The following is a 576,716-nucleotide window of genomic DNA, read 5'->3' on the forward strand; positions in this document are numbered from 1 at the left end:
GAACTTAAACTCCAGAATTTATAATTTTAAAGATTTGCCTTGGATATCTGACATCATGGAATGGAGAAACATTATGAACTTTGATATGGAATGGTCAGAGGTTTTAAATTTTCTTTTGGACACAGATTTTGCATTATAGGCCTGAGAAAGTCTTGAAATCTCTTCCAGCCTCAGAATTCTCTTCTGTAAAATGGCATTAACATCACTGAATCTGCTGGATTTTAGAGACTAAATAAAATAATGCTAATTGAATACTCCTGATTAAACAAATGTGCTTCCCTTTCTTTATCCTCCCTTATGGTAAATGAGCAAACCTCAGAATCTTCATAAGTATCTACAAAGTCAGTTTGCATATCTCCATTTGAAGTGGAGAGTAATTCAAGAGTCCTATTTTTAGGGCTTTTCCTCTTGAGAGAATAAGAGTCAAACTGCTTCCAGTCAAGAGTACGGTAAGCATAAATTACTTGGCATCACTCAAGATCAATTTACAACATTAATAATAGTTATATGATCTGTCATCATGTATTAGTGCTTGGCAAGAGAAAACTGGACTGGAAAATTAGGAAGGTTGAAGGTGAAGAATAAAGTGCTCTGGTTAACACACACAGGATCTGGGAACACAACCTATCAGGGAATCATTTCTACTTTCAAAGGCCTAGAAATCCATCGCTTGAAATATTTTTGCATTTCTAAAGGAAAAATCATTTCTAACCAGCAAGGGAGAGAGGGAGAGAGGAAGAGAGAGAAAGAGGGAGGGAGGAAGAGAGAAAGGGAGGGAGGGGAAGAGGCAGGGAAGGAGAGGGAGGGAGGAAGAGAGGGAGAGAGAGAAATGTTTCAGTCTACCTGAAGAAAACTGAATTCCCCATAGAAATATATTTTATCATTTTTGAATTATTTACATCAATTATTAAACTCATTTTGAGGCCACTCCTATGCAATCACATAAACTCAAGTATATATACATGACTCATGGGGAAACAAATTATTCTGACATACTTTGAAGATCTGTGAAAACTCTCATCTCATTTCTGAAAGATGTAAGCTATAGATTGCCTTAGCAGTTTGACTCTTATTCTCTCAAGTGAATTCAGAATTTTTAGACTACTAGATATTTAGCAATTTTAAGCCAGCAGAGGGCTCCCTGCTTCAACATGGTTCTATACATGTCAAGTCCAGCAAGAACTATTGGTAAGAGACAAAGGTAGGGTTTAATATTTGTGATGGGCTTAGTATTTGTGGTACTCTGTGTTGAATTAAGAAGTATTAAGAGAAGACCTAGCTGGTTTGGCTCAGAGGATAGAGCGTTGCCCACAGACTGAAGAGTTCAAGGGTTCAATTCCTGTGAAGGGCACATGCCTGGGTTGTGGACTCGATCCCCAATAGGGGGCGTGCAGGAGGCAGCCAATCAATGATTCTCTCTCCTCATTGATGCTTCTCTCTCACCCTTTCCCTTCCTCTCTAGAATCAATAAAAAATATTTTAAAAAAGGATAAAGAGAAGAATGAACCAAAACCAAGTCCCTACTTCTGATGTTTAAAATATAACTTATTTTTCCATTATACAAAATTTAAACTTCCTTTGCTTTTCTAGTTTGAAAAATAAATCTACTTCAATCCCTCATGAATCCCAATATACATCTTAAGTCTGATTCTTTCAATAATTAATTTTTCTGTTCAAAGCTTAAATAATATATATTTTTAAATGAAGTTAACCAATTGATCAGTGTAATAAAGTGATTTATTTTGGTAAAGCTCAATGAAGGACAGCATTCATTGATTTGGTTCTTATATCTTTGATTTCTTAAATTGTAACTTTAAATCTAAGAAATATTGGATGAATGGAAGAAAAATATTTCAACTGCCTTGAGTCTTCTCCCCTTTGAACCTTATGCTGTCAGTTTCCTCCTAATGATTTTGGCAGATTCTTACAATCCCAATGAATAATGTACACAAAATGCCTGAGGTGATTTAACTTAGAGAGTTTTATTAACATTATTGTGACAATTTAAAATAACAGAATTACTGTCTATTTCTTAATCTACCAAAACAAATTGACCAAACATATTAGACGTATGCATCACAAATTAATCTGTTGAATCAATTAATTCTGACAAATTCTATACATTTTCATTATACTTATGTCTTTTTCTACAATGTAGATTCTTAGGTTATGTGATTTTTAATGGTATATATAATCCTAGGCAGACAACTAATGTAATACACTTGTTATGATGATAAGTATTTACCTAAGCACAATTTTAGCAGAATGGTCAGACAATGGTACATTTTATATCACTATTTATTTAATCTGTAAAAGACCATATCATATGAAAAACTGGGCTAGCCTCAGAGAGAGGAGGAGTGAAAATTGGTGGAGGAAATGCCAATAACTTAAGCAATGCAGATAACACCATCTGATGGGCAGAAAGTAGCAATGATTTGAAATGACAGCTGATACAAATGAAATAAAGTACAAAAGCAGGACTGCATTTGAACAGTAAGAAGAAAAACTTTATACCCTAGCCCAGTGGTTGGCAAACTGCGGCTTGCAAGCTGCCGTTTGCTGCTCTGTTGAATAATGAGTTTGCCGACCACTGCCCTAGCCAATTTGGCTCAATGGATAGAATGTTGGCCTGTGGACCAAAGGGTCCTGGGTTTGATTCCTGTCAACGGCACATACCTTGATTGCAGGCTCCTCCCTGGCCTACGCCCTGGTTGGAGCTCTTGCAGGAGTCAACCAATGTATGTGTCTCTCTCTCATTGATGTTTCTTTATGTCTTTCCTCCTCTTTTCATTCTCCCTAAAAATCAATGAAAACATATCCATGGGTGAGGATTAACAAAAAGAAAAAGAAGAGTAAGAGTAAGAGTATGAAGAAATAGGAGGAGGAGGAGGAGGAGAAAGAGAAGGAGAAACAACAAAAGCAACAGCAGCTGCAATTTATGACTAGAGGAGAAATATGCATCTTTAACATAGAAAATTAAGACATTAAAATTGTTCATGATTTTGTTTACCTTGATTCAGTCATCAAATGAAAACTGCAGTCAAGAAATCAAGAGAGACATGGAAAGGTAACAATGAAAGAATTGGAAAAGATCAAGAACAACGATGTGCCATTAGAGACCAAGGCTAAGATCATCCATAACTCATATATCCAATTACTATGTACAGAGGCAAAGGTTGGACAGTGAAGAAGGTAGATAAGGAAAATTTACTCATTGGAAACGTGGTGTTGAAGGAGAGCTCTACAGATACCCTGGACCTACAGAAACATGAACAAGTGGATCCTAGAGCAAACTAAATCTGAAACATGATTGGAGGCAAAAATGACAAAATTGAAGCTGTCCTACTTGGACACATCATGAGAAGGCAAGGTTATTTGGAAAAGACAACAATTCTGGGGGAAAATAGAAGGCAGCAGAGAAAGAGGAAGATCAAATATGAGATGGTTTGACTGCATAAAGGAAGCCATAGGCTTGAGTCTACAGGAGCTGAGCAGGCTGTTGAAGATGACCTTGTGGACATCACTCATTCATTGGGTTGCCAGGAGGTAGAGCCCACTCAATAGTGTATAACACAAACAGTCTTAGCAAACAGCAAAGGGAAAGCTGTCAAGTCAATGCAAATGGCATCTTTACTCTTTTTTACTATTTTTGTTTTCTCCCTTTTCTTCTGCTCATTAGATGCTACCAGTGGATATAATATCATTACACTTGAAATCATTTATTGTCATCCCTATCAATAAAGTAACTGTAACTAACTTTAATTTTAAAAGAAAATAATAAATGTGGAAAGCAAGCAAGAGTATATAAGTATTGTATATTATCTTTCACTAAATAAGTGGTTCATTAATTATGACATAGGATCATTATTTTTGTAGTTGGTATCAACATATTGTGGTTATAGACAACCAATTAAAACAAGAGAATTGTGTACAAACTGAAATTATTTCCAAAGGCCAGAGACAAGTTGTTGCATGCTTCTTACTCCCCAGAAAGCAATGCAGATGGAGAAAAAAATCTGAAGGAGACACAAAGAGGAAAAACAATTAAAATTAAATCAGTACCTTCATTCAACTGAGTTAAAAATATAGATAAAATAAACAAACATTTTCTACAGTTAGATAATTCAAATTGAATGTAGCAGTTGTTCACTGATAGAATTGAGCCAACCCAACTAAAAACATGCTATGTGAAGAGAGGAGTGGAAGTAAGATGTTTTGTCACTGTGGCTTTTTCTTATATATATATATATATATATTCACAAATCTGGGTCATTTATAGGGATGGGGCTATATAAGTCAGATATTGAATGAAACAGAACTTTCTTCTAGCACTTGGGCATACATACCACTTATTGTACTGTAGTAAATGATCTCATTGTTTATATAGCTTAAACTTTTGGAAAGGAAGAAATAAAAACATATTAAAAACTAATTTCTTTCTAAGGCAATATGATCCAGCATTTTATGAACTTTACCCAACATGAATTAAATTATAAACACTACTGCTGACTTACCTTACCAATCTTTTGATCTTATCAGGTATAAAAATATAAAGGCAAAATTCTTTTTAAAATTGAAGATATAACTACATCATAATAAGCATTCATAGTTTATTATTTACTTCCAAGTAATACCATATATTCCCAATAAATCACCAAAAATTACCCAAATGAAATTCTTGATTTCTACTGATATGAGTAAAAATGACTATAGAGTCATTCTTAATAAGAATTTTTGGTTGTAGAACTTTTCACAATGAATAATCAAAATGCCATAATGAATATTGTCTAGTTAACTTGAGGTAAAATCCAAGCACTAGTCATATTCTTTATACCGTTAGGTTTTTCTTAAGCCAACTCTTCCTCCTATAATCACATGTGTACTAAAGCTATAGGATTGTTTATATGATCATCATTTTTGGTGTTACTACCGTAGTATGATAATGAAAAAGAATAATGCCCAAACAGCAAGGTTAATGAGATCATTATGTGAGAGTTTCCCCATCTTGTGTGTGTGTGTGTGTATGCAAACTTCATCTCCAAACTATTAAAATATGTCCAGTTTCCTCTTCCCAGGAAGAAGATCACTATTTGTGAAAGACCCATAAAAATATACAAAGGAGCACATTTGAGTAATAAGATGGAGACATGGGAAACCTTCTGGAGTGATGGACTGAAGTGAAGTCAAGGCCATTAATTGAGGCCGTCCACTAATTCACAGAAAATACTCTGAACTGTGCTAATTTTTCTATTAAAGATCCTCCTAAACATTCATATCTATATTTTATGGGTCGGTTGTTCAGTTTCATGTGAACTGTCTGGTTCTAGAGAACCATTATCCTTTACATTCTCAAATCTGAGTGTTTTCTTCTAATCCAAGCATTCCTTTCAGCCTATAACATCTAAAATATGAAAAAATACCCAAAATAAAATCAACAATTATATTGAAGCAGAAGTCAAGAATAGTATTAACATTTTGGAGTTACCTCAGAAATCAAATACAATATATTTAAAGTCTGGTTTTGATTTTGTTTCTTTTGACTGTAATTCAAGAGAAATGACCTCATGTGATTTCTTATGATGGTTCCAGATAAAATAATACCAGGGTTGGAGGGTATTTGTGAAAGGCCTTAGATTATGCAATGAATTAATTTGTCTATGATGATAGGTTAATATTGACATAGAGGTAGTTGAGAAGACAACTTTCAAGTGAGAGATAAAACTGTAACATCAGGATAAATAGTTTAGTTTGGATCCATAATAATCCTTAAGCAATTAATGGGTACCTTGTGTTGTACAGTGTCCTGAAATCTGAAATATATTTAACAATGGGAGTTTTTATTGGTTTTGAATATAGTGCCTAGGGATCATAATTATTATTTCCATGAGTGAATGTTGGGGTGAAACTTCTAAAACTGTATATAAAATCTTATAAATATGTCATAATTCTTCCCTTCCTCCATTCCTACCCCTTAGCTGATCAACAGTTTCACCTGAGGTTCCAGAAATATTATAACTTCTGATCTAGCAAGAAAGTGAAAAAGATTACAATTTTAGTTCATGCCTTTGTTGTTAATCAACCATTGTACAACTAAATCTTTTCCCTTTTGAAACTATAATCAATCTCTGGTGGGGTAGCTCAGTTGTTTAGAGCATCTTTGTGATACACCAAAGTTGTGGGTTTGATCCCCAGTCAGGGCACACAGAAGAATTAACCAATCAATTCATAAATAGGTGGAACAACAAATCTCTCTCTCAAATAAATAAATAAATAAATAAATAGGGAAAAAAATAAACTGTAACCAACTCCTATTACTTTAGGGAACATTCCTAACAAACACACAGATCTTATACTTTTCAATTTTATAAAATGCTTTTAGAGTCTTCCCAAAAATTTAATATTGAACTTTTTCCGTTTTATTTTGTTTATCTGTGTTGTTGTTTTCTAGACCCTTATGTTTTATCCTTCAAAGTGATGAGGGGTAAAGGCTGATGAATCACAGGGGTCAGATTCAGATTCAAATTAATGTTTAGGCTAGGCATTGTCATAGGTACTTTTTACAAGACTGTGATGTTTAATTCTCATAAGAAACCATGAAGAATTGGTATCCAGTATGTGGATGAGGCAATGGGAACTCAGGATTTATGTGGTTTACCAAGAAATCACAAATTATAAAATTGCAGAGCTGAGATGATGTTTTTCATTTATTTAGTGGCCCCCCTCACTCCCACCAGAAAATCTAACTGCACATCCTTGGAAGTCAGGTCAATGAATATGAACATCAACAGTGAATTCATTTCCTCTTTTTTAGTCATCACCTGCACTTGCCTGGTGATTTTTGAGTCAGAAAATGTTAGGTTTCTGAGACCTTTTCACAATCAATATTTTAAGCATAAATGGAGTTCTTATAGATAATGAAATCCAGATTGGCACAGGAGCATAAAAATTACTTGCAGTGAATATATCCTACTCAAAATATGTATAACCCTGAAATATTCACCCTGTTCCATTAGAAAATAAGTAGGAAAAAACAGATTTGCTTTTATATTTTTAAATATATGTCTGTGTGTGCACAATCTAAATATATTATTTATATAAACTTTTAAGCTATAAAATATTTAATGTGTACTCAATATAACCACTTGATTATAACAGTCATTCCATTTTAAACTTTCCCTCATCCAATCGTTTTCTTTATTTTCATATGAAGCTGTTATTTTAGCTCTCCATAGTTGATGATTAAATATATCACTTGAGATCCATTCATTCACATATGGCTCGTTCAACTATTTGTTAAATGAAGATAAGAGAGTTATTACACTAGTAATTAGCATAAGAAAAATGGCAACCATAGTTTTTTGCAAAATTCTTCTCTAGTCTACAGAAACTATGTTTCTAATTCAACAAACACTTATTTTAGCCTAAATCTGAGCAAATCCCATGATTTTAACACCTGGATCCAAAATATGTCAAGCACTCGTTGTGCTAACACATCATTAATGGCCCTCATCTTCAGGCTATTTCCTTGACTTCCTAGGGCCTTCGACTCTGATGACTGAACTTTGGCCTGCACAGATGCTCTCCATGTTTCCTCCACCCCTTTCCAAAAAGTTCATCAATTGGCAGGTGGCTAATCTGAGTCACTATTCTACACTAAAACCCAGTGGGAACTTATGTGTTATTCTGCTGGTCCTCCCATTTAAAAAAAAAAAAAAAAAAAAAAAAAAAGGCTCTATGTATGAGCAAGTCAGGCATCTAATCTTAAATGAAAGAGAAAGTATAAGAAAGTGTGCAAGTAACTCTCCTCAAACTGCTACTCCTTAAATTACAGTTATACCTATTCCATATCCATCTCTCTTGGGTTAAATCCACCTATTGTATATATTAATAAATGACCTGGTAAGCAAAGACAATTAAATATCACCTTAAGAAATGGACAAATTTTCATTAGAAATAGCTAGCAACTTCTCACTTTAAAGCATTTAACCATTGGCTAAACATGTGAATAAAATAAAAGCTGTAATGTACCCACAAGAGAAATAAAATCTCTGAAATAGTTCAAATTTATTTTGATTCCCAAACATGTATTCATTTTTACAAATATGTATTGACATAGAAAACAGTCACTGAGATGTAATATATCATATAATTATATGCCTATTTGTAGTGGTAATATAATTATAACTAACAAGTTCATTCAAATTTTTAAATCACTAAAATATTGAATGAATAAGTTAGAGAAACTAAGTCATTTTATAAATAATGGGTAAAATTGCTTGCTAAATTCTATCTTGCTAAGGAAGAAACTTAAAATATTTTAAAGATAAAATAGAATTTTTGTGAAAATTTGAAATTTAATCACTTTCAAATAATTAAAAAAAATACATTACCATTTACATAGCTGAGTAAATAATTCTCCTGGAATGAATATCTCTTTTTGTATCCCTAACAAATAATAAGCTGTCTATAAATAGAAGAGTAGATTTTTATCTAAAAAGTATTTCTCTGACATTGATGAAGTTCATAAAATACCACTTAATTGCCTATTTAACACAACCATAACAGTAACAATTAATTTTGGTGGAAACACATTAGACATACAGAAGCCTTTATGAAATTCTTTTTGGGGAAAAAAGCAATTCTTTCTTAAATATACTTTTAAACATAATATACTGATTTTTTGAGATGATCATTATTTGCTGTATAGATAAGAGCTTAATCAGAGATCAAACTTGAATTGTTAGAAAATATCTCTATTTCCTATTAATGCAAGAGAACAAGTGAATACAAACGGAAATTGGACTCAAATGTACTGAAGGTTCTTTTGAAATGAAAACATTAGGAACATATTAAGTAATGATAGATTTTCCCCCACTAGAACTTTCTAAGACTAAAATTTGACAAATGCCAACTCAGAAGAAATTGAGAATTATTCCCCCAATTATCCTATATATGACATGCAAATGTAGACAAACGAACAGGCTTTAAAAAAAGAACTTACAAACACTGCACCTCTTACTGGGAAGTTTTGTGTCTTCTCTCTCTGTTTATTTCTATACCCCATTCAAGACCAGATACAATTACAGCTGTTTTATATGTGGTCTTATAAATATTTATTACTATTTAAACTTTAAATAAAACATTATTATTTTATATTAGTTCTAAAAATATATATATTAAAGTTTTTCACTAAGGAAAAACAACATAAAAGCAAGTTTATGTGAATACTTATGTCATAACAATGCCTTATTGAAAAAGAATATATACTTTCCTTAATCATTAAATATTTTCAAATAAGAATTTTCAAACAAGATAATATATTAAATATACCACAGTCATATTATTTTTTAAAGAAAATATATTAAATATACCACAGTCATATTATTTTTTAAAGAAAATAAACACAAATTAAAATTAGAACAAAGTTTTAAAGTCATTTGGCTGAACTCTAAAACTGGAATCCAACTAAGATATTCACTATTTTACTACTATTAGAGGCAAAAGACCTTTATAATTTTAGTGACAAAAATGTACTAATTTAATTTAAACACATTGAAAAACCCAGAAACTTTGTTGCAACCACTGTTTCAGTTTCTCCGAAATGAATACATCTTATTATGTACAATAACTTATTCACTTCTAAAATTCTAAGCTGCTCAAGAAAGTGTGCATCCTTTCTAATAATATCCTATGGAGCCGAAACCGGTTTGGCTCAGTGGATGGAGCGTTGTCCTGCGGACTAAAGGGTCCCGGGTTCGATTTTGGTCAAGGGCATGTACCTTGGTTGCGGGCACGTCCCCAGTGGGGGGGTGTGCAAGAGGCAGCTGATCAATGATTCTCTCTCATCAATGTTTCTAACTCTCTATTCCTCTCTGTAAAAAATCAATAAAATATATTTAAAAAAAATAATAATATCCTATAGAATATCCTATTGTTTGTCCATATCACATTTGCACTATCACAATAACATCTGAAAAGAAGAAATATTAGTAGTAAGAATATTTGCAATTACTTAGAGGTCTCCAAAACCTACCTACAATTCAGCAAAGACAGTTGGCATGAATTAGCATGCAAACTCATCTGGTGGAAATTGTATAAACCATAATTAGCATTGAGTGAAAATAGATGCTACATTTCTCAAAAACATCTGTGGATTTTTCATCTTTAAACTCAAAGTTATGAATGAAGTATCATTATAGATATACAACGTTACAATGACATATCTTACATTTATATAGATTTCCTGGGATATTTCTAAATATTTTAATCACATGCTTTCTATATCCAGGCTTCCTTCTTCTTGTTTTCCCATATTATTACTACTACTAGAGGCCTGGTGCACGAAATTCGTGCATGGGGGGTTGAGGGGTGTCCCTCAGACCAGCCTGAACGCTCTCCAATCTGGGACACTGAGGGATATCCCACTGCCCATTTAGGGACAGTCAAATATCTCTCTAACAATCCAGGACTGCTGGATCCCAACTACTTGCCTGCCTGCCTTCCTGATTGTCCCTAACCGCTTCTGCCTGCCAGCCTGATCACCCCTAACCACTCCCCTGCCGGCCTGATTAATGCCTAACTGCTCCCCTGCCAGCCTATTTGTCCTAACTACCCTCCCCTGCAGGCCCGGATCCCTGCTAACTGCCCTTCCCTGCAGGCCTGGTTGCCCCAACTTCCCTCACTTGCAGGCCTGGTCCCTCCCAACTGTCCTCCCCTGCTGGCCATCTTGTGGTGGTCTTTTTGTGTCCACGTGGGGGCAGGATCTTTGACCACATGGGGGCAGATATCTTGTATGTTGGAGTGATGGTCAATCTGCATATTATTCTTTAATTAGATAGGATAGAGGCCTGGTGCATGGGTGGGGGCCAGCTGGTTTGCCCTGAAGGGTATCCCAGATCAGGGTCGGGGTTCCCTTGGGGTACGGGGCAGCCTGGGAGAGAGGCCTGTGGTGGTTTTCAGGCTGGCCATGCCCCCCAGTGACCCAAGCAGAGCCCCTGGTATCTGGGGTTTATTTATCTTCTACAATTGAAACTTTGCAGCCTGGAGCAGAGCCAAGCCTTCTGCCCCCTCTGTGGCCGCAGCCATTTCTGTAGGAATTTATTTACTATTTATTTACCTTCTATAATTGAAACTTTGTAGCCTTAAGTGTAGGCCTGGACCAGCAAGGGAAGATGGAAAGCTTGGCTTCCTCCTTCCTGCTCTCATGGGATCAGCCATCTTGGTTGGGTTTATTTGCATATTCGATCCTGAATGGCTTGTGGGAGTGGCTTATGGGTGTGGCTTGAGGATGTAGCAGAGGCGCGGTCAATTTGCATATTACTCTTTTATTAGATAGGATTACTAGAGGCCCAGTGCACGAATTCTTATATTGGTGGGGTCTCTCAGTCTGGCTGGTGATTAGGTATGGCTGCCCGGAGTAGGGGAGGGGCGGCAGGAGGTTCCAATGGGAGTGATTGGGGTAAGCTAGCCAGGGAAGGGGCCATGGAGGTTGGCTGGCTGGCCAGGGGGTATGGCCTTGGGAGGTTGACTATGGGAGTGCACTGACCACCAGGGGGAAGCTCCTGAATTGAGCATCTGCCCCCTGGCGGTCAGTGTGTGTCATAGAAACTGGTTGACTGGCCATTCAGTCATAACAGTCACTGAGGCTTTTATATATATAGATTATTTTGCAGTTTGTCATAAGGACAAGTGCAAACAATGCCCAACTTACCACAACTAACAGAAAAATTAGAGACAAAGTTGTTAAGACATGTTATATATTCATGGATGATTAAAATACATGCCTTTTCAAAACTAAAGCCTGCCTTTATATCTTTCTAATCATTTAAATTCTTAATGCTATAGAAGACGAAGAACTTTTACAACTTTTTTCTTGAACTACAGGAGAGAAAACAATATGGAGATATGGAGAAAAGATTGCAATAAGGTCAAATTAATAAAGGACCAAATCTCACTTGTTCAGAATGAATGTTATGGTGACTGTTGACCATACTATTTGGAAAAATTTTAAGAAAGGTGTACTTTGTAGAAAACAATATTTTTATACTAATACTCTTCCTTTTGTACTCATCATGGACTCTCACTTATAGATGTCAGAAGGGAAAAGAAATCAGAAAAATTAAATTTTTTAAGGAAAGTCTATTTTAGTTTTTATAAAGCTGGGAATAAAACAGAGTAAAAACAATAAGAAGGCACTCAATGAACATTACCTACTTTGACTCTGTGCTGAGACTTTTGTGTGTACTAAAATTAGTGATGGTCTAACAATTGAAAATAACCTGACCCTTTGACTTAAAAACTATGACTGCATTTTTTTTTAAGTACAAGAGGGTTTAGTAGATTTTAAAGTCCATTAGCTATTTTTCAACTTTCCTATTTCTGCAAATAAGTTCTATCACTAGAAATATTTCATTTTATTTACCTCTGTATGACTAACTTTACCACAAAATTGTTTCCCTCATATTTAGCATGTCTTGAAACAGAAAATTTTTGAATAAAATGTTGCTGGATTAATTATGGCCCCAAAGTGTCCTAACAGAACACTTTGTAATGGTGGAAGGCATGATGTTTAACCCAAAATTAAAATACTACACTATTCTAAAACCCTTTTATTTTTTATTATTAAAATATGAAGCATTTACATTTTAAAATAAGAGCTTTGTTTCAACAAGAATTATCAAGAAAACCATTCAGTCCTCCTCAACCAAAATGCTACTTTTTTTTTTTTTTTTTTTTTTTTTTTTTAAAGGCAAATGAGTGTCAGTCCCTGCCAAAGTGTCCCATCACAAGAGCACCTTGATTTTCACTGTATCCAATGTAGTAAGAGCAGGCTTCTGGCACCTCTCTCAGATAATCAAATCCTAGGTCATTTCCCATGGATTATATTTAATACTTGATATACAAAAATGTATATATGGAAGAGCATGTTTATAAATGGAGAATATTATTCAATACTGCTAATTCCGGTCTTTTAAGTGTGTTGTTAAAAAAATTATTTTTACTTGCCTACTATCTAGGAAACAAAACAAGTCTCTTAAAAAAATGGGTTCATTTTTAGGGGGGAAAATGCCATGTTTACAGCAATAACAGTGATATATGGTTTTAAAAACAGGACAGTATATCTTGGAAACATATGTTTTGAAAATATTCTTTTGTGTTGTTTTTGCTTGTGTCAAAGATATCATTACAGCCCCAGTAAGTACCTCCAAGAGTAGGCTAAATCGAATGCCAACAGCCCACGTACGGCTTGCACCTTGAGGGATTTCTTTCGATGTTCTGCCAGAGAGGGGAACAACCAAAAGGTTTCTCACGTAAGTCCTAAGTCATAAACTGCATCCTACCAGGCCAGCCATGCCAGAACTAGACCCAAGGGTATTCCGAGACCTGGCTGGTGGGAAAACAATGACTGCTTCCCAAGGAAGCCACAGCTGCTTTCCTGAGAGACGCCCCAGATGCCTGAATTTCCCTTTACTTTCCATTTCTGACTACCTGTTCTGGCAACAGTTCCAACAAAGAGGGAGAAAGGCAGCAGAACCCAGCTGTTTTCAATAAACCTTGGCAGTGTAGGCACAGATTACATAAACACTGCAAACATTCAAGGAGTATATTTTCTAGCCTTTATGCTATAAAAAAAGGCGTGAGCCTGTACCAGCATCCTATTTCTCCTCCACTCCGAGTGATGATAACGACAACAGCCATGATGGTGATGCAGAAGATAATGATAACAACAACAATAATGGCTTTAGTCTGAATACAATGATTAGTATAGAAAACATGATATAATGGATTGCTAGGAAAGAGCTCAAATTATACAAAGAGAATTGGAAAGATATGAAACTTCCACATTTCAGGAATAAGGAAAAAAAATATATATGTATATATATATATTTTCTTTATGGAAGGAGAAAAAATGTACACTTAACTTACTTAATGTTTTATTTTTCCCACAACCAGGCAAAAATTAATCAGATGTTGCATTACCCATCTGCATTAAAGTAAATTTTTCTTTTCATTCACATATATTTGAAAATACTATTTTAAACTTAATATAAGTAAATTATCCAAAAAAGAATTTTAATGACATATCACGTAAGTTTCTCTGTTTATGTTAACACTAGGAGCCTGGTGCATGAAATTTGTGCACCAGGGGTGGGGAGCCCCTCGGCCCAAACTGCCCCCTCTCACATACTGGAAGCCCTTTGTGGGAGGCGACCCGGCTGATCAGGGGAAGGCACCAGCCCCCTCACCCCGCTGCTGCAGCCACTGCCAGTCACCACAGCCACCAAGATGTTTTCATCAATACGGACTCCAGTCCCTTCACCAAGAAAAAATGATACCTTTCTTTAGGCATTTTCAAGATGTGTCTTTCATAGGATATGACATTTCTTTCTTTTTTTAATGCTCACCTGAGAATATGTTTCCATTGACTTTTAGAGAATGTGGAAGAGAAAGGGAAAGACAGAGGAACACTTTGGTTGCCTCCTGGATGAGCCCTGACCTGGGCCAGCCAGGGAGGAGCCTGCAACCTAGGTACACGCCCTTGATCAGAACTGAACCCAGACCCTGCGGTCAGCAGGCTGAGGTATTATCCACTGAGCCAAACAGGGTAGGATATGACATTTCTTAGCTCTCCAGCAGTGGACCTTCTTTTTTTTTTCTCCAGAAGTGTGATGGAAAAACCCTAGATCACCTTTTTGGATTCTTAGTACAAGTTACTAAGAATATTACCAGTGGCATACAGGAAGCTTAGTCAATGAGCGGTCAGAAAAGGTGTTTCCTCTGTAGTTCATACCAATTGCCGGCTAACCCCTACCCTGGCCTAAAGCCTCTGGCTGGTAGGGGATCCTCAGCTTCATCTGATTGCCAGCTCCGCCCCTGCCCAGGCCTAAAGCCGCTGGCCAATGCTTTAGGCCTGGGAAAGGGACCCTCAGTTCCCTTCCATGGCCAGCTCTGCCCCTGCCCCCTCATTCTGATTGCAAGCTTGGTCCTGCCCAGGAGCCTACGGCTCAGGCCCTTTCCAGGCTGCTCAGGACCCACGTGGGGCCTACTTCAGAGTGACCTGGATGCCAGGATGTTCCCAAGACCCAGGCACTGGGTGCCTATGTATGCAAATTAACTGCCATGTTTGTTGGGCTAATTTGCATACTCACTCTGATTGGCTATGGCATAGTGGAGATATGGTCAATTTACATGTTTGTCTATTATTAGATAAGATCAGGTCCAGAAAAATAGAAAAGATGCTACATTTTAATTAATTTTCCCTGTTTAAAATCTATCTATATATCTATATATCTATATCTATATCTATATCTATATCTATATCTATATCTATATCTATATCTATATCACTACAGTATGGACCTGACATTTGAAAACTGGAAGATTTAAATAACTCACTTATACTATATGTCACAAATGCAGGTTTAATATGTTTAAATGTTTCCTATACAGTATTTTATATATCAGATCAAGAATCTATACAAATATTTTAATAACTGAATTAGAGCTCCAGTAAGGTATGTTTCTAGGTGTATGTTTAATTTCTTGAAATCTGCTGTCTGAAATTTAAAAAGTTAAGATAAGTCAATGGTTAGAGTATCTGTCGTCACACCAAAGGGTCCAGGGTTTGATTCTAGTCAAGGTCAAGTACCTGGGTTGCAGGTTCCATCCCTCGTCCATGTTTCCCTTCTTTCCTCCATCCTCTCCTTCCCTCACCTTAACCCCATTCATTCTCTTAAAAATAATCAATGGAAAAAATATCCTTACGTGAGGATTATAAAAAAAAAAAAAAAGCTAAGATACACTAGGTTCATCTTTTGAACAAACAATAAGTAGGCACCACTAAAAAGGTACAACAGTGATTCTTACAAAACTTTGCAGAGGCATATGTTGAAATATAAACAAGTAATTTTGACAGTTATTGGTAAAAAATGATGAGTTTTTAGGACAAGGGAAATTTCAGGGAAAGCATTTTGCCTGCTTGAGTTTATACTTAAAAGAAATACAATTTTACCTCAATGAAACTGGGGTGTGCGTGTAATAAATACAATTTCGCATTAGTAGATTGTCTAGCTGAGTTATAAAATGAAACCTTCAAAATTATTTCTATCTAGTCCATTATTCATTGGAAGAGGAGGATTATTATGTGAATCCTTTAAAACAACTTTTATATTGTAAAAAATTGGGTGAAACTTGTAACCAATATACAATATGAAATAAGGGAAATTACACCTTAGTACAGTATGAGTTTTCAGAAAGTGTCCTTGTAGCTGAAAATATGTTTATAATTATGTCTAAAGGTATATGGATTCCAGGGAAATGTGTTAATAATTCTCATAAGTAAGTAAGGGCAAGTGGAAATTCTTTAGTTAGCTTCTGAAGTTAGCACATATGATGAAAGTTGTCTAGAATTAAATTGGCCTAGAAAAATCTCTTAAGTAACCCTATAGTATAATATACATGGTTTTGTGTGTACAAATCCTTTATGGTAATTCTTTCACACATTCAAGTTTGAGAACTATTGTGCTGCTAGACTGAAGAAAGTAACCAAAGGAGAGTCGCTAGGTAGATAGCTGGGTGTCTGGCAATGAAACTCTATACTGCTTTTAGGCTAAGCAGTAAAATTGAGAAAGAAGTAAAGAAAAGGATGATAAGCTTTAAATTGTTTCTGTTTATCTAGGGTTTACTGTTTATAATTTTAAAATTGAACCTTTATTTTTCTAATGCTGCAATTTTCAAACCTTTTCATCTCATGGCACACATAAACTAATTACTAAAATTCTGTGACACAGAAAAAAAATACATATTTTTGGCCAATCTAACAAAAACACAAACTAGGTATAGTTCCATTCACACCATATGGCTATTGATGTGTTGGCTGTTGTCATTTTTTTTAATTTGGCAATCTAAGGAAAAAGAAGTCAGTGCCACTGACTAAATAGGCAGGTATTGCATGTTTTAAAAATTCTTGCAGCACACCAGTTGAAAATTGCTCTCTGATACCTATTAAGTAAATACGTTTGCTTTTGTGAGGGTCATACGAGCTAGTGGAATCCACTATGGAGCTATCAGTATGTCCCAAAATCTGATAGTAGCTAACGGGCACGTATTGTATAATGTCACTTCACTTTATCTTAATATGGTAGGGAATATTTAGTTTGTGTTCTCTGACATAAACATTATGTTTTAAAGTGATACTTTAACTGCCCTCAGCTTTTTGTGTCCCTTGCTATTTCTAATTGCATCTTAGAGAGCGATGATCCTCTAAGATATACCCAGGCAGCAGTTTTATGTCAAACGCTCAAATGAACAAATCCAATATAAATTCAGTTACAAAAATGTGATGTATCAAAATTTCCTGTTATAAGTAAATTAATTTTAGATTTAGATTTGCATACTATCGTATTTTATTTATTTATTTATTTATTTATTTATTTATTTATTTATTTTTACCTAGTATGCCCATATGAATAGCTACTAAATTGCAGAATCAACTGAAATGTTCTATGCTCTTATCAGAAGAAAACAGATACATCCAGAAATGTTACTTTCCTTTCATTTTCTCTTTCTTTCTTTCTTTCTTTCTTTTAAATTTGCTGTGGTGTAGTGAGTTATAAGCTCCTATAAGACCTGAAAACTTAGTACAACTTGGATTGTGGACTGCATTTCTCCCACATGGGTTTGGTGGCCGGGTCACTCAGAATGGTATTAGAACATTTAATTTTCAAAACACACACACACTGCAACAGATATGTTTTATAGGGACTGCAAAATGAAATTCAGAAGTAAGAGGGTCTGGGTAATGTTCTGGTACAATATGGTTAGAGATCACCACATAAAACTAATTCCTGCTGATAATCATAACTTGTCTCTGTGAAAACGGGTTTATAATATTTGTGTATAGCACTATGGAGAATATCAAAGTTACCAAGATTTGAAACAGTGCAGCAGGAGCTCCAGAGCGTTATGTAAATTAACCCTACAACATGGAACACATTAACTTGAGGGTTTCAGGAATTTGGAACTCCGAATGCCTAGGATGTGGGTTTAATTGAAATGGAGCATTATGACAATCAGTTTTTCTCTAGAGACAGAAATTTTTAGGTGCATGCAAACGTATAATTGAGCACTGACATATTACATCATACCGATGCATTTTAAACAACTCGTATCTGCTTCACAATACTTATTCCACTGAAATACTGCTGGATATTTAAAGATTCCTCCTTTAGAGTCCAGCCATCTGAATAAATGAACAGTACACTGAGGTGAGCCAGTCAACTCTCAGATGGGGCCAGGACTCAAAGGCTCACACATACACAAAGCACTTCTGGAAAAAATGTTTCTGGGTTTTCAACATAAATCAGGGTCAACACATAATACAATCATACTCTAGCACATCGAAAAGCTGGAAAACAGTCTAACTAGGCTGGTGATGCTTCCAGTAAACCTTTGGGCCAAATAGCAATCAGAGAATTCATGGCTTTGTGATCAAACCCCATCTCGTTCAAGTCCATGAAGGGGTTGCCTACTCTGGGAGAAATTGAAATGGGAGTTAGAGAGCTACATTTTCTCCATAGCTATGATTTTACAGGATTTCTTTTTCTTTTCTTTTTCTTTCTTTTCAACTGTAGCCACAAATGGATAAACTGGTGAGCAATACTAAATTTCAGGAGCCTTGAATTTCACACCAAAACAATTAACTTCTACTTTTTATGGTAAAAGGATAAGCCAAATATTTTGATGAAATTCTATATGGAATCCTTATAAATAGTTGTAGTAATAAGATAAAGAATAAAATTTTTAATGGTAACTAAGATTGTTACAATATAAAAAATCCTGTTAGGTCAAATTACATATTGGATTCAGAATATGCCAAATAAAGTTGAGTATATTATTGTTTAGATTTTTTTGTGTAAAATATCTATAATAGTAAAAGCATAATACGCTAATTAAACCAGAAAGCCAAATGACCTTCCAGACATCATTCTGAACATCCTTCTGGATGAAGCCATGGCCATGGGGGCCTAGGCATAGGGGTTTAGGGGTAATCATGCAGGCAGGCGAGTGGTTAGGTTCAGATAGCCAAAGATAAGAAATCATATAAAATTGAATCTGCAACATGAAATTGCTGGGACCCCCAAAAGAAAGAAATGTTGAATACCATAGAGATGTTTTCATATACCAAACACACGAAAAGCCCAGGGATACAAATATCCCAAGCTCGCTGGCACGCTCGCTCACACACACACACACACACACACACACTAAACAAACGAACAAACAAAAAGAACAAAAACATCCTGAGGAAGATTTTAATATAAGCAATAAATGGAGAATTTACACCACAAATATCAGAAGTAATGAAGGAGCTAGAAAGATAGTATAAAATAAGATGTTTAATATGTAAATAAATAAAAAATAGTATCAGTAATGAGAAACAAATGAGGGACTAAGAAAAATAGCAGGTAAATTTAAACATAAACTAAATAAAAACATCTCAAAACAACAAATTATTTACACAGAGAAAAATAAAGTTAGAAAGCTGAAAGATGAAAATGCCATAGAGAGCTATATAGAAACAAAAATATGAAAGAGTATGAGTCATAGATATTAAAATGAGAAATCTAACTTGTAGCTAACTGGAGTTCAAGAAAGAGAAAATGAAAAGAATGATGGAGAAGTGACATCCGAAGTGGCTGATTTCAGAAGTGAAGAAAATTTACATCAGGAAAATGTGGCAGAATCATGTTTCATAAGATAAAGAATTATAGATTTATTAATTTATCAAATTTTTACTAACTGCCTCCATTTGTGGGTTATCTATATAATATTCATTAACATAAAGGTAATAATGAAAACATGTGTTTTGAAAATAATTATTTATTATGTTTCAATGATCAACTCTACTCTGGGGCCATCACTACTCCTTTGGGATTTGAATTAGAATAGATAATGAAGACAATTACAATACAGGGTGCTGTGTAAAGTAGGTTACACAATCATTGTGTCAGGGAAGAATAAAGTGCTTGTAACACAGTACTCCCTCAATTAAGTACTTACGAATAAACTAGAGGCCTGGTGTATGGCATTCATGCACTGAACGGGGGTCCCTCAGCCCAACCTGTGCACTCTCGCTCCCCTAAGTGGGCCTAAGCCAGCAGTTGGATATCCCCCAAAGGGTCCTTAGCACTGTCTCAGAGGTGGGAGAAGCTCCTGCCACTGCCACTGTGCTCACCAGCTGTGAGCCTGGCTTCTGGCTGAGTGGTGGTCTCCCTGTGGAAGTGCACTGACCATGAGGGGGTTAGCTCCTATGTTGAGCATCTGCCCCCTGGTGGTCAGTGTGCATCATAGTGATCAGTTGTTCTGCCATTCCGAAGATTTGCATATTAGGGTTTTATTATATAGGATAATTGCATGATTAAATAAACTGTTTAAACTGAGTTATTAGAAATAAAGAAGAGTTTTTTTTAGTTCAGAATTGGAGACAAAATATTTTGGGGACAGACACAACAATCCAGAGAGGGAGGAAAAAAAAGACTACTTTCTAGAAGACTTAAAGGACATTCAGAGTGGTCGAACACTAAAGCACTATAAAAAAGTAGAGAGAGATAAACCTTGCATAAGGCAGGGCAGGCAACTGAAAGATTTTAATCATGCAGTGATATAAGTTTGTCCTTTTTTAAAAAAATTATTGATTGGAGAGAGAGAAAAAGATCAATTTGTTGTTCCATTCATTTATGCGTTCATTGGTTAATTCTTGTATGTGCCCTGACCAGGGGTCAAAGGGACAATCTTAACATATCTATCGGGACCGCACTCTAACTAACTGAGCTACCCGGGTGTTCTTAAGCACCTGGTTATGGTGTGGAGAATGGAAATTGGCAAATTGGATAAGAGAACTGATAGGATCCTGCCTCAATAAACTGATGATGACAATGGCCAGAACTAGAGTAGTACTAATCATGGGGATAAAGAGCAAAAGAAGGATTTAAAGGATTTCACGAGATTAAACCAAGAGAGTGAATGAATTCCCCAAGGAGTTTATACATAAGAAAATATTTTTATGCTCTCCTGATAATCCCCTAACATAGTTCCAGACAAACCAGATGGCTTATTACATTTTCTCTGAATACATTCCAGATATTTTCTGTTGTATAGATCTCTTCATGCTCATGTCCTCTAACTCTCATCCCCAATCCCAGATGCCTTCTTCATGGAATCTTCCATGATCTCAGTTCTACTCCAAAATACAAAATCTCTACCTCCTCGAAAACTCCTTATTACTTTTATTGCACTTACTACATATTATCTGGTATAATGGTTATTGTGTATTTTATGTATCTACCCAACTATGCTTAAGGCCAGTAGAAATATCAACTTCACTTTGTTTTCTTTTTAAAGTACTTGACATGCTGTCTGTCATGTGCCTATCAAAGTTAGGCTTTACATGTAGTATGTTACAGAGTATATAATAATAATATACTATATTAATCCAGAAATACTTCATTAACTATGTGTTCGCAACTTACTTTCAGTAGAAAGTAAACCTCATTTTAAAACTTTAAATTTTAGAACTGATTGTAAAGCCAAGTGTATCAATAATTGATATCAATATATAACAATAATTTATTATTATCATATATGATTTTTAATGGCATATAATAAATAATAACCAAATTAATAAATAAAATTAATCAAACTTTAAAGTAGGTATCCCAAGTGATATGTATAATAGGTTTATAATGATCCTGTTTTCTGTGATGATATTCATAAATCCTACAAAATAATGAAAACCAGAAAAACATTCAATAGAGTCGATCTAATTGGAAAAAGAACACATTTTTAGATATTAGGATTTTTAATAGCTTGGTTTCATTTTACATTTCCCCAAGATTAGAAGAAAAGAGGGGAAAACTGGATGAACTTTTTTGGGGAAATTTTTCTGAATCAAGGTGCCTCCTTAGTACCGAGCCAATAAAAAATGTAGAAGAATCATTTGGCCCCTATTCGGCTTCTGGATATTGAGGACATGTGTGCCGGATCAGAGTTACAGGGTGATTTCCATGAATCTATTCCAACCTTTTTGGAAGTCAAATCCATCTGTCAGTTCCTTGAGCCAGAGCTCTGCTCTCATAAGTCATCTATCAAAACTTTGGAATTTGGCTGATAATGCTGACTGCTGCAGAGTTACCTTTCATGAAAGAACAACTTTACCTACATCATAATCACAGGAGGGAAAAAATGACACAAGGAAAAAAAAAAACTCCTCTTTGTTTTTCTCTTTAAATTCTTCATTTCCCTTGCTGAGACAAAGGGCAATAGTGGCGACCATACACATAATTCTCTCCCCTACTCCAAAATCAAACACAGGATCCTGATTTCATAGCAGTCAACTCTGATATTTTTTCTCCTTGCTGATGAGTTGGATATGCGGCCTTGCCTTTTTGCAGGCACACTACAAGTAAGTTGTGGATTCCCTTTTAAAGACAGAATGAACATATGGGAGCTCTTTTATTTCTAAAATGATTGTGCAACTGAATGTTAAACATGCCATCCATAAAATTAAATTTAAGTATCTGCTTCCTTCAAGGACTAGCCATTTGCCCTCCCTCTGGAGAGAAGCGTAACACAGGGAACACGGTTTTGCTTTTTTTGTAGTCTGTATGAATTAGCATGTGATTACTAGATACATGTTAGGCAGTTTCACCACTTTTACAAGACCAGTGCTCTAACCCCTGAGCTATAAGGCCCCACCAGTTTCACCACTTTTGTAACAATTTCTGTCCATGTAAAAACCTTTCTATAGCATGAAAAAACATTTATATAGCATTACTCTATTTCAAATTATCTAAAACTTACCACAAAAGAAATATATAGACAAGTCAAAAGGTCATCAAAAATTAGTTATTCAATTTGGAGGATAAAACTTCTCATCTTCTCCACAGTTTTCTTTGAAGATATTCTAGCCTAAACCACTTTTATTGGAGAAGAAGGCAAGATGTAAACTTTCAATTGGTCCCTTTCACTACTTTATTCACTTTATTAAAACATTTCTTTTAAAAAAGAGTGTTAATACTATGAACTCAATATCTTTTGGAAGGTATCTAACAACATTTTTGGTCTCAGTGAAGATTTTGTGACCAGTTTAATTAGTTTAGAGATATCTAAAATGCAGCCTCGACTTTTGATACTGGAAACCAGAATAAACTAACAGACTGATTACAAACAAACTTAGACAAAAAGCCCAAAATGTTTTCAAAATAAAACAGGCCAAAGGCAAGAAAATGAGAGAGAAAAAGAAGAAAGGAATGGTTGAAATTTGGCAATCTTTAATATTCGCCCCACTATTCCTTAAAGCAAACACTTTCTTCTGTACTAGCCCTCTTTTGTAACTTGCTATTTGTGGGGAAGCACGGGATGTGGTTGGAAAGTCTGTAAGGAGGATTCTCTGGAAGGGGGTGGGGAGGGTTTGAGGGAACCTTGCAGAAGACGGCAGCCCCTACCTTGGCTTTTCCAGACAAGTCTGATCCCCACTATTTTTGCTAGATTTTCTATATTTAGTTTTTAAAGAGCCAACCTTGTAGAAGCATATACTTTATCAAGGATACTCACCTTGCTGATTGTATCTAGAGGTTAACTTTAGTTCAAGCTGTTGTTCCATTAAAAGCCTAAACAGGGCTACTTGATGGCATTAGCCAAGCAGTGTCTTATCCTTTCTTTTACAGAAACATGTATGGGAGTAATCATTTATCCATCATTCAGGGTCTGCCTGTCAGCCCTAGGAGCTATTGGCCAATGATTAGAAATGGTCAGTAGTTACTAGCAACCCTACTTGAATACTTCATGTAGAGGAAATAGTTGTACCTATTAACTTCTATTAATCTGTTAAATACATTGTATGCTTTTCTCATCGTTCTACTATGAAAAATTTCAAACCTACACAAAATATAAAGAATAATAGTACAAATCCTTCTACATCTTTCCATCTTTCACACATATTATGCCATACGTGCTTTCCCCTGTCTATCCTTCTCTCTAAATATTCTGAACATTTGAAATTGAAAACAGCAAGAAATTTGCCCCTATCCACTTTGGTATGCATTTCTTAATAACAAAGATTTTCTCCTACATAACTATAAAAATATCATATGCAAAAAAGATTTATATAATGATAAAATAATTATATAATATAAAGTCCATATTCATATTTTCCCCAAAACCTCAAAACTAGTGTGTGTGTATATATATATATATATATATGCACACAACACCTAGATATACTCAAGAATCAAGCATTGTTATTTTGTGAAATTTTATATTTAACTCAAACTTCACTTCAAGAACTTATGGGCTTAGATAAAGCATAATAGGTAGACTCCAATAACTTTTCAAATTTGAAATACATGTTCAAAAGGCAATTTAAAGAATATATTGAAATCCAGGTTCTGCCAAAAAATGTGTAAAAACAACTCAAAATGTCACAGTAGCTCTAAGTGGTTGAGCATTCACCCATAAGCCAAGAATTCACCCATTTCATTCCCAATTAGGCCACATATCCTGGTTACATGCTCAATCTCCAGCAGGGAGTGTGCAGGAGACAGCCAATCGATATCTGTCAGTGATGTTTCTATCTCTCTATTCTTCTCCCTTCCTGTCTTTCTAAAATCAATAAAAACGTATTTTTTAAAGTCACATTAATTGGAATCTCTAATTTGATCAATAGCCTCATTAACCTTAGTGTTAATTCTGAAGGATATTAGAAATGCTAGTACCTGATATCCAATATCCAATTAACATAAAATTTTTGATATGATATAGTTTCATTGACATCATCATTTTCTATCCATCATATATATTTTCAAGTAGAAAAGAACTGATTTCTTTATCCTTGCAAAAATATGTATTTCTAAATGAATCTCATAAAGGTTAAGAATGAACATTTGATAAAGACTGTATTCAGCGAGGAAACCAGGAATATTTTATAACTGGTTCCAAAGAGAATGTGAAGAACAGGCACATTTGCAAAATATTAAAATGAATGTACAACAGGAGGCGAAATTGATTTTTGTCATGTGGGGAAAGGAGGCTAGACAGGACTGAATTTACATGTCTGCAGATAACAATTATTTTACATTACTATCAGTTACCTGTAATTTATAGGGTTGTAAAATAACTTCCCCAGAATAAGAATCTGGTATCTGAAAAAAGTCTTTGCTAAGAGTCTAGACAATGTGGAGCTTTTCATTAAAGCATACTTCTCCCCTTGTCCCCAATAATATCCCTGATTAATATGTGCCCCCAACCACTCAATTTATTATACAGGTATCTCCTACTTTCCAAAAGTTTGGGCTTATGCCACTTTACATTAGTATGGTAATGAATTTTTTCACAAAAGCGAAAATCTTCTTCAGATTCCATTTGGTTAGAGAAAATAGGTACTTAGTATAGGTCTTTCTGTGAAAGTGTAATGGCCTAATGCGAACTTGCAGAACATAGGGGACACTTTTCTCTTCATGCCATTTTGGCTTACAAAAGATTTCACAGGAATCCTCTACTATCATCTGGGAGGAAAAGCTGTAATGATGACTACATTTAACATCACATCAACAGCAGTTTTATGGCATTTGAATTACTGAGATCCATACAATTAAAAGATTCCTGATAAAGGATAAAATAAATTATGATTATGCAAATATGCAAACTGTTTCATTAGCAGCTTTATTGGCAAATGTGCTAATATATGCTCTAACCAGGGGTCCTCAAACTTTTTAAAGTGGGGGCCAGATCACGGTCCCTCAGAGAGCTGGAGGGCCGGACTATATGAACTACTAATTCCTACTGTAACACCTCGGCTGCGCTCACTGCCCAAAAAACCTGGCGGGCCGGATCAGACTCCTCTGCGGGCCGCATGTGGCCCGCGGGCCGTAGTTTGAAGACCCCTGCACAAACACCTTCAGGCTGTCAAACTGAAACTAGTATTTGAAGCATTATGTTGATGAGCTTTTGTTATGTAATATTTTTTTCATGTTGCTGTGTGCCACGATTCTTATGTATGGGTAATAAGAATGAACAGAGATCTGATTAAATGGAGAAGTCAGATGCCTGCTTTTCCTAAGGAGGTATGGGCTTCTCCCCACCGACAGGCATCCAAAGATTTCAAGAATAAGAGCAAAAATTTAAAAAATGATTTCACAAGTCTCACTGTTATTTGGAACTAGAATAGTTCCCCATTATTTTGGGGGGATATATTTAAACCCCCCAATGAATACCTAAAATCACTGATAGTTCTGAACCATATGTACAGGGTGGGGCAAAAGTAGGCTTACAGTTGTGACTATGTGAAATACAGAGTTTATTCTTGCATTATTTATTAATCATTGTGTTATTTTTCCAAATGAATGATTGTAAATCTACTTTTGCCACACCTTGCATATTCTCTTCAGATGTTCCACCCACCGACTTGATGCCTTTTCCATCTTAGCTAAGCACGCTTCACACGCACTGTGGTCATAACCCCTGCAGTTTGAGTTGTGACAGCAAAACTAACATGAATTTATTTTTACTCTTTCACAATTTCATGGATAGAAGAGTCATTCTTACCGTAGATCTTAGCAAGCTGAGCATAAAATTATTTTCTTTCCTTATTTACTTGAGAACTTATACCTTTTTCAGTTAAAGGAAGCACTTTATGGCTTCTCTTTGGCCTTTCCAAATTGCCAGCATCACTGCTCTTGGACTGTGGGGCATTATTACTTGAACACAAGCACTCTAATACCACAACAGTTGATCTGATAAAGAAGGCAGCTACTAAGTAATTAATGGGTAGGCTGCATATACAGGGTGAATACTATGTACAAATATACGATTTATGTCTGGGATGGGATGGAGTAGCATGGCAAAAGATTTCATCATGCTACTCAGAAATACTTATAAATTGTTTATTTGGGGGAATTTTCAATTTATTATTTTTGGGCCATAGTTAACTGTGGGTAATTGAAACCATGGGAAGCAAAACTGTAGATAAGGAGGAACTACTGTCCATAATAGGGCCAAATCTGTTTTTTTTGTTTTTTTTTACACTCTAGCCACTGAGCCTCTGACCTCTGTTTTATATCGCTCGCTCATCTACCTCTTCCCCGTGAACTCTGTATGCTTGAAAATCCTTTCCTAACTCTAAGTTATTAGAGATGACTGTCCATAGGAAATATCATGTAATGTTTTGGGCCTTGTATAGAATCAAAGCAACTAGAAAATTGGTCAGTAGTAGTAACAGGGTCTAGTTACAGCTACAAAAAAAAAAATGTTTCATATTATACATCTAGAAATATCAAGAGGCTTTTAAATTTTTGTAACAAAATATACAAATTAGTTGTGGAAATATCATAAAGTAGATATATTTTAAAAAAGAAATTCAGGATTAGGAGGCAATATTTGGAGAGATGCTATTAGGATTTCACGTAACACCTTCAATTTTTTCCTTTATGCTTCTCTTTCTTTGTTAATTCATACTAAATACCTTGTTAAAATCATATTAAGTACTTACTTATATATATATTTTTATTTAACACAATGTGACCATTTTTCTATGCAATTATATTACTTAAGCAAAAGATTATTCAGGATTATATAGTGTTTAGCCACATGGATGCTCAATTTTTTTTTTCCATTCTCCTAAAACTGAGCAGTCCATATGCTCCTAATAATTTACCGACAGAGAGTAAGATGATAGTAATCTCTGCACAATAATCCTTCAGTTAAACTGTGTATTTTCTTATGATATGTGTTTGTGGCTAAAATTACTGGATCAAAAACTACAAGTATTTTAAATTTCTCAATATGTATTTCCAAAACCTCTTGTAAAATTGTGTGAATATTTACAATCCTACCATTAATAAAAAAATACATGCATCTCATTACATTCATACCAGCCGTATGATTTGATTTAAAAAATATTTGTTAATCTGAGAGATGAAAAAGGCACCTTAATGGTTTTTATTGAGACTTCTTAAAAACAATTGTTTAGGTTATTCAGTATTTATTAGAACTGTTAGTTTGAATAAATACAGATTCATGCTTAAGGTAATTTCTTTCTCATATGAGTAAATAAATATCTTGGTTTATAAAATATTCAGGAGAGACAAGCAAAGGCAGTAAATATTTTAATGTAACTTTTTAATTATTTAAATACTGGTTAAATGGATCGATTCAAATTCTTATCTTCATTCTGTGAACATGGGTTTTTTCCATAGCAATCCTCTTACCTGGACATCTAGGCACCAAGCCCACTGTTTCACTCATAATACATTCTCAATAAATATTTATTGAATGAATGAAAGCAACAAGTCAGCCTCTACTGTGATATGCGGTTTCTCTTTGAATATTTCACATGTGCAAACGTGGCCAAAGTGTGTCCTGATTTTATTTGCCTCAGTCCTGTTCATCCTTCTCCCTAATAAAAACCAGCCTTTCACACATCAGAATTTATTGGCTAAAATCTTATCAAACCTGCGTCTGGAAGATATCCAAAAAAGCAGAACTTTGAGTTCTATGTTACTTCCACATAACATCTGATAATGCCCACTTTACTTTAAATATCATGGGGCCAAGTCCATATTTAAACTCAGAGTGACACACTGAGGAGAAGAGCTGTACTGAAAAACAAAAACAAAACACACACCATTTGCTCTTGGGTTACAGGGACGTGGTATTGTGTGGCCATGTTGGACATGACCTTAGAAAAGTACATTAAACTGTGAGATGCCAATTATTTTCTGACATCAGTTCTGAGAAGGCTATTCTGAGTTGATTAGTAATAAGCAATTGCAGGTATAAAGTTAATCATAGCATAATTTTCTATTGGTCCTAATTTAACAAATAATAATTGATGTTCCAGTCCATTACTTAGCTTACTGAGCCATGCTTCATTTTTAGAGTGGAAATATGGGATTGGAATTTCTGTTTAGAGTTGGCTTTTTGGGGGAAAAAATTCTCTTCATAGGACTTTGACTTTATTATTAACACTGAAGAAAATAGCCCTGGAGAATGTCAGCTTGCTCATTGACCCATATCAAATAATTTTGTCACCTAACAGCACACTAAATTACTATGAAACCTTAATTTTCATCTATTTTTGGGAGGAGAACACTGGATCTTGATTGTATCAGGTATAATTCATTATTAGAGTTTACTTTTTGAAGAGTTTCATATCCATGAAAAATAACCCAAGAGAAAACATCATTATAAAATCAATAAAAAGAAAAACTAAGAAACACATCCCCACATGGACTATCTCCAACATAATATCAGAGGAAAGGCAAAGACCCTTAATTAGGGAAGAATGTTGAATTATTACCTGAGAAATTAACTGGAAAGTCCAGACCAATGCAAAAATCCTGCCTTCACTTCATCTTTTTTTTCTCCCTAGAACCGGCTTTCCCCTACTTTATCAGTCTCTCCTATTGTTTCAGATAGAACTAATGTTTCTTCTATAGTGTTTCTTTCCACAGGAAATGAAAGTCTATACTTTTTCCACAGGCAATAGTACAAGCTTCCACTTTGGTGGTCAAGTGATAAAATATATCTCATATTAACAGGTAGCTTGAGGCACACGTGGCCAAAACCTGAATTGAAGGCTCTCCAGATAATGACAAAACATGTTTCACGGAGGACATAGAACATCCCCAAAGATCCATAGTGCTCAAGGAAAATTAACTAAGACCAACTCTGCAAAGCTATAAAGATGAAAAAAGGTTTAAAGGAAGTCTGAGAAAAGAGAGACACATAGGAGAGAGAAACAGAAACTGAGGGAAAAAGGGCTGGCAGAGAATTGTGTAAGAGTCAACTAAAACAGCCAAGAGGCACCACTAGAAAACAAAATATTAAGAGTTAGAAAATGCTTGTAGAACAGAGAAGTGAGAGAGAAAATCACCAAGAGGAAAAAAGAAAGGAAAAAAATAACAATGAGAATAAATAAAAGATACCAAAAGATAAAAAAGATCATTAAAAAAACAAAAAAACACCACCCCATTTGGCATTTATTCATGTTTGGCCATACCAATTACCTGCCAAAGCTCAAATTACAGTATTCCTCTGCGATTTGCCTTAATAGACTCAGCCAGGTGCATTATCTGTAGGCATTCTCATTCAGGAGAAAAATTAGCCAATCATGGATCTGGATGTTAATTTAAGGGACAAGAATAAGTGAAAGCTCTCCAAATGATATTTATGCAGTGGTCCAATCAAAATTGCATAAATTACTGAATTCAATTGCCAGGAAAAGGGGTTAAATTTAATACAGCTAGACAGCTGAGCAGCTGCTTTCATGATTTAAATAAAAACAAGCTGAAACCCTTGCTGTCAGCTCAGTGATATATGACTTGTAATGGGATGTTTCCAACCTTCACTCCCATATGGCCGCCTACACTTTAGGTAATGCTCCTTGCCTCCAATGTAACTCACTTTTCAGAAAACATCTGGGTCCCATTCCTGCTCTATTAGCCACAACGTTGCCTCCTACAAACGCAAATGATTCATTGGACAACATCCCTTGCTTCAGGACCAAATTAGAGAGCTCCATTGATAATTTTATCATGTTTACAACTAGAGATACTATATGCAAACATGGCACATATTCAAGCCACAAAATTCCTTCACACCATGTTCATACTAGTATAGATAATAGAGAGAAAATTAAAGGTGAATTTTAGTGGTTGGAATTAGAACAACAAATGAAAGGCTATCCAACAGGGATAGCTTGCTACTGCCTTACTCCTTTATACTAGCAACTCTTCTTTGTCTGCAAATTCCCTCTATCCTTCCAAAAATTAAAGGTCAGGGAAGAATAAAAGACAAACAGTCCTCTGCAAAGTACATTCAGTGCAGGGGGAGGGGAGGAGAATGAGAATTTGCCAGTTTCACAAAACTTTCATTCACTGCAAAGTAAAAAAAAATTAATAATAATTCATTCAACTGCAGAATTAAAATGTCAGAAATGATAATGCTTATGGAAAAATGAAAAATTTAATATAGAAAAATAATTTGAACCAGGTCATTTTGTATCTTGCAAACCAAACAGATGCTTCTGTCTTCTAATGAGATATTCACAACTCTTGTAAAATCCAAAATATCCTAGAAGCTATCCTGAGAAAGGAATTAGAAATATTCTCTTGATACTTGATACTTTAAGACTCTGCCTCCAGTGATCAATTTTCAACTGCTAACAATAGTTAAATGCAAACCATATTTTACATTTTGAATTCATGAACCCCAAATTCATGTTAAAACTTATACAGTTTACATTAATTTCTCATTTTGAAACCGTGTCTACTCATAGGCAACGCACAATTTTAAGCCCCATTTTCTAAAACGATTATGTTCTCTCCATTAAAAGTTGACAGAAAAATGTAAAAGAGGAGGAAGAAGAGAGGAGAATAAGGAAGAAGAGGACGAGAAGGAAGAAGGAAGATGAAGAAGCAGCAGCAGGAACCAAAGCAGCTTACTTTGGTTGACTCCAAAAGCTTTGAGACCTCCATGTCAGGAAAGGAGATAAAAAACATTAATAGCCAAAGCAGTTTCGTTGTGTTTTTCCTTGCAAAGAAATGCAAAGATTCTTTCATTTTCCTTCTGACATTCTAAGTGTATTGATATTCTGAAAACTTGAAAGTCAGGAAAGTTCACAATAAAGACAATCTGGGAGTCCAGCTCCTGCTTAAAAACCCATGTGTTTCCTCCAGGCCTGACCATCAGCCATTACCAAGGCTCTACCTGGCCCCGTCCTGGCGGAAAGCTGCCTTCCCCACACCAGTCTTGGTGCACAGTCCATACGCTGCTCATGCCTTGCCGTTTCTGGAGGGAGCTGCAGTCAGGGTCTCTGCATCCACTCCCATCCTAACCTGCCTGTGATCTGCTCTTTTCCATGGTGGAATATTTAGCCCAGGCAACTTTATTTCTCAGTCTCCTTATCTGAGGCCTTGGGGGTAAGGCAGGGGAACCTTGAAGAGTCCTCTCTGACTCAGTACACAGTACTTTTCCACTCCTAGCCCTTCCCCCTTGCTGCCTTCCCAGCCCGGGCTATAAACCTGCCGGAGCATTTTATTTGGCAAAGTAAAGCAACTCGCACATCTGCGCTGTTTCACCTGACCCTCCACCTATGTGGGAAAAATGGAACAGGGGGAGTTGGTGCTTTCTCTGGTTTTAGACTCCTGCCTATTTGGCCGTCACGTTAAAGGCTGGACTTCTTCATTTGGGGCTCGTTGCTTTAATCAGCTACTCTGACACCTGCTAGCTCAGATCTCTCTCTCCCAGTTCAGCTAATCCCCAATCAATAATAATGAGTAAAATCCACTCGTTTAAAATTTAAAGCACCATCAGAAGAGGCTTTAAGAGCATGGGAAAATATAAAGTGCTTCCCCCTTAATTTCTCATTAATTCTGAATATATTAGTTTGATGTTTGCAGTTGGGCAAACAGAAGTTCCCATAGGGCAAACATATGGTCCCTGTGGACCTTGTTCAACTTCTAATAGCTTTGTATCCTTTTTATTTTACAACCAAACCCATAAACAGGACAGTCTGATGAGTGCCTCCTCTACATTTCTTGTAGAGCTTGTACTCTCTTGATCCTCCACATTCCCCAGCTTATCTGAAGGCATAGGTCAAATTGTCATCTTTTATATCATAAACTTTCTTTGAAGGCCCATATGAAGTCATGGGCCTTTACTGTGTTAAATATGATGACATTTAAGAAAGTATGTATTCCTGTTTATCCAATAGCTCTGCATAAGGCATGGTTCTAATCAATGGATATGCATATTTCATTTTGCAAAGCAAAATCTAGCAGAGCCAGTCAGACATGGGCTAGAATTCTAGATCTTCTAGGCATGACTGGATTACCTGTGGGTTTAATATTACTACTCTGTGATTGTAAACATAAATAATGTGATCTTCAACACCTATTTTCCCCCTTTCTTCTATACCTCTTTTCATATGCAGCTGTTTAAAAGCCCGCTCAGCTCTGTGGCCCAGATATAGCATGATGTCATGGCTAAAGTAACACTAATCTAACAATAAAAAATAATGGAGAGGTAATTTATATATTTATTCCAGGCTCTTAGGAAAAATACTCAAGATGTGTATGCATATAAAATAAAAAGCTCTTAACATTCTTTTCATTATCTTTCCCTCCAAAAAGTCATATCTGTCAGAGAAGTGTACTGTGGGGAAGCATGGGACATGGCTGGAATGTCTGTAAGGAGGATTCTCCATAAGACTGGGGCCTCTGGGGGAACCTTGCCGAAGGCAACAGCGCCCCTACCTTAGCTTTTCCAAACAAGTCCGATCCCCCGGGTTTTTTGCTAGAATCTCTGTGTTTAATCTTTAAAAGACCTGATCTGGTAGAAGCATATACTTTCTCAAGGATGCTTACCCTGCTGATCATATCTAGAGGTTAATTTAGGTTCAAGCTGTTGTGACAATAAAAACCAAAGGAGGCAGGTCAACAGGGCTACTTGGTGGCGATAGCCAAGAAGTGCCTTAGCCCTCTCTTTCCAGAAACGTGTGTCAGAGTAAACTGTTCATCTGTTGCTCAGGGTCTGCTGGTCAGCCCAGCAGTGTACCTGCTCTCAATCTCTCACAAAATCTCCAAAGTTTTGTTTTTTTTAAATTTCTCATCCTCCCCCCTGCTGAATGTTTTCTTCTCTTTTCCTCAATTAACAAACCACCCTCCTCAATGAAAATCATTCTGCTCTCTCCATTACTCATTTGCTCACTCTGTACAATGTTCCAAGAATCCAGCTTGTTATACCAATCTTCTCACCAGGCATCAGAGATGAAGATGATGAGTTTCTAAGTGCACATAGGGGTTGTGGAGCTAAATGACTGGCACAAGGTCACAGATTTAATATGTGAAAGATTTCTCATTCATTAAAAAATGAATATATATATATATATAAATATCACTCACACACACACACACACACACACACACACACACACCCCACACTGCCACCTGTCACCTTCCTCTTGGGGGGCAGAAACTCAATGCATAATCAACAGCCCCCAATGGTCAGTGTGCATCATAGTGACCAGTCATTTCAATGGTCATTCTGCCATTCAGTCTATTTGCAGATTAGGGTTTTATTATAGAGGATATAAATAATCTTTATTGATTTCAGAGAGGGAGGGGAAGGGAGAGAGAGAGAGAAACATCAATGATGAGAAAGAATCATTGATCAGATGCTTCCTGCATGTTCCGCACTGGGGAGCATATGCCCTGGCATTGAACCGTGAGACCTCCTGGTTCATAGTTCAATGCTCAACCATTGGGACACTCCAGCTGGGTTCACATTCACTTTTCTCTCCTCTTTCGTTCCATCCATCTTCCCACTGTCCCTGACCCAGTGCTCTCTTTTCATAAACCAAACTGCCTAAATCATGCATCAACATGAGGCATCAAAATGTGAGTTTTTACCACAGTTAACTGGATGGACAAGAGGACTGATTGCAGAAGAGCTAGGCATTATCAGTTAATGAATGTCAAAGGACTTTATGGAGAAGTGAGTTTCACCTCTAGAACTTGGAATGTCTGTGCTACTATATGAAGAAATTGTACACACAACAGTAAAGAAAACATCTGCCAATGAGTAGAACCTTGGCCTGAGGCTTTTCATATACTTCAGCTTTTCATACTACTTCTCATTCTATCACCAAAATTCTCTTTAAACATTTTCCAAACAGTATGATTATGATAAAACTAAACCAAAGGGGGAGGTAAGTGCAATCTCTAACCCAAACAACTAAGAAACAGCCATGCTAGAAATATATGTATATATTTAAATTCCAGCATAAAAAGTAAAGAGATCTCTATAATTAAAATTAAAAAAAAAAGAATGAGCCTTTGAATGCTTTTATGTTCATTGAAAATTAACCTCAAATTTGCCTTTTAAGTCTTGGAACTTCCTATAAGATTATTTTGCTATGAAGCTTTGTGTCTGCACATATTCATACCAGACAATGGAGAGAGAACAAGGGAAAGTAGCTTCCAGAAGCAGCAACTGAGATCCAGAACATGTGTGTGGAGAAACTGTGTCTACCAAGGCTTTCTGTTCTTTCTCCTATGGACAGTCAGGCTTATGTCAGAGTTTTCAGGCAACATTAACATTAGGCTCATTACCCCTGTGTTCTCTTCATTTGTGTGAGAAGTAGGTCTTGAGATTTAAGATATTGTCTACAGTTCTGTGGCAATATCTGGCACATTTGGGAAAGATCTACAGAAAATTTTTTTCCTTGAGTATAAAATAATTTACAGCTGAAATCTGTCTATATACAACTACAGAATTTAGTTGGGATATAAGAAGGCAGGGAAAGTAAAAGTTACACTTCCTTAAGAATAATGTAAAGGTAAAAGTTAAGGTGAATATTTTTCTTGCAGGTGTAAAAGATCCACAGCTTTCCTCTAAACAATAATTTATATATAAAATTTTGTTATAAACAGCCTAGCATTGTTAGAAACACAAGCTGAAGGCATTTGAGGTAAAAGATTTTCCAGAATTTAGATCACGAAACTGTCGGTTTATGTTTTCTGTTACAGATGAGTCAGTCTGGACCTGAGTAAATTAACTATAAATTTGTATGGGCTAACATCAAATAAGACAACGGAATAGGTAAGCCATGTGACTCTACATAGTAAGTAGAGTGTGGCAGCCATTTGGTCCGTAGGCTTTTGGTCCCTACTTCCCAAAGGGAGTGCAATACTTTGGGTCCTCCATATCTTCTAAAAGAACACTACAGCAATTTGCGTTTATGTTGCCTGCTGAATAAATTTACTTTCTTAAGTTTAATATTTTAGTATGATTTTTAAAGCACCATTTATGTTAATTCACCAATCAGTAATATTGTAAATCAATCAGGGTGCTTTACAAATAATTTAACTTGCTATCATTTAACTCTAGATGTTTCTGAAAATTAACATACTTGAATACCTTGTTGAAATGAATAAAACTTTAGTAAATCTCATGGGTTCTTAATCTTAAAAGCAAACCTTATAGTTTTGGACATGTAAGAATAGGCTGTTTTTCATAGATGTACATCGTCATCCAAGCATTTTGAAACTAACATTTTGCCTTCCAATAATTTTTTTTCTTTTTTTAACCCATTATGAATCCATAGCTTCTGCTGCCAAGATAAACTTTTGAAAGAGAAAAACATGTTTTCTACTAAAAGATGAGCAAATTACATGAAAGGAACAATATGAGAAGGTAAACATCTGTCTATTAAACATATGCTAAATGTCAGGTATGCCAGGCTTCTTCATATTAGGGTTTTCATATTTGCAAATAAAAACATAGAATAGGCAGTAACATTTGAATTTTAAATAAATTTCAGGTAATTAGTCCCCTGAACAGCTTAGAAAGAATCTTAGAAAATAAAAACCCAGGGACTGTAATGACCAACCAAAGGCTCCTCAGAACACCAGAAGTCAGTCCTGTAGTCAGTGCTGAGTTGCTGTGGCGACCCAGCACTGACTGCTAAGGTAGCTGCGGATCAGGTCCAGAGAGAGGCATGAAGTGAGAGACAGGGTCTGATCTGCAGCCTCCATGGAAGCTGTTGATCAGCCTTTACCTCTCTCTTTCTCTCAGGGCTTTGCCAGCAGCTGCATCTGTTTCTCTCTGGGCTCCATGGGAGCTGCTGATCAGTCCTGCCTCTATGATCAGGCCCGGAGATAGGCCCAGAGATGCTGAATGGCAAAGAAACTGACCAGTCAGAACCAAATCTGGGTGAAGTGTGAGGAGCCAATGGCTGCCTAGGAGGTGGAGCTTTTGATGCTGACTGGCATAGAAACTGACCAATCAGAACCAAATCTGGGTGAACTGTGAAGAGCCAATTAGGGGCAAGACCAGGCCAGCAGGGGAGGTCAATTGTGGGCAATCAGGCTGGCAGGGGAGGGCAATTGGGGGCAAGATCAGGCCAATAGGGAAGAGCAGTTGGGAGTGAGATTAGGCTGGCAGGGGAGGGCAGTTAAGGGGGGTGAGATCAGGTCTGCAGAGGAGGGCTGTTGGGGGCGAGATCAGGCCAGCAGGGGAGGGAAGTTGGGGGAGACATCAGGCTGGCAGGCAGAGGCAGTTAGACATGATCAGGCAAGCAGACAGAGGGGTTAGGGGTAATCAGGCAGGCAAGCAGAGGCAGTTAGGGGCGATCAGGTAGGCAGGCAGGTAAGCAGTTAGGAGCCAGCAGTCCCAGATTGCAAGAGGGCTGCTGGTTTAGGCCCTATCCCACAGGGCTGGGGCCTAAACGGGCAGTCGGACATCCCTTGAGGGGTCCCAGATTGGAGAGGGTGCAAGCTGGGCTGAGGGAACCCACCCCTCCATGCATGAATTCCGTGCACTGGTATAATATAAAAGGAATTGAGTATCTATGCTAATCAGTAAAACTGAGACTGTATCAAAGAACTAGCTAAATATGTATAATATGAAATAGGTGAAATAATAAACAGAAACTGTATCATATGACAATTATATTACCATAGGTATATTTTTAAAAGGAAATGATTTGACTTCTTGAATTATAGAAATAAGGCAAATGACATTAAGTGTAGACAATTATAGATACCATTAAAACATTTCACCAAATTCACTAATCTGAGCTGGAAGAAAAATTTTAAGTAAAAACACAAGCACTGTTCTTTGGAAGGAGAGTATGAGAATAGCTGAAAAAAAATTCTTATCTTACTTTTAAAACCCACTCTATGGTATTTATAATTTTATATACTCTAAAAATAGAGATTTAGATGTAAAAAAAAAATCTCTTTAGTTTTAATAGGTAGAGAAGGCTCAGATCTCAAGAGGTTGCTTTTAGAAGCCTATTCACTAGATCTAAATCATCAGGAAAATAATCTCCAAATTAAATCTAAGTAACACATCTTTTTAGAGTTGGGTGGTACACACTTATCAATGTATCTTAGTTCTAAATAGCTACAGCATTATTTTTCTCTAGACTACCCTATTATTGTGATATCATCTAGAGACCCAGAGTGCATCTGGTTAAAATTGATGGACCCTGGTTACACAGACATCCTATGAGGTAGACTTCCCCCCAGCAGATAGAGCGGAAAGTTAAATAAATCCAGATCCATCTATTGTATTCTCTGTTTGGGACTTGGAAGAATCTGTTTTTCTAGTGTTAGCCCATCACCGATTGCTATGGATAGTATAAATGTCATTTGACACTAAGTTGAGAAGAACTTGCAGTGATTGTGGCTGGATAGTTTCAAAGAGATAAGCTATACTGTGATCAAGACATAGGCCACTTAAGCTTTAAACTAAATTTTAAATATTTTAAAGCAGTAATATAAAAACCATTGAGTTAAGTAAAATGAGATTTTAGCAGTCATCAAAACCCAGGAATACCATCACCTCCAGGAAGACACAATATGTATATTTGTTCCAAAGCAGGAAAAGTTTCAAGATTACAATGGTAAAAATACCCACAGTTTCCCCTACTCATCTGGCTTTTTCTCCCACTACTCTCTCCATTTGTAGTCCAATCAACTGCTTGATATTTTCTAATCATTCATTCCATAAACTTCCACTCTCCTGCCTCTGGGCTTTTGATATTCTTTCTGTATAAAATGCTCTTTCCCTGACTCACTATATTTTAGGTCATAAATCAAACAAAGAATCATCCTTGAAATATCCCTTAACTCTTCTTAGCTAAAAATAATTTTCCTCTTTTGTCTCTTCTTAAAGGTTTAACTTACAACTCATAGCTAGTCTTATATAAGCAGCAAAATGGTATATACATAAGTTTTGTGCATAAAAAAAGGAGGAAACAAATAATACACATATTTATGTTTGAAAAAGAAATAGTGCCAGGGATATATAAAAAGAAGAAAAAGTAAGGGGGAATTAACTATCTTAATGTGTACCTTTGTCAAATTTTTGGAATCGGGTGATTCCTGTTTAAAGATGGACTTAAATATAAAAAAAAAATATATTTTAAGCAGGGTTGTATGTTAATGAATATTGTCTTCCTTATTTTTTGGTAGTTTTTACTAGAACAGGGAGTATCCATTGTTTATCTTTTTAAAAATCTCTTACCTGATCTTGTATAATGTATGTAATTAAGAGCACTGTATAAACCTCTGCTCTCAATTCACCCTATTTACTAGTAAGTATAGTCTGAAAGAAAAGCTCATAAAAAACAAAAACAAAAAACAGAAAGAAAGCAAATCTTTCTGTTATGCAGAAGTAATAATTTACACCATCAATGTTTTGATGGGAGACCAGAGCTGCTTTCCTACCTTAATCAAAAACAATAAAGTATTCATCAACTCTTAAAGAGATTAAAATATAATTTTAATTTAATTTTCTACTTTGAAAATAACAAATATATACCACTGTTAGACTATTTAAAAGGTATCTTAGAGTCTATAAAATTAAAAGTAAAAATTAGTCTGTGAATTCAAAGGCAACAATGTCAACACTAGATGAGCTGCACATTCTGGATCACGTGGAAGTTCTAGCTCTCTACGTAGTTCAGGTTATTGTATATTATATGACACTTTCAAATGCAAATCCTTCATTTCTTTTTACTTGACTACAATAAAAGATGTCCCTCCTCTAAACTCATCTCCCACTCCACCAGAATCCCTATGTCATCCCCTTCTCCCGCCTCTCTTTACCTGAGGAGACACTAACTATAGTGTAAATTAGAGCCTGGCTAGACTAATTGACTGAGAGGGAGTCTGAGATTTGCAGCCTTCTAAATAAGCCCTAGATTCCTAATTAGCTCAACAGGGAACAAAATAGCACTCAGCCTTCCTTTCCTCTTCTGATTCTCCCCTGAACTTGGCAAGACAATTTGCAACCCATGAGACTCAGTAAAAATAAATCACCATCACAGAGGTACAGTGCACCATAAATATTCAAAACCTAGAATCACAAACCTACAAATTGGAAGGGTTTCATATATATGTCCTCAGTGCCCAGAGTTATGGACTATTTTCTCCACTAAAAAGGAGAAAAATGCCACAGTGATTACTCATGGCAATTTAACCAACTCTATTTTTAGTTAATTAAGAATATTATTTAACTGTTAAGTACAAGTCTAATTTTCCAATCCAGAAATAACATAAATGCTTGTGTTTTTCCCCATGATTAGTACAGAAACCAGAGCTCAAAAGAATGATGGAGGAAGAGAAGGGAATCCCCAAAGCATTAAATAATAGGTCTTCATCTCACAGATCATCATCCCCAGACAATCAGACACTACATAAATGTTTCCATTGTTCATTTCCTTTATTGCACATACAATGAAACTGTCCAGTATGATTAAGAGATGTCTTACCTTAGAAAATAGAGGCATTTTCCTAGAACACATCATTGCAAGCATTTTTTAAAGCTGATTAAATGGCTCATCTGTTTCATCACAAACCCTCACTTACCAAAGATAAAGAAATCATGCAATAAATCAAACTGCATTTTTAGGGATTAAGTTTTATGCCAAAATGATTACATATTCCAGCAATACCTCTCTAAGGATGCTGGTTTTACAAAATAGCTTCCAGTGGTTAAAAGAGATAAACATTTCCAAACTGAATACGCTGCATTTGGTACTCAGTATAAATTGGTTTCACTAATGAACACATTTGATGTCCTGATGGTAAATGCCACTGGTAAGTAAACAACCCCTCCCCCAAATTTGTTTTCTACATATATTAACCTTGTTACTTATATTCCTTGGTAGAATTTTAAAATTGTCAGTTAAAAGACGACCACTTGAAGTTTATTCACTCTCCACAAATTATGCTGCATTATTTTCTAGCTGAAGCTATGAATAGAGCTTTCTCAATTCTTATAGCCTCACCTCTTCAATAATAACAGACATGCTACATATATGTTATATATGTTTTTAGATGACATATATTTTTACTCTCTTGCCTCTGTTTTTCATGGTAAAGGGATCTCTGGTGGATGGTCTCTCCCCTGTGCTCTGAACCCAGAGTCAATATACTTAATCACATAACAATCCTATCTGTCTTTCACATGCCTCATTTTTCTCTTTAAACTTCTTAGAACTCATCATTTTTTAGTCCATCTTTAAAAATATAAATGTATATATTATTGATTTCATAGAGGAAGGGAGAGGGAGAAAGAGATAGAAACATCAATGATTAGAGAGAATCATTGATCAGCTGCCCTCTGCACACCCCACACAGGAGATCTAGCCTGCAACCCACGCATGTGCCCCGACAAAGAATTTAACCACAATCTCGTGGTTCATAGGTCAATGTTCAACCACTGAGCCATGCAGGCTGGGCTCCATTCCATCTTTAAACAGGCTTAAGACTCTCTAAATTTTCTTTTGTCCTCTTTGCCCTTTTATCCTCCTTCTAGTTAGCATTCTTTTCTCCCCGTGAAAGCTAAGCTCCTAAAAAGTGTATGTATATATGGACATAAAAATACAAACCCATAAAAATCTGTAAAATTATGCATCTGTGTTGACTACTATTTCAACAGTGGTTGGTGGAACTACAGGTTATTTTAAAATGTTTTCCAATTAAAAAGTTTCCTATGATAAGTATTATCAGATGAGAATAACAATAAAAATATTTCCAAAAGTGTTTCTATTTAAATAAACACCACAGTTATGTTAATTTGGAACTTTGAGCTTATTAACTTGGATAGTTTTTAATTGATTCTCTCAGAGAGATAACAATAAAATATGCGAAGGTTGTTTCATACTGTTCTCTTATTCTTACTTTGCACATTGAATAGAATTAAACTAGAAAGTCTGGCATGAAGGCCTGGAAAATTTTACATTGTAATACAGTAGTCTTGAAGAGATGGAGGAAAAAGAAAGCAATTCGACATGGTTATCGGAACTTTCAGAGACGGTCCAAAGTCACATATAGTCTGAATTACATTTCTATTCTACCAACACCACTCACTAATTTTTACTGAATAATAAGTGCAAGTACTGTGTTAAAGCCTTAACATGAACCATCTGTTTGCTCCTTACAACAAAGTTATAATGTAGGTGCCATTATTATTCTTACTTTCAAAAGGATGAAAGGGAGCTAAAGAGAGATCAGTGAACTTATTCAAGATCCTGCAGATGAGTGAGTGGTTTAACCTAATCTGCCTCTAGATTCTGAGCATCTAAATACTGTTGTGTTCTGTCCGCGTGGCTATCATATATATAAATTACCATTACCAAAAATTCTCATATACTTCCTAGTTTTAGAAAGCAGAAAAATATAAATGGCATTATAATGTCTAGATAGAATATAATCCTCTTATATATCTTACTATCGAAATGGAAAATATTTTTAAAGTCATTAACATTTCAAATGTTGAAGTGATAAAATATGATGAAACAATGATAGTCCCATAATTATAGGTACATTTTGTTGATATATATAACTTGTATCTTCATCTTTATATACATATACTTATATATAGGTAGATATATAGATAGATATACACACACATTTATATCTCCTTTCACACATATGAATAGCCACGGTCACGTATTCTCATTACCCCTAACATAGACAGACGCTCACACAGTTCTATTGGAATATGATTATAATGTGTACCCAAATAAAGAAAAGGAGTGTACAGTCATGTATCACTTAATACGTATGAGTAATGTGTTGCTAGGTGCTTTCATATCTGTGTGAACATCATAGAGTGGATTTACACAGAACTAGATGGTATAAGCTACCACTGAAATTGTAGGTGCTATACTTTCACAATACTGCTGCACAGTAGGGTTACCACAAACAGGTGAGGAACTGTAGTATATGCCCTGACCCTTGGCTTTTCTTTTTGTAACACAAGTGTTTGACTTAAGCTCTCATTGCCAAGGCATACATTTCAGAGGCAGCAGATTCAAGAAAGGCTATCTCCAATAAACACATTTCCAACCACAGGATTAGCTGAAGAGCCACGGGTCTCTCCTTGCTGAGGCTCCTTTGTTTCAGAGATCCTGTATGAGTTGGATAACTGACCATTGAGTGTCCCCAGGCATTTCTAGCCAATGGCATTATAATCCATGCACTGAGACCAGCACAAAAGAGTAAAGCATTGAACTACAACCTTACAAGGATTAACTCTCACTAGGTGGTGGGAATTTTTTAGCTCCATTATAATGTTATGGGACTATTGTCATTTTGCAGCCTTTTGTTATGTGGCACATGACTATATTCTAAAATGTACTAATAAAATATTTCTTCAAACAAGATAAAATGTTTTCACTTCATTACTTTATACACTCAAAGATGTAATTATTTTCTATTTAATTCAATAACAATTTCCATATAGACACTGGCGATAAGAAATGCAAATTTGAGTTTAGTGGCAGAGTCAGAGGTATCAATGACAAGTCAGAAGATGTTTTGACAGAAGAGTACCTAAAATGGAGGACCAAGGTTGAATGCCTACTTTAGCAGAGAATGAGTTGAGGAGGGAGGGAGATCCAAGAAAGCCTGGTAGAAAACTTGAGGGCTGTCCTCTTAAAAAGAAGGAAGGAATTAGCCATGTAGAGGAGTAAAAGAATGTTACAAACAGAAGAAGTCATAGGCATGAATGTGGACCACACAAGAGTAGACAGGAAAATCAGAAGCTGCTGTGGGCCAAAGAAGAGCTTAATCGCGTCATAAAGATGTGTCACAATGTCCATGATCTTGCACAATTTTAATTCCCCTCTCAGCTCAGTTCCTAGTCAGTAAATAACTCTTTTCTCTCTGAGGATTATACTGATAAAATTTCCCTTGCATAAAAATTTGGGATAAAATGAGCACCACACAGAGCACAGAGCAGGCAGTTAGGGAAGGATCTAGAGAGTCCCTTAGAGAGGCGGAAAGCTACAGCATGCAAGTCTTTTAGAATGGGCTTGCTAGAACAGGAGCACAAGGAGTTTCAACTGGAATGTCAGCTTCTATTAATTGAAAATAGCTGTGCTGAGAAAAATTTCCATTTCCATCTGGACCATTGGTAGGGCCAATGGGTGGCCTGTAAGACTTTAGTGCCACCCAATAATTGTAGAAATTTTGTAGCTACTACTGATACAGATTCAGTAGGAATGAGTACTGCAAGCAATTACTGACACTCATCATGGACACTGAATTTGAAAATGGGGACACACAAGACATATTATCTTGTGGCTATTTCTGGGCCACACAAGGTGCATTTTGGGGGAGTGGCAAGAAATAATACTGAATGGGTAGATTATCTTCAGGACTTATCCTCAGGAGACTTGACTCTAGTATATTGCAGTCCCATCAAAGAACTTCAACTAAGGGGAGCTTGATATCCCATTTCTATAAATGACATTCACCATACTGTCATACATTGTCTTGTTCTACTGATTTCTTCACTAGGGTCTCAATTCTTTGATATAGCAAGAAATACATCTTTCTGTATCCTCAAGGAAAAGCTAAATTTACTGAATGTGTATTGATAAGCTTTCATGGTAGCATTTAAGGGGGGAAAAAAGCAACAATTAAGGACACTTGAAAATCTACAAGACTTTGAAGAATTATCCAGAGAAATAGTATGAGCTCTAGGACTCACAGAAATAAAAAGAAAAGAAGAGTCTATAATTTATCTGTGTGAAAAACTTCAGAACAGTCATACACAGTGCTGAATAATGGTCACGGAATTCAGCAATAGAAAAGTTACTGTGGACCTCAATGACAGAATATCAACAAGGATGTATGAATGGAATTTAAACTTTGGTGGGTTTAGAAGTGAAGAAGTAGGTGAGAGTTTAGACTATTCTTAGGTGAAGGTATTGCACAAAGAATAACTGTAACTAAAGGAACATATACATTTGAAGGTAAGATTATTTGAATTAATAAGAATCGCCTTAAGATTAAAATATTTATGAAAAGATGCAAAAATATTTAGGTGTTTTTATTTTATAATATACAATATTATAATTTGTCATTATTTACCTGCCAGCCTATATCCATTATATAAAAAAAATGGTAGTTGTTTTTTTAAAAAAAATATATTTTTATTGATTTTAATGAGGAAGGGAGAGGGAAAGATAAGAATTACTGATCAGCTGCCTTCTGCATGCCCCCTACTGGGGGTTGACCCCCACAACCTGGGCATATACCCTGACTGGGAATTGAACAGTGACTTCCTCATTCACAGTTCGATGCTCAATACTGAACCATACTGGCTGGGCAAGAAATGGTAGTTTTAATTAACATAAAAGTAGATTTAAAAAGTAATTTTGAAGCATTATACACTTTTCCATGGACAGTCATCCTCAGTTGAAGACAGATCTGAGTAGAATGTGCTAGAACAGCAATTTTCAACCAAGAATTTTTAAGACATACTATACTTAATCAAGGGCCCTGATCTCTTTTCCCTTAAATTGTGAAATAAAAAAAATGACAACAGTAGCCAACCAGTGTAAATTAAACAAAATTGTACCTATTTTTGTCAGATTGGCAAAAAATATATAATTTATAGAATGCTGAAGTATTTTATTAATTAGTTTATAAACAATGATATATTTTTTTAAAAGTTTGCAAATCACTGTGCTAGAGCTAAGATAGTATGAAGGCCATAAGTATTTAAAAGAGAGTTATGAAAAGAGGGGGTAAGATGCAAAAGATAAGCTACGTCCACTTTACAAGATTCCTAGAGTCATACTCCTGGCTGAGAAAAAGGTGGGGAACTCGCTCAAATTTTTTCTCTCCACATGTTAAATTAGGAAAGAATTATGAACTAGTATCATAAGATTACTGGTTTCTAGAATTTCAATTGAGAACTATAGACTTACATAACATTTTCTCTTAGGAAAAAGTCCAAAGAAAGGTTTTTGAATTCTGATTTAGAATGTATCTTTTCATCTAAAGCCTTTTCACAAGTTTACATCTGTCAGTATTCATTCCAGTCTAGGAGACAAGTGATTGCACTCCACTCATGGATTTGTTCTCAGTCTTTCAGTAATTGTACTTGAAGCCTTCACAGTGTATTATCATTGTGGTGAGTTACCACATTTTGTGAAATAATTAATAAGTATAATTCAATATTTATATAATTTGGCTGACCCAGGCTCATTTAGAAGATCTCTAGGGAATGATGTCTATGAAGTTGTTTTAAACCATCACAATGTATTAATTTTTTTCAAGGATTCAGCTGGTTGTCAAAAACATTTATTTGGAATATTCCTAGAATATTCCAAAGTATACTAAGACACTTACGGAGTGGCTAGATTTTCTTGTTAAAGAATCAGACTCATACACTTGAAAAAGTAAGGCACACAATATTAACAAAATAGTTATTATGCATGTACAAAGCATGCACTGGATATAAAAATTAATAATCTTTTTATTCTATAATAGGTAGGACCACTGTCTAGTAGCATTCAAGCATTATTTAGACTGACTGATGCCCTAATAATATATTTCAGTAAGAGGAAGGCTCAGATAAAAATGAGCCTAAAAGGAAATTGAATTATAAGCACACAGATTTATATCACTGAATTGATTTGCAGATGTAAATCTGAGGTTAAGGAAACTTCTGAGATGACCACTTGAAACCATTTCAAAAGTTTCACCTCTGAATTTTATTGGAGGGTCAAACAGACCAAGCATAGTGATATGAGGAAATGAAGAATTTATGTGTGAATATCTTCAACAAAAAATTGTTTCTGAACCCAAAAGCACATAAATTTATGTGCTTTTGATCCAGGCATGTTTTGTTTGAATATATTAATAAAATACTTGATAGCTCTATTAGAATATTAAATACAGAAGTCCAACTCACAATACTTTTCTTTTTGTGTGAAATAGCCTTCACTGTTCCCATATTACCATTCCATATTACACAGCCCTGATTCTTTGTTCATAGCTGACAGATTCAGGGGTGGACATAAACCAAATATGATACAATTTCATTCTCTCTCAAAACAAGTTAGAATTTTGAACTCAGTCACAGAATGGGGGGGGGGGAGGTAGGAGGGAGTTGCACCAATTAGGGTGCTAACCAGAAAAAAAGTAGAAATAACCTGGGTAATGAACACAAAGGGAATCCCATGTAGGGTATGTTGCATCTGTGATGAAAAAGCTCTGAAGCCAAATGGGAGAAAGTGAGTCAATGCAAAAACGGAGCCACCACATCCCTAGGCTGGGGGAATAAAGGGAGGGACTGATCTTTGCAGAGCTACTAGAGCACAAAAAGCCACAATTTCTTGTCCTCATGGAGTTAATGTTCTAGAAAGAGAGATACATAATAATCATAAAGCCTATCAGGGGCTCTTTTTAGTCTGCACTAAATATTCTGACTTAGTAGATTGTGAGTCTATACAGACTGCTGCATGACAGAGATCACAGAATAATGGAAGGGTAGTGCCCAGTGGAGTCCTTGCAGCTGCCATATAGTAGACAGCTGAGGTATAAGGAGATGAGGTCCATATGGGCAGGTGCATGAACTCCTGGTCAACACTGCCTTCAAACAAGACTCAAAATACTCAGAGAAGCCCAAGTATGAAGTCCTCATTAGGTGTTTATAGTTCATTTACATTTCCTCCCAGTCTAATGGAATTTACCAATCAAAGGTCATTATTAGCAATAATGCTTCATAACGTAGTTAACACCATCTTTAGCTCTTTATAGGGAAACAGTGTAAGGAATTTAATTGAAGATCTAATCCCGACAGAGTGGAGAAAGTTTTGCTAACTCTCTCACTCAAAATAATCACAATTAAAAAATGTATACAGTATGTAAGAAGTTGGTATTATAAAGAACCTATGCTGTGAACTTCTAAAAAGAATTAGAAGTTCAAGGTGGTTAAATCTTAAAAATGGCAGTCAAGTGTGACAGCATACATACTCTAAGACAGACCCCATGATCTCTACCGTCCAGTATTCCTACCCTTGTGATAACCTCTATCTTTGAGTGTCAGTGGAGCTATGACTTTGTGATAACAAATGGAATATGCCAAAAGTGGCAATATGTCACTTCTATGATCATTTACATATGACAGTAATGCCTTTCCACTTCTATTTTTGAGGAAGAAAGTAGCTAGGTCAGAAAGGCCTATGTAGAAAGAAGGTGAGGACAAACTCCAGCCAAGAATTTAAGCATCTCACTCTAGAATCCCATGAGGATTTGATTACTGCCAACAAAATATGAGGAAAGATATAGCTCCTTCCCCGGTCAGGCCTCAGGTATGACTGCAGCCCTGATTGCAGAGGACATTGCTAAGCCATGCCTAGATTCTTAACTCACAGACATTATGAGAAAAGAAATTGTTGGGAGCTGCCCTGAAAACAGGGGACTTTTTCCTCGGAGCTGCCCTGAAAGCAGGGGTCTCTTGGTGGACACAGCTCTGGTAGGACAAAAGTCATAGCTCCTATGAGAACGTGCTGTTCAGCTTGTTTTGCAGCTGGTTAGTGTAAAAATACTACTGACCTTTGTAAAGAATAACATATACTGTTTAACCTGCTGCTTGCATATAGATTAGGAAACAATTCTCTGCTTACGTACAGAAACAAAGATGTGGTGATGGGTAAATACTTAGCCTAAAGGTCAGCAGATAAATATCTGCTGACCTGTATCTTGTACCTCCCTGCTTTTGCTGTATAAAAACGAGCTAAGAAATAAACTCGGGACTGCAGACTTCAATCTCAGTCCTCCCAACCCCATCTTTTCTTGTCTTTCTTTTTTCTCATCCTCACCCCCTCAATCAGATACTGTTCATTGCCAGCAGGTTCTGGCAATAAATGTGTAATATTTTAAGATGTTTAATTTGTGTTATTATTATTATGCGGCATTATGTAACTAATACATCGATGTATTTTGCATTAACAAGGTGCTCAAATGTCTTGTGATTCTCAGGAGAAAGAACATTTGGGGCAAAGAAAATTGAGTGAAAGCATCCTGAAATCAGAATGTTTTAGGATGACCAAGAAGCCGGTACAGTTGAAATTGAATGAGCAATGGAAAGAGTAAAAGGAAAAAAAGAAAGAAAAGCATGGAGGAATTTTATAAGCTATAGTTAAGGGCTGATATTTTGAGTGAAATGAAGACATTAATTAAGGCATTTGAACTAAGTAACATGCTACACATTAACATTAGCTTTGTACTGGCTGGTGGTTGAGAATAAGCTGTAGGAAATGAGAGAGACAAGAGAGAGAGAGAGAGAGAGAGAGAGAGAGAGAGAGAGAGAGAGCGCGCGAGCGAGCGACCCACCAATTAAGAGGCTATCAAAATAATCTAAGTGAGAGATGATGGTGACTTGGATCTGAATGAATGACACTGTAAGTGGTGAGAAGTAGTTGTTTTGAAGTTATAAGCCAACAGAAATTCCAGATGAATTAGATATGGTGTGTAAGAAAAGAGGTCTAAGGTTTGGACAAGAATAATCAAAATAAAAAACACTTGAGAGTGAGCAGGTATTTTGTTTTCATCTGCGTAGTTTTTCTGCAAGAATGTGGTAAATATCAGAAGCTCAGTTAAAAACATGTGACACATGGCATGTCTATTGGGCATACATCTGGAGTGTTGTATCAGTATTGCTGTATCAGCATTAGTTTATAGGAATTGTACAACCTAGAGTATACTTTATATATTTAAAACTAGGAGACTGAATAAGCTTACCAATAGAGTGAACAAATATATAGAAAGGAGAGAGCCAGACACTGAGGACTCCAAGGTTAAATGGTTTCAACAAAAGAAGAAATCTGCAACAGAGACTAGACAGATGGAGTAGGAAGCAAACCAAGAGATTGTGGCATATAGAGAGAGCCAAGTGGAGACAATCCACTATGTGAACTGATGCTGAAAGATAAAAAATATTGAGACCAATTGGCTCAGTAGAAGTCATTGATAAACTTTGTAAGAACAGATTCAGAAGTGCAGTGAGGTTACATTTGATAAATGTGCAGTAGCTCATGGTAGGAAGAACAAATATCAGCTTATTATCAAAATTGTTTTGAGATAAAAGAAATAAGCTTTGCAAAACTGACCATGTGGAATAGAAATAGAAGAATCACTGGATTGTTATTTTTGTATAGATGAGAAAGAATGAGTTCTTGTCAAAAGCAAAGGCCTGGGTAGGAACAAAGAAAGTACATTCCTCAGAATAGGAGAGGTCACAGAGGATGGATATAGTAATGCTGATAGAAGTTTACCAATATTATTTCCTTATTGCTATCGACTAGGAATGAGGATGTAGAGTAGCTATTGACAATTCTAGTAGAAAGTAGCGTAGCAGGGAGAATGAGACAGGAGAATTCATGGAAAAAGAAAAATGATTACTGGGTATGGTGAAGAACCAACTTGCATTTCCTGATCATAAATTTGAAGTGAAATGACTCAGCATCATATTACACTTTTCTTTTCTTTTTTTCTTTTTTTCTTTTTTTTCTATCCACACTCAGATGGCCAGGTACGTGAATGGAATAAGTCAGAATTTGGAATTAATCAGGGTTGGGGTATTGCAAAGCTTCATGATAGGATAAAGCAGGCAAGAAGGTTAAGAATACCTCATAAGGAGGTTATTATAATGATTGACTGTGGGTTTCAAGCTGCAGAAGGAGAAGAAGGGACATCAGGTAATGAACAGGTAAAACATTCTATCAATTCAATGCCAAGATGTAGTGGAAATATTGTTACAGTTGAGGTAAACCTATAAAATAGGTGGTGGCCAGTGGGATAAATAAAATTAAGAATTGGAGGGGCCAGCACTTAATTGTAATGACAAAGATCATTGATGTATCCATAGGGTAAGTGTTGAGATAGTATGTAGGGCTGGATTTTTGGGGGAGAGTAGTCCAGAGATTTGAAAAAATGTATATAAGAAATTAACTGGGGAACATATATGCATATGTGGACATGGCAAAGGCCTGGGAGGGGTGGGTGCTGGGTGGAGGGTGTCAATGGGGAAAATAAGGGGTCATCTATAATACTCCTAACAATAAAGATAGATTTTAAAAAAAAAGGAAGTTGCCCAAATTTAGTTGGGTAGAATGAACATAACTAAAAACATTTTTAAAGACATGAGGGGGCATATCCTAGTAGCTTATAGAAAGGCAACTGTGAGAGGTGTGTTTGATATAGACTTATAGCATGAGATACAAATCTGAGTGCTTTTTATGAAGGAGAGAGATAATGGACTCAAGGCATCAGCGAAGAGCAAAATAACTACTTACTTCATTCTTAGCCAACTGATTCAGTTGGGGTGGAAGAAAAGAGTACACCACATGACAGGGCTCTGGGTGAAGCAGTGTCCCCACTGCAGACCTGGTTTTACTTAGAACAAGACCATGCTGAGCGAAATAAGTCAGACAGAAAGTCAAGAACCATATGAGTTCACTCATATGTGGGCCATTAAACTGAAAGCAACAAATGAACAAACAAGAAAAACAAACAGAAACTCACAGACTATGGTGGTTACCAGAGGGAAAGGGGGTGCAGGGTAGTAAAGGGCAAAGGGGGTTATACATATGACAGATGATTTGACTTCGGTATCATAGAATTTCACACTTGAAACCTATATAATTTTATTAAACAATGTCACCCCAATAAATTTAATGAAAAAATAAATTGAAAGGTATTTTTAGATTGGCTAGTTTAGATGTTCTACTTCACAGTGTCCCTTACACCTACCAGTTCATTCACTGTAGCATAATAGAGCAATATTTTTATAAAGCAACTATGATTGTGGGAATCCTTCCTTTAAAGTATCTTAATGGCTTTTAACTCCTCTCAGGATAAAGTCCAAACCCCATAGTTTAAACAATCTAGCAAAGTCTGGCACTTGCTTGCATCTCCAACCTCAACTCCTATCCACACTATACACTGAGCACACTTAAGTTCTTTAAGTTACCTAAAGACTCCAACCAATGATCTTTTGCCTTCTAGTATTCAGAAATATACAGGTTATTTTTCTCCCCTAAAACACTTGTTGAACCTTCCTGGTTCCATAGTCTCTATCATCCATTTCACTAGCTAAGACCCCTACAGTTCTTAGCTTTGAAAATAATTTTGTCTAGCAAGTTTTCCCAAGACCCTACCTGCCCAGGCTAGTGTCCCATATATGTCCTTCCAGAACAACATGTACTTTTAAAAATATATAGTTTTATTGATTTCAGAGAGGAAGGGGGAGGGAGAGAAATAGAAACATCAATGATGAAAGAAAATCATTGATCACTGCCTCCTGCACACCCCACAGTGGGAATCGAGTCTGCAACCTGGGTATGTACCCTGACTGGGAATCAAACCATGACCTCCTGGTTCATAGGTTGATGTTCAACCACTGAGGTACTATGGCCAGGCAAGAATAACAATTCTTCATCTAGATAATTACTTTTCATAGCAAACTCTAAATTTCATGATCAGGTACCTTTTCTTTCAGGTTTGCTCTTATGAATCCAATATTGAACACTGTGCCTAATAAATAATAGACACTAAATAAGCAATGGTTGAATGTATGAATGGTTGATCAAGTACATATCAGTATATTAATTAAAGAAACAAAATATCAGAAAAAGAAAAGTAATCCCCAATGCTTCCAACTTATTTGCATAGAAATAAATTCCAATCAGAAATATGAAGGATTAAAGGTGTTAATGTTACTAAAGTATCACTGTACTCACAGTAAAGATCATTAATAAATGAGTAAAATCTCAAATGGTACTGGAAAAGTGAAGACTGTTTAACTACCTCCCAAATTACCATGAAGACACCAGAGAAAATAAATAAATAAGCCATAACAATCTTCTTCCTAGCAAGTCTTTAAATAAAAAGGGACATTTATTCTAGAAGAATCTCATATTTGTATTTCCAAGGCTCTATACTTTTAAAAGGTAAGAATAATTAAAAACTGCCCTAACCTTTTATTTTGTTTTGGTTTGGTTTTAGTAATGGATTTTCTTTTGAAAGAATTCTTCAAACCATGATAAGATGAATGAAATCCATAAATTCAAAAGAAGTGAAAAATGTTCCAAATACAAGTTACATAAAAACCACATGGACAAAAACAGAATGAGTGGCTAAGGGGATCACAATATACAACACAGGACTTCTATCTCGTGTAGATTTTTATATAATTCAAGTACTAAGGTGTAACTAAAATGGATGTATTATAAGTATTCAATGTTATTATTGTGAAATAAAATTTGGGATACATTTATTGAAATATCAAATTCTCTATGCTCTTTTTATAACAATGCAAGGTATATTACTGATATTATGCTGACATTTGGGTCATACAAAAATCAATTTAACTTAATATCAATATTTCTTGATTGTAAAATACAAGGAACATAATTTTCCTCTTAAGACACAAAATTCTTTTTTTTTAAAATCCCTCCAGTAATTATAAATACAATTTCTTTATGGCACAGAATTTCTTAAGAGAATCCAATGCCTATATAATAAAGAGGCAATATGCAAATTGGCCATCACACCCTTACAAGATGGCTGTCTATGACCAGGCTGGCAGGGGGGTTAGTTAATGACTGAACAGCAAGCGGTGCAGGGCGACCAGGCCAGCAGGGAGGGGGCAGTTGGGAATGATTAGGATGGCGGGGGGGGGGGGGCAGTGAGGAGCAACTAGGCTGATGGGGTGGGCAATTGGGGGTGACCAGGTTGGTGGGGGGGGAGCAGTTATGGGTGACCAGGCCAGCAGAAGGGGACAATTAGGGGCAATCAGGCTGGCAGGGGGGCAGTAAGGGATGACCAGGCAGTAAGGGGGGCAGTTAGGAGTAACCAGGTCAGCAGGGAGGGGGTAGTTGGGGGTGACCTAGCTGGCATCAGGGGGCATGTAGGGGCAACCAGGATGGCAGGGGGGCAGTTAGGGGCAATCAGCCCTGCAGGGGGGGAATTTAGGAGCAACCAAGCAGGCTGGCAGGTGAGTAATTAGGAGCCAGCAGTCCAGGATTGTGAGAGGGATGTCTGACAGCCAGTTTCAACCGGATACCTGGGATTGGCAGTAGGACATCCTCTGAGGGTTGCTGGATTAAAGAGGGTGCAGGTTGCGCTGACGGGACCCTCCCTCCCCATGCACGAATTTCATGCACTGGGCTTCTAGTAAAGTAATAAATGAGCCAAAGGATGTTATATTTCATTTATTAAATACAATTTACCAGAAACACTATCTGCTCAGGAAATTATAGTAATAGGAAAGGCAACTAAAAGATTGCAAGAGTGGTGGGCGGAGGTGTGGAGAGATCAGAAAAGAAAGGTTTCAGTCGCTGCTCCATCAAAAGTCAAATTATAAGCTTTCATCCTACTTCTTATAACTTCTGTGTACAACGGCTGTGGGGATTGGAGATTACCACCCATTTAACAATTTATGCTAAAACATAAAGCTGCTGTTTAGCACCACACCCAATCACATATTGTAAACAGATTTATTTTATGGAGTTTTTCTTTGTAGTTAACCAAAACTGTATTTTAAATGCTCTATTTAGCATAATATAAAAACCCAGAATAAACTAAAAGCACATGATTCTCCAATCTTCCTTAAAATTACAACATTCCTAACCACACTGACATACTATACCAATGTAATTTACACTGTCCCCATAAATTTCTGGTATCAAGGTGCTGTTTTAGGTTATAATTTAACAAAAGTTAAGGTATCACCTTTAGTTATAAATCAATATTTTTTCCCTTTTTAGGGCTTCTAATTTTGAAGCATGTATCTGAACTGAATTTCTGAAGTGAGTATATACATTATGTGTGACCAAAAATAATTTTTTTCAATTAGAACATTTTACTTTTTTATTTTCTCCTTTAAATATTTTTAGATAGACAAACTATGTAGAACTCTCTGCATTTAAAGATATTGATTATACCACTGTTTTATTTTTTAGTAGGTTACAAAATTATTATGTTCACCTGGGACATCTGCAATATTTATTTACTTGTTATATTTTTAAACAAAGTGATCACATAAAATTCATCATAAATTCTTTTTAGAAATTTCTGTAGGTTCCAATGATAAGTATAACATCCAGAAATCACTGAAACTGTTTGTTAATGAAATAATGAAATGCTACACTGCAATATAGGTAATTTCTATGCAGAAAAGAATGGGATATTAAAGAGAACATCAAAGGTTAAAAAAATAAATTAAGATGAAGGTTTGACATAACAGAAAAGTGAAGAAAGCAAAAATTATTTGAAGGTTATATTAATTTCTTACGTGTCTGAATTCACAATAACAACTAAAAATAGACTTCAAAAAGATTGATAATTATCCACTTTTAAATGGTAATTTTAGGGAAGTTCAAAAGATATATTTTAACTCCTTTAATCATATCATAATTTAGTAAAAAATGGCATAAAAATTTCTTCAGAGTGGAATAATTGGCATACATTTTATCTTAAATTGTCTGTAATAAAACCAATGAAATGGATAGACCCATCCAAAATAATACTTTAAATTTCATTTGGGGAAAAAAATGTACCTTGGCTTAATTCATCATCAAGCCTTTTCTGTGGTATTAATTAGTATTGAATTTAATAAGGCAGATAGTTCAACAATGCTTACTAGTTGGAGTTCCATTTTCAAGTTTCTTCAAAGGGGCAATTATTATGGAAGATCTCTTCCTTGTTATTCTCTCATATGAAATTTTTGCTTTTCCCTCTGGACAGTGATTTATTTCTATACTCAGATTGATTTATTGCTACTTCTATTTCTATTTGTCTTCTGTTCAGTGGACAAATGTTTGTCATTTCAGATTCTTTCCTAAGTACACACAATTTCATAAACATATTCTAGAGAAGTCTAAGAGAGAGATACAAACTTTTCTAATATAGGGAGCTTTCCTTTGTTAGTATGTATGAAATTCTCCTCACTAACATAATTACACATAAAATAGTATATATGTTCTTTCACATATATTTGTATCACTTATGATTAACAGTTCTAAGAAATATTAGAACATTTCATGTATCTGACAGAAACACTGACATCAATCAGGCTGGCAGGGGAATGGTTAGGGTGATCAGATTGGCAGGCAGAAGGGATTGGGGGCAATCAGGAAGGCAGGCAGGTGAGCAGTTGGGAGTCAACAGTCCTGGATTATGAGAGGGATATCTGACTGCCCGTTTGGGCCCGATCATACCGGGATTGGGCCTAAACAGACAGTTGGACATTCCTGAAAGGGTCCCAGATTGGAGAGGGTGCAGGCTCGGATGAGGGGCACACACCTCCGTGTAAAAATTTCATGCACCAGGCCTCTGGTATAGGATAAAATAGAATATATAGCTTAGAACTGAATCACTTGACTCTTTTTTTATCTCCTCCCAGATAAAAATGCTTACATCTCTTCATAGCCAGCATTCTCTTAGATCTGCAGTTGGGCTCAATGCCTGCAAGCCTCTGCACAATTTTTGTAGTTTTAGCCTTTTTGGGGAAAATTGGCTTCATCTGCCCACCATAGCCAATCTGCTTCCTGTCATAAGGCTACTTTCCCTACGCAGAGAATCACTGCCCTTCTTATGCTGTGTTACTTTGTGGGCTTGATGTTTGCCATATTTCTTACAGAAAGTTCAGCGAGTTTTAGGAATGTTCACCATGTTTGAGAGAGTGCTATTGGCAGGGAAAGCTTTAGTTGATTTTTATTATATTTTAAAAATATATATTTTTATTTATTTCAGAGAGGAAGGGAAAGGAGAGGGAGAAACATGATAAGAGAGCATCATTGATTGACTACTTACTACACGCCCCCTACTGGGGATGGAACCCCCCAACCCCTGAAGCCTGTCTCCTTGACCAGAATCAAATCTGGGACCTTTCAGTCCATAGGTCAAGGCTCTATCCACTGAGCCAAACTGGCTAGGGCTTTAGTCAATTTTTATTTTATTTTTTTTTAAATTTAATTTTATTGTTTAAAAAATAAAAATAAAATAAAATTTAATCAATTTAAAAATAGGTGAGAATATTCATATATACAATGTTGAGATAAATTTTAAATTCTTGTTTTAAGATATAGAAAAAAATATCTTTAAACAGAGTCTTTAAACATAGTATGAGTCTCTAAATAATAGTCCTTTCTAAACTTTGAATTATGTTTCCCTGATTTAAAAAAAATCTTGAAATATTCAAATATAAGGTTAAGTGTATACTGATGAGCCAAAATTGTGTTTGTGGGGTCATTTCTTATCATGATGCTTTTCTAATAGTAGTTTGTGATATAATAAAACTGTGTGAAAAATATATTTTTGTTTGTTTCTCTTAAGTAGGAATGGATGAGCAATTCTGTGAATAAAGGCAGAGATCTTTGGACCTAAATCTCTATACATATTTACTTACTAAAGAATTTAGACATGAAAAGGGAAAAGCAATCCTATTTTCATCCTTTTATATCTTATGTTTTCTTATGTTTTCATAAAGATTCTGATGCACAATTTTTCAAAATGTAATTTTATCATATTTACATGCCTTCAAAATAAGTTACTACATGTTATATGGTAATAGATTTTGGGAATTAAATCATTCTGGAAATAAAAGAAACACTATTAATGGAGAAGAAAGAACATTTCCAACTTTATAAACAGAAGGCTTTTTTTTTTTTTTTTTTTTTACATTTTTAGAGTCTCCATCAGTTTTGGCAAACACCACAGCAGTTTCATCCAACTTCTAAAGCTGGGACTTGATCCAAAATTCTGGTAGTCAGAGATCTGCTTAGTGTGTTGTTGCTCTATTACCTGACACTTTTGGCTCAATTTGAAACATTTTTTATTCACTCTGTATATTTTCTTTTCCTATTGTTGAATCTTGAGAATAATGAAAAAACTGCTTTTTTCTTCTTATTTACAAAAAATTTAAATTTTTAATACTGTGTCTCAATATATAATTTACTTAAATTCATAATTCAAATCAACAAAAACTGGTTGTATTATATGAAAAAAGAAATTACAGTTTCTTTTTTAATTTTTCAACCATTTGCATAAAGTAGATTTTTAAGAATGTTAATTATATTCCCTTATAGAACTAAGTGATGAAAGAGAATTTATCAAATTTTAAAATCTTTATGGTTGAGTTCCTGAGATTGCTTTTTTTTAAAATAACAGACAGATTTTAAGAATAATATTTAATCAGATATATTTATAGACAAAAATCCCAACTATTACTAGTAAGTATACAGTTTTACTCCAAAAACTTTGGTTTAGTCATTATTTTGGTAATACATATTTTATGGCCCACCAAGAGTACATAATCTCTGAAAAAGAAATTTACAAAAGCATTTGATATATAGACTTCAATGAATCTATTATATTTCCTTAAAAATATATATTGCTTCATGAGTGTGCCTATGGAAAACATGTTACCAGCATCTATGAACCTTCTTGAGAAATAAAATGTGCCTAAGAAGTAATACAAAGAAAGAAAGTACTCAATTTTGATATTTTAAACTAAAATTTTTAGTGTCTCAATTTATTGATCTGCCAAAACAGAAAAAAATAATCAATGCTAAAATGTCCTATAATAAGAGGTGGATAAATGGATGTCACTTTATTAAAAATATACACAAGTTTTTTGTCTGAATTTTTCATTTTTAAGTGACAGCTATTTTTTCTTTTACTATTCAATTACAGTTGAAATTCAATTTGACATTAGTTTCAGGTGTATAGATAGTGGTTAGACATTTATATAACTTACATTAAGTGGCTATTATGATGTCACAAATAGGAGTTTTATTTATTTCGCCATTTTCATAAGTTTGGTTCTTAAAACATTGCTTTTGTAGAATATTAATAGTTCTTGAGGCTGAGGTGGCACAGGAAAAAGTTTCTGAAATGTGTTGTTAATTTAGGAAAGTGTTGGGTACAATAAAATCCATGAAATGCTCTTTTGTAGGGATACTTAAAGCCTAAGAGGAGATCATCAAATGAACTTATTATTATTATCTTCTGATGAGTCTCATTTCAATGCCTCTTCTGAGCTTCCTATTACTCTGAGTGATGTCTATCCTGATTATAAGAAGAGGAGACTGGCTTGCATGTGTGATTATATGAAAGAATGAAGCCTTCAGGAAGTTGGTTCAAATTATGATTTTTCATGGTGAATTCCTTAATTATAAGATAGATTAGATATACTCATATTCCATTTTACCAGGTCATATAAGTAGAACAAAAAAATTAAAATTTTACTTGTGTCAACATTTCTCCAACTTCCATGATAAAAAAAATAATTTGTAATGATTTAATTTAATTTACATAGACAAAACTAATAAACTAATAAAAATTAGACTCAGTAGAAGTGTTTAATAAATTGCCCATAGATGATAAGTGTGGACTAATATTTCAACATATTAATAATATTGAATTATAAAATATAACAAAATCTTATTTTTAATAACAAAAACATAATCAATATGGGGTAACCCTAACAAAAAATGTGTATATTATACATAAAGATAATCTTAAAACAGTACTAAAATATTTTCTTTAAAATGTTAATAACTTAAGACAAATTTATGTTTTGTAGGTGGAAAGGCTGATTATTTTAAAGTTGTTGAGTATTTTATTATTTATTTGAGGCTGGAAACTATTCCATCTAACATTATTGGGAGTTGGTTGAGCCTTAACAAATTATTCTAAAATGTACCTAAAGATTCATTCAGACCAACAAAATAACCTGGGAAATAGACATGAAGATATAAACTACATATGACAATTCAATACATGATAAAGAACATATAAAAATAAAGACATAAAATTTATCTCCAAACTAGTAAAGTAATGAATGTTAAAAAAGAATTTCAACCTACACACCATAAAACTAATTAATAACTACAGAAAATAACAAAACAATAAATAATGGAAGAAACCACCAAAACTAAAGTCAAATAGAACTGATTATTTGTTTAAAAAAACTCAAAAATTAAAGAGAAATTGTTGATCTTGAAAGCTGTACACATAATAGTAATTGCTAGAGAAAGATGAAGAGATGTTTAAAATTTCAAAACATCTACTTTTTCCAGATTTATTGAGATAAAATTGATGTGTAACATTGTGTCAATGTAAGGTATAGAATATTTTGAGTGGTACACTCAATAAATTGATCAATAAATTGAGACACTAAAAATTTTAGTTTAAAATATCAAAATTGAGTACTTTTTGCAAAGCGATTACTATCATACTATTATCTAACATTTGAATCATGCCACATATCTAACATTTCTTTTTTTGTGGTGAGAACACTTAATATTTACTCTATTAGCAACTTTCAAGTATATACTACAGTTTTATCTATAATAATAAAAGGGTAATATGCTAATCACACCAGACATCTTCCAGGTGAAGCTGGGGCCGGAGAGATGACAGCCTGGGGCCCAGGTGCCTGCTGGTGGCCAGAAGAGGGAAGCCAGTGTCCCTGGTGCTGGAGGGAAGCTGGTGCCAGCAGCCGGGAGAAGGCAGGCCTACTTTTGTACGAATTTTCCTGCATCAGGCCTCTATTTAACTATAATCACCATGTTGTACATTAGATTCCCAGAACTTACTCATCTTAAGGCTCTTTGACCAATATCACTTCATTTTCCCTACCCTCATCCCTGGAAACCCCTATGTTAATCTTTATTTTAGTTTCCTGACATATCTATATTGAAATACACACAGTGGCCAAATTATTATGATCTCTGAACGCATAATAATCTGGCCACTCACATATTTAATAAATATATAGCTAACACACACACACACACACACACACACACACACACACACAGTGGCCAGATTAAATATATATATTAGAAGCCTGGTGCATGAATTTGTGCATTGGTAGGGTCTGGCCAGCCTGGCCAGGGGGAAGGGACATGGGTGGTTGGCCAGCCTGCCTGTTGGTTGAACTCCTGGCCAAGGGGACAATATATATGTATATATATATTAGCCTTTTATTATAGGATATACACTGATTGGCCAGATTATTATGTGTTCAGAGATCATAATAATCTGGCCACTCAGGTGTGTGTGTGTGTGTGTATTAGCCATATATTTATTAAATATGTCAAGCAATAAATTAGGAAATATTTTCAGAGCATAAAATAGATATGCTATTTTACTATTTGTTGCATACATGTTGCATGTTGCATACAGTCCCCATTTATGTTAAGAAAACATTTATTATGACCAGTCGATGTGGCCCAGTGGTTGAGCAGTGACTCCTGAACCAGAAGGTCACAGTTCAATTCCCAGTCAGGGCACATGCCTAGGTTGGGGGCTCTTTCCTCAGGATGTGGCGTGCAGGGGGCAGCCTATCAATGATTCTCATCATTGATGCCTCTCTCTTTCTCCCTTCCTCTCTCTGAAAATCAATAAAAACATATTTCATAAAAAGAAAACATATTACTTAAAAGATAAATGGACTAAAAATGATCAAAATAAAGTACAGCTATCCATTTACTAGTTCAACAAATATTACTAAACACATAGTATATGGCATGCAATGTCCTAAATCTGAAGAAAGAGCAGCATACAAATAGATAGAAGTGTTGCCGTTATGCAGGAGAGATGAACATTCAATTCGAAAAAAAAAAAGAGCGATTTATTATCTTGGTAGTAATTGCCAAGGATATATTAATGCAGGGAAAGATAGGAAATGTGGACCTAGGAAAGAAACTATAATTTATAGCTTCCAATTTACGAATAAATGATTAGAGAATGGCAACATGATCCAAAATTAAATTATATTAACAATAATTTTTAATTAAAAATGTATAAATGTCATGAAAACACAGAAAGTTAATGAGTATCCATTACTCATGGAAATACATAAAGTTATAATGCTTTCAGAAAACACAGCATATTTATCAGAATTCGTAAGAATGTTTAATAACATTTCACTCAGAAAATTCCATACTGGAAAGTTATTTGTAGGAAAAGTAAAAAATATTGAAACAGCTTTTGGGAACTGCAATTCTCAACCACCACTGTTTAATTTATAATAGTCAAAATTTGCAAGTGAGTTTAGAAATCTGAATGTCCATAAATAGGGGATATACATATCATTATACACATAATGTATGTAATCTTTAAAAAAATCGTGTCAACATCTACAAATAATATGAAAAATATAAACAACACAATATTAATTGAAAAAAATCAGAGTATCACATTGTATTTAATTGTTTTCAATTTTTTGACATAAACAAACAATTATTGGACAAAACAACTGGGTTCCATGAGATTAAATATATAAAATTAATCTGATTTAAGATGATTGTATTTTTATCCAGAATTATAAAATTTCATAGTAAATGAGATTTTACAATTACTAACTTTAACCTCTCAACCAATAGAGAAACCACTCTATATTATTCCTAGATGACTGAGCTAATGTCAGAGGGCTGCCTCCAAAGATACACTTTTATATAGTTTGACCTCTAAAAGGCTCAGAGCAATCAAACTGAATTAAATAATGTGACTTACTTTATCTTGTCTAACAAAACAGAAGTTCTCCAACCAGAAGTTTTTGATACCTAACAACTCTTTCCAGGAAATAGTAAAATAAACAATAGTAATACTAAGCATAGTAACAATAGCAGTAAAACACATCATAAAAGAGACTTAATTGGAAGATTACTAGTGCAGATATTTTTACAAATATTAATTCCGTAATAGTTCCTTTCACTCCAAACCACAGTGTGGGTATTTTTATTTCCCTTTTATAAATTAGGAAACTGGAATCCAGGAAGACCAAATAACTTCCCTCAGCAACACACAAAATTAGCTGAGCAAGAATTTGACCTTGGGTCTGAAGGGAGTCCAAACTAGTGTTTTATGTGGGGTTTTTTTCCTCCAAATTTTCCATATTAGCATAGTTTCCCTAAGATCCCTCAAATGGAATAAACTTCTCCCTTCCCTGTTTCTCAGTTGTGCTTTGAGCTTGGATAAGCACTGAGTTTACAGACTACCTTCTATCATAGGCTTATATACCTCCCTTCCTCAGAGGAAAGTACTAGGCTCAATAAATACTAGTACTGAACTGATATAAAGAGAACTGCAGCCTTAGTAGGTTGGTTCAATGGACAGAGTCAGCCTGCAGACCAAAGGGTCCCAGGTTTTTTTCCACTCAAGGGCCCATGCCTGGGTTGTGGGCTTGATATGTACTAGAGCACATGCAGGAGGCAGCCAATCAATGATTCTATCTCATCATGATCTTTCTCTCCATCTCCCTTCCTCTCTAAAATTAATAAATTATATATATATATATATATATATATATATATATATGTGTGTGTGTGTGTGTGTGTGTGTGTGTGTGTGTGTGTTTGTGTGTGTATACATATATACATATATATGTGTGTGTATACACATACACATATATATTATATTTATATATATATATATATATATATATATATATATATATATTTATTTATTTATTTATTTATTTATTTTTTTAAGAGAATTTCAGTTTAACCTATCACCAGTGAGCCTTTGTTAACATTTCTAATTCCAGTGCTAAAGATAACATGGACAAGAAATCCCTGGAATATACCATCAGAGACCAACCACATTGACACAGACCTATAAAGAATGCAGAGCAGTGAAAACGGAAAATACTTTTAATACTTCTAAAGGATGAGAGTATATAAATCCTAGGTGGTGTTACATTTTACTATTGTAGTTATTGGCATTACGGGATACAGTTTTAAATGGACTTTTTTCAAGTCAAATATCTTAATAGAAATGGAGCTATAATTATACAGTGTGGTAAATTTTCAGCATCTAATGACTCATGAAAGCTTGCCAAAACATGCAGATTTTGAAGGAAAAGGTTCACCTTTTCTTGATTTACTACAGAGTAAATTACAGACAAGTTAGTGTTGCATTTGGCTCAGGGGTTGAGAATAAGACATACAAATGTGCAAAAGAAAAATATCTAACTAGTATATTTCTCTCCCTGCCTGGGCAACATTGATCACTATTGTATGAGAATATAATAGATTTTCAAATAATTATAAATAAATAAAATTTACTTCATGAATATTTTCATGAAATCATTGTCATGCATGAGTAGAGAATTATTAGTATATGCATTACAAAGCTGACAGGAAAGTAGGCAAACATAAGTGAATGAGTTTTGCATAAAAAATAAATGATAGTTTGAATTGACATGAAATTCAAGTAGTCAGCAAGGCTCTTCTAATTGTTTACATAGATCTTCTTTGGGATGATGCTCAATTTAATGTTGAAATTAAACAGTTCATTTATTGACACGTTGCCCTTCTAAAGGCAATACTTTAACTTAAGGTAAGTCAATAAATATCCAAGCACATTTGATATGCAATATTTTAGCAAATTCATAAAGGGAGCCACAAAGGTTTATATCCTTTGGGCATTTGAAGAATATCTGTTTAAAGCCAAGACACACATATAATAGATGCTAATCCACTTTCTTTATAATTGTATAAATGTGATATAAAATGTATAAAGTTTATTTCATTAGTTACCACATACATTTTTATTTTACTATCTAGCCCACTAAATCTGATACCTTCCCCCTCTTAAAGATTTGCCTTCACACTACTCCAATACTTAAATATGTCTGATCACTTCTGTCTCCCAATTATCCATACACCTTCCATGTTTTTGGTTACCACTGCCACTCATTCATTTAAAGCTACAGACTCTTAATTGTAATACTTGCCTTCAATAGCAATGCTAACAACTTTATTCTTCTACTTAAAACTCTTCCATCATTATTGGGTTGAAATTCAACTGCCCTTTTAAATATATCTATATTGATTTCAGAGTGGAAGAGAGTAAGAGAGAGAGAGATAAACACATCAATGATGAGATAGAACAGAATCGTTGATCAGCTGTCTCCTGTGTGCCCCACATGGGAATCAAGCCCATAACACGGGCATGTGCCCTAACCAGGAATTGTACTATGACCTCCTGGTTCATAGGTTGATACTCAACCATTCTGCTAAGCCTGCTGTCCCGGCCCGCGGGACAACAACGGGGGCACGCAGGAACCACCTAAGAGAATGAGGCAAACAAGGAACGCGAAAGAATGGGAGCAAGACAAGGTTCTGATCAAGCTCCGATTTTTATTCTCTGAAATGGCTGTATTTATACAGCAGAAACAAAGGGGGGCAGGGTTGCCTATGCAGGGGGGTCTTTGGTACCTGGCAACACAGGATTGGCTAACTGCCAGGGGCGGTGTGACATTCCAAGGTGCAACATTCCAAGGCTGGGCTATCTAGGGGGGAAGATCAGGAAGGGGAAGAGGCAGGAAGACAGAAGATGCTAAGCTGCAGGCTATCTTATCTTCTGGCCAAGCCCTCAGGGCACCTCATAACTTCTGCTAGAAGGAACTTAATTCTATTTCCTTAAGACTGAGTTGCTTGCCTCTAGTCTGCTGGCTCCCAACAGCCTGCCAGATGAAATTCAACTGTCTTAACACCTAATTGTCCTCTACAATTGTATTCCTGTCCATTTGTTACTTCATCACTCTTTGTCTCACTCACACTGAACTATTTTCATTTCCCCTAACTCCCCATGATCTTTCACACCTCACCTCTGCTCTTGTCATGGTCCTCCAGGCCTTCACACTGAGGTTTCTACTCATCTTTCATGGTTCAAGTGTGACCTCCTCTTGGAATTGATCTGTAGCCACTTTCTAATCATCACTCCAAGCTGTTCTTCTTCTCCTCACATTTCTTTTAATTTATGGTTAGCTAGATTTGAAATTCAAAGCCTCTCCTTGTTATTTATGAATTATTTATGTTGAGCAAGTTAACTCACTGAGTTTCAGTTATCATATACAGTATACATATATAATAAATTTATATAACATAATATTAGTATATATACAGTATTGTTTTTATAAAACTACATTGTCCAGAGTACATTACTTGATTTTTTTCTCTCTGTTCTTTGCTCCCTGTTTTTTGACAATAATGATGAGTTGCTTTGCCACTTTTATTTTTTGCTTGATGTCTTCAAGTAGACTGCGAGCTTCTTGAAAGAAGAAACAGCTCTGTATTTCCACACAACATCTAGAGCTAGTAAGGGCTAATATCTATTTTGAATGTAAACATTTATGAAGAGCAAATGATGTGATCAGAGTTTTATAAATTAGAAGTATATATTTAACATTTCCTTTGCCCTAACTTGGCAGACAGAACATCCAAAGAAGATACAGGCACACCGTAAGGAAGGAAGCTGTGAATACCATTAAACAACAAAGGCATGGGATTTCAGAAGACAAAAAACAAAAAATAAAACCTTCCATCTCGATAGATTGAAATGGGGAAAACAGAGGTGAAGGTAAAAGAGTAGAAATGAGGAATAGTTTAAAGAATTTATACCACTTGACATTTGGAAAGGTCATTAGAACTTGAAGAGAGAGAGATCCAAGAGGTATAGGCAGAAATCTCAGGTGTGTGTCTGTGTCTGGGTGAGGAAGGCTAATGGGGGGGGAGGGGGCGGTTGGGGAAGCATGCTGAGAGACTGCTGGACATGTTTTTTTGCTAGTAAACAGGTCCACAAGATTGGAGTTCATGATAGCAAGAGTAGTGAGTGTCTTCCAGTAAGAGAAAGGAGGCCTAGGTCTATGTTTCCATAGCTACTCAGATTTGTATATGTTAAAACATATCCAAGCATATTCTCAGGCTTTAGTAGCTACATGACAGGGGGAGTTAGTTACATATAGTGGTATTGGTATTTTTAACTAATTGAAACAGTAGCTGATACAGCCATTTCTCATTAATGAATTAATGTGAACAATTAATTAAAAATAATTTGATACAGCTATTCTAAAATCCTTAAAAAGTGAAAGCACAGAAGTAATCATCAAAGTAAAGAAACTATATCTTCTTTCTTGCTGATATCACCTAAACAAAACTCATAGTACATTCAAATGTGAATAGTAACAGAGCATTACCTCATCTGATGAATGGAAGAAGCTATTTTTCTACCAGTAACTGGCATGAGAAAGAGCAAAACTCCTGGAGGAAATTAGCAAATCTTAAAGGTGTGGATGACATTCTGTAGTATTACTTGTCCAAAAAAAATGACACAAATTATGGCACTGAACTCTGAAGCCAAGCAGCAGCATACATTTTCTCCATGGCAAAATGCACATTTTTCCAGGGACTAGTCTCTAAACATGCCAGCATTTCAGTGTAAGTTTGCAGTATATTACAAGTTACACTAAGGAGTCCGTTGAATCTAACTTTCTTCCTCCTTTGTTTTAAACATGCACACACAGAAACAAATTTTCCACTGCAAAGCACTGGAAAACAATTTCTATGTTCCAAGAAACAACTATATGTTTAAGAAGTGTGTCCCACATTTTTATTGTTTCTGTGATAGTACGTATCTGTGAGTGAAATTAAAAGTGTCATTTGTAGAAAATTTAATGCCGATAGTGAATGAATGCACAAATTAAGGTAAATACTGTGTTGTTTTAATGCCAGAGCATGACAATCAAAACTATGCAACCAGATCTCTAAGATAATGTAAAAGCAATTCAACAAGTAGAAATGTAGTGTTCTTTATAGATGAATTCTTTTTTTTAATATATATTTTATTGATTTTTTACAGAGAGGAAGAGAGAGATAGAGAATTAGAAACATCGATGAGAGAGAGAGAATAATTGATCAGCTGCTTCTTGCACAACCAAGGTACATGTCCTTGACTGGAATCAAACCAGGGACCCTGCAGCCCGCAGGCTAACACTCTATCCACTGAGCCAAACCGGTTTTGGTTATAGATGAATTCTTTATAGATGAATATATAAGCAAAAGCATAGGAATGATAAAGACTGAATTAAGAACTGACTTCTCGCCAAAACCGGTTTGGCTCAGTGGTAGAGCGTCAGTCTGCGGACTGAAAGGTCCCGGGTTCGATTCCGGTCAAGGGCATGTACCTTGGTTGCAAGCACATCCCCAGTAGGGGGTGTGCAAGGGCAGCTGGTCAATGTTTCTGTCTCATCGACGTTTCTAGCTCTCTATTTCTCTCCCTTTCTCTCTGTAAAAAATCAATAAAATATATATATATATATATAAAAAAAAAAAAGAACTGACTTCTCTACCTTCTAAAATAGCCACAGTGCCCAGGGGCCACCGTAATTTGCGGATTGCATGAACATGTTTTAATTCTAATTTATTCTAAAACCGAAGAAATTAATTTTTTAAAGATTTTTTTATTGTAGAGGAAGAGGGGCAAGAGGCAAAAGTGTGCAGGAGACATGAAAGTCAGAATTCACACTAGAAGTTATTTCTGGAGCTGAAAGGAAAAAAAATGGTGTTAGAGAAGAGTATAGAGAGAGAACACTTCAAGGCTTTTTATAATATCTTGTTTACTTAAAAATATTAAGTGGCTGTGGTAAAAAAAAAAGTCTTCTGGGTACATATGTATGCTATCATTTTATTTCAATTTATAATAATTCACAGTGAAAATATTAATTGAGCCCTTTGATTGAATAAATAAATTGCCACTTAACATTAGAATTTTTAAGAGTAAAATTTTAGAAATAAGATAGCTGTTAGTTTAGTCTTCATAACAATTTTTCACCTCTGAAATGAACAAACTTTCCTTGGGAAATGTTTCATCTCAAGAGAAATGTGATTTTGATTTACAGAATTGTTCTTCTAACCAAAATATTAGACAGTGGGCTTTCTTTAAAAAATCATATTGGTTATGAATTTTTATAGGATATTAATGTTCTGTAATAAAAGTTGTTTGGTGACAAAAGGTATGGGGTACCTTTGCCAGATTTCTTTATTTTAAAGTGTATTATTTTGTTCCAACTCCTGAATTTAATAAAAACAAATTTAGGGGTGTAAAAGAGATGGAAAAAATTTAAGTTATTTAAAATTTAAAATCACTGGAAATGGGAATAAAAAATACATTAATCAAGCTGACTGGTATAGGGCTCTCAGTTTGGTAGGGGTTACAGAGCAGACATTTATTTTCCAATATATTGGCTGTTTTCACTTAGAAAGTCTATCCTCACTAGACTGTAAGCTGCATGAAGAGAAGCCTTTTTGTTAGTTTTGTTCATTGCTCTGTAAGATCTGGATCCATTCAGCATGTTTTCAATTAATATGGGCCATATTAACCAGTCAACTAGGGCTGAGCTTCATAAAGAAAGCAGAGTGCAAGCCATGAAACTATTATTGACGGTAACAATTGTTTCTCCAGACATCACTGCTATTAGGAAAGATAAAAATAGGAGTATTGTGTATATACTTCCAATCAGTACAAAACCCTTGCAAACTTGGATGTATTAGATGAGAAAATATGAAGGCCCTCAAAGTAAACCAATTATCTTTAATAATCAATGAAGAAACAGTAAGGACAATCCACAGAGGAAGAAGAGAAGAAATAGAATCCTCAGAGCTATGCCCCAAAAGACAGCTCAATGCGCAGGTGGTTATGAGAAGAGTGCCTGGGTGACATTAAAGTGGCAACACAGACACGCAGGAGATGCATCTTCATAACGACTTTATAATACACTGAAATTATCAAGGAGTTTCCAGGATTTTATATTCAAATTAAAAAAATGAATATCTGTGATCTAAAGCTTATCCTAAACCACAGTTGGTGTTTTTGTTTATTTTTACTTTAGAACAAACTAGATAGAAATAAAGATAAGACTTTTGTCAACCTAGTGAAAGATAAGCAAGATGAACGATGTTTAAGTATGTGTTTTTGGCAGCAAATGAGGAAGAGCATGGGGAAAAAAAGGAGGAGTGGTGAACATCTGGGCTGGTTTCTTTTCTATGAAAAAGAACAAGGTCACATCCCACCCAGTGAGAAGAGGTGACCCCCTAAAAAATGTAAGTGATCTTGCTTGACCTGTGACGCGAGCATGGGGATAACCTCGTCTGTTTAAATGCAATGTGTGTTTCTTGTTAGGAAAAGTGAGAGAGTTGTGCTCTGCCATAAAAGAATGTGAGGGACATGAAAGTGCTGAAAAGCAGAAGAAAGAAGCGGGGTATGTGGAACTTGATGCAGGCCATGGAAAAAATAGAATCTCATGTTTTTGGCCTTGCCATGTACAAATGGTAGGTAGAAAAGAAAAATACATGTAAGTTTATGTGTACATAAGCTCCTACATACTCAAATAGATCCACAGGTACTCACACACACACAGAGCCTTTTAACTATTTGTTTAATTGTGAGGATCAGTTATTTTTTTCTGATACTCTTTTCCATTTAACATTAAAATAATAGTATTTACCTGGAAGAAGAGAACAGGCCCATAGACATGTTTCTAACAGCTCAAAACATCTAACATTATTTTCTTGAACTCCTAGACCCAAGTCTAAAACATCAACTTATGTGAGTCCTACTTACAGTCCTTTTACAGTAAATAATACCAAGTCAACACTCTTATTTAATACTTGACAGTATCCTCAGAATACTTTTATTCTATTAAATAAGTGGGCTTTCTGATAAAGCACTGAAAAATCCTCCCATTACAATATTAATAGGAGGAAACTCAAATATCTTGACCTACATAAACTCCTATCTTTCAAGATTCTTTCACCCCAGTGCTCTCTATTCCCTCAATCCCCTTGAGGTCTCCTCCACAGAGCCCCGTTATTTAAGTAAAAATGCACCCAGAGAACAGCTGGGGAAGGAAGGAGTTGAAGTGAGGCACGAGGCCAAATAAGGACAGACATTTTGGGTATAATCTTACTGGTATAAGGAAAACAACAATTTTGAGTTCTCAATTATACTGTTAAATAGTGAAGACTTTGTGTTTGCCACATCAGTTTTATTATGAAAAGATAGGGGAGATTTTACAATTGAAAAATTTGAGCTTTTCTTGGCCATTTTATAATAAAAATCTTATTTATTCAGTCATGAGAAATAAAAGCCATAAAATCAAATTTGGGGGAGTTGTTGTATTAAAAGCTAAATATATTTATGTTTAAAGTTATTCAATAATGAAACAATGATAAAATTACTCCAAAGGAAAAGTGTAATAATTTCCAATTTATAATTATAGAGACTGTTTATCTTTTTCAACAGTCCCTGCCTGAGCTACGATGTTTTTACTAGTCCAATGGACCCAAAGAAACAGAACTTTGATTTTTTTAGATGCTGCCTGCCTGAACTAAGATGAAATAATTAACCAAGGAATTTATACTGCCTGGGAAGTGATATATCTTTTTCCATCTCCACACAAAATATTCTAATGAAAATATGAGGCATTGCCACTCTGTCACAAAGAGCACCAACATTTAATAAGAAAGTCAACGCTGGCCATTGATTTAGTTAAGCCCTGGAAAGCCCATTGGATAATGATTTCCTGTTGCTTATCCTTTCCTCTGGGATTCCCTCCTGTAATCTTCAAGCAGTGAGCCAGCTGACATTCAGTAGTTAAAAATAAATTTAATATTAAAAATAGGGCATTTTTTAAAAAATTTGTGAATTCTTAATAGGCGTTCTCATCTAGTGACATGTGGTTACACCTATCTTAAGAATGTATTCATCATCTCACCATGGATGTTCTGCCAGGTGTCCTTTACCCCTTCTCTTTAATCCTCCTGCTGCTCCCCACAAGAGGGCAGGCAGGGGCAAAGAGAAGGCAACTCTCTTTAAAAATCTGGTAAAACAAAGTTGATAGGACAGGAAGTAAAAATAATGTCTAAAATGAGATTTGAAGATTATCTGCAGACTTTAAATATCTTTCCAAATCTCCATCTCTCCTTGATATGAAAAATGAGGACTGTAAGCAATTTGAGTCCAGTATTTCTTGCGTGTTTGGGTTCATTGGTGAAACATGAGTGATCAAACTTCAACACTTTGCATCCTTTTTTTCTTACCTGGCAATATGGGTGATTGTACCATTTTTAAAACCTTATGATTCTATAGTTATTTCCTTTTGACTCAGATGCTTAGAGCAAACAATTCTTTAAAAAAAATCCCAATTATTCTATGAGGAAAATTATATTCCTGTACATATATCCTGGATACATATGTGACCCAGAATTTGGAACCATGACTTGAATTTTACTTTAGGTATGCTACTAATTTACTAGGGTGCCACAGTAAACTTGGTTTCCTCTAAAAAAGGTACTAAGAATCTACAATGCATCGTAGGTAAAATGGTATTATGGATTCCTGAATGATCTAGAACAGTGGTTCTCAACCTTTCTAATTCCGTGACCCTTTAATACAGTTCCTCATTTTGTGGTGACCTCCAGCCATAAAATTATTTTTGTTGCTACTTCATAACTGTAATTTTGATACTGTTATGAATCATAATGTAAATATCTGTGTTTTCTGATGGTCTTAGGTGACCCTGCGAGTGGTTCTCAACCTTTCTAATGCCTCAACTCTTTAATACAGTTCCTCATGTTGAGAACCGCTGCTGTAGAGATTCTTAACAGGAGGAACTGTATTAAAGGGTCGAGGCATTAGAAAGGTTGAGAACCACTAGGCTAGAAGAACACATCGCTTTTAAAGCAATAAATAATCAAATACATTATTTTTTCTTAAGATTCATAAATTAAATAATGTAATACAAATATAAATGTATTTGTGATAAGTAAAAGCGGAAAAGTGTAACTTATGTTTTAAAAACACTGTAAAAAATAATTTGAAGGTTACCTGAATGAATTCTCTAATATTCTGTAGTAATTAACCCACTTTCGTTAATCACTCTACATTTCCTTTCACATATTGTATTTACCTTAAATGGAATAAAAACTGTTACTATGCATTGACATTAACTTTATTAAAATGCAAAGTTTTTGACATTTTTAAAAGAATTTTCTTATTCCACACTAATAAATGGAAGGGTTTTGAATTTCAATGGCTAAAAGGAAGTCAGATTTTAGTTATATGAATCCAGGGTAACTTCATTCATGGATCAAAAAAGACCTCTTGAGGCTTACAAAATCTTTTATTATTTTCAAGCTACAAGAAATAGTTTGGTAGAGAGCTGGATAATGAAAAACATATTCTTCTGTGATCAATCCACATTGGGGTGCTTTCCAGCTGTGAGACAGTCTCTCAAACTTAAAAGTTCTCCAAAGTTCTCCTTGGCCTGGAGCCCAAATTTATTTATAACAGAATATGACTGCAAAAAATAGCATTATAAAATACAGTAATTTTTGTCACTTTTCTAAAAAGTTCATATGATTTATGACACTGTTAAGTGTTGCTAAGCCTTCAAATGGTTAGATTTTAATGTTTAGAATTATCACAATTTAAATTTTCACCTACTATTTTAGATTGTATTAATTCTTGTAGGCTAAACAGTATGTCCCAAAACTAAGATTTCTACTTTATTATACTGCATTTGTCACACTTTCTAGAAAGGGCTAGTGGAGAAACATAATTTACATATCTGATATATAAATGTTTAAAATAAGTTATAATCATTATAACAAACACAATTAAGTATTTATATAAAATAGTTCACCATTTCTAAATGCATAAGTTAAAATCATGAGAAAAAAGTCATAACATCAAATTTGGGGGAGTTTCTATATTAAAAGCCATATGTGTTTATGTTTAAAGTTATTCAATAATGAAATAATGATGAAGTTACTCCAAAGGAAAAATGTAATAATTTCCAATTTATAATTATACACTTTTTCCATCACTAATAAGACAAAAATCTACCGGTAGTAATGAGTAGTAATGTGATTCAAACACTACAACTAAAGTCTAGCCTAGTCACCTAATTCTAATAGTCTTATGAGAGAGAAAGACATAATTTATATTTCATCATGACAGATTGATTGCTCTGGGACCTTACCATGTGGGAATTCTTGTTTGACATGTCTTCCAACCAAATCCATTTATATGAATCAACAATATATCACATGGTAAAAAGTTAAAACAGGCATACCATTGTTTATAATTCAGAATATTTAATCGACAAGTGATAGTGACAGTGCGGATATAGCACTTGTTTTCTTAGATGGACAAATCAATTTAATATCTAACGGTATCAGTATTAATTTACTTATTTTGAAACTAATTTGGATGTTTCAAAATAAATCACTAACTTATACTAGACTTTTTGTTTTATAAAACTTAGGGGAGGAGACATTATAAATTACCTTATCAGATAATTGCATCAAAATGAAGAATAAAAAAAATCCCCAAGATGATAGTTTTTATGCAGATGGTTGCAATTATCCCTTCTAATTGATACCCAAAATCTACAACTTCAGGCCTGACTTATTATCCTGAGTTTCAGACCTCCTGAGATTCAGGTATTTCATAGGTACCTCAGAATAAATGTATCAACAAATAAATTCAATATCTCTATCTTCAAATCTTTACCTTTGTGGTCCCAATCTCAATGAAAGTATGACCTCACCAATCCAGAAATTTAGAAGTTTATGGCAAATTCTTCCCTCAGTCAACCCCAACCTCTGATCAGTCAGTAAACAAGCCTGACAGCTTATTTCTCAAATCTCTCATTAGTCCCAACTTAAATTCGTCCCTATTTTCTAAATTTGTCCCTACTTTCTAAATTTTTCCCCATGTCCCTAACTACCTAGAATTTTTCCAGAAGACCTAATGCCTCCAGTCTTGCTTGTCTTTTTTTTTTCTCACTGCCAGAAACATCATCCAAAAGACTGAATCTGTCCATGTCACTTCTCTTTTCAAAGAATTTTAGTTCTCTTAACTATAATAAAGTGGGGTAAATTCTGCTTGTCCTGCCTGTATGTCCCTTACTAATCATACCCCTTCACTTCTTCCATATGCATACGCCACTCCAAGCCATTTTTTGCTCCCTAAAATTGCCATAAAATGGGATGGGCTTTTCTTCCTACTTGCCCTCTCCTACTTAATTTTTTTTAAAATACAGTTTTATTGACATTGGAGAGCAAGGGAGAGAGAAAATCACTGATCAGTTGCTCTTGCTTACACCCAGACCTGCGCTCCGACCAGGGATAGAATCCACAACCTAGGCATGTGCCCCAACTGGGAATTGAGCCAGCATCTTTCAGTGCCCAGAGGACACTTAATCAACTGAGCCACACAAACTGGGGCTGCTTAGTTTATGCTCATTCTTCTTCTTTAAGCTTCTGATCAAGTGTACCTCCTTTGAGAAGCCCTTTCTAAATTACCAAGCAAGATTGGATATTTCTTTTTCTACACTATTGCAACATTCACTTCATATCTACTCATAGAGTTGTTCACTATACACAGGAATGTTTTCCATTTGCACATATCAATTTACTATAAGCTTCTTAAAGGCAATTTTTTGTCTCTAAATTCATTTTCATCAGAGCTTTCCAAATTATAGGTCAACATGTTCAACAAATAAAATCCCATCAATACTTCTCTGTTAAGTAAAGCCCTTTTATGCTCTTGCATCTGTTGATAACCATATTATTATACCACTTTAAATGAGAATACATTAACTATTATGATATGCCTTATAGTTACAAAAGGTTTCACATCACTGTTGGAAGTAGGCAATGTTTTTTGTTTTTTTGTTTTTGTTTTTAATAGTGGATAAAAGACAGTGTCACAACATTTAAGTAATTTATCTAAAATCTTTCAGTCAGTAGGTGGTAAACTGATATTCAATCCAAGTAATTTTGATTTCAATATCATTAACTTGTGATTGTTCAAATGAGTTAGCTTAAATTCACAACTTAAAAGCTTACTATTTCTTTTTTATTAAAATAGTTATTTTGCAATGTTAATTTCTGATGTACAACATAGCTACTTAACATTTGCCTACCTAACATGACCACCACCACAAGTCTAGTAGCCACCAGACACCATATAGTCATTAAATTATTGAATATATTCCCAATGCTATGCATTATATCCCCATGGCTAATTGATTTTATAACTGGAAATTTATACATCTTATTCCCCTGAACTAAGCTTACTATGTCTTAATTTTAAGCAGTTTTACTACACATTCCATTATCGCAGATATTGGGCCAAATCAGTAGTTGCAGGTTTCCAAATCAACACTATACACATCTAAGTTGAAATAGTCACATCAAGCAGAGTGACTATAGTCCAAAAGCAATAGTCCCTTCAAGCAGTGATTTACCATAAACTCAGTAAAGAAGAGACATGGTCTATTATTAAAAGAGAAGCATTGCTGAAAATCCTTTGGGGAACATATTAATTGCAACTACAGGCACACATTATGAAGAATCATCATTATCCTCCCTTGAGCTCTTTTACAGACAGCCAAGATGAGTAGAGCCAACAGTTTTTCCATAGGAGAACATCTCCAAATTTCTGAGTGGGTACCGATGATCAACAGAGGGGAAATGCTGCTTGTGATGATCTGCAATTCTACCAAAATAATTATAAAATAAACTTTATGGACGAGAGGAAACTAAGGCAACTTTGAAATTCACCGTCCTAGCCACAATGAGATATACCTTTTTTCATTTCTTTCCTCCAACATAAGAATTCATCTAGCCCTTGTAATTCAAGTGTGGTTTTTATTGAATTTTATCATAAAAATATTCAGAATGTTACAGGAGGGTCCTTATTTATTGCTATATTTTATATAAATTAATATTATGCATGCATGTATATGTGTGTTTGTGTATGTACATCCTCTGTAAAATAGAATGTTAGAAATAGACTATTAGTTATTATTATATTTACTAGAGGCCCGGGGCATGAAATTCGTGCACTTGGGGGGGGTGTCCTTCAGCCTGGCCTGCGTCTTCTCACAGTCTAGGAGCCCCTCAATTGATGGCCCCACAGAGGAAGTCCCACCCACCTAAGCCTGCTGGGCTTGCAGCTTGACTTTTGATCGCTATTTGGTCATTTTGGATGTTACAGACCCTGGCTCTTTATATCTTAGGATTCTTTATTCTTTTATAGATAATACAAATAGAACAAAAGGACTAATTGATTTGAATAAGGTCTTCCAATCAGTGTTCATCATTCTATTTAATAAACATTGTTTCATATATATTTTTTAAAATATATTTTATTGATTTTTTTACAGAGAGGAAGAGAGAGTGATAGTCAGAAACATCAATGAGAAAGAAACATTGATCAGCTGCCTCCTGTATACCTCATACTGGGGATGTGCCCACAACTAAGGTACATGCCCTTAACCGGAATCAAACCTAGGACCCTTCAATCTGTAGGCTGACGCTCTATCCACTGAGCCAAACCAGTTAGGGCTGTTCCATATTTTTAACATTACTATCCATTGGAAAGTATATTAGCTTCAGAATCAGCCAAAGTGAGCTCTAATTCTCCAGATTTCATCTTTGCAGGTTTCTAAATCAACACTATCCACATCTGAATTCCTTCAGTTCCATGTAAATTTTATGATGAAAAATATATATCATATGCTCTCTGGAAGGAAATCTTTGCCCATCATGGTTTGTCATGGGATCCCATCCCCAAGCTCCTCACATGATCCTTGCCAGTCCTTTTAGGATTAGCAGCTGCTATGAGCAAACACATAGCAGTAAGAGTGAGTAACTTGGCACACTTTAAATAGATCAAGTTTGGTTTTAATTTAAAGAATAATTTGATTCAGTAATGTTATTTAAACAAATGTAAAATCTCTCACAAAAACTCACATGCAGTAAATGATCAAAGCTGTGCTTATTTAGGATTCTATTTGCTAAAAATGTCAAGATAATATTTTTAGCAAACATTTCCATTCCATTCTTAGCTATAACAATTTTGGAGGAAGGGAGTTCAGTTAAACTTTCAGTTTTTATCACTTTGCCAGAAATAAGCATATTTACTAATCATTTGGAATATTTTTGACTTTTAGTTTCAAACTAATTAAGATTTAAGGTAGGAGGCATCAATTACTAATATCACAACAAACTGGGTCAGCAAAAAGGCCCTTACTCTCTTTACTATCATGCTACTTCACTATTATAATCTTGTAAATAATATTGAATGTGTAAACAGAAATATGGTGATAGCACTATTATTGTATTCATATTTTTAATATTTAAACACAATTCATAAAATGATGGGGAGCTCCTATTTTTCATAAGACAGAGCATATTATTTTTTATTTTTTCCTAATGCTGTTGTTCTAAATCACCACAAATCTAGTAGCTTAATATTAGCATAAATTAATTATTTTACTGTTCTGGAAGTCAGAAGTCTGAAATGAGTCTTACTGTTCTGAAATCAAGTATGTTGGCAGAGCTGCCTTCCTCTCTGGAGGCTCTAAGGGAGAATCCGTTTCCTTGCTTTTTCCAGCTCCTAGAGACTGCCCACATTCTTTGGCCTAAGGCACTCTTCCACCTTCAAAGCCAGTAATAACCACTTGAGTGCTTCTCACATCACCTCACTCTGACTCTCCTGTTTCCTTCTTTCACTTATTAAAACTCTTGTGATTACTCTGAGGCCCACCCAAAAAATTCAGGGCAATGTCCCCATCAGATGATTAGCAATGTAAATTCCAAATGCAACACTACTACTAATTTCACTTTGCCATTAACATAAGATAGACACAGGTTTTGAGAATTAGAATATGGACATATTAAAGAGGTCATAATTCTGCCTACCAAAAAAGGTTAAACAACCCTGCTACTAAAAATGAAAACCAAAAATGGTAAAATTAAATATAAATATATTTAAACGTATATAAAATGTGTTTAAAAGCACAGAGGAGCTAACAAGGGAATTACAGATCCAACTATCTGAAGGAAAACGGGAATTCAGAGAGTGTAAGAACAGGTTTGGGGCCGAGGACATCTGTGCTCAATCAAATGTGACTTAATTGTTGACATCTTCACTATAGGTGAAGTTGGCAATAAGTGAAAATTTAGGAACCACTCGAGGTGGAGATTCTGGCAGAAAACCCTCCCTGTATTAACCTGGAACTCCAAATGATTCTATCTACCCTTTTAACACCAGGCTTTTAGGGAGGAAGCTGCTTTGGCCCTGGGCTGAGATGGAGGGAAAATGTCCCCAAGGAGTTGTAATCCCAAGCCAACCATTGCTCAGATGTACAGCCAAGTTTATATCAGTTAGGAGGATCAATAACTGGTCAGGTAGAACCTCCAGCTGCCAGGCCAAAGCAAACATACATTCTCACTGGAGGAAGTCACCTTCAGTTTAGCCCTGAATGAATCACTAAATATAATTTCTTAAAGGCAGTGACCAACATATAATTAAAGTAGTCGAGTTCACAAGAAAATAAAGCATCCTACAAAAAAACACAATCAGTAGAAAGTTGAACTAGACATGCTGAAATTATTAGACATCGTAAAATAACTTTTTTCATATTTAAAGAAAAAAAGATGCATCTGAAAATATCTGTGGAAAATAAGAAACACTTATACTCTGCAGATATAGTTATGAACCTTAAGATACAAAGATCATCCTGAATTACTCAGTTGGATACAATCTAATTACCTCAGCCTTTAAGAGCAGTGAAATATCTCTGACTAGAGACAGAAGACAAAAAAAAAAATGTGGCAGAACTGGGAAGCAACAGACAGATTCCAAGTGTGAGAAGGATTTGAAATGCCACTGCTTGCTTTGACACGCAGGGGTCTCAGGGCAGGAATTGGAAGGAGGCCTCTTGGCCATAACAGCAGCCCTGCCTTGACAGCCAGTAAGGAAATAGGAACATCAGTCCTGCAACAACCACGTTCTGGATTTCCTCAACAACGTGAAAGAGCTTTGAGTAAATTTTTCCTAGAGCCTCCTGCAAAGAACCCAGCAGACTGCCTTGATTTTGCCCTTATAAGATGTGGAGCAGAGAAACTAGCTGAGCCTAACCAGACTAGTGACATAGAGCTGTAAAATAATAAATCTGTATTGTTTTAAGCCACCAAATTTGAAGCATTTGTTATGACAATAATAGAAAACTAATACATGCAGCAAATCTTTAAAAATATAATTGTAAAAATGAAGAGAAAAGAAAAATGTAGATAGTTGCAGTATATTTGACTGAGTTATTATATTTAGCAATCAACACAAATAGAAAAATAAGATCTAGTTACAAAATTAACAGGCACCAACATACTTAAGAGTAACAACTATAGCTGTCACTAAGAACAGATAAAGCCTCCTTCATAAAGAGTTCCATAATGAACAATGTCCTCAACTACATCCATAGAGTAAATAGAGTAAAAAAATATCATCACATAATTTTTCATAAATTTCTTAATTGTAAGTCAACTAGGCATTTAGCGAATGTCAAAAACACAAGATCTCTCTAATATCCGAAACTTTAATTATCTAGAAAGCTAATCTCTAAATGATGTTCCAGAAGCATTAATATTGAGAGAATTATTAGGAGTAATATTGTCTAGTAGAATGCTAGTGTCAGGGGAGGACTCCAAATCCATGAAGGAAAACAAAGATAATCACAAAGCCACCCACTAAAAACCGAGGTCCAAACACTTCTGGCCACGGAGTCTCCCAGGAAAACACATACAATCAAGCCCTAAATGGAGCAATGCTTTCACTCACAGAGAAGAGACAGAACAAAATAATCTCCAATAGCGTACAACAGTTCTCCCATGGCTAGTGGATCCTCTTGATGTCAGTAACAGGGCAAATGACTTAGAACACCCTTCTAATGCTATAGTAGAAGGAAACCCTCTCCCTCCTTCCCTGGAGTCTAAAATATTGAAAGCTGAGGGTGTGCCTGAAAGACATTAACAAACACGCTTAAGCAAGAACAAAGAAGTCTTCATTGAGTCTAAAACACACTCAAGTTGATAAACCCACATAAGCCATTTGGGCTCTTTACCTCTTGATAAATTAGTGTTATAGATTCAAGACCCAGAAATCTAAAGTTTGGGGATAAGACTGCAGGCTTTCCCAACAAACATGATTTTTAAAGTGTCATTAATGAGATAAATGGGCAAAGGGGATCTCAACATAGTAGACATTTTTGTTGCTGTAAGATATGGTGAAGTCTTTAATAGGCTAATGTGCATATTTAATCTTCAACTTTGTTAGCAATATAATTTTTAGCTAAAAAATCCAAGATAAAACCATTTCAAAGTGATTTCTGGATGTAACTGAATAAATCATCCCAATTTACAGGTTTATCGATTTTATTATATGGTACTTAAATTATTTTAGACTAAAGGCCTGGTGTATGAAATTCGTGCACAAGGAGGGGGGTCCCTCAGTTCGGCTTGCACCCTCTTGCAATTTGGGACCTCTGGCTTCTAACTGTTGGCCTGCCTGTCTGATTGCCCCTAACCACTCTGCCTGCCTTCCTGATCACCCCTTACTGCCTCTGCCTCAGTCCCTGACACCGTGGCTTCATCAGGAATGACATCCAGAAGATCATTTGGCTGCCCAGTCTAATTAGCATATTATACTTTTATTATTATAGATAGTATGTAGATAGCATAATTTACTGTATTTCCATGACACTCCAATTTCCTGATGTTAAAACCAGACTGTCTTTATATAAAGAGAATTGTTAGCATTTAGCTCTCTATAATATAATTGGCAGGATGAACATCAGAAAAATGAAATGCTAAGCATATCTACATGTGGCATTGTTATTAACTGTATGTACTTCAGAAAAGACTTCTAGTTTAAAACTCTGTTTTCCCCAAGAAAGTGAATCTTTCTTATAACTTGGGCTCTCAATTCTGTGTCATTGTTTAATACAAATCAGGGAAATAGTCCAACACATTGGGGATCAATATTAACTTGAATCTTTGTCTTTTATGTTAAGATTATTTTTACCAGGACTGTAGATATGCACAATATCTAACATGTAAAAGGCATGAATTTATGAACCTAAAAAATAGTCAATTCCATAATCCCAAGACACTGTAAAAACTTATTTAACCAACCATAAACCTGACAATTGACATATGTCTAGATGAAACCAGATGCTTGTATTTAGTGTTAAGACATAAAAATAAACACAGACTAGAATAAATCATAATAAGGTAATCCAGTTTTCTATATTATAGACAGGAGTGGGAATAGGTAAAGAAGTTCAAATTCTACTCAAATTATTGGATACCATATATCTTGTAATAAGAGAACTTTTCTCAATCATTGGTTGGTCTAAACTTTCTGATCACTTTAAGCGCCTCTTATAAACTTGATTGGCATGAACATGAACACATTATTATTAAAGCTGCTAACAGTAAAATAAAATATCCCAGAAGATGTTCATTCATTCATTAACTTCCAAACACAAACTTGGAAGTGAATTGATACAAGGATCTGCTATAGCAAACAGTAGAAGAGAGTTTGCTACCCGGTAAGGCAATGGTAAGTGTTGGCCTTATCCTGCTCTAACTTGCTCCTACTCCTTTGTCTTTTTCACAACATTGCTTGTTAATGGGATTGCCTCTCTGAGGAATGGCAATCTTGGGAACCAATCCCCTTACCCACTACTGAAGCTACTAAAAAAGGGAGATAAAATAATTCAGAAATATTTGTTAGGGAAATCCTTGAGTGTTAGTGTGGAATCACCAGAGCAAAAAAATGGGAGAAAATAGAAATCCAGACAAGAGAATCCACCCTTTAGGACTCTTGTTCTTAGAGAATTCACCATGTAGAAGAGGCTATGGGAACAAAATCAGACTCTAAGGTCTTCCAAAGAGTGACGCTGGGGAATCAACATTGAATTTGGACGGGGACCCCAATGCAATGGATAATAGAACTGAACGTGAAAACCAAGTTTCCTATGATTTTTTTGACCTGAAGCTTGGTTTTGAGTAATCTATGTAGAAAACCTCATGCCTCAAAGTTGAATTAAGGTTATATGAATTTTTAGGGCCTGTGGAAATGGTAATTAACAATACACTTTGGTGTAAAGTAACATTTTCTTAGGACTCAAGCTAATTTCTATAAATTAAACTTTAAATTTAATATCCATCACACAAAGATCACCAGAAACATAATGAAAGAAGTCTCCATGAGTGAGAAGCAAGAGAAATGATAGGATAATGGGCACTCAAAGAAACTGAAATTATTGACATAGTTATAGATATTTTTCTTTATTATTTTTAAAGAGATATATGCCAAGCTTTAGTTTGGGGCACGAAAATGGTAAAGTTGCATAGAAGATTTGCTGAAGAACTATTTAGATACCATAGAACTGAAAAATAAATGAACTAAAATAAAATATTCAGAGGTTTTCTTTGGAATAAATTAGATAAACCTGTACGAAGCAAAATGAAGTGAAGTAGAATGCAGACCTAACAAAATGAAACAATCTAGAATGAAACCCAGGAAGTAGAGGGAAGAAGTGGAGGTGGGAGGCAGAAGTTGAAGGGGGTGTAAAATGATATAGCAATAAAGTGTTTAATATGTTTAATTAGAATTTAACAACGAGAAGATGCAGAAACAGTATTTGAAGAGATTAAAGATAAGAATATCTCAAATTGATGAAATATACCAAATTATAATTTCAAACACCAAATGATCCTAAACAAGGTAAATAAAAAGAAATATAAAGCAAGATATATCCTAATGAAACAGCAGGAAACCAAAAACCTTTTCAAAGTAGCCAGAGAGAAGCCAAAACATAGTTACCTCTACATGAAAATTCTAGTATTTTGTGGGGGTTTTTCCCCCATAGCTTTTCATACTGGTTTCACAACAGGTCAGAGGTTTTCCTTCTAAATATTATAAATGAGTTATGGCTAAGTTTATTAAAAGAAATAAAGGACTCTAAATCTCTCAACTGACCATTCTGCAATAAGTTCACATTACATTTTCATCATTGGAAAATAATAAAAATGAGCATTAATATAAAGAGAGAAAATTTATTTTCTAAACGGATAGATTTTCAGAGTAGCTCAACACTCTTGTTTTCTGTCTTTACTGGGAAATGAAATGACAACCATTATTAAATGAGATGATAGATGTCATAGAGTGTTATGTCCTATTAAATGCATGGACAGAAATAAGCTTGAAAAAACAATCTGCACATTAGAAAAACAAACAGAAAAACTTTCCTTTTCTGATCAAGAAAATCAAGTTAAGGAAACTTCTGTGCTTAATACATTTGTCACATATATGTTATATTTTGGTTCTAGACTAGGTTTTCTAGTCTTTAAAAATAATTAAAATTTAAATGTTGTATGACTTGAATTTTTAAATGTGAAGTTAAATGTTATGGAAAATTGTCTAAAATATTGCTGCCTAGGAAACTCTCACTCCAAATCCACTCACCCATTTATTTCAAGCGCTTATTCCCCTTATCCTGGCAAGGGAGAGAGAATTTGAAGATAACTCTGATAGAATTCTTTGGTACAATTTTATGATATTTTTCTGCAATTCTGAAATTCAAATGCCCTAAAATCCAACTTTTTTACTTCTTTCATTTGGCCACAGAACCTAACTGAAATAATCAGAAGACTATTGCTATCCCTCATTTAGACAATTTAGGGTAAATTTGCTACTTTTTTTTCTTTTTGCTAGCAAATTTCCTACAGAAATATTTATTGTTGGAATAAGGTTCCTGCCACAGACACCCTAGGGGTGTTTCATAATACATGGTACATGCATCTTTTTAAAACTCTTAAATATGCTAAATTCTAAGCACATCTGGCACAAAAACTTTCCGAGTGGGACACATTTTTATACTAAGTAAAAGTGAAGATCTGTAGGTGGCAAATTTTTATAAATATATCATCAGCTCCAAACAAGGACAGATCATAATTAACTAATTATAAGGTTGTAGCCATTGAGGGTTTCCTTTGGGGCAGGGTGCAGAAGGCCATGGGGAAATATAAAGAAAATATTCTCATCTCTACAGTTTACATTTGTGGAAAAGGCAATTTGCTTAAAGTTTTACATTTGACAGTGCAAGATCTACACCTTTCAAAAAGACATATATCACGGATACATTTAGAAAACAGTATCTACCAATAAAAAGCAATTTTAAATTTTAATAGGAACACACACACACACACACACACACACACACACACACACACACAAAAGTGCCCTGAGATTCAGTTTCAATAATTCTTGTTTTTCTGTACTTGAATTAAAGAAGATTTCAAAAATATGGATATATGTGTTACTACTCTCTACAGACTACTATACTGGCTATTTTTCTCTACTTTAACCTTTATACCAAACCCCAAATCTTGGGCTATGACAGTGGAAAATTATGAGTTTATTTAATATTTATTTTCCTGCTGGATTTTCTAGAATTAAATAGTCATTAAAAATGAGAATATGGTAAGCAAAATAGGTTATATGTTTTGCCAAAAGATTCAAATTGCTACAGGAAAATTTACTACAAATAATTATATATGTATAGATAATATGCATATATATATATATATATATATATATATATATGTGTGTGTGTGTGTGTGTGTGTGTGTGTGTGTGTGTGTGTGTTTGTGTGTGTGTGTGTGTGTGTGTATACACACTAGAGGCCTGGTGCAAGAGATTCATGCACTGGGGCAGGGTGGGTCCTTCAGCCAGACCTGCACTCTCTTGCAGTCTGGGAGCTCTTGGGGGATGTCCCACTGACAGCTTAGGTGCACTTCCTGTGGGGAGCAGGCCTAAGCTATTGATGGGAAATCCTTAGCACTTCTATGGAGATGGAAGAGGCTCCACCACTGCTGCTGTGCTCACCAGCCTGTAAGCCTCCCTTCTGGCTGAGTGGTGCTCCCCTGTAGGAGTGCTCTCATTACCAGTGGCAGCTTCTGCACTTAGCATCTACCCCCTGGTGGTCAATGCACATCATAATGACCAGTCATTCTGTTTGGTCAATTTGCATATTAGCCTTTTATTATATAGGATAAATGCGATACCAAATTACACATCACTATCAGACAACACTTGAAAAATCAAATTTACTTTATGTATCTTGATGGAAAATTGGACAGTTTATGCCTTACCAATAGGGAAGAAAATAGACCAATAAAGAGTGACGAGAATAAAAGCCCAAGTTACTAAGGCTGATTAAGTTCTGATTTAAATACATTAACTTTTTATATAGAAAGGTGAAGCAGTTAGGCGTCGATCAGGCTGGCAGGGAGTGTTTAGGGGGTGTTTAGACTGGCAGTCAGGCTAGTGATTGGGAGCTAGCAGTCCCAGATTGTGAGAGGGATGTCCAACTGCCGGTTTAGGCCCAATCCCAGGGACCTAAACCGGCAGTTGGACATCCCCCAAGGTGTCCCAGATTGGAGAGGGTGCAGGCTGGCCTGAGGGAGGGTGCAAGCTGGCCTGTATAAATTTTGTGCACTGGGCCTCTAGTTTAAATTATAAGACAATTTATGTCATCTTAGCTTTGTTGATCTACAATCTGTATCTGTCCTGTAGAGTGACAAAAACCAAATAAACAAACAAATAAACAAAAACACCCAAAAGAATAAAAACATATAACTGTGTAAGTTAAATTTTATAAAGTAGAAAAGATAAAATATTCTCATTAGGAATGGTATAAACTAAACTAGTGGATACAAGTTTTAAACATTAGATGTTACTGTTTCTTAGGAACCTAATTCATGATGTTCTCAATATATAAATCCAATCAATACATTTGAAGGAAAAAAAAAAAGTGTTTGGGAAAATGGTAAAAACCTACAGTTAGCTTCTGCCACTAGATGGAGCCCAGGCATCTATATGGCAAAATCCTCAGTGAGTTTACAATTGGGGCTATACCTATTTGATTACTCAGAAACTGACAAACGAGCTATATGATCTGAAGGGGTGGGGGGAAATAGGTGTTATTTTAGACTGTAGTGTTTAGGCCGATGCTACTTAATTAGAAGTAGGCATGACTTCTTTTCTTTAGGGTCCTCCTTCCTGAATACATATTCTCCAACACACAAAACACACAGACCTCTTTAATTTGTGTCTGCCTCTCAACATTCTATTCTGTAAAGGCTTATCAGAGTGTAGAAATGATCAGTAACGCTCTTAAGATCATTCTAGTTTTATTTTTAATTTTTTTTTCCCGAACCTCCCGATCATATGAAAAATTCATTCTTGTTCTTGATTATATATGTCTCTTATGGGTGGTCACAATGATTTCATTTAACGAAGCTGTCTTCTTTATCATGAGAAATAACAAAACTCTATAATCACCCCCATGGATATCAACTTCAAAAATACAAATGGCCTACTTGGGACAAACATCGTCAATTTGTTGTGGGTTGCATCTTTAGGCCGCTGGGAAGCAGGGCAATCATAGAGGAAATATTTCTATGCGCAAAGGGCATGGCGAGGGGGGAAAAAAAATCAGACCTTTGGTGCATCCTATCTACAATAATTAAACTAGTGTGATTGCCAAATATTATCTTGGACAATATTAAAAAGCTATAGTCCCTAGATCAAGATGGGAAAGATTTTGTGAATGGCAGTAAAATTTGTAACTTTCCAGAGAATACAATTTGGGTATTGTCATCTTAATGTAAACGATTGTTGTTTTTATATCTTCACCCAAGGATATGCTTATTGATTTAAAGGGGGGGGGGGGCAGAGAAGGAGGGGCAAGAAAGAGGGAGAGAAAGAGAGATAAACATCAATGTGAGAAAGAACTTTGACTGGTTGCCTCCCATAACTCTAACTGAGAAGTGAATCTGCAAATTTTCAGTATATGGGGTGATGTTGCAACCAACTGAACCACATTGTCCAGGGCCATTGTTTTTGATAAATCCAGAAAATTTACAATGTACAGGAACATTGTGACTGAAGAGCAAGGGATACAATGAGAACTGCTCAGTTAATCCTTTCTTGAATTTTGTATTGTTATTGCTTAAGCCACTAATATTTAGGATAGTTTGTTATGCAGACATCATACCTACAACAGGAGTATCATATCTGATAAAAATGTTGTGGGGACAATTTGAGGAAATGTATCTAAAGAGGTTAATACAGTGTCTAGTGCACAGTATATGCTTAAAAATACTGTAGTAGATGCTACTAAAATTGCGTGTGTGTGTGTGTGTGGGTGGGTGTGTGTGTGTATCCAGGTGCTTAAACCCAGGGAAAGGGATAGAAAACCCTAATTCAGGAGAGGCTGTGCTACCCTATAGTCTTTTGCAACTTGTACACTAGACTAAGTGTTCACTAAAACATACTTTCTCTTCTGCTGGGCTAAATTGTATTTCCCAGCCTAGTTTTAGTTAAGAATGGCCATGTGATTAATTCTGCCAGGAAATGAGAGCAGAAATTATATGTGCTGCTTCCACAAGGGCCTGAAAATATTTTTAATACTTTTAAGATCTTTTAAAAAATTGATTTTTAGAGATAGAGGAAGGGAGAAGGAGAGTTTAGAGAAATATCAACATGAGAGCAAAAAACAATCAACTGCCTCCTGCATGTCCCTACAGAGGGTCGAGTGCACTACCTGGGCATGTGCCCTGACCAGGAATTGAACTGACAACGTTTTGGTGCATGTGATGATGCCCAACCAACTGATCTACACTGCTCAGGGCCCAAAAACTTTTCAATGGATATTCTTCTACTCTCCTTCTACATTTTTCCCCCCAGAATACAGGGGAAGATAAAAACATAACCTAGAAGGAGCATGGGTTCCTAAAAGACCACGTAAGAGGCTATACACCAAACAAGAACACTAACACTGTTTTTTTGTGAGCAGAAAAATAAGCCTCTCTCTTTTTAAGGCACTGGTACTTTGGAGTTTATCCACTGCAGTAGGTAGTATGGTATTAATCGATGTACACCTTTATTAGACCCTCATATCTTCTCATCAGGATACCCTCTCATACTGGAATGCTACTCTATGTCTGATTCTGGTTTGAATTGTAGGAATTTAGCAATATATTGTATAAGGCATTGAATTTATCTCAATTGTTAGAAGTTCCACTGAGACTAAGATCTGTTTCATCAGGAACTTTCACTAAATCAAAATAAAAGAGATCACATTTTCAATGCACTTCACATACAATTTCCTCTATCCTAATATATTCTCTCATTATATCCTCTTTTTGATATCTGACCACATTTTGTCTTTTCACTTAACTAGTTCAGCTACAGCTTTTGGTCCAACCTAGTAACCTTATATTCTGATTTTCTCATTTAGTAGCTGTATGACTTTGGAAAAGTCAAAATTTAAAAGAAGACCTTTCTTGTATAATTTCAATATTTAATCTGAAATGAGATAAAGTAAACAAATCTAGGATCCCATGAAAGTATCTGGTACTAATAGCAGCTTAATAAATAACTATTATTACTCAAAACAAAAATATTTACCCAAACGACTTACATTTATGTTTATCACCAAAGTAAAATTACATTCCACTTTTTTTTTGGAATACATAATGATATTTAAAAAGTCTATATTTTCATATCCCAATTCTCTGGCAGATATTACAGAGGAAAATATCTCAAATTATGGTATAAATTGCATAATGCATTCTGGGCATGTGAAAGTTAAATGGATCAGTACCCTCCCCCCCTTGTTTTAACCTTGAAATGTCTCTGCTGTAGAAAACCTTCATGAACATTATAAGGGAAAGCTTATAGCCCAAACATACAACCAGCAAATTAAATTCAACTCTATCTGACCATAATATTTTCTACTAATGTGATGATACAGCTGACAACATTTAACAAGCTTGATGATATTTATTTCAGAGCACCACTTTGTAGCCTGAAATGGATACTCATCCCAGCAGGTGTCAAGACTCAACAACAAACCGCTTTCAAAGTTAAATGAAAATTACACACTGAAATTCTATAAAGAAAACAACTCTACTCATCAACACCCCCTCCCCATCACCACCACCAAAGACTTCTTGCACAATATTCTCTAAATTAAATTGCACTTAACTGATACAGTAAATGAATGCAGGGGGAAGAAATCCCTGTGGCTTAAAGAAACATCAAAGTCCATTTCATAAATGAGAAATAAAATGCGACTTCCTTTCAACAAAACAAACACCTTGATGCTGATTCTTTACCACATTAACAAGCAATTTAAAGTCCATATATTTCCTTTGAACTTGGTAGTAAGTTTCAGTGTGCCTAGTATGTTGATGTTAAATATGGACCTGACAACTGCTAATGTGTATACCCTTTGGGTTACTTGATACTCTCTATAGAGATACACTACTGAATTAAAAAAAAAAAAAAAAAAAAAAAAAAAAAAAAGTTACTTCCATGGGTTCAAACATTCACTTGTCGAGAAAATGACTACAGAAAATCATCAATATTTAAAGTGTTTGGAAAATACTGATTATGTAAATGATTTTTATACTAATCCAGACATAACCATCAATAGTTAAAAAAACAATTGTAATAAATATCTGTGAAAAGTGTTAAAATAATTGTAGTTTGGTATTTGAAAGTCATTTTTATTTGCATAATTTCCAAATTTCAATAGCATTTATTCCTGGAATATCTTTTCTCCAGTGCTCTCACTTCCTATAAACTCAATTTGTTAAATGCCCTATGACGGTTGCTATAGAACACAAGTAAGCCCAGGGAGGTGTGAAGGAAGCCATCAGAGGGAGGAATTTATCTCCCACAGCACAAAGAGGGTTCCTTCCCAACAACAGTAACGCTCCAGATGAAATAAAAAAAGTTCCACAAGCACCTTTATTTTCTCATTTGTACATAAAAAGAACTATTAATAAATGACTTAACAAATGGCCAAGGAAAAGAGGCAACCAGGAAAGAAGGACTCACAAAGCAGATTTGAAACTCCATACATCATCTTGAAAAGATATGCAGGAATGTGCAATTTCAAATCCTTCTGAAGTTTCTGACAACAATAAAACACTTCTCAAAAAGTATTATTTACGCCCTTGTGATTAATGTAAGGAAGATGTATGTGCTAGCTTGTGTATTTACAATTACAGTGATTTGCTTTCCGAGAGTAATGTCTTTGAGGAAAAAACTGTCACCTCATTCCATTCTCCTTTTTGTGATATCAGAGTGACTAAAAGTAGGTGATTAGAAAGCAACAATCTGTTGTAACTTCAACCTTGCTCTCCCCTGGGGCAGTGGATTATTCCTACATCATAATATCTGTTAGTTAATACCCAAGGCTTCACTCAACTTCAAAGCAGAGATATTAAAGGCTCACTTTCCACTACAAGCAGGTGTATTTTTATTAGCATTCTCTTTCAAAATTGCTATGACTTCACTTGCGGATATCCCGCCAACAGCCATTATTGAAAGCCTGACTGTAATTGCTAGGTTACATGCAACGTCTGAAGCACAAAACCAATGTCACTTACAGCCCTCCAACAATTGACTGAGACCAAGTGTTACATCATTAAAGCTGAATTACAACACACCCATGGCGTGTTTTCCATGTGTGCTATTTTAAACAATAGTAGAGCAAAACCTGGCTATAAATTCACAGATCCCCAATTTGTTCGAACTCATGAACAATAAGAGCTGTCCGAGAGTCTTTTCTGGCTCCATTTGAGTCAGAAATGTCATGCACCAAAATTAAATGTCTGTTTGGATTTTACTGGAGATGGAAAGGCTAGCTTTATGTTGTAAATTTAAACAACCTGCCACAAAGGGAGACTCGCATTTGTATCGCTTGGGAAGGCATATTCATCTCTAATTGCTTAGGGTAACACAAATAAACGAAGGTAAAGTGTTCAGTTTCTTAACTGGTTTTGTGTAGAATAAATCAGATGAAGTGATGATGGCCTGGGTTTTCTGTGGGACCAGATTGGATTTCTTTTCTTTGATAGAGTTGGATATAGAATCCATGCATTCAGTTATTGTTAATGATCAGGAAGTTTTCTGAGAAAATTCATGAAAATTCAATGAAAATTCAATAAGATATTCATTAGTGATGATAAAAGAATATTAGCAGGATACTCATATTACTTTTTTTTTCTAATTAGGTTCTACCTATTCCATCATTTGGTGATCTAAGTGGAAATAATTTTTCTGTCATAGTGGTACGCAAAGCTATCATAATTACATTTTAGGAAGGTGGACAACTTTTTATTCAGCTTCAGTAATTTTTATGGTGCCTAGATTCCACCGGAAAATATTTAGTCACTCGCTTACTTGGATAGAAATCCATCACCTGGAATAGAAATCATGGTCAACATGCCAGCATCTTAGTGCAGACAGGCCCTGAAAATATATACTAGGCAAGGCCATTGCCAAATGACTTGTGTCTGGCCAGCACTACCTTTCAAATGTTCTCTGCATACCAGTAACTGTTAAGATTTATTGCATCATGTGTAGATAAATATATTTAAGCTTTCATATCCATAAATTAAATAACATAGTAGCAGTCCACATTCTATATATTACATGTCTTTAGTTATGGTTTTAGTAGCCACTAATAATATTCAGATTTCTTACCAAAACCTAACAGTAGTCTTCATGTTACTTTAAATATTCATAATAAACCCATTCATATTAAAAATTCTACACACACACAAAAAAAAAAACCCCAAAAAACTAATTCATAGAGAAGTTAGTTTAGCTTCTTAATACATCCTTATTATGAGAAAATACATAATAATAAACAGAGAATCGACTCTAAAATACAGAAGGGAACTGGGGCCCTGTAAAAATATACAATAATCTTAAAGCTAAGTGCTAAGCCAGGCTAAGTCAACTACTCCTGTGCTCTCTATTATTCAAATCCTTGCATTCATGTAAAAAGTAACCTCTATGCACACAAACACACATACATACACATCAAAAAATTCTATAGCTCATCACTTCTACCACATTTAATTCACAAATTATGAAAGCAAAAGGAATCCATCACATCCACGAAGGCAGGAAAAAAACAAACCTATGCTCTCACCACAAATATATGTCCACCCAGTTCTTTCCTTTATTTAGGAAATCTCAGTGCCAACTGAATCAAAGCAACCATACTATTTTAAGGTTTATTTGTTTTCTTTAAATTTGGCGGGCACTGTTCTTTCCTATAAAATTGGTTGACTCAATATGGAAAAAAATATCCACCATTGACTTTCAGCATACCCACTTGTTATTCTTCATCTTTAATCCCCAAATTAATCTTACTGATTCATGTTTAAGGATTACTGTTGAATAAAAAATATTTTATGAAGTTATATGTTCTGAGTTCATGAATTTGGGGAAATTTAATTTAAATAAGTGCCATTGAATATATTAGCCACATTCTTTAGATTCTAGGATCTGGGCCGTTATATTCATTCAACAATTTGTCATCAGAATACTTTGTGTGTTTTGACACACTAAGGAAGCAGAAGAGAATCTAAACTTCTTGTTATTTCCAATTTAGACCTATCTAGTAAGATTTACATTGTGCAGCCTTTACATGATTAAAAATGCATTTATTAAATAATTTCTTACCAGGCTCTACACATATTTCAGCAAATTATGATGACCCAGATATTATTTACATTTGGACTGTAATTTCCTCAAACCATACAAACAAAACCATTTTGACACCTGGCCCTTTAAAGTTCATGAACTTCAGCATCTAAAAACATGTGCAAGATTGTCAAACATTCCAGTGCCCTCCCTGGGGCACCCAAACATATGTAACCGTGTACACCACAATGTTTCATGCCATCACGCTTCCTTGAAAGAAGTAACTGGATCCTTTAATCAAGGCAGCAAGATGCCACATCTCTGAATCTGAGAGATAAGGAGCAAGGGCTTTGACGGAGAAGTTTAACAGCAACCACAAGCTTTCTCAAGTTTGAGTCAAGCATATTTGCTCTTTTGAAACTTTCTTTCATTCAAAGCCCATAAATAGTACCAAATAAAATTGCTAGAAGTACACAAGAGGAAATCCCTGAGGCCAAAAATCACATTTCAATTACAAAGCACATTTTATAATTATATAATTTATATTATCAATCATTGGAAGGGGAAAAAGGTCTAAGAAGAGGAAAGAGGAAATGAGAGGGATTACCCATAAAATAAGGGTGTGCCTACAGTTTAGCATAGTTGACAGGGACAATTGAAGACATCCACCCCAGCTGCTCATCTCTGTCTTGTCAGAGATCTTCCAGGTTGAACAAAGGGTTTTTGGAGAACGGGGTATGTGGGAAGGTGGATAAATCCACCCTTACCTGAAAGATATGCAGCAACTCCCCAGAGAAGAGCTCTTTACAATTCTGCCAGGGGAAATGGGAGGGCCAACTGCAACCCATCTGCTCGCCCTGCACAATCTTAAAGCCTGCTAGCAAAACATACACAAAATGCTGCCACGGCAGCAGCCGAGGTACTCAGTAACTCAGGGGCAAAATGCCTTTAGCAGTCTTTGTCCACCTGTCTCTGAGCAGCGACTGGCTGAGTCCTGCCAGCTGTTTCTTACGTTTTCCAGATTGCTGGCCCTTTTGCTCACAGACAGATATATTAAGGCACCTGGGCTCCACCTTCCCGGTTCCGAACAGCAAGAGGAAGCTACTCTCCTATGGATTCTTAGCTCCAGCAATTAACTGAAGAAAGCATTAAAGGCTCCAAAGCAGACACAATAGAGAGGATCTGGGGTTGTAATTAGGCAGTGACTTGGGCTGGCTGGAGGGAATATGTCATAAAAACTTTATCTCTGGTGGAGAGGACTGTTTTCTAAGTACATTATACTTTCATGTATAAAGTTTAATTTTTTAGCCATCTATATACCTTTTAATATGTCGATTGAATATTTTTCTCTGTGTAAAACATAAAATTTTTGAGGTAAAACATAAAATTACTTTAAAGTGTACAATTTAGAGCATTCAGTCCAATGTTGTGCAAGCAATATCTCTATCAAGTTCCAAAACATTTTTATCACTCCAAAAGAAAAAGGTGTGCTTTCACACATTCTTATGATACTCAGGTATTTAAAATTATGCAAATTTAACTGCAGATAAGAATATAGCTGCATTTATTTACATTTTTGTTATGCAAAATGTTTTGCCACTGTGTCTCTGTTTTCAGATTTGGTAGCTGTGAAGCTCTGACCTTCTTAGATTATTTAATTTGAAGGTCAACATTTGGTAGAGATGTACTTTCAAAACTCTTCCACATGCACAAAGCTCCATAGGTCTCTTCCCTCACTGCAGCTTCCACTCAGGAACCAGAAGATCTAGCACTCTAACCATCCTAACAATTAAATCAACTTTAAAATAAAGGTATTGTTGAGTGTGTAAGTGAATGAACAAATAAGAGGATGAATGGAAGTCTTATTTCAAAAGAGAGTAGATTTCATGAGCACCTATACTGAACCTTTCATTAAAAATGTAGTGCACAAGCAGCCAGGCTGGGAGCGGCCAGGCCCGGAGTGGCGGGGCCCAGAGCAGCCAGGTAGGGTGCGGCCAGACCCGGAGCAGCTGGTTGTGGAACGGACCAGAGCAACAGAGGCCAGGCCCAGAGCAGCCAGGCCCGGAACAGCTCACTCCTCGCCTGCCTCCGCCCCAAGGCTGCCTCTCAGACATGGCTGGAAACTTTTGGGGGAACTTGAGGGTCTGCTGAATCAAATGAGGAAGGCTTAGATCTGGATGTGTTGAGTTAGTATAGCGCTGGGGTGTTGATCTGTGAGTGCCTTGTGTGGGGTCTGGATGAGGCTGGTTGATCTATTGGGAAATGTCTTTTGTGTGAAGTGTATCCTTGGGCATGTGGAGGTATTATTGATTTGAGAAAATGCTAAGTAACTGATTTACTATCTGAAAAATTTAAAATTCTGAAAGTTCAAGGTCTCTTGCCAAAAAGAGGTTTTAAAGCTAACACCTTAATTTTAATGGAGAAAGGGAATGACAAGCCCTTCCGACCCAGAACAGGTAATCCAATTCCAACCAGCAGCTATGTTTAAACAATGTGTCCATTTACACTTGAATGGCTACACCTTTTGATAGCCTAAGGGCAAGTTTACATGTAAATAAGTTTGCTCTCAATTCCCAGGGCAGAAAAAAAAACAAGGTTTAAAATTATTAGATTTTAAAATTTATTCTTAGAAGTGTAAAAGTTTATTAATTTAAAAACAACAACAACAACAACAACAACAAAAGGAGATTGAAAAACCTGATGAATAATAATAGCGGTTCATTGTAGCAGAGTCCGTGATATGGGAGGGAAATGGACTGACTGTTCTAGGGGAAAGGGAGGGAGGAAGAGACTGAACATAAATTATGCACCTATGGATGAGGACAATGGGGGATGGGGAGGGGGTGGAGGGTGGGGTGGGAACCTGGTGGAAGGGGGAAGAAATGAGGAACCTTTGTAATAATATGAACAATAAAGATTGATTTTTAAAAAATCAATAAAATATATTTTAAAAAATGTAGTGCACAGAATGAATCACCTTTACCTAATCACACTGCCCTTAAGCATTTATGTTACTAGAGGCCCAGTGCACAAGATTTGTGTATGGGTAGGGTCCCTAGTGGCTGCTGGCCAGGAGGGCCTCCCTTCCCCTGCCTGCTGCTTTTATTATACACAGACTTTAATACAGACCGGAGTTTGATAGTAAGAGGTTGAATCCCAACTACTTGGTAAAGAATCAAGAATTGTTAATGATACTAAGTGATCTAATCTGTCTCATGTGTAAATTGGTTAGAGTACAGTTTTTGAAGAGTAAATGCTACCTGGTGTTTCTAAAACAGAAACTGTTTTGATAGAAATAATCATTATATCAATGAAATAGTCATTAATTAGATTTACATAAACTCAAATAAAGCACTATGAGCTAGTGCTGTAGTTGTTCTATGTTTCCATTTTTAAATATATATATTTTTATTGATTTCAGAGAGAAAGGGAGACAAAGGGAGAGGAAGAGATATAATCATTGATTGGCTGCCTCCTGCATGGCCCACCCTAGGGATCAAGACGAAACCCAGGCACCTGCCCTGATTGGGAATCCAATAGTGACCTCCTGGTTCATAAGTGGAAGTTCAACCACTGAGCCACACCAGCAGGACAGCTGTTTGTATTTTAGTAGTGTGGATAATAAAATAAACCTATCCTATCTCTCTAAACTCATCAATTCCCATGGATATTTAAACATATGTCTCCCAAATTTATATCTTTAGCTTAAATAACTCCTGTTCTTTCCAAAGTTACATTTCCATATATAGATGCAGAGTAGGCAATTAGATATTCAAGTCTGAAATTCAGTGGATAAGCCGGGAAAGGGTACATACAATTTTATGTCAATAGCATACAGAAAGCATTTAAACCATACACCTGGGTAAATTGCCCCAGATTGAGGAGAGATGACTAGTGAAAGTAAGAAGAAGGAACCCAGCAGGCACCTATAAGACTTGAGGTTCAGGAGAGAAGTTGGTTTCAGTGGATGAAAAGAAGTGACTAGTAAGGCAAGAATAAAGCTTGTAAGAGTGTGGCTGCATTGGAAACAAGAAGGAACAGTGGAAGAGGAAAAGGTCAAGGTTATTGCTCCCAAATTAAATTAAAGTGAATTCATAAATGTCTTCCAGATCCAATTCTACAAAGGGAAGCTCAATCACCTTTAAAATCCAGTGTTAATGATTCCACTGGTAAACTTTCCCCACCCCACATCACCCCCTACCTCTGCCATTAGACCAGGCCTTATGTGTTAGGCAGTTTAATCAATAAATAGTTCAGAATGGAAATATTTTGAGAAAATCAAGAGAATTAGGCATGCTGTCCTGACCAGACTACCAAAAAACCACTGATTTTATTCAGGTATGCATTTAGAAAGGAATTGTCTCATGTGTTAATACTCTGATCAACATTGTTTTCGTGGGAGTATAGTACAGTAGAAAAAGTACAGACAGAAATCAAGATTGTAACCCACAATCATATGATCTTGGAAAAGTTAATCACCTCTCTGTGCCTCAATTTCCTTATCTGAAAAGTAGGGATATTAACATGTAATAAAAAGTGCTATGAGGAGTAAATGAAATGGGTAAGTTCTAAGGAAACCCTTTGAAATTACGTATTAGTTGGATAGTGTATCTTCCAACTCTCCACTGTAAATGATCAATCATATTTATTAATAACTATGTACCTTTTAAAAAATATATTTTGATTTTTTACAGCGAGGAAGGGAGAAGAAAAGAGAGTTAAAAACATTGATGAGACAGAAACATCTATTTAGCTGCCTCCTGCACATTCCCTACTGGGTATGTGCCCGCAACCAAGGTACATGCCCTTGACTGGAATCAAACCTGGGACCCTTCAGTCTGCAGGCTGACACTCTATCCACTGAGCCAAACTGATGAGGGCCATAACTATGTACCTTTTATGATAGAATATATGAGTCATTTTTCTCTTAATACATCCAATAGAAAAATTACTTTTTATTAATGAGAGCTTGAAGACTCTACTTGTTCATTTACCTTTATTTCAACTTAATTTAAGGATTAAATATAAAATTATAGTAACTAGATACAACATTGTATCAAATATTTAATTGATTTACTATCCTAACTCCAGCATACCTTTAAGTTTTATGAAATGTAAACCAGATATACCCAAATCTTTGCTTTTGAAGTTTTGAATGAAAGGGGTCAGCAAAAGAATTAAAGAATCTTTAGTAGGTCCAGGTTTATTTGGGGGCATTTATGATATCTTAGTCTTTCAGGACATATTACCTTCCAGGGAGAAATTTTATTCAAAGGACAAATTACAAAAGTAACAAGGTTCTGAGTCATTTGCACAATTCCTTACCCACTTTGCTTTACCTCACTGCTGTTTCATTTTTATGTACATGTGGCTGAAAACGGCATGAGATTCATAGTTTCCACTTTCCTTTGGCTATGATATGAACCACAAAATCTTTGAAAAACTTGTATTTGATGTTAGTTCTTGCCATTCAAAAATGATTATGAATCATGAAAAAGGGGAGGAGAGAGAAGCATTTATCACTTTGCACTAGAATAGTGAACAAAATGTGTCCTTCTGGTAACCTGTCCTAAACACATTTTAACAGTTAATTGGTTCAACCCCTGGTCAGGGCACATACAAGAATCAACCAACGAATGCCTGAATATGTGGAACAAAAAATCTATGTCTCTCTCTCTCAAAAATCAATCAATAAAATATAAATAAAACAGATCCTTAACGTATTTGTCTCTCATCAGTTCCCCACCAACTTCTTCCTTACAAAACCACTTCAGTGAGTACACTAAATTAAGAATCAAATAAAATGGCTTCTATGCTTAAAAGCACTCTAGTGGCATCAGTGGTAACATCCCGAGGACAAAGTCCGAACTTATGACATGTACTCTCTACACATGTTTTTCTGCTCTTGCTGGTGTTCATTTTTCTAAAATTATCCCTGATCTTTCACTCTCAGTAACACTCCAGTCATGAAGAACCATTGTCAACTTTCCAACATGGTAGTCATTTTCTTATCTACTGGTTGGCCCAAACTATTTGATCTGCTTGAAATGCACTTTCTCACAATCCTTCAGTTGGTAAGTGCCCATTCATGCTTAAGACACAGATAGTTCACCTCGGCTAATCTTATTGCACACCATAACTGCATTATTTATGTTTTTCTTCTAAGTTTTCTCAACATGCTTAACTTTAATGTAGCATTTCTCAAACTCCAGTGTAATTACTAGCTGATTTGCTCATCTCCTCCCAGTTCTTAAAGACTAGGATAATATTTCATTTGCCATTCTCCCCCAGTATCTGTCTCAGTACTTGATATTGGTAATTTTGTTGTTATTTTCATCACCCAAAACAGCTAGCAATTGATAGACATTTATGATGTAGCAGAAAGTACCCTAAGCACTTTACATAAAATATTCCATTTAATTCTTGTAACAACTATATTATTATCCTCAGAAAGCTTACATACTTACTAATATCCACACAGCTGGTAAATATCAAAGTTAGACCCCAACCCGAGATGTGTGAGTCTAAAGTCCCTGTTCCTAACCATTATTAATATCTTCATCACAGTGTTGGTAATTTTAAATATTTGTTGAGTATATGAGTGATTGATTGGTCTATTAAATTCAAGTAAGGTGAATGAAACATCAATATTTTCTAATAAAATTATTACTCAATATAGTTGAACATTTTCTTATAAACCAAAGAGAGGGTTCTTTAAATAGATTTTGTTTTTAATAGAAAGGAAAATGCTGTTTCTTATAAGTTGTAGTAAAAAATAGGTGTGTTAAATTCAGGTGAAGTTCAAAACCCACTATAGAATTCTTTGCCATATAAAAACCATATTTTTCAAACTAGAAACAGGCATCTCAAACTGCATATACTATATATTAGCTTTCAATCAGCAATGTAAACAATGTAATATAAGCATTACATGGACTCTACATTAAGATAAACCAAACCACTTTTGCCATGACAGATGTAATCACTCAAATTCCACTGGGAAAGAGGTAAGGCATTATTTGGTCTAGATCTCAGTACTTTAGTTAGTAAATAACTTAGGCTTTGTATATTCATTTCCTCATAACACCTATTTCCAACATTTAAACATTACAAAGTGTTTCAAGTGTTCTGAGCTTAGGATTCAATGGTAAAACATGACATTTGTTAATCTTCCTTCTTCAGGCAGTTTTTATTTGACAGTTATGGGGATCATTACTTTAAGTACTCTTTCCTACATAACGCCTAAATAATAAGAGGAATATTTAATTGTAACCCTCTCTTATACTCAGCATTTTTTTTTTTTTTAAATCGCAGATCTAAACGTAAAACAGAAGCTACTTAAAAAGCTATACTTGGAAAAATTTAAAAATTAGATGTTAGCCAAGTTGCTAATTAAAAAAAAAATTATGCAAGGGTTAAAATCTGAAATACGAATTGAGCATATGCAACATATGACTTTGGAAAAATAGTTACTTTAGTGTTGATTATGAGCAAAAAAACATCGTTGTCTGAATTGAACTGCATCTTAGTATTTTTTTAAAAATTAGATCCAATTGTTTAAATTAAAAATGCATTTTAAGTAACTATTTTCTATATTTAAAATGACATGCTTTTATGTATTGTATTTATTTCTTATGTATTCATGGGAAAATTACTCTTTGAAGTGTCAAAGAAGATTATTTAAAAAACATAGGTAGCACATTGATATGAATCAAACTTGAAAAGATCCTGTGAAAAGTTCTCTTCCACATCTGTCCTCTTGCCAGGCAATTCTTCTCCCCAGAGGACTCCAGGGTTACTATGTATGTATGTATGTATGTATGTGTCTACTTCCTGATAAAGTTTATGTACACACAACCACATATAAAATACAAATACTAAAAGATCATGATCCATGCCCTGGCTCCTCATTAACCATGCAACTCTGGACAAGTCACTTAGCCTCTTAGATATAGGGCACATCTAAAAGGTAGATAGAAAAAGGATGAATAGGGTTCTTCCCATTCTATAATAGCTCAAATGTTGAAAGCTGAGAACAACATTTAGTTTCATCTCAAAATTTAAGCATCTTCCTTTGACCCTATAATAGGAAATCAAGTTTTTATTCCATGGTACAAAGTTACAGAGACTCACATGCTATCTGCTTGCCTCTCCTACTTGATGCCTGTTACCTAAAAAAGCAAACACCCTGCCAAGATGACCATTCATGGACTCAAAACTGCTTGTTGCCTCCCTCATTGATGTCTTAAGGGACTGTAGGCTCAGGATGGCCAGATTTTTTAATAATTAAAAAAAAAAAAAAAAAACACACAAAAAAACCTTTAATCCAGGTTCTTAAAGTCTCCTGATTTAAACATGTTGGTTAACTATCAATTTTAAATGAAAAACAAATAGCTCTGGGCAGGTCATGCAAAGTACAACCAAAGGTTGAATTTAGCTTATGAACCTTGAGTTTTCAGTATAGATCCTGTTCACTGGCAGGCAATGAAGTAAAACAATGTCTGTTATCCGCCCATCTCAATACAAAAGGGAGTCTTTTACTGGGATATTAGGCCTATCTTTATGTCAAAAGTAACCCCTTATAACTTGTTTTGCCAGCATTCTTACAAAATAAATTTCACTCATAGTTCTTGCTCTCAGACACCTTCCTGTGGTTAACTCTTACTCTTGGTCACATTTGCTATTGCAGAATACCTTTGACATTCTATCTAACCCTATCTAATAAAGAGGTAATATGCAAATTGACCATCATTCCAACACATAAGATGGCGACCCCTATATGGACACAAGATGGCTGTCACAAGATGGCCATCAGAGGAGGACAGTTGGGAGGGACCAGCCCTGTAAGGGAGGGCAGTTGGGGGTTGACCAGGCCTGCAGGGAAAGGCAGTTGGGTGGACCAGGCCTGCAGGGGAGGGCAGTTGGGTGGGCCAGACCAGCAGGAAAGGACAGTTAAGGATAACCAGGCTGGCAGAGGAGCAGTTAGGTATTGATCAGGCTGGCAGTGGAGTGGTTAGGGGGTGATCAGGCTGGTAGGCAGAGGTGGTTAGGGCCAATCAGGTAGGCAGGCAGGTGAGTGGTTGGGAGCCAGCAGTCCTGGATTGTGAGAGGGATGTCCGACTGCCTGTATAGGCCCAATCCTGGGATGGCCACCCCCATGTGGACACAAGATGGCCGCCTCGGATTGGGCCTAAACGGGCAGTCAGACATCTCTTGAGGGGTCCGATTGGAGAGGGTGCAGGCTGGGCTGAAGGACAACCCTCCTCCATGCACAAATTTCATGCACCAGGCCTCTAGTGTTCCTATAATGTTTTATAACATAATAATTAGTGTGATTATATAATATGTATTCTATTTTATAACATATTAGAGGCCCGGTGAATGAAGATTCGTGCAAGAATGGGTCTTCCTTCCCCTGGCTGCTGGCACCACCATCACTCTGGCCAGAGCTGCCTTTCTGCTCTGGCCGGGAGCAGCCTTTCTGCCTTCCCATGCTTCCTAGAGGCCCAGAGCAGTTGGGATAGTGTGGGACAGCTGTATCGTTGCCATGGCACAAGAGTCCCGCCTTGCCCCTGGCTGCTCTGCAGCTGTGTATGCAAGTCAACCTGCCATCTTTGTTGGGTTAATTTGCATACTTCTGATTGGCTGGTGAGTGTCATGAAGGTATGATCAATTAGCATGTTACTTTTTTATTAGGTAGATAACAATGTTTTGCATGTATATTTTATCAGAAGTGGGAGTAAACAAAAGGTGGATCAAACTAGGTTTACAGTTGTTTGTATAGAAAATATAATAATTAATAAATAGCAATAAATAAGAATAAATTCTGTGTTTCATGTACTCACAACTGTAAGTCTACTTCTGCCTCACACTTTAAAATCCCTTGTGACTTATATGAAATCCAAAGAGAAGAGTTGAGCATTCAAAGTCTAATTTTTCTCCAAAGGCCCACATTCCAATGACCCAACTCCATCCAAAGGATAACTGAATTCATTCACCTATACCCTCTCTGGAGAGAATCTCATCAATGCATATCTATATTACAATGATGCTGGGCAGAACTAAGTACAAGTACACTAAATAATGGATGAAACTGCCCAGAGGTTGCACGAAAAGAATAAAAATAATCTCAAACTTTTAAGTAAAACTTAGTATACAGGTTTTTTTTAAACAGTATTTTCCAAGATATGCTATTCTGCTATAGCTTTACCTATATTGCATTCTATTTGCTCCCTTTTAATACTAGTATAGAATCTACATTTTTAGGGCCATTGTTACTGGGGTTAAATATGAATAAAGCATCCCCACCTTTTCACCTGAAGATTTTCCTCTGAAATAATGAAATAAACCTGAATGAAGAGTACAACTGCAGGTTGAAATAAGCCCACTTTTTTTGCTGTCATAGGGCTGAATTTAAAGTAAGTAGAAATCTCATACAAAACTATTCATAGCCTTCCATAATCACCTAAGATTATTTAGCACGTTGAAAAAAATGTTTTTTGTGTTTTTTTTGTATTGTGATTTGCACACAGCATCAATAACAGAGACAGAAAAGCAACATTTAAAGTTTCTCTAAATTATCTGCCTAATGCAATTTGATTAAACACATCCACACACTTATTATAAACCACTAAATATGTCTTACACTGAGACTTCTTTGTGTGAGTGACACCTCAGTGATTTATAATTAACAGTTAGTGAGAATAAAGGGAAAGAATTATATGCCTCTGGTTACTTTTATGCTAGGCCCACTGATAATACTTGCTGAATATTGATAACATTCTCTGTGCAGAGCTATTACTGCTTATTGGCATATGGATTCTCAGAGAGCCTTCTTAAAGACTTGCTGTCATTGACTTCCAATATATTGGCTTTAGTATTCCAATACCCAATACTCTCATGATCACAAATTCATTCTAGGCTCCACTCCAATGAACTGACCATTTGCATTGGCTGGGAATCCCTTTAAGTTCCATCCTTACCAGTAAGAAAACTTCTCTGGAAGATGGATTTATAGCAAGCAATTAAAAAAAAATGTACTTCGATGATTCATTTGTTTGGTGTGACTCTGTAGTTTGGAAAGAGCATGGTGGTGATTATATGGAGGTGCAGTCAAATTCTCACAGGATCATAATTGTACTAGTCCTGTCTTTTATGATCTCATGTATCATGCACTAAAACATCTCACAGGTTCAACTCTTCATTTCTTAAAGATTCCTTTGAATCTCATTCTTCTTAGTGAATTAATTACATGAATATAAATCAATAGCAACTATTTAATTGGTATGGTTATTTTATTTTAATCACACAGCCAGGATGAAATCTTAAACACTGAAGTAACTTTAGAAATGTACTTCATTCCCTTGACTTTACAGATGGTGAAACTGAGAACTAAGTGACTTTCCTCACATTGTTAATTCATCACAGCATATGTCTGGAATCTGAATCCTATTTTTTCTCCATCTGGTCACTAGTAATTTAAATACTTGTGCAAAGCTAGGCCAAGCCAGTGTCAGGCACTGTCATAAACAAACAAAATTTAAGAGAGGTGTGTACCTTCTTGTGCTGTAAATGAGATCAAAACCCTTGGTAGAAATAGTATAAACGACAACATAAGTTGTGTGGAAAAATCCATATTAGCTTTTAATCTGTAGCAGCCAATTCCCCTGAACCTACTCTATAGGCATGCAGAGAGGATGACACCGGTTAAACAGCATACTTAGGAGTGGCAAGTGAGTGCGTCAGGCAGCAACTTTGCACCAGGTGCATGATTTTCTCGGAGATTACATGTCCAAATGGTGATTAGTGAGCTTGCAGTCTCACTTCAGACCTAACTGGATGCCTAATATTTTCGAGTCAGAGAGCAGATCTCCACTTCTGCCCTGGAGAGAATGTTACAACAGTCAATGGGTTTAACACCAAACAGCCCATTTTGCTCTTCCATCTGAACATGTGCCCAGGAAAAACTGGCACCTGCCACGTTTCACCTCAGAGAAAAGGAATGAGCAAGGCAGCTAGCTTTTCCTTTCTGTAACAATTTGATCACAGCAAAGTAACTTCCAGAATGTTGTTAAAGGTTGTAGGTAGCTTTTGTTTGTTTGATTTACTCTAAAGGAAGCTTGATTCACCAGTGACATGCAAAATATATGAAGGATAAATGCGTGATTTTTGAAAGGTGGTAATTAAAATTTGTTAAGTCTTGTTATTTTCTGTTGATAATATGAAATCTTTAAGTAAAATATGACTTTTTAACCTTTTTCACATTGTGGCATGCCTGGGAACTTTAGGTATTCTAAGAAATTGAATTTTCCAGCCTTCTTAAACTTATTCCATGAATATAATAAAATTGTATTATATTTATGTATACTTACTAATGGTTATTTACTCATGCAGTTCATTAATTAATAAGCCTCAATCTAGAAACCAGAGTGATAAATGGGCAAATGTCTGCACTTGTATGAAGAATGCACGTAAAAATGCAAATTGAAACCTACCTCTGCCACCTTTAAATACAGAGATACTTCCAAACACAAAATACCTCTCCACCATTACAAAAGTAAAAACTGTAATACTTTTTTTGGGAGGAGAGAGGATAGCAGGCGCTTAAAAATTCATTTAATTATAAAAGAAGCAGTAGTTCTGGAAACTAGAATTCTGTAATAGTGATTCTCTGGGGTGGGGGAGTTTGATAGCATTTCTTGAAGTCTTGAGTGAAAATTTTAGTGATAAAAATGTATGCTTGAAATTGTCTCTGTTTTTTAGCCAGCAGGAGAAACAAAAGTAGACTTCTACAAAGCATATCATATATTAGAGGAAAGGAAAGTCCATGTGCTTGAAAGTGCCATGTGATAATTTGGATACCTGGGTTTTTACTATACTTTTCAATTTGGTTTTAGGAAAATTATGTCATTTTCATGCTACAGTTGCTGATGATGTTAATTGGACACATAAACATAAAAAGGTTTATAGCATCATATTAAATACACATTAATAAAAGTTACAAATAACTAGATTTAAAAAGAAAAACTATTGTACATTTTTATTTAATAATCTTAAACATACACATAGCTAGAGAGGAAGAAAGTAGGCCAATGTATTACACAGTATTCACATTATTTTCTCAGAAGACAGGTTCCATTAACCTTGACTATCTTTACTTGTCAAGCAGTTAATATGACATAAGAAATAACAGATTCTCTTTTACCATTAACCTTAGCAAAGGAGACCCTCATTTCCAATATTTATAACCATTTGACACAATCTATTAAAGCAATGGAAAGACTCCCCCAAACAGAGATCTCCCATTTGCTCATTGTGAATAAAACAAATACATAATCCAAATCTGACCTCACTTTAAAAGACATATAAGACAGTTTCCCTAGTTGTCTTGCCTATTTTTAAATTTTTTTTTATGGTGGTAAATAAGCCTTGGAAAATTCCTTCATAGATTTTACCACCTGAAACTGCAGCTGTTGGCTGCCACTATCAAAGCCTCACAGCTCCAAATTCACGTGCAAACCTCATCAAGGGCAGACATTTCTAATTGATTCCAGAAGTATTTCTTTTGCTGAGATCAGGGGGCAAAAGGAAGAATAATGAGCAGCTTTTTAGAAGGAATTGGGGGTGGGGTGTTGAGGAAAGGGGGAGGGGAGCTTTTAAAATCTCGGGCTTGGCCAGAAATGCATAGCAATTTTACGGTCAATTGGCGAGAGCATCTGGAACCAGGCATCCTGGCCTCATAGTTGATGGTAGTGAAACCAGCTTACAGGCAACAGCAAGCCCATAATGAGTCCCTGTCATGTACCGGTGGAAACCACGTTGACGTTCTGCCAAGTATCCCTGCACCTACTTCTCAGGGTCAGGATTCCCTGAGAGTCCTCCTCTAATATATGAAACACTGTCTCGTGGATCGTAACCCATTTGAGCTATTCGTAAAGGCAACTCAGAAAAGGAAAAACTAAAAACTTAGATCTTGTATGTGTTTAATTCCTCGAGTGCTGACAAGGCTTTATATCACAAAGCCGTGTTTGCTTTCATTCGGGGGATATATTTCAAACGCAGCAGGCCATCTTGTTAGTGCTCGGAGAGTGTCGGATGCTCAGGCCATAAATCATAGCACAGCGCGTGGCACACGGGCTGGAGGAGGCTCTTTGTTATTTCAAATGCAGGACAGGTGATTAGAAAAAGGGGCAGGGCCTCTCTCTTTTGAATGCCAAGCAGAAAAACTAGGTGATGTGGAAATAATTTCTTATGAGTAAATGATGTTTACCTTTAGCCGCTGCTCGTAATTCACCAGGCTGCCACTGGTCGATTACACCCGCAAATAAGTCAGGGGAGAGGACAGCCATGAGAAATGGAGGGGATGTGAGTCAACAGGATGGAAGCTGGTTCAGTGGACAGAAATGGGCCATGCAGAAAACTAGACTGCTAACATTCCTGACTTTCCATTTTTACCCAAACAATGTAATTAATAGAGATTGGATCCATTTTCCAACTCACTCAAAATTCAAAGTTTGTGACGGTGAACTAAATTCAACATGTTTGCTCTTTTGGTTAATCTACTCTTGGCAAGGAATCACTTCCTGCTTTCAAACAAGAAAAGTAAAGCAAGCAAAAAGAGGCAATACGAAGTAAACTAAACTATAAAAAAAAGAAAAGCATTTAAAATGCTTCTTAAAAAACTCAATTTTAATGTAAAATTCTGCTCAAAACGCCTATTTTTTGATATTGTTAGTATAAATTAATCAGAATTAATCAGAAATATTTAAAATGTGTGTTCCTCATAATACACATTAAAATGGGGAAATGTGCTTGATGGTGGGAACCTTTTTGAATCTAAAGTATTTGGCAAAGCACTTGGTGGACCTTTAAAATAAGGGCCTGAGGGATAAGGGATGGTGGCAAGAATAAAAATGTACTTATGTCTCTTAATTTTTAACCATCTTAATAAAAAACATGATATATAGAAAACTATCATGGATTAATATTTTCTAGGGTGCACATTCATACTAGAAATATCCCACAGGGCCAATAAATTATAGGAAATTTAATGCGATAATTTACAATCTACTGTGTAAAACTAGTCTCCTCATTTTATAAAACAAACAAAAAAAAGCAGCAATATATTCTAATATTGCTTTAATTTGTTTACCAAGTGTTTTGTTACTCATAGAGGGTATTTACTTTTAGAAGAATCACAGGAAATGGACAGTAATTTTTAAAATATGGATTTCAAATAAATCACACCAAATAGCTTATTTTCACCTGCTACTTAGCCACATTATGTAATCATAATTCTGTAGAATTAAAGGTAATTGGCAAAATATGCAACAATTTTCATTTTCACCCTAAAGAGAAAAATCTCAAATGGCAACGTCTCTGCCAAGAACGTTTAGTAAATAACTTCTACTGCTTGTTGAGAATCAACTATGTGGCCCAATTTCTTTATAAACGTCATGCAATGTGACCTGTCCAACAATTGTGTTTGATGAGCCATGTCAATCCCAAATTAGAGACCAGAACACTGAGGCTTAACACTATTAACTAGCTCAAAGTGACACAATAAGTTTTGGTAAGTGGATGAACGGGTAAAAATTTCCCACAATAGTCACAAAATAGATTTAAAAAACTTGAATAAATGAATGAAATAAGCAATAGATTGTATAATCCTGCTATAGGCACCTAAAGCAAATGTCTTACCTCAAAAGCAAATGACAAGGAAGAGATGAGAGGCTTCAGAGGGCCAAATCGAAACAGCATTAGAAACACCAAGCAACGGGAAGCTTCCACAACAGCTGCCTTAGGTCTGAAAGAAGTGTCATTAACACGCATTAGCTTTAAATACGCTCCTTACATTTTTGCATGCTATAATTAATACAGTTATATACGTACATTTATTTTAAATTAAAAAAACATTCTGCACTTTAATGTATTTGAGGAGCATGTTTCTCTGAAGCTGTTTGAAACAGGCATTAAAGGAAGAAATAAAATGCATCTTTTTTAAAAAATGTTTTTTATCAATTTGAGAGAAAGGGAGAGAGAGATAAAAATTAATGAAGAGAGCCGAAACCGGTTTGGCTCAGTGGTAGAGCATCGGTCTGCGGACTGAAAGGTCCCAGGTTCGATTCCAGTCAAGGGCATGTAAATTGGTTGCGGGCACATCCCCGGTAGGGGGTGTGCAAGAGGCAACTGGTCGATGTTGCTCTCTTATTGACGTTTATAGCTCTTTCTCTCTCTCTTCCTCTCTGTAAAAAAATCAATAAAATATATTTTAAAAAATTAATGAAGAGAATCATGGATCGGCTGCCTCCTGAATGCCTCCCTCCCCCTGCTGAGGATGAAGCCCACAACCCTTGACATGTGCCCTGACCCCAAGAATCAAATCAGCGACTTCTTGGTGCACTGGACAATGCTCAACCAACTCGGCCACACTGGCTGGGCAATAAAATGCATTTTTTAAAGAAAATCTGTTCTTTACCAATGTATTGCTTAATTTGAGCATTGATGAATCAGGCTGAAGCATATTCTACACTAATGAATAAAATACTAAACAACTAAACTTATAAAGTTTAAAGTAAGTGACACTTCATTCACTCAATGCTTTTACCTTTACACTTCATTCGTTAAAAAATGACTTGGTTGGAAGACTGATATAGTTAAGTACTCTAAAATAAAGAAAAGTTGAATTCTGAAATACTAGGAATGTGAAATTGGTGTAATTATACCTAATTTAATAGGTAACATTACTATAGATCTTTGTTAATTATTATGATGAATATTTTCTGTATATATGGCATCTAAAATATAAAATACAGGTATTTATGTATTTGAAACAGTGTTGAATATCACAGGAAGAGAGGCATTTATTCATGCCTCATAATGATGGTAATAAACATACTTTTATCAGTTTAAAATAATTTGATATGATATTTAGCTAACATTTGTTGGATATTTTAATGTTTTTGTAAAAAACAAATAGTATTGTTATAAGGTGAACTTTCTAACTAAAATATTACAGAATCAATATCATTAAAATGCAATTATATTTATTTTAGAAAATTGAGGTATAGAAAAAAAGAAGAAAATCTAAAGTGTATTTTTAACTTAAGACTTTCTATTGTCTATTAATTATGACCCATTGTTTCTATAAAATCGAACATAACAACATTTTAGTACAAAAAAGAGAATGCATTTTTAAACTCAATAGAAACAGAATAATAATTTATAATTTGCATTCAAGTAATGTGATTAAGTTTTTTTGGAGAAAAAAATATTAAGAAAGCCTTTCCCTTGTAATGTCATAACTTATTATTATAATTTTTAATGATATATGGGTAATTTTAAATTATAAAAACAAAATTCCTTATTTTAAAACACATAGTTTTGTTAAGTTTTTAATATTTTTTACCTTTTAAACTTTTATATTATGAAATCAAATATAATATAGAGAAGTACTGGTATAGAAAGCAGAAATATGCAGCTGGGTGATTTTCAACAAATAAGCAACCATGTACCCACCACCCATTATCAGCATCCAAATGATACCTCTTAACTCCTCAATGTTTTCATCCTTCCTCTCAGCAAGAATCAATCCCCTGACTTTTATGGTAATCATAGCCTTTCTTGCTCTTTTTATAAAAAGTTTTACCACTTCAGCATAAATTTCTAAAAACTAGTCTATAATTTTATCTCTTTTCTACATTTCATAAATGGTATAGTGTATGCACATTCTTGTATATGGCATCTTTCACTCAATATTGTGTGCGAGACAGACCTATGATGCTGCAAGTAGCAGGGGTTCACTCTTTCACTCCTGCATAGTATTCCTTTGTGTGGGTATAAAAATGCATGCAGCCATTCACCTGGTGAAGAACATTTGGTGTTGAAGATATTTGTTTATTGTAAACAATGCTATCTACACATTCCCTTTAATGCATATTTGGGTGTATTTTTTAATATATAACTAGAATTGAATTACTGGATTACAAGATACACACACACACACACACACACACACACTATTAGATATACACAATTCATGCACCAGGCCTCTAATACACACACACACACACACACATAATATTAGATATACACAATTCATGCACCAGGCCTCTAATACATACACACAGACACACACACACACACACACACACACACACACACACACAGTGGCCAGATTATTATGAGTTCAGGGATCATAATTTGGTCACTCAGTGTATGTTAAAATTATGTGAGAAAAATTCTCAAACAGTTTTTCAAATTAAATATCACAAAATAAACCTCTCTCTTCAGTGTGTGAGCATTTTTACAGTTGGTATTATTAATCCTTTTAATTTTTGTAATTTGGGATGTAATGTCTTTGCTACTTTTAAAATTTGCCAATAGCATCTCCTACTTGGTTTTATTTTTTACTGTCTTAATGATAGTTAATTTTTGAAAAACTGACTTTCTTAATATTATTATAGTTTAATTAAACAATTCTACCTAAATCATCAATAATTAGGTCTTTTGTGTACCATTTACTACTTTTACATACTCCAAAGTTATAGATGTATATTACTATGCTACCTGCTGGAATTGGCTTTCCTCTTACTTTTCAGCACAGAATCCCCTGACCCCAGAAGTAATTTTTATGGTGTGAAATATTTGTCAAATTTATTTTTCTTATTCCTATGTGGAAATCCAATTTTTCTAAGACCATTTATTGAAAAGCCAGCCTTTTCCCACAGCTCTGCAGGGACACCTTTATCACAAATCAAGTCTATATATAAGCATAGATCTCTTTCTAGGTTTTCTGTTCTAATCTTTATGCTAATAAAACATGTCTAATTACTGTGGTTTTATAATAAATCTTGAGAAGGAGTTATGCAACTCCTGCCTTTTTTTTTTTAAGCCTCAAGACTTGTTGGCTATTATTGGACTATCTACTTATATCTTAGAAAGACTGTGTGAAATTCTAGAAATAAATCTTTCACAATTTTAATTCATATTGTATTGAAAATGTAATATATGGCCTAATATCTGGTGACAGAAGATGGTTTTACTTTGGGTGGTTGACACATGGATTAATATACAGATCTTGTATTATAGAAATGTACACTTGAAACGTATATGATCCTATTAACCAATGTCACCCCAACAAATTAAATAAAATAACAGAATGGAAATAAGTAAATCAATTTGGTATTGTAATCTCTATAATACTGAGCATTCCAATCTATGAATGTAGTTATCTCCCCATTTATTTAGCTCTTTATGTTTCATAGTATTTCAATAGTTTAACAATGTTTATAAAGAGATTTCATACTCATTTTTTTCAGGCTTATATTTACTTGATATTTGATATACTTGATGCTATTGCTTATACAGTCATGTATACAGTAAGGACATTTCTGTCATCATGTAGGATGGTGGTCCCATAAAGCCGGAGACACTTAAGGGTAAATGGTTTGCACTTCTCCTTCCCAACCAGAGGGTTAGTAGCTGAAATGACCCTACTCAGGGAGACAGATAGCAGACATCCTTAATGCCAATTGCCAACCACACTCAAGGACAGATGAAGTTAAGAGAATAAATCTCATTTTGACACATCAGCATAAAGCTGATGAATATTTTATTGAGATCCTCCTCTAACACCTCTCCTAACTGCCCAGCCTTAAAAAGCCTAAAAAAATGAAGGTCCAGAGAACGCTTTCCTTTCCAGGAGCAAGCCTGCGCCTCCCACCCCTTTCTTTTCCCCAGGCATGCACCTCCTAAATTCTAAGGGACCCCATGAGGCTTGCAAGCAGGGCAGCAAAAGGGAAGGAAGGAAGAAGGGAAGGAGGGATGAAGGGAGAGGGAAGGAAGGAGGGAAGTAGGAGAGACAGAAGAGAGAGAAGAAAGAGAAACAGAGAGAAAGAGAAAGAGAGGGAGGGAGGGAGGGAGGGAGGCAGGGAGGAGAGAGAGAGAGAGAGAGAGAGAGAGAGAGAGAGAGAGAGAGAGAGAGAGAGAGAGAGAGAGAGAGATCTTCATCAGGAGTTCTCTGCTTTTATTGGGGTTCAAGGTGGGGCCTAGGGTTTCATGGGCTCACTCTTTCACTCTTTTTAAGATTAACTTAAAGAGTGGGAAGAAAAAATAAGTAGTCCAATGGTCAGTTTTTCAAATGCACCAGGATCTCTGAAGTAAAGGAGCCTCTGTGGGGAGAGGCTACCTGGCTCTGTATCTAGTAGGATGTGACTGACCGGCGGTTACTCCTGAGATCTGCCTTGGAGTGGATGTCTCTTTAAAGTGGATGTTTCAGCAATCAAAGCTTATGTCAAACACTTTTTATACAAAAAGGAAAGCCAACTGTCTTTTTGGTAGGCTCAGACTACCATTAATTACTCACATGTTTAAACGATGCTGGTGTAACAGAGTTTAAAACTCTGCTGCCAGTCGTATAAAAGTATAGCACATCTAGTTACAGCAATAGAATAAACCATCCAGGTTTGCATAATAAGTACCATGTTGGCATAAACACAAAATTTCATAATGACAGATTTCTCAGAATGTATCTCAGTATAAGCTCCTGAATAAAGCCTGAGGTGGTTTAGATTTTTAAGTGACTACATACAAGAAGAATAGTTGGATATTATTGTAGACAGCTTTCTTATTTTGTCTAGTATTTGTATCCACAGAGACAAAACCAATCTTCATTAAAAAATGAAACTATACAATTGCTATTGGCTGATTGTCAATTCTATTAACTGCATTCAAATAATAGAATGGTGATGTTTAACGTGTGATTCAGATTCTTTGGATTTGGGTAAGTATTTCAGGTGGACTTGAGACAGATTTTTCCATTTTCCTGTTTTATGGTTCAGTATGTACTTGACTTCTAGTGTAGAAAAGTAGGATAGAGAGCCAAACAAAATGAATGGTAAAATAAACACCATTTTTAAAGTATTGAAGGAAACAGGTTTAGAATTCTACACGTTGTTTACATATGGCCATGTGAAATGTGCCAGCTGCATCGTTCTCTACCAAATGTTTCTACAGAGTGCATATTATAAACAGTTTCATTAACCAGAAGTTCATTTGGACCTGGATCTTGATGCAACTCCAGAGTTTTGTGCTATTCCAGAACCTGATTTTTTTGGTAATTTTAATGATTGCTGATTACCTATAATATTTGGAAAACAATAATACCTCAACAAAAATAAGATTTCAAGAATGACAGATCTTTTTTGCAATTTTTCACCAAGTAAGTTCTATAATTTCTGAATTCTGGATTACATGGCTTGACTTTGTGTTCTATATGATCTTTTACTGTCTGTTTGACTTTCTTAATTTATAAAGTGCCCTTTATAGAAATATTATATTAGAGTGTTGTAAGCATTAATCACCACCTTACATATTAATTACCTAAATGTTGGTATTAGTATTAATATTAATGATTTATAAATACTGAGCAATAACAAAAAAATATTTTTTTTATATACCTCATGACAAAAAAGCAATTTAAAATTGTTCAAGTGAATGCATTTTATGGGCTGGGTAGTATTTAAAATAGGGTTCCTTAAATAAAATATCCTGTGTCCGAGGGTAAAAGATATAAACTTTAAATATATACACATTCAGACATGTCTTAAGAACTATTCAAAGGACAAAGGAAAAACACTCAAATGTGTTCTATATTTTGTTAAGTATTCAGAATTATGGTCTATGTTTTGCCAAATTAATCATTATATTTATAGATTTTCTTTAATAAAATTGAAAATCCCAATTTTCACTTTAAAAGCGTAGATTGAAAATGCACCCTTGACATAAAATCAGATAAATTGCTGCTCTGTTTCATTGAAAATACAAGTGTGAAATTGCAGTTTCAATTTTATTTCTTTAATAACAAATGTTTAGTGAATATAAAAGTTTCACATGTATTTTTAAAACTACATTATAAAATTATATAAAAAGAAAGAATTTCACTTCTTGCCTTTGATCCAGAAGAAATCCGATGGAGGTCAAGGTCAGGATAAAGAAGCAGACCCTCAGCAGGAGAGTGAGCTGAGTCAGTGCCTGTCATAAAAACATACAGACCAACAAGTTTTGTAGGAGAGTCACCAAAGGTGCATTAGAATTGAAAGCTGACATGAAAAACAGCCCCAAATACACCATTTGTCACTGACATTTTCCAAAGAGGTTGACATTTTCAAAAAGAAGACATTTGGTTTCCCTAATATCATTTATCTCCTTGGATCCTTGAAGAATGAATTAGACAATTTCATAATGATACCTTACTTAGTGTTTTTTTTTCACTAAAATTTCTCCTTTAACATTTAACTTTTATAACTTTTTGAAGTATCTATGACCGCATATATGGAGAAGTCACTTAGATTTTTGTGAATAAATACCACATTCCAATAACTATTTTTAATAAGACCAATTCCTTATGGTTTTAAACATAAAGTTGTCTGAATACAAAAAATTTTAAAGGAGAATATGTGTATGAGTGCAAACACATACATGAAGATGATTTCACACACACACAAATCTATACATTTGAAATCTATATGTTTATATAATGTCTAAAGTATTATATTTGGAATTATAGTAATAACAATTTTGCCATAATTATAAATAAGTTATGCATTCTTTAACATTTTTACTTTATTTCTTATTTGTTCATTGATGTTAGAGAGGAAGGAAAAAGAGAGAGGGAGGTAAACAGGGAAAGGGGGGAGAGAGAGATTTGTTGTGCACTTATTTATGCATTCTTGTATGTGCCCTGACTGGTTTGATTTATTGGGATGATACTAACACAGTGGTCAGCAAACTGTGGCTTGTGAGCCAAATGCAGCTCTTTGGCCCCTTGAGAATGGCTCTTCCACAAAATACCACGTGTGGTTGCCCACATACAGTGTGATTAAAACTTCATGGCCCATGCACAGAAGTCATGCACAGAAGCTTTCTGCTCTCAAAAAAAATTTCAATCGTTGTACAGTTGATATTAGGTTCTGTTGACTACTGAGTTTGCCGACCACTGCTCTAACTCACCAAGCTGAGCTATCAAGATAGGGCCATGAATTTTGTTTACATGTCAAAAATAATAATAGTGTTTATGGAAGACCTACTATTTTATAGCTTCTATGCTATGTGTTTAATATACTGTAATTCTTTTTAGAGTTTCAACAACTTTTTTCATTATATCTGCTTCATATCTGAAAAAAAAAAGCACACACTAAAACAATCTGGGACACAAAAGATTTAGTTACTTTTCCATAATCACCAAGAAATAAATGCTGCCATAAAATTCAAACTAGCCCCTCTGACACCTCCTGGATCAGAGTGTGACAATGGTAGAATACATTAGAGTAAGAAACGTAAAGGGAGCAGGGATAGAGTTCTATATTATAGTTATGTAGCTAATGCTTATGGTAAGATTAAGATGGCTCTAGACTGAAAGTGGATCAGTAAAAGCAAGGAGTTGGAAACATAGCCCCTAGATAATTTCCTGTTGACTGATGGTATTTATATTTCACCTTTATGAGAATACCAGGATGTAATATAACAGATTGGCTAAAATAGTAATCAACCATTATACAAACACCTTCTCTTTTTTCTCTTTACTGAAACAACTACAGGTAATTTCAACTCATTACTATCTAATATGCATACCTATAACTAAACTGCATCTGTTCAAATTCATTAACAATAAGCAAAAGCTACCAGTTGATTACTGTTCACATCCAACATCCCAGCTCCATGCTATGGTATAAATCAGCCCTATTTCCTTAGGGCCAATTTTGTGTGTGTGTGTGTGTGTGTGTGTGTGTGTGTGTGTGTGTGTGTGATTTTAGAGAGAGAGGAAAGGAGAGGGAGAGAGAGAAAGAGTAACATCTACTGGATGCTGGAATAGAACCAGCAACCTCTCCATCCATGCACGGGACAACATCCAACCAAGTGAGCCACACCACCCAGGGCTACTGTATGATAACTTTTAAAGTTGCTGCCTGATACTGACCATATTTGGGGACAGTACTAATAGGAGAAAGATATATTTAATTTAATAATTGATATAATATTTGTTGTACATGACATTTTAGTGTGCATATTCCTTTATTATATTTCAATATAGTAGAAAAATTATAGTTTTCATTGGAACTCACAATGATCACATTTCTAAGTTCCTGGAGTATATGATTATATGCTTATAAGTAAGATAACTTTTGCTAATATTCTTTCTCTACTACTCATTTATTACATTCATTTTGTGGCTTTAAGTTATAATTGCTCATTTTGGCTCACATTTCATTTTTTTCACATTATTTCAGTTACCACCTAAAAACTTTAGGAAATTAAACTATATCCCAATGGGCTTGCACTGGAAGAAAACAATATACAGAGGATATTGACTTGAGTGGTTTTACACAGAACCTAAGCTAAACTGAATTTGTGCAAATGATACTCTCAGTCATAAGAGTACAACTAAACACATTGGTTACTTTTTCAAAGGGTCTTGTTAAAACAAGTCAACATGAAAACATTAGTTGCAAAATATCATTGCTCATAATGTTTTACATAATACAAAACAACTAAGGGAATTTGGAACTATAAAAATCTGTTTCCAAATTTACACAGGATATTCTCAGATGCCTCATTAACTTAAAATATATCATCAAATAATCTGTGTAAAACCATATCTGCAGCCTTGCTCGTGTGGCTCAGTTGGTTGGGAGTCATCCCGTGCTCCAAAAGCTTGCCAGTTTGATTCCCTGCTGGGGCTCATGCCCAGGTAGGGAGTGTGCAGGAGACAGTGATCAATGTTTTGTTCTCATATAGATGTTTCTCTCCCTAAAAATCAACAAATAAACTTATAAAAACATATATGCAATGACATAGCCACACATGCTAAGACTGTTAAATATTCAAAAAGTTTTGAGTGTGTCTGTTATTTAAAAGGATACCATTGCCTTTATAATTTTACTTTGGAAATATATTTTGATTTCAAATGCGTATTCATGATATCACCCCATGAAGTGGACCCTGGCAGCTTAGGAATTGATTTCTCAAGCATTACTATACCAAAATCAACATAAAAGTCTGTGGGTCATATCACTAAACCAAACATTATATATTTAAATGTATGCATTGCATGTTTCAGAAAGAAAGGACTGTGCCTTCTACACCTTTGTGGTGGCCATCAAATTGCTTCTTTGACTCGCAGAGTTATTTATACAAAACGTGCACACATAAGACAGGGAGTATTTATCCACTCTGGTATATGCACAAATAGAAAAGGCTGCGGGACCACAGCAGGATCCCCGATTACCAGTCAGCCACAACTTTTCTCTGTGATTATTGGCTACAGCGACTCTGGAAAAAAATATTGCTGTTGGATTTTAACATCTTCGTATGCTTTTAAACATCTCTGAGACTAGAAAGGCACTATAAAATTTTGCAAATAAGCAATCTTTTTTCCTAGTTGCACAGCATGTTTTTAGCAAAGAAAAACACGTGTGGGAAACAAGCAAACGCACCTTTCAGAAGTTATTTGTGTCAGGAATGAAGCTGTCTCCAACTCTAATTTCAGTTTGAAAAGGATTTTGACACTTATTTCTCTTTGTCAATAAATTGACATGAGTTTCTCATAGAGTTTTTACTGTAGTTGAAAAATCCTGTGAAAACCAGGCTATATGTTACATATTTTAGTATAAATAGTGTCTGGCCACATTTTTATGCAGGCCACACTTGCTTAGACATTCAAATCTCTTGGTGAACTTAATATTATTAAGGGTCTCTATTTCAAAATGTAAATGGGTAAATTCCTATTATTATTTCTATAAATTACTACAATTTATTCTCTGATTTTATTTAGTACAACTGAAGTAATTCAATAAATGCACTCAGGATACCAAGAGTTGTATTCAGGGTGGGCAAAGTAGGTTAATAATAATAAGAAATAATACCATAACTAAAATCTTTTATCATAAAGAGGTGATATGCAAATTGACCCTCACTCCATAATGCAGTCACAAGATGGCTGCCCTGCCCAGCCTCTCCCCTGGCCCTACCCGATCAACCTCTCATAACCCAAATAAGGGTGGGCTGGCTAGCCAACCTCCACCCACGGCCCCCACCCAGACCGGCCATGCCCTCATGTTTTCCTGGGGGTACCCTAGGCAGGCTGCAGGCACAACATTGGTCAGAGGCAAAGGTCCTGGCTGTCCCTGGCCTAGAGAGTCCGGAAACCTCAGCAATGATCAAAGACCAAGACCGAGTAGAAAAGTCCCTGCTGGTACTTATAGCTCAAAGTGCCAGGAGGAGGTGGAGCATCTTGAACCTGCAGCCCTGGTGTCTGCACACCAAGCCTTGGGGCACACCATGCTGGTGGTACCTGAGGGTGGAAGGGGGGAGGGCAGGGAGCTTGGGCGTGGATCTGGGAGGGGTCAAGAGTCTTTGGGAGCAGCCCGCCTGCTGAGATTGCTGTGACCCACATGCTTAGGCTTGGTCCAAACCCCTGGTCCTCTGCCACTTGCCTTCCAGGTGCGGTTAGCCCTGAGCCAGCTGGCATTGTGCTCAGAGAAGAAGCTATCACTGGGCACAGTTAAATAAGAGAAATCAAAGAGCCGAGAGTAAATATCCTCCCAGCCCCTATCTAATCCGCCTGCCCCTACCAAGGAGGGCTGGGGATGGGGGTAATGGAAAACGGCAGCTGCTTTGTGTTTTATAATGAAAAGACTCCTGCTATGTAGAGAGGAAAGCTGATTCGTTTCCAGCAACACCTGGCTTGTTCCCTGCCCCAGCCCTGAAGCCTGATAGCACCTATAGGGTGAAGGTGTGTCCGCACAGCCACGCTGGCCTGGCTCCTGGAACTTGGGAGCAAGTTTGAGCTGCATTGATTTAAAAAAATAGAAAAAGCAGTAAAGATTGAAAACACCTCTTTGTACTCAAATGGCACTATAAAATGCATATTATAGCATCTGATTTTGTCTTCTGTGTTGGTTTTGAGGCAGAGTGCAAATAGGTTCATGGGAGAAGCAGAAAAAAAACAAAGGGAAAGGGAGAAGATTCTATTGTCCACAGCACTAAACGCTTGTGTGTGTGTGTGTGTGTGTGTGTGTGTGTGTGTGTGTTTGTTATTTTTCCCTCTTTTCTTCAAGTCAGTATATGTCCTTTAAATTAATTTATGGCAGTAGGTAATGAGCTAATGCTTCCTCTATTAAGAGCAAGCAGCAGTGCCTTTCATACGAGTCACATACATTTAATCCATTCAAATGGAACACAATGAGTGGAGAGAATGGTATGTGTCATTATATAAGGAACTTGACATTATGATATAATCTGGCTGAAGATATTACTTATTTTACAATTTAGAGAATGCAGACAAATCAGGCATTGAAAATGAATGTGCATGTTTAAGTGCATGTCTTTATTTTTATCCATAATGATCAAATGACTGGAGGTGCATTGATGGGTCCTGCAGTGCAGATGGTCTGGGGTCTCGTGGCGTGGTGGGTCTGGGTGAGGCTGCCTGTCGTGGGCCAGGGCCAGGGAACCTGAGGCTGCATCCCTTGCCCAATGGGATTTGATGGGTGTGGGGCCTGCTGGGTCCTGGTGTCACCCAATGGGGGTGGGGCCAGCCAGACACTTCTATTATAGAGAAAGGGCAAATAGCAATATTAAAATATTTCCTCTCCTTAATTAACTTTTAATGTGCACAAATTTCATGCACCGGGCCACTAGTAATAAATAGTAATACAAGAACAAAATATGTGTCATGTACTCACAATTACAGACCTACTTTTCCCTGTGCTGTATTTAGATGCAGATGATCTTGCTTTTCTTCTGGTTTCATTCAAATATCTGAATTCTATATCACATATATATTTTAGTCACAGTTAGATGAACTAATGAAGATAACAAAGTAATCAGCTAATTATATACTACTTGAAGAGATGATTGTGAGGCCTTAGGTTAAGCCATCAATAATTCTAAATATTAGGGTAGTTTGATATCTACAGTACATTGCTGAGAGTGATATAGTTCATGATACCTCTAAGAAAGCTTTGCTCCTGAAATATATTCTTGGGTTCTAATTTAACCTCTTGTGAAACTAAAGGCAAATGAATCTGCTACAACATGGAATTGGCTTCATTAGTTGTAGTGCATGTGTGGATGCGGGTGCCAGCAGTAAACCAGTATATCCCACCATTATATAGTCTCATGACATTTCTGGTATCCTGCAGGAAGATTTATATATATGCATTTTTATAAGTGTTTAAAGAATATTTTTTTAAAACAAGTTCAAATCACATATTTTTTTGTGTGTGAAAATGATTTATGGAGGTCTAGTATTTATTTTTGCCAACTCCAATCTATTTCCCTTTTTCTATTTATTATCATCTCAATTTTCCTCCAAACTATCCTATCCTTTCTCTCAGTCAATGAGGATCCTATGGAGCTGACCCTGTCTTCCCATTCATAGACTGAATGACAATAACCCGCACTTGACCACATTGCCTGGTTCAGTGATACCCAGCTGAACCAAGCCTTCACATCAGACTGTAAAACTTTCACTTCTAGCATTTTTTGTGAGGCAGTGCTGAAAGCTAGAGCGACCTGGCAGCCATCTTGCTACTACAAAGACTGAAAACCTGGAGGAGAATCTGCATTTTGAGAAAAGCGGAGCTGTAAGAAAAAACTAGAAGATTCCTGATGGCATTATTTGACTCAAGTGAGCTGTCAAAATTCCCGAAAATGAGGTTATTTTATGAGGTATATATTTTCCTGGCAACAAAGCCAAATACACTGATTTTTTAATCTTCTATGATTCTATGTTCAAGTTCACCTACTTCCAAATTAGATACCTTACTATAATTTAAGTACCTCTTTGAACTAATGTAAATCATTTCAGGAAGAAAATAATATAAATAAATCTAGAAAACAAAACACATTTAAAATTACCTTTGTATTTATCTTTTTACAATGTATTATATATTTTTACATACATTATGCTACTTTTGTTTTCTAAAAACTGTACACAGTGGGAGTATTTTTATGTGGCAAATACACACACACACATACATACACAAAGAAATAAAAAAAAAACCTCCCCCGATGCCTGGTTTAGAATCCAGATTCTAACCCTGGTCCTGGGCTCTGGTTATCCCGAATATTCTGAATGTTTAGATAGGAAGAGACAAATGAAGTCAACCTACATTGAAAACTTTCTAATATCAAAGTATCAGGGTATGCTGTCATTGAAGGTAAGTACGATAGGTTAAAATTAATATCAAGTATTTTCTCAGACATTTAATTCTAACTTCCAAAATACTTTTTTTTTGTAATAGATGAGAAATCTGTTTGTGGCAAATTATTTACTATTTATCATTTAGATCAATAACATACCATTTGATGGAAATTCTATACTGAAGCACTTTGATATAATCAATTTACATTCAGTAGTGTAGAAGAATTAATTTACCTGTTTTAATGTGAGATATTTTATCAAGAAAAATGACAATTTTTCACACTATTTAAAATGACAACACTTACAGCTTTATTTGCAAAGGTCTCTTCATAAAAGACCAGCATCACAGCAAACTGTACAACTGTATAGATCTTCAATAGGTAAGGCGCTGGTGATGAGTAGGGAACTTCTTCCCCGGTGACCTAGGAAGACAACAAGAAGCCTTTCATTGATATCGCTTCCTGGCTTATTCCTCTCATTGGAATTCAGACTATGAAGAGAAGATATGCAAAAAGAAAGCAAAGGTTTTGCTATCTCCCCGCTCAAAAAAATGATTCTAACATTCATTTTTTTTAGATAGAAAAAAAATGTAAAAGTTAGGACACTTGTTTTTCATTTCGGCATTCTGATTCTGATTTTAGTCTGCCTTATGTAGAACAAAGTAAGAACTGATTTGGCAATACTTACTGGTGATAAACATAACCAAAATGAACATGAAAATATGAAAATATAAATATAAAAAATATGTCCATGATTATATGTACATGGAAGTATAGCAAAAGGGAAAATGGAAGGTGACTTTTGGGTAGTGGAAATAATTACACCTCAAAGGGAAATGTTGCCCTATTAGAAACAACTTTCTCAAACAACAGTTTCCAAGAAACACTATGATTCTATTTTTAAATTCAGATTTAAGCAACAATATAACTTAAAAATATTAACTTTAGGTTATCTATCTAAAAAACAACAAATAGACAATAGTTAACTAGACTTTTTTGGAGCTGGAATAAGCAAAATATTTTCACATATCAAGTTAGCTCTTTTTATATAACTGACTGAATATAACCAAACCATCTGAGAAATTTCAATATGGAATATTTCATAACTAGGTGAGAAAACAAACCTTACTTATATTAGTATATTTTTTTAAATAAGAATAACATCCATATGAAATATATTATTTCCTTGAAATACTGGCTAAATTTTATACTCATAGTTATCTTTGAAATCAACAGTTTACTATTTCTATTATTTCTATATTACTATTAATTGCAGTTATTTTCATAAGGAACAACAATATAAATCCTGAATACCTGGAAAGAAATTCCTTTTCCATGTCTATAAGAGGAATTATGGAATAAAACTGAATATTTCATTTGGTTTCCAGTTTTTTAAATCTCTAGACCTTGCTTATTTTTTGTTTTAAAATGGGATTTCTGTATTTAATGTTTCTATTCTACTCCAGAATGAATAATGGTGTGGTCTAATCCAATAACTACATCATCTTGGTGTGACTTTAGACCTCCCATTCTGGAGACTTCAGGTTTTCATGAACAAAATAAAGACTAGACTAATTCATCTTTAAGGATTCCTCCATCTCCAATGGTTTATGATTCTGCGGCTGAGCTGCATGGGTGTCTGAACTACACAATGTCTCCTGGCTATGGATTTGGGTAGGCTTCAAAATTGCCTCTGCTGCTCCATCCCCTAAACTAGGGGTGTCGAACTCAATCAGAGAAGGGGCCAAATTCTAAAATCCAGCCTAAATCGCGGGCCGAATGGTTTACTGAACAGTCATAAACTGACAATGTCATAAACTGACAGCGGAGTGCAGTGATGACGGCGCGGTGCGGGCCACATTGCAAGGCCTGGCGGGCTGGATTTGGCCCGAGGGCCTTGTGTTTGACACATGTGCCCTAAACAATGATTTCTGGTAAGAGACAGTGTCTAACTGGGGGAAGTCACCCTCTTAGTAGCCCCTGGGTGGTGTCCACTCATTAAGTTATGCACCACCAGGGTGCATCTGCTTAAGAGAATATCTTTTTTTTTTTTTCCTTCAGATTTGCATGAACTCAGCATATACACAGGATTATTATAAGAGATTAATCATCGCCATCATCAAACTCAGGAACTCTATTTACCTCAGGGATTTCTTCATTTAGTCCAAGTCTTGGTTTACCTGGTCCCCATCCTGGTCCTTTAAATATGACAGAGAACTTATTGAAGATTCCAGGTGTGGCCCAGAATGTAGTCCACATGTAAACTAAATGGTGTAACTAAAAGAACAAAAAAATAGCTTATTTAAAATAAAAATATCTTTAAAAGATTAAATATAATAAATAATGTACTTAATTTAATGTATTTTACATATTTAGTATGTTATATATAATTTGATTAATGTTATTTAATATGCAACTGCATTAAAATTATAATGTATTTATGTATTCTGCATACATTTAAATTTAAATGTGTCCTTGTCAATATTTCAGAATTATAACTTGGAAATTAAAAAATAGGTCAATTATTTAGAAACTCAGCAAAGCAGAAAAAGTGAGTTAAGAGGCTTTGCTTCTAATGGGATTAACTAGAATCCTGAGTACTCAATATCCATGTCAAATGACATCTTTTCTAAAGTTTTGCTAAGTGGTTATTACCTTGAACATGGAAAGATATAAAGATTGAATATATGTCACTTATTTAAAAAATCATTGATCCTACTGAGTTATAGGCAAACATGTCATATTAAGGAAAAATGTTGAAAGCTATTTCTAATAGCAGACCTCTAAGTATTAAATATGCTATATATACTAATAAAAGGGTAATATGCTAATTAGACCAGGTTGACTGGACATCTTCCGGTCATCCAGTCCTCCGTCAGGACAAAGCCACATTGGCAGGAGTTGAGGCAGAGGCAGTTAGGGGCAATCAGGCCAGCAGGGGAGGGTGGTTAGGGGCAATCAGGTAGGCAGGCAGAGTGATTAGAGGCAATTAGGCAGGTGAGCGGTTAGGAGTCAGCAGTCCTGAACTGCCAGAGGGATGCTGACTAAACCAGCAGTCAGACATCCCCCAAAAGGTCCCGGATTGGAGAGGGTGCAGGCTGGGTTGAGGGATCTCCCCCTCCCATGCATGAATTCTGTGCACTGTCATCTAGTATTCTGTAATAAAAAAAGGAAAAGTTTGATGACTGAGTCAAAAGTTTGCCTTGGGATTTTAACAGGAATCCCCTGTTAAAATAACATAAATTTCACATAAAAGGAAGTTAAAAGTAAGTCTATACATGGTAAGTACCCAATAAATATTAGCTATTAGGATAATTAGCTATAAATGCCACACTTGTCATAATCCATCATAGGATTAAAAATAATCCAGAGGTTGAATATCAACTATAGACTCTAGAGATGAGTTGTATTATAAATGTAGTAATAAATTAATGTTGAAAGAAGCTTTGGCTTCATACAAATTTGTGGTCTTGCTTACATTATCTCTGTATCTCAAAGAATTCAAACTGCTAGGGTTAAAAGTGGTTTTAAAAATTGATTAAATATTAAATGAGGAATCTTAAGCAATTAAGGAACCATTCAGGATTTAGTGAAGCAAATTTTGAGGAAAAAGAAAATGTTAGATGGGAACTTTGCAATAATAGTAATGATGCAGAAAGTTAATGTGTTTAGAAATTATACATTAATATATTCCTGTTGTGTTGTTTTTAAACCTGACTGCAATTTTATTGCTATCATACTAGACATAAACCATGAGAGTGTATGGTAATGTTTTAAAATCAGAAGTACTTTCTCACTTATTTGCTACCCCATGCTCTGAAACTCTTGGACCCCAAAGAAGAGCAAGGTGAATTGTTTATGCTGAATAATAAAGAAAAAAAATCCCAAGGTTTTTTTTTTTGTTTTTTTTCTTCTATGCTTATGAGGACAAGGTGAGAGAGCTGGATAAAAAGGAATATAAGTGAAAGTAAGTATATGTTTTTGTAGGTTCCGGAACTCCTAATTACCACATGTTGCTGATTTGACATTCCTGGCCATGTGGAAGACTAAACCATGGACACTGCTGTGTCACTTACCACAGTAAATAAAATGTTTATGTGAAGGGTAGATGCCTGGAGATCTGAAACTGACACAAATTCAGCAGCAGCTCATAAATTCTTATGATTATCTGAATAGTGTCTCCCTCCAAATCCGAAGCATCCATTTTTCGTGCAGCTCATGTTGTACAGTTTCCAATCTCTTCCAAAGCCTTTCTATTTAAATGTTCAGCCATGAACCAGCAGCACAGACATAGCCTGGGAGCCTGTCAGAAACAGTCTTGGACAGACCCAGCCATGCTGAGCAGAATCCACACTTTCATCAGATGCTCCCACCATTCACATGTCATTTAAGTTTGAAAGGCTCTGTTACACAGGACAGAAACCAAGTTGTCCAATTCCTTGTTAATCTCCTCACAACAGAGACAGGACTACACAAGTAAAGAAGCAGTTCTTAATGTATTATTTCCAATGTGGTTTTGATTTTGTAAAGCTTATTATTAAGAAAGTACCCTGAAATGCTTCTTTAGTATTCTCCTAAGATATATGTTTTTAATAATGGCAGAGAGAGAGAGAGAGAGAGAGAGAGAGAGAGAGAGAGAGAGAGAGAGAGAGAGAGAGAGAGAGAAAGAGAGAGAGAGAGAGACACACACCAAGAAATCAAAAGAGAAATGCTGTAGAGAAGAAAAAAGTCATTTTTTTTTCTTTTAAAGTATGAGATAAAAATGTGTTTCACTTGAAATAGGAAGGTAATTTGCAATGGTCTTTTCTGTAAAGAAGCAGGAGCATGTAAAATTTAAATTGAGTTAGGCAAGTTTTGGGCTTGGCCTAGAGTCCATCTTGGTTAAGTTCACCCTTAGCAAGCTGTGTGTAGTTGGGTGAATCATTTAAATCCTGAGAACCTCAGTTTTATCCACCAACAATTGAAGCTGAAAAGAGCCACTACCTCAAAATGTTTTAGAAATGCTTACATTAAATATTTATGCTGCGCTGTTAGCAATGGCCTGCAATAGTAACAGCTCAATAAATATGTATTTATTTTTATTTTTACTTTCTTAAAAATGTGAAGAAGTAAGTTTGAAAAGCAGACCCACATGAACCTGTAATTTTCTTTTTCTCTGAATGCCATAAACCTAGTCCCTGGGACAGCGCTGTCATCGACTGACCTCTTTAGGGTTTCAAGCATTCTTATCTTTTTTCATTTACTAATCTTAACCCCAGGAGTGTTTGAGGTGGTCTGTGGCTGACATATCAGAGCTTCACAGACATTCCTAATTTCTCTAGTGCCAATCATTGAGACCAGTGAACAACTAATACCACGTGTACGACAGAAAACAAGTCTTCGCAGATGAAGGAACATGCAGACCTAACCAACACATAATAGTTCCTGGCACACGGATCCAGGAAGAGTGGGCAAAGCCTTGCACTGAATTTCTAACCAGAGTCATGTAGACTTGAAGCAAATATTTTTCTTACTGTGGGATCAGCCTTAATTATACATGTTACTACCATCCGTTCTGAATGCATGAATATATTTCAGGTCTATTCTGAGAAAGAATATGTTTGCTAAAGAGCCATGTTTAAATTCTAGGTAGTAGTCCTGTTTAAAAATTGTATTAATCGCTTTCTAATGTATTTCGCCCAACTTGATTTAAGTCTTTGTTTAAATATCAGGGTTATTTTCACATTCTTTCACAACTAAAAAATGTTTCCAGGATGGTGTAATCCACTACTACTTTTAAAAGTATATTGCTTATCATTCTTTTAATGAGAGAATATGATCAATTCAGAGAGAATAAAACTGAATACATTACCTGCACCTTGAGTGGATCAAATGTATTAATGGGATGTGTCAAACCATACACAACTTTTTTATCCTCTGGCTCAAATGTCCCTGGAAGACAAACATTAAGGATCTTTGACTTTCTGAGAGTTAATGAGCTAATTAAATTTTGAAAATTCTGGTACATTTTACTTACCAAAAATTCTATCCCATATAATAAGTGTGCCGGCATAATTTTTGTCTATGCAATAACGGTTTCTGCCTATGAGAAAAAATATTTTAAAAATATTTTTAAAGAATAAAGTTATGATTCTCGAAATATCTCATCTTGAAGCCATTCACAAAACTAAGATTTATGTAACAGAATGATTTTCCTAGGAATCTCTTTCCACTAACAACACTAGCTTTTATTTGCCAGGAAAGTGAGTTTTCATTTTGTTTTTTTAATTAATTTTACTAATAAGAGCAAATATTTCCTTAAAACTATTAAGAATTATCCCAGATGAAAAAAAGTGTGTGTTCACAATGTTCCAGGTTTTAAAAAATCTTGAATAATTATAAATAATTCTATTTTGGGACTATGAAAAATAATAATTAAAATTAAATGGTCCGGAAAAAAATCGCACTGGAAAATAAGACAGATAATATGTGTAATTGTGTTTTGTTAAAATTTTAAGGGCATTAGGTCCACTAATTTTCTCCAGAAAGAAAATTTCCTACCTAGAGTGAGATATTACTATTTCTAAAAATTATAAAATACATCATGAAAATCAAATTAACCTCAATTTTTTATATACTACTAACATTTATGATATTTTTTTCTGCTCTAAAATATTCAAATTATAATTTAAGTAGCTGGGCATAATTTATTTAATAATAATAGACAATCCAATGGTTACCAATCGGATAAAGAATATTAACCCACCAAACCACTACTCCAACAAACACAGTGGCTTCTGGTGTTCTCTTTTTTTTACATGCCTTCCCCACATGCAAATACACATTTGAAAGTGAAAACATCAGGAAAAATCTCCCGCCGGTACACAAGTAGAGTGGGGCTGGTACACAGATACACAACCTGTGGCCATCCAGGTGTAAACAGTGGCTCCCAGTTGGATTGGGGAGCACTTTGCCCTTTCAGGGGGTATGTGGCAATGTCTGATGATGTTGGTAGTCACACCTGCGAGGGGATGTTACTGGCATCTATGTATGTAGAGATCAACATGCTGTAATACACAGAACAGCCCCCATGGCCCCAAGAACTATCTGATCTTTTTAAAATTAATATGAAAATGTTAATTGTGGGGCGCAGCTACAGTGTTCGGACAGGTTCAACACGTACAAGTCCCAGCCTGGAGGGCAGAACCTCCCAGCACAATTATAAGCCAACAGCTTGAACCTATGGTCCGAAAACGTGACCCCACGTGCCTGCGTGACATAGGCTGCAAGTAAACAAAGCTTGATCAGGTGCATGTAATTGAGTGGGTCTGAAACCCACGAGAATGTTGTAAACATCTTGACCATGCCCTTCCTTTGCCTCATGGCATCTGCTATAAAATAAAGACACAGCTTGTAGTATGTGGCGGTGCTGGGTCCCCATCAAGGAAGCAGGTTCTCACCGAGTCCCAGCTTTCCTTCTCTTGTCTATCTTTTCTAATCCTTCACCACCCCCGCTCGGGTACACTGAACCTGGCTGAGAGCGCCCTGGGGCTGAGTATGCCATGGCCTCGCCAGCTCCTCAGTTAATAGTGCTGAAGCTGATGGATATAAAGCAACGTGTGTGGAAAGGCGCTCTGAAATCAGACAGGGGAAACTCTAAACCAGTGTTTCCCAACCTTCTCTCATGATGAGAATCACCTGGTGGAGTTGTTAAAACACAGATTCCTGAATCCCAACTAAGAAGTGCTAAACTAGAATTTTTGAGAACATATAGGTAAAATTGCATACCTAACTTAGTGCTCTGTATATAACATCTGTGTTAGAGCACTAGTTAAGTATACAATTTTACCTATACTAGAATTTTTGAGAACATATAGGTAAAATTGCATACCTAACTTAGTGCTCTGTATATAACATCTGTGTTAGAGCACTAGTTAAGTATACAATTTTACCTATATGTTCCCAAAAATTCTAGTTTAGCACTTCTTAGTTGGGATTCAGGAATCTGTGTTTTAACAACTCCACCAGGTGATTCTCATCATGAGAGAAGGTTGGGAAACACTGCTCTAAACTATTTCTTTTTCAATGTGGCCTTGCTCTTCTCCACTCCGTATGTTTCCCTTTATGTGGAGGAATCCTAAGAGTGTAACACTCTTGGCCTCTCTACCCCTCATTAATGATGCCCTTGTGGTAGGGGGATGGCTGTTGACTTCACAGGAGGCAACTGACATGTGTAGCATGACCTTGTCCCTCTGGAGGAGCTTGGGCACCCACTCTCCCCCCTGCCATGGGAAAAGGGACGTGCCCCCTCGGGAAGGCAGACCTATGGTGCTCCTGTGCTGTCTGATTGCTGGAAACTTATAAAACAGAACAATAGTATTCCTTCTATTATTACTGGCTTCTTTATCACAACATCATATTTGTAAGATTCATGCATGCCAATGTGTGTCATATAGTGTTGTCAAGGGGATATAGTTTCCCATTACGTGAATTGTCTGCAGTTTGTTCAACTGCTGATAAACATGTTAATCAGGTCTCTTTTTTTCTCCCTTTACATGTAATGCTTATATGCACATTCTTATCCAGATCCTTGGGTGCACAATGCAAACATTTCTATTATTTAAGTTGGCATCTTTAAACTTTAGGCACTAGCCACATGGGACTTTCTCTTTGTCAGGCAAATGCAGTGTAGGCAAGGCTTGTTCACAGAATTGAAGCAGAAAAGTAAAGTGTTTCCTATTAGGCTTTCCTCAAATCCCAACAGTTTTCAAAATCAGGCACTCTCTGGCTCTATAATAGATAGGAATGACCCTCAGCATCAGGTAAAGGAGTGGCCTTCAAGATATAAAGTGTACATCCACCCACTCAGCTGTTTAGCTCAGTTTTTTATTTGTTCGTTTGTCCCCCCACTACACCTGAGGAGATTCAGGCAAAATGCAAAATCCAGATAAGTTGATGATGGTAGGTTGGTTTGTTTCTGGTTCTAGCTTTGGAGATTCAAAGAAAGAAGAGATGCCTATTTACGCAGTGTGTGCTGACTATGTTGGGTAATTACGATGAAATGATGAAAGCTAGTATAATTTTAAATAAATGAAAAAGGAAAGAAAGAGGAGATCAATTTCCTTACCATGATGCACCCTGTGATGGCTAGGCGTGTTAAGGATCAGCTCCAAAGGACCAAGGTTATCAATGACCTGTTTAAAGCAAAAGGAATCTTTATACATGCAGTTATTAAATGCACATGTAATATGTAAGTACTCACATTAAGACACCTCCTGGGTTAAGATATATTAAAAGTTTCAGGGTTGGCATCATAATTGGAAGTTTTTCTATCACTTGGTGCTCACATAAAGACAAAAATAAGCTTGTAAATCTATTTTGAGAGTTTGCTATTAGGTTAAGAGCTAGAATACCTCAGTTTGATTCCTGGATTCTCCATTTATCTCTCTGTTCTTGGGAAAACAACAAGCTTTTTATAACTTCCTTTTGTCACCTTTAAAATGGAAGTAATAACAGTATCTATACATATTGTTCTGGCCGAAACCGGTTTGGCTCAGTGAATAGAGCGTTGGTCTGCAAACTGAAAGGTCCCAGGTTCGATTGTGGTCAAGGGCATGTTCATGGGTTACGGGCACATCCTGAGTGGGGGGTGTGCAGGAGGCAGTTGGTTGGTTTCTCTCTCATCAATGTTTCTAGCTCTCTATCCCTCTCCCCCTTCCTCTCTGTAAAAAAATCAATAGAATGTACAAAAAAATAATGTTCTGAGAATTTTAAATGGTACTGTAAAATGGTTTTATTGCCAAGTCATAATTATCCCGTTTTTTTTTTACATTTCAACTATGTCTATGATTATTAATTTATTTATTTTAAATATTTTTATTGATTTTTCAAAGAGGAAGGGGGAAGGAGAGAGAGATAGAAACATCAAAGATGAAAGAGAATCATTAAAAGCTGCTTACTGAAAGCCTCCCCCTGGGGATTGATTGGGTCTGCAATCCCAGCATGTGCCTTTGACCTGAATCAAACCCAGGACCCTTCAGGCTGCAAGCTAACACTCTATCTACCAAGCCAAACCAGGTAGGGTTGTCTTTGATGATTTGTGTTAATAGAACATGAATAGGGGAGAGAAAAATACAGTATTATATTTATCTGGGGAGTTGTTTTCACCCAATAGTCAGCCGTGTAGCAACAACCTACTATTGAGGCTGTTTACCTATGAGGGTGATCCTGCTCATTCAAACAGAATCCTAACTGGGTTCTCACCTGTAGATATACCATCTACCAGTGTATCCTAGAGGCACAAATCAATGTCAGATATATAAACGAGTCTTTTTTTTAATAATTAAAGTCCCCTGAAAACCTGGTATATAACTCTATAATGTTCTCTTGCAACATTTTTCAATAAGAATCCACTGTTCCAGAGTCTGTAAATCATAAGAAGTATAGGAACCAAGTAGGTGTAATAAACAAGAATAGCAGGCCATGTGTAAAATAGACAGTGGTTGTGCTATATAATTAATATTGGGTAATGTTGGAACCTTTAAAATCTCAATTACATTATTCTTTCTTCCATGGGTTACAGAAGATAACAATATTTTGCTCTCCTTAATCACTATTTAAACAGATTTATTAGAGCCTACCAATGACAAAAAAATAATACACTGTTAGGATATTTTACAAAATTACTCACCCCTAGTGTTAAGTTCCATTTAGAGGATGTATAAGTTCTAAAAATTTTTAAATGATCCTTAAGGGAATGTGATATTGATGTGATATAAATTTGGTACCATCATGACATTGACATGAATTTGGTAACAAGTCAGTAATATGGGAGGGGACAGTCAGAGAGTACTGCTTAAGAAGAAAAGGTATTTCAAACAGATAACAACCAATGTTGTGTGGAATCTTGTTTGAATACTGATTTGAACACAGTAAACATAAGAGACGTTTTATAGGCAATGTGGGAAATTGATTATAAATAGTATTATATGATAAAAGCAGTGTTTGGGAGTTATAATCCATCATCATTATGTTGGAGATGAAATGTAACTTTTACAGTTGTGAAACTGAAGTATACATGACTTGAGATCTAGGTTTTGCTACAAAGCATTTTGCGATAAAAAATAAAATAAAAAAAGATAGCTCATGAACGGAAGTGATGAAGATACATAAATTCATTCCATTATTAATTCTACTTTTCTGAATAGTTGATGATTTTAAGATAAGATTTTAAGTGAAAGAAACTGTTTCTCTAATAATATACACTTATGCACAGTTCAAATAGACCCCTAAAATCCCAAACATACTTCTAGATTACAGCTCTATATATCAGGGCTTAATCATTGTTTGGTGATCTCTGACATTAAAACACCTGATTTACAAGTGCTCTGCTAATGTGCAGAACCACAGCAGCCACACCATCCTCAGCTTGTGGGGCCTGTATCCTTTTGAGGGATAAATGATGGCAGTGTGGCCACATAAGAAGCTGCATGCGTCCATGGGGCGAGTGCCTTCATCTCCTTATTAGACCCACCATTAACCAGCCTGAGGGTTGTAGAAACATTTGCATACAAAGCATATGTAATATTGCTTGTTGTATGATAATTTAGGCCTCTTTCCCTCTCCTCTAATGGACTTCTATCGCCATTTTTAAAGTTATTTCCATGATAAATGTATTATGAGATGCAAACTGACTCTTTGATTAATTCATAGAACAGAACTCATAGACAATGGACTATCTGTATTTCTTTATTTCAAGAGTTCAAAATACTGTGAATAGGTAGCCTTTATATCAAATGGCATTTCTATGAAGTATTATGTCACTAACACATTATTAGTGACCAAGAATTAGAAATGGAGTGGGGAGAAAGAACCTTGTATTTTATTAGCCTACATTGCTTTGTACTTGGTGGAAAAATACGTGCTGAGAAGAATGGTGATGGACAGAGAACAAGAAAGTGGGGTTTCTCAGTAGTCAGAACATTGAAATCTGATGCTTTGGTTGGGATTTGTCTCTCTGGCAGAGAATCATATGGGAAAGGAGAATACCATTTTATCCTTGTTTGTCTCCTTGGTGCCTAACATATGTTACAAAAACAGCCAACAAAAGGGTGTGGAGGAGACTACAGGGCTGGCTTCTGCGACCCAGATGCATTTCTGATCCTTGGCCCTGGCATGTGTGTGCAGCCAGATTTAAAGCCACACAAATGTTGAGTGCATTCAGATGATTGGAGCCTTGGCCGAGTGCATTGTTTTTTAATGTCAAGCTCTTTTTTCCTCAAAAAAAATCTTTTGCTCCTGCAGGCTAAAGCATGGTGATATCAATATTGAAAGTTCCTTTTTTTTTTTAAGTTAAAAGCCAAGTACAACACAGGCAACCACAGTTAAATTTCCTGGTAGTGCCTCTGAGTACCTTGGAGCTGGGAAAGACCACCTCCGTGTGGGAGATGATTCATCATTCAGACAGGCCCAGTCAGAACCGCTCTGGTGGAAAACCCTTCTGATTCAAAGTCAAAGAGAAGACATTAATAATTAATAAGGGCTGAGCATAACAACTCAATTATCGCCCACTTTTGCAAATTCAGTCATTTAGCAATTCTACCAAAGCTCACTTTGAATCACTTCAGAAAAATACTGTGGAAATAATTGCAGCTATTTTCAGTTTTGGAAGTTAGTTATTTGTCTTTTTTTTAAATTTAAATGTATTAATTTAAATTATGAAATTTTAGAATGTACAGAGGATTTAAAATAATATAGTCTACTATTCTATTATTTTAAAAAGCATAAAAATGAAGCTCACAGAAATTAAATTTCTAATGCAAGTTTAAAGAGCTTGGGAGGAAGCCCTAGAGTTGTTTCTGTTTTAGTTCAGGAATCGTTCTAGTTTTCTATCATTCTGCTTTTAAGAGGCTTAGAAATTTTTCTATCAAATAAAAGTAATTTACTATTTTAGAACTTTAATGGAAAATAATGACCAAATACTTTTTGACTACATTTCCATTAAAATGAACCCCAGAATTTACAAAGACTGCAGGGATTTCAGCTTCTATACTGCCTCTCGTGGTATGTTAGGCACTTTTGGTGTCTTAGGTCTTTGAAGCAATGCAGCCTGTAGTTTTCTCTTAAGGTTTTATAACCTGAAGACCAGGTTATAAAACTTGCCTAGAATGATTTATTATAAAAGTATTTGATTTTACACAGTTCTTAATTATTTTTCTTATTCTTCTTATTGGGAACCATTGACTGGTTCAATTTATGTAGGTCAGTTAAGAATACAGAAACAACCAATGGTCAAGTTGAAGAACAAGCCACTTTTAACAAAAATATTCAGTTAATTCAAGACAAAAAGTATTTTCTTTGTCTGAATTGCTTTGAAAATTGCCTCTTCGCACTTCACTATGGCTACTGAAGTTGAGAAAAGAAATTCTAAATACAATTTAAAAAAAACCCTCTTATTTCTATTGTTTTGTTTAATTTTAGACTAATAGTGGGAATGTTGAATTATCTGCAAATTGGCACTAAAAACACTGGAACATATTATTGAAAGGCCATAGGAATATTTATAAGTACTTTTCAGAGAGAAGGCAGATGCTTACACTTAATTGCAATGTTATTTCCAAATAAGAGATGCTTACACATATTCATGCTTCCTGTCTGAGAGGGAAAAATCATAATGGGGAAAATATGTCCTCAGAAGCGTGTGCTTTACAGAATCCTCATTATAAAGACGAATGTGCTAACAATATGATAAATGCTAAGGAGTGACTGGGTTGGGGGTGAAGTGAAATAAAATCTCCATAGTAGGAAAATCCCTGCATTCAGATGAGCATAGGTTAGAGTGATGACATTGACTCTAACTAGTCAAGACTTTTCTTCACAGCATCATGTATGATTGATGTTCCAGAGGGACCCATACCATTGTGGGCCTCCATGTTTCACTGCAGTAAGTATTTAAGGGAAATACTAAACCAGCTCCTAATACATTTATCATCCGATATAAAAATCATGGTTATGTTTTACTGAGCTGAGAAAGATGTGCTTGAAGTGCAGTGTGAAAATGACAAAAGTTTTCAGGTAAATCAGTGGCAATGTTCAATGCAAACCCAAACTAAAATGAAATAGACTAATAGCTATACCATGATTAGCTGTTTTTTCTGGTCAAATTTTCTTCCTTTCTTTTTTCTTTCCTTCTTCTCTCTGTCCCTTTCTTCCTTCTTCCCATCCCCTTCCCTTTCTTCCTCTCCTCTCCCCTCCTCTCCTCCTTCTCTCCTCCTTCCTTTCTTTCTTCTTCTTCTCTCCTTGCTCTCGCTGCTATTCTTTCCTTTTTTTTTTTAATCTCTTTATCTAATCATGTGTGCATGTGCATCTGTGTGCAAAAAATTAGAGAGTACTTTATTTGGAAAGATCTTTATAATCAAATATAAGCTCATACATATCTTTTTGGAATTTAAGTTGGTTATAACTATTTCTATGACCTTTCAATTATATATTCCACTTGTTAATTCTATTTACATATAGAAACCCTGTATATTAATGTGTTATTAATATATATTAATAAAACATGTATGTTAATATACATTAATATAAATAAAATGTGTATGTTAATACATATTAACATGTTAATACATATTAACATGTTAATATGTATTAACATATTTATTATATTTTGAATATCTACTCATGTGCCAATCAACAATTATTTTAAGTACCAAACTACCAATAAAAGTTTCTCTTACCATTACAAATGTTTAAAATGATTAAAACCTGTATTTATACACTTTTATCAAAGCCTCTTATTAAAAGCTACTTCCATAATAAGCAGAGCAAGAAATCTCTTGTTAGCCAGTTCATTCACTCAGCAAACATTTACTGAATTTCTATGGAACTTAATAGGTTTTAGAAATAAAAATGAATACAGCAATAAATATTTAAAATAAATAACCAGGAAGATTATTTACAGTCCATTGGACTCTTCAGTGGATAGATAAAACTATTCAGAAAAAAAGCTTTTACAAAAAAGGTTATTTTTAAAAATTATTATTTTTTAGTGGAAGGATGAGAAAATCAGTTTTTTTCTTTTTAAATTACTAAATTGTACAGAACAGATATCTGAATTTCTAACCAATTTGAATTTATTATTGGCACAATAATTATCTAACAAGAAGCAGGGGTTTCAATATATAGTGATGGAAGGAGATTGATTTTGGGTGGTAAATATACGATATAATATACAGATGATGTATTATAGAATTGTACACTTGAAACCTAAATAATTTTATTAGCCAATGCCAGCCCAAATAATTTTAATTTAAAAATAAAAATGTAAAAAAAATTAGCTTGTTTTCTAGGTCAAAAGCTGAAATTATCTTTAGTAAAAATATATGTTTTGTATAGCTCCCAATAGTGCAGCTTTGCAAAGAGTTTCATTGATTGTTTTTGGGGAATGCACACAAATTCTACCTTGTTTACAAATATCTTCAATTGACTATTTGGAAATCAAAATAACTTATGTGGGTTCAACTTATTCAATAGATATTTACTGAGTGCCCATCTTAAGATCTTTTTTTAAGGTTTTATTTACTTTTTAATTTTTTTATTGTTATTAATTTCAGAGTGCAAGGAAGATGGAGAGAGAAACAGAAACATCAATTAATAGAAATAAAATCATTGACTGGCTGCCTCCTGCATGCCCCTTACTGGGAATGGAGCCCACAACCCAGGAATATGTCCTGACCAAGAATGGAATTGTGGCCTCCTGATTCACAGTGGAATCTCAACCAGTTAGCCACATGGGCTGGACCTGTGTTAAAATTTCTTGAAAGATCACCATGTGGAACAATGGAAATTACCATTTAATAGCTGGTAATTTAATTATTAAGTTAAGGGAGAATGAGTGACAACATCAGATTTCATTATTTGAATATATGTAGGAATATATTTTTCACTCTAAAGATAATCTATAGCAATTCATGTAGTTTTAGAAAATGGATAAAAACCATGAACACTATAACATTAAATAATTGTACTTCTTGTTCTGAATTAGTGGATCTCTAAACATTAACCATTTTCCTTGTTAAAATCTTAATCAATCTGAACATTTATGGATAATTTATATTGTAGAGCATCTGGTGATAAAGTGTAAAAATAAAATCTTAATTACATCCCCCACTAGTTCTGCTGTGTTAATTCAAGACAACAACTCAAGTATTTAGACAGATGGCAGGGGCAGCCATATTAGCCTATGATTTCTCTATAGGGAAGCAAGATAAAGCAAAGCTAGTAGGATATGTGCTTGCCTGCCTACTTTCACACTTTGAAATCTTCAGCAAATGCTGATTTATTCACAGCCAAATGTTTTCCTATCTGATTAGGCAGTTTTCTACTTCAGTAAGCATGTAATATGGAGGTAGCTAAATTTCCACACTAAAGAGTGAAAAAACAATATTTTTAGTTTGGAAATAAAACAATCTGGAAGAATCCGGGCTGTTGGGATCATAGAGAGCTTCATAGGGAGTAAATTTCTGATGTATCTATACCACAGGGTTAACGAGTTAAAAGCTTAGTTTTAAGAAGAATGAGACTAGGCTATGTTTATACAATAAACAATAGTTTTAAATGACTGTATTTATAATAAATTATCTTGAAGGCTGATTCTTGTCACTTAACATTGAATTATTCCTCGAATATGAGGACAAGAGCTGGACAAGTTAGCATTTAAAAATAATTGTCTCAGCTTACATTTTGGATAACACTTTTGACTTTTCCTGGAAAAATGAATACAAGTAACTGCTGAATGTGTTCCTTCAAAGGGAGGTCGATTCCAAGTGACTGTTTTTTAAAAATACATATTAAATTGACAGAAGGAAAATGGTGAACATTCATAAGCATAACTATGTAAAACTTCATTTCTGTGACACCATTTTATATTTACCAGTTTGGACACTCAGTAAGAAAATGAACCACATTAGTAGTAATAATAGTCATAATAGCAGCATTTTGATAAAAGAAAGTGACTGTTAAATTGAGAGGTTAAGTAGTTTTTGTTCAATCCCATCCAGGTAGTTATATAATGCATTCTTCTAACATTCAACTCATTCTAAAACTCAGCACATTGTGGCTGCCATCATGAACAAATTTCCAATTTCAGGTGTTGCTTTGAGATTCATTAATCAACAAATGGTAATGGATTACCAGCCATATACCTGGCACTGTGTAAGCATTAGATACTTTTATGAATAAAACACATAAATCTGCATTTCAAATCTTATAATCTCATAGGCCAGATCTCCTGATTGTCACCTATTATAAAGTTTGATCTGTTAAAAACATTTGTATACTAATTTTTCAAAGTCAAATATAATAGAATGAATTAATTCTAAACCAGTAGGTTAGAACTTACAAATACTTGTTTTTCTTAAGTTCATTTACCCTATGTTCATTTGCATATTTTTCTTCTAAAGACTAGCTAAGGTGTATCATCTGTCCCCTTACCGCCTCGGGATTTTTCATTAATCAATACATCCTGTCTTAATCAGTTTGGGATATTATAACTAAATATAACAGGCTGGGAGGCTTAAACAACAATCATTTCTTTCCCACAGTAATGGAGGCTAGGAAGTCCAAGATCAAGGTGCCAGCATATTCAGTGTTTGGTGAGAATGGCCTGCCTGCTATATCATCTCTCTCTTAATGTCTCTTTTTAAAAAAGGTACTAATACCATCATGAGGGCTCCATTCTCATAACCCAATTATATGCCATCTCCAAATACCATTGAATGGGGGATGAGGGCTTAAACATGGATTTGGGAGGACACATAATTTAATTCTCTCAGATCCAAGACTTCGCTATGAGTATTTTCTTCACGTTCATTCTCCAATAAATGTAATATATATTATAAAGAATCTAGTTAACATGATCAATTAATTAATTAATTAATAATGTATTTGCTGATGGTTATTCAAGTTCAAGACAATAGGAAAGCAAAGATGAATAAAATATAGTATTTATCTTCAATAAGCTTACTGTCACCTTCTGTATTCAAACTTCAACAAGTCAATGTTAAATCTAATCCCTTTAGGGTGTTTGTTCAAATGGAGATTCTTAGTCTCACCAGAAATTTTGATTCTGAAAAAAGGTGACCATCATTCTTTATCTTGAGTAAGCACCCAGATAATTTTGATCCATGTGGTAATCACAAGAGTTATACTTGCTTCTATTCTAGCTCAGACTTTATGTACTAACTACAGGCCCGATTCATGACATTAGGGGAATGGTCCCTCAGCCCCCTGCCTGCACCCTCTGGTAGTCTGGGACCCCCCAGGGATCCAGCCTTAGTGCTGGATGAACAGTTAGACATCCTTAGTGCTGCCGTGGAGGCAGGGAGGCTCCTGCCACCACACTGTGCTCACCAGCCCTGGGCCCAGCTTCTGGCTAAGCAGTGCTCCCCCTGTGGGAGCACACTGACCACCAGGGGGCAGCTCTCGTGTTGAGCACCTGCCTCCTTCTAGTCAGTGATCATCACAGCAACCAGTCATTCTGATGTTCGGTTGATTTGCATATTAGCCTTTTCTTATATAGGATTCCAATTTGTAGTCTTTTTGGATTTTCTATAATAACTACCATTTACTGAAAGCATATAATTTCCAAGATTATACACTTAATATATACATAATTTCATTAATCCTCATAACCCTCCTATGGGGTGGGTGTGATTACTTTCACTTAACAGATTAGGAAGCAAGGTTAAAGAGTTCAAATAACTCTACTAAATATTCAGACCTACTCATAAAACAAACATTTCTTAATTTTCCACCTTTTAGGTTCTGGGAACACACTAATAGAGGATAGATTTACTTTTGATTACAAAATATATACTTTTAACCATTATGTCTTAGCCAATATGTTTGCTTTGTTCCAAAGATGACCTCCTCTCCAATTTTGATAAGCAGATCCCCATAATATATCTTGTGTCTAAAAGCCTCACATTCCAGCTCTTTCATAGCAGACATTTTTTTAAAATGTCCTATGACTTTTGAAACAATATATGGATGAGTTTCAGAAGCATCATAACATATTTTTTGAAGTTTTTTTCTTCCCCTTCAGGAAAGAGACACTAGAATCCAATAGACTCTTGAAGAAGACTGTAATCCTCAAAATGCCTCTCTGACACAGAGTAAGTGCTTATGCAATATTTTTGGAATATGTGTATTTCAAAGACATTTATGTATCCAATACATTTTATGCATGAACAAGCACAGTGGGAAAATTATTTTAAAATGAAGTGTATATCGCCGAAACCGGTTTGGCTCAGTGGTAGAGCGTCGGTCTGCGGACTGAAAGGTCCCAGGTTCGATTCCGGTCAAGGGCATGTACATTAGTTGCGGGCACATCCCCGGTAGGGGGTGTGCAAGAGGCAGCTGGTCGATGTTTGTCTCTCATCGACGTTTCTAGCTCTCTATCCCTCTCTCCTCCTCTCTGTAAAAAATCAATAAAATATATTTAAAAATAAAAATATAAAAAAAATAAAATGAAGTGTATAATAGAACAAAAGATCATTTATAAAGAGAATATGTATAGGATTTGAATTAAAGATAGTCCACAAAAGAGATAAAATTGATAAGGTGACAATAAGGTTTTATCTTGATGTTGACTTTAAGGAATAATGGAAGTAAAGAAGAGCAGCTGATTTGAGCCCTAATGAAGTACATTTTAGACATGTTGACTCAAGGTGGTGTCGAATGTTCCTGTGAATGTGTTAAGTGAGTCAGTGGAAACATTGATTGCAAATCCTTAAGAGAATTTACATTACAGCTATAGACTAAACATGAAATCACAGAGACAGTATAAAAATGGTGAAGTAGCCGAAACCGGTTTGGCTCAATGGATAGAGCGTCAGCTTGGGGACTGAAGGGTCCCGAGTTCTATTCCGGTCAAGGGCATGTACCTTGGTTGTGGGCATATCCCCAGTGAGGGGTGTGCAAGAGGCAGCTGATCGATGACTCTCTCTCATCGATGTTTCTGACTATCTCTCTCCCTTCCTCTCTGTACAAAATCAATTAAAAAAATATATTTTTAAAAAATGGGCATTTTCTTAAAAAAAAATGCTGAAGTAAATTATATTTTAAAGAAGGAAGAATAGTGAGAAGGGAGGATTGTAACTAGAAATATCCCAACATATTTTAAGGAAAAAACAGGGAGGGGAAGGGATAGGAGTAGGTACTTTTTGAATAAGAACTTAATAGAAAAAAAAGCATAAATTTGATTTTGTTAAAATAAACATTTTTCAAAAGCATATATTTTGAAATATAACTTCTTCCCCAAAATTCATTATAATTCCAAAAGATGCGTAAACATAACTGTTCAAAATGTACATGCTATAAGGAGATATGGTGTAAGTATATTCCATATATAAATACAAATATATACATATATAATATATTAATATCCAACACTGCTTTTTAGCTATCCAGGAACTCAGAGAATAATGGAAGAGACAGAATTAAGCAACAAATACAATATAGAATTAAATGTCATCACCATTAATTGGATTCTCTCCGTATGCAGGAACTAATGTGCTATTTCATTTATGTCCCTCAACAAACTCATGTTCTTAATCAGTAACTGCCAATATGGAAATAGCAATAAACACAGGAATAGTTTAAAGAAAAGTGCACTTAACTCTAGATGAAAAAGACATCCCAGAAGAAGTAGTAATTGAATTGTATTATGAAGAATGTTTGGAAAAAGAGCTTCCCAGAGAGAGCATATGCAAATACTCAGAATGAATAAGTATTTGGTATACTTTGGAAGTAAAAAACGGTGTGGTTTAACTGGACCAGCTAATGGGATGAGAATGGAGGGGTAAGCAAAGCTTATATTTAAGGGCCCCGAAACTTATTGCTGAATTTTAGGTGTTTGATTTTATCTGGTAGGCAATAGAACCATCTGAAATCTCCTATTGCTGATGTTTATTCACATGTTAGGAGTGTTTAATCATTGGCTCCTAAAATGATCATCCCAGTTTATGTATTGAGATATAAGGGAGAGAAAAAAGAGTTTATAGAAATAGAAAATAAATAGAATTCTATTGTAACCAACTATGTAATTAATGATAGGCCCATAAATTAAGGTGAGGCAATGAAAACGGAAAGGGAAAGAGAGATTAAAGAGTATTTTAAGAGGAAAACTCAAGTGTATAATGAATAATTTAAGAGAGTATATAGCTGTGCTATTAACAATTATGCCAGGAAAATAGGCATATATGGGGGCAGTTCTGGACAAACTAGGAATTCTCTAAGAAATGTAAATGATACTATATTCAGATGAGGAAAGAGAGATAATTATTATTGAATCATGGATCTACTACCATTTAGTTGCAACAACATTAGATAATTTCCTTAATCTTTACATAGTTTCAATGTCCTCACTTTGAATTGAGGTCATAAGGTTGTATGATAATTAATTAAGTAGCTTTTGTGAAATCATAGTCTAGTGACTGACACACAATCTAATCTATATAGGTACTTGCTCTTAAAAGAGAAAACACTTTTATGAAGAAGAATTTGAGTTGAAACTTCAAAAACATAGAATAGCAACGTGTAGAAAATATGAAAGTGAGAGAAACTATTATTACACATCAGATATATATGGGAAATGGAAATGGTCTAGCTTGATTGAATTCCAAAGAATGTAAAGTAATGGCATGTGCATCAAGAGAAGGCAGTGCATGAAAAAAACATGAAATGTAAAAAAAATTTAGACTTTTATTTAGCAAGCAATAGAACATCACCAAATGCTGTATAGTGAGATTAGCCTCAGAGAATAAATTTGAAGAACAAGTAGATGTGTATAGAAGTTACACGATAATTTGGAACAGGCAAGATTACACCTCATTTCTGTGTTAACTAACCCACAGCCTTGATCTTTCCACTATGCCATATAGGATTTTTATGAACCCTGTTCTTATCTATGAAGATATACTAAATAAATTACATTGTTTGAAGAGTAAATGCAATGGGTGAGTAATGGCCAAAATGCAAGCACTGAAACCAACCATGTTACCTATATAAACTGTAGGACCACAATATTCTTAGCTTTTAAACGGACAGTGTTTGTTACAGAGTTGGTGAATATAAAAATTCCAGTTTTCCGAAATTGTCTATTAAATTTCTGCAATGGTTTCCTGCTACATGTACTTCTACATGTCCCCTTAAAATAAAACCCCATTAACTGAAGTTACTTGAATTTATATTCATTCTTTATAACCTGTAAAAGTTTAATTGGTCTCTAGTGATTCAAATTACTTTATGGACATGAAATACAACATTTTTTGCTTGGAACATACTGGATGCTTAACACATAGTGGCAATTTTATTATAACATTAAGATCAGAAATGAACCATCTACAGGGAAGCTTTATAATGTAGTGGGTAAGAGCAAAGAATATGGATCTTGACTACCCATTACAAAACCTGGCTTTGACATTTACTTATGAAATCCAGGGTAAGTTACTTGTATATTTAATTTTTAATTTTTAATCCTTACCTGGCAATATTTTTCCATTGATTTTTTAGAGAAAGTAGGAGACTGAGGGAAATATCAATGTGAGAGAAATACATTGATTTATTGCCTCCTGCATGTGCCCCAACCAGGACCTGGGCTGGGGAGGAGCCTGCAACCAAGGTACATGCCCTTGACCAGAACTGAACCCCAAATCCTTCTGTCCACAGGCCAATGGCTCTATCCACTGAGCCAAACCAGCTAGGGCTAAATTTCCTAAATATTTGCTCATGTTGCTACTAGTCTATTGTTTTGTTGCCATAGAGCTACATTTTCCTCTTCCTTCCTATATGTCCTAGCTTCTGCAATTTCTGGTTTCTCTTGTCACTTCAGTTATATTGCCTCATTGCTCTACTGCACATTCCATTTGCTTTCTAATTCTGAACACTGCATTTCTGCAATACTCCTATGCTCTAATTTCTATTGATCCTACATATAGGTCTAACATAAATACATCCTCAGTGAACGATATGATTGGGAGAGTTGGTAGAGTATAAAGATTGTTAATGAAAAGAATTTGTTTTCTTCAGAGTTTGTTCATTTTCAGTGATGGCAATCTTTGTGTTTGGTGGATAAGGTTGACAAAGAAGTATTCAAATAGAATGACTGTCCTAAAGAATGTGATACAATGAAGGGGAAAGGGATAGAGTTCAAAAAGAAAAATTCTAGTCTCATTAATATAGGGGTCTGAGATGGAATTTTGATCTACGGACTGGAAATTTAAAGTGGGACCCCTCTCATGGAACCACAGAGGGAGGAACCACACTATCTGCACACAAATCTCTCTCAATTTAGCACTATACAGATCATTTAATTACATGGTGCAAATATTCAATACCAAATAATTATTTATGTTACATTTCTCTGCCCAAGAATTATCTTATATGTACATGAACATATGACAGTAAATTTAAGATAACTGAAAGGTTATAGATAATGATACTATTACTTCTGTATTGTAGAAATCAGCTAACACCCAAATATCTAATATATCTAAAATAGTTATAACATTCCACACTTATTACATTCAAAACGATTTTGATTGCTTTTAGTATACTCACAAGGAAAGAGTAGAACTATATGCTGCAGATATTTCAAATGAATGAATAAACAAAAATGTAGTCATAAAAATTAAGAAAGAGTATAGTTTCAAGCAAAATTTTTATAACTTTCAAAAGAGAGGAAGGAAAGAGACAGTGTTGTTTCTTCATTAAAGTAACCCAAAAGTAAACAAAAATTGTCCTATTTTTTCTTTCATATAGAATCCTAGCCTGATTGATGGAAGGGAATGAACTTCTCTTCACTTTTCGAAAATCAGTACCTCCTTCAGGCCAGATTCCCTTCCAAGTGAGAACTGATTTTATGGAGGTCAGCAGAAGTGAAACAACTATAAGAGTCAAATTTCCATTCAGGAATGTGCAGACTTTGGCCAACACTGTCATGTCTATGGCTCACATATTGTTTCTGTGAATTAACCACCAAGTAGGATGCCTGAAATGAAGCAGTGCTCAAGTGGCCTAAAGAGGCATAAAGTATTTTTTTAGACTGAGGTAATTGTTTTCAAATTTTATTTTTAAATCGAATGTGTATTAACCTTTAACTGAAAAAGTAGAGAAAGCACATGATAAGAATAATTTGTTAAAGGCTGTCTTTTCCCCACTCTATTTCACTTGCCCCTTTCTCTAAAAGCAGCCACTGATACAAATATCCTGATTTTATTTCCTAAATTATTTTATTATTTGTAAATAAATGGTAAATGCTGTCTATAGCAATAATGTAATTAAACACACAGTTGCAAATAAAACACCCTTAGAAATATATTCACAGCTAGTAATATAACTTAAAATTCCAAGATCCAAATCCAAATCTTAATTTCAGAAAGTGTGCTCTTGCTTCTTGTGCAGCTCAACTGTAGTAACTACACATTGTACAGTACAATCAAAAGCATGGTGTATAATACAAGTGAGAATTCTGATGCATTGCTTTTGAGTTGGAAGTGAAGCCACCTGAAATTTCTGAGCTTGAAAGAAATGCCTCATCAATGGCTTTCCTCCACTCTCCCTTTCTTCCTAAGATGGTACTCAAGCCCTGGCTCATGATCCTCTTATAGCGATACAGGAAAAGGCAGACTTTACTTAGGCACCATTGTTCTGTATCCAAACTAATTCATGAACCCAACACATGGTATAACCTGGAGCAGAGCTGTTATAAAAATGTAATTCTCCTTTATCCCCTCCATGTAAATCATCAGAAAGCTTCCCTCAGTGATTTAAACAAATTTGGTCTTTGACCTCTAGAGTCAGAATTGACCTCAACAACTCTTTCAGATGGTTATAATATTGGCTGTTTGATGTATGTCAACTACCATAAAATCCAATGCTATTTCATAACAGATCTTCTAATAATGCCACATATGCCCAAAGTCATGGTAACAGTCTCTCTATTCCAAGCAAGTCAGTAGCATGAAATACTGCAGATTAATGAAATAATGCTCTTTGTTGCATCAAGCTTTGGCAACTAATGCAGCTGTGATTTGCGGTATTGTTCAACCAGTTGCAACACCTGTCAATGTGCTTCCTATAGAACTTCAAAAGACCTCCAATAAATACCAAATGCTTGAAAGGGTTCTCATGTGTATAAGTAAGAAGTTTTCTGCATCTGTGATTTTTGTGGTACTTAACAACCAGTTCAGTACAATAGTTCATAAACCAATCAGTTCCATAATGATCTTTCTACAAACATTCAAGTCTGATAATTTGAGGTATCACAGAAGATCCAAGAAATTACATTTGTTCATTTTTCTGGTGGGAAAACACCTACCCTAACAATATATTGAACACCTTTTAAATAAAATTCAAACTCTAAAATTGAAGCAAGATTTCCAAACAAAAAATAGTTTTGTAATTTTTTTAGGCATTAAAATTTTGTCAAGGAATTTTATAAAGAACTTCCCACTTATATAATGTATAAATATTATATATTTATATATGTAATTAAATACATATTAATATATAATACTAAGTTATATTATGGAATAATTTATAACAATATTTATATGTAGATATTATATATATATATATATTTAGAAGAATACATAAATTATATATATATAAATTTATATCTTTATATTAAAATAAATTTCAACATCTTTTGGCAAACAATGTTTAATAAACTGCAATACAGGAAGATATTGTATTGAATAAAGTATTAAAATGTTTTGGTACTTAATAGTTCAAAAATGGTTTTATTTAATTGAGACCAACTGGCCTCATTGCTTCTTATAAACTTTGCAATATATATTCAGTAAAAAGGAATAAAAATGAACAGATGTTTCTCCTTAAAGAATGCAGACAAAGATTTTCTTACACAATAAATCAGCTGCTAGTAGATTTCCAGGACCTTGCTGCAGGCTAGTTAGGTATAAAACTTAAACAACAAAAAAAGGATTTACCTCTGTGTGGATCCAAAACTGGTAGAGGAGATTGAACTGAAGATGAACAGCATATACCGAAGGTGGCACAAAGAGGGCCAGGGGAGTGTAGAATATCTGAAATATTAAAAAATTTTAAAATTTGCACATATTATTTCTAAACATAACATATATTATTACTAATGGTTGAACATCTGAGTATACACTTCAGCAAATATATCTCATCCTTTTACAAATTTACCTTATTTCTTGTGTTTTATTGTCATGTTTGACTTTGCAACATTAATTTTCCACATGGTGATAAAGTTGGAGACATATTAGAGTTAAGTTCACTTGGAGCTGTTTTGCACCTCGAGTTGTCTAGTTAAAATACCATCCATGGTGTGTTATATCCTTAATCCTCAGAAGACTAGATATACTTCCTGGACTTAAAGAGATTTTCTATACAGACACAAACACTCAGTTTTTTTAAGTAAAAGAAATGCAGGATCATTACCTTCATACCTCGGCAGTTCCCAATGTCTGTATTATAATCTGGCATTTTTAGTAGTAACATGAAATTATAATAAAAAAGTGATTTTATGCCGAAATCAGTTTGGCTCAGTGGATAGAGCGTCGGCCTGTGGACTGGAGGGTCCCAGGTTCGATTCTGGTCAGGGGCATGTGCCTTGGTTGCGGGCACATCCCCGGTGGGAGGTGTGTAGGAGGCGGCTGATTGATGTTTCTCTCTCATTGATGTTTCTAAGTCTCTATTTCTCTCTCTTCCTCTCTGTAAAAAATCAATAAAATATTTTTTAAAGTGATTTTATATCAAGAGAGGGTAAAATAAATTTGCCCTTTCAGATTTGTTTTTTATGTAGTTGATTGAGGGTACAATATAGTCTAATTTTTCTAAAGTTAGCAAGTCAGAGTCTATGATATAGTGGGGTAGTGGAAACAAATTTTAAAGTTGAATATTTCCTAACAGATGGAAATATCTCTGCCTTAAAAAAACAAATTATGCTTAAACCGCATAGCTGGTTAGAATCAACTAATAAACACAATCTGCTGTATTATCCTAATGACTTTGATCCCCAAGAGTGGTTTCATGTTGTAAGAAAACATCTTATTAAATAAAAACACTAAACAACCAAATAGGAATGAAAAGAAGCTGACTTCTCTTTATGTTTTGTATTTTGTAGAGTTAACATTTCCAACATTCTAGATATTTAAAAATATTTCTTCTGAATTTTAAAATTTTATTTCTAAATTATTTTAAAGGTTTTGTTCTCAATTAGGCCAGATATATTTCAACAATGTTTAGTAATGATTATGTAGTAGAAATTAGTCATTTACATAAACTCTTCTGGCTTTTGGTTCTAAAGGTAAGCCATGAAAAATCTCAACTGTCATAACAAACAGGATCAGTTTCATAATTTATAAATGCACCATCAAGGAATTAATTAGATTAGTGAGCAACAAAAAAAGAATTGGGCTCTTTAAGATATGCACTTTTAAGCTTTGGTTCTACTACAGAATCTCTCTATGACATTCACAAAAGTTCTTAAAACTTCTAGGCTTCAGTTTCCTCAAATGCATTGGGAAGACGAAAAGCATTTGAAATTTAGCCATCCTTTTGGTTCCAAAAGATCTGTTATACTGTAATATGACTTTCTTTGTAATATATAAAAACAGTTCTCTTACAATAGGTTCATAAAACTATTTAAACACATATATGATCTATGATATAAGTACTTTGAGTTAAGGAGTATTTCGCAATCTTCAAGATGTGAGTAAAAATGTAAGACAACTTGGATTCTTAATAAATAGTCTATTTGGAAAGAGAGTGCATACCAGATGAATATTCATTATAATACCCCAAAGTATGGAGAAATAGTCCTTTGAGATAGTAACAGCAATTATGGAAAAGGGTGTTCTATGCTCATATAAATTGTGAAGTGGTGAGTTAAACAAGTGGAGTTCAGCGCAGAACTTCTCAGAGCCTTTACCACTCTGTCATCAACCACAAGCCAGTTACCCTATAGAATACTTTCTTAATAAGATTTCCATAGGATTGGATTTCCTAAAAACACACTTGAGGAAACAATGTCTCGATTCTTACAAATCATTAAATATATGAACTGACAATTAGAAAAATGAACTCAGCATGAATGTCAGAAAATCACCTTTCTAATAAGAAATAAAGAAAGGAAGTAAGGTCAGAGAGTGACATGAATCACATGAAATTTAAATTATTGTGATTAACATAGTACTGTAAAAAATAATCTAATGATATAATCGAAATTCTAATTCCTATAGCTTGGTAATGTCATTGAGGTCTGAGGATTATCACTATCTTCTCTACCTCCCATCTTTGCTTTCCCAAATTCTCTATGGTTTTTAAAACCAATTTAAATGCCCCTTCCATCAGAAAGCCTCAACTGGTACTAATTTTGACAGAATAAATTTCTCCTCCTTCAAACTTAAACTCTCAGAACCTGCCAGGAGACATTATACTATTTAACAAATATATCAATTTCTGACATGCATCCAAACTCATGTCATTCTCATTCCAAGGTTCTTAAGGTTACACTGGTCCACCGTACGTTATTTTATTATATTTTTATGGAAGTCATATCTAATACGTTATTTTTTCATAAATGAATTTTAAGTAATGTTTATTGTTGAAAATATTACATATGTTCCTTTTGTCCCCATTGACCCATTCAAGCTGCCCCCACCCTGCCCCCCCAACCCAGCCACAGCCCTTCATCACCCTACTGTCTGTGTCCCTGGGTTAAGCATATATGCATACAAATTCTTTGGTTGATCTCACCCACACCACCTTCCCTCTAAGATTCAAAAGTCTGCCATGCCTCTATGTCTCTGGATCTATTTTGTTCATCAGTTTATTTTGTTCATTAGATTCCACATATGACTGAGATCATGTGATACTTATCTTTCTCTGACTGGCTTAAAGGAGAGGAATAACCCAGACCTGTGTGTGTGTGTGTGTGTGTGTGTGTGTGTGTGTGTGTGTGTGGAGGAGGAGGAGGAATAGGATAAGCCTCAGGGTGACCTCAGGCTAAAGGAGACAAAAGATGAATGTTTTAGTCTATTCCTCAAGTGAAGGAGGAAGGTGGGGTTGTGCAAGAAACAATACTGCATTTAGGGGGAAACGTAAGTTTTTTGGCCTTGCTGAAGGTATTGGAGAATGTGGCAAGAGACTATTTGGGATCATGAGACTCATATATAAATCTCAAGGAATCCATGAACATCTTTGATATCACCAAAAGAAAGTATAAGTTTATGTTCATGAGGGAATGTGCAATTTTTTAAAAGAAACATTCCACATCTTTCATCAGGGAGTCTGTGATAAAGATAATTTAGACATCAGTCAAACCAAAGGAAAAGCCTTTTAATGCCATTCTAAGGATACTGAATTTATCATAGGCTAGGAAGGTGCAGTTAATGGTGTTTTTAAAGCTTGTCATAAATATAAAAATGGATTTGAAATCTATTTTAATAGCCCAGTGAAAGATCATGCACATTTAACTACAAAAGTAGGTGGGGGAGGGAGAGGCAGAATACTAAAAGAGATCTAACTACTTAAACATAGAAGATTAGAGGGACAGAAGAGTATCAGAAGACACACAGATTTCTGGCTTATTTTTTGCAGGATATTCACCAAAACATTGAACAGGAGGAAGAAAGGGTTATAAAATTCAACTTAGGAAATGTTTTGTTGGAGTCCTTATAGTACTAGTATATCCCAAGGAGGCTGTTGAGTAAGCAAATACGTTGTGCAAATATCAATTGAACTAAAAATGACACTGAATTTGCAGATGTGGATCAGTGGGGCAGTAGGTCTAGGATCCAGACCTAAGGAAGTTTAAAAATCACTCAGAGAAACTAATGGACTAGAGGAAGATATTACTTATTTCTTTCTTGAACCAGGAAGGAGTGAGGTGGAGGTATCCCTTGGAAAGAACATGTGGATGAGCAATGAGTTTCAATTTTTAAATGTGGAAGATGTTAGTATATTTATGTTGTATTCAGAAGGAACAAGGTGGGAAGAAGAGGGACAAATGCCAAAAGTAGCTGATCAGTCAAAGACCAAGAAAGGAACTAAGATAGAAGCAATGTCATAATCGAAGAACTAGACCTGCTGAAGAGAAGCGAACATTGTCTATAAAAGTAGATAAATATCACATGATCTTACACATATTTAGAATATAATGAACAACATAAACTGATGAACAAAAATAGATCCAGAGACAAGGTAATACTGAATTGACCATCCAACCTCAGAGAAAAGGCAGGGGAGGGAGGTGAGGGTTATAGATCAACTAAAGGACTTTTATGCATACATATTAGCATAAACAAGGGACGCAGACACTGAGGCGGTGGGGGCTTGTCCTGGGGGGTGGGAGTGGCCCAGGGGTGTTAATCGGGGGGGGGGGTGACATATGTAATATTTTAAAATGTTTTAAACAATAAAAAATATTTTAAGCAATAAAATTTTTAAACAACTTTTAAACAATAAAAAATGAGGTATATATGTATGTACTTACATGAGAAAAGCTCCAATAGAAATATAATGTGAGCCACATATGTAATTTTTTAAATTTATTAGTAGCCATGTAAAAATTATTTTAAAAAGAAAACAGTGAAAATAAAAAAAAGCAGAGGTAAGAAACTACATGTACTTATAAATTCACAAATCTCAATGAAGATATCTGGACAGTAATTAGAGAGTGGGAAAACCTCACATTTCTCTGTGAAGTTCGAGACATCCATTGGCTGACAGAAAGAGAGTTCTGGCAAGGCTCCTCCTGGGCAGGCAGAAGGCTCCCATGTCCTTTGGTGAGCAGCACGGACAGCGCAGCCGTATCTGGAAGCCATACACGGAGGAGCACTGCACTGCCCAGCTGGTGCTGGAGGACACCGTGGCCCTCAACAGTCAGGGTGTGGGAGTGAAGTAGGTGGGTGACTGAATTCAAGCCCAGCTTGGGGAGTTCAGTGCAGATGTAACTGAAGGCAGGGGACTGTCCAAAATCTTGGAAATCAGGTTGAGGGAAGTAGGAAATGAAGCCATGAAGCATGACAACTGAGGGAAAAAGCAGCTTGAGAGAGAAAAGCTGCCCATGAAGAAGCTGCTAAGCATAAAAGTTGAAGTTCAGTGATTAATTAATTTTAAAAAAATGAAAAAATTATCTCTAAGCTCTAGGACTAATGTCCATATTATTTTAATAAAGTAATTTAACGTTACTAATATCTGCGCATCTATGATTCTCATTTTTTAATGACATTAACTTTAGAGACAAATTTTTCTTCATAACTGAGAGGAAAAAAAGATTGAGTAAGCAAGCAACTATCCCACATTTCTTAAGTCTATGTTTAATAGTGACACAGAGCCCAATTTTCTGGTTGCACATAGAAAGTAGTGATCTCTATCATTAAAACACATTTTAAATTATACTTTTGGAATAAGTATTTAGGCCCATCTTTCTGTTCCCATGTCTATGGGTGTATCCATTTCCTCTTTTGTTCATTCCACCTTCTCATACATCCTGTATTCTAACCATAATCATACTGTTACACGTTGAATTGTGACTCCCAAGAAGACATAGAACCTCCACTCCCTACGAATGTAACCTTATTTGCAAATAGGATCTGTATGGAGGTGAATAGTGTGGTGAAGGCCGGGGGCGAGGGGGGAAGGTGGAGGGGATCAGTGGGGAGGGAAGGAAAGGGAGATATATTTAATACATCTTCTATATAATAAAGAGGTAATATGCAAATTGACCCTCACACCCTCCACAAGATGGCCACCCCCATGTGGTCAAAGATGGCCGGCCACAAGATGGCCAGCAGGGGAGGGAAGTGTGGGCAATCAGGCCAGCACGGGAGGGCAATTAGGGGTGACCAGGCCATTAGGAGAGGGCAGTTGCGGGGGGGGACCCAGGCTGACAGGGGAGGGCAGTTGGGGGCACCACGCCTGAAGGGGAGGACAGCTAGGGACAACCAAGCTGGCAGGGAGGGCAATTGGGGGGAATAGGCCTCCAAGGAAGGGCAGTTGGGGGTGACCAGGCCAGCAATTGGAGGCGACCATGCCAGCAGGGGAGGGCAGTTGGGGGCAACTGGGCTGGCAGGGGAGCAGTTAGGCTTTCGATCAGGCTGGCAATGGAGTGGTTAGGGGGTGATCAGGCTGGCAGGCAGGCTAGCAGTTGGGAGCCAGCAGTTCCGGAATATGAGATGGAAATCCCCTAAGGGGTCCCAGATTGGAGAGGGTGCAGGCTGGACTAAGGGCCACTTACACCCCCCCTCCCTTCTGCCCCCCAGTGCATAAATTTCATGCACTGAGCTTCTATTTCAATGATAAAGATACTTTTTTTTTTTAAGTGAGGCAATTAGTGTGGTATTAAATCAATGATGGGTTTCTTTATAAAAAGGGGGAAATTTAAACACAGAGACATATATGCACATAAGAAGAAAGCCATGTGAAGATGAAGGCAGAGATCAGGGTGATGAATCTACAAGCCAAGAAACACCTAAAATTGCCATCAACCCACCAAAAGCTAGGAGAGAGGCATGGAACTAATTTTTCCTCACAGCCCCCAGAAGGAACCAACCCTGTCGACACCTCAGTCTCAGATTTTCAGTCTCCAGAACTGTGAGACAATAAATTCTTCTTGTCACCCAGTTTTTGGAACTTTGTACGGCAGCCCCAGAAGACAAATGCCCCCCAAAAGTAATACACCTACCATACATTTTATTTCTCATTCCCTAAATTTATCATATTTTTTCATTATTTTGTGTTTTTACAGATATTCTCTTTCTACAATATTGTTTCATTTACAACACCATCCAAGGTAAAATTTTACTCTTCTTACAGATTGGGGTCAAGCATCCTTTCTTTTGTGATGCTTCCCTGGGTAATCAGAGCAGACAGTTTTCTCTGGAATCTTAATAAGCTTTATTACAAGGCAGTTGACCTGCTTGAATCCCTCCAAGGACAGCAATCACCTTAAGAACAGAAGTTCATGTCTTCTCATTATATCTCCTATCTCTGCCACCATGACTGGCTCCACCAGTCAAGACTGTATACTGGGGGGGAAAATGAATGGATGCACTTCTCAAAATAAGAACATGTAAAAGGAGTTGAATATTTTAGCCATTTGTGCATTGTTTAAAAGTGACAATAGGCCCTAGCTGGTCTGGCTCAGTGGATAGAGTGTCAGCTCATTGACTGAAGGGTCCTGATTCCATTCTGGTTTAGGGTAGGTGCCTCAGTAGCAGGCTCAATGGCCAGCCCTGGACAGGGCATATGAAGGAGGCAACCAATTGAGGTGAGAAACTCCTCCTTCCACTTTCTCTAAAAAGTCAAAGGAAAAATATCCTCAGGTGAGGATTTACAACAAAAAAAGAAGTGACAGTAGGATAATGCTGTTTTATGTAGAGTTCTTCACTATGATTCCCCTTATTTAGCCTTCTTTATAAGGACCACAAATGACTAGCAGATTTACATAAAGAAAAACACTGAAACTCAGAATAATTTAATTTTTATCAAATTTCAAATTTTCCTGGTAAACTACAGAGTAATTTTCCTGATTCATGATAGAATAAGGGCTTTGAAAATGGTCAAGTCACAAACCTTGCTGAAACTGGGTTGGCTCAGTGGTAGAGCGTGGGTCTGCAGACTGAAAGGTCCCGGGTTCGATTCCGGTCAAGGGCATGTATGTTGGTTTCGGGCACATCCCCAGTAAGGGATGTGCAAGAGGCAGCTGGTTGATGTTTCTCTCTCATCGATGTTTCTAGCTCTCTATCTCTCTCCCTTCCTCTCTGTAAAAAATCAATAAAATATATTAAAAAAAAAAAAAAAAAGACACAAACCTGCAGAGGGCTTCACTTATTTTACTATGTGGGCATAAATTTTCTTATTAGCTGGTTTTGATTGGTGGTTGAATCTTGAAGAAGTAGTTATTCCTTTGAGTTCTGAAACAAGGTTCAAGGTTCTGAGACTTTTGTTTCTTTACTTCATGGGTTTGGGGAGAGGGGGGGTGTCAAGGCATGATTTCCTCCTATGTCATAAGACTTACTTAGAATTTTACCCTAAGTGCATTTGATTGTATTGTGTCAAAATTGTTAGTTTCTTGCGTCTTTATTTGCTCACATTTGTCAATATATAACTCCAACTTCCACATATTGAAAAATGCTTATATTGTTTGGCAGGAAGTATGATGTAATAAAAAGATATTAGATTTCACTAAAGGTTCCTCTATAGTCTTATATGCAATAAAAAACAATATTATACATGTGAATCATACTTGATATAGTTCAAAGAATTTCCACATTCTTTATTTAAGATAATCTTCAAAATAATAATATGACAAGGCAGAGCAAATATTAACTGTCCCATTTCATGTACAAAATATTGTGATTGAAACGTTAATTGACTGATTCAGAGTGGGCAAAGCTAGTTAATAACTAGGCTACAGCTGTGATCCAGATTTATTTATTCTTAGTAAATTGCTATCTACTATTTCTAAATATAATTAATATATTTTTTTAATTATGCTTAAAAATAGTATTATATATTTACATATTATCTAATTTATAGTAATAAAGGTTTATATTTATTGATGTTAAAAACTATATTTCTTTCCTTGATGGTGATTAAAATTTACTTCTTGTTACATTGTTAATATAATATAAACATATTTTTATAATTCCAACCTAGGAAGAAAACTATTTTAATCACTGAGAGATATTACAGAGCTAAAAATTACATTTAAGATTTACTTATTTAAAAATTAGTTATTTAAACAAATGTATTTATCATTAAATGCCTATGTTTTTAAGAGAAAACTCATTAAATGTAGTTTACTATTTCCCATTCAATAGCTTCATGTGTCACAAGTATGTTAAAATATATTAATTTTAATATAAGTATCTCACATATGCTCTAAATTTCTATTAAGTGAAAAATATTTAAAAGAATGAGAGATTTGAATTATTTTATACTATTATCAGTTTCACATTAGCTTAGCAAAATATTTCCCTTGACAAATTGTTTTTTGAAACTATACCCCTTTTATTTCATGTATCCATGCTATGTACAGTAATTGGTACTATAAGTGAGATATGTAAGCATCTTTAGAATGTCCCTCAATTTGGGTTTGACACTTTTCTTTGGTTTGACTGAGGTTAGGTTTTTTATAATGAAAACCACAGGGGTAAAAGGCCATTCTCATTCTTTGTCAAATGGTATATGCTATCAAGATAACCTTTTTATCATATTTTATCAAAGGGTAAATGCTACCAAGTCATTTCCCAGAATGTTTCCTTTGATTGTAGATTGTGTTTGCCAAGTTTCTCCACCCGACCCTCTGTCCCCTTTTCCATACTTTTTCTTACTAAAAGACTTACTAAGTACAGGCTACACTCAAAAATCAGAGCTAGGGAGGCATTAAGCTTCACTTCCTAGACAAGGACCATATCTACATACCGTATATTATTTATAATTCTTCAATGGAATTTGTATTCTATTTGTTCCCATTTATTTATTTAGTCAATCATCCTATATAATAAAAGGCTAATATGAAAATCAATCAAAGGGCAGAACGACTGATCACTAGGATATGCACTGTCCACCAGGGAGCAGACACTCAATGCAGGAGCTGCACCCTGGTGGTTATTGTGCTCTGGAGTGCTACTCAGCCAGAAGCTGGGCTCATGGAAGAAGGCCTAAGCTGGCAGTCAGACATCCCCTGAGGGCTCCTGGACTGCCAGGCTGATGGACACCCTCCCCCCTCAGTGCACAAAGTTTGTGCACTGGGCCTCTAGTTTATCTATATCAGTATGGACCAATTTCACAGACATTTATACTTTGGTTTATAACTCCACAGTACATTATATACTTTGTTATTCAAACTGTTCCAGATTGGGATCAGGAGAGCTCTTTCAAGTTGGCGCCTGTATTCCTTTGACATTCCCCATTCTTTTATTTTTCCAACACTTCTGTAGCTATGTTTTCAATATACAATTGTAGCATTCAGGTATTTTATTATAAATTTGGCAGAAAATAAAATGTTAATCCCTACACTATTATATAGTACACAATATCCATGAGTCTAGACTTTTTTATTATTTGCAAAGTGGAGAGACCATCATGTTTTAGGCATTATATTAATTAAGATGTGTAATGAGATTGAAATAGCATGCAAAACCAATGAATAATTTGTACTTTAAATAATACTCACTTTAAAATGCAGCTGTTTTTGGATAATATTAAATCTAAGCTTAAAACTGGCTAAAAATGCAAAATGTATCGTCAGAAATTTTTAAAAATTTATTTTTTAAATAAAAAGTTTCACTAGTTTAAATGACAGAATTGTCACCCTAATTTTCATAGTACTGTCAAAGAAAAGCCCTCTGAAGCTTAATTTTGCATTTCATTTTACAAATCAATTTTATCTTCAATGACATGACCCATTTCTTATTTGTTCTAAAATACACTGTTACCTTAGTAACTATCAAATTACATGCCTTATGTAGCAGTGTTGGAAGAAAAGAATATTAGAGTCAAAGAAAATAGAGACCTGATTAATGCTCTTGGACTTTAATGTCCAGAAAAACCTATCACAGACTTAATTTTCATAGACCCTTGAACCATCTATATTATCTCCAAAGGACCTACAAATACTAGAAATGAATCCATTCTGATTTACAATGCAGACCTTTGTTTTCTGAACTACAAGTCTTCAGAATCCAACCCGCACACTTATCCGCCCCCCCTCCCCCCAAAAAATTAGCATCTTGTGATGCATTCCCAATGTTCATTTCCTTAATCATGGTATTTTTCTATGCCCTTGGTCACATGATATAAAGTTGCAAAGGGAATTTATTCCTGCAATAAATAGGTGTGAAACTGCATTCCACTTAAATTTTCTCCAATCTGTAACTTTGAATGCATTGACTTAATAGGGCAGAAGATACAGTGAAACCAGGATAGAGATGACCATATACTGGACTGAGATGTCTGAACTCAAGTTCCAACCAGCAATGTTCAACACTGCATGATGTAGCAGGCTCCTCTGAGATTCTTTGGTAGCTTTCAAAATGGATGTTTTAAATATAGTTTTTCCAAAATTTCTCTCGGTTCTAAAATAAATCTTTTATGCTCTGATAAACGTTTTCCTCTGATGATTCCTCAGAAGATTAATTCACCTGGAGCAGCATGAAATACAGCTGCATCCTCTCATGGAGGCGTTCTTCCTCAAATGCAGGTATCAGAGTTCTAATTATTATCCTCATGCAAAGAGAAATACATGAATCAGCATAGAAAGAAGTTTTTGAGATTATTATTTTAATCAGTCTGATATTCAGCCTATTTTGTATAGGATAATAAAACATTGTATTAATGCCACTATTTCTTAAGAAGGAGGGGTGTGCAGTATCTTTCTTTCCATCAGGGGCCTGTCCTTTGCTCCATTCATTGGAACCCTAGGCCAGTCTTGACCTATGCAGCAATAAAATATGTAGAATTTTCTTCCACTTTGAATCATCCAGAGTTTTCAGCACAATCTATAGGATTTGGGAAAAATACCAGCTGTACCAGTTAATTATGGTGGATTTTGTAATCAAAGAAAACACAATAATTTCAAGAGAAATATCAAAAGTGCTTTATTCAAAGTAATGTTCATCAGTACCTACACATTCCCCCATCTTTTAGGTAATTTGTGGATACCATCCCAAAGAACTTCTCTTGTTTTGAGGCAAATGATTCAGAGACCAAATTTTCCACTTCTTCATACGTTTTGAAGTGCTGCTCAGAAAATTTGTGTGCCATCGATCAGAACAAGTGGGAAGCTGAAGGAGCAAGGTCTGGTGAATACAGCAGGTGAATTAATACATCCCGGGCAAAAAAAAAAAAAATCCTGGTTGTTTCTCAATCAAAGCATGGTTCAAATTGATGACTTGTTGTGGATAGCGATCAGTATTAAAGGTTTCACCTGGTTTTAGAAGCTCATAATATATCACACCTTCCAGATCTCACCAAACAGCGCATTGTGTTCTTTCTGAAGCAAGCTGGCCTTGCAGTCGATGTTGATGGTTGACCTGGACCAACCCATGATTTTGTGCATTTGGGATTCTAAAAATAAATCTACTTTTCATCGCTAGACACAATTTGATGCAAAAAGACTTTCTTTCGTGCCATTGAAGCAACATTTTACTGATGACTTTTTGGTTTTCCATTTGTCTTTCGTTCAGTTGATGTGGCACCCATTGTCCTTCCTTAAAAATCTTTCCCATTGCTTGTAAATTATTGGAAATTGTTTGCTGAGCAACATTTAATTTTTCTGCAAGTTGTTTTTGAGTTTGACATGCATTTTCATCCAATAATGCTTGTAATTGTTGGTCTTCAAACTTTTTTGGTTGACCTGGACATTCTTTGTCTTTCACACAGAAATCATCACTTTTAAAGTGTTTAAACCAGTGTTCACAAATATCTTCAGGTGGAGCATATTCACCATAACCTTCCCTAAGTATTCAGCAGCACTTTTCTTCAAAATGAAGTAATAAATTAAAATTTCCAGCAAATGCTTTTTTAGCTCGAAATTTGACATTTTTAAGTATAAAAATATCTATGATGTTAACACTTTCAGCTAATTTTACATATTAAGTTTTGATATTTGCATCAATACAACAAAATAGCATACATATCTAATCGCATATATATCAACATATGTGTAACTCCATCTATTGAAAAAATTCACATTAACTGGTACACCTAAAAAGCATAACATGCTAATTAGACCGGACGTCCTTCCGAACTTCCTTCCAGACAAAGCAGCAGCAGTGGGGCCAAGGCAGAGGCAGTTTCTGCAGTAGTGGGGGCCAAGGCAGCCACAGCAGCGGCAAGGGCCAAGCCCTTGCACAAATTTCATGCACCAGGCCTCCAGTATATATGATCCTTCTTTTACACACATGCTTAGAATTGTATTATAGATTATATTGTGCCCCCAAAATTAATGTGTTAAAATACATATCCCTTAATACCTCATATTCCATAATGCCTCACAATGGGACCTAATTTGGAAATAGTCACTGTGGATGTAATTAGTTATGATGAGGAATTAATGGAGTAGGATAAGCTTCTTATAAAACCAAGAGAAATATGGACATAGACACAAGGAGATGGCCAGGTGAAGACTGGGGTTATGCTCCCCAAGGCCACCGAACTCTCAGAACCTAGGAAAGGGAACTAGATCAGCAACTTCCCTGGAGAGTTCAGAGGGACCATGGCCATGCCCATACTTTGATTTCAGACTTCTGGCCTTCAGAACTGTGAGACAATACATTTCTGTTGTAAGCAGCCCACTTTGTGGTACTTTGTTATGGCAGCCCTAGGAAATTAATAGAAGCTATAACACAAGTATGTGGAATTGGGAGCAGTGGTGGAGGTGTGGATTACTTTTAATACCATTTCAGCAAACCTATTAGTACCATCCTGTCTTACAGATTTGTTTTGCCTATTCTAATGTTTGAGTAAGAACACATGCCAATAAGTATATTTTTTCTATCTATTTGGGCATCTGGTTTAACACATGGGCCTCTAACACTTACTATTGGGTCGGCAACTAAGTAATTGCGGGTTTCACACATATATGGCTTCCGTTGAATTTTTAGGTTTGCAGACGTAGTACAAATGTAAAACACATTTTGTTATTTGATAGTTGGCTATTCAGCTGTTAATCAGTAAAAAAAGTTTTTTGATCTGTTTTGTAGTTTTCGTTTGGCGTTCGTTAAAAAATGGAAAATCAAAAGGAACATTTTCGTCATATTTTGCTTTTTTATTTCCTCAAAGGGAAAAACGCATCGCAAGCTCATAAAAAGTTATGTGCTGTTTATGGTGACGAAGCCTTAAAAGAACGGCAGTGTCAAAATTGGTTTGCCAAATTTCGTTCTGGTGATTTTTCACTCAAAGATGAAAAACGCTCTGGTCGTCCAGTTGAAGTTGATGACGCCCTAATCAAAGCAATAATCAATTCGGACTGTCACAGTACAACACGTGAGATTGCAGAGAAGCTTCATGTATCACATACATGCATTGAAAATCACTTAAAACAACTTGGCTATGTTTTAAAACTCGATACATGGGTTCCTCACGAAATTAAAGAATCACAGTTAACGCAACGCATTAGCAGCTGCGATTTGCTAAAGAAACGTAATGAAAATGATCCATTTTTAAAACGACTGATAACTGGCGATGAAAAATGGGTTGTTTACAACAATATCAAGCGGAAAAGATCGTGGAGCAGGCCAGGTGAACCAACTCAAACAACATCAAAAGCTGATATTCATCAAAAGAAGGTTTTGTTATCAGTTTGGTGGGATTACAAAGGAATTGTCTACTTTGAACTCTTACCACCCAACCGAACGATCAATTCTGATGTCTACATTGAACAACTAACGAAATTAAACAATGCAGTTGAAGAAAAGCGGCCCGAATTGACAAATCGAAAAGGTGTCGTATTCCATCATGACAATGCAAGGCCACACACATCTTTGGTCACTCGGCAAAAATTAATGGAGCTTGGTTGGGATGTTTTGCCACATCCACCATATAGTCCTGACCTTGCACCATCTGATTACTTTTTGTTTCGATCTTTACAAAACTCCTTGAATGGTAAAAATTTCAATAATGATGATGATGTCAAATCGTACCTGATTCAGTTTTTTGCTAATAAAACCCAGAAGTTTTTTGAACGTGGGATTATGATGCTGCCTGAAAGATGGCAAAAGGTCATTGATCAAAATGGGCAATACATTACAGAATAAAGTTATTTAGTTCCATGAAAAAATTGTCTTTGATTTTCTTTAAAAAATCCGCAATTACTTAGCTGCCGACCCAATAGCTCGAATTAACCTCACTGATATTTCATTCCCCAACATTAGTAACATTTGATCTAGCATTGCATGGGCCTATTTGTGAGGCTATGATGAAATAACATAAGTGAAAGGTAATACAGAGACATGTGGAAGAGGATGTAGTATACAGGTTAAGATCTGGATCCTGAAGCCAGGTAAATGAGTTTTGTGACTAAACTATGGATTCAGTTCCATGATTTAAAAATTAGAGTTGTAGTGATATCTGTATTTTAAAGATGTCATGAATTTAAATGAGTTAATACATCAAGAGGTCTTAGAAGATTGTGTAGAACATGGAAAGTACTCAACAAATGGCAACTAAAAGAAGTACCTCAAAAACAAAAAAGAACCATGCAAATGTTAGATCAGTATAATGTATAGTTAGCAAGCAGCTTATTTTTTGTTTTAATGTGGAAGGTCACCTTTAAAAAAAAAAAAAGATATATATTTTTATTGATTTCAGAAAGGAAGGGAGAGAGAGATAAAAACATAAATAATGAGACAGAATCTTTGATTGGCTGCCTCATGCGTGCCTGCTACAGGGGATTGAACCCAAAACCCAGGGATGTGCCTTGAGCAGGAATTGAACTTGACCACCTGGTTCATAGGTAAATGCTCAACCATTGAGCCACACCACCCAGACAGCAAATCCAATGTGAGGGTTGTTACCAAGTGGATGAGCTTTGCCAGTGAATCAGAAGAGACTTCAAATGAGGGGCTATTTGTGGTATTCATTAGTGTTGTCATTTCCTTGTGTGAAAGTATTGTAGAGCCAAACTTTTTGTTGAGCATCACACTAACTGCTCTAATAAATAGATAAAAAGCAAAGAGTTTAAGTAGATTTCCCTGGGGCATTCAGAAGTGGAAATTCATTTAAAAAAAAATGCTTTTAAAAGTTTGTAATAAAATTTTTGCATATATTTGAATTGAGATACATTGTCAATGTAGCACATCCCTTATTGAATAGTAAATAAAAACAGACAGCCACTTTCTCACCTTGCTCTATACCCCAGGGTGAGTTTTATCACTTAAATAAAAGACTGTCATTGGAAAGCACCACTTGCTTCATTTTAGTGTCTGTACTTAGAGGGGAAAAAGAAGGATTTTAGCAAAAACACCTTATTAGTTTACTCAGAGGAAATAGAAACAGCTGAGATGTTTTAAAAATGAATTATATTATTACATTTATTCAATTTCATACAACTTACCCAGGAAGTATATACTTGGAAGGCAGATTGTCTCAGTGCTGTGGATAAGTTATAGTCTTCAGAACTGTGGTGTGTTTGGTGTGCAGCCCACATAATATTAACCTCTGCAAAACACATAATTTGGAACGAGCCATGAGAATAAGAACAAAGCAACTTCCATTTTCAGTTATGTATGCTGCTCTGTTGAGTGAGGAAGAAAATCTGGAACATCTCTGAAAAAACTAGCTAATATAATTATAATTAAAATAAGCTGCTTCAAATCACTTTTGGAAGCAAGGAGGGTATAAATTACAAATAAGTAAAAAATTGAAACATAGCCAATAAACATGTATAGTGTATATGATATAATTAAATGCCTCTAGCAAATTGAAATGACTTCCAAAATTTACACTTTGCTAACATATTACAGTATGACAGATCATAAAAACTAACTGGTAATGTTATAATAATAGAGTCAATGAACAGTGATGATATTTCAGTATGTGATAACATATTTCTAATTAAAGAAGAATACTCTGATGGGAGAAATTGCTGCATATATTTTGGAATAAAATATTACATAATATTATTTCCTGATGGCATTTTAAGAAATTTCATACTATGTCTATTGAAATAAGAGGCAAAGCAAAATAATATTTGTTCCTCGGATTTAAGGTTTCATTTTTATTAACAAATATATTAGCTTATAGTTACGTGGCTTTTTTTTATGCTTTACCAAAACACTATGCGATTTCTAAAATTGTCCCTCATAACTGCTTTATGCTCATAATAGAAAAGGAAACATAAGTTGAAATTTCCATCAAGTATTATACAAATTAACCCCTTAATGCATTGAAATTCATATATACACAAAAAAGATAGCTGTTTGATTTCTGTTTACAATAAATATGCCACTATAAAATTACCTCCAAAGCAGATGACACAAAAAAGAACAAGCCACACTTTTTATTCTGTCTGTATTTTTCACTGTCTACGAAGATTAAAATGCCCCACAATATTATATTCAATATTTAAAAATTATGTTCTTAGCTAAACTAATTTATATTTAGTCCTTTGCTATAAATACAGGAGGTAGAATTAATTATATGATATAATCATTATATATCTGTCAGTATTGATTAGAAATTAAATCTTTGGGGCTTAAATTCATGGGAACTGAACAGTGAACATGAGTGAAAATTTGGGGTTATTTTTCTTTGCAATTGCCAAAAACTAATAGTTATAATTCATGGCATATAGCAGAATAATTTATTAGAGGTTTTTATAAAAAGTATATCTATATAATATACATGTATATTACACATGTATATGTTACATACATGCTATATTACATTTAGTATATATGATATATACACTATGTCATATATAGCATGCGTTATATATTAATAATTACATGTTATATAACACATATATCATACACTATATATTAATTATATATTATATGTTAAACACATATTATATAAACATATATTATATACACATATATACACACTGTTCCAAGAAATATATACAAAGTTTAACAGATGACAGCTCAGTTTTGAAAATGAAATGTACTTTAATAAACAGTGCCTCTATAATTTTTCAAAATGTGTATACACACTTTCTGGGGGGCACCCTATATATTTAATCTGGGTGCACTCCTTAGCCATTTGTTTAGGAAATGAAGCTCTCTGAACAACCTGTACAAGGAGTTACCAAACAAGATAGCTTTTGCTAAAGTGTTTTGGTAAATAAATGATAGCTCAGAGATATAAGAAGAACTTATTTCTGTGAGAATAAGAATATTGTGAACAGAATTATGAATCAATATCCCTATCAAAAGTAATTTCTATTAAAGTCATGTATTTGCAAGTATATTTATAAATCATCTATCTACTAGTATATGTAACTTAATCCTGATTTGTTGACTTTTTTTTAATCATATATAGTAATGACTCTATATTTTTACCCAAGCAATTAAGAAAATTCTTCTTATATAAGTAAGAACTATTTCACCATAATGACCCTTAACTTCCCAGGCATAATCTCTGAAATAACCTAGAACCTAACTAGGCTATTTAGCTACATAAAAGACATATGCAAAGAAACCTTGGGTACTTGATAACTTTAGATGTTATTTGGAAATTTACTAAGAGGTACTAAATTTGAGGAATGTCCTAAATCTTTTAAAACTTCTTACAGATTGAGCTCCTGAAGCAATCTAAACAGTATTATCTTTTTAGAACACACCCACTATTTCAGAACACATGACTTACAAACTTCATCACAAATAAAATAACTGTCCATTTTTTTGGAACTTTCAGGATTTGTTTTTAAGAAACTCATCATTATGCATCCATGGTATGAGTGCACCAGGGGGAAAACTAACCAAATGAGGTTAGAGGGTGATAAGATATATTGAAACTACTTCCTTATTACCTCCACAGAAGTTAAATGGCTGAACAAAGAATCCACAAAGGTGGAGGTCAAAGACCTGTCTCTTTAGTTGTTTTAAAAGCATTTACTTCCTATCACAAACTGTGTGTAACACAAGCCTTCATTCAATGAAGTACAGCTGTGTAAACAGGGTACAGTAACAGGATCTTATTGCTTTACCTCTGTCACTTTGCAGAATTGGGGGAAAACAAGAATATGGGATTTTTTTCCTCACAGACTATATTATGCTTTCTTGAAGTAAATATTTTTTTTTAAATAAAATGTAACTTATTGTAAGTTATAATAACAGTTCTTTTGTAAATAATATCAGGAAAAGTTGATAGTGCATTTGTAAATATGTTCATCTTCCCTAATTCTTGATTTGATAAATTGTCCTAATGGGAAAATAAAATCACAACTAGTAAACTGAAACATATTATTGCAATAGACTTTCTATAAAAAATGTAAGTTGTAGTTAATAACAATTTTCTTTCCTGCAAGTTAATTATCATTATACAAACATATGGTATGTTATTAGGGCTTTTCAATAATATAATCCTATCTAATAAAAGAGCAATATGCAAATTGAAAGTACCTCTTCTACACCCACAAGCCACGCCCCCAGCCAATCAGGACTGAGTATGCAAATTAACCCAACCAAGAAGGCTGCAGCCACGGAGCAAGAATAAGGCTTGGGTTTCCCTGGCAATGGAGGAAAGCAAGCTTCCTGCACACCCTGGTCAGCCCTGGACTCCACTTAAGGCTACAAAGTTTCAATTATAGAAGACAAATAAATCCCAGATACCAAGGCCTCCACTTGGGTTGCTGGGGGGCGTGGCCAGCCTGCAAACCACCACAGGCCCCTCACCCAGGCCACCCCACACCCCAAGTGAATCCCAACTCTAATCAGTGACACCCTTTAGGGCAAACTAGCCGGTCCCCACCCTTGCACCAGGCCTCTATCCTATTTAATAAAAGCATAATATGTAAATTGAGCGTCACTCCAACACACAACATGGCTGCCCCCATGTGACACAAGATGGCCCCCACAAGATGGCCATCAGGGGAGGGCAGCTGGGAGAGACCAGGACTGCAAGGGAGACTGCAGGAGAGGACAGTTAGGGATGACCAGGCCGGCAGAGAAGGGAAGTTGGAAGCGAGCAGGCCTGCTGGGGAGGACAGTTAGGGGTGACCAGGCCAGTAGAGGAGGTCAGTTAGGGGCAATTAGGCTGGCAGGGGAGCAGTTAGCAATGCAAATTAAAGACTAAAAGTCTTTTTTGAACTGCCTATTGAAAATCTGTACCCACATTTTAATTTGGTTATTTTTTACTATTGAGTTTTGAGAAGTCTTTGTATATTCTTCATACAAATCCTTTACTAGATGTGTGATTTGCAAGCATTTTCTTCTAGTTTGCAGTTTGACTTTTCATATTTTAACTCTATCTTATGAAGAACAAAAGTTTTAATTTTGATGTAAATCTAGTTCATATACTTGAGGGTTTTGTGAAAAAAATATTTTTAGTATATATAACAAAGAACAGGGATAATTTTGTAGAAATTTTTCAGAAATGATGAGAAATTTGGAGACGTTTAGAAACAAAGAAAGTCTATAGACCTTATACATCCAAAGTCTCTATATAAGTCTCTCCTCTCATATCTTGTCAGCTATAGAATGGAGAGAAATAACTTTTAAATTAATCTGAGACATAAACAGGTCTACAAGGAATTTTTAAAGCTATAAGATAGCTATTTAGTAATTTTCAATGTGGATAGGCCAGGAGATTTTGAGGTATTCAGAATTTGGAAATTCCTCAAGTTATGAAAGAAAAATGTTACAGGCATATTTGCAAAATGTTAGTGATGCTTGGCATCAAGATAGGCATGTTAGCAGCACTCTTTGCAACATTTAGCTTATTGTGTGGTAACTGTGGAACATGAGAACTGCAGTCTTTTAGTTCAAATTTTACTTTTAGAAATAATAAAAATGAAATTAAAATGGGAAAGGAAAAAGTCTATTAAAGGAAGAAAGCTTTTTATTCTCTCTCTCTCTCTGCAGTGACTTTTTATGCATTTACTGCCTTCTTGGATATTTTTATTAATGTGTAATTGATACACAATATCCTATAATTTTAGGTGTACACAGTAATATATATATTACAAAATGATCTCCACAATAAGTCTACTTACCATCTGTCACCATACAAACCATACAAAGTTATTACAATATTGTTGACTATATTCCCTGTGCTTCACATTACATCTCCATGACTAATTTATTTCATAACTGAACATTTTATCCTTTAGAGATGGAGGTGACTGGGTCCAAGTATTCTCGAATGGCACATATTTGGTAATTTCCAATAAGTTAAAGACATTAAGGACCTCAACACACCCTATTAAATGATGGTGCTAACCCTCTTGAATTGGAACAACTGCCTTATTGCCTTTTACAAGAAATCTAACACTGTAAAAACACTGGACTGGACTGTTCAACTTTTGTTTGAAAACAATTGTCACTTTGAATTTAAAGATACCAACCATGTGAATCCTTTAAAAGTTTGTTCTATCTTTTTCTAACAGATGAGTACAATTGACAAATGATTTCAATAAACTGAGTTAAGCAAACAAAGAATAAGTAACATACTCAAATTATCGAACTTTATAATGTCTAAATGGAGAATGTGAATAACATGGAATATAGTCTCAATAATTTCCTATTATCTACTCTTAGAATAAATTAACACTGTCATTTATTAACATCTTTCCAATAATCACAACTTTAATATATTTTTTATATTTTGTATGTATTTTAAAAAGCTTTTCAATTCTAGTCTGCAGATTTTTAAAATGAGTATTCTCCATTTACATATTTCTTTCAAAATTTAAACAAATAAATAAAAGAAGGTACACTTTTCAGTATGATGCAAAAAATCTATAAAAATTTATACAATATTTTCAATCAAAACCTGTTTCTATACAATGCAAAAAACAAGAAATAATGTAATGCTTATTACTGAGTTATTTGGACAAATACTAAAATTAAAACTATATAAGAATGTTATTACTACCTACCACATTTGCAATAACAATTAAAATATGATTTTAAAATTTCAGAATTTTGACATATCCATATTTATGTGTTTAATTCTATTTCAAATCCTATTTAAGTCTAAGAATTAAAATTAAATTTAACAAAATTTCACTGTAATAAAGATTTATTAGCACTAGTTTTTTGAATCCCTACTATGTACAAATTGCTGGATAGACATTCTGATAGATAAAAGCACAAAATAGGGAAACAAATCCCTCAAAGAACCTACAGTCAAATAGAAGCCAAAGAAATATATGTAAAGAGTTGATTGACACAGGAAAATTTTAGTGTCTTAAAATAAAACTAATTCTGTGTAGTTATACATATCCGGCATTATTTTGTAGTCATAGTTTTATAAAAACTTTTGAAAAATTATATTAACCAAGGCTTCTAAGGTAAGAAGACATCAACTTCAATCTGTCTGAGAGATTAAGTGACCAATTCCCTACCCGGCTTTCTATATTACCTGTTCTCAAAATGTCCTAGAAATGAGATTTCACAATAGCTCATGAAATTCAAACTTGGGTCACTGCATGCTTGCCTCAGGGTTTAGAGCTGCCATTAGTACCTTCCTATCTTTACTCAAGATAAGGTTTATTATTAATAATAATAATATTAAGAACAATAACAATAGCAATGAATTGAAACATAAAAGTGTGTACTACATACTAGAAAAAATTTTAAATTCTTTATATGTAGCAATTCATATCCTATCTAATAAAGATGGTATATGCAAATTGACCATCATGCCATCATAAATGTGGTGGTCCCATAGCCACAAGGTGGAGGTGCCCAGTTCCCTCAGCTCTGTCAGAGCCCACGAGTCCTTTCAGGCCTGCCAAGGGGAGGAGTGGCAGGCACATGGTGCAGCAAGCCTCGAATGGCGGCTCTCCAGCCGCCCAGGGCCACCCGAGGCTCAGGTAACCAGGGCTGGCCGAGGCTTGCACTGCCAGCAGCAGAGGTGTGATGGGAGCGTTGCCTTCCCCTGATCTCCAGGTCACCTCCTACCTCTGAGGGCTCCTGGACTGTGAGAAGGGGCAGGACAGGCTGAGGGACTGAACTTTCATGCACCAGGCTTCTAATATTATACTGAAGTATATTAGAAATTAGTATACTAGTTTTGTATAGTATAAAAATTTGTATAATTTTTATTTTATAGTTGAGGAAATGAAGATACAATGAGATTTAATAACTTGCCTAAGATAAATTTAAAAATTACTAATATTAATAATTTTCATAATTCCTTGCAGAAACTATATATATTTGTACGTGTATAAATGTGTATGTTTATATATATGTGCGTGTGTGTGTGTGTGTGTGTGTGTATGTGTATTTATTTGTTAATCCTCACTCGAGGATATTTTTCCATTGAGGTTTTTTTTTTTCTTTTTTTTTTTCTTTTTAGAGAGAATGGAATAGAGAGAAAAAGACACAGAGAAACATTGATGTGAGAGAAACACATCAATTGGTATCCTCTGCATGAGCCTCGGCCAGGGACCCAGTCACCTCAAGATGAGGCAAGGAATTGGTGTGCCTCTTCCAAACTCTCTCTTTTCCCCTCTAATTGCAAGCAACATAGTGGAGGAAGCTGAAGCCCCTAGAGCAGGGGTCTTCAAACTTTTTAAAGTGGGGGCCAGATCACGGTCCCTCAGAGAGCTGGAGGGCCGGACTATATGAACTACTAATTCCTACTGTAACACCTTGGCTGCGCTCACTGCCCAAAAAACCTGGCGGGCAGGATCAGACTCCCCTGGGGGCTGCATGTGGCCCGCGGGCCGTAGTTTGAAGACCCCTGCCCTAGAGTATGCAAAGCCAGAAGGAAAGATGGAAGAATCATGAATACATGAAAAGACTGGTGAGTGCCAGAAAGGAAAGGGGTTGGGGGTGACTGGATAAAGACTGGAAGGGATTAGCTAAAGAACACGTATGCATACCCCATGGACACGGACAATAGTGTGTTGAAGGCCAAGAGAGGCAGATGTGGAGGTGGGTAGAGATGGGTAAAGAGGGGGGTTGAGACATTTGTAATAGTGTCAACATTAAAATTTATAATAAAAAAAATTATAAAAAGTTAAAAAAGACAGGTTTTGGTGCAGTTAGTGATTTAACTTTATAATATATTTAGTTTCTAAGGAATCTGCATGCTTTACATAGATTAAAAGCAAGAAATCTTCCATATTATTTAATGACACATATTTGGCGTTTGTAATGATCTTACTAGCACAATCATGGGGCAGAAATCTTGGGAGAATAACTGTCTTTAGGTCAATAGAGGCAGCTAGGATTGGCAAGCACTCCTGCGATACTCCTGTGTGGCATACTCGCCTGCAGGGAAACACAGTGCACTTCTGCTGTATTATGTCTGGAACAATGATTTTTATAATTTGTCTCCACAAGCCACAGAATCCAAGAACAAATAACCTCGAAAGTTTGAAAGGAGAGCTACATAAGGGAGTGAATAGGGAAACAAAACCACCAGGGACAGGACAAAATTGCACTACAACCATTAGTTAGAAAGCAGCCACAATCTGTTTTCATTCTCTCTCTAATTAACCTCATGGATGTAGATTACCCTTGTCAACAACCATAAACACCTATCAGGATCTCCTTGCCAATAATAAGGGCTTTCTTATGCTCTTACCATTTGCCCTTGGGTTTTGAAACTAAATGTTACCGTGTCACAGCAAGGTCTGGCTTTCATGTTAGAAACATTCAATATTATTGAACTCACTATTACTGAATGTCTCCAATGGAGTGAGTCAGCTTATTCTTGGTGAATGGTGTCATTTTGACAAGAGATGAGCATTGTCACTGATCTCTGAGGAAGCCATCTGCACCTGGTAGGTTTCCTTTTATACACCGGGAACGGTTGCTCCCCATTCTGTTATTACCACTTGTTGACACATTTTAGAACTGAATTTTCCTTTGATGAGTTTCTTTGCCATTTCCTCTTTCCCTCCCAGTTAATCCTTAAATTTGAATGTATAAAAGAGAAGGTACCAATGCTTATCAAGTCTTAGGAACAGTGGAGAAATAATTCTCATGTAATATTCTTGGATCTTTGGGCATTGAGAGATGGGAGTGGTTATGCAGGAACATCTCCCCCATTATTCTCATAGGGGTCAGCTCATATTCTGCTTCATAGGTCTCCTAACTATGACCTTCTTGCTATATGACCTTTACATCCAAATGCTATTTATGAACTGAATTCATTACCTTCTGACTATGCTTCATGTTTTCCCCCAATCTTATAACTTGTAGAGAGCCCCCTGAAAAGACACATGGACATTCTTTTAATTCTTATCAGCTGAGCCCAAGGGCACTGGCAGAGTCCTGTTATTAGTACTGATTTCTTATCTTTATCCATGTGCTTAGAATGAGGAACAAATAGGACCTTGACTTACCCAGATCTTGATATGCTAAATCTTATTCCAAAAAATGAGGAGCTTACCCAGATTTTGATGAATAGGATCTGGGCACACCCAAAATTCCTTTTGACCTTAAAATCCCCTTTGGAAACCAATAAATATGCTGTGTTGTCTGTGGTGAGTGTGACTGTCTCTCCATCAGAGAGATGACGCCCACCTAGCGCCCAGCTTTATGAATCTATTTCTGCCTCTTGTCTCTTTCTTTCTCTAATTCATCCCCAGCTTCTCCACTCAGGAACCTGTCGTTTTTCCCTGTGTGACTCGGAAAACAGAGAAAATGCCCACTGCAATAACTAATGTATCTTTGATCACTCCCTTTCCCCCCCATCAAGATGCTTCTATGGGCTTCTATCAATCACTTCTCTGTATCAACTGTTATCCTTCCTTTCCTATCCAATAACCACTTCCCTAGATTGAGGCTTACCTGATTCAGCATAATCAGAAAATATTCACTGCATGATGTCTGTGTATCAGATGTGCTGCCCTGTATGGTTCACAATCTAGTTCATGGGTCAGCAAATGCTTGGCTGGGGCCAAATACAGCCCACCCCATGCTTTATACAGCCAGCAAGCTAAGCACGATTTTTACATTTTTAAATGATTAAAGTAAAATCAGAAGAGTAACAGTTTATGAGACATGAATGTTACACAAAGAAAATATGCATCTGCCTCTTTCTCTTTTCATGCAGCCTCTACTCCCCGGCTTTGTGAACACCCCCAGCACTTCCTCGGTCCCTGTCTTTGTACTACCTGTCAAAACGCTGTTCGCTTTTCAAGGACCACTGCATGTGTCATTTTCTTCAGGAAATCCCATTTGGTCATCCCCAGCCACAGTTATGCAATGCTTATTACTCTGAGCAGAGAACATCACAAGTTCCCTGCTACTTTGCATCCTGCCTATTTTATTAGCTTCTTAATGTGAGAGATTAATTTGGCCATCTTTGTATTTCCACAGCACCTACCACTGTGTTTTTTGCACAATAGACACTCATATATTTTTCTTTATTTAACAATGATTATTAAATAAAACTGGTTCATCTGAATAGTTAATAACCAAGTGACACTATTTAATTTGCTAAATACATGTATTTTAATTAGTAAAATCACTGCTTTTTAAATTTTTCTTTTTTTCTTTACACGGACTGACTTCTTCTCTCTATTTCAGTCATAGCCAAACATTCCACTTTGCAAAACATGATACTTTGACCTTCCCTTTCCTTAATTTGTTTTTATCTCAAATATCTTAAAAGAGCAGATTATTTACTTCCTTACCTCCCATTCATTCTTAAACTCATTGTTAATGTCACTTAATTCTTTCCAAAATCATTACTGGACTCTTTTTGGCCAAAACTAAAGACCTCTTTTTAGATGTCATCCTAGTTGAACTTCCTGAAACATTTAACCGCTGTTTCCGTCTGGAAAGGCTTTGCTCTGGGTTTACTAACATCCTTACTCCCAATTCTGCTTCTTCATTTAGGCCAAGTGCACTTCCATGACTTTCCCTTATTCTCACCTACCTTAAAGAAACCAACTTTTGTTTTTCTTTGTTCCTCATTCTCATTGTTTTTATTTTATGTTGTCAACTGAAGTGATTTTTAACCAATTATCCAAAGGTTGATAACTTCCAAATACTTCACAACTAGAGGTTGACTACTAGCTCTGAATACCTTGTGAGGATTCTATACATGTTGTGTCCTTGTGTTCAATCTCATTGTCTTGCTTTCTGTACCCTTCGTGTTCTTTCTTTTTAACTGGCATCACTCTCATCTTGGCCACCCAGGCAAGGGAGGTAACAGTCAGGGAAGGCCTCAGAGTGGAACTCAATCTTAAAACTTTTTTTGTATCCTTTGACTCTCTTTAGATAATTATGATGTGCTTAGCACATAATCATGACAAAATCCATTATTTCCCAATGAATGAATTGATAAAAAATGAGTTCACATTAGTTTGTGATAATGTTTTCTAATATACTAGCAAATAGGCATAAAAACTGGTTTTGTAACTAAAGGAACAATTATATATGAAAAAAATCTGAAGAAAAATATGAAATGGCAAAGATAACACAGGAAAATATTATATTATTAGTAAAGGTCAATAATATAATACGATATATTTTTTTAAAAAGATTAGGTATTTTAGAGAAATTCATAAGCAATAGTACATGAAAGAACTGAAAAACTGTATTTGACAAGTCAAATTCTAAAATAATGGGATAGTTTCATATTAATGGACATTTTTCTCTAATTTTAAATATTGCTGTTCCTCTGGTCCTGAAATTAGCATGTCAAACTAGGATTCCATCCACCTGGAAGCTGTTTTTAGATTTATTAACCATTTTCAGGATGTCATGACTAGAGTTATCTCAGTTGCTCATAATTTAGCTCAATAATAAAAGGGTAATATGCTAACTATAATAGACCAGATGTCATTCCAGCCACCATTCCGGACAAAGCCAGGGCTGAAGGGAAGCCCTAGTCCTGGGTGCCTGGTGGTAGCTGGAGCAAAGCCCAGATCCTGGGGACCTGCTGGTGGCCTGAGGGAAGCCAGCCTGGGTCTCAGGTGCCAGAGGGAAGCTAGTGCCAGCAGCTGGGGGAAGGAAGGCCTACAATTGCACGAATTTCATGCATCAGGCCTCTAGTCCCAATATAAAATTCATGGAAATATATATATGTATTATATATATATATATATATATATATATATATATATATATATATATATATATATATGAGTTTGGGAAAACATGAATGTGATACATTTTCTTTTCTTTATGGAAGCTTCAACATTTAAAAAAAAAAAAAAAAAGTATGTGGCTAGCCAAAACTGGTTTGGCTCAGTGGATAAAGCGTCTGCCTGCAGACTGAGGTGTCCCAGGTTTGATTCCAGTCAAGGGCATGTACCTTGGTTGCGGGCACATCCTCAGTAGGGGGTGTGCAAGAGTCAGCTGATAAATGTTTCTCTCTCATTGATGTTTCTAACTCTCTATCCCTCTACCTTCCTCTCTGTAAAAAAATCAATAAAATATACTTTAAAAAAAATTTATGGCTATACAAAACTCCCTAAGCATTTTAAAATTCCAAAGTGAAAAACAAAGAAATGACAAAATACATAGTGCTATCCATAAAGTTCTATTGCAGTGTAACCCCATTTGCATGTAAAATCCAAAGGAAGTTAATCAAGTCTTCCACACCCACCTCTCTCTCACTCTTCTGCCTTTCCAAACATGAGTGGTTGTACTCTGAACTGGACTCAATCTGCCAAATATCAAGAACCATAAATTTTAAATTTTATTTTTGGGGGGGGGGGGAAACTCTCTGTAAGAGTAACTTTGTATTTAAATACATTTCCTAAAATAAGTTGTTGCAAATAATTTATAATATCATTAGTATCAGGAGCTATTATTTTTAAAGTTATTGGGCATGCAATGGAGATCAATTAACTTGGTTTCAGATAAAGATAACAAAGAAAAATATGATCAAAATATAAGGCTCACATTGAACATTTCTCCACAAATCGAGCAGCCATGAGTCAATAACTTGCCTTGACCTCTGAGCTTTGCAGTGCAATGTGAATTTGAGTAGCCACAAATCTACTAGTAGATAGCACAACAAATTAGTATAGGTCAAAAGAATGATTTTAACACGTTTATGCTAGTAATTCGGTCATTTCTTGATATCAGCCTATGTAAAACCTTGTTAAATAACAAAAAAAAAAACAAAAACAAAACAAACAAACAAAACAAAAAAAACAGGAAAAAAATCAACAATTCTCCTGGTGTTCAAAGTTGCATAACATGTTTTTCTATAATGATGTCACGTTTGATGCTGAAGACCATGTGAAGAAGATTAACTGTGACCAAATTAGCATTATTTTTAAGGCCAGCTGATGTGCACATGCAAAACATGAAACACTTTAAGCTGCAACTTAATGATTCTTAAGCATTATGCTATAAATAATTTCAGCCTCATAAATATATACCTTATAAAGTAGAAATTGCTTTTTATTTGTTTCTTTAAACAATCAACATGACAGCCTCAGTAAATTTCATCCCTGAGAAACTTGCAAGAAAAATGCTTGGATTGCACTTTTTTTGGTTGGATAATGCCTCGTTTGTTCTTGTGTTCTGGGCTGTCATGATGCAAGATTGATGTCTAGTGTCACTGCTAGGAAGTGCAAACTGTTCAGCCTCACTGCAATCTATGTCCTCATCCTCTTGCTCCACAGGATACCTCATACTTTGGCAGCCAGCATTCATATGGGAAGTGTTTTAATGGCAAAAAGTGATGCCAATGAGACCTTTCCCACAATGCTCAAAACTTAGTGGTTGGAGTCTGAGGCACCAAATGGCACTACTGAAAGAAATAAATGAATATGTTAGCTGAAAAGCAGCAGTGTGAAAGAGATTCAAAATTTCCTCTATCATTAAACTTTTCACCAAAATATCATCCGTATGATAGCTTGGAAGAATCTGGGTCTGTTTAACCTTGACCCCTTTTTTTTTCTCCCAGACATGAGAGTTTAGTGATCAATTGTATTAATAATAGCAATTGTCAGTGTGCTGTTTTATAAGTACTTTCCAGAGTCTAACATGATCCAGCTCTTCCTCCACCCCTACAGAGACTAGAGCAATGGGAGGGAGCTCTTTTCAATGTAACTAAAATGAAAGGAATGTATGTAAGATGACATGAAACAGGTGCTTAAGAAGCATTAGAAAATGTCAGACATATGTCATAGCAATATCTTTAACCAATAAAGCTCCTAGGAGAGTGGTTGGCAAACTCATTAGTTAACAGATCGAAATATCAACAGTACAAGATTGAAATTTCTTTTGAGAGCTAAATTTTTTAAACTTAAGCTTCTAACACCATTTCTTCAAAATAGATTGCAGGCCGTGGTATTTTGTGGAAGAGCCACATTCAAGGGGCCAAAGAGCCACATATGGCTTGAAAGCCGCAGTTTGTCGACCACTGCCCTCGACAATGAAAACAAAGGAGAAAATAAACAAATGGTACTACATCACAATAAAAAGCTTCTACACAGCAAAGGAAACCATCAACAAAACAACAAGAGAGCCCACTGCATGGGAGAACGTATTTGCCAATGTTATATTCGATAAGGGTTTAATATCCAAAATTTATAGGGAACTTATACAATACAATTTAACAAAAGAAAGATAAACAATCCAAAGGACCTAAATAGACCCCTTTTGAAAGAGAACATACAGAAAGTCAAGGGACATATGAAAACATGCTCAAAGTCACTAATCATCCGAGGGATGCAAATCAAAACAATAATGACAGACCATCTCACACCTGTCAGAATGGCTATCATCAACAAATCAACAAATGACAAATGTTGGCGAGGATGTGAAGAAAAAGGAACCCTCCTGCACTGCTGATGGGAATGCAGACTGGTGCAGCCACTGTGGAGAACAGTGTGGAGTTTCCTCAAAAAACTAAAAATGGAACTCCCACTTGACCCAGTAATTCCACTCCTAGGAACATATCTCAAGCAACTAGAAACACCAATCAGAAAGGATATATGCACCCCTATGTTCATAGCAGCACAATTTACAATAGCTAAGATTTGGAAACAGCCTAAGTGCTCATCAGCCAATGAGTGCATTAAAAACTGTGGTACATCTACAAAACGGAATACTGCACTGCTGTAAAAAGGAAGGAACTCCTCTCACTTGCAACAGCATGAATGGACCTGGAGAGCATTATGCTAAGCAAAATAAGCCAGTCTGAGAAAGATAATTATCACATGATCTCTCTCATTTGTGGAATATAATGAGCAACATAAACTGATGAGCAAAAATAGATCCAAAGATATAGAAGCATTGAACAGACCATCAAACCTCAGAGGGAAGGTGGGGTGGAGGTTGTGAGTGGGGGATGAGAGATCAACCAAAGGACTTGTATGCATGTATATAAGCATAACCCATGGACACAGACAGAAGGGGGAAGAGGGCATATCCTGGGGTGGGGAACAACTGGGGAGAGGTCAAAGAGGGGAAAGAGACATATGTAATACTTTAAACAATAAAGAATTTAAAAAAAGAAGCAGCAGCATTGCAGTCCTTAGTGGGAATGCGGGATGGGGGGACGGGGGGAGGTGTACTATTGCGGAAAGAAGATGTTCATTCAGAAGCTGTGTGATTATGGCAAAGTCACTCTCATTTCTGAGTGAGTTAAGGTATTGCTTTTCATGAAGAGAACAATTTGGCTACATCATGATATCAAGTAGGAATACAATGTGGCCTTCACTTCCTTAGAGATGAGTTGGATTCTGATTGCCATAAAGAAGTGAATCACTTGATTGCCTCAGGTTACAAATGCAGTAAAGTCACCAAATCCAGTAAAAAGAACTAACCACCTGGTGGTTTGATGATCTTATTATCTCCAATGCTTTAAGTAAATGACTTGTTTCTTTGAACCAGCCAGTGAAATAGACATCTAATAGTTTGCACGTAAAATAATTAAGCAGAGCCCGGTTGCTGTGGTTCAGTGGTTAAGCATGGGCACATGAATCAAGAGGTTACTTTGATTCCCTGTCAGGTCATATGCCCAGGTTTCTGGCTTGATCCTCAGTATGAGGCAGCCAATCTATGTTTCTATCTCTTTGTCTCTCTCCCTTCCTCTCTCTCTAAAATCAATAAAAACATAGTTTAAAAGTATTTAAGTAGAAAATGTTATATTGACAATCCTAATAGCCATGAGTAATTTCTCTACTAAGCTTTTTATTGTTTTTATTTTAGTTTTAAGTTTTTGCCTAGCTTACTGCCAAGACTTGATCAAATACTAGAGGCCCAATGAACAAAATTTGCACGGGGTAGGGTCCCTAGGCCTGGCTGGTGATCAGAGCCGATTGGGGCCATCCTTCCCTGGCTGTCAGCTGCCGGACAGGGTCTTCCTTTGTTCCGCACCACCCCCTGATGGTCAGTGCATATCATAGCGAGTGGCTGAACTCCCAGTCGGTCAAACTCCCAATGGGACAATTTGCACATTAGCCTATTGTAATATAGGATAAGTAAAATTCTACTAGGTGTTTTCTGTTGTCTTCCTGTTGTCCAGTAATCTCCAGTCCCCGTGTAACACTGAACCACATCCCTCAGGTTCTGGCTCACTCTTAGCCCTTGCTCTCCTTGCTCTCCAATTTCCATTCCCCTAACCTGTCTAATGACTGATCTTCAGGTGCCAAATGGTTGGTTTCTTGTTTAAATCAATCAATCAATCAAATAATTAGAGAAAGATTGTTAATCCAAATGAGATGAGCTCAATCCATGTATATATCTTACTTTTACAAAGTACTACTTTATTTAAAACTGGTAAAGTATTTTTTTTTTTTTTTTTTTTTTTTTGCTTAAAGTAGCACTTAATTTAGAGATAAATACTACTTGGTTTAGAAAACTATGTGAACTTTCAGGAATTATCACTAATGTTCAAAGTGAAATCTAAAACAATTCAATAACATTTAAATCCTGGAAAGGTAAAATAAAATATTAATATCACCTATTCTAAATAAAGAAAACCACGTAGCAGTTCATAATATCTTAAAAGTCCCTCTTCTAAAGTGTTACAACAAATAGTTCTAAGACAGAGACACAGAAATTTATGCTCAACTCTTTATATAATCATAAAACTTCATTTTTCTTAAAAGCCTCAGTAAAGTTTAGGGAAATACCATAAATGCTTTCTAGTGTGTCAACTGAATATTTTCAATTTCTATTTCAGTGAATTGAACTTACTGAAAAGAGTTATTTTTTTCTCAAAAAAATTGTGCTACTGTCTTGAAATTGTCACCAAAAATATTTTTTGAGTGTTCTTGAAAAAGGAAGGAAGGAAGGAAGGAAGGAAGGAAGGAAGGAAGGAAGGAAGGGAGGGAGGGAGGGAGGGAGGGAGGGAGGGAGGGAGGGAGGGAGGGAGGGAAGATCAAGTCACTCTATGGACTTCACAGTGAAAATTTACATAAATGAGACTATTAATATGTTAGTCTGTTCAAGCCACACACACAGTGTCTGCAGTGTCTGGTATTAGTATCATCAGTGCATTAAGTTATGAGCTTCTGTACCTTTTTAGCAATAAAATGAGCTCCCACCAATACAATGCACATGAATATTATGCTACTTCCTTTGGTTTTACTGAGAGGCCTGCTGCTGGCTCATTCACTCTCCTTTAATAGAACCATTGGATTTGGCAAATTTCTTACTTCCATTTGAAAATTTTATTTAGAGATCAAAATGTGAAATACTGACAAAAAATTAAGTCAATACTTTGATGCAATAATTTTGAGGGGGTAAATATTAGAGTCAAAATAAAGAAAAAAAGTTTGATACTGTAAACTGTTTTGTTGTTTAATTGCAATGTTTTATTTCAGTGAGAAATGGTGCTTAATATGTTAGGAAAATTGTCTAGCATCACATTTTACTATAAGAAAATAAAAATTTCAGCGGAATCTTAGCTGGGCTTTTGTAGCTCTTCACTAGGGAAAATAAGAAATTATGTAGAGGGCTTTATATATTTTTAATTGAAAAAAAAACCTAATATGATATAAAATTATATTCAGTATAATGAAAAGTATAAGCCTCAAAGAGGATAATATTTATAATTTATTGTCTCTATTTTTAAAAAGGCAAGAATTATTTAAATAGTCTTATAAAATATATGATGAGGAAGTCTGGATAATTATATATTGTGATTAATAGAGAAATACAACTTATATGAATTAGTAATTTTCCAAAGAATTAGACTAACATAAAACAGGCTACAAGAATCTACACTGAGATAATTAAATCTTTCTCTGTTGCTTCAAAACTCTGTAATATTGAGTCACCTCAGGACCATTTCATACCCAAAGTATGTTGGCCTGCACATGTACAGACAATGTGTTAGTGGAAGCCCTGGGTTGCAGAGAACCTCAGACATGGCCTTTAACTTAAGAACATTTATTTGTTATTATAATGTATGGTGTGGCTTTTGGGGATTATTTCATTCAGTGCATCACTGAATGAAACAGAACATTGACCTTACACTATTGATTCAGAGCTGCTTCAAACCAAAATATTGTTCAATACTTTGACATAGTTTAAAGGAATTAGTATTTTCTTCCTTATTTCCCTCCTTCCTTCCTTCCTTCCTTCCTTCCTTCCTTCCTTCCTTCCTTCCTTCCTTCCTTCCTTTTTTCCTTCCTTCTTTCCTTCCTTCCCCAAGAGCCTCCTGGGGACTCTTCTCCTATATAATAACCTCTGATCTGTGGATATTATGCTCTTCGAAATGATTACAAAGGACTATTTTCACTTTAAAAAAGAATATATGTATACCGTAACACTCTAATCTAGAATGAGGATTTTTATAGTAATGTCAAAGGAACAAAATTTCAAATGCCTCAAATTCTAGTAAAAACTAATCCAAGTCATTGCATTAGGAATAATAGTATTCCTATAAGTATTTCTTATAGTTTCAGTTTCTTCATTAGAAGGACAATGAAATTTCGACAAATATTTGTTGCAGAGCACTGTATCAATAGAACATCATATTCATTTGCACAAACCCTCTCAATGAGCTGGTTCTTATTTGATATGGTAGAACAGTCAAACAATTGCTAGCAATAGCATTAGCCAGTAAAATTGAGTTTTCTTTAAAAAAAATTAGAAATCTGAACAAAGAAAAAAAGAAATGAATAGGAAGGACGGACAGAAAAGAAAGGATGAAAGAAAGAAGGAAGAAGAAAAGGAAGGGAGGGAGAGAGGGAGGGAGGAAGGGAAGGAAGGAAAAAAGGGAGGGGAAAGAAAAAAGAAGGGAGGAAGGAAGGGGAGAAGAAAAAGAAATAAAAAGTGTAATCAGATAGTAAACAAGTATTACCTGCCATAGAGTTATTAGAATGTTATTATCTATGGTATCCTGACTCTACTTATTTTCACTACAAGTAAAATATTAATTATCCTGCTTAATTTTGTACATGGATCTCATAGCTACTTTTGCTATATCAAACACAAAAACTGTCCCTTTGCATTTGATATGTATAATGCAAATTGCATAAAACTTGTTTTTAATATAATTTTTTTTCTTCCCCAGTTATTAAATATTTTGGCCCTCCAAATATCTTATCTCATCTGAATGATAGTTCTAGGACACTCTTATTTATTGTTATAACTTATTTGCTGTCCTTAGAATATCAATATGACATGTGTCCTTGTCTCATAGGCTCTGTACTTATTTATTTTTTTAAAAAAGATTTTTAATCAATTTTGAGGGAGAGAGGGAGAGAAAAATTGACTGGTCGCCTTCTATACACACCCTGACACGGGATGGAATCTGCAACTTAGGCATGTGCTTTGACTGGGAATTGAATCGGCAACCCTTTGTTCACAGGACAATTGAGAGACACCAGCCAAAGCTGTGCTTATTTCTTTATTCTTTTCACTGCAATATATGCACTCCCTGGACATTAACAAGTTTTCACTTAGAGAAGAAAAATGAGATGCAGAAAGAGTGTGTAACTTGCCCAAAGGCAACAAAGTAATTTGGTGACAAAATTGGACTAATACTACTAATAATCACCTCATATATGTGTAATTTACAATAACCCACATGCTTTACTGTAGTTTATGTATTAAAACTACACTCTCAAAAAATTAATAAAATGATAGAGAATATTAGAAAAACAAATGAAATTCTGGAGACAGATTATAGTTTGAAGACATTTTGGTGATTTCGGAAAAAACTAAACATATTAATACATAAATAATATGAAATAGCAATTGTGCTCTTTGAGTATTTAACCAAAGAACCTGAAAATATAGGATGATCCCAAAATGTATACACACACTTTGAATAATTATAGAGGCAGTGCTTATTAACTGTGTACTTCATTTTCAAAACTGAGCCATCAGCTGTTAAAAGTGTGTATATATTTTGTGGGAACACCTTGTACATTCAAATAAAACCCTGCACATAGGTATTAATATTGGCTTTATTTATAATTGCAAACATTTGGAAGCAATGTCTTCAGTGACATTTTGTGATATAATAAAGTAGATAATGGTGAATAAACTGTGTTATATCCAGACAAAGGAATATTAAGAAGAAATGAGCTATTGAGTTGTGAAAAGAAGTGGAGGGACCTTAAATGCATACTAATAGGTGAAAGATATCAATCTAGAAAGGCTTCATAATGTATGATTCCAACTAATGACTTTTCAGAAAAGGCAAAACTATGGAGGGAGTAAACACATCACTGGTTGCCACGGTATGCAGCAAGGGGAACAAGGCAGACCACATAAGATTTTTAAGAAAATAAAAATACTTTGCATGATACCATAATATGGATGCATGTGATACCTGTGTACAAACTCATTCAATATAAATACCAAGAGTGAACCACAATATAAACAATGGACTTTAAGCAATTATGATGCATCAATGTAGATTCATCATTTGTAACTAATGTACCATTCCGGTGGGGGATGTTGATAATGGGGAAAGCCATGCATGTGTGCTGGCAAAGGGTGCATAGAAATATCTGTATATACCTCCCCCTTAATTATTTATGTGAACCTAAGAATGCTCTATAAAAATGAAGTTTTAAGTTTAAAACTTAACAATTTTTTAAACTTATTTCCAGTTGTTTTTTTGTTATTGTTGTTGTTCTTTTATTCTATTCTTTAGAAGATTTTCTCAACTTTATCTTCCAACCTTTGTTTGGAGTTATTTTATTTGTTCTTATATGTTTAATTTGTAAGATACCATTTTTACTCTTGCACATTTCTTTTATATAGCATTATATTCTTGATTCCTAAATACAGTACCTACTCTTCCTAAAACCCATTTTCTTGTGCTTTTTGGATTGTCTCTGTTTCCTCCAAATCTCTTTTGTTGCTATTGTGGTTTTATTTTTTAATTTCTTGACATTTTGACCTCTATCTTTCTCAGACATGTTGAATATTTACAGGTCAGTAAGAAACATGCTTATTTTCCTGGGTTCCTCAGTGTTCCTGGGTTTTCCTCAGTTCGATCATCTAGCCCTCAGCTCTACTTTCTATCCTTAAGTTCAAGGCCTTCTAGTCCACTGTGATCAGAAAGTAAGCTTTTCTGTTTTCTCTTTAAGTAGGAAATTAAGTTTGTCCCCCTGATATGGGGTTCTGGGGATTACTAATGCTTATACAGAATTCCAATTGATCCTTCAGCTCTTAACTCCAACCATGCACACTCTTCAGATGTACTACTGTCCTCAATTCTTGAGATTTTTATGGTTTCTTTGGTGTATATTATCATTGTTCTTGGCACAAAACTTTGTAAGCTTAGGTTTAAGTCTTTTTGATTCAGCTATTTAATGTAAGTCTTATACATCAACTTTCATCTTTCAAGTTTTGTTGCAGTATCGTCCATTTATTGCTCAATATTCTGGAGGTTTATGGCTTTCTTTTCCCTCTTGTTACTGTAACTGTCATGAGGTTAATCTCATTACTATAATTGTCCTGAGGCTTCGCAAAGAAGTAGAGAAGAATAAAAGTGATCATCAGCCATGTTGAAATGGAAGCAAATGACCATATTATTGTATAGTAAACTAATGTAATAATCTATGGAGTTGTCTTTTAATAATATTAATAATGTAACCGATATTCAGTCATTTGAAAAAACTTATTTTTTAATGAAGTTTTGACAGTTTAATATCAAGACTATCAACTTTTTAAACAAAGAATTTGAAATGTACATTGATACAAAAGTAGATTTATATGTGTTCTTATGGAAAATAATATAATTAATAAATAATAAAACAAGAATAAACTGGGTTTTTTGTGTATTCACAACTGTAAACCTACTTGTGCCATACATTGTATTGATTCCTACTGCATAGTATCTTTCAAAATCAGTGTTTTCTAAAATATAATAGTTATTCATTGGTCAAATAATTTTAATAAATGTAGGTCATCCTCTTAGAGATACATGATATTTATTAAGATTAAAGTTTTGAATTTTGATATCATGAAACTCTAAGAGGAGGACCTATATTTATTAAAATTATTTGACCAATGAATAACTATTATATTTTAGAAAACACTGATTTTGAAACATAATATGAGGTAGATGAGTGGATTAAAAACCATGGTACATCTATACAATGGTATACTTCGCTGTGATAAAAAAGGAATTTTTACCATTTGCAACAGCATGGATGGAACTGAAGAACATTATGGTAAGTGAAATAAGCCAGTCAGAGAAAGATAAATATCACAGGATCTCATTCATTTTTGGAATATAATGAACAACATAAACTGATGAAGAAAAATAGATCCAGAGACAGAGAAGCATCGATCAGACCATCAAACCTCAGAGTGAAAGTAGGGGAGGATGTGGGTGAGGGGAGAGATCAACTAAGGACTTGTATGCATGCATATAAGTATAACCAATGGACACAGACACCAGGGGGTTGAGGGCATGAGTCGGTAGTGTGTGTGGGGGGAATGATGGGAGGATAAGGACACATATGTAATATCTTAATCAATAAAGAAAAAAAAAATTCCAAAGTAAAAAACTGAAAAGAAAAAAAAAAAAGATAAAGTTCAGAGTAAAGAAAATTTAACTTTGTTGAAATTTCTATCAATATCCAGTATAATATTTTTTCTGTGCAATACATCTTTGAAACTCTGCAGTGGGTTTAATATTAATCCTGATACAGTTTGCAGTCATAATATGTAATTAATTTTATTGCAATTATCATCAATTTTTTAAATGTCTTAGAAAAGAGCTATAATGGATTAGCTTGACATGCTAACAATATTACTTGACTTACATTTGGTTGATACATTTACAAGGACAAGACTATGCAATTAATTTTTTTAAATGAAATGTTGCCCTCCCTGGTGTGGCTCAGTTTGTCTCCAGGTCCATATACTGGAAAGGTTGCCGGTTCTCTCTCTCTCTATCCTTTCCCCTCTCTTAGAAATCATTAACCATGTCCTCAGGTGAGGATTAAAAAATAAAAAATGTCATTTTTGTTGTTGTTGTTTTTAATCCCTTGACCAGGAATGGAACCTGTGACACTTCAGTGCACCAGCTATGCTCTAACCTCTGAGCAACACAGGCTAGGGCAAAAAATGTAAATGCCTTTTATAGGATGTATTAATATAGTATTATCATTAATATTTGGACTCTATCTGATGTAATAGTTATATTTTATGCAGAAAATACTAATATAAAGAATACATGACTCCTGCTATCTCTGTACTTTATCTGGTTCCATAGTTAATGAGAAGTCCTAGCCTTGCCATGTTTTATTCTTTGGTATAGATATGTTGAAAAAACAACCCACCTGAGATGCTCAAATTGTTATTTCAATGATATACTATTGTATATTATGAAGTAAATTGGGGTAAATTTGCATTAAAACTATTCAGAACTAGGAAGCAAAAAAAAATTGGTTAGCTCACAGGACTGTTTATTCTTTCACTTGCCTACAAGAAAATGTCACTTGAATGACCAAAATAGCTATTTTTCTTCTGTTCGCTCTTAACCAAATATTGGCACCTAAGAACAGTGTCTCTCCTTCAGCGAATCAAGCCAAATACAACTACAGCCCTAAAAAGACATCCTGTCCCTCCTTCCACAGCCAGCAGTCTCCTTCCACAGTTCCAAAGAAAAACAAGAACAAATATTTGCAGATTTTTGTCTTGTACCAAAAATGAGCATTAATAAAGTCATGCTTAGAGGAAAGCACTGGGAGAGTATATAAAAACAATATTGTAATGTCAAAGTGGGAAGCATTAATCCAAATATGCAGGAGTATTTTTAGACAGTCCTGACAGTTTGCACGAAGCTTAGGAGTGGTGTGACTTGCCTTCATAGGAAAGGAATGGCCTAGCATGGGAATTTTATTGGCAGATATCATAGCTTAAAAATGCACATGGGATGTCTGTCTTATAAAGCAACAAGTATAATATTTTACATTTTTTTTCATTTTATGATAGGACTCAGTTATTATACAAGAGAAAAGTTTTCTTGCTTTTCTCATTATTCATCTTACTTTTGCTAGACAGTATTAAACAGAAGTCTGCATATTATCCTGGATTTTATGGCTCTCTATGGTTTGCAAACTACTTTCACATACATTGCTCCTTTTAATCCTTGCAACAACTATCAAGAGTGTTATTAATATTTCTTCTTTATCTAAGAGAAAACTGATGATCAAAAAAGATTAGTAAATTGCCTAAGACTTACAAAACCACTAAATGATAAAGCTGTGTGTGGTACCCTAAACTTTTGCCTCCCACCCCTGTGACATGTTCTTCCTCCTTTTAATTAATTTAACATAGCTCCGGCTTTACAAAATGTCAGCCTATGTTAGGGAGTTATTTTCCATCCTGCGTCAGATTGAAGCACACAAAATTATTCTTTTTACTTTTTTTAAGGACAGAAGTATGCGAATATCAGCAATACCAAATAGTTCAATTTAATATATACAGCACCCCTGTGAAGGTATTTGATTATCCGCAGCACTACTCATATCTAAATGTCCCGTTTTAAAACAATTATCATAAAATATTTAGTGTTTCTTTTTGTTTTAAACATCAGTGCTAGCACTTGAAGCTGTGTCTGTGTACACACACTGGTTTCATCAATGTGATTGAGTCAGTTAAGCCTATGCAACGAAAATCCTCCAGTGAGCTAGTTTGACAAAACTGTTTGTTTGTTTTTTATTTTATACTCCAATAAAGATGGCTTAAAATGGTTCATTTTTAATAGAGACTGTGTAAGTGGTGCAATGAGAAAAGGTGCTTGTGGGCAGGAGTTCAAGGGAGTTCTCAGATGACAGAAGCCCTCTGCAAGGCCTCAGGATGCTGAGAGAGGGGGAAGGGTGGTCATGTTCAGAATGCTCTCATTTCCTGCCCTCTCCCCAGAGAGGCATAGATATCATAAGAGGTCCTGAAATGAACTTTTCTGGATCTTAAAATAATTCCTTTTTAAATTTTAAGGATGGGCAAAATTTAGAGTTGGTCTTTCCTTTAAAAAAAAAAAAAAAAAAAAAAAAAGATTGGCAGTCATTTAAAAAAGAATAATCACACTGCCCAAACCCTGAACTTAATAATTTGTGTTCATAAATTTTACAGTGTTTTTAAGAAAAGTATAGTTGGTCCTTTAAAAAAAAAATCATAGAATTTACTTGGTTTTAACTGAGAGAGAAAAATAAAAGAAGAGAGAGATACCCATATGTCAAGCTATTTGACAAGGCATACTGTAACAATATTGTTTAAGATATAGGCAGATTTCTCAATCATACTGGGTTCTATCAAATGTATAGCATGTTTTATAATGCATAGTCAAAATTTAACTGTAAGCTATATTATGATATGAATTACAATTAAGAAATTTCATTCATTATTTCAGTCATTCACTAATTATATTTTTATATGTTCATAAATAAATAACTATAGATTGCAAATTATGGGTGTAGCAAGCTTACTCAAGTTCTTTACAGCCTGTGGATATAATGCTGAACAGACAGGGTACATGATGTTTCAAAGTGGCTATTTATTGTTTTTATTTTTTTTATTAAACTTGCTTGTCCAACCTTGATCCCTACCCTTTCTATTAAAAACACACACACACACACAAACACACTTAAAAAATAAAAGTTGTAAAGAAATATCAATAGCTTCATTTGTATTACTTCTCAATGTTACAACTTCATCTTTACTACCTCTAAATAATAACAACCAAAATGGGTTATACCTAAGGCCAAGCATAAGGAGCTTCAGTAAAAAACTATATGCCATGCTGATCTATTTAAATATTAGCATAACCACAAAGGACCTATTTTACCAGAGCACTAACTTGTCTATATCTGAGCCTTAGGGGTTTTCATTAACATTTATCAAATCCTCCTGCAGAGAGACCTGGACTGCTAGTCTCTCTAGAATGAGCACGTCTTTTGGCACTTTGTTGATCAGAGCTCTGAGAGATCAGGAAAAAAGCATACTCAGTAAATGATTCAGGGTTTTAGAATTCATTTTCCTTGCCAAGAAAGGAAAACCAGAGTCTTTGGGGGACTGACAAGCTCACATATTTACACATGTATTTACTTGAAGAAGTGTGGTGCAAATTCCCAGGACTCCTAGGAAAATAAGAATGCTGTTTTGTGGTTATATTTGGCCAAAGGACTAGAGATTCAATGTCATGATAGACAAATATTACAAACACTGAAATAAATGAAATAAGACATTTATCTTATTTATGCACCACAAATGTTTCAAATAATTCATAATAGTTTTGCAAATGAATACAGGTCCACAAACTTAAGGTTGAATGATATTAAGTTGGACTCAGAAGAATCCTACTTGAGAAAAGTAAAAAATGTTGTAAATTAAAAACAAGACACAAAATATGAATGATACTGAAGGTCCATTTTATCACCTACATCAATGTACAATTTATAAATAACTTAAGTAATGTGGTCTATTTTATGACCTGCATCAACCTAGAATTTCTAAGTAAAATAAACTTTAGAGAATATCAGAAGTCAAATTTCATTGCATTTATTCCCCAGTACCCTAAATTCTGCCTAACACTATGCAAGCTCAATAAATACCAGTTGACAATGATATATTGTAAACTGAAATAATTCTATTCTAATTTACTTCATATTCTGAAAATAATGAAAGATTTCAAGCTTACAAAAATCAAACAAGTGTTTTTATATAATTGTTCAATAAAATGTTAAGTCATTGAGATAATTTATGTCAGCCTGAAAATCAATTCTACTTATGTCACAGACATTTTATTTCTATAGTATAAAACACTGCGAAGGTTCTATAAACTAAAATATCAAAAGAAGAGCTAAAATATACAAAGTAATAACTCTAAAAAACATATTTCCTGAAGCAAAATGATATAAGCCTTGACTACTGAACACTAACAAATAAAAGTTAATAGGCATGGCTAAATCACAGTCATGCGAATTGCAAGCCATATAGGAACTCTAGATCTGTCTTACCTCTATCTAAATCTGTCTACAGTTCTGGTTCACTAACTGCAGAAGTTATAAATTTCTGTTATAGAACTTGCTATCACAGGACTAGGTATAATTTAAGCTCTATTGTGTGATTGGCCAAAATGTCCTGACAAACATTTCATATTGTCAATCAATTTAATAGAATAATAGTGTTTTATAAATGAACCCATGTAAAATAGGGAGATAAAGAGTAAAAATAAACTTCTATAAAGTGCAGTCAACGCTGTCTCCTCTAAAAACATATTCTAATGGTCACTGACCAATATTACTAGCAGATAAGAGCAGTCAATAGGCATAAGGTGTGGGATGACAGGCTGACTGATTCCGTGAAAAGGTCCCTTTCACAGAATTTTACTATAGGATGTGAATGAAATTAACTGGATGGGATCATCTGGGGTATCAGATTACTATGAATTAGATCATTGGACTAAGTTATGAAAGGAAAGTACATTCCACTTTCCTTTACTACTGAATCGTGGGATAAAATGTTGGTGTGCCCATTAAGGATGTAATGATTGATCAGTATGCAGTATCAAAAACACACAAAACAGGTATAAAAGACTATATTTTAAGCAAGGCTAATGTTTCTGTAAGTGAGTTGAGGTACTCGTGGCTCTCAGTAAGGAAGCATACTAGACACAGTGAAAACATACTAGAATTTTTTTACATGTTTTTTTCTTACACAATAATACTTGTTACTTACTCTTCTTTTCCTATTCTAGTCCCATAAAAACTGAACCATAGTCACTTCACAGTAGTTGCTTGAAGGAAAAAACCAGAGCTTCCTCCATCACCTATCTTCTACTGTTACTCCTACTGGCACCTCTCTCTCTCTCTCTCTCTCTCTCTCTCTCTCTCTCTCTCTCTCTCTCTCCTCTCTCTCCTCTCTCTCCTCTCTCTCCTCTCTCTCCTCTCTCTCTCTCTCTCTCTCTCTCTCTCTCTCTCTCTCTCTCTCTCTCTCTCTCTCTCACACACACACACACACACACACACACACACACAAGTTAGGTAGTCCTTAATAATTTTGCTTTCATCTATTTACTTTCAAAAGAAGAATTAACAAGGATCTCTTGTATACATAACAGGTTTAACAATGGGAAGCCAAGGGAAAAATATAGATAGGACCCCTTCTCTTCCTCAACAAGTTTATCTGGGGATGTTTTCAATAACTATTTCAGTCAATACCTCTATCTAGTGTGAAATTGGACAATGCAATACTTTCTGAGAAGGACTAAAACCATGATAAAATTTGAGTTGAGCCCTAGCTGGTTTGGCTCAATGGCTAGAGCATTGCCTGGAGGATGAAGGGCACTGGGTTCGACTCTGGTCAAGGTCACGTGCTTGGGTTGCGAGCTCAGTTTTCAAGGGGGGTGGGGGGTGCAAGAGGCAGCCAATCAATGATTTTCTCTCATTGATGTTTCTCTCTCCTCTTTCCTTCCTCTCTGAAATTAATAAAAACATATTTTTAAAAATTTGAGTTGAGCCTTTTTATCAGGTTGAAAGGCAAGGTGGGTGTGTCAGATGGGGAGAAAAATGGTCAGCTAAAAAGCGAAAAAAAATTCAGAAAAATTAAAATAGCTATGTTTCTCTGAAGTCTATAGAAAAGTAATGAAAAAAACAATTGTCATTTGAACATTCAGATATAAAACTCCTTATAAATTCTTTAAACAAAACTAATACACACCCGTTAGAGTTCCTGTTTGTGCACTATGCTGGCAGAATTGGAACAGAATTAGGTAGGAGTTTAGTTTTTCCTTCATGTAAACATTCAGTCTTAGCCTGAGTTACTTCATCACTTGACATAAGTAAACCAGGTACTTGGATGTTGATGGTCTTTTAAAAATTAAAATAATTCTACTGCTTAAAAACCTAGACTTTAGCTAATCCCTTTAGGCAAAATAAATATCCAGTGTACTGCACAAGACATGGTACATATGAAAATAAAAAATTCCTCATAAAAATTTTTAAACAGGTAAGTCAGACCAATCAATGTTCATGAAATACTTAATTCCTCTGGTAGTTTCCCTACTAGTAAAATTTCTCCACGACCCATGAAAGACACTGGCCAACACATTCTCAGAAAGTCAGTCGATTAGTCTAAGAGGAATGTCTTCTAATATAAAAACATTCAGTGGCCCAGCCAGTGTCCTCAGTGGCTGAGCAAGCATCGACCTATGAACTAGTAGGTCACAGTTCGATTCCAGGTCAGGGCACATGCTCAGGTTGCACGCTAGATCCCCAATAGGGTGAATACAGGAGGCAGCTGATCAATTATTTTCATCATTGATGTTTCTATATCTGTCTCTCTCTCTCCTCCTCCTCTCTGAAATCAATAAAAATATATTTTAAAAAAAACATTAAGTGAAATGAACCTAGAAAAATCTAGGCTGAAGTTTGTGGTTGTTTCAGGTTATTAGGTGATAGTATTGCTTGTAGACAAGTAGTTAAAGGTATTGCACATTGTGTTGTAGTAATAAGCACAGGCTTTTTCTTGAAAGCAGTCACCACGTGTGATTACAAAAGAATAAATGCTAAGGAAAAGGACAACAAAAGCAGTTATGAAACTAATTGATCTCTAGGATAGTAACTCTAGAATAGAAAATAATAAGCCAATATTTATAATTAAAAACATAAAATGAGGCAAGTGTAGCCAGAAGTGGTGCCCTAGGTTTGTTGTAATTTGCAAGCACAGACTGGAAGTCAATGACTGCTTGACACATTGTTATCTTTTTTTTTTTCTATGATTAAATAAAGTAGCCTTTTACCTTTTGTTGGAAAATTTTATTGTATTAGTAATATAACCCCAGAACAGCTTAAAGACTTTACTGTGATTTTTTTTCTTGAATATATTTGACATGTAATAATTGTGCAAAATAAAGGTGTATAGTATGTTACTTTTTATTATTAATTATAATATGATTATGACATATCATATTATAATATCACAATATATGTAGCATATTATGTCATATAAGTATGACATATATTATAATATGATTGCCATTGTAGTGATAAAAAATAAATAGGGCTGAAACCGGTTTGGCTCAGTGATAGAGCATCGGCATGCGGACTGAAGGATCCTGGGTTCGATTCCTGTCAGGGGCATGTACCTTGGTTGCGGGCACATCTCCGGTGGGGGGTGTGCAAGAGGCAGCTGATCGATGATTCTCTCTCATCGATGTTTCTGACTATCCCTCTCTCTTCCTCTCTGTAAAAAATCAATAAAATATATTTTTAAAAATAAAATAAAACAAATAGGAAAAGAGGCCTTGATTTATGGTAAATGTGTACAACAGGACCCACTGGCTGGAAATTTCCCACCACCCTGACTCAATCTGTGCACTAGACTTTCTTTATAACCTGAGATATTCTATCTCTGCTCTTCCTGAAACTGTGAGACCAAATTGCCACCATTCCAACCACCCAGGTGCCTGCAGGGGTGGTTTCTCAATCCTCATGGGACTCCAAGTCACACATGGACCATGCCCCACCTTCAGGCTTTGCAAAACACCTCTAACCTTTTACCTTGTGAATCTGATGTTGTTTTTTAAAGCAAATATCAGCTGGCCCCCAGGGATGCACACAAAAGTGTGGAGGAGTTAGAGGCTCATGGAGCACCTTTGACTAATGGGAACCAGAACCAGCGGAAGAATTTCTTATCCCTTTCTAACCCTGATGATAACCCTTGGAGAGTTTATCAAGACTCTTGGAGAAGGAACAATCAGCTAGTCAAGAGGCTGGGGCCAGCTGAGTACTGTACTCTATTTGCATTTCTGTCTCTCTTCTTAAATGCCTGGCTTTCATTTTCCTCATTCCCCTTTCCCTGGGGTTATGCTAGTACTTCCAGAGAAAATGTCCAGCCAAATAGAAAAGGCATATGCTTCGCCTCAGGCTTTATTTCCTGGGGAACCAAGGCTAAGGAGTGGACTGTATTCATCTATTGTGAGGGTCAGGACAGACTTCCCTGAGAAAGCTACAAGGGTATGGACATTATCAGAGCCCCACAAATAAATTGGAGATTGCAATAAGGAGGGCTGGAGTTGGGAAGGAGATAATTCCAACTTGCATGTGCAGAGGGCAGGGGTATAGTGCTTTGAAATAAATATAAGTAGGTCAGTAGGGAAAATTACATGAAAAAATTAACAGCTAATACTACATGCCAAGTACTGCTCTAAGCATTTGCAACTATTATTATATCTAATTGTCACAAGTCTCTGAACTAGGTACCATTAGTGGTCCCATTTTATAGATGAAGAAAGGCAGAGAAAAGTTATTAGAATTGTCCAAGCTTGTGTAAATGGAGAGGCAGCATAGAATTTGAGAACACAGACTTGAATACTATACTGTCTGGGTTAGGATTCCTGCTCTGCTACTTACCAGTTATGTGACTGAACTCTCTGTGATGCAATTCCTTCATCAGTTAAATGGCCTAATAATCATATCTCCCTCATAGTACTGCTATAGGATTAGATAAGTGTTTGTAAAGACTTCTAAGCAGTTTTAAGTGCTCACATGTTAAGTACTGTGTTTTAAAAAGAGTAAAGTCAGCCAGGCTGGTGCGGCTCAGTGGTTGTCACCAGTTTGATGGCTGGTTGTGGGCTCTATTTCAGGGGGAGGGGAGGGGTGCTTGCAGGAAGCAGCCAATTGATATTTCCCTCTCATGGATGTTTCTATCTCTCCCTGTAAAAATCAATAAAATATCTTTAAAATTAAAAAAGGGTAAAGTTGGTTTCAAGCAAAATTCTGGGTCCAGTTCCCATGCTTTATAAGTATTATTTTGTCTTTTCTTAAAATATGTTTTTATTGAGTTTTAGAGAGAGATGGAGGGAGGGAGGGAGGGAGGGGAGGAGGAAGGGGGGGAAAGAGAGAGAAGGAGAGGGAGAGGGAGAGGGAGAGGGAGAGGGAGAGGGAGAGGGAGAGGGAGAGGGAGAGGGAGAGGGAGAGGGAGAGGGAGAGGGAGAGGGAGAGGGAGAGGGAGAGGGAGAGGGAGAGGGAGAGGGAGAGGGAGAGGGAGAGGGAGAGGGAGAGGGAGAGGGAGAGGTGGGAGAGACAAGCATTGCCAGGTTGCCTCCAGCATGCCCTCCATTGAGGATTGAGCGTGAAATCTGGGCATGTGCCCTGACCTGGAATGGAATCTGAGACCCTTTGGTGCATGGGAGGATGCCTAACTAATTGAGCCAGAGCTATTGTCTTTTATTATGTAAACAACCATTAGTAATAACTTAGCAAGGTAAGTACAATTTAAAGGTACAAAATAATATTTGTAACACTGACTTGTTGGTTCTTAAATACCACTTCTATAATAGTCTCTAATATGGATAATACAGTTTTACTGTTCTACTAAATTTGATAATATATAACAAAAGGTGGAAGAATGTAAATCCTATTCAATACAATATTCTCTCTGGGGATTTTACACAAAAACACCATCCAGACAACAATGGAAGGTTGTATTCTTACTTTCCCTAATAGGAGTGTTACTATGGCTCCCCCATTTCATGTGGACATGTGGAACATATTGAACAAGCAAAATGGTACATTTGAAAAACGTAAAAGGCCTAAGAGCAAGGGGATTTTGTTGTTGGAAGAAAACTTGGCCAGACATATCAGGCTTACTAGTAATTCATGGGAAAGGAAGGCGGGAAGGTAGCTACAATATTTGTCCTAACAATATAAACGGACACAATATTATAACTTGTTTGGTCATAGGTATTTCTTAATTATTCTTGTTTTAATTGAAGGCATTATAGTGATCTTCCTTAAAAAAAAAAAAAAAAAAAAAAAAAAAACAGAACCAGAAGTATTTACAAAAGTAGTAAAAGTAGTAAAACTTCACAATAGTGCATGGAAATTTAATAATAGCAGGATTTCTGCAAATATTTACACCCCAATACTGTGTCTATAATGGCTCTTCCAGGCAAATAGAAAATCCAGAATTTTACACAGGGTATTTACACCATATTAAATAACAAGTATCTTTAGTTTGGGGATATTATTTTAAGATTTGTTAAATAAGTTTTATTCATAATTCTGTAATTTTAAGAAAACATGATTGAAGAAGAAAATATTTAATCCTTTTAGAATAGTGATTTTATATGTTGCTCTTTAGGAATATGCCCATCATTCATTACAGTATGATCCTAAGCTGCTGGGTGAAGGGGCTGTCCCTCCACTCACCCCTGCAAAGCCCCCACCACATCCCTCACAAACTTAACTTCCCCTTTGACCTCAATAGACTTAATAGTCAGTTTCTTACTTGTACACCCTCCTTTGCCTTTGCCTCACTGAACAAGATCTTCTAGCACATCTGCTCACAAAGATTTCACAGGGCCACCCTGTCCTTCGGTATACAGTAGTCTGCCCTCATCCCGGGGAGATAGGTTCCAAGACTCCAGTTGTAACGAACCATTTGTGGTAGAAAACATAAACAGAATATATATATATATAACTTAACTGAGCAATTATCATGCACTATAGCCATAACTTTTGCAGTGTGAGGTATGACAGCAAAACTAGTGCGCTTTTTTTTCTTCTTCACAATTTCACAGACAGAAAAATTCCTTCTTACCTTAGATCTGAACAACTTTAGAATATGACTTTTTTTCTTTCCTTAAGTGAAGACCTTAAACTTTTTCACTTAAGAGAAGCACTTTTTGGTTTCCCATTGCCTATCCATTACTATTCTTGTGTTTGGGGCATTACTAAGTAAAATAAGGGTGACTTGAACAGAGCTCTGTGATACCATGGCAGCCCATCTGACAACCAAGACGGCTACCAAGTGACTACGGACGGGTGGTGTACGTGTATGGAGACACTGACAAAGGATGCTCACATCCTGGGTGGGAAGGCGTGGGGCTTGGGAAATTGCATTGTGCTATTCAAATTATGAATTGTTCATTTCTGGGCATTATTGTTTAATATTTTTTGACCCATAGGTAACTGAAACCTCAGAAAGTAAAACCACGACTAGGGGGTAATGTATTTGATGTCTATTTTTATATCAATAGAATATGACAATAACATCTCAGAAAATGAAGATTCTCTGTATTACAGGATTATTTCTGTTTTCCTTTTCTTCTTTATTTGTGTTAATGTAAACAAACCTATTCAAGTAGGAATTTATGAGTTGTTTTCTTCGAATGTTACAAAGAAGATAGTTAATTGATTGGTTTGAGAATTTACTACCATATAGCGCTCTGATGACCTAGACAAAGTCTCATGCATGGTCTAGAGCTGCTGTTTGCTTTTGGAAAGTAGTTTTGGTAGTAATAAGACTACTGTTATGCAAAATAATGTTTTCTTTCAACTTTCTCCTTCTCGATCCTATTTTTGAAATGAGAGCTTTAAAAGTTCCCTTTTATTAGTTATTTTAATATCTTCTGACTTTTACTGTGTCTGTAAAAGACTGGTTTGAAAATTTCATGTGTAAATGCATAGTAGTTCTTGTAAAAGGTGAGCCTTCTACTGAAATAATACATTGATACATATTATCTTCACAGATGATAACTGAATAAAGTCAGTTAATATTTTATCCATAATGTCTAACACAGGTGTTAATAAGTGAAAGCATATGTAAAAACAAAGACAACCACGACGACTACTATGAAACCAATTTTAACAAAATAAATGAATGGAAAAGCTCGAGTTAGGAGACTCACTGGTATCCCTCCCAGCCACCTGGCTGGCTATGCAACCTTGGTAGTTCAACTGAACTCCTTAAGTGCAATACAGAGGGAGAGAGTCTGAATAGGGCAGTAGAGTTGAAAAGGGAAGGGGAGACACAATGTGATCTTAGTAGTAAATTGACAGAATTTTATATATGCCTGAATATAAAAGGAAATTAAAGCATTAATGCTTCTTAGATGCATGAGATAGCTTTGAGATGGCAATATTGTTAATGGAGAGCCAGGATAAGATAGGGTTTCATAACACAAGTTAAGGAAGAAATATTTAGTAGGTACAGTTGGAAATAGGAGTCTTGATATCAGGAAAGAGAGGCCAGGTGAGGATTTGGATGAAAGCCCCATCTGTTATATTTGGAAAGGCAAGTACATTACATTTGGGAATAGCTCATTTGGGAATAGCTGACTTCAAAGGACCAAATAACATATGTTTAATGGAAACAATTTTTAAGGTCTAGGCTAAAAAAAATAAAAAAATAAAAAAAATAAAAAGAATGGATGAATGACTGAGAAAGGATGGTCAGAATGTAAGAGAGTAAGAATCCTTCTTATATAATAAAAGCCTAATGTGCAAATTGTTGGACGCAAAGTTTTACAGGGCGTTTGACCGCTCGCTATGACGTGCCTTGACCACCAGGGGGTGGCACAGAACATGTTGGTGCTGGCAGTGGCCGCAGTGGAGGTTCTGCCAGCCCCAATGGGACCTGAGGAGAGTGGGACCTTGGTGGAATGGTGGAGCAGGTGAGCTGGCAGCGCCAGGCCAAGGTGGGTGTGAGCAGAGGCCCAAATGCCCAGCTGATCGCCCTGCCAATTGCCCTGCAGAAGGCAACCAGTGGCGGCAGTGGGGAGGCAGGGCTGCTTCCTGGCTCCCAGGCACTGAGGGAGTCGGGTGGGGGACCCTGCCCTGACTGATTACCCCGCAGACAGCGACCAGCAGCAGTGGCGGGGCACGGGGGTCCTGGCCTTGACCAATTGTCCTGCAGACTGCAATCAGCTGCGGTGGCAGAAGAAGGGGCCTCTGCCCGGCTCCCAGGAGCTGAGGGAGCCTGGCAGGGGGGCTCCACCTGCCCTCTACCCCCTGCTCACCCCTGTCCCAGTCAATCGCTCTGCAGGCTGGATGGTGAAGCAGGTGAGAGGGAGGCACCAGGCCACAGTGGGCTGCCAGGCAGGGCCGCAGGGCTGCCAGGCTAGGGGCTCCAGCTGGGGCTTGATCCCTGCAGGCCACCCTGAGGGACCCACCCCTGCACAAATTTTTGCACCAGGCCTCTAGTAGGTTTGATAAAATAGAAGGCAGACATTCAAGAAAGATGGTTAGTATATAGAGATAAAATAAGGTCTAGAAATATAATTTAAACATTAGGATATTATATTTAACCTTATTAGGAAGAGATCAGATCGAGTGTTGGAAGCAGAAACTAGATGAAACAGCTTTGAGAAATAAAGAACAAAAAAATTGAAAGTGCAGGCAACACAATAACAATAGTCAAAATAACCATATTGTATTACTGTGACTTCAATTTTTTTCAACTTTTAATATATTTACCTATTACATGGGCTTTTCAGTTTTTTTAACAATAAGAAATAATAGATTCAACCTGTTTCTAAAATTTTGCAGCTTTGATATTCATATGATCTTAAGATTGATTTCCACAAATTAAATCTCAATTTGAGTCATATTAAAGATGAAACAAGTCCAGAATATTCTCATGTGAATTAAGTTCTTTTCTTGAACCTGTATACTACCGAAATTCAACTTAAAGTGATCTCTGGTTATTTAAAGACTTTGCTATTTTCTCAAATTATGTTTTTAAAATTCTTAAGGACAGCAAACTATAGGGCATAAGCATTTAATTTTATGTGCTTACAGATCTTGAAAGACAAAAAAATGAGATAACTGTTGCCATTCTTTTTTAGAATACCCATAAATACAAATATTTATTTCAAATGCAGCCTTTTCTTTGTGGGGAGTACATGTGTAACACATTTCTCTTTCTTTGTTGTATGGCACGTATATGTTTTTATGAATAATTAAGTGTATTCATAACCTTATCCAATCTAAATTGTTGTTTGTTTTTTTCCAGAACAAGAAGCAGGTTCTTCTGGGTCTGTGGTTGACAAACTGCTTGCGGCCACATGCGGCTCTTTAGCCCCTTGAGTGTGGCTCTTCCACAAAATACCATGGCCTGGGCAAGTCTATTGGGAAGAAGTGACATTAGAAGAAATTTAAGTTTAAAAAATTTGGCTCTGAAAAGAAATTCCAATCGTTGTACTGTTGATATTTGGCTCCGTTGACTAATGAGTTTGCCAACCACTGTTCTGGAATAATTGGCTAATTCTGAGTAAAAATTAATATATCATTTAGTCCACAGATATACATTTGCTCTCTGGACTAAATCATATATAGCAACTCCAACACATTAAGATAAACACATCTCCCTATGTGGTTTATATATACCTTTAGAATAGTGTGCACATAAATCAGAATTGTACCAAACTGTCATTATTATCATTTTTCTATTTTCTCCATAATATTTGTATTGATATTACACACTGGTATGATCTCACAATTTTGTAAGCCAGAGATGAAAAATCAAATACCCTGGCCATTAGTGGGCAGAGATAATATAGTGAGGTGTAGCATTTTAAATTTAACATTTTCTGACATCATTGTATATCTAGTCTTAAGCTATGCTACTAATAGAAAAAAAGAAAGAAAAAAGAAAGAAAGGACAATAATTATGGGTCTACATTATACCTCTTATGAGCATATTCCATCCTGGATAACTATAAGAATGAGGTCATTGTCCAGGATCCTTCTTTCTGCTTTAATTATGAATGAATAATGTCATGATTATCATGTCTCAGCTATACTTGGCAGGGCAGAGAGCAGAATCTGGACTCTTGCATATTGTTTAGTAGCTCTAACTATAAATGAGGATTACCACACAATAAAACAGCATTGTTTCAGAGACAATGTTAACTTCGTGATTAATGAGGTGAGGGATGAGGAACATATGACTGTTTCCAGGCCCATTCCAGCATTTTCCTTAACTTCGACCTCAGCCAAAACTGTCAGCACTAATGACAAGATGACCAGATAATGTTTCACCTGTGAGTGGGGCTCTTGACTACAATTTAAAATTTCCAAAACTTTCACAAAGCACAGCTCTTATGTAAAGCCAAGGTTTTTTTCTTTTCTTTTCTTTTTTCTTTTCTTTTTTTTTTCTTTCTTTCTTCCTCCCTCCCTCCCTGCCTCCCTCCCTCCTTCCTTTCTTTCTAAAAGCTTAAAAACAAATGGGACAGCAAATCTCTGAGGAAGAGCAGCAGATCTATTTGCAGTTCGTGAAGCTGTGGAAGTATAGACTGATTAGCAGGGTGACTTGGCTGCCCAGAGACCAGAGCACAAAAAGGAATAATTTTGTATTAAAAAGAATCCTAACAATCAATGGGAGCTAATTCTGAATGATTTAGCCATTCAAATGCTGAAGGCTATACTTTTGATGAAAAGTTTTTGAACGATGTATTCAATTTTAGCAGCTCATGGTAAACTTTCAACTCTGAGGCTAAGGACCAGGACTCCTCCTATATCTAAATTTCACAGAACCTAGTGTTCAGTGCTGTGGGCCCCTTGAAGCCTTTTGGCGTGAAGTTCTAGCTCGGAGAAAACACATTTATGTCGATAACAATCATAGTGTCATAAAGTCTCCCACTATAATTGACTTGCTCTTAATTCCTTATGGAGAATACTTACAAATCTATACCAAAAACATTTTCACAAAACAGAATGGAAATGTATTTCTTAAGTGGAAGGATCTCCACTCAGATGTATGCAGTTAGCAAATTATTTTTACCCATTTCCACCTGCTTTGAAATAAAAATATAGAACTAAATATGGGAGATCCTTTCTAACACACTGAAACCTCTACTGTAATATTTTAGAAATGAAAGAAACCTTAGATGTCACCTAGTCTAAACCGTACATTTTATACATAAGTAAAATGTAGTGCTGACTTGAAAAAGGTCACACAGTTTTACTGTAAAATTGTTGAAAGGACATGATGTCACAATTGATTTAAACATGTATTTATTCTGCAAAATAAGATTTGTTTGACATTTTAATAACATTAATGTTATCGTATTTCTTAACAATATTTAAAAAAGTTTGTTATGGAAATAAAAAAAATTTGTCGTCGTCCATTTAAAAAAAAAGTAACTTGTAAGAGACTTCATTAACTAGAAAATGGGCATATTTTGGTTTGATCATATATATTTTAGAGAGAGAGGAAGGGGAGGTTTAGAGAGATAAAAATATCGATGAAGAAAAACATCATCATTGGCTGTCTCCACTGGGCATGAGCTCTGACCAGAAATGAACTAATTATGTGTTGGCTCCTGAGTGCTCAAACACTGACCCACACCAACTGGACTAAAAATTACTTTTGACCATATATTTGGAAAACACAAAAAGTAGGATCAACAGGAAATCTCTCATCCTATTTTTACAGTTTCACACTAAATTCTTTGTTTGTAATGTATATATTAATATGGCCAAACCTAATTTTCCTCAATTTAAATATCAAGAATCTATAAATCTACAATTACCATATACTTACTTAGAAAGAATTTAGGTTTATTAAATGTAAATCTAAGCATGCCTTTCCACCTTATTTGAATTTTGAATGTAACTCAGCTAGACATGACTGGAGGCTATAAAAGATCAAGTAAAATGATTTGAAAAGCATGATTTAAATAGGGTTTAAATGAGTTTTAAATATAAATGGTTGATTTTCCATATGAGATCTAAGCAAAGAGAAATGCAAATGTTTTGTGAGCCCTAATTTTCTCTGCAGTAAAAATGCTTCCAAACCATCAGCACTAGAAATGTATTTCAGTTTAACAACCAAGGTAAGTGAAATGCTGAGTCTGGTTCAAATTGGATGCAGACAAAACTTTTGGGCAAGTAAGTTTTAGGGTGTCACTTTAAATGGAAGCTTATTGATATAAATACGCACAAAGTAGGAATACATTTTGAAGTAGAATTCTAATTTCTCTTCTGCTTTGCCTTTATCCTTAAGGACTGAAAGATGACCCCAATTATCAAGAACACTGCTGTTTAAATAGGCAGAGACTATTAAGAAAGTATTGTGGAAACCAAGCTAACAGTTTTCCAAAACAGAATCTCAGATTTCAAAGATTTCTGTAGGGTTACATTAATCCACATATGGATTATATCATTCTTGACATTTCACTGAAAGTAGTAAGCTACAACTTTCATGAAAAATTCAGTCTCTGAAGATATTCTTTCCATGGAATGCTTCTTCATGCCCCAATGTGTGTTTACTCGACAGAAAGTTTGAAGGAGGGCAAGACATGGATAAAGGAGATTGTTGCAGTTGTTTTGCCTTCACATTTCAGTGGCATAAAATAAGTTTGTATCTCTATAGCTTTCTACTTTAAATTAGATTCTTTTCAAAATTGAGGGAATTTAAAATATTAGGTGGTTTTTACCTTTCTTTTTTGTATAGAGGGCTTTCTGTCTAGCTGTTGGTTTGTGGTCTTTGTGAGGAGGAAGAAGTGCAAAGTTACCAAGGACCCCTTCTATCAAATTTGGAAAGTTGTTGGTTAGATTATGTCTGCAGGACCTTAAAACATTTGCAACACATTTCTAAATACTACTATTATAAAACACATGTAAAACAAAATGGATGAAGGTTTACACAACAGCCCTGTCCGAGATTAATTTCATTATCCTCCTCCCAATTTTATGGATAAGGTAATGGAAATCCAGTTAAAGTAGGGGTGTCGAACTCAATCAGAGAAGGGGCCAAAATCTAAAATCCAGCCTAAATCGCGGGCCGAATGGTTTACTGAACAGTCATAAACTGACAGTGGAGTGCTGTGATGACAGCGCGGTGCGGGCCACATTGCAAGGCCTGGCGGGCTGGATTTGGCCCGCGGGCCTTGTGTTTGACACATGTGAGTTAAAGCAATTTGCCAATTGAGTCAGATTTGTACTCCAACATTCTGAGTCTAGAGACCACCTCTTAACCATCATGATCTACTTCTTACCTAAGTATACCTTCACAAATCACCCCCCAATAATCTGAAAGTGCTTATTAAAAATTGAATTGCATCATATTGCAGTAAACAAATTATGTATGTACAGCAAAAGTCATTAGACTGTCATTGAGTAGGGTTGTCATCTTTTTTTTTTTTTAATATATTTTATTGATTTTTTTACAGAGAGGAAGGGAGAGAGATAGAGAGCCAGAAACATTGATGAGAGAGAAGCATCGACCAGCTGCCTCCTGCACATACCAGGGATGTGCCCGCAGCCAACATACATGCCCTTGACCGGAATCAAACCTGGGACCTTTCAGTCCTCAGACCGAAGCTCTACCACTGAGCCAAACCGGTTTCGGCTAGACTGTCATTGAATATTCATTCTAGAAAATGTCTTTTTAAGAAAAGACAAATTCTCAAAACTGCTTTATATGTTAAGTGAAGTTGACAGCCTCAAATTAAATGAATGAATGAAATTTTGAAGAACAAAAAACAAAACATAGAGAAATCTATAATAAAAGTGTAATATGCTTTCCAGACGAAGTCAGGGCTGGGAGGGAAGCCCTGGTTCCGAGTACTAGCGGGAAGCCTGTGCCAGCAGCCAGGGGAAGGAAGGCCTACTCTTGCACGAATGTCATGCATCAGGGCATCTAGTAAATAAGGAAGTAGCCCAGCCGGTGTGGCTCAGTGGTTGAGTGTTGATCTATGAACCAGGAGGTCACAGTTCAATTCCCAGTCCAGGCATATGCCTGGGTTGCAGGCTCAATCCCCAGTGTGGAGCATACAGGATGCAACCAATCAATGATTCTCTCTTATCATGGATGTTTCAATATCTCTCTCCCTCTCCCTTCTTCTCTGAAATCAATAAAAAAAATCTATATATTTTTTTAAAAAGCATCTTTTGACTACAGTAGCTAGATGCCAGTGAAACTGTAACTAAATTAGATTATAGAATCTTCCCCTTCCAATAGTAAATGTTTTAATTGAAGAACTCTTGCATACACATTCACTGTCTTCTTGTATAATCCTACCATGTGTCAAGGTATATCTATGTATAGTAAAGCTGCATATCCTATCTAATAAAGAGAGAATATGCTAATTGACCCTCACATCATTGCAAAAATGGCGGCACCCACAGCCAATAAGGAAGGAATATGCTAACTGACTACCCCACCCTCAAAGATGGTGGCACCCACAGCCACAAGATGGAGGTGCACAGTCCCCTCAGACCAACCGGGACAGCAGGCACGGAAAGGTTGGGCCTGCCCCCAGGTAGGCCCAGCTGCTCCACACGCCTGCCTCCGGAGTCCTCCAGTCCCTTCAGCCCTCCAGCTCCCTAGGGCTGGCCCAAGGAGCAGGCAAGCCTCAGATGGCGGCTTCCCAGCTGCCCAGGGCTGGCCCGAGGCACAGGCAAGCCTTGGATGGCAGCTGCTCAGCTATCCAGGGCCACCTGAGGCTCAGGTAACCAGGGTCTGCCAAGGCTTGCACTGCCAGCAATGGCAGCAGCAGAAGTGTGATAGGGGTGTCGACCTATGGCCAGGTCGCTCCAGCCCCTGAAAGCTCCCAGACTGTGAGAGAGCCCCCCTCCCAATGCATGAATTTTCATGTACCTGGCCTCCAGTGATGAATATAAATGAATAAAAACTTAGGGTAAGGAAATGTGAAAAAAAAACCGTATGCTTGTCAGTAGACTTTTAAAAAGGTTTTTCCTTTCCAAACACTGAAAAGAAAAATTGGACAATTCCTGTAGGCTCCCTAATATTTCTATCTAAAATATCAACAAAACACTAATAGTTCACTGATATTCAGGGAACCAGCAAAACAACATTTTTTTTGTTTTATTTATTTTATTTTTACTTATTTACTTATTTCTTTTCAGAGAGGGGAAAGTAGAGCAAGAAAGAGAAACATGGAGGTGAGAAACATCGATTAGTTGCTTCCCTTCAGCATCCCCACTGGGGATTGAACCCAAAATCTATGTATGTGGCCTGACTGGAAACTGAACTGGCAAGCTTTCGGGGAACAGGATGACACTCCAGCCAACTGAGCCACACCTGCCTGGGCTAACTTGCTTTTTCCTTTTTGCATCCCAATTTGTTAGCATTGATTATCACAAGACAGAATATTGCCTTCATATTCCAGACATTCAAAAGTCATCCTTCCTTTCTTTTCTTTTTTCTAAAATATATTTTATTGATATTTCTCAGAGAGGAGGAAGGGAGAGAGATAGAGAGCTAGAAATGTCGAGGAGAGAGAAACATCGACCAGCTGCCTCTTGCACACCCCCTACCGGGGATGTGCCCGCAACCAAGGTACATGCCCTTGACCGGAATCGAACCTGGGACCTTTCAGTCCGCAGACCAACGCTCTACCACTGAGCCAAACCGGCTTCGGCCTTCCTTTCTTTTCTAATTTTATGTCTATTCAGAATCACTGCCATGTTTTCATATACTATAATAGTATGAATATAATAGAATGATTAAGTCAATTTCTTTTTAGTCAAAAGTGTAACAGAATAAAAAGGCAAAGTCACTAAGAGGTTGCTAATTTATAACAAACAATTTTAAGTTGTTAACCCAAATGTCAACATTTTCCCTCAGTCATCCCTATTTTAAAAATAATGAACACATTGGTCTACTCACTCTTTCACTCCCTCTCGTTTGGAAACTAGAATTTTAACCTGAATCCCATGCTTGAAACTTGGGTGAAATATAGGCATTATAGATATTTGCCTGTAATACATAGACAATTTTTTGTAGATAATAACCTTGAGCTTTTATTTCCCCAGAATGTTTTTGTGGTATATACTTCAACATTTAAAATTACCTCCTACATGCCCTTTTAATATCCCTCCTTTTTTTCTTTACATATACTTTTAAAATGTTAAATCAGTTCCAATTGATGTATCACTTAGTTTAGGGATAGAAGGCGAGTAAAGAAAAAAGATATTCTATATTTACAAGACATGATTTAATACTAAAATAGGCTTGTCCATTCCTGGTGGCTGTTTTGTACCATTTTATAGAGATAATAATACCTTATGAAAAGACCAGGAACGCATTATTACCTAAATATATGGACTTGTCAATGTGAAGCAAGCTTTCCCAACTTTATTGAAAGGTGTTACATGACCTAAACATTTCCAGTTGGAGTGCTTATGCTAGAGAGTTAGAGAGGTTTACACTAGAGCTGAAAACCACAAACAGCTGAGACCTCCTTCCGCAAAGGCTGTAAGTCCAAAACCTGACTGCAAGTCAGAATCACCAGAACATTAAACCAACACAGACTCCTTGATCTCACCACAGTTTCTGCTTCTTTTGCTCTGTCATGATCCTGTGGAATATCAGTGAAATGTAAATGAAACATTATAGTCGCTTTCTCATTAGAATCACAAAATATGAAAGGTTGAACCCGTGTGTCTTCACCTGGTGTATATTAAAGAGACGCACCGCCTCCACAGAAATGCTCCATCTTTGACCAGCAACCATCCACTCTCAAGTAAGGAAAAAGCCTATTTGTGCTGATAGTTTAATCATACTTGTGAGATAACATAGCTCTAGTATTAATTGGGAAATAAGCATAAAAAAGTGGGAAAGCTCTGGACTAGGAGTTAGAAGTTGAATTCATCTCCCTACTGTATTCCCTAATTTGGTAAATGGCCTTAAACATGTCGCTTAATTCCATCAGCCTTTAATTCCCTTTTCTATAACATGAGAAGGTAAGACTTGGTAATCTCCAAGGATCCTTTTATTAGAGGAAATATCTCTTCTTCTTAAGCATTTCTCTCAAGTATTACTGCAAACACCCCGAAGTATGGGGGAAGCATGTTTTCCTTCCCCAACTCACTGTGGATCAGACTGCAAAGTGATCACTGAAGCAAACCAGCCAATGCACTTTACACAAACCAGAAGAGTGAGCCCAGCACATGCATACAGCCTGGCTGTGACTTTTCTGTCTGCTGACAGACATCAGATCTTGTCACTAGCACAGTCAATGGGGTGCAAAATCCTGTGGAATTTGCTGAACTGAACAGGACACCACACATAATGATGGGAACCTCAGACACCAGCCATGTCATGTGTTGTCATCACTGATCCTGTTCCTGTTCTCACTCCAGGCCCAGCCAGAGAGTCTGTTATTGATATTAAAGTAAAGACTGTTCAGATCAGGTCAGATCTTAAGCTATTATTTTGACTTAATCAAGACCTCTTTTATTTTCAAGTTAATGATTTGGTTTTTTAAAAACATACACCCCAGATCACCATCTTTATCCTTAAATTTTTGCCCTAGAACCCTAATCTGTCATGCTGTTCATCATCTGGGTTAGGTACTGGGGACATAATCTTGTACAGTAACTTTATATCCTGTTATGTTAGACAAATTAGCTCATAAACATTGCGCCTGTGAGAGGTGCACCTCTGGGCCTAAAGAAGTTAGACACACAACTGCTCATGCACAGTTTTCATTAAAATAAACTAAAAATGTGTATAGACAAAGCAAAGGCGCATTGTGTTATATCATCATTCTCTACGCTGAAATGACAGATGTAAAAACAAACAACACATTTAATTAGTCTAAAAAAGAGGTGCCATCATAAAATAAGAAGCATTTTTAAATGTGTGTAAACAGTTTAATGTAACAAAAGTGAAATGAGGCAGGGCCAGAAAAGAGAAGTCAGTGAGAGTTCAGAAAAAATAGAACTGGTCTGATATAAAGGCAGATGATGTGAAAATCATTTAAGTCCCCAGAATTCTAGAGTTGAAAAGACACAGGAGAAATAAGACCTAGGAGAAAATGAACCACTAAGACAGCGTTTTTCAACCGCTGTTCCGCGGCACACTAGTGTGCCGCGAGATGTTGCCTGGTGTGCCGTAGGTGCAGACAAGACAAGAATTTTATAATTTTTCACTATTTTGTTTACTTAATATTTCATAATAAAGTAATTATAAAATACTTTCTTTGTGTTTATTTGATTCCTATTCAAGAGAATTACTTTATATATAGTCAATATAGGCACAGAGTTAAATTTTTTAACATTTTCTAATGGTGGTGTGCCTCGTGATTTTTTTCATGAAACAAGTGTGCCTTTGCCCAAAAAAGGTTGAAAAACACTGCACTAAGAGATTAGATGAATTGCCTAAATTCCCAGGACTAGAATTAGGGTCTCCAAACTCCTGAGACAATGTTTTTCCCCAAAACATCACATAGCTACGGTTTTAGATTATTTCAATATTTTTACTGAATATAGGTGGTTTAAGTTTGAAGGAGATTATCATCTTTTTTCATGGACTACTATGGGATGAAAATGAAGAAGCCACTAAGGTAGCTTGAGTTAGCACTTGCAAACATAATTTAGTAAGAGTTATTTAAATAAAAATTGACATTTCTTCTCTTGCATTGCATCATGCATTCCTGCATTTCCATGTATACTGAGAGCCTACCATGTGCCAGGGTATTTTTTCTCTAATAAAGGAGACAGACATATAAGTAGAATGGTGCAAAAAGATATATAACAGAGATAGTGATGAGAGGTTATTAATAGGACTGGGATTATAAAGTGCCAGATTATGAAGAATGTCCTTGGTTAAGATTTGAAGCTATGTTTGGACAGCCAAGAGTCAATAGTTAACTTTACACACACACACACACAAAAAAAAAAAAAAAAAAGCAACTACAAAAAGAGGTGTATTTAAGGAAATTGCACTGGCTTATTGAGATAAATGGACAGGTGAGATCGCACAAAACTCAGTTTTCCACATTAGAGTATGGGGGTTTCAGTCATGTGGGAGAAATATAACTATTTGAGTATAGAGAAATTCTCTTCAGGGCATCTTTAGTTTGAGGTCTATAAGAAAGCTCTTGCCCTGCCAATGTAGCTCAGTGGTTGAGCACTGACCTATGAACCAGGAAATCATGGTCCCAGTCTTGGTCAGGGCACATGCTCAGGTTGAAGGCTCAATCCCCCAGAGGGAGCATGCAGGGGGCAGCCGGTTGATCAATAATTCTCTCTCATCACTGATGCTTCTATCTCTCTCCTTCTCCCCTCCTCTCTCTGAAATCAATAAAAATCTAAAAGAGAAGTTCCTGAGTTACTGTAATTAATCTCCTGAAGTTTGGAGAGGGGGATGGAGTAGCAGAAATGTGGGACTGAATAGCCTTCAGAATGTAGTTGATGGCACCAGGGTAAAGGAGAGCTACTCTAAAAAAATAGGAGATGGATAATGTTAGAATCACAAATGTCATAGAACAAGGAATTATTGCTTTTCCTACTACTTAGTAGCAACTCCATAACTGGATATCCTAATCAGAGTGAGATTAAATTGACAGTGTAAAATACCCCAATTTTGGTTGAAATTCTCCTTCTGCCTTCATATTAATTCAAACACCTCCTAAGATTAACTGAAGATTTTAGTATCAAACTATAAATCACTTTAGATGGAATTTTATGTATCTGTCTTTCTACTTTCATAGTATTAATCTTACAGTTTATATTTTTCAAAGTCTGTATTATTATATAAAGAAAATTATTGGGAAAGTCACCAGTTAGTGACACAGGAAAGTGATGACTGTTGGTTGAAACCTTAGTCAAGCTCCAGTCAAGGTGAAAGTTAAGTGAGAACTAAGTATGTGTTGGCCATGATGATTGACTAATGAATAAGAAACCCTCACAGCTATAGGTTCATAGGTGTCAGAGAGAAATGGAAGCAGCTACAGCATTAATATATATTTTGCCACATCATTACAGGACCATGGGGTTGAAGAAAAATTACTGCTAGGCTCTCTTCCCTGCTTTAAGTAGAAATAGTGGCTTATAAAAGAATAAAATAGGAGGAAAATCTAAGAGATGATGGTTCTTAATATAAGATATATTATTGCAGGGATTCCATCCACAGTTGCTAATGTTGGAAAGGACTGGAAAAGTGAAAAGGAATCTTTGTCAGTAGGGAAGGATTTCGAGAACACTTTGAGAGTGACATAAGTGTTGGGAATTACCACCCAGACCTTGAATCATTGCCAAAGATATCAAAGCTTAACATGAAGAAGAATTATACATTTTCCTGGATTGAGAAAGGCACAAAATATTTTTATCAATAAAGATAAGTATTTAATAATGACAAGAAAAATCCATGAGAAAACTCTACTTTAGTTTATGTGCATAACAACATAGCTTCATAATTGTTATACAAAAAGGTAGGATAAGTAGAATATAAACAGATAAATTCTATTGAAACGAGAAGGCTTCATATATCTCTCAACAACTGATAAGACAAATAGACACCCCCCCCCCCAAAAAAAAAACCCACAAAAACTTAGTAAGAGTGGGGAAATTATGTCAACTTTATTCAGTGTATTTTTTTAAAATGTACTAATACAAAATTTTATTCTTTTCAAGTGATCTTGTTGCAATTTTCGGACTAAGTACTCCACCACAATCAAGTTTAATGATTTTCAAAAGATTAAAAGAGTTCTGAGTATGTTCTCTAAACACAGAGGGAATAAGCTAGAAATTAATAATAAAAACCTAACTGGTAAACTTCCAACTGTTTGGAAATTAAGTAATACACTTATAAGTAACACAATGGTCCAAAAACAAGTTACAATAAACTAAATAATAATAAAAACATAAATTACAATTGTGGGTTCACATAAAGCTGTGATTTGTGGGTAATTTGTAGTTTTAGCACACCTATTAACAAAGAGGACGACTATAAATCAATAATACTAATATCCATATTAAAAAAAAAACACCTATTACTTACATAGGGAATAAAAATAAGATATCACTATAAATCCTACAAATCTAAAAAAAATTTGATAGGATGACAATATAAATTGTTTTTGCCAATATATGAAAAACTTTAGATAAACTGAACAAATATCAATAAACAAAGTATTATTAAAAAGGGAGCAATCATTACAAAATCTGTAGAGGAGCATATTTTCAGCCTCAGATATTTTCGTGGATGAATTTTTTTGTACCAAATCCTGAAAATGAAATATATACAAAAGGAAAATTATAGGGTGCTATCTGTGAAAATAGATAATAAAAAGCCAAACAAACACTGAAATAGAAGTTGTCTCATAGCTGGAGGGAAAAAATGCCACAAACTTAAAAAATTTATTCAAGACCAACCTGTTTAAAAGGACTCATAATTTCTGTTCAGCTCGATTTATATGTCAATAAAATATGCAGAGGGGTAAACAAGTTCTAAAGGGGTGACAAGACCAAGGAAGTAAATGAAATAGGGATCTAAGATAAATTAATATGGTTACAGAGAGACACAAGGAAGATGGTGATAAAAAACAATGCTTTCTTCTTAAGTACTGGAAGAACAGAGAAGAATAAAAACGAGATATAAGAGTGTCAACAATGTAAGCTCAGAAGATAAAAACAAAACCAAGAAATCCAAATTACTGCATTTGTGGTCATGAGTTTTTAACAGGCTTCATCAATTTTCTCAAGTTCAGTTGTGTCTCTGGGGTGGTTTGTGCTTTGGTGGTCAGGGAACCCTGCTCAGAGTTAACAAATGCACATTGTAACTCACTTCTTAAAGCAAAGCAGAGATATTTCTCCTACTGTAATGGGGGGCATGTGAAAAGTTGGGACCTGATGGAGATTAATGGCACCCTTGGAAGAAAACGTAGATGACAAATTATAGGCTTCACACTCTTCACATGATCATTACCAGAATCATGTTACTCCTCACTATGTTGTATCAATGAGGGGTCATTTTTTATTGACAAACAAAGCTACCTTCTCAATGAGGAATGTTTTATTTTATTGTGTCAACCTAGCACTCATAGACAGACATGTTTGGGGTACCAGCATCTAAAATATGCTAAAGCTATTGGTATAATTACAGAATTATTTATTGGTAGTCTTATTAAGTGAAGCTCAATCCTACTTTATAGCATTTTTACAATTTCTATGGGGTTAATACTTGTCAACAGCAGTTCTGAATTTTACATTCAGAATTATATGATTGCAATGCAACTGCTTTATCCAATGTACCATGAATTGGACTCTTGCTAAATTATTTGGAGACAACACAAACTGTCCTCCATATGTGCAGATGTGTTGTTATTAAATGTTTGCAAGCGGGCATGCTGTTAGTGTGCAGTCCAGTGTCTAGACTCTATCACCCAAGCTCAGCAGTCTTCAGGAGCCTATCAACACAAAACCTCCAGAGGGTTGTGTAGAATTTGTATTTAGGAGGCAGAATATCATTTCTAGAAAGTGGTGGAACTCTGTACAGTTCAAACCTATGGCCCTGAGTTTATGAAAAAACACTTTCTCAGAAATAGAAATAAAATTTTTGAGAAAATGACTATACCTAGTAAACATGAACAAATAGATTTTACTTGTCAGAACAAAACATTCCAATGACTCCTGAATTTTTGTGAATGACCCTAAATAAATTCGTAAGGAAGAAAAGGTTTAAGTTTTGTAAAAAGGAAAAAGCTAAATATAGAGAGACTGATAAAATGTGGTAGCTTAAAAAATAGTGCTCTAATTAATTTGAGGAAACTAGAGCTAAATTATAAGAATCCTATGATAATACATCCTGCAATATAAGAATAATTTTATAGTCATGGCAAATAAAATTAGTAATGTTCACTTAGATTTCCAAAAAATACCTTTTTATATTACATCTCAAAAAAGAATTATTCTTTTCACTACAATATGCCCATTATATGAAAAAACTTATTACCCACTGGGAAAAATTATTTTGCTTTAAATAACTGTTTTCTCTACCTCTGTTTACAAATATATGCAAATAAGACAAAAACAAGGAACCATTGGCAACAGTGTCTTTCCTTTCTGCCCTGATTTCTTAACAACCACAGTGCGCCTGCTCCAGCCCTTCCATCCTCTATGAAAAACCTGTCAAATCCCACTTAGCCTTGAGTACATGAAAAAATGTTAAGAATTAATAAAATGATATGGAATTAGCTTTTCCAAAACTGCCTCTAATGTATCACATTTAAAATAATGGTTGAGTGGGTTAAATATTTTTAACGAAGATTTTAAGTAAAAAAGTTCTATTTTATGCTCCAACTTGGTGAAAAAAAGGATTCAATATGAATTGTAAAAAATAATTAAAATGGGAAAAATAAATATGAAATCAAATAAATAATTTAAGAGACAACTCAATGAATGGGAATACATATTCGCCAATGATACATCTGATAAAAAGTTAACATGCAAAATTTATAAAGAACTTATACAACTCAACACCAAGAAAAACAAACAGTCCAATTATAAAACATGGGCAAAAGCTCTGCATAGACACTCTCCTAAAGAAGAAATGTAGATGGCCAACAGACATGTCCAAAAAAATGCTCAACATTACTAATATCAAAGAAATGCCATTTAAAACCACAATGAGATATCACCTTACATCTGTCAGGATGGCTATCATCAGTAAATCAGCAAACAAGTGTTGGCAAGGATGTGGTGAAAAGAGAACCTCATGCACTGGTGGTGGGAATACAGACTGGTGCAGCCATTATGGAAAACAGTATGGAGGTTCCTCAAAAAAACTAAAAGTGGAACTACCTTATGATCCAGTGATTCCACTTCTGGGTATATATCCAAAGAATCCCAAAGCACTAATTCAAAAGAATATATGTACCCCTACATATATTGCAACATTATTTATAATAGCCCAGATATGGAAGCAACCTAATTGCCCATACATGAATGAGTGGATAAAAACGCAGTGGAATATTACTGAGTTGTAAAAAAAAAAAAAATACAGTATTACCATTTCTGACAGCATGAATGGACCTAGGAGGTATTATGCTAAGTGAAATGTCAGTCAAGGAAAGACAAGTAGCATATGATTTCACTTATATGGGGGATCTAAAGAGCAATATAAATGAACAAACATATAGAAACAGACTCATAGATACAGAGAATAGACTGATGGATGTCAGATGGGAGGGGAGTTGGAGACTGGATGAAAAGGGTGAAAGGATGAAAAATAAAAAATTGGTAGTTACAAAATAGTCATATGGATATAAAATATAGCATAGTAAATATAGTCAATAATATTTCAATAACTATGTATGGTGCCAAGTGGGAACTGGAAATATCAGGGGGACCACTTTATGAAATATGTGACTATCTAACCACTGCACTGTATACCTGAAACTAATATAAAGTAATATTTAATGTAAACTCTAATTTTTCAAAAATAAAGTATTTTAAAAAGAAAATGTAAATAATAATAAATGAGAATAGCCTACCCATGGAATAGAATACAGATAAGCAGGTCAAAAGCCATATATGCAGTCACATGAGCTTTTTGACTGGAACATCTTAAGACTTTTTTGTGCTCACAAATTTAATTTGGGGGATAAGTAAATACATTAGATAAAATTGAATACATACTTAAATTTGTAAAGATAAAGATGACAATTTCACTTTTACAGCAATTCTTGTAGCTGAGAAACTGAGCAGCGATTCTGTTTATAGCATGTTCTGTTTAGGCAATTTAGTTAGATATATGATTATTTTTTTAAAGTACACTTAAAAATTACAAATTTCCTAATCATGAAAAAGTTCACTCTCTTCTTAAATATTATAAAAACCAATAAAATTTATTCTTTTATTTAAACATTTTTCTTAATCACTTGTTATATTTTATATTCAAACAATGTTGACAATTGTTGTACATTCTGAGAAAAGCAGTGCATGTAATGGGCATGACTTTTCAAAGTAATGAAAACTATATTCAGAGCCATTAAAACTATTTGTAAATGTTTTATAAATTCTTGGCTAAAATATAATTTCACAGCTAAAATATATCTTCACCTATAATGTGATTAGAACAGACACAAAGAATCAGCTTGGGAGAATAATGACCTAACCAATTAAAAATCTTTAAAAAAAAATCAGCAAGGATGGAGACTTAAGACTTTAATGGTTTTTCACTTTAACAATGTGCATATAATTTTCCCCAAGATCTATTTAGAATGAAACTCTTTCTAAAAAGGGAAGGAAGCAGCACATTTTATTGCTGGCCCAAAAGCAGAGAGCAAGGCATGAAGCCACTAAGTTTATTGAAATGTGGAACACATTTCCCTCAATTATTCAAAAGCTATTCAACCAGAGCTTCAGCTTAACAGAAGTTTGAAGGTAGTTTTTTAAATATTATACTCCTAGTGACTGTTTAGCTGTGGCACTAAAGATGCTCTTTGGAATTATGGTTTCCCAGGCAAATAATTTAAAAAACACACACACAATTTTGACTCTTTGATCATTAACAATGTGTACTTAGTGCACAAGGCAATTTACTTAGATATGTGATTTTTTTTAAATACACTTAAAAATCATAAACTTGATTTGATTTACCTTAGTGCAAAAGAGGAGGAGTTTTGTTTTATTTTAAGGGAAACACACTAAAGGAAGTTTATCTCTGTTATAGAGTCCATCTTCATGGTAACATTTGAAAAGGACTTTAAGCAGTCAGACTCAACAAATTTTAAATTGCCTATTAAAATTACCAGGGGTCATGTAAAAGTTTTTATTATCTATTTGACAAAGCATGGGGAATTACTGGCCTTTGATATAACCTTACAAAATTATTAAAGATCAGATCATACATTTTATTTAAGCCAAAAGCACCTAGTAGTGCTGAACAGTAGTAGGTACTTAACAAATATTTTAAGATTATTAAATTTGGGGTCCTACAAACTATTTCCAGGATCGTTTAGAACTGCTAGCAGGAAAGGCTGTCTTTAACACATTTAGCCCAACAATATGTATATCAAACACATTCCATTGTGATTCTCACATTATATGTAAACAATAAAAATAGAATTTGTGCTAAGTTCTTCTCTGTTACTTAAAAGTAGTAACAGAAAAATGACAATGTCCAAATGACCAATTATGTATTCAGTTGGTTTTTTTAAAACGAAAGATTTCTATTCAAATAGGTCAGTTTGGAAAATAAATACAATCATGTTATCCCACTTTTATTTGTTATACAAATAATATAGATTCAAATAAGTTACACACCTCAAACTATGACCACTATCTTAAATAATGAATTCTATGGTTTTTAATGATAGTTTTTGAATTTAGGAAAGGCTCTCAGACATGTTCAATATAAAACAATGATACATATTAAGCCATAAAATAACAAATATTCATTCTAAGACTGTGCAGATATAGCGGAAAGCCTTCATGGGGGGAAAAGAACCTAAACTTTAATAACACTGGTATAACTAAGAATCTTCTTTAATTCAGAAGAAAAAGAAGACTCTAAAATTAAAACTGTTATTAGAAGCATTGAAAGCAGGCAGGAACTGAAGCTGAGCCTTGCAGTCTTGGCTATTGTTGTGTTATTGCAGAGTCCCATAGGCAATCCTCGCATGTACAGTACATCCTGGATCTTTTGATTCTTTTGTCTACCCTCCAACCTGCTCAGCCAAGAGCCTTCAGCCAGGAAAGATTTATGGAGCTCCCACTAACAGGGTCAACCCTGTTTTATCACCAGAGGCCTTCTTCGTAAAAATAATAACATCCATCTACAGCTCCGTTGAGCCGATTCTCTTGGCACCAACATTTTGTGTTTATCTTAACAACCGGTGTACACTCAAAGCCCCCGGTTGCAATGAGCGCAGTCATCAATTCTACTGGGCACAGTAGCCCAGACTCCTGTGGGCTGTCAACCCTATGTCATCTAAGGTAATGAACAGGTCAAAGTGTCTGCACACTTCAAAAGGTTGATAGGATTTGCATTTTGAGACGAAAATAGTGAGCTTTAAGATGAACAATTTGCAAAAGCAAATGTATCTCAGCATATGAAATGGGGAGATTATTAAATGACCAAAAACACAATGGAGATAAATGCAAATATTATAAATAACTAACTGGGGGGAAAAATAAAACGTATTTAAATGAATTGTTTTAAGAACATATGCTTCTTCATGTACATAGCACTTTGAATTGAAAGGTGTCTGATTTGAGGAGACTTAACATTAAGTTATTGCACTGTAATGTTTTTACTTTTTTTAGGAGCCTTCCCTAAGCTATTTTAAAATATTAGATTTATATGAAAATGGACTCCAGAGTGGTAGTAAACATTACATAGTTTTAGATGGAAAAAACTCGCTCATTTTTAGCAATGTAGTATTGAGGATAGCTTATGAATCAACTAACATATTGTTCCTGAAATGTTCATAATTTATTTAAATCATTATTTTGTTCTCTGGTAATATAAATTTGTAAGATTTTATAAAATGTTTTGGGATTTCCTCTTGGAAAGGAATGTGCACAATTTCCAAAGAAATGTTCAATATTTTATTGTAATTGCATAAAGTAGTTCTCTCAGAGAGATCATTCTTAACAACCTTAGCCCCCTGTGCTGTGATGAGAGAGGCTTTTCATGGGTATTTGGCCAGAGGATTTTTTGTAGAGTTAATACTCCCACTCTTCTTCCTTAAGTGTCTTGGGAGTTTTAACATCCGCAACACAGACAGGAACTTGGTTTTATGCCTCAAGAAAAGAATGGATCTTTTTTCATATAATAATCTGCAGTGCAATTACCAATGAAAAAGTAATATTGTGCACCATAAACTGAGCAATCTGCAAGGAACATTTTAGTAATAGACAATTCCAAATGCAGAAAGCATAAGGAATTTAAATCAAGTGAAGATGAAAATCGATACAAGAAAATAAAAAATAATCTCACCATTTCATAGACAAAATAAATAGGGGGTGTGTGTGTGGAAGAGAATACTTGTTGTCTGCCGCAGACCCTGAGCTCATCAGAAACTCATGTTTAAAAAAAGTTTCATAATTTTAAAATCAGATTTTATAAGATGCTTGAAGGCAGTAATTATCTATATTGATGAGACTATGTACCAGTACTAGCTTAACACAAATCTATAATAAAAGATCTACTCCACTAAGACATTGCATAGTGTCAACCCCAACAGTGATGGCAGTATTAAAACATTATACTATGGAGAGTTTCCTGTGTTCTACAATGTATTCAAGCACAACATCTTATTTGATACTCATATTAGGATTATAAATAGAGCAAGATGTGTTTTTGTTTTGGGGAAACTGAATGTATATGAAGTGAAATGACTGGCTTAATTCACAGCTAGAATTCTATTGTCAAAGATGTCAGTTCTTTTTTCACTCTATTCCATACCAGGGTTAGTATAGCTCTCCCCTGGAGATAAGACAAAGTACTTCTTCTGGGACCCCAAGATAGATAAATACAATATACTGCAAGCTCTAGCAGATCCTTTTGTGGTCAAATACAAATAGTAGTAGTAGAAATAACAACACAAATAATAATAATATTGGATATGTCCTGATTTTCCACAGGGCTACACAAATTCTGTGGAGGCCAGAAATTAAATCTAGAATTGAGGTTTCCAGATTATGTCCCTAGGTACCCAAAGCCTCTCAAAGTTATACTTGACATCTGTCTGATAGTACACATATTACTAGCTCAAAGTGTTCACAGTTCCAACATCACACTGGATTACATTTCTTTTTAGGATACCCTGTCTTTCTGAGGGGAGGTTTTCATAAAACGTAAGTGCCATGCATAATCTAATGAAGAAAGGAGATAAGAGCATGGGTATACAATCTGATTCCCAGATATGCACACATATTCCAATAGACACACAGATCCCTGTGGTTGTCACCAGGAGGTCACTGTGGTTGTTTAAGAATAAAATAGACATTTTTCAATGTATATGCCTTATTTTTTTTTTAAATAGTTGAAGTTGTTTCGATCTAATGATCTAATAAAGAGAACTACTCATTTTTTTTTTTCAGCCTGTGGATGCTATGGAAAAGTAATTGAGACACTATGAGCATCCTAAGCCAGGTAAGTTTGGAAACTTCCATTCCAGAAAAAAAATATCTTAATTTCTAAGTGGCTTCTTAAGGTTCCTTTATTAGGAAAAAGAAAATACATTTGCAAATGGAGAACATAGGAAGTCTTAGCTTTATTACATTATTTTCTATTTTCCATAAAGTAGAAGATATAATAAACTATGTTTTTTCCTTCTAACAAAGCCTTTTCTTCAGTCCTACTTTGTTTTGTTTGTTTGTTTGTTTGTTTGTTTGTTTGTTGCCAGCTCCTTTGGCTTCTCTTACATCTTAAATGCAGTTAGCCATTTTTTACCTCATCACTTTCTTCCCTTACTATGGGCTATTTAGGATGTTTTATAAATGTTTGTTATTATAAACAAAGATGCAATAAAGAGTTTTCCAGTTATTTCCCTAGGAGAGATTCCTAAGAGTGAAAATTTTGCTTCAAACTTCAGGTAGAAACATCCAATCTAGATTGGCATTACAAAATTTCTCTAATAAAGGTTGATATCAAAGCTTTGGTTTTATTTTTACTTAACTTCAAGCTTACTTAAGGATTGCAGACAAAATACAAGGAACCACATGTAATCTTTAATCAAATTCACTGATTTTTTTTTTTTTTTTTGGCATTTAGCGCCATTTGTCTATTATTATCTTCTTTTCTCCTCTTTCTCTCTTCTACACATACACTCATACATACACATTATTGATTACTTTTTACAATTTCTTAGTAACTGGAGATCCTTTACCCTTAAATCCTTTCCTGTGTATTTCTTAAGACCAGGTAGTCACATAATTCCAGCACGATGAACAGGATTAGGAAAAGGTTTTAGAGATATTTATTTGTAATGTATGTTTCTTATTTCCTCCACACTAAAGTAAGCTTCTTAAGTTCCATGAGTGAGTGTCCCAGCACTGTACACCTTCAGGTATATTACACATAGTGAGGACCAAGTTTATAAAGTATCTCCTGATAACTTTCCTAAGACAAAGAGAAAGGAACTTTCAGGAGGCACCCTCTATCAAGTTCTAATTTGAAAAGAGCCTTATCAAAATTAAAACATAAGGGGTAAAGGATATTGGAGTGCAACTATGTACAAGCTCTAGCATATGCTGAAACTGAATTGAGTACCAGATCAAGTGCATTATGGTTGATTATATTCATGCTACAATTAAAGTAATTACTTAATTTTAAAATTAATGCACTCTAAATATGTTTAATGACTGAAATTAAAATGTGCAATTATAGTATAAATACTTGAAATTATGTTGTAGTGTGTTTATACTAATTACCGTGTGTCAGCTGAAACAGCTGTAGCGAGCACTTTGCTAAGTGCCCAGTGAAGCTGTTCACGGCCCATCTAGCAAAAGTTCTCCTGGACCAGTGTCACGTGGGAGAAGCCTGCTCACTCTGCTTTGAGGGTTTGAGCAGAGAAGAAGTTGCCTTTTTTTCCTCAATAGCCTTGAAAATTATTTTAAGTGGATAGCTTATACAAAATGCTCAATGCATGAATATTCCATTAACTATTATGAAAAAGATCTTGAGAGCTCCATTTTAAAAGGGTCATTAAAATATAGCTACAACCTACCATTCTAAATACAGTGTCCTGAAGAAACTGTGACACTGTTGCAGTCACTTTTACAAGTCTACTGACCAAGATTTGCAAATTGCATGAATGGGCAGCTGTAACTAACCATAAATAAACTCTAATTCATGTTGCCTTTGCATTATAAATTTTACCACAACAGTATAATTTGAAGTATGACTGTTTTGTTTTGTTTTGTTTTTTAGTAAATGAAACTTTTGGTAAATATAACTCCGTAAGCAAAAATACAATCCTCTACCATTGATACTTTTGTTAGTATATACTTGCCTTATAGCATTCAACCCTGTGCTTCAGATTTTTAAGATAATATCACCTTAAATTCTAGGACTTAGAAGGCTTGGATTGCTTTCCTAAAGTTCTAAAGTTCCCCACCTCTTCTCAAACTAACTTGGGCTTGGCAGTGCCCAATTGGATTTGGCATCCTTCCAAACACTACCCTTTCCCCTTCATGTTTATGCTCCAATGTATTTCAGACATAATTCAGTCCATATGTTTGTGATTCGTTTACCCTTATGTCATCAGAATATTGTTTGCTTGGAATTACTTGATGCTCAAGTAGTTTTACCAAACTAATTTATATACCATTTTTCTTTAAAATAAAAGGAGGGCTTTTGTAAGCTTTACACAGTAACTAAGGAGAAAAATTGGTTTTAATGTTAACTCCCTACAGTTCATAGTTTCCTCTACTTCCATTTTTAAGCACTTCTACCTCCTGTCTTAAGATTGCTTGAGCTGCTTTAACAACATATGATAGACTGGGTGGCTTAAACAATAGACCTTTATCTCTTACAATCCAGGAGACTGGGATGTCAAAACTAAGGGAGCAGGCTGATTCATTTCTTGGTGAAAGCCCTCTTCCTGGCATGTAGACAACTACCTGACCCTGTGTACTCACATGGCCTTTCCTAGGTGCATGCACATGGAGAGAGGGGAGTCTCTCTTTCTCTTCTTAAAGGCTCTAGCCCCATGACCTAATGTAAACCTTCCAAAGGCTCCACCTTCAATGCAATCGGATTAGGGATTAGAGCATAAAAATACACACATTTTGGGAGAATATGTATTCTTTTGATAATTACCAATCTATTATTTTGATAATTACCAATAGTGGTAGTGTGCATATACATTGAGTCACTTTAATTCGAAAACTCAGCTGTGAACACAATTAGTGGATTCTTTTTACCATGTTTTGATGATGGAGAAAAAATAGGAAGAGACAGTACACATATGGAAACAACGAAAAGCCAGAACTGCAATAAAAACATCTCTGCCACACTGATAACAGTGCCTATATCTCACCTGGCTTATGAATTTCAATATATTGTTTCTACTCCCAGGATAACTACAATATGAAAGAGGAACATGGGGACTGTAGTTCCTTAACTCAGAGGTTTCCCAAACTGAAAGCTTGTCAAAATGAACATTAAACACACACACACACACACACACACACACACACACACACACACTCACTAAAGATTCGTAGGTTTGGGATCTACCTCTAAGTCTAAGAAATTATTAAAGAGTGGGTTGATAAGACTTGAGCAATCCAGTTTTTAGAAACTCTGCTAAGATATTTTGATGAACAGCATATTTAGAAACCAAACCTTAATCAAACAGAATTATGTTTGTCATAATACTTTTATTTTGAACACCATAACACCATATCATATTTGATGGGAGAAATATTTGGTGATAAGAAGGCTTTTCAAATTATAGTATGTAGCTATGTAAACTCCCCCCCCACACACACACACACACATACACAGTCTATGTGGAAACTTAGCTTAGTTCCCCTCAGTGAATTAGATCACAGTAATTAAAAATAATATGTCAAATGCTTATGAAACCATTAGTTTGGCTATCCAAAAGTTCATTGTATCTACTATTACAGAAAACAACATAAAACATAAGCTTTCCAAAATTACACTTTTTAAAAAGAAATAGTTAAGATGATATCACTCAAAAAGGAAGTTGATATGACTCCTTGAAAAGTTTTTTTTTTTCTGTGAAAAAATGTGATGGCGATAATTTACTTTGCATATTAACAAAAGAGGGTAGTTAATGGTACTATTTAATGGTTTCAAGTGTAACTCTATAATTTTTGCATTTGAAAACTGATTTTTTTTTTTGGGGGGGGGGGACATTATTCTACTTATTTATATTGTTTAAGTCACTTGTATACATAGAGAAAGCAAAGAATGAATTTTCCATGCTTATGTTTCTGCAGTTTGTTACAGATGAAAAATAGTTTAATTTTGTGTGCTCAGAATAAAAGAGGTTAGAAGGTTACAAATCATGTTTGTATAAGGTATTACAGCATCTCTCTAGTGATGGAAAATTAAACTTACTGATGCATTGACCAAATCAAAACAATGTGCTTACTTTTCTCTCTAGAAAATCTGCAGCCCAAATAGCAATCTGGCTTCTTATTCCTTCACTTAAAAAATACATTTTGATTTACCACAAGTGTCTAATTTAATCAGAGGTACAAACATGTAAATGGTATCTGGTTCTTGTTTCATTGTGTTTTCCAATTTAAATGAGAAACAGTGAGAAATGCACTTTCTGAAGAGATCTATTGTATATTTCCCCGAAAAGTGTTTATAAATTTTAAATTCTTTTGTAGCAAATAAATAAATAAATAAATAAATAAATAAATGAATAAAGTTAAACCATTTTTTAAAGAAGCAATTGAATTTTGATATAATAATTAGTAAAAAGTTTATATAGATGGGGAAGGGCAGAAGTAGGTGTATGTACATGTGGGATATATGAAAGCAAATTCTCTCTGAATAGTTTTGACTTTGGATGGAAATGTTTCATCTAATTAAGAAACAAAGTTAAATATAAGAAAGTTTTAAAATCAGAATATGAAAAAAAATTATCTGACATGAAAGCCACATCATCCACAAAGAGGTTATAAAAGTGCATCAGTCATGAATGTTTAAATTGGAAAATCTGAAGGTGTGTTGAGTCAAAAGTATTCTATTCTTATGCTTAAAAACGAACAATGCACCCTTACCGGTTTTGCTCAGTGGATAGCGCATCGGCCTGCGGGCTGAAGGATCTCAGGTTCGATTTCGGTCAAGAGCATGTACCTTGGTTGCAGGCACATTCCCAGTAAGGGTTGTGCAGGAGGCAGCTGATAGATGTTTCTCTCTCATCAATGTTTCTAACTCTTTATCCTCCTCCCTTCTTCTTTGTAAAAAAAATCAATAAAATATATTTTTAAAATGAACAATGCTTTTAGATCTTTTTGAAGAGGATCCTAACAAGTGACTATTTAAGGAGTGATAAAAACTTAAATGCACACATTTGGATCCTTCTTTTCTAGTGGTAAGCTCAAGAACAATGTAGATGAGACTCTCATTCCACTGACCGATCTACCTATACGAGTACAACCCAGGCTTTCCCTCATGTGTACCCTCTGCATTGCACAGAACTGTGCATGACTTTGAAGACAATGCCTACCTCAGAAAGGGTTTATTGGGAGGTACATGTGCATAAAAAATCATTAATATGGTGATCACTTATTCTATGAACAAGAGATGCTCCAAATGGGTTACTATGCCATTGAAATTACTCTGAGATACTGTTTTCACCTCTCATTTTGGCCAGTAGTTAGAAGTTGCACAATACACTGTTCTGGGAGAGGCTTTGAAAAAACCAGTGCTTCCATTAATGGCTGATGTGTATTCAAAATGGATCAATGCCATTGAAAGGGAATTTTGCAATAACTATAAAAATATATATATTCATTTTCCCTTTGCAGTATCCTTTGAAAAACTCTTAGATATACACTGCCAAAAAATAATAAAGAATATATAGACAAGGCTATTCATTGCTGCCAAAGACTGAGATAATCCAAATGTCCAACAACAGTGGACTGTCTGAATAAGCCATGATACATCCCACAATGTTCTGTTCAAATGTAATCAAACAAGGCAGATCACTATAAGTTTCTTCAAAATGTCTCCAAGATATATTACCAAGTAAAAAAAGCAGTGTACAAATGTACAAGATTATTCTTATCATATGAAATTTTTGTGGAAAGAAATAAAAAATATGATTACACACACACACACACACACACACACACACAAACACACATTTGCTTTCTCTTCTCCACCCTCCCCCTCCCCCCCACCACCACCACTAAAGAAAAAAATAAACTGTGGTGAAAGCCTGGGGTAGGGTGAGAGCCAGGCTGGGTGAGGGGAGCTAAAGGGAAAATGGGATGAATATCTAACCTTTAAATAAATAAATAAATAAATAAATAAATAAATAAATAAATAAATAAATAAAGTTAAACCATTTTTTAAAGAAGCAATTGAATTTTGATATAATAATTAGTAAAAAGTTTATACAGATGGGGAAGGGCAGAAGTAGGTGTATGTACATGTGGGATATATGAAAGCAAATTCTCTCTGAATAGTTTTGACTTTGGATGGAAATGTTTCATCTAATTAAGAAACAAAGTTAAAATTGTGAAAATCAGAGATTAAGAACTGCAAATAATTAACAAGTGTTTTCACTTAACTCAATACTCTATTAATAAAATAGCAAAGTCTTATTTCTAGAGATTTTAAACAAAAAAAGTTTGAGTGTTTATACCACATGGAATATATACAAAGGACAAAACTGGTTTCAAGGAGTTTTCCCTATACTGGTGATTAGATTAATTCTATAGTTAGTATTACAATTTTGCATTATAATAAATTTTATCAAAACTACTCAGTAAGAATAAAATGTAAAGAACACATGAGAGGCAGTATGGTGTTTGAAGTCTTGTAGTTCACAAATCTAAGTTCAAGTCTCAGGTTTTGGATGACTGATTTAATCCACTTATCCTCTCTGGGCATGCATTTTCTTCTCGGCTCACTGAGGGTTTTAAATCAAATGATCTAAGAGTTCCAAATTCGACATTCTGTAATTAGATGGCCCAAGTTTATTTTCTCTCACCTCTCCCAAATTCCCGGATCTTCTGCACCTTTTGAGACTAGAGATCAACTGCAGCCAGCCCTTCCCCTCCTCCATTTCCAAACATTCTTTCAGGACCCCTCCCCCATCACACACACATTCTGCCCGCATGGGTGAGTGCCAGAGGCAGGACACTGGGAAGCAATTTATAATCATATATACTGCTGCTGTCACCTCGCAGAGAGAGGCGATTTATAATAAACAATGGACCTCTTAAAATTATCAAAGCAGTGGTTCTCAGCTCCCAGGGTCAGTTCTCCAGAGAGTCACTGGTGGTTTCAAGGGTCTGGCTAACATTTGCATCCTGCACTGCCTCCTCATAAAGTTCCCTCTCATCTCTTTCCCTGGATTCTGTAAGGGCCACCCTAGGAAATGCCAGGGCAAATCATTCCAAGGAATAAATGATGTACTGCAGAAAGGAAGACTTCAGTTTGGAAACTAAGTTGAAAAACAATATGTTAGTAAGGAGATGTTAGGTAGGCAGAAACAAAAATGTGGAAAGAAAATCAGGCAAATATATTTAGAGAAACAGAATTCTTTTCTTTTGATATTTAGTCACAGTGACAAGTGAGAGCAAAAACAGCACTAAATTCAATGCATGATCTGTGTTCAAATTGAGACTTATCATGAGTTAGATTTCTGACTCTGTGCTAGTGATATGTATTTAAATTTAGAGATATAGCCGAAACTGGTTTGGCTCAGTGGATAGAGCGTCAGCCTGTGGACTGAAAGGTCCCAGGTTTGATTCCGGTCAAGGGCATGTACCTTGGTTGCGGGCACATACCCAGTAGGGGGTGTGCAAGGGCAGGTGATCAATGATTTTCTCTCATTGATGTTTCTAGCTCTCTATCCCTCTTTCTTCCTCTCTGTAAAAAATCAATAAAATATATTTTTAAATTTAGGGATATAACATGAAAACAATAGAAACTTCCCTGACAAACCTTTTTTTACCTGTCCATGCCAGTACCTTAGGCCTACCATCATTGGTGTTCTTTTTGGAAAAACAGAACAAATTAGAGCTAAATTGGCCCATTACTTTGAAGACATTCATTTATTCTCTCAATTTATTTAGTGGTATTCATTCAGTTATCTGAGACCAGTTGGAAGGTATACCTGTTAATCTCTGATAGAGACCATCATCAAACGAACTGCCAGTGCTAAATATCCACTGGGTCATTTACTCTCTCAGTCATCTTGATGAGAAGGATTTATTATGATTTTACAGATGGAGAAAAATAGGATAAAAGAAGGTTAAAAATTATCCTTTTTAAAAACTTACAAACTGTTAAGTGACAGAATAGGGATTTGAAGCCAGATTTGATTATTCTGTCTATTTTTTATTATTGATTTCATAATTGAATTATTTTTCAGAATATCACTCAAATATTGCATTTGAATATTACAGAAATACACTTAACATAATAATAAAACATTTCTGGTTTATACAATGTGAACCAGGTTATGCAACAAATATAAACATTGACTAGTATTCTCTAACTGACAATATGACAAAATTTCTCTAAAATCATTAATAGAAAGGGAAATACATTTCTTGCTTCCATTGAAAAAAAAATCAATAAAGTCACATTACATTTTCTCATGTAATAAATAAAATAAGCATGCTTTTATTTTTCATATTATATATGGAAACTGGTATAGTTTTAAAAATCACATTTTTCAAGTCCTTCCCAAAGCAATCATAGAGGCAATTCCACTCAATTTATGTAAGAGTTCTCTAGTCCTTCTAGTAGAAATGTAGGTATCCATCTGGGTACCAGCAGAGGGAGTGGAAATATAAGAAGAATATATTTGGGGGATGAAATATAAGAAGACATTTAAAAAGGCAATAGTAAAAAAAAAAAAAAAAGCAAATAGTTAATTTTCTGACCGAGCACACTAACTGCAAAAAAAAATCATGCTTTAATGCATAAATTCTAGTGTAAACATCATATCTTCTCCTTCCATCCCCAGTTGAATGCATCAACATTTATAACTAGAAAGTTTGTAAGGAGAAATGTGAGGAGAGAAGAGTTAGTGCCACTACCTTCCAAAGAACATTTGATATTTCCCAACTCTCGGTTTCTCTCATGGTTTCTACAGAGCCGCGTGTTAATGGGGAGCCTTTAATCTGCAAAGATGAATTTCAACCTCAGAACCCCCACTGGTTTTAATGGGAGTGACACAGATAACATGTCACAACAGCCTTCGGAAAGGTACCCCTGAGTGTCCAATTATTTTAAGTGCTTTTCCTATTCACTGTCGCTCAACTGACCATAGTGGATTTATTTGGCAATAACATTCCTCTGACATGAACTTCCGGAGGAATTGCTCCATAATTCAACCCTAGTTAATGTTGCCTTAAAAATTAAGTGTTTCCGTAAGTTTTAAATAGATAACAGTACTTTCTAACAACTACATTCTTAAATACAAGTATATCATTTAGACAGAGTTTAAAAAAAAAATTGGCAAGAAAGATTTTTCCTTTTCTAGTTAAAATGGAAAAAAAAAAAAAAAAAAAAAAAAAAGTAAAGAGAAAACATCCTGTCATAGGTCCCAGAAAAAAATCCCCAACCTGGAAATGGAGATGTAATCATTTTTAAATATTGCCTCAACAAATGCAAAATACTCAGTTCAATATTTATCTTTTTAAAAAGATGATCAAGTTTTTAGTACTATTTGCAATCACTTTTCATTCTACTCTAAAGTGTTTTTTCTAAGATTATTACATGTTCCAAGTCCTCAATTTTATAATGTCAGTTCTAATTTCATGATTATTATACATGGCATTAATCCAGTTCCCCAAGTATGATCTCCAGTGGGCACAGACCTGCACCTCTAGGTTAATGCATGCTCCAAAGCAAACCCCCTACTGCTCAACCGCTACATATTTTCATGTAATAATGAAGATACCAGTGAATGGAAACCTTTCATTATACTCAAAATAAGAGTGTCTATTTAAATAACAGGAAACACTGTTCACTTTCCTTTTTGTTCTTCTCAAGGTCACTGGGATTTATGAGCGGCAGAGATGATGGGCCATACAATCAAGCGAGAGTGAGACACAGACCTGGTATTCATATAAGATAATATAAAGCTACCATGTGTCTGTCTGGTTGAAATGCAGTCAATAATTTAGCAGAATTTATAGATATCTGTGCTTACTCAAGACTACAACTAAAATTACTCTCTATGACTTCAACCAAGCAGGAGGATGTTATTTCTGTATCATTCAATGAACACAAGGATCACTCTTCTTTTCAATTATGTGTGTGCGTGTGTATGTGACTAAAACAATTAAAAACAGACAGCAGGTATCTGATTGTGCTATGGAACATCAAGGCCCTGAATTTTTGTTCCTGGGGACAAAGAGGAGTTAATGCGAACATAATACCTATAACTACTTCTATAAAAATTAACTGACGTCAAATCCCTATGCAGTTGTAACTTTAAAATATTTGGGATAATTCCCATCTCTTCATGATTTTCGGAAATATTTTTCTTGCTTAAATTATTAATAACAGAGACAGTCTAAGAAGTCCAAATAGACTCTTTATTTCTGTTTTCAAAGAAGAAAAGTCAAACAAAAATGACTATCAGATGAGCTGTCTGATGACTTTTTAAAGCTTAATAGCTTCAGCATGATATAAAATTCAGTATTTTAAAATGAAGTGTCCACCTACATACTTGGTAAGTTGCCAAAATCTAGACTGCCACAATGGCAAATTTTAAAAAGGACTGGAAAAAACACAATTTTAGTCTTATGAAGATCAAGATTGTCTAGAAGGAATATTTTCATTTAAACTGTGATTTGTTTCACTTTTATTAAATTCAAAATTAAAGTTATATTAACAAAATTTACTTAAAAAGGCACTTTGAGCTCAGTGACTTGAATTTACCTCAAAACTTCTAATGATAAACCGAGTGAAGTTATAGTAGTTAAGCATCCTATATAATAAAAGGCTAACACGCAAATTGACCTAAGGGCAAACTGGTCACTATGGCCACACTGACCACCAGAGGGCAGACACTTAACGTAGGAGTTGCCCTGTGGTGGTCAGTGGGCTCCCACAGGGCTCCTGGTGAAACGGGCCTAAGCCATAAATCGGACATCTCCCAAGAGCTCCCCGACTGCAAGAGGGCTGGGCTGGGCTGGGCTGAGGAACCCCCCAAATGCATGAATTTTGTGCAGCAGGCCTCTAGTATAAATGATATATAGGAAGGAAATCACTATGATTTTCACTTTATAAATGAGGAAACTGAGGCAAAAATAGGTTAAGAAACTTGCCCAAGTTGCACAAATTCTATGTGATAGAGATGGGATTCAAACTCCAGGAGCCAGATTCCAGTCTAATCTTGTAACCAGTACTATACTGGTTCTCTATGACAGTGGTTATGGCACTGCTGTCTCCAGTGGTCATATGTCTGTGTTCCAGTCATCTGTGCTATTCCCAGAGCACTGATGGATAACTTAAATAATACTCTGTGGCGTGTTTTAGTCTGTTATTGTTCGGAACCTTAGTTTGCTATTTACTCCTATGTTGTCATTTGTGGAACAAAAACAAAAATGAAGGCAAGTTTCTCAAACAACAAACATTTGGCTGTAATAGTGCACTGGAAATAATATCCTTTATCTGTATGTTAACTACAATATCACTAGTTACAGAAACTGCTAGAGAGCATGAAAAATAAAATAAAAAATCAGATAATATTGGAAGAAGAAAATGGAGCCAAATCTCAGAACCTATGAGTCTAGATATAGATAGAAATAAATCCCATATAATAAAAGGCTAATATGTCCTCTCAGGAATTCAATAGGGACATCAGAAATTCAACCACTTGCTATGATGTGCACTGACCACCAGGGGGTGGTGCAGAACATGGCATGTGACCATCAGTGGCAAGGCACTGAGAGAGCGAGGGAAGGAGAAGGCGGGGAGGTAGGGAGGCCTAGGGACCCTACCTGTGCACTGGGTCTCAAGTATTATAATAGATATGTAATATAGTAGACATATTACATTAATATTTCATTAAAAAACAAAAGAGTGAGAACTCTTATACTATGAAGTTAGGAAATACATCATTACACACACTTCCTCCTAAAGTTAAGAAAAACTACTTTTCCATAAAATGACTAAAAGGATAATGGTCTCATAACAGAGATTTGACCGGGTCACTAAAAAAAAGAAATCAAATTTCTGTCAGATTTATTAAAACAATGCTTTAAAAAAAAAAAAAAAAAAAAAAAAAAGATCAAAAGAAAGAAAGAAAGAAAGGAAGAAAGAAAGGAAGAAAGGAAGAAAGGAAGAAAGGAAGAAAGGAAGAAAGGAAGGAAGGAAGAAAGAAAGAAAGAAAGAAAGAAAGAAAGAAAGAAAGAAAGAAAGAAAGAAAGAAAGAAAGAAAGAAAGAAAGAAAAGGAATAACATTTCAGATAATCAAGGAAAGAAAATGTGAGCCAAGGATTTTATATGTAGCTAAACTGACTTCCAAGAATAAAAGCCAAGGACAAACTGTTATCAGCATACAAAAAGTCAAGAAATATTGTTCCCAGAGGAATCTACTAAAGAACAAACTTCAGAGAACCATAATGATTGGAGAGACATTGATTAAAGGACTGGCTGCATAAATCAGCACTAACCTCAAAAAAAGAGCAAAAATATTATATAAAAGTATACCAGTCCTGACAAAAAAATACAATACCACTTACAAAGTGATCTTGTCCTCCAAATCAAACTTGAATCTTATCTATACTCTAAAGCTTACCAATAATTAATAGAAAGTAGAGGACAGCAAAATACTAGTATGTTAAGCTATGCTACAGGGCTAAAATCAGCAAAACCAAGATGTGTGTGTGTGTGTGTGTGTGTGTGTGTGTGTGTGTGGTAAGGAAATGTATGATTTCTTCAGCAAATTGCAAGGAAAAAGAAAAGGAAGAAATGGCACTATGGTAAAAGGAGATTTAACATTTTAATAAAGCAACCATTGCAATGTAAGGACTTATTGTGCCTTATTAATAATCCAAGGTGCAAAAATGTTATGACATTTGTGAGACAATGAGAAATGTGAATATTAAGTGGCTATCCCATGATAATGAGCAATTCTTTTTAACCATTTTTTTATATGTGACATTAGTCAGGTAAATATATAAAAGAAAGGGGAGCCTGGTTGACAAAGCTCAGTGGTTGCAGTTTGATTCAGGGCATGTGTCTGGGTTTCAGACTCAATCCCCAGTGTGGGGTATGGAGGAGGCAGCCAATCAATGATTCTCATTATCGATGTTTTTCTCTCTGTCCCTCTTCCTCTCCTTTCCTCTCTGAAGTCAATAAAAATATATTTTAAAAAATAAAACAAGCCGAAACCGGTTTGGCTCAGTGGATAGAGCGTCGGCCTGCGGACTGAAAGGTCCTGGGTTCAATTCCAGTCAAGGGCATGTACCTTGGTTGTGGGCACATCCCCAGTGGGGGGTGTGCAAGAGGCAGCTGGTCGATGTTTCTCTCTCATCGATGTTTCTAACTCTATATCCCTCTCAATTCCTCTCTGTGTAAAATCAATAATATATATATATATATATATATATATATATATATATATATATTCAGTAGAGCAACCTCTATTTAAAAAATAATAATAATAAATTAAAAATTTTAAAAAAAGACAGGGGAAAAGGCTTATTCTTAAGATGTGATACCAAATTATTAACAGTTCAAATGACTGCACTGACACAATGTGAGTCTTGCGTCATACAAATTTTGTGGGTGTGGATGTGGGTGTAAAACGGGTAAGATAAATCCTGGGGTGATGTGTTGGAGTAAATGATGGGCCCTAGGTGCCTATTTTTGCCTTTGTTAAAAACTCACCATAATGGAAATTAAAATCAATATGAAATACAGACATTTTCAAAGAAACAAAGATTAGTAGAATTCATTACCTACAGATCTGTGTTAAAAGTAGCACAAAAGTGAGTTTTCAAGAAGGAAAAATTATCCCAGGTAAACACACAATAATGCAGGAAGAAAAGTCCCTAGAAAAGGTCAATTAGTGGATAAATCTAAATGAATACTGTTTAAGATAATAATTGTCTTGTGGGTAGAATTACATATAGAGTTAAAAGACCTGACAAAAACTGAACAGATGTTGAGAAAAGAATTAATGGACGTAGTCTGTGATCCTTGCATTGTCTGGGAAGTAGTAAAAGCACTAATTTATATTCAACTGTGATGAATCAAGGATGCAAGGTGCATCTGTAGAGTAACCTCTTTTCTTTGGAAGATTACAGACAATGGTGATTGATCTATTTGTTTGTATTTATTTATAAATAGTCAAACTATTGAAATGCATTCCTTTGAGGCAGCTGCTCCTTGCAATAAACACCCTCTTTTGTCTTGCTGGCACGTCCATTTGGGATGAGTAATAAACAAACATAGGAAACTAAAACTGAAGAGATAAAGAACATGGTAACAAGGTTGAACTCAACCCCATCAATAAGGGAAGAGTTACAAATGCCAATGAAAGCCTTCCAAAAATGCCAACACAAGATTGAAGGAAACCCATGCACACACCAACCAAAACCAGATTCTTTTCACTTTGACCCCTCACCTGTACTAGGCTCAACTTAGTCTAGAAATGTTTGTTTAAAATTGACAATTTTTTTTTTTTACTTATTTCTAATTCTTTGTGTCATTTAAATAATAATGATAATTTAGCATACAAATACAGCTCACTGCATTCCATTCAGGTAAATGAAATTAGATCTGGAAGAAACTTTCTAGATAATTTAGTTCTTTCATGAACATGGATGAATAACAAACAGACACTAATGCTAAAAAAATTGGCATAACAACTTAGCCTATGTGGGAGTTTTAGAAGGCAAGCATGTAAGGTTATAATTGCACTACTTTTAATTGTATAGATTTTAAACACAGAAATGACTTCAGTTGAGCCTCATGACAATCTAAGGAGGTAAAAGAGGGATAGTGTTATGTCAAATTTAGAGGTTTTAAAAGAATAAGCAACTTACTTATGGGTAAAGAGATACTACTGATTAAGAAAAGGAAGTGAAAATACAAATAAATAAGCTAAATAGATCTCATTTTATTGCCATATGCACCCATCATCCAAATGCCTCACACTCAGAATGACTCAGTACTTAATGCTTTTTGAATTTACCATCCCTTGTGTTGTCTTCTAAAAGGGAATTAGCAAATGTCTGATGTCTCTCATTATAAATCACTATGATGAACTTTGATATTTCTTTCTCAACTGAGAATTATATTAACTAGAGGTCTGCCTACACACTGAGGTCAGTGTCCCTAGACAATACTTTCTAAGTTTTTATTTCTATTTCAATAATTTTCATCTACTTAGAATTTTTTAGGAGTAATGTTAGGAGTATCTGCAAAGACTATGACATCTTAGAGAAATAATACTCTTCAACAAACTAGAGATATTCTATTATCAGTTTATTTTATCCTTTCTTTTACAGTTTCCATACTCCCTCTTCCCTCAACCCCCACACCATTGGCTATATTCCGTGTAGTTTCTCTTAATCCACTATTGAAAATATTTTCTCTTCTGCTTTATACAATCTGCTTGCTATCAAGTCTAGGTACTCAATTTTAATTTTTAAACATTCTATTTCAAGAACTTCTATTTATTTTGCAAATCTTCAATGCCACTTAAAATTCTTTTCCTAATGTTTATTTGTAAGATTTTAGCCTTTAAATATATTAAGCATAGTTGTTAAAAATCTGTGTTAATATTATTGGTATCTCATAACTCTGCAGGTGAAATTAATTTGACCATTAAAAATTTTTTTTAGAAAATTTACAAGAGGATCCAAGATGGCTGCACAGGTAAACACCTAACCGCAGCCGCACACAACAATTTCAATAAAATACAACTAAAATACAAAATGGACATTACCCAGAACTACAGGAAAGTCGACTGACTGGAAATTCTACAATGAGAAGGAAAGAGAAAACCAGAAGGAAAAGCAGAGGAGCTGTAAAAGCCTAAGGTACGGAGACACGCTGCACGTGGAGAGGACGGAGCCGGTGAGGAGGGGGAGGCTGAGTGCCTGGCTGGCATTCCCTAGCGGGAAGGAGATAAAAGCTTCGAACGTGCTGAACCCCAGTTCTAGGCTAGACCCTGGGGACCCAGGCTCATACAGAGGTAGCCTGGGCTGTAAGGCGGAATCTCAGGGAAGCGGCAAAAGGTAGTCCCGGAGGCGCGCACATTTCGCGCAGAGGACAGACTGTTGACTCTGCTGCTAGATTGCCCTAGCGGGAAGGAGACAAAAGCTCCAGATTGTGCTGAGCCCCAGTTCCAACTGCACTGAACCCCAGTTCTAGGCTAGACCCCGGGGACTCAGGCTCATACATAGGGAGCCCGGGCTGTAAGGCAGAAACCCAGGGAAATGGCGAAAGGAAGTCCCAGAGGCACTCACATTGTGCACAGAGAACGGATGGTTGGCTGTACCGCTGGACTGCCCTGGCGGGAAGGAGACAAAAGCTCCAGACTGCTCTGAACCCCATTTCCAACCCCAATTCCAACTGAACTGAACCCAGTTCTGGGCTCATTGGGGGAGAGCCTAGACCAGGTATTGGCAACCTACAGCTCCAGAGCCACATGCGGCTCTTTTGAAGCTTTACCGCGGCTCCGACAACTTGCAAGCCTGTGTGAAAATGAAGGTAATGTCTTACAGCCCTGATGTGCTGACACTGTGCACTGAGGTTCAGGAGCAAAAATCCCATTAACCAGGTAAATTAAATATTTTAATTAGCTATTAATTTGCAAAAATATATTTTACATTGTTAAGTAAAAAAGTCCTTTTTTTCTTCAGATTGACAGCTAACTGCACGATCTGGTATATAGCATTAAGGTAAGAAACAATATATGCAGTGTTATATTTGTTTTAAATGTCGCAATGGTTTTGCGGCTCCCAGATTTTTTTTTCCTTCGGAAACAGGTCCAAGTGGCTCTTTATGTCTTAAAGGTTGCTGACCCCTGACCTAGACTGTTTGGTAGCCGGCGAAACTCGAGTGCACCTTTCTCTCAGAGGTGCTTGTAGTGAGTACCGAAGGACCCTGAGGAACACTGAAACCCAGGAGCCTCATAGGGCAGGGCTGAGGGAAGCCAAGGCTGTAGGCTCCACCCTGAAACTCCACCCCATCCAAGATGAACAAAGAGACTTTTAAGGCTACCAACTCAGGGAAGCTGCGAAAATGCCGAGACAAGAAAACAGATCACAAACGAAAGAAATGGAGGACAAAAAGTGACTGGATATTGAGTTCAAAACCACACATAAGGTTTTTCAAGAATTTCCAATTAGAAAAGGTCGATAAAATAAATGAGACCTATGAGGATATGAAAAGGGATCAACTAGAAATAATAAGGGATCAACAAGAAATAATAAGGGATCAATAAGAAATAAAGAATACATTGTCTGAAATAAAAAATATTATACAGAGTCCTAAAAACAGAATGGAAGATCACAAGAATCAAGTCAAAGATTTGGAACATAAAGAGCCAGAAGACACTCCTCCACAGAAGCAAGAAGACAAGAGAATCCAGAAAGTTGAAGATAATGTAAGAAACCTCTGGGACAACTTCAAGTGAACCAAAATCAGAATTATGGGGGTCCCAGAAGATGAGAGAGAGCAAGATATCGAAAACATACTGAAAGAAATAGTGACAGAAAACTTCCCCCACCTGGTGAAAGAATTAGACTTACAAGTCCAGGAAACGCACAGAACTCCAAACAAAAGGAATCCAAAGAAGACCACACCAAGACACATCATAATTAAAATTCCAAGAGCAAAAGACAAAGAGAGAATATTAAAAGCAGCAAGAGCAAAGCAGGTACGTAGTTACTTATAAAGGAGCACCCATACAATTGTCAGCTGATTTCTCAACAGAAACCATGCAGGCCAGACGGGAATGGCAAGAAATATTCAAGGTGATGAATAGCAAGAACCTACAGCCAAAAATAATCTACCCAGCAAAACTATCACTCAGAATGGAAGGCCAGATAAAGAGCTTCACTAATAAAAAAAAAAAAAGCTAAAGGAGTTCATCACCACCAAACCAGAATTATATGAATTGCTGAAGGGGGTTCTTTCGGAAGAGAAAGTAAATAAAACTATGAACAACAGCCGAAACCGGTTTGGCTCAATGGATAGAGCGTCAGCTTGGGGACTGAAGGGACCCGGGTTCAATTCCGGTCAAGGGCATGTGTCTTGGTTGCGGGCATATCCCCAGTAGGGGGTGTGCAAGAGGCAGCTGATCGATGACTCTCTCTCATCGATGTTTCTAACTATCTCTCTCCCTTCCTCTCTGTACAAAATCAATAAAATATATTTAAAAAACAAAAACAAAACAAAAACTATGAACAACAAATACGTAACTATCAACAAGTGAATCTAAAAATCAAGGGAATTAAAAAAAAATCTGATGAGCAATATTAACTGGTGAATATAATAGAATCAGAGGTATGGAAGGGGAGTGAACTGACGATTCTCGGGGAAAAGGGGAGGAGGTTGTGGGGAGAGGCTGAACATAAACTGTGCACCTATGAATGAGGACAATGGTGGGTGGGGAAAGGGAAGAGGGTGGGGTGGGAACCTGGTGGAGGGAAGCAATGGAGGGAGGGAAAATGAGGAACATTTGTAATAATATGAACAATAAAGATTTTTTTTTAAAAAAAAAGGGGGGAAAAAAGGTTCTGGTTGTCAAATAAAACTGCTTGTTTCCCTATGTACCCGGTTTTCTTTGATTTATGCTGGTCTTGCTGTTGAAAAAAAGTAGTTGAGACACAAATAAGCCTCATAATTTTTTCAGTAGTATTTACTTCAGTTTTACCATTTTAACCTATACCTTTTGAACCTACACTTATGGCTTGAAATGTCTTAGATAAACCTCTACATTTTGGCTAGAATTATCTGTTTGGGCTGGAGTTTAACTTATAAACAATTTTTTATTTTTTCTATTTATCCAGTATCAGAAAATTTCCCCCACATTCTGACAGGAATGCTAGGAAAGAGATGAGTTGGTGAAGAGATGAAATCTGCCTTGCCTTTAGAGATGTCACCCTAATGGACAGGGTCCCCATCTTTGGCAGACCCTGGGTTCTTACTTCTATTCCCTTGTCCCTGAAGACAACCACAAATACCACTCATTTTCACAGCAGTTTCTACAGGACGGCCACATGCCCACACTTTGAAAGTGGATTAGAGTATTACTTTAATTTTCCATTTCCTTACTGTCTTCAAGATTTAGCTTAGTGATTCCTCACTATTTTGGCAACTCTCTAAAGCTAGTAAGACAGTTTTTATATTTCATTCAGCAGTTTTAGTTTCCCTCAGAGAGGAAGTTAGTCCAGTAACCTGGCCTATTATTAATAAAGCAGGAATCTCAGCAGAACTGGAGATCATTGATCACACCCTTCTTAAAACACTTTCTTCATTCTCCTTAGGGATCCTGCACCACACCCTCCTGTGAGTTTTCCGGTCTAATTTGCTGCTTCTTCCTGGAACACCAAACACAAATAATAAAACAGCACAGGGCTCAGGTTTAACAGTGTCCTCGCTCTGTAGACTTGTTCCTTTAAGTCTCAATCACTTCCACAGCTTTAAATACCATCAATATACTAAAGATGTACTATTTATTTGTGTCTCTAGCCTAAACTTTTTCTCTGAAAGTGCCTTATACCAACTTCTTCCTTGACATTATCACTTGGTCTAGTAAGTTTCTCAACTTTGACATGTTGAAAATGGAATTATGAACTCCACCTGGCTCCCTTAAACCTATTGACCCTGCTTCTCTTGATGACAAATCTATATATATAAAAGCCTAAGTGGCCATTGCAACTGGAACAACTGAACAGATGACCAAACAGGCTGCGTGGGGCGACCAGGCCGGCAGGGGAGTTAGTGAGGGGTAAACAAAATAACTGAGCTGCAGGCTGGCAGGGGGCAGTTAGGGATGACCAGGCCGGTGGGGGGGGGGGGGGGCAGTTGGGGATGATCATGCAAGCAGGCAGGTGAGCAGTTAGGAGCCAGTGGTTCTGGATTGTGAGAGGGATGTCCATCTGCCAGTTTAGACCTGATCCCTGTGAGGCCTAAACCGGCAGTCAGACATCCCCTGAGGGGTCCTGGAATGGAGAGGGTACTGGCTAGGCTGAGGAGACCCCGTCCCTAGTATACAAATTTTGTGCACTGGGCCTCTGGTTTAGAAGTAATAATAACTGTAATTTCAACAGCACACCAGTTGAAATCATAATCATAAAGAGAAGAAATATATGTTTCATTTCAGAAGTAGTTATTTAGAACACTCTGTTAAGAAAGATGGTATGGTTTCAGTGAGACAAAGCACCTTACAGTCTGAAAATCTGGGATTACTGGAATATCATCACATTGTGTGTGTGTGTGTGTGTGTATATATATATATATATATATATATATATATATATATATGGTAATTAAAACTATCATGGTTATGGGATTTATTGTGTACCAGAAATTGAACACATAATTATTTCATTTAATCCCATAGAACTTTGAAAAGTATATAATAATACCCATTTTACAGATAAATAAGTTGAGATTCAGGGAAACTGTTATTACAAGGTCACATTAATTAATAAATGACAGAATCAGAATTTGAGATCAGAAGTATCTGTCATTAAAACTTCTCCTTTTATCCTCTTTGTGAAACAACCTTTCTGAAAAGGAAGGGCATCTAAAAACTAGGAACAGGCCCGGTAAGTGTGGCTCACTGATTAAATGTCAATCTATGAACCAGAAGATGACAGTTTGATTTCCAGTTAGGGCAAATACCCAGGTTGCTGGCTCAATCCCCAGTAGGGTATGTGCAGGAGGCAAACAATCAATGATTCTGTCTCATCAGTGATGTTTCTATCTCTCCCTTCCTCTCTGAAATCAATAAAAATATGTTAAAAAGAAAATAAATAAAAGCTAGCAAAGGGAATAAATGAGTGTCTTAAAATAGTATAGGAGTATGTAAAATGCATTTACATTTTGAAAAAATAACTGTCACATGCATAGCTACTTAATGTCAGAGAGAAGAGAGGAACAGTGCTGGTGGTGTATTTTGCAAGAATAACTAAATTAACCCTTCTATCCAACATCTCTCCCTAATGGGTAGAGTTACTGGATGAAATATACTTTTCCTGAGGTATGTCAAGTTTTGTCATCTTGCTAACTCTCCCTCCCACCCCACCCATCGCCTGTCTCTGAACACCCATGATAAGAGGGGGAGGCTGTTCTGGGAGATGAGGGAGGCATTGATGCCCTCCATGTTGCCTGAACACCTTATTTCAGTGTTGGACTCTTCTTTCTGCTGTTACCTCACTCAAAGCCCCCCGCTTCTCCCCCCTCCCCCCCACCTGTGTATAACAGGAGAAATGCAAACCCTACAGAAGTAGTTCCTCTCTTAGGTGCATTTACAAAGGATGAAAACAGGAAGTACTGTGACCTTTTAAATTTCTCTTCCAATACAAGGATTCACTTGCTGCCTGCTTATGCTCTGGAGACTACCACCAGGCCTTACCCTGGGGTCCAGCTCTTATGCATTTCCACTGACAACTTTCTTTTTATTAAAGTTTGGCTACTTAATTCATTTTGAATTTACTTAATATCTGGGCAAGTTCTCATACTTTTATCTTATGACATCATTTTTCTCTGTGAAACTCCATGAGATTTAGGGAAATGTAGAATCCAAATAGCTTCTTTCCTCTCCTTGCTTCAGTTGTATGTTGGAATTCAGCCAACGAAATGTCAACTTCAAATCCCAGAGCCCTTTAGAATTCCCGAATTAGGATGTGTTTTGTTGCCATTCCCATGGATGTAGAATTTGGCTCCAAGTAGCACACAAGGCATGGTAACCATGTAGGACATAAAAGAAAATTTTGTTGTATATTTAAATGAGGACAATATCTATCCTAAACTGGAATATTTCAATATTACAATACCATGGCTTTCTCATGTAGAAAAACCTCCACTCTTCTTGCTTTATATTTGAAGATATTAAGATTAGTTCATAAGAGAATTAAGAAATATGCTGCTAAAAGATGGCATTGTTCTGTAGGATTTAGAAGCAATTCTACAAGTAATTTTACTATTTTTCTTCAATTGTATTTTTCAGCTTGCAGTAACTTGGAATATCCACAAGCTAATTATTAGTTCCAGTATAGATAAGTAAGATAAAAAGCAGTCTATTTCCACTTAATGGTAAAAATAAATTCATCAAAAATGTTCAAGCATTATTTTAAGGGTGATAAAGCAAGAATTATCATATTCTGAGTCATCATTTGATTTAATTCAACTTAAGATCTTTTATGAACTGGCTTTACACATGTAAGAATTTTTAAAGCATTTCTGAATAGTTTAAAGAGATGGAATAGAATTTATTTCTTTAAAAATCTTTAAAAATCAGACTGCAGTTTATAGCTAAGTTATATGTTTACTATATTTACAACTTCCTCTCTAAAGATACAGGTATTGCATTCCGTGTCTTTTAAAATGTAACCTTATACTTCTGTTGAACACACATCTGGACTTTTAGCCCAACTCATCATTTCCTTCTGTATGTCCAAAACCTGTCCATCATTTCAGCTGAGAGTTAGCCCTGGAGAGAACTGAAAAAGTTACATCCCTTTTTGGTCCTGGTTTTATAAACTCTTCTGTACCTTTTCCCCAGGATATCAGTAAGTATAAAAATAAGCAGTCTGAATTCCATCTGGCTCTGGAGAAAGGAGCCCAGGGTGACCAGGGCCATGTGCTTCATTAACATTTGCTTCTATAGAATAAAGAACAAAGCCCTCATATGAAAGAACAGACAGAAAGAAATGACTGTCCACACAGTTATAAAACAAGCTTTTTTTTTTTTTTTTGCAAAGTAAATATAATTTGAATATAGGAAGCAGGAAGCTTGAGCACCAATGAAGCATATATGTGCTTTCAAAACATAGGTCTCTGACACTCCATAACATTGAAATATTCAACTGCTCAATAAACAATTATGATTAGCCTCACAATCATTCATTCAAATTTCACTGAATCACAAGAATTTAAAATGTTATAATTATACTTCAAGAGTTTAACACATCATCAAATAAAATAAATACAATAAAATAGAAGAGGAGAATTACTGTTGTTAATAAATTTATCCTAATGGTGTGTATTATGTGTGTTATATTTAACTATACTTATATGTTCTAGAGGCCTGGTACAAGGAATCTGTGCATTGGGAGGGGGGGTGCAGGGGTCTCAGCCCAGCCTGCACCCTCTCCAATCTGGGACCCCTTTGGGGATGTCCAACTGCCAGACATCCCTCTCACAATGCTGGACCACTGGCTCCTAATTGCTTGCCTGCCTCCATGCCTGCCTAGTTGCTCCTAACTTCCCCCTTCCTGCCGACCTGATCACCTCTCACTGCCTCTGTGTGCCAGCCTGATCGCCTCTAATTGCTTCCAGCTGCCACCCAGGTTGCCATTAACTGCCCCCTCCCTGCCAGCCTGGTCTCTCCTAACTAGCTCCTCCTGCCGGCCTGGTCTCCCCCAACTGCACTCCCCCCCGCGGGCCTGGTCACCCCATGTAGCCTGCTGTTCAGTCATTTGGTCATCCCTCACTAACATCCCTGCCGACCTGGTCACTCCTAACTGCCCTCTGCTGCCGGTCAGGTCGTCTTCAACTGCCCCTCCTGCTGACCTGGTTGCTCCTAACTGCCTCCCCCTCACTGGCCTGATCACCCCTTAGGGTCTCCCTGCTGGCCTGGTTTCAGAATTCACTTTATAAACATATTTGTATTTTCTCTGTCATTATTGTAACTAATTGATAATGTCTAATATCTATAGTAGCATGAACAATTGATGTCCTGATCTGTTATTAGCCAAGCTATCTCAGATGCCCAGTAAAGGGCTGGTATTAAATAGGTGGTCATTAAATCTTTGCTGAAAAAAATAACTTATGAGTGAGCTATGTATGAATGACAAATTTATAACTGTGGAAAGAAGTTTTTAAGTTAGGTGATGATTTCTCCAGGAATCTTACTTAGTGTATTCTCTTAGTACTTCACAGAGAAGTCTGGCTCATTATGCTATTTTAACATGCTAACATTAAATTTAGGAACAATTATAATTGTTTACTAAATAAAAAAGGATAGAATTCCACCTGGTTTGGATTTTTTAGGTATAAAATTGTTATCCATTCCTGTGCCCATTTTAACATCTCTACATCTTCAAAGAAGCCTCCATCTAGCTTGCTTAGAGTTCTATTCATTAATTCACTCGTTCATTCAATTATACTAAGTTCCTGTACTATTAGGCACCTTTTTATTTAGACTTCCTTACAAAAGTAGGAGGTAAAAAAAAATCAACAAAATCTTTCTGAGAGAGATTAATCCCAAAGTTACATGTATGCTAGTTACACACACACACACACACACACACACACACACACACATACACGTTACACACCTAGATCTCTTGAGACCAATTTCAATGTTCTCTCTGCTATATAACCAGCAAGAGTACTATTAGGTCCTTGCACTAAAAGAAAAATAAGACATGTTCTCTATCTCAGGGAGAGTCACAAGTCAGACAGGGCTCATAAATTAATCTTTATCACTGCCTTCCAGTTTCTTTTAATTACTCATTTCCCAGCTTTTTTAATTTCTGGAAAACATTACCATATCCATCATCAAATGCTCCCAACCATTCCTGGAAATATTTCTACACATTAATATCAATTTTTAAAAAGTAGGTTTATGGAGCTTCCTAAAAATCTTAATCTTCATCATCAAGTGAGTAACTTCCCTGCTTGATATCTCAATGCATCTATACCTTTAACACCTAGATGATGAATAGAACCTTTATTTCAAATGTGTTTCCTATACATTATCTACATATAGAGCCTAAGAACCACCAAAGGTAATTTAGACTGTGGCTTAAAGGAGGACTGCAGCTGCCAGGGATAAGAATAAGTTATTTTTAGGAAGAACACTCCCTCAAATGGGGCTCTGCGAGGGAAAATAATGGTAACCTTTCAGTTCATACACATTTTAAGTGTTTTAATGGACAGATGTTTAATAGTAAACATAACATAACATACCCTCTGTCATTGAGATGAATTAGAGGAAAATGGTTAACACAGGTGCCATGTTTTTTAACAGGAAGTGATGATGAGAAACTGGAAGTCATAGGCAAGTTAATGGTAACTGCAAGGCATCCCTCACATATATTCTAAATGATGACTTCTCCAAGGGCTGAGAGAAAATGAGAAATAATGGGACTAAATAAGGGAAATGGCAGATATTGAGTAGACTTCTCATGAGTGATCAAATAAGAATACAATCACACTATACTGGTATTTTTAAAATAAGGAGTAAGGCATAAAATATGGCAAAGAGTTATAAAAATAGGTATATTCTGGTATTTAAATGAGAAGTACAAATGTAATTGAATGTTAGTGACCTATTCAATATAGAGCACAATCCTGGTATCATTACAAAATAAAATAATTTCAAATTAATGAACCTATTTACTAGTATGTTCTTTGTTTAAACAATAATTGAAAATAGGATGATCTAAATTTAACTCCCTTAGAAGTCAGGAGAAATATAAAAATGAAGTTTAATAGTCATATACGAAAGCTCAATCACAAAAAACTATGGGATAAGTGTTTATAACTAATTGCATACATCTTGTTTAAATACAGAAAAAGAGGAATAGAAAATAAACTAAGCAATTTACTTACTGACTAAAAGAATAAGAGTTTTGAGGGGATTTTATGGTTTATTATAAAAGTTTTACAGACGAAAACCTTTATTTCAGAACTGAACAAAATTGTTTTGTAGCCTGAATGTATAATCAATGACTCAGAATAAAATAATAATAAAAGATAGTTAGGTGAATTCTAATTTACAACACTTATAGAACGTGTGAGGATGCTGGCTATATCAGTCAGGGTCCAATTAGGTGACAGAAACCATGCCTGTACTTTGAGAAGCTGTGAATATAGGAATGCAAACTGGTACAGCCACTATGGTAAACAGTATGAAGATTCCTCAAAAAACTAGGAATAGAGTTATCATATGACCCAGCACCCTGGGTTTCTACCTGAAAGTTTTAAAAAGATTTATTCGTAAAGATATATGTACCCTTATGTTCATTGCAGCATTAGTCATGGTGGACAAGACATGGAAACAACCAACGTATTATTTGATAGATGACAGAATAAAGAATATGTGGTATATACTTACAATGTAATGTTACTAATCCATAAGAAAATATGATATACTGACATTTGCAACATTACGGATGGATCTTGAGAATATTGTGCTAAAGGAAATAAGTCAGAAAAAAATAAACACCATATGATTTCACTCATATTTGGGATATAAAACTGAAAGCAACAAATATACAAGTAAGACGAACCAACAAACAAAAACTCATAGACACAGACAATAGTGTGTTAGTTACCAGAGAGGATCAAATATATGGTAACAGAAGAATATCTGACTTTGGGTGGTAAACACACAATGCAATATACAGATAATGCATTATAGAACTTTACACTTGGAACCTATATAATTTTTTAAAACTAATGTCAGCCCAATAAATTTAGTTAAAAGAAGAATGATTAACTAGTTTTTTTTTTAAAAAAGTGTTAACTACTAAAGGAAGTGAACAAGGAGTAGTTAAGTGGTGCAGAGCAGCAACTGCAGAACACAGCTATTGCCCATAGGCGGAGGGAGAGGGAACAGGCAGAGCCTCCCACTCAGGGTCTAAGAGTCAGGTATCTGTGGAGAGGATGTGAGCACACAGGAACTCTCCTAGTGACCGAGTGAGAACACATAGGCCCCAGAGGATGAGGGTTACAGGTAGTGCTCTGGTCTTGTTCCCTCACAGCATTTAACATATTAACAAATTTGGAAGATAGATAATTTTATTGTAAATAGTGAAAGTAACACATTAAATAGAAGCAGGGTCATTTCCCATATTTTAAAAAATTTGGATTTTAGAATTGTTCAAACTTTTCAGTTGAATAAATTTAACCAATTAACTAATATGAGCTTAGTAATCCAAGAGGCTCAAGAAATTTGATATAAGTTTTTTCTCATTCCTGTGTATTACTGGGTTTCTAAAAAGCGATTTCAATATTTTTATTATCATATAGTTTTTAAAAATTGACTGTCAGATTGAAGTTTGACATATTCAACTCCATAGTTGTTGTGTGTGTTTTTCTCTACTAGCTTTCCATAACAAGTCAAAAGTCTTTGAACTCATAGGCTTCATAGCCTGAAAGTGGTGAATGTTTTTCCAGAAGATTTTCAAATTTTTTAAAATTCCTCCCTCTACTGGACTCAGTTCAGTTTTTTTCTAATAGGAAGCATACTTTAAACAGCCTTGATTTCAATGTTTTTAATACATTATTTTACTTTATAGTAAAATATAAAGTAAGGGAGCATTTACTATCAACTTGTTTTGTTTTTTTTAAATTTTATATTTGGTAATATTTTGTTGGTTCTTTGTTTCCTGTAAAAGGGACTTTCAAAAACTAAGCAAATTTGCAGATTTCCCAAATACATCCATACATGACAGTGTGATATTAGAAGATTCCTGAAATTAACTAATATAAAGTAAATGCTTTGTACATTACCCATTTACTACATAAAAAATGAGGAAGATTGTCAATGGGTTAATTTTAGGGAGAAAAATGACTGTTTTGAAATAAAATACAAAGATTACTACCATATTTTATTCTCAATAACATTCAATTTGGGAGTATTCTCTTGCATTTAAATATAAGGAAATGATGTCAGGAGCTGACCTATTATTTTCAAAGACAAAGGTTATCGCACAAAAATAAATTACTTTTTCTAGTTTACATGTTCAATTCAAATTATTTTAATGAATTAACACTCTTTATAGTTTCCTGAAATGTATATGTTTAAAGTTTTTAGCAAAAGTAACCCTGCATGTAGTTAAGCTGCCTTAAGCGGACGTCTGTGGATGCTACTCCTATTTCCTTTATCCTCACTTAGGAAGGATATTTGGTCACACATACTCCTACACACACAGCTCAGTTATTCACTATGTTCTTGGACTCTTCTTTCCATCTCCCATCTATTTTTTTTATTATTATTCCAGGTCTCTTCCCCTTCCTTCCTTCCTTCCCACCCACTCAACTCAACCACCCACTGAAATCCTGAGTTTTGTTCTTAGGTAGTTTTTCAAAATTAGCATTCTCCCCCCCCCCCCCCCCATTTCCCTTCAGAAAGAATTCTGCAAGCCTTATTCCTCCTTGGAGACCACTTGCTCACCTCAGCTCTGCAATCATTCTCCAACCTCTACTTACCCCTACAGAGGTTTAGACCATTTCTTGCACTTCCATTTCCCTCTCTGTAACAAAATATTTCTTTGGAGGGGGCAGCCAAGAATACCAAAAAGTAAATTCTGAAAACCAGTGCAGTAACAGGGCTTTGAATTAGATGAGAAATTTTGCAAAGCTTTGCTAATACTAAAGCGCACTATGGTGAACGCCTAGCTGATTGTATTTTCATTTGTAATGAGGAAGTACTGCCAAGAGTTTCAATCAAGCTTACGTATAACAGCCCACATTACCTAAGATTCCATGCCATTACAGAGCTCTTCTGAATGACCCTGATAATTGGGATGTGAAGTTTGAATCTGTGTGTGTCTGTAGACTCCAGCAAGCACATCATAATAAGAACAAAGTAAGGCAATATATAAGGTGTCCCCAAATGTATACATACATTTTGAATAATTATAAAGGCAGTGTTTATTAAAATACATTTTAGTTTCAAAATTGAGCTATCACTTATTAAAGTGTGCATACATTTTTTGTGGACACCCTGTATAAAAAGTAATGTTATATCCAACAATTTTTTAAAAGATTCTTGTAATAAATTAAAGAAATACGAAAAATGCATGTCTAATAATTTCACTTTTTATTTTTTAAATTTTATTGTTTAAGGTATTACAAATATTAGTACATATGTCTTTAATTTTATGTTTTAAAAAGTGAAATCAGATGGTTTCTATTTAATTTGAAAAGTAAATTTGCATTATTAATCTTTACATGCTGCAACATAAACAATGTTATTCATTAGTTTGATAAATATTTACTAAACACCAACCATGAGCCAAACACAGTACAACATAAATTATCAATAAAGCCTTGATTTGCAACTTACCGTGGGCCATGCGATGGAACCAATAGTAGCCAAGGTCAACTCCTAAGAAAGTTAAATACCAAGTCCATGGAGAATCCCAAGGCAAAATGATGAGCCTGTAGTTCTCCCAGATATAAATGTAGCTGGTCAGTTCAATGCTCCTGAAAAACAATCTAGAAAAATAAGATGAACAAGCAATGATTATACCACATTTTAGATGTAAAATTATGCTAAAACATTTTAATTATATTTAAAAATTAATATAGTAATGTGTAAAAATATAATCCTTCCCCCTTTCTGATTACTCACTCCATCATGTCTTTTAAGAGGCTCAATTTTCCTGGTATCAAAATGACTCACATAATAATGTTTCCTTGTTTGGATTCCCAATTTCATGGAACTTAGGATGTCATTCACTTTTTATGTCTCCTAAGATGCTTTTCTTGGAACCCATAAACATAAACATGACACAACTTTGACTTGCTTTCTGTACTTGTCATTTCTAAATCTTATCACAATAGGATGTTTTTTAAAGGAAGTTACTATAAAAGTAGAAATTATAAATAGCATATTTTAAAAGGTGTCTGAATATCACCTACTGCCTTAAAATATGTTACCTACTCCCATCATATTTCCCTTTAATTGAAGTTGCTTCTGGCTAACAATTCTTTCTTCCTCTCTACTATCTCCTTCCTCTCTCTCTCTCTCTCTCTCTCTCTCTCTCTCTCTCTCTCAATGGTTTTTAGATGTCATTCTTAATATTTCAAATTGGATATTCATAGCATTTCAATATTTCTTGTTGTAATATAAAATACAGCTCTTATGGTATAAGGGAATAACCTTCCCTTAGAAATAAAGTACATAGTATATGAACTGAGTTAAAATAAAGAATTGTTTTTAAAACCCAGACAACAGAATGTGTCTTGCCACCCATTGTACCAAGCTGTAAATTATAAATTCTTATTTTAAGAACATTCAAAAAGTACACAAAATAAACTTCAGTTTTATAAAGTGTGATAATTGTTTTCTTTAAATTACTGTGATCAAATTTAAGATCAGACTCAAGATAAATATTCCATTTATTCTTTTAAAAATTTGATGGAATTTACTTTTCTTTCATATTTGTCATTTATATGTAAAATGAATTGATAATTCTACCTCATAACATTTATTTATAAAATAGGAACAAGTGAAAAAATTCTTAAATATTCTATTTTAAATAGAAATTGAAGAAGTAGCTTAAATTAGTATATTGTTAAAATTCACCATTTTAATAGTATTTCCCTTTATATAGTCACCTTCTTTAATTTAGCATGATACTGGCCCTTTTGAAGACTAAGTATTTAATTTTAATGTACTTTTCATTTATTATAATTATGATATTATTTTAATTATTAGTTACTGACATTAAAATTGCCACAAGTTTTGTATGTTTCTATCATTTAATCTGTAAAATAAAACAGTAGGTTACTTTACAACAGCAATTAATATAAATAATAGAAATGCCAAAATGCCTACACTTTTTATCTAAAACCCAATTTTCAATTGGAATTATTTTTAGTTTGTAAAATGGCCCTTGTACCCATTTTACAATAAGATGGGTAAGAAGATGCCCAAGAAAGAGACAAGACCACTTCAGGTTGGTAGATGGTAAATTTAACAAGCATGAAAACTTACAACTGCAAGACAAGTAAATCTCCACACCATCCCACCAGAATCTTTAGGGTTTGGTGCCAGATTACTGCAATTAAGTGAGTCATAACCTTTTTTGCTGTTGGAGGATCTTGCCTTCAATTTCTTTACAAAATAAATGCAACACCTGTGAGGTTCAATAAAGTGAATTTCAGTAAAATTAGGTATGTCTGTGTAAAGGCTTTAACTACGTTTAGTCACGTATTCAATCCAGATGGTCTCAACAACACCTTACTCTCTCTCTCTCAAGGCTACATCCTGAAACAGCTGCTGATACAGGACTCAGGCATTTCAAGGACAGGAGATGAGGTTAAGAAGCTTTCAATTGCCCAGGTCCAGTTCATGGGCAAGCCAGCATTCCTCTTGATGACCTTCAGCAATTATATGGTTGGAAAGAACATTTTTGTCCCTGAGTGTGGGTTTTGATCCAAAGGAACTACCTGCCCAGAATTCCTCTCACAGCCTGGGCCATATTTTGGATATTCCACAATCCCCTGTCCAAGTGGTCCAAGCCAGTTTACAATACCTGCTTGGGCCTGGCTTCTAGTCCAGTCCTTCAGAAGGCTGACCTGTGCAAGTGTGCAAACTCCTAGACATGACTAGGCAGTCAAGAGCATCTATTTTTGGTCATGTAGTCAGAGCTGGGATAAGCAATCTGGGATGTCCACCACACATGTGTATGGGGTCTTTTACAAGACAGGACAGAGCATGGGGCCAGGGGCCCCCACACTCTTCTGGAAATCTAAGGAATCTAAATGTAAACCTTGTCTTTGAGTTTGTTATATAGGTTATTTGTCAAAGTAGGGGGTGGAGAAGTAGAACAAATTTTATTTTAAAACATGTAGTTTGGTTGGTAACTTTTATATTTAGACTAAGCTTCTCAGGTGTCATTATTGACATTTGGACAACTTAATTCTTTTTATATATATATATATATAACAAAAGGGTTTGCTGCTTCTTTTTTTAAAAATATATTTTGTTGAGTTACTACAGAGAGGAAGAGAAAGGGATAGAGTTAAAAACATTGATGAGAAACATCAATCAGCTGCCTCTTGCACATCCCCTACTGGTACATGCCCTTGACCAGAAATGAACCCGGGACCTTTTAGTCCGCAGGCTGATGCTCTAGAGATCTGTCCTATGAAAAGTGTTACCCGAATTATGAAATCTTAAAATTGTTTCCTGGATAAAAATGGTAACTAATGACAATTTTATATGGTTCAGTCTAATAATTTCTTTAAAACAAAGATTTTAAACCTTGACACTATTGCCATTTAGGCCAGATAATTCTTCTTTTTTTTTTTTTAAACATATTTTTATTAATTTCAGGGAGGGAGAGAGAGATAGATGATGATGAGAGAGAATCATTGCTTGGCTGCCTCCTGCATGCTCCCCACTGGGGATTGAGCCCACAACCTGGGCATGTACCCTTGACCGGAATCGAACCTGGGACCCTTAAGTCTGCAGGTTGATGCTCTATCCACTGAGGCAAACCGGCTAGGGTGAGGCCAGATAATTCTTTGTTGTGAAGGCCTGTCCTGTGAATTGTAGGCTGTTTAGCTGCATACCAGACCTCTATTTACTAGATAAGAGTAGCACAGCCCTCTCCCAAGTTGTGGCAACAAAAGGCCCAAATATCTGGGAATGGGGGAATTAGGGGGACAAAATTTCCCCAGTTGGTACCCTAAAAAAAAGGCTGATCCAGAAAGAAAAATTAAAATTGAGAAAATACAACAGAAAATTGAAATAACCTACAGCTTTTTACATAAGCTTTAGTACAGGCTGTCAAAACTGATCCATTCATGGATTCGTTCAATAAATTTATATTAAGAGCTTACTGGGTGCCAGGAACAGCACAAGACAGGGAGGACATATAAGTGAACAGAACAAATATAATCACCAGCCTCATTAAATACCCCAACAGTTCAGAATCTTTGTGTGGAGGTTTTTAAAGTTACTGTCTCTTTTGTCAGTTCAGGTCACAAGTGAAACAGATTTTAAGACACGGAGTCTTTAAGACACAAAGACCCTGCCTGCACTTGAAATACCTTTTTTTTTCCCCCCTTGTATAGGTACCCGATCTTGAGCAGACACCCAGTTTATCACTTTGTCAACTTACTTATTAAGGTTGACACAAATCGAGCTGAAATATACCTGGCATCCTACAGTAATGGCTTTTTTTTTTTTCCCCCCACTTTAGCACGAAGCCAAACTTTCTTCAAGGTGAAGGGAATGAGGGGAGAGAAGCTGTGAGAATTAAATTCCCTGTTTTCTATCAGCAAGATGAAAATGATCTTCTTCCATCAGAAACCGGGGGGGGGGGGGGGGGGGGGGGAGAAAAAAAAAAAAAAGCAGCCAGGGACTGCCCACAACTACAAACAATCCAGCAAAGGATACAGCTGGGAAAGGATTATCAAGCTCTGGAAAGCCCTTGGTTGCAGGAAATAGCACCTACATTTTCAAAAATGTTCCCACCAGACCTTGAATCATAAACCAAAGTGCCTTTCTCTTTCTTTTTTAAATCCCTTCTCTTCTCCCAGTCCCAACCCCCAACATATGACTCTGCACTCTGGAATTCAAACTTCAACCTTGTGAACCCCATCCTGTGGTAAGTGACATATGTAATATGTATGTAAATATGAGCTTACTGTATCGTGTGGAGATGGAATACTGGGAAGTTCAGGGACTTTGAATAACTAAATAGTATATCCTTTTTACACACTAAATTTGAATGCAAGACCACAAAATGTTCAAATTATAAGAAGACATTAGAATTCTCTAGTCAACAACCTGTATCAATAGAGGTTTCCCTTTCACTGTCCTATTTTTTTTTTTTTTCCATAAATTACCCCCCAAAGAACAAATTTCTCTTGGGTCTGAGGTTGGTCTTTTGGAAAATGAGAAGTAGCTAATTCTTTATGTGTTTATATAACATTTCTCTCAACACTAGAAATGTGTCCTGTCAATATTTAGTTACTATAAAATCTGGTGAGGTGCTAAATTGCTCTTCCATATGATCCTGCATTTTTAAAAATATAAAGGTAATTTTATAATGTTTAGAGTTTTAACTAATAAGTTAGAATGAATATCATTTGGCGCAGAGATTACTAATTAAAGCTAATTAGTTATGACAGCCATCTTGGCTTGAATGTAGAATGGAAAGGTAATGTTGGACATGTCATTCCCTCTTTCAGGTCTGAGAGCATTAGGCTGCATAGACAATAAATTTATCTTGATCTCAAATACTTTTATGCTTTAATCATTAATCAAGCAAGTGAATTTGATGCTCTCATTGCAAACTTAAAATTTCAAAGCAACTTGCAGCATTATGAATTATGTCCCCTCGTACTCACAGACATCTGCCAATTTATACCATTTCATAACTGTTATTAGAGCTGTGAGCTGTCCGATTTGGCCAGATTATGCAAAGTTGAAAAAAATAAAGTTTTATTTCTAATAATCTTGTCCCATAAATCAGAAAATAAATCAATATTTAAATGAGATTACTATAAATATTCTTAGGAGCTCCAGGGAATTATAAATAAGTAAATATATTTACATTATAGAAATATTTGTTTTATGAGAAATTTTGTTATTTATTAATTTCAAAACCTTTTAAACATAGCCCAGGAACTTGCACTGTTTATCTGTAAAGCTGCTGCCACTTTTGCTCCATCTAGTGGAACATTAATATTTGCTCAGTGTTTACAAAATATATATAACCTCTACCTTATGCAGACAGATAACATTTGTACTACTATAACTTACTATAAAATGGCATTACACTTATGAAACAATTATTTAATTTCATTTTACTACAATCACAAAATGATAGACTTTCATATACACAATATGGTAGATTTTGAAGTATATTTGCTGCACTTTTCATTTTGCAAGAAGTAAATTACTTCAAGTAATTCAGTTACTCTACTGAATTAGCACACAAATCCAGGCTAATAAACACCAGGAAGTTTACATTCACAAGGAATGATTATTCTAACAGCAATCTCTGAAAGTATACAGATAACAATAAACTCTATTTATAAGGTTTCTAAGTTGAAAGTTTAGAGGAATTGAAGTGTTTTCCCTAGCAAATATAATTAACAAACCTGCAAGTTTTAAAATTTTATTTTCTCTACTAGGGGATGTTCTTTTAATAATTAATAAATTTGTTACTATCAATATTAAGTATTATTATTAATATTACACAAGTACATATATCTCTGATTGTGCACAAAGAATAACTGTTTATTAAATTCATCATCCAAAATGACAGCACTCATTTGTTAGAAGTCTGATGTTGCCAAAGGCAGTATTATCCCTGACCCTAAAGTCTAGTATAAAAACCCAGAATACAATTTTTCTTTATTCTCCAGCCCCACCCTAAGGAGTCAAAAGTATTTCAAAGAAGTTTAATTTCCTCCTCTTTAAAAAATTTTTTTTTTCAAATTTTCTTGTCAGGAATGGAAAATTCCAGGGCAGTCATGGTAGTAAAACTGCATATGTACCGTTGAACATTGCCCAGCTAACTCCATACTGAAATTTGGCAGGGACCCATATGTATTAAAAGCGGAGAGTCCCCAACTTACTTGAAAATTTACCTACTTAAATTATCCCTCCAACCTATTGCAATTTGATTTATAATCCGCTGTTTCAACAGAATAAATGAACCCATTAAAAACAAACATACTGTAGATATTTATATCGGGAATAAAATTTCTCTGGGGAGGATGCAATTTATGGAAGCAGAAACATTGGAAGGAAGTAACAAATTGAGGTCCTGGTTTTCTAATGAAGGATTGGAAATTGAGTTCTGCTTAAAGAAGCAGGGGAGGGGGGAAAGGATGTGATTATTTTTCACTCGTTAGCATTTAAGTCAGTAGCAGGATTATTCACAAGTTTTGAATAGGTTTAATAAAAATAGATTTTGTAAAAATGTTGCTAGTAAAATGTTAAGTTTAATTTTTTTAAGCCACATATGCAAATGACTGATAGAAAGGCAGATTATCTGCGTATGATACACTGGGTTTAACTATAATAAGAAAAAATATTTGTCTGTAACTTCAAGACTGGATTCTGATTAGGAGGGTTGCTCATGGATTCCAGAAAAGCAAAACAGATGCAGTCCTGCCCAGAACCCGGTTCTTGGGACAGATGGACTTTTATTACACACGATGGTCTGTTTGACAGGCTTGTAAATAAGATATAATCTTGTCTATGATTACTATTTTCCCTGACATAAAGATTTGAAAGGCACAGCATGCCGTTTTCTCTATCAATATGGTACGTATGCTACTAATCTCCAAGATATTTCACATTTTATGTAACAATAAAATGGAGATCCTCAAATAAACATTGTTTTTCCTCTAAGTCTGCATACAGCATTTCCATTACATGAAGGGCAAAGTGGAAAAATATGTTCAGGGTTTCACTTTGATTCCCACAGCTTCTCTAGTGGGAGGCTACATGCCTATTTGGAATTATTATCCAAAGTGTAATTCCTCTCAAATGAATTAACAAATGGTATACTACCATTTTTCTTGCAATCATGTATTTAAAGGACACGGCAAGCCACCGTTGCTCCTGTGGAAAATGAAATGAGTCCCTAGGAGAGGATACAGCCAGTGCCGTGTTCGCCTAACCTTCAGCTGTTAATGATTTGCGCAAGGGTTCCCCTTGATGCTGAGGCTTCAACTGAAATATTGTTTTGAGAGTTTCCGTTAAATCCTCTTTCTCCTCTTTTGCCGAGGGATGGATCCGAGTGGGTCCTGAAGACCAGCTTTCCTCTCTGCTTACATCTGTGTGATTTTAATATCAACAAAATAAACAAAAATATCTTAAAATTTTATTTTCAGATCATTTGCTTTGCTGAGATCCTTTAGACAAAAGTCTACGATAGGTAAAAATCCACTGTAAAAATTATAAAACTGTTCACATTTCATAATTTAGAATTGCTGTTCACACCTACCAGAAAAAGAAGCCATTTGCTGACCTCATTCAAAATACAACTATAGAAAAATATGCTCCAGATTCAAGCTCACAACCTTTTACCTTTCTTTCAAAGGGCATCAGAGCTTGTGTTAGCTTGAGGAGTGTTGTGTGTTATGGATAGTAGAATGTGAAGGAAAAGAATTACACCTCTCTCTCTCTCTCTCATTCTCTCTCTTCTCCTCATCTTCCTTATATTTTAGGGATTTGATTTTTAGCAAAAATATATTTCTGGTTCTTACGTATCCTGTTAAAACTCTGTACTATCTTAAAAACACACTGCTGAACAGAATTATAGTACTACTGAGGATACAATTCATATTTCCAGTAGTTGCAATGTTATGATAAGAGAAAAAATCAAAGTTCACTCTGATCAAAGTCAATCCTGAAAAAGTAAAAGAAATGTTGAAGCATTCATTCAACTTGATGTCTCCCGGAGTGTTTAATAAATCCATTTCAACTCAACAGAATATGTGATCCATAATTGCACCTGCAAGGTATTTCTCAGTTACCAATTTATTTTCAAATTTCCAAAATTAAACCCTTAACTTTCTCAGAATAAACTACAATAACCAAATGGGTGCTTTTCAATAACCAAATGTACATATCCTTTAAGTATGCAGGATTATTTTCTTGTTCAATTCTATTCAAGGGAGAGATAAAATAGAGGTTATTATCAGTATGTATAATTGTAAATTCTTATTTAGGGTACTCTGGGGATTAACTGAAAATAACTTGAGATAGAGCCTCAGTTTGTGAAACAATGTGCAACCATGAAAGAAATTTGATTTTTAGGTTTACTTCCTCTCTAGACAATTTTATGCAATTGTATGAAATGATCTCACCTTTTCTCATATATCTTTAAGTTTTCATTTTATTTTATTTTTTAAAATCCACCTTGGTTTCCCACTGGGCGGTTCATGGAAACATTCCTAAGTAATGAACACTGGTCAGAAGTAAAGCTCTTAAAACAGTAAAAGCAGCAATGGGTGGGAAGTAGGAATGAGAACATTCATCAACAACACAAAGCTAATGCTTTTAAGACAATCTTCCCTCATCCTCTGCCTCTTGAGTAATCCTTATGGGTTTCTCTTCTACACACATTACAATTTTCTTTTTCTAAAAAGTAGTAGGTGTGGGGGTCCAGAATGAGTCACCCAAGTGTTTCCCTGTGGTATGTAGATTGTTTTGAGCTAAAGTCAGCTTGAGCTGCAAGCTCAAGAGAAACTTACTCCCTTGCCCCTTGTATACCTAAAAGAATTTGAATTAGATGTCTTGCCCATAAGAGATTATCAGATAACTTTTTTTTGACCTACCTATAGAGCAGGATAAATTGCTATTTGTTAAGGTTCTGGTCTTCTTCTGATCTTTCAATGATACTTTGAAGCCCCTAAGGCACCTCACCTCATCCTTAGCACAGGATGTCTTCAATCCTTATGTTTCCTTTATGTATCTGAACCTCTAGTGCAGGGGTCTTCAAACTACGGCCCGGGGGCCACATGCTGCCCCCAGGGGAGTCTGATCCTGCCCGCCAGGTTTTTTGGGCAGTGAGCGCAGCCGAGGTGTTACAGTAGGGATTAGTAGTTCATATAGTCCGGCCCTCCAGCTCTCTGAGGGACCGTGATCTGGCCCCCACTTTAAAAAGTTTGAGGACCCCTGCTAGTGCATGTGGGTCTCTCTCTCACATGTGGGGTGTTACCATACATATGTATGTATTAAATTTGTTTTTTCCTCTTGCTAACCTGTCTCCTGTCTGCTTAATTACTAGGCCAGGCAGAAGAACCTAAGTAGAGGAAAGTTTGTTACTACCCTACATAGGCCATTTTACTGTTGTTTTGTCCCCTCATCATCCAATTTCATCATTAACATACACCGTGAGAATAATAGATGACTTTTTTAATTAAAAAAAGTTCAGGTATCAAACATTATTCCAGGCAAATGAATTAATACTATGAAAAAAAGAAGAAGAAATCTTTCTCTCAAGTTGCATGCAAGTTAGCAGGAAGAGCTGGGAGCAAAACAGGTGAGATAATGCCATGAGACAATTCTGTGTGCAGAGTAAGTACAAGATTCCATGGGACCATAAATGAAGTGGTGTCTAATGTAGGGTTGGAAGGCAAATATGATTTGCGGAAGAGTATGATCCTTCCAGGTAAGTCTAGGAGTTCACCACTTTCTAAGCAGAGGGAAACACGTGTGACTTCTGGGCAATGGCAAGAAATAGAGTATAGAAGGATCAAACACTGCAAAAGGGCGAAAGGCAATAAAGGGTCCACAAGCAAAAATGGGCAGACCAAGATTTCCATAGATCAGGGAAGGGACTCACACATTATCCTCAGGCAAAATGGAACCTGTAAAGAGTTTCCACCAGATTCACATTATGAAAGTGTGTGGCTGCAAATGGGATAGGCCAATAGATGCCACTTAGAGACCACTGTAGTGATCCAGTTTTATGGGATTTTGACTGGGGAGTGTCTGCATCTCATATTTCTATAGCAACTCAAATAAAACATATTCTATGGACACAAAATTAAAGGAGGCACCAATTAACTCAGTAATCAAGGTAAATAATATTTAGAGCTGTCTTTCGTAATGAATGAAAAGAAATATCTATAATGGGCAAAATATCAACATTTTATATAATGACAGTAACTGAATTCTTTGGAGACATATGTGCAAATAAATTCATTTCCCATCATATTTGAGAATTTCAGTTGATTCCTTCAGTGTTGCTAACCAACTAATTTACCTTGGAAGCTGGGATAGAACACCAGCTGATATCGACGTTAGCGCATCATCAAAACGCCCTGGGGGCTTCCCTTTGTGGATCCAGCTGACAACTAGTTCCAGCAGCATCAAGGAAATGAAATATGGAGTTGCCTGGAAAGAAAATCGCAGAAAGGAGATGCTATTGTGCTCAGTCTGAAATCCTCTCACATTTCATCATTAGTCATTCCAGAAGTGGCGGTTCCAGAGTGACATTTCATAGAAAGAGAAGGTATGCATCTTTCCTAGAGGATGATTTTTCTCCTAACAAATGAATTTGATTATTTCAGACATATACAAAACAGTTGCTCCATTCTATCAACTAATTTGGAAATAAAATATAAACAAATGTAACCTGATAATTGCACCAAGAAAATGAGAGTAGGAGGGATATGTTACAAATTAGATCTAAAAAAACACATTTTAAAATAAGTGCAAAAACCTCGTCTAATGTACATATGACTAAGCTAGACTCACTTTAAAAGGTATACCTTAAAGATGTACACACGTCTAGATTTTCATATTAGTATTACAGGAATGACAAAGTTGAAACTGTAAGAACAAAGAATATTCTTCTGAGTATTTCTAAGAATAAGGTCATTTTAAGTGTTTGAAATATCACTCAAATTTTATTTGTTCAGCTTTATTTTTACTTTATATAATAGATGTTTTTAGGTGTCACTACCAATGACCAAAGATTGGACTAGATTTGGTATTACAATAAAAAAAAAAAAAAAAGAATGATGTTTTATGCATAACCCATGGACACAGATCATAGGGTGGTAAAGGTCTGGGGCAGCAGGCCAGAATAGTAGAGGTCAATAGGGGGGAGGAAAGGGGGAAGGACATATATAATATTTTCAACAATAAATATTTTTAAAATATTGATTTTTAAGGACATAAATATCACATTTTTTTTCTTAAAAAAAAAACATAAAAAAACAAAACAGAAAGTATGAGTAATATCAAATCCTGAAAAAGAATTATGGGTTTCATTCATTTGGAAGCTGACTGTGAGTTTTACAATCTTCAAAAAATAAACTCCCAAGAACATATTCTCTGATGTCATTTTTTTCTCTTCTATTTCTGGTCTGAACCAGTAAGTGTTATAGGAACAACTCTGACAGGGTGGGGAACCTCAGTATTCAAGTTCTAATTCTGGATATTTCCATTTCCAATCATAGCCAGGAACCAAAGTGAAAAGTGCCTCTAAACACTTCAGAGTTTCAAATAAAACTTGATTCAAGTTCAAAGTTAGGAAGTCAGAGTTGGACTCAGTCAGCTATGTATCCATTCTACAGAACTACTCTACCAAATTAAAGAGGAAACAGTTTCCCGGGAGGTAGCAGACAAGTTTACCCTTTGAAAACAAAATTGTCACAAAGTTTACTGATAACAGCTTCTATCAGCTAAATGTGTAATGTCCCTGTGTCCAGGAAAACTTTAAAAGCTTCTGTTGTATTCTGGAGTGACATACCATGGAAAGGAGTTTCATAGAAGATGGTTGTGGATATTATATAGAAATTCAGTTCAAATAGAAATTCTCCTTTTGCTCCATGTCTTTATGAAATGGAGTTAATTTTACTAGAATTTCATAATTTGAAAAGTGAAAGTAAACCAAACCTCAAGATGTGTTTGACTTCTTAAGAAAAAGCAAGAGCAGCCTTTTTCTAGGGAGTCTCACCTGTTTTACATAATCAGGCACCTCTTCCAGGGTTTGGAATGACGTTTCATTGGGCTTCATCACGTAAAACAGCATGCGGATTCCCTGGGAAAGGGAAACATCCTCTTGGGCTTCTGGGTTCTTCATCTCTGCCCTGGTCTGCTTCCCAGCTGGAGAATATTTGTGATTCGGTGGTTTAAGCCAGAGGCTGGACAAAGAGGACAAGACGTGCTTCACAGAACAAGCCCTTTGTCAGAGCACGGCTGGAAACAAAACTCCGCAGAGACAGAGCACACAGCAGGTCCTGTGCAGAGACAGGAAAATACTGGGATCAAGAACCAGTGCAAAGTTCAGTGGGCCCGGTCCCAGGAACCCGGCTTGTGGGGGAGGAAGAGGGTGAGCCTGCCCAAACCAAAGATAAACAGTGGAGTTTGGCTCTAGGTGGAGAACTGATGGAAACAAGATAAACAAGCAAAAGGAAAGCACAGATACCTTCTTGAAAAGGGGAAGAAAAAAAAGGGTTAACAAGTGAAAGTTCACTCTGAAAAAGTGGGCAGAAACTGAAGACTCAAATCCCATGAAGAAAATTCTTTTTTTTCTCTCTCTCCTTTTTGCAATTACCAAGGGGTTCAAGTTTGTAACCTCCCCTCAGAGTCATATTTTCTCAAAGGACAGGGTGCTCTAATCTCTTTTAACAAGACTAAGCTTGAAAGATAATAAGCACTGAATATATGATATTGGTATCTTTCTGGATCTGGATCATGCTAATTTTGAAGTGTTGCAAACCAATTTAGAGGCATTTGGCTTGTCACATTGTTTAAAAGAATGTTGACTAGTCAGATCTCTATGGTTCAAATGTATGGGGCCTAGATGACTGAAAAAGCTCCCAGGATGGGTGATGACACCTCATCTCTGTTTTCCAAAAGGAGCTTCAATCAGTTTCTTACAGGGAGACTAGAGGACATTTATTGCATCACTAGTGATGAGGGGAGCTTCAAACTCCTAACAGCCTCAAGCCTTCACTTAGAATGGCTGTACTCATTCTTTGGCTACCACCTTGTAGACAGCTCCTGGGAAGGTTTATGGACATTTCTTTAACTATTGTCAGCTGAAACCAAGGCCACAGGCAAAGCCACACCCTGGGAATATGCTTTGCCAAAAAGGCAAGAATGTTATCACCTTTGCCTTCATTTCAGTCCAAGTGTCCTGGAGTGTGACTTTGATATGTAAATCCAGTCAAGCACTAGGAATGCTTGGGCCTACTCAAGAATGCAAATAATCTCCTTTGATCCTAACTTTTGGTGAAACTTCCTGGTATTCAGGGATATAAAATAAACTTGCTATGTAGGCTCTGGGTCCCTGTCCCTCCATCAGAGAGAATGGTGGTCCCACCTGGCTCCTAGCTTTTTCCTTCAATCTTTGTGTATGGTCTCTTTCTTTCTTTTATTTCTCAATCCCCAGCTCCTCTACTCAGGAACCAGACCCACTCTTTTCCTGTGCTTTTTCCATGCTGGACTCTGAAAGAAACACCTACATCACCTAATCTTTTATTTTGAACATTTTGATATAGAATTTATTAAGCTATTAATACATTATTGTTTTAGGGGAAAAATAGAAACTATAGATAAGCAACAAATAAATTACTGCTCAAAGACACTATTCTCATTTTTAGACATGAGCAGAGCAAGGACGATAAGCCAGGTACAGAAACACCAGGGCAAAAAGCCCTGAATGCCTAGCAAGGAGCAAAAATGGGAAAATAAGAACCTCACCCCCAGGTAACCTTTCTTCCCCTAGCATATGACTGGTCAGTTTGGACCCCTGATCTTTCAGATCACTGCTTAAGCATTTCAGACCCCACCTTTTCCTCCCTGAAGATAACATCTAGGCCTCAGTTGTATTTCAGCTCCAGGCCCCCAAAACACAGCAAAACCAAACAAGTGATACCTTAGTTGCCCCCGGACCAGCTATATTGACTAATGGCCCCCTGCCTGGTACCTAGTGGAGACTAGGACGCTGAAAGAGAACACTGAGAAAGTTGATGAATATTCTATTAAGACCCTCCCCAGAGACCTTCCCTAAGATTTTTATCTGCAAGAAAGAGATCAATACACTCAGGAAAAGGACCCAGAGTGCGCTCACCTTGCAAGGAGCACACCCATGCCGTTCCTTTCCCTTCCCCCATAGGCTAGTATCCCCTAACTCTAGGGTAGGGGTGTCAAACTCAATCAGAGAAGGGGCCAAAATCTAAAATCCAGCCTAAATCGCGGGCCGAATGGTTAACTGAACAGTCATAAACTGACAATGTCATAAACTGACAGCGGAGTGCAGTGATGACAGCGCGGTGCAGGCCACATTGCAAGGCCTGGCGGGCTGGATTTGGCCCGCGGGCCTTGTGTTTGACACATGTGCTCTAGGGAATCCCAAAGACTTGCAACCAGTGGAGCATGGGCAGCAGCAGCTCATCCTACACTAACCTGCTGAATCTCTCCAAAGCCCCCTTTTCTCTGACTTCTCAGTGAACCAAAGCAGCCCAGTCTAGGCTTTTTCCTGGTGCTGCTTCTATACCCTTCCTTGTTTTACTTTCCTAAATACATTTCTGCTGCAATACCCTTTGGCTCAGTGCTGTGTAGCCCTTTCCTTTGGATATCCCGATCTTCCATCCTCTTTCCTTAAATTAAATTTTTCTTTAATCACTGCCTGAGATGTCTATTTAGCCTACCCTCACACCACCTTTCACATGTAACTTATGTCTTGCTAAAAATTGTGCAATAAAAACCACTGGGCTTATGAAGAAAATGGGATAAGGGTGCGATACTAAAAAAAAACTTTGTAATGACTCATGAGGAGAAAAAAAAACAGAACCTAATAAAAATGGTAGCACATTTTTACACATGCATTGTTACATGAAGAAATGCAAAAATACCACAATATGCTGCTTTGTCTTGAAAAGGACCTGAAGCAGACATTGGAAGAGTTACAGATTGTGAGTTAATGTGGAGTATTGCAAGGAGGCTTACCTGAGGTCAGACAGAAAGATGAAAAAATACATACCATGGCTCATAACTCATAGCTGAATTGACACAGGTAGACATTTAAGGCACGTGCATGTGGGTGCATTTTGTGTACTCCTAAACCTTTCAGTTCAGTTGGGTGCAACCTTTGACATTCACCTGGTGCCTTTCTGACATAATCACAAATAAGTAGAACTGGCAGGCTCAAGTTATTCCCTAAAATATTAATCTAGTTTGAAATAAACTTTCACTTTCAAAATGCTGCAGAATTAACTGTATTTTAGATTATTCCCATGGCAAATGAATACATAGGGACATACATCCTATATAATAAAAGCCTCATATGTTAAGTGTCTGGTTGTCCATTCAACCAATCAAAGCACAATATGCTAATGATATGCTAAGGTCCCTCAACCATTCATTGTGACATGCATTGACCACTAGGGGGCAGTCGACTAGATGTTATGACGTGCACCAGGGGGAAGATGCTCTTAACATTAGATTAGCTTGCTGCTAGGATATGGCCAATTGCGACTGAGCGAGATGGGCAGGACATGCTCTGGAGTCTTCCCTCGATCCCTCCCTGGCTGGCTAACCTCCTGCATCTCTCCCTGGTGCACTGGTGGGCTCCCTTGGCATGACCTACGCCCTCTTACAATCCAGGCTAAGAGATCCTACCCTCCCCCACAAATGCATGAATTTCATGCAAAAGGCCTCTAGTATTTAATAAAACTGATCAGAAACAGATTAAGCACAGTGTTTTATTACCTGCTTTTTAAATTTTTTGAAATTATAAATGTAATCCATTTCAGGAGAAAAACATCCAAACAACAAAGTGGCAAATAAAGTAAAAAAATAGTTGTACCTCCATATCCCTTCTTTCAACTTCATAAGAACAACTTGTCCTAGAGGGTATTTTGTCATACCTGTTTTTCCTCAAAAGTTTTGATTATCATTATTATTACCATCATCATTTTAACATACACAAATTGTTTTTTTGGTTTTTTTTTCTATCAGGCCATATTAAAAATAAGATATAGCAACTTTCCATCTTGAAGTCAACAACTTAACAGGAAAATTCTTCCACTCAGTATAATGTTCTATAGAATTTTTTTTTTTTAAACTGGCTGCTGAGGGGTGTGTGTGTGTGTGTGTGTGTGTGTGTGTGTTCCAAGCAGGAAAACAAAATCATTTTAAGTATTTAAAGTAACGGAATTTGAATACAAAGAATTAATTAGAGAGATGATGGAAAAGGTAAAAAGCCAAGTCTGAACAAAGGGACAATCCCGAGATTAATATCAATAGGAAGCTACTTGCATCCTTAAACTAAAGGGACAAAAGGAGGAGGTTGTGTGAGTTGAGCTTAGGGAAAGTTAAAACCACAATGAGCTTGTTTGGCAGGAGCAGAGAGGGAATGGAAAAAACTGTTGTGACTTCTCCCTACCAACCAATCTCCCCGCAGAACTTATTGGCCTAAAAAGTCAGAAGCCAGCTGAGAGAAGAGCTTAGGAAAATAAGTTTGAGAAGCCTGTCCTTGGAGATACACAGTAAGAAAGGAGGAAGAGAAGAATGCATCTGAGAAAAAAGTCAACTGAAGACCCTCACACCATCATAACTCACTTAACTACTTCTCCATTGTTGTGCAATCAAGTGTAGTCTTCCAGTTTTAGTTAATAAATATAATGCATCAATGAGCATCATAGTATAAATATCTTGTATTTTGTGCAGATTTTCACACAAAATAGATTCCCAGCAGTAGAATTATGTGTTGAAGGATATGTAAAATCTATGCTTTGACAATTGCTGCCAGATTCTCTTCCAAAATTGTCTTAACTATTGCTAACACTGGCTACTATCAATCTCTTAAAAGTTTTAGCAAATTGATTGGCTCACAAAGTCATCTTATTTTAATTTGCATTTCCCTAATGATTATGATAAACATTCCATTACATTTATTAGCCATTTGTTTTGCTTCGTGCATGATTTATTTTTAAATATATCTTGCATGATTTCATTTTATTGTCTTTCTGTATCTACATATATAAAAGTCTAAGCAACCATTATGACTGAACAAGCTAATGGCCAGTTGATCAGTTGCTATGATGCACACTGATCACCAGGGAACAGATATTCAATATAGCAGCTGCCCCTTGGTTGTCAATGTGTTTCCACAGCCAACTTCCATGGCCGGCAACCTCTTGCAGTCCCTCCAGCTAGCCAGCCCCAGATCAGCCCTGATCGGGACTGGACAAGATGGCCTCGATTGCCAGCCAGGCCGAGGGACTCCACCTGCTCTGCACCAGGTCTCTAGTTTATTATAAGCTACTTGCATTCTATACTTAAGTATTTCTTTCATGCATGTGGCAAATGTTCTCTCATTCTTTATTTTCTTGTAATTGTATTACATAAATACTGTCTTACAGCAAGTGCAACTTTGTGGGTGTCATTGTCTTTTATTACTTCTGCTTTTGGGTCTTGCTTATGAATGTCTTCCTCACCGTAATTCTATAAAAAATAATCTATGTTTTCTTAAGAATGTTTACAGGATTTTTGGGTTCTCCAATCCCTTTGGTCACCTGGAGTTTAGTTTTGTCTAATGGTGTGAAGTCATTATTTCATGTTATACATTCCTTATTTGCCCTGGATGGATCACAGTTCTTCCCAAACAATGAGTTAAACTCAGTAATGTTCATACTATTCTCTACATATCTGGACTATTTCCAGACTCTCCACTGTTATCATCATATGTCTTAATCTTTTGCTGTTTCCATGTTGTCTTAGTTATTGTACTATCATAAAAATGTATGGTAACTTGGTGAATAATTTCTAATGAATGAACTTTATTTTTCAAAAGTTTTAAACTATTTTTTTCACATTTGTTCAGATGGTTCTATTTAGAGTAAACTTGAAAGAATTCTATTGGTATTTTAACTGAAGCTTCATTAGACTCATAAATTCATTCAGAAGAACTTATATCACAGGCACTCAATAAGCTTGTCTGGAACAAATAAACATATACTACATATATGCATTCATTCATTTAAATTCTTTATTGTTTAAAGTATTACATAAGTCTCCTTTTTCCTCCTCTGGCCACTCCCCAGCTGCCCCCTCACCCTGTACATGCCCTCACCCTCCACCCCCCATGACTGTGTCCATTGGTTATATTCATATGCATGCATACAAATCCTTTGGTTGATGTAAATTTAGTTCTGTGTTTAAATGACACCAGTGGTCCTCCCAATCCTTGTATTCCTTATTTTCTCAACTCTTGTTGTTCTGGTGTAAATTCTTTCTTTCTTTCCAGAAGATTACATATATAAGTGTACTGGTACATCTTACTATAATATTTTTAGCTTTATATAACTTGAATAAATATAAAGTCTCTCATTCTAAAATTTACCCCCCCCCCAAAATTCCACAGATACAAAACACATTGATGGAAAATATGTCAGGTAAAGACACAGTTCGTAGAATAGAGTGCTTGCTTTAAACCTGTACCCAATCCAGAATGAGGAAGCCCAAGATAGTGCCAGGTGCCTTCCTATCCAAACATCTATGTCAGATCTCTGCCCAGAGTTTCCTAGTCAATGGGGGCCTGACATGAAAACTTGACAAGACATGAAAACTTGCTACTTTTAGTGCTCTCAATAGCAAATAATTAGCATAAAAATTCCAAAAGCTTTTGTATTGAAAAGACATAAAACAAAACAAAACAAAACAACAACAAAAAACAACCCATACACCAAGCGATCAGAAATCTCTAGGAACTTTGAAACTGTCCATCAGGAAGAGAAATCACAGCAATTTGAGCGGAGGCAGATTAATATGAAGAATTGTCAGCTACAACAGGGAAATGGAGTTATGAAGGACTAATAAAGATTAAGCAAACTCTCAAGAATAGAGAAAAAGCAGGTATTAGGAGCCACTACTTTCAGGGCTACAGTGAGGAATTTGCTGGAAATCGTGTTGGAGGAGGTCATTGAGAGAATCAACCTTGCAGCTAAACCCAGGTAATCAGGGGATCCTCACCCGCTCCTGTCCTTAGCACATACAGTCTGCCCACCATTCCAATAACTTAGGCTCTTTTCAAGGACACAGACTAAAGTAGGCCGTGTGCTGTTGCCATGACTGAACCCAGTTAAGGCTTCTGTATGAACTTTTAATGTTCTGGCTGGTGCGTGTGGAGATCTAACGTCACTCCCTTGCTTATTTAACCTGCCACCTGCCAATCTGGAATGCTACCCCTCTTTCTTTGGTCTTGCCTTGCACTGGGTATATAGGGAACAGTTTCAAATTTCACCCAAGAGGCTCTTACAAGTTCAAACCAACAAATCAGCCCTCTAAGATGACTGAGAAAGCTGTTCACCAGGAATTAATTCCCCACAAAACCACCAGGTCCCATTTGTTTTCCATATCCATATATTGTTTCTGACCATGTCCATCTCTCGTTTCTAATGCTTTCTAACAGATTTGTTCTAGTCTATACCTTGGGCATATTTTTCTTCACTCTTCTCGCTCTAAATTAAATACTACAATCACATTATTTGTTTTCTGAAATATTTTTTCTTAACTCTCTTAGTTCCCCTATTATGTCTCTTATGTAATATTTTTTTTTATCTTTTGTTTACTTCTTTGTGTGTATAAAACCTAAAATTATTTTTAATTTCCTAGGGGGTAATACTCAAAGTATTTCCTTCATCTACTTTGGCAATCTCTTCCTCACCCTCATTTCCCAAATGCTCTTTCAATGGCTACATGTCTTCTAATGCTTCATTTTCCCTTAAAAAAGATGTGATAACTATTCCTTGATATTATACCTCCAGGTATATATGGCACTTTTGAGTTTAGATATATCATAAGTTGAGGGAGTGGAAGAGAAGCTATAAACATGATCCATCTCCATCAGGCCCTGAATACTTTACTTTGCTTTTTCCTGAATGCTTTTTCAGTGAGTGGGGACTGCGGTAATTATCTAAGATGTCTTCTCCTTAACCTCCAGTCTTACAAAAAAAAGACCATTTAAGGTATTCCTCTTGTGATTTCTACTTTTTCAGGCTGGCGAGTGCTCATGACCTATTACGGAGGGGTTCCAGTCAGAAGACTTGTCTATTGGTTTTGGACACTTGGACAATTGGGAGAAATGAGAATTTGTTTACAGAAAAGCTTCTAAGTCCATGGGCTTTTTCTTTTGTGAGAAATTCTATACTCTCCTACATGCTAGATAACCCCATTCTCCTCTGCTGTCATTGGCCCTAAAGGCCCAAATGCTTCCTAGTAGGGTGGATCTATCTGAACCCTAGTACTCACCACCAGGCCTCACCACACACAGATTACAGGGCTCATCCACTGCAGCAGTGTCATAAATTGGGTTGAATAAGCAGTTCATGGTATAGACATGTTTCTATTAAGTGTTAAATAAAAACCATTAGCCGAAACCGGTTTGGCTCAGTGGATAGAGCATCAGCCTGCGGACTGAAAGGTCCCAGGTTCAATTCGGGTCAAGGGCATGTACCTTGGTTGTTTGCGGGCACATCCCCAGTAGAAGATGTGCAAGAGGCAGCTGATGGATGTTTCTCTCATTGATGTTTCTAACTCTCTGTCCCTCTCTCTTCCTCTCTGTAAAAAATCAATAAAATATATTTTAAAAAAATAATAAAAAAATAAAAAATAAAAATAAAAACCATTAAGGTGAATGTCAAGATGGAAGCTAGGAAGGAGACTCTCACCTTTGCCTTGGTGCTCACATATCTCCAGCCTTTACCCTTCTGAGGGGACATTTAGTTCTTATCTAAGAAGTCCTTATGACTTTATTTAACATTAATTACCTCTGGAAGGGCCCTACCTCCAAATAGAGCCATATTGGACATCAGGGCTTCAACATATAAATTCTTTTTTTTTGTTGGGGGGAGGCCACAATTCAGTCCATAACACCTCAGCACATATCCTTCTCTTTAGTCAGTTGAGACAATTTTGGGGAACGGGACTTAAAACCTCTTGCATCACTAGGTTGAAAAGTTTATTTTTCTAAGATTATAAAAACAATCTATGTTCATTGCAGAAATAAAGGAAAATGCCGAACATGCATAAGAAAAAGGTAATCATAACCCCATCTATCAGTTAGAGCTTCATTAATATTTTAATCTTACATTTAAGATTTTTTTTTACATAGTTGAGTTCATACTCTATGTAGGATTTTAGGTCCATTTTTTTTTTTAAAGTTGGAAGCCACATGATAAATGAAAAGGCTCAAAGTGGAAAATGTATTGTTCTCCAAATTATTACTTAAGGAGACTTAACCATGCATTAGGACATTAAATACAATTTAAACGTTTAATGTGTTATGTGTTTCAGTTGTTATTTGAGGCTAAAGGTGCTCTAACTAATACAAACAAAAAAGCATTGGAGGGCTCTAAACAAAAGAGTCACATGATCTTATACAGTATTAAAACCATCAGTATCAAAACCATCAGTCTAGTTTCTGTATGAAGAACAGATTTTGGGGAAGTGAAAGCAGGGGCTGTTCAGAAATGACTAATATGGTCCAGGCATCACACGTCTGTGACTTTCACAAGTTCAAAGATTCTAGATACATTTGGATGCATAGTTTAAAAGGTTGGTTTAAGCAGATCAAAGAATTGAGTTATTTAGTAAAACAAACAAACTGGGGTATTTGACTTTAAACATAAGGGGATGCTTGTAGACACCTAAGAGGAGATGGTTCCAGCAGTTGAATATATAAATCTGGAGTGCACAGCTCAAAATAGGAGAATTAGCTATGAATAGTAAAAGAACTGACCAGAATAGCTACAAGCCAAACATAAGGATGATTTCAACCAGGTTCAGAAGCTTCATTTCTATCAATAATTTGGAAATCATATATATTATATTTATTTTTGACTCTTCAACCAGGTTCAGAAGCTTCATTTCTATCAATAATTTGGAAATCATATATATTATATTTATTTTTCTTGTCTGACAATTGTAGTTGAAATATAGAAAAAAATATTACAATTTGCACATTACTATAAATAATGAAAGTTCATGTCCTATTCCTATTTTAATGTACAGCAGAATAAGCATGTTTTAAGATTAAGAAACTACCAAACTATTCAGTGTAGGTACTCTTTAGTGTCCCCATTAGTATGAGAGTTCCAGTTGCTCTGCATGTCTTCTAGCTCTTGGTATATCCAGGCTTGTTTTTGTTTTTCATTATATATTTTCAGATCTAAATGACTGCATAATTTGGGTAGAATACTGTTGTCATAGTACGAAGTTCACTATTTTCATTTCTATATATTTTGAGACCATTTTTTAAAAGAATATAGCTACATGTGGCCAAAATTTTAATATTGTCTCCAAGGGTCTTTGAATCCTTTGTATTAATAATTTTCATTAGAAAATGGCACCATGTGAAACTTAAATCAATCTTTCTATTTTCTTAGATCAGATTTTATTACTCTTGGCCAAAGTCCTTTCCACGACTTAGAAGGCAAAGATCAGGTAGAATATGATCCTTAAAGGAATTTATGGCACATATTTGAGTTCAGAGAATAGAAAACAAATATGATTTCAGAAGTTATTTCTTTAAAATCCCATCAAGCCATTACATCTCATTGTTATTTTAGCAGCAGTCTGTGCCAAGAGAGCAACTCAAGGTGCTGCACACATATCAGTGTCAGAATATATATAACTTGCTCTTTATGGGATTGGTTTTGAATCAAAGTTGGAATTAATCCAAATGCACAGTGCAAAATAAAAGAATTTGGAAGATCTCAAGAGTATTTTTTGAAATAACTCATGAGATTCTCCACAAAGAGAAGGATTTCGTTTGGAAAATATATTTGGAAAACACAAAGGAACACATATACATCTTATAAATGTATTGTGTAATAAATATTTTAAAGATTCTGACAAGTCCCGCAGTGAGTAAATTTGTTTTAATTTCCTCAACTTGCAATTTATCAATGGTAATTTACTAAAGAATTACTGTTAATCTAATACTTGTGGAACACCTCTGAGAAAATGGGTTACATGGGATTTCTGTCTCACTTACAGTCTCTATAGGGCCATTTCTCTGTTTGGGAAAGAATGGACACCTACATTGATAATGGGAATTAATGACCATGATCTGAGGGAAAAATCACCATAAAAGACTTGTATGTGCCATGTAGTATAGTGTTCTATACACTACATGCAAAAGTATGTTTCTAATAACACCAGCAGATCAGACAAAGTCCTTTCCCTAAATATCCATCACAGAACCTGCAGCCTGCTGTTGAAAAGACCTGTGAACCTGCTTTTATGAAACAGAGTTGAAGCAATTCATCGTAGACATAAATCCAGTTCTTATCATTCTCTAGGACATGTGGTTAGGAATTTCTCTCTCGTTTCAGTACCAAGAATAATATGTTTCTCCTGAACAGCATTTGTGCTATTTAATTTTATGGATGCTATGAATCACCTACCTAATCATGTTTCCCACTTCAGATGGTTTAATATGTAGCTTAGTGCTAAGTTTAGGGCATAAATCTGGCAAGTGCATAGGATTCCAGTGGTGGCATACTAAACTCACCCCTGAATTCACAGAGATTCTTACTGGTATCTTCCTTGCTTAATTTTTATCACCTATTTCTGTTTTATGGTGAAGCTTTTTTGAGTATATTGGTATAAAATGCATTCATTTCTTCTTGTCATGTGGCAAATGCTTTTTTTGAAGTTTTGGTCAAATTAGGGATAGCTAGCATCTAGGCCTCAGTTGTGTTTTGGATCCAGGCCCAGAAAAGGAGCAGAATGAGATGAAGTGATGCCATGGCTGACATCAAGACCAGCTGCACTGATCAACTACCCCTCCCCCCACCTCAGCGCAGGCCAATCAGGAGAGACTATAAACCTGACCAAGACCCCAACTCTATTAGTCCCCATAAGTAATAATTTCCCCCTCTATGTAACCCATCCCCGGGAAGCCATAGTTGAGCAAGGTCTCTTAGCATTAGTTCCCCTGTGTCTGAGCATGGGCCACTTCTTACAAACCAACCCCTACTTTCTTTGCTGCAGGCTCCTGCTTGTGTCTTACTGGGCTTCCATGTGAGCAGGTAAATGGACTCCTTTACTCTGGCAACACTAGATGATATAGCCCATAGCCTATTACTCACCTAGGCTATGTGGTATTGCCTATTCCTCCTAGGCTACAAACCTATACAGCATGTTACTGTAAGCAATTGTAACACATTGGTAAGTATTTGTGTATCTAACCTTAAAAATAGGTAAGGTAAAAATACAGTCTAAAAGATTAAAAATGGTACAGCAGCATAGGGCACTTACCATGATGAAGATTTCAAGATTGGAAAGTGCTCTGGGTGACTCAGTGAGTGGATGGTGAGTGAAGGCCTAGGACATTACTGTACACCAAGCATGTCAAACTCGGCCACATGTGGACCACAATGAATATTTTTGTGGCCCAGCCAATATCACAGTATGTAAGAAATGTTTTAATAAAAATTTCATAACTTAAGTTTTACAATATCCTGCTATACATAATTATTAATAACAAGCTACAATGTTTGCTAATGACTGATTACTGTAATCGTGTTGCATTCATTTTCCTTACATGCAGGAGCACCATTTCTCTCCACTAATACTAGCAGTGGATATTTTAATAACCCATTGCCATGTTATTAGTCTTGCAATACTTGTTTGGTGTGTGCAACAGCAAAGATTTTGCTTTTGGAGAACAAGAAAAATGAGTTTATTTGCATTGTGTTATTCAGTTTCTGGTAAGTAATGTTCAAGAAGAAATATTTTTTTATTAAATTGTTCTATTATTTTATGTAAACAATTATTTATTTCAGCCCTTTGTATTCAGAATATATCTATCGAAATAAACCTACATTTTCTTTAAAATTGAAGCTTTTGTGTGTTTTTTTTGTGGCCCACATTAACTTAAACCTTATTAGGCCTGTGTTAGCCTTTGAGTTTGACATGCTTGCTGTACAATATGAACTCTAGTATCACACAAACTTGTGAGTAATGTGTTGCACTTGGACTTTGCCACAGCTATGATGTCACTAGGCAATAGGAAATGTTCAGCTCCATTATAATCTTTGGAATTAGAACTCTGGGCTGAACTGGCATTATGCAGGACTTGACTGTACAAATGTTTGTTTTCTAAAATTTAGAAACATCCTGAATCCTCTTACTCTCACATCCATCCTATCTCCTACTCTGAGCATTCATGACTTCAATAGTAGATTAGGAGCCTCGATCATGCCTGCATTAGGGCAAAGGCCTCTAAACCCAATCCCAATGGCAAAGAGAGTATAGCCGCAGGTTCCAGTTCCATATGAGTTCCTGCCTGAAGCTCAGCCTCTACAACTATGCAGGGATGCTGGAAGTGTTAAAAATGCATCAAAATGTGATCTGTACTAGCCTTTCCTGGTCTTCATCTTTACCATTTTCAATGTTATTTTAAGATAAAAAAATATATACTACACTGCTGTAAAAAGGAAGGAACTCCTACCATTTGAAACAGCATGGATGGAACTGAAGAGCATTATGCTCAGAGAAATAAATCAGTCAGAGAAAGATACATATCACATAATCTCACTCATTTGTGGAATATAATGAAAACATAAACTGATGAACAAAAAACAGATCCAGAGACAGAGGAGCATCAATTAGACCATCAAACCTCAGAGGGAAGGGAAGGGAGGATGGAAGGGAACAGGGAGAGATCAACCAAAGGACTTGTATTCATGCATGTAAGCATAACCAATGGACACCGACACCAGGGGGATGAGGGCATGAGCCAGGGGGGTGGGGGGTGGGGTGTGGGGTAAAGGGGGATAAGAACAAATATGTAATGCCTTACTCAATAAAGAAAACAATGTCTGGCAGTTTTGTATAAACTTTCCTCCAGTTTAAATAATTTTCTCTTAAATGTATTTGCATTGTTCCTTGAAACCAATTATATATATATTTCTTATAATTTCTCTTTTCTCAGAAAGCATATCTGGCATTTCATGTACTTAATACTTAACCTCTGAAGCACTGAATATTTCTAAGTCTGCAAATACATAGATATGTAGTGTCTTTTTGATAAGTCAACATATCTTGAGGTAAATTAGTAAACAATGGCATTCCTCCTACAAGGACAGTATGGTTCCCTATCTCTATTAAACTTTTAAATATACATATCATTTGCTAATCCTATGCTAACTGATATCAAAAGAAAAAACACTTTAACATCTTACAGGTAAAGAAGGTCCTCTTCATCTTAAAGAAAGCAATACTGGGTCCAACAGTGAGTTCATGGCAAACTGATTTGCAATATTTTTCTCTATTCATTCAGGGACACTTAAAAGTTACGCATTTTATAAATTAACTAACCATTTATTATTTGTATTTAAATTATTTTATTATATATTAAACACTATTTTATCTTTGTTGTGTTATTTTTAATTATCATTTGTATATACTGAGTATTCATTTGTATTTATAATATAAAGTTTCTCTTTAAACAATTTGATTAATTTTGGAATGAATTAAAATAATTCAATAAATAATTGTTCTAACAAAATATTCAAAATTGAGAGTTTAACTAAATTTTTACTCATCTTTTATTATCTCATTTAATCTTTATCTTATGAGACATGCATTATTTTATTTTACAAACATGAGACTTGGGTGAAAAAGAATAGCTAAACTATTCAAGGTCAATATATTTATAACTTTTAAAACTGTTCTTTTCTAATGAAAAATTGAATGAACTGAACGCTATTATTAACATAAAGGAAACCATGTAATGTATATAAAATGATCATTTTATGTCATAAAAATATCTTATGTTGGCAACAGGACAGGCCTTGAGGCTTCAAAGAGGCTATCGTATTCCATTCACCTCAGCGACAGGCCCACCGGTATTGGTGAACACGCTGATTTCTCAGTATAAAGCGCCATTTCCCTGAGTGGTCAGATTAAAAGATCAATATGCTCAAGGCAAATACAATATTTTTGACCATCACTGTGCATGAAAGGTGACAAAGGGCAAAGCTAACATTGAGGGCCCTGTAGTTCTGTTAATGAAAATTATGTGAGCCTATGCTTGGAATAGAATGTGCTCAACTTCTAAGCAGAAATGACTAAAAAGGGACACCACGCAGGAGATAGAATATAGTCTTCTGGCCAGTATGTTAGATGAAAACTGAAATTGTTTTCATCTGAAATTCCAACTGATTAAAACAATAGGAATTTTAAAATATAATGTAAGTTAAAATTTTAAAGACTGGAATTTTTCCACCTACTAACCTCAGAATGTTTTTACATGAAATACATTTTTATTTTTTTTTTGCATTCTATTTAATGGAAGCAGTGAACTATCTGAAAGGCAAGGCTATCTATCAAACTGGAGTGGGAGCAGAGAGTTATTGCAGATTGGAAGCAGGCAGCATTCTCACCCCTCTAGACTATTTCTCACTCATCCATGCTTCAAAACAGAGAACCCCCAGATGCTTCCTGTATGAGGCTGTGAATACTGAGCCTGAACTAAATGCAACTCATGACATGACGTTCAAGTTGGAGAGAGGCAAGGCAGACAGAGTAATGTGAAAGAAGCAATTACTTATTGGATTTGAAATGCTATTTAAAACTGAACCAAAGCAATTTACTTCTATCATCTAACATTATCTTAGAAAAGCAAACAAGCTAACAAAAAAGATAACATCCTTCAAAAGTAACTCTCATATTGTTTGCAGATTTTATTAAATCTACTTTTAGGGATTTATATGATATTTATTATTAGTCTGGTTACCAAGTGTAGCACAGAACTTGGTACTGAGACTACTGAACCAAAAGCAGCAATTTGGCTAGCACATAGTTTAGATGTAGCTTCTCTCTTGTTACAGGGTGACTGTGTGTGTGTGTGTGTGTGTGTGTGTGTGTGTGTGTGTGTGTTGTACTTCAAAAAACCACATGGCGTTGACATAATAAGAGCAAATGGAATATGTTTGGATTAGGCCATCATAACTGAGCCAAGTTGCTTGTTAACTATTCAAAGTCAATGCTAAGTCAAGGCCTACTTTATTCTCCTTAACATGCTACATGATAAAATTCAGGCAGTCAGATTCATGTAGGCTGTAAGAATGTTAAGCATAATAGTTACTATCACATGTACCTCAATTTCCTACAAGTTTCTTTATGGGAAAATTGGGTACTCAGAAGCAATAGCATGCCACTCACAGAGCTGGAAGACAGTGTAAGAAAGGAGCTGCAAAGAATTAGCAGCTGGTTAGGGAACCTGATTAAAAATAAAAGGCTGAACAAAAACTGTCATCATTCTTTTGCCAGATCACTCGGTCACACAGAAAGTGCTCTCCTTCAAATCAAATAAAACTGGACTAATTTAGAAAACAAAACTCCCAATAATACTGAACTACCCGAGCTGACAGGCGGATCCCCAGTGCCACACTAGGATACAGTGTGAATCCCCAGCCTCTGGGCTTGGTCTGGTATACATTTCAAACCATTTACTGGTTCTAGTAAACTCCAAAAAAGTCACATAATGCTTTGTTTCCTCTATTTCTTAACAAATTTTAAAAATAATTGCTAAAATAATTTCATCTTTCAATGATACTTGTTTTTTCAATGACTGTTTATTGTGACTCTTCCATTTGCCTGGAACTTCACAAAAGGGGATACAAGGTGACTGTGAATTATATATGATGAATATAACTTATATATAACATGTAAAATAATACATGCCTTTTAATGTTACATATGCTACATATAATTTAATTATGTATTCAATGGCTGTTTTCATTGGAAGAAATCACCACAGAAAACATAATATTGTAAAGCATCACCTGTCCTCTTTACCTCAATCCTACTTTTTAGAAACAGAATTCTACTGTTCACATTTTTAAATCTGTTAGAAGCTATTTCCATGACAATTTTACTCTAATTTTGATTCATCAGTTATTACTGACCCCCTTGCTCTGGAAACTGAAGATTTAGCTTTCTCATGCCATCACACTCTCCCATATCTCCTCCTTTAAATGTCCTTGTAACTTTGAATACATATATATATATATATATATATATATATATATATATATATATATATTAAATTTGTGTTCCTTGTTCAGTAATTTTCAGTGGTATCTCTTGCCTCCTATTTTTTTATTTTATTTTTTTTAGCAGCCTTGTTTTCTCTCCACCTTGTTCATGCCAGTTTCATGGCCAAGTCCGTTGGTGAACTTTCACAAAGTCCATGTTAATACATGCATCTTTTTGCAATCTCAACCAAGTAATACATTATTTGTTCACTCTAAAGGCCATCTATATATACTAGAGGCCCGATGCACAAAATTTGTGCAAGGCACTTGACCCTCGCAGCCCCACCTGCCTCAGCTGGCCTGGCTTCATCCAAAAAGTCATCTGGACGGTTGTTCTGCTGTTCCTTCAAATTAGCATATTAGCTCTAGAGAAGTATGCTAATTAACTGGGATGCCATAATGAGTCGACCAGACAGGAGAAGATTGCTCACACAGCATAGGGGGCGGGGTGGCAGGGGCCTCCACACACCTGTGCTGGGGAAAGGCCTGGTCAGCAGCCACCAAGGCTGCTTCAAGGGCCAGAGAGGGAGGCAGGGCCAGACCGGCGACTCTGGGGGGAGCGGCACAGCTTGACAGCAGGCAGCAAGGCCTGTCTGGCCATCACTGCAGCGACCTGGGAGCAGGCAAGTGCAGCCCGCAGGCAGCACCCAGCAGGACCCACTTGGCCCTAGCCCCTTTATGGAGTGGTCAGGCCCTACAGAAGGCAGAAAACATAGGGAGTGGGCCGAAGCCATCAGTAGGACATCCCCTGAGGGCTCCAGGATTGGAGAGCTGAGGTCTGGCTGAGGGATGCCCCCCCTTGCTTTGGATGAATTTCATGCTCCAGGCCTCTAGTAAATAAATAAGATCTGAATTGCATGCCTATGTAAATAATGTTCACACCTGTTCAAATTTATACATGGATTATATTTCTTTTTTGTATGTTCGAATGTCAGGAACCCTGGACTATGCAAGGAAAATGTTAAGACACTCACTGACCTGTTTAAAATCATCCCACATTTTAGTTTACTTCATATTTGGCATATGATTTACTTACTCAATTTGTTTCCCAAGTTGTTTTAATGTTTTTGGGGGGTTGTTTGTTTTTGGTACTATTTGCCTTTACAATACATCAAAATTTTTTTTCCTACTTTCAATTGTATCATTTCTAATGATTCTCAAAGTGTAGTATGCAAAACTTTGTGATTCTCCAAGACCCTTTGGGGGTAAAAGGTCAAAACTATTTTTACAATGGCAGTAAGACATCACTTGTCTCTTTCACTGTGAGTAAAAGTAATTGTGGGTAAAATTACTGAAAATGAACAGGCAGTTTACAACACAAAGGAAGATAACAGTTGTATGGCCTTGATGAAACAGTTAAAAATATTAATTTTACTAACTCTCAAGCTTTGAACATTTCTATAATAGTCTGTGACAAAATGGAAAGTACTCCTGAAGAAGATTGCTGTTGCATATTGAAAATAATGGATGTCTCCAGAAAAGACACTTTTATGATTGAGTTGTGAGCTTAACCACTTTTTTTTTTTTTAATAGAAACCATTTTGACATCAAAGAACAATTGAAAAATTATGGTTATGCAGACCTTAGTATTTAGAGATCCAGACATTGAACTAAATAAGTGCCCTCCAATTCAACAAGATGAAAAATATCTTGGGGAAAAAAATTAGGCAATCATCAGGTTGATGGTATAATTCAGTGACAGATATTTTGAAATAACCAATATATATTGTTACAAAATTGTCCATGAATCAAAGATTTATTCAAAGTTCAACACAGACTGAAGTATTTTTAAACAGCTTTGTTGTGGTATAATCAACATACACTAAGCTGTACATATTTAAAGTACACTGTTCATAATCTATGTGTACACCCAGGAAACCATCATAACCAAGGTGATAAACATATTAGTCATGCCCCAAATTTCATCATGGCCTTTATAATATATCTTTCTACTTCTGCCTCTCACACACCACTCCCAAAATCCACCTCCAGCTCCAGCTAACCATAGCTACCTTCTGTCACTACAAATTAGTTCACATTTTCTAAAATGTTCTTTAATGGAATAATAAGCATGAACTAAGCTGTTTTTCTCCTGGATTCTTTCACTCAGCATTTGTGAGTCAGCCAACCTGTTGTGTGTATCAAGTTCATTCATTTTTATTGTCGAATAATATCCGTCATATGCATATACCATCATTTGTTTATTTATTCATCTGTTGATGAACTGTGAGTTGTTTCCAGTGTTTTACTATAACTAATAAAGCTGCTGTGAACATTCCTGTGTATATCTTTGTATGCTTTAATGTCTCTTGGGAAAATACCTAGGAGTGAAATGGCTGGATTATGTGGTAAGTGTATGTTTAACTTTTTAAAAACTGCTAAACTGTTTTCCAACGCAGTTCTACTATTTCACAATTCTACTAGCAGCATATGAGAGTTCCAGTGTGTATTCTTTGAAATATTGGGTATAGTCTTTTTAACTTTAGCCTTTAAAATAGGTATGAAGAAATCTAATACTGTGGTCTTATTCCTCATTAACCTAATGAATATTCAGTAACTCTTCATGTGCTTATTTGCTTCCTATATAGCATCTTTTGGTGAACTGTCTGATCAAATCTTTTGTCATTTTTCTATTATTTTAGTTGTTACTTTGTTTTGACCTTTTATTGAGTTTTAAGAGTTCTATACATATTTTTATATGAATCTTTACATATGTCCTTTCAAATAAAAGAGTAATATGCAAATTGACCATCACTCCAACACACAAGATGGCTATCCCCATAGGGTCAAAGATGGCTATCCCCATGTGGACACAAGATGGCCACCACAAGATGAAGGCAGTTGGGAGGGACCAGGCCTGCAAGGGAGGGCAATTGTGGGCAATCAGGCCAGCAGGAGAGGGCAGTTGGGAGGGACTATGCCTGCAAGTGAGGGCAGTTGTGGGCGATCAAGTCTGTAGGAGAGGGCAGTTAGGGATGACCAGGCCAGCAGAGGAGGGAAATTGGGGGCAACCGGGCCTGAAGGGGCGGGCAGTTGCCAGGGACCCGTCTGCAGGGGAAGACAGTTAGGGGTGACCAGGCTGCAGGGGAGGGCAGTTAGGGGCAATCAGGCTGGCAGGGGAGCAATTAGGCATCAATCAGGCTGGAAAGCGAGTGGTTAGGGGGTGATCAGGCTGGCTGGCAGAAGCATTAGGGCCAATCAGGAAGGGAGGCAGGCAAGCAGTTGGAGCCAGCAGTCCTGGATTATTAGAGGGATGTCCAACTGCCCGTTTAGGCCTGATACTGGGATTGGGCCTAAATGGGCAGTTGGACATCCCTCGAGGGGTTCCAGATTGGAGAGGGTGCAGGTTGGGCTGAGGGACACCCCCTCTCATGCCTGAATTTTGTGTACAGGACCTCTAGTATATAAGTGTATCTGCACTAATAAAAGAGAAACATACAAACTGACCATCACTCCACTACACCCACCAGCTAATCAAGAGTAAGTAGGCAAATTAACGAGGAGTCAGACATCCCTCAAGGGGTCCCAGATTGGTGCAGGCTGGGCTGAGGGACACACCCCACCATCCATGAATTTCGTGCACCAGTCCTCTAGTGTGTGTGTGTGTGTGTGTGTGTGTGTGTGTGTGTGTGTCTGCACTAATAAAAGAGAAACATGCAAATTGACCATCACTCTGCTACACCCACCAGCCAATCAGAAGTGAGCAAGTAAATTAACCCAACCAAGATGGTGGCAGCCACAGAAATGGTATGAGTAGGAGGCGTGGGTTGCCCCCAGTGATGGAGGAGGCCAAGCTTCCCACCCGTCCTGGCTGGCCATGGCCTCCACTCAAGGCTACAAAGTTTCAATTATAGAAGATAAATAAATCCCATATACCTGCTTCCAGCCTGCCCTGGCCTCTGCTCAAGGAGGTGCTGAAAAAAATAGCAAAAAAGGAGGGGTTGGAGCTTGGGTTGACAGGGGGTGTGACCAGCCTGCAAACAGCCATCAGCCCCTTACCAGGCTGGCCACATCCCCATGGCCTCGTCACTATAAATAGGCAGTCGAACATCCCTTGAGGGATCCCAGATTGGAGAGGGTTCAAGCTGGGCTGAGGGACCCCCTCCCATGCACAAATTTCATGCACCAGGCCTCTAGTATATGTATATGCACACACACACACACACACACACACACACACACACATATATATATATATATATATATATATATATATATATATATTTATATATGATTTGAATTTACTTTGTCCCAGCCTCTGTCTTCTCTTTATATTCTTTTAACAGGCTCTTTTAAAAATGTTTTATTTTGATGAAGTCTAACTTATCTACTTTTAATTTTGTGTTTTGTATTTTTTCTTGTTATACTTAAAATATCTTTGTCTAACCCATGGAAACAAATATTTCCTTCTATATTCTACATGGTTTACAGGTTTAGGTTTTACATTAGGCATATGAAATGTTTTAACTTAATATTGCATATAGTGTAAAGTGTAGACCAAAGGTCATAATTTATTTTGCATTTGGATAGTCGAATGTTTCAGCACTATATACCAAAAAGACTATTTTCTCCACTGTAATGCTTTTGTTTTGTTGAAAACAATTTGTACCTTTTTTATTAATCCTCACCTGAGGATAACTTTCCATTTATTTATTTATTTATTTTTAAGGAGAATGCAAGAGAGAGGGAAAGACGGAGAGAAATATACATGTGAGAGAAACACATAGATTGGTTACCTCTTGTAGGAGCCCTGACCAGGGCCCTTGACCAGAATCAAACCTGGGACCCTTTGGTCCAAAGGGTGATGCTCTATCCACTGAACCAAACCAACTAGGGCAACCAGTTGTACTTTTGTATGTACACATATTTCTATGTATTCTGGTCCATTAATGTATTTTCCATCTTAATACCAATACATTTTCTTGATTATTGTAGCTTTATAGTAAGTATTAAAATCAGGTAGTATTAGTTCTCAAATGTTGTTATTCTATTCAAATTTACTTTGCATATTCTAGGTCATATTAAATGTAATAGAAATTTTAGATTTTGTATGTCATTTTTACCAAAATAAAAAACTGATAGGATTTTAATTGATATTACATGTAACCTATAAATCAATCTGGATAGGATTAACAGTTTAACAATCTTGAGCCATCTGTGTATAGTCATTGCATAAGTCCTGCTATCTTTGTCCCTGTTTCATAATTTTTACGCTACTGTAAGTGATATATTTTTGCTTTTAATTTGTTATTTGCTAATATATAGAAACAGTCTTATGATTTTTGATGAAATTGTAAATGGTATTTATTTTTTACTTTCAATTTACTATTGTTACTTGCTAATATAAATAAAATTAACCTTATATTTTACATCCCACTACCTTGCTAGCTTCACTAGTGAGGTCTAATAATCAGTTTGTATATCCAGATATTATATATATATATATATATATATATATATATATATATATATATATATATATATATGTGTGTGTGTGTGTGTGTGTGTGTGTGTGTGTACCTATGTCATCTGAGAGTAAAGACAGATTTTTATGTTATATTTTTGTTTTTATTTAGTTTGACAGTATGTTACAATTTTTTTGTGATTTATTTTTTGATACATAGCTATTACTATTATTTATTTCCCAAATATTTGTTTTATAGATATTTTCATTACTAATATATTGTTTAAATATGTTTTTGTAAGACATATATTTCTAATTTATTGAAGCTTGTTATATGTATGTTCTGTCAATAATTTATGGTGGTTTTTTTCTTCTTATTCTCCTTAGATCTTTATTGTTAGATAGTTTTTGCTATAAACAGAGCTTTAAAGAAAAGGTTTTGTGTGGTTTTATTTTACATAATCCTGGTTCTAGTGATTATTAGCAGAGGTTGATAATACCATCTTTGTGAAGACATTTAATCATCCCCATAATTATTAATGGTGCCAATTCATTCTAACATTTTTAAAATTCTGGCTAAATTACCAGTGTGCATATATTGATATGAAAATGAATGGCGATGGACCTGTTTCTAATTTCCAGGAAAAATTTAAAGCAAATGCTTGTCGTAACTCCTGCTGCAAACAAATCTTACATAAGAGATTTCTTATTGATTCAAATTATAAAAATCCCAAGAAACTTTGGATGAACTGAGATACAATAGGATATGACTTTTACAGAACTCATTAATTTTTTAGAGTCACCACAAAGTGCAAAACTATTTCAAAGCAAGTTACAGGAAGCTGGAAGAAGCATTGACATGAACTCTGAAAATGGAGATATTTGGATGACTTCAGTCTTCATGGCTATGAGTTCTTAAAATAGGGAAGGCCTGTTCTCTAGATTTCACGGAGGCAAATTTGGCATAGATCTGGCCTGCCTGGAAAAACTCCACTGTGTTGATGCATAAAGCAGAGTTAAAGTCGCATCTCCTTGGCATGATATGGCCACATAGAGCAGGATGCATATGGCTCTTCCTCAATGAATGTTCTTGCTGCTTTGAGGTAAGATTTCCGTCCTCCCACCTCTACTTCCCCCCACCCCCAATAACCTTGCAAATATTTGCACAGCATGTACCTGATAATATTTTTAAAAGGCACAAGCCCCAGAGAGTTAAGAAGACATAATACTGTACGCCCAGAACAATAATTAGTAAATGCTCTAATGTATTTTCATTATGGTTGGTTCCTGGAGTCTGGCCCAAGTTCTTCTAAAGAGCAAAACCTCAGTAAATATTTTTGAGTGAATAAATAAATGTCAAAACATGCTCCTTTCCTTCAGAAGAGAAAACTTTTTTTGTGGTATTTTCTCTATGGACTTTTTCTGACTGCAAGGTTATCATTTAATGTAGGAAACACTGAACCTAAGCATATAATTACGGCCATTATCCAGGCTAGTAAAAGCAAACTCTCTTTACCTCCAGCAAGAACTGCAATAGGGTTGTATAAACAGGACATACAAAGATGAGTCACAGTAAAATGTAATAGCAGAATCAATAAGAGCTGCAGAAATTAAGAAGTGTGAGCAAAGACAAGGTAGAATATGAATAGGGTGTTGGTATTTGGATAAGATTAATAAATACGTAATTGGGAGGGTGTTTATATAGGCCCTGGAGGCAAATTCTGTGAACAAATCAATTGTTTTGTTTTTCTAAGGCTGGAGCATTCCTGTAGTGAGGGTGAAATCTGATGAGGTATATAAAAATCAAATATGAAATATTATAAGTATCCATCTATGACAATTAAATGTGTGTGTTTTTAAAGATTTGTGAAAATGGTATTAGCAGAAAATCAAGTCAGCAGAATTTGACTTAAAAAAGGCCAATCTATTATAGTTTTCTCTTGTGGAGTGCACTTTTGGTGTTCTATTTAAAAATCCATTGCTCACATTACAATTAGTAACACATTACAAAGCTACAGTAAACAAAATAGATTGTAATCACTGAGGTTGGAAATAGAGACCAACAGAATAGAATTCAGAGTTCATAATAAATCCATACATCTATATCTAGTTGGTTTTTTACAAGAGTGCTAAGATGATTCAACAGGAACAGAATAATCTTTTCAACAAATGTAGCAAAATAACTGATATCCATGTATAAAAGAATTAAGCTGAGTTATTTTCCTTATACCACATTTAAAATTAACTCCAAATGATTAACAACCTAAACATAAAACTAAAATCATAAAAGTCTTACAGAAAAACATAGGGTTGAATTTTCATGACTTTGAATTTGGCAGTGGATTCTTACATATAACACCAAAACCATGAACTACACTATGAACTGCAATAGCAACAACAAAAAACAGATAAACTGGACTTAATCAAAATGAAAAACTTTCATGCATCAAAGTACACTGCCAGGAAATGAATTGACACACAGGTGTAAGAAAATATTTCCAAATTATAATATCTCTCACCAGTAGAATATCCAAGATACACAGAAAACGCTTACAACTCAACAACAAAGATCAAACTTCCCAATTAAAAAAATGGGTCAAAGACTTGGATAACCATTTTCAGTAAATAAGAAATACAGGTGGCACATAAACACAGGAAAAGATGCTTAACATTGTTCATTAAAGAAATGCAAATCAAAACCACAGTGAGATATCACTTCCCACCCACTAGAATGACTGCTATTTAAAATAAAAACAGAAAATAACAATTTTTGGCAAAAAATGTGGAAAATTAGAACTCTCATACATTGCTAGTAAGGATGTAAAATGGTTCAGCTACTGCAGAAACAGTTTGGCGGTTCCTCAAAAAGTTAAACATAAAATAAGCATATGACCTAGCAATTCTACTTCCAGATATATACCTGAGAGAATTGAAATTGAACACTTGAATACTTACACATGTATGTTTACAGCAGCACTATTTGCAATACTCAAAAAGTAGAAACAACGCATGCCCATCAATAAATGAATGAGTAAACAAAATGTGTTCTATACATACAATGGAATATGATTTAGTCATAAAAATGAACGAAGTACTTTTAACATAATACAACAGACACAAAATGTCAAATTATATGATTTCATTTCTATAATATATTCAGATAAGTAAATTCACTGAGAGAAAATCAATTGTTTCTAGTGGCTGGAGAGTGAGGGGGTAATGGGAAGTAGGAGTTCAATGGTTATGGGGTTTTCTTTAGTGGTGATACATTTTTGGAACTAAATATTATAGTAGTGTTGTACAACATTGTGAATGGCCTAAATTTCATTGAATTGCTCACTTTAAAAAGGTTAGTTTTAAACTTACCTGTACTTCCCCTCGGGACTGATAAGCCCCAGTTCTGAGAAGAAGGAATATGAACATAAGTAATTCTGACATTTAGTGGTTCTTCTATATTAAATAATTTGCTTGATTATAAGTATCACCTTAGAAACTAAAATGAGATGAAGTTACTGACCGATCAGAAGCTTTACAAAAATTGTAGCTTTAGAATCTGATGGGTAGGAGTATGAGTGGGGTTCTATTTTCAATAATGAAGGCTCAAAGAATTACAATCTGAAATAAGGATAGAAATAGATCTCTCTCAAAAGACAAGCTGAACCACAAATTACCTTGCTCATAAGTGGATTAAGGCTATGTGCCTCTATGCTAAAAGAATCCAAGAAGCAAACTTGAATCCTTTCAGGAGGAAGATAAAGTCATCCAGTTCTCTGGTAAAATAATGAATGTGCTTGTCAAGGTATTAAGAGCAAAGATCGAGTGGAAGGGTTAGGTTTAAAGTGGGGATAACAGAACCAACCACCTACGATCAATGTGTGTTAGGGCACAGCACTCAGAAAGAAGAGGCAATTCTGACCCAGTATTACAACTTGGGCATGTAGGAGGCAAGACGTGGTATAAATTGAGTCAGACTTAACACAAAAAGAGTAGACTTAGGAAATGAAAGAGCTAATAAGTTTTGATGGGGATTTATTACACCTTGAAGCATCTTTGGAGATGTGTCCTATTACAGGAAGAGTGTCTAGGAAAACAGTATTTTTTATATGTCTGGACCTGACTCTTTGCAATTGTCATCACCGCGCAGCCTGACTATGCATGATGTGAATGCCACCTGGTAAAAGTCATCTGAAATAGCTTTGTGGTGAGAGTCTAACATGTACAGTCATGTTGGTAATGCACTCTTCTAAGCGCGTAAAGGATAAGTGAATTTATAAAAGTGAAATGGAGGTATCGTTTTACATATTTGAAGGAGAATTCACAAACCTCAAAGTTAATTTTTTAGAAATTGGTATCTCAGTCTAGTTTTCCCATTCCACTGGAAAATCAATGATACTCAAATCACAGTGTATGCTGGAAGTACAGTCTCCTCATCAGTTTGCTACTTCACAGAAGACATTCCTGCCTAGATCCCGGGTTATACATGGTGTTTTAATAATATTTGAAAACTGTGTATAACAATTTTATATTTTCTTTTTTAAAAAAATATATTTTTATTGATTTTTTACAGAGAGGAAGGGAGAGAGATAGAGAGCTAGAAACGTCGATGAGAGAGAAATACTGACCAGCTGCCTCTTGCACCCCCCCTACCAGGGATGTGCCCGCAACCAAGGTACATGCCCTTGACCGGAATCGAACCTGGGACCTTTCAGTCCGCAGACCGACGCTCTACCACTGAGCCAAACCAGTTTTGGCACAATTTTATATTTTCAATTGTTTGCTAGCCTTTATCTAAATTACATTTATCTCAACACACTAAATTCTGTCATTGTCTTCCTCTCTCTCTCTCTCAGCACATGTATATAAGAATCTGTTTTCAAAGACTTTTGAGAAAACGTGGTTTATAAAGCAGGCTGGGCCATATAACAAAGCAAACAATTGATACAAAATAATTAATCCGTTTAGAAACATTATCTAAAGTAAAATATGTAACTATTACATCCAACTCAATATAGATCTTATATTTTATATTCATTATAGTAAAGAAAGAGGGGCAGAGATCTAAATATTCTGACTGTTGAATAGGCATGAAGAATGAATAAGGGGGAAGGAGGATGCATAGCATTTCTTGAGGGGAAACATACCTTGGTTTTGGTAGAAAAAGTCGAATGTTTGATGTGGGCAGTCTTTATTTTGTTAAATTGAACTATCAATATGTCCATTTTCAGAAAAGTGGTGAAAGAGCCTAATAGCCAATCAGTAACAACTGCTCCAGAATCTCAGCTCAGCTACTGAGATCGCAGCCCCCAACCACGCCTTCCTCCCAGACAGAGCTCCCCACGCAGAGAAAAACCGCATGAACCTCAGCAGAGGGTGGGAGTGAGAATCTCAGGGGACCAGATGCAGGCTTGGGGCACACTGGCAGGGAAGGGGGTTCAAGCAAAAGGAGAAATGAATTCTGCCAGGGAAATGTTTCTGAAACATACAGAAATATAAAATAAAATAAAGTCAAGCCAACCTTGAAACATGAACTAAAACGATAACCAAAGGTTACAAGATAGGGACGCACCATATGGGGATAGTAGAGCATCACCTCAGCTCTGGCGCAGCTGCAAGTGGTGGAAGACAAATCGCAATGCTACGGTAGGTTAACGTATTTTAATCGGCAGTTTACTAAGAAAGGCGGGAAAAGTACTTTCCTACAAAAATTCACTAAGATAGCTAAGACCTTTAGGCATACACACCCATTCTGGTGTGTCCTAGATTTTTAAAAATTGCTCCTTTAAATATATTTGTTATTGATTTCAGAGAGGAAGAGAGAGGGAGAAACATCAATGACAGGAGAGCATCATTAATGGGCTGCCTCCTGCCCGCCCCACTGGAGATGAGCCAGCAACCCGGGCACCTGTCCTGACCAGGAACCTACCCCGGAGGTCCATGCTCACCCACTGAGCCACACGGGCTGGGCCTACATGCACTCCTTTAGGTGCTCCACATAAAGTCAGTTAGTGGGAAATGTGCATCTGAGTCTATTTTGACTATCAAATCCTTAATTGAAGGCCATACTATCAATAGTAACATACTGCTGACTTTCCACTAGAAATGTGAAAGAGATGCCATTTCCGTTGACACTTTCTCCAAAAAATAATTTCCACATAAAGTTAGACATTGTCCACACCACACCCTCCTTTCAGAATCGGGATCTGCGGACATTTTAGGAAAAAGCTGTGCCCGGCAGCAAAAGGCAGCTAGCTCACTGGCTCAGGGGGAGGCACGGGCCTGGACATAGGCCTCCGGGCAAAGCCAGGGGGAGAAGCAAACGTCCTCCCACACAGGGGAGCCTGGCACCGGCACCGGTTCACACCGAGAACTCCCAGAGGGGGTCAGCAGACCCTTCCTGAGAAGGAAGGAAGGATATTTACGTTTCCGGCCTCCGGCGGCAGCATGGTGAGCAGCATGGTGAGCAGCATGGTGAGCAGCTGCCGCCCAGCGCGTCCACCGGTGATGGTTGCAGGCGCGGACCTGCCGGAGACCAAGGACCGGGGCGGCTCCCTCCGACCAGCGGGCTCATTCCCCCCGGACGGTGGGCTTGGAGCCGGGACCCAGGGCAAAAGTGTGGGGGTCAACCCGGAGCGGAGTCTCCCCTGACCACCTCTACGTGCAGACTGCCATCCGCAAGAACGCCGCCACCCTGAGCAGCACGTGCACGTGACCAGGCAGGTGGTCCAGCACGTGGTCCAGCACGTGATCATTCACGTGACCCGCAAGAGCTAGTACCGCTCTGATGTGCTTGCTCATGGCCGCCCACCCAGTCCTCCCCTTAAAGCAGCTTTCCTAAAAAAAAAAAAAAAAAGAAAGAAAAGAAAAAGAAAAAAAAAGGCAAATAAAAATATAAATGAGCAATGTGTCAAAAATTATGGTATTATAAAATACTTTTTTTTAAAAATTGGTCTTGGGCAGTAACTGATACCAAGTTGTAAAAGTACAAGTATTATGTCTTTAGTATCTTCATGTTCCTTCTGTTCAAAAACCTCTTTGATCAAAACACAGAATTTGGGGGTCAGGAGTCTTAAATATAAGGCCCAGCTCTGCCGTTTAGTGGCACTGGTGTTCAGGCAAAATGCTTCAACTTGCTAAGCTTCAGTGATCTCATTTGCAGCCTAGGGCTTAGGCCAATAAGGCAAGGATTAAATGACATAAATGATTATCCATGCTACAAATAGCAAATGGATCGTGCACAATAAGGAATGACAAAATTAGTTTTTTACAATGGTAATGAAGACTTTTGTTGTAGTAAGCTATCTATACTCATACTTTTAAATTTACCTGAGATGTTTTCTAACTTGCTTTATATGAGTTAGCACAGTATCAAAGGATTGTGTCACATAAATCTGAAGCAAAACTGTGAAAACATAACACTGTTTTGTAATTAATATGTTTAAAGAAAATAAAGTGCTTATTTTGCCCTGAAGAAAGCTAAAAATATCATTTGAGGACTATTTTCTCTGATAATAATATGGGTCCTACTTAATAACTATGAAAAGCTGATTTTGACTAATTTTGAAAACTTAATTTCTGTATTTTGGAATTGATAATCATACTTTTTAAACTCACCATTTCTCCTTCATAAACTTTTTAGAAAAAAATATAATTGGGGAGATATTTTAATGAGGATATATATTATATATAACTTTGATGTAGCCTATACCATTAATTTAAAGTAAAGCTTATTCCATGCTGATGTGGAAGTACTCCGAAGGTTTTATAGCTGTACTATGCAATCTGACCTCTGCAACACCCCAAAAATGGAATGCTTACATGCCACGTTTAAATTCCATCTTACAATATGGTATGCCATTCTTTTCCAACATAACACAGTGATTTCAGACAATTGTGAGCTTGACACCTGATTTCACTTTAACAACACCTGCCCAGAGCGTAATTAGTAGTCCATTTTTATAAAAAAGGACTTCCACACTGCACAGATGGCATTCCTCATACCAGACAAGCAACGATGTATATTTGGAAACCAGCCAGACTGTCTGCAAAAATTGTGAGAATTTCAAGACAGGCATCTGAGCAGAAGGAAAAATTTCCCTTTTCTTTCAAACCATAAATGAACATCTGTGAAAGCCTAGGCTCTTTCACTTTTCTTTCTCATCCAGCTTGGTCCATAGGAGCACAATTTCAAGGACTATAACCATTTTTTTTTTTTTTTTTTTTTTTTTTTGGTTTGGCTGTTTTGGTTTGGTTTGGCTGTAATATATATGTTAACCCATATATTGTTCATTAAAAAATGCTCCAAAGCTATATTTTACAACTAATTTGGGTTTACAGCCACTTCTTTGAATGAACCTTGCATCATTTCATGCAGGCATTAAGTCAACAAATATTTATTGATTATTACAACCTGTCAAGCTCAGAATCACTGTGTGTAATTGTGAAAAGTATGCACTGAATACCTCCAGGGGGTGTCATTTGCTTAGTGTTACAATGATCACTGTGGTCACCAAGTGTGGGAAGTCTAGTATCTTGAGGCAGGAATAACTCTTTTATAATTCACACAAACTCAGCATATCAGCTGGTGGTGGAGCCTACAGAGATTGTTCAAAGTGCTAGAGACATTGCAATGAGCACAGTAAACAAGAGTTCCTGCTCTTCTGAAGCCAGCAGTCAATGGTAGAAGAAAATGGCAGATACTTACCTAACAGCTAAGAAGAAAAACAGTACTATTTAAACAGGTAGAAATGTGACAGGTGGTGCCATTTTATTTTAGAAGATCTGGGATGGCCTGAATCAGGAAGTGGACACCTTGGAAATGAGGTAGTAAGCAGGAGATCTATTGGTGAGAGAGCATCCCATGCAAAGGGATTAGGGAATGTAGGACCTGAATGAGTGGGGAGTGAACTCAGATATGATGAGGTCTTCTAAAAGAAATTAAGTTGATGTGCCTTTCATAAAATGTGTAATGTCATGAGCCAATTTGTTTTTTTTCTATTGAACATGTTTTATTTTTTTATATTTACAGTTGACATTCAATATTATTTTATACTAGAGGTCTGGTGCACAAATTCTTGCATGGGTGGGGTCCCTTAGCGTCGCCAGAGATTACCTAGTCCCAATCGGTGCTGTTGAGGGCCAGCCAGTCGGAGGGGAACCGTGGTAGGGGTCCAGGGCATGTCTGGCCTTCTTATTCAGTCCTGATTGGGCCGGACCCCAGCAGCAAGCTAACCTACTGGTTGGAGCATCTGCCCCCTGGTGGTCAGTGCACATCATAGCAACTGGCTGAGTGGTGGACCAAACGATCGACAGATACCCTGTTTCCCCAAAAATAAGACAGTGTCTTATATTAATTTTTGCTCCCAAAGATGTGCTTGGTCTTATTTTCAGGGGATGTCTTATTTTTCCATGCTCTAGGTCTTATTTTTGGAGGATGTCTTATTTTCGGGGAAACACGGGTAGGTTGGGCACTTAGTATATTATGCTTTTATTATGTAGGATTAGCTTTAGGTGTACCGCATAGTGGTCAGATAATTATATAATTTCTGAAGTGATCCCCTTGATAATTCTGGTACCTACTTGGCACCACACATAATTATTACAATATTATTGACTATATTCCCAGTGCTGTACTTTACATTTCTGTGACTTTTATAACTATCAATTCATACTTCTTAATCCTCCACACTTTTCACCTAAGCCTCCCACCCCAACTCCCTTCCCATCTGGCGACCATCAGTCTCTTCTCTGTATGAGTCTGTTTTGTTTGTTCATTTATTTTGTTCTTTAGATCTCACATATAGTGAAATCATCAGATATTTGTCTTCTCTGTCTGGTTTATTTTACTTAGCATAATACCGTCTAGGTTTCCATCCATGGTGTTAATAATGGTAAAATTTCATTCTTTCTATGGCTAAATAATATTCCATTGTATATGTGTCCTACATCTTCTTTATCCAGTTGACTATTGATGAACACTTGGGTTAAGAAGTATCTTTGGAATCTTACAATTTTAGATAACATGCACTCTGTTAAATTTTAAATTTTCTAAAATACTAAAACATTATCTTAGATAATATAGAAATGAGATAAAAATTATTTCATTCCAATATTGACAAATTTAAATAAAATTGAGCTCTCCCCTAAAGAAAGTCAAAATCAAGCAAATAATTTACCCACAATTATAAGTTCAGCTTTAAATATATACTGTGTGCTTAACATTTTATCAATAAAATAAAAAATACAATAAAAGCAACTGATAAAAATGCAATTATTACTCAAATAGTTAAAAAAATATATACCAATTGAGTATTTGTGTTTGATAAACATCTAACTTTAATCTAATTACCACTCACTTCAAATATTAACCTAATTATTTTAACACCAATTTATAGCATTGGTCACACCGTAAATGACATATTTTAAAAATATATATGCTATTTAGACTCACTAGTCTAGGTATGTTTATAAGTGAAGGAGAGAATATTGTACAGTAAACCTTTCTCATAACTAACTTAGGATACTCTGCCATCTTGTTACTGATTTTATTCTAGCTTTATATTCACCTCCAAACTCCTCTAAAAAGGAAATTAGCATTTGCCGCTATAGATATGCCAGCAATTTTTTTTAAATGTTCTTGAAAACCAGTGTCATTAAAAACATAATATATGTATATATTTTATCATTTACTTTGGTCTCTCTGCCCTTTAATCTAATTCTATTCTCCTAAGGAAAACCCTTATTGAATTTCACAAGTCATTCCCACATTTATTTTATGTAATATCATTAAAAATTTATTAAAACTATGGTTGGGATTATTTTAAGTGCATTTAGCTTATTTAACACACACACACACACACACACACACACACACACTCACACACACACAATGGCAAGCTTGGGTCTTAACTGTCTGAACAACCCCAGATAAATATGATAAATATGGGAAGTAGGTAATTGGGGTCATGTTAACAATGAGTTAAAAATATGTGGATCAACTTTTGGAAAAACTTGGTAGTGTTCATCTCTCTAAATCCTGCTGGAAAAATGACTCTAACCAAGATTCCATACTATTTTCAGAGGAAGGTACTTTCATGCTATATAAATTTCCACAGAGCTACTAGGTTTGAGACAGAATTATATGAAAAGGGCTTTATATAAAAAGATATCATAAGGAGCCAGGATCCCAGTGTAGAATAATAACAGAGTTCTTTTAGATTTTGTCATTTCTGGAGTGAATTAAACTTGATAGTGCATGAAAATATCTTAAATTTCCTGGCAGGATTGTAATTCCAGGAAGGATGTTGAGGTATTATCTAGCAAATCTATGCACCACTTTTAAGATGGAAAATACTGAAATACTCCAAAAAGACTGCAAATTTTTCTAATTAAAATTTATCTATCCTGATTGTTTACTTGTAATTTTGTCGTAATTGTGCTAAGGTGTTTTAACATCTTATGTGGTAGATAATTTTAATCCATTATGAATAAAATGATGCCCCCTTTTGGTCAGAAGTGGCCTGTTCTACCTGGTGGTTCTTCATGTTCTTTAGAGTTAAATTTCATTACATCACCTTCAAATAGCTCACAATTCTCTAACAAATGCCTCACATTTCCTTAATGTCCAATATATTCAGAAACATATATTTTCCTACTTCATTTATCACACTAAAATGTAAGTCTTCTATATCTTTCTATTTGACCACAATCCTTAGGTTCCCTCTTTAGCTGCTTCTAAGAGGTCCTTTCCTCTTATTTCTGGAAATTATTTTCTTGCCGAAATGAATTATCCTCCACTTGGTCCCTATTGAACTCAATTCAATTTATATTTTCCCACTTCTCCAATTTGTTAAGATGTTTTGAATTTAAATCCTACAACAAGAAAGTCAGTCCACCCACGTAGATGTCATCAGTACAAATACACTTCACACTAATTCAGGTGATTGATAGGAGAGTGTCTGTTTTATGCCTGGAAGATGTTAATCTGAATAGTCCTCCCTCTAAGGCTAACAGAAATATTGCTAACTGCTGTGATAAAATTTATTACACAAAGGGAAAATGTGATACAACTGGTTATTTCATTTCTTGAATATTGTCTATATATCATGCTAGACTAAGTAAATTAAAGTCATTTTTTCATCACTATCATTCTAAAACAAATGAAATCAATGAAATAATACAGTTTGGGGAAAATTCTATCCACTATTTTTCTCTATTTCTAATTGATTGGGGTGGGGGAGCTGCTGTATACTTCCATACATGTCTGTTTGTCTGTTTAAAACATGGAACAAAGGAAAAACAATGTTATAAAGTTGTAAATAGGACATAGGTATTCAATGCATGTGCAATCATGCATGACACAAAATATCAAGTTAATATAATCTGAGTTTTTTATTGGCACTGTCCATCGGTACTGACAATGCTTATTAGTTTATTTAGCTTATTTTCTCATCAACAACCATGGGTATTTTGACTTATTTGACTAATTCACATATATTACACTGAGTTTTAAAATGTAACACTATTTTACTTATCTCATTGTGGTGAATAATATTACATTTTCTCCTACTTTTATCTTTGACTTAATAAAACACACAAATAAGTCTATTTGGCTTATTCCTCAAATCAGGGAAATAGCTTAGTGTAAACCCATTACTATATGGTCCAGGATTATCAGAGGACTGCTTTTTTATAATAAACATTTCAGAAATATATCAGTAGATGATTCACTAATTTATGATATGGGGATTCCTACAAGTGCAGATGAACTTGGGATGTATTATTTACATTAAAACCTAAAAAAAAATTTAGGAAAACAGAGTAGGGAGACCAAAATTATTTACAAAGGATCATTTATTAAACACTTTTTTTTTTTTTTTACAAAATACAAAGACCGTTGTTCTGCATGAATACATCATATATGAAAAAAATAATGCTTTTACTGCATTTTATTTGAAGACATTCAGGATTTTATTGTCCACCAACTTGAGGAATCAGTTTTGTTTTGCAACTTGTCTAACACCATCACCAATCAGGGGTAACCTTCTTCTTGTAAATTAAATGATATCCATAACAGCTAACATTTTATAGAAATAAAAACAGACAATGTCTGTCATACAAAGCTCGTTCTGCAAGGTAACTGATTTGCCTATGATCCTATTTTTTTTCAAGCTATAAGATAGGAAGAATTGAGGAGCTAGGTAACTTTTATAATAATGTATTAGCAGCAGTTGATAGAAAATGCAACATAAGACTTGTTTTGTCTGTGGTACAAGAATATGCCCTATCAGACTCTAATGAATGGTTCTCTACTTGAACACAAGTAAGCATGTGCTGATTGTCTCTGGGATGACAAAGTGTATAAAAAGACAGGAAGCTGCTTCTGGTTGTCATCATTGAGTGCCTATTTTCATCAGCTAATATGAATGCATTGCTAAACGTAGTGAAGACAGGAAAATGACTTAAGGTAATATATACAGAGTTAAAATACATTTTTTTTTTTTTATCCACTTAAGAGTGATTTCAGGCACTGTGGCTGTTCAGGATAAAAATGTTTCATGTTTTATTCTTGAAAGCAATTTAATTGTCAGTGCAAGCAAAAGCCGATACCTGCCCACTGTCATACAACATCACCTCGTGCATCTGGAATGTTCGAAGCAAGTGCATCTTCTGCATCTTCATTCTGGAGGCATGTGGAATGGAAATGTCTCCTAGTTTGCTCTTGATGGCGATTCCATCTTCAGTGCAAGCAAAAGCAAACATAGCTGCTCGCTGCCACACACCACCCACACGTCTGGAGTATTCAAAGCGAGTTCACCTTCTCCATCTTCACCTGGGAAGCATCTTTAATAAGTGGCACTTAGTGTTAAACCCTCTAGAAATCATGAGAAACTGACTCGAGATGCCTGCATGTAATAATACTTTAAAAAAATCACTGTCATAGTCATCTCTCTGTGTAAACGATGTTTGAGTAAGGCTTGCCGTCACAACACTTCTTTCCTGAGAATGGAGCTGGTCCTCACTGCGTGTATCATAAGTGCGCGTGCTCCGAGCTGTGGTCACTGTCGTGGCTGTCGTCGTTGGCTAGAGAGTCCCCTGTCTGCTGGAGGGCGGCCGCGCCAATGCCCGACAGCTCGGAGGGGAGGAGGGTTCCCTTTTTCACGTTCACCAGTTCCTTCTCTCGGGCCGCAGCTCCTTGCTGCCCCCCTTTTACTCTCTTCCACTTCATTCGCCTGTTCTGGAACCAGACTTTCACCTTGAACAAAGACATGGAACAAACAAGCAAAAGAGAGAAAGAAAATTAAATGGGCATTTTCCCCTCCTTTTTGGTTGCCAATGGAAAAAAAAACACACAACAAAAACAGTTCCTCAATGTCTTACACAAAGACACGATGAAAGGAATGAATAGGAGAATACACCAACATTGAATTTAATCAGGTCTCATGGCCATGATAATAGTTTCTCAGAAGGTCCATACGAAGTGCTACCTGTCAATTTTATGACACGCCATATAACAACATAGACGAGAAAGAACTATTGTTTTAGGCTCCCAAAGGGTTTCTATGGTTCAGAGCTAACATAGTTTAAAATGTATTTCTCAATTACAGTTGACATACAATTTTATATTACGTTCAGGTGTACGACACAGTGACAGCACAGACCTCACGAAGCGATCGCCACAGCAGTGCCGGTGCCGTCGGGCGCCATCCACAGTTATTACATTTGAATAGTTAACTTGGTGAAAAGCTTCCCTCTCTCCCGAGTTCTTCGACCTGACCTCTAGCTGTCAGTCCCTGCAGCAACTGCACGCCTGCTCAGGGACGGCTGAGGAAGCGGGGCTGAGAGGGCACTGTGTGCTCCAGGCCCTAGGCTGCTCCCCAGAGCTTTCCTGAGCGCTGCACCTCAGAGGGAGCCCCTTCTTTTGAACTATTTTTTTTTTCCTGCCTTCCGTACTTTTATTTTACTTTGTAAATAGGTAATTCCAAAAATTTCCTAAAAATAAGGTCAAAAAAAAAATTTCACTGATATTTGTTACATTCTAACACTGAGATGAGACATATCACTCACATCAGCTCTGTAGAGATGTTTTCCTTCTAGCATATTAATTGAAATCGCCTAGTACATTTAAATGTAGCTGTTTAATTGTAAATGTTATCTAAAATTATTCATGTATAAATTTAAATACACATTAGGTGCCTATCCGTCATCAGAACCAGAGAAATATTGGCGCCATTTCATGGTCTTCTTTCGGAGGAACATGTTTCCTCTCACACCGTATTTCTCATCATTGTATATTCTTGTTAAGCTAAGTTCCTCTCACATTGCATTTTGTGTTTATCATCCCCAAGTCTTTATTTAAAGCGAACAAGCAAACGGTTTTCAGAATGTGTGACTTTAAAAAAGTACTGTTTAAGTTCAATTGTCTTTTAGCCTTCTTGCCCTATCCATATTGATTTAAGGGACTATAATCTTTTTTTTTTTTTTTTTTTTTTTAAATGACTATACTATTCCATTGTGTAAATATACCACAGTTTATCTATTCTCCTGTCCATGGGGACACACTTGAATTATTTCTTTTATAAATGGTGCTACTATAAACATTCTTGTATTTGTGTTCTGATAAATGTGATCAAACCTCTCTAAGCATATATCCAGCAGTTGCACTGTTGGGTAACAAGTTGTATGAATGTTCAACTTAACATAATAATACAGAAAAATTATTTTCCAAAGTTGCATCAATTTAACCCCCCACAGTCCAGTGTGTAAGAGTTTTTAATTTACCCACTAGGCAGGGGTCTTCAAACTACGGCCCGCGGGCCACATGCGGCCAGCAGAGGAGTCTGATCCGGCCCGCCAGATTTTTTGGGCAGTGAGCGCAGCCGAGGTGTTACAGTAGGAATTAGTAGTTCATATAGTCCGGCCCTCCAGCTCTCTGAGGGACCATGATCTGGCCCCCACTTTAAAAAGTTTGAGGACCCCTGCACTAGAGGCCTGGTGCACAAATTCATCCCTCAGCCTGGCCTGTGGGGATCAGGCATAAGCTGGCTCTCTGACATCCCCTGAGGGGTCCCAGATTGCAAGAGGGCAGTTCTCAGGTGATGTACCCTAGAATCGGACTCCCTCCTCTCTGGTTCCGGGTGCATCACCCAAGAGCCGCAGCTGCCAAATAAAAAAAAAAAAATTTTCACTGATATTTGTTACATTCTAATACCACATCTCCCCAGCGCCTGCATTGAGCATCTACCCCCTGGTGGTCATGGTGCATCATAGCTCTTGGTCGGATAGTTAGAAGGTCACTTAGGCTTTTATATATACAGATGTAGTTGCCAACATTTAAGAGTTATCATTTTCCTAATACAATGATTATAAGTGTTATCCAAGCATGTTATTTTGCATTTCCTAATGACTAATGAAGTAAAGCAATGCTTAAGGCCCATTTGCATTTCCTCTTTTCTAAAATGCCACTGCATATTTGGTCTGCATTGAATTCTTTTTAATTTAAATTTATTCTTTATAGTTTTTTTAAGTATGTTCTAAATGCTAATTTAAATGCTTTGTGGTTATATGGCAGATATTATAGTCACTCAATTTACTGCATCTTTTTTTCAGTCCTTAGAGGGTCCTTTGATGATCAGAAAATCTAAGATTTCATATTTTCAAATTTGTCAATTTTATGTTATGCATATTACTTTCATGTCTTCATGAAGACCCATCTTTCTGCTGAGGACAGTAAGAAAGTCTTCTATGTCTTCTTCTACGAGTTTTAAAGTTTGCATTTCCAATTGAAGTGTGTAATCCATAAAGTGTTTGTTTTCATACCTATTGCAAGGAAAAGATCTAAATTTACTTTATTCCATATAGATAACAGGTTGTTCCAAGGCAATTTATTAAATAGCCCACCATTTTCCACTGTTCACTCTTTGACTCTGTTCTAAATCAAGTTTACATATATGCACAGCTTTTTTGATGCAATCAATTTTCCTATCTCTGTGACAAAACCACAATCTCAATTATTCTAATTTTATAATAAGTCTTTATATCTGGTCTAGATAGTTCTGTTTTATTCTACTCCATGAATATTTCAAATATTCTCCATTTTCATTTCAGAAATAATCTGAATTCTCAGCACGGTGCTAAGAGAAAGCAAAAAGAAATATCAATTTCCAAACATGTTTTAATTTAAATATTTCTCATATCATAACACCCCATCGAAACTAGTAGTTTCCTCAGATGCCTCAACTAAAAAAATATTTAAACTAAGATTTTACTCTGGATTTTCAGTGGTCTATAAGGCTATAATTGAAATCTTGTATCATGTACTATATTATCCATACATATATTAATCCATTTGAAAATAAAATAATAAGGAAATGTGAGGAAAACCTGATGAATAACTCAAAAGAAGATTTATTAAAAACTGATAGGTATGCAAGTATTATTATTACCTAATAACCACACATACCTACTTATGACTATGCAACCAAATTAATAGGTGCTATTTATGATTTATAATATACTTTCCAGATATTTTAAACACAATTCCTATTTTATAGATGAAGAAGTTGAGACTCAAAAGTTACGTGATTTGCCTATGATTACACAAATAGGTATATGTGGTGCCAAAATTTAAACCTGGCATTTGTTTGACTCTAGATTATACTTTTATTTTTAATGATTTTTGTTCCTGTTATACTTCAAACTTCCATTTTTTAAGTGTTCACGGCAGAAAAGTCAAGCATATAAAAAATGTGAACTCCATCCATATGATTACTATCATTCAGGTAATTCTCCTTCTCAATATAATTAGGTTTATAAATATGACACTATTTTCCTGTACTACAATTTAAGTAATTATACTACTCACTTTAATTACCTTTGCAAGCTTGACATTGCATGTTGCATTAGATCTTTTCCACATGAGTTGGGTTCCACTCCTGGCTTCACTTCTGAGTTTCTGCGTGAATTTGAGAAAATTACACTTCTCTCTGCCTCAATTTTCATATTTGTAATATTGGAATAATGAGTCTTTCAAGATTCTCCATAGGGATATTTCCTCCATGGACAATTCCAGATGGAAGAAACACATTATCATCACTGTCACCAAGAGCTGAAACATCCAGTCAAAATCATCTTGGCAGAAAATGAGAGGAATAGATTTCTTAAAATCTACTCTTATTTCCTTTTTCTGGGATAAAGGGTTCAGTAATTCTATAATACTAGTATAAAGCCTGTTCTGTGAATTTTTGTATGAAAAAATGTAAGAATATGGTATTGATTTTAGAAATAATATAGGCTATTTTGTGTTGTTTTCTGTAACCAGGTGAAATTTTGCCATTTCAACTTTTAAAACAGACTGATAAAAGACTTCATGGTTTTCAACATTAGTTATGTATTCATACACCTATATAGGTAAATGAATACTACAGATGTATAAATATATATGTGAAAGTAGTTGATAATTATATAGTAATCCTAACATATTTATGTACTGTGTTCTTTAGGAATTTGATTACTTTTTTTGATACTGGAACTCCATTAAATTAGCAATGGAACAAAAAGAAAACAACAAATACATAATGGATATATCTTATGAAAATGGAACAGAAGAGTGAAGAACTTCAAAAGTTAATGTATCCAAATTTATTTTCAAACTAGAAGCCCAGTGCACGGATTTGTGCACTGGGGGGGTCCTTTGTCCTGGCCTATGGAGATCGGGTCAAAACTGGCTCTCAGACATCACCTGAGGAGTCCTGGATTGCAAGAGAGCTGTTTTTGGGTGATGCACCCTGGAATCGGGCTGTCTCCCCTCTGGTTCTGGGTGCGTCACCTGAGAACCTCAGTTGCCAGGTCACCAAAGCTTGGCAGCTCCTGTGTTGAGCATCTGCCCCCTGGTGGTCAGTGCATGTTATAGCTACCGGTTGCAGTGTCTGCCCCCTGGTGGTCATTGCACATCATATCTACTGGTTGGATGGTTAAATGATCAGATGGTTGCTTAGGCTTTTATATTATAGATTTAGGATCATTTTACAATCCAGTTTAATTGGTTGGGTTGTAAAAGTAGTTTTGTTTTGTCTTTAAGATAGAGAAAGTGTAAACATTAAAATGCCTAATATCTCATTTTCAAAATGTTATTTACTTTTATTAAAATTTATAAGTATATTTTATAGAATATTCTGAATTTATAAACTGAGTAAAATTAATGAAACTTGTCCTTTGTGACTTGAAGTATCTATATATTCATTTATACATACACTTAGTATTACTGAATGTCTAGTGGCAGGTACTGTGATGAATGAAATATGGGAGGAACTGCAGTGAGGAAAATACAAATAAATTCAGAGTGTCTCCCCCCCCCCCCCCCCCCGCCCACTTGTAGGCAATCACAGGAGAGAGAAAAAGAGAGAGAGAGAGAGAGAGAGAGAGAGAGAGAGAGAGAGAGAGAGAAAGAGAGAGAAGTAAATAACAGTTTATTGACTAAATATGAAGGATTTGACATAAAGATTAGCTTCATATTTTATGAAATATACTTGAAATGTTTGCTGGTTTAGTTGGTGTCACTGCTAATCCCTTACTAAAAGATTCTCCCAATGGTCCATAAGATGGCATTGAACACTACCCTGAGGTTCAACATCCTACACTGCTATGCTGCCACTCAGCTAATATATCACATAATTTATTTCTTCTTGGAATCTCATGCTGTTGCTACTGGCATATTGTGTGCCTCTGAATGTTTGTATTAGTAGCACAGGGTAATACCCCAGGTTTTAGAAATTCAATTATCAAATATTAAATTGCATATAATTAAAACAAATCTAGCCGAAACTGGTTTGGCTCAGTGGATAGAGTGTCGGCCTGTGGACTGAAAGGTCCCAGGTTCGATTCTGGTCAAGGGCATATACCTTGGTTGCAGGCACATCCCCAGTAGGGGGTGTGTAAGAGGCAGCTGATCTATGATTCTCTCTCATCGATGTTTCCAACTATCCCTTTCCCTTATCCCTCTCTCTTCTGTAAAAAAAATCAATAAAATATATTTAAAACAAAAACAAATCTGTCCCTCTTAAGATATATACATTTTGTGAGATTTTATTATTTTATTTGTGCTTAAAGCTAATTTTATATCTAGTCTGCAATTTCTCTGGAAAATGCTGAAGAAATTAGTGTATTTTTTTAAGTTATTATTATTATTATTATTTGTTTAAAGTATTACAAATAGTAGTACCGATGTCTCCTTTTTTTTCCCAATTGGCCTTCCTCCAGCCTCCTTTACCTCTTAGCACATGCCCTCACCCCCCTCCCAGTGTCCTGTGTCTATTGGTTACATTTTCTTTTTTTCAAGCTTTGATCTATGGCAAGATTCCATATTAAATGTGTTTGTAACATAGCAAAATAACAACCCACATAAAAATAAATCATTTATCTCCAGAATCTGAGTAATGAAACATAATATTATTTCTGAAATCAGTGCAATATGAACCAAATCTTATAGGCCTTTAATATCTCTGCATGCAGATAATATATTTTTCAATAAACTCTTATTAAAAAGTAGCAAAAGTATAAAATAGCCTGCTCTATTAATAGTGAATATTTATAGTGTTGTTATAGAATTCACTTTTCAGACCATGAGCTTATTATAAAGAAGTCTCACTTTTTATCCTTTCATTGACAATGTATTTAATAAATTATAATGAATAATTATTATGTTTATAATTTCTGGGTGATCAAACTACTCTAAGTAAACAGAAAAATATTAATTCACATGTTGACTCCAAAGAAAGCAGCCAAATGATTGATTAATTCATTTGAATGATGTATTTCAGAATCTAGAAAGCATATGTTTTCCTTTAATAAAATTGCTGTATATCAGAATATTTGTTGCCATTGGCTAAACATTTATTTTATCTCTATGTAATTTATTTACTTATTCACATTATAACATTTTGGTATAAGGGCTCACAATATATCACAGCAGAACACAAATGAAATATGTATACATTGTCACAAAATTTTATGACCAGAGGCAAATTTGTCGATAGTAAGTTGAATCTATATAACCCTATAACCCATATTTAATGATATCATAAATGCCTATCTTTTGAAGAAATAATTGTAACACCAAACATATGAATGAAAATTAAACTTCAGTAACATATCTAGATGTCTCTAAACATATGGAATGTATACATTTAATATTCTAATTGTTTTCATTTGTATCTGGGAACTTCAGATACTGCAGACAATTTCTAACAGATATTTATTCAGATCTTTAACATGTGAAAACATGCAAAGAGTAATTGTATTAATACCATTTTCAGATTTAATCACATCTCCTGTGACTAAATTTACTCATGGCAGTTTATTGGTGAACCCAATATAAATAGTCCCTATAAAGATTTACCCAAAGTGGAATGTTCTATAACAGTGATTTTCAAATGGTGTACTACGGCACACTGGCATGCCATAATAAAACAGGCAATACCTGACTATTGTCAAATATACACACACACACACACACACACACACACACACACACACACTAATATGCAAAGTGTCCTCTCAGGAGTTCAACCAGGAGACCAGGAGTTTAACCGTTCACAATGACATGCAATGACCACCAGGGGGTGGCTTGGAATGAAAAAAGGCCCTGGATGGCAGTCAGGAGGCCCTGATTGGCCCTGATCGCTGGCCAGGCCTAGGGAACCTACTCATGCACGAACTTCATGCATTGGGCCTCTAGTATAAAATAACAAGAGCCAACACAACAATAGTCATCTGGTGTGAATGAATATAAATTATACCTATTTTTTGTCAGATTGGCAAAAATATATTTTTGGTGTGCCACAGAGTTTTATTAATTAATTTATGTGTGCGATGAAGTGAAAAAGGGTAGAAATTTGCTGCTCTATAAGGTAGTTATAAAAATGGGGGGGAAGAAAGCTTATTTACTCTTCCTGCCTGAATATATAAATTTGTATCTGATTAAGACAAGGCATCCTAAGCTGTTTCCAAAGGTTTCTGAGAGCCTTTAAAGCAAATTTCAATCAAGTTTCTAAAATAAGGAGTATTTTCTATTTGTGTGTGTGTGTGTGTGTGTGTGTGTGTGTGTGTGTGTATATATATACATACACACAAATATATATGTATCGATAGAGATATATCTGTATACATATCTATTCATCTAGCTAACAACATTAAAACACACCCAGGTTATATAATCTTGAAGCTGGTTCAATAAGGGTAGGAAATTATTTTCCTGAGATTTTATTTCATACCTGGATATTTAAAATTTTAAATGGTTAGAGATGAATTGCTTATTTCTCAGTCTTCTACTTTATACAGATAATATTTCTTAAAATTAATTAATTATGTGATTGATTCACTGATCTGCTCTTTATAGACCTTGCTTTATTATTGATCTTCTTAAATTATTTTTCTTACTACACAGCCTTCGTTTTGTAAAACCCAAGGCAATGCTGAATCTGGCTTTTAGGGCTCAACACACACTATCAATATACATTTCCTTCTAAAAGCCAGTGCTACTTGGGAAATCTCTCTTTCACTTCAAACTAAGACTCCATCCCTTATCCCTCTATCAATTCCTTCACACTGTGCTACCCATGTTTTCCAGTTGGAATCAAATTATGTGTAGTCTTTCAAAATATATTTAAGTAAAATATCATTATGATTTAAGTAAAATACTATTACTCTAGGTGACTCTTAGATACTAATTCAAAAAAGTGAGAAAATATTCTAAAATCACTGGCTACACAGGTAGTTTTAAATTACCTTGGATGGACAATATGTCAGGTCATGGAGACATAATTGATTAGCTAAATAACTAAAAGTACTCACATAAATTTACAGACGTAAATCTGCAAAGGAGAGGGATTATGTAAAACACTGAACAAAAGACAAAACTACTGTTTATTTGGCACATGAAAAATTCCCCTTCATAGTCATCCAAAAAATGGATGGATGCCTATTTTGAAAATATTTGGCATTGAGCCACTTAATGATTTATGAGTAACAAACAAAACATAATCCCTCTCATTTCCACTAATGGAACATGATCCAATGAGGTGGGATTTTCCATTTATTTTGGCAGAGGTATCATGAATCCAGTCTGTCTATTCTGTAACCTCAGTTTACGAATCGGCAACGTTGCGCCTCCACTGAGCTCTGTGAAATGGCTTTGTGAAATGGAAGGATCTCCCATTCTTTCTATATTTGGCAGCCTTGACTCTATAAAAATGTCAGTTTTGTCATTCCTTTTACAGTTTCATGCAACTGCCGTCTCCCTCCTCCCCGCTGTGAGATATTAAAAATTTGGCGGGAGCTTTATCCAAGTGTATCTGGATGGATGAAAACGCCAGAATAAGCTTGTCAAACTTAAAAATACGTTGGGAGAGGAGGTCTTTACACTGACTGGCTCTTCAAAATATTCCAAGTGGCTCTGCCAACTGGAGATTATTAGCTGTTGATTGAGAAGTGGATGAGAAGATGTTGTAAACTGAAAGCTGTAAATTAGAAGCTGAAAGATTACTGGAGTGGTAACTATTCTGCGAAACAACATTATACAATTAAAAATATTTGATGTTCTGCCCTGACAACCAAACCAATCTCCAATCTCTCTCTCGCTCTCTCTCTTGTTCTTGCTCTCTTCCCCTAAATCAATAAACATGTACTCGGGTGAGGAAAAAAAAAAATAAAAAAATCACTGAAGTTTAGCCTTGTTTCAGTGTCTCCATTTTTCTTTAACATAAAATACAATGATTTTATTTAGCACCTATGTGCTAGCACAGCTAACATGGAATTACTTTGCAGGACAAGCCTCTTTTTCTTTCTTTTTGGTTAGATGGAATTTCAAAGAATTATGGACTTCCCTGAACTGTAAAAGCATTGCATTATGAAAGACACAGACTAAGAATCTTACTTAGCTGGGAGTGATATTTAACAATTCAACGTATCTTTTTTCCTAAATAAAAATATAATCATTATTGTAAATCTTGGTAACAACATGTATGTGGTACATAATTAAATGTGAGGCAGGTACATTGCCTGGTAATATAAGCAAGATAAAGGAATTTACAAATAACATTTCAGCTTTACCTAGACATGTTGTATAGGCAAATAGGTAAGATTTTAGATCAAAGTATGTATAAAGGGTACTTCTGAATATAAAGTAAGTTTTCATTTAGGAGAAAGTTATTTCTATAACATGATTTTGCTAAGAATTGAAATTATTTAATATTTGTTAATTTTTATTTATATTACATATATTACATATATTACATATATAATATATATATTTCAATTCTATCTCTGTATTTGCATCTAGAAAGGCTTTAAAAATCAAGAAAAATATTTTTGTACACTGAAAATTCTGTTAAAGTTAAGTAAAATATTTTATAATATGGCGTTAGATAAAATCTTTGAAATATATATGTAAATTACTTCACTAAATCTCATGTTATTTTAATGTATGGAAAAGATAAGGCTTGCAGAATAGAAATTTTAAAATGTATGTATCTATAATTAGAATACTTTACATGTGGACATCCCATAAAAATAATTACTTAAAAATTTATAGGGTAAAGAAAGATTACATAAGTAAGTTTGTATGGCATTATTGCAAAATCAAATATATTACAATTAAAAGAAGACGATTTTACTTTATAATTCCATGTTTATAACTTTAAAAGTCCAACCTTGAGGGGGAAAAAAACAAAACTGGAAATATCTCACTGGAAAGAGAGTCCTGGCATCTGGGAGGAATATGCTTTCAGACCTTTAAAGGGGCCCAAAATTTAGCAAAATTGATGACTGATAGCATGCAACATTTTTCTAATTTTTCTCATTTAAGATACTGCAGGTGCACAAAAGTGTAGAGAACACTTAGCATCACCAGGAATTTTCTCCCATACAAGCCACTCTTGTGACATCTAACACTCATAACAGTTGTTAATGTTTGTTCAGTTTTTCCTCTTTTGTGAGTTCTAGCAGAAACTTGTCCAGCTTATTTTAACAATAAGAATTTGGCTCAACAAATACTCGTGTTACAAAATAATTAATTCACTATGACTTGCATAGCAAAGATGTTTCTGCTCTGATGATAGTTGTGTTACATAGTTTATGCTAAAAAAAAAATTTCATATCCATTATGACATACAAATCTGAGTAGAAGAAAGAGAAGACAGTTTTAATTTCCATTTTGCGCTTTAGAGAGATATTTTTCCATGTATAAGAATATACAATTCCAATTGGCAAATCTAGTATTTTTGTTCAGATTTTTCTCAGGACAATTCAATTTTCTGTGTAACAAATAGCAGCCCTCTAAAGACAGTTTGTGTATTTAAATTCCACATGCATGCAACTCCTTCTTATATGCACTTACATAACTCCAGGTTGAAATGTATAGGATAAAAAACATCTTCATAATACCAAATTTTCAATTCTTTGAAAACTGTATTATCTCATTTTGTGATTATAGTTATTCTCCCCTCCCCCACATGAGGCTAAAGTCAGGTTGTTTAGTAATGACCTCCAACAAAATCTACCTTCCTTCCAATCTCTTAGGTGGCCGCTTCCTACATGAACACTGAGCTTGGACTTGCTTTAGACAATATGACATTAGTAAATATGCTCATTGGAGTTTTCTTCTAATTGTTATTGGGAATGCTTCTCCCACCATCAGAAAGCCTGTTAGAAATCAAACTACACACAACAGAGACACACTGGCCCAGCTGAGGCTGTCTAGACCGACCCTCCAGTTGAATTTACCCAGGTCCATAAGGGACCTAGGTAAGGCCAGCAGTACAGCTGTCTGTCTGAGCCAAATCAAAATTCCTTACTCTCAAAATGGTGAGCAAATTAAATGTCAATTATTGTTTGACACCTTTAAGATTATTAATTGGTTTGTTACATAGTAAAGTTTAACTGATAAAACAATGAAAAGGGACTTTCAAGAAAAAAATTAAAATTTTATATATATATATACTTTATCTTGGATACAATACTTTCCCCCAAGAGTAGCAAGTCAGTTAAAAAGAAAGAATATCCAAAATACCTTCAAAATTCCAAAACAAAATTTACAAAATTGCCTCTAAAAAGAAATTATTAACAGCCAAAAGCAAAACCTTTGCTCTGTGATCAGTTAATGACAGGTTCATAGGCCATCCCCAGAATAGCAAGCATAGAATCTTGATTTCTGTGGGCTCGATCCCCAGTATGGGTGTGCAGGAGGCAACTGATCAATGATTCTCTCTCATCACTGGTGTCTCTCTCTTTCCCTCTCCCTTCTTCTCTGAAATCAATATAAATAAATAAATAAATAAATAAATAAATAAATAAATAAAAAAACTTGGTTGTATTTTCTAGAATTTAATGTCTTAGTAAGAGAATATTGATGTGTAATTTCTACCTCCCTTCTTTTTTTCCTGTTCCCTATTAAAAAAAATAACAATGATTAAAAAACTGAATAAAAAAAATCACCAATGTGTGATGATGCAGATTTTAGACCCTACTGTCCAGCACACCAAATGTCGTACAGTTATGGAAGGGGTTTTGTATGTGACATTCAGAGGAAAGAAAATGCTGTGCTTCATAATGTAGGTACTAGTCAAAATATTCAATAAAAAATAAACTGCCAATAAATAAAACCACATAAAAGTCTTCATTCATATATTTTCTGCACTACCCAGAACTATCCTATCTAAAGGTACAATATAGAAATTAACAGAAGTAAAACAGATGATTTAAGAAATTGGATAAAACTGCTTGGACTTCTAGGATAGCATTCATTTGTACACACCCTGTTTCTATTTCCTGGGTTCCAATGGGATCCCTGGGGGAGGTGCATACAGTGAAGGAGGAAATGATACTCTAGCCCTGAGAGTGCCAATCGTAACTGCACTGTCCATAAAGATGTTTGCCTTTGCTTTCAGGAATGTTTTTTTCTAAAGATTAGCAACTGTTAACCATCAGTAGGCTAGATTCTCCTTGGGCAAATCAGAACTCACACCAGAGTGTACTGGGAGCTACTGGAGAGAATTACTTGTCATTCAAATAAAATCCAAGACAGAACCTAAAAGTCTTATTACAGGAGTTCAACAGAATACGAATAATGTCAAAGTGTTTTCTAAATGAATGGACTGGAATTTTGAATTTCTGAGACCAATAGAGTTTCAAAAATATTTGGGGGTGTTAAGTCAGAAATATTTACCAATGACCTCTGTGCCCTTGCTCCCATCATTTCCCAGCCCCCTTGAACAAAAGTGGCACAATTGACTATTTCCGGACATTAGAGTGTAATGGAAGTGACATGGGTCATTTCCAGGTGAAAACATTAAAAGGTCAATGTATGAACCTCCAACTCTGTCTTACCTCCGGTGGTTACCAAGGACACCACATATTGAGATGCCAGAGAGTCAGACAGGGTCTGGTGAGTGATTATTTGGAATGTTGGGCTTGTAAAGTTGGAATAGACAGTAAGCAAATAATACCCTTTTTTGTTATATCTTTGAAGTTTGGGGGTCTGTATTACTGCAACATAAACCTTATCCAGAGCAACTGGAAACTCACATAGTGTTGTCTAGTTTCTATTACATTATATAAGGAGATTTTTGAAATATAAGCAAACAAAATTACCTTATGCCATCATTATGTAAAATAAAAAGTATTTTAAAGACAGAAAGGGCACAATCACAGATTAAAGAATGATTCCTTAAACTGAATCAGTATAATTTTCATTAAAACATTGTTATATTATCCTTAATTTTGCTATTTTACAGGGCAAGGGTTTCATCATGAAATAAAACACCTGTCTTCCAAGCGGTATTTAAGAATAATTGGTCTAAATATTGTAAAAGTCCCTGAAGAAGAATGTTGACCCAAAGCAATTAAAAATACCATCTAATGACAAGGTCTGACTTTACCTGTCTTTCAGTGAGATCCAGGTTCACAGCTATCTCATATCGCCTCAGTCTGGTCAGATAGTTATGATGGGCAAATTCTGCTTCAAGTTCTCTGATTTGCTCTTTGGTAAATGCAGTCCTTTCCTTCCTGGGTTTGCTATTGACTTCTGACTTGTAATTGCCTTCCTGGGAGTCTAAGGAGAAAGAAAACAGCAGGAGAGAGAGAATTAGATTTAGCTCATTCATTCAAACTCTTCAATTATGCCATTTATACCAGACACATTTATTAACTGCTTTTTCAGGTACTGTGTCAGACCTGCAGAAAATAGAGAATGAAAACAATAAGACTGATCTCCCCTAGTCATGGTGAGTTTACATATTTCTTATTTTTTCAATATACCGTCAAGTGACTCGGAGCCTAATTGGGAAATGTCTAGTTTATTTTCTTATGAAATATGAAGAAAATATTTAACTGCTCTAGATATAAAGTGCTGTCTAATAATTTAACATGTATACTTGAGTTCTAAGTATGGTTAAACAGAGAAACACTAAAAAATAGTGGTGAGTTGGTATATGTATATTGGAGCAATTCAAATGTTTAGCAACTGAATCATAAAAGTCGGTGCAAAATCAGGCTAAGCATAGGTGGTGTGTATTCATCAGCCTTTTAATTTCAATTTCAGTTCAGTCTCCTTGAGGGCAACAGCAATGCTCTTCTTTTATTATTGCATAATACTTAGTCCAACATGGAATCTATAATCAAATTGTGTTCATATAATTCAAAATATAAGCAGAGTCTAAATTTTTTTTCATGATATATGAGATAGACATAAGAAGCACAACACCTAACATCAGCTATCCAAACCACAAATCATGAAATGCCACATAGAATTAATAATTTAGATCCTATCATTCCATCTTTATTCCTAAGTATTTAACACATAATTTACATATAGTGTTTCATTTATCCACATAATTTACATATAGTGTTTCATTTATCCACATAATACCCCTGAGATGTAAATTAGAAGACATTCTTAATATACTGAAGAAGAGAATGTGTGTATGCAATGGAAATGAATTACATAAACCAAATGAATAGGTAATCATACCAGCTCTAGGAATTCATGTTTAATTTATCCTCAGTAAGATATCAATATAATTGAAATAAAGGCATGCTTTTGCTTTCTTGAAAATTATTTCAGTTTTGAGTTATTTTTGAGCATGGACACGCAAAGAGTGATGACTTTGTCAGGTGGTAGTACAATGACCTCTCCTGTGAGCCCAAGTGATGGTTAAACAGAGGTTACAGAGAGTGACATTTTCACTTATTTTTAATTGACAAATGTAATAAATAGTGAGGCTTTACGAAGGATCTCGTCAGGCCACATTTGTTTCTTCATCTAATGATGCTTAAATACACTAAGGGGGGCGGGGAGAAAGATCTCCCCCCCCATGTTTTTCTTTTCTTTCTGGCTGGCTGGGGAAGTATAAATGCAGTCAGGAGAGCCCTGCATAATGAATGTCTACTAGACAAGGCCCTCTAATGTAAATAATTTTGTTTTGACTCTTACCAGAACCTAAGCTTGCCAGATGTGAAGTTTTCTAGGTCTAGTAGCAGCGGCAGCAGCAGCAATAGGTTTGCATCAAAGTTCTGGCACCCTGGCCATTACTTTTCCTCTGAGGGCTCACAGAGTGTTTCCCTGACTGGTGTCCTGGCACCGTCAGAGACCCTTCAGAATTCACTGACCACGTTTCTGGGCTTGTCATGGGCTCCCCGCCTTGGCGGGGCAGGCACGGCTGTAGGCAGAGCGGAAAGTGGTTTGTGGTGTGTCACACACAGGCGGACTTCACTTTACAGTAAGTCCCTGGGACCAGGTGAGTTACGTAATAAATGATGTGTGAGCTCTCACGTAGGCCATGTTTACTCCCCGACTTCCCAACGCCAACCTACCAAGCCCTAAGTGAAACCTACAGTCCAACACCATTTCTTTTAGCTACAGATTTGCCAACCTCCACGTCTTCTGGAGCACTTAGTTATTCTGGTATTGTGTGAGCAAAACTTCCCAATGGCTTTTTTTTTTTCCTTTTAATTTAACTTTTCCACTGGCTCTTCTGGCAGGCTGCAAACTCAGAACACTCAGATAAGTCCCTCTCACAGGGATCCATGTTCTCACATGAATCAAAACAATTTTTGCCAGTTTGGAGCCACGTTCAGTCTGAAATCTGTGGCTGATTATTCATTACATGGGGACAATGCTCTTTTCCCTTCAGTAAAGCAACTTTGAAAACGGACACCAGAGCCAGAGCATTTTTTCTCATGAGCAGTTCAGTGTGAATGATTCATGGTTAACACATTCCCTTATATAAGCATGAATGAACAAATTCACATTGAGAAAACCCTATTAACTTGTATTTATTTTTGAAGCTGATTTTCTTGAACTTTTAGGACATTCAAAAGTACTTCAAAAGACCACAAACACACACAAACACACACACATACACACACACACACACACACACACACACACACACAAACAAACACAGAAACACACAACACTTGGGCCAATGCTTAGAACAGTCACATGGAGGGGATTTATACACATGCCCACTGTAACTTGAAATATACACAGGAGGTTTATACATCCAGTGACTGGATTTAAACAAAAGTCTGGCTATAATTCAACATTTAAATCCAAAAGCAACTTACTGAACGCTTGAAATCCAAACCAAAGTAGTTCATGAAGTGAAATCCACTGGCTAAAATTATGTAAACTGTGCACTTACATTTACAAAAATGACAAATGGAATAATTATGTACTAATTAACGTGACAAAAGGTGGGGGTGTGCTTAACTTCATTACTTAACAGAGAGAGAAGGTCAAGGTAGCTGAGGCTGCAGCAGTGTTAATTCTACACACACTTATATCTTTGTCATTGTGATTCTGCTGTGGTTGTCACCACGATACTTCCACTTTTTCCTTTCCCATTGAAAACATCTTCCTCGGAATTGCATTTCTGCACTTATATTTCCTATAATATTAAATTCAAAAAAATTCTTTGGCTTTTTTTTCCCCTTACATTTTTCAAAACTCATCATTTGCTGACTGAGGCCTCTATTCCTATCTCCTGACTGGCTTTCCTAGGGTGCAAGAGGCTTTTGGCAAATCGCACATGAGCTTCCATCTGTTTCCCAGCTGTTTCAACTGAGGCAAAACTCCCTCCGTTTTCTTCACCCTCCCGTCTCCTATGCCAAATGGTAGGTGCTGAGGGGGAGATCTGGAAACTGCCTCCCCCTGTTCCCTACCACCATAAACAAAATGTCGTCATGTGCACGGTATATATTCCAGGGTAAAATATTACAATTGTTGTTTCCCGTCTCAGATACTTTAATGCACACGTGGGCGCACTCACTGCCTGGAGGAAATGTTGACTTATGGATTCAGGTAGAGTTGGCAGTCCCTGTACTTCCCTAACCTTTTGCTCCCTGGGACTATGCTAATGGAAGAAGTCTGCAATACTTCCGTGGAGGATAAAAATTGCCCCCCAAGGATTAGTTCTGTCTGCCATTTAGAACTTCTCCACATGTGACTTTTTATTTCCCCTCGTGCAAAAGGAAGCCAGAAGATAATGTTTTATTGAAGACAACGAATGTGAGGGCTTGTGCTGTGCCCTAGTGGCACAGAATGCTTTTGAGCGAAAGAGACATATTAAGGCATGATGGAGTATATTTTTGGCTACCCTGCGTAAACTTATTAACTTGTTTAAATGAAGGTCATAACTTACCTATGTCTGTAAAATATCAAAACGTAAAGGAATGTCTCTAGCGTAGACTAAAAATGAATACTTTCTCATATTCCCAAAGAAAGATGGAATGCTAAGCCAGTCTCTTTAGTCCTTTATAATTTCTTGTACTAACGTTTTGTAAGCTATTCAAAAATGATAGATATTCTGTTCTTATGAACAAAGCTGAACAAATAGTAGGTCTAGGAAGCTAATGATTACTTTTACATAGGTATGGGGACTGTGGATGGAGAAAAGGAAATTTATAGAATAATCTTACTGATGTTAGTAATTTTCACATTTAAAAGGGGAAATTGCCTTCCTTTGGGGAAATTTATCCAACTTGCCACCCCAGCTTCTTAACGAGGAGGCATTTCTGCCTCCTGAGATTTTTCTTTTTCAGAGTAAACAACTTTCCCAAGAGGTTCTTAAACCCTTTCAGCCTGATCCATTCTCCAGATTTGAGAACCACAGTCGCAGTGAACTACTACTATTAGTGAATGCATCTAAAATACACTGATATGTGTGGGAAACATAGGATTGAAAACCACTATGCTAAATCTAGACTAGAAATTAGAACCAAAAGCATCCACTGTTTCTTATACCTTTGATATGAAAAAGTACAGCTATGATTATAGTTTCTCTTATAAAGCTAATTCCAATTTTAAAGACAAAAAAGAAATTCTCAGTTTTTAGTAGTAATTTAGCAATAATAAGAGTAATAATCATAATTGTAGTCAACATGCAAAAATCATCCTGCAGACTAGCCAGTGGCTGCCAATTGGTGGATGTATTCTTTCTTCTGCCAGCCTCCTGTTCACTGCCTCCTTGGTTATTCATGGGGTGTGCAGAATGCTCTCAGGGATGAAACCACTCAGATACATCCCAATTTAGTGAAATAAAATATATATTCATTTCTATTATATTTGTGTAGCCAATTGCATATTTTGAACAAATAATTTTTAGAAGATACCCTGTTTATTTCTGTTACTGACACTGAAGTGCCTACGCGGTGGGCTATGTTGAAAGATTAACTGTGTATAGCTAAACAAAGGGTATGTAATAGAATAGATACTATTAGGTAATAGTACATTTTAATTTGTCAATTTAACTTTTTCCCAAAAACATTTGAATTATTTTTTTTACAATTAATTCTTAAAGTGAGATTAATCAAAATTTAGTGTACTTGATTGTGTCAGTATTTAGTAAGAGCAAATATTACAGTTGGTAAATTACTACACAATTATGCCATACAAAGTGATGATATAAAGGGAAAGCATATTGGAGGCTTGAGATACTTTATTAAATCATCCACGCCTATATGCAGACATTCCCTCAAAGTTAATGATCTTGCCTGGCACTGCATTGCACTCCTGGAATAAACTCCAACTATATTTAATTTTAAAAAAAATGCTTGTTAAAAATTTAAAGAATCCAAATACACACAAAATGGGAATACAAGGCCACGTATTTGAGTCACACTTAGCATAGAGTTTGTTCTCAATTCCAGTTGAAAGTATCTACCACAAAAATGAAACAAAACACTTAGTACATGCTTTCTGTAAATGTAAACTTCTTTACTCTCGTTACACACTCTAAACTTAGAAACTGATTACAGATACCCAGAATTGACTTTTTTGCCTCTTATTATATCCCAGAGAGAAAACATAAACTACAGAAAAATCATGGCTGTCCATCCAACAAAACAAGGTACACATAAATGCTTGGATTTTGCCTGAAAGCAATGGAATTCACAAGGATCACTATTTGCACCTCTAAGGGTTTCTGACATTCTTCCTGATCCTATTGGCTTGAAGAACACACCCTCATCAGTGATCCCATCAAATGGCCTCTGTTCCTTTCTTACAATGCTTACCACATTCTGCCATACACTGATCCTTTACTTTCTCTGCTATAATATGTGTTTGATACCAACTATGGTCCTCATTGAGTCAGTAATTGCCCTTAAGACAAGGGCACGAAAAGAATGCAAACTTCCACATGCACCCCTCCATTCATCTCCTGCTTGGTTCTTATGTCAGCAAATGGTTGGAAGTTATATGATGATAGTGCATCCTGGAGAGGATGAGGAGGAAAAATAATCTCCCTCCCTCAGAAATCAGGGACAATAGGTAAGTTGGAAGTGGCCAGAAGAATTGTCATGTTTCTAATGTACATCTGTCAACGGGGCAAAAAGGACTGCGACCTCTTGCTACATCAGAGGTCGTGAAGTGCCCCAAAATGCATTACCTATTCTGCCAGCAGCGTGGTAAATTCCTTGGACATGTGCCAGGACACTTGCATTTATGCCATGGTGTGAGCTTTCTCTGGCAAGTCACCACAATGACAACATGTTTTTTATAGTAGCAACTCATAAATTATTGAGTTTCTTATTTATCTTCATCTCTGCTTTGCTTCTTTGGATTCTAGACTCTTAAGTAATTTAATATTAAAAAATTTGCCTTATTCATTTTCATATCACCAATACTGAACACCTAATTCTGAACTAATGTTGGATGCTTGATTTTCATTCTCTGGTCTTGGAATATGGTTGCAGTTATAACCCTAAGGGGCCTTGTTCTAAGAATGTAAGCAATCTTCAGCTTGGGGGGGGGGGGAGAGAAAGAGAGAGAAAGAGAGAGAGAGAGAGAGAGAGAGAGAGAGAGAGAGAGAGAGAAAGCATAAGAAAATATTACTTTACTAGAGGCCCAGTGCAAAAAATCTGTCCACAGTAAAGGGTAGTTGTCCCTCAGCCTGGCCTGCACCCTCTCTTAATCTGGGACTGCTGACTCCTAACTGCTTGCCTGCCTGCCTGACTGCCTAATCGCCCCTAACTGCTTGCCTGATGACCCCTAACCACTCTGCCTGCCTGCTTTGATCGCCCCTAACCACCTCTGCCTCATTTCCTGCTACCATAGCTTCATTCAGAATGATGTCCAGAAGGTCATTCAGCTGTCCAGTCTAATTAGCATATTATGCTTTTATTATTATAGATATTAATTTTTCAAAGCACTTTTACACATGCTTTGAAATGAGCATATTATGCTTTTATTATTATAGATATTAATTTTTCAAAGCACGTTTACACATCTTTCATATATAAGTAATGGAAAGTGGGAACTGGTAGTATTATCTCTATTTTACATATGTAAAATAGAGGTAATTCTATTTTCACTCTCAGCAATATTGTCATTTTGGACTGGATAATTCTTGTATATTTATGTTCAGTGAAATATGAACTATTCAAGATAAATGGGTGGTGAAGGCTGTATTGGACACTATAGGATGTTTAACAACATTCCTGCCATCTACTCTCTAAATGCCTCCAGCCAACCCCTAGTGTTGCCAGATACAAGATTCCCAGTTTAACTCAAAATCTAGATAAACAATGAATAATATCCTATATAATAATGATATAATATGCAAATGGTCATTATGCCATGAAGCATAATTACCGACTGCGTAATGACCGGATTAAAGATCAGCAAGATGGTGAGACAGTGAGCTACAAGCTACAAGCAGGTGGCAGAAAGCTACAGGGGGCAGGGCAGCAAGCTATAAGTGGGGGTGGGAAGAGGGGAGGGGGGGAGCTACAGGAGGGTGGCAGCAAGCTATAAGTATGTTCTGCACACAGATTCGTATGCAGGGCTACTAGTTTTAGTATAAGTTTATACCAAATATTGCATGGAACATACTTATATTAAAATATTGAATTTCATCAGAAATTCTAATTTAACTGGTATCTATCTTTATATTGGTTAATCTGGCAACCCCATCCCAGCTATGATACTAAAAAATGTCTTTAGACATTACCAATATCCTTTAGGGGCAAAGTTATTCCCAGTAGAGAACCGCTGAATACAGATAATAATTTGAGACAAGACATCAGTAACTCCAAGTTACACAACTCTGTAGGAATGACCAACTTGATTCAGAAGTTAGTTTGAACTTCTTATGTGTAAATAAACCACCTTTACACTACAGATAAGCCTTATCTCCTCCAGGTCAATCACTAGATCGTCTGAAGATTAAAATTGCTTAAGAAGTGTTTCTGTCAGTGATAATTGTGTTTCTACAATATATGAATGCACATAAGAGCTATAATTACGTAATTATTTTATTAAATAGTGATTTATTTCATAGATATGGGTTTTATAACTTGAGCAGGTTTGTACAGAATAAATGACCTAGAGATCATTTATTTCTACTTGCTCTATCTATAACAATAAAGGTGTAATATGCTAATTAGACTGGACAACTGAATGGACAACCTTCTGGCTGAAGCCAGGGGTGTGAGGGCCGAGGTAAGCTGCTGCAGCTTCAAGGGCTGAGCACCTTGCATGAATTTTGTGCATTGGGCCTCTAGTTTATGGATAGAAAAAAAATGAGACTCAGACTGACTAAAGTGCTCATCACAAGTCCCATACTGCTATGCAATGTTTCTAGGCCTCAAGTGTCATTCAATGATAGAAACAGACATACACACGTTTTCTAAACTCCCTGAATATCTTTACTTTTTTACAAAAGAAGGATTTGAGAAACATCCCCACTTAATTGTGATTCTAAATATTGCTATAAATGCTGAACTACTGAAACAGAATCGTTCATACACAATGTCAAATGCACAGATGTTAAGAGCATAATCTGTGACATTCACCCATTTATTTAACCATTAACTTATCTTTTCCTCATTTTAACACAGAGTTAGAGTGAAGGGTGTTAAATTAAGTAAACAATTTAGTACAGTACTTATATATTGTGAGCAGTCAATAATCAACTGTAAGTTCTAGTCATTATTTGGGGAGGATGGTGGTCTAAGGACCACAGTAATTAAAAATGATAGATATGATAAACAAAAACTCATATACATAGACAAATGTATGGTGGTTACCTGAGGGAAGGGAGTGGGGGAATCATAAAGGGTAAAAGGGGGCGAACATATGGTAATGGATGAAGATTTGATTTTGGGTGGTAGGCACACAACACAATATACAGATGCTGTATTACACAATTATACACTTGAAACCTATATTATTTTATTAACCAATGTCACCCCAATAAATGTAATAAAAAAAAATGTGGCTGAAACCGGTTTGGCTCAGTGGATAGAGCATCAGCCTGCGGACTGAAAGGTCCCAGGTTCGATTCCAGTCAAGGGCATGTACCTTGGTTGCAGGCACATCCCCAGTAGGGGGTGTGCAGGAGGCAGCTGATTGATGATTCTCTCTCATTGATGTTTCTCTATATATATCCCTCTCTCTTCCTCTCTGTAAAAAATCAATAAAATATATTTTAAAAAAGAAAGAATATGGAATTATAAATATGTACAACTGGGGGCACAACTGTTTCAGATATTTTTACTTGAATGTTTCAAGTGGTTTGATAATTTCTTGTAGTATGCTTTAAAAGTAATACATACAAAAATATAATAAAATATCCTGAAACTGCAACAAGAAAATGATAGATTTGACAAAATCAGGAGTTAGAAAGTATGTCTTTAAGTGGAGGAAAATTTGTTCTGAAAACAGAACTCAACTTAAAACCAAGGAGTTTAAAATTTACACAGTCACTGGCAAACTATTTTACATTCAAAATCCATGAATCTCTGAAAGGATCTGTGTGTTGTTTCTGGCTAGTCCACAAATGAAGCTGAAGCTTTAATTATGATTTTCCAATGAAACTGTGGAGGTGACACTTTACAAGGCCTGGTGGGATCAATGTATGAATTTTTGTTTCCTCTGAAAGTTTTATTGGGAAATTTGATGAAACTTAACCAAACCTGGCACACCAATAAACTGGAGTCAGATAGTGTGCGTCCATGTGTGTTTCTTTTTCTTTAAAGAATCCTGGTGGCCAGATCAATAAATTTAGGTAAACAGGAGTCACATTCTTTTCGATATTAGAGTATACAAAATGTTTTTACTAACACTCTTGCCTGGGTTAAAAAATCAGATCAGAAGTATTTAATAAACAACAATTGTAAACCCACTGTCTTAAATACTTTGTTATTTGTTTCCTTGGAAATACTGTCTGCTTATAACTTGCTAGAGGGTTTAAAAAGTAAGTAATTTAGATATTCTTTAACCTTAGAAGTAATCATCTTGGAAGATTAATAGCAAATGACTTATATGTTGATTTTGTTTTAATTTTACAGTATAAAAGACAATCTATTAAAATGATAAATAATACATAACTAATACAATAAAAAGAACTAAAAAATCCCAACCAACTTGGGTTCCTGCCCATGCATCAAGCAGAAATTAAATGCCTTTTGATTGCTGCTGGTAGTATTAAATGCTCCGTGATCTACTTTTCTCTACTGCAGCAGTACTGGCAAGAAGGGAAACAGACAGAGGGTGCCTGAGGAAAATATGTTGACCATAATAAGATGAATAAGAAGTTTTGATAGATCTCCAATAGTATATTATCATCACTGTCTTTATCTCTATTATTACTGATTTTGAGTTGGGGGAAAAATTGCAATGTAATTTATTTGGAGAAAATCTGAAATGAGATCTTAGTCACGACCCATAGGTTGAAAATCGCTAGCAGGGTCACCTAAGACCATCGGAAAACACAGATATTTGCATTATGATTCATAACAGTAGCAAAATTACAGTTATGAAGTAGCAATGAAAATAATTTTGGGGTTGGGGGTCACCACAACATGAGGAACTGTATTAAAGGGTCGTGGCATTAGAAAAGTTGAGAACCACTGGTATAGGAGAACATATTTGTAAATAAAACATCTGAAAAGGGGTTTCTAAAATATATAAAGAATATAGACAACTTAACACCAGGAAGACAAACAATTCAATTAAAAGGGCAAAGGACCTGAAAAGCCACTTCGCCAAAGAGGATATACAGATGGCCAAGAAACATGAAAAAATGCTCAAGATCACTAATCATCAGGGAGATGCAAATTAAAACCACAGTGAACTATCACCTCACATCTTTCAGAATAACTACTATCAATAAAACAACAAACAACAGTACTGACAAAGATGTGAAGAAAAGGGAATCTTAGTGCATTGTTGGTGAGAATGCAGACTGGTACAGCCACTGTGGAAAATATTGTGAATTTTCCTCCAAAAATTAAAAATGGAACTGCATTTTGACCCATCAATCCCACTTATGGGAATATATTCTAAGAATCACAAAATACCAATTTGAAACCCTATGTCCATTGCAGCGTTAAGATCTGGAAACAGCCCAAGTGCCCATCTATAAATGAGTAGATAAAAAAGCTGTGGTACATTTACACAATGGAATGGTACATGGCCATAAAAAAGAATGGAATCTTTACCTTTTGCAACAACATGGATGGATCTGGAGAGTATTATGCTAAGGGAAATAAGCCAGTCAGAGAAAGAGATACAGCATATGATCTCACTTATATGTAGAATCTAATGAACAAAATAAACTGATGAACAAACTAAAAACAAAGGAACAGACTGACAGCTGAGCGAATGGTGGAGGAGATGGATAAAAGAAGGTGAAGGGATTAGCTAAAGATCATTAATGCATAACCCACAGACACAGACAACAGTGTGGTGATGGCCAGAGGGGGCTAGGTGAGGGTGAGCAAAGGGGTGGAAAATGGGGATATCTATAATAGTGTCAACAATAAAAATAAAGTTAATTTTTTTTTTTATTTTAGAGGATGATAATCTGTTTTTGTTTAACTACTTTATGGGAAAAGCCTGAATACTATTACTATTACTCTATTTCACTGGGGAGGGGGAGCAATTATAGAAAGATATATATGTATATTTGCATATTCTACCCATGAATCCTTACTTTAATCCCATATACTGTATGGTATAAAACATTCTGTATAAAGCATTGAGAATTGCCTACAATATAAAAAGTTTCTAAGACATTCTTTTGAAGGTCTTAAGTGCAATTACACATTTGATATAGAATCATAAGAACTTAAATTCATTTATTATCTATGCATTTGTAATATTTTAAGGCTAATTTGAATGTAACATTAAAGGAATTACATGAAGACAATAATTTTAATTGAATAAAAAGTACAATTGAAAATAAAGATACAATAATTACTTTTACATTAGTTTACTATATATATATAGTAAATGTCTTCTACACCTATTTTTAATCTCTACCAAGATAGCATATGAATGTATAAAGTTGAGTTGATGAGAAAGTTAAGCTTTCATCTAGGTCTTGCAGACAATTCATGGGTTATAATTTTATATCAAATAGAGGCATTCCATCAAAACTCACAATTTAATATTTTTCACATCATACAGCACAGCTTCAAAAGCTCATGAGGCACATATATTAAATAGCATTCAGTGTTCCACTATATACTGTGGAGGGAAAGGGGCTTAAATATCAAAAGTTTTTGCTGTACATGCCACCTATGGGTTAACACCTGTGTTGTACAAAAGGAGAATACAATTTACTCCCCAAATGTAAGTTTACAACACACACAAAGTATTTCCTCTGCTTATCTTGCAATAGTTTTCAATCAATGTGGAAAATCCTAACAATAGCATATAAATTTTTAAAATTTGAATTGATTAACCAAGTTGTGGTTATAATTAAAGTTGTATATGTTTTATAGCTTTACATATTGTTTATATCTTTTACACAATTTGACAGGAAGAATGATTTAGGGAAAGTAGCAGGAGCTTGGAAGCTAGACAAGCTTTGTTGGAAATGCATTGTTGCAACTTACTACTAACTGTGTGGTCTTTTGAAATTCAGATTCCCCATTTATAGAATTCACACATGATTGTTATAAAGAGGAAAGTTTGGGAATTTAAAGTGCATATATCTGAAATGTAGTACCAATTCAATAATAACACCTATTACTAATAATATTATTAAACTTAAAATATATCATGAATAAGATTTAATTAACTGAAATTTTTACTAAATTTACTAGCATTTTAATTTTATTTGAATCATTAACTGTCACTTCACACCTAGTATTTAGTGAAATACATCTTGACTTTTAAAAAAAATAAAATTGATTTTAGAAAGGAGGTGATTATATTTTCTAGCTCTTTCTACCAATACATATTTAAAAAGATCCAGCTGTGCTCATAATTTTTTTTGGCCAATCAACAAGGTTTAATTATGTTTCCTTTTAAAAAATATATGGGCTTTACAAGTCTGTATGATTTTATTTCTTTCATATTTTCTTTTATAGCTTTGCTACTAAAAAGTGGAGTAAAATTAAAGCATACTTTTTTCCTGGTTGTAATTAAGTGCAATACCAACATAAGAAGTGTATGTATGTTTGTATGTGTGTGAGTACCTAATTTTTTATATTCTAAACATTTAAAATATTTTATTTAGTCATTTTCACATAGGTATTTTGTCAACACTCCTAGACTTCAAAATTTTCTATCATGTATGCAATATTTTTATTTTCTTTATGAATATTTTAGAATGAATTATACCCAGTTATGAACTGGTAGGAGGAGAGAAATGATCTGGTTTGTATAATTTGCCACTTTGATGGAAATATTCTTACTCCGCGAATTTCAAGTCACTAAGTTAAGATAATGTAAACTACTCTCAAACTTACAATTGGCTCTCTTGGTCTACAAACTGGTCCCAGCACACCACTGCAACACCCTACTTTTTCACAAAGTAAATTCCGTTATTCAGAAGCTATCATTACAAATTGGATAACAATTTCTACAGTGATTTCCTCCTGAAAAAGAAGGATTAGGTTAAGAGAGTGAAAATTACTTTAATGATTACTTAAAGCAATATTCTAAAGTTCAACTCTAGAATGACACCATCTTTCTATGATTCTTGAATAACCCTTCTTGCTTGCCTGATTTAACAATCAACTCACCAAAATGGGTAAAAAGACTATGTTCATGCCACTGTGTGCACAGAAAAGGTGAGGAGTTGCTAGAAATAAGTGAAAAGGCTTTTTGAAGCATATGCAATAGATAGTAAACTGCCATTGCTAATCCTAGATTATTGGGGTATCCAGCAATGATTTGCCTCATCTCTGTGTTTTGTTATTTAAATGAAATAATAGCCCTTTCAAGCATAAAACACAGAAGAAAGACGTCAAGAAGAAAAGGACGGCCTTTCAATATCCAAATATCAAAAACTAAACAGCCCTCAGTGGTTTGGTCAGTCTGTGGACCAAAGAGTCCTGGGTTACATTTTGGTCAGGGGCATGTACCTTGGTTGAAGGCTCCTCCCCATCCTGGGCCCTAGTCAGGGCTCATGGCAGGAGGCAACCAGTGGATGTGTTTCTCTCACAGTGATGTTTCTCTGTCTTTCCCTCTCTCTTCCCCTCTGCCTAAAAATCAATGGAAAAATATCCTCAGGTGAGGATTAACAACAACAACCACCACCCCCCCAAAAAAAAGAAAAGAAAAGAAAAGAAAAGAAAAGAAAGAAGGAAGGAAGGAAGGAAGGAAGGAAGGAAGGAAGGAAGGAAGGAAGGAAGGAAGGAAGAAAATTAAATGTATAGATAGAAATGGTCTCATACCAGTGAAAAGAAAGTCCAAATTTTCCACAACTGCAATATTTTTCTTTTTAGATGGATATTGGAATTATATACTCCTGAATTTCTACATATAAATTACTTAAAGAAGTTAAAGAAAAATGACAATAGAATACCTAAATTATTAGCATTGTCAATGAAAAAAAAAGACATTTCTCACAGTCTTTTTTGTTTGTTTGTTTAAAATATACATTTTTATTGATTTCAGAGAGAAAGGGAGCAGTAGGGAGAAATAGAAACATCAATGATGAGAGAGAATCATTGATTGACTGCCTTCTGCATGACCGACACCAGGGATTGAGCTCGCAACCCGAGCAATATGCCCTGACTGGGAATCAAACCGTGACCTCCTGGTTCATAGGTCAATGCTCAATCTCTGAGCCAAACCAGCTGGACACACAGTGGCTTGACTATTATGCTATTTTAAGTACAATACACGAAGTACTTGGTTTCTTGAAAGAATTAGCTTACAAATTCTAAACAGAAGAAAAATTAGTACAGAAGCATAAACCTTGTATTCTGAGTGAATGAGTATTTTTTTTGTGTGTCACATGAATTTTGTGTCCCATGCATTTAAGTGCATGCTGTGTTCATGTACTTGTGGCAATGTTAAGGAGACATTTTCCTGTTTTTAAGGTTATGTTTAATTACAATGTCAAAGGGACACTTCCAGAATGGGCATGTACTATGAAATATTGAAAATGATAAAGAATGTGTTCATGATTAAGCTCCACCCACAATAGTAGCCATGCAATAAATGTTCACTTATTTATACTAAAACACTAAGTTTTCTGGCTATAGCTCTGGAAATGAAAATGGCAACAGATGAGGCATAAAAACCTCAGTGCTCATCCCTGTTCATTTATCTAATAACTAAAGGCCCTGTGCACAAAACTTGGGCAAGAGTAAGCCTCCCTTTCCCTGGCTGCTGGCACCCAGGACCAGGACTTCCCTCACAGAGGGAGGCCCGCCCACCTGCCACAGCCCACTGGTTGGTGGCCTGGGCCTCCCTCTTTGGGGCGATGGTGGAGCCCCCCACATTGATCGGCCTGCTGGCCAGTGGTCTGGGCCTCCCTCTATGGGGTGATGCCCCAGCCCCCAACCAATTGCATTGCACCCGCCTTGGCTGGCCTGGCGCCAGTGGGTGTTATAGCACGGTCCCGGATGGTCTTTCCGCTGATGGCTGTTTGGTTGATTTGCATATTATGCTATTATTATATAGGATTGTCAACCCTCTCTAGTCAGTTTACTGCTACTGTCATAGTGTCATTGATTTCTTAAATAGACAAGTGAGGTAATATATATGAAAATCCTTTCTAAACTTGCCCATAAATAAATGCAGGGCTTTACCTGAGACAGTTCCCATAGCATTTTTAATATATATTTTCACAACATAATTGTACTTTTTTCTCCCCAAACCTCAGATAAGGTAACATGGGCCTTCTATTATCATCCCTCTACTGTACCACCTATACATTCGCCTCTTTCTATTCTGGAAATATACATTTCCCAACTAGAGAGAAGATTAGCTCTATGACATAGAAACATTTTGAACTTGAGTTTTATAAAGTATGTCAAACTTGGCAAAATCTATGATATTGAAGATTTGGCTACTGGAAATACTGTATGAAAATATTTATTATATTACAAACAGAGCTCTATCATACTCTTAGCTATAAGGCAATGCCTTATTAAAAGAAAGTTTTCAAAATGAAAAGAGAAGGCTCTATAATTCATGATTATATTTAATTAAAAAACTTGAGAAGAGCTCTAGCATTTTTCATTTAACCAAATGACACTGACATAAAATTAATACTCAGAGTATGAAAAAGTGATTTAGTGAGTCTGTGTTAACCCTCCTCTATAATATAAAAATTGCTTTTAATAAGCATTTTCTCTTTATTGATAACTCATTATAAGCAAGATACTATATTAAATGTTTTATGCATACGTCAAAACACATTCGCGACATTAAATGCAATTTATATGCAATATTATTCACTAATTCTATTGTTTACATAAATGGGCATACACACCAAGAAACTAATATAGTAACAAATATATTTATTATGTAAAACAAACCATAGCTAAAGCTTATACCTTATCTAATGTTAATAAATAAGACTCAAATATTAGAAAAATTCCTTAAGTTAGGTATTTTAATAATTCCTTAGGAAGAAAATTTTATTAGCATAATTCCTGAAAGTGATTATGTTCTAAAATATTAACTGAGGTTTCTGTTGAGAAAAAAAATTTATCATGCAATTCACACAAACGGATCTTACTTAAAAAAAAAAAAAAAATATATATATATATATATATATATATATATATATATATATATATATAGTGCTTGTTGTAAGAATATCATCATTGCTTATTTTTACCAATAACCCACCATAGTAGTATATCATTGTGTTCTCTGTGCTTTCTACATTAAAATGGTAAGACATTTCCAGACATATGGCTCAAAGATATGAGTAAATTCTGTAAATTTAGTAAATTCTGTAGCTAAGTTCATCAAGTATTAAGACTCTGCTTATTTTGAAAAAAGTCTACTTTTATTGTTCAATTTCTTTGTCTTCTTATATTATGCTATTTCAATTTCTAACCAATTTGTATGCATTAACATAGAGAAATCTCAGGGATCATAATCTAGGTTCTAAAATGTAAATAAAGACAGGAAGCTCGATTTTATGGAACATGAAACTAAAGATGTTGTGAATAGTAATTATATACTATTGGCAAATCTACATGACTAACATTTTACAATTGTTTGTAATAGCCAACAACAACAAACCACAAAAAGTATATTATTGAAATTTTTCTAAAATTATTGTAATATAATTTCTCATTTAAAAAGATAACCATTTAGTGAAACAATAGGACTTTTAAAATTTAATTAATTTAGAAAAGCACTCACTTTTTCTAAAATTACCATGTGTGCACTAGCTCATCTTCTTACCAAGGCATGACTTCAGAATGCTCCTTTATTTTTAAACTCAATTTACAAACTCAAATAATGGAAACATAATAATCTCAAAAAATTTTCTTATCCATTCACCGAAGTTGAAAAATCTGGCCTTCATACCATTACATGGTGACCTTATCATGCTAGAGATTGTCCCATAGCACACAAATTCATCCCATGACATGTGTTTATTAATTAAATTGATACATATTGAGAAAAAAAAAAGAATAGGCAAAGTTTGCCTATTCTATATTTAAAAGTCTTTAGAATTCAATGTACTATTTGCTTCTCTAATGTACTATTTGCTATCATCCTTAGCTATATATATAAATTGTTCACATATTAAGCACAGCTATTTTATAACATTAGTAGCATTGTTTAATTGAATAACAGGACAATTTTGAATCTTATAATCATGATATGGGGAACTGCTTTTTTCCCCTTTAAATATGCAACCAACTACAGATAAAAAAATAATTTAACCTGTTGTGCATGAGTTTAAAAAAAAAGGAAGTGAAGATCACATCACACAATAAGTAAGTGACAGATTTCATTGGGAAGGGTTAAGATGGTGCTCCTTTTGGAAGCCGTATGATACTGCTGGGACATAGAGGAAAGGGTAAGAGGCCAGAGAAGGGGATCTGGGTCCTTTATTGTTACCATTAAAGTCTTACATAAAACTGTCTCCACAATCCATAAAAATGCCATGGTGCTTCAGGAAAAATAGAGACCTGAGACAATAGTTTATTTTGGCAGAAACTAAGGTTCCAGGACTGAAGGGTTGCTGCCAGAAATAGGAACCAGCTTTCAGAAAAATGTCACTGGACTAGAATGCAGCGCATGTGCCACAGCATTAATACACTGGTGCTTCGGGATCTGAATCAAGGGTCCTTTGTTAAGAACCTTGGGACATAATTAATCATCAGGAAGAAGTACTAGGAAAGAGGTCTGAGGGTGGAGTCTAGCTACCCAGGGAATTCCCTTTTTCTCTGGCACCCACTTGCCAGTGCAGCCACAAAACAGGAGCAGAAATGTCTCTCTGTAAATTATTAACAGTAGCTGATTTATATGAAATTAAGCTGTTCACTAGCTAAGACATAGTTGATATGGGTTTTTGGGAGGCCCTCCCACAACCTCCTGAATGACCTAAGCAAGTCACCATCTCTTTGGGCTTCCTCATCTCTTCCCTATACTCTTCCCTCTCAAAATGGGGAATTGGGGGGGGGGGGGGCTGTTTCTCTGTTTTCCATGACCCGCATGGAAAACGACAGGTTCCTGAGTGGAGGAGCTGGGGATTAAGAAATTAAAGAGAAAGAAAAAAAGAGACCAAGATGCAGAAATAGATTCAAGCTGGGGTCCAGGTGGGGGGCTGCCACTCTGATGGAGAGACAGTCAACCACCCACCACAGACAACATAGGGCATTTATTTATTTCCTAAGGTCAAACAAGTTTTGGGTGAGCCCAGGTCTTATTCAGTATTCCTGGGTTTTAGCATATCAAGACCCGGGTAAGTCAAGGTCCTATTTGTTCCTCATTCCAAGCACAAGGATAAAGATAAAAAATCAGTACTGATAACAGTCTCCCACTTTTGGGGAAACATATTCCCAGGGTGTGGCTCTGTCTACACTTTGAGTTCAGCTGATAATAATTAAAGGTCATCCAGGTGCATTCCCAAGGAGCCCTCTACTGGGAATTGAAGATCTGTGCTTAATCTGCTTATCTTCTATAAAGAATTCCCACATCTTAACAGTTCACCATTTTCAAGGTGTCAATTGCCATATGAATTCCACTCAATAAATATTTATTGAAGAGGTACAAACAAAGTAACAAATTTGGTAAGTAATTTATCATCTAACTTCATTAAGGAAATTATAAAAATAGCGTGTGTGTCATGTAAAGATGTCAGGGAAAGGATTTCTTTTAAATTAAATAAACAACTCGGACAATAAAATAATAAGCTTCGTGCCAGAAGAAAGATAAAACACCTTTGGATAATTAAAGTAGAAAAAAATCACATGAAATTTAGAAATCATGAAAAGTTTCATAAATAGATTACAGTTATATAATTTCTTATAGAAGAGAAAGAGCTTATACAATGGGAGGCAGCAGAAGAGGACTTCTCAGGTGATGGGGAAATAATAGCAAAAACTCAATAGGCTGACTAGTGTGTGCAGAAAGCAATGAGCACGTGGAATAAAAGGAAATGATGTAATCTTCCCAGAAAAAAGTAGGCTGAGGCCCTATGGTTAACTGAATGATACGCTAAAGGAAGTAATACGTTTTATAGCAAAAAATAAAATAAAAAAATATATCTGTCACAGTGGTAAGGAAGGGATATGGCAAAAGTATAGGTGCTGAGCCTATGGGATCATGGGACAAGTAAAGGCAAATTAGAATACTTCAGAGATCCAGGGGTGAGATGGATCCATATAATTTTTTAAAAGATATTTTTATTGATTTCAGAGAGCAGAAGGGAGAGGGAGAGAGAGAGAGATAGAAACATCATCGATGAGAATCATCGATCAGCTACATCCTGAATGCCTCACACTGGGGGATCGAGCCTACAACCCAGGCATGTGTCCTGACTGTAAATAGAACCATGACCTCCTAGTTCAATAGGTTGGCGCTTAACCACTGAGCAACACCAGCCGGGTGGATCCATATAATTTGCACAAAAATTATTTCTAAACTCTCAAAGTTGGTGACCAGAGAGGCCTAGGCTTACAGATCAATGGCTCTGAGGATCATCTCTAAAAAAGGGTGGATGTCAGGAGAGTTCTCACCAGTCATACTCTACTAATTGCCTATTGACATTCAACTTGATTGTCCACAGATTTCAAGTAAAATTCTTCCCCCAAACTAAATTCTTTTCCTTTTCCAACCTCTCTATCTGTTTTCCCATTTTCAGGCTCAAATTCCTTAATGAATTTTTATTCTTTCTACTTTTCTCCATTCCCTACAACCTATAAGTCACAATGTTTTGTGTACTTTCCCTTCAAAATGGCAAATGTCTGAGTCAGGTTCAGCATCTTGTGCTACGATTACTTCAATAATCACTTAGCCCACCATACTTTTTTACCTGCTTTCTAGATACTTCTGAATTTGCTTTCACTCTGTCTTTTAAAGTATGTTCCTATTATATTAAGGTATTCTATGTTCCAATGATGCTGGTGGCATTACTGAATCCCAAGAACATGTCAAACCAATTCCATCTCCTCTGATTACAATTATTCATAAAATGTTTTCAGAGTTCTTCTCACTTTACTAAGTGGCAATAACTGTGCAGGGAGCTGTGGACACAAAGATGAGTAAGAAATTATTCCTGGCCTTGAGGAGCTCTCAGAATGGGAGAGAATAAATAGAGAGGAGGGAGAGAAGAAAAAGATCCATGGATTTTAATTATCCTCTTGTTTGTACTATTCTGTACTTAAAAATTTTAAAATAAAAAGTCAATTAGACTGAAAAATAAGTCAATACAATGAAGGAGAAGCTAGTAGAGCTGAGGGATTTCCATAGTGGTTTCCATGGAGGAGCAGAGAAAAGAAGGGAAGGAAAGAGAAGGAAAAAGAGGGAAATCGCTCACCTGCTTGATTTACTAGTAAGTTAAGCGGGAATCTCATAGAAGATAAGTGTAAGCCAGAACTGGGAGAAGAAGAAGAGTTTATCTAAAGGGGAAACCCAGAATTGCATTAAGGTCAGAGTGAACAGAGGAGGGATAGAGCACTTGAAATGCACTGGGACACTGTCTCAAAGTGTTAGATACAAGGATGTGGGGAAAGAAGAATGATGAGGACAGGGCCAGCCTGGAAGAGCCTTTGATTTCCATGCCAAGGATTTTATCTTGATAACAGAAAGCCATTGACGGTTTTTAAACAAGGGTAATAAATACTGATTTTGAATGTCTAATTTTGATATCTAAAAATAAGTTTAATATGTGCTCCCTACTGCTATGAAAATCAATAGAGCAATTAAAGGCAAGAATAATTTAATATTTCATCCCTACTAGTAGAGCATGGTGGGAATTGGACAAAAAACAACAACAACAATCAATCAATTCTAGCATAATCCTGAAATGGTCAAAGATGATAAGCTATTGTCTCTGGTAAAATTCCAAACAATTTGTAATTACTAAAAAGATATAATACTTTAAAAATATAATTTCTATAGCATTCTTTATGCTGAGATAATAACAGTAGCTAACCTGTAAGTACAATAGTATCTCTTATGTGCCAGGCTGTATTATAAGGTATACATTTATTGACTCAATTCATCCTTCATTTTAGAAATTAAGAAACTGAGGCACAGAGAGATTCAGTAACACAAGTAAGCTCACATGGCCAATAAAGCACAGAGCGAGGGTTTAATCCTGAGCAATCTTCCACCAGAGTCTGTGGAACCCATATCAAAAGTGATCCTACAGAGAAATGCAAAATAAGGAAGAAAAAATGCTATGGCAACATTGAATGGCTTGTACCTTCTCAATCTAAAGACTTCAAAGCCGCATACAATTTCACAATTGTCAAGGTCTTTAATTGCATGGGTGTCTGCATCATTAGAAAAAACGACATGATTACTTGGTAATTTCACTTCCGCATCATAAGACCACATCCTGGGAGGAAGGAATGATCTAGAACCCATTCAATATTAACCCATTTTCTTAGCCTTGAATCTACCAACAAGGGATCAACATAGCTTGCACAATACCCCCTTTAATAGTGTGATGTTAATGTTGGGTCTGATGATAGGGTATCAGGCTTCAATTGCTTTTAACCTATAGGCTTCTCAGCAATGAATTAATTTTCTTTGGGTTTTCATGACAATTTGTTTTCAACTGCAGTTATGTTCTTTTTTACTGCTCAAAAGAAACCATCCCTACTTGTTCAAGGGTCAACTTTATGATGGGTGAGCTGAGGGTAGGATAGTCTTAGGATACGGTTTTAGAACCATGTCACAAAGTAATTATTCATATCTCCTAAATACTCTCACTAGTTTATAATAACTTCAACAAAATGTATGTGCCATAAAAGCATAGAACATATGTTGTGACATCTTCTGTAAGCACCAGTCATGTAAGCAGATCTCTTCTCAGCCAAAAAAAAAAAAAAAAGAAAAAAGAAAAAAAGAGAGCTCCTCTTTGGAAAGAAGCACTGACATCTCATTAGAAGAGAAAATATCTACTATGAGTATAAACTGTATCTACTATTAGTATAAACTATATCATGGCCCACATAAAAAGTTAAATAAACTATATTATATTATCGGAAGAACTACTAAGGCAGCATAATTTTTAAAATTAAATTAACCTTTTTATTTTGAGATCATTGTTGACTCACATCTAATCAAAAGTAGCTAGCACAAGGAAATACTAAAACAAAATAACACCTGGAAATGAATCCTTACTCAGTTTTATTCAGTGGTAAATCTTGCAAAATTATTACACAATATCACAATCAGAATATTGATATTGAAATAGTCAAGAGACAGAAACTTCATCCCCATAAAGGTCCCTCATGTGGCTCTTTTACAGGGACACTCGATTCCCTCTGGTCTCCACTCCTTCCTTAACTCCTAGCAACAACGAATCTACTCTCTGTTTCTACCACTTTGACCTTTCAAGAATGTTACATAAATAGAATAATATGGGACATAAACTTTGGAATTGGCTTTTTCCACTCACTATAATTTTCTGGAAAGTCATCCAAGTTGTTGAGGTTCATCAATATTTCCCTCCTCTTTAATTACTGATCCTCTTAATAGGATTTTTCACCAAATAAAAGTTGGCTTAAGTAGAGCCATTGTTGTCTTAACGTGTTTTAGTTTATGAAGCTGGCAACACCTTTCTTGGGCCATCCCCTAAAGATAGACTTTTTTTTTTTTTTTTTTTTTTTTTTTTTTGGCACCTTCTATGTTTGTGTTTGTTGGTGTTTTGAGGTTGCTGGATTCTTTAGCTCCAAGTCTAGAGCATAAAAGGCAATAGCAAACCCAGGGAACTTCCCATCATATCATTGTCTCAAAGTCTCAAAACCTCCAGCCATTCTCCCTTCATTTCTCTCTCTTTCCAAATCTTAAGTTTGTTTTATAAGTAATACTCGTGTTTTTAGTCATACATTGTAAAAGGACATGAAATATGTACATTTGTTCTATCTGTCTGGAATCAGAATCCTAGCAAATCTACCTTTTAATATTTAAACTTACTTATAAACTAGGCAATGTTATTTTAAAATATGATTGGTGTAGCTAACCTAGAGCAATTAAAGGCAAGATGTTGCATCTTTCTTGTAAACTGTGTTTATTTGCAAATACCATAAAAAGATCAGTAGTAGGGGAAAAAAAAATGATCTTTCACTCTCCTGTGTGTATATGGAATGCAAGTTTCATATCTATGTCTGTTATATGTCAAGAGATGCCTAATGTCTAAACCCAGAATTTTAAACACTTGAGAGCAAAGCAGATCACATTTATTTATTTTTAAAAGTTTCATGCCATTTAGATCATTTTCTTTCTACAATTATTCAGGTACTTATTATATTCTTTTATCAAATATTTGAACAGAAACTCTGTGCCAGACATTGTCTTATGCACTTGGAACTAAAGTTTCAATCTTTGCAATCAAGTTCAGGTAACACCTGTTAATAAATAATGTTGATGTAAAATGACTCATTCAAAAATAAAAGGATAGGTTACTATGGAGAGGAAGGGAGAGAATACCTTTTCTAGAATGAGTTAAGGATTGCTTCCAGGAGGAAGTGACTTCTAGGGTGGGTCTTAAGGAATGAATGGAATTTCTGTAGATGGGGATGGAGGGGGGGGGGGGGGGGGGGGAAGGAGCAAGGAAAGAGGGTATTCCAGACAAAGGAAATATCGAGAACAAATGCTTACAAACACAAAAGAGCACAGTGTGTCCTTCCCTTTGGAAAGCAATGCTCTCCTGGGGTTGAAGCCAGGACAAAGAGAATGCTGGGGAATTGGAGGAAAAAAATTGGCAAAAGAATATGGGCTAGAAGCAACAGGGAGTATACGACTTTGAGGGTTTTAATCCGGGCCAAATTAGGTGGGTGTGACTGAAGAGCAGGAACCTGGCCTTATTCTTTAGATTGGCTCCACCCCACCCACCCGTAAGGGTTTCTCAATCCAGGCACTGAGGACACTTTGGACCAGATGACTCCTTGTTTGGGGGGCTGACCTGTGTATTGTATTGAAAGATGTTTAGCAGCATCATTCCACCCACCTTCAAAATGTGACAATTATTTGCCTCTAGATACGATAAGTGTATCTTGAGAAATAAAATCATCCCAGGTCTAGAACAACTGATCCCCTCCAAAGTTCTAATGCTGTGCCTGACCCAGTCAGTAGCCACTGAAGGATATTTAAATCAATGGTCACATTTGCAGCATAAAAAACCTGAGGAATAAAGCTTTGGCATAAACTGGAGAGGGACTCGTAATGATCAGGTAAACAAAACTGCATTTCTAAACTAAGAAATGAGCGAGAGTAAGGGAAATATTAAACAGAATATAAAATTGATAGATAATGATGACTAAATACATGAATAGCTTTTCTTTTGGTAAGTGGCTGTCTTCTTTCCACATCAAACTTGTCATAATCTGTGACTGAGATCTTGGAGCTAAGCTAATAAGCATGGATGGAGAGAGAAATATTCACATTATTTTAATTTTCTTCTTAGTTGATGAATACATTACCATACTTATTAAATTGACTTGGCCACATAGGCACCTACAGGATATACTGGGCCTAAGCTTTAGACGCTTTTTGCTTTTTAAATCAACCACTCATTTTATTAGAAGTATAACACTTTGCCAATGGGAGGCAGTCAGTATGCACATTTTAAATGACTGAAGGGGTGCTTGGAATGAATCACTCATCCTAAAAGTATGACCAACCATTTCAAAGTGACAATGGATTTTCCATTGATGGCTGGGCAAACACAAGCCGTACAGTGCACAGCACATAATGCATTTATCCTGGCAAGGATTAGAGCAGGTGCCACAGCCCCGAAAGTCGTTCTCTGAAAGAAGGTAACATCACAAAAACAAAGACTGTGGTTTTGGCATGAGTAGCACCACTCTACTCCAGTGAGCTAATTGACAAATTTTCCGGTATCAGATAATGACTGGCTGGGGTAGCAGATAGAAGTGCTACTTCCACTATAGTTATATTTAATCACATAATATGAGACAGCAATAAGCAATGAAACAAGTCAAGTTAAACAGAGTAAAATAAGACTTTTATAGAGTTATACATAACTTTGAAAAGTTAACTATTTTACTTTTACTTCAGGCAACACCATCCTTACACCATGGAATTAAAAAAGGGCAAAATCACTTCTCCCCAACACTACAATTTATTCTCTTGTTTGGTGTTTAGTCAGCTACTGATATTTGCCTGTAGATTATTTTTGAAAGGGAAAAATAAAATCAGCCAAACACCATTATTTCGAGGTTTTCAAAGAAGGATACCATCTAACGTAATCTATAATAATAAAAGCATAATATGAAAATCAACTGAATGGCCCAACAGTGAAGTGTCCATCTGGATGACCACACTATGACACCCACTGGTCAGGCCAGCAAAGTTGAGTGTCATGCAATTGGTTGGGGGGGCTCACCATTGCCCCATGATCATCCCACTGAGGGAGGCCCAGGCCACCAACCAGCGGGCTGTGGCAGGCGGGTGGTGCCTCCCTCTCCCTAGGTGGGGCAATAGATCATGGGGTTCCTGGACTGTGAGAGGGCGCTGGCCAGGCTGAGGGGACCCCCCACAAGTGCATAAATTTTGTGCAGCAGGCCTCCAGTGTTAATATAATGCATACCACTATTTTTTTAAGAGAAGTGTTTGCATTTGTGTTTTTTTAGTTCTCCATTTTTTCTAAACTAAAAGCAAGTAAGTAGATATGGAAATATATGTTGAATCAACTCATTATAATCAATAAAAAAGCTCTCATAGCATCAGGTGAATATCAGTTGTACTAGCTTTTAGTGAGATTTTAACTGTTAGCAGATCCGAACTTTTGAATGATACTGGATTCAAAAGTAAAAGAATAAAGATAGCACTGGTCATATAATACCTTAATTAAAAAAGTGAAAGAAAAAAATGGGAGGGGGGATTGGTAAGATATATACACATATAATACCTTAATTAAAAAAAGTGAAAGAAAAAAAAAGATAGCACTGGAAAAATTAAACATATTTTGTAGTTGCCAGGCAATATAATATTTCAATGTTGAGTAATGCATTAATCTCCTATAGGAATAAGCAGACTTTTAGTTTCCATAGTCTTATAAGCCAAATTTTGATATTTTTGGCTTAGAACAATGGAGCAAGCCCCCATTCCTTCAGATTTTTTCCACATCCTCTTTAATACCCACACAGTGCTGTGACTGAAAGACTGAAGTAGTTTGGTAATATATTTGTATTTCATCCTGAGATTTATAAAGAATGGAGCTACTCCAAAAGATGTATGACTAAATGTAGTGCATATGAAAATTTAAAAAGCCAACTCTGCTAAACCAGTCAATGTTTCCTGAAGTTAGAAAGTAGAAGTCTAACAAAATGAATTCTTCATGTTCTCGAGGTCAAAGTCTAAAGTATCATCAATACTTTGGGAACAGAAGCTCTATGATTAAAAGGTCTATATACATTTTTATAAAATAATTCAGAGATGTAAATTACTGTAGCCTCCAATGTATTAGTGTAGCAGTCATTTTACCTGCAAGTAAATAACCAAAGTTATACATGCGAATAAAATGTCAACTTTCCCATTGTAGTTCCCAAGTATGAAAGCCACACAGAGCATACTGGTATGACTTTCACAGCCAACAAACTGTATTTTGCTTAAAAGTTTCAGGAAAGTCTAAAACAAATATAGTTATACATTTATGGATGAGAAGTTGATGAGTAGAAAGATCCAATTTTCAAACAAGAAGGAATGAAATAAGAACTCTCATCTTGTCCCAAATCTGTTACCATCAAGCTAGAGAAATTTCTACAATAATCTTAGACATATCTGAATGGTATAGCATTAAGTTAATGTTTAAAAGAAACAAAATGGATGTGCCAATGTTATGAAAGCAGAACAATTATAAATCACTGAACAATGTGTTAGTGTAAGGCAGGCAGTGGGAAGCAGGGGTACGGTAATGGGTAATGGGATCATTCCAGTCACTGGCAGACACAAAACAACTTGCTATCTTCCCCAGTTACACTCATGATCCTTTCAACTTCATCTATTTGAAAAAATATATCGCATGAGTTAATAAGCTTACCAAACCCTGAGATGAAGAAAAATTTTAGTTCAAATAAAAATTTTAATTCAGATCAAGTGTTTATTTTGTAGCATTATAATTGTTTTTTTTTTTAATATATTTTATTGATTTTTTACAGACAGGAAGGGAGAGAGAGATAGAGTTAGAAACATCGATGAGAGAGAAACATCGATCAGCTGCCTCTTGCACACCCCCTACTGGGGATATGCCCGCAACCAAGGTACATGCCCCTGACCGGAATCGAACCCGGGACCCTTCAGTCCCCAATCCGACGCTCTATCCATTGAGCCAAACCGGTCTCGGCTATTTTGTAGCATTATAATTGTTAAAAAATATCAAAACTACAGTTATTAGAGCTACAAAAGCTAATGACTACAGATAAAAGACACAGGTTAAGAAAAATTTGCTCTGTTACTGAGACAAATAAATTACTTAATGGAAAATAAAGGGTAAACACAAAATGCAGGGAAAACAGCAATGTACTACCTTTTGAAATTTTATTTTTGGGATACATTTTCAGTTTTTTTCTTTAATGTTTATTTCCTTTGCATCTTATTTGTTTTGGGTCTTTCTAGGAGTTTGGCATTTGCTCTGCTTTTACATGAAATTGTATTTTCCCTAGTGGGTTGCTGGTTAGAATGCATGTGCATTTACTTGAAAGGTACTTATCTATTTTAGTAAGATAAATAAAAACAAAGCATAAGTCCAAAATCCTATGAAATTCAATAAGCTGGATAACAAACAAAAAAGCCCTCCCAATTGATGCTTGATATTTACTCTTTAACCATGACCCTGCCTTTTAAGAGAAGTTCTTATATGAGGACCAATGACCATTTAATTTGAAGTAGAATATAAAGAGAAAGATAAAATATCTCTAGAGCTAATTCAGTTTGCGGGTCCATGGCCTCCAGATTCCTAGGCTTTCCTCTTCAAATTTCCTATGTTCCTATAACTCAAGCTTTCTACTTAAGGGCCCGACAGAGTTTATTCTTGGCTTCGTTTCTGCACTTTTGCTGAATGTCAAGGTTTGAGGTTTGTTTGAATTCCTGTTCTGTGGAAAGCTTCTGGACTTTCTAGCAGGTGTAAGGACCCTATGGCTCCTTCTGTTGCATCTCATTTCCACTTATTCAATACTTTATCTTGGAGGATGAAGCAAATGTGACTTTCGTGTTTCCTGGCAGTCTCTTGCTTCAAAGGACTTAATGGTGATTTGTTTATTTCCCAGGAAATGGAAACCAGTCAGTGATGACAGATTTATTAGTTAAGTGGACATCACACACAAAAAATCCTTTTCTTGCAGTTCAGGCTTCCTTCTAACCACACTCTAAATGTTCAAGACAACGTTATATATTTTGGCAAATCAAACTCATGTGAATTAATATAGTCAAATTTGTGAATTGATATGACTTCCTCCACATACTTTTCCAGAATAGCTTAAAGGAAAGAAAATGAGGGGGGAGGACTAATATTAATCTAAAATAAAAGGGGGGAAAAGGCATTCTAATAAAATGGTAACACTAGTAACTTTAGGAAAATAATTAAAGGAATAATAAAGCAAAGGTGACGAATTGGAAAAATTCAAGTAAGATGTTTGGAATTTAGAAAGAGCACTTAGAACAGAGGAAAACTCTGAAATTTCAAGCCATGAGCTGGTTTTGAGTATAACACTATAGATTTTTCATATTAATCACTCATAGAACATTACTTCATGTTTAAAATTTTAAAATATATTGGAAGAATAGGTCTCAAATCCAGAATGGCCCAAATTCTTGCTTCTGAATGAATTACTGATTTTAGCAGGAAAAAAATGATGCAAGAAAGACACCAGTCATTATCTCATCAATGGAAATTCCCTCTCTTCCACATTCATTTTTAAAAAAATCAGTGGACTAACCTTCAATACTCATTCAAATTATATGGACCTTTGTAATTAAATTATCATATTTCTAGCCTAGGAAAGTAGATCTATATGCTATCCTTGTCCTTATTGTAGAAAATAACCCACTGAGCAATCTTCAAAAGAAAAATTTCAGGTATCTGACATCTTAATAAAGAATAAGTATGAAAATTTCAAACAGCAGATTAGAGAAATAAGAGATAGAAACTGAATTGGAAGTTATTAGTCCCAGCTTTGAAAACATTATTTTAGGGGTTCTACGCTCTAAACCTCAATGTTCTCATCTTTAAGATTGAGGGGTGGTTTTGATGAATGCTGGAATCCCTTCCAATTCTAACATTCTGTGAACATGTTTAAATATAGCCTGCGGGGAAGTCTCAATAGCTTTAAAGATAAAGATGAAAAGTCATTTCAGTTGTTTCACAATTCTCATCTAAAGTCAGTGGCTGAATATGAGAGAGCCTATACATGAGCTATGATATGCAAATATCTTCTACAATGTCTTCTAGGGGCTTAGTCCTCCTGAGCCTTATCAAGATGACATCAATTTCATGCCCCAAATAATATAGCATATTTGACCAGCTAGCAAAATACCTTACCTTTCACTCTGGTTTTATCAAATGACATCCTAGCAATAATATTATAAATTACAGAGTTTGGTTATCTACAATTAATTACTGCCCACAAACCTTGATGCATAACACAAAGGAATGCATAAATCGTAACAATTGAGGATCTGAACAAAAATGATTTAGGAATAAATTTTGTGAATGATTCCAGGAAACCAAAACCTATCCTGTATTTCATGTCTATATTAATCAACGAGGAGCCTGGCTGGCATGGCTCAGATGTTGAGAGTCAATCTATGAACCAGGAGGTCACAGTTGGACTCCTGGTCAAGGTACATGCCCTGGTTGCAGGCTTCATCCCCAGTAGGGGGCATATAGGAGGCAGCCAATCAGCGATTCTCTCTCATTATTAATGTTTTTATCTCTTCCTTTCTCTTCTTCTCTGAATTCAATAAAAATATATTTAAAAAAAAAAAAACAAACACAAAAAACAAAGGTTCTTATATTTTTTTCCCAAAGGTGTTTTGATCCAGTTCACAGTGTAATAGATTTTCATGCACTCATGACTTCAGAAGTTGATCGTAAGAAGTGAGATAAATTGAGGCATGTTCATCATTTCCTGAAACTTCCATGAATTTCTTTGGATATTTTCATCATGTATGCTGAGTTATTATATCCTCTATCTTACTGTTACATCCAGTTGCTTCCATCTTAGTCTTTGCTACTATGCTGTGGATCTTTCTAGAAACTTCAGTTTGTTCTATTCATTGTAGTGGACTCAACAGTATAAAGTCCTTACAGAATCATGTCCCTGGCACATAGTAGGCATTTAGTGAATTATGTCAGAATCTGTGAATTATAATACCACTGAAATACCTATGGCATTGATGTGTGTGTGAGTGCTGGGCCAGGGAAGAATAGGCTACAATTTGCCACTAATTTCCATTTATCTAACTAGTTCTTCTCTGAGCTACTTGTTCCTGATGAATTTAACTTGATCTAAAATACTAATGCTGCTTCGGTGATTCAAAATTAAGTGTATTTCTATTAGAAAGTGTACAATGAGGAAGTTTTAAAAAATATTAGAAATATAGAGAAACTGTGAGACAGAACGTATATCTAACCTGAGAATAACACAACCACCTCAGGAAGAAAATCTCTTAATCAGACTTCTGCTTGTGTATCCCCTCTGAAGCAGCTACTCCCCAGGTTAGGACACAGTTAAATTAAGGTTCCACTTTATTCCAGCCACTTTGAATAACATTTACATTTTCTATTGGTTTGGTTTGGTTTTCTCACTTTCTGAGCTTTTTAAGGCAAAACAATTCAATTTGGAAGTCACCGGCTTCTACTGTGCACCAATATGCATTTAACTAATTGGTTGTATTTAACATAGTTAATACTTTTTAAAAAGAGTTGCTTTGCATATGCAGACTATTTCTTCTAAGTGGTTTCTGTAAAAATGAATAAATAAACAAATAAATAACCTCTTATTTTTGTATCCATGAAAAAGGCATAGTATTTTTTTCAGATGGGGAAAAACTAAGATGCATTAAACTAAAGCAAAAAAAAAAAAAAAAAAAAGATTGCTATTAATAAGTTATCACATCCACACATTTATATACCAATGGCTACCAATATAATATGAGCAAATTGTCAATATAAAAGTAAATCATCTATTTCACTACTATAAACTATTAAAATGTTTTACCTACTCTTCTACAATACCAATAAAACTTTATTACAAATTACATTTGGTCTGGCCTTCTTCTGTTCCAGAATCTCTGTAAAAAAATGAGTTACATGGACACTTATACATGCTTTGCCCAGTGCTGTGAGTTACTTATTTTTTTTTTGTGTGTGTGTGTGTGTGTATATGTGTGTGTGTTCCTAAGATAGCCTAAATGCAATCATTAACAATTTTATACATTTTCATACTTGAATGTACATCCTCAACTCGTAATTCTAACAGGAATGTATCCAGTGATATCTTTGCTTAACTTAATATTGCCTTTTCTCCCACAAATCACTAGCAGTTCAATCATCAATTAATTACCAATTAATCTCTATTAAAAGTGAATCCACTAATGAATAGTCCTCCTACTCCCACATATTCAAAACTCTGTGGTTGTGGCACTTCATTGTGTAATATATAGCCACAGTCAAACAGGCCCAGATGTTTCACTGTAGACATACGGCTCCATATATTTCGCTCTCCCTTGCATTTGCTCTTTTTCTCCTGCCAAAGGCCTACATATCCTCATTTTCTTCTCAGAAAATTAAAAATGTCCCCTATTAGGCTCTTCTGTTGGTCAACTACCTGACTTTTGCAATTCTGGAATTCATACCAGAGATCATAAAAGACCAAACCTTTTTAGAGGGTTTGAAAGTTAATAATGTTTTATCATTAATTGCCACTGTCTGATGCTATTACGTTTTCATACTTTCCCCCGGAAAATCCAGCCTAATTCCTGGCATGTTCCCCACCCGTTCCCAGAAAAATGTTCTCCTCCCTATTCCTCAAGAGGCCTGGAAGAATCTCCCTAGTTGACCCTACATTTTTTAATGTGCTTTCATTGTTTGCTTTCCCATTTCCAAAACTCCATTTTTTTACATTTACATCCATTGTTATATGGCACTTTTACTTCATTCTAATATTGTATACATAAATCAATAATTTAATGTCTATATTTTGCTGTTATTTTGATAACTAGCCAAATTTAAGGCTTGTAGATTACATTTTGTTAATAATTATTTTAGGATGCACTTTGATCCCTGCAGAACTATGGATGTATTTTAAGTAAACACTTATTTGAGTAAACCCAGCATTTATACAAAATGTTTTATAATATAATGCTCCTTGCATTTTGCTTTCAGATATGCTCCAACTGTTACAGTTACAATTTTTTCAAAAAAATTGAATTACTACTTACATTCAATATTATTTTGTATTAGTTTCAGTTGTACAGCAAAGTGATTAGCCAATCATATACTTCACAGTGTTCCTCCATGATATTTCCAGTACCCGAGTTATTTAAATAAATGCATATTAATTATTGTCCAGTTTTTTTTATAAATGGTAAATATATGCCATGTAATCACAAGTATTTCACTTTAGGAAGCATCCATAAAAATCAATCAGAAATGAACACTTAAGATAATTACTTAAGCCAGATATTCATTAAACTCTCCGATGGATTGTTCATAACTCTTCTGAATTTGTCCTGCTACTATATGCCTGGAACTAAAAGTCTCAGAAAACCCCTAACACAGATCACTCACTCATCATTAAAGAAACTTTTTCTAGGCAGCAAATAGGATTTACCTAGCACTTCTGTGCACCTAAACCAATGTTGGATATCACATTAAAAGAAAAAGAAGACACTGACTTTTCCTTTGGGATTGCATAAAACTCAAAACTAGAGACCTGAAATAGGAACAGCAAAGAGAACCATCAAGTAAAATTTAAGTGTCTTATGATGCACTTTATAGACATTAATTTGGAAAGAGAAGGGATTTACAGACCTGAGAAGTATCTCAAGTAAGATCTTAATGAAAATAATGAATATATATTAGAAAAACATATTGCAGGCTATGGGATAAAAATACAAGATGGCAGATAGCATAGAACTAAAGGCGCACACACACACACACACACACACACACGTGCCTGTAAAACTAATGAAATTTGATTAAGGTTAGTGGATTGCATCAATACCAGTTTCCTAGATTGTACCAGTATCAATTTCCTGGTTTTGTTATTGAATTATAATTATGCAAGATATTACCACTGAGGTACAGGAAACTGGGCAAAATGTATTAGTATGTGGGATTCTTCTGTATTATGTCTTACAACTGCATGTGAATTTACAATTTTCTCAAAATAAAAAGGTTTTCTATAGTGTTAGACATAAACGACTTTATTGAAGAAATATTAGTTAAAATGAAAGCCAAACCAATGTCAACAAAACTGCCTCTACTAATCAATAAAGTCTTTAATGATTGAGGTGGGATATTATAGATGAAAGCCAATTAATTTAAAGTCCTGAATTCTTATCCAAGGAAATTAGATAGTAAGTAATGTTCTTTAGTAGATGGGGAGTTGCAGAAAATCTTATGGAAAACTCCTTATATGCAGCTATAACTATATACATTTAAGAACCCACATTAAAAAAGTATAAGAACACTGTTTAAAAGTTACTTTTAGCATGTGTTACATAGACTATAAAAGAATGTTTTGCCAGGAAAGCACTACTATAAATCTATTTACCTGATTATAAAAATAATATATGAGATTATATTATATGTTGAATTATATATCAGATTATATATTATTTACATTTTGTATGCATGTTTGATACTAAACAAATTTGCATACAAGAATCAATACAAGTAAAACCTAGTAGTATGTTATTGATGGACATTAATCAAAATTTTATTTTACAGTCAATATAGAATTCTATTAGGGAAGGATGAGAAGAGATAAAGATACTCAGAAGACCTGGGAAGAAAACAAAATTAGGTGCAAGAGACATTCATGTGAGAATAGGAAGAAATATATACAAGGATGTGCAATGGTATGGATTTGGGCTGAGCTGTGTTAGAAGAAGCAGCATAGGTAAGTCCTGAATATAAAAGGAGAAATCATCATTAGAGACCATTAATATGAAGGCATTTTGAATGTAAATTAAAATTAACTATGTACATGGGGAATTGTTTTGGAAATAAAATTACATTTTGCCAAAAAAGAAAATAATCTTGGAAAAACCAACTGTATTTTTCACGTTTAATTTTGTGTTTTGAGGTTTTAGTAAGAAAAAATGATCTGGAATTAGCATGATAGGTCAGTGTGAAGAGTGTTCCAGATGTTATATGGTTCATTGTTTTGGGGAGGAGCAGATGAGTCTGATGTTTACAGTTTGTGGGAAAGATGGGTGTGGGTAGGAAAGCAGGAGAAACAAAGGAAAACACATCTGGTTAGCAAAGGCAAAATGCCAACCAACCATTAATATTTTTTAGTATCTTCTGTGTCAGGAGATTACGGGGTGGGCAAATGTAGGTTTACAGTTCTGAGTGGATGGCACAATTTATACTTGTATTAGTATTTATTAATTATGGCATTATTTCCCATATGAAAAACTGTAAATGTAATTTGTCACATCCTTTATATTAAATTAAAAAAGATCAATACTTATCTAACAATGTAGATAAGGTTAATGACCTGAGACAAGAGAGAACTGATAGCTGTTTATTTGTTGCTATTTATAACTTTGAACACAAAAAAGCAAATGCATTATAGGTAAAGCTCAACTTGGCAAAATTTATGTGTATTAAATTAAAAAAAATTAAAGTAGATAACATATTCTTCACTTCATATATGGCTACCCAAAATATGATTCTGGCTACAAAAGTATATATTATTTATTGGTATAATACAGCAAAGTCCATGTGCATATTGCCAGATATTAAACTCTGGTTTAAACTAAAATGCTATGGTTATTGTAGGAGGTGTCAAAAATACGCAGCCACATTGGTAATCGAAAATAAGAACTGTGTCCTTAGAAAATCGAAGCTAAGAAAGTATAACAGTATTTATATTCATAAAACAAGAATGAAAAACTACTGAGGTAATAGGACATAAAATCAGATTCAGAAAGAGGTAGTTTACACCCAAGTAAAGCACTTGGTGAAATTGCACTTTATTCCCTCAAATGCAGTAGCCAACATTTTAAATGATGCTGAAATTTATTTTTATTGGGAAGACTAAAACCTTAAGGTTTAAAAATATTTTATGAGATTTTCCTTGTAAGGGCACTAGGCTGAAGTCAGGATATGGAAGCTCAGCTGCCACTACTTGGCTGAATGGACAGACATTACTTAACTTCTCTGGGCGCTTTCTCTCATCTAGGAAATACAGTCATTGAACTGGGTGATGCCTTCCGTCTCTTCTAGTGTCTTAATTCTGATTCTAATTCTAATTCTGATTTGGTCCAACAGTACTGATTACAACTTATTAAAAAAAAAAACAAAAACCCAACAAATTAAGCCTATCCTGAAATCCAAGAGTAATGACTAGTTGGTGTTTGACCCTTCTTGTCGCTGTTGTTTATGACTGAACATTCAGTGCTTTGTTCTTCCTGCACCCCTTTCCCTACTCCCTCTCATGATCTAGCAGTCAAGCAATCCTAGTCCTTTGAACTTCTCTTATTTTAGGGATTAAATTACTGTGAATATAAGAGCTTTGAAAGAGTTAACTTTTAATACAGTGTTTGATTCTATTGTTTATGCAAAAGCAACTGCCACAGACCATCACTATAATAATGTAAAAGGTCTCTGAAAGACATTCTGAATTGTCCACATTGAACTTTGGCTGCAGGAGAGGTAACTAAGCTAAATAGAGTGTAACTAACTAATCACTCAGAACTTGTGAGGTTTGCTTTTCTCTCTGGCCTCAATTTAAGCAATAATTCTCAATAGTTTGTTACATACAAATAAATCCACAAACAAGTTATTTTCTTTGAAAAGGGAAATTATCATCAAACTAAAATGGTTTTAATGTATTTTGTGGGGAATATAATATATTTTAAGTGGTATTTGCTCTCTAAATGGAACCAAGAGGAATAACAAAGAGCTACGATACTTAACATTCCTTTTGCAATAAACTCAATAGCACAGCAGAACATGTCACACCCAACCTCCAAGTCCACAGCTTAAACAGAGACCTAAAATGTCACTGTCATATTCAAATCCCTTCAGTTAAAGTTCTGTTCCCTCTTGACTAAACACTGCTCTGTCCATTTCTCTTGAAAACAGGTATTGGATAGAGAAATGGCTGGACACGCTTAGGAAAGGAGGTCTGGAGACGCCCAAGCAAAATAGGCGATGGGATAGGAATCTTCAGGGTGATTACATGAAGGCAACTTGAGTCTTTTACACAATTTGGTCTAGAGCTCACCCTACATTTCAGGAAAATGGCATGGTACTACCATGTTTCCCCGAAAATAAGACATCCTCCAAAAATAAGACCTAGTGGATGCAAAGATAAGACATCCCCTGAAAATAAGACCTAGCGCAACTTTGGGAGAAAAAAAATTAATATAAGACACTGTCATATTTTTGGGGAAACAGGGTAGTAATTTGACGAACAGTTACAGATTATTTTAAATCTTTGGCGATCTTTCAAGCAGGCAACATTTTCTATAGCACTATTAGTAGTAAAACACACACACACACACACACACACACACAAATAAATAGGCAACATAGACAGAAATGGCTTTCAGATGGTGCATACCCACAACATAACTGCACCTGCATTGATACATTACAAAAAGTACAGCACCTACTGAGACAAACATTGTTCTAAGTAACATGATAATTGACTCACTATGATTTTAGGAAATGAAGGTAGAGAGAAGTTAAATCACAGCTATGATTTTTTGGAAATGAAGGTCGAGAGAAGTGAAATCACACTCATAAGAGACAGAGAGACGCTGTGTTCTCCCAGATCTAGCCTGGCCACTCCTCAGAGGCCCGCATCCCCTTAGGAATTCATCTACAGGGGCTCCGGTGCTCAGAGTCTTTGTCTTCTGATGGCATCCGGCCAATGGGAGGCAACAGAGGGAGGCTGGAAGGCATGAAGACAGATTACTGGATTGATATTTGACATCACCTGCCATCCTCCACCTGAGGTCTCAACTTCCCTAGGAGCCTTCTCTCTGTGCCTCTCACCAGATTCTGGATTTTTAAGAAAGCTCCCTCTCCTTGCCCAAAATGTTTAGGTACATTAATGTTTTCTAACTGTGGGCAGGCCCTGGGTGATTTACTGTTTCCTGTGGCTCTGCATGTGCTACCCACCATCAAATAATCATCGAATTCTCTTAAATTGTATCTTTGAATGTGCCACCTATTTCCTTGTGTGATAGAATGACTAAGAAATAAGATAAATCCTTCATGATTTATCAACTAATGGCTAAATATGCAAAAACAAAATAGTGTTGCTGCTTCTTTTAAATTTTTTTTTAAAATATATTTTTATTGATTTTTCATAGAGAGGAAGAGAGAGGGATAGAGAGTTAGAAACGTCGATGAGAGAGAATCATCGACCAGCTGCCTCTTGCACACCCCCTACTGGGGATGTGCCCGCAGCCAAGGTACATGCCCTTGACCGGAATCGAACCCAGGACCTTTCAGTCCGCAGACCGACGCTCTACCACTGAGCCAAACCAGTGCCGGCTGCTTCTTTTAAATTTTTAAAGCATCTGGATATCCAAGAAGAAGTTTAATAAAGTTCTATTCCTAGAAACAAAAAATAGTTCTGGAAGAAAAGGTATCCATAATTCCCTGAATTTTGGAGGTAGATATGCAAAAATGGTAATCTATCGTAGAAATGTGAATGGCAGCAAGCCCTTGGATTTGGATGCCTAACCTCTGGCTTTCCTGTCATTTCCATCTATCTCTATACTTTACATCTATATGCTGCCTAGTGTAATGCAATCAGACACATTTATATTTCAAATAAGAAAAAAAATATTCCAAAGGAAATGTAGTTTACACCTGTAGTTGCAAAGATTTTAATCATGAAAAGCAGTATACACACTGAGAGCTTATTTTACCTTTGAAAAATATAAAATAAGGAGAGATGTCACAATTTCAACCTGTACATTTAGTAGTAAAATGCTCTTGAGAGGATTCTTAAAATGTAAAAGCTATTTGTCAAATTACTAGTTTCCAACAAAATCAAACATACATTTTATCTATTTAGTTCCCACTAAATTTTTAATGGTATAATTCTATTTTTCTGAACCACATGATTTTGCTATCAAAATAAATCAACCAGCTGTAAAATTTACTTCGTGGTCATTGTTCATTTCATAAGAGTCAGGACCATTTTATTCTGTTCAACAAATAAGCGTGTCCCTCAGTTTGGTTTGCTAGTTTTTCAAGAGGCTAAGAAAAATCACCCAAAAGTTTACTGTGCCGTCCAGCCTGCCAGTGTAAGAAGCCATCTCTACAGACGCTGAGTACATTTCGCCACTACATTTGCAAATAACTATCACTTTGCAGAAATAAATTTTTATTTGGGTGTCATTTCTGGCAAAGCTTGAAGGCTATATTTTCAAAGGGTAAAATTCCAGGCCTTTAAAATTCTACTGGCATCCACCAGCCTAAGCTGGGCCCGCCTCTAGGTTTCCGCAGAGCCTGAGCAATGACTTCATCTTAATCATTTTCTTGCCCACAGTCATGTAAGATAACTGGAGCTTTTTTCTTATAGTATTATGGGAATCTCTTGAAGCATGTGGAGAATAATGAGCTAGAGGGGGAAAAAGAAAACAAACACTGCAGGAGAGTTGGCACGGTTGACTTTAATGACTGCCATTGATTACCAGCTTCATCCAGTTGGACTCTCCACACAGCTGTATATGCTTCAAGCCCAATATTTTATTTTGCAGCTAGAATATCTAACATCCTATTACAGTGTTTAAGGTGGATGCTCTCATCCAGAAGATCTGTTATCAAGTAATTACATTTGAAATTCTATTAGTGTGTGTGCATTTCTACATAAACGTATTATTTTAAAGTGTGCTTTTACATATAGATGCCATGCTCTCATTAATACAACACTCTCCCTTTTTACCATTACCCTTTCCACTAAAACACAAAATAAACGAAAAACTATAAAAAAAAAGTAACACCTTATACTCATAATTTCAATCCGTGTAGCTCTCTAGGTTCAAGAAACAAACCTACAACATGTTAGAAAGAAAACTTATGGAAAAATATAGGATTTTTAAATACATGTAAAACATTGGAATTAAGCTTATTCTATAAAATTTTGAAGAGGAACCAATTTTCAATCTAAATCTTTCATCAAAATCCCAATGCTTTTACTACTATAAATATTACCTTTTAAACACGTTATATTTGTAATAAAAGTAAAAACTCCAAGGATATAAGAATTAAGTCATCAAAATACTAAAATAGAAAATGCTAGCTTTTAAAAGTAGTATAGCAATATCATATAAGCTAATGATCCTATTTTTAAATTTTAATCTATATAGTAGAGAGATAGCAAATAATTATTTTTTAAGGAATTTTCCTCTCACTCATACAAACCCTTTCCAAAAATGCATACATATAATACAAATTTTACCTGATTAGTCTTGTTCACATGCGCATGTAAGAGACCAAAGAACATATCATAAAGTATTTTCAGAACCTTATAAAAATAAGTATTCCAATACATAGTAACAAATTTATAGATAGTAACATGTATAAATTCAGAAATATTAAAGTGCTGTGGAAAATGTAACATTATAAATGAAGGTTTAATGAACAATAGGCTACTTTTTATTGTATATTTAAAATTCCAAATATAGAGGAAAAATAATTGACCCATTCAATTACATCTGAACGTTTACTCTTACCAAGTAACTCTCTGTTAATTTAGTTAAAAGACATTAAAGGCTTTAATTGGAAATACTCTGAAATAAAAAAAAAAATCGATGTGCTAAAAATTTATACAAACGAGTCAATAGATATATTATTATGTTGTATCATAACATATCAGCTAGCATAACTTCCTTAAAGTGAAAATAAATCCCCTGCACTTTTATAATATAAGTAGAAAACCATAGAGGAAAGGTTATCAGATTTAAATTAATTCTGCCTCAACATAGGTAATGCTAATTGAAGATTGAGACCTGAATAACCGTTACCATTGTAAGTTTTACTCCAGGAGAAATAAAATATCCTGCAAAGTTTTATCCAGTTGGATTTTGAACCTCACCCATGACTATGATTTAGGAGTAGTGCAGAGAGTGTTGCAAGTAACATTCTTTATTGTGTTTCTCCAGGTTAACTTGGGAGGTTCAGTTTGACAAAAACTATTCCAAGCAATAGTCATAAGAGCATCATAACAAAAATAGAAAAAAAATATCAGTGCTTCATTTTTTTGACAACTATAACAAAGTTTATTAGTGATGACGAAACCATATTAATGACTACAACACAAATATAGAGAAATAAGTTGTGATAATAAAATGTGCTCTGTTGCTTAAATACATCAGACTTACCTCAATTTCTAAATTGTGGACTTTGGCCTTTGTGTTTCATCTTTTTTTAAATAAACCTTCGGAATCAGACACCAACACCATAATCCAGAAAATGTAATTTAACTGGCCACTTAAGAATTAATCCTCCTTATTTTATGATTACAATCATAGGTAAATATGCTACTCTTGATAATTTCATTTCATGTGCTAATTTATTTTAGTCACAAAATATTTTATAACAAAAAACAGTATGACAAAAATGCAGAAAATTTGAGATACAAATCATCAAAGTTAATACTCAACAAATACTAAATAACTCCTGTATGTATTTTATTTTCTAATATTTTTTCATCTTTAGAATTTATCATTTTTAGATGTTTGTAATCCTTATAGCAATGTTGGAAGAGACCTATTCTGAAATCTTTGAAATAAATGACTGAAGTTAACAGAGTCAAAAATTAAATATATTATTGTATTATATTGTTTTTTCTCATTTGAAATGGAAATCTACAAACCCTCACATCATTGTTTTGTATTTCCAGCTGCCATTTTAAATATAGTAAATGAATAAAGTTGGCACAATTATAATGACAAGTATGTATTTATACATGGGGATTTCTTACATAATTTAGCTCATATGGAAATAAAAATAATTTAAATAAATATGGAATTAGTCTCAAATTTTCCTGAATCTAAGGGAAGAAGTTGATCTCTTTTACTATTTCATTTTTGCTTAAAATTTATTTCTAAGACCCTTTAGGTCACACAACAAATATTGCAAGTTATTATAAATTCCAATGCTGTGATGAAGGGTCTATGTTTTTAAATCCAGGGGGAAAACACATTAATGCTTAAAATATATATGTTTTAGTAAACAAACTTCCAGGATGCCAACATAGTGGTTTCCATTGGTAATCACTATAAACAAAGATTAAATTTTTCAATATTTAGTACTGAATTTTGAACCCAAATGAAAGTTTTAGAAGTGTCATGCCTTACATTTAATGTTTTTCTTTTTCAAATAAACTATAAAGTTATTTACACAGAACTTGAAACTATTCCTATTTCTATAATGAATTTATTGCTGACTTTCAACAATAAAGCATCTTAATATTACTCTTAACTTCTTAGTATAATCATTTGAGAAGATGCATATAGGTCAGTGGTACTTAGGTTTTTTAATGTCAGGTCACCATTTAAAAGTGTTTACACCTAAAATGAATCTATCACTGCAAGAAAAATACTAAAAAATATTTTTATTGCATAAATTTGAGATATTTAATTTATTCAATATTTTCTTATGATTACCAAGATCTAGTACACTATTTTTAAACTTCTAAAGCAAATATTAAAACAATAAACATAATCAGTAACACAGAAATGAACGGTAAAGTGACTTTTTTCCTTTTAGAAAACATAATGATTGAATATCTAGAAAAAGTTAGAATAGAATACCAGAGTTAGGATAGGTAAGATATTATTCTATGTTTAACTTCCAGATTGTCAATGTCATTCTTGTCATTCTGCATAGCAGGCATATGACAGACATAATTTGACAATAAACATTTTATATCTTGTAGCTATAAATAAAATACTTGTCATTTTACAAGAATCTAATATGATTCAAAATCTTGTAAAATCCACATTCCCAAATCATTCCCTTTTTATATAAATGTTTTAATTATGTATGAAAAATACTTATATCCATTCAATTAATTTAAATAGAAAATATTTACATGTTTATATTGTGTATTATCTTCATATAACCTAAAGCTAGGTTGACTAATCTACTTTGGTTATTTTAACTGCTAGTGGGCATTTTATACCTATTACTGCATTGCTTGGCAAACAATCAAATGTAATTGAAGCCAAGTAATTCACCCTATTTATAGACTTTTTTTCAGAATCACCTGCTTTGTATAGATTGTTTTAAGTACAGTTGTAAAGTTTCGATTTTTAAGAGCCTCTTTGAAGAGGTGGCAGATGTTGGCTTTGCTAATAACACTGGAAAGCAGAGCAGGTTCAAAGTTGAAAAAAAAAATGTTTAACACATATAAAAAATAACTGTGCTTTTCTATTAAGGTTGGTTATTTTCAACTGTCAACAATAAGTTAAAATAGAAGAATAAAGTGCATAAATATTTGTTTCTAGATCCTTACGCTTTTTGAGTTTGAATATTTGTGTGTTTGGGATGGGAAATGTGTGTTAATGTATGCTGTTAAATGTTACAAATGGTAGTTTTAGCATCATTACCATGGATCAAATTTGGGTTGCTTTTCAATATTTTCTGGTGCTTAAAATCCTATTAAAATTCCACATGGTCATGCACACATACAAGATATCTGGGTATCAGATGCAAGGATACAGAATTTGGTTCCGACTTTGCACTGGATTTATGTACTGTGTTTACTCTGAACTATAAGTACATAGTTATTATAAACTGCCCAACAAAATATAAATGGTCTCTATTAGGCATATGGCTTTTATCTTACATAATTTAAAAATTGCAAGAGTTCAGAATTTAATTTAATTTAGTTTTTTGGAAATAATGAAGTAAGAAGACAAGCAATGAGACATGTGTTAATAATATATCAGAATTATAGTGATTTTCTATATCACTTCAATTTTTGCTAGAACAAGGTACCCTTACGACACTATAAAATAAAAGAGTTGTGAACATGAATTATGGAGGACCAAATACAATATCATCAGAGGAGAAAGATATCTTGAACTGAAATCTCTGTCAAGATACAACAGATATAAATGAACTCAAATAGTGAAACTGGCAAACTAAATTTTATTTTCAATGAGTGTACATATATTTAACTGGAAACTATTGTGATATTTCCTTTTAACTAGTCAAAATTTCTTTCAAAAGAACCCGTCAAAGAAAATGCTCATTCTAACTCCCCAGCGATTCTAGCCATGGTGGTGACTAACTGTAGTTCCCACTTAAGATGTAATCTGTCAATACTATATGGATGTTAACTTTTGTGTCTGTTTATTTTTCCTGCACTCTATGAGCTTCAACATGTAAAAATAAACTTATCGTGTTATATGGTTATTTTCCACCAAAGGAGAGTGGAACTATTAATGGAACCCATTTTCTTAAAGTTGTTATTAAAATGACTAGGGTTGTAGATGCTTTGATACACTTTCCCTGTTTCCTCCCAAGCCAAATAGCATGTGTCCATATGAAAATCCTGTTTGCCCTAAGCAACTTGGTAAGTGCAGTGGTTGAGGTCAGGAAGCAAAAGGAACAACCTCTTGCATAGATTTCTCATTGCAGAAAGTAAAGCGAATGGTGAGAGCTTCTGGCAATTGCAGAAGTGAGCTGACAAATCTGAACTGGAATCTGTTTCAAAACAAAATTATATCGATATCGAGTGCTGTGTCTGATCGGATCACAGCATTCTAAATTTTTTGTTGTTGTTGTTTAATACGGAAGATGGAAGCCTTCTTATTATGATTAACCTTTTTAACTCTGTCTTGAGAGTTTCACTTATGGCTAATAACAACTATTAATAATTAGTGATACTACTGCTAACTTTCTTAGGTATAAACTAATTTGTGATCCAGTATTAAAAGTTTACCTCTGACCTTGGAAAGCAAAGGTTAGATTTTCCATAACTCATCCTGAAGAACCATTGATAGCACAGCTGCGAAGGAAAAATGAAATAATGTGGGCACCCGTTGTCATTTATGTGGGATCTTACCTAAAGCATGAAAAAAATATATAAATTTTTTTCCAGTCTTTCAAACCAATGCCTTGAATTACCTGCTAGAGCTGTTAAACCAATTCCTCAAAGGTAGAAGATGCGTAAATATCAGATTAAACAAATGACACTTTCCGAAAAGACCGATGGCAGGTTGCGGCGCTGTAGCTACTGAAGAAAACTCACAACTCGCTTAATTGGAAAACATCCTTGAAGGGCGAGGGTTGCCTGGAAAACTTGTTTCTCCGGATTGGGACCATTTGCTTGGCAGGCTGTGCCTTCCAGCACCCCTTTTTGTGTGGCTACTCAACGTATCCCCAAGAAGACCAGGGTCTCCAGCACACCCTCGGGTACCCCGGCCTGGGGGATACCAAAACAGCACCACTGGGGCTACTGTGAGTTCCCAGCACTTTCCCGATAATCCTCAATTGGAGGAGGCTATTACTTTCCACTTTTGAGATTCGGATTCTCTCTTTAGACCAGTGCCACAATACAACTATGATTACGACTCCCGTTCCTTCAAGTGTCTGAGCATGTATGTATTAACAATTTTCTAACACATTCCTCAAAATCTTCTGAATTCCTAGATGATATCTCCTTCCCCAAGAAAGGGAAATGTTTACCATTTAGAAAAGGGTGCTATTTAAAGAGCTCTGAAATCAGAATTAAAAAAAAAAAAATCTAAAACTTTTTTTTCTCTCATACGCTCTGCCAAGTTCCACTTGCAAGTTCCAAATATTGTGCAATAATCTGGAAATCCAGTTAACGATGGGAAAAATCGAGCCACTCCAGAGCCGGGAACTTGCAAGGGAAAAAGTCAAGGAGCGGAGCCCCGCACGCATGCCCGGCGGACAGACGCTGCATCCCAGGGCGCACTCCCCTCCCCATCGCTCGGATGGAAGGTCACGCTTTGCAATCGATTTCACATACTGTCACCCGTCCTTTTTTTTTTTTTTTTTTTTATCCTCAACCCTCTGGTAAACTAGTTTGGACCTTGGAGCGCCTGGCGCTGCTGGCTGCCGTTCTACCCTCGCAGAAGCACGTGTCCCCACATCACAGGGCTGGGGCGGCCCCGCGGAATGTGGCGGCGGGGAGCCAGGGAGGGCAAGACAGGTACCCTCTTCCCTGCCTCCTCGCCGGCGGCTGGGGCATCTTCCCCGCCGTCTCCCCGCCCCTTTTGCCCAGGGTGCCTGGCGCGCCTTACCTGAGCTGTCGCTCTTTCTCTTGCCGCCACTTCTCTTGTCCGCCTCGGCGGGGGACAGCGCCTGGCGGCCGTAGTCCCCGGGCACGCACGCCGCCCCGGTCGGGGTGCTGGAGCCCAGGCTGGAGGAGTTGGAGCACAGGACCGGCGGGCTGCTGCCCATCTCCGGGGGCCCTCCCGAGTCCGGCTGGAGGCAGAGGCTGTGCCGGGCCGCGCTCGGCGGGGAGGACATCTGCGGGAGGTGCCAGTTGGTTTGCAGAGCCTGGTGCTGCTGCTGCTGGTGGTGGTGGTGGTGATGGTGGTGGTGGTGGTGGTGTCCCCTGTGGTGCTGGCTGGCAAACATGCCCTCCTCGTTGGGGTATCCAGCGATTATGCAAGACGAGGAAGACGTGGAGAGCTCGGGGTAGGACATATGGTCGGATCTTCCGTGGAGGGCGAGGGAGGACTGGGAGAACGGGTGCAAGCCCTGCGCGGCGGCATGGGGGCTGCGCAGGCAGCCAAAGAGCGGGTGTTCCATAGCATGCAAGTCGTGGGTTCCCGGCGGGAGACTTCGAGAAGCTTGCAAACGGCCACCACCCTCTGTCCCTGTTCACAGTAAACAGTGCGACTTTCCCCCTCCCCGAGCGACGGCCACCGGCGCTTCAGCTTCAGCAGAGCTGGGATAATCCCGGTCCTGAGCCCTAGCGGCCAGTCTCCTTTACATATAAACACTCTGACCTGGAGGAGCTTCCCTCCGAGCGACTCAGATGTCAAGAGAAGGAGAGGTGGAAGCCAAAAGAAGGTGGTCCCAGAGAACTGCTTTCAGGGGGAAACGGCTCCGGGAGGTTATAAATAGAGTGTAATGTGAGCTGGGGGCTGGCTCAGGAGCCCAGCGCTGACCACATGCAAACTCCCTCCAAAATTCCCGCTCAGTCTGCGCCACGCGCTTCCAGTTCCACTTCCTAAAGCTGCTGGACGCACACGGCGCCCACGCCCGCCCGCCCCTGCCGGCCGCGGCTCTGCACGGCGCCCCGCGCTCCTCCCCAGCCCGGGGCTGCCCTCCCGCCCAGCCCGCAGCCAAGGACCCAGCCCGCACGCCCTGTCCCGCCGCCCACTTGGCTCAGGAAAGGTGTCTTGTTTGCTGCTTGGGCACTGTCACCTGCACGAAAGCCGGGGACTGCGTCTAGCTATTGAGGAGCTCTAGGGTTAAGGGAAAGGATCAGAGCTAGATGCGTGCGCGCTTCCAGAAAATTTCTAAACTTCTTGTCTCCGGCCCGGGCGCGCACCTTGCTTTTGGCAGCTGTGAACGGGCTTGGGCGCCAGGACCCAGGCTGCAGGAATGCGCCCCGCGGGGCGGGCGGGGAAGGCCATATGGGTGCGGAGTGCGTGGGAGGGCAGCATGAGGAGGCTGTAATACAATAGTTCCAGGTGTCCAGCCCTGGCCTCCGCCCTTGCGATGATGCCTGGGGGGCTCTCTTTCCTCCTGCTTTCCCCAAGTGCCCTCTCCTCTGCTTTCCCGGTCCCCCAGTGCCCACCCATAAGTTTTCCTGGGTCAGGGATATCCCAAAGCGGTTTTGTCCTGATCACATGAGATGTGTAGATTGCACGCACATTTCATCTTTCCCCTGAGGAGCCAGCCCGTCTCTTCTCATTTCCATCCAGAAATCCACTGTCTGCCGCTCAAAAAACAACTCTGCTCATAGCACCCCCCCCCCCCCGCCCCACTCCCTCCTCAGCCCTGGTCCATATACTAGGAAATGTTACCCTTCGATTTCCTCCAAAGTTCAGATCTCCCTGGTAAATCTTGCATCACAGAAAACGAGTGAGAAAACTTGACCAGGGAATTAGTGGGAGCATCAGCTGGGCTTTGATGCTGCCACTTGCTTGAGACATTGTCTGCTGGGGGCAGAGTGGTTTATACAAGGCAAGCCAGGACCTCCCCTCCCTGTTCCCTCCACCCCCCCCCCCCCCCCCCCCCCCGCAATGAGCTGCAGGAATAGTCAACTCACGCCTGGGACAGGTCGCGTCAAGAGAACATAGGCGCTCACATATCAATCCTGGGACCCCAAATGTGCCACCGGCAGCGTCGCCCCGTTATTTTCATTGTCTCACGTGTCCAGAGGATGGGGACCAGGTCTTTGAAGTTGTTAATGGGATTAATGGGGAACAGCAAACTAGGCCAGGCATCTGGTTTGAATTAGGGGGGAAAAAAGTATTGATTAATCTTTGAGAAGTGTCCCCAAGGCAGACAGAATCTTCTCCCTGGCCCAGCCCCTCGGGCTTCAACCTATCTCCCTTTTCTTTTCAATTGTGCTGCGGAATAGTGGCTTCGCAATAAACCTTTACATCCGTGTGAAAGTTCGAATTGTTTTCCATCGCTCAGAGGTGGGATGGGGCGGGGGTGATCAGGAATTCTGAGATTTGTAAGCGCTGCTTTCTTTAACGGAAATTGAGCCCTATTTTGAGGGAAATTAGTTTTGCAGACTTCGTTAGAAAAAAAAAAAAAAAAAAAGCTAAAACTTTTGTTCACCAGCTGCTCAGCTTTTCAGTCTGGGTCTGAGCTGGAACCTGCTGCAAGCATTTGACGGTAAGACCTTCTTTGCCGATATTTTGGGAATCTAATATCGTTTTAGGCTTCCAAAGGGGGGTGTTCTGCAGGCTGCACGTTTCTAAGGGTTTTAAAGCACTCCCAGGAACGCGTCCAGGGTTTAGATCTTAAGAATGTTTCTTCCTGCCACTCCCCATGCCCTTGGCTCTTTTAAGGATGAAAAAGGAGGAGGTAGAGTCTTCTAATATCGTCAGAATATATTTTGAATTTTCATTGTGTTTATGGTTTCAATATGTGCCCTAAGATTAAAACTTGAAGTACAAAGGGCAACACTAAACTTTCCAAACTCGGGTGACTCCCCCATAGATTCTGGGTGAAAGCAAGAAAGGCTTTATCCATAGAGAAATTTAGGCAACCACCTCCATGAACTGTAACCAGAAATATTTACATGCTATAACGCCCTGTACTAAAAGCATTGGGGACAAACGTCAGGCAAGACTAACTAAAGATACACTTGATCTGCAGACATCAATAAAAACCATCCATAAAGTTCCTTTGGTTTGCCTTCTAGTGGTTGAGAGGAAGCAAGCAATCGAGAAGTGAATGGATATGAATTTAGCCAGTGTGTTGCAAATAACTACCAACTAGCAAAAACATAAAACTTTTATTTTAAGGGAAATATAACTTAAATTAAGTAATCTCGTCTCCAGAAGTTGCCCCTTTTCCTTGAACCTGACTGCTTGCTTTTTTCTCACTCACTGTGTCAGATGTTAACAACATGTCCTGAAGTTTCTGTACAACCTGCCCTAGTCAACCAGCCTCTGAAACTGTGGGGGTGGACGTCTGGGGGGAAAAAAATTAGAAAAGGTTAGAGAGGGAAGGAATATCTTTGAAAGGCACACAACTAACACAGCGCTAGCAGGAATATTCTTTTTTAATTAAAGACCCAAAACATGTAATACCAGTTAAGAATTATGATGTCCAGATTTCTAATAGAAAACATAATATAAGGGAAATGTTATTTGGAAGAGAAAAAAGTTTGATTCCAGAGGAAAGGAGTAAAAAAGGGCCCTGATATATTTCAAAACTAAATATGATATTTTCTCTGAATTGCCAAATATATATATATATATATTAATTATTCCATAAGTTCTTTTAAAATGTTCATATTTCAGAATATTTGGAATAAGGTAAAAATATTGATTCTTATTTTGTAGGCCATAGAAAATATTTTGAAAAATGTAAGAACAGGAAAAATCCCTAGCATAACTACTTTATGTTCAAATCAACAAAATCCAATGTTGAAAGTTGACTTTTACCGACATAGGCTAATTATATCAAGAAGAATGGTGAAAAGAAAATCCCGCAAAAGTTATTATAGAATTTATATAGCATTTAAACTTGTAGCATTTATCTTATATGTACAGTATATTTGAATTTTCCTGAAAAATATTCTATTAATACAGCATGTTATGCAAGGTTTGATATTAAGCAGCACATTATAACAAGAGGTTGAATATATAAAAAACATAAATTTCCCATCTTTTGTATGAAACATAATCAAAATTATTTTAAATATGTGCTCTTTAAATTTGATGTGTGTATGAGTATTATTATTTCTGTTTAAACGAAGTGATATTCAATAGTAAGAGCAGAGATTTTTAAAATTAAAACTTTTATTTTAAGGGAAATATAACTTAAATTAAGCAATCTGAATAATTTATATTTAATTTTTATTGTAAATTTTATGATGATTCTTTTGAGTTGCCATTCTTCTGTACATTTATGACATGAGGTTTGATGGGAATAAAAATATTTAAAATTAAATATGATCATTAGCTATAGATATTATAAACTTTCCATTTTACCAATAGATAAATTTACTTTGTTAATATATAGTGGTCATAATTCCATATCCATATGTGAATTTAAATATGAAAAATTAAATTAAAACTTGAATTGTCTCTGAAGGTTTTATTGAGGATAGAAATGTTATTTCAGCTATATTTCTCTAAGAAATAAATTATGTCCTTCAGTTGTTTTTTATGAAATAAAGAATTTTGACTATATTAAAATATGCTAAATACTCAATTATAATTTGTTATTTATAACACACTTCATTTTTTTAAACTAAGGTATTGAGCATTATAAAGTTTGAAGGATAATTTTGCTGTGGTTAGCACATGTTATTTACTGATTCTATATACTTTTACTGATTTTTAAAATAAATTATTAATTTTACATAACACTCATTGGTACTTAAAATTGTTATGTTTCTACATATACTAGAAGAAATGAATACTTAAATATTACTTCTGAAAATAATAAAATAATATCCAACATACTTTGTTTTTCTAATTTCTATTTCTTCCTACATTTAGATTTATGATTTTTTTTCAGTAGTTTCAATTCAAATACAATATAGTAAATAACTTTCAGAAAACTAGCATGAAGTATAGATTATGACTGATTTAATTAAAATTTCAAAATTTAAGAAATGTTCCATAATCCCAGTTGCTTTCTATAAACATTTTATTGAATTCTACTTATTTGTATATGTGTGGGGGGTGAAGTATTAAAATTAGGAAGACATTGACTACCTCTCAAATTTCAAAAACTTCTAACTGAATTCCCTTTGGTTCACCTGTTTTAATTTTTAGAATATTCAACCAAGTTTCCTTAAAATGATGTATGTGGGAATAATTACATTCAATTTTTATATTTTAATTTGCATTTACCTTGTTACTTTTATTGATAACTATGCGTTTCAATGATTTACAGTTGACAATTGACTCCTTTGCATATCTTAATTATAAGATTATAAGATGTACAGGCACACTAATGCAAGATAGTTTCATATAAAATCCTACATATTACATTATAGATTCTATACCATGAAACTCATAAGACTAAATTTCTATCCATAATTTAAGGGAAATAAATAATTTATTTCCCCATATCATAGAAAATAATACAATACTTCTAAATGGAATGAATTTAGGACAAGTTCAAAAATCTCAAAGAATAAAACTCAATCAAAACTAAGGATAGGAATTATAGGTAAAAACTTAGTCTTCTGTTTTAAGATTTCCAACTTTAAGTGTTCAATATAACTACTATAATTTTGGCACTATGAAAGATTACTCTTACATGCTTTTATTTTTCATGCTTCAATTTGTAGCATGTTTTATTCCTAAAGTGACTCTTTTATTTTGAGCTGGGTTTATGATTTTAATCCCTGAGATCCCTGTATTTTAGTATAGCTCCTTCGAAATATTTAATTACACACACGCTAATTTCATATGATTCAGACTCAGCAAAGAAACACCAGCTGTCTTTGATGTCAAAATCTTTGTTCATGGGAAAAGGGAACCTTTTGAATATTTGAGTACTAAACAAAGTGTAAAGTACAAGCCAAATACATTAACTCGTATGACAAAATATTTTTAAGAGTTTAATATTAGTACCTTGATTCAGTTCAGATTTGTAAAAGATTTTGAGAAGTGATGTAGAGTATTATTAAACAAGGCAATGACCATATGGAAATGGACTAAAACAAGGATGAAAACGATTAAATGACAACTGTCTACTTTTGTCTCAGTTGGCCTATGACTCAGAAGGATGATAGGACAGAATAGGCCCAGAGAAAACCAGAGAAGTTTGACAGGTTAAAAGACATAGAGAGATAAGATAAACTTAACTATATGGAAAATCATTCTATATTTAATAATACAAATAGACTATTTGTAAGTTACATACACTTATAATAATGGTAAAAAGACCCTAAGTGCATGTCTTAATTTAATTGGAACTTTAAAAAAAAGTCATGAGGAAGGTTTATTTTTAAAGATATATATGCCATATATATTTTTGATAAAAGTAATAATAACAAAATACTGCTCTCTGAGACAGTTTCAACTAATCTCACATGCTTAATGTGCAACTAAAGTGAAGATGTGATCAATGCCTTGGACATGTGCAAGCTACTGAATGTCTAAAGTTCTGAATAATCATTACTTTCTTGTCTTACAAATCTGTAACCTGAAACTCATTGTAGTCAATTGTTTCCTATATTTTATTTATTTTTAGAGGATGCTTTCTGCTAAGGTAAGGTAATAGTATATGGGAAGGGAATAAACCTATTTTCAACAGTTTTCAGTCACTGAGAGAAAAAACAGTATTGGTCCAACTGCATCTTAGAGCACTTCACAAGGGAATTCTGGTAGAATCAAGTAATAACCAGAACTCAGAAGAAATATCAGCTCTGAGTTTAAGAGTCCAGGATAAGGCAATTCCTCATAGCATTGGCTAACAGTTCTTTTCACCAACAAGGTGACCCGAGATCAAAGTGAAGCTTTTTCGTACTGTGTAAGAGGGTGTGAATATTATGATGAAGCCTCTTCAAACTTAGAGAGGCTACAGACATCTTCATTTTGCAAGACCCTTGACATCTTCATTTTGCAAGACCCTTGCCCTATAACTTGAGTTGCAGGAACCATCTTGGTCCATTTTATGTTTCTAAGGACTAAAACTTGAGAGCATAAGTAACTAATTAGTAGGGAAACAGACTCAGACTAAAAAAGTCTAGATAACTTTAGAATATGTTATAAAATTCAGTAAAACTTACTAATGATCTTGAAAATGAGCTGCATGAGTAACGAGAAATCTGACAGTTTTCCCTTCTAACCTAGAGCGCCTGTAGTGATCAGCCACAGCATTTCTGCAGGTAACATACTCCAGTTGATTATACTGTATGTGCTGGTTACACTGAGGTTAATGTTTCTATGAAGATATAGTCAAAGCCAATTTAAATAAATTTGACTCATAAACAAATACTACAACACCTCTACTTATTGCAGAGAACTTGAAAAATATTTCACTCATATTGTAAAATACAGAAATAAAAATAGCACAATTATGCCTTTCCAGGATAATTACAATATTTTTTCCATCACAGTTACTGTCTGTGGACTAGTAGTAGATGTCAAGAGTTTATGAGATACTGAGATTACTCCATTTGGTTTTCAGTAAATTCTTGTATCCTGCAATGTATAGTTAATATGATGTGATCAGAGGAAAACACTGAGTCCCTTTGGATTTTTAAGATCAGATTTTCTTAAGTACATGACATACCATCATCTGATAGATCCTACCAAGGCAGATAGCTCAGACCCAGGTGGCATTATCTGGGCCTGGAATTGTTCTTACAGGAACAAAGATAAGAATTTAATAACACAACTCTGAAAAAATGTCCAGTGTTGCATGTGTGGTGAAAAAGTTTGAATGAGTACCTTTAAAAAAGACATAGAAGTGTGGAAGAGACTGTTGAACCTCAGAGGGAAGGCAGGGGAAGGAGGGAGGTTAGTGGGAAGGGATCAAGCAATGAATTCATATGCATATATGCATAACCCATGGACACAAACAATAGGGTGGTCAATGAGAGAGAGAAAAAAGGGGACATATGTAATATTTTTCACAATAATGATTAAAAAAAGAAAAATGATATAAAGAAGCACATTAATCTGAGTTTGTGGACTTAGCTGTCAGTGTTCTTTCTGTAATAATATTAAATATTTGCCAATTTATGTGTGGCTCATCATTTTTTGTAAATGGTTAGCAGGTGTTAGATCATTGTCATCTGAGATGTGTGAGCAAATATAACATCGTCATGGCTAAAACAAAAGGGCAGCTTAGGTTCCTTGCCCTATACTAGCAATTCTAGTCATCAAAAAGTACTAAAACCCAGTCTCATGTTAACAAGTCGCATGTCAGTCTCTCTCTAAACGACGTCATTGTCCAATGAGTTGCTCAAGTCAGAAGCCGGAACACAACTTCAACAAGCCCCTTCTTCCTTATCCTTCCCATATGCAGTCAATTATCAAGTGGAGTAGTCCCCATCACACCTCTTTAATATTCATTAACTCCAGGCTGCTCCCATCAGCCATGTCATTACTTCACCTGGAGGCTTCCCCCTTCTCACTCGAATTGTAGAGGCCTCCCCATGGATTACAGAGGACCCATCACTTGCCCAAAGCATTGCTTCATCTCAGAGGCACAAGGGGGAACTTAATCTTAGCTCCGTCATTTTCCAATTCTTAGTGTAGTCATTTCTTAACTCTAAAAATAATTATAATGAATAAATTCAACAGTACTGTGAGTGTGTCTAATGTACAGCCTAACATAAGCTCAAGTAAAATAAATTTGACATGGCTAGAGCTGCACTGCCAAATCCAACCTCATGTGACTATTGAACATTTGAAATGTGGCTAGTCCAAACTAAGATGCACTTTAAGATTAAAACACACATCAGATTTCAATGATTTCATGTGGAATGAATATGCTTTTATATAGATTACATGTCAAATGATAATTGTTGGATATATTGGACTTAAAGTATATTAAAATTAATTTTTGTGTTTTAATATAGCTATAAGAACATTTAAAATTAGGAACGTGGCTTGCATTATATTTGTCTTGTACAGTACTGAGGATGTCATTTAACTTTTTTTCTTCTATCCCCCCCTCACAAATATGTACCAAATTACATATATATCTGTCAAAATGATGTAGGACCTGAAATATCTCAGTAAGTTGATCCTCTTGACCTCATGGTTAGGAGCTTCACAATGTGGTATCACACCTGGAAACCTCCAGAACAAGACCTCAAGGAAACACAGGAAATTCCTGGAGTGGCAAAACATCCTATCTGAAGAAATTCAGCTACTCCTCTGTGTATCAGGAGCATCGTCATTCATTAACTGCTGATATGCTTGAAAGAGTTCATTTAGCAACAGCCTTTGCAAAGAAAGAAGAGCCATGTGTATTATTGATGATGGACTACACCATGCTGTCACAAAGAATTAATAACCTCTATATCTTATTGCCTTAGCAAAAGTTTAGTCCTTATTCCTGCAAAATCTGATGCAGGATGGTTGGCTCACCAGGCAGTAACTGATCTTGTGAATTAGTCATCTCAACATGTTGCTCCCAACTACCACAGCAGGGGTAAGAGAGGTGGAGGGTCACATACCCGATCTTCACACTTTGATGCAGAGGTGATACATGTCATTTCAACTCATAGCTTGCAAGCCAGAACAAAGCCATATACCCACAAAGGGACTGGAAAATAGTCTGGAGAACAAGGCCATTTGGTGAGCAGTAAATGTTTCTGCCATGCCACACTTCAAATGTGTTACCCATAGGCTTCACTCACACCCCTAAATACTGTATTCCTTGAGTCTTCCTGGTGTCTTAATGTTGGTGTTTTTTTAGCACAGTGTTTGGCACAGAGCAAGCACTCAATAAATATACTCAACCGAGCACTGAGATCTGCGAGTTTCACTTTATCATTAGACTTCAGTTCTCACGTAGCTGCCATATCACATTAGGAAATTACATAATAACAACTTAGCTGCAAAGAAAATTTAACTCAAAAAATGTTCAGCCTAGCTTCAGTTTGTTTTCGTTTTTTGTTTTTAATTATATATTTAGCTTTAGAGAAAAGATTCATTCCCAATTTTATTTGGAATTAGAACAACCATTGTGTCTACATGTAATGACAGTGGTTTTGTATTTTGTGGGGAAATTTGCCATCAAGTGTCTACCATCATGTTGGGACACCAATCTCTATGTATATCTAGCCATTCGTTCCATGCTCCTCCCAATCAACACTCTAATATCTTGAGACATGCTGTCCTAGGACAAAAATCCATAAACGTTTTGTTGAATGAGCCAAAGAATATGCTGATAATAAATAAAACTTAATTCTATCAATATTTTGTAAATGATGATCATCCATTTAGGCTGCACAATTTCCCTTGACTTTTCCCTTTGTCTTAAAATATGATTTTAAATAACTCGCAGCATATACAACTCAGAAATTGGGTGGATGACAAAAACTCTTCATTATGAGCAAAAAGCTATGAGAGAGAGAGAGAGAGACTGACTGACTCATGGACACAAACAGCAATGTGGTGATTGCCAGGGAGACAGTGGGAAGATGGAAGAGGATTTAGGAGGGATAATTGGTGAGAGACAAATAATTGACTTGAGGTGGTGAGCACACAACACAGCATATATTATAGATGATGTGTTGTAGAGTTGTGCACCTGAAACCTGATAATTCTGTTAACCAATGTCACTCCAATAAGCTCAATAAAAAGGAAACAAAGGATAATTAAGTTCTAAGGAAGAAGCTGTATGATATTGCGTAACTATAGTACTTTGGAATGAATTTATGGTAGCATTTGGTACATTTTAAGTTTTACTGGATCTGGTCTTTGGTTCAAAGGCTACTCCAAACAATCAGACATACTAACCCTGAAACAAAATACTTCTGAAACAACACTATAGAATTTGTGATTTAACCATTATGTACATGATGTATGCTTAATTCATATACTGAAAATATACAGAATATGCTAATAGTAAGGCAATTGTTACATAGGCAAAGTCTAGATACCACTATTTCATCTATACCTGAATAACTGTATTCCTACATTGGAGAAATATGAACCCTATATACTATACTGATTACAATCTATATTGGGGAGGCAAGGGGAAATATATGTAATACTTTCAACAATAAAGATTTAAGAGAAAAATGGTAGCATATGTAGTCCAACTATTATTATCTTCTTGACCTGCAAGTGTTACTATCACAAATAAAAGGATGAGCAGATATAAAACCCAGTTATGTAAAGTGGAGAGTGAGAAGCAAATCAATTATAATAAATGCAGGTAAAGGAGACCTGGTACCACTTAGTTATTGTTTTCCCTTCTCACCTGCCTCCGGTCTGTGTGTAGCACCTATAAAGAAGCAAAAATATCTAGGGACACAGCCAGAAAACCATTAATCTCTATATGATACACCCAGTAAAATGCTCCCTGAATTGCCATAGTTGCATCTTTTGAATCTATTAATTCATTTGTAGGCAAATATTTGAGCCATATTGCTGTCTTTTATTTCTGTCTTCAAGTGTCTAGTCATCAGTTCCTTCATATTTTCTATTACAAATATATTGCCAAGAACTATGAGTATAGAAATACTTTTAGTGGAAAAAATATATAGTATACACATGGTAAAAGGCTGTTTGATTGGTTGCTATGATACACCCTGACCACCAGGGGGCAGATGCTCAATGCAGGAGCTGCCATGACATGGACTGGCCATTTAAAAATAAGTGGCACTCCACACCTGGTGCCAATGAACCAACACGCAGCTTCTCCCAAGGGGGATACAGGCCCCACCACCCCGGAGCAACACCCTATCAAATTGCTGCCAATGCTGCCAAGAACCCTTGGCAGAAAATGTGAGCCCATCCCAACCTGGAATGGTCACTGTGGGTGCTGGGTAATGGTGTCATTTAGCAACACCAGCTTCCTCTCCCTAGCAACTAGCCTCCTTAGAGTTTCTTCATCCCAGGAAGAACCCGAATTGCTTTATAGCCTGATGCAAACATTTTACAGTTTAACCAAATGTTTGTGATATGTTTTCCATGCCTCATCTCATTTGATCCTCAAAGAAGTCCTGGTGTAGGTAGATAAGAGATTCAAAAGAATCCTATTTTCATTAGCAAGACATGAATAGCAATATTTAAATACTTCTTCTAATTAATTTCATTTCAATGTGCATGAATCTGTGCACAGGGACACAAGTTTTAATATAATAACCCTGCTTTTATCAAGTAAAACAATAGAAAAGAAAAAAAAGAGCTATGCAAGGAACATCTTTGTAAAGTGTGATCAGCACAATGTTATATAATAGAATCTGAAATATATAATATATAAAAATATAAGTATATATGTATATGATCAAAAATATGAAGCTACTGAAACATGAAATTACTTGGGTTAATGAATTTAGCATTTTCCACCCACCAAATTGACATTAAAAAAATAGATTATTGTGATAAGGATTTAGGGAAATAATAAAGCTCCTACACTGTTTTTAAGAATATAATTAGCCCTAGCTTAGTGGACAGAATGTTGACCTGTGGAATGAAGTGTCCCAGGTTCGATTCCAGTCAAGGGCACATGGACAGGTTACAAGCTTGATCCCCAGTTGGGGGTGTGCAGGAGGAATGGATAAAAGTAAAATGTTATTTTGATTAAATAATCCCAGATTAATTAATATATTCAAAGGAAATAACCAGATATACCAAAAGTTTGTGTATAATAAAGTTTCTGAAGCAACATTTATTGTGTTGGAAAGATATATAAAATAATGAAAATTGATTACATACTTTATTATAAACTAGAGGCCTAGCACATGAAATTGTGCATGGTACGACCCCCTGCCCTAGCCTGTGATTAAGGCCATCTTCCCTGGCTGCAGGCAGGCGGCCCTGGTCCCTGCTGCCACCCACCCTGGTTCCCCGTTGGCCATCCAGCAATGGGAGCCTGACAGCTGGGGGAGGGACTGAGAGGTCAGCCATTCCCACCCACTCGCCAGCCCCACCTCCACTGCTGGTCGCCCTCTGTGTGTGGGGTGACTGGTGGATGGGGCAGGGGCCTTGGCCTGGTGCCATCCACATCCCCTGCCTGCCATCCCAAGTGCCTGTTCACCATTAGTGATCAGAGCCTGATAGCCTAGGAAAGGGACCAAGAGGTGGTCAGTGCACTTCATAGTGACTGTTTGAGAGGTTGTTCTGGTCATTCTGCCATTATGGCCACTGGGCTTTTATTATATAGAATTATTATGATAAATAGAGTGCAACTATTAAAACTCACATCTACAATATATATATTAAAGCTTAAGTGACCTTTACAACTAGACAACTGGCTGGTAGATATGAAGTTCACTGACCACCAAAGGGAAGATGCTCAAGGCAGAAGCTTCCCCCTGGTGGTCATTGTGCTCCCACAGTCAACCACCTGCAGCCAGCCAATCTCTGGCAGTCCCTCTCCCTGGCTGGCTTACCTCGAAGTGCCCTGATAGCCAGCCAGGCCAAGGGACTGAACCTGTGCACAAATTCGTGCACCAGGCCTCTAGTTCTAAAATAAGAATTCAGGAAATTAGCTGTGATATAATGCAGGGGAGAAAAAGTAGGTTACAATAATAAATGATTACCCAAATACAACCACATAATACATCTTTTCTTATATCTAATATATATAATATCAAAATACAATATATACTAAAAAAGGTTTAATATTATCTCTGGATTGTGAGATTAGTAGATACCTAATTATTTATTCAAATGTCTCAAAGTTTTGCAATTTTGTGTAATGAATATATATAAATTTTATAATAAAATATTTTATTTCTATACATTTAAAAGATGCTCTATGAAATAGGAAAGTCTTCGTGGTTTGAATAAACTTTCTACATGCTTCATTGTTCCATTATTATAAATATAACCAATACATACTCTCAATTGGCTAGTAGCTTGTGTAGAATACATTGATTATCTTTGCTATATCTTTGTCTTAGAAACTACTCATGATTCGTCTTTTTAAATAACATCCATTACTCAAAAACTGTATCCTTGTGCTATCTCCAATTTGGGACTAACGGGAGCTGACTCAAATATGAAAGATTCAAGTGTCTGCCTATGCAGTATGGTGAAGCATATGGAGTACATTACACCTAAGACTGAAAGTTTACACTGGCAATGTCTGGAGTATAAACGAAGGTGTTGTCTTGGACAAACTCAGTTCTTAATGGTTTGAGTTATAGTAAATTTGAAACCAATTTTTCTCCCATGTGTGAAAGTAAAGATTGGGTGAAGAACTTTGTTTTTTAATGGCAAGGTATAATCTTTAGTGGGGTTAGAACAGAAAGTGTTCTCCTATTAAGGTATGACAAGTAAAATTTCGAGTATCACATGACACCTTCTGTTGTCTAAGAAGCATGAGTTGCCACAATATTAAATCAGAAATTCACAGTTTCAGTATCTGTAGATTCTCACACACACTATAAAGTTCAAGTTGTTACCTTTCACCCCAAAGGATGCCATTTTGGGAAATATGTTATATTTAACCAATAAGGTAAAAATAGCACATTAAAAAATCTAACACATAACCAAATATTTTTTTCTTACTTGATACTGAATATATTATCTAAGAAAATATATTTTAACATCCATTCCACTAAACATCATCTTTCTATATATACCCTTTTCCCTCTCCTCTTTTTTCTCTCTCTTTTACCCTCCTCTCTCTAGCATATGACTTAGTTACTGTTATTGGCATCTTTAACTTACAAATATGCTTGACATCATCAAAGTTTAAATCATGGTGGGAATTCATTGAAATGTAAAATTAAAAACAAATCTTAGAGCTAAGAGTTTAAAGCTCACCTAGTTCAATTTCTTCATATAAAAAAGGATAAAAAGATTACTGATAACTTATGGATAACCCATAAGGTTATAAGTCAAATCAGTGGCAAGTTGTTAATGGGATGTGATAAAATTTCAATCTCAGAGAATCAAAAAGCCCGATACTACATTTTAAAGCAGCATTGACATTTGCTATTATTTCATTACTAGAGACCCAGTGCATGAATTTGTGCACCAGTGGGGCCTCTCAGTCTGGCCTGTGGGATAAGGATGAAACTGGCTCTCTGATATCCCTCAAGGAGTCCTGGATTGTGAGAGGGTGCAGGCCAGGCCAAGGGACCCCACTGGTGCACGATTGGGGCCTGGGAGGGATATGGGAGATTGGCCAGCCAGGGAAGGACTGCAGGAGGGCTCCAGGGCATGTCCAGCCCATTTTGCTTAGTCCCCATCTGCCAGACCCCAGCAGTAAGCTAACCTATCAATCAGAGCATCTGCCCCTGGTGGTCAGTGCACATCATAGCAAGCTGTTGAGAGGCTTTAGTATATCATTAGCGTATTACACTTTGATTGGTTGAAAGACCTAGCAGACTAGCATATTAGGCTTTTATTATACATGATTATAAATTTTAAGCTCATATTAAGGATCTGAAAAGGTTTCTCACTTTTAGTTGAACATTTTAGTTACCTAGGTAGGTAGAAGCTATAAACATAAATGATATTCAGAAACAGAGACATTCACTAAATCTAGGTGACTATCCCTTCAAAGTAATAGCACAATTCCATAGTTTTCAAATCTTTATTAAAGTGTAACATAAAAATTATTCTAAAATGTCTTTAAGGTAATAGACCTAATGCAGTTATGTAGCCTCAGATGGGCAAATAAATAAAAAACAAGAAATTTGTCAGTTGGATTATTAATAATTTATTATGACTTTCCCCCCAAATCTCACCAGTGCAGTACCCAGCCAGGCCACAATAGGCAGTCAAAGCAAGGTAATTCTTCCTCTGGTGCTTGCCTTTTCTGTATACTTTAATGCAATATGGCCCCTAAATAACCATAAATCACTTTATATTACCACAAGAGCCAAGCTCACATACAAAAGGCACAAGTATACAACCACAAAGAGATAGCTGTATTGTGTGTATATATGAAATTCTATCTGGATAAATGAAACTGTAATTATTGAAGCACTTGTAATATAAATATCCCAAATTGACTGTCTTCTGCCCATTGTTATTACTGCATACACATTTTATTTTAAAAATGCTATTTTTTAAAGTTTTGCTTTTAAATTATACTTTCTATTCAATATTATTTTATATTATTTTCAAGTGTACAACGTAGTTGTTAGACAGTAATATACTTTTCAAAGTGGTCTCTCTGATATGAAGTGCTAACTTTTACTATGCATGATTTCCAGTTGGATACAAATTTAAGCAAAATTTATTTCACATTTGGTTCAACTACAAAGTTAATTTGGCTATTAATCATTTGACCCACAGTAACAGAGCCCGACAGTATGGGAGAACATATTTGCCAATATTATATCCAATAAGGGTTTAATCTCCAAAATCTATAGGGAACTTATACAGCTTAACAAAAGGAAGATAAACAATCCAATAAAAAAAATGGGCAGGGGACCTAAATAGACACTTTTCAAAAGTGGACATTCAGAAAGCCAAGAGACATGTTTAAAAAATGCTCCAAGTCACTAATCATCTGAGAGATGCAAATCCAAATGACAATGAGGTACCATCTCAGGCCTGTCAGAATGGCTATCATCAACAAATCAACAAACAACAAGTGCTGAGGAGGATGTGGAAAAAAAGGAACCCTCCTAAACTGCTGGTAAGAATGTAGACTGGTACAGTCACTGTGGAACACAGTATGAAGTTTCCTCAAAAAATTAAAAATGGAACTCCCATAGACCTAGTAATCCCACTTCTAAATCAGAAACACCAATCAGAAAGGATATATGCAACCCTATGTTCATAACAGCACAATTTACAGTAGCTAAGATTTGGAAACAGCCTAAGTGCCCATCAGCAGATAAATGGATTAAAAAACTGTGGCACATCTACACAATGCAATACTATGCTACTGTAAAAAAGAAGGAACTCTTACCATTTGCAACAGGATGGATGGATCTGGAGAGCATTATGCTAAGCAAAATAAGCCAGTTGGAAAAATATAAATATGACATGATCTCACTCATTTGTGGAATATAATGAACAACATAAACTGATGAACAAAAATAGATCCAGAGACACAGAAGCACCGAACACACCATGGAGCCTTGGAGGGAAGGTAGGAGAGGATGAGGTAGGGAGTAAGAGATCAACCAAAGGACTTGTATGCATACATATCAGTATAACCAAAGGACCCAGACAGTAGGGGGGCAGGGACATGTGGTGGGGGTTGGGGGGTAGCTGCTGGGGAGAGGTCAATGGGAGAAAAAGGAGACATGTGTAATACTTTCAACAATAAAGAAAAAAAATTGACCCCAAATTCTAAGTGGTCTCAAGTTAATACATATTTACATCTTGAAATAAATAATCTGAAGATTGAGAAAAGTGGACTTTTCTACTTCATAACAAAATGTGCATATGAAATACTAATATTTTATCTCATTTAATTTTTGAAAGATTATTCTTTTATTTTGTGTAACCAGGGTTAACTAAAAGTAACTGTCCATAAAAGTCTCCATGCAAAAATATCTATTACTGAGGCATTATTAAAATTTACACTTACAAAGTGAGTAGAAAATATTTCCATTGGCTATAAATTATTTTATTATCTCAAAGTCTCATAATCTACTAAAGGTATAACATTCTTATACTTTAAAATAATTTTTTTAATTTGTTTTAAAAATATATATATAAACATTTTCTAATGAAATAATTATCCTAGATCCTAGAAAGACTTTGCTCTTTGATCTCTAGTAGACATATATTTTTACTGTAAAATGATGAAGTCAAAAGTTTTGTGGAAAAAATTGCAGTTGTATGCAGAAGAGGTTCAAGATTCCATACGTATAAAGATGGATGTAAGAATGGAAAAAAATATATATCATTTTATATTTTTATCTAAAAAATGTCAATAGTGAGTCTCTTTTTTATCTTGATTTATTTTGCTCCCATTTAAAATTTTTATTATATTTAATTCACTGCAGTTATAGTAATAGGAGGTTTTTAAAAATATATACCTGACAGTGATGGGAATATTTGACTCTAAAGCAGGTCATATATTTCACTTTTAACAGGTCAGACATGGCTTGAATCCAAAGGTGAGTGCAATAAATTTACACTGTAAAATTTGCCATCAGCTCAGCATTTCTTAAAAAAAAGGTATGAAAACTATGAATATGCACCACTTGTTTATTCTTTAAATTTACCTTACTGTTATGCCTTTTGATAATGTCTTCATGGAAAACTTGAACAAGTGTGACATTTAAGTACATGCTCTACGTGGGTTGTAGAACCTGACAAGGTAAGGATTGACTATTCTGCTCAACTATTTACTATCAAATGACCTTGGAAAAATAGCTTAACTTATGAGGCTGTTTCCTTCCTATAAATATATTAATGTAGTTAGGATTAAATGAGATTGAGCATGTGAATAACTTGTACAGTATTTGAACCTATATAGTCAATCATTAAACTGTAGTTCTCCTGTATTTATTTCAATAATACCTTATAATTTTTACCTTTAATTATCAAAATAATAGCAATTAGAATGGCAGTTCTTGACAGAGGAAAGGGGGCTGGGACTGGATGAAAGAAGTGAAAGGATTAAGAATTACAAATTGGTAGTTGCAGGGTGTAAATTATAATTTAGGGAAAAGTCACAGAGATGTAAGTTACAGTTTAGGGAATACCATCAATAATTTCCTATATAATAAAGAGGTTATATGCAAATTGACTGTCACACCCTCCCAAGATGGCTGCCTACAACCAGGCTGGCAGGGGGGTTAGTGAGGGTTGACCAAACAATTGAACAGCAGGCTGCATAGGGCGACCAGGTCGGTGGGGGGAGGGGCATAAGGGACAACCAGGCCAGCAGGGGTGCAGTTGGGGGTGATCAGGTTGAAAGGGGGGGGGGGCAGTTAGGGGCAACCAGGCTGGCAGAGAGGGGCAGTTGGGGGTGACCAGACCAGCAGAGGGGACAGTTAGAGGCGACCAGGCCAACGGGGGCGGGGGGGGGGGGGAGGAAGAGGGCGCAGTTAGGGGCAACCAGGCCAGCAGAGTGGGACAGTTGGAGGCAATCAGGCTGGCAGGGGGAATAGTAAGGGGTTACCAGGCTGGTGGGGGTGGAACAGTTGGGGGCAATCTGGCCAGTGGGGGGGGGGGGGGGGGGGGAGGAAGTTAGGGGTGAACAGGCAGGCAGGTAAGTGATCAGGAACTAGTGATCTAGGATTGTGATTGGGCCTAAACCAGCAGTTGGATATCCCCTGAGAGGTCCCAGATTGGAGAAAGTGCAGTCTGGGCTGAGGGGACACCCTTATGTGCAAATTTTGTGCACCAGGCCTCTAGTATTTTAAAAACTATGTATGAGGTCAGATGGGTATTTAAAATATTGAAGGAACCACTCTGTAAAGTATATGATTGTCTAACCACTATACTGTACACCTGAAAGTAATCCTATATAATAAAGGGCTGATATGCAAATTGTCCCCTCAACCAGGAGTTCAGCCAGGAATTCAACTGGGTGTTCAACTAGGGGTGGGGCCAGTTAGCCAATTACCCTCAGCCCCCATTGGGGTGGGCTGCTAGACCCTCCCATGCACAAAATCAGGTGCTGGGCCTCTAGTACAGAATAATATTGAATGAAAACTGTAATTGAAAAATTAAAAAATGGTGGTTCTTTTTTTTTTTTCTTCCCTCATTTGAGGATTTTTCCAGTGACTTTTAGAAAGAGTGGAAGGGAAAGGAAGAGACAGAGATTAAACACTTATGTGAGAGAGACACATCAATTGGTTGCCTCTTGCATACTCCTGACCAGGGACTGGAGCCTGCAACCAAAGTATGAGTCTTTGACCAGAATCAAACCTGGAACTGTTTAGTCTGCAGGCCAACACTCTATCCACTGAATCAAACTAGCCAGGGCAAAAATGGTGATTCTTACCTGTTATGTTACATATATATACTCACATGCATTAACTCGGTATTTCCACCAGTGTACTAATGTAAGTACCTAATTTAAAAATCTCATATTTTAAGACTCTTACTCTTAAAAGAGTATGAGTACATATGCTATGAGCACACATAATATACTTAAAGAGATTTTTGCCCTGTTATTGTGGCTCAGTGTTTGAGCATTGACCCATGAACCAGGGTACATGCTAGGGTTGCAGGCTCCATACCCAGCAGGGGGCATACAGTTGGCAGCCAATCAATGATTCTCTCTCATCATTGTTGTTTCTCTCCCTCCCTCTTCCTCTCTGAAAGAAATAAAAATTTAAAGTGTTTCTTATTACAAATAATTTTCTCTATTTCTGACAAGTTATATATTAATATTAATAAACTGAGTTACAATATTCAGATGAGACTGAAATAATGTTAGAGTTTTTAGGAACATTTTTTTAAAAATGTCCACAATTTTTTTTTTTAACATTCTATTTAGACAGTTATATAACCTGCAAATAATATTAACCATCAGCATAAAAGTAAATTATATGTACAAAATCATAAAGTTAATTTTAACACTTAGACTCTGTACTAAAAAACTGATGTGAAAATGTCAAAAAATATACCTTTAAATATACATTTTAAAACAGGTATCGCTGCTTACTAAAATAGGTACTACAAGATACAGATTTTAAAAAATATACATATTTTTATATTTGCCAGAATTTGGTTGTACTGATTCGTTTTTACTTTATTTATTTATTTTTAGAGAGAGGAACATCATCTATCTGCTGTCTCCTGCATGCTCCATAATGAAGATTGACCATGCAACTCAATGGAAAGCCAGCAGGGCGAGACCTCTTGATTCCTGGGTGGACACTCAACCATTCAGCCATAGCCTACTGGGTGGTTGTATTGGTTCTTATTTGATATAAGTGGTAAACATCTGTGGGTTAAAAATATATTGATACTGATATTTCCTTCTGCTTCACCTTTTTCCATTGGACCTCAACATTTTATTTTAAATATATACATATATATATTCTAGAGGCCAGTGCATGAAATGCATGCACTCGGGGGGAGGAGGGGACCCCAGCCTGACCTGTGCCCTTTCATAGTGTGGAAGCGACAGGATCTATTGCCCCAAAGAGGTTGGCCCCAGTCACCATCTGGGGCTCCTTAATAAACTGCCCCAAAGAGGTAGACCAGAGCCACAAACCCCCAGGCGTCACCGCACAGAGCTGCTGGGCCCCGCCTCCTCCGCGCTGTGCACTCAGCACCAAGTCCCCACCCACCCGTGCAAGTCTGCTGCTCATGCAGCCTCCTGGTGACGGGGATTGTGATGGCGTGAGGGCATCACAGCATCACAGCATGATGACCATCTAGGCTTTTATTAGTGTATAAATAATATATATATTTATTGTACTAAAATATAAAATATTAGCATATATAATATATATAATATTAGTATATATAATATATATATATTTATTGTACTAAAATATAAAATATTTCCAGTTTTAATTACTAAACACTTCCGTAACTTTGCTAGAAAGCCGTTAAGAATCTAATACTTCAAATACTGTTAAGTCACACCTCTTAAAATTCCAAATAACTTGAAAGAAGTGCTCAGTCATACAGGTAATATTTTAAAAGTATGGAAGGATTCCTGTCCTGAAGAAATTTGCTATATTTATGGTAAGACAATATCTGTACACATGAAACAGCTAGAAAATAATACAAGGATATATAAAAACAGATATTCTGCCGAAACCGGTTTGGCTCAGTGGTAGAGCGTCGGTCTGCCGACTGAAGGGTCCCGGGTTCGATTCCGGTCAAGGGCATGAACCTGGGTTGCGGGCACATCCCCAGTAGGGGGTGTGCAAGAGGCAGCTGATTGATGTTTCTCTCTCATCTATGTTTCTAGCTCTCTATATCTTTCCCTTCCTCTCTGTAAAAAATCAATAAAATATATTTTAAAAAAATAAAATAAAAACAGATATTCTTCTGTTATTTGTTAATGTAAAGAAAGGCATTACATATCAGAATGGCTTGCAAAGGCTCTGTAGGAAGATGAAGCAGCCTAAATTTGAAGGGAGTCTGGAATTTCACTTAGAATATTTATGCATTGCTTGGGGGCAGAAAACTAGATAGAAATTGTCAAATAATTGTATTTTAGAATCAATGAATTAGTTATTGATGGCCCTGGTGTCTATCCTTTTGGGACTAGGAGAATATTATAGTTGACAGAATCAGAAACATAAAAAAAGGGATCCCATCTAGAGAGGACGGTGATGAGTTGTATAGTAAATACATGACATGTGAGCTATGGTTGCCTCTTAAACAGATTCCTTTATTATATGACCTGGAGCTTGCATTAGAAGTAAAGATAAAAGTAAGGAGTGATGGACAAATGATCATTGAAGCTATGATTATGAAACATTTTTCTAAATAGTATAAAAGGTAAACATAACAATGTTTACTCCAAATGTTACTTTAATGAATTTGGAAACTCCCTGATTAATAGTTTTGGAAGAGATGGAAATATATATAATTTGAAACATTTAAAAAAATAATTGGGCTTTTAAGCACATTCTTTCAGCTGCACCTATTTTAGCTCTATTACTCAAATTGTACTGCCTTTAAAATTGCAGTATTGTGATAGAAACAAGATCCTAGACTAGATTTCAAAAACGCTGTCAAGCATAGACAGATAGATTTCTGTGTAAAAAATATTGTTGATGCTAAATGAAAGTCAATATTTAATCATGTGTGATATGTACAATATAAATGTACAGGAAGCAAAGCTATGAACAACTATTTAAATGAAAATTGCATGAGGAATGAGAGCTGGGGACTGAGATTACTGAACAATTATAATAATATTTTTATAAAATTTAAAATAAAATTATAGCTATGACCCTTGACATAAGAAGACTATCAGAGTTTACACCATTAAAGGAAGTAAAATAGGTACAAATCATTTCACTTTATTTATTTTTTAAAATATATTTTTATTGATTTCAGAGAGGAAGGGAGAAGGAGAGAGAGAGAGAGAAATATTGATGATGAGAGAGAATTATTGATCGGCTGCCTCCTTCATGCTCCCACTGGGGATCAAGCCCGCAACCCAGGCATGTGTTCTTGCCCAGAACTGAACCTGGGACTCTTCACTCCACAGGCTGACACTCTATCCACTAAGCCAAACCAGCTAGGGCAGTAATTTTATTTTATTTAATTAACCATATCTTTCTTTGACTAATCTTAAGCATTCCTTAAAGGTTAACTTAAGTACCAACTTTTCTGAATATATTTCCCTGACACTTCCAGGTTGAATTAAGAGCAACATTCTTATGTTTGCCTCAAGCACAGTATTTCTCGATCTCCTGCACATTGGGATTACTTGGTAGACAATGTCAGAATACTGATGGCCTGGAACCACTCTCAAAAACTCCGATTCCATTGGTTTGGTTTGGAAGACTAGACGTGAGATTCTTTTTTTTAATCTCAGGTGAGTCTCATGTGAAGTCAGGGTTGAGAACTTGTTGCAGCATCTGTCTCCTCTACTAGGCTCCTTTCACCTTTGTAGCCTAAGCACCTGAAAAAGTGTCTGATACAGTCAGTGCTCAACATTAGTTGATGGAAAAAGGGCCAAGTTTCAAAAGATGGTTATCTCAATTCAACAACTATTAATTGCCTACTGTGTGCTGGACTTGATAGGAGGTGTTGGTGTGCAGAAGTAAATAATACAGTGCCAGCATTTAGGGCAGTCATTATTTAATTGGTTGCTCAGAAATCAGCGTCTTGATAGCAGCATCAGGCCATTGCATCTTATTCTTCCAGAAGTTCCAAATGAACAGAATGAGTCAGTTGTTCTTTAAATAATCTACATTATCATAAGTAATTAAATGCATAATTTAAAAGAAAATAGGGGTCTTGCAAACATATATTTATGAATATTTAAAGTCTATAAATAGACCCTTTTTGTTTTTTCTTTATTCAAATATTTAATATGTAGGAATTGAATTTTTTAATCTGAGCTTCAAAATAAAAATATTTTTAAAAATTCCAATAAGTTTTACTTTGTTTCAATATCCAAGGAAAGGCAATTATTCACTAAAAAGAATAAGAAAATTAAAAGCAGTCTAACTTCAGAAATTACTTCTGAACCACAGTTTAATTTTTTTTAATGGTTTTAAAATATTCTCAAGCTGTCAATGGAAAAAAAGTGGCTTGACATTGAACACATACCAAGTCAGTAGCATAGCTATTTTATAATGTCTGATTGGTCATTGAAAAAAATAGTTTAAAATTCAATCCATGTGATGGAAATGCCACTTAGAAAAAGACCATTCATAATGCAGTGCTGCGGGAAAACTGTGGTTAAAACAGCTCCCATTTCATTCAGCAGTAGCATTCTTAAAGAATTACAAATGGAATGGGTCCTAGAATGTTACATGTTGAGTATTATTAATATAAACTTACCATAAAAATCCGCCATTAGTAAAAAGAAAAAATGTCATTTTTTCATCCTCTGCATTTAAAATATTTCATATGTTTAAAAAAGGATTCTCAAATCAATTTGTGGGAATCCTTTGGGAATGTCCATTCATAATGCCGCTAAAATGTTCACACATTAATTTAAGTGAAATATATTGAATACCAACTTCTAGTTATATTAGTCATTGTTTTTAAATTCTATTTGGGAAGTTTATGGGTGAACATAAGTGATTACAGTTTGCAAAATTACAGGTTACCAGAAATAAAGTTTATTGCTTCAAAGGGCTTATATGTCAAATAACCCTCTCCCTGCTCTGAAAAAAAAAACAAAAAAACAAAAAACAAAACAAAACAACAAAAAAACACAAATGGTGAAATATTAAAATTCACTTCCTGTGATGAAAAACTGTTATAAAAAAGCTAATGGGATATAGAAAACAGATTTGTTTCATATATCTTAGCATTAGTCAGATTTGAGGTCTGCAAACTTTGAAATTGGTGCTAATTTTAGCTAGATGTCAATTGCCAAGTTGTGAGATGAGAAATCCAAACTCATTTATTTACTTTTATGCCCATATTCATATTAACTTTTTGGGCCTTTTCATTGTTGATTAGTAGATTCCAAAATAAAAACGGCAGGGATAAGGAAAGAAAGCATTACCAATAAAACAGAATTTGTCCTATGAAAAAATGATTTTAGTAACAGGTTAAAATTAGTAGCTAAAATGAAAATTTCAGATAATATGTGGTTTTCCAAGATCTTTTTTATGCCTTTTTGCATTATTGTCCCAAATCAAGGCTTAGTTCTACCATGTAATTGTTTGAAATTCATTCCTTTCTCATTTATAGAATAAAATGAAGCATTATAATCTACTTCAATAATTGCATTATGATTAATACAAATTGTGAAGTATTGAGCAAGTTTCAGGGACTTAATAGTTATGAGGTGATAGGTATAAAGTACATTCAGATGGATATTGCCTGATATTGTGATACATTAAATGTGTTTTGTTTTTTTTTCATCAAAAGGCAAATAATACCTTTTACACTGTGAACTGTTAGGGTATAAAGTCAAAATTTGTAGTATGTGTATGTATATGTGTGCCTGTATGCATACAAATACTGTTTTTTTCCATGTACATAATGAGAAAGTAAATAATTTTTCCAGAACTTTAAGAACTGCATATTTACATCTCTTCCTAAATCAACACAACAAGATGTTGTTAAAAATAATTAAATACACCCAGAAATAAGAACAGAAAACATTCACAAAAAAGGTATACATATGGACAAGAAACTTAAGTATGTGTGTAGAGAAGTTAAATCGATTAAAGTTTTTCTGGATGTAACTCCATGCACACATTATTTCAATAGCTTATCCTGTGGGGAACTTAAAAGAACATATTTTGTTTTTTCTATTTTAGGTAGATTATTTATATTATTAACATAAGTAGATTTCCCCTTTCTCTTTACTCTCAACTCCTGATCCATTTTCCAATCCCCCACGGATTCTATGTCAGCATGCTCTGTTTTTGACTAGACAAATAGTATATAGATTTATTCCTATAGAAACCATCTCTGGTAAAATCGTAGAGTATCTGCTTGAATAATAACCAAAAGTTAACTGCATGCTTTCCACTGGCCAGAAATAACTCACAGCAAAACAGCAAATGAATCCACAAACCAGTCAATGGAATATTATAACCCTCTTAGGGGAGCCATTGTACTATGGGAGAAATTTGAGGCAGTGAACCAGCCTTTATTTTACACCCGCCCCCCCACCCCCCACACACACACACTCTACTGTGTATGGTATAAACTATGGTAAGAAAATGTCAAACTATTGAGCTGAAAAAAATTTCTACTTGAAGTTATATAATGTTATGTTAATATTCATTTCATTTACATTGTATCATGATAATTTATTTAAAATTATGTTATTTATTTTTGTAACATTGACAATAAATGGATTACAATAATTCTAAAAAAAAGAATGGACTGCTGTTAACTTCTTAGATATAAACTGACATGGATTAGAAAATTGGTAATATGGGATATGTGTTCCTTAAACCACATACCAGAACTTATTTCAGGGGGAAAAAATCTCACACTTTTAGTGCTTGCAGGCATTCTGTATTTCTGAGATCATCTATATAAGCATTAATTTGACAAATCTCTTTTACTAGGTTACTTTGGAATTTGGTGGCAGGGATAGGGCGGAAAGTATGGAAAAGAGAAGATGAAAATAAAAATTTTTAGAAATAAAACTCAAATTTGTCAAATGGGAAAAAAATCATTAACTTTTCAAGTAAGAATGTTTGACTATTGTTATATCATGGTTCTGCCAATATGCAGATTCTTCACTTTACGCTGACTTTTTTGTATTATTTTTGGAATCTCAAACCTATTTGAAACTTTCTGTGGATATATTGGGAGAGTATCTAATGTGCCTGGGGGGGAGAGGGGGAAGGTAAATTTTTTTTAAAGGAAATCAGTGCACAGTTAAATGTGGAAACATTCTCAATTTGCATGAATACAATTTAAATGTGTCCCTTAAATCTAAATGTCACTAAGAATGAAAGGTCTCCAGTCCAGTTCAGAGATTTGGAAAAATCCTTTCCACTTCCATGATGATAATCCAGGGTATTTCCAGACCTCTGTTTCCTATTACACTTGACTGCCTTCTATCTTATCACCTACAATCTGATGTGTCCTGGGATATCTATATACGTAAACACAAACACACACAAGATTAACACAGTACGTACATTGTGTTCCTTTAGTCATTTTTCTTAGTTCAGCGAAACTGGTCAAATCTCTACAAGGGCAGATTTACTATGTCACGAATGACAGTGACAAAGGACAAGATGCAAGTGAGGAGAACACACCCTTGTCTCCCATCATGTCTAACCCATGTCCCCTGAGAATATGGATCTACCCATCATCCTTCGTTCAGAGCTGATGCTCAGGGAGATACGAGGGAGTGATGAGATTTGCTGCTGGTTAGAGTCACTGACTACACAGGACCCTCCACAGAAACCTGTGTGCTTTTATGTCTATATTCTTCATGCAGAAGACAAAAAAAAAAAAAAAAAGGATTAGAAGGAGATAAAAATGAAGCCTTGTTTACCTAGACTTTTTTTTCAGTTTGCTAAGAAGTATGAAGATTTTTTTAAAACTTCAGAGGGCTACTTTGTTCTCTATCAAGGACAGGAGAGCAGAAAAAAGAGCTATTGAGTTCACTCTGCTCATTAAAGGAGACAAAATAAAGTAGTCTGATGAGAATAGGCAGAGCCAGCATAGGGTTATACGTAGCCAGATTCATGGCCTCAGAGGAACACAAGAAAAACAGGAAGATTCTTGGACAGAGAAGTATGTTCCTACTGGAGCCTTCTTTCCAACCAGCATTTCCACTTCTCTGGTCCTCCCAGACCTCTGGTCCCAGATGTGGAGTCAGTACCGTAGAGCCCATGAAATGTCAAATAGTATGGTCTTCCTATTCCAGCATCAGAGCTGGGGTATGATTGTGGCGTCTAAGCATAGGCTTTTAACTAGATTTTCTTTACATTTAGTAATTCTTTTTGCAATCTAGTACAGAGTTATTCTTCATGCAAATACATAGCCTAAATAGAATATTGTGGCTCAGGTGCATATACAGCCACCACTGACAGCACTGGTTTTATTCATTTCCTCCACAAAGATTTATTAAGCACTATACGGATGTTTCTAATTTGTAAGCAAAGAAGGATAAAAGAATCATAAGTTTCTTAAATTGGCAACTATCTGAATATGGGTGGGATTAAAGTGTGTATGTTGAAGTTACTCCTTTTCTAGCTTAAAGGCTTAATGTTCTCTTCCAGAAGACAGCAAAGAATGAATTTCAATTAGTTTAATCACCAATATTGATTTACCATAACTTCTCCAATTATTGTGCAGTAAAGTTTTTTAACTTTTAAAACATAGATACCTTATATCCTAATTATTAAGACAAATGATAGATTTCTGACTATCTTTTTGTATCTCTAGATAGATAGATAGATAGATAATCTCAATATAAAATCCAAGACATATATTAGATATTAGACAAATATATTAGAATAGTGGCCTGGTGCATGAAATTCATGCATGGGGGGGGGAGGGGGTGTCCTTTAGCCCAGCCTGCACCCTCTCCAATCTGGGACCCCTCAGGGGATGTCTGACTGCCGGTTTAGGCCCGATCCCAGGGATTGGGCCTAAACCGGCAGTATCCCAGGGATTGGGCCTAAACCGGCAGTCAGACAGCCCTCTCACAATCTGGGATTGCCGGCTCCTAACCACTCACCTGCCTGTCTGATCGCCCCTAACCACTCTGCCTGCTGACCTGCTAACAACCAACTGCCCCCCCCATCCCCCAATGGCCTTCTCGTCCCCAACTACTCCACTTGCTGGCCTGCTCACCCCCAGCTGCCCCCTTGCTGGCCTGCTCACCACCACTGCCCCCTCCTGCCATCCTGCAAACTCCCAACTGCTCCCACCTGCCATCCTGAAAATCCCCAACTGCCCTCCTGCCAGCCTGCTTGCCCCCAATTCCCCTCCCCTCCTGGTCTAATAACCCATAACTGCCTCTGCCTTGGCCCCGCCAACATGGCTTTGTCTATTAGGATGTCTAAAAGGTCTCCTGGTCTAATTAGCATATTACCCTTTTATTAGTATAGAAGATATTAGACTATATATTTATATCTGTATTCTTTAGTCTAAAGATAGAAAAATGTCTATAGAGAAATCTATCTATCTCTACAGAGAGAGACAAAGAACCTTTCATTATTCTTAAAAATTAGGAGATATATATATATATATATTTTTTTTTAATTGATTTTTTTTACAGAGAGGAAGGGAGAGAGATAGAGAGCTAGAAACGTCGATGAGAGAGAAACATCGACCAGCTGCCTCTTGCACACCCCCTACCGGGGATGTGCCCAGAACCACCGTACATGCCCTTGACCGGAATCGAACCTGGGACCTTTCAGTCCGCAGACCAATGCTCTACCGCTGAGCCAAACCGGTTTCGGCAGGATATATATTTTTAGTAATAAAGATTTGTGAGATACATGTGAGAAGTATATGTGTGTGTACACACTATATCAAAATTATAGAAAAATTGAATATAAAATGGGAGAGTACTATATATTTCTGCCATAAAAATAATAAATAGAAAATATGGTATAAAATATATTATATTTATTCCCATGCAAATATAAAAAAATATTTTAAATTCATAAGATGCCTTCCTAATTTGAAGAAAGCAAGCCTTTATTTGCAAAAGATAGTACATTGAAAATATTTATTTCTGAGTCCAGTTCAGGTGCAGAGAAATGATAAGACACAGTTTATTTTTAACCATATACATTAAACTTTTATATCTATAGCTACTACATGAAGTTAAATATCTGTATTATTAAAATAATATATGTAACTCAATGTTATTAAAAATTAATATTTAATTTTTTCAATATAGAGTCACAAAAATTGATACTCGGAAGAAATGAATACACTAAATTAAAATATTTAGTAGAGTTGAAGAAATACAAGTGGGCAATTTAAAGCACTAAGCTAAATTTCTGACTTTTTGTCACATCAAATCAATTGTTTTGATTTTAAATTTGAAATATTTGAATATACAATATTTTGGTATAAAAGAGTTTTGTTCAAAGAAGTTTTGGCATTCCTTATAACACCTTAAAAATGTAACACTTATAGTATTTGTGATGTTGTGTTCGATACACTGAACCACAAATAAAGATTTTTTAAAACTAATTAGATAAAAATAAAATTCCTTTGTTACTGTTGTTGTCGTTAATCCTCACCCAAGGATATTTTTTCCATTAATTTTTAGAGAGAGTGGAATGGAGGGAGGAAGGGAAGGGGGAATTGAGAGAGAGAGAGAGAGAGAGAGAGAGAGAGAGAGAAGTGGGGAGGGAGGGAGAGAGAGAGATATGGCCTTGAGAGAGACACATTGGTGGCCTCCTGCACCCGACTGATTGCCTCCTGCACAGGGCCACATTTTGAACCTGCAAACCAGATAATTGCCCTTGAGTGGGAATTCAACTTGTGATCCTTTGGTGGAGGCCTGATGCTCTAACCACTGAGACATATCTGCCAAGACAAAAGGCTTTTCTTTTTCACAAACTATACTTTCAAAATTATCATAAAAGTTGGAGGCATTTAACATATGACTTGCAAAGTAATAGTCTGGTTATAAGTTGATCTTAATTATGTTCTTATATTGCTAGGTTCTTTTCTTGAAAATAATCGCTACTTTGAGAACCAGTTTATAAACAACTGCATTTTCCTAATTTATTTATTCAGAGACATATTTCTAGTTTGCGTTTCCATTAGTGGACTATCTATTGTTTTAAATAGTGTTTCTTTTAAAAAGACAAAATATATTACTCACAGCCAATCTTAGAATTTACAATAATAAAGTGCTTATTATTGGTGGAGAAAAACTCATTCAGGCTTGTGGTCTGGGGGCTGATGTAGCTGAGACATTCTCAGCATTCTTGATTTATGACTGCCATTGCCATGATGACAAATTTTCAAATAATTGTGAAACAATTTAGACCTCTGGTATTCTAGAATTCCAAGTATATATGCTAAATACATTTGTAAATATACATTGATATTCAATTAATACATAAATGTACATATAGATAAAATTTTTCTAAATAAACACTATTGTAACAATAAAAAGAAAAAAGTAAAAAACCTAATGGGTGACCAAAAGCTACTGACTTTATTTAAAAACCAAATAAAAAGATCTGTAAACACAGAAGCATACACTGTGTCTCATTCTTTCCCACACTTACATCCTGATGTCATAAGGATATATATTTGAGTTCCAAAATTCTTGCCTCCCTAAGGGAATTTTAACTTCCATATGATTCTCAACAGTGAATATGAACTACCATTTCACACTGCATAGCATTTCTTTCAACATGGCAGATGCTAATAATGGCATTTAACCGAATCACACTTCGACATGATAAAATGCATTTTAGGTGAGTTGAAAATGAAGTAATATAAAAGTATATTCAAAATGACACAGAATGACAAAGAAAATATTCCAATGACATATTGAATTGCCATATTTTCTATTTTTACATTTTTGACAAGGAATAAATACTCAGAGATCTCCCAGAGTTGAATTTTAAAATTTAAAAAGCCAAGACATTAAACTCTTCTTTTTTAATATAAAAATGATTGAAATGTTATAGATTTTAGTGTCTCAAATTTAGAATGCTTCTTGAGTAAATTACTATACATGGCCATATTGTATATAATGTGATCTTGATAGAGAAAAGAGAAAATACAAATATTATTTTGAAGAATATTTCTTCTCTGCTTTTAGTATGAAGCAATAGTCTGAAACAACACATTTTAGATGGGCTTTAAATTTTTCAGCTATAATTATTAGTAAATGGACATCCTTAGGTGATAGATGAGCCCTATTAATTTTGAAATCCTTTAAGCAAACACATTTTGACAATTATTTTTATGTGCATTATTTCAAAATCTATATACTAAATGTAGAAAATAAACCAACATGGTATAATTCCTTCAGATAATTACATTTTAATTTCAAATATCAGACATAGAAACAAACTTCTAAGAAGTGTTTTATTATTGTTGTTATTGTTGTTAGGGAATGGCCCATAATATGTACATGTGGAAAACCCCTATTTTTCCAGTGGTCAGATGTTTTGAACTTGTGTTGACTGAACCATATAAATGGTTGACTCTCACCACTAAGGAAATTAAACCTGAAAGATATATTTCCTTGTTTTGTTTCTTTTTTTTTATTCTCTCTGAACTATTTGCTTTTCCTACAAACTTCAAAATCCCTTCTGTTATATTTTAAAACTATTCATTAACCTCTTGAAGATGTAAACAAGATAGTCTTAACGAGTTTTGCGACTGAGCGGTGATAGAAAAAAAAAAAGTTGCACCACATAATTTATTATTAATTTTTTAGCCCTGCACAATTTTAAAGGTTTAGAAGTTCTGGAATGCAAAAATTGCACTGGATCTGGATACAGTCACAGCTACAGACAAGAAAGGCGGTTTTCCCTAAAGAGCCTCTCTTTCCCACACCTGTAGATCATCACTGGGACCTGCAAGTGGTGGTGGTGGGGAAATAAAAATAAAAATAAGGAGAAACTGGAAAATAAGCCTAAGTGTTGGAGAAGTAGAAATTGGTCTGGTACACTAGATTTAGATATCATAATTTCTGGATCAATAGCTCACCAAAAGTATGTCACAAATACAATGCCATTTCTGAGAATTACTTGTAAAATCAATTCTCAGTATGTTTAATACCTAAGAATATCTCCCAAGCAGATTCTGCAAATATGAGATTGGCTTTGAAATTCTGAAAAAGAGGGGAAGAATGTTTTCCATTTGAGACAAGGAATCACAGCCTGTCAGTGCTACCTACCAATTGCAGTTCAAACTGCAATGGAAAAAGCCTCTTGATTCTAAATAATCAAAATAACTTCTTTAAACATGTAATATACAGTTGTATCTAATAAGAAACATTTTATTTTGAACTCATCATTGTATACTTTTTCTATGGCCTCATGATAATTGATGTGGATGGTTTCCAGTTAGCCAAAAGTATGTAGTCACACAGTCCATGATTCTCTAAATATAGATTTGTGTGTCACACAATAATACAACTTCCTAAACAAATTACTATTTCAAAATTCTTTTCATCAAGTCCAACATTTTCTCCAGCACAATACAATGGCCATAGTTTGCCATGTCATGATTTTCTCTATCACTGGCCACCTTATGATACCTGAGGTCAAGAAAAATCCCCTTATCCTGGTACAGATCTGAACTTGTCATTTAAAGGCCTAGGAGGTTAGTCTTTCTCTTCTGGTACTTGAAAATAACTGAAATAAACATTACTAAGTAGTTAAAGAATTATCATGAGATGTTTTTATATAGTAATTAGGTTTAGAGCCTGTGGAATGGGAAGCATATTATTCAAAATTTTACTATGGATCCCTCTTTAGTTAAAAGACATTAAATTCTCTCATGGGCATGTGGTATAAGCTTTTATTTCCAAAACTAACAGTCAATTGGCTCCATTCTCATTTCCTTCCCTCATCTTCTTCCTATTCTACTTCCTCCTTCTCCTCTTCTGATAGAAGCAAGATATTATTTGAGTTTTTTCTTTTAAATATATGTTTTATTTATTTCAGAGAGGGAGAGAAGAGAGAGAGAGAAACATCAATAAAGAGAGAGAACCATTGATCAATCAGCTGCCTCCCACCTGCCTCAATGTGTTGAGTCTGCAACCCAGGCATGCACCCTGACCAGGAATCAAACCATGTACTCCTGATTCATAGGTTGATGCTCAATCACCAAGCCATGCTAGCTGGGCAAAATAATTTGAACTCTTTAAAATAAATGTCCCTTGGGAGTTCAATGTGTCTCTCCTCTCACTACACAATTAGAAAAGCATTTATAAATATTCCAGCAGAAATTTAGAGAATCTCCTAATTTCACCCTTAAAATATAACAAAAGTTATATATGTACTAGAGGCCCAATGTATGAAGCTTTGTGCAAGAATGGGCTTTCCTTTTCCTGGCTCCTGGCAGCACCTTTGGTCTGGCCAGAGCTGCCTTTCTGCTCCAACCTGAGCTGCCTTTCTGCCTTCCCACACTGCCCAGAGGCCTGCACCCAAGGTACATGCCCTTGACTGGAATCGAACTTGGAACTTTTCAATCCGCAGGCCAACGCTCTATCCACTGAGCCAAACCAGTTTTGGCAGATAAGTTTAATTCTGTTGTTTTAATATTTTCTAATATTTAAAACTTTTGTTTCATTAAATCTTTCCTTCATTTTCCCTTAGGTTTTATTTAAAAATATTTGAATTAAAGATTTAATGCCTTTATTTTTATCCACTATACCTAGTTGTCTAGCAATTCCATTCTCATCTTTTATAAACAAATCTAATTTTAGGTGGATATTTTGTTATTCAGCTACATGACTACATATTTTTTCCTAGATTTGAACTTTGAAGTAGAAATATAGAAGCATTAGTTTAATTACCTGAAACAACTAATTTTTATAGCTTTATTCTCATAAAATATTATAACATTAACTATACTTTGCTAATGCTATGGGCAAATAATGAGTTTAGATTTAGTAGTTTGGAAATGGTAATATTTAACAATATACTAATCTTTATATAAAACTTCTTTGCAATATTGTCTTTAAACATTTTCTCTTAAATACTTTATTTTATTAAAATACTATTCTATAATGAATATTACTTTGTAAAATATATGAAAGCACAAAGAAAAATGCAAACAATTGGTTATATAGCTACTTAAGTATAATATATGTTAACAATTGTGACAAAATAATTTGTATCACAGATTTGGTCTATTACAAATTGTTTTATGATTTGAATATTTTTACATAATACTATGTCATTATTGACTCTCCTTGCCTTTAAATTGTGGCCTCCACCACTAACTTACTGAATTATGATTGCAATTATTTGATTATATTAGAACTTACTTATTTCATATAACTATCCTATTTGGGAACATTAGCATTGGAATCTAAGTCAATAAATATTTATTGACTGAAACCTGTAGCAAAGACTAGGTTGTGTGTTTTGACTTCATAAATATACGTCATGGTGCTTTTCCTTAGAGAATGCATAATGTATATGTCATAAGTATAGAATATAGAAAAAATGTGGGAGAAATGAGCTCTGCTTGAAGAATTTTTTTAAAGGTAAATATTTAGGTTGGATATTTAACATGAGCAGGAACTTAATCTACAACCAATATGGAGACTTACATTCTAGAAGTCACAAAAATACTGTAAAGAAGTAAAAAACAAAATCAAACAAACAAAAAATAACTTTGGGTTTGGACAACATAACGTGATGCTTAAATAGTAAATCCGGGGCAAATTATGAAGGTCATTTATGATGTGCCAATGATTTTGAGGACAATATTGGTAGTATAAGGTTATTTAAAACTTTTTAAATTATTGTCTAGCAAATCATGCATTTAGAAAACAAGTAACTACATAGAAAGTGCGTTTAGGTAAAGTAATATGACAGTGGGTGTATCAAAACACTAGGCAAGAGGTAATGAGGGCATATAGCAGTGGCATAGGGGGTACAGAAGAGAGGATGGGTTCAAAGATGTTTAGGAGGTGGTCTCTATCAGATATAATAAATAAGTGATAGATATGAAAATTAAAGATAGATGAGAGAGAGAACAAAGAAATTCTGCTTGAATGACTAGATTCCTGTTAGTGCAATTAGCAGCAATGGAGAAAGCACCAGAAGGAGCAATCCTGGGAAAGATGGTGAATTTATCTAATAAATACTTGAGAATAGAGCACAGGCATTATGTTGGGTTGTGGGCATGTGATACTCATGGAGCTCCTCACGAAGGAGCAAAATAAATACTGTAAAAAAAAAAAATGTAATTCAGTGTGGTAAGGGTTTACAGCAGTGATTACTCAACCAGAAGTGTCCTTAAGTAATATTTATGAATTCTGTTTTGTTAGGCTAGGGAAGAGTTCTCAGAGATCTTAGGGATTCCAGGAACTGCACAGGAGGGCCTGCTCTGCAGGGGCATTGTATGCAGCAGGAAGATGCATGCAGGAACTGGGTCTGCTGTGGCCAAACCACTGGATGTCCTAGGGGACTGGGTGGAGATGAAGCTGCTAAATAGAAGAGCAAGCCTTTGTGTTGAGTTTGGGAATGCTCAGAAGACACATCTATCTCTAGATCTGGGCTAGAAACAGTTATGCAATTGATTGATCTCTTCCCAATGTCAGTTTTCCAGATTTAGAAGAAAAAAAATATATATGACTAGTGTCCTTATCAGGATCCTGGCCAGCACCACGTATCTGTTGGTGAAATGTATAAATAGTCACAAGACATGAGATAAATAAAGGATATTTTGTTAAACAACAACAAATTCAGGTGTTGTTTTCTGCCAATGAACTTTGTAGAAAATAAAAAGAGCTTTATGGATTTTTGGATAACAGATAAATGATTGTAGATCTGTATATTCTCTTGGGTAGGATAATACACTTTTGATGATGCTTGTACTAGAAAAAGTAGTTGAAACTGTCCAGATAGAAAAAATGAATTATAGAAGTAAAAAGTGTTAGTGGACCAAAACTAAGAAAAATTACCATGTAAAGGAAATTTATTCATTGAAGGAAATCCAGAGGGATAAGCCTGAGTTATTAGAATGGGACATTTCATAAGAAAATGTCAACCAGATCAAGTATGATAGCCTGAGCCAACAAACAGCCACGTGAACCAGAAAGTAGAAGACATGTATGTATAAATGCTATGATGAAAGGCAAACGGGATGCTGTGGTGAAAGCGCCCAGGAGGCTGCTATGCAAACGGTGGTCAGGGAGGCCTCTGAAGCGTTGCCCTTCATGCTGAAGACAGAACATCACCAAGGAGCACACATGAGGTTTAACAGTCTGTTCATGTTTTTATGTCTCTTGGACTGTTGAACTTCAGAGGGAAGGTAGGGGAGGGTGGGTGAGAAGAGATCAACCATGAACTTGAATGCACATATGCATAACTCTAGGACACAGTCAATGGGGTGGCGATGGGATCGGGGGAAGGAGACAGGAGTTGACTGGAAGAGGTTAATGGGGTGGAGGGGAAAAAGAAGACCTATGTAATACTTTCAACAATAAAGATTTTTAAAAAGGAGTGCACATGAGAGAAGCATGGCCTAGGTGGGATCCTGAACATGTTTATGCCTTTAACTAAACCTCTGTGGAATTCTGTAGAAGCTATGGATTGCCTCTCAGAAAAATATTTGCAAATACATAACAAAATACATAGGACTATAAAGGAAATAAATTATATAGGTTTCTCAATAAATGTATATACAGTTTGTAGATTATATTACATTTTTAAAATGAAATGTATTTTAGTAAGCACTACCTTTATAATTATTCAAAGTGTGTACACATTTTTGTATGTAAATATTATTTTAAATGTGTAATAAAACTCATTTATTTTTGATGTTGTAATATATTCACTTTTAATTAAATTATTAAAAATCAAAAGCTAGCAGTAAGGTCTAGTAACTCACAATATCAAAATAATGATGAATAAAAACAATCATTCAAGATATATTAATAACTATATGAAAATATCTATGATTTCTATCAATGACAAAGTAGCAGGTATTGCTAATAAAACTGTGGGACATAATTGAGGAAAACACTAAATGAAGAGGTAAACTTTTTCCTATTGAAGATATATCAGTTACTTTCCATAGAGTTTGTCTTCATATGTGATGGACACAATTATTAAAATATATCATGTAATATTCTCCAAATGACATCTTAAAAAACAGTTGTTGCTACAAGTTTCTAAGTAACCATAAGATAAAATGATCAACCTTTATTTCAGATCCATGTCAAAAATGAAATGAGGTTATTGTGCAGAGTACCATAAAAAGGTGTTTTTTTCCAAGTCACAAGTAAAAATTCCTATTTTATACACTAGTTTGTGTTCCTCCTAGGGAAGTCTCTGCTTTAAAAAAAAATAAGTTGTAATTGACATACATTATATTAGATTCAGGTATATAACATAATGATTCAATATTTGTATATCTGAAGGCAATATGAAATGATCACAATAAGTCATCAACATTGTCATGATACATAGTTAAATATTGTTTTTCTTTTGATGAGAACTTTTAAGATTTACTCTTATAGTGACTTTCAAATATACAGTAAACACCCTTAACCATAGTCACCAGGCTGTACTCTCCATCCCCATGACTTATTTATTTTATAACTGGGAGTTTGTACCTTTTGACCCCCTTCCCTCATTTCGCCAATACCCTTCTTCCACTTCTGCAACAACCAATCTATTCTCTGCATCTATGGCAAATTCTCTGCTTTGTTGGTCTTAACAAGCAGTACCTATTCACCTGTGATGAATATTTATCTGACGGTATTATTTCTTTTTAAAAAAATATATATTTAATTGATTTTTTACAGAGAGGAAGAGAGAGGGATAGAGAGTTAGAAACATCGATGAGAGAGAATCATCAATCAGCTGCCTCTTGCACACCCCTACTGGGGATGTGCCTGCAACCAAGTTACATTCCCTTGACCAGAATTGAACCTGGAACCCTTCAGTCTGCAGGCCAAAGCTCTATCCACTGAGCCAAACCAGTTTTGGTGACGATATTATTTCTTAAGTATATCAATCTGAGCACATCCTCACCACCAGGGAAATTTAATAGGCCAGTCTACACCGCCCCTATACAGTCCCTAGAATGTATTCCAGGCTTTGAGGTTTTTGTTTTCTATTCTTAACTGGTACTCAAGGCTGCTGAAACAAAGCATCAACAAAGGTGCCTGTCTCCTTTGAAGTTATTTTCTGCGGAAATCACAGCCACTGACCAAATGATTTGGAAAGATTAAATTGTGCTTATTTTATGGCATTCTAAAACAGCAGGGTTAAACACTGGGCCAGCTGCCAGCCGCTCAGCACCCACACTTTCATGTTTGGCTGCCAGATACATCCACACGAATTATTCTGGAGCAGAAATGTGCAATGGCGCCATTCTGGAGAGCAGAAATACGTTTTTGAGTTTTAGTGCTTTGAGAAATGACTAATTCAAATATTATCCACTTTTACATGGACACAAAATACTTTTTTAGATTAGCATGGATTTTGGTGGCTGGAGGAAGTGTTTTCCTTTCCCTTGGATGAAAGCCATCCTTCACACTAGTTAAATGTCCTTTCACTCTGCTCCAGAGAAATGTGGGATTCCTTTCTCCAGCTCCATCAAAATCAGAAGGTGTACATGGCCTTTCATTTCTAATAGAAGTGACATATATGTAAATAAATACACTATATATACATAAACATACACACACACACACACACACACACACACACACACACACACACATATATATACTACCAGTAATATATGGAGCATATTTGTAAATATTAATGTAAAATGTTAAAATTATAAAGAAATCAAATGACTATGTTGAGACACCTAACTTATTCTGTTAATTTATACTGGAAACATTTTCCTCTCTAAACTACACCATAGTCACCAGACTGAGTTCTGGCTGCACATCCATTTCAGACACCTCAGTCAGGGTGGAATGGCTTCATAGGCTGTGCCAATGTCTGTACGGGCCCACAGAGAACCAGAGTTCCCACTCAAAGCTCGAGGTCTGGAGACACAGGTAAAACTTCATTAGCAATATGAACGATTTAAAAGCACAAGAAGAGCAACAACAAGAAGCCTAAAGCAAGTATATGACCAGAAATAATGAATGGTTACAGAAAAGCAAATCTGGGAGTTTTCAGACAAGGGAAGTCACCATCACTTTAAGGTTGGGATACAATTTTGGAGAAGACTGGCCTTTAACTGAGCTGAGAATTTGGGGTATTTCCTTAAATGTAGAAGAGAGCAATACTATATCCTAGAGAAGTATTTATCTTAAAAACTGAGAGAAGGGGCTCTATAGGTTACATAGAGGGCGCCATAAGGAGTTGACTAGATTGATTGACTTTTTCTTTTTTAAAAGCCATATTTTTCTGCTTCTCAAGCGAGGGACAGAGATCAGTAAGCCATACAAGCTTCTGGAACTTTACTGAGAAGTAGGCTCTCGGATTCTCAGCTTTTTCAAAAATGCCCAGGAAGGAGCATCAGGGCTCTAGAAAGCAACAAGATACAAGCCTCTCAGCAGCAACCAGTGTCAACGATGGATATATGACCAGAGATTTTCCATTTCTTAACACTGGAAAATTTGTACTACTCTGTGCAGGGGGAGTCCCCCAAAAGCTGAGACTGAGTCTTCTATCCCCTTGCCGAGTGAAAAATAAGTTTTGAACTTATTTTTATTAAATAAAAATAGAAATGGAATATTTCTTCTATGATGATTTTTTATGATTTATCAATGACAATTGGTAAGTTGGAGACTTAAATATCAAAATATGAAGGGTTCCCCCTCCCATTCTTATACCAATCGATATATATATATATATATATATATATATATATATATATATATATATATCATACACTTCTCCAAATTTGTCTCAGACTTGGAATTCATGCTACTCTACTATACTCTGCTACTTGAAGGCCTGAGTGGTGACATAGCTCTACAGTATTTACTTGCCAGGGGTACCAACCTTTTTTTGATGTATGTCAGTTCCTATCATTTTTTCACACTATAAATGAGCAGTGGAATTATGAAGAATGAGTTCCCTTAGACATTCTGGTGCAAGTTCTTAGCAGCATGGTCTTCGAGAAGAATAGGTGAATGTATCTGGTATTAAATCTAAAGTCTCATGAGATGCCAACCATAGCAGTTCTCTTCCTGAGCAGAAAACACTTGGTGAAATGCCAGTTTTAGGTCCAAGTACTTGAGATTCTACTGTTCCAAATGGATCCTGATCATTTACATTTACAAACATTTTTCATGAACATGTGTTGCATTATGCTAGGCTATCTCAAATAATTTTGAAAGTGAGTTGAAATGTAAGCCATATAGTCAACAACAACAACAAAGCCATAAAAATGGTGTTTTTGCCTCATATAAAAATATTTTATCAAATTTTTTCATCTTAAATTTAAGATGGCCTCATGAAATCAATGCCCTTGTTTTATAAATCATTCACTGCCTCTTTCAATTACTTTATATCATTACTAAATCATTAATAAAATTTGTATTACATTATAATTAAAGTCTTAACTGCAATGAGAAAATGTGAATGTGTCAGATTGTGTGAAGTGAGGTTGAAATCTTGCCATAAATGGTCCCAGTCAAGCCTGAAAAAACTATTATTATTGTTTTTATTAATGACTAAGTAATTTGCATTTTTGATAACTTCAGTAAGCCTCATGACTGTCAAAGCCTGCCACCGTATACTCTCACTTTCCCCCAAATTATTTTTGGCATTTTGGTTTCCATTTAATAAGTAAGCAAGCTAAGCTTCCATTCTTGGAGATGTTATTTAATAGATACCACATGTACAAGGCCATAAATAAACACCAATTTACTGCAAAACAGGTTAATAACACAGTGCAAATAGTGTTGCTATAGTCCTATATTGTGCAAATAAGAGCAAACCATTTTTGTAGAAATTATCTGAACTTGCCAAAAACCAACAGAGGCCACCCCTCTTCAGGTGGGGATTAACACAGAGTTAAATTTGTACTAATCTACCCTTGAGGAAGGAAACTTTAGCAAATGCTCTGTGGAGACTGCCCATTTTTCTTTCCAGCCAAATGCTATCAACAGGAGGGAATGCTTAGGAGACCCATTTGAATTAACACATTTGGAAAGTTAGTGGAAGTATAAGCACATATAATGTTTAAAAAAAAGTGCAAGAACCATAAATACAATTCTTACCTACAACTGCACTTTATTTTTGAGATTTTTCCTAATAATTCCATTTCTCAAAATTTTACCCAGGCCTATAATCTAGATGTGGATATCTACAATGATAGCTTATTTGTACAGCAAACAAAAACTCTTTTGAGATTTATGTGTTGCAGGTTAGTAAACAAAATGCGATCGCCATTTTTGGAGAAGGTGAAATAGATCTCTTAGAACTGATATAGAATAGGAGTGATTTCCTCTTTGGGATTGTTAGCTCAAAAGAAGGCAAAAAGGGGGAACCACAGCCCCACCACCCATTAGTAGGAAAGGATCCAGGACTTGGATTAGAAAAGAAGACCAGGGAAGAGAGCAAAGGACAGGACTAAACTGCAGTTATAGAGGCCACAGTTAATAATGTGTATAAAGAGAATATTAGGCGGCTGGTTTTATCAGACCAAGAGTTCCATGTTACTTATAGTAACATTAAAATGTGGAAAATTTGTTACATAATAATAAGCCCATGAACAGAAATATTTTTAATTGTTGTTGCCTTATCTGCTTATTATGGGATTTCAGAAGCTTGTGGGGTTTATTCTTCAGTCAGCTTTACAATTTCTGTTTGATTTATGTACACAGACATTAAGCACTGGTGTATGGGACAGGCACTACATTAGGCACTGGGGATCCCCATGCAACTCCTGCCTTCAAAGATTTTACAATATCTGCTAGCTGTGTAGTGGTTTCAGTGTGAAGAATGCCTTTACTTACTCTGAATTGGTGTAGTGTTGTGTTTCTACATACTCTTTGGGAAGCGTGCCCCTGTGTGTGTGTGTGTGTGTGTGTGTGTGTGTGTGTTTTGGGGGGGGGGTTGATTTTTTGCATATAAGAAATTATATTACAAATAATATAATATAATGATTGCTATCTTAGTCAGCTTGGGTGGCCATAGAAAAATACCATATACTAGGTAGCTTAAACAACGGAAGCTTATTTTTTCATAATATGGAGGCTGGAAGTCTGAGATCAGGGTGCCCGCAGGGTAGGTCCTGGTGAGAAGGCCACCCTGGCTGTGTCCTCACCTGGTGGAGAAAGAGTGAGCCAGTTCTCTGATGTCTTTCTTATAAGGGTGACCATCCCATCATGTGGGCCCCACTGCATAGTCCCATTTAGACCAAATTACCTCTCAAAGGCTCCATCTCCAAATATCATCATGTTGGGTTTAGGCTTCAATATTTATTTTTTTTTGGAGGACACAAGGCAGTCCATACCACTGACTCACAAGCTCCATTTGAAAAATGTAGTGTTTTGCCATATTTGTTTCAGAATTTAAAAAGAAAATACTTTTATGCCCTGGCCAGTTTGACTCAGTGGACAGAGCATCAGCCCACGGATTGAAGGGTACTGAGTTTGATACCTAGTCAAGGGCATATAATACAGCCCTATTCAGTGATAAAAGGGAATTAAATATTGAGGTGCAGCTGAAACCGGTTTGGCTCAGTGGATAGAGCGCCAGCCTGCAGACTGAAAGGTACCAGGTTTGATTCCAGTCAAGGGCATGTACCTTGGTTGCAGGCATATCCCCAGTAGGGGGTGTGCAAGAGGCAGCTGATTGATGATTCTCTCTCATCAATGTTTCTAACTCTCTATCCCTCTCTCTTCCTCTCTGTAAAAAAATCAATAAAATATATTAAAAATAAATAAATAAATATTGAGGTGCAATTATTGAGAAACAATTGAGTAATCTAGCATTCATAGGTGACTCCATGGTTATAAAGTAGCTATAAATGAAAGTGTAATTAGTTATAAAATCATTGACATCTATGAATAAAAAACAAACAGAAATATGGCTGCCACTTATAGAAATCAAAGGAAAATTGATTCTCTAGCAACTAGTTATTGAAATCAGTGAAACCTTACTCATAGTAAACTTACCTAAGCAAATTTAAAAACTTGCACACCTGATCTTAGTAAATGTACATTTCAAATTTCAGCAGGTTTTTTTTAATACTAAGTAAATAATGAGTGACCTAGCTTTGTTATTTGTAGTACTACACAAATATATGTTATAACATTTTAATAATAACCTTCTCATGTACAATATTGATTATCTTCTGTGATTTTTAAAGTATGTTAATATTTATACTTAATAAATCTGACACTCATTTCAACAATGTAGTTTTAAGCAAAACTGGTAAGAGCAAAGTGCATATTGATCTCCCTCAAAGTTCTGCCTTTCTAACAGCTGCTCTTTGCTTTCACACAGGGCCCGCTCCCTCAGGCTTCCATCCTATGAAGCCTCTCCATCCAATGGGTCTTTTTTGCCTCCCCCACTACTCATCCGCAAGAAGGGAAACGCTATTTTCAAATTCAGAACTCCTCCTCTGAGGTCACTGTTGGTACTCACCAGTGCTCTCACAGACTGCTTGCAGAGTCCCAGCCCTTTAAGGCACATACTGCATGCACTTGCTGGCCCACCTGTGGTTGTGGGGGCCATGTGGCTGGTGCCGGTCCATGAGTTGTGAGAAGTGATATGTGTTAGTCTGGGGATATGAGTATCTAACTGTGATGGCAAGATCCCTTTTCTTTGAGAATAAGGATGAGAAGAGTCCCCTAAAGACTGTGATAAGCAGAACCCCTCCATTCCAGTGATGATCAGGTCACACAAGCAAGGAAAAGGTAAAACTTTTATTATTTTAAATGACTGACTTGGTGGTCATTTGCTACCACAGCATGAGCTTGCCTATAGCATCATGTGTTACAGATGGAGTTGCTTTAATCTTTGGCCTGGAATCCATAGGAGTAACTCTAATGGTAGAATGTGTTATGGGAAAAGAAGCAAGAGACCCTATGCTGGGGAATAACTGGGCAAATCGAGCTCATGCACACACCAGGAAGCACTTTATATCAGCAGCTACATATTCTGTCCTAACTGCAGGGTTGATTACTGGTGATGGTTTCACTGATGGATATTTTTGGGTTTTTGTTTTTTGATTGAGAAAAACATACAGGTGTTTACTAAAAGATTTGTTTCTCGCCAAAACCGGTTTGGCTCAGTGTATAGAGCCTCGGCCTGTGGACTGAAAGGTCCCAGGTTCGATTCCAGTTAAGGGCATGTACCTTGGTTGTGAGCACATCCCTAGTGGGGGGTGTGCAGGAGGCAGCTGATCGATGACTCTCTCTCATCGAGAGTTTCTAACTATCCCTCTTTCTTCCTCTCTGTAAAAAATCAATAAAATATATTTAAATAAAATAAAATATTTGATTCTCCTACATTACCTAAAAACAAAGAAAGTTGAAGCTTTGACTTCAGAATCCACTATTTAAAGCACAACATTGGGGGAGGAGTTTTATTTCCTCTCTTTGACAAATGCAAAATGAAGAAGTCAGAGGAAGCTTCGTGGACATTCTTGAAGGGTTTACAAATAAAACCCAAGCACTTATAATATCGCTGATAATATTGCCCAAGACTCTCTGAGAAAACTTTCTAAAGCTTAAGTAGGAAAAATGCTTTGTAAGAGCGATGACAGCAGCTCACCAATAATTCTGTAAAATATGAGTAATAGCATTGGAACGAGAATAAAGATTTCAGATTTTTTTGTGGGGGAGGGAACAAACACAATGACTGCTCTTTGGTTATAGACAAATCAGTTCTCAAAAACTATTTTTTATAAATAAGTTTTCAAAGACACTGTCAAGTCTTTCCCTAAATGAAGCGAGATGCCAAATCAGCAGAGAATTAGAATGCATTTATTTAAACACACACACACACACACACACACCCTCAAGCAGAAGGGCATCTGATGTTTTACAGACATTCCAACACCTTCAGGAAATTTGAACTTACACCAAAGGATCTGATAGTCATTTGAGTCTCCATCTGTACTGGAACACATGTGCACACACAATGCACATTGAATCACTCCCGTGGAAAAAAGAAAAACAAACCCTGGTCTTAAATTATAGAAGTCTCCTACCATTCTTCTGAACCACAAAGCCTTTGGCAGCTTGAAACGGTGACTGAGGGTGATCTGGTCATAAAGCTTCCTTTGGTGCTAGAAGCCACAATAGGGAGCTACAGACAACGGCTGCTCCAGGGACACGGTGACTAGTACTAAAGAGCACAGAAGAAATCTCAGGCTGAGGGACAGTTCTGGAAGCCAGCTAAGAAGCAGGCATTACTCTTTCTGATTTGTCTCTGGTAACTACTCAGTTTCTTAAGTTTAATTATGTGCTTCATGTTGTCAGCTTGTTGCCAGAATTTGATTGTGCTACAATTAATTTTCCTATTTCTTTCTTTTAACTGAAAATAACCCTGCCATTTTCAAATCCTCGATCTATATAAAACTGTTTTCTAATATATATTCTGGTAGTAAAATAAACGGGGAATTTTAGATTCATTGCGTGGGGTGGGTGGGGGGGGGAGGAGGATTCTCTATTAGACTGTTTGGAGGCAATGCAAGTGAAAACATTCAATTGATTACTACCATTTATTATATATTTTTTGGATCCCAGTTATGTGCTACCTACTATGCATCGTCTCATTCAAATTGTAGTAGGTAGTAATACAATTACTCCTATTTTATAGATGGGGGAAAAACTGAATCTTAACAATATTGCAACACGTTCAGGTTCACAACACTCGAAAATAGGCAGAAGAGGAGATCCAAACTCAGTCCTAACGCTTAAGGACTGTTCTGTGTCACCCTCTTAACTTTCCTTTCCTACACTTATGTTTGTTTCTCTTGAAAGGGACATCTGTGTACATTTGAAAACAGTAACTAGTGCTCATGTCAGGGTTTCCTTTGGAAAGGAGATGCAGGTGGCTGAGTGATGGCGAGCACAGTCTGGAGCCAGGACCACTGTCCCCCAGCTGTGGGATCAGACGCGAATCACGTACATCCCAGTGCTTCAGCTTTTGTGCCATGTAGCCTTGTTGTGAAAATTTATTTATTTTATATTGATAAAGCCTTAACTGTGTTCAGCAGATAGCATTCAAATGCAGGTACTCTTATTACATGTGTCGGTGGTGAACACCATATTCACATACTTAAATAAATCGTAACCCACAGATAAGCTATCCCAGCTCAGCCACCCAAAGGACACAGAGAAAGTCCTTTTCAGAGGTTCAGGAGAAAGTCTCAGTGCAGCTGTGACAACAAGAGGTCCCAGTCCAGAGTAGGGTGCAGTGAGAAAGTGATGGTGTGACACACCGACTCATAAACCTTTAACACAAACATTGCCCCATGTCCCCTCCCCCAAAACCATGACACAGTAATCCTGTGCTGAACTTGATCTTACATTTCAACAGTTCTTTGGGCCATCTCAGTTGATACAGTTCAAATTTCCTGCTGGCCAGGTAGCACTAATATCTGCATTTCCCTTTTATTCCCTCCACATCTTCTCAGGGCTTTCCTCACTGAGGAGACACTTCCAGATCTGGGGTGAAAACTGAGACTGTGGGGCAGCCGTGGGGGCGGCCAAGCCAGGAGCAGGGAAGGACACATTAATCAGGCCCCTGAGCTGCCCCTGGTGAGAAAGCTGGGAAGTGGAGCACACTCTTCCCCTAGGGGGGATGGGAAGTGCTTGCCTTCTTTCTTCTTTTCTCTTTTCCTGTGGTGCCTCCAAAAATGTGCAAGCTCTGGCCCCTAGCCAATGGGGTGATTTCTTTGCTTAAGGAAAAGTGTAAAGTATTTTCACATTAAATGAAGAACTTCAGACATCTCCAGAATCTGTCCTTGGAGGGCTTGTTAAAATTCAACAAAGGCCCATTTATACTTTAAGAGAACCTCTTCTTCCTTCGCTGGGTCGCCTTGGGAATTTTCATTTCTTTCTGCAACACCACTCCATTTTGTCTTAGCAACTCCTCTCAGAGGAATTATGGCCAAATGTATTTCTCTTTTGTTTTTAAACTCTTGGGTCTCTCCTGTTTATATGTGATCTCATGTGTGTTCATAGTTTTCTTAAACAAAACTAAGATATTTGAATTCATTTTAACTGCCTTGTCCACTTGTTAGGGGCATTTATGTTTGTACTTTGCGATTACTAAAATATTAAGAGTTTTACTAAGAATCTAGCCTTTTTGATTTTGTGATTTCTCATTCCAGGTTTTATAAGACTGTATTTTCAATGTGCAAAATGAATATCAGGATATAAATTTAGGAGCAAATTATCCAAATGAAAGTTAATTCCTGCTGCCTATATTTATATGGGCACATACATATATCTGTCTTTTGGGGTGGGGAATAAAAAATATTCTTTAGAAGAGTGAAGAAAATTGTAAATTACAGGAAGTTAAGAGTTCTATTCACCGCTGTGTACCCATTAGTCAACAGAGTGCCTCCTGTGTATTAGATATTCAAAACGTGCTGTCTGAAGGAAAAGGTGAATAATCAGAAAGATAAAATATTCATCTTTAAAGCTAGTTTTTAATTGACTCATCTTTTATTATTAGAATTAAACATGTTCTTTATAACCACTTGTTGTTTAATTTGCAATGAACTGTATATCATTACACCTTGTAGGAAAGAAATGAACACGGCATTTTTCACAAGTATGATAGACTAACATCACATTTTTCGGGGACTTTCTCCCCTTGGCAATGCAGCGTGGCCAATTAGTCTTACATGGCTGCATGGCCTATCTGCACTTGTACCAGCAGCTGTCTCAGAACTGTACCCAGTGACACCCTCAATTCCATGCCTTCAATGTAACATGAAAAGAAAGACTACTCTTTATTATTGTTAGAGAATTCCCACTTAATGCTAAAAGAATGCCTAAGTGAGATAATTTTCTGCCTAATTATGGCGATTAATCCTTCTGGGATAATGTAAATTGATCATGTACATGACTGTGGACACTTTTCTAACATATAATAGAGAATGTAAGTAATTGTCAGTCATATATTTTAATTGACTAAGAAATTATTTGTTTTATTAATATGGCAAGACTTTGATGAAAATTTGAGGGAAAACCTGAAAGTGATACCGAAAAATATTTATCTCAAATCTATCTATCTCAAATCTACACGTCTCTATCATTTCTCTAATCTATTTTTGAGTAGAGCAGCCAAGGTGGAGAATGCCTCTTGTAGCTGAAATGGAGTCTTCATTGAGGACACTGGTTCCCCAGAGCCCTCATTTCAGTGGCTCATTCCCCTTTCACACTGTTCTTGCCCTGGGCCTGGACATGGAGCAGATGCTCCTCTTCCTTCTGGGCTTTTTTTTTTCCTTCTTTCATCAATCCTTTCACCTTTAAAGCTCATGCTGTGAGAGCTCCTATTACCCTTTCTTGTTTCACTCATTTACTGTCCTTCGGGTCACTCTCCCCCACTCTCAAACTGCTCCTGTCTTATTTGTGGTGACTGTAAAATCCATGTAGATGCTTCTTCATTCTAGCTTCTCAGTGCCTTGATTTCCTCTCTAAAATGACCACCTTCCATCCACATAAAACAATCAGTCCTAAGGCTATACCATATGGTTTCTTTTGCTAACAACTAGAAAGTTTCAGAATCAGGACTCTGACTCCATGATCATTACATTTTACCTTTTCAGTTAATGAGTATTTATATCCAACTGGAACCAAAATAAATTGATTAGACTCTTAATTCCAATAATTATAGGCTGTTGATGTTCCTTGTGATTAAGTCCCTACACCTTTTCATTACCCCCTTATGAATTTTCTCTCTCTCTCTCTCTCTCTCTCTCTCTCTCTCTCTCTCTCTCTCTCTCTGTTACATTTTATCTGTCTTACAGACTTTCATCTATGGTTAATCCATGGTTAAGTCCACTTCTCTGTGTCCCCCACATCTGCTCCCATATAGCTGAATATGGCTACAAAAAAAACTCAGTCATAATGATTGTCTTCTTTTAAATTTATGATCTCTAATCTCAAGTGGGCTCTTAATGCTGCCTGGCAATCATATTATATTTCCCTAGTCCATTCATTCTCCCACTCTTCCTGAAAAAGATTTCCTACTTTTTCTTCTCTCCTTAAACTTCTAATACTTCCTCTTAAATCTTAACTCCCAGCTGATGACCTTGCTCCCAGAGAAAATAGAAATAAGAAGAAAGCTTCCACAAGCTCCTTCCATAACTAACCACCTTCTTGGCATCTGTTCCTTTGATAGTGAGTGACTTAAGGGTATTTCTGGCTAAAGCCAATTTCTCCACTTGACAGAAGACTGCTTGCTTTCTCTCCTACTTCTAGACATTGCTCATCCTCCACTATCATTTTCTTCCGCTTTTTACTAGATTATTTATATCAGCATACAAACATGCCCTTATTTCTCCCATCTGAACAAAATAATTTTATTGACCCTGTCTCTAGTCAGCTACCACTGAATTTCCCATTTTTTTAATATAAAACTTTTAAATTGTTGTTTAAATTAACAGTCCCCAATTCTTTTCCTAGAATTTTTTCTTAAACTTTTTTTCAGTCAAGCTTCTGAACTCACTACTCTAATGTCATTTCTCTTATTGAATCACCAATGATCTCTACATTGCTAAATCTAAGTCAGTTCTGGTTCCCCTTCTCACTTGACCCATTATCAGATTTGACACAGTTGATCACTCTCTCCACCTTGAAGATTTCTTCTTGTGGACTAAAAAAAATACTACAGTCTTGCCCTAGCCAGTTTGGTTTAGTCGACTGAAGTGTCATGGGTTCAATTCCAGTCAAGGGCACATACCTCATTTTCAGGCTCCCCGCCCTGGTCGGGAGGCAACCAATTGATGTCTCTCTCTCACACCGATGTTCCTTTCTCTGTTTTTCCTTCTCCCTTCCACTCTTTCTAAAAATCAATGGGAAAATATCCTCAAGTGAGTATTTTAAAAATAAAAATAAAAGGATACTACACTCTTTAGGTTTTCTTTCTCATGTGTAGCTCTTTCTAGGTATATTTTAGGATTTCTCTTAATCTCTTTTACCATGAATCACTGGAATGCCCCCAAGCTCAGTCCTCAGACTCTCCTCTCCCTATACTCACAATTTTTCAGTCTCATCTTTTTTTTTATCATTTCAAAAATCATTTCTCCATTGAAAACTCCCAGAAAAATATCTCCATCCTTGACTTCCTTCAACTCAAGATCTCTTCACTTAGCTTTAATTGGCTTCTCAAATTTAGCAAGTCCAAAGTCACATTCTTACCCTTCCTTTCAAATATGCTTCTGAGCAAGGCTTCTCCATATATTAACTGGCAACTCCACATTTCCATTTGCCAAGCCCAAATCTCTGGAGTCAATCTCTCTCATTCTCTCATAGCCTGCTTTCAATCCATCACCAAATACTGCTCACTCTATATTTAAAACGCATCTATGATCCAAACATTATGAACTTCATTCATGTCTATCAATTTAGTCCAAGTAATCATTTCTTGAATGACAAATTACATTAACCTTCTAGCTAGTGTCCCCATTTCTGCCTTTGTCACTTCAGTTATTTATTATCAATATACCTGACTTATAAATCATACATTCAAACATTCCACTCTTCTACATAAACTTCCCAATGACTTCTCATCTCATTCAGAATAAAAGCCAAAGTCCTTACTTTGGTCTACATATCTGGTTCTGGTTATACCTCTGTGCTCATCTTTGCTGACTGTTCCATGCAGAACATAGTGGCCACATTGTTCTTCTTCTCACACTACATGCAAACCTGTCCCCAAAGCTTTTCCATTTGTTTTCTCTACAGAATATTTTTCTACTCTAAATGCACATGACTCTATTTCTTTCTATCCTATTTAATAAAAGAGTAATATGCAAATTGAATGTCACTCCAATACACAAGATGGTTGCCCATATGTGGTCAAAGATGACTTGCCCCCAGGTGGAGACAAGATGGCCATCACAAGATGGCCAGCAGGGGAGGGCAATTGGGAGGGACCAGGCCTGCATGGAAGGGCAGTTGGGGTAATCAAGCCTGCAGGGGAGGGCAGTTAGGGGTGACCAGGCCAGCAGGGCATGGAAGTTGGGGGCAACCAGGCCTGCAGGGAAGGGCAGTTGTGTGTGTGTGTGTGTGTGTGTGTGTGGCGGGGGGGGGGGGGGGGGGGACGCCAGGCCTGCAGGGAGAGCATTTTTTGTGGGGGAGGCCTGCAGGGGAGGGCAGTTAGTGGCAATCAGGCTGGCAGGGGAGTGGTTAGGGGGTGATCAGGATGGCAGGCAGAAGCAGTTAGGGGCAATCAGGAAGGGGTCCCGGATTAGAGAGGTTACAGATTGGGCTGAGGGAGACAGCCCCCTTGCAAGAATTTCGTGCACTCTAGTTGAAGTATAAAGAGCCTTCTCAGTGAAGCATTTACTGACTACCATATTTAAAATTCCATTCCCTATTCCTCTTCATTTATTTTTCTCTATAACACCTATCAATATCTATGTCACTATGTATTTTATTAAAAAAATATGTTACATATCTCCTTTTGGTAAGAAAATGAGCTTCATTCGGTAGTGATCACTACTGTACTTCTAGTTACTCAATAAATATTTGTTGAATGAATAGCTAAATAAATAAATGAATTAATAAATAAATATAACTTGTTGAATGAATAACTAAAAAATGAATGTAGAAGACTCTTTATCTGAGAACTCTATTAGTATATTCAAAGAGCTAAAACATAAGTCCAAAGTTTGTAGGATTCTTTTCTATGTTTACAGATTCAGAGTTTTACATTAGAATCACTAATTGGTAACAGTTTGACTTGTAAAGGTAAAATTCAATGCATCTTTCAATAATAGCTAAACACCAATTTATATAGTCCAAAACTTACAAGGCTCCACAAGCAACAACAAAAACAGAATGAGACAATCCAGAACATTTTATTTATTGATACTCATTAATTTTATGGTGTTATTCCTCTGTGGATAAAATAGATAGCCTAACATTTAGGGCTAAAATGAAGTACCGCATGGATTGGGAAAATCTGTCATTCATGATGTAGATTTTGCACTTAAATTTTATATAAAATAGTGGACAATTCCATTAGCCCTCACAAGATCCTTTAACTATAATTAATTATTAGCACTGTATATACTTGTGGGGTTTTGGTACCACAGTTAATCAGTCTGTGTTTCCTATCCTGCCAGTAACTATAGAGTTACTTCTGAAGATCTGATCTTCTTTCTTTTAGTGAGTGAAAAGCACCCAGAGACAGCTTGAAGAATTCCAAATGCTGTCCAAAAACCAGACTGAATGAGCTGAGGGAGGAGAAGGGAAGTGGAAAAGAGCAGTCACATGAGTTCATGGGCCTGGCTTTTTATCATGCCTACTCCTGGGGCCACATCAGTGGCCTTGCTTTCGTGCCAGGAGCAGTGCAAGTCATAATTAGAATATGGAATATTGCAAAGAAAGGGGAAAAGGCCCCATCTGTGCAGCCACTTTAACTACAAGCCCAGAACCTGTTTTACAGCTGAGACACAAAGACTGTATTAATCCATGTGGTTAGTTCCTTCTCTGTACATACTGTAGATTCATTGTGTCTGCTTTTTCTAGGTGGAGCAAACACAGACATAAAATATTTTGTTCTCTTTTTGCTGTTATACTTCCTTTCTCACCAGATGCAGCAAACCCTTTCCTAAGCCATTCTGTCTGTGCTGCCCTGCATGTTGACACCAGTCAGCTTGCAAGTGAGCGGGGCTGTCAGCACTGGATATTTTCTCCTCCATTGTCACTGGTCTAATGACATCCTCTGGTTTATGCGCTTTTCTTTCCAACACCACCATAAGCTGGAATAACTCACACAGTCTGGGTGTTAGAGAACGCTCCTATAATTCATGCCAAGTAAAGGAAATCCCCAGACTTATGGACAAACAGTGTATGGTAGCGCATGTACAGAGAAATGTGCAGTCTCCATGTGTAAATGTTGTATTTAATGTAATGGAATCAAGCATTTCAATGTGCATGATGTTGTTGTTTTTTGTTGTTGTTATTGTTGTTTGTTTTTTTTTCAGATAAAGAAGTAATTAGGGATGAGAGATCCTAGCACAAAGACCATTATTCCAAAAATCACCATAAAATTAACTGAGAGTTTTATATATTTCAATGGGATTTCAGAGTCTAGAATGCTATGGGAGCTTAACAGATGATTGTTAATTATTTAACCACAAGCATTGACTGAGTTACAATGCTAATGCATGTCTCTGGAAATACTCTTTAAGTAGCAATAATTTATCCAGACTTGGCTTCAGGGTTTGATGAAATGAGTCAACATAAAAATGCCATATACATTTCAAAAGCCATTGGGGCCCAGCACATAGTAGGTGTTCCAAAATATGTTTTAAACATTTGAACTGAATTTCCTGGATTTTTATAATCTCTTTGGGTTTTTGTTATGGCAACTAAAACCAATTGAGAGCCATAAGTGCTTTAGGAGCAGTGTTTTAGGATTTTGTTGAGCAGTACTTGTCTTTGGAACTTACTGCTTTATAGATTTTTTTTTACTTGTTAGAATGAGAGAAGTCACTGGAATCAGAAAAGACCAAGCTTCAAGACTCACTGCTATAGATGAAATACTTCTAATGTATATCAGGTTATATTTTAGATTGAGATTATATTTTAAACTTATACATTATTTTGCTTATATCTTCATTAATGATATTTTTGTTATTAAGATATTTAAACTCAGGTATATTATATTTTAAGGTTGGTACCATTCTCTTAGTAATCGTTAGTGAAGGGTAAAACACAATGGAAATATTGGGCTATAGCCACCTTTAAAATAACCATATATCATAGTAGTTCTTCATGATCTAATGTGGAAATAATCGCATATGAGTAGCACAATTACATGAAAATGAAGCCAACTAGTAACAAAAGAAAAGATGGCTAAAACATAATGTTGAAACATGGTTTGTTGAGAATTTCTACAAAGTTGTGAGTAGAAAAGAAAGATCTTGGAAAAGGATCACTTAAATTATGTCTACTATAATTTTGAATTTTAAAAATTGCTTTTCTTTCTTAATTTGTATTAGAAGTTTGGTTGATTTGGGTGTGAAGGCTGATCTTAGTTTCTAGACTCTCTACCTGATTACTTATCTCTTTAGTTTAAAAAAAAATAAATTTACTGTTTTTAAAGAGAATTTTTAAAATCTTAGCTATGTCACACATGGTAATTATTTTGTGCTTGGTAAGTATTCTCATTTTGTTTATTAGATAATATGTGTCAAAATAGTTATAAGGAGCTTGTTATGTGCTAACATTGTGCTAAGCCAGTTTCTTCATTTACATTAATAAATATATAATTTTAAATATGTGATCTTAGCTTTTTTAAAGGCTAACATCAAATACAAACAAAAAATAAGAGGTAATATCAGCAAGCAAGTAGCTGCTCTTATCCTCTCTTAGCAACAATAGTTAGGCAGCCATCCACAGGCAGAGTGACTTTGTGGGAACTTTGGGATCCAGGTAGCACACCATGAAACCCCAGTTACACCCTAGACTGAGGAGGGCCAATTTGAGAAGGCAAACTCACACCTAGGGGGCTGACTCACCAACCATAGTCCTGACTATAGTGCCGACTTGGCTACCGTGCCATTTGGCCTTGGTCTGGCCACTAGTACCATCCGCCAAGAGGCCCATCCAGAACCACACCCACCTGATTGCCTTAAGTTAGGGGTGTCGAACTCAATCAGAGAAGGGGCCAAAATCTAAAATCCAGCCTAAATCGCGGGCCGAATGGTTTACTGAACAGTCATAAACTGACAATGTCATAAACTGACAGCGGAGTGCAGTGATGACAGCACGGTGCGGGCCACATTGCAAGGCCTGGCGGGCAGGATTTGGCCCCCCGGGCCTTGTGTTTGACACATGTGCCTTAAGTCATAGGCCTGTTGACATTGATGCTTGGTGTGATCCTGTGACCTGACTTCATGCCCTCTTCACTTTGGTCTAGAAGTAGTCACGCTCACACAGGGACCAGGAAGCAGCCCTGTAACCCTGCTCCCACCCTTCTCAGCCATGATCTGAGAGTGGTCTTGCCTATCCAGAAGGGAGACGTTAGGTAAGACTGCTAACGTCAATCCAATTCCAGAACTTAAAGCAGCCCTGTGGTACTTGCATAAAAACAGACACAAAAACCGATGGAACAGAAGAGAGTCCAGAAATAAACCTATGCATATATAGTCTACTGCTCCTTGCCGTGGACACCAAGAACACACAATGGGGAAAGAAGAGTCGTCACTTCAATTAAGTGTTGTTTAGAAAACTCAACATACACATATGAGAGAATGAAACTAGACCAGTATCTTAGAGCATAAACAAAAAATAACTAAAAATTCTAATGTTAAGACCTGAAACTGTAAAACTCCTAAAAGAAAATATAGAGGAAAACCTTTTGGCACTGGTCTCAGCAATGATTGTTTTGATATTACACCAAAGCACAGGCAACAAATGCAAAAATAAGTGAGTTGGACAACATCAAACCAAAAAGTTTCACTCCAGCATAGGAAGCAAGCAAAATGAAAAGGCAACCTATATATCTGATAAGAGATTAATATCCAAAACATATAAGGAGTGCATACAACTCAATAACAAATAAAACAATGTGAATTTCAAAATTGGGCATAGGAAGGACCTGAATTGACTTGTTTTCCAAAAAAGATTTACAAATGGCCAACATGTACATAAAAAGATACTCAACAGTACGAATCATTACAGGATTGCATAGCAAAACCACACTATTACCTCACACCTGTTAGGATGGAGGTCTGGTGCAAGAAATCTGTGCACGGGTAGGATCCCTAAGCCTGGCTGGCAATCAGGGCTCATCAGGTTCCCCGCCTCCCCACCTCCTCCTTCCCTTGCTCCCTAAGTGCCCTGCTGCTGCAGCAGGTCACCTGCCATGTTCCGCACAGCCCACTGGTGGTCAGCGCACATCAGAGTGAGTAATCAAACTCTCATTGTCCTGGTTGAACTCCTGAGGGGACTCGGAGTCTCCTCAGGAGTTCATTTTATGTATATAAACAAGAGATAAGTATTGGCAAGGGTGTGGAGAAAAGGGAACTCCTTTACACTGTTGGTGGAAATGCAAATGATATAGATATTATGGAACACAATATGGAGATTCCTCAATTTTTTTTAATTACCATATGAATTTCCAGCAATTCACTTCTGAATAAATATCTAAAAGAATTGTAATGAATATCTTGAAGAGCTATCGGCCTTCTCTTGTTCATTGCAGCATTATTCACAATAGCGAAAGTATGACTACAACTTATGTTTCTATCAAGATATGAATGGATAAAGAAGATATGGTACATACATACAATGGAATATTATTCAGCCAGAAAACAAAAGGAAATTCTGCCATTCACAACTTGGATGAACTTGGAGGACACTATACAAATTAAATAAGGCAGACAGAAATATTCTGTATGATCTCAGTAATATATGGATTCTAAAAAAGTTGAACATATGGAACAAGAGAATAGAAAAGTTGTTGCCAGGGACTGAAGGATAGGGAAAGTGGGGAGAGTTGGTGAAAGGGTAAAAATATTGTTATAAAATGAGTATCTAATATTCAACATGGTGATTGTAGTTAAAACTGTACTGTATACTTGAAATTTATTAAGAGAATAGATATGTGTTCTTAACACATAGAATATATTAATATACTTAATTGTGGTAATTGTTTTACAATGTATAGGTATAATAAATTGTTTTACAATAATAAGTATAATTTATAGGTATAATAGTTATAATAACATAAGCTTGAAAATGTACATTTTTTAATTTGTCCATTATGCCATATTAAAGCTGAAAAAAAACTGAAAAATCAAAAATCATTTGTAAGAACTAAATAAAAATAAAATAACAAACTACTGTAAATATCTGAATTTTTGTACATATTCTTTTATTAGAGATAACAGTACAGTCATTCTTAGCTGACATATTTAACACACATGCACACACACATATATCTTCATTTATTCTTTGATCAATAAACATCAATGTTTAGTGTTTGGAAGAGCCAACATCAATCTCATTATAACCAAGTTATTGTAGTATCCTTCTCTACTTACATGACACATCCTAGAATCTTATGACAGGTTCAACCCATATGCTTATTACAAAATTTTCTTCTTCACAAGTACACAAGAAGCCAATATTTTCTAGGTTTCCTTGAGTTTTGTGGCAACCTGGAATGGATATTGTTGTTGCCCAGTCCATTCCCTCAGATCCTTTTAACTAGTCTATGTGCCAGGCTTCAGCTTTGACATGCTTTGATACTAATGACTGGTCTCTTGTCCAGACATTTGCTGTGGGCACTGGTGGTGCCTCACCTCAAGATGTGGAAATGCCCAGGGTTTTTATAGCTCTTTTTATCTCACCAAACCCATTGCACAGCATCTCACTAATGACTGAAACTGCACTCATGTTTGACTTTCTTATCTTGGTTCTCTCATCCATTACTGATTTCTCCTGGCATTACTTCCTACAAACATCCTAGGTTCAGGGTCTTCATCTCAGAGAAGCTAACCTAAAGACAGTTACAGAGTTCTGACGAATGGGTTTATAAAAGGAAATTTATCACTTCTGATCTGTAATATTTCAGAGCCAGTGTGCCTCTTCAATTTTTTTATCCTTTGACAGAAAATTTGGGGCCATGTTTTGAAAGCACCCTGAGTCAGCTTTTGATGGAGCTTTGCTCTAAAGAATTTCTTAGCTTCTTAGACTTTTATGTCTTACGTATCAATTTTTAAAAATTACTACAACATAGCCCAGTTATCCTAAGAAAAGCTCTTTATTGCATTTACATATTAATATTTTAATTTCTCCAATAAATTTTAAAAAGAATGCATGTGACTTCTATGTCTTTAGATACTCTTTGGTATGACTAGATATTCTAGATATTCTAGTCATAACAAATGCTTCGTAAATATTGAATAGTGGCTGTTATTCTCATCATAACAAATGCTTTGTAAATATTGAATGGTTGAGTGGTTGAATGCTCAAATGAATTAATGAAAAAAATGGAATTGAGGCATATCTATCTATCTATCTATTTATCTATCTATCTATCTATCTATCTATCTAAAAGTCTAAGTGACTGGCTGACTGGCCGGTAGCTATGATATGCACTGACTACCAGGGGTCAGATGTTTAATGCAGGAGCAGAAACTACAGACATAGAAACATGGGACAGACTGATGAATCTCAGAGGGAAGAGGGGAGGAAGGTGGGTGGGAAGTGATTAATCAAAGATCTTATATGCATACTAGAGGCCCAGTGCATGCATACCTGCACTGTGGGGTCTTTTGGCCTGGCCTTCGAGCTCTCACAGTTTGGAACCCGTCAGGGGATGTCAGATTTGGAAATTATGCTGAAACTGGCTCTCTGATATCCCTCGAGGGGTCCTGGATTGAGAGAGGGAGCAGACCAGATTGAGGAACCCACTGGTGCATGAATCCATGCACAGGGCCTCTGATATATATATATGCAGAAGTATTTCCTAATATTAGTAGACTGACTCTATTTCTAATGTGAGGAATAGTTCATATAACTAACCAAGTCTGTTACCACGTAAAAATAACTCATAATTCTTATGGTTTTAGAATAGTACTAATATTCCCAGATTCTTAGAATACACTGCCAATTTGAAATAGTTGAGTTAGAAAGTCTTAGAGAAGCTGACCAGATTTGTATTTTGAATACTGTGCTATTTTCTTAGCCTCTGATCTTCATGAAGTGTTGGCAAATGGCTCCAGTTCCTGCTCTTCACATTTGCTTCCTGAATGGAGAAACCCTGGGCACTGTTTTCCTTTGTTCAGGTGGTTAATTATGTTTCAGGGTGGTACTTGCCGGGCAGAACAGTTTTATAGCTCATTGCTTCAATCTGGCCTGCTCTGCCTTGTTCCACTTGCGGTCGGTGAACCCAAGCTCTGGAGAGGTTAGTTTCCCACCCAAACTGCCCACCCAAGCTGGGAGCTTGAAGTTAGCATTTCCTTTCCCTGTCAATTTCATCTTTTTTCCATTTACTTTTACCCCTTTCTGGTTCTTGGTTGTCATGGAGTTGAACCCAGCATGGTTTTCCCTTAGTTAACTTCTGTGTTGTTCTAGGCATTAATATCATTGTCAGCACAGTTGTGTGAACAAGTTTTATTGGTGACTTTGGGCTTCTTCTGCCAGTGGGAAGACTAAGTCTATAATAGCAATCAAATGCCTGGGAGAACCATTTATTTCATATTTGTCATTGGCCAATTCTACTGAAGAGGATCTTGACTCCCTATTTAAAATATTTACTGTTTCTGAATTTAAACATTAGAACAAAAATAAAAACTATAAAAAAGAAAATAAATTTTACACAAATCCCCACCACTACTCAGATATAAAAACATTTGAAATATTTTTCAGTCCTTTTTATTCCTGTGTGTGTGTGTGTGTGTGTGTGTGTGTGTATCCCACCACTGTTTTTCAAAAATCAAGATTGCAACACATAAGTGATTTTAATTTAACATCATATTTCAAAATTTTCTAAAATCTAAATCTTATTACATATGACTTCTAATAATTAAAACAATTTCTTACATAAATGAATCAACTTATATGCATATCATTTATTTTTTGATGCACATATAAAATATTTCCCACTTTTTTCTATTATAAATACTTAAGGACTTTTAACTGTCCTTATATATTGTTTTGTGCATGTATAATTATTTAGTTATAATCAATTTCTAGAATTGGGTTATTTAGGAAAAATATATCAAAGCTTTTATGTTTTATTCCTTTCCTATAAGATTTTGGCAATGAAAATACTATTTTACAGCTTTTATAGAATTAATAACTATTGTCTTTAACCTTCATTAAACAGATTAAAACTAGATGTCATTGCAGATATAATTTGCATTTCTATGAATAAGATATTCTTTATAAACTTGAACCTCAGATTCAGCAACCCCCTTAGGTCATTGGTTTGTTCTTTTTTCATTCTCTTATCACAGTTTCTTTTCCTCCAAATTGTTTTATTTCCTGCTTGTTTTGGTTTGTGAGCTCACATTAGAGGCTTTCCTAAAATTCCTGATAATCCTGGATTCTTCATTATTTTTGAGAGTAAAGAGCCTGAAAGCTGATTGATTATGAGTTATCTGTGCATGTGATGGGAACTACTGATCTTGAGATTCAAAGTGTGATTATTTGACTGGGCCCTTTTTGGGGGCTCCCTCATGTCAGTCCCTTCAGATCTCCTCTCTTGAGGTGATCAGATTTCCCACTGAACTCTCTAAACCTGTGTCCAGAAGGTAAGTCCTGTCTGGAGTGTTCCAGTAAAATACACATGGATTTGAGGAGGAAGTTCCATCATGCAGTTTGCAGATGTTCTGTAATCTCCCCGGGGTTTTGTAGTTGTTGTTATAGTGCTCCTGCCTTCAACTTTTCCTTGTGTCCCTCAGGCCAGAGAGCCTCTCTTTCAAGTTTTCAAGAGGGTGAAGGAGAGGCAGTTGCTCAGGGCAAAGAGTGGGAAAGGAGATCCTAAGCACACAACTATTTCTCAAATAGCTCTCATCCAACCTCCTTTCTCAGCCATCACCCTACCTACAGAAGTACCTGTGGACATCAATTTCTGAGTCTTTTGAAAATTCTGCAGTTAAATCATGTCCATCTAAATGTGGGATGCTTCTTTGGTCATAATGGATTGTATTTACTTATCTGAACCCTTTGTGATGCTTTTGCTGTTTCCAAACAGTACCTCTAATAAATATTTTAAAAAGTAAAATCAAAGTTATTTTTCTCTAATGGGTAATCCTATACTCTTCTGTGCCTTGTGCAACCTATTGTACATATAATCCAAAACTATTCTCCACTTAGAAAAACAAAACAAAATGTGAAGCGCCTTACTGTTTCTTGGAAATAGGCCATCTGAAGTTAATGGGAGTAAGATTTAAAGATAACGACATTTCTCTTTTTTTAAATAATGGAAAGCCAGGACCCTCTAAGTAGTACATGGAAAATTTCCCTCAGCCCCACGTTCTTCCTCAGAGATCTGCCTATGTGACTACTAGTGCACAACAGAGGAAACAGTCCTGATAAGAAAGAATAACAAATGATTCTTGACAGATTTGAAGCTGCCAGTCATGTGATATTGCTTTTCCTCCTTGTTACTTCATTTGGGAGGGTTGACAGGTATGTTTGCATAAGGTATGGAACCTAAAATTTTGCTAGAGAAGACCTTATTTTATCTATACTGCTTCCCTGTTTAACCCAATAGCCCCAAGACTTCACTATTGTTACAGAAGCACCATGAGGATTGTGGCCAATAAGAGAGCTGACTTCTGACCAAGGACTTTTAAAGTAGCTGTAACCCTTCCAGCTTTCTCACAATATTAACATAAGCATGCCTATGCTGTGGCTTTACTTCTATTTCTTCAGTTTCACAATTACATTCCATGTACATTTGTCTCTAAATTTATGTCCACCAATGCCTTTTAGTCCTTTTCATTTATGATCATCCTTGAGATTTCATATTGAGAATTACAGAATTCTGCCAATCAAAATGTGAGGTATGCATGCCTTTTTTGGAATTCACCTGCATTTGCCTTTGAACTCACTTTTAAAACAAAATACAATATCTCACCCAAATATATTTTCACACTTTTTTTTTTTTTTGAGAGAGAGAGAGAGAGAGAGAGAGAGAGAGAGAGAGAGAGAGAGAAAGAGAAAGAGAGAGAGAGGGAGGAAGGGGGAGAGATAGAAGAGAAACACCATTGTGAGAGAGACACGTTGTTTGGTTGCCTCCGACCATGGCTGGAGATCAAGATTGCACCTGAGGTACATGCCCTGACTGAAATCAAACCTAGGACCCTTCAGTCCACAAGCCGATGCTCCATCCAGCCAAACAGGCTAGGGCTCATTCACTTTTTTTTGGGGGGGGGGCTTATCTGGTTCCATTACTTTTTTTTTTTTTTTTTTTTTTTACATTTATCTTAACAGATTTATGCAAGTTAATTGAATAAATTCAGCATTAAACCCAAAATGATTGTTGAAATGATTAAATAAGCTTTGTCAGCCATTTTGCAACTGTCTAGTCATTATACTGGTACTTTTGCCTGAATGTACTTATAAATAATGCCTGCATCACAGCTAGCTGAGTGTCAGTTCTGGGAGAAAATGATTCAAGCAGAGCCTTTTTTGTGTCATTTGCTTTTATGGGCGATTGTTTACTATGGCTTCTGGTTAGTAGCCCTTTTTTTTTACAATATTGTAAACCCAGGATTACAATATTAAGACTAAATTGATCATTAAAAACTTTCACACAGATACAACTCACATTGCTAAGTTTCTATAGTATATCAGTTCTTCCATTCTCTTTGCTTCTAACATTATAAGAATATTATTACTCTCTTTTTACTGTTGGAAAAATAGACCCAACAGGACCCACGTAAATTGTCTAAAGTCATTTAACTTTCAAGAGTCAAATATTTAACTCAAATTTCAGTTTTCTTTCATTGTACTATATTGGCTCCCAAATCCCTGTGATCATAATACATTTAGGTGCACAAAGTCCACTTAAATGTCCCATTTGTGCTTTGCATTAATGGGAGAACAAGGAGCAACTGTGATAAAAATAAAATGTCACAGTCTAAGCAAAATTTGTTCAAGTTGATTTAAGTTTATTAAAAAGCAATAAAAGCAGTCCAGCTGGTGTGGCTCAGTAGGTGAACATCAACCTATAAACCAGGAGGTCATGGCTTGATTCTGGTCAGGGCATATGCCCAGGTTGCAGGTTCAATCCCCAGAGTGGGGTGTGTAGGAGGCAGCTGATCAGTAATTCTATCTGTCTCTCTCCCTCTCCCTTCCTCTCTGAAATTATATATATATATATATATATATATATATATATATATATATATATTCAAAAGCAATAAGAACAATTGAAAAAACGATGAACACTTGAGCAATGCAAATGATGCCCTGCCTTCCTGAGCATGGCCAAATTTCCAACAATGCATATGCATACCACACAACAGCAGTTGTATGCATATGCATCACAACACTGCTACATACTGCCTGGGAGCTAGACTTCATAGTAGAAAAAAAAATGCACACAATAAATACTAGGGTGCATCAAGATTGCTTATAAATTTTATGTTTAGTGATCCTCAATTATGTAAATATATATTTGTCTGGAGTTGACCATCATATGGTTTTAATTAAGAACAGAAAAAAATAACCTTGCATTTTGGATATTTTTCACCCATTGGGTCAACTCTTTCCAATAGGAGATCATATGCCACATCATGAAAAATAACTGCAGTGTGGGTTTTATATAATTTTAAAAGTACGTCCCTTAGGAAAAAAATATGTAGCCAAATGTTTCAAATCAGATTAACTTGGCTTTATGGCAATTTATATATTGTGATTTAGCAAAGGATTTAAATAAATAAGTAAAATTTAAAATAATAATCAAAAGTGCTTAAAATCTAGTTCATACAAATTGTAATGTCATGACCCACACAGAAAATCATTTTTTATCAGCATATTGATGATATCTAGAAGTGATTTTAAGGGCTGGGGGGGGGTTCATATGAGGCTTGATGACAAACATTATTATACTTTCTACATATTACTTACCAGTAACAAGAATCATGAAGGTATATAATCTAAATTTATGTTTTTAAAAGTAACTTACATTTTAATGAGTAACTTAAACTTTCTAAATGAATGTAATTATTGTATAAATTTGATGCTTGAAAAGGCTACCTGCAATCATTTCAACTGATACAAATTTTAAATGGCTATAAAAATTATTTAAATTTTAGCTTCTTGCCCTGGCCGAGTGGCTCAGTTTGTTGGAGTGTAGTCCTGTACACCAAAAGGTTGGGGTTCAATTCCCAGGCATGGCACATACCCAGGTTGCAGGTTGATTCCAGGTCAGGGCAATAACTGGGTGGCAGGTCCACCAGTGCTCATACAGAGGCAGCTGATCGTTTCTCTCTCTCTCTCTCTCTCTCTCTCTCTCTCTCTCTCTCTCTCTCTCTCTCTCCTCTCTCCTCTCTCCTCTCTCCTCTCTCCTCTCTCCTCTCTCCTCTCTCTCTCTCTCTCTCTCTCTCTCTCTCTCTCTCTCTCTCTCTCTCTCCTCCACCCCCAATGAAAGCATATTCTTGGGTGGGGATTAAAAATTGTGTTATCTTCTGCAACCATAGCTGTAACTCATTCACAGCCCACTGATAAGCCATGGCACATTGGTTGTAAAATGGTGCTTTATTGCATGTTCCCTGGCTTCAAACTCTTAGAACATTCTCTGCACTCTAATATTTTGAAATTCATTAAAGATAATATGGAAAACAAGTTATAGAAAGTTTTAAAGTGAGTTTACAGATCTCTTATAATCCTCAATGTATTGTTTTGATTCTTGGTATTACTTTTTGTTCCCATTTACACCAGATTTTTCTTCATTTGGCTTTTAAGCAATATTTACAAATCTTTATTGAGCAATTAGTATGGGCTAAGAATTAGTCTCAGTGCTTTGTGTATAAACTAATTACTACAGACCTATACTGTATAAATAGGTGGTATTATTATTCCACTTATATTACAAAAAAAATCTAAAAGACAGTGCCAAAGTTTGCAGAGTCAGGCAGTGAGGCTCAGCATTTATTCTCTTCACCTTCTAAGAGATGGGACACCAACTCCCTGCAGAGATACCCATTCCTTTTCAGACACCTCTTATATTTACACCTATTTTCATCATATTGAACTGATATCTGATTCCTAATAATTACCAAGGTCTGGCTTTCCTCTATTTGATACCTGAAATTGATGCCTAACTGAAGACTTCTCCAGGCTGCCCTTGATTTATTTGGAGATAATTTTTCACACTACAGTTTCTCCTATTTTTCAATTTTAGTTATTCCTTTGATATATTTTTGAGTCCCTTTACCTCTCTAATAGTTCTACGTGTATGAATAGTCCTTGAGGCATAAATCATGATTTCAGCCTAAAATTTCTGGTATCCTTCGACTATCCTAGAGCAAGAACATATATTTTCAGACACGCCAACTCCTATTGATGAGAAACCAGATTAGCATTTTGACAGCCTCATTACTTTGTTGATACCAATTATAAGTGAGTAGGAAGGACCAGAATACTTAGGATCTTATGACCTATAGAGCTGATGTTTATTTTATTCCTCCACAGTAAGGGAATGTTATGAACAGCAAAGTTCCTCCTTCTGGGTTCTGTCCTTTAACCATGCTCCCTACGAATGAACCTACCCTTTCAAGTACTCCCCTGCAAACAGCAGTGACATATGGCCTCAACTGTGCAAGTGAGAGAAATAGTGTGGCCCCAGTGGGAGGCAATCAGCCAAGACAAATTGGGGGAGAGATGAGAGATTGTAAGACTAAAGGCTCTTGTTTGAACTTGGAGTTGAATGAGACCTGCCTGGGACAAAACCAGCACATGAGACAAATTAAGGAAATAAAATATTTGGAAATGTGCTCTTGGAATAATAGAAGACTTCGAGGTCTGGCTTTTAACCAGGGCCTGAAATTGGTGGTTCTTTGGTCTAAATGAAACATCCAGTCATTACAATCTGAACAAATACAGTTAAGTCATGTTCAGAAGGAGAGATTGACTCATTCTTAAACTAATTCTCTGAAAACAGAGTATACAATTTTCTAACTATGTGATTTTAATGATATTGGCAAGAGATTTTAATTTTCAACTTTCAAATCATTCTTGACCATTAATCTGAGGATATTCATAAGCCATCTATAAGGAAAATGCCCATGTTGGGTCAGAAAAATATAGAATATTAGACATTTAGTATCTGTCTGCTTTAATTCATTCCTATGTAAATTAGGATTAATTTTTTTTTCACAGAAGTAAATGTAATGTTTCACAGAAGTAAATGTAATGTTTCATAGGAAAACCATTTGTAAAGTATAAACTACTGTTCAAATGTCAACTATTTATCATTAATATTTGTGACATTATTTATGTTTCTTGGAGATTGTTTTCTATGTATGAAGTTCTTGAATACTGTGAACAATTGTTAAAACTGGGAATCTCCTACAAATTCTTTTTAATCTTATATTAGAGATTGGTGGCCCACCACCAAGCTCTTCTCTTCTTCCATAGCAATAGAATTGTTGTTGGAACTGTTCCCAGACTCTTTTGCAGTTAGATGTGGCCAGATGTCTCAGTTTCTGTGAGTGAAAGTGACATGTGCCTCTTCCAGGACAATTTAAGACCAGGCAGTGCTTCCTGAGTTTTTATTTCTACTGCCAACTAATTCTAAATTGGGCATGGTGATAATATATGAGGAGGACACCTTAGAGGATGGTGGAGAAAAATATAAATGAAACCCGGATCTCTGTATCACTTTTTGGATCAAAGCTGACTGATACTCTGGAAACTCCAGAGCATACTATTGTGGGTATAGAAGTAAATGAGCTTTTAAGCCACTAAGTCTTTAATGCCTGCTTGATATGCAGCTTAGTCAGTCTTAAGTAGTTTGTTTGTTTTTTTGTTTTTTTAAATCACATCCTTGATGTTTTAAAAATAGTTTTCTGTTTTCTCTATAATCCTGGAAAACACATAGGGGAAAATCAGGATATGTCCTAAAAATAAAACTCAAATTGGCAGCGTGGAATGAAATGCATTGATAACCTATTACAAGTTAAATAATCAAGAAATTTGATTTTTTAATATTGAAATAATTTTATACTTATAAAAATAATTGCAAAAATATTATAGTATAGAGTTCCATTTACCCTTCATGTTGCTTCCTTCTATATTAAAATTTTATGTAACTAGCCGAAACTGGTTTGGCTCAGTGGATAGAGCGCCAGCCTGCGGACTGAAAGGTCTCGGGTTCGATTCCGGTCAAGGGCATGTACTTTGGTTGCAGGCACATTCCCATTGGGGGTGTGCAAGAGGCAGCCAATCAATGGTTCTCTCTCATTGATGTTTCTAACTCTCTATTCCTTTCTCTTCCTCTCTTTAAAAAATTAATAAAATATATTTAAAAAAATTTTACGTAACTGCAAAACATTTATCCACAACTAAGAAATTAACTAAGTACAGGCATTATTCAAATGTTACTATTTCTTTCATTAATAGTAATTATCCAGATCTAATCCAGGATTCCACATTAAATTTGTCATATTTATGTAATCTACTCCAATCAGTGACATTCATCAGTCTTGCCTTTTGACAACCCTGACACATGAAGAATGCTGGTTAGTTATTGTGCAGAAGGTCCCTCCACATGGGTTTGCCTACTGTTTTCTCATGATTAGATTAGACTGAGGCTATTAATGAGAAGAATATCACGGTAGTGGTATGCACCTCTCCATACATCATATCAGGAGGCGCATGAAGTTGATATATATGACTATTTTTTGAATAAACATTAATCTGAATGTGTTAATTTTTTTCCTGTCTGCAATGATTTATTTATTTTGTTATTGTTGAAATTTTAATATATTTTTATTGTTCAGATTATTACAGTTGGTCTTCTTTTTTCTGCCCATAGCTCCCCACCACCCAGTTCCCACCCCACCCTCTGCCCTTACCCCCAACTTTCTTCATCCATAGGTGTCTGATTATTGTCCAGTCTCTTCCTGCACCCCCACACTTTCTTCCCCCCAAAGAATTGTCAGTCCACTCTCTCTATGCCCCTGATTATTTTATATTCACCAGTTTATTCTGTTCATCAGATTTTTTATTCACTTGATTTTTAGGTTCACTTGTTGACAGATATGTATTTGTTGTCACTTTGTTGTTCACAATTTTTATCTTTACCTTTTCCTTCATCTTCCTCTTCTTAAAGAATACCCTTCAGCTTTTCATATAATACTGGTTTGGTGGGGATGAACTCCTTTATATTTTTCTTATCAGTGAAGCTCTTTATCTGACCTTCAATTCTGAATGATAGTTTTGCTGGGTAGAGTAATCTTGGTTATAGGTTCTTGCTATTCATCACTTTGAATATTTCTTGCCACTCCCTTCTGGCCTGCATAATTTCTGTTGAGAAATCAGATGACAATCCTAGGGGCTCCCTTGTAGGTTACTAACTGTTTTTCTCTTGCTGCTTTTAATATTGTTTCTTTGTCTTTTGCCCTTGGCATTTTAATTATGATGTGCCTTGGTGTGGTCAGTCCTCTTTGGATTCCTTTTGTTTGGGGTTCTGTGTGCTTCCTGGACTTGTAAGTCTATTTCTTTCACCAGGTGGGTGAAGTTTTCAGTCATTATTTCTTCAAATAGGTTTTCAGTATCTTGCTCTCTCTCATCTTCTGGCATCTACATAATTCTGTTGTTAGTATGCTTGAAGTTGTCCCAGAGGCTCCTTACACTTTCTTCATATTTTTGGATTCTTTTTGCTTTTTGCTTTTACAGTTAGGTGTTTTTTGCTTCTTCATATTTCAAATCTTTTATTTGATTTTTGGGATCCTCTAGTCTGCTGTTGGATCTCTGTATATTATTCTTTATTTCAGTCAGTGTATACTTAATTTCTAGTTTATCCTTTTTCATATCCTTGAGGGTCTCACTAAATTTCTCAGAGGTTTCTAGAAGATTCTTGAGTAACCTTATAACCATGGTTTTGAACTCTATATCCAGTAGTTTGCTTTCCTCTATTTCTGTCATTTGTGACCTGTTTCTTTGTCTCTGCATTTTGGCTTCTTCGCTGTATTGATAGAGTCGCTTTGTGTGCTAAGTGTCCTATAGGGCCTAATGACTCAACCTCTCTAATTACCTGAGGTGGACATTCTTGGTGCACCCCTTTGTGGGCTGTGTGCACAGTCTTGTTGTAGTTAAGCCTTGATTGCTGTTGGTATCACTGGGAGGAATTGACCTCCAGGCCAATTGACTGTGAGGATCAGTTTTGTCTATGATGGGAGAACTTCTGTGCTGGAGACACCCTTATGGGGCAACACTTGCTTCAGTGGGGCTTTGGTGCTCACTGAGTCTGCCCCCTGAGTGTGTTTCTTCCGGATGTGAAGAATTATAATCTGGATGGTCTCACACTGACTACTGGGTACACTGGCTCTTGGATCTCCAAGGAGGTGCAAAGTCAGCCACTCCCTAGGGCTACCTAGCAGGAGCTACAGAGAGATTTGCAGATTCTTCCTCTTTGTTTGGGGTTTGGAGGTGCCCAGATGAGGCTCAGCTGAGAAGCAATGCAAGTTGCTGTCCAGCTTTTGGTCTTCTTTTGGAGACATTGGGGCTCTCTGACCCAGCTGCAGTATGTTATGTTTTAGATTGCAAAAGGCCAGGCCATTCATATGCAAAAGCTGCTGTGCACAGCTAGGGTGGGGTTGTAAATTGGGTGGGATGGGGTTTCAAGGAATCGCCAGGGGAGAGCAATCAGCAATGTCTGACTGTCAGCTCTGCCTGAAGGGGTCCCTGGGATTCTGCGTCCCGCAGCACCATGAAGGAACAATGATTGCTGCAAGCACCTCTGAGAGAAAGCCATCCTCATTTTCTGACCCGATGCCAGACAGTCCAGTTTCTCACCATATGAGTTTGGGTCCCCAGAATCTCGCCTGGAACTGGAGTTCAGAGCAGTTGACAGCTTTGATCTCCCTCCCAATTGAGAAAGATAACAGTGTACTTTTACTGTTACAGGCAGCCCCTTTCCACACATGCCTCCATACCTCCACACTTCACTCCTGCACTCCCACACCTCCTCCCAGTCTCAGTGTGCTTTTCTCTTTTCTTCTAGTTGTATAGATTCCACTCAGCCAGCCTTCCTGTGGTTCTGGATGATATCCATTTTGTCTTTTACTTGTAGTTTTGTAGTGGTTGTGCAAGGCAGCAAGTTCAGGTATTTACATATGCCTCCATCTTCATTCCTCCTCTCGATATATATGACTTCAATCATTTAGCTGTGGTAATATCTGTTACGATTTTTCACTCTAATTTTTTTTTTTTGCTTGCTTGTTTTTTCCTCTGTTGTAATTACTAAATACTAGGGAGAAATGTTATGCAAATATCATGTTTCAGCCTAAAATTTTACCCACTCATTTTAGCATCCATTTGGGGAATCTTGCCTTTGGCAATTTTTTACTGTGATGTTCTAATGGTGGATTTCTATTATCTCTCTGTATTTTTAAACTTTTTAATTAAAATTATTCTGTAAAAAGTCATCAAGTTTCCCTTATTTATATATTAAGCTATTTATATTAGATTTTTAGTTGGGAGTTTTCATTTCAAATACCACAGTAACTAATTTTGTTGTCCAAGCTAGTCAAAATTTGTCCATTAGGAGATCCTTCAGGTTAGCTTCTGTACCCTTTCAATATGCCTACATCCTTAATTGTCTTTATTTTTTCCCATTCCCTTATTTTTGGCACTACATAATGGTCTGGCTCATCTTGTATTTTCCTGCCTCAACACAGGAAACCAGCATTATCCCAGGATCCCTGGTTCCTTTTATTGGAGTAGCCTTTAGAAACCAGTTATCTGGGCATGAGATGTGCTAATTTACTAATAGATGTCAGTGGATAAAGAAATATATCCACAAACTCATGCCAGCCCCACACATTTCCATAGCTGTTCTTCTATTTACCAGTATGAATATATGTTTCAAATAATGAGTCAATATGGATACCATCCACATCAATATAGCATCACAGGATTCTAACTTTTAAAACCTTTCCTTATTAAAACCTTTCTCTCTGTTAGCTTCAGATCTGGTTCATATTATTCACAATCGACTTATTTGTTCAGCCCTCCTATACAAATGGGATAATTTGTTTTAGAATTCTAACCCATAGCCCTGAGAGAAATTTCTAGAACAATGTTTCAGCTTCTTTTGTCCCCAATTTCTTTAATGTAAATTATTAAGTGATTTATATGGATTACCTTCTTTCCTTACTCCCCCAACCCCCACATGCTGGCTGATTTATTTTTTTTAATTTACACTTAGTAAAATGTACTGTTTTATTATGTGCGATTCTACGGGTCTTGACAAATGCAGTCATTTGTTCACCACAACAATCCCATATAGAACAATTATATCACTCAATATTCCCCCCCACACTCGACTTTTATAATATCCGTGTCTCCCATTCTCCAACTCCTGGCAAAAACGGACTTGTTTTTTAATATAGGTTTTGCCTTTTCATTAACATATAAATTAAATCATACAATACTGGCCTTTGGGGTCTGGCTATTTTCACTAAGCAAAGTCTATTTAAGATTCATCCATGTTGTCTGAACCAATAGTTTGTTCTTGTTTATCTAGGAGCAATGTCAGACACTGTCAAACCATATGGGTCAGACTGGAGAGGCCTTGGCCTCCTAAGCAAAATCAGAAGAAGGAGGAGTGGATGCCAGGCTGGTACAAACAATTGGTGCTCACTACAAAGGCCCCTGGCATGGCGAAACTGAGTGGATGAACCTGAAATGAAAGTGAGAGAGACTTGGATTGCTTCAAGGAGCTGTGAGAAGCAATGGCTTGCCTTTCCTCAGTATAAGAAATGAGGTAAATAAGTACTCAGAATTCTTTAATAGTATGTCCTTATATAAATTACTGTAACCATCAAACTAGTATGTAGCATTTAAAAAATTAAAAACCCTGTTATCCCTATTTGTACAAAAAACAAAGTTTATGGCAACATTTAGATCAATGTTATTGATACCTGAAACATTAGAAGAGAAAGAATAGCATGGATTGGTGAGTCAGCAAAGTGGATGCTAGTAGAAAAGTCCAAATGAAAGGGAAAAAATGGAAACTAATTATTGGTGAACCATAATTTTTAATCACTACGACTCAAAATGTATTATATTCTGCAGGACTTTAAAAAATCATGTCCTGCAGAATCTCAACGGATGAAGTCACAAAGACACTGTTAAACTAATTTGAAATCAATGTTCCTCTACATGGAAAGAAATGTCAAAAGCAGACCTAGGGAAGATGCTTACACCCTAGAGGTTTTTCATTCCCTAGGGACTTTAGGGAGTTCCTGAAATATCTCATCTAGATTTGTTTACTGATACTGCAAGAACAACCCATAAATATAAGCAAATTTAGTGTGGAATGTAGGTGAAATGGTCATAGAATGAGAGAATATAGAACCTGGAAGAGATCTGGGCACTTAGCCCTTTTCTTTCACTTAACACAGGCTATGTACAGTGACATGTACTATACACACCCATGGCTAGGGTGTGTGTTGGATGACCTACAACTAGGCTATAACAAAAGACCTCTTACCTAGTTCTGTTTCCTGTTATTTTTTTCCCCTCTAAATGTTTTACATAACTTTTACCTCCATAATATTTGGTGTTTCCCGGACACAGCATAATCAATTCTTAAGCCCTATTATCTGGAAGAGTAAATTGATATTGAGAAGTCCTGGAGGTCTTAGCTATGGAGATGATGGAATGAGCCAGGAGAGAGCCAGGGTCCTTCAGTTTATTCAGAGAATGCTATTCAGCAGCTCAGAACATAAACAGTTTTCATTCATTCATCAAGTAAATATAGGGTGTCCCTAAAACTGTATACTCATACTGTGAATAATTAGAAAGGCCAGTATATTAAAACATTTCATTTTCAAAACTGAGCCATCAGCTGTTAAAATGTGTATACAGTTTTTGGAGCCACCCTGCATGTATCAAGATCTGTGTCAGATTCTGAGCTAGACACTGAGATGAGCATCCTATCTAATAAAGAGGGAATATGCAAATTGACCCTCATTCCTTCCCAAAGATGGCAGGGCCCACAGCCAATAAGGAGGGAATATGCTAATCGCTGCAATGTCCTCAAAGATGGCAGTGCCCATAGCCACAAGATGGCAGTACCCAGTCCCTTCAGCCCCACTGGGGGGGCAGGCATGTAGCAAGGCCAGGCCCACCCCCAGGTAGGACCGGCCGCTCTGTGTGCCTATCTCAAGAGTCCCCCAGACCCTCAGATGCTCAGCCGCTGCCTAGAGTCGGCCCGAGGTTTAGTCAAGCCCCGGATGGCAGCTGCCCAGGGCCGCTCAGGGCTGCCAGAGTTTCAGGTAACCAGTGCCAGCTGAGGCTTGCACGGCTGACAATAGCAGTAGCAGAGGTGTGATGGAAGCATTGCCCCCCACCCTTGAGGGCTTCTGGACTGTGAGAGGGGGGCAGGCTGGGCTGAGGACCCCCCCATTCCAGTACATGAATTTTCATGCACTAGGCCTCTAGTAATAAATAAGTAAAGGTCTTTTTCTACACCTAGAGACTTTTTAATTCATTTCAAAGTTTATTGTAGGGATTAGAGAGAGATATTTCTTTTCAAGAGCATATTAGCATTTCTAAACATAAGTACTATACACACCCATGGCTAGGGTGTGTGTTGGATGACCTACAACTATGATGGTTGTTATCTTTTTCAGGCAAGAGAAATAATAATCACTTCTGATCTTCACTTCCTGACTGAAGAGATACAAATATTTACAGAGAATTTTTGAGGAACTTCCCGTTGTAAAGCAGTTCCTAGAGACTTGGAAGAGTTATTTGCTTACATCAGTTTTTAGGAAGTAATTCACAGAACAATTCAATTGCAAAGCTTAATATTGTTCTTCAAGCTACACCCTCTCTCCCTCTGGTAGATAAACACTGCCCAGACTTCCTATTAAATACAATCTTTTTCCTAAAAGAAGGTGTGGGGCATTAATTTTGAAATAATGGAATGCCATCTGGAATGATAATTTATAGAAGAGAAGCTAGCTTTAAAAAAAGCATTAAAGAGACCATCCATGCAGAAACTGAAAAGTATTTCATTAGATTTTAACAAATAAACTACTTATACTCTTAGTCACAGCATAGAATCTTATTCAATACTTTCTGAATTAAAAGTCAAAGCAAAATAGCCGAAACCGGTTTGGCTCAATGGATAGAGCGTCGGCTTGGGGACTGAAGGGTCCCGGGTTCGATTCCGGTCAGTGGCATGTACCTTGGTTGCGGGCATATCCCCGGTGGGGGGAGTGCAAGAGGCAGCTGATCGATGACTCTCTCTCATCGATGTTTCTAACTCTCTATCTCTCTCCCTTCCTCTCTGTACAAAATCAATAAAATATATTAAAAAAAATAATAATAAAAAATAAAATAAAATAAAATAAAAGTCAAAGCAAAACAGATAAGCACACAGATAAATATTCACCAAAGTATGTGTGTATATATGTAACTATCACATATATATTTATATAATGTATATATACATATAATTTATTTGTGACATGTTTCTGAATGTTTAAACACAATTTTATATAGATGGCAATTGTGATTTGGAAATAAAGAGGAAATAATTTCAAAATAATATAACACAAATTTTGAAAAGATTACCTAACTTCTACCTTTTTATGAACTGTTTACAAAATAGCAAGTAGTTTTCAACTTGCTGACAATATTTTCTAAACACTGCTGTGATTTCTAATGAATTAAATTTCTATTTACTTCAAGATCATATTTTTAAATCATAAAGGTTTTTAAAATTACACATGGAAAGTAATTTTCTGGAGATATGTTAGCCAAAGGAGACAGAATAACTTGATTTTCTCTTAACTACTAACAACTGTGTGGTCATGCATATTCAAAGACTTTGGTAGCCATATTTATATACATTTGAATATGAATATTCATCTTTTGTGTTTCCCTGTGATACTTATGATAGTATTATATGTCACTTTGACCTCTGACCATCACCAGGGATTAAAAAGATGTTATATTGAGTGGCAATTGATTAAATTTCACAGTACACCTTCTCATGACAAGAAATTTTGATCCCCACTAGAAGTAATGAGTGAGTGAGAGAGTTTTGTATTTGGCAGTGCCAGGAAATAGAGAAAACTACCTCAGTACATGCAGGTCAAAGTTGGAAAGAAAATAAAAGTGTAAAATAAATACAGAATCAGAAACCCCATTAACTGGTATCTATTTCAGCTTGTGCTTCATACACACTCACACAGTCACTTTGATCTCTATGGAAACTTCAACTAAAATTATTCAGGGAAAATCTGGAGATTTTAGACATTCTTTTATGAATGTTGCATATATTAAATTATGAAATTTTTTCATATTCCTAAAATATTTCTTGTTGCACTTGCTACATGATAATTTTAATTGATGGCCAGGAGAATATACTGTCCATTATAAAAATGGACTACAGGCAGTCTTTAAAAAATACACAAAATTTATCTTGCCCAATAAATTATTTTCTCCTGTATGACTTAAAATGATTTGTTCTCATTGATAATTCAAATTTCACTTGTTTAAAAACCATTTGGTTAATATTTACTCCATATATCACTTCATAATTAGTAATAAGGCTTTGTTTTTGGTTAGACATTTGCTACTGAGAAGAGTGGATATACTGGATTTGTGATTCTTTATAAATTTATAAATGTATACATGTATGTTAAATAGTGTTTAGAAAAGAATCAAGGTCATCTGAATTGCCTTGTCTGTATTTCTTGACTTCGGTGAGAACACTTTAGATTTAGTGCCTGAACTTACAATGTCAGCATAGGAACAAACATCAACTTACATGGGAACTAATATGAGAAAAACTATAAATATATTAAATAATCTTGAAGAATATGGTTCAGGTTATATACTTTTCTTCTAAACTATTTTAACTAAAGTTTTTTGTTTTGTTAAATGTGGTTCTAAGTACTTGATTTATTCTACATATATGATGCTTTTAAGAGGTAAGAAGAAGCGTGTCTTTAGACTTTTCACTTCACCTCAATTTCTTTTTTGTTTGTTTGTTTTGTGTTTTTGTTTTGTTTTTTGTTTTTTGTTTTTATTAATCCTCACCCAAGGATATTTTTCCATTGATTTTTTAAAAATATATTTTTATTGATTTCAGAGAGGAATGGAGAGTGAGAGGGAGATAAAAACATCAATGATGAAAGTTATTGATAGGTTGCCTTCTGCACTCCCCCTTCTAGGGACTGAACATTGCAATCCAGGCCTGTGCCCTTGTCAGGAATCGAACCAGGGACCCTTCAGTCCACAGATACTCAGATGCTTTATCCTCTGAGCCAAATTGGCTAGGGCTCAACTCAATTTCTTTGTTTGTTCTGCCATCAACTTCTGCACTGCTAATCTCACTTAATACTTTTTTGAAGTGCTGCTAAAGTTCTAAAAGGAAGTTATCAGACACTAGAGTCAAGTTCTGGAAACAGACTGGAAAAGACTTGAATGTAGCAACTAGAACTACCTATTCAACATAAACAGAGGCATCTTGGCCTGGTCCCATTTTGGTTGCAAGGAGAACAGTGAAAAAAAGAGGTTCTCTGGCTTTTAGGATTTTACACATTCAGGGGACAAAATAACAAACTCTACTTTCATTATTATTATTTTAGTAATTCCTAAAATCAGCAGTTTTCAACTTTTTTTTTAGTGTGGGAAATATGCTAGCTGATGTTCAAATGCATTGCACTTCTGTGAGAATATACAGGGTTATGAATATTTTTATTCCACTAGTTACTAGTTGTAATTCTAAAGTATGGTTATTATCATAGAGGCTATAGCAGGTTGATGACTGCATGGCATGAAGGTCAGAAATACAATATCAGGACCCAGTAGCAAATAGCAGTACTGACTCTAGTCTCTGCAGAAACATGGTTAAAGCAAATGGGATAAAACATTTTTGGAGGAACTGAAGTTTCAGGTCAATATAGAGAGGAGGATTTAGGGCAGATTAAACCACACACCTATCCAACTGGTGTAGAGGTCAAAGACTTGACCTTAAAATTAAAACAAAATCCTTGAATTTAGAACTATAATTTATGATCAGGAAATATCTAATGGACCCAGCAATTTGAAAACAAATAGTGGCTTAATCTTCCTCTTAAATAAAGGCAGGAGCTCAGGGACAATTAAGACTGTTAGATGAGATAATTTGCCTAAAAGTATCTAGCCAATAGTCTGGTACAATATAGTTACACAATATACTAGTACTTATCTCCTTTTTATATGTTATCCCAAACCAAGGGAAATTTAATCTAAAGGACATTATAAAAATGCAATCTATATCATGTTTGATCTTGTACTAGAGCAAAATATAACAATCACATTAGGCCTCTCTGGAAATAAATTGCTTTCTATTCACTAATATATTGATGAAGAAAATTGAAAGAGACTTTAATTACATAGAGAACAGGCTGATGGCTATCATGGTAGCGGGCTGGGTGTGGGGGGGGGGGGGGTGGGATTGAGCAAAAAATGGGAAGAAACTCCTGGACACAACAGTTTGGTGACTTTGGGGGTTAGGGGGTGGAGAGGTGAATGGAATAGTGATTCATGGAGACTTGACTTGGGTGGTGAACACACAATACATTGCACAGATGATGTATTGTAGAATTGTGCACCTGAAACCTGTATAATTTTGTTAACCACTGTTACCCCAATAAACTCAATAAAAGGGGAAAAAGAAATGCAAAAAAATTAAAAGAGACTTTAAATGTTACTAGGCTAAGGAATTGGTTTAAATAATATCAATTATGGATGACACTTAAAATATTTGATTAGAGAAATTATCTCCATCCCATTTATTTTGCAAAACTACAAGCTATAGAAATAAGGAAAGCAAAAATATCTTCAACTAAAAGCTCTACATGGGAAGCCATTATATCACAAAACTGAATCACTGAGTGAGGAGGCCATCTGCATACCGCCTTTCTGCGCCGAATTTCAAATGTTTGGAACAAAGCAACACCCAACCACCATCATCTGACTCCTTATGAACTGTCAGTTACAAAAGGCTAAAAGGTTTCTACCAATGATTTTTTTCCCCAGAAGAAAACACCATCTAAACTTTATGTCTCATGGTTTACATTCAATATATAAGCACTTGAATATCACTCTTGTTTTATGTGTATATTTGAATAACTCTTAATATTGACGTACTTTCAAGAAAAATCTTCTTTAGAAATTTAAACAAGATGTTCAAGAATGCAAAACTGGTTTTTAGTAAACTGAGTTGAACTTAAAAGTGATGCTGTGAGGAAAAGAGCAACAAAATGTTTCCTAGTGGTTATGTACGATTGTTTTATTAGGTTTGATAAGACTAAACAGTCCAAAGATTTGACAGTCCTGACACCTGGCATATGAAAGATGGAATTCCTGAATGGAAATTATTCTTATTGAACTTCTCTGAAGAGTTTTGGCTGGAAAGAAGTATCTTTTCCAAAGCCAGTACATTCTCGGCACTCCTTCAACTGGCTGAAAAATGAGGTACTGAATTCTTTGCTTAATGGGAAATCTACTGTTGTTTTAATACATATTTTTGGAACCTTTCTTTAAAAAAATTTCTGTCATCACTTTTCTTTTGTGGAAATAAATATGATACCATATGGGAAAAAATGTTGTAGCTCCATATGAATAGAATAATATTCTGAATTTAAGGATGAACTAACTCTAACCTCTATTTAATGATTAGAAAATACTGAAAATAACACCATACAAGTGTATATGCAAAAATCCAAGGTAATATGGCTACTGTGTACTTGGCTGTATTTAGGTAAAACCAAAGATGTTTATAATATGAATAATAAGATATTTCTATGCAGCTACATTATTTATCTTACTGATTGTACCATGTGATGCACAGCAGACCCGTTATTGTACTTCAGTTCTGATATTTATATACAATATAGTTCAAAGAACTGGTTCCTAGCCTTCCACCTACTGCTAAAAAAATGTAAGACAGAAAACCAAATAAAAAGAGGTCATAAATCGCATTGTACAGATGCTGAAAAGTGAAAAGTACTTTTTTGTGTGGATTTGTCAATGTATCACATACATTTTAAAGTTATGAAATCCATAAAGAATAGTTTCACGATTGAAAACAAAAAAAGAGAGTATGGATTAATTAAACAAAGAAATACAGAATTCTGTAGAACATATTTAGAGACCAATGGAGGAAGCTATCCATTTTCAAATGTCTACGACACAAAATATTTTGTGATTCTGGATTATCTTCTCCACTCAGCCCAAGTCTCAACAGTAGGAGTCAATATGGGGCCCCTACTTGGAATAGGGATCCAACAGATATCCTGAAACATTTGCCTTTTTAACCTCTTTGAATATGTTCCATATGAGTCTAATGTGGCAATAAGAGATGGACCAGGATTCATGAACCAGGAAAATGAGCCAAGTGAAATTTTAGCTTAGACATGATTAACATCTCTTATCAAATCACCTCACATGGCAGAGAACTTACTTCCGAGACATTTTATCTTTGATCCAAACATGACTTCTCTACCTTTTCATCATTTTCCTCTGGCACTCAAAGAAACATTTATTTTCTATCCCAGATGGTTTTCAAACATGTGAAGATAGTACTCATGTTCCTCAGCTCACATGTCCAATTGAATACCATATTCTCCAGAGAAATACACAGCTCTTTCTATCTTTTTTAAAACACTAAAATTATTGGGGGCGGTATTTGGTTAAAAAAAATAACATAGGTTTCAAGTGTACAATTCTATGATAGATCATCTGTATATTGTATTGCGTGTTTACCACACAAAGTCAAATCTTCTCCTGTTACCATATATTTGGCCCTCTTTATCCTTTACTAGCTCTCCCCCCGCCCCCTCTTCCTTCTGTTAACCACTGTGCTATTGTCTGCGTCTGAGTTTCTGTTTGTTTGTTTGTTTGTTTGTTTGTTTTTCTTATTTGTTCATTTGTTGCTTTCAGTTTATATCCCACACATGAATGAAATCATATGGTTCTTAACAATTTCTGTCTGAGTTATTTTGCTTAGCGTGATATTCTCAAGATCCACCATGTTGTCCGAAATGTCAGTCATCCAGTCAGTTTTTGAGGGACACTTTGCTTTTTGTTTTGTTTTATTTTTTCCATGTCTGAAGAACTCATACAACTCAACACCAAAAAAATAAATAAATAATTCAATTAAAAAGTGGGAAGAGGACCTGTCATTTTTAAAATGGGAATTAGTATCATGCTTGTTCCTCATATTAATTTCACATCTTAAATCAATTATTTTTTTTCACAATACACTCTAAAATGTGTAATTTAACACACCTAAAACGCGTTCCAATTTCTGTAGAAAATAGGAACACTATCTTCCTCCCTTACTAACATTTCCTGTGATCAGAAAATAAAATATGTCCTGCAACATTTACAATGAACCACTCTTCCTCCATATTGCCAATCTTGATTTATCAACAGGATTACCTCCTTACCATTAATGTACTCTCTTTCATATATATGCATGTATATATGTATTCATATATATCTATACATGCATATGGAAATCCTATGACAACCTAAAACAGTGAGACATTAGACAAATAATTTTGAGTTGAACTAGATAAATACTAATCATATTTGATAGGAGTAAGTTCCATTGTTAGTTATTCATTTGACAGTTGAAATTTTTCTTTTTCTTGCAATAATTTATGGAAAAGACAGCAATGCAATACCTCATCTTTAACTGAGTTTTTTCTCCAAGTTTTTATGCTTTCCAGCTTTCAAACTTTATTTTATCTAAAGTCTCAAATAATTAATAGCATAGTCATTTTTTATATACTCCCATGTGCCAATATTTGGCTTAATTTCAAACTCCTGTTAAGATGCAGGTATCAATCTTCAGCTCTGGGACTCCTGGCCAGTGTTTCAGAATGGTCCTTATTATTAATAATATCAGTGGAAAGGAGGCTCCATTCTCTCTGTTGTGATGCTTAATTGCATTATTTATACTTATTTCCACAAATAAGGCTCAGATGTAATCACTTGATAACAGATATTAGAGAAAGGAGGGGAAAAATCTTCAAGATGAATGATTTCGGCTCTCACCTGTAAGAGTATCTCTTGGATAAGTTGGTATTGTGAATATGGGTTTTGTTATATATTCACCCTCAATAAAACTTTTTAAATTTCCTTTTGAATGCATGTGTTATGTCTGAGGAATGTTTCAATTGTACTAAAGATTTATCACTCATTGAAAATGTTGTCAGAGCTTTCACATACGTTGGGTATTTGGATAGTGAACTTTTTAAACTCCCAGTCTCCTGGCGCCTTTTGCAGGCTCCAGACTACAGCTGATTTAAGATAGAGAAGAGATTTATATTCAAGCAAGTTGAGAGTTCTAATTAAAATCTTGTTCTGGACATGCTAATAACTGAAATAAGACAGTGTTTGTGATGAAGTGACCCATTACATAAAGAATGAGGAGAAAATCAAGGGGCATGTTTAAGTTTTCATCCAAGAATGAGGCAGAATTCTCCCATGGAATATGATTTAAAGGGGCTGCAGGAAACAAAAGTAATTGAATTTTGGTCAGTTATAATCCATGATTCTCACTACTTTGGAGGTGGTGGCAGGATCTCAGAGAGTAAGACAAAATCATGGGCACTAAAATGCAAATTTGAGCAAAATACCTTCTTCCAAGCCTGGCAAGGGACCAGTGGCTTCTTGCACCCTTAAGAGGCCATTCCCACTTGACCAATGGATATTGACAAATGGAAAATTAAATCCAACAAACCAGGTGGCTCCCTTCAAATGTTCTGGATTATATACAATCCTTGGGACCTGGGGATCTGCAGTAAGAGAGATCACATTTCTAACTAGTGTCTCAGAGTCAGACTCATTTTGATTTAAAAATTCATATGTTTTGATATCTTAAATGTGTGGTTTTATTTAACACATAGTATTTGCTTCATTTTAAAAAGTTTGTGGAATAGAAGAAAATACATGGCAGTCGTTGATTCAGGAGAGGTACTGGGTAAAAAGGGCATTGGATGGGCATAGGGTGGGTATTGAGTCAATAATATCTAAAGATAATTCCTAAACAGCCTGGAGTTTCTCTCTCTCTCCTCCCCCACTCCCCGCCCCCAGGACATATGTCTCTGTCAGCAGTGTAGTTGTGCACAGCACAAACACCATGAGGGTTTTAGAAGATTACTAATCTTGCTTTACTTTCCTTCCTGGCAAATTCTCTGTGAGTGGTTATTTTGTAATCCTTAATAGATAGGCGTTTTATGCCTCTAGAAATATACTGCAATTTTATGGCTCTTCGTGATGAGTGAATTTTTCAGCAACCATATGGTGTGGCTGGCTCCAACTCTATCAAACTCTAATAACCTTCCGAGTCTGGAGCAGCTTGCTCATTCCGATCTTTCTTAAGCCTCGTATATTGATTGCAGCCTTTGATAAGTCAAGTTGCTGAGTTTTTAGTCTCTGCCAGAAGGTTTAAATAAGAAAGCCTGAAACTCATCCTTTGGTTGAGCTCTATTTTGAAAAACTAACTTTCTCCTATGCCATAGGCACAATCAATTTATGGCATAACTTTTTATATTATTTTTTAATATTTTGGGAAAAAATTTGTTTCTCAAACCTTTACATGTAAGTTCTTGAATCTCCTGTAGTAGTCAGTCATACTATGCCTTTTCATTTTATATGTATCAGAATATTTTCTTTCTACCACATACTCATAGTTCATACTTCCTGAAAAATTTTGAACTGCATTTATCTTTGCAATTATCTCAGAGATTAATGTAGTAAAAAATTAGGTAATCTCGGGAGCTTATTATAAAATGTAAACTTCTATTTTTATACATATGAACATAATTTACTTAATATCTATTATATGCCTAGCATGGCACCTTCCCTGATAAAATTTAATACCTAACTGGGTGCAATTTCAGAAAGCTCTATCTGGTAGTTGTGTGATGAACTGGAGACTGGAAAGGTGAGAAAGAGTCAAATATTATTCATACGTTTCTGGTTTGTGTTGCTAGGTGAATGGAATATTTATGTGACAGTGGGGGAGAAGTGAGAAAAGTAATGAACTCAGGTTGAAAATGTGTGGTGTAGCTTCTGTAGATGACCATTTCCAGAGAAAGATGCAACTCTAAGCAGTTGGCAGCCAATACTCCCAGTAGTTTATGTTGCCTCTGAAAAAGGGATCTGGGTGAAGCATGCAGTATTTATTGCAATATCAAAGTAAGACTTTTTGTTTGGTAAAGAAATATAGATTAGTAGTATGTAAAGGCAAGTGATGGGAGAAGAGCCTTCGAGGCAGAAGGGTAACCATATATGAAGTTTTGGGGGTAGGGCAAGACTTCTTAAGAACTTGAGGTCCACTGTGAAATAGAGCGAGAATTGAAGAGGGTAACTCAAGACCCTTTAAGGTCCTGTTAAGAATTTTGAATCTGAGTATAACATAATGTGAAGTCTTTGAAGACTCAAGGGGCAAGAAGTTTAAGAAGTCAAAGTAATACCTCTTTTAAAAAAAAAGGTCTCTTTGGGGGACAATATTGAGAATTATTTGCGAAAGAGCCAGAATACAATCAGAGAAGTTTCCTAGTAACTGTGAAAATGAATACCAGAGAAAAAGGAAACAAAATTTATTCAGAGTCAAAGTGAACAGGACTTAGTAGTGGATTAGTTATATTAACATTGAAAGAGAGGAAAGTGTCAAGAAAGACAAACAAAAACAGAATTCCGGGGTGGATATGAAGATCTGAAAGAAGTTGTAGTTGAGATGCCTGATGATGCCTGATGATGATATCGAGGTGGTTGAATATATGGGTATGGAACTCCAATGATAATATAAGACCAGCAAAATAAGTTTAGGAGTTATAGACTATACTAAAAACAAAAAAAAAAAACACAAAACACACACACACACACAAAAACAACCACAAGAGAACGAGCTCAAATATGAACAAGATAAGAACATAGAAGATCCCAAATAAGAGATATAAAAGATACTGTCAAGTCAGCTAGAGTACCCAACTTCTAAATATTCAATATAGCAGCTTCACCTTCCCTTTGTGTTCCCTAATTCCTCTCTGTCTCTCACCACCCAAACCCCTGCACTTTAACTTGGTGAGTTCCAGACTCTAACAATACTTATGGCGTTTGCTGTAGACTGTTACAAGAATGACACCAGAAAACCTTATCATTCAACTTATGTGGGTACTAGAAAGCCTTGTGTTTAAATCCAAATGCTTGCTCCCAATCTAAAATGTTTCAGAAAGTTCGTTTTCATTTTGAAGTTGTCAATGTTACAGTTTTGTATTTTTAGATGTGCTTATTCCAGAGAAAGATATTATTATTCTCATTTTTCTTGTCTTTAACACCAGTCTATCTTCCTTTTGAACAGAGATGTGTCTCAGAATGTGTGAGTTACTTGAATGAAGTGATCATATCTTATGTATCTTACTAAAGGCCTGGTGCACAAAATTTGTGCACTTGTGGGTTTCCCTCAGCCATACCTGTGCCCTCTTACAGTCTGGAAGCCCTCAGGAGATGTCCAATTACTGGCTTACGGAGTGGACCTAAGTCAACAGTCAGACATCCTTAAGCCAGCAGTCCTGCCATGGAAGCAGGAGAGGCCATTACATTCACCAGCTGTAAGCCTGGCTCAGAGCTAATGGTTTGAGTATCTACATTGAGCATCTGCCCCCTGATAGTCAGTGCCCATCATAACAACCAGTCGTTCTGCTGTTCGGTTGACTTGCTTATTAGACATTTATTATATAGGACTAGAGGCCTGGTGCACAAAATTCGTGCAGTGGGGGGGGGGGGGGGTGTCCCTCAGCCCAGTATGCACCCTCTCCATTCTGGGACCCCTCAGGGGATGTCTGACTCCTCATTTAGGCCCAACCCCACCAGCAGTTGGACATCCCTCTCACAATCCGTTACTGCTGGCTCCTAACTGGTTGCCTTGCTGCCTGCCTGATTGCCCCTAACCACTTCTGCCTGCCAGCCTGATCACCCCCCAATGCTCCCCTGCTGGCCTGATTAACACCTAACTTCTCCACTGCTGGACTGATAACCCCTAACTGCCCTCCCCTGCTGGACTGGTTACCCCCAACTACCCTCCCCTGCTGTCCTGATGGTCCCCAACTACCCTTCCCTGTCAGCCTGATGACCCTAACCTGCCAGGCTGATCTCGCCCAGAACTGTCCTCCCCTGAAGACTTGATCTCACCCCCAACTGCCCTCCTCTGCTGGCCAATTTGGTTCTGATTGGTCAGTTTCTATGCCAGTCAGTGTTAAAAGCTCCTCTACCTAGGCAGCTATTGGCTCCTCACACTTCACCCAGATTTGGTTCTGATTGGTCAGTTTCTATGCCAGTCACTATGCCAGTCAGCATCTCTGGGCCTATCATCAGAAAGGCAGGGCAGCCGAAACCAGTTTGGCTCAGTGGTAGAGCGTCGGTCTGCGGACTGAAAGGTCCCAGGTTCGATCCTGGCCAAGGGCATGTACATTGGTTGTGGGCAAATCCCCGATAGGGGGTGTGCAAGAGGCAGCTGGTCGATGTTTCTCTCTCATCGATGTTTCTACCTCTCTATCTCTCTCCCTTGCTCTCTGTAAGAAAATCAATAAAATATATTAAATAAAAAATAAAAAAAAAATAAAAAGGCAGGGCTGATCAGCAGCCCTGGTGGAGACCTGGAGAGAAATGGAGGTGAGGTTGCTGACCAGGCCCGGAAAGAAAGAGAGAGGTATGTGCTGGTCAACAGCTGCCACAGAGGCTATGGATCAGACCCTCCTTCTCTCTTCAGGCCTCTCTCCAGGCCTGATTAGCAGCTGGCTCAGCAGTCAGTGCTGGTCACCACACCTGCAGCTTTAGCAATCAGTGCTGGGTCACCATGGCAACCCAGCACTGACTGCAGGACTGACTCTGATTGGTCGAGCCACCCAATCATTGTGGATGTGATGGACCCAGGGTTTTTATAAATTAGGATGGTTCCAATGTTTAACCTATTGTATAGCAAATAAGCAGTGGTAAACAAGTGTTTATTTAGTGAATAAATAAATAAATGAGTAAGTAAGCAAATAAGTAAAAACTGCGTAAGTGACTGGGGAGATAAAATGGGTCACCAGGAAAATTCTTATAGCAGACACAAAAATAGGCAGTGCCTACTTATAATGAAAGTTATTAAAAGTCATTGTACCCAGACAGTATTTTGTATAGCCTACTCTGACTCCTAGCACAGGCAATGGATCCAGCGATGTTGGTATATATTGAACATACATTAAAGCATTTAATTAAATATTATAAAATAGGCACGTTTCATAACACTGTCAAAATACACATGCTAGGATTATGGTGGAGATTCTTTAATAGCTGCGTGATGAATACGAGGCACCACTGAGAATGTCTGAGGTTACAAAAAAAATGCAGAAAAGAAATGAATCACTTGACATGAAATGGCTAAGAAAAGAAGCAAACATTTTTCTATTAGTCAAATGTCAAAGTATGTAGCAAAACTCAAAGCTTAAAAAATAGCAAAATCAAAACAAGATTGCTCAAGGCAGAGAAGTATCAACCAAATAATAAAAGGTTATTCCAAAACACAGATTGCAGCTCATTTCTCTGTTCACCAGCAACCTGGCAGCAACTGAGTTTAACAATTTACTTTACCAAAGATGATAAATGTGCCAGAAATGTTTATCATAAACAATGGGGTAAGAGAAGACTGCAGAAACCAAAAGACCATGGCTAGAGGTGGGAGGAGCCTGGCTGGAGCTTCAAGGGGAACCAAGGTGCTGTGTTTGAGCAATCTGTATTTTCTGAAAAGCAGGCACTGGGATTTTTCCTACTTGCTCTTTTCTTAAATTATTTTTCTTATATAAGTACAAGACATTTATTAATAACAAGTAAAGCTAAGTAATATTAGCTTCATCAAAGCTAGTTTATATTGTAGGATTTTATAACTGAAAACCATTTGAAATTATAAACAAAATATTAGGGGTTTTTCCCTGTTCAATATTTTTGGGGCATTTTGAAGGGAACTTTTTCATTATTCAAAAAGGAAATGATTAATCTACTCTGTCAATTGCCAGATGGTAGCATGAACTTGTAGTTTAAGGACAGCTTTAACTGTGGGGAGAGGAAAATCCTTCCTATTTGCAATGGATCGATAAGAACATAAATTATTTACTGTGAACCTGCATGAAATGGTGTTTCCTATGTCTTCCCTGAAGTCACCACAAATAAATTGAACCCCAAAACATATTACATGCTGACAACTTTATGAGACTCTTCAAACATTCTTTCTTGAAACTATTTTTAATAGTAAAATAATTTCTCTATTTGGCTTTTTATAACTTAAATGACACCCAAAATACTTCTATTTGACTATGTACTATCTGTTGTTAATAGATAAGCTGACTAATTTTATTAAAATACTACGGGCCTGGTGCATGAATTCATATATGGGTGGGGTCCCTTGGGGTGGCCTGTGGGGATCAGGCCCCAGCTCACACCCCAGCCTCGCAGCCTTGCAGCCCCACCTGACACCCTGCCGTGGCCTGGGGCCACCCTCTCACCTGTTCCACCATCCCACCTGCGAGATGGTTGATCAGGGCTGGACCCCCCAACCACCCAGCTCCCTCAGTGTCTGGGAGCCAGGCAGCAGCCCAGCCACAGCCACTGCCACTGCCACTGCCACTGGTGGCCCTCTATGGGGCGACTGGCCAGGTGATCAGGCCCCCGCTTGTGCCCACCTTTTCCTGGTGCCGCCTGCTCATCTGCTCCACCATCCCACCCCAGTCCCACTCTCGTGTTGGAGCCCATCCGGGCCAGCAGTGCCTCCACTGCTGCCCAATGCCAGTGACACGTCACTGACACCCGCCATGATCTGCATCTTCCCCTGGCCAAACTATTTGCATATTAGGCTTTTATTATTTAGGATTTATTCTAGCATTATTTTCCAGCATTTTTATAAATATAATTGAAATATACTTTGAAAAAAGTCAAAATTTTAGAATATCTGTTTTTTTTTCTGAAAATACATCAAATCATACATAATTCAGTACACAAACCCACTCTGCAAAGGCTACAAAGGTGATATAAACATCTACTATTTCTTCATCCACACAATGGAATATTATTAAGCAATAAAAAGAAATGTGTTATTAAGCCATGAAGGAATCTCTAATACATATTCCTAAGGAACAGGAGTCTATTTGAAAGGCTACATATTGTGTGATTCCTACTATATTACAATCTACAGAAAGCAGATGGAGACAAAAATATCTTTGGTTACCAGAGTTTAGTAGGAGGAAGGGATGATGAATAGGCGGATCACCAGAGCTTTTTAGGACAGTGAAATTATTTTTCATAACGATGGATACTTGTCTTTAAACATATGTCAAAACTCATAGAATGTACATCACAATGAGCAAACCCCAAAGCAAACTATGAACATCAGTCAATTATCATGTATCAATGTTGGGTCATTAATTCTAATAAATATATACTACAAATGCAAGGGGAAACTAGAGGTGAGGGGATATGTGAGAATACTCTGTACTTATCAATTTTTCTTTAAACCTAAAACTGTTTAAATAATACCAAGTCTATTAATTTTTTAAATCTATGATCTTTTCCCTCCCAGATTTTAAAGTCTAGTTTGAGGCGGCTATATAAATAACTATCCTTATTAGTTTTCTGGGTTTGCCATAATAAATTACCAAAAAACTTGGTGGCTATAAACAACAGAAATTTCTTTTCTCATAGTTCTGGAGTCCAAAAGTCTGAAATCAAGGTGCTGACAGGATCCTGCTCCCTAGCAGGGAGACTCTTTCCAGCGTCTGGTGAACTTGCTTGGCTCACATCAACCTAATCCCTGATGCCATTTTCCTAGTCACCTTTTCCCCCTATGCCTCTCTCCTTCACGTCTTGTGAGGACATCTGTATTGGATTTAAAGACCAGGATGATAATCCAGGACAATCTTGTTTTAAAATACTTAATTACATTTGCAAAAAGCCTTATTCTAAATGAGGTCCCATTCAGAGGTCCAAGTTGTTAGGGTGTAAATGTATCTTATGGTGGCGGGCGGCGGGGGGAAGACAATTCAACTCACATCATTACCCATAGCATGAGTTGCATTATAAAGGCATATGAACATAGGGTTCTTGGAGGGAGATGTGAAAATGTCACCAGGAACGTGACATGAGATGACTGTTAAAGGCGGAACTGGAGTTTGCTAGACAAGGGCAGGAATGGAATGGAATGAGAGGTAGGAGGATGTCATTTCTGAGGATGACAACAACAAGACCACAACAAGGCATGTTTAAATAATGGTAAGAAGGCCAGTGTCCCTAAAAGCTAGGCTGGACCAAGTCTGAGATGGTGGACTGAGGCCAGGATATAAATGAGCTGACAGTCCTAAGAGAAAAGCATTTGTTCCTCTTTCTTCCTAGTCACAAAGTTCTTAAAGACAAGATCAGATTTGTATTTTAGAAATAGGACTTTTGGCAACAGAGTTAGGGCTTTAGGAAGCAGAGGTCAGTGGCAGGGAGATGAGTAGGCCACAGTGAATGAGATCTGACCCTGAGACAGTGGGGGAGAAGAGAGATAGGACAGATTAAGAGCTATGTTGAAAGTGGAATAGACAGTATGGAAGGAATAACTGAATTCAGTGAGTGGGGAGGTGAGGGTGAATCTTCAGTGTACAGTTTCAAATTAAAAAGATTTAATTTCACGCCATTAAAAAAGAGCAGGGGCTTTTAAAAGAAGGAATTGGTTTTATGGGAGGGTAGAAAGTTACATGCTTATTTTTGGATATATTTCATGTTGGTGTATCTTGTACCCAAGTTCTAAATTTGATATATATAAAAACGTTTCGCTTCTGAGAAGTAAAGGACAATGAAAAAAAGAAATGTAAGCTTTGGGGGAAACATTAAAAATTACCTTTTCCAGTGTGGATCCCTCCCAGTCAGTTCCTGTCAGAGATGGCAAGCTCAAACAGACCACATGGCCCTGAAAACAAAAGGAATGAGGGAATCAGCAAGTATTAAGAAGTTTTACTGGTTCCTAGAGACAAGAAAATATTTTAGCCTTTTGAGGGGATAGCAGTCTGAAATCACTGCTACAAAATAACAGCCCAATCCCATTACAGTTTGCTGAAAGAACTAGAGCGTAAGCTCAGTTCTTTCAGCAGGGAGGAGGTCTTCAAACCCACAGAATGTTGCTTTAGTACCTTTATTTTTATCTTTGCAGAGCTGGTGCAATGAAAGAAGAAATCTACATTCCAACATAAAAAATAAACATAATATCACTGTGACAGGGACTGATTCAGTATGGAAACATTGACTGTAGAGGCATTCTGGCTTACTTCAAAAGACTTTCAATAACTGCCAAAAGAGTTTATTTGGATAGTTTCAGTTTCATGTGTTTAATCAACTAAAAACTCAACCCAGAGTCCAGAGTGTGACACAGCATGTGTTCCAAAGGGGGTGTCCATGTGTTCATATTTTGGGGGGCACCAATGTGTTTGCATGTGTGGATGTTTGAGCTCGAGCAAAGGTAGGTGTGTGTGTGTGTGTGTGTGTGTGTGTGTGTGAGACACAATTTTATTGTTTTATATCATTCATTTCTTTAATAGGCTCACACTCATAATCTTCCCAGCTGTGATCATATCAGGCCTAAATTTCCATGATTTCTGTAACACTTCATCATGATCTAGATCTTACAATAGTCTGTTGTAAAGGGATTCCATAACTGCAGATAAGACTAGAAAGAAGAAAAATATAACTGCTTTCCCTCTCTCTGGTTAACATACTTCATTCAGCTTGAGGTCATAAGCCTTTCTTTTAAGGACTTCTATATGCTATCAGTTGGTTTCAATCTACTAGCATGTACATTTTGGCATGCTGGTACCCCTACCTCTTAGCACACAATACACAGAAATTCTGATTTTGTTTTTCAATGTAAGTTTAAAATGATTCTAGTTTTCCACAGTGAGTTAGGTCCCATTAATCAGTTCAAATATGCTATCAGCATGTAGCTTAGTGACTATATAACATATAGATGATTATTTGTATATATATATATATATATATATATATATATATATATATATATATATAAAATAAACTATTTTTTTTAAATGGGCAAACTTCAAGAATGATTGTATCATTTTACTTTCCAACTAGCAATACAGTGCTAATTATGCTAGAGTTGCGACATGTATCCCTTTAGTATCTTATATATAAAAGCATAATATGCAAATCGACCAAAGAGCCGAACAGTGGAACGACCATCTGGATGACCACCTGACCACACTATGACACCCTTTGGCACCAGGAGAGCCAAGATGGGTGCAGTGTGATTGGTTGGGGAGCCAGCCATTGCCCCGTGGTCACCCCACAGAGGGAGGCCCAGGCCACTGACAGGCAGGCTGTGGTGGGTGGGTGGGGCCTTTCTCTGTCAGGGAAGCCTGGATCCCGGGTGTCAGCAGCTGGAGGGAAACCTGGGTCCTGTGTGCCGGAGGGAAGTTGGTGCCAGCAGCCGGGGGAAGGAAGGCCTACACTTGCACGAATTTCATGCATGGGGCCTCTAATCATATATAAAAACAAAAACAAACTAGTGTGCTGTGCATCCTGCCTGTAACCAGGATACCAGCCAGCTATCCTGTACATGTTTGCTGCTGATCAAAATGGGGCTCAGATGATGGTGTGGGTGACCCAGCATCACCAACCAATGACTGGAATTGAGGATACTGCCGGAGTAGCAGCACTTCTTCAGGTGAAGAACAACTTCTCTTTAAAACCAGTGTCATTTGACATTAACTCTTCTTAGTAGAAGCATCAGAAATGGCTCTGGAGAGCATTATACTAAGTGAAATAAGTCAGTCAGAGAAAGATAAATATCACATGATCTCACTCATTTATGGAATATAATAAACAACATAAATTGATGAACAAAAACAGATTCAGAAACAGAGAAGCATCAATCAGATACTCAAATCTCAGAGGGAAGGTAAGGAAGGGTGAGGGCAAGGGGGAGAGATCAACCAAAGGACTTGTATGCATGCATATAAGCCTAACCAATGGACACAGTCAACAGGGGGGTGAGGGCATGAGTGGGAGGGAAGGGTTAGAGGGTAATGGGGGAATAAGGACACATATATAATACCTTAATCAATAAAGAAATTAAAAAAAAAAGAGAGAGAGAAATGGCTCTTATACCTTAAGAACTTAAAATGTGGGTGGGAATGCAAAGACTGACACAGAAAGGATAGATTATAGGCCAGGCTCTGTGTACAGACCTGCCTTTTTCTTTTTAAAATATATTTTCATTTATTTCAGAGAGGAAGGGAAGAGGGGGAGAGAGATAAAAACATCAATAATGAAAGAAAATCATTGATAGGCTGCTTCCTGCATGCCCCCCACTGGGACCTAGCCTGCAACTCAGGCACCTACCCTGACCCGGAATTGAACCATGACCTCTTAGTTCATGGGTTGACATTCAACCCCTGAGGCAGGCTGCCCGGCAGACCTGTCTTTTTGAACCAGGGGAAGACACAAGTTCCCTCTCAATCTTCAATCCACATAGAAGTGTGATAGTTACGTCAACTGATTGAGAAAACAGTATGGATGTTTTTTCTACGCTGTCAGTCAATTTGCTATTATCCTGGCATCATCCCTCTAAATGATATGCATTATTTCCTGAAGAAAACAGCTCAGCACATATATGTGTAGCCAATTATCTTTCCTTTCCAATTCCTCTAAAACCCTGAGCAAGGGATCACAGATTCTGTATTTTCCTTTTCTAGGAAAGATAGGCAAGACTTGTCAAATGAACAACTTTGTGAATTAGCATGAACTAGTCACATTTTCCACATTTCCATTTTTTCAGTCATTAATTGTGTTAAAGGGCAACTGTTCTGTCAGATATGGTCTCATTTTGGGGCACTGTAAGCCAAGTGCTCATCTGCCTGGTCATTCAACCTGCCAGCATTAACAGTATAAGAAGTCCCTGGGTGAACAGATAGTCACTATTCTCTAGCTTGCCACTTTCTTTGGGCAGCTCACAATTCCTGCTTCACTTGTGAGTTTACCAGAGCTGACAACTGATGCTACTGGCTTGCTGAGAGATAAGAAGATAAAAATAAATCCACATTAAATTTTATGAGCCTCTTCTCTGTTGTCAGGAAATTGCAAATGGTTTTAGTAAGCTATTAATCACTGTACTTGTCCCCCCTTCCTACTTTCAACCATATCTCTAACACTTGGGGAATGATTTAACAAATTTTACCATGTGCCCGGGTCTAAAATAGACCCCTTTATTTGCATTAACCTCATTCAATCCTTCAAACTATTAACCTCATTCAATCTTTCAAATTATAACCAAACTATAGTTAGGTTAAAGTTTATTCAAATTTTCCAGGGGAAGTTAAGGCACAGAGAGGACAATTTTCCCAAGTGCACATGACTATCAAGTGTAAAACTTGGTATTTGAACACTTTCAATATGATTCCAGAGCCAAAGTTTTTAACCATTTGATTATACTTTCTTCCAAAGAAGAACTATGGAACTAGAAACAACTGGATGTGTGAGGCACCAGGGTGTCTCAGAGACATAAATTAAGTGCTCAGCATTTGGTATTCCCTCTTCTCTTTCTCCTCATTTTCTAGGTACAACTTCTAAATTGTTCTTTAGAGGATCACTAAAGCAAATTACAAAGGAATTTATAAGTTTGAGTAATTTGTGGAGAATGGCCCACTAACCACTCAGGAAGGGAAAGTGAGCTGGCGCTCACTGCATACCAGGCACAAGTATTTCACTGATGTTGGGACTTGTACCTATTGCTATGTGGCATTGGTCCATTTTGTAAATGAGGCATTTGAGTTCTTAGGTTTAACCCAGTTGTATCACTTCTGATACTAACGATGTAAAGATATTATTCATTCCCTCAGGATGCCCTCTGCTTAGCAGGAAGCCGGATGTGAACACATTCTTTACAATACAGAGAAATAAATGTGATTAAAGAAAGTATGCTTTTGCCGAGACCGGTTTGGCTCAATGGATAGAGCGTCGGCTTGGGGACTGAAGGGACCCGGGTTCGATTCCGGTCAAGGGCATGTACCTTGGCTGCGGGCGTGTCCCCAGTAGGGGGTGTGCAAGAGGCAGCTGATCGATGATTCTCTCTCATCGATGTTTCTAGCTCTCTATCTCTCTCCCTTCCTCTCTGTACAAAATCAATAAAATATATTAAAAAAAAAAAAGAAAGTATGCTTTTAATTTTTTTAAAAAAAAATAACATATACTTACTGAGACCTCATTCACTCATCCAAAAGCTTTAAGTAAAGATAATATAAATATTTCCATGAGATTTTACTTCATTCAGAGACTATACCAATTACATTTAGGTTGGAATTTAAATTATGTTAAAGTATTCAAAAGCAATTTTTAATTTAAAGCTTTTTGAAGCAATCTAAGGACACCATTAAAATGATATTTTCTGCAGTCCTGGGTAACTTTCTCCACAGAACTTCGATGAGTGGTGCTGAAAACAAGGCCATTTGCAGGGTTAACCAGGTAAATCTCAGACAGTTTTCCGTAGTCAGAGGCTACAGATGTAGTAAAATCTAAGCGCTGACATTTTTATCCCACCAGGCTGCTCCAGATACAAGTTCTACCTTTTGACAGGATGCCAAGGAGTTAACCATTAAAGTGGCGTATCTGGCACCACAGTATCTGGCTTTTTAAATACTCTTTTCAATAAAACATAACAACATTGCACTGCACTTGAGTTTTCAATTGCTTTTCCTTTTGATTGTCTCTGAACAGTCACATATTTGATTGGCAGGATGCACTTAAGTTTAATGTTCCCAAAACCAAAAGGCAAAATGTTGTGCTATTTTAAATAAGTATTTTAATAGAAAGCATGGACGACAGTAAGAAACACAGTAAAATCTAGGAACTTCCCAATACATCCATAAACTGTCAGCTGTTTTAGGATAATGTGAAAACAATGCACAGAGAGAACCTACCCCCAAATCAAACCTCAAATATTCCTGAATCAATTAGAATTAGAAGGAGCAGTTGAAACTAAGAAAACGAATATTAAAGCCATTCCCAAATATTAATGAAACCAAAATCTTTGGAGATGAACAATGGCATTATCAATACTGAACAGAGTAGTATACGGTAAGTAATAACCTCATTGATAACATAGAAAATTTCAAAGTATTATGAAAATGAAATGATTATATGCATTCTACAAAGAAGAAAATGAAATATGTGTAACAGAAGCTAATTCTATTCATAAATAGTATAAATGTACTTTGCTTTATTAAGAAATGCTTTACTATATTTGCTCTGTCTTATGAAGAGATATTGTAATATTTTTTATCCTCAGTTTCCAGAAAGTGAAAACTCATATATCCTCTCCCTTACTCCCAAAACATTCTTTTCACTGGCATTACAATTCACTATTCTCCACCCCCCTCCCAACATATCACCTCTTTTACTATATCCACATTGAGGGTATTGAAAATGTAAACCAGTCCTTCTGCCTTTAAAACATACATAAGAAGTCTTTCTTTAAAAAATAAGTAAACTTTTTTTTCATATTGGGATCTAGGGCACTGTAAGAAAGGTATTCCAATTGATGGCAGAAAGCCATTTTGGGGAAACAAACTGTATATAAGCATGGGGACACAGCCTTTGTAGCTCTGAAATCACTTACACAAAGAACTCATATAGAAATTTGGCTCACCTCAGCAACACTTTTTTTTTAAATTACACAGAAATCTGAAATGCATTGGGTGTGTGTAAGGGCAAACTGCGGCCCTGAGTAAAAATGTGTATTTAAAAGGGGAAATGTGGAAGTAATTATTACCTTGATGTATTTACCAGAATGCAGCACAGAATGTATTCAGGGAGTCTCGTTTGGGCATTGAGGGTTTTGCAGCACACCTACGACTCTAGAAAACTGGCATTTGGCATCACATGATCCAGGAGTTCTCCTATGGCATCACTGTTGCCCTGAAAAGCCTCAACCAGCCCGGCTGCTGGGATGGACTGAAATAATTATTTCAAATGAATGAGTCACACTGTTCCTGGCTTCAACTCTTCTCTTGTTCCAAATGGACAAATGAGTGTTGCAGGCAGGCACTTTAGAGAAATAAACAGGAACTTTTGTTTCCTTCCATTTAGAGGCTATAAAGGCAAGACAAAGGAAGGAGTGCTAAGTAACTGAAAAAAAAAAAAAATCTAGTTAGATTTCATGATTACTGCGGGGTCTTTAAATCTTGTTCTGATGATGCCAACATCCATATTTCCTGCTAACCCAACTTAAAAGGAGGCTCTGGCCAGTATTAACAAGTGTCCATATGCCCCAAAGTGGGAAGAATGTGTGAGGGGTGGGCTCCAGTGTGCTGGTTACAATAGATATGCTCTACAAAGCAACGTGAGGTGGGGAGAGTGCGCAGTGAGAAGCCAAGCCAGAGACCTTGAGGAAACATCCAAAGCACAAAGCTGTGGAAAACATAGGAAAACCCCAATTTAGAGGTGCAGACACAGAGCTACCAGTTGGTCTCTGGGGAAAAGTAATATTAAAATAGGCAGGTCATACACAACACAGAGTGTCTCCTATGATTTCAGCACACACCAGTGCATATTCTGGGCTGATGTTATGGGACCACGCTTGTGTAATCCATGGAGATGTTGAGCCAACCAAGTAGTACAGAATCAAGATACCTACATTTGCCTTGGCTCCCAGAACAAGGGGTTACAACCATTGCCTCTTCACAGCACAGTTTTAGGACGCATTTCTACTCACTCCTGTTCTATGATCACACCTCATACACCCTCTAAGGGAACTTGGAATAATGGATACAAATAAAATGCTTATGAAGTAAAAGGACTTGGAGTTTCATGATTACATAGAAGCCTGAAAGACCAAATCTACTACAAGGAAACAAGGCCTGACTAAATCTAGAAAAGCACATAGTCGAAACCGGTTTGGCTCACTGGATAGAGCGTCGGCCTGCGGACTGAAAGGTCCCAGGTTCGATTCCGGTCAAGGACATGTACCTTGGTTGCAGGCACATCCCCAGGAGGGGGTGTGCAAGAGGCAGCTGATCGATGAATCTCTCTCATCGATGTTTCTAACTCTCTATCTCTCTCTCTTCCTCTCTGTAAAAAATCAATAAAATATTTATTTTAAAAAAGAAAAGCACATAGCAGTATCTGCTGTGAACAAATGTTGGAAAGGCCATTCCAGGTAAAGAAGAAGCCTGTGTCAACAAATGAGTGTGCCCAAGGAACTGGAGTCACCTTATTAGGATGGACCACAGCTCATTGGTGGGGCAGTGATAAAAGCCAGGTTAGAAACATTCAGACTGAGCCACTGAAGCCACCAATGAGGGATGGGGGAGGGTCAAATGTTTAAACGGCACACTTCAGAAATCTCACTCTGGCAACAATATATAGTTTCCAAGTGAGAAAACTGGAGGTAGTGAAAACCAGTTAGGAAAGGATTATTGTAACAATTCAGGGGGTCAGGGGGTGAGATTATGGAATAAGCAGCAACAGAAGAACAGAGGAGAAGATGGATTCAAGAATGTTCAGAAGAAAGTGTGTCAGTACTTATGAAAATGGAACATACTAGAAAGAAGCAGATTTGCCATAGAGGGGGGGAAATGAGACAAAGCTGGCTTTTAAAATGGTATGCCTGTGGGGCATCTGGGAGGGTTTGCCTGTGGATCAGATGGAATTGTCCCTTACAGAATTAAATTCTATTATTCAATTTGCTTTTCGTTTTAAGTGACACAAACCCGATTCAAACTAGTTTAAAACAAATCAGGGTTTTATTGGCCTTTTCCAGTGGGCACAGCTGGATTCAAGGTCTAAACAGGATCCTCCGGTCATTATCTCTCAAGTCTCCTTGCTTCTGTTTGGCTTCCGTTCGGAGGCTCCTTCCCACGAGGCATCAGGATGATCACAGACAGCCCTAGTTCCACATGTTGATGAGCAGGAGGGGAGCATACTCTTCCCAATCTCTCTCTCAGAACTTCTGGACTCTGATTAGCCCGGTTTGTCCTCCACTAACCATGTTACCGGGACATGAGATACTCAAATTGTCCAGCCCTGCATCACGTTCTACATGTTGGGGGAGGCGGGGGGTAGGATTGGGGGTCAAATCCCAGGAAAGACCCTGACTGACCTTTCCCCTTTCCCAGAGGACCGCAAGGATAAAGAGAGGTGAATCTCCACAGGAGGGGTGTTCTCAGGGCCAAATTCTGTTCTTACTGCAACTACTCTTAACCAGAAGGAGGTAATGAGATAGTCTACCATTTAATATTTGAAAGGTTTGATACCAAATACTGTATCATAAGAAACAATACAGTTCTAATGAAATAATGAAATGGCAGTTTGGTGAAAAAAGTTCCTCCTGCAGATGCAATCAAATTGCTAGGCCTTGGAGAAAGGCAGCGTAACTGATAGTGAACATGAGGACAAGACGAATATCTTCTAAGTCAGTCCTGCTTCCGAAGGCCCAGAGCTGGGCCTCATACCATGTTAGGGGAACCATGACTTACTGGGAACACCAAAATACAAAAACTTTTCACTGCTTTTTGACCTTTCAGAGAAGGTCTGGAAAGTTCTGTAACCGACTGGATAAACAAACAATTACTTAGGAAGAATGTTTGGAAACAAATCCCCCTCCTCCTCCCCCCCCCACCCTTCTAACATACACAAAGGATGCAAGACTGAGACAATCCAGTGCGTGTGTTTAGTGGGGAAGAGGGGAAGCAGAGGAGGGAAGAATCCCCAATCCCCACCCTGGAAGCCAGGGAAAGGGAGCTGCTTCTGTTGATGTGGTGTTCGGTCAGACTGGATTCTCCAAATAACTGAATTCCATCGCTCCCCCTGCTGGGGCAAGTCCTCTTGGGAAGTGATGGGAACTGCCAGCAAACCCTGAGTTGGAAAGGTAAGATGGCAGGGAGGGGGGGCGGTGTGTGGAAAGACACCCTGACTGCCCCAGTTCCCTCGGGAGCTTGACCAAGGTGGCCCCATTCTGGACTCCGCAGTCCCAATGACTACACCAGCCTTCTGCTAGCCAAATCTGCCTCTGCCTTGCCTGTGCCAGCAGATCCGGGTGGCTGCTGGGTTTATCAGGAGCAACGCAGCCCAGGGAGGGCAGTACCTCTAACTTCAGCTTCAGGGTGAGTGCAGGAGCAGACTCCAAGGGCTCTAGTGAGAGCCAGTAGGGCCCTGCCTACAGCCTGATTTATAACTTTAAAGTATTCAGGCATGCCATAGGGGGGCCTCCGGCTTTGCAAATTTTAGGAGCAAGCCCATCTCTAGCATTTACCAATTCAAAGGCTTTTACAGTGTAATAAATAACAAATATAAAATGAATCTAATTTTGATGGTGGTGCAGAGAGAAATGTTTGTTTTCCCAAAGGGTGACTGTTACTGAAGGAATACACTCTCACATCTTCACTGGATTTGCCCTTCAAATAGGTTTGCCATTTCTCTGTAGGATAAACCACCATAAGGGAAATTTCAAAGTGCCTTTCATCTCCTTTTTTGTTTTCAGTATTTTAAAAGCTTATATTTGTTGTTTATTGTTATAATATCTCTCTCCCTCTCCCTCTCTCTCTCTCCCTCTCTCTCTCTCTGTTTTTGTGCACTTGAGTGGGTTTTCAAGAGTTTAGGTGAAATTTCACTGATAGGAAAAAAAAGGATTGACTTTTGTGTGATCATCAAGCAGGATTGAATTACTAGGTTCTTGTTGGGGTCAACCTTCCAGTCACCTTTACAGTCACCTGTTCTGGTGCTTTTTGAAAGTGATCATTTGCCTCTGCTGCCCACTAGCCAATGTGTTGCCCAACCATGGAACAGCCAGGAGCTTTAGAAACCAATTTCCTGACATCCCACCCCTTACCTCCATACACACACCTTCTGTTGCAGGATTCTATACCATCCAAAGGCCTTTACCCTGGGTTATGTCAAAGCTAAAAATATGAAGGAACAATAAATATGCAATCTACTTGAACTGACAATATTATTTTAATTCTAAAAGATGTTCACAGGGAGAGTAAATATACTCGGTGCTAGATTAATAGATGTTAGAATAATTATACAAATAAAATATGAAAGAACAAGTTGCTTTAAGATTATGTATTTTAACTGGTGTCAGTTTCCAATATGAGAGACTGTCTTAAAGCTTTCAAAGCTATTTGGAGTATGTAGATGTTTCAGTTCTCATAGCCTCAGAAACAGATGTCCGCCACGGCTCCCTGTGCTTTTCTGCAAATGGAGACCAGGAAGAATGTTTGTAGAGCACGGATTACCTCAGCCCTCTCCTGTGCGTCTCTGTCTTCAGTGGTATTCTTTACAGTCTGTGGTACATAAACTTTTTATAGACAGTGGGAGGAGACAGTAGCTGAAGTAAAATTAAGTGTCTTACCATGAGAACTTTTATTACAACTTCCTCTGTGACATCTGAACCCCCAAAGAATAGGAAATCTTTAGCCACAGAATGCTCTTGAGGCATTTCTGACCAATAAAAATGTTTACTTTTGATGACCACTGGGAGGGGGGGGGAGGGGGATCATTTCTGGTAACTAATCCATACATCTAAGTGATACATTTAAGTGTTGTAAAGATCATAGAATTTGTGTTCAGATCAAACTGCATCCTCACTAGCAATATATTCTCAAAGGAAATATTTCGGTTCATCTGTAGATTAGGGGAAAAGCACTGACCTGATAGGAATAGTCTGAGGAAGAAGCAAATACAGCCCAGAATCTGGCATGTAATAGGTGATCAACACTAATTAGACATACATCTGTGTCTGACCATGATTTTCAGTTTTTCAGTTCAACATTAATAAATTAATACTATTTCAATTAGTAGTGATTGACATCTGACAAATGTGTCCACTTTCAAAAAGCAGTAACTCATCTGAAGTATTACATAGATAAAAACATGATTGAATTAATGCAATTTTATTTTATAGCATATATTCAATTATGTTTAACTAATATAAGTAGTGGAATAAATGACTATAAATATGGTATCTTCCCATTTCATTTAAATATTTATCTTTTTCTTAATATGACTTTTATATATATATATATTCATATATTATAATCTTGTCAGTTTCATTCCAGTTATTTTGAAATTAGATATTTTCCCCATGATTACTTTATTATGCATTATAAATCTTTCATATCTGACCACCTAAATTTTATTCCTGGGTTCCCATTTAGTAATTCAAATTTAAAATCTTCCAAAATGAACCTCAAGTTCAATACCTTTCCTTATATCCTACCCCAAACAGCTGTTCCTTTTGATTTTGCTATAGTAAAATTTTTTTGCAAATGTTTTTCTCCCTTCCCTTTAACAATGTATCCAAATTGCTGCTAAGTTATTAAAATATTATTTTGAAGACAGTGTCCTGGATTTTATAACACTTTCTACATATATGTGCATATGTCTATGTACATATATTTGATACAAAACACATATATGGAGAGGTATCGTATGTGTATATATGTAAAAGTTAGTGTATTTACGTTTATATACACACATACACTCACTTCATATATGTAATACCTACCACATATGTATATGTGTACATGTGTGTGCATATCTATTTATCTAGGTAGGTAGTATTCTTTACAGTCTATGGGTAATAATTGTTGGGTAGTAATTGTACAAGATACACAGAACCTATATCATTCAATACCAGAGCAATGTTTCATTTGTTCTAACCTTCCAATCAGCCTCTGAAGTAGGCACTATAATTATTTCCATTTTTTCAGATAAGGAAAATGTTTCTAGATTTTATGTAAGCTCAAAAAAATAGGGGGAATAAAAGAGCTAGGTTTCAAATCCCGATCAGTATGCTTCATCATCTATTGCTTCTCACATCAATTCTGTCTTCCTAATCACAATGTCCCTTCTGCTCTTACGCTGTCATCAACTGCTATTGCATTTCACCCTTAATGGGTTTCTTTACAATAAGATCCTGAAGGCTGTTTTCAGGCTGGCCACACCCACTTCAGGGTGGGGGTTCCCCCTGTGGTGCCTGGCCAGCCTGGCTGATGGCTGTTTGTAGGCTGGCCATGCCCCTTGGCAACCCAGTTATGATCACCAAATGGGATCATATGTGTTAAACACTTAGCATGTTTTCTAGGTCATAGCAGATACTCAAGATACTGTAGTCCTCCCCATATTTTTTTAAATTAATTATAAATTACTTTCTACACAATTTTTATTATAGTCTGCAGAATATAAGCATTTGTTTTCATTCCCTATTGAATTTGACTTTGTTTTCTTTCTTTTTTTTTTTTTTTTTAATGCCACAAACAACAATAAAAAACCACAGTGAAGTATAAATCACAAATCAAAGCAGGGGAGAGTTCAAACACTGCACAAAAGAAAAACATCCGTCACCTCAAAGGCCCTTTTCTCCAAACCAGCAAGTTAGAGGATTTCTCCATCCATTGTTGGTGCTGGCAAGGATACCATCCTCTCATCTCCCTTTGCTCCAAGTGTTCATTCCAAGGCTCACCACTGGGGGTGTCAGCACCCATCCTTTCAGGGAGACCCAATCCTTCAGAAAAGGATTTGGGGCCACCAGGTTGCTGGTGGCTCCCTGCCCCAGCAGGACTGCCAAATATGTGGGAGCAACTTCCTGTTTGATATGGGCTATGCTCAGGCACCGGCAGTGCCAGCAGCTGTGTGGGGTCCATTCTCACCATGGGCCTCTCATTCATTGCTGAAGCATTCTTGGAAGGCCAAGTCCCAAAGCTAAACAAACTGCACTGATAAATTTTGCAACAATATGCATTGACATTTTATAGCATGGTTATAAAGGGGGGGTTAGAGGCAGTATAACATACCCACTAATATTCACACACAACTACAACAATGTTACCAGGCTTAGTAAAATTATACCCATATCGATATAGCATCCTCATTCCAAGTGATATTCCACAGACATCCTTATTTAAAGGAGCCATAGAGTTTCTGTAATTGTGTTTGCTCTTCTTTTTTTAGAATGGTGCTGGTTACTCCCCATTTGTCTTCTAGACTCTCTTCTCAGACCTTTAAGTATTTTCAAGGTGTGTAAAAGGTAAATTTTACTGTGAGGCTTGTGTAGCATAATTTAACCAGAGTAATTAGTCAATGAATATTTCTTCAAGCGAGACCTATTATAAAATTCATGCATTGAGGAGTCCGGTAATAAGATGTTGGATGGGCATAAGTCTTGGTTTATCCTAACATGCAAATATTTCTATGTTCAGGGGCAGAATGCACATTGCTTCCCTTAAGAACCTTTTCCAGTTGTTTAATCCCTCATACATTCAAGAAGCACATGCTCAATTCAGTGGCAACTTGAAAACATGTGACAGATGTACAATAAAATGCTCACACTAAGGGCTCAGAAGGAAAATTAAATGTTTCTAAGTAGGAGAGCTCAGGCAGTCATTTTTTCCATACTTTCTTGTATGTGCCACAAACTCTGGAATGTACTGGGGAATGCATATGGAATGATTTGATGTAGACATTCTTTCTTTAGATTTTATTGGATTTACAGGGAAATATAAAATCACTAGGCTTATCTTACCCATAGATTTATACAGAAATGAAATAACACGTTTGATACTTAATGGATATATTGCTTTCTATGTCTAAGAAAAACTTCTTTTCTCCCTGAGAAAAATCACATATAGTTAATGACAATTATAACTCAACTTTCAAAACCCCACCTTTGGTTTAGGATGTAGCACTGAAAATCAAAACACGTCTTCATCAGGTGTAGTGAGATGCAGTCATGCCTCATTCATCGGCATTGTTCAAGGATGGGGTGCTATACACACACACACACACACACACACACACACACACACACAAAAGCCCAGATACTTGAATTTAATTGCTGTATGTATAAATTGAAAATAAAAAAATTACAGAAACTACTTTTATAAACTTCTCTTAAAATATTATATGTTGCCTTCATATACTACATGTCCTAAATATAACTTAATTGAGTCTGAAACTGAGTTCAGCCACTGATTAGTTACATAAAATTGGCATGTTAGTAAAATCCAGCTCAGCCATTTACTAGTTTTATAATTTTGGCAAATTAGTCAGCTTGTTTTCTCATCTGTCAAGCAGAGATAATTATATCTATGTCACAGTTTGAATTAGCTAATCTATATAAAACACCTCATAAAACACCTCACTCACAAACCTACCCAGCATAGCCTCCTGGCCCGGCCTGTGTGTCCTGCAGCCAGACTGTCTGGATGTGAATGTGCCTTAGCCACTTCCTAGCAAGAAAACTTGAGAAATCTTTTTATTTAACCTCACTATGCCTCAGTTTCCACATCTATAAAATGGAGATGATAAGAGTATATAGGATTAAATAAGTAATTCATGTGAAACCCATAAAGCAATGACTTCCATATTCTAGTATACACAATGTTCATTTAAATCAACTATGATCAGTAAATGTTTTCTGAATCATTTCTGAATGGTCTACCTTTATATAGTTTTGGCAGGAGTATGTGCATGTATGTGCATGCATGTGTGAGGGAGTTATAGTACATTATTTTTCTCTGGTTATTTACGTTTAGCTATTTCACTAATATATTCCTATGTATCAGCTATACATGTTCTCTGAGGTAGGTCAATATCTATCTCTATGCTTTGGAGGGTGACTTTTTCACATGACTTGGTGTTTGTTGGTTGGTTTTGTTCTTCCTTCTTGGTTCTCTGTGAAAATGTCACACTCATTCCAGCAAATGTTGCAGAAAACCTAAGGAGGTTGAGAAAAGGAGAGGACCTGCCAATGCAGCAACAGTGAGTGCCTGGAAGAAACTGGCGGCACTCAGACAAGTAGTGAAACTTTATTTGCAGATAAAATGGCTGTTCTCATGCTTCTATCCTCATATTTACACAAGAGGTTTGTTTCTCTGTCTTCAGCCACACTTTTCCCGAAAAAAAAAACAAGAATGTGGGTGGGAGTCAAAAGATGTTCCCACCTAAAGTCCAAGTCACCTTCTGGTCCCCATTCCTGGTGTCTATACTCCTAGAATTCCTTGTCCACAGAGCCTCAGCCTACTTCTGGATTGCTGCCCTGGGACGCACTTCCCCACACCCATGGTGGCTCTGGGAAAGCTACGTATGGGGTAAGGACAAAGCTCAGATACCCCGCCTAGACTGTCCTTAGGGATTTGAACAGGGCAGCCTTATGGAGATTGGAGGGAGCCAGGACTGGGGTACATTCTTCCCATGTCTCAGTGGCGTCTCTCCAGGACTCTGGTCTCCTACCACATACCAGAGATGTGCCTGTGAATTGATGCATCGAAATTGGCCCAGTCTGAGTGAGTGTGGTTGTGGGTGGGTGTGCTCCCTCAATGGAAGGGCGTCCTGTCCAGAATGGGTTCCACTTTGCATCTCAAACTAGATTCTGGTCACCCTGGACCCTGAACTGAAACAAGTGGGCTGAAAAATAATGACCTTACTTGTTTTTATTAATCTTTCTTATCAGTAAATGTATGTATGAATCACATTTGTTTCAAGGTTTAATACTAAAAGTGCTTTGGGTCTTTATTTAGAAGTTCAGTGTTTTTTTATGTGTGATCAAAAATATGCTGTAGGGACTTAACTATTATCTACAATATATCAATTAGCTTATGATAAAATAAGTTTTATTATATGTCATTCTGCTTAAAGATGGAGTTCCCAATAACCTCTCAATGATATTAAGTGAGCACTTACTGCATATTTAATCAAGAAAAAAGTAAAAATATGTTTATAAATACCCTTTTTATTGTAGTTAAAAACTGCAGACTACTCAAATGTTCTTAATAGGAGAATGACTAAAACTGTGGTATATTTATGTAATGGGACACTACTATATTAGCCACATAGAAGAACCATAAAGACATGCTTCTTGAGTGAAAGACACCTTACACACACAAAAAGAGTACATACTGTATGGTCTATATATATAAAAGCCTAAGCAACAGAACTACCAAACAACCAAACATTCGGTCACTATAACACACACTGACTACCAGGGGGCAGGAGCTGCCCCCTGGTGGTTAGTGTGCTCCCACAGGGGGAGCGCTGCTCAATCACTAGCCAGGCTGATGGCTGGAGAGGGCAGCAGCAGTGGTGGGAGCCTCTCCTGCCTCCATTGTAGCACTAAGAATGTCTAACTGCAGCTTAGGCCCACTCCCTACAGGGAGAGGGCCTAAGCCGTCAGTCAGACATCCCCTTAGGTCTCCCGGACTGCTAAAGGGAAGCTGGGCTGAGGTATACCCCCGCACAGCCCTGAGTGCACAAATGTCACGCACCAGGCCTCTAGTTCTATTTATATAAATTTTACAGCAGCAAAACTAATCTATGATTTTAAAAAATCAGAATAGTAATTGCCTCTGGGGAAATGATGGTGGGGACAAATGGGGGAGAGAATGATGAAACATTGAGGCAAAAAGGGAATAGGTATGGTTGTGCTTGTGTATAAGGGAAGATTTCTTGGCGACGAAGAAGCAGAAGTTCCAGGAGCTTGGGATGTTTCTCCCATAGTGGGCAGAGGAATTCTATCAATGGCAAGGATTCCCGAGATGATGGTTTCCAGGCAAGTGGCAGAATGTAAGAGTAAACAGTCTAATACAACTAGAAAGGCCCTACTTTAAGCACCAGGGCTGTAGACCAGGACAAGAATCCCAGGGTCCCGACTTTGCACAGGTTTAGTCTTCTTCAAGGGATCAGCCAGACTTAGATAATAAGGAAATCAATAGGGATAGATATGGACTTAGGACACCCTGACTGTATTAACTTAAGAGAGACACTAGAGTTTTAACATGAATTGGAAAGGGTAAACACTCCATTGGGTTCAGACTGAATTTTATATTCTTCTGGTAAGTGAGGTCTCAATCAGAATAGACAAATTAAGTCATTTTCTGAATCTTTAACTTTGAGTTTATGTTTAAAAGTCTAGTCCAGCTCTAGAGTGATGTGTGTGGCCTGGAAGGCAAAAACATCACAGATGCATGGGAGTTTTATAGAAGTCGGTGTCAGCTCTATATAAAAAATATTTCCTAAGGGAGTTATAAAACCAGTAGGGGTAATGTGTTCATCAGCTAATATACAGGTTCTGGTTCACTTAAAATTTGATATTCTCTTTGCAAATTAATAAATGGCATTCTGAGACATTAACACCAAAATAAAAACAGAATGGGCTGCTGCTGTGAACTTAATCTATGTTGATTTAGTCCTTCAGAATTACTAGGTCCCTCTCATTGTGGAAATCATTTATTCTCATTAAATAGTATACCTTAAACTTACACTATGCTATGTGTCAACTAGATCTTGATAAATCTGGAAAAAAATAATTATTGGATTCTTTTGGGTAGATATCTATGGCACCTTACAAGTGTTTGGTATGTTATGATAAAACAAGTCTCAGGACAAATTTGACCACACATCTATTCACTAGGAAATACACACAAATCAGGAATTCAACTTGAAAACTTGACAAAATTTCTTTTTTCTTTTGGACACCCTTACAATGAATTTAAAGGAAAAAAAAAAAAAATCCCATGAGGCAAATGCAAAAACATTCCAGTAGCAGAATTGTTAATCTGCTAGTCAGAATGGGGACATAAACGTAATCATAGGTCACCATTACGAATGTTTGAGCTAATCCAAGAGTCCACCAAAAGCAGAAGTGATCTGTTATCTTACAAAATACTCATTTCATCATAGAAAACTCACCGCTGACTTTCCTTAGGCTAATTATCATGTCATCTGACACTAAGCAGGAGATCAAGACTCAAGACAACTGAATTGATCCTGACCCTCATTCTGCAGTGTAGTAGTTAACCATCCTTGCTTAGGATTCTTCAAATTAGCTAATTGTTCCTAGGGCACAGATAAAAACTAATATGCCCATTTATATCACTTTAAACTGAGGAATCTCAGATAATGTGTAGAAAATTGTCTGCTTCATGAAGCCATGAGCCAAGTGACCAAGCAGATGTGTAAGATCAGCTGTTATGGTCTTTACCAGTGGAGATAATCCTTTCACTGGGTCCTTAAGATCCTTATCCATTCAAAAGTTCTCTTTTTACCTGACATCACACATCTAGTGGCAGAACTAGGAATGGAAACTGGGTCTCTTTTTGATCAGTGTCTTATTCAGGTTAGCTGCAAGACTTAACAAGTTGTTCAACATACTTATTAATCATCTATAATTGTTATCATTCAAATACCCATCACTTTTCTTAAGTATTTCTTTCCTATCATTCTCTTTTTTTTGTGATTTTCATGATAAAATTTATAGTCTGAAGTGGTTATTTCTCAGACTAATGACAAGTCACATTTTATATGAAAATATAGTATTAACTTCCTCTAAAATGTCATGTAGAATTACTCATTTACTAAAGTTAACTGTGAGGCTTTCAGTTCCTTCACAGCTCACTAGTCATACAATAATTTGGAATATCTGTAATCTTTCAGAATGGCCATATAAAATACTTATCCATATTTTACTCTCTTACAGATTAAAAACCATGAATTTTAATATGTACAAATAAGATAAAAAGTTTAATATAGGTATATTTATTCTAATCTATTAATTTTAAATATAAAATTAAGCATCATAACTCTAAATTTGAGGATTTTATGGAAACTAAGTATTATGGCTGAATGATATCCCTGGTAAAGTCACCAATTCAAAACAATTAAAATTGCTTTAATTTTCACAGTGAAATCAAAACTATTTAATTAGATAAAAAATATTACACAGTAAAACTGATTCAAATTATTCTAAGGTAACTTTTCCATTTATTTACTGATGAACCTTTCTTGTTCTTGTCATCACCTCCAAGTTTAAGGGAATATGAAAACCAACAAAAGAAACAAAATGTTCTGTGGCATGAGGGTTGGTGGTTTTATGGGAACTTAACAGGATCCCTCTTTCTCCTAACTGTTCATGTATTCTCAATGAGGACAGCTAGAAAAGGCCAAAACAAATGTTTCCTTTCTGGGGTTTTGAGGCCTCCACTTCCAGTTGAGGAATAAAGGCACACATTTAGTGGGCTGGTCTGTTGCAATAAAAAACTACTATTCAAGGTTTGAGGAGTTGGATGAGGGCTATATTTAAAGTCCAAAAGATTTCCCCCCTAAAGAATAGATTTTGATAAATTATTGATAAGATGTCTCATTGAATTTCAGTAAAACAGATCATGTGGGAAAGGAATTTACATCTGAATGTACAGTGCTTTGAAAACATTTAACTTAGAGGGCGCTGTGAAATAATGAGAATAGAGTACCATCTCCTGGAGGACAGAAGTCTTGTGTTATTTATCTTTACAACCCAACAGTCCAGCCAGGGGATCAATTGAATGGGCACCATCAATTGGTGCCGTAGAAAGCGATTCTGTAAAGCTGGAGTGTGATTGGTCGGTGGTCAGAAAACTGAGGCTTTCCTTCTAAGCCTTGGTACTGCTAACAAGCCTAAATTTCCTCACATATGACATGACTTAATGATGCTTCCTTACTTCTCTCCAGGGTTTATTTGAAAGCAAAAGCGAGTTATGTTTGTTTTAAAAATCTATGTGCTGAATTGTTATAAAGGGTTAAATTATTGTACAAGTGGCCAAGAGTACAAATTTGTGCACATTGAAAGGAAATGAATTAGAAGAAATATTTTAATATTGATAATTGCCCTTTTCCTATAATAGAAGTGTCAACCAAATTCGTGATCAATAATTTCAGGTTTAAACACACGTGTGTGATTGGCTCCAGTGAGAGGTTTATGTGCATCGTGCATGCGCATGCCAACTTAGCCTTTTTATAGATATATAATAGAATAAACTTGTTTAATTATACTTGCTTTCTGATTTAGATAATCTTTTTCCAGCCCAGTGAAGCACCCCAACTTCTCTTTCAGGTAATTTTCAGCAACACAGCAATAAATATCAACAGGAAGCAGAATATTATTATAGACTAGAGGCCCGGTGCACAAAATTCGTGCATGGGGAGGGGGGTGTCCCTCAGCCCAGCCTGCACCCTCTCCAATCTGGGACCCCTCAAGGGATGTCTGACAGGCAGTCGGATATACCTCTCACAATCCAGGACTGATGGCTCCCAATTGCTCGCCTGCCTTCCTTCCTGATTACCCATAACTGCTTCTGCCTGCCAGCCTGATCACCCCCTAACCACTCCCATGACAGCCTGATTGATGCCTCACTGCTCCCCTGTCAGCCTGTTTGCCCATAACTGCCCTACATTGAGGGCTTGATCAACCCCAACTGCCCTCTCTTGCAGGCATGGTCCTCCCAACTCCCCTCCCCTGCTGGCCTGATCGGCCACAACTGCCCTCCATTGCAGGCCTCGTCCCTCCCAACTGCCCTCCCTGCTGGCCATCTTGTGGTGGCCATCTTGTGTCCACATGGGGGCAGGATCTTTGACCATCTTGTGTGTTGGAGTGATGTTCAATGTGCATATTACTCTTCTATTAGATAGGATAGAGGCCTGGTGTATGGGTGAGGGCCAGATGGTTTGCCCTGAAGAGTGACCCAGATCAGGGTGGGGGTTTCCTTGGGGTGTTGGGCAGCCTGGGCAAGGGGCCTGTGGTGGTTTGCAGGCTGGCCACGCCCCCCGGTGACCCAAGCAGAGGCCCTGGTATCTGGGGTTCATTTATCTTCTATAATTGAAACTTTGTAGCCTGGAGCAAGCCAAGCCTTCTGCTTGCTCCATGGAGGCAGCCATTTTTTGGGGATTTAGGTATTTTCTATAATTGAAACTTTGTAGCCTTAAGCGGAGGCCTGGGCCAGCCAGGATGTACAGAAAGCTTGGCTTCCTCCATTGCCGCGGCAACCCTAGCCTCCTGCTCTTTCCAGCTCCATGGCTGCCACCATTTCTGTTTGGATTTATGTATCTTCTATCATTGAAACTTTTTAGCCTTGAGTGGAGGCCTAGGTGGGCTAGGGCAGGTGGAAAGCTCGGCTTCCTCCCTTGCTAGGGAAACCCAAGCCTCACTCCTGCTCTCTGTGGCTGTAGCCATATTGCTTGGGTTTATTTGCATATATTATCCTGATTGGCTGGTGGGTGTGGCTGGTGGGTGTAGTGGAGTGATAGTTAATTTGCATGTTACTCTTTTATTAGATAGAAGGATCACACAGGGAGAACAAAGGGTCAAATATTTAACTGCAGCAGTGTTTGACTATATCCTGCACAATGAGAAAACTTAAAGTCATTTTCAAGGTCCACCATTTCTTACTTCTTTTCAGTTGGGTCAAATTTCTAAACTTTCTAAATCTCTGTTTTCCACCTATTGAAAATAAAATAGGATTCCACTGAGTCTCCTATGTACCTACTCCAGGACTTCTGTGAGGATCAAATAAAATGAGGCACATGAAAAGGCTTCACAGATATTTGGTTAAAGTGTAAAATGTTTGGACCTGGCTATAAAGCAAGCTGTGTTCCTGGGCTGAAGAAACTTCAAGGAGACTAGTCGCTAGGGAGAAGAAGCCATGTGATGTCACTACCTGGCGCCCACAGCCACTATTTCCAGGCTGGTCTGGTCTGTGGGCCTCATTTTGCACCATGGGGTCTTGGCAGCATTGGCTGCAATTTGGTGGGCTGTTGCTATGGGGTGGTGGCAGGGCCTGTGTCCCACTTGGGGGAAGCCGAGTGTTGCTTTGTTGGTGACAGGTCCATGGTGCTATTTCTCTGTAAATGGCCAGTGTGTATCACAGAAGCTCCTGCATTGAGCGTCTGTCCCCTGGTGGTCAGTGAGTATCATAGCGGCTGGTCAGATGGTTGGACCCTTAGTGTATTATACCAGTATATATAGATAGTATGCACAATTATTTTTCTTATTCCTGGACAAAACAAAGATAGTGTGTTGCTTGCTATCTCTGAACCCAGAAGGTGAGGCCCAGCAATTGAAGCTTCATAGTATGATGCCATTTTTTAAAAGTATGATTCATGTGCAAGGAGATGGATGTATTTTTGGTGTAAAACTTGATGATTCTTGGCAAACATATATGCCTATATAACATTAGGTTGGTCAAGACACAAAACATTTCCACCAATCTAAAAAGTTCCCTCCTGCCTTGTACAATAGTAGACCTTTCTCTTTTTAAATTTATGCTACTGTCACACAATGCCATTAATTAATTTGCAAATGTAAATATAAAACACAGTATACATACTTTTGTGTTGGGCTTATCTTGCTTAATATAAAGTCTTTGAGATTCATCTTATATCAGTTTTCTTTCTTTCCTTGCTGAGTAGGATAAATATATCATTATTTGTTTACCCATTCACTTGGTAGATACTGATTGTTTCTATAATTAAGCTATTATGAATACAGTTTCTGTGAATATGCTTATACAATTTTTTTTTGTAGGAATATCCTTTATTTCTGTTGAGTAAATATGCTGGAGAGAAATTGCTGGATCATGAGGTTGGTTTCTCTTTAACTTTACAAGAAAATGTCAAACACTTTCTAAGGTAGTTGTAACATTTTAAACACTCATCAGCAATAAATGCATGAGAGTTTCAGTTGTTCTGTATCCTGTCCGACATTTGGAATTATTTGTGTGATGTGTGCATGTGTATATATGTGTGTGTGTGTGTGTGTGTGTGTGGAAATTTTAGTGGGTGTTTGTTAAGTTTGTTAAGCAGTACCTCTTATGGTATTAATTTGCATCTCCCTGATCATAAAAAAAAATATGCATGGTCATTCACACATCTTTTTAAAGTCTCTTATCCATTTCTAAATAATTGTTCACTAGCCTTTGTATTGTTATTTTATAGGAGTTTTTATGCATTACTAAGACAAGTTCTTTTTAAGAAGTTAATTGTGAATATTTTCTTCCATTCTATGGCTTAATTGTTCATGTTGTGATATTCTTTGTTGAGCAACATTTTAAATTTTTTTATTCAGTTCAGTTTATCAATGTTTTTGTTTTGCAGTTAGTGCTCTTTTATTTCTAAAAATATCTTTCTCAGTAAAAGTTTGCAAATACAATTCTCTTTTTATTTTCCCAGCCCTTTATAGTTTTAGTTTTTATATTAGGCTGACAATTCATCTCATGTATGTATGGTATGAAGTTTGGTTCAAGGTTTATTTTTTTCCATGTGTTTATCCAGTTTTTCGGTGCCATTTGTTGAAAAAGACTTAGTTTTTCTCTCATTAAATAAATTCAGCATCTTTTCAAAAAATAAAGATATTAATTATGTATTTACTTCTATTTTGGAACTCTATTCTGAACTGTAGATTTATTTATCGATTATTATGCCAACATTATATAAAGCCTGATAGTTAAGTCTCCAACTTTGTTCAATTTTATCAATGTAAGCAGTATAAACGTGATATTGCTGAAAACTTATTCTGAAAATCTCTGTCTTCAAATCTGAGTGTTTCCTTCACTTACATTTAATGGCATTGTTGGCACTATTGAGTTTAAATCTCCCATTGTACTATTTTATTTATATTTGTCTTATCTATTTTTGTTTTTTTTCTTCCTTTCCTCTGTTCCTTTAGAAAAATAACATTTTTCAAGTATTCTGTATGTCCTCTGCAATGACTTTTTATCTATATCTCATTGCTTTATATTTTTCATTATTACTTTACTTGCATAATATTTGTGCAAGAATAGACCTTCCTTCTCCCAGCTTCGCTCCTGGCCACCCGGGAGCCTGCAAGACCTCACTTCTGGCCAGAGCACTGCTCTTGTAGCTCCCTCTGCCGCCCTTTTCCCACTCATAGCAGGTGTCCTGCCCTGCCTCTCCTGCACCTGCATATGCAAATTAACCAACCATATTTGTTGGGTTAATTTGCATACTCACTCCTGATTGGCTGTGGGCATAGTGAAGGTACAGTCAATTTACATGTTTGTCTATTATTAAGATAGAAAGAATACGCATTTCTTATGATTGTTTTTAGAATTTGAACTTTTTCTATATCTAATATTGGGATAAGAGATAGTTGATTATTTAACACTAATATTTATTCTAAGTTCAGATTATAAAGATACCCTGTTTCCCCGAAAATAAGACAGTGTCTTATATTAATTTTTGCTCCCAAAGATGCACTAGGTCTTATTTTCAGGGGATGTCTTATTTTTCCATGAAGAAGAATACGGTACACATTTATTGTTAAATGAAAATAAAGGAAATTTATTACCTGTATACAGTATGGTAGTACGGTAGTTGTCAACACAAACCAGACAAACTGTGAATCCTACAGTATCAAGAATTTACTCATTTATTCAATGACAATCATGTCATCATCTTCTGGAACATCATCATAACAATCCAATTCCTGAATTTCCTGGTGAATTTCTTGTGACTCCATTTCTTTCAGAATCAGTGGACCAAATCTCTCATGTTTAGCAATAGCATTCTGAGACAGAGCATGGGGGGGGGTGGGGGGAGGCTTATTTTTGGGGATGCCTTATATTTCACTCAGAAGGAAACCTGTAAGTAAGTCTTATTTTCGGAGGATGTCTTATTTTCGGGGAAACATGGTATTGAAAGACAGGATATTTTCATAGTGACCACAAGAAAAGAGAGAAAGGTAATTATTATAAGAGAAAACAAAGTATAAGAATTCAAATATAAAGTACAATTGAAGCTCCATTTATATTATTTGGACCGAAGAGTAAATATATAAATTTATATTAAATTTTAGACAAGGTGGTACTGCATGATAAAATGATCTAAATAGAATAGTACATGGCAAAGCTACTATAACTTGGAAACAAAACTGTCTTAGATGAAAGAAAAAATATATTTGACTTCAAGCCTTTACATTTATGATTTTACATTTACATTAGGTTAAGATAAAATGGGACTTACTATTTTCTTCTGATTTTACTCATTCATTCATTCATCTGAGAATTAGCTTAATTTACTATGAACATCACCACGACTACTGGTAAAACCTTTGTCAATTCCTAAAAAGAAGGCCAGGAACAGTTAGTACTATTTCTTTTTTGTTCCTTCAAAGCAAAAGGAGGCCTGGCCTAAATTAAGCTGTGAGTGCTTTTTGCAAAGCATACCAAGCTTTATGGGACTTCAAGCTCAGCATTTTAGGCACAGTATTTCAAACTAAATCACAAGAAAAAAATGCAGCGCTATATTGCTTCTTTTAAACAACTCAGTATGGTGCTTTTTTTTCCCCTTTGGAAATGGGATACAGCTGCTTCCTGTGTCATGATTATGTTTGAGGATCTTTTTGGTAAACTGAGGCATTCTTGAAGTATTATTATTAAAATGTATAATATATGTCTTACTATGTTAAGCACTTATTGAACTGTAGGAAAAAATACAGAATAGTGATTTTGTAAGGAAAAATAATCAAATTCCAACTTTCTAATGCATATTCTTATTCTTTTTTAAATGCCACATCTTGTTTTTAGATCATTATGAGCAATTAAAATCATATTTTTTTATTTTAAGAAAAAGAATACTCTTTCCTAAATAACAATTAACTATATAAGAAGAAAGTTTCATGCACTATACCAAGTGTTTAAATACAAATGTGTTTTACAACCAAACGTCTCCCAAAACGTTCCCTACTTTAAGAGGAACTAAAGCCGTTTATCTTATTCTTTTTCTTACAGAAATTTTTAGCAAAATGCATATTAACTTTTGTTCATGGTATATATTCCTTCCATATATTTAAGGAAATTGATTAGGCTTGTTTTATGATTGCAAGAGTAAAAGATACTCATTATAAGAAAAACTACAGAGAAAGCACAAAAGGTAAAGAATTTAAAATATTATTTGATGAAAAATACTCCCTGTTAATATCTTAGTGAACTTTATCTCATACTTTTCCCATATATGTATTTTAATGTCAAACATGCACACAAATACAGTCTATAAAAACACAGATATAAACATATATTTAATGAGTTCACAGTATACTTTCCAAATATATATTTATACCTCAATAGTTCTTTCAAATAGGCTTAGAAAATGTTACATAGCTATAAATATAGATCCAATTAGACTTTATACCCATTCCACTGAAACTGTACTATGATAAGATCACTACTATCTTCTCAATCCATGTATAATCCTCATTCTTCATTTTACTTGACACCGTAGATCCCTCTCTCTGTTTAATCCAATCTTCGTTTGGCTTCCAGAGCCTCTTCTAGTTTTATGATTCTAGCTGCTCCTCCTTAGTCTCCTTGAAGAGTTTCTCCTCAATCGCAGTCTAAACACTGGAGTGTTATTAGGCTCCAGTGTTTAAATCTCTTCTCTCCCTCTCTACACTCATTCTCTTGGTTCTCACATAGCATCTGATACCTTTAAATCCATTTATAGGTGGCACCTCCTGAATATATATCTCCAGCTTTATCTTCTCCTCTGAATTCCTGACTGATACATACAACTGACTATTTGATATCTATAATTTGAAGATTTCATTGGCATCTCAAACTTAAAGATTCTAAACTTCAAAGTTCAAGTTTGAATCTAATGAATATTATTCACCAAACCTACTCCTTTTTTTCTGTCTCAGTAAATGGTAACTCCATGCTTCCCATTTAAAAAATAAATAAATATTGAAGTCATCTTTTAATTCTTCTATTAATAACCCACATCTGATCTGATAAAAATGCTGTCAACTTTCTAAATAAATCTTCAATATTACCACTTCCTACCTTCACTACTGTACCCAGGTCCAAGCCCTTGCCTGCATAATTATAGAAAACTGACAACTGGTCTTCTTCCTTCTACCTTTAGCTCATTCTAACCTGTTCTTAACATGTCTGCCAGTGTAATCCTATATGATAAAAGGCCAGCAACCATACTAGTGTAACGACCAGAATCCCAGATGGACCAGACGCTATGAGGTGCATTTACCACTTCCTGGTCCCTCCCCCCACCTCACAGGTTCTGATCGCTGGATGGCTAACAGGAAAGCCAGGGTAGTGGTGGGGAGGGACTGGGGACTGGCAAGCAGGTGGAAGATGGCCCTGATTGCAGGCCAGGCCTAGGGACCCTACTTGCACATGATTTCATGCACTGGGCCTCTACTCTCATTATAATGTAAGACAGATCACATTACTTCTCTGTTTCATCCCCTCCAATGGCCACAGTCTTTCACTGACACCAACCCTCCTCTCTGATCTCATCCACTAGGACCCACCTTTTGCTCACTCCCTTCTGCCATGCTGACCTTTTACTCTTCTCAGGGGACTTGGTATTAGCTGCTCTCTCAGTGTAGGATCCTGTTCCTCCAAGTATCTGTGGGATCTATTCTCTCACCTACTTTATGTCTTGATGTAAATTTCACCCTCTCAAAGGGTCCTTCATCAGCCATCCTACTATAAATCCGTCACCCATTTCCCTGTTTTATTATTCTCCTCAGTTCTAACATAATATACTTATGTACTAGTATATGTATTTACTATAGTATTGTCTGTGTCTCCAGTTAGAATGTAAGCTCCAAGAAGGCAAGAAATATTCCACTTTATTCATTTCTGTATGCCCAGTATATAGTATATAATAGAATGGTGCTTAGAATATCATGAGCACCGAAATTTTTTTAAGGGAATGAATAAATAAATGATGTCACATCATTATTTGTACCTACTACTAGTGTTTCTTTACATGGATGTTACTTTTTAAAACCAATTCTGGATTGATGCATATTTAGGTTGTTTCTGTTTATTATTATTGATAATATCTAAGTGTTCCTTTAAGATAAATTTTGGGATGTATAATTACTGCATTAAATGACTGGCACAGTTTTATGGCTTTAATTGCAAGGGTTAATCGTCCTCCAGAAAACATGCAGAGTCACACTCCTGAACAGTATACAAATATTGTAGTTTTGCTTAATATCATTTTGTCATAATTTTGATAAGAAAAAACTGCTCTACACTAATAAAAGAGTAGGATGCAAATTGACTGAACCTTTGTGACACATACCAGCCAATCAGGAGTGAGTATGCAAATTAACCCAATAAAGATGGTGCCTTGGCAACAATGCAGGCGTTCTACACCAGCCCAGATGCTCCATACCACACCAGCCCAGCAGCTCTGCACTGCACCAGCTGCTCCAGGCTTCTGGGCAGCATGGGAAGGCAGAAAGGCAGCTCTGGGCCAGAATGAAGGTGGTGCTGGCAACCAGGGGAAGGAAGGCCCATTCTTACATGAATCTCCATGCATTGAGCTTCTAGTATATATGTTTTCAATGGTTTCAGAGAGAAGAAGGGAGAGGGAGAGAGAGAGAAACATCAATGATGAGGAAGAATCATAGATAGGCTGCCTCCTGCGCTCTCCCTACATGTGCCCTGATCAGGAATCAAACCATGACCTCCTGGTTCATAGGTGGATGCTCAACCGCTGACCTACACCAGCTGGGTGTGTAGGACCTCGTTTGACTACACAGAGGAATTCCTACAAATTCTTCAAATCAAGTTGACTTTTATACTCATAAGTACGTTCTCCACATTCACCAGACTCTGACTATAGATTCAATAACAGGACTGATACTAGTTGTTGTTTTTTTCTTAAGAGGAAAATAACAAATAAAACCCACAATAGCTAAAATTATCTTTTTACAAAGCAAGTCATTTGTAGCTCCTCTCAGTCTTCAGATGGCAAGTGAATTCCTTGATGAGTGCAGGTTTTCCCATCCCTGTAGGGAGGTGTAAGATGGTCAGGAGTGTGTAGCTACTCGGTGGGTCTAATGTGAGTCTTTCAAACTGAAGCTTATTTGCTTTGGCTGCGATTCTGACAGGCCTCCTTCCTGTGTTCTTGTTAGATTTTTCTGGCTACATTCATAAAATAGAGAGCCTGTCTCTTTGTGAATATTGAATTCCTCTATATGATAACTTGTGATTTTAACGAAACTTTGTTAATCTCTAAAACTTATGCTCTTATGTGTCTAGTCCCTCTAATCTTCCTGAGCTACTTTTGTTATTAGGTAACTGTTACTATCTTGTCTATCAGTGTAGTTCAGATTTTCTGTGAATTCTACTGAAAGATTGCCTATTGTCAGGCATCTTCCTCAATTCTAGTAGGAGAATTTTTAGCTATTTCATTTCCCCAAACTACTCTTGAGTCAAAAAAATGTACAAACTTAAAAAAAAAAAAGATGCCTACATATATATTCAAATTACTTTAAAGAAATTTAAAACACATTTTTATTGATTTAATAGAGGAAGGGAGAGCGAGAGAGAAACAAAATGATGAGGACCAAGCCTGAAACCCAGGTGAAACCCAGGAATGTGCCCTGACTGGCAATGGAACCATGACTTCCTGGTTCATAGGTCGATGCTCCACCCTGAGCCACACTGTCTCAGCTCAAATTACATCCTTCCCATGACTTTAGAAATAGTAGTTACTCTGGGTAAAAGTTAGTAATATGGTGATTGAAACTACATGCAGCAAGAGTGACAGAGAAACACAACTCTGTATACATGGGCTTTGCTTTTTAAGGAAAAGGAGTAGATTTACCTAATGCAGATATTGCCAAAAGAGCTGCTATTGCCAAAATTGTTAGTCTCTGCATAGCTTAAAACTATTAAAAATTGTTGTTGACTCCACAGAGCATTATCTTGTGGATTATAACTATCGATATTTGTCGCACTAATACTTAAAACTAAGCATTTGAGAAACTCTGGTTTGTTTAGTTATCTATGAGGAAATCTGATTATACAAGGGTTATTCCAAACTTTTTTGAAGTTCTCCTTTTAATGAGCTTATATACCAAAATATTGCCATTTACAAAATCAGAGAAGACAAGAAACATTTTCCTCCTTCAACATTTTCAAAATACTAAAATACGTAAGCAGATGATATCAAATATATAGTGATAGAAGATTTGACTTAGGGTGGTAGGCACACAGTGCAATATACCAATGATGTATCATAGAACTGTACACTTAAAACCCATATAATTTAAAAAAGAATTTATTTCTTAGGATTGAATGAATTAATAAAGAGAATTTCACTGTGATTATTTGCTTAGATATTGTTGGTATAATTTTAAATTTCTATTTTTCTGATGAAGAAGCCCTCTCCCTTTCTTCTTCAGCCACCTCTAATGCATACAATTGAGTAAAATCTGCTTCCTTTTTAAAGCTGAAATGCAGCATTTAAAAATAATATTTGGTTCTTCCTGACTACCTAGGTTAGTTTTCCTAAGGTTGTCATAATGAATTACCACAACCTTGGTAGCTTAAAGTGACAGAAATTTGTTCCCTGAACGCTCTGAAGGCCAGAAGTCTGAAAAATCAGGTGAGCAGGGCTGGTTTCTTCTGAAGGCTCTGAGCGAGTCTGCCCCATGCCTCTCTCCTCGCTCCTGATGGCAGCTGGCATTCCCTGGGTTGTAGGTGAATCACTTCAGTCTCTGCCTCCATCTTCACACGGTCTTCCCCTCAGTGCGTGTGTGTCTCAGATCCCCTCCTTTCTCTTATGAGGACACAGTCATTGGGCTTAGGGCCCTCCCTAAATGCAGGATGATCTTAACTAGAGATTCTTGACATAATTACATCTGCACAGAGCCTATTTCCAAGTAAGGTGTGAGGACTTCATGATATCTTTATAGGGGACACAATATAGCCCACTAAACTCCCTCTCCAGAATTAAAAAATGTATAGTAAGTCCCCTTAATTTCTATGGAAATACTTGTATAGGTACAATAAGAATATCTTTCTAAGGTTTTGCCTAGGGTGTTTTGAAACTGAAACTCTAATCGGATATGACAAGCTGCCTTTAAAGGTCAGGGAGAGGCTTTACTTATGGAGCTAATGCCTCCAAACTGCTCCCAAGAAAACTGGCCCAATACCTGACTTACAGGGTCTCAGTCTTATCCTTAAGGCTAAGACTCTTCAAAACCTTGGGAAACTTCCAGAAATGGAAATTCACTTCCCTATATTAGGCTTGTTTTCTGGCCTTCGGATAAAAAAACAAAAACAAAATTAGAGACTCTTAACTAAAATCTATGATTCTGTAAGAAAATATCCAGGCAGAAGTTCATTTGTGGCCTTTGTAGCAGTTTAGTACTCTTTGTATGACTCAAGAACTGCGATGAAAAATCAAGGACCCTGTATGATACATAAATACTCTTGTTGCTCTTAGGCACATAATGATGTCAAAACTAATAGCCACTTTCTATGAATTTTATGAATAAGAACGATATTTGAGATTATTATTATCATAAGAGTGACAGACTATCACAAAATATATAAATACTTCAAACTATCAAAATTGAATATATTTGTTTATCTCTTCCTCTAGAATGAAAGCTTGATAAAGGCAATGATTTGCTCTTGTTCAATACTATTATGTCCAAAAATTAGAGTAATTCTTGGTACATCTGAGGCGCTCAATAAATTAAAACTAAGAAAATTAAAATGTATGTATTCATTAATTTATTTTAAAATAACAATAGACATATTACAAAAATAATTTTTAAAAAAATGGGTATTTTTTTTCTTAAAAAATGAGTCAGAATTGTTTTACATTTTTGCCTATATCTTTAATATGAAGCTTAATAGAAGCCAGCTAGATTCTCATACCTGCATCTGCATTGAATTTGTTGAAGTACATTGCAGTGTCTTGTTCTAGTTAAAGTATATGAAGAAAATATGGTCTTACTCCAATATGTAGCTTAGAAAAAGGGGAGAATATTTTAATGCCTTTTTAGATAATTGTAAATATTCTTCTTTGATCTGTATCCCAAATCCACAAATGATAGTTACTTTTTAAAGTACTGTATGTCAATTAGATTTTAAATAAAAAGACCTTCAATGTAATGCCTTCTGAAAAACTAAAGTAAAACATTAGGGCTTCTAAACAGTGGCCCTGGATAAACATCAGAGCCATTATTGGGGTGGGGTATTCCCAAGTCCTTTCTCATTTTTCTAAAGCTCCTGGGTCAGGTAGCAGGCTTTTGGAGCCAAATGTGCAATAGAAATCCAACTCAATTGCTAATAAGAGATGGAAGTTACCATTAGAAAATTTAGGATAACTAAGAGCAGAGGGTGAAGTGTTCAACTTCCTGAAGTCAGGTGGGTTACATGAAGGAAGTCAGAAATCCGAACTAACTCAGACTCAGGCTTCTCTGGCAGACAGAAAGGAAGAATGCAAACTAAGCAAGCTAGAGCCACACCTCTTTTATCTGGTATCTATATGAGTAGCTCAGGAGAAATTATATTTCTGTCTTAATCATTCAAAGGCAGCTACCAGGCAGCTGGGCACTCCTATCCTATATAATAAAAGGGTAATATGCAAATTGACCCTAAAGGCAGAATGACTGGTCGCTATGACGGGCACTGACCACCAGGGGGCAGATGCTCAATGCAGAAGCTGCCCCCTAGTGGTCAGTGCACTCCCACAGGGTGAGCTTGGCTCAACCACAAGCCTTGCTGAAGGCAGAGAGTGCAGCAGCGGTAGTGGGAGCCTCTCCCACCTCCTCGGAAGCACTAAGGACATCCGAGTGGAGATTAGGCCCAATTCCCAGGGGAGCAGACCTAAGCTGGCAAGTGGACATCATCCGAGGGCTGCCAGAGGGTGCAGACCGGGTTGAGGGACCTCCCCGCCCCGCCCTGAGTGCACAGATTTTCATGCACTCTGGTCCCTCTCTGGTAGCTATGATATATAATATAAGCCCATTAAAATTATTCAAACTAGCTCATCCTAAACTGTTCACCCTGCCTTTCCTTTCCTAAGGAAATCCCAGGAAAGGCTCTGGCCTAATTCTTTCTCCTCCCACCTATCTTCTGCCTCCTGACCACTGTGGTGTCTTTCCCATGTGGCCCTGTCTCGTGTGCTGTGCCTTCTGTCTCCTGGACCTATGAGTATAATAAACTGTTTCCCTGAGCCTTTCTTGTGTCTCCTCTTGTGGTTGCACATGACTGACCATACATAAAGACAAAACATTGGCCTTTTTCAGAGAGTGAGGATACGTGGAGAAGACTACAGCACATTTGTGGTTTCTCTGCTCTGATGTTGGCCAGGTCACTGCTCCAACTAGTCCCTCTGAATGAATGAAGCGTGAATGAAGTAGACTTTCTCACTGATTTGTTTTCAAACTCCTCTAGTGGTAAGGTTTTTTTAAAAAAATATATATATATATATTTAATTGCTTTCCATTTCTTGCTTGTGAGTGAAATAAATCAAATATGGATTTTTAGGTAGGAATAATTTGGTTCAAACTCCAAACTTTGCCACTTACTAATATTCCTTTGTGGGGGCTATTCCCGCCCCTTCCCCTTCCCCTGCCATGTTCATGTTTTTATTCACTAAAAAGATGACTATAGTGCTTCCTTCAGTGGCATTAAATCCTAGTGTGTGTAAAACACCCGACTCAAAGTACACAGTCTCCCTTTGTAGCAAAGCTCAGGGCTGCCAGACATGCTGAGACTTTCTAAAAGTCTACAGCTTTTCAGCAAAGAATATAAAAGGAATAAATAAGTTTTCTTTGTTTCTAGATCATAGGTCATAGGCATTGTTTAATTCCTAAATTTTTATTGACAAAGCTCCATCCAATAAATAATTGTTCTGTTGATTATAATACTTTGACTCCCTTCTTTCCCCGAGTTGAAAATAAGATAACCCACCCATCATTTGGCAATAACTCACTTTAATTCTAAATTGTAAATATATTAATTTTTATTTTTTGTAATTATATTTTTGAAGACATAAAATAAATAATAACATATTAATTTCCATGGTTTATTTCCTTCATATCCTTATACTGTGTTTGAAGTTTGAACTATGTTATAACTATTATGATTGGAAAGTTAGGATGGGTGGTGTCTTACGCTATTTAAAATGAATTTTAACATAATACATTTTTTTTCTTTTTAACATTATATGTTTGTGCCCAGGGCCTCTTCCCAGATTTATTTTTCTCACCTAAGGACATGTTTATTGATTTTAAAAAGGCAGAGAGAGAGATGTGATAGAGAAACATCTATGGTTACTTCCCATACCTACTCTGAATGGGGATCAAACCACAACCTAGGTATGCTCCCTGACTGGGAATTGAACCCGTACCTTTTGGTATACAGGAGGACTCTCCAACTAACTGAGCCACCCAGGGCTCTTCCCAAATTTTTGCTGCTTATTCATTGTGAACCCAATTTCCTGGTGACCATAATGATCCTCGGATATAAAATGAGCCGTCTGTAGTATTTTCACAACCATTTTATGAAATTACAGCACTGTCCAAAAAATAAATGAAATACAGGGAAATGGGGGGGGGGGGGGGGAGGGAAAAAAATTTGACATGATCCATCCAGGTAAGAGCTAAATTGTTTATGTCTTTCCAAGTCATTCTTTCCCTTCTTTTTAACAAAACAAGGGCCAATAATGCCAGAAGCCCCACAATTCCCTTTGGTACAGCCTACTTGCTTTCATCGTCAAAACATGAGAAGGGAAAACTTTCCAATTTTTTTAGGCACTCACAACTCTGAAACTAGCTTTGACCTTCTGCCAGTATAAGTGAATTGCTTTCAGATAGTAGCCATTTCACAAAAATAATTAATTGGAATTCCCAGGCCAGATGACATTAATGCCAGAGAATCCAAATACTGAACCTAGCTGTAGATCAACCTCAGATCATGACAGGGAAGAGGAAAAGGAAATAGAAAAACAAATAAAAAAAGTAGGTCCAAAGACTAAAGACAACACTTGGTATTAGATAATTCCTCATATTTTAGAATCTTGTATAATGTCTAATGATTTCACTCTACATGCCTCAGTCTGCCCTAGCAACACCAACTGTGCTTTTCTTGGCATCCTTTATAAACTACTCTAATCTCTGTGCAAGTTTCCTAGTGGAATCCTGTCTAGCACCCAGTTACACTTAGTGGAGCCAAAGTTCTCAATTCCTCAATCACTTACACCAGCCAGAGGCTGCTCTGACTGGCACACATGTTTTCCCCACCAGCGCCACAGTTCTCTGAAGATCTGTGCTGATTCTACACACACTTCTGGTTGCAAGTTCATATTTGGATCCAGGCAGTAAGATCTGTTCAAACTCCAGAGCCCATTAAACTTCATCATCTTGAAGTTCACTGGCATCGTTTTTATTTTTAAGAAACCAAGTATGAAACACACATTCCACATTTACTAAGCATAACTTTCATCACCAAGAGAATTTCCATATTCAAAATAAGAGCTTAGATTTGTCCTAAGCTTTCTGAAAGAAATTCTTCTAAAGAAAGTTTTGATTTCAGTTGAATTAGCATCCTTTAATTTGTATTTTCTCAAAATATTAATTATTTCCAAAAAAGGGGAACTGAAAATGAGAAATTAGAAGATTCATTTATAGAGCTAACTTTAAAAATGAACACCGCCTCATGTTATCCTGGCCTTATATCAATTCTAGTCAATGCTCTAGAGAACACTGAGGCCATAAAATGTTTTATATACAGGGTGGTGGTGTTGTTTTTGTTTTACTTAACATATCAAGAGTCATCAAGTGAATAAATGCAACTAGCAATGTTTATACTTAAGGCATTACCTCCTTGGGGGTTTATGAATCTTGAGGAGCCCAATATTGCTGTCATTAGATATATTAATTTAATATTTACACATTTAAAGTTGACATATTAATCCAAAGAAAAATTTTTTAAAAAATTATTTTTCATATGCAATTACTGAGTAGTACTAAACTGACTGAACAATGAGTATACACACAAATTAGTTTTTCAATTTTATTTTAGGAAACCAGTCCCTGATATATCTCTACTGTCAGTTTTACATCTAGAGGTCTGAGAAATGTCATAGGTAGAATATAATGTGAATAAAAGAAAAGATGCTTGTAATAAACAGGAGCAGCAGCAGCAACAAAATATGGTAATAAATAAGGGCCAAAATATTCCTCTTGTCTCCAGCAGGCACAAAGACATAATAGTAAACAAATTAATAGTAAATAAATAAATAGCTAGTCATAGAAACATTTAACTAAATTAGTCTATTTTTTAAATTTCTTAGCTACTTCAAATTATTGTTATTTAGTGAGGTCCTCTAGAGCCATGTATATGGACTCATGAAGAAATGACTGAATTTAAGCTAAGCCCACATCATGGCTCTGATGTGCTGATTTACGTTTGTAAAAAGAAGCATATCTGAACATCCTAATGCATTCTTTTTATGTAAAAGGATATTTGGTATATTTGGGTAACCTTCAGATGATTCTAATATTGTACATATAGATGGTAGATGACAGATAGATGCTATAAGATAAAGATAGATAGATAGATAGACAGATAGATAGATAGAGTATCCCATAAGATAGTCTCATTGTCCTCTATCATTCTTTCCCTGTATCCTAGGTTCTAGGCAGTATTTCCAAAGGATTGCAAATGAAAAATGCGCACAAATTGGCACTTTTATTCCACAAAGTCAGAGGACTCTGCTGCCTGCCCACAGGCCCTCTCTCCTCCTCTCTGCTCTCCTTGCTGAAACCACGGAGATGATATCTACACTATCCCAGTGTAATTTGTGGTCAATCACAAAGAACAAAGGATCCTGACATGTTGCCAAATTTCTCTGGGATCTTTTAAACAAATTGCCTCCCAATAGATTCCAGAAGAGAAAATATCAGGGCATGTGGTTTAGGGTCTTTTAGTCACACCATTTAGTCACACTAATGCCTTGCAGTAGTCCTGAAATCCTAAACTACCTAAGGAAAGCTAGGTAAATGCTAATTCTGAGCACATTATAAAGTAAAAAAAGAGGGGAAAATCTTTACCACGAAGGTCTCTCCCGGATGCAAGCTGTTTCTATATAGGCAAAGTATCCCTGGTATCTGGGATTTATTTATCTTCCATAATTGAAACTTTGTAGCCTTGAGTGGAGGCCTGGGCCCACCATGGAAGGCGGAAAGCTTGGCTTCCTCCATTGCCTAAGAAACCCAAGCCTCCTGTTCTCTCTGTGGCCTCAGCCATCTTGGTTGGGTTAATTTGCATACTCACTCTTGATTGGCTGGTGGATGTATGGTTAATTTGCATATTACTCTTTTACTAGATAGGATAAAATTAGGCCCCAGCTGCTTCTCTGCCCCCCTTTCATGTCCTTCTTCACTAAACTAGACTGTTGTTGTTTTTTTTCAGTTCCCTACATATGCCAAGCTCAGTCTCACCTTAGAAGTTTTGCACTAGATATGCACTCTGGAAGAGGCATAAGGGAACATTTTTGGGTTACAGAACTATTTTATATCTTTATTGGATTGGTTGTTACATAGATATATGTATTTATAATAATTCATCAAAGTGTACACTTAATAAGTGCATTGAATTGTATGTAAAATATGTGCCGACCAAGTTAATTCAAAGGGAAAAAAATAACTCTAACTGAGTAATAGAAGTCAACAATAAAGTAGAGTTGATCTAAAATGTTTTGAGAATAATTTTACAAACATTTATCAATTATTTAAAGTGAACTGATAAAATTGAGCTTCGTTGGTATGTAGAAGCTGATTTTCCCAGACTTTAAAACATAAACAATTGGATATGGGTTATAGTCTAAAGGAAGTGAAATTTGGCAAGGAGCAGATAGCATGAACTAAAACTGGGTGGTGGACTTAAAATTCAATAGGGAGATATCACAGACTTCATCTATGATTTTCATCCAGGAACAGATCCAGACAGATGTAGACTGTGTAGGGGGCCTTTCAAATACAGTTACAAAAATCTATTTTTTTAAAAATCTGATTTGAGCTAAATTTCTTAAGTCAGATCTCAGTTCATCACAGCAAAAGAAAACAAAAAACACCCTTGGCTTCTGCTCTTACAACTCACTCTGTCTACACATAAAAAATATACTAAAGGAAACAAACTAAGACATAAGGAAAGCATGTATTATTGAGAAGAAGCTGAATTGTAAGAAAAATGAAATTACTAGTGGTGTGTGTGTGTGTGTGTGTGTGTGTGTGTGTGTGTGTGTGTTTTCTTCTGCTGTGGCCTTGATGAAAAGGAAAGGGAAGAATTTGTGCTGTTGGTTCACTACCCCCCAGGTTTTTAGAATTATGTAAGGATAATAGTATTTCCCCACCCATCCCCTGAGGAGCTTTTAAGACTAGCATCTGTGAGGTGCATTTCCTAGATAAATGCGAACTGCCCTTTGACTCTCTTCAAGATAAGAAAACATTGACCCTTTCAACCAAGTTATTTATGACATTCACATAATGTGAAACAGTGCTTAGACCTGATGGGAATGCCCAGAAGTACATATACTGAAGGCAGTTAAGATTCCCCTCTACTGTCCAGGAGAAACCACCACACAAGTTGAACAATGCCCCACGCTCATTTAGAAGTTTGATGAATTTAATAGAATTCAAATTAAAGAAGATCTCAGGGGAACCTGTTTAGAAAAGAAAACCAGATGGGGCTCCAGTGTAGAGCATCCAGGGAGCAAGTGTGGGAGTGTGGGATGCCCCATCATTTTAGAGATTCCGGAAATATGAGAAAAAGTGATTTATCTTTTTGGTGAATTAACACACACAATGTGTTGGTGGCATAATACTGAGTTTCAGATTTCATAATGAAATTTTCCAAGATTGTGAAGAAAAAAGAAACAAACAAAACAACACTGGACATTGGAAGGAGTCACCCCCACTTCCGAAGAAACTTAACAAAGTAGAAGAGAATAAAGTAAAAGGAAAGTGCACACAACGTATCAACACTAGCTATCAAGTGGGAAATGTCAAAATGTGTGCCATCAAGAAAATAAGGGCAGAGCTACGACTCTCCCACTTGTCCTTTTCTTTTTTCATTTATTTTTTTCTTTTTTTTCTTTTTTGTTAACCCTCACCCAAGGATATTTTTTTCCATTGATTTTTAGAGAGAGTGGGAGAGAGAAGGAAAGACAGAGACAAACACTGATGTGAGAGAAACACATAGATTGGCTGCCTCCTGCACCTGCATAAGCCCTGACCAGGGCCAGGTCCTGGGAGGACCCTACAACCAAAGCACATACCCTTGACAGGAATCAAACCCAGGACCCTTTGGTTTGGAGTTGATGCTCTATCTGCTGAGCCAAAGCAGCAAGGGCGTCATTTCCTTTTCTTAGTATGGTATAATAAAGCTAAATGACAACTTTAGTAAGCTTGTATATTGGACTGGAGGATGGGGGAATGTTCAACTTTTTTTCCAACAGAATTAGAGAAAGAAAACACAGTTAGCTATTTTTTTTTTTTTTAATTAACACATTTAAATATAAACCCAGAAATAGTGAACCTGGAGTTGTCAATTTGATTTAGAGTCTTGGCGATGTTACACTTGTGAAATTAACCCTGACTCATCTTAGGAGTAGGTGAGATCCAAGTGTTTCTCTCCAGTCAGATACAGGCTGCTAACTCAGAGGAAATGATGAAATGTTTTTGGTTTACCTTGTTTTGTTTTACAACATCTCATGAAAACATTCTTAAAATATACTGCTGTTCCATTTGTGTCACTGATATCTTATTCTGACAATTTTAGTAAGCTTAAACCCAGGACAAGTATTTTCAAATAAAAATAACAAGTATTCTGAATTTTCAATATGCTCCCTTCACCGGAAAATAGAAAATAGTAAAAATTAAATTAATGTCACCTGAAATTCTACCACTTAAATGGAATCACATAAACATAAATTTGTCAAAAAATCAGATCACATTCTACTTGTAATTGCATGAGTTTTTTCTCTATATTACATATATAATGAAAAGCTTTTTCTGTCAAAATTTTCTGGCTCAAATAGTAATTTTTAATGGCTGCTTAGTACATTATCTGTATACACCATAACCAATTGTAAATATAGGGTCTTTTAGTGAATTTTGGTTATTTCCTTATTTTTTCCCCCTGTGCTTAAAACCAAACCTAATATAAATATATGGAATTATTTGAACACCTGGAGTATGCATTTTAATTATATTTATGTTATATTAAGAAATAATATAATTAAGGAATTAGGTTAGACTCACTAGTTTTAATTTCGTGATATATAATGTATCAGAATTCCATTCTGGCCCAAGGAAATAGGGATCATTTAGAAAGGAATGAGAACATAGGAAGCCTGAAGTCATCTATAAGGACCTTATTAGAAATCTAAGGAAAAAATATGTGTTACCTAACAAATAAGTAGCTCAACTATCCTCACATCGGCAAGCTAGAATGAGAAACAAGGGATGAGCAGAGATTCTCAAAGTGGGGATAAGATCATCTGAAGGACAGCAAGGGATGCACAAACTAAGGCAGTCTGACATCTACAAACAAAGTTGTATTGAGTAAATAAAGGATATGTTCTATATTTAATTGACAGAGCAGATATAAATAAGTCATCAGGGTCCCTGCTGAAACTTTTGGCTTGAATGTGCAAACTGTCATGCTAAGCTGACATGTGGTAGCAAAGACTAATGGTTTCCAGTACACAGTGTCCATTGGGAGGAAATTGGAAGCAAACCTGGGAACTTTAGAGGGGTGATTCCTATCCCCATACTTGTATCCCCACCCCCTTTTCCAGGATGGCAAGAATGATAGTATTGCAGATTCCTAGAAAAATAAAACTTTTGGGGAGATATATAACATGGCTTCTACAAGAGGGAAATAATGCTCCACTAATTAACTCAATCACAATTTTATACTCTATTGATTAAATAGAATATACAATAGTAGATCGTATCCAAAATAACAGATGTTGTCTCGCCCTTTCCTTATTGTTGCTGCTCTCCCAACTGAAAGCATTTAGCTCAGTTTTCAGTTAGTTTGCAAACATCCTCACTCTACATAATATATCTTTTATTCCATCATTAGGGTAATGTGTCTGGGATGTATCTAACTGGTCCCTTTCCTGCTTAGACAGGAACTACAGGATAAAATAGGAATATTCCACCACAGTTCAGGCCTTCTGCAGTCAGGTCTCTTCTGGTCTCGCTCTCCAGCTCCTCTCCAGAAAGGCCTGCCAGCCTACATGCAGTTCTTCACCCTGGGTGCATGCCTTACATGTGCTATTTCTTTTTTTTTTCAGAATGCACTTCCAGTCCCTTGACAGCCAAGCAAGTTGTCTTTTGAGACTTTGCTTAAATGTTCCCTTCAGTTAAACCTTCATAGACCTCCCTCCAAGGCAGAGTTAGAGGTTTATCCCTCTGTGTTCTCATCAGAGTAGTTAGTCGATTACAAAGGTGAACCTTCTTGAGGGCCAAATAAGCTTCCATTCTGTGTCCTTATAGTTTCTTATAGTGCCTTTTACTTACCAGGTTCTCAACTAAGATGAATTGAATAAATGAATCTCTTATATTTCTCAGAGGTGATACAGACACAAGAAAAGGCAATTTTATTTCTACTTTCAAAAAGACTTTGAAAGTGTTATCCTATAGGTGGTTGAAAAACAATTTGAAAAATTGGTTTCCTTGTTATCATGGAAAATGTTTTGTCTTAAGTACGGAAGTGGCTTAATGACAGGAAGCAATGTGAGGGAATAAATGATAATTTCTCTACTTAGAAAAGTGTTAGTGTTAAGGTTCCCTAGGGATTGAGGCTCTAACATAATCTCAACCGATATGTTAAATATATTTTTTAGGAAAAAGAGAGAATCCTTTAAGTTTTCAAATCTAATTTTCAAGGTCTCCTGTGTAGGGAAACACTGAGTTGATAGGCATAACATGCAAGACTATAATACAAGCAATGGAAATGAAGAATAACAACATGATTTTGATGTAAGAAAATAAAGAGAGTTAAAGCAAAATCCATTCATCTAATGTATTCTGAGTGCCTAAAATAGATAAAGTCCTATTTTAAGAGTTGCAGGGGCTACAAAAGTGAACAAGACTGAGTCACTGTACTTACTTTAATACATGAATAAAAATATTAAAGTGAAATGCATTAAACTTTAAATTAATAATGTTATGTAGACTTGTAGAAGAGTAAGAGATACTTTTGACTTGGCAGAATTAGTTCCATGAAAAATATGATATGTGAGCAACTAATGATATGTAGATGTGATTTTTTAAAGGTAAAGATTAAGGAAGGTGATTTAAAATAACAGTTAAATAAGAAAAAAAGGATTAAATATGACTATAAATGCAATTGGGGACAACTAAAACAAAATAGACAACAAAAAGAAAATAATCAGAAAGTTACTATGAAGAGAGAAAAAGGACAAGATGAGTAAGATTGAGGGCAAAATGAATTTATAAACTACTACACTGTGAATTATAAATTACTAGGAGCCCAGTGCATAAATTCGTGCACCTTGAAAGTAACTGTGGGCTGTGAGGTTGCAGTGGGCACAGAGATAGCACTCCAGCCTGGCACCTCCCAGCACAGCCCCCAGTCCCTTCTCTGCCTGCAGCCCTGCTCCCGCAGCCATGACTCCCATGTCTGACAGTGCTGACCCCAGTCACACCCGCTGGCAGCACAGAATGATTGGGGCCAGTGCCAGCAGCAGGTACGAGTAGAACTGGCACTGTCAACGGGTGTGAGCAGGGCCGGTGCTAGCAGTGGGTGCAAGTGGTGACTCTGGCACTGGCACTGGGTGCAAGTGGGGCTATCACTGGCAGTGGGTACAAGAGGCAGCCATCAGCCCGATTGCTCCTCAAGAGCAGGGAGAGGTAAAGTCCTGAGAGGCAATCAGGCTGGTAGCCGCTACTCATACCCACTGATGGCGCCAAACGATTGAGGCCAGCACCAGGCACCATCAGCAGGCGACAGCACTGGATGGGACTGTAGCGCGCTTGAGCAAAGAATTTTCAGTAACCACAAGAAGCTTGCCCCACTGACAGCGACTGGTGCCCCATCTTGGTCTGGCGCCCCTGCTCCACCTGCATCACCATTCCACCATGGCCAAAACCTGTTATGTTCTGTGCTCTGCTGCCTGCTGCTAATGCTTGCCAAGTTCCATATGTGCCCCAGTGGTCAGTGCATGTCATAGCGACCAGTTGTTTGGTTGTTTGGCTGTTCAGTCTATTTGCATATTAGCCTTTTGTTATATAGGATGACTTAAGAAAAAGATCATAGAGTCTGGAGAATATCTGACTGTTGCTGCAATGGGGGCAGCAACAACAAAACCTTGTAATTATGCATTTTCAATTCTATTGTAAATAAAGAATTTTACTGGCAAAAAAGCATTAGAAATAAAGCATTCATTGAGACTCAACTGTCATATAAAGCAATGGTGTTATACTTGAATTAAGTATTACATTTATATTTATTACATTATTATAGTTTGCAATTTATTTCATGTACACAGGTCTCACATCAGGTAAAATGAATAGGTGCTGCTATCCTCATTTTAAGGTTAGAAGGGGCAAAGACCTAAGAAGTTTAACTTTGTTCAAGCTTACATACTAGCAAAAGATAGGCAAGTCCTATATATTTCCAGATGCAAACTCAGTTTCCTTTTACTTATTCCACTTAGTGTTCAAGAGAGACAGATATAAAGTACTAGAAAAATCCCTAAAGGGGCACCATGAAGATAATCAAGAGAATCAAGAGGATTCTTAAGAAGAATAACTTAAAAAACATATGCATATTAAGAATCTCGTTTGCAAAGCAGCAATTATTAATAAAATTTTAAATGTTGCAAATAAATTGAGATGGCTTAGATTATAAAATTCCAATAACAAGAACTCAAAGATACTTTAGATCAGAAGTTACAGCCCTAGCCAGTTTGCTCAATGGATAGAGTGCTGGTGTGTGGACTGAAGGTCCCGGCTTTGATTCTGGTCAAGGGCACATAGTACTTTGGTTGCAGGCTCCGCCCCAGCCCAGGCCCTGGTTGGGCTCGTGCAGGAGGCAACCAATAGATATTTTTCTCTCACATTGATGTTTCTCTCTGTCTTTTCCTCACTTCTAATCTCTCTAAAAATCAACGGGAAAATACCCTTGGGTGAGGATTTTAAAAAAGTAACGAATACAACGTGTTGGCCATATCTGTCCTCTAGACATGCATGACCTTCACAGTATATTTCAACATGCTATCAGAATTTTGAAATTGGGAGATTTTATAGAAAGACCCATATTTGTAGCTTCTTTTGAAAATCAGAAGCTCTAGAAAAAGCTGGCTCTGGCTTAACAAGACACTCAGCCGGAATGAATTGGGGCTTTGACAGCTAAGTGGGGGATTTATTCTCTGTTTCAACATACTATTTATCCTCTGATATAAACTACTAAAGTACACTACACCCCAGTGAGTTAGACTTTACACCTTTATATTACTTGGGAAACATTTGAGTGTTGGCCACTGCTCCAGAATCTAAGCAGAAATTTCTGAGGTGCCTTTTGATGCTAATGGTAGACAAGTCAGTTACACTCTCCTTCAAAAGAATTCTTTGGGTGTGCTAACAGAGAATGAACATTGAACAAAACTTTAGAAGACACTCTCTACCCATTAAAATAGACCTCCATGTTCATGGCAGAGCTCCATGGGGAAAACCTAAATACGCCTGCTTCTACAGAACATGACCCTCGCTCTTTCCGAAGCCAATGTTTTTATTCTCCCTCAGATTCCATAAGATTCAGATTCATTGATTTATTCAATAAACATTTGCTGAGTTCTCATGATATTCTAGGTATTGTTTAAGCTGCTAAGGCAAAAGCAGTAAACAGAATGGTCTAAAATCCTTGCCTTTGTGGTTAGTGAGAGTAGAAAGAAAATATAAACAAATAAATATATAGTAGGTTCAGGACAGGGTATTGGGAATGTGTAAGAAATTGTAATCGGATTAAGGGAGATCATGAATAGCCTCTTGGAGAAAGTGACATCTGAAAAAAAAAATAGGGAGGAGAAAAGGAAAATCAGTAAGTATCAGAGGGAAGACTATTCCAAGAAAACTGCTTTCCATCAATTGCCTTTTGTGCTCATTAGTTCAAGTTTGTTTTTCTGGCTACTGAATACCAAGAGACAAGCATTTTTTACCCCTAGGTATGGCAATGTCTGATGACTCCAATCCCAATATTGTAAAGTTTTTTTTAAGGTATATTTTAATGTTTCAGGGCCAAGGTACTGAAGCATTTGTAAATGAGGTATGACCCACAGGTTGAGAATCGCTAGCAGGGTTGCCTAAGACCATCGAAAAACATAGATATTTACATTACGATTTATCACGTTAGCAAAATTACAGTTATGAAGAGCAATGAAAATAATTTTATGGTTGGGGGTCACCACAACATAGGGAACTGTATTAAAGGGTGGCGACATTAGAAAGGTTGAGAACCACTGCAGACCATAATCATGACACTTACTTAATTAAGGTGGCTAATATATCTCTCTGAAAGAAATTTACAGCAATTTTTGGCAGCATTGTGTGAAGCTGGTGGATATATATGAAGGGGAGATTGGTAAGTAAATTGCTAGTGAAAAAGGTGTCTCGTACTGACTGATGTCCTCCTGCTAATTTATCTGTGCATCCATCATTAGATATCACTCCTCTCCTCCAGACACTTCTGTAAAAACTCCCGAAACAGCAGTTAGCGGTTTCTGTATGCAGAAAATGTAAGCAACAAGAACTAAAGAAAAAGAGAGAGCGGGGGTGGGGGGCATAAAATAAAAAAGAAGGCAGAGTTCCCAATGGATTCCATTGTGCTCAGGACAGAGCAACCAAACACTGCTCTCTGCAAAAGAAATGTCAGACCATGGTGCTTTGGAGGACCATACAGCCCTCTCACGTAACTGTTCTGATGAGGTGTCACCTATTTCCATCCAAAAGCTGTTGTAATATGATAACACCTTTGGGATAAGGCACTTTTCTGTCTATGAAATTATTGAATGCAGGCCTTATTCACCTCCCCACGTTAGGATTGGATGCTCAAATTCTGACTGTAGGCCCCGCTGAAAGTAGAGGAGGCATCCAGCATATGAAAATCTTCCATCTGGAAAACTCCTTAATGGGAAATAAATGAACTAGATGATCCAATGAGGTCCTCCACATCTTTAATTTCCATGATTCTGCCGAGGAAGTATTTTGGAACTTTCCTAACCCAAGGCAGATTCCACTGATTTCTAAAGTGTGGAGAGGAGGGGGAGGTGATTGGCACTGAAACAAGGGAAGGAGCTGCCCTTGATGCTAGAGAAAGATGGAAAGCCCAGGCAGCAGGAAGTGGGGTAATTGATCTCACACCACCTTATCTTGCTTAAATACCAGAAGGGGGAATGGAAGGACCAGGTTGCCAATTTGCTGACTCTTCTGGCAATGGAATAGTTGCTGAAACTATCCTCCCAGTAATTATCTGTTAAGAAACAAATGTACTCTCCTCTTTAAAACCCAAGGCCTATTTTTACATAAATTAAGTAAATCCTTTTTGGTTCTCAGTCACTTCTTTAACTTCAGTTCCTAATCTGCTTATTGTTAACTGTCCCTGTCCTTATGAGACAGAAAAAGATCTCAATGTGGGGAAACCGGAAAAGGATTTGCAACATTTGGTAAATAATACATTTTACTGAACAAAAGAAAAATAGGAAGGGATCTGCATCATTTCTGAAATGTTGATGAAAATCTTAATAAAAATTTTGCTAGTTTCAACTACATTTGAGTTTAGGAATACAAAACAAAACTCTTGCTACTCCATCTTTATGATTGCCAATGTTATTGAATCTTATGGAAACTTTTATGACAGAACCGGTTTTCCAACCAGATCTACCTCCCCCAGGGATAACCAACACACTGCATCATTTAGCATTAGAAACTAGAGCCTCTCCATTTCCTATATTTGGTACATTTCATGAGTAAGGCAATTTCCTATTTCAAATTAAACATCTTTTCTATTAGTTCTTATCTATAAGATTCTGAATCCTTCCTACTTGAGATCCATCCACAGCCCCCCCTTTGCTCACTATATTTAGTGCTCTTCTATTGATATTACCTGTATGCCTAAGACTTCCTAAGCGCTGCCCCTGCCTTCTGGGAATTTATATCTGATTCTTCCATTTCGTGTAACTGTTACAGGAAAAGAATCACTCATCTTACACATGGTTATATTTCTTGAAAAATACTTCAGTGATTTCTACAAAAATATGAAGAAATATTTTCTGAAATAGAATTTTTGGCTGAAAGGAACATTGGCTTTTATCTAGCCTGGCACTTATACGGGTCTATAGGTTAGTCAGTGCTTTGCGACTTTAGAACTCCTGGTGAATATCTTCCTAAGAGAAGAATGCACCAATCTCTTGACCTCTATTCCAGAACCTAACAGGATGATTGTTAAAAGCAATGTGAGGAAGTCCGAGGAAAACGGCAATGGGAGAATCAGTGAAGTATGTGAACCAGTGTCCTAGTGTGGGCTCTGTTCTTGCTGCCCACATGTTGTCTCTCACGACTGTGTTACTAACAGAAAGTGGCAGCCCTGACTGATTTTGAAAATGTTAATGTGCGACCCCATGAATTTTCTTCCTCCACGTGGCAGGAGCCATTTTCACGGTGCAATTCACATATGCCGTGAAGAGTCCTCAGTGGCCTTTGCTTGTTAAGGACCAACTCTTTCTGACTGCTTGCCTATGAAAGCAGAGAGCTGCTCATGCCTTCTGAGTCCTCACCTGATAGATTCAGCTCTGGGTCCCCAACATTTAGTATACTGGAAGGCTCGGGAAATGTTTGTTAAATGTTAACTGTATAAATTGAATGAACAAACGAAGTTTGTTCGTGTAGCAATAATGTTTTCCTTTTTTTTTTTTTTTTTTCCTGTCACAGAGCCACCAGCTGTTTGTAGAACCGTGAAGGTTGAATTGTATTAATATAAATAAACATGGTCTGCCCCTAATTATACGTGTGACCTTGTGCAGGGGACTTCCCTCTCTAGACCCTGGTTTCCTTTTCAGTAAAGTGAAGGAATTAAACCAGTAATCTCCCAAGTCCCTTCCTGTTATTCCATGCAGTGATTAGTGCGTGATGACAATAGCACACGTTCTAGGCTAATTTACAGAGTTGGGCAGCTGACTTGCCACTCTCTCCTCCTTAAAGAGGACCTGAGTTGAGTTTAACAGGCGAGTGGAGAATGCAAAAGTAAGGGTTTTCTCCCATTTCTAGACAGATAGGCTTTTCTGTTCAGATTTCCAGGGGCTAAGAATTAAGAGCATCCGAAAATATATTTTTTAATGCCGGAAAATATTTTATTTAGATCAATTAACTGGATAATTGTTGGTTTTATTCACAGGAAGGACAGGGCTTTTCATATTCATGAAACATTAATGACTCCAGCCCCATTTAATTTCCACACATCTGTTAAGTATAGGAGGGGGGAAAAAAGAAACCTAATGATCTAACAGAAAAACACACTAAAGGCTAACATTTGGTTCACAGACCTATCTTTCTGTTTGCCAAAATGAAGTTCCTGAAGCTTTCGTAGTAATTGTTGTGACTGAGCAGAGCAATGGGACTTATGTACATTCATGCTGTATACACATGTATTTGCGCCTTCCAAGCGCATATTAGAACCTGCTATTTATTTCCTGAACGAAACCTAAATTAGATAGTGATATTCTGTGATGTGCCGAGAACTGGATGTACAATGTGTTCCTGTTTAAAAGAGAGACAATGAGTAGACAAAGACAAAAAAGCACTAAATAACTTATGCCCCATTTTATTTTTTAACAGTTCTTGCTGAAAGGTCTTTCATGAAAACAAGGACATTCAGGAAGTAACCTCTAATCTCGGTGGACAAATGTATTTATTGAGAGCCTGCTTGGTGAGCAGTGCGCAGACTACTGGACTTAGCACCCTGTTTCAGCTTTTTTTTTTTCCTTCTAGTACTAGTTAGTGAAACGTCCTGTTTCTTCATCTGTAAAATGGGATTAGTATAGAAAGGCTGTGAGAATAGTGTGCGTGTATAAAGAAACAGCGAGGAAGGGCATGGAGAGGTCAATGTTAAGTCCACACCAAAAATGTTTCTCTATATGACTGTTTTTGCTTCTCACAAATTTCATAATCCCCCTGGTTGCCACTAGGCAAATATGAAAATTACCTTGTCATAGTGGCCTGTAATGCTGCTTTACCCATGTTATAACACAATCATAATTTTAAATTTACTACCACCACCACCACCAACAGCATGTGTCCCTATCTTTATCGGCACGTAAACACATTATAGCAGAATATACCCCAGTGTGGGGAAGAAACTGTATGCTCAACTATTATTAGAATACCTGAAACACAATTTGTATATGAAATTAGCTACATAAATTGTGAAATATATAAGTACAGTTTAACTTGTTTTGCAATAGTCTAGACTTTGAAAATGTTAAGTCAAGTATAAATTAGAACAAAAATAAACTATGAATGCCATTTTTTGTTAGCAAAATCTATCACTACCATATCAGATTGCTGTGTTGCAATTTCAACACTTCTACTTCTGACTTAGGAGAACTCTTAGAATGTGTGTGTTGTTGGTGGAATTTGCATCCCGCCCCCCATCCCTGCCTTTTATACTACTACTTCTTTATGGTGCCACCTGGCCAGGAAAAAAGCACTCTGAGATATTAATTAAGACTGATCTGTGCCAAAAGAAGGAAAATCATTATATTACAAATATCTCCCTGAGATTCCATCCTTGTTCCCCACCAATATAGGGTTTGTTTTTCTGGCAATTAGAAAACAAAAACTGGGTCTCTCTACCTCTTGAAATCTCTTCCACAGAAGAAATTACTCCTCTACAGCTTCCAAAGTAGATCCGTCTGCTTTCTTCCCCATGAGGTACTTGCTGCTGCCCTTTACCAAACATATGGCATCAGAAGTCAGTGCTACAAATTTTGCAATTGGCTTATCCTGTTGGTTAGGTTCTCAGCCACCTCAGCTTTATGTTTCCTTAATATCAAAATAGTTTCCTGCTGATACACCTACTGAAATTCATAAAGAAAGAGGCTCTTCAGTATACCGTGAAAACATTGGTAGTTCTACTAGAAAAACTAAATCTAAGCACACAGGAATGTGAACAGGAGTCCAAAGTGGTAGAAGAAAAATTCCAGGTAAAGGTATGGATGGGAAGTGTGTCTCCTATGAATGTCCTCAGCCTTTTAGTTAGAGAGGGGTGGAGGGGATAAATGGGTTTACTCTAACTCTGAAGCCCACATTTGGAAGGTTTTGCTTCCACATGCACGACTACAGAAACTTTACTTCCTCCTTTAATAGACAGTTACCTGGTTATTTCTTGGAGTTTCTGGAGGCTACTTGATTTGTGTACAAACTTTTAACTGTTCAAGTTCATTCATCTCAGTTTTTATTTTAAAAGTCATGTGCCCTTGAGTCACTTAAGAAAGGCTCTGCTGGCACTAGCATATTGCTTTTTTTCCTGAAAAGGCAAAGCATTGGACCATATAGCCTTCTTTCCACTAACTTCTTTAGGGACATGAGTAACGTGCTCCCTGACTAAAAGCCTATTTGAGCCTATTTGATGACCTAAATCAATATTAAGAATCCTTTCTACATTAAAATAAGCCCTCTTAATGGTCTCTTTAATTGAATTCTTAAATATGTCAGTGTATATAATTAGTCATAAAAGATAAAATTCAAAGTAAGAAAATTGTATTTGAACTCATTAAAAAGTTTAAAACAAAAATCATGGAAATCTTTTCACTGAAATTGTCTGAATTTGGCCAGTACCACTTGTAAACTCTAATAGAAGGATGCGGCATTTAAATTTTTGCCAATAGATTATACTGCTATATTTCAGCAATTTTAAATCAATTCTGAAAATATGGAGTATAAACAATTTTACAAGGAAAATTACATTCAATATAAATAACTATATATATATATCCATTTTTGTCATACTTCTTGTATTCTCCTACTTACTCTATAGCAGCCCTAAAAAGGCTGGCATAGAGTATGTGATCAATTATATTTTACAAATGAATTTTAATACATATTTTAATTAGCTTCTGACTAAATAAACTATCATATGGCCGATGGTAACTTCATTGCTCAGGGGCTACAATTCCTAAAGTCAAGTCATAGAATCCATATATATGTGGGGCAAGAGACCAGCTCATTAACTGTTGTTGCCTCTTTATGCCTAGGCCTTAATAATTTAAATTTTATTGATAATAAATAATTCATACTATAATAGTATTGTTTTTTAAAGACCTGAATTGTCTTATAACTCTTTTTTTTTTAAGACTCCCTGGCAATATTTTTCTGTGAATACTTAAGCACTGGTTCTTTAGGACTCCCTGGGAACAAAAAAGTTTGTTTTAATTTGAAATATGCCGGATTCAGTTAAATAATTAACTAGGGTCCACAGATTTTTACCTTCTCCTTCATAACAAAAAAGTATGATTATATAATTAAAACTTAGTTATCTTACCCAATAATAGCCAAATATATAAATTGACCATACCTCTGCTATACCCACAGCCAATCAGAGTGAGCATGCAAATTAGAAGGCTAAAGATGGCCTCAGCCCAGCTGCTCCAGTTGCAGAATGGCCAGGTGGGGTAAGACACCTGCTATGAGAGGGTGGGCAGGGGGTGAAGGGATCTACAGGGGAGGAGTGCCACAGTGGAGACAGGACTGCAGACCCCAGAGTGTGCAGTGAAGATGAAGATGGAAGACTCTGGCTGGAACAAAGGCCTGAGTCCTGGGTGCCGGAGGAAAACCGATGCTGGAAGCCGAGTGAAGGAAGGCTTATTGCACAAATCTCTTCATGCAATGGGACTCTAGTATTAAAATAATAAACCAACGAATTAGGGAGGCATAATGCTCTGTAGAATCTAAAAAGGGACTTTATGTATGGACCAATGTTTCTTTCTCTGATTATGGGTGTGTTTCTTTACTATGGTAAAACGCACATAACATAACATTTACTATCTTAACATTTTTAAAAAACATATATATTTATTGATTTCATACAGGAAGAGAGAAAGATAGAAACATCAGTGATGAGAGAGAATCATTGATCAGCTACCTCCTGCACGCTTCCCATTGGGGTTCAAGCCCGAAGCCTCGGCATGTGCTCTGATGAGGAATTGAACCATGATCACCTGGTTCATAGGTCAACACGCAACCAGTATGGCTATCCATGACTTTGACTATTCTAAGTACCTCATGTAAGAGAAAGCATGCAGTATTTCTCTCTTGGTGATTGACTTATTTTAATTAGCATAATGTCCTTAAGATCACCTATGTTGTAGCATATGTCAAAATTTCTTCCCTGCTTAATGCTGTATTGCATATGTATACCACATTTTGTTTATCTACTCAGAGTCTACTTTCAATTCTGAGTACATACCAGAAGTGGAATTGCTGCATTATAGGGTAATTTTACTTTTAATTTTTTGAGGAACTGTCACACTATTTTCCACAGCAGCTGTATCATTTTACATTCCCACCAACTATATAGAAGGCTTCCAAGTTTTCCACAACCTCACCAACACTTGTAATTCCCTATTGTTGTTTTTTATTTGTTTGTTTATTGTATCCATACTAATATAGGTGAGGTGGTAGCTCACTGTAGTTTTGATTTTCATTTCCATAATGATTAGTGATGCTAAATTCTATATTTTTAATTGTATAAACATAAACCATTTTCCTTTTACTTGACAATTCTAAAGGAAACTGTCTAAATAACAAAGAAATTCAAAATTGTAATTTTACTAACATAAACATATTTTTAAAGGACTAGTATAAATTTGAGGAAAATAATTTAATGAAATAAGTTAGTTTATTCTATAGTCAGTCTACAGCTTTCCAAAGTAGCAATTAAAGTATTAATTCATTCATTCATTCATTTATTCATCAAATACTAATTGAGAGTCTCATTTGTGTTTCAGTGTGTGCTTATGGAAATGTATAAATCAAACCCATAGCTTCTGCCCTCTGATAACCTATCTCTAGTTTATAGGACATTATCTTTTGTTAGCCATGTATAGGTCAAAATAAAGATATGCCAAGTGTTCCCACTGAGAAGTCAAACAGATCTAGTTCAAATATGTTTTCTTTGTCTTGAGGAATGTCTAGAAAACGTTGCTTAAGCTGAGTTTACTCATCTGAACAATAGGCAAAATTTTTTACTGAAGAGTTTTGTGTATTGACCACGTGGGCAGTGTAAAGTGGCAAACTGTGTATAGATGCCCAAAATGACTTTAACAGTTTTTTGTTTTTTTATTGAAATATAGTTAAGAGTTCATGAATATCTTGCTCCAGCCCAGAAAAAAAATGAAGGCTTCTATTAATTTAGGGATTTTTGAATAGTCATTGAAAAAAGTAAGTAGAATTAAACTCTGTTGTTAGTACTTAGAAGTTACATAAAACAAAAAGTGCCAAGAAAAATGGAGACATTAGAGAGGTAAAATTGTTTGGTAAGACTTGTACTTTAGAATTGTTCATCATCTAACATATTTACATTTTACTGAAAAAGAAAAAACGGATCCCAGGACCTGCTCTCTGGGCTATAACATTAACCAATGCATTAATTTGTTTAATTAAGGAAAATCTGCTCTCATGGAGAAAATGTGCTAGTCATGGGGAGTGGGACCATTCTGATCCTGAATAGCAAGTCCTCACTGCAAATTCATTAATGGGCTGAATTCCTAGGTGTCTTGCCTACAGGTAAGAAAACTCAATTATGTGGAAGAGGGCACCCTTCTTTTGAAAATAATTATGTCACTGCAAAATTGTAAATTAGTTATTTGTTTTTATGACATTATATGGCAGCCTCATAATCCTGGTGACGGTATTGGTCTTTGCTTTGTAATGTTAAAAAGAAATTAAAACTCACAACTTAATCCTGAATATTGACATCCAGATGACTGGACAGAAGAAGTGCATTAATGCACTCAGGAAATGCTCCCTCGCCCCACCAAGGGAATTATGACCCCATGTCCCTGGGAGACACTTTTCCAAAGCTTTAAACACTTCTACAAACCTCATCTTGTAAATTTAAGTAATTGTTGTTTAAATATTTTGTCAAGGTACAGTACTAATTAGGATTTTTTTCTCATCTGATCACTGGATAATTCTAGAAGAAAGCTATTATACTTGAATCATTATGCTTCCAAATTTTGATACACTGCCTTTATATATTAACCTAAAATAATACCCTGAAACTGATTCAGGGTCAAAATAAAAACTTAAGACAGATGCAAATATTTACTAAAGCTTTAAGATATAAAACTTTTAAAAACATTTTGAAGTAGGAAAATTGCACTGATATGTATGCACTGCTTTTCTGGATAATATAGTAGCAGATATTAATTATGATGTATTTTCCCTTGAGGCATATTTTGTCTTTAAGTTATTTTCGTGTATATGGATATAATACTTTCACAACTGTACTTTTTTTTTTGCCCTCAATAAAACTATGGCTGCATTGTTCACCCTTATATTTATCTCTGCACTGGAATGCTTCTTGAAGTTTTCTTTTAGATTTTTAAGTTTCATATTCTACAGTAGAATTTGCTTTCTTCTCTAGTCTGCTGCCAGGAAGTGAAATACAATATAATAGTAAAGTTTTACTGAAAAGTGGAAAATAGGAAAATGTGAAAATTGGAATCCTATGCCTAGCTTCTTTTGTGAGAAAATGTTTTTGTACCTGTGTGCTTTGGGACTTGACATCAGTCATTTGGTTGACCCTAGGAAAGGATGTGAACTGAATCTTCTTAAGTAAGGTCATTTTCATTGTTAAATTTTATTGTATTCTTTGTATGAAAATGACCTTCAAAATTCCATCTATCCTAATTGTTTTTGTTTTTATAAGGCTATATATATTTAAGTTTATCAATCCCTGTACCTATTTGTTAACATTTCCTTAAGTGTGTTTTCTCCAGATGTTGAAAGTAAAAAGGCCCTTGTTATTTTTTCCATTGTCACTCTTTACTACTTTCCATAGGCGGCATATTGTGCACGCCAAGGACTGGAGGAAATAACAGATGTGTGAGCCCCAAATTACAGGCACAAAAATAACTTTCATAAAATAGGTTTTAAATGACACCACTTTCCAAAAAGCTAGCTCTAATTGACTCAAGCCTAGAAAGCAGTAACTTTAGGGAACATCAGACACACGTACACTGATCCCAGAAAGTGTTCCACAGTGTGACATTAGCTGGGATGATGACATTCCCAGCTTGCTGCCAGCACATTCCAGAAGGCAGGCCGGGTATTTTGGTACAGGTCAAGACAGTTTCTTCAACAGTATTGTTCTGACATTGTTGAGATGCTATTTTATTTATGCAACAACTTCCTGAAAATGCCAACTCCATTGCTCACCCACGAGAGATAAACGAAAAGACAGAGGCAGAGAAATCAGAAGGGGAACTCCTCCAGTTTTTTCTTTGAATGCAGACAGAATCCTCACCCGGGCTTACTTACTGACTGGAGCAGCACGGGTTCCTGCTGTTCGCAGAGTGTTACAGATGGCTGCCCAGGCAGGAAGCCCTCCCCCTTCCCTTAACGGGGCTCTGGGGAATGCAAGGGGCCTGGAACCAGCCCTCTCCTTCCCTTCCAAACCTCTTCTTCAAACCCCTACTGAGTAGAAAAAAAAAAAAAAAAAAGAAAGAAAAAAAAAGAGGGGGAGAAAGGGGGGATTCACGTCCCTGGAAACATTTCTGCCAATCTGTTTTTTATGGAATCTTGAATTAACCTCTTCACTCCCGATTAGAATAGCGATTTATAACTTTGCCGGCATCTCTTTAATGTCCTGAATCAATTCCACCAGCTCATTGAAGTGCCCTACCATTTGGGTTGCATTATAATGGCACTTTTGAATTATGCAACAATTTCAAGTAAGCAAAAGCAGGTTTGAATTCTGAAATAATTAATAGTATTTTAGCACATCAAGTATTGTATTAATAGTGTTCTCTGATTTAATTTTTGAAAGTTTTGTGTTTCCCCATAGTTTTTTCTTTTTCTCTTTTTTTAAACTATATATTTTAAAAACACCTTGCCTTTGTTTTGGACCTATTTAACAAGGAGTTATTTTTTCATAATCACAGTTTTTTATTTATAATATGAAGGCAATTTCATTATCATAGTTCTATTTTTTACATATTTTAAGACATACTATATTTGTATACTAAAACAAGGTGATTCTTCAAGATAACTTTTATTTTGGATTTACAAAAAGTTAAGAAATTCAGCTAATATAGGATGTCCCAAAAATGTATACACAAACTTTGAATTATTAAGAAGGCAGTGTTTATTAAAATATTTTTCATTTTAGCTGAAACTGGTTTGGCTCAGTGGATAGAGCATCGGACTGCAGACTGAAAGGTTCCAGGTTCAATGCTGGTCAAGGGCCTGTACCTTGGTTACGGTCTCATCCCCAGTAGGGGATGTGCAGGAGGCAGCTAATTGATGTTTCTCTCTCATCGATGTTTCTAACTCTATTTCTCTCTCTTCCTCTCTGTAAAAAAGCAATAAAACATATTTTAAAAAAAATAAAATAAAATACATTTCATTTTAAAAACTGAGCTAACAGCTATTAAAGTGTGTATACATTCTTGGGGGACACCCTGTATATATCTCTGTGCAAAGAGGTAGCATAAGCCACATCTTTTATGCAAAAGTATGAAATGCAGTATAATTTGTAACCTCATAACTGTCATCATAGCAAAAAAGAAAGATGTCACATAAGAATAGACTTATTTTGAAACATTTATATTACACATGACTCAAAAATAAATTGCAGGGCAGAAAAGATAATTTTACCTCTATCCTTCTCTGTTCTTGGTTGAGACACTCCCACTGACTGGCCCTCATAATAAAAGACAGATTAACAGGAGAAAATGAAACTCAAGTTTAATAATATACATAATATATCTATACACATGGAAGACTCAGGAAAACTAAGTAAAGTAATTCCCTGAGTCGGCCCAAGCCACCACCTTAAATACAGATCTCCAGCTAAAGACAAAGGAAGGTATTGGGGAGGTGGTGAAGCCAATTATGGGGGATTATCAGGAAATGCATGGGTCAATAGCCTCTCCACTGATAAGAGTTTGTAGAGATTTAGAATCATTCTTCTCTTCCTGGTACAGAGGGAGACACCCTTACAAATGGAGAGTTCCCTCATCTCATAACAGGCTAATGTCCTCTCAGTTTTAAGAGCTTTTCCTATATCTGCTGTTTTTTAAAAATACTCGGTCTAAAATAATCCTTAGGCCAAAGTGACATATTTTAGGGTGGCAAGTTGTATTCTCCCTCTAAAGTTAGACTACCCAAACTCTATAATACCAATGATAGAACGGTTAGGTATTTCATCATATGGAGAATAAAATATTCTAATCAACTACAGTTATACTCTATAAAGAGACATATAAAAGCTTAAAGAAGAGAAACTATTGAAAATGCAATTTAAGAATAACAGATGGAAGAGATAAAAAGAAGTAAACTTCTAATTTTATATTAAGAAGTCCAGATATTCTGATAGACTAAATTTATATATTAATTAATTCATCAAATATTGAATGATTTCAAGCACCATATTAAGGATTGAGTCATGAGTAAAACACACTATTTGCCCACAAGAAACGAAGAATGGAGAACATGACAGTCTGGGTTTGAATCACCTTCTACCTAAGGCCCTTTTATCTGAATTCTTGGGTAGGCTAAATGAAAACAAGTCAATTCAACCAGTTCTCAGTTTAACAATTTGCCAGTAAATACACCTGGCATCCATTTTTATTTGCCACTGCATGTGTTCTGATTAGTCCCAAAGCTATACCATTATTAAATATTTTTAATAGTATACCTGTTATGTACAATAGAAACTTGAATCATTTGGGATTTCTTCAATGAACCCTGAGAAGAAAGACTAATTTGATGTAAACCCCAAGAAGAAATTATTCTGCTGAGATGTACTCCCTATGATCAACTGAGAGTCCAAATTTTATGAATAATAAAAGTCTACTGCCCATTTGCTAATGGGCTCCTTACATACTCTACATACCTAGAGGAACCTCAAACTGAACTGTAAGCTTTCTACACTATGCCCTGCTTGTTTTAGCTGCCTTAATCAATCAGCTGAGACCTACAGAATCCAATCAGAACTGCACAATTAGAATACCTCATTTACATAAAATGAATCTAATTCAGAACATGGGCAGGAACTTTTGTATAAAAGGCAGCATCCCCTTGTCTCAGTGAAACACAATTTACATTGCTATCTGAATCTGTCTCCTGGGCTGCAGCTCCTTTCTGCTCAAATAAATTCTTTTTTATGTCTTATTACAGTCCAAAATTAACTTTGGTTTACACGTCAAACATTTAAAATGTTTACTTACCTTATATACAGGTTGGGCAAAAATAAATTTATAGTTGTGAGTATGCAAAACACAATTTATTCTTGTATTATTATTTACTATATTATAATTTTAAACCAACTTTTGTCCATCCCTGTATGTTCCATTTCTAGCTAAAAACTAACACATACCGGTAAGCAAAAAATTAAGGAAAAAATACATTGAGTTTCTTAGGAATATTTTTGTCATTTGTGGGTTTTTTCCTTCATTTTGTTTATTTGTTTATTTGTTTGTTTTGTTTTGTTGGGAGTTTTTTTGAGGAAAAAGAAAGAGAAATGTGGGTAGGAAGTCTCAACTATTTTTTGCCTGGCCTTGATGTTTTTCTATGATACTTACAGATAAAACAGTTTTACTGTTTTAAGGGAAAGCTAATGTCAGAGGTATTGACCAGGATCCCTGAAAATGTGAGCTCTTTAATTACTCACCTGGGATGAGCAACCTCTGAACTCTCTCTGTTTAATCTACTTTTATTTTGGGAATCTGTTACTTATAGTCAAAAGCATCTGAACTGAAATGGTATATTTAGAAGAACTGGGGTAACTTTTGTTCCATAGGAATAAAAATTGAATAACTATGTTATATTCCAAATAAAGGATTTTGTAATATGTATTTAATTCATGCAGGTTTTCAAATCATAAAACTTCTTGGGAGGCATATTAAACTCTATAAAACCTAGATTCTAGAATCAAGTATTATTTCTTGGATAAACAGTCCTCCTCCATGCATTCTTGAATTTCAGAAGTTTATCTGACTTTGATAGCTAACTTCAAGTGACTCAGCTTTCTGGTTTCAGAGTCAGTGGTGTGTGGTCTATATTCATACCGTACAGTTTGATCAACCACAACATAAAACACTCAATAGAGATATAGGCCAACACATTCAAGTGAGAACACAAGCCAGAAGCCAAAATTTCCATCTCCATGTGCAATTGTCATTGATTTTAAGTATGTATTTGAGAGAAAAGAAAAAGCCCTATTGGGTAAATCAGAGCCTATTGACTTCAGTTCATTAGCTGTATCATAATCATTTTCACATCAATAAGTAAAAACTCAAGCAGAGGGAGGATCTAGAATATTTTATGTTCATAGCACATTTTGTCTTCTAGCTTACAGATTTCCTTTGCTATAGTACAATTAGTTCCAGCTCACATGAATACAATGACATACAAGAATATCCTATATAAAAAAGATGTAATATGCAAATTACATCTTTATGTAATTATGCCGTGAAGCATACTGACCATGTAAAGACTGGATCACAGATCAGCAGGAGGGAAGGGCAGGGAGCTACAAGTGGGCAGCTGAGAACTACAGAAGGGAGCAGGGCAGCAAGCAATGGGTGGGCAACAGGAGGGTGGGGCAGTGGGGGGAGAGCTACTGTAGGGTGGCAAAGAGCTACTGGCACATGGATTCCTGCTCAGGGCTATTAGTATGTGTGTGTGTATATATATATATATATATATATATATATATATATATATATATATATGAGCAATGTGAACAAATAATGTCATGCAGTTTATTATTAAATTATTGGGGCTTAGGGGTTTTTAAAAAATGCCTTGATTTCCTAAGCACAGAAGATAATTATGCAGATAGATACCCTCAAAAAAAAAAAAAAAAAGCTGTGTGTGAATTATCTCACTTATTATAGTTTTTACTGAATAGTTGAATAGAAAGCACAAGAAAGATAGATAGAAGTGGAAAAAGAACCTAGAGAACAGTATGGAGTTTCCTTAAAAAACTAAAAATTTAACTCCCATTTGACTCAGTAATCACACTTCTAGGAATATTTCCCAAGAAACCAGAAACACCAATCAAAAAGGATGTATGCACCCCATGTTCATAACAGCACAATTTACCATAGCTAGGATTTGGAAACAGCCTAAGTGCCCATTTGCAGATGAGTGGATTAAAAAACTGTGGTACATCTACACAATGGAATACTACGCTGAGATAAAAAAAAAAAAAGAAGGAATTCTTACCATTTGCAATAGTATGAATGGAACTGGAGAACGTTATCCTGAGCCAGTGGTTAGCAGTTTGCCGCTCTGTTGACTAATGAGTTTGTCGACCACTATGCTAAGCGAAATAAGCCAGTCAGAGAAAGATAAATATCATATGATCTCAACTCATTTGTGGAATATAATGAACAACATAAACTGATGAATAAGCACAGATCCAGAGATAAGCATCTATCAGACTATCAAACCTCAGAGGAAAGGTAGGGGAGGGTGGAAGTAAGGGGGAGAGATCAACCAAAGGACTTGTATGCATGCATATAAGCCTAACCAATGGATATAGACACCAGAGGGGTAAGGTATGAGGGGGGGTGAGGAGAAGGCAGTGGGGGGATAAGGACACATATGTAATACCTTACTCAATAAAGAAAAAAAATAAGAACTTATGTTTCTTTAGCATAACAGATAAAACATGAAGTGTGTTTTCAAGGAAAAAACTCAAATCACACTGGAAATGCCTTAAATATCTACATATGTAATGATTCAGCAAAGCCCAATGCGCTAATGACGGCCCAATGCCGCATGCCACAATGCTGCAAAGCAAAGCCATTCCTTTATGTTCCCCTATCCAAGTCCATTAAGAAATAATGGTTCTAAGATGAAAGTCTTGTTAGGGTTTCAATGAAAATGTTTGGCACACCATGATGAAAAGTCAACAATCTGCTTTTTAACGAGAGACACTGGAAAAAAAACGTTGGTTAATATACCACTGAAAATATTAATTCTCCTTAATAGCAGGATGCAACATAGCTTTTTATAGTTTTTGATCCATGTTATAAATTTGGCTATGACAAGGGGATACCCCGGCTTTCACTCACTGGCAAGAGTATTAGCTATTTTCCAGACCTAAAAGGTTTGGCCCTTAGTATTTTTTATAATGGGCACCAAAAGGCCAGATTTCTATTCTCAGAAGGATAGGATGTTTGTGTGCGCATGTGTGCAGGCATGCATAGGCGAGCACATGCATGTGTGAGTGTGTACTCAATGTATGTCTGTTGGCAGAATGAATAGTTTTTTTGGGCTTTTGGAGAGAGAAAATAAAAATGTTACAAGTCCCATTTCCTGGTATCATTGCCAGAATTCCAAAATGTGCAAAGTTAAATCAATGAGAAAGGAAACAGCCTTACAAACCACAATAACTTGATCATTATATGCCAGATAACATGCTGCCCATTTCAACTGGATGTGTTTGAGGAAGTATATTTTTCTTACGCTTTTTTCTTCGGCATCAAAATAAATTCTCAGATTTTAAAGATGATAGAACAAGGTGAGAGCAATGAATGTTGGCTTCGCAACTTACATTTCAAAACGGTGTTATTCTTGTTCAAAACCCTCAAATAGTATCTTCTCCTCCTAAAATAGAAATACATATGTGATAAATATAACTTCAGTGCCAGACCATAACATTTTATACTGAACGACTTCTTTCAACCCTGCCAATGACTATTTGTTTTTCTTCAACACTATTGAAAGGCAAAGGACTTTTTAAAATAGGATAACTACAATGATGTTTATTAGAGGGATAATTATTTGTTGCTATGTGTTAGATGGACACACAACAGGTACCTGAATAACACCATTTAGTTCAATGTTGTTTTGTTACAATGATGAGGGGAAAATTGACCTCCAGCCAGGGCCACCGTATTTGTGAAGTGCACATGTTCTCCGCATGTCTCCATGGGTTTTCTCTGGGGACTGTGGTTTCCTCCCACATCCCAAAGATGAAAATGTGAGGTACACTGGCTGGTCCACATTGTCTGAGTCAGTGTGGGTGTGTGTGATGCGCCTTACATCCTAGGCTGCCAGGACAGGCTGCAGGAACAAGAGAAGGGGTTGGAAAAAAGGAACCTTACTTGTTTATGTTCATCTTTCTTGCATGTATGTATAGCTCACCTTCATTTCAATGTAAGATTAAATGTATTTTGTCTTTACTTAGAAGGTTGGTGATGTTTTGTGACCAGAAATATGCAGTAAAAGCTTAACTCTTACTAATATCCATTAGCCTATGATAAAATCAGGTTCATTACACACCATTTTGCTTGAAGTCACAGTTTCCTAGAACTGTACTGTGAGGACTTACTGTAATTATAATCATATTTAAGTTTATTTCAAGTTGTTTGTATGTATTCTTTTTTCAACAAAAGCAACAACAAAACCTCATAACTTTAAAATATGCTAATAGCCCTAATCAGTTTGGCTCAGTGGAGAGAGCCTCAACCCAAGTACTCAAGGGTCCAGGGTTCATTTCTGGTCAAAGGCATGTACCTCAGTTGCAGGCTCATCCCTGTCCTGGGCCCTGGTCTGGGCTCACATAAGAGGCAACCAATTGATGTGCTTCTCTCACATCGATATTTTTCTCTGTCTTTCCTTCTCTCTTCTACTCTTTCTAAAAATCAATGGCAAATATCCTAGGGTGAGGATTAAAAAAATAAAAAATATAATATAATAGATTTATTTCTTCTATTTTAAAATTCAACATGGATTCAATGTCTTAGAGCAATAAGTTAAAAAAAAAAAAAAGATGAAATGTGAACTTCATTTGTAGGAAAAATATATAATAGCTTCCCACAAGAGCATTGCATCTTAAATGTTTTTTTATGAATATGAACAAGAACAGAGTTAATTATACTGTAATGTTGCTTCTTTATACTAGTACAAATAGTTCTTAAACTCTCATAAGCATAAGAACACTAGTGGATGTGGGGCCAGAGGACTTGTTAGACATCAAGTTTTAGATTCAGATTTTTTTTTTTTTAATCCTTACCGAAGGATATTTTTCCATTGATTTTCAGAGAGAGTGAAAGAGAGCGGGAAAAACAGAGAGAAGCATATCATCGATTGGTTGCCTCCTGCACACACTCTGAGTCCAGGCCTAAAAAGAGCCTGCAACTGAGGTACATGCCCTTGATTGGAATTGAACCTGGGATTCTTTGGTCCACAGTCTGATGCTCTATCCACTGATCCAAACCAGCTAGGGCTAGACTCAGACTCCAATTCAGTAGACCTGGGATAGAGTCCAGCAACTAGCATATTAAACAACTTTCTCTCTAGCCTTTAATACTAATGTCAGTGGTCAATTCCTCAACTTTGAGGAAACTATTTTTTAACCTATGAAGAATTAAATTTTGCACAAAGAATACTATTATTTATGCCCCTATTGGTTTTGCTGTTAAAAAGTAACTTTGTACTTACACTCCAAAAAAGTGTACTCTTTCAAATGAAGAGCTCCTGTCAATGCAAGTGCAACCGTGTTGGCTTAGCAAACACCTGGAAGGAATGTTAAAAGACAATATTAATATCTGAGCAATTATTAAATTAACTTCAAGTTTTCAGCCAATCCTGACTTTTTCATCATAAGTTCTATCAGTGTTCAGTGTTTTTTGGTTTTTTTAATCATCAGATAGAAAAAGGAAAAGAGACAATAAAGCATTAGTTATGTATATATTGATTTCAGAGAGGAAAGGAGAGGGAGATAGAGTAGAAACATCACTGCTGAGAGAGAATTATTGATGGGCTGCCTCCTGCATGTCCCCTCTATTGGGGATTGAGCCCATATGTGCCCTTGACTGGATTCAACCCCGGAACTCTTCAGTCCACAGGCCAATACTCTATCCACTGGGCCAAACCAGTTAGGGTTTCTTTGTATTTCTTAATCAAAATATGATGGTGATCTAAAATCATATACCTTTTTTTAAATGGCCTGAAATAATCTCACTGTTCAGTCAATGGACATTTTTGTTGTTATTTATATGTACTCTTGCAAAATATGTAGTTTTTTTTAGAGTGAACATGTATTTAGTTTATATCTATAGTACTTAGTGATATTTCACATTCTCTTCAGTAATGAGTAATCTAATCCAGACTCTGACAGCTATCCATACCCCAGTTTTGCTCCAAATCCCCACCACTACAAAGATGCTACAATAGATATCCCCTTTCATATCTTGTGATGGACTTGCACACATTTCAAGACAGATACTACCAATGTATATTTTAAAACAAACTTTAGCAAATAAGAATCAATTGAAGTTTCAAAATTCATTTGGTAACCTTAGAACACTGAAAACAATATATTTATAATAACCTCATGACATGTATAGCTTACTCCATGAAATAATTGTTATAATTCACCCATTCTCCCCTGTAATGCTCTCTAGGGTGATGAATTGATTTAAACAAAAAAGAAAAGAAAAAAAAGAAAAATATTATCTATCGCCTTCAAGGAAAGAGAAATAAATCCTATCTCCCTCAAAACCCACATAGAGTAATGTGACTAAAAACAGTCTTTATCACTTGTGATTATCAATCCAGCTATAAAATTGGTCCAGATATATACAATGATCTCAATCAAACAGAGTGAATGATTAAATTCTTTTGGAAAAAATTGTAGCTTTAGCAATATTTGAATTTCATGTGTAAGTACTAGTATTTGAGATACATATATCTTTTAATCAGACATATGTTTAATAGATCAGTCTATTGTGTTCATATTTACTGAATAAGCTTTCACATCCTAGCATTTAATGAAGTGTTACTGTAATTTAATTTGTTTATCTGGCCTCCTCTCTTTATATTTAGAATTATCGTGGCAGTAAATACATAAAAGCTGCTATGCAGAGATCAGCAAATATCTTTAAAAACAACAGCAACTTAAAGTATGTTCACAGTACTTATTAGGACTCCTTGCAGAGCCTCCTGAAAACATGATCCATGTGGCCATTTCTGTTCTTGATTTGATTTTTGTACACTTTTAACTGTTGACTGTCCAGAGTAATGGCTTGAGTAGCATGTGCCAACAAAATGAGATTTCACATAATATAGTTTAAACAACTGGAAAGGGCAGATTTATTAATTAAGCGTTTCAATGAGATAGGAGGGGGAAACACTTTTTAAGTGGAAGATCTGAAAAAGCACATAGGAAGTCAATGTGGAAGTGAAATCTGAGAGCAGATGAAGCTGTAAGGGTATGTCTGCCTTTGAGTTTGATGATCACTTAAGAAATTCCCTGGGTTAAACCTAAGTGCATTTCTTTTCCACTGGACTATTATACATTCTCAGTCACTGGGTCTTGTACAAACTGACTGTAGGACAGGACAGACCTAATTTAAAGGTATTGTCCACCATGTAGCTAATCCCTGACAGAAGAAGGCTTTACAAGTTTTTAAATACAATGAATATTTGTTCACTTAATCCTCACTATCTTCTAAAGTAGCTGTGATTCACCACATTTTATTAATGAGGGAAATAAAGTTTGAAAAAGTGGAAAATGCTTTATGGTTCTATTTAATACCATGATGCTCTTGAATAGTCAAAAGTACAGATGATCCCTTTTTGTTTTTGTACTCTTATTCATGGGCAAAATCCTAAGTGTTTTTTTGAATCTTGGGGACCTCAAAAGCAAGTTTCACTTGAGCAATTCTTATTTGAAAAAAATCAGGAATCACAAAGACAAACAATATTTTATTGGCTTATTCAAAAAACACAATAGTTATTTTCAAAAGGAAATAACAGATAAACATTGTTTATATAAGGGTAATTCAGAATTACTTGGCTGCACTCATGTTTGTTGATAAAGCTGAAATGAACTTTCACTTAGATATACTTTGAAGCCCATTTCTGGCCTGGTTCCAAGGGTGGAGTGAAGGAGAAATCTGTCAGCAGTCAGTCCTGATTGCATTCAGAGTCCTATGCCGAGTACAGAAGACATATTTCTTTCCTTGCACAGATCCTAAGAAAGGCAAGTTCTGTCCCTGCTGTTTGTAACACCTTTTACATTTTCTTTTCCTTTCTGATAGCAAGGCAGAAGGAATGAGAGGTATGACAGTGCTTTTTAAAGACCTCCCAATTATTATGTTATTCACATAGATACTAATGTGATACCCGTGTCCCTAGTTATGCCAGGGTGTCTCTGTCACCCTCATCACTCTCAGTGTTAGAGACTCTTTAGTTTTTGATGAGTCTTAAGTATACAATATAGATGTGTACAGCCTACACAGGTTTTAAATAAACCATGTAGATGTGTAAAGCCTTCACTGATGTCTGCCCAAAGTCCATTTTTCCCATAGTTTGTTGACATAGTCCCATATTTCTAGCATTTCATGCTTATTTAACAGAAATTCGGATACCATGTACCTTTAATATATGCCTAATGAATCTCTAAAAAAAGGATAGGAAATACTAGTATATAGCATTTCTTAAACATACTTGATTTCTGAATCATGGGAAGCTAGTGCCCACTTACTTTGTTTTGCCTCAGAAATCAGCACCATTTGGGTTACATGAGGAGGCTAACCAATGAATTAGCTAACGTGGAAGAGCAGGAATCTGATTTAAGTTCTGCGGTGGTTCTCAATCTTGGTTTCATGACAGAATCATCTGGCAAGCTTTTAAAAATGCTAATTCCCATGCCCTGGTTCTGTCAAAGTTGAGAATTATTGAGCTAAGTAATCATTTTTATTTAAAAAAAAAAATGAAGGCATGTGTCTCTTAAAAGTTTCAAAACCTGGAAGTTTATTTACCTATTGATAGATAGGCCTATTGGACCTTCTTGAATCCAAACTTCATGTGTGGGCATAATGTAGTGTATCTTAGACTAAACCTTCCTAATCTTACTCAACAAAGTGTGTTCAAATGTAGAGGAACTTGCTAGACTCCATCTGAGCATCAATGGACTGCAATGTGTCTTTTTATAAGAATTCCTTGGGAGGTTGGTATGCACAATTATCATTGGAAAAAAACTGATATATAATTTTAGCCATAGGAAAATATTTTGAAGTTAGGAATTCATTATTTTTTGTGATCCAATTTTACACTAGAAAATAAAATGAGCACTATATTAAGGAATGGACAGGGGAATATTGCCCCACAAATTTATAATGTGCAGGAAGACAACCCAGTGATGATTCACAGATATTCATCTTAGTCCTTAATTCTTTTCATCTAACACCTAGTTTCATTTAATAATAAACGTGCTATCTTTTTACATATGCTTTCTTTCTGTGGTGCTACACAGAATTTTACATTCCATGTAAGAAAATTGAAACAGAGACAGTCTAACCAAATATCAAGGAATCAGGGCATTTGATGATTGACAACTGATGACTGAAAAATTTTGCCAAGCAGAATATTGAGTTTCCAACATTGAGTTTCATAGTTCTTAGAACCAGAGTCACATTGATTCTTCAGCAAAATACCCTTAACTTCTATGTGGGATTAATTTGCTTCTCTTCAATGCTTATTTTAATTCCTCTTCTTATGCTCCTTTTCAATCTCACTTGACCCTTCTTTGTTACTGGAGACAGACTAAAGAGAATTAGGCAGGTAAACTCTTTTTAGATGTTTTAGGGATACTTGCTGATCTTAAAAAGCACATTCTTGAGAAGACCTTTGCTATACAAACTTTTTGGTGCATAAGAAGGTGGAAACTCTTTAATCTGACTACTGGTTCATTGCACATTTAGAATGGACTGTAAATAAAAGAGTTAGTATCCTTCTCTTTCAAAACCTCTCCCTTTCCAAAATAGCGCACACACACAAAAAAGTTAATAGCTAAAACTTATTTGCATACTCATATTTATCAGGAACTAAGTACTCTATAGTATTAATTCATCAAATTTTCATAAGAAAACAGTTGAGGGTACCGAAGCACAGTTTTTTAAAAAATAAGCTTTTTTTTAATAAATTTAAAATTTAGACCAATTTTAAATTTATACAAAGATTACAAAGATAGTACAGAGTTCTCATATATCCCATATCCAGAGGCACTATTAACATTATAATTAACATCTTACATTAGGATGGCTATAATTAAGGAACCAACATCAATAAATTATCCTCGACTTAATGATAATTTAACTTTATTCCTTAGGTCTTACTTAGTTCTATACAAGAGATTTTTAAAGTAACCTCCAGATTATACTGAAGTAGTAGACAGACCTTGTCTTTAAATCTAAACAAACTCCAGAGGACCAAATTTAAGTACTATTTTATAATGTCTTATGAGAAAAAGGTATGCCCATTAAAGCAGACATCTTGAGATCTTAAAAACTACATCAAATAAAAAGGGGGGGGGGGGGGGGAAAGTGTTTGCTCTAGCTCTGGGAAAGCCAGTACACTTTGAGGAAGATCCTGATGTTGTGGAAAACTTACATGCAGCATTTGTGATGAAATAGACCAAGTCCATCTCCATCATTTATAAGTAGGCTCCTTTCTGGAAAATGGGAATAAGTCAAGGGCTATTGAGAGGATTTTTGTTAATAAGGGCAAGGACATCTCCTATATGCCTAATGCAAAACTATTTAACTTCTTTCCCACTTTCTTCCATATCCCAAACCATATGTGTCTATGTTTACTATTTGTAAAGAGAAATTTCTTTACTGGAAAGTCATAAAATGTAAGAATGGCCACACAAGTGAAAACTGTGATACTTGTCTTAGCCCTGAGTAAGTTGATTGGCCACCATCCTGCATGAGTTTCTTATCTTTGGCTTTATGACAGTATCATAAGATTGGATTCAAATGAGCATTTTGGTTCTAATTTTATACTGTGCTGTCTCTCTATCATCAATTTCAGGATATTCAAATAAGTGATATTCAAACCTCAGAAAGATGGCTCTCTAAACAAGGATTAACTCAATATTGTAAGGCTTCTTTCCAAGAGTTAGTCTGGTTTTCCAAAAGAGAGTTGGCTTCCTATGTTCCTACTACTTCCTGGTGCTTATAACAGCATTGGGAAAAGAGAGTTCATTTTGCATACACACAATATGGCTTTAGCATAAGATGGAAAATGTCTGTTCAGCCAGGAAAACACATTCACACACCCCCACATGGACATGCCACCCACATGCAAAAGTTTGATCCTGGGAGCTGCCTTTAGAATTGTCATTCTGTTCTGCTATGGATACTGGGGCTAAGATGTATACATAGTCAGTAGTATTTCAAGCCCAGGGAACTCCTCTTCCATTGTTATTCTGTCACTCCCCTTTTCTTTCCTTCCCTGTTACTGCTCCCATCTCTCTCAATATGTTTACATTTAAGATGGTCATTTAATTGCTTTAATTAAAATGTGTTAAAGCCACAAAAAGACCTTTAAACATTAGATGTTTTAAACTTTGTTAGAGTTCCCTCATTAACTATAAACAGGTATATTTCATTTATATTCATATATAATAAAATGTCTTGAACTTTTTTCTACAAATATATAAATAGAAGCTTAATTTATAAATATTAATTATTTCCTACTTAAGATACTAGCTATTTCATTTCCACATTAAGGGAAATTTATCTGTATCATATATCAATGGATTTAGAAAATCAAAATATACAACATAGGACTCAAAGGGACACTGAAATGTTGTAAAATTCATTTAGAAAAATACTTTACCATTCCAAATAATATTGTTAAAAATTTCCAGAAAATAGATTTTATGTCTTTCTATAGTAATGTGATATATTTTTTAATTCCTCCTGTCTCATGTTCATGAATCAAGGGAAATTAGAGGATTAATACCATTAATACCCCCAACAAGCTTACACTAACTCTGCAACAGTGGGTAAGGAATTTATATGAGATCTGACTATCAATATGTGTCAAAATCTACATATATAAAAGCCCATGGACCAAATGGCAGAATGACCAGTCAACTAGTCACTATGATGTGCACTGACCACCAGGGGGCAGACGCTCAATGCTTTACCATTCCATTTTATTCAAGGAGTATTTGGGGTCCACTGACAGTTGTGAGCCAAGAAAGTTCTGCAATATTTTAGAGAGATTTCTAAATGATTATGGGTTTAATATTAAATTATTTTAATACCTTTCCGTCCATCTAAACATGAGGGAAAATGGGAATAGAATTATGTAAATGCCACCAGTCTAAGTGGAGTAAGAGAATGTCAACTTGTAGTTTGAAATTTCTGTGCACAATTATGTAGAAGAAATAATGAAGATCACTAAAATTTTTCTGGTAAGAAGTGATGGAAAGCTAAAACAGAGACTAGAAAAGTGGTTGCCAGGGGCTGAGGGATGGAGAAGTACAGAGAGGTAGTAAGTGGGTACAAACTTTCAGTTATAAAATAAAGTAGCTGAGGATTTAATGTATAGTATGGTGACTATAGACAATACCATTGTATTGCACAATTGAAATCTGTTAAGAAACTAAAATGTAAATGTTCTCTCTCACATACCCACATACAAAGGTAAAATATTTGAGATAATTAATGTTAATTAACTCAATAGGAGAAATCCTTTCACAATGTATATGTATGTCATCAGATTGTATACTTCAAATATCACAAATCTGTCCATCAAACCTCAGTAAGTCTGAAAAAACAAAGTACCCATATTTCTAAAGAAAGTGCAAAGAGAAAATGGTCAAAATAGCAAGAGCCAGGAAGGGGAAAAGTATACTTAATTTAAACAAAAACAAAAACAGAAAGCAAAGAGGATGACAGAATAAAGACCACACTTAGATGCCAGTTATAAAAATATACAAACAGGTTAAATTTCTCAATTGAAATTTGACCAAAAATAGTAGGAAAAGTTTAAAAATAAAAAGGATAGTCGGGTAAATTCAACCAAAAGAAAGAACAGGCAGGCATTTTTAACATCCTTGAAAGAATTACAGTGCAAGTAAATAAAATAACAACAAAGGCCCTAACATTCAAATAATAAAATTGATAAATATTAGTAACTATAGGCTATTCACAAAAAATATCTAAGTGATCATTTTATATCTGAGGTAATGTTTGTTCCCATAGTTCCCAGTTGAATGTAAATTTGTACAAATATTCTAGAGAATAATGGGGGAGGGGAAATCACAAAATGTGTATATATAATATATATAAAATGTATATATAATATATAATGTATATATAATATATATAATATATGCATCTATATATGTGTGTTATATATATATTTATTATTGAGTCTTTGACTCAAGAATTCCTTTAATAGGAATTTGCCTTTAGGAAATAATCATGAATGAATACAAAGATTTGGGTGAACAGATGAACAGATGTTCACTTATGCTCATTGTTTATAATATCAATAAGTGGGAAACATATAAATGTTCACCAAGAGACTTCTGAAATTTAAGTATATGTCTTTAGGGTGAAATATGATTAAATATCATTCAACTTTTAAAAATTATATTTTAGAGGAATATTTAGAGGAATATCATTCAACTTTTTAAAATTATATTTTAGAGAAGAGAAAATATCTCCCAATATATTAAGTTTATGGAACAAATGTAATGGGAAACAAGATGTGATGTATATATAATTTCAAAATCCTAGTGGATATGATTTTCATCCCTCTTCTTACATCCTTTTACTTAACTTGTTCCCCAGCACCTACCATGTACTTTAAAGGAACCTCAAGTCTCAGCTATGCAGAATTAGTAGAAGACATGGTGTCTACATCTGATAACACTACTTTGCTCCACTGAGTGTTGCAGCACTTGGACCATCCCATCTTTCCTTTCCCTCCTCTTGCCAAATTCAATGTGAAGAAAGGGATTAAAATCATGTAGTTATAAGAATATCAACATACTTAAATATAAATGAGATTATCAGGAATATGTATATAATTTTTTTTCATCATCAGACAATTTACTTGGATTCAGAAAATAAATTAAGCTAGTTTATGAAGTTGCATTTCTCACCCATATTTTTTCAGAAAGAAATTTATACTTGCTACATTAAAATATTCTTACTGGCAGTTGTTTTGAAAAATAACCATATATTCAAAAATTTGGTGACAAGAGTGGCATTTACATTTTTGGAAATCTCTTTGTTGTCTTAATTGAAGACAGTTGGATTCTTACATTTTCTTCCCTGCAACTAATCTGTTGCAGTATGATTTTTTGTGTGTGTGTGTGTGTGTGTGTGTGTGTGTGTAGTATATAAAGAAAATCTACTGTCCCACAGTTACGTAATTAGAAAAGGGAAGAGAATTTTCAGATAAACTGCAAATATTCTTCTTTAAATACTACCAACATATGACAAGGAGAGGTTCTTAACACTTAGTTGGAATGGAGGATTGGAAATCACCTCAGTCAACTTTTCTTACCCTGTTATATTAAAATGCACTAGTTTTTCTTACATTTAAATGACTATTTCACTTAATTGTAATTTTTGAGATTTATATATTTGTCATTTGGAAAATAGATCACTGATTTATGCATTCTTTCAAACACTGACATATTTCATGACAAATTATCAAAAAACCACAATCATAAATGTCCTCACGAACTTCATCAGAAAAGTGTTTAAAGTATCAGGAAATTAGAAAACTCAAGGTGGTAGGTTCAAATCTTCCAGAGTACTCATTTTCACTTGACAGCTCTAATTTTATCACAATTAATGTCAGTTGTTTTTTTTGTTTTTTTTTTCAAATTGCCAGTTTCACTTTGTTAATTTTTGAGGATATGACTGTCCAATTTCCAAGTCGAAAGAACCATAATTGGTCATTCAATCATTATTTTGAGAGAAGATAATGTTCCATGATAACATTTAAAGTCATTCTGGAACAAATAATCTATATATATAAAAGCCTAAATGACCATTATAATCAGTCAACTGAACGAGTTTTTGAACAGTCCCTATGACACACACTGGCCACCAGGAGGCAGATGCTCAATGCAGGAGCTGCCCCCTTGTGGTCAGTATGCTCCCACAGCCAACCTCCCGTGGCTGGATAACCTCCCGTGGTCCCTACCCCAGGCAGTTGTTCCCAATCGAACCTGATTGGGGCTGGGTGAGAGGGACCCGATCAGCCCCGATCTTGGCCAGGTTGAGGGACCCCACATGCACAAATTAATGCACCGGGTCTCTAGTGGATTATAATCAGCTCTAAAAAGGAAAAAAAGAATTCTAAGTAGAGGGCTGAGAAAAGAAATAAATGCATTAAAGTGTGTGGCATCCTGTAGACCCTGTAGTGATACTACTTTGTCTGGATCATGGGATAGATAATCAGAGCAAAGCTGGCAGGTAGAAGAGATTTTGTTAGATATTACAGAATCTTGAATATTATGTTGAAATTTTGACCTGCTAAATATTTTAGTTGTAGAATCAAAACTAGCCTATTAAATTTGGATTGCAGATCGTAAGATATGGTAATATGTTTTTTACACACTCAGCAGTGTATTTTGGTAAATTTTTTTTTTTTTTTTTTTAGGATTACAAGTGTCATTGAAAAAATTGCACAGATATGTAAAATAAGGTATTATAACACAACTTTTGATCTCCTCTAAGCCTAAAAGTATTTTAGATAATTAGAAAATATTTTTCCTCTTTTGGCTAAGTTATTGAATTCTTTACAAACAAGCAGAATTGACACACATTTCACCCAAAGTCTGCAAAGGCAGTCCTTGGAATAGGTTATCTAGACTCAACTTCTTTCAGTTACTAAAATGAAGTATCAAACTTGAAGATTTCCCATCTATAGCTCGTTCTGGAAATTGGTGTCTACCTTTTCACTTAGATTCTAAGGAGCTTTCATTAGCTCAACACTAATGTTTAGCTCTGACATTGCCTTAACAAGATGATTTGAAGATAAAAAAAAATATATATATATATAAGTGTGCAAAAAATTCTTTGCTGTTTAAAGTACTTCTAACTCAATCTAAACTTCACCACTAGCTAAATGATTTCTTTTTGTGATTGTTGGATCAGATATGAGTTTTATCCAAACTATTTATCCTAATCAGCAGTTGGAGGAGAAGAATGTTAAATAAACGATCTTATTTTGATTCTTTCCCTGGATGTTTACCAGGCTGTTGACAAAACCCAGAGAATGTTTAATGACTTGGTGGGGGAACTTGAAACAGAAGTGGGAACTGCTCTCAAGGAGACTCATTTGCTTTTTTTTTTTTTTTTCAGTGCAACAAAAGGAAAATGATGACAGGCCACCTCTTGGTACCCAGTTTGAATTAGAAAATTCATCATGCTCCTTGTCGAGAGTTCAATTCTCTCACATCGAATTGAATAAACATTCTCAATGAAAGCCAGAAGGACATAGATAAAATTCAGATGTCTTTAAAAAGAAATTTTACACAGGGGATCGAAGGGGATAGGCTCTCCAAAGTCTCACACATGGACTTATGCAAGGTTGCCTGTGTTGTGCCAAGAAATAAGGCGTGTGGCTTCCACACTGCATTACAACTGAGACCCCATGGTCACAAACTTAAGAGAGTTATCGCTTAGGAATGTAGTGATAAATAAGCCATTATAATATTAACCAAGGAAACAGTTTGGATGCACATCCATTAAAGGAATTACTGGAGTTATTCAATTTTAAATCCTTATTAATCTTTTTATATCTTGGGTAATACAAATTCCCTAAAGTAAGCTATTTAAAGCTTAGGGAAAATGCATCCTCAAGGACCAACTGCCAGCAAAGAAGCTGTTTTCAACATCTGGGAATAAAAATCACCACCAAATATAGATCATTGGGTCAACTTGCTTTGGGAAATGGTGAAATCAGAAAACGTGAGTTACAACATTTACATGAGCTTGCTAGTTTCATGGTAACTAATTTAGAGTCTATTCCATTTTGACTGGTAAAGTATAGAGGTGATTGGTATATTATTTTCCGAACTGACAGCAGAAGTCTGGAAATATATCAATCATTTGTTTCAGTGTATTCTTTATTTATTTCATTTTTCTCTCATTGATATAAAAATCCAACCAAAGTAACTTCCTTATTTCCTATTTAAATACACTCAACAATTATTATACAGAACTTGAAAATGGTATTGAGTGGTTTCTCTGGGTTTAGAAAAAATTAAAGCCAAGATCTAGGAAGTGGGCAAAATTTTGATACAGCTGCTACTCTAAACATTCTTGGTCAATTATTTAATACTAGTGACCTGGTGCATGGATTAGTGCATTGAAAGGAAATTAATTAGAAGGTGGCCAACAGGACAGGACTGGGTGAGATAGGCCAGACATGCCCTGGAGCCAACCTCCCTCGGTCTCTCCCCTGGCATCTGCAGACTAAGTTGGGTCCCTCCGGCAGGTGGGATCCCTCAGCCTGGCCTGTGGGGATTGGGCCAAAACCAGCTCTCTGACATCCTCCAAGGGGTCCCAGAGTGCTAGAGGGCACTCTGCTAAGTTGCTGTCTTACAGAATGTGGAATGCAAACACAAGTGTGCAGTAAACCAGATTTGGGGCTGACTGTGCCCCAGCAACAACATAACCCAAGGCCAACGGTGGAATCACATGGCCTCTCGAAGAATCAGGCTCCATCCTTTCTCATTTTGGGGTGCATCACCCAAGAACGGCTTCTGTCAAGTCACTGCAGGTCGGCAGCTCCTGCATTGAATGTCTGCCCCTTGGTGGTCAGTGCACATCATAGCAACCAATCAGACAGGCAGAGGAACACTTTGCATAGTAGCCTTTTATATAGAGAGATTGATACTTTAATCCTCTCATTTTTAATCAGTTATCTAATCATCTTCTAATCTAGATTTTGCTCTCAATATTACTAAATTTTTACTTCTATAAGGAATGGTCAACTCTCCTCACAATTCACTATCTACCTTTTGTAGTATTTTTCCAACCCAATAATAATTCAACCAAAATTGTTCTCATGAAAAATCTCATTGCCCTGAGCATATTATATCATTTACTTCTTCTTAAAATAAATTTATTGAAATGACTCATAGATGCTTTTGTTCCTCACTCTTTCTCCTTGGTTTACTTTTGGTCACCTGTTTCCCTACCCCAACTCCTAAATTTATAGGTTCCTGGAATTTTGTTATTTGCTCACTAATTTTCCCACTCTCTATACTCTCTACTAATTTTCATTCTACACACACACACACACACACACATTGTCAGCCAGAATTCCAATAAGTAACAGCAGCAGTCTTCTCATCCAGCTGCATCCTGCATATATCCATTTGGCTTTCACATAAGTAACTGAAATTCAATCTGTGCAAAGTTGAACTTTCCCACTGACATTTCTCCTTTCGATGTTCAAAAACTGTATTGGTTGCACTACCAGTTATAGAAACCTGGGAGTTTCTGGAACTTGTCTATTCCCTCTCCATCATTCGAATACCAATCAATCTTATACTTCTGAAAGTTTTACATATGAAATATCTATTAAATCTCTCCTATTTTTTCCCTATCCATCCACAACTTTTCCAAATCAGACTTGTATCATCTTTCCCTTGGATGACTATTAAAAGATCCTTAATATAACTTTCTGCCTCCAATATTGTGTTGTTGTAGTTTTTAAATTATCCCTTATACTATAGGCAGCAAAATCTGAAACAAAAAATCTTATCATACCCTACCCTGCTTAATACCATCAATGTCATACAAGATACAAGCATCTAAATATATAGAATATTTTAGTACAAATAATTAGGAGTTTGAGTTTATATATATATAATAGAAAAAACAGAAATGATGCTAGAGATGCTTATAAAATAGAGAACTGTATTTATATCTGATAAATATTCTGAAGATAGATTTAGGTTGATGTGGAGGTTTCACAATATCATCAATGACCAGAGATCATTTTTCTTGCTCTGCTAAGTTCAGCACAAGGTTTCCATTCTCATGACTATATGATTTAAGATGGTTGCTACCTGTTCCAGGTAGCAGAAAGAGAAGATACAGAGTGAATATGGAGAACAAAAAGCATCTCAAACAACTTCTAAGTATTTGTTTCCTCAAAGTGATACACAACAGTAATAGAAAAAAAATAAGTTTTATAAGATAGACCCTAAATAATGAGATATTCTTTTATATTATACTAAAGACCTGGTGCATGAAAATTTGTGCACTCAAGGGGGTCCCTCAGCCCAGCCTGTGCCATCTCACAGTCCAGGACCCCTCAGGGGATGTCTACCTGCTGCCTTAGGCCCTCTCCCTGGGGGATTAGGCCTAAGCTGGCAGTCAGACATCCCTCTGGCGCCTAGAAGCCCTCGGGGGATGTCTGATGGCTTAGGCTCATAGCCATCAGTCCGCTTGTGGCTGAGGTGAGCTCCCCCTGTGGGAGTATAATGACCACCAAGGTGGCACCTCCTGCATTGAGTGTCTGCCTCCTGGTGGTCATTGCACGTTATAACAACTGGTCATTCCTGGTCATTCTGCAGTTAGGGTCAATTTGCATATTACTCTCTCATTACATAGGATTATGTTATTTTATTTTATCTTACATTTATATTCTAGTATTTTATTATATTCTAATGTATCATATATTACTTATATTCTATTTTTCAAAAGCAATAATTTCTCAGTTATTGTTTACATTGCTGCCTCAGATTATTTTAAAGATTAAATTGCATTACGTCTAAAGTGGCAAAACAGTACATGGCATATAGAAGATGCTAAATTAATTGTATCTTTTTACTGTTAATGACAATCAGAATACTGAAAAGACCCAGAATACCCAAGCATGGAAGGTCCTCTAAGAATGATTTTCCCCTGGGATATTTAAATAACTATTTTATTGACATTTGATCCCCTGTTGATCTTTCTTAACCTATGCCAGCTAGAGCCAAAGATCTCCAGAGATTTGACCAGGAAAAGAAAAAGAATAGAAGAGTGATGCTGAAAGGAACAATGGGGCAACAGGAGATAAATGAAGAAATGTCTACTATAATGTCCAAGAATAAAGATATGCAGCGCTATGCAATGAAGAAAGGAAGAGCACAGTAAAGGCAAAATAAAATTGAAGCAACCAAAAGTATTTCCCCCAAGTGAAGGTCTAATTGGTAGTCTTCTAGAATTTGCATGTTCTCTAAATACCTAATGATGAGTTGTGGTGACAGCATATAAATTTATACTTTCTAATATAAAGGGTTTTAAATTAACTAGAGGCTCAGTGCATGAAACTTGTACATGGGAGCGGGGGGTGTCCCCTCAGTCCAGCCTGTACCCTCTCACAATCTGGGACCACTGGCTTTTAACTGCTCACCTACCTACCTGCCTGATTGGCCCTAACCACTCTGCCTGCCTGCCTGCCTCATTACCCTTAATCTCTCTGCCTGCTTGACTGCCTGATCACCCTTAACCACTCAGCTGCCTGCCTGATCGCCTCTAACCACCTCTATCTCAGTCCCTGCTGCCACGGCTTTGTCCAGAAGAACGTCCAGAATGACATCCAGAATAAAGTCCAGAAGGTCTTTCAGCTGTCCAGTCTAATTAGCATATTTCACTTTTATTATTATAAATAATCAAATATTAAGTAATAATACTTTCGAGTTTTTTTCTTACTCAGTGAACTAATATTTTGTAGCTAGTTTATTCAAAACAGCCTTCATTATCAGTTTATTGTGAAGAATAGCAAGATTAGAAAAATATAACAAGAACAAAAAATTACATACAAAATGACTAATACATTGCCAAGCATATCCTAAAATCTTAATAAGTAGTTTGGTATTATATGATGATGATGAATCTGTGTGATATTACCATTTATAAGTTTGCTTTCTAGGAAAAATATGTTTTATAGAATGTTTTTATAATAGGATGTTGAGTGGGACTTTTTTAGTTGTTCTGGATTTTATCATTATAATTGAAAGATAGGGACAAATTGCTGGTCCTGGCCCACTCTAAAAAGAACCAGATGTCTTGAAAAAGAAACAGTACAGTGTTTAAAGATAAAGAGATTCACTGTTTCCAACTTTCAGGTAATAGATAGATAGGTCATAGGATGATAAAATAAAACATAAACAGTAAGTGAATTTGGGCAGTTAACAGTTTTCTTCTCATCTATTTTAAATTTTCTATAAATTTGTTATATCTGAATTAAAAATAACCACAATTTTTTTAAAGCTTTAAAAATTTTGGGATCAGATCCACATACAATTTTCTTGTGAAGACACCAAAATAGTTTTGCTACCTTCAACCATTCTTTTTTTTTTTTTTTTAATATATTTTATTGATATTTTACAGAGAAGAAAGGAGAGGGATAGAGAGCTAGAAACATCGATGAGAGAGAAACATCAACCAGCTGCCTCCTGCACAACCCCCAGTGGGGATGTGCCCGCAACCAATGTACATGCCCTTGACGGGAATCGAACCTGGGACCCTTCAGTCTGCAGACTGACACTCTATCCACTGAGCCAAACCCGTTTCAGCTACCTTCAACCATTCTTTATCACTACCTCCCTTCAAGCCTTTTTAAGCAGAGAGAAAATGGAAAGAATCAATGAAATTATCATTCAACTAGACATCATTTATTGGAAATTTTAATAGTTACATCCTTTCCCAAAGGTGTAGGAGCTGAATGAAATAATATATGCTTTGAATCTTGTGAGGGGTGCCATAAAAGCCACTTACAAAGATTGGGGCAAAGTAAGGAGACTGATATTGCATTGCGCAATTAGATATTTGCTTCTGCAGAGGATTACTAATCTGCTTTCTGCGCCTTCCCCCACCCCCCCCCCCCCGCCGCCCCAAGAATTTATTTATTTATTTCTATTTTTTGTTCATAGTTTTGTGGGGTTTTTTTGTTTGTTTGTTTGTTTTACAAGAATGAACTTCTTTATTTTTCCCCTCCATTTTACATATCTGCACCTTTTTAGTTGAGGGAAAAGGAAACAGGAAAGTGAAAGTAGGAGAGAATGAAAGGGAAAGAGGAAGGAGGAGGGGGGGTATAGAGACAGAGACAGAGACTGAATGTTTAGCATGAATTTCCCAAGTCAAATGGACACTGGGAAGAAAAAAAAAAACAAAAAAAAAAAACAGCTAGTCTAGCATGATCTTGCCAGGACCACCCTTCCTTCCAATTCTGATTGTCTCACGGGGTTTATACATAAATTCTTTCCAAACCCTGCTGAAAGTCTTCCCCTGCACTTTCCCTGACCTGGGACATCCACTTACTATTCTTCTCTTCCAATACTGCTGTCAGCTCCTGCTCTTGGTGTTAAGGACTATCGCCAGCAGCCAGCCTCGTGGGTGTGGTGTGTGGTGATAGTTGGGAGTATCAGCCTTTCCTTAAATAAGCTTTTCTATCTGAAGAGGGTGTCTGAGCACAAACAGTTTACATCCTCTTTACTGATAGAAGCCAATTTCAGAGCAATCCAAAAATATCAGTGACCATCTACTTACACTTACATTTAAACATAAAATATCAGAATTGAGCTAATCTGGCCAACATAAGTTCACACTGCCCTTTAAGAAATGGAATTCATAATTTATGGAACTGAGACTTTGGATCCCTAGATTTTTAGAATTATATCCTAATGTCCTTGTTGTAGAATGAGGTAAAATATTTATTTCACTATTAATATTCTTTAAACACTCTTGCTCACATGCTGAAAAATATTTTTGGCTCCTCACTACCTATAATGTCCAGAGCCATGAGTTTGCATTAAAGGCTATATGCAACTCAAGGCAGTCACTCTTGCTAATACTTCACTATTCCCCACATGAATTATCTACCCCAATCTGTGAATGCCTTCTTCATACTGTCTCTGGTATTTGTCTTCTTTACATTCCCACAGCTAACACTCTAGTCTATTCCACTGTAACCTCACATCTGGATTATTACAACAGCCTACTTAGGTAGTCTTGTCAAAGCTGTTCTCAAACTATACTGCAGGCTCTACTATATAATTCTTCCTAAAACATGATTTTAACCATGCCCTTTTCGAAAACCCATCAATGCCTCCTAATTCTCATGGACAGAATCATTGTTTTAAAATTTCCCATGCCTGACTCCTCAGCAATGCACCAACCTTCTCTACTCAACCAAAAAACTCCCCATAAATCTGTTTTTCTTTTCCCTTTTCATACAATGTGGCTTACACATTCACAACTGCTTTGTATAATTCCGCAGTTTACCTGATTCTTTGTTTTTTACCTATAGAAACCCTCCTCATTTTTCAAGGCCATCTTTTCTTTTCCTCTCTATGCAGACATCCAGGGAATACACATTCACCTAGTAGTAGCTTTTTTTAATGAAGTTTGTTGAATTTTATAATTTTTCTGGCTATTTGGAGCACAGTATTTGTAAAAGACACATAGACTCTGGAATAACAAGATTCCAATTTGAGTCCCAGATCTACCACTAACGGCCTATGAGTCTGGGCATACTACCTCACCTTTCAGAGCTTCATTTGCCCCATCTTTAAAGATGCAGTACTATATTTGTCTACAATTTAAGTAAGTAGTCTTGTTTCCAAATAAAGTCCAGTCTCAAGCAGAATTTCACATACTATTATCTTTATTGTGCAATCTCTATAACTGTTCATATTAGGTCTAGTAATAATTAATGTCGTTTTCTAATACTTTTTAAAATCGAATTTATTTAAACAATACAACAAAACTTAATCAACAATATAGTTGCCATTGTTTTCTACTACTTGTGCCCAACGCTCAGGAAGCATTTTAATCCCTCTGTTGTAAAATTCTTGTGATTTTGATGCAAAAAATTCGGTCAATGCATTTTTGAGGCATTCTTCATTATTAAATTTTTTTCCAAGAAGAAAGTTTTGCAAAGAACGAAACAAATGGTAATCGGAAGGGGCAATATCAGGAGAATATGCAGGTTGAGGGAGAACTTCCCATTCCAACTGGCACAGTTTTTCAGCAGTGATTCTTGCAGTATGCGGTCATGCGTTATCGTGGTGAAGAATTACGCCCTTCCGATTAATCAGCGCGGGTTCTTTTTCTCTTAAAGCTTGGGCTAACCTTTCCAATTGGGCACTATACACTGCACTTGTAATGGTTTGGTTAGATGGTAAAAGTTCATAATGAAGAATTCCTTTAAAATTCCACCAAACACACAACATCACTTTTTTCGCATGCAAGTCAGGTTTTGGCATGGGCTGCGGAGCCTCATTTTTGTCCAACCATTGAGGCCGCCTTTTCAAATTAACATACAGCACCCATTGTTCATCTCCGGTAACAATTTGCTCTAAAAACGGCAAACGGTTTTGACGAGAGAGGAGCGAACTGCAAATTGTGACTCTTTGATTACGGTTGTTGTCGGTCAACTCATGAGGAACCCATTTTCCAAACTTTTGGACTTTGCCAAGTGCACGCAATTGATTGGAAATTGTTTTTTGTGAACAATTTAAAGTTGTCGCAAGCTCTTGTTGGGAAATTTGAGGATTTTGCACCAAAAGAGCTTGAAGAGCTTCTTGATCAAAATTGGACACACGGCCTCGACCACTCTTGTCATCTAACGAAAAATTTCCCTCGCGAAATTTCTCAAACCAACGCTGGCATTTTCTGGCGCTAACTGCATCTTGACCAAGAGCACTACAGATGTTTTTTGCTTTTCTTCCTAATTGGAACTCGTAAAGCATGCAGTGCCGAATATGCTCTTCATCCGCCATCTTCTTAGCCCTAGTTTTGCAACAAAAACCAAACCAAACACAAACTTTTTCAAGCAAAACTTGTTAATTGCACTTCACACGTTCTGTAGATACCACGTGTTTGAAGGTTATGTCAATACAAGTCAACGCCAAGCAAGATTTTAAACGAATGTTGAAAAACGACATTAATTATTACTAGACCCGATAGTAGATGCACACAACCAGTCTTCTAGAGCCATCTTGGATCTGTGACCTCAGGGGGTACATAAAAGATTTTCTATGTAATACATGGACATGGATAGCTTAAAAGTCAGAGCATATTCAAAATCCTCATATTTCATCTGGGTTCCTTCCAAAGATTCATCTACCTAGGTTTATGCTAAGGAATTAATGGCTACATGTTCTCTTTTGCAACATAAGATTGAATCTTTCTTTCATTCATAACCAATGACGGCCAAACCTCCAGGAAGATGAGAAAAAGAATAATTCAAAACATTCAAAATATTGTTATGACACCAGTGAAAATGAATAACACTACCAATTAACAAACTATTTTTTTGCATATTAGCTTCAAATTCTTTACAGTAAGAAACATTGAAGTAAACAGTAATTTAATTATCCACTAGTAAATTCTTTGCAATAAGAAACATTGAAGTAAACAGTAATTTAGTTATCCACTAATAGATTATTAATGGTAAATCACCATGTCATTTTTGGTATATAACACAGTGGTGTACAAAAAAAAGAATGGCATTGGTAAAATAAAAACTCCCTCCATTCCATTTTTTTAAAAAATTTATGAGTAGACAATTCCTCAGGGCTTAGATCTATAAAAATGAAAAATGGTAGTTAATAGATGTTGAAACCCATCTTATCCCAGCAATATAAAATATTCATCCAAGGATTCAAGAACTACATTTTTTTTTTTTAAAGGAAAAGCTCTATTACATTGAGAAATGTATTTCTTAAAAACCATCATTTTAAAGTTTCATAATTACTTTAAACATGTGTAAAATATGCTACTTGAATCAATTATTAGAATAATAGAAATAATTATAATAATATATAGAAGACTTTTTATTTTTATTGTTGACACGATTATAGATGTCCCATTTCTTCTCCTGTGGCCACCTTCATCCAGCCTCCACTCCCCGCTTCCCTCTAGCCACCACCACACTATTGTCTGTGTCCATGGGTTATGGATATATATTCTTTGGCTAATCTCTTTGCCTTTTTTTTGCATGTGACTCCACAATAATGTGCCAATTGTATTAAAATCTAAAGCAATTTAAATAAGAAAATACTTTAAAATGTTTAAAAAACTGTACGCCAGGAAATGAAGAAAAAAACTTAACTTGCAATTTCAATGTCCATTGCTGTGGCAGAGGAGTATGATACTGAAATAATTCAAGGCTAAGAATATGCTATATTATGAAAAAATAGCCCTTGATGGAAATTAGGTTAAAATGAACTAGCACACACATTAAAAAAAATAGATTATACATGTCATCAAGCTGCTATATTTATTAACAAACATTTCAAATATTGAGGAGATTGTTTTAATATAAAGTTTTGCATTATACTAGATAACATATCACATGCAAAAATGTTTAAATATAAAAAGAAACACATATTTTTACAAAATTCTTTTGGAGAACATTAAAGAAAAATGTTTAAAGTGTACCATTTTAATTCAGCCTATTCTTTCTCACAAGTTAACCCTGGCAATTAGGTGAGAATCTAGTAAATAAAAAAAGACTCAAAAGAAAACAGGTGTTTTGTGTGTGTGGTGTGTGTGTGTGTTTTTGTGGGTTTTTTTTTTTTTGTTTGTTTGTTTTTTTGTTTTTTTTTTGGGTAAGCCATATTGGTAATCTTTCAACATATAAATTTTCACTAAAAAATAAAGAAAGCAATTATGCTTTCTGTCCAGATGGGAGAATCAGGATAAGACTTACCTTCCTGGCATAAACTACTAAAAACTGGACAAAATATATAACAACAATTGTTTGCAGATGTTGGTCAGTCACCATTACAGGATTATTATCTTGATAAACAAATGTGGCGAATCATATTATCATTGTGGCTTTCTCCCTGGAGGCACTTTCTAGCCAATAGTGCAGGGAGCCCAAGCCTAACTCTTGAATGGTGGTTTACCTGAAGGGGCAGAGATCAAATTTCAAGAAGGTGGAGGCAGCTGGAAACTGAGGACTGGAGTGTAAGAAACTCACAACACAGAGTCTCAGAAATCTGCACAGGACATTCTTGAATCTGTTGCTGAACTGTAAATTCCCCATGCATAGGAAAAAATCCTCTTGTCCAGGACAAGAAATACCTGAGACATGGGACCTTAAAAATAAGCAGTTTGCACAAGGCTGAAAGACTATAAGTTTTGGCCCGCCAGGACTGAGAAGTTACATTGAACACTCAATCTCATTCAGTAGAGACAGCAAAAAGACAAAGTAGTGCAACTTAAAAAAAAAAAAAAAAAAAAATGTCCTAGAGTAAAACTACCCTTACTTGCATTAATAGAACTTAAAAACAAGCCTCAAAATAACTTAATTAAATGTCAAACCAAAGTCCAATAATTTTTTCCCCATTAAATGTATTTTTATTGATTTCAAAGAATAAGGGTGAATGATAGAGCAACAGAAGCATCAATGATGAGAGAGAATCATTAATAGGCTGCTACCTTCACACCCTACACTGGGGATTGTTGAGACTGTAACCTGGGCATGTGCCCTGGTCAGGAATCAAACCATGATCTCCTGGTTCATAGGTCGACACTCAATCACTGAGCAACACCAGCGAGGCAGAGTCCAATAGCTTTTAAAGGAATTTTTAAAGAACTATAATAATAAATTTAAATTTACAAATGCCCAATGTCTAATAAAAATGTGTAGGCATATAAAGAAATAGGAAAGCCCTGGTCAGTTTGCCTCAGTGGGTAGAGCATTGACCAAAGGGGTAGAGTATGTACCTTGGTTGCAGGCTCCTCCCCCATTCGGGCCCTGGTCCAGGCTTGCGCAGGAGGTAAACAATCTATGTGTTTTTCTCACATCAATATTTCTCTTTGTCTTTCCCTCTCTCTTCCACTCTATCTAAAAATCAATGGAAAAATATACTCAGGTAAGGATAAAAATGAAAAAAAGGAAGGAAAGAAGGAAGGAAGGAAGGAAGGAAGGGAGGGAAGGAGGGAGGGAGGGAGGGAGGGAGGGAGGGAAGGGAAGGAGGGAGGGAAGGAAGGGAAGAAGGGAAGTGGAAAATATCTTATCCAGGGAATATATCTTATCCAGAAAATATCTTAAAAGGGAATATGGAAATTGACCATCACACCATAACAAAAATGGCTGCACCAACAGCAGAGGCAGGGATTCCATAACACAAGATGGCTGTGCCCACAGCAGAGGCCGAGTTCCCATAAGGAGCCTTAAACTGAGGCTGCGCTGCTTCCCTCCCACTCCCCCCCTGCCCAGCAGGGCTTGAGGTGGAACATGAGGCTATACCCCCACCTGGCAGGGTTTGACGGGGACCTCAGTCTGTGCCCCCTGCCCCGGTGTAGGTCCAGGGGACCTGTGAGGCCACACCCCTCACCTGGTGGTGCTTAATGGGGATGGAGCCGGCCGGGTCTGGATCTAGCCCAATGAAGGTGGGGCCAGCCAGGTCTGAGTCTCACACGATTTTGAGGTGCATGTGGGTGGGCAGGGACTTGATTCTGGTTCCGTGGTGCACCCCAGACTCTGACAGGAAGAATATTTTCATATACATTTTACTAATTTTCTTTCATCTCTGACACTTCTGCTATAGAGAATGGGACCAAATAGCAATATTAAAATATTTCCTCTAATTAATTCCCTTTTAATGTGCACAAATTTCATGCACTGGGTCACTAGTTATCTATAACCAGTAATATAAACAAACTCAAAAATTATATAAGATAAAATTAACAAAATGATTGTAAATTGATTATTAAAAATATCTTCAAGTGTTTTATGAACAATTTTTTTTAATCTTTTTTATTTTATTGATTTTTTTACAAAGAGAAAGAGAAAGGGATAGAGAGTTAGAAACATTGATGAGAGAGAAACATCAATCAGCTGCCTCCTGCACACCCCATACTGGGGATGTGCCCACAACCAAGGTACATGCTCTTGACTGGATTCGAACCCTTCAGTCCACAGGCCGACGCTCCATCCAGTGAGCCAAACTGGTTTTGGCAAATAATTATTTTTAATATTAAAATCAACAATTCAATTCAGCACATTCACAAACTCAGAAAAGGATACCACATAATTACCTCAGTAGATGATATAATTATATAGTCATTTATGGCAAAAACTTACAGAATTTTCCTAATTTCTTTTATGTTTATTATTTGAAAGTCTTCTAAATGGAAGAGCTGTCTTTGCTTTTTCATATATTTATTTGCTAGCATTTTTATTTATATTAGTATATGTACATTAATATTTACAGTAGTTTCTCCTTTTCCACTGGGGATACATTCCAAGTGGATGTCTGAAACAGTGGACAGTACCAAACCGAACATATATGTTTTTTCCTATAAATACATGCCTATGATAAAAGTTTAATTTATAAATTAGGCACAGTAAGAGATTGACCACAATAAATAATAATGAAACTGAACAACTGTAATAATATATTGTAATAACAGTTATGTAAATGTGGTCTCCCAAAAATTAACTTTTTGAAAAATTTCTACCCACACATTTAATTCCTATGCCATTATAACTAAGTATTTATCATTTACCATGGTTGTAACTTTTTGCAGTTGAGATACTCCAGCAAAACTAGAATGAAATTCTTCTACCTTCTTTACAATTTCATGAATAGCAGATTGTTCTTACCATAAATCTTAGCAACCTCAGCATACAATATTTTCTCTTTCCTTATTAAGTCAGGAAATTTTACTTTTTCACAAAAAGAAAGCACCTGAAGACTTCTTTTTGGCATGTCCAAAATTGCCAGCATAACTACTCTTGAACTTTAGTTGCTATTATTAAATAAAACTGGAGGCCCAGTGCATGAAAATTCATGCACCTCAGCCCAATTGCTCCCTCACAGTACGGGAGCCCTCAGACATGGGAGGTGACCTGGTGATTAGGGGAAGGTGAAGCCCCATCACACCTCAGCTGCTGCCACTGTTGGCAGCACAAGCCTCGGCTGGCCCTGGTTACATGAGCCTTGGGCGGCCCTGGGTGGCTGGGCAGCTGTCATCTGAGGCTTGCCTGCACCTTAGGCCAGCCCTGGGGGGCTGAGGGGCTGAGGGGACTGGAGGACTCTGGAGACAGGCACATGAAGCAGCCAGGCCGCCTTGGGGTGTGCCCTGCCTTGCCGTGCCCGCCACCCCAGCGTGGCTGAAGGGACTGGGCGCTGCCATCTTATGGCTATGGGTGCTGTCATCTTTGAGGACATGGCAGTCAAGTTGCATATCCCCTCCTAATTGACTATGGGCACTGCCATCTTTGAGGGCAGGGCAGCCAATTAGCATATTCCCTCCTTATTGGCTGTGGGTGCCACCATCTTTGCATGAAGGTCAATTAGCATATTCCTCTTTATTAGATAGGATAAGAGTTACTTGAACACAAGCACTCTGATACCACACAGTCACACAGTGGATCTGATAACTGAGCTGGCTACTGATCAACAGGAGGCAGTGGGAACATCAGGAATATGGTGGACAGAAGGTTCAATTCCATGGTGGGACTCAGTGGGAGGATGAGATTTTATTTTTATCACAATACTCAGAGCATAGTACAATTTAAAATTTATAAATTGTTTCTTTCTTGAATTTTCAATTTAATATATTCAGATAGTAGTTGATTGTTCATAATGAAACCATAAAAGGCAAAACTGCAGATAAAAAAATAGGACTGGCCCTAACCAGTTTGGCACAGTGGATAGAGCACCGGCTTACGGACTAAAGGGCCCCATGTTCAATTCTGGTCAATGGCATGTACCTTGGTTGCGGGAACATCCCCAGTAGGGGGTGTGCAGGAGGCAGCTGATCAATGTTTCTAACTCTCTATCCCTCTCCCTTCTTCTCTGTAAAAAAATCAATAAAATATATTTTTTTTAAAAGAAAGAAAAGAGGATTGTATTTTACTTTGTTGGTTAAAATTCAATACTGTAACTTTTTAAAAATGTTTCCTTCTTGCCATCAAACATGACTTCAGATTTACTCTTATAAACTATATCTTTTATTAAAGCCAAAATAATTTTGAAAAAGAACTAAGTTGGAGGACTTATACTACCTGATTTTAAGTATAAAAAAAGTGTATAAATCAAGGAAGAAAAATGTTTTTTTCCCCAAAATAAACATGCATACATATGAGAATTTATGTTAGCAAATATACAAAGGTAATTAAATGGAAAAATATTTTCTTTCTAAAAATGGTAATGATATAACTAAATATTCCTTTGAAAAACATATATCACATCCCTTAGCACATTACACTTTACATACAAAGTTAATTTCAAATGTATCATAGATCTACTATAGAAATTAAAACTATAAAACTTTCAGAAAAAAATAGGATAAAATCTTTATGACCTTGGTACAGGCAAAGGTCTCCTGATACCCAACATGTATGAATCATAAAAGAAGAATGTCAATAATTGGAATTTATTGAAGTTAAAACTTCTATTGTTCAAAAGACACAATTAAGAAAGACAAAGATTTGGAAAAAAATATTCCCAATACATATTTTTGACAAAGGACTGGTTGCTAGAATATATAAATATTTCTACAACTTGATAAGATAAATAAACCCATTTAAATAAGCTAAATATTTTATAAACTTTTCGTTAAAAAATATGTGAAAGACCAATAAGCATTCGACAAGTTGCTTAAAATCATGTTGCTGAAATCACAATGATATAGACTACACATCCACTAGAAGGGCTAACGTTAAAATGACAGGAATTCTGCTTCTGCCCATAAAGGATTAACTGCTACAAGCATTGCCTCTCAATATAAACAGAAAACTGGACAAAATATTTGCAACAAGTGTTTCCAGACATTGAACAAGAGACAGCAGAGGCCTGGGATCCCTGAGAGAAGGGAAACAAACAAGGCCAACCCTATAAATGCGCCAGTGTGCTTCCTGGAAGCAATTTCCAGTCCTCAGGGTAGGAAGGATGTGCTCAACTGGAGTCTGGTGGCCTTATGAATTTTGATTTAAAAAGACAGACATAAGAGTTTGTGGAAGCCAAAGTCTCTGGAATTTGTGAATCAGAGAAAAAGAAAAAAAAGAAAATAGAAGCTGTCCACAGAGAAAGCACCTTTTCTTCAGAAATGTACAAGCTAACTCTAGAACTTACATGGAAATTCCAAGCACAGAGAATATGCTACTTAACTTTGAATAGATTTTTTAAGCTAAGTTAACACACTCCCAGATTTCAGGAATTTAATTAAAGTACAATAAGAAAGACATTGTGATATTAGTGTTAGGGATATGTAAATAGAGCAGTGAAACCAAATAAGGAATCTAGAAAGGCATATGTGAACAATCGTTTTTTTGTCAAAATTGTCAAGATAAGTCAATGAGTGAAGGACACACTTTTCAACATCAGATAGTGGAGTAACTAAATGTCTATACAGAAGGAAAAAATGGACATGAACCCTTACTCCACACTTCAAAAAGATTAGGGATAAATGTTGCTGAAACTATACAATTTCCAGCCCTGGCCAGTTTAGGTCAGAAGTTAGAGAGACAGCCCCTGGAACCGAAGGGCCACAGGTTCAATTCCAGGTCAAAAGCACAAACTTCAGTTGTAGGCTCAATCCCCTAGCCCGGTGGTGGGCAAACTCACTCAACAGAGCCAAATATCAATAGTACAATGACAGAAATTTCTTTTGAGAGCTGAAAACTGACTTCTGCACTTGGGCCACAAAATTTCAATCACACTGTGCGTGCGCGCCCACACGTGGTTATTTTGTGAAAGAGCCACACTCAAGGAGCCAAAGAGTCGCATGTGGCTCGCGAGCCGCAGTTTGCTGACCACTGCCCTAGCTAAAGTCAGGCGCATGCAAAAGGCAACCAATCGGTGTCTCTCTATCACACCAAGGCTTCTCTCTCTGTCTCTCTCCCTCCCTTCCATTCTCTCTAAAAATCAATCACTGGGAAAAAATATATACTCAGGTGAGGATTAACAAAAAATAAAACTATACAACTTCCAGAAAAAAAACATGGTAGAAAATAATTATAACTTTGAGGTAAGCAAAGATTTCTTAGAATTTTTAAAGCTACTCCATAAAAAAGTGAACTTCATCAAATTCAAAACTATTACTTTTAGAAAAAAAGTATTTTTTAAATATGAAAAGGCAAGTCATAAAAAAATAAAATTCAATAGGACAAAATAAAACTTTAAAATTGGGCTGGAGATTTAAAGAGATAGTTCACAGATGAAAATGACAAAGAAGCATAAGAAAAGTTAATATCATAAGGCATTAAGGAAATGAAAATTAAAATCATAATAAAATATTATTAGCTACTCATTATAATAGTGTCATATCTAAGAAATCTTTACCTAATACAATGTCATAACTTTTCTTCTATGTTTTGTTCTCAAAGTTTTATATTTCTAGGTTTGCACTCAGATATATGATTCATATATAATGTGAGGTACGCATTGAAGTTTACATTTTGCATAATGACAGCCAATTGCTTCAGCAATATTTGTATTTCCTTTTTCTATTGAATTGTTTTTGCATTTCTGCCAAAAATTAATTATCCATATATATGTCGGTCCATTTCTGAATTCTATCTTGTAGTTAATTGTTCTATTTGTCTATTTTGATGACAGTGCCACACTGAGTTTATTACTATAGCTTTATAATAAGTCTTGAAATCCCTCAACTATTCACTGTTTTAAAAATTGTTTCGACTATTCTAGGTAATTTTAATATAAAATTTGAAATAAGTTTATCATTTTTCACAAAATTATCTTGCTGACATTTTGGTTATAATTTCTTTGAATCTGTAATTTGGGGATAATTTATATATTAAAATGTTGAATCCTCCAACCCCAGTTCAATGTATGTCTCTCCACTTAATTAGATCTTCAATTTCTTCCAGCAATGTTTTATAGTTTTGTACAGGTCTAGCATATCTAATATATCCCTACATTTTTTATATCCTCTTGGTGTGTATGGGGCATCATCAATCTAGTTATTCAAAATAAACTGCTTAAGTAATCAATTCTGTTGTTGTTTTTTATCTTCACCCAAGGATATTTCCCCATTGATTTTCAGAGAGAATGAAAGAGAGAGTGACAGAGAGAAATATCAATGTGAAACATGGATTGTTGCCCCCTGCACGTGCCCCAACCAGGGCCCTCACAGGAGAGGAACCTACAACCGAGGTATGTGCCCTTGACCAGAATCAAACCCGTGACCCTTTGGTCTGCAGGCTGATGCTCTATCCACTGAGCCAAACCAGCTAGGGCCAATGCTGTTTTCATGGGCTGCCTGTCCTCAACCACAAGGACTGTGGCTACCTCCTTCAGACAAAACACTGAAAAGAGCATCGCCCTTATAGCTCAAGCAATAAAATCTTGAGAAGGGATTCCAATTGGTTTGGCTTGCTTTATATATGCAATTCTGACTTCATCTGCCAGGAGTGCTTTGGGTAGTTAAACAGAATGAATATAGCTTCATGATAATGGCTTAAACAATTGGAAGATTATTTTTCCCAAAAAACAAAACCAAGAGAACATAGACAATGGCCAGTGCTCTTTCTGTTTTTATGTTGCAACATCTTTTGATGTTGACTTATGTTGTCATGTTTCAAGGACAAGTCACCTGTTTTTTTCTAATCAGAGAAGCAAAATCATCCTAGAAGCACTATTTAGCAAATTTACATATCATTGACCAGAAATGGGTCACATGGCCACTTTTAGCCACAGGAGACTCTGGGAAATGAATTATTTTATCTTTTCCAACCTCTGTGATAGAATCAAGAAGGGGTTTATATTTGAGCAATAGTTGAGCCAAACTACAATGTCTGCCACACTGACCAATACTATGCCTAGAGGATCAGAAAGTTCTATTACTCCAGTCTGGTTTATGGATCTAACTCTAGAGTTAGGTGTGTACACAACTTATTTTCATAAGAAAAAGGTCAGTGTATGACTAGGTTGACAGAAACAATAGTCATTAAAGATTCACATAGTTAAAGCAAATCACTGCAATTTCTCTCTTGAAATAATGTCAACTGGGTTGAGTTCACAGTAGCATTTCCTTTTATTTAGATTGGGTTGGAGACAGGGTTTAGAATGACACACCTTATCCATTCTTAAGGCCTAGTGAGCCTTCTCTAGAGAAGAAGCATGTTGTATGGGGAAAAAAGAGCACGGGTTGAAGCCAGAGTCCTGTGTTCTAATGGTAGCATATCTGTTACCGTGTTTCCCCGAAAATAAGCCATCCTCCGAAAATAAGACCTAGCGCATGGAAAGATAAGACATCCCCTGAAAATAAGACCTAGTGCAACTTTAAGAGAAAAAATTAATATAAGACACTGACTTATTTTTGGGGAAACAGGGTATCTAGATTTGTCATAGTCAGTAAATTACTTAACTCTCAGAAGTCTGTTTCCACATTTGTAAAATGGGGATAATCAGTATTGGGGGAGATTAAATGAGATAACATTTACAGCATTTAGTTTTTCCTTGCCATTTAAAAATGTCCACTTTATCCCCAAATTGCTTCTTTTCTCTGTTTTTCCTCTATTTCTTATTAGTTTAAAGCATCCCCAAGGTCCTATTTGTGCTCTTCCCCACAGGACTCCTTAAATGTCAAGTTAGGTCCAGATTTTCAGAAGTTTGCATAATATTTGTAAAAGTGCCATGGAAACATATATGTCTGGCCAAATGACCCTAACATTCCCAGGTCTAACCAAATTACAGTGTTGGGAAGCCCTTCTCAGCTTATCTGTGTTTAGGATACAACCTTCCCCATGATTCTGAGATTGCTCTGCACAAAGGATAATAAAAGCCTCCAGTCTATGCATGTATTTTGTGCAACTTCATACAACCTGCATTTCTCTTTTCTAGTCCTCACAGCAATTTTAATTGTGCATCAGTGCAGCTGCTTTTTTTAATTTTATGTCTCTCTCTGATGGAAGAGATAGTATCTTCTTCTGCTGACTACTGTATCTTGAGTATCTAGGCCAGAGGAAAAAGATGGAGAAAATTCCATAAGGAATCAAGTACCCTTTCTGAGATTTCTCTGAAACATAAACTTCATCCCTTCCTTCCCACAATTTAATTTATCAATACTTATTAGGATTCTAGGATTTAAAGGTTGCCTTTGTTACCAAGATGTTGCTACCAATTCAAGATCTTCCTTTCAATTAGTCACTCCCTAATATATTCATTCACTTGCTAAAATAATTTCATGGAAAATATATCCCATGAAGCTCTTATTTTCATAAACAGCAGGATCTATTTGCAAATAGTGGTAGGTTGGTGAAAAGACTCTAAAAATGCATTTCTGGTCAAGCTGATATATTCTAATACTGTATCAGTTGATTGGACATTTCCAGTCCGACAGCCTCGAAAGAATGGCAATGCAAGCTCATGATTGCTTCTTGGGGCCTTGGATTCAAAGGTTAGCCCTTGTAAGAGCTGTGTTTAAAGGCTACTACACGGTCTACCACCTCCTATTTGGAAATCCATTTGAGTTTTTCCATTCAAGTTTTTCTTCTTTTCAAAGTGCTGTAATTTAGCCTCAGTGTGTGGTCTGGCTTCATCCTCACTAGAGCAGAGGCTGGGAGAACTGAGCCAAACTGTGGTGGGCCAATGATAAAAATTGCTTTTATTTCCATTTTAACAACAATTGTTTTTACTTGAAAAACTTTGAGGTTGGAACTTTCTTGGGGGTAGGAAGAGCAGGAGAATTTTGAATATCCATGAATAAAATATAAATAAAAGTAAAGTGACAAATCTATGGGAAGTAGAAAACAAGGGGGAAAATAATTGTGTACCACTAATATTATTTCTAAACCTAGATTTTTGAACTGTTTCCATGTGATTTGTCAGAATTCATCAAATTAGTGTGTGATACAACTTTGTCACCGCAAACCCACTTTCTCTCCTTTCTAGTGTATAATAGTAGACTTCCTTTATGATTCTAATTTGGGCTTGATTCATATCTGTCCATAAGTCAGCCACTCTTGAATATGAACTAATGGGGGATATGTCCACATTAAATATCTAATGCTGGATTCATTGCCTTTCTGGTTATCCATAAGTGAATTATTACAGAAGAGAAATATATTGTACAGTAAAGAGTGTGATGTTTCTTTATGTTGAAATCCATGTTCATCATATAAATTATGTAATAAATGCATGAATAAATGTGTGGCTATGAACTGAAATTCACTCACCCTAAAATTAATGTTAAAACAGTAGACAAATCATTTATTTTTATTGCTTTTACTTTTAGTCTGCTAAATGGGGAAATGATCTCTGTCTCTACCTATATTAAAGAATTATTACCTATAATGTGATTCTAAAGTCATCTGGCCCCCAGATGCATTGCCCTTTCTAATAAGAATAAACATAATCAACTTTATTATTTACTTACTATATAGCTCAATATTCAACTTAGGTCAAATTCAGAAGTACTACAACCCTTATCTTTTTGTAAGAACAATTTACCCACAACTCACCTCTACCCTGTATTTATTTATTATAGCCACAGATTCTGAGGTTGTGTCTCCTTTCTATATGGTTGGTATTTTACTCTGTTCCTCAGGATGTTCAGCTTTGATTCACGCTGAATCTATGCTTTCAATTAGAATTTTTCAATTATTATGGCTAGTGTTTACTCCACTTTTTCATTTTCTTATATATTTATTCAACACATTATATATATATATATAATATATACATCCAAAATAAGAAATCTAAAGTCCCTACCTTTGAGTAATTTTATTTGGGTAAGGATTATGAAGTTATGAAAAAACAAGAAAATATTTAACAGGAAGTTAAAAGACTGTCGATGGTCTAAGTTGTTATCTGTTGAAGAAAGATCTAAAATGTGTGAAAACTTGGGCACCTTAAAGACCTGCTAGAAGAGTATTATAGGCAGAGGAAAGAGTGAGGCTAAAGGCTGAGAAGAGCAAAGGGAGAGAGGTAGGGACAGGATGCCAGGGAGTTAGAAAAAGGCTGAATCCTGCAGGGCTTGGGACACATGATAAGTAGTCAAGATTTTATTCAGAATGTGACACATTTGAGTAAAGGAAGCTTCTGTGGTGTTAGTTTTTAATACTATAATGGCTTATCTCTTTCTTTTAAAAAGTTAGAAAAATCAATTAATGGATATATATTGAAGATTTTCTTTGTTCAGAACATTAGGTCAATTTGTGAGGAAGTGAAGAATAAAGTTAGAAGCCTAGCCTCCAGAATCTGATAGTGTCTTAGAGAGCAGATGAATCATAAACAGATAAAAAGATCTGGCAGGGAAATTGGATAAAGGTGGTGAAAAAGCACAAGCTTCCAGTTACAGGATAAATAAGTATTAGGGATGCATTGTACAACATGATGACTACAGCTAACACTGCTGTATGATATATATGACAGTTAAGAGAGTAGATCTGAAGAGTTCTCTCACGAGAAAATACGTATATATCAATATTTATTTGTTTTGTTTTTATTTCATTGAGGGTTTTTTGGTGTTTATATGAAATAATGAATGTTGACTAAACTTACTATGGTAATCATTTCACAATTTATGTAAGTCAAATCACTATGCTGTACACTCTAAAATTATAGAATGTTGCAATCTCAAGAAAATTTGAAAAAAAATGCTTTACATCAGGAGATAGCATGTGTCAAAAATAGTGATATGGAATGCAAATTCATATTTCCTCTCCTTAAAGAGCTGATACCTACTTTTAGGGCTATAATGATCACAAGTAAGGCAAATGCATTGCAGCTTAAGACTATACCACCCTGTCTGGCCAGTGTTGCTCAGTAGATTTAGTGTAGCCCCATGTACCAAGAGGTTGACAGTTCAATTCCTTGTCAGGGCACATGCTGGGTTGTGGATTCGATCCCTAATAAGGGGTACGCAGGACACAGCGGATCTATGCTACTTTCACATAGATGTTTCACCCTCTCCCTCTATCTCTTAAATCAATAAAACATATTAAAAAATAGTATTTGAAAAATGGAGACAAATATAGGATTTATTTCAATATACTTCCTTTCTCTCCAGGATCTCAGTTCCTTAATTTCTTGTTGCTTTAGTTATTGGGTGATAATTTTATACAGTTTTTCTTTTTTGTTTTATTTTGTTTTATTCAGCTTTAATAGTTGATCTTAGTGGGAAGTTTAATACCAACTACTAATTATTCACAGTAAGAAACCATGAGCTATAGTTTCAAATACATAAAATGATATTGAGGAAAAATTGGTAAAGTCTTTTTTCCCATAACTGCACTATTTTAATTTTTGCATATGTATTATAATTTTACAATCTCAATATGTGGCAAATATGAAACTTCATAATCTGACTCTTAAACTACTTTTCCAATGTCATTTCCCATCACATTTCCTAAACCGAACTAAACCTATTAAGGTTTCAAAAAGATTTCATGCATTTCCTCATATCTACATTTTTGCATGCTATTTTATATGGCCAGCACTAAGCTGCTCAACTAGTAAATTGGAATCTTCTTTATATATAAGCAATGGATTAAAGATATGATAAGGTAGGTACATATCTCCATAGTAGTTAATTTAGCTCCTGGGGTAGCTGGTCAGAGGCAGTGTGGCTGGAGCATTCAAAAGTTGCCTCCAAGCCGAAACTGGTTTGGCTCAGTGGTAGAACATTGGTCTGCGGACTGAAAGGTCCCAGGTTCAATTCCAGTCCAGGGCATGTACATTGGTTGCGGACACATGTATTATACATTGGTTGCAGCTGGTCGATGTTTCTCTCTCATTGACATTTCTCTCTATCTCTCTCCCTTCCTCTCTGTAAAATATATTAGAAGAAAAAAAAGTTGCCTCCAACTGAGAATTATTCCCTTATCTCCCAGTGTGATATAAAATATTTTACTTGCTATAATATGAAGAAATTTAGAAGCAATAGCCAGAAATATTTTCCCCACACTCTTCCATATACCCCTGTATAATCCATTTTTTCCATGAAAGGTTTGGTCATTATTTAAGACTCTGCACAAGTGTAATCTCCTTTCCACTCACTTGATTAATTTCTATAACATAATTTTGTAATTTTGTGGGTTTTGATACTGTACCAACTATATGGGTTTCAAGTTAGGAAAACTAAATTTGAATCCTATATGAGGTCTTGAGGTCTTTGGTAAGTTTTCTCTGAGTGTCAGTTGTTACATCTGAAAAATGAGGAAAATATTACCTAGCTCATTATTTTAAAAAATATGTATTGAATGAATATTTTATGCTAACCACTGAATTGGGCATTAAAAGAATGTCTGTGAATCCACACAGCAATAGCACTGAAAGTAGCATATTATATCACTTAATTTTTAATTATATTTTTCATTATTTTAATATCAATAAACTAGATTGATAACAGTTTCAAAGGAGGAGAACCAATTTATAGAGGTTTTAAATGTTAAAGGTTGACTAAATATGTAAATTGTACCCTGCAATATTAGGTCCTCTTATTGTTCTATACATGAGTTCTAAACAGCCTTCTCTGACAACCTTTATTCATGAGATTCATTAATTTAAGTACAGAATCTACAAATCACATGTGTCTTAAGTTTGCTTCCTAATTCATGATCATCTTTATTGCAGTGGCTCATTCGTCCAACCCTGCATGTTGTCAAGTACCCGGGCCCTCAGTCAGGCCCACTGGGGTTGAGTTCTGGCTCTACCATTTGTTAACTGTTCAGTTCATGTTCATAGCATGTTCATTCATTGGTTAGTTAACCAATCTAAGCTCAAGTTTCCTCATCTATAGAAACATATATAATTATTTCATATGCCCTGTAGGAATTTTGTGAGAACGGGGGCAGGGGTTCTGCACGTAAAATTACATGGCACAGCACACAGAAAGCGCTCAATAACTGCTGGCTATCATTATTTTCCCAACCTTGTGCTGTTTTCCAAGAGTCCTAATGCATTAGCCAAGGAGTAATTTAATCTATTTCCTTCTTCCACCCCCACTTTCCAGAGTTCTCAATCCCAGGTGAGGGTGTTGGAAAAGGCTTTCTTTCTGAAATGTTTTGGGCAGGCCAGTTACTCCACATAAATCAAGTACCCCCTTGAGATTCCCCAGTTTTTAAAAGCATGTGAATGTGGGTAGTCTTGGCTTCACTTCCTTTGTCCGGTGTGTAGGATGTCCTGGCAGTCCGTGCACTTGAGCCTGAAATTTGGCGTTGGGGCTGGGTCCTGTTCACTTCCTTCTAAGCAGACTTTCAGGCCAGGAAAATGTTGTAATAGAGTTTCTTCTCTCCAGAAAAAATCCCTAAAGATTCCTCCTGTTGGACTTGAGGGTAGACATTCAAATACTGCCTTCCTAGGATGCTTTATAGTTTAGCCGAGGTTTAAATTTTTTAAATTGTCTGCCTTAATAAATATGTCCAACTTTTCTATTCATTCTGTATTTGAACCAAAGATCAGGGGGCTCCATATTTTTAAACCCCTTCCAGAAACACTTATTCTTTTTCCTTTGTAACCTTTTAACCTACTTGTGTATGTGTGCTAGGCTCTTTAGGTGCTTGCTCACTCTTCCATTTACACTTCTAATCTTTTGTTTTATATTTTAATATATGCACAGGAGTACAATGTGGTTGTTTTTGGTGGGTTGTTTTTTTTTTTTTTTTATGCTAACATAAAAAGCAGAGAAACAAAGTACTTTGGACCAAGAACAAAATATGCAGGAAGCGGACATGGAAGGACCCATTTTAAGTTTAGCTGGTAAAAGCATAAGCTCTTTAGGGAGGGCAAAAGTGCTTCCAGAGGACAGCCCTAGTAACAGAAGAGACTCCCATGGCCTTGGTTCACAGCCATTTCATTTTAAGCTGTGTTCCTGAGTGCAGTGTGAACAATGGATGAAAGGCCCTATCAGGACAATTTATTGTTGAGACCCACAGGTCATGGGGCAGAAAATTTTAAATATACTGAGGGGTGCAGGTGATGGCACAAAGGCCCGCACTACAAAGGGTAACCTATACAAACATGGCTACAAAGAAGAATGTTTCTCTGTTTAGCTAAATGAGTCATGCATTTCTTTGGGGGAAGGAAAAATTCAATCCATATAATCCTGAGAGATTTTTCCTTTTTCCCTTTTATATCTTCAATCACCTTCACAGATGTCCTAAAAAATAATGCAGTGAGAGCCAAATTCCCTAAAGGATGGTCAGTGCCTTTTAGAATAAGGGCTTATGAAAGGTCACGAGTGGACATCTGCATCATCTTACACTGTGAAGTTGGCAGGCTTCACTCTTACTTCCTCTGTCTGCTCTTCCATCCTCCTTTCCAATGGCTATGTTCTATAAGAGATCTACCATGTATTTCACTCTTACAAATTGTGTGAGACGATTCGTTAATTAATGAGACTAATCTATGTCCAGGGGCAATGGAGACGCAAAATACTCTGCCAGAGCTTTAGATCCAGTTTTGCCCCCACCTTCTTCACTCTCTCCTCCCCCCAATGTGTATAAAGAAAGACCTGGTTTGTTACTTGGGAAGGTTACTGGATAGTCCTTCTAAACTGTTCTTATGTGAGATTTTATATTCCCTGAAGTTTGACATTTCCTGAATTTTCATTAATTCTGATGGCTGGAAAATTATCACCTAGTGAAATCTGTGAAATCAAAGTGGCCATGAGCCTCTCTTAAATACCAGCTTTAAAATACTTACGGAGCCTGGCAAACTAATTGGTTTTTCTATAAGTTCCTTCCTATAGAACAGTTGCAACCTAATACTGGGAAGACTTCCAAAAGAATTTCATCAAATAATAAGTAGATTATTCAACCACCCAAAATGATATCTTCAGACCCAAGCACAGAAACACTTTCTTGGGATGATTGCAATGAAAGAGAGATTCAAAATGGACAAATATTTTTATAATTTTCAATAAGAGTAACAAATACTATGTTAGCTAGTGAATGGCAATTTATTGTTTTTAACATTTTGACTAATAAAATTTATGAATGCCTTATTAAGTACCGTATATTACAAATGCTATTGGTACTAAAATGTTTTTATGTTAACCACACCTTTGACAGATAATTGTGTTCATTTTTTTAAGGCTACGCCAACTTGGTTCTGGCTTAAGTCTATTTTATATTCTGATTCACTGTCATTCCAAACCTAAGACTTCTACTAGACCAGTCAGCATACAATGTTTCAACTGCTATTAACAGTGCCCTATATACTTTTCCTTGGATAGACTTCATTTATCTCTTTTAATTAATGTTTGTTTTGAGGCTGTGCTGTGGCCAAGATATCCCCTATAAGCTAGAGAGAGATATTTCTAAGTAAGCATTACATTGTCTTGGTAATAAATTAATATTATCAACTAGAGGCCTGGTGCATGAAACCCATGCACAGGTAGAGTCCCTAGGCCTGGCCAGTGATCAGAGTAATCAGAGCTGATGAGGTTCCCCACTCCTGGCCTCCCCACCTCCTCCTTCCCTAGCTCCCTGCTGCTGCCACTGGTTACCCAGCATGTTCCACGCTGCCTCCTGGTGGTCAGCACATGTCACAGCAAGCGATCAAACTCCCTGTTCAAACTCCCAAGGGGACAATTTGCATATTAGCCTTTTATTATAAAGGATTGCTAGAACTATAAAGGTATCCTAAGCAGAAACTTGAAAGAAACTTGAACTTGAGCACTCTGTGGAAAGAATCTGAAAGTAAATATTATATATATATATATATATATATATATATATATATATATATATTATGTGTGTCTGTTGTGTGGTGTGTGTGTGTGTGTGTGTGTGTGTGTGTGTGTGTGTGTGAAGTCAGTGTACAAAGAATAAGGAAATAAAATATGTTCCAGTGCTTATATAGAGTTTGTTAAAACTAGTATTAGATAACTGAGACACAGCTAGACAAACTTTGATTGCAGGTAAATCTCCTGGTTTAACAAACTAGGAATTAATTGTATTAAGAATGGTCTAATTGACCAGGGCTGGCAAGAGGTCCTTAAAGAGAGGCTTTTACAGTGTATGCCTTCTCTAAGTGATCTCTCTTACTTACTAAAGAGCCTGAAAATTTTAATCATAAAACCAAACTATAAAATCAATTGTTTTTAAGTAACAAAATATGTTAATGCAATTTTTATAGTGCAATGGCTCTCATTATGTTAGCACAGGCTAATGCTTCATATATAAGCCATAATTGGTATCAGAAATTAATAAACATGTGATTTGGAAGTATCATCTGTCTTCTGGGATAAATAAAATAAATGATCTATTTTACTAGACTTCACATTTTACATCTTCTGGTGATCAAAGAGAACAAAAATAAAGCGTTTTCTAGAAAGCACAATTTTAAGAACCATGAATCCCTATATATGTCTTCTCAACTTTTTATACTGGAGTGATATTTTCTCTTTTTCCAATTTATTTCTTTCAACTCATGCCCCAATTAAATTCAACAAAAAATTATTCAATGCAACAATGAACCCGCACTCTGTTCATACAGAAATAGTATGAACAATAACAACAAAAGTCATGGTTTCCATTAGGGATATAGAATTTTGTTAGAGAGAAAATATAAGTACAAGTTAAGTAGATAACATAATAAAACTGTATGCCAAACAGGATCCAAAGAAATATATAGAGTATAGTATTACTATAGCTAATAGTAGGGAAATTTTGCAGAATAGTTAAGGTTCCAGAGGATGAGAGATAGAAAAAAGGCAGATTTCAAAAGAAATACTTAAAAAATACAATTTATTAAATTTGGAAACAACTGCTGAATAGATTCTTATACAAAATAAGCTGTATGAGCCTGCTGCTAAGGCTAACTATTGAATATTAAAAAAAAAAAAAAAAAAAAAAAAAAAGGAATAACACACAAAACAATAGATTTGCCACTGCAATTTTACCCTGGAGACATTTGGTAATTTAAAGAACTGAGTATAAAAAGTCTCCAAAAATATCAGGCTATAGATTCAAGCAATCAAACTGGGTTCAGGAATCAAAATTTGGAATTCAAGACCACCAAGACAGCCAAAATTTGAGATTCCAAGTTCCCAGATAACAAAGAAAATCACAGATAAATGAGCTCAACATTGTCTGTAACACTTTCCCCTTAAGGGATTTTTCTAATTCCTAAGCCACTCTTGTGTGGGCCAAATTTAAAAGAAAAGAACTGATAATAATTAAAACACATATATTCTGTCTCATAATGCTACAGAGAGAAAAAATAAAATAAAATTTAGTGTCCACAAAGGAGAAAGGGCCCTCATAAACTGAGGCTCTTATAAAAAATCTTTCCTAGGTTTAAAAGCACACCAGAAATAAGCCAGCCTTCAAAAACATTGAAATAAAAATTATCTTAATTTTTAATGGAAACAATTTAACCAACTCATAGTCTAATTTTATGCAAGGTAAAGATTAAATCTCTAGTACAAGAAAAAGACTCTATAAATTTTTATATACAATATACAATGAAAAATATACAGGCATGTCGAATAACTGAAAATCTGGAGAAAATGCCCCCAGTTAATAGAAACAGATACATAAGTGACCCAGATATTAGATTTACCTGATATGAATTTTAAATTATGCTCAAGAAAAAAGTACAAAATGTATAACTTCACTATAGAAGTGAAATCTATAAAATAGAATCAAACAGAAATTCTAGAACTAGAAAATGCAATAATTGAAATTAGGTATTAAATTTTACATACTCTAAGTAAGATATATGCAATAAAAAACATACCTTATGGCTCAGAAAAATTGTTGAAAACCAAAGTCTAAGAGATTATCTTAAAAGCAGTCAAGGCCCTAACTTGTTTGGTTCAGTGGATAGAGCATCGGTCTGCAGACCGAAGGGTCCTGGGTTTGATTCCAGCCAAGGGCCAAGGGCACAGACTTTGGTTGTTAGCTCCTCCCAGGCCCGGGCTCCGGTTAGGGCATATGCAGGAGGCAACCAATCGATATGCTCCTTTCATATTGATATTTCTCTCTGTCTTCCCCTCTTTCTTCCATTCTCTCTAAAAATCAATAGAAAAATATCCCTGGGTGTGGATTTAAAATAAATAAATAAAACAGCCAGGAAAAATAATCACATTACTTTCATAGGTGCAACAGCAGGCTAAGATTCAAGTTTTTGACATACAAAAGACAGTAGAATGAAATATTTAAAGTTCTGAAAGCAATAATAGCAACTTACAATTCTATAATTAGCAAAATTAAGCATCACAAATGAAAGGAAAATACATATAATTTTCAGACCAAAAAAAAAAATGTATTGGTAAGAAATTAGCATTAAAATAAACATTAAAGGAAAATTTTCTGGCAGAAGAAAAATGATCCATGATTAAAATATAGTAATACAATCAGGAATAAAAACTGATAGAAAGGCCAAAGATAAGAGTAAATATATAGTAAATAATGACTATAAAAAGCAATGGTAATAATATCTCATCTGGTCTAAAATATATGCAGATTTAAAATATTACCAAAGTATAAAAATGATGCAAGACAGAGTTAAAATAAGTAAAAATCTTGCATTTCTGGAAAGTGGTAAAGGTACTCATTTGAAATACAGTCTAATAAATCAAAGACAACTCTTGAACTCTCCAGGGTAATAACAAAGTAATTAAGAAATACTTAACTAACAAAATAAATGAATAAAATATAGATTAAAAAATAAAGAGAGAAAGACAAGAGCAAAAGTACTAGGAAAATAAGAACCATATAATAAATGCTAAATTCAAATACAAGTAAAATTTATCAGTAAAACTTTCAATGTAAATTAACAAGAAGACCTACTTAGAATTCAAAATTTTCTGACTGGATAAAATAAAAAGCAAACATAAACTGTATAAGATACAGTCCTGGAATGTTTAAAACTAAAAATGTTAGGCATATGCCATGTACACTTTAAACAAAAGGAATCTAATATGGCCATTCTGATATCTAATAAAAGATACTTTGAAGCAGGAAGTATAACTTGACAGAGAAAAACATTTCATAATGATGAAATCATCAATACAACAGAAATATATGACAATTCTAAATTCTTTTGCACAATCATATTGGGAGATTTTGAGGTACTGACCTTCAGAAACTGATAAAAAAAAAAAAAAGCTGGAAAAATATCTTAAAAATAAAGATTATTAATTCACATCAGTATGAATTTAATGTGAATTTTACAGCACATGTAATCTTTCATAATACAAACTTTTCAAGTGTTATTCAAGCCTCTCCTTACTCTTTTTCTCCCTGCCTCTGCCCCCATATCCATTCTATCAAAATCCTATTGGTGTTACCTTCAAAGTATATCTAGCACTTATTTCTTCAAGATAGTACCTACTACCACCTGGTCTAAGCCACCATTTCACCTGGTTTGTATGAGTGATGTAGCTTTTAATAACAACAAAAGAAGCTTCTATATTTCTCTCCTACAGTTTAGTCACAGAAAATTAGTGATTACTTGTTTCACTCAGAGGATAACATAGAGTCCTAACACTGGTTTATAAGGCCTTTCTCTATTTGTCCAGAGGAATTATCGCCCCTCTTCTGCTCTGCTCCATCCTCATTGATTGGCCTCCAACATCGTTGGCACACTGCCAACATTGTCTTTTTTCTACTTTTTCTTTCTGCATATAATTTCTTTCCTTGTACAACCATTTGGTTAGGTTACCCACTTCTTCCAAATACTTGCTCAATTTTTCACATTTTCAATGAAGACTACTGTGGTAGATTTTATTATCAGTATATATTTCCTCTCCTTAATGTAAGGTTGGCCTTTGCCAATTGACTTGCATTTGCTAATGAGATATAAGTGATAAAGAAACTTGGATATGTTGTGCCTTGCTATAGTCCTTTTGCACCCAATAGTATGCCTAAGAAAAGCTGGTCTTACTCCATTAATCTGTTTACAAGAGGGAAGATGACTGCCATGAACAAAGTTCCTGCCAACTGATGGTGGACATGTGTGGTAAAGTGAAACAAAAATATCTATCTCTATTAACCCCTAAATTTTGGAACTGTTTTTTTACTACAGCATAACCTAGCCTATCCCTCTTTACATTATAAATTACTGTCCTTTCTCCTGCCTCCCCTGTCCAAGTGATCTTACTCTACTTTACTCTTCATTCCATAGCAGGTATCACCTTTCATCTTTTGGAAAATCAGCTTCACAGTTTACTTGTGCTTCTACACATAGGGCTGGGTATACCAAGAATACAAAGTGCTGATAGGTCTTTAACTAGGACATCTCTAAGAATTGTCCATCTAGCAAATAATCTCAAAAGAGAAGTTCATGTCTCTTTCTGAGCCAAAGGAAAGACTTGCTTATTGCTTGTTATAAAGTGGTGCTTTTCACCTCACTCAGTTTCTCTCCGTTGTGATACAACTCCGCTGTGTGCACAGCATCCATCTGGTGCCATCTGCATAATCCTCATGCAAAATCTGCTAATGTTCATATTGCTGCTGTGCGTAAGAGAGAACCGTGTCTCTGACCTTAGAGTCTCATGTCTTCTGTCAGCAACCATAAACAGATAACAGGGTCTTAATCTTATTAACTTTCAAGTCAGTAAAATCCCAGATTATGTAATAACATTATTTTATTTACTTAATTATTACATTTATTACTTATTCTTTGTCTCTTAAAATACTATTTCCTTATAAGTACAGATATATGATTTATGCCCAGCTATTAGGTTAAGAAGGAAATATAGGAAAACATTCAATAAGTATTTCTTGTTCAAATGAATAAAGAATGAACAAATGTCATCACAAAATAGTAAGCACCTAAAATTAGTTGAACTTCCATGCTGGGAGTAGGAAGCCATATTAGATCATTATTATGTTCTCTTCTATAGTGATTTTATACACACACACACACACACACACACACACACACACACACATACACACTAGAGGCCTGGTGCATGAAATTTGTGCATGGCAGGGGACGGGGGATTCCTCAACCCAGCCTGCACCCTCTCAAATCTAGAACCCCTTGAGAAATGTCTGACCACGCAGTGGGATGAGGCCTAAATGGGTGGTCGGACATCCTTCTCACAATCCAGGACTGCTGGCTCCCAACTGCCCTCCTGTGCAGGCCTCCCCTGCCCCGACAACTGCCTTCCCCTGCAGGCCTTTCCCCTCCCCAACTGCCCTCTCCTGCAGGCCTGGTCCCTCCCATCTGTTCTTCCTTGCTGGCCTAGTCTTCCCCAACTGCCCTCCTCTGCCAGCCTGGTCACCCACAACTACCCTCCTCCACTGGCCTGGTCACCCTTAACTTCCCACAAATGCCCTCCCTGCAGGCCATCTTGTGGCAGCCATCTTGTGTCCACATGGGGGCAGCCATCTTTGACCACATGGGGGCGGCTATCTTGTGTCTTGGTGTGATGGTCAATTTGCATATTACTATTTTATTAGATAGGATAAAGCCAAACAACCAGAACAACTGGTCCCTATGACGGGCACTGCAGCTGGCCAATCAGCCCAATGGGGGCAAGGATGGCTGGCCAACCTCCCTCCCCCTTCCCCCCTTGCTGGCCATCCTCCCACAGTCCCTCCCCCCAGCCAGCCAGCCCTCTGATAGCCCTCAATCACTAGCCAGGCTGAAGGACCCTACCCATGCATGAATTCGTACACTGTGACTCTATTATAATTACGTATATAACTAGTTTATAAGCAATCAATGATACAAAAATTATAAAAAAGAGACTTAAAATAAAAGCATCAATGAGAAATACTCAGGGATCCTGTCTCCAAGTAATTCAGGAACATGATACTATAGTTTTTCATAAATTAATATACAGAAAATGACCATTTGGATATATATATATATATATTTTATCATGAACATGATATGTGTTTACATGTGTTGTGTGTGTGTGAGAGAGAGAGTGTGTGTGTATTCTAAAGAAATTGTAAGAATTGTTGAGATTAAAATGAAATATTTTCTTGTGTCCAAGTTGATACATTTGCTAGAGCAGTAATACATTTAAAAAGGGGATATGTGGAATCTAATGAACAAAATAAACTATTGAAAAAAAATAGATCCAGAGACACAGAAGGATGGAACAGACTGTCTAATCTCAGAGGGAAGGCAGGGAAGGGTGGGTAGGTGGAAAAAGATCAACCAAAGAACTTGTATGCATAACCCATGGACACAGACAACAGGGGGTGAAGACCTGAGGTGGGAAGTGGGGTGGGCTAGAGGGGTCAAAGGGAGGAAAAGGGGCACATATATAATACTTTCAATAGTAAATATGTTTAAAAAATAACAATATAAAAAAGGGATATAATTTTTTCCAGTGGAAAATGGATTCTTCTGATACTTGAGATTGAAATATGAAGGTTCATTTTTACCTTGGTGAATAGTTAGCAGTGAAGCAAGATTATTGCATATATTTTATCCCAGCAGTATAGTGGGTTTGACATCTGAAAGGGAAGGCTCATCTCTTGGGTAGAGTAGGAGGAAATGAAAACTCAGAGGTGGGTCAGAACCTCTTTAGGAAGGAGGAGGATTTGGGCAAGTGACTAAGTTCCAGATGGGTTGGTTAGTGGGCAAAGTACTGCAGGAAAATGGACTGTGGATGAGGGGACGCTCAGTTCAGTAGCTCATTGTGTAGAGTCAGATTAGATAAAATAAAAAATTTCTACATGCTTTTTATTCTGTGATAGAGGAAATGTAGAGAATAGAAAGAGACACATTTTATTTCCTGAAGGCCTTTTCTAATTACCTAGAAAGCCATGTTTATGTTCCCTTTAGACACGGTAGTCCGGATCAAACTATCTCCATTACATAAGTCTGGTAAAATCTTCTTTATCAAATAAATCATTTCAGTCATCAAAGTTTGATAAGCCACAGTTCTTTAAAAAAAAAAAAAAAAAAAAAGACAAAGTGTAAATTCATTTCCTTTATTGCTTCCTTTAAATAATTAACTATCAAAAATTTCTGTAATCCCAAATTTTTAGATAAAGTTGACACAGTAATTTGCATAGAGTCAACATGTTCCAAATTTCTTCAGTAATGTGCACTGCCATGTTACATAAAGAAAAAAAGAGAGAAAAGAAAAAAAATTATACTCTTTGATCTCTTGTAGTAAAAATAAGTCTTATGTTCTTGACGGCAAGATCTTTCTATATTAACTTCAAACAAGAAAATGATTTTACATTATGGTGCTCAGATGACAATGACAGACAATTAATAAAGTCAATAAAGAAATAAAATGTCAGACTAATAAAACACTTCAGGTTTGATTCCTGAGTAAATCCCTTAAAAGAGAAGACACACTAGTTTTAAATTGATAATTAAACCAAACAGCATTAAAAATTAAAGCAGTACCTGCCTGGCCCAATACTCATAGAAACAGACTATTCAGGGCATGACTCAAAAGGTACCATGCTTAATATAGCAATGCTGCATGGGTGGATTAGAAATTAACAGAATTTCTGTAAAATAGAAAGCAGGTGGAATCAGATTGACAGGGAGCTGCTGCATAACATGGAACAAAACACTTATAGACAAGCTATCATGGAAGATACATCAAAGTAACTGAATGGCCGAAACTGGTTTGGCTTAGTGGATAGAGTGTTGGCCTGCAGACTAAAAGGTTCCGGTCAAGGGCATGTACCTTGGTTGCGGGCACATCCCCAGTGTGTGTGTGTGTGTGGGGGGGGGGGGGGGGTGCAAGAAGCAGCTGATCAATGTTTCTCTCTCATAGATGTTTCTAGCTTTCTATCCCTCTCTCTTCCTTTCTGTAAAAACTCAATTAAATATATATATATATATATATATATATATATATATATATATATATATATTTTTTTTTTTTTTTTTTTTTTAAAGTAACTGAATGTAAGAAGCAGAATGATACCCAGGGGATCTGTGTGGGTGACTAATTGTAAACTTCACGGGAACTAGATGCTCGTGTCTCCTGCTTTGGCTAATCAAGAGGAAGCAAAGGAATTTGGAATAATCCAGGTAGCTAGCAACTCTCTAAAAGGAGATGTAGCCCCATATCCAGAAGATAAATTACAATTACACTTCTTACAGACATATTCTATCCATTCCCCTTCAATCATGTAAATCCATACAATCAAAAATAGTTCTAACAAATTTTGAACATAATTTTTATAAATGAATACTTTGTGTGTGTGTGTTTTTAATTCACAAGTTATACAAACTAGAGTAAAGTGAAAAAGGTCACTCAAAAGTCTAGAATTCCACTAGATATTTCTTTTACTTCTTTCTAATGAGTCTAATAAAATGAAATAATCCAGGGGATTAATAAAAAGTGCATGTATTTAAATAATAAAATGACATTGTTCTGAATATATGATATATTTACCAAGATAAAAGACAAGTTCGTATCTTTTCAGCTATTCGGAGAATTCAAAACTTCTCAGTTCTGTTATCCAAAGTTGGCTTCATAGCTAAAATAATTTCTGAAATCTGCTTTCTGAGATTAGCAGTGCCCTCTTCCCTAATTTGAACAAAAATAATTGCAAAGGCACATGTACGAGCTTCCAGTTTATACAAGTTCATTTATTTAAAATCCCTTGAGCTCCTCCAATTAGAAAACAAGTTTTTGAGTTAATATCCTTCAATTGTTAAAAACTTGCGTCACTGTGAGAGCACAGTGAAACGTAAAGGTCCCAGCACACTGGCAGTTGATTGTGAGGGGATGTGATTGTTCCACATTTAGACTGGAAAGGGTTAGGAACTCTGCTTCCCAATGTGGTTAATGAATGAAAGGAAAATTAGACTCCTGAGCCAGAGTCAATGACCTAAGGGAGTGAAAAATGCTCACAGGTTAACAAGGGCAACTGTTTCTTGCCATAATTCCCAGAGGAGGTAAATGACAAAAGGGCCAATAAACTCCTGTCTTTGGATTATTTATTAATCCATTTTCTTCCTAGGAAAAATAACTTCACATGGCTCTGAAAGACACCAGTGTTGAACATCTTAAATGCTCTGCCTCTTCCCTCTTGCTACTGACTCGTTCATTATTATAGTTTGTCTTAATAATGTATTTGACATGTTCAATACAGATGTACTAAGATTAATTTATCATCCTATAAAATTTTAAATATTAGGGATATCATATTCCTTCACATAATTAGCAAAGTTGAAATTAGAGCTAACTTTATAGTGTCCTAGTAATGAATTTTTTTTTTTTATCTAACCGATACAAGTGGCTACAGAGACTTTATTCCCAATAAAGTGGGAATTATTTCAAATGTTTATTTAAAAATATTGTTTTTTCTGAACTAAAGGGAGTTTTCATAATCACAGCCAAGACGCCACCCCAGTCATGTCCACAGACACAAAACCCCTGATTGGCTGTTAATGAGTCATTCCTGGTGAGGAATCTTATCTTAACACCTGCCTTATCTTTAACATCCTTTTCAACTTCTCTAGAAAACAATGACCAAAAAGAAAAAAAGAAATAGATTTGGGACCAGTCCAGTTTTGAAACACCTGCCTTAGAGATAAAGACTACAATTTTAGACATTTGTAAAGTCCTTATTTTGGCTTGGAAATTGTTCTGCCTGTTTTAAGCATCTGCTGGCTTTTTCAAATATATGCTTTGCCTGGGAATTACTTCAGTCTAGTAAATTACAAAATGACAAGATCATCTTTGTTTCCATGGAAAAATGTGTGTATCAGAAAAACTCTAAAGCTCTGGCTTCACAGTAACTGTATTTTATGAATTAAAGACACATAATAACACTAGCTCTAATGAATCACTCAATAGTCCTTTATGATGTAATTCCAGTCTGATAGTGATAATCTTCAACTGAAAGTTAAAGAGGATATCCCAGGTTTATGTGACCACTGTGAACCAAAATAGAACCATTTAACAAAAAATTACAGACAGGAACTACACAGCTGGAAACCAGAAGCACCAGTTTTACTTGGGCTATTAAGAAAATTCACAGTAAACTGAATAAAAAATATTTGTTCTACCTCCTTTATTTTTCCCTTGGCATTTAGATGTGTCCCAGATTGGTGCCTGTGAAAAGGTTATTATAAGGGCATAAATTTGTTTTTAAACCATGAGTTAATTTGCTATGTAAACAGTATAAATTACTAAGCAATTAGATAATTTGTGCTATTTTATTAATTACTCATATTAATTTTAAAAGACAAACTTTTCTCATGTGTACCTGCTCTGACACTAGGCTGAGGCTTACTTAGCTGAACTTGAGGCAATCAGAAACTCTCTGGAAAGAAACAGGAGGGAAAGTGTTTCAGCAAAACAAACCAGCTTTGGAAGGCCTGTCTTGCAAAACCAAATTAACTAAGTGATGGCAAATGTCATAAGGCTAAAAAGAAGCTTCTTAGAAATAAATAAAAATCCTAAATAGCTTAATGAGGTCCTTTTCAGGTTTTGCTTTCTGGCAGTAAGCTGGAACTTACTGTTTGATGAAAAGAAATTATAAAGGCAAAGAGTGAAGGACAGAGAAAAGAATGTGAGAGCTTGTGGTTAAAAGGATGATGTCAGTGAGTGTGCTCAAGACTTCTTTTAAAATGACAGGACTCAAACAATAAGAGGTACCAGTAAAGATGTAAGAAACTGGAGCCTTCATTCATTGCTGAGGCTAGAAAACTGTTCAGCTATTTTGGGAAACAGCAGAAGTTACTCAAAAGGTTACACATAATCTACCATTATGTCTCGAGGATTTCTCTCCTAGATGTGTACCTGTTATGGACTGAGTTGTAACTAATTTACTGCCATCAAACACCCAAAGCGCACAAGATTGGGTGGGGCAAGCCAGTCTCTTCCTAGGTTATGGAAGGTGGGGCCACCTCATTGGCTCCAGCAGGCTAGAATGTTCCTTCTCAGGCCGCATGACTGAGAAGGCAGGACCACCAACCAGAACCAAAGGGAGAGAGCTGCTGCCCGTGGGCCCTGAATGTGAAACCCCACTCCAGTGGCCTAGAAGGCGAGGCCACCACTTCAACAGGCCCAGAGGGTAGAGCATCTTGTCAAAAAGAATTACTGAAGCTGTAGCATCTAATGAAATTTGCCTTGCTGGGCTTTTGAATTGCTTGGGACCTAACACCCTTTTTTCCTTTACAAGCTTGCTTCAGAATAAAATCATACCTTGATCTTCACTTATACTTAATTTAGATATTTAGATGAAACTTTGGACTTGGAATGAGTTAAGACTTTAGGGGCTTCCATAATAAGGTGAATGTATTTTTCATGTACTAAGAAGAACACAAATTGGGGGGTAGGGGGGTAGAGGGTGGAATGCTATGAATTAAATTGGGTCCTCCAAATGTGTATCTTGAAACCCTAACCCACGATATGAGACACCTTGGAGATAAGGCCCTTCATGAAGTACTTACAGTTACATGAGCTCATAAAAATGAGGCCTTAATCTAAAGGGACTGGTATCCCTATAAGAAGAAAAAGAACTTTGGGAGGATATGTGCACAGAAAGAAAGCTGTGTGAGGACATAATGAGAAGGTAGCCATCTGCAAGTGAGGAGAGATTTTACCAGAAACCAACCCTACCAGCACTTTGATTTGAGAATTCTAGCCACCAAAACGGTGAGAAAATATACTGCTGTTGTTAAGCCAATCAGTTTGTCATATTCTACTATGGCAGCTTGAACAGATTAATATAATTCTCAATGTGTGAAAAAGATATGTCCACACAAAAATTCCTACATAAATTCCATAGAAGCACTATTCATAATAGTCAAAATGTGGAAACAAACCAAATGTCCATTAACTAATGAATGCATAAACAAAAAGTGGTATATTCCTACAATGAGAGATTTTTTTGGCACCAGAAGGAATTAAGTGCCAATACATGCTATGACATATATAAGCTTTGAAAACATTAAGCTAAAAGAAACTAGTCACAAAATACCACATTTTCTTATGGCTTCATTTTTATGAAATATCCAGGAAAGACAAATATAAAAAAAAAACAAAAACAAAAAAACAAACAAACAGTAAGATCGTGGTTACCTGTCTTGGCAGAGAGGAGGGATAGAAGGATCATGCCTGCTTCATGGGTATGGAATTTCTTTTTGGGATGATGAAATGCTCTAAAGTTAGAGTGTAGTGATGTTTGTATAAGTCTTTGAATATACTGAACATTATCGATGTGTACATTTTAATATGGTGAACTTTATGTTATATGAATTTTATCCCAATGTATTTTCTCAAAATGTGGCATCCTCCAAGGCCACGTTAATTAATACTGGTATATCTATTTTATAGATAATATATCCAATGGTACTTATACGGACACCAGCTCATTTAGATTAGGGCTTCATTCCTATGACCTCATTTAACTTCAAGTACTCCATTCAAGGCCTATCTCCAAGTGAGCCACATTGGAGGCTAAGGCTTTCACATATGCAGTTGTGGGGGATGCAATTCAGTTTATTCAGGTATGAATCTGTCTGAAATGGAAATAATACCTCTGATTCCTTCCTCCTACTAGTTCCAAATGCCTATGGCAAGTACTTCATTTTCCTCTTTATCTTTTCCAGTCTTCTTTCCCGTATCTCCTTTTCCCTTTATTTATCTAATTGAATAATTTAGTCCTGAAAGCATTAGTTTAGGAGGCAGAACCAGGTAAGTGGTTATATCAGCATTATAACAGGAGACCTGACGCTCATAGAGGGGAGGGGTGTCAGAGACCAAAGTGAGGAGTTTACACACAAAGCAGGTTTATCTTGTAAATATTGTCCAAGTTCTACAGGGTTTAGATTTCATCCTGGAATGAAGTGTCAGAACCTCAGAAAAGGGAGAGGGCTTCCCTGTAGAACTGTCCCACACAGAGGGTCAGGGCCTAAGCGAAAGGGGAGGGAGTCACTCAGGGCAATATTCCAATGTGCAGAGTCAGAGAAACAGCAGAGCAAGGAGTGTGTTCTGGGGGAAAGTCAGCCTTGTGTGAGATATCAGAGCCCAAAATGGGCAAGGTAGATGTCAAAGGACATGAGATGGTCTGTTGTTGGCAATTAGAATCCGAAAAAGGTGAGGAGGGAATTTATGAAAAAGGATAGCCCAGCATGAGTTGTTAGAGCCCACGTGTACTAAACAGGGTTTCTATGCAAGAAGGTGGGTCGCCATCAGTGGACAGTCAGAATCTCAGCAAGTTGAGAAAGGTGTTGACATGGAAGGGCTGTACAGTCTGAGGTGTTGCAGTTCACAACCCAATACTCTGGATGGGAAAACAGGAGAAATAGGACTTTGTGGCAGAATTACGTTGGCCTTGGAAGAAATTTTGGGTCAAGAAGGTTTTTTTTGCACTGAGTTGTGCTACCTTGGGTGAGATGACATGAATAAAGTCAAAGTGTTCCCCTTACCTCGCCAATGCATCCAAATTTGTGATTTTTATACGTTAAATATGTGCTGGAAGTTCTCTGCTATACTATTAGACTTTCACAAAAGCTCATTTGTCCATTAATAATTGTCTAAAATAATGTTATCCAGCAGAAAAATGTGGAGAAAAGATACTAAAAGTAGCTATATCCAGCTCACAGGCTACTGCAGGGTCCACAGCATGACTTAGGTCCATACCCTTCTCACCCAAAGCCTGGATAAATGAGAACTCTTCTCAGGTCCTTGGCATATGGTGCTGGATTCAATAGCTCTCTGGAAGCTCTTAGCTGTGGATGGATGCCAAATTGTTGAATGGGGGATACAATGAGAAATGTCTTATTTAGCCATGTTGGTGATCACTCCCACATCATCCATTTTCCTTGAATAAATGCTCTTAGTATTGCTGTAAGTCTTTGGTCAATTCCCAAAGTTCTATAAAAAGTTTATTTTCACTACTTTTTTCTTATTGCTCTTATGGAACCATTATCTAGACCTACACATTTTAAATGATACCTCTGCAGATGATCTATACCAATAAGATGAGTAAACTTTTAGAAATGTAATCTTGATTGAGGTTTTCTTTTTATGTAAAACCTTCAGACTCTCAGATCAGATCTTTCTGAATAGAAATCAAAGATCAGATAATAACTAGTTCCAAATTCACTACTTTCTTCAATACATCCTATTACTTAGAACTGTTTGTCAAGAATGCCATGCTCACTGCTTTTAGTTTTTACATACTCTGATCCCTTTGCTTGGCCATCTTGCCTAAATGATTTATTCTAGTCATACTTCAAGTCAAATATCAAGTCAAAACTCAATCACTCCTTCTCTAAAGCCTTTCTATAATTCCAGAGTAATGTCTTTTTACCATGTGCATTATTCAATTAAAACACTTTTACATAATATGTAACTGTTATTTGCCATCTCTTTCCCCACACTTTGAGGTTTGGGATCACAGAATTGCAAATTTTTAAAGCATAAGAACAGAAAAAATGCTAAAAGCTTCTGCACAGCAAAAGAAACCATCAACAAAATGAAAAAGGAGCTCACTGCATGGAGCACATGTTTGCCAATGATACATCTGATAAGGGGTTAATTTCCAAAATACATAAACTTAACAAAAGGAAAACAAAAAATCCAATTTAAAAATGGGCAAAGGACCTTGACATTTCTCCAAAGTGGACATATAGAAGGCCAAAAGACATATGAAAAAATGCTCATAGTCACTAATCACCAGAGAAATGCAAATTAAAATGACAGTGAGGTACCACTTCATACCTGTCAGAAAGGCTACCATCAACAAATCAACAAAGGACACTGGCAAGGATGTGGAAAAAAGGGAACTCTAGTATATTGCTGGTGGGAATGCAGACTGCTGCAGCCGTTATGGAAAGCAGTATGGAGTTTACTCAAATAAATAAAAGTGGAACTGCCATTTCATCCAGCGATCCCACTTCTAGAAATTTACCCTAAGAAACAGGAAACACTTATCAGAAAGAATGTCTGCACCCCTATGTTCATAGCAGCACAATTTATAATACCTAAGGTCTGCAAACCAGTCTAAGTGCCCATCATATACAAGTGGATAAAAAAGCTGTGGTACATTTATACCATGAAATACTATTATGCAGCAGTAAAAAAAAAAAAGAAAAAAAAAAGTTTCTCTTACCCTGTGAGATAGTATAGAGGTATCTGGTGAGTATCTTCCTAAGGGAAATAAGCCAATCATGTGATCTCACTCATATGTGGAATCTAATGAACAAAAACTGATGAAGAAAATACAGAGACATAGAAGCATGGAACAGACTGACGAATCTCAGAGGGAAGGTGAGGAGAGATTAACAGGGGTATTTATATGCATATAGCATAGACCATGGTGAAGGTGAAGGCTTGGGATGGGTGGTTGTGGGGTGAAGAGTGTCAATGGAAAAAAAAAAAAATAGCAGGACATCTGTAACAATAAAGATAAATTTTTTGTAACATAGTGTGAACTACTTAAATATTTGTTGAATACGTGGGTGAGAGAGTTGAGTAGACAAGGAGGTTAAGAGGAGGAAGACAGTAATCCGAAGATGCTAGTGTTTTTAATCAGAGAAGACTGTATTTGGATAAAGTTCCTTTATTTCTCCTCTAGCAAATGATAAATGGCTTTGTTCCTCTTTCCTGGTAAGGAAAATCCCCTCTAGCTCAGTAATGCCTCCAAATGCTCTAAGAGTTAATGGTTCAGAACTCAAAGGAAAAGACTTGGCATGGGCAGAGTTGGGAGAATTATGGAGCCAAAATATTTCTCTTCATGTTTTCCTCCAACACTGGGAAGGGAGAAAACATAACACTGAATATTATATTAGCATTAAACAAGGATAACATTCTCACTCTATGATTAAAGGGCAATGGTGCTATTGTGATGATGTCAGGTATAATAAAATAAAGTAAATAAATTATAAGAAGTAATCCAGTTTGTAGGAAGTTATCCTGTTTGACATGCCATATCTTTTCCATTTGTAGTTTCCCTAACTTTTTGATTTGTTTCCAACAAAAATTGGTGTTGGTAAGATGAATAAAAACATAAGCATGGGAAGAACTTGATGGATAGCTTTATGTGGTGTGCATGGAAAAATCCTCTTTAGGAAAAAATCCAGATTACTAACTGGAAAAGAGTGGGATGAATAACTCATGACAGTAAAAAATGAAAAAATATATGAAAAATCAAAAGGTCAGAACTTGGGATATTTGTAAGTTAAGGTGTATTTTGATTTATCCTGAAGAAATTAAAAAACTACACTTGAACTGAATTACTTCCAATGAATTACTTGGCTCAAATAATTTCCTATTTCATTACCTTACTTGCCATAAGGATAAGTGAAATAGACCAGTGCAACTAGTGAGCCAAATTACACATTTTTTCAGAGACCTTGAGTTATGACAGTTTAAACTGTATTGCATCACATTTCTCTTCATGTAAATTACCATTATACCATTATTGTAATCAATGATTAGCTTTTCAAAGTAACTTTCAAACTTTTGTCAAACTTTCTTATACTCTTTTTTATACACTTAGAAATATAGTATAATTTCTCATACAAGAAATATACCTATGACATAAAAATTCACTGATTAATTTAAATCTAAAATTAAAAATATACAAATAGTGAAAGCTAGCTTTTCTGTCACTTCATTTAAAATACTACTAATTGATTAAAATAACATTAATTCTAACACATTACTTTTTTAAAAAAACTATTATCTATCAGTTATGTGGTACTTAGAAAAATAAATGTGTTTATCTCTAACATTAAATTCCCCTTTTCTTTACATTAACTAGTATCCCAGGTATAATATATATCATATACAGAATTATTATATATACTAGTATATAGTTATATAAAACGAGAGGGAGGCCCAGTGCACGGATTTGTGCATGGGTGGGATCCCTCGGACTGGCTGGTGATCAGGGTCCAGCAGGGCTGCGGGAGGTTGGCCAGCTGGGGAGAGGGGTACAGGAGGTTGGCTGGCTGGGGGAAAGGGCTGTGGGAAGTTGGGGTGGGAACATGGGAGATTGGCTGGCTGTGGGATTTTGGCTGTGCACTGACCACCAGGGGGCAGCTCCTGCATTGAGCATCTGCTTCCTAGTGGTCAGTGTGTATCATAGTGATTGGTTGATCAGTCGTTTGGTCACTTAGGCTTTTATATAAATAGATTATATTTTTTAAATTTAGTTTATTTCAGTTCTAATTGGTTTGGCTTGGTGAATAGAGCATCGGCCCGCAGACTGAAAGGTCCCAGGTTTGATTCCAGTCAAGGGCATGTACCTTGGTTTTGGACACATACCCAGTAGGAGGTGTTCAGGAAGCAGCTGATCGATGTTTCTCTCTCATTGATGTTTCTAACTCTCTATCCCTCTCTGTAAAAAATCAATATATATATATTTTTAAATTTAGTTTACTTCAGATATTATATATGTGCATGTATATACACATATTTATATACACAAATATATTTTCTATTCAAAAGAATAATATACGTATATTGCTAATCATAAATGCTCAATGAAGTATGACAAAGCCACAAACACAAAGGCAATTATTGGTAGCTCTTTTAGATAAAACATATTTTTGTGCTTTTCCCTTTGTATAGATTATTATACAAAAACTAGAGGCCCAGTGCACAAAATTTGTGCATGGGGTGTCCCCCTCAGCCTAGCCTGCACCCACTCCAATCTGGAACCCTTTGAAGGATGTTCAATTGCAGGATCAGGCCTAAACCGGTAGTTGGACATCCCTCTCACTATCCAGGACCACTGGCTCCTAACCGTTCACCTGCTTGCCTGCCTGATAGCCCCTAACTGCCCCCCCGGTGGCCTAGTCGCCCCCAACTCTTCCCCCACCCCCTCTGGCCTGGTCGCCCCTAACTTCTCCCCGCCAGCCTGGTTGCCCCACGCAGCCTGTTCGGTCATCCATTTGGTTGCAATGGTGACTTAGGCTTTTATTAATATACATAATGTTAATAGTAATCTTTATAAACTTAATAACATTTTCTAAGCATTAATTTTCGTATATAGTATCATTCTTTTTTTCTACCATACTTAAACAAAATATTCTATCTTGCCCATTGGGCTAACTCTTCCTAATCTGCATGAAAGGTATTATTAGCCCTTTATTGACAGGAAAGTGAGTTACACAGAGCTTAATTTACTTATGCATGTTAATACAAACAGCAAGAGGTTTTGCTGAAGTTGGAATGCAAGAATGTTTGACTTCATATTCTGCCCTCTTTTCTTCCCTTTTTCTACACATATTTTTGAGTGTCCACTACATGTCAAGTAATGTGCTATACACCAGCTATTTAACCATGAAAAGACCCCATAAAGAAAATGAGTATCCCTGCCACTTTGGAACTTCATGCCTATTGGTTCTTGAAATAGACATCAATGTGTCATGATTAGCCAAAAATAGAGTTGGGTGAAATTTCTATTAGTGTCCTAAAGGAACATAAAGACAAGGCAGTCAGAAGAGATAGCTGTCCGAGGGTGGGGACAGAGTAGCGGGTGAGGGATGTAACTAAGTTCTGGATCAGAAGAACTCCCATAGAGAAAGGTCATGCATTTAAAAAATAATAATAATAGGAGCCAAGTAGCGGTTGAAATAACTGTCTGTATCAGGTCATTCTGGTCAGAAGCAAAGTGGAGAATGAGTTCAAAAGTAAGTTTAGAAAGACAGTTTCTCTAGGGCAGGCCATTGTTTGGAAGAGACAGGAGTTTAAATTCTTAGATTACAAGAATTATATTCAAAAGGTAGAATTTCAGTTATTTTAGTTTAAGGAAGGAAGGCAAGCAAAGGGATGGCATCTTGTGGCCCTATATAATGGTTACAATAGTAGCTAAACTAATAAAAACACAATTAAGATTTAGGAGCATGTGTCTAGGATATTGTTAGAATTTAAGGAGAAAGAAGCCATAGGTAAGATAGGACTCAGTTATATGTCTCTGGTCTATATCTCCTCATATAATCTCTGACTAACATCAAGATTGGTTCTATAGAACCCAAGAAATGCCAAAATATGAAGGTGTCCCTAAATGTTCTTAGCTAATGGAGAAAGGGATAATGGTATCCAAAAATCAGACAGATCATTACAATAAACAGGAATAACAGGAAAAAGAATAAAAATAAGATATGGACAAACAAAAACCGATGGGCTTTTTTCCTTCTTCAATTTCTGTCTAATTTGCCCTGGATACCACAAACATCAATTACTCATTCCAAACTGCTAAGAATATTATTTTTCAGTTTTTTAATAACATTTTCATCATTAGTCCCAGTGTATATAAGCAGAGTTCAGATATAGCCCATCTGAACATTCTTATTTTATGATATACAGGATACTGTATTTTTGAATTGGGTAAATTTCCATTCATTTTATGCTTAGGCCTCCCAGGATGTTGTCTGTAATACTGAAGAAACACAACTTAATTCCACTTCAAAGAGGCTACATAGGTGATGGCATTCTCATAAATGTTGACTTGGGCTACTCTAGAGAAGAAGCAAAGAGAGATACTCCACAGAATAGTCAACAACAGCAAATGAGAAGACTTAGCTGGATCCCAGAGGGTGAGTATGCATATGTTATAGCAAATTGGTTTCAGTAAAGTTGTCACAGTTAAAAGTACATTTTGGGTAAGAGCATAAACTCCAAATGTAGAATAGTTAGGTTTCAATCTTAGCTCTGCTACCTACTAGCTGTGTGATAGAATTAAGTCATTTAATCTCTTTTCATCTCTGCTTGCTTATTAATAAAATGAATACATAGCAATAGGGCCAATTTCAAAGGCAATTAGACAATTACAGGAGTTAGTATATATAAAGTGCATTGATCAGAATGTTGCAATTATGATGATAATTCTGATGATGATGTATAGGTTTTAGCAGTAGGCAGTCCTAGCAAGGCTTAAACAGAAGTCAGCCCATCCATTTTCTGCTCAAATAACTATATAGAAACTAAACTGAGATTCATAAAATTCATTGACGACTCTTTTTAAAAAAATTCAGGTACACATGACCACAGGAAGAGTCATACAACTGATATTTTGAACAAAAATGCAACTAACCAATCCAATACTTAAAACAGAGTTAACTAACCTATTATCAGTTTGACAGCCCTGGATAGGATGGCTCCAGTCTGCCTGCTCTAACGTACATTCAACTGAAACATGCTGCTTCGCCACCATGGTGCAAAGTGTGAAATACAAAACCAAAAGATAGCAAGTTTGATCAGATCACCGTAGTAATTAGCTTTTTGCTCTTCTTTTCCAGACATAGTAGTGAGCATTAGTTTTTCTAGCAGTTTTGCTATACTTTCCCTCAAATTATTTGAGTTTAGAGTTAAATAAAACACCATGCTACCTACAATATCCTGAAAGTTTTTGATAGGAAAGATGAGCTGCAGTTCAATGCTTCTCTTACATAATTCACTACCAATTTTGGTTCTATTGTTTCAGTTAAAACGTGACCTCATGCTTGCTGACACATGTTCAGTGGTTATACAAGAAATGTTGATATTTTGTCTTTCGTGCATCAAGTCAGTCTTCTTTTCTCACTTCTTGCAGTTCCGCCCTCTAATTTCTTTGAAGCCACTGTCCATTTGACATGAAAAATGTACTTATAGTCTTGTAGCTAATTATTTCAAGAGGAAGTAAAAAAAAATCTCTAATATGGCATGATTAACACCATCTGCTTCAGCCAAAACAATTGCACACTTCAGAATTTCTTTGCCATGACAACTTTTCAGCAATTCACTTTTGTTAAACATTGCATTCCATTCCTCCATTGCTGGGCTGATTTTTCTATGTATCTTCAGAGAATTAACCCTGTCCCACATCACACTTTTAAGATTATAAATTTCCTGTGAAATTTTATGTAACTGAACTTTCTTACCTTTTGTGTTGTTATTCAAGTTTTTAGTTCTTGATTCTCCAACTTTTCATTTAAAAAGTGAATGATCCCATGATGATTGGTTGTCCCAATCAAGATCTGAGTGAAGAACTGTAGTTTGGGATGAGGCCAGATGCAGGAGTGCTACTCCTATCACTGATAAATGATTATAATCTCTGCTACTCAGCTTTATATCAGGAATCTTTATCCTGTTGCTATCAGAAAATAACTGTTTGTAACAAAGCTCTTAAGAGTTTTACATCCAGCCCCACACTGGGACTTGAACTTAGATCTGCTATTTATTACCTGTGTTAATCTTAGACAGGTTCTTTGGACTCCCTAACCCTCAGATTACTCATGTGTTAATGAAGATAATTAATGCCGAAATATTCCTGATTGTTATAAGAATTAAGATAAATTATTAAAAGGGCTCACCATAACATCTGACAAATAGAAATTATTTTAAAAAATGGATGCTCTTATATTTCTGAAAATATTTCAAAAGTCTTTGTGATTTAGATTGTTATTTTGTGTTAGGGTGTAATTAAACATTAAAGAATTTGAAGTAAATAGAATTTTACCAATATACATATGGCTTTATAATGTTTTTGTTTACTGCTATACCCCAAGTACTTAGAAGAGTATTTGAAATATAATACTTGTTCAATAATTGTTTAGTAAATAGTTATGAAATATGAATATCCTCTACTAAGGATAGGATATCCAATAAAAATAACACCAGTTATGTTTATAATTTGGATTTTTTCCAAGTTCAGCTTTAATAGTAAAATATATTTGTCAATAACAATGAAGCTCTACTTTGTTTTCCCTTGGTTAGTGATCCATGAATGCTCACTTCCTTAGTCAAACTCTAGGAGGAGAGGAAACATGTGTGGCAGTTAATACAACTCCCTTTTACATGGAATTGTCCAAGGCCACTCACTATGTCCATGTTCTGTTTCCTAAATATGACCTTAAGTCATCCAGCAATTTGCCTTCAAAACCAGAACTCCCTTTCTTTAAAAAGTTCTTTTTAAAGAAAAACTTTTACAATAGATTTTTAACTCAAAGGCTCTCCAAGATACTGCTTTATAAATAGTCTCCTCTATCTTTGATCTAGTACAGGGTACAGAAAATTATTGGTAATTGAAACTGAATATTTATCCAATTAGGTTTATAGGTTATGGGTCTCAAAATGTACCTAGCTAAGTGTTCCCTTCTTACTGGGTGGGAGAGTTAGTTGAAAATATTATTGTAAAAAATTTGTATTGAATATATATATACAGTTCAAGTGTACAATTTAATGATTACTGACATTATCAAGTGGTATTACCACCACCATAAATCAGTTTCAAAACATTTTTATTCCTCCAATAAGATCATGCTTGCCCATTTATAGTTAATCCCCATTCCCATAACCTGCTTCAGACAAACAATCTATTTTCTGTCTCTAAAAATTTACCTGTTCTGGATGTTTCCTATAAGTAGAAGCATACAATATGTGGTCTTTTATGTTTGACTTATTACATTAAGCACAATGTTTTGAAACTCAAACTGACATAGCATATGTCAATAGTTACATTACAGAATAGTATATTACTTCATACCACATAGATATACCACATTTGTAATCTCCATTTATTTCATTTAGCAAGTTGATGGACAGTTTTTAGATATCATGCATAATGTAACCATGAATATATACTTTATAGAAGCTAAATGTTCTCAATTCTCTTGTGTAGGTATCTAAGGATGGAATTACTGGATCACATGGTAATTTATTTTTAATCCCTTGAGAAACTGTCAAACTGCTTTCCAAAATGGTTATTTCAATTTACATTCCAACCAACCATGTTTTTCCATATCACCACCAACATTTGTTATTATCTCTTACTTAATATAGTCATTCTAATAGGTGTAAAATGGTATATCATTGTCATTTAAAATTGTATTTCTGTGGACAGAGGTATGGGAGTAAGCCAAGTTAACATCAAAGACTTTACTGTTTTTACCTAAGTTCAGTAGTTTTTCTTGATTAATCACTATTGAGATTATTATAAGACTTTGGTTAATTTCTAGAGTTCTAAAAAGGGTAATTTCACCGATATTCTGTTGTGAAGAAGGGGATTTATCAGAGTTCTCACCTCACCATTCCAGTAATCCTGACTCAAGTCTAAAATATTGTTGTGGTGAGATTTTTTTTTTCTTATTTTAACCTTATAAATTTCATATTTGTTCAAAGATTTGCTAAATGTCCCCATACATTTTTTTTCTTTTTGTAAATTACTATACTTCTCAACATTAACATTTTTCTCCTTTAGAAATTTATTTTGATAGAAGCTAGTTAACTGTCTAAACACATGTTAAATACTTCCCTTCTCCACAACTGTCTTTATTCTTTGTCTTATATAAGCATTTCTCAAGATTGTATTTTTATTAAAAATGATAGTTTTAGTTATAAATTTAAAAAGCACACAGAAACACTGTAAGATAAATAGCCCACTGAAATGCCTCTCAAACACTATTACCTATTATTTACATCATTTATCACTATCTACTTATATTTTCTAAAGTTTCACCTGGTTGTAATTTTTACATGATCACACTGGACAATTAGATGCAAAGACATAAAATAATCACGTAAAATTTTTTCTAACAACTTTTCATTATTTCAATTTTACATTATTGTAACAGTCAAGATAATCATGATGATAGTAATAGCAGTAATAACACGAATAGTGCCTATTACATGCCAGACTCTGTCCTAAGTACTTATATGTATTAACTAATATAATTTTCACATCAACTCTATGAGTAACTATTATGAACTCCATTTCACAGAAGAAGAAACTGAGGCACTTAAAGATTAAATAACTCCTCCATGGTCTCTCAGCTAGAAAATTTGTTGTTAAATCCTTGCTTTCCATGAGATAACACAGAGAGGTTAAGAGCTGTGCAACCAGTAACTGGTAATATTGAAACTTTGATTTACCCACAGTCTAGATATGATGAAGGACAACTATTGAGGATAGACCACTCACATGTCTCCAGGTTTAAGATGCATCATAAAGGGAAAAGAGTTTTGAGAGAAAGATATTCCTACTGTCCAGATTACCTGAACCTTGAACTATATTCCAGAGATCCATTCCCAGACCATTTGCCTGGGAGAGTAGGAAACAGTTCAAATATACCCAGCCAGAAGAATATGCTGGAGCAACAAGGATTTGAATTCCAAGATGAGCTGTTAAAACATCCCACCTTATCAACAATCTGCCTCTGGCAATATTCCAATTACAGGGCAGGACCACTCCAAAACTACAAAGAAATGCCTGGGGGGGGTGGGGGGGAGGTATAGCCGATACCTTTTCCAACCACATACTTAAGTATCTGTGGCCTTCTGAATAAACTGGCAGCCCACTGACTGTGTAATATTCTAGAGTCTCAATATATTGATGGCTCTAGATCTTTGCAACGCTGGGCATGCTAGCAACATGCACATAGAGTATGTCACATGGGCCAGTTCAGACAAACAGACCTTCCTAAATTACCCTAGGATACCACCCAAGGAAGAATACCAATCTCATCCTCTTCCTTCTTAGGACCTAAGAAGGCCCCTGATCATCCTATCTAGTTATTGCACAAAGCAGGACGAGGGCCAGCTGAAGTCTTTCCAAATACGGTAGACCATCTTTTCTCCTTTCTCATCTGCATGAAACTTTTTGGTTCATTTCCCTAAATTTTACTGAGGCATAGTTTGCACTGTGATCATGCCAGCAGTGAATGTAAGTTTTAAAATGTTGACATTGACACATGACAGTAGGTAGTGACAGTTTATAAAATGTTCTATGTTTATAAGCATTTGTTTACTTTAATTATTGAATGTAAATTTGAAATTTCCTCAACAGGTAATGTTAAACATATGTCACTGAGTTTGTATTCAATATAATGTTTTAAAGTATTTATGAAAATCACATGTACCTCAGAGTATCACAAGGATATCTGTTTATGCCTACTGTAACATGTATTTAATCAGAGAACATTATATATTACTTTTCCAAAAGTTTTATTATTGAGTATTTAATGGAGACAATGTGATAAATTCTTATTATCCTATATAATAAATGGGTAATATGCAAATTGACCATCACTCCAACACACAAGATGGCCGCTTCCATGTGGACACAAGATTGCCACCACAAGATAGCCAACAGGGGAGGACAGTTGGGGGAGGGGGGGACCAGACCTCCAGGGAAGGAGAGTTGGGGCAACCAGGCCTGCAGGAAAGGGTAGTTGCTTGGGACCAGGCCTACAGGGAAGGGCAGTTAGGGGAAACCAAGCCAGGAGGAGAGAGCAGCTAGGGGCATCCAAGCTGGCAGGGGAGGGCAGTTAGGGGCAACCAGGCCTGTAAGGAAGGGCAATTGGGAGCGACCAGGCCTCCAGGGGAGGGCAGTTGGGAGGGCCAAGGCCTCTGTTGGGAGGAATCAGGCCTGTGGAGGAGGGCAGTAAGGGGTGACAAGGGAGGGCAGTTAGGGGCAATTGGGCTAGCAGGGTATCAGTTGGGTGTCGATCAGGCTACCAGAGTAGTGGATAGGGGGTGATCAGGCTGGCAGGCAAAAGCAGTTAGGGGCAATTAGGCAGGCAGGTAGGCAGGCAGGCGAGCAGGTGGGAGTCAAGCAGTCTTGGATTGTGAGAGGGATGCATGACTGCCCATATAGATCGGGCCTACATGAGCAGTCGGACATCCCTCGAGGGGTCCCAGATTGGAGACAGTGCAAGCTGGGCGGAGGGAAACATACCCCCATGCACGAATTTCATGCACCAGGCCTCTAGTATTTACCATAATATATATGACTAACTAAATTAGACATATAACATCATTAATCAGCTAGAATGATATATATTATAAAGCGAACTTTGTTATACTGTGTTTCCCCAAAAATAAGATATCCTCCGAAAATAAGACCTACTTACAGGTTTCCTTCTGAGTGAAACATAAGGCATCCCCCCGAAAATAAGGCCCCCCCCCCCCCTCCTAGGCTAAACATGAGAGATTTGATCCACTGATTCTGAAAGAAATGGAGTCACAAGAAATTCACCAGGAAATTCAGGAATTGGATTGTTATGATGATGTTCCAGAAGATGATGGCATAATTGTCATTGAATAAATGAGTAAATTCTTGATATTGTAGGATTCAGTTTGTCTGGTTTGTGTTGACAACTACCGTACTACTGTACTGTATACAGGTAATAAATTTCCTTTATTTTCATTTAACAATAAATGTGTACCATATTCTTCTTCATGGAAAAATAAGACATCCCCTGAAAATAAGACCTAGCGCATCTTTGGGAGCAAAAATTAATATAAGACACTGTCTTATTTTCGGGGAAACAGGGTAGTAAACTTAAGTTGTTATTATTATTATTATTTTTTTTTTTACCTAGTTATACTAACATTTCATTGG

At 36.0% G+C, this 576,716-nt stretch overlaps 2 protein-coding genes across 3 annotated transcripts; both read right to left on the reverse strand.

Annotated features, from left to right (window-relative positions):
- Positions 1-1,967: 1,967 nt before the first annotated feature.
- On the reverse strand, positions 1,968-262,185 carry AGMO (alkylglycerol monooxygenase). Of its 2 annotated transcripts, none has more exons than XM_084897113.1 (13): positions 261,880-262,185; positions 260,179-260,309; positions 249,771-249,922; positions 164,413-164,516; positions 148,310-148,405; positions 131,428-131,494; positions 128,338-128,403; positions 128,173-128,252; positions 124,464-124,598; positions 122,628-122,744; positions 115,066-115,148; positions 108,816-108,921; positions 1,968-4,019 (listed from the first exon to the last, which is right to left on the reverse strand). In XM_084897113.1, the coding sequence occupies exons 1-13, from the start codon at positions 262,003-262,005 to the stop codon at positions 3,945-3,947; spliced, it is 1,338 nt and encodes a 445-aa protein (XP_084753239.1). In that variant the 5' UTR covers positions 262,006-262,185; the 3' UTR covers positions 1,968-3,944. The 2 variants fall into 2 exon arrangements, with proteins under 2 accessions (XP_084753239.1, XP_084753240.1); XM_084897114.1 differs by having other exon boundaries at positions 260,179-260,459; positions 261,880-262,151.
- A 35,033-nt stretch (positions 262,186-297,218) lies between these two features.
- Positions 297,219-359,232, reverse strand: MEOX2 (mesenchyme homeobox 2). Its single transcript, XM_084897189.1, has 3 exons — positions 358,279-359,232; positions 312,314-312,486; positions 297,219-298,638 (listed from the first exon to the last, which is right to left on the reverse strand). The coding sequence occupies exons 1-3, from the start codon at positions 358,790-358,792 to the stop codon at positions 298,414-298,416; spliced, it is 912 nt and encodes a 303-aa protein (XP_084753315.1). The 5' UTR covers positions 358,793-359,232; the 3' UTR covers positions 297,219-298,413.
- Between the last annotated feature and the right edge of the window lie 217,484 nt (positions 359,233-576,716).

The sequence above is a fragment of the Pipistrellus hanaki genome (assembly GCF_964339955.1).
Source record: "Pipistrellus hanaki genome assembly, chromosome: 10".
Lineage (NCBI taxonomy): Eukaryota > Metazoa > Chordata > Mammalia > Chiroptera > Vespertilionidae > Pipistrellus > Pipistrellus hanaki.

Excerpts from the sequence above, each read along its gene's own strand:
- AGMO (XM_084897113.1), bottom strand. The coding sequence starts at position 262,005 with ATGAAGAACCCAGAAGCCCAAGAGGATGTTTCCCTTTCCCAGGGAATC. Across the intron at positions 249,923-260,178 it reads GTTCTATCCCAGCTTCCAAG|ATTGTTTTTCAGGAGCATTG; the intron begins GTAAATTAGTTG and ends TTATTTTTCTAG. Across the intron at positions 115,149-122,627 it reads AGACCTTTGCAAATAAAGCT|GCACTGACTCAGCTCACTCT; the intron begins GTAAGTGTTGTC and ends TTTTTATGACAG.
- MEOX2 (XM_084897189.1), bottom strand. The coding sequence starts at position 358,792 with ATGGAACACCCGCTCTTTGGCTGCCTGCGCAGCCCCCATGCCGCCGCG. Across the intron at positions 312,487-358,278 it reads GAGAAAGAGCGACAGCTCAG|ACTCCCAGGAAGGCAATTAC; the intron begins GTAAGGCGCGCC and ends CTTTCTCCTTAG. Across the intron at positions 298,639-312,313 it reads TGGATCTCACTGAAAGACAG|GTGAAAGTCTGGTTCCAGAA; the intron begins GTAAAGTCAGAC and ends TCTTTGTTCAAG.